We start from the raw sequence: 568,648 nt of genomic DNA on the forward strand, positions 1-568,648 counted from the left end.
CAGACAAAACAAAGAAATACAAGGAATCCAGATTGGTAAAGAAGAAGTTGAACTGTCACTATTTGCAGATGACATGATACTGTACATAAAAAACCCTAAAGACTCCACCCCAAAACTACTAGAACTGATATCGGAATACAGCAAAGTTGCAGGATACAAAATCAACACACAGAAATCTGTGGCTTTCCTATATACTAACAATGAACCAACAGAAAGAGAAATCAGGAAAACAACTCCATTCACAATTGCATCAAAAAAAATAAAATACCTAGGAATAAACCTAACCAAAGAAGTGAAAGACTTATACTCTGAAAACTACAAGTCACTCTTAAGAGAAATTAAAGGGGACACTAACAGATGGAAACTCATCCCATGCTCGTGGCTAGGAAGAATTAATATCGTCAAAATGGCCATCCTGCCCAAAGCAATATACAGATTTGATGCAATCCCTATGAAACTACCAGCAACATTCTTCAATGAACTGGAACAAATAATTCAAAAATTCATATGGAAACACCAAAGACCCCGAATAGCGAAAGCAATCCTGAGAAAGAAGAATAAAGTAGGGGGGATCTCACTCCCCAACTTCAAGCTCTACTATAAAGCCATAGTAATCAAGACAATTTGGTACTGGCACAAGAACAGAGCCACAGACCAATGGAACAGACTAGAGAATCCAGACATTAACCCAGACATATATGGTCAATTAATATTTGATAAAGGAGCCATGGACATACAATGGCGAAATGACAGTCTCTTCAACAGGTGGTGCTGGCAAAACTGGACAGCTACATGTAGGAGAATGAAACTGGACCATTGTCTAACCCCATATACAAAAGTAAACTCAAAATGGATCAAAGACCTGAATGTAAGCCATGAAACCATTAAACTCTTTGGAAGAAAACATAGGCGAAAACCTCTTAGACATAAACATGAGTGACCTCTTCTTGAACATATCTCCCCGGGCAAGGAAAACAACAGCAAAAATGAGTAAGTGAGACTATATTAAGCTGAAAAGCTTCTGTACAGCAAAAGACACCATCAATAGAACAAGAAGGATCCCTACAGTATGGGAGAATATATTTGAAAATGACACATCCGATAAAGGCTTGACATCCAGAATATATAAGGAGCTCACACGCCTCAACAAACAAAAAACAAATAACCCAATTAAAAAATGGGCAGAGGAACTGAACAGACAGTTCTCCAAAAAAGAAATACACATGGCCAACAGACACATGAAAAGATGCTCCACATCGCTAATTATCAGAGAAATGCAAATTAAAACTACAATGAGGTATCACCTCACACCAGTAAGGATGGCTGCCATCCAAAAGACAAACAACAACAAATGTTGGCGAGGCTGTGGAGAAAGGGGAACCCTCCTACACTGCTGGTGGGAATGTAAGTTAGTTCAACCATTGTGGAAAGCAGTATGAAGGTACATCAAAATGCTCAAAACAGACTTACCATTTGACCCAGGAATTGCACTCCTAGGAATTTACCCTAAGAACGCAGCAATCAAGTTTGAGAAAGACAGATGCACCCCTATGTTTATTGCAGCACTATTTACAATAGCCAAGAATTGGAAGCAACCTAAATGTCCATCAATAGATGAATGGATAAAGAAGATGTGGTACATATACACAATGGAATACTACTCAGCTATAAGAAAAGGGCAAATCCAATCATTTGCAGCAACATGGATGGAGCTGGAGGGTATTATGCTCAGTGAAACAAGCCAAGCGGAGAAAGAGAAATACCAAATGATTTCACTTATCTGTGGAATATAAGAACAAAAGAAAAACTGAAGGAACAAAACAGCACCAGAATCACAGAACTCAACAATGGACTAACAGGTACCAAAGGGAAAGGGACTGGGGAGGATGGGTGGGTAGGGAGGGATAAGGGGGGAGAAGTAGGGGGGTATTAAGATTAGCATGCATGGAGGGGTAGGAGAAAAGGGAGGGCTGTACAACACAGAGAAGGCAAGTAGTGATTCTACAACATTTTGCTATGCTGATGGACAGTGACTGTAAAGGGGTTTATAGGGGAGACCTGGTATAGGGGAGAGCCTAGTAAACATAATATTCGTCATGTAAGTGTAGATTAGTGATACCAAAAACAAAGCAAAAAAAAAAAAAAAAGGGCAGTTCCTGTGTGGTAACCTCCAACGAGTTCCTCACAAGGGTATAAAGGGCATATAAAAGTGTAGGCAAAGGGTCTGTTTGTGTTTATACAGAGGATCAAAGCCTAATTGGGATACCCCGAAAATGAGCTAAGATACGATATGAAAAAGAACTTCCAACATCTGCAATCTCTGGAAGACTCATGCCAGAAGATGATCATCAAAAAACCCCAACAAAGATCCACGCACTGCTACAGCTGTAGATGCACTCATCCCACCAGTTCCTGGACTTGCCATGGGAATGAGGAAGGAGATATCTAAGCTGGCCTGTGCATACAGTAAAACAACAAAATTTAACTGGATCTATACTGTTGGAACTCAACCAAGAATTTGGAGAAGTGCAAATTGTAGCGCTCCAAAGTCTTACAACTAAAAACTATTTACTGTTAAAAGAACATATGGCATGTGAACAGTCCCCAGGAATGGGTTGTTTTAATTTGTCTGATTTCTCTCAGACTGTTCTAGTTCAGTTGGACAATATCCACCATGTCATAGATAAGTTTTCACAAATGCCTAAGGTGCCTAACTGGTTTTCTTGGTTTCACTGCAGATGGCTGGTAATTACAGATATGCTTTGGTTATGTAACTATACTCCTATTATGTTAATATGTGTGTGCAATTTAAGTAGTAGCTTAAAACCTATACATGCTGAAGTTACTCTACAAGAAGATATATCAAAGAAATAATCAATCTTCCCATGTTTTCTTCCGCCTGCTACTTCTATAGCTTTTCTTCTTCCTTCCTAATTACAACCCTTAAATAGAATTCGTGCCTCATATCAAATTTACCGAGTATCATAATTCTTCCAAGTGGTAAAGATACCTCAAGACAAATGCTGGGCATAGAAGCCACAGGGCATAAATATGCAAAGAAGTAAAAAGCTAACCTTTTCAAACAATAAGGCTTCCCTCTCACTTACCAACTTCACGTTTCCCTGTATGGCCCCGGAAGATGACTGGTTAGCCAGAGACGGGTAAGATTCCTCAAGGGAGGAACAACCTAAGACAGGCACAGTCGCAGGGGGGCCATCAGGTGAGAAATTGGGGATCAACAGAGGTGAGGCTTAGAACCTCACCCCCCCATTCTGAGAGAAATCTTCTGCATACGTGGATGTTTTATTGCCCTTGTCTAGCTTGGATTAACACATAGTCTACAGGCACACACCTGATCATCTACATGTGCTCTCTTACAACACTAAACTATGTTTTCTACCTTTATCTTGTATCTACCTACCACTTCAGCATTTTATTAAAAATAATAATAATAAAGAGAGAAATGTGGTATCCACATATAAATCAAGTATAAAAACCAAATGAGTATTCATATTTGAACTGACTGTTTATAGTTCATAATGCATGAGCAAAACCGAAAGTTTCTGTGATGACTGCCCTTGTACTGTTCACTATGTAACTTATTCATTATGTAAGAATTTGTTCTACATGTAAGAACTTGTTTGTTATGCCTCAGAAGATTGGAGACTGACGAAAATTAGGCTTGGGGTGGATTAATGATTGTGCATTGAGCATTGACTCCCCTATACAGAATTTTATTGTCGTTAACAACCATTTGATCAATAAATATGAGAGATGCCCTCACAAAAAAAAAAAAAAAAAAAAAAAAGGACAGACTTCCAATGGTAAAATAAATTAGTAACCGGGATGTAATGTATAGCATAAGGAATATAGTCAAGATATTGTAACAGCCTGGTAGGGTGATAGCTGGAACCTAGAATTATGTATATAAATGTTCTACCACTGTGTTGTACACTTGAAACTCATGTAATGTAATACTGTGTGTCAACTACCCTTCAATAAAAAATAATTATTTAAAAAAAAAAAAAAAAAAACCCCAACAAAGATCCACGCACTGCTACAGCTGTAGATGCACTCATCCCACCAGTTCCTGGACTTGCCATGGGAATGAGGAAGGAGATATCTAAGCTGGCCTGTGCATACAGTAAAACAACAAAATTTAACTGGATCTATACTGTTGGAACTCAACCAAGAATTTGGAGAAGTGCAAATTGTAGCGCTCCAAAGTCTTACAACTAAAAACTATTTACTGTTAAAAGAACATATGGCATGTGAACAGTCCCCAGGAATGGGTTGTTTTAATTTGTCTGATTTCTCTCAGACTGTTCTAGTTCAGTTGGACAATATCCACCATGTCATAGATAAGTTTTCACAAATGCCTAAGGTGCCTAACTGGTTTTCTTGGTTTCACTGCAGATGGCTGGTAATTACAGATATGCTTTGGTTATGTAACTATACTCCTATTATGTTAATATGTGTGTGCAATTTAAGTAGTAGCTTAAAACCTATACATGCTGAAGTTACTCTACAAGAAGATATATCAAAGAAATAATCAATCTTCCCATGTTTTCTTCCGCCTGCTACTTCTATAGCTTTTCTTCTTCCTTCCTAATTACAACCCTTAAATAGAATTCGTGCCTCATATCAAATTTACCGAGTATCATAATTCTTCCAAGTGGTAAAGATACCTCAAGACAAATGCTGGGCATAGAAGCCACAGGGCATAAATATGCAAAGAAGTAAAAAGCTAACCTTTTCAAACAATAAGGCTTCCCTCTCACTTACCAACTTCACATTTCCCTGTATGGCCCCGGAAGATGACTGGTTAGCCAGAGACGGGTAAGATTCCTCAAGGGAGGAACAACCTAAGACAGGCACAGTCGCAGGGGGGCCATCAGGTGAGAAATTGGGGATCAACAGAGGTGAGGCTTAGAACCTCACCCCCCCATTCTGAGAGAAATCTTCTGCATACGTGGATGTTTTATTGCCCTTGTCTAGCTTGGATTAACACAGTCTACAGGCACACACCTGATCATCTACATGTGCTCTCTTACAACACTAAACTATGTTTTCTACCTTTATCTTGTATCTACCTACCACTTCAGCATTTTATTAAAAATAATAATAATAAAGAGAGAAATGTGGTATCCACATATAAATCAAGTATAAAAACCAAATGAGTATTCATATTTGAACTGACTGTTTAGAGTTCATAATGCATGAGCAAAACCGAAAGTTTCTGTGATGACTGTCCTTGTACTGTTCACTATGTAACTTATTCATTATGTAAGAATTTGTTCTACATGTAAAAACTTGTTTGTTATGCCTCAGAAGATTGGAGACTGACAAAAATTAGGCTTGGGGTGGAATAATGATTGTGCATTGAGCATTGACTGCCCTATACAGAATTTTATTGTCGTTAACAACCATTTGATCAATAAATATGAGAGATGCCCTCACAAAAAAAAAAAAAAAAAAAAAAAAAGGACAGACTTCCAATGGTAAAATAAATTAGTAACCGGGATGTAATGTATAGCATAAGGAATATAGTCAAGATATTGTAACAGCCTGGTAGGGTGATAGCTGGAACCTAGAATTATGTATATAAATGTTCTACCACTGTGTTGTACACTTGAAACTCATGTAATGTAATACTGTGTGTCAACTACCCTTCAATAAAAAATAATTATTTAAAAAAAAAAAAAAAAACCCCAACAAAGATCCACGCACTGCTACAGCTGTAGATGCACTCATCCCACCAGCTCCTGGACTTGCCATGGGAATGAGGAAGGAGATATCTAAGCTGGCCTGTGCATACAGTAAAACAACAAATTTAACTGGATCTATACTGTTGGAACTCAACCAAGAATTTGGAGAAGTGCAAATTGTAGCGCTCCAAAGTCTTACAACTACAGACTATTTACTGTTAAAAGAACATATGGCATGTGAACAGTCCCCAGGAATGGGTTGTTTTAATTTGTCTGATTTCTCTCAGACTGTTCAAGTTCAGTTGGACAATATCCACCATATCATAGATAAGTTTTCACAAATGCCTAAGGTGCCTAACTGGTTTTCTTGGTTTCACTGGAGATGGCTGGTAATTACAGATATGCTTTGGTTATGTAACTATACTCCTATTATGTTAATGTGTGTGCGCAATTTAAGTAGTAGCTTAAAACCTATACATGCTGAAGTTCTCTACCAGAAGTTATGTCAAAGAAATAATCAATCTTCCCATGTTTTCTTCCGCCTGCTACTTCTATAGCTTTTCTTCTTCCTTCCTAATTACAACCCTTAAATAGAATTCGTGCCTCATATCAAATTTACCGAGTATCATAATTCTTCCAAGTGGTAAAGATACCTCAAGACAAATGCTGGGCATAGAAGCCACAGGGCATAAATATGCAAAGAAGTAAAAAGCTAACCTTTTCAAACAATAAGGCTTCCCTCTCACTTACCAACTTCACGTTTCCCTGTATGGCCCCGGAAGATGACTGGTTAGCCAGAGACGGGTAAGATTCCTCAAGGGAGGAACAACCTAAGACAGGCACAGTCGCAGGGGGGCCATCAGGTGAGAACTTGGAGCTCAACAGAGGTGAGGCTTAGAACCTCACCCCCCCTGTTCTGAGAGAAATCTTCTGCATACGTGGATGTTTTATTGCCCTGGTCTAGCTTGGATTAACACATAGTCTACAGGCACACACCTGATCATCTACATGTGCTCTCTTACAACACTAAACTATGTTTTCTACCTTTATCTTGTATCTACCTACCACTTCAGCATTTTATTAAAAATAATAATAATAAAGAGAGAAATGTGGTATCCACATATAAATCAAGTATAAAAACCAAATGAGTATTCATATTTGAACTGACTGTTTAGAGTTCATAATGCATGAGCAAAACCGAAAGTTTCTGTGATGACTGCCCTTGTACTGTTCACTATGTAACTTATTCATTATGTAAGAATTTGTTCTACATGTAAGAACTTGTTTGTTATGCCTCAGACGATTGGAGACTGACGAAAATTAGGCTTGGGGTGGATTAATGATTGTGCATTGAGCATTGACTCCCCTATACAGAATTTTATTGTCGTTAACAACCATTTGATCAATAAATATGAGAGATGCCCTCACAAAAAAAAAAAAAAAAAAAAAAAAGGACAGACTTCCAATGGTAAAATAAATAAGTAACCGGGATGTAATGTATAGCATAAGGAATATAGTCAAGATATTGTTGCAGCTTGGTAGGGTGATAGCTGGAACCTAGAATTATGTATATAAATGTTTTACCACTGTGTTGTACAGTTGAAACTAATGTAATGTAATACTGTGCGTCAACTACCCTTCAATAAAAAATAATTATTTAAAAAAAGAAAAAATGAGGTGGAATACCCATGTGATGGAATACTACACAGGCAGGAACAGGAATGCTACAACATGGATGAAAAAAAAAAACTTAAATTTGAAAAAGTCAAATCACATACTCAAGTTATGCTAAGCATACTTAAAAAAGTTTTCCAGTAACTGAGTTAAGAATCGATATTTAAATTTAAATTTTTAAAACTAAAGAAAACTCAGTGCCTTAGCTGCACTAGCCACAGTTCAAGTGCTCAAGAGTTGCATGTGGCCAGTGGCTGCTATACGGGACAGCACTGACTCAAAGAGACACAAGGCTGTTTGCTTGGGGTGCTGCTACTGAGACAGGGACCATGGGCTTAGGCAAAGTAGGGTGAGGGTCTCCGGAAAAAAACAAAGCAAGATATCCATTGTGGGATTTGCTTTAGCCTGCTGTGGGGCCCAGCTTGTTTTTCTGATTTACCCAGGTGCTGCTTTTCTTCCTCCAGCTCTAAACAAATAATTTGCAACCTGGGCAATATAGCAAGCAAGCCCAAAACAACCTAGTAAAAACAGGAAGGATTTCATCTTGAAAATTAGATTGTCCTTTAAAATGCAATTTGTTAAAAAGTAAGTTTCTTAACATACTCTTTAACAAACAGACAATAACTCAGCCCACCTTGGGAGCAAAGCAGGCTGCCTTGAGTGATATGCTCCCAGACCAGGAAGCTGCTATCCTGGGTGGAAATCAGAGCAGTAAAATTCTTGTAAATAACCAGGAAGACTAAGAAATGTAAAGTCTCTTCAAAGATAAACATTTTGGGACCACTTAGCAGGTGTACATCCCTAGCCCTTTGTCTCTCAACTGTCTATAAAACCCCTAGGCAACGCACCAACCGGGACTCTCTTGTCCCCTCCTGGCCTGAGCCGGGAGCTCTGTCCTCTCACTCTATCTCTAAATAAAATTCTCTGCCTTGCTCTCCCACCTTGAGTGTTTGTGAAGTTCATTCTTCGACTCCATGAACAAGACCCCGGCATCACTACTAACAGGATGGCATTCAAGCAGACTATCCTTAGTATTCTCTCAAAACTGAATAACTTTCTTGTAGTTTAAACTATCTACTATTCTCATCAACATATTGTAAATAATCCAAAATTTTCTTAATTGTGTTTTCATATTATATGTCATGCTTTCTAGTAAACTTTAAACTACATTCAGATTTCATGTGTAAGTGCTTCCTATTGAATTAGGAAGAGGCTTATACTGATACGAATTCTGAAATGACCACATAAGTCATGCATCTTTCTCCAGCGAAGCCATTACTACAAAGTTAAACCAACCCCTCAAACCAGTGTTAAAAAGGACATCCCACTATATTTCTTACAAAGTAATGATTACCTATTCCTTGCATATTTATTCAAATGAACAATTCCTGAGAACAAAAAGTGAAAATATTTTTATGCCCCTGGTTTAGCTCTCCAATTTACATGAACTCTTCAGAAGTTGAGTGTTTAAAAAATAAATGTAAAACACTCAGGTATTAGACTGAATGACAATAGCTATAGAAGTTCATACTTATCTTAAACCTGTGTGACCCTTGAAATTATAAAACCTACTGATCAAAATAGATGCTCAAATCTTTACCAAGAGAGTAATTCTGTTCTCATACTGCAAAAAACAGAACTGACATTCATATTTCTGGAACCCATGACGTCTGTCCAAAGCCGAGATGGTGTGGCCTCCCTACTCAAGCCTCCAGCTTGGTCCTGAAGCTCCATTCTTCATCACTTAGAGGTGGACTTCATCAGGCCCATCTGCCAAGCACAGAGTTCAAATTAGGCCTACCTGGACAAACAAAAGGGCAGGGATGTGGGAGTTACCACAGAGAGACTTGATACTTTAACGTCAGTCTCTGTGATTCGAAGCCAGGACTATTAATTTTTTAAATCTTGCCAAGGCATTGATAAGAAAAAGCACAGTGAAAGTCAAGGAAAGGACACCCAAGGGCTTGTGAGATGCCACTTAAAGTTCCCACCTAGGGAAGCAGAATCTGAAAGGGCACAGTGCAGTGGGCTTAATCTCAGTCTTGCTTTGCTGTAGACTACTAGAAGTTGCTAGAACTAAGAGGAATTTAGGTAAGCCACAAGCAGTGAAGTATAAATATGTAATACTTACATACTAGAACTATACAGTACCACATATTTAATTCTTTCTTAAAGCTAAAAATTGATCGGGGCAAATCGGTGGGGCTTCAGACTCCTAAATCCAGGGTGGCAGAGAAGGTGGTCCCATGCCTGTGTGGTGATGGACAGCAGAGAGGGTTCCTTCTTGACTCCAGCAACCAGAATGTGGGCAGGAGGTGGCCACCGGCATACACTACTGCCAACGGCCAGGCCTCCCTCCAGAGGTGGTGAGCTGTGCTCGGGACATACCGCAGCCTGGCTCTGGGCTCCCGTTGGCTGTCTCTGCTCCCGTCCTCTCCTTCCTGTTTCAGGGTGAACCCCCACGCTGTTTCTCCATAGCCCAGGAGCCCCAGTGTGTCCCCAGTGTAAAAGTTAACATAATTGAGTGAAACGATAATGGTGTTCATAAAAGCAACTATATATTGGTACAGAGCTCTATATTAAAGTACCTATATTACTTTATTTAACCCTCAATTATACTTTAAGTTAGTATCTTTATTTTCTTCTTAAACAATTAGTGTCATGGCAGCTACAGCTTTTTAACTCCAAGCCTATCAAATGTAAAAGGTTATTAAATGGCACCCACTCACATGTTAGCCAGAGGGTAATCCTGGGAAACACCTGCCCCTCCACACACTTGGGTGGCCTGATCAATGACTGTGCTGACAGTAGGACGGGCAGTCACTTTAATTACTGCAATCCATATAAGCAAGATTTAAAAAGAATTTTCCTGTCTTAGACAATAAACATTGTGGCAAAATTTAATATAATTTGTATTTTCTTTGTGAAATGAAACAAGGGAACTTTCCCACGTGCATTCTCTACTGAAACAGGATCTTTGATGAAAGCCAGCAGATCCGCTGCGAGGCTAATAGCCATATTTCAGTCAGTACAGCCCTTCTGGAAAGAGAGAGCTCTGCCAAATCACATTGTATTCATTTATTTATAACTTGCCGTGTTTCCAAAAGGATCTCAGGCAGCTGATGAATCACACCGATCACTTCAGAGAACATAAAATTGATTAGTCTTCACTAATCGGTTTTCTTAGGGCAATTTTATTAGCTTTTAATAAACAATCATATTCTTATTCCACATAAGCCAGAAACATAAGAAGGCCAGGACAGAGAGGCCCTGTATGAACTATTAGTATGTGGCAGTATAGCACTGTATATTCTCTGTCATCGTGATCACTCTTTACTAGAACCCTAGACTCAGGCAGAAGGGCTGGTTTGCCCAAGGTCACAAGGCTAGCAGAAAGCGACATACTGGATACAATCCCAAATCTGTATAAAGTCTAGGATTTTCCTCCTCCCTGTGCTGCATCTTTAAAATGCTGAAGATATTCCGCATCCTGAAAACCATTCCCTAAAGCTAACAATCAAAGGAGAGCTACCTGGGACATAACATTTATAACCTTTAAACCAACATCACATGAAAGCTTCCAATATTCTGAGTGCCGTTAAGGCACCATGAAAGTTGACATGCCCAGTGGGTGGGAGAAACTGGAGGTGGTTTGGCAGACGATGGTCCAAGCGGCCCCACCTCTTTCTTAGGACCCAGAGTGTCCAGGCTGTGGGCAGCTTTCAGGGTCAACAGGCAGATCTCCTCAATGGCAAAGCGGCTTTCGGCAATCCAGGGAGCCATGACCTCCTGCAGGGGAGCAAAGGGCAGCGAGAAGGAGGTGGAGATCAGCTGGTGACTGATGTCTGCATGTAACACAGCCTTTGTGCTTCAGTGAAAATACTCTTGAGGTCAAGGACTGTTCCCAAGCCTTATTCTTACATATTTTTAGATGGAAAAGTTAAATCAGTTGATATACACCAGCCACCACAAACTTTTGGACTGCTGCAGTTAACATTGGCAGATTTGGGGAAGAAATTTTTTATGCTCAGTTCTTTATTTTGGTATCTTAGTGTCTGAAGTCAAGATGGCTGAACTGAGCACTGCCTTACTGCCAAAAGTCCCCTCACCGGCCCTGCTGCACGTTGATGGCACAGTCTCACTGAGACCCGGATAGATGCGTGGTGGTGGACCTGCTTATAGACAATCTCGATAATCTCCAGGACAATTTCAATGTGGGGGTCATCTAGTAATCTTATCTTGTGTTGTTATTTATTTAGTAAAAATGATCATTTTCTTTGGTGAACAGTTCATGAACTTTAAAACCTGTATAGATTGGTGTAACCACAATCAAAATACCCATCTCCTACCCCCATCCCCTCTGACAACCACCAGTTTGCTCTTTGTATTTATGAGTTTGTTTCTATTTTGTTTGCATACTTGTTTTGCTTTTAAATTCCACATATAAGTGAAACTACATGGTACTTGTCTTTCTGTGACTTACTTCACTTTGTTGGTGTTTATTTTTTGTAGCACTCTCATAACACTTCGTATTTCTTTGGTGTAGGTGTAACTTTTCTTTCATTTCTTATTTTATTTGAGTCCTCTTTTTCTTGATGACTTCATTTCTTTTTTTCTTTTTTCTTTTTTCTTTTTTTTGGTTTAAAATAAAGGCTTTTATTTAAATTTAGCATCAGGTTTAGCTATGGACTCAAAGAATCTTAGAACCATTAAGGAGCCTTAGAGCATGTCTCTGCCTTTTCTCTCCACCCCAAAACACACACATCAGCCCTATTCTTCAGAAGCATCGGACAGAAATCCACTTGAGAGTCCCTCTTTCAGTGTGTGTGGAACTTATAATAAGCCCTCTCAGCATTCATTCATACATGTACTGAATTTTGTGCAGGGTCAGATCACAACGCAGAGGCAGAGCCCTCGCTGCGCTGCTGGCACCTCCGTGTGCTTAGAAAGAGCCACTCCTGCTAAGAAGCACTCACAAAAAGGGGCCCTTCTGTTTGCATGCAGCCCTCCTGATACACAGCCCGGTGGAGATAAGATGCCCCTTGCTGGGCGCAAAAGCCTGGCACCACGGTGCAGAGAAGCAGAGCTTGGCTGGATTTCAGCCCCTCCTGGCCAGGCTGTGTGCAGGGTACTACGTGATTATCCGCGGATGGTGGTTCTGTTCCAAGGCCCCTAGCTTAGCCCTGAATAGATGCAGTACCAACCTCTGTAGCAACCCACGTAAGCCCTGTCTTTTAATGACAGTACATACAAGTCATCGCATCTAAAAACGGCTTCTTCATAGACAGTGTTCACACTTTTCCGCACCCGGGTGCTTGGTCTCCAGCGCCCGCTCTCCCCTGGAAGGCGCTTCCCAGGGGGGCACACGCTCCACAAGCCTTCCGACCTAGTAGGCTCGGCTCTGCTGCTGTCACCTTTATAACTCTCTAGGCCCCCCTCAATTGATGCTTGTACTGTTAACTTTTTCTCCCAACGTCTTACTTCTCTAGCTACTAGACTAAGCTCCTTAAAAGCAGGGAACTTCTATTTTTCTCCCACAGCCCTCAGCTCAGCATTGTACTCATCGTGGTCATTTATGCATCAACTGATGCGGGACAAAGTCTGTATTGTTTCCAGGAGGAAGTGAAATTCACTTACGGGCCTATTCAGTTTCAGAGTTTGATTTATTTAGAGACGCTACAGAAACTCAAGCAAGTTAATTCCTAACACAGGAGAGATTACGCCCAGCAAGACCTTCACCTCCAAGGCCTTGTCAGCAGTTTATTGAAACTATGCAGAATCCAACAGCAGAGCCTGGCCTGTGTTTGTGGGAATGGTGTGGGAGCAGAAAAGTTGGTTTATTTTTTTCAAAGAACCAGCTCTCAGTTTCATTTGATGTTATTTCTTTTTCTTTTTTTTTAGTTATAATTTATTTCTTTTCTGATCTTTATTATTTCCTTCCTTTCACTAACCTTGGGGTACATTTATTCTTCTTTTTCCAGTTCCTTTAGGTGTTAAGGTTTGATTGTTTGAAAATTTTGTTTCTTGAAGTAGGTCTGTATTGCTATAAATTTCTCTTTTGAACTGCTTTTACCACGTCCCAAAGATTTTGGAATATTGTGTCTCCATTTTCATTTCTCTCAAGATATATTTTGATTTCCTCTTTGATTTCTTCATTGACCCATTGATTGATTGGTTACTAGCATGTTTTTTACTCTCCATGTTTTTTTTTTCCCAGTTTTTTTTGTAATTACTTCTAGTTTCACACTGTTGTGGTTGGAAAGGATGCTTGATATGATTTCAGTCCTCTTGAATTTATTGAGACTAGTTTTTTGGCCTAACATTCCATGTGCCCTTGAAAAGAATTGTATTCTGCTGTTTTTCTATGTGTTTGTTAAGAATAGAATGTTCTGTATATGTTTGTTAAATCCATCTGGTCTAATACATCATTCAAAGCCACTGTTTCCTTGTTTTCTGTCTGGATGATTTAACCATTGATATAAATGGGGTATTAAAGTCCCCTACTATTATTATGTTACTGTCAATTTCTCTCTATGTATGTTAATATTTGCTTTCTATGTTTAGGAGCTTCTATCTTGGGTGCATAGGTATTTACAGTTGTTATGCCCTCTTGTTGGATAGATCTCTTTATGTAATGCCCTTCTTTGTCTCTTGTTACAGTCTATTTTGTTCCATATAAATATAGCTATCCAGCTTTTTTATGGTTTCCATTTGCGTGGAATGTCTTTTTCCATCCCTTCACTTTCAGTATGTATGTGTCTTTTGGTTTGAAGTGAGTCTCTTATAGGCAGCATAAAGATGAGTTTGTTTTTTACCCATTTAGTCACCCTATGTCTTTTGATTGGAGCATTTAGTCCATTTACATTTAAGTTCCTGATAGTTACTGTACTTATTGCCATTGTTTTCTTGTTTTTGTACTTCTTTTTCTTTCTTCTCTTGTTCTCTTCCCTTGTGATTTGATGACTTTAAAATTTTTTATGCTTGGATTTCTTTCTCTTTCTCTTTTGTGTTTCTATTACAGGTTTTTGGTTTACAGTTATCTTAAGTTTCCTTTAAGTTGAATGTGTGCCAATTTGAACACATTCTAAAAGCATTACATTTTTACTCCTTCCTCTACAGTTTATTTATTTGATGGAGTATTTTACACCTCTTTATTTTTTGTGTCCGTTACCTAATTTTTGTAGATGTAATTGATTTTACTACTTTTGTCTTTTAACCTTCATACCAGCTTTATAAGTGTTTCATCTACTACTACCTTTATTATATGTGTAATTCCACCCATGAAATTTTTTCTTTCATAATTTTCTTATGTCTAGTTATGGCTTTTTCTTATTTATTTAAGGAAGTCCCTTTAACATTTTTTGTAAAGCTGGTTTAGTGGTGGTGAATTCCTTTAACTTATGTTTATCTGAGAAGCTCTTTATATTTCCTTCAATTCTGAATGATAACCCTGCTGGGTAGAATATTCTTGGTTGTAGCTTTTTCTCCTTTTAGCACTTTGAATATATCACGTCACTCCCTTCTGGACTGTAAAGGTTCTACTGAAAAATAAGCTGATAGCCTTATGAGATCTCCTTTGTATGTAACTGTTTACTTTTCTCTTGCTACTTTTAGGATTCTCTCTTTACCTTTAATTTTTGCCATTTTAATTACTATGTCTTGGTGTGCATCCCTTTGTGTTCATCTTGTTTGGGGCTCTCAGTGGTTCCTGGACCTGGATATGTGTTTCCCTTCCCAGATTAGGGAATTTTCCAGCTATTATACCTTCAAATTTGTTTTCCATCACTTTCTCTCTCTCCTCTCTGAGATTCCTGTAATGTGAATATTAGTGTGTTTGATGCTGTCCCAGAAGTCCCTTTACCTCTCACTTCTTTTTCTTTCTGCTGCCCGGCTTGAGTGCTTTACATTACTGTCTTCTAAATTGCTGATCCATTCTGCCTCCTCTAATCTGCTGTTGATTCCCTCTAGTGCATTTTTCATTTCATTTACTGTATACCTCAATCCTGCTTGGTTCTTTCTGATATTTTCTCTTTTTGTTGAAGTCCTTCCTGAGTTCACCCACTCTTTTTCAAAGTGAGGTGAGCATCTTTATAACCACTACTTTGTACTCTCTATCAGATTGCTTAACTCCATTTAATTTAGTTTTCCTGAAGTTTTGTCTTGTTACTTCTTTTAGATCTAATTCGTTTATCTCCTTTGTTTGACTTTCTGTGTTTGTTTCTATGAATTTAGCAAAAGTGCAATCTCTCCCAGTCTTGAAGGTAGTTAAGTAGCCATATTTAGAAGTCATCCTGTGTGGCCCAGTGGCACAATCCCCCGTCATTACCAGAACCAGGTGCTCCAAGGTGGGCTTTGTATACCCTCATGTTGTGACCGGGCCATGACTACTGCAGGCATACTGATAGGTGGGGCTGGCTGCAATGACTGGCTATGATGACTGTGGGTACACTGATAGGCAGGGCTTGCCCCTAGCATGGCTGGCTGATAGGCCCAACCGGAGCTGCTTTGCATGTGCTGGTGAGTTAGCTCCCAGTGTGGATGGCTGTGAGGCCTGGCTACAACTGTTTTGGGTATTCTTGTGGGTGAGGCAACCACCTCCCCTTCCTGGGGTAGGGGTTGCTTTGGAGGGGCACCTGCTGGGGTACCTGTTGTTTTGGGAAGGTTAGGCAAGTGGGTCTGTAGGGAGATGCCATTGTGGGTTAAGAGGTGCTAGTAAGGTAGATGGAGAATGTCAGAACTGGAACCTGCTAGTGTTAGGCCAGCTAGGCTGAAAGAAGGCAAAAAAAAAAAAGTGGCACTTTAATTCCTGGAGAAAGTTCCTACAGATACCTGTCTCTCTGGCACATTCCCTAAAGTTACTCAGTAAATCTTCACATATAACCCAGATGCTTTTCAAACTGCTGCTTCTGTGCTGGGTCTGAGTGAGTGACTCCGTGTGCACACACTGTGTCCTTTAGGAGCAGTCTCTGTTTCTGATAGCCCTCCAGCTCTCCTGGGATTAGGCCTGTTGATATTCAAAGCCAGGGGCCTGTCTTCCTGCTGCTGATCCCCAGGGTAGGAGTGCCCGATGTGGGGCTTGAACCTCTTGCTCCTCAGGGAGGAACTCCATGCCTGCTGTGGCTCACCGCACCAGGGATCTGGTTCCTGACTGCATCTCTGCCCCTTCTACCCTTCTTGATGTGACTCTTTCTTTATATCTTTAGCTGTGGAAGAGCTATTCTGGTAGTCTTTCAGTCATTCTTGGAGCTGCACTATGTGTAGTTGTGGCCTTAGTGTGTCCTTGGGAGGAGGTGAGCTCAGGATCCTCCTTCTCCACCATCTTCCCCTGTTTCCCCTGCCTACCAGTTTTTGTATGAACATACTTTTTTATTTTGTAAAGAAGATACAAGGAGTGGAATTACTAAGTCATATGGTAAATGCTTATAAGAAGCTCTCAGTTTTCCAGAGCCACTGCACATTCCCAGCAGCTATGTTATGAGTTTCAGTTACTCTCCAAACCATTAGCACTTTATTTATTTATTTATTTTTTAAGTAGCCATTTTAACATGAAGAGATATCTCATGGTAAGTAGTTATTTCCCTAATGGCTGATGTTGTTGATCACCTCTTAATATGTTTATTTGCCATTTATATGTTCTCTTTGGTGACATATCTATTTAAAAATTGGTTTGTTGGGGGGAAAAAAGAAAGGGGTCATTAAGATTAGCATGTATAATGTGGGGGGGCATGGGGAGGGCTGTGCAACACAGAGAAGACAAGTAGTGACTACAGCATCTTACTACGCTGATGGACAGTGACTGTAATGGGGTTTGTTGGGGGGACCTGGTGAAGGGGGGAGTCTAGTAAATATAATGTTACTCATGTAATTGTAATTTAATGATACCAAAAAAAAATTGGGTTGTTTTCTTACTATTGGGTTTAAATAATTCTTTATTAAAGAAAACCAATAATTTACCAGATAGGCAATTTGCAAATATTCCCAGTTAGGAATCTACCAAGTAAAACATTCTTAGCTTTTTTTATTCTCTTAACAGTGACTTTTACAGAGCAGACATGATTAATGAAATCCAATTTGTCAATTTTTTTCTTTTATAGATAGTGATTTTTGGCTCATGTCTAGGATATTTTGCTTAATCCCAGGTCATTAAGATTTTTCTTCTAAAAGTCTTAGTTTTGTCTTTTATATTTAGACCTCTGATCCATTTGGAGTTAAATTTTGTGGGAGGTGGGAGGTTTAGGTCAAAGTTCATTCTTTTGCCTGTACCTAATTGTCCCAGTACCTTTTCTGTATTGACTAACCTTTCTCCACTGAACTGTCTTTGCACCTATATGATCTATTGACCCAGGTTTCTACGTGATATCTGGACTCTGTTCTATTCCAGAGACCTGTTTGTTTTTCCCTTTGCTAATACCACACTCTCTTGATTGTCCACTGTCCTGACTCTCCTGGTTTATGGTAAGTCTTCAGATCAGGTTGTGTGATTCCTCCAACTTTGTTCGTCTTTTTCAAGTTTTTTGGTTATTTTAGTTCCTTTGCACTTCCATATAAATTTTAGAATCAACTTGCCCATATCTACAAAAATGTCCTGCTGGGATTTCTATTGGAATTAAATTAAATCTACCAATCAATTTGAGGACAGTTTTTTGCTGTCTTTACTTTTTAGTCTTCCAGTCCATGAACACAGTATTTCTCTATATTCAGATTTCCTTTGATACATCACTTTTGTAATTTTTAGCAGGTGGATGCTGTATGTGTTAGATCTGTACCTATTTTCTTTTTTTGCCTATTGTAAATAGTATTAACAATACAATAGTATGTGTTGACCATATATTCTGTGGCTTTGATAAACTCTTACTTATTCTAGGAGCGTTGTTTTGTTTGGTAGATTCCTAAGGATTTTCTAACAATCACGTATGTGAATATAGACAGTTTTATTTCTCTTCTCCCTAACTCTATGCACTTTTTCTTGTCTTGCTGTATTGCCTAGGACTTCCTCCATGATGATTAATGGGAGTGGTGAGAGTAAATATCCTTGTTTTGTTCCCAGTCTTGGCGGAAAACCACTTAGTATTTCATCATTAAGTATGATGTTAGCTGTAGAAGTTTTTAGATGTTCTGCATCAGGTTGAATAAATCTTTTTCAGTTCCTAGTTTGCTGACTGTTTTTTTCATGAGTAGATGCTGAATTTTTTTTTTTTTCTTTTAATAATTATTTTTTATTGAAGGGTAGTTGACACACAGTATTACATTACATGAGTTTCAAGTGTACAACACAGTGGTAGAACATTTATATACATAATTCTAGGTTCCAGCTATCACCCTACCAGGCTGTTACAATATCTTGACTATATTCCTTATGCTATACATTACATCCCGGTTACTAATTTATTTTACCATTGGAAGTCTGTCCTTTTTTTTTTTTTTTTTTTTTTGTGAGGGCATCTCTCATATTTATTGATCAAATGGTTGTTAACGACAATAAAATTCTGTATAGGGGAGTCAATGCTCAATGCACAATCATTAATCCACCCCAAGCCTAATTTTCGTCAGTCTCCAATCTTCTGAGGCATAACAAACAAGTTTTTACATGTAGAACAAATTCTTACATAGTGAATAAGTTACATAGTGAACAGTACAAGGGCAGTCATCACAGAAACTTTCGGTTTTGCTCATGCATTATGAACTCTAAACAGTCAGTTCAAATATGAATACTCATTTGGTTTTTATACTTGATTTATATGTGGATACCACATTTCTCTCTTTATTATTATTATTTTTAATAAAATGCTGAAGTGGTAGGTAGATACAAGATAAAGGTAGAAAACATAGTTTAGTGTTGTAAGAGAGCACATGTAGATGATCAGGTGTGTGCCTGTAGACTATGTGTTAATCCAAGCTAGACCAGGGCAATAAAACATCCACGTATGCAGAAGATTTCTCTCAGAACAGGGGGGTGAGGTTCTAAGCCTCACCTCTGTTGATCCCCAATTTCTCACCTGATGGCCCCCCTGCGACTGTGCCTGTCTTAGGTTGTTCCTCCCTTGAGGAATCTTACCCGTCTCTGGCTAACCAGTCATCTTCCGGGGCCATACAGGGAAATGTGAAGTTGGTAAGTGAGAGAGAAGCCTTATTGTTTGAAAAAGTTAGCTTTTTACTTCTTTGCATATTTATGCCCTGTGGCTTCTATGCCCAGTATTTGTCTTGAGGTATCTTTACCACTTGGAAGAATTATGATACTCGGTAAATTTGATATGAGGCACGAATTCTATTTAAGGGTTGTAATTAGGAAGAAAGAAGAAAAGCTATAGAAGTAGCAGGCGGAAGAAAACATGGGAAGATTGATTATTTCTTTGATATATCTTCTTGTAGAGTAACTTCAGCATGTATAGGTTTTAAGCTACTACTTAAATTGCACACACACATTAACATAATAGGAGTATAGTTACATAACCAAAGCATATCTGTAATTACCAGCCATCTCCAGTGAAACCAAGAAAACCAGTTAGGCACCTTAGGCATTTGTGAAAACTTATCTATGATATGGTGGATATTGTCCAACTGAACTTGAACAGTCTGAGAGAAATCAGACAAATTAAAACAACCCATTCCTGGGGAATGTTCACATCCCCAGTGTTCTTTTAACAGTAAATAGTTTGTAGTTGTAAGACTTTGGAGCGCTACAATTTGCACTTCTCCAAATTCTTGGTTGAGTTCCAACAGTATAGATCCAGTCCAATTTTGTTGTTTTACTGTATGCACAGGCCAGCTTAGATATCTCCTTCCTCATTCCCATGGCAAGTCCAGGAACTGGTGGGATGAGTGCATCTACAGCTGTAGCAGTGCGTGGATCTTTGTTGGGGTTTTTTGATGATCATCTTCTGGCATGAGTCTTCCAGAGAGTGCAGATGTTGGAAGTTCTTTTTCATATCATATCTTAGTTCATTTTCGGGGTAGCCCAATTAGGCTTTGATCCTCTGTATAAACACAAACAGACCCTTTGCCTACACTTTTATATGCCCTTTATACACTTGTGTAGAACTCGTTGGAGGTTACCACACAGGAACTGCCCTTTTTTTTTTTTTTTTTTTTTTTTGCTATCACTAATCTACACTTACATGACGAATATTATGTTTACTAGGCTCTCCCCTATACCAGGTCTCCCCTATAAACCCCTTTACAGTCACTGTCCATCAGCATAGCAAAATGTTGTAGAATCACTACTTGCCTTCTCTGTGTTGTACAGCCCTCCCTTTTCTCCTACCCCCCCATGCATGTTAATCTTAATACCCCCCTACTTCTCCCCCCCTTATCCCTCCCTACCCACCCATCCTCCCCAGTCCCTTTCCCTTTGGTACCTGTTAGTCCATTCTTGAGTTCTGTGATTCTGCTGCTGTTTTGTTCCTTCAGTTTTTCCTTTGTTCTTATATTCCACAGATAAGTGAAATCATTTGGTATTTCTCTTTCTCTGCTTGGCTTGTTTCACTGAGCATAATACCCTCCAGCTCCATCCATGTTGCTGCAAATGATTGGATTTGCCCTTTTCTTATAGCTGAGTAGTATTCCATTGTGTATATGTACCACATCTTCTTTATCCATTCATCTATTGATGGACATTTAGGTTGCTTCCAATTCTTGGCTATTGTAAATAGTGCTGCAATAAACATAGGGGTGCATCTGTCTTTCTCAAACTTGATTGCTGCGTTCTTAGGGTAAATTCCTAGGAGTGCAATTCCTGGGTCAAATGGTAAGTCTGTTTTGAGCATTTTGATGTACCTCCATACTGCTTTCCACAATGGTTGAACAAGTTTACATTCCCACCAGCAGTGTAGGAGGGTTCCCCTTTCTCCACAGCCTCGCCAACATTTGTTGTTGTTTGTCTTTTGGATGGCAGCCATCCTTACTGGTGTGAGGTGATACCTCATTGTAGTTTTAATTTGCATTTCTCTGATAATTAGCGATGTGGAGCATCTTTTCATGTGTCTGTTGGCCATCTGTATTTCTTTTTTGGAGAACTGTCTGTTCAGTTCCTCTGCCCATTTTTTAATTGGGTTATTTGTTTTTTGTTTGTTGAGGCGTGAGAGCTCCTTATATATTCTGGACGTCAAGCCTTTATCGGATGTGTCATTTTCAAATATATTCTCCCATACTGTAGGGATCCTTCTTGTTCTATTGATGGTGTCTTTTGCTGTACAGAAGCTTTTCAGCTTAATATAGTCCCACTTACTCATTTTTGCTGTTGTTTTCCTTGCCCGGGGAGATATGTTCAAGAAGAGGTCACTCATGTTTATGTCTAAGAGGTTTGTGCCTATGTTTTCTTCCAAGAGTTTGATGGTTTCATGGCTTACATTCAGGTCTTTGATCCATTTTGAGTTTACTTTTGTATATGGGGTTAGACAATGGTCCAGTTTCATTCTCCTACATGTAGCTGTCCAGTTTTGCCAGCACCACCTGTTGAAGAGACTGTCATTTCCCCATTGTATGTCCATGGCTCCTTTATCAAATATTAATTGACCATATATGTCTGGGTTAATGTCTGGATTCTCTAGTCTGTTCCATTGGTCTGTGGCTCTGCTCTTGTGCCAGTACCAAATTGTCTTGATTACTATGGCTTTATAGTAGAGCTTGAAGTTGGGGAGTGAGATCCCCCCTACTTTATTCTTCTTTCTCAGGATTGCTTTGGCTATTCGGGGTCTTTGGTGTTTCCATATGAATTTTTGAATTATTTGTTCCAGTTCATTGAAGAATGTTGCTGGTAGTTTCATAGGGATTGCATCAAATCTGTATATTGCTTTGGGCAGGATGGCCATTTTGACGATATTAATTCTTCCTAGCCACGAGCATGGGATGAGTTTCCATCTGTTAGTGTCCCCTTTAATTTCTCTTAAGAGTGACTTGTAGTTTTCAGAGTATAAGTCTTTCACTTCTTTGGTTAGGTTTATTCCTAGGTATTTTATTTTTTTGGATGCAATTGTGAATGGAGTTGTTTTCCTGATTTCTCTTTCTGTTGGTTCATTGTTAGTATATAGGAAAGCCACAGATTTCTGTGTGTTGATTTTGTATCCTGCAACTTTGCTGTATTCCGATATCAGTTCTAGTAGTTTTGGGGTGGAGTCTTTAGGGTTTTTTATGTACAGTATCATGTCATCTGCAAATAGTGACAGTTTAACTTCTTCTTTACCAATCTGGATTCCTTGTATTTCTTTGTTTTGTCTGATTGCCGTGGCTAGGACCTCCAGTACTATGTTAAATAACAGTGGCGAGAGTGGGCATCCCTGTCTAGTTCCCGATCTCAGAGGAAATGCTTTCAGCTTCTCGCTGTTCAATATAATGTTGGCTGTGGGTTTATCATAGATGGCCTTTATTATGTTGAGGTACTTGCCCTCTATTCCCATTTTGCTGAGAGTTTTTAACATGAATGGATGTTGAACTTTGTCAAATGCTTTTTCAGCATCTATGGAGATGATCATGTGGTTTTTGCTTTTCTTTTTGTTGATGTGGTGGATGATGTTGATGGACTTTCGAATGTTGTACCATCCTTGCATCCCTGGAATGAATCCCACTTGGTCATAGTGTATGATCCTTTTGATGTATTTTTGAATTCGGTTTGCTAATATTTTGTTGAGTATTTTTGCATCTACGTTCATCAGGGATATTGGTCTGTAGTTTTCTTTTTTGGTGGTGTCTTTGCCTGGTTTTGGTATTAGGGTGATGTTAGCTTCATAGAATGAGTTTGGGAGTATCCCCTCCTCCTCTATTTTTTGGAAAACTTTAAAGAGAATGGGTATTATGTCTTCCCTGTATGTCTGATAAAATTCCGAGGTAAATCCATCTGGCCCGGGGGTTTTGTTCTTTGGTAGTTTTTTGATTACCTCTTCAATTTCGTTGCTGGTAATTGGTCTGTTTAGATTTTCTGTTTCTTCCTGGGTCAATCTTGGAAGGTTATATTTTTCTAGGAAGTTGTCCATTTCTCCTAGGTTTCCCAGCTTGTTAGCATATAGGTTTTCATAGTATTCTCCAATAATTCTTTGCATTTCCGTGGGGTCCGTCGTGATTTTTCCTTTCTCGTTTCTGATACTGTTGATTTGTGTTGACTCTCTTTTCTTCTTAATAAGTCTGGCTAGAGGCTTATCTATTTTGTTTATTTTCTCGAAGAACCAGCTCTTGGTTTCATTGATTTTTGCTATTGTTTTATTCTTCTCAATTTTATTTATTTCTTCTCTGATCTTTATTATGTCCCTCCTTCTGCTGACCTTAGGCCTCATCTGTTCTTCTTTTTCCAATTTCGATAATTGTAACATTAGACCATTCATTTGGGATTGCTCTTCCTTTTTTAAATATGCTTGGATTGCTATATACTTTCCTCTTAAGACTGCTTTTGCTGCGTCCCACAGAAGTTGGGGCTTAGTGTTGTTGTTGTCATTTGTTTCCATATATTGCTGGATCTCCATTTTGATTTGGTCATTGATCCATTGATTATTTAGGAGCGTGTTGTTAAGCCTCCATGTGTTTGTGAGCCTCTTTGCTTTCTTTGTACAGTTTATTTCTAGTTTTATGCCTTTGTGGTCTGAAAAGTTGGTTGGTAGGATTTCAATCTTTTGGAATTTTCTGAGGCTCTTTTTGTGGCCTAGTATGTGGTCTATTCTGGAGAATGTTCCATGTGCACTTGAGAAGAATGTATATCCCACTGTTTTTGGATGTAGAGTTCTATAGATGTCTATTAGGTCCATCTGCTCTACTGTGTTGTTCAGTGCTTCCGTGTCCTTACTTAATTTCTGCCCAGTGGATCTATCCTTTGGGGTGAGTGGTGTGTTGAAGTCTCCTAGAATGAATGCATTGCAGTCTATATCCCCCTTTAGTTCTGTTAGTATTTGTTTCACATATGCTGGTGCTCCTGTGTTGGGTGCATATATATTTAGAATGGTTATATCCTCTTGTTTGACTGAGCCCTTTATCATTATGTAGTGTCCTTCTTTATCTCTTGTTACTTTCTTTGTTTTGAAGTCTATTTTGTCTGATATTAGTACTGCAACCCCTGCTTTCTTCTCACTGTTGTTTGCTTGAAATATGTTTTTCCATCCCTTGACTTTTAGTCTGTATATGTCTTTGGGTTTGAGGTGAGTTTCTTGTAAGCAGCATATAGATGTGTCTTGCTTTTTTATCCATTCTGTTACTCTGTGTCTTTTGATTGGTGCATTCAACCCATTAACATTTAGGGTGACTATTGAAAGATATGTACTTATTGCCATTGCAGGCTTTAAATTCGTGGTTACCAAAGGTTCAAGGTTAGCCTCTTTAGTGTCTTACTGCCTAACTTAGCTCGCTTATTGAGCTGTTATATACACTGTCTGGAGATTCTTTTCTTCTCTCCCTTCTTGTTCCTCCTCCTCGATTCTTCATATGTTGGGTGTTTTGTGCTGAGCTCCTTCTAGGAGTGCTCCCATCTAGAGCAGTCCCTGTAAGATGTTCTGTAGAGGTGGTTTGTGGAAAGCAAATTCCCTCAGCTTTTGTTTGTCTGGGAATTGTTTAATCCCACCGTCATATTTGAATGATAGTCGTGCTGGATACAGTATCCTTGGTTCAAGGCCCTTCTGTTTCATTGTATTAAATATATCATGCCATTCTCTTCTGGCCTGTAGGGTTTCTGTTGAGAAACCTGACGTTAGCCTGATGGGTTTCCCTTTATAGGTGACCTTTTTCTCTCTAGCTGCCTTTAACACTCTTTCCTTGTCCTTGATCTTTGCCATTTTAATTATTATGTGTCTTGGTGTTGCCCTTCTTGGATCCTTTCTGTTGGGGGTTCTGTGTATTTCCGTGGTCTGTTTGATTACTTCCTCCCCCAGTGTGGGGAAGTTTTCAGCAATTATTTCTTCTAAGATACTTTCCATCTCTTTGCCTCTCTCTTCTTCTTCTGGGACCCCTATAATACGGATATTGTTCCTTCTGGATTGGTCACACAGTTCTCTTAATATTGTTTCATTCCTGGAGATCCTTTTGTCTCTCTCTATGTCAGCTTCTATGTGTTCCTGTTCTCTGATTTCAATTCCATCAATGGCCTCTTGCATTCTATCCATTCTTCTTATAAACCCTTCCAGAGTTTGTTTCATTTCTGCGATCTCCTTTCTGGCATCTGTGATCTCTTTCCGGACTTCATCCCATTTCTCTTGCGTATTTCTCTGCATCTCTGTCAGCATGTTTATGATTCTTATTTTGAATTCTTTGTCAGGAAGACTGGTTAGGTCTGTCTCCTTCTCTGGTGTTGTCTCTGTGATCTTTGTCTGCCTGTAGCTTTGCCTTTTCATGGTGATAGGAATAGTCTGCAGAGCTGGGACGAGTGACGGCTGGAAGGACTTCCTTTCTTGTTGCTTTGTGGCCCTCCTCTCCTGGGAGAACAGCGACCTCTAGTGGCTTGTGCTGGGCAGCTGCGCGCAGACAGGGTTTCTGCTTCCTGCCCGGCTGCTATGGAGTTAATCTCCGCTGTTGCTGTGGGCGTGGCCTGGCTCGGGCAGCTACTCCAAAGTGGTGGAGTCGCGTTGGAGCAGGAGCTGCTGGGAGGCTATTTATCTCCGTAAGGGGCCTCCCTGCTCCCTGCAGCCCAGGGGTTAGGGTGCCCAGAGATCCCGGATTCTCTACCTCTGTATTAAGTGACCCGCCCTGCCCCTTTAAGACTTGCGAAAAGCACCCGCCAAAACAAAACAACGACCACAAAAAAAAACAAGAAAAAAAAAAATTTTTTTTAATTAAAAAAAAAAAATTTTTTTTAATTAAAAAAAAAAGGTGGTCGTTCGTTTTTCTTTATTCTCCGGTGCCAGCCTCAGGCCTCTGCTCACCAGTCTTTCTGCCCTGTTTCCCTAGTATTGGGGTCCCTGTCCCTTTAAGACTTCCAAAAAGCGCTCGCCAAAACAAAGCAGCAAAAAAGCAAAAAAAAAAAAAAAAATGGTTGCGCGCTTTTCTTATGTCCTCTGTCGCCCAGCCTCCAGTGCCTGCTCACTGTTCTTGCTGCCCTGTTTTCCCAGTATCGAGGGCCCTGCACTCTGGCCCGGATGGCTGGGGCTGGGTGTTCGGCAGTCCTGGGCTCCGTCTCCCTCCCGCTCTGCCTGCTCTTCTCCCGCCGGGAGCTGGGGGGAGAGGGGTGCTCGGCTCCCGCGGGGCCGGGGCTTGTATCTTACCCCCTTCGCGAGGCGCTGGGTTCTCTCAGGTGGGGATGTGGTCTGGATATTGTCCTGTGTCCTCTGGTCTTTATTCTAGGAAGGGTTGTCTTTGTTATATTTTCATAGATATATGTGGTTTTGGGAGGAGATTTCCGCTGCTCTACTCACGCTGCCATCTTCCGCCCCTCCAGATGCTGAATTTTGTTAAGTGCTTTTCTGCATTAATTGATATGATGACAAGGTCTTTCTTTTTTAGGCTGTTATATGGTAGATTACAATGACTAATTTTCTTGATATTGATATTTGAATATGAGTCAGCCTTGCATTCCTGGGATAGACTATTTTGTTGTGGTACACTAATTTTTTAAAACATATTCCTGGGTTTTATTTCCTAATAGCTTTCTCCATCTATATTAATCTGTAGTTTGTTCATGTCCAGTTTTGGATTAGGGTAATTCTTGCCTCATAAAATGAGTTAGAAAGTGCTTCCTTGTCTTTTATTTTCTGGAAGAATTGGTAAAATTGCTGTCATTTCTTCTTTAACTTTTTAGTTGAATTTACCATTGATACCATCAAGACCTGAAGATTTCTTTTTTTATTTCAGGGCATTTACTCTATGAATGAAACTTGTTTTATAGTTGTAGAACCATTCAGATTATCTATTTCACCATGACTGAGTTTTGGTAGTTTTCGGCTTTTGTGGAATTGGTCCATTTCATCTAAGTTGTTAAATTTATGTGCTATTCACACATGCTGAATGTGTGGGTCCCAAGGCCTAAAACCACTTCAGCCTCAGCTCCAGGCCCCCTTCTCCAATCAGCTTTTCCTAGAGAGGTCTGCATTGTGCTTTATAGATTAAGAAAATTCCAGTGACTTCTACTTCTAGGAAAGTGGAATAATTGTATTTTTCCCTATTCCTCTTGCTCAGTACAACTAAAAGCCTGGATATTACCTATACTATAAAGAAAGATCTTAAAGGTGAGAGAAGAAAGACTGGCTAGGCACTTTAAGACCAGAAGAACAAGATGGCAAGTTCCTTGGGTTTTCTTTTGCCTTATCTATCCCAGACTTGGAGCTGAAAAAGCCAGCACCTGGAAATTCCAATGAGTACAGACACACATAAAAAAAATCCCCAACAAAATACTAATCTCCTTAGCTAAAGGAACTTTTAGAGAATAACCACTTTACCCAAGCCAAGCACCACGGGAGAGACTCTGGTCCCACCCCTACTTGTGCCAGCGTAGACATCCACCCTCTTCAGTGCTACAATGAGGTAGCTCAACGCCCCTGCCAGGGTGGTATCAGAAAATGCCAACTAAGGAGCCAGGCCGGTAGCAAGGTCCCTCCCCCCTGGGGTTTCAGAGGAAACACATGAGGAGCCTGGATTTCCATCCCACCTGACACTAAGAATGCACCCTCTCCTCAGTTATCAATGGCAGCTGAGTGCAATTTGGACTCTGTCTCTGCCTGTCAGCGGTGCAACCCCTTCCTCTAACAGAGTGATATCAGAGAAAGCCAGCTAAAATAGGTTTAAATAAGACCCAGAATCTTATAACATAATGTGAAAATGCCCAGGTTTTAATAAAAAATCATCTGTCATACCAAAAACCAGGAAAATCTCAAAACAAATGAAAAAAAGTCAACAGATGCCAACACTGAGATGACATATACATTAGAATTTCTGACAGAGATTTAAAGCAACTATGATAAAAATGCTTCAGTGAGCAAATATGAGCATAATTGGAACAGAAATGAGGAAACAGAAAGCCTCAGTAAAAAAATAGAGATATAAGAAGAACTAGTTGGATATGTTATAGCTGAAAATGTAATACTTGTTTAAACAGAAGTCTCAGTGGTTAGGTTCAACAGCAAAACAGAGGACACAGAGGAATGAAATCAGTGAACTGGAAGATAGGACAAGAAAAATTGCTCAGTCTGAACCACAGAGAGAAAACAGACTGAAAAATATTTAAGAATGATAGTATTTTAGTGACATGTAGACAAAAAAAATCTAAAAGACATGTCACCAGAGACCATGAAGAAGAAAAAGAGGGCAAGGGCAAGACTAAAATAATACTTGAAGAAATAATGGCTGAAAAAAATTTAAATTTGGCAAGAGACATAATCCAGAGACTCAAGAGGTTGAATGAATACCAAGTAGAATAAATCAAAGAAATGGAGGCCAAAACACATTATAATTAAACTTCTGAAAGCTAAAGAAGGAGTCCTGAAAGCAGTCAGAAGAATGACACTGTATCGAACAGAAGAAATATGGATGTAATGCCAAAAAGAAGTGGCACGATATTTTTCAAGTGTTAAAAGAATTTTCAACACAGACTCTTATATTCAATGAACATATCCTTCAAGAATGAAGGAGAAATCAACATTTTCAGATAAAGGAAAATGAAAAATTGTCACCTTTAGATCCTAAAAGAATAGATAAATTAAGTTCTCTAAACAGAAAAGATAAAAGAGGAATCTTGGGGGACTCTCTTCTCCCCTCCTGGTCTGAGCCAGGAGCTCTGTACTCTTGCTTTATCTCTAAATAAAAGCCACTGCCTTGCTCTCCTAAAAAAAAAAAAGAGGAATCTTGAAAAATCAGGTAGGGAGAAAGAACATGGTAAGAAAAAACATAGCTAAATACAATTGGTTTTTCTTCTCTTGAATTTTCTGAATTATGTTTGATGGTTAAAGCAAAAATTACTACACTATGTGATGTTCTAAATATATGTAGAAATATTGAAGACACATAAATAGGGGAGGTTGGGTGAGGTAAAGTTTTTATACTGTATGTAAACTGGTGACATCAGTAGATTCTGGTAAGATACATACATATATACAAATACATATAGGAATATACATCTATATATATATAATAGCACAACGACCAAAAGAGCTACACAAAGAGATACACTCAGAAATAGTATAGAGAACTCAAAATGGATTTCTAAATATGTCAAATTAATGCAGGAATACAGGAAAAAGAAAAAGAGAAAAGAACAAAGAGAAAATAAGAGAGGAGGGTTAAAAAGAGGGTGGAGTAGGGAGACAATGTGGGAACCTCCTCCTACACACACACACCAAGGGAGCAACTACAGCAAGTATAACCAAACCTGAAGAACAGCCCACCTACACCTGGTGAAGAAGAGAAGAGCACATAGGAAAGGGTAAAGTGGCAGAGCCATGGTCAAGCAGGACCCAAGCTCTTCCCTCATCCCAGCCCACAGGTGGGAGAAAGATAAATGGAGCTGGAGGGGACAGTGCTCAGGAACTCTGCACACTTGGCCCCGGAGATCTGCTTTGGGAACACAAGTCCACATTGCCCTGGGTTCTGGTGATTAATGGAGCTGGACACCAGGGACAGTCGGGACACTCTGGGATGCTGAGATTCCAGCTGCTTGTGGAGGACAGGTCCCGCTGAGACCCAAAGCAGAGGTGGCAGTTTGAAAGACTTGCCAGCAGTGGAAGGGGTGCCAAAGGGGTGAAGGTTAGGCGGAGCTCTTGCTGCAGGAGAAAGGGCAGGTGGACAATACCTCCCCAACCCTCCCTTGGTGCAACAGATTGGGCACCCTTGGGAGCCCTGATGCTCCATCCCTCTCACTGGTGGCTCAGCCCCAAGGTGCTTCCTTGTTCACTGTTGGTACACCAGCCCACTCAGCCCAGCAGCAACAGACTTGCTGCCTGGTGGATGGAAAGAGGATCTTTTAGCTCTCTCAGCCCTTTCTCAGCCCAATTAGAGACACTTAGGAGCACTTCTGAGCCAGCTCTGAGCACTTCTTTCAGTCGGTGGCCAAGCATGGTCCTGTGCCTTGCTGCCACAAAGGGGAACCCATGTGACTAGCTGCAGCAGCCACATGCAAACTGCAGCCACCACCCTGCCCAGTTAATAAAGATTACAACAGAAATAAATAAATAGAGAATAATACAATATAAAAAATTAATGAAACCAAGAGCTGCTTCTTTGAGAAAATAAAGAAAATAAACAAACCCCTAGCCAGACTTAGCAAGAAAAAGAGCATAAACAAATAAAATCAGAAATCAAGAAGGAATAATCATAACAGATGCCATAGAAATACAAAGAACTATTAGAGAACACTATGAAAAATTATATGTCAACAAGTTGGACAACCTAGAAGAAATGGACAACTTCCCAGAAAAATACAACCTTCCCAGATTGATTCAGGAAGAAACAGAAAACCTGAACAGACCAATTACCAGCAATGAAACTGAACTGGTAATCAAAAAATTCTCAACAAATAAAAAGCACAGGACCAATAGCTTCACTGAATTCTACCATTTAAAGAAGAGCTAATACCCATCCTTCATAAAGTATTCCAAAAAGTAGAAGAGGAGTGAATACTTCCAAACTCATTCTATGAGGCCACCACTCCTCTAAAACCAAGAACAGACAAAAACACTACAGAAAAAAAAGAAAATTATAAAAATTTTATAAATTGTAAAATTATATAAAGACCAATATACCTGATGAACATAGATGCAAAAAGTGCCAGCAAACTATTACCAAGCCAATTTAAAAAGACATCAAAAGGATCATCCATCATGACCAAGTGGGATTTATTGGATGGTACTATATTCATATATCAATCAATGTCACATACCACATTGACAAAAAGAAGTATAAAAACCACGATCATCTCAATAGATGTTCACAAAACATTTAGCAAAATTCAACATCAATTCATGATAAAAAAAAACTCAACAAAATGGATACTGAGCATTTGTACCTCAACTTAATAAAGGTCATATGTGATAAACCCACAGCTAACATCATACTTAATGGCAAAAACCTGAAAGCTTTTCCTCTAAGGTCAGGAACAAAACAAGGATGTCCAATGTCACCACTTTTATTCAACATAGGACTGGAGATCTTAGCCACAGCAACCAGACAACACAAAGAGATAAAAGGCATTCAAATTGGTAAGGAAGAAGTTGTGTTCCTACATACTAACAGTGAACCAGCAGAAAGAGAAATCAGGAAAACAATTCCATTTGCAATTGCATCAAAAAGAATAAAATACCTAGGAAGAAACCTAACCAAGGAAGTGAAAGACTTGTATTCTGAAAATTATAAAACACTCCTGACAGAAATTAAAGAAGACACAAATAAATGGAAATCTATCTGTGCTCATGGATAGGAAAATTAATATTGTCAAAATGGCCATCCCGTCCAAAGCAGTTTACAGATTCAGTGCAATCCCTATCAAAATACCAACAGCATTTTTCAATGAGCTAGAACAAATAGTTCTAAAATTCATATGAAACCACAAAAGACCTCAAATAGCCTAGGCAATCTTGAGAAAGAAGAACAAAGCTGGGGAGATTATGCTCCCTGACTTCAAGCTCTATTACAAAGCTACAATAATTAAAACATTATGCTACTGGCATAAGAACAGACCCATAGATCAATGGAACAGAATAGAGAGCCACATATAAACCCACACATATATGGCCAATTAATATATGATAAAGGAACCATGAATATTCAGTGGGGAAAACAGCCTCTTCAATAACTAATATTAGGAAAACTGGACAGCTACATGCAAGAGGATAAAACTGGATTGCTTTATACAGAGGATCAAAGCCTAATTTGGCTACCCCGAAAATGAACTAAGAAACGATATGAAAGAGAACTTCCAACATCAGCACTCTCGGGAAGACTCATGCCAGAAGATGATCATCAAAAAACCCCAACAAAGATCCACGCACTGCTACAGCTGTAGATGCAATCATCCCACCAGCTCCTGGACTTGCCATGGGAATGAAGGAGATATCTAAGCTGGCCTGTGCATACAGTAAAACAACAAATTTAACTGGATCTATACTGTTGGAACTCAACCAAGAATTAGGAGAAGTGCAAATTGTAGCGCTCCAAAATCTTACAACTACAGACTATTTACTGTTAAAAGAACATATGGGATGTGAACAGTGCCCAGGAATGGGTTGTTTTAATTTGTCTGATTTTTCTCAAACTACTCAAATTCAGTTAGATAATAACCATCATATCATTGATAAGTTTTCACAAATGCCTAGGGTGCCTAACTGGTTTTCTTGGTTTCACTGGAGATGGCTGGTAATTACAGATATGCTTTGGTTATGTAACTATACTCCTATTATGTTAATGTGTGTGCGCAATTTAAGTAGTAGCTTAAAATCTATACATGCTGAAGTTACTCTACAAGAAGATATGTCAAAGAAATAATCAATCTTCCCATGTTTTCTCCCGCCTGCTACTTCTATAGCTTTTCTTCTTTCTTCCTAATTACAACGAATTCTTAAATAGAATTCGTGCCTCATATCAAATTTACCGAGTATCATAACTCCTCCAAGTGGTAAAGATACCTCAAGACAAATGCTGGGCATAGAAGCCACAGGGCATAAATATGCAAAGAAATAAAAAGCTAACCATTTCAAACAATAAGGCTTCTCTCTCACTTACCAACTTAACATTTCCCTGTATGGCCCCGGAAGATGACTGGTTAGCCAGAGACGGGTAAGATTCCTCAAGGGAGGAACAACCTAAGACAGGCACAGTCACAGGGGGGTCATCAGGTGAGAAATTGGGGATCAACAGAGGTGAGGCTTAGAACCTCACCCCCCCTGTTCTGAGAGAAATCTTCTGCATATGTGGATGTTTTATTGCCCTGGTCTAGCTTGGATTAACACATAGTCTACAGGCACACACCTGATCATCTACATTTGCTCTCTTACAACACTAAACTATGTTTTCTACCTTTATGTTGTATCTACCTACTGCTTCAGCATCTTATTAAAAATAATAAAGAGAGAAATGTGGTATCCACATATAAATCAAGTATAAAAATCAAATGTGTATTCATATTTGAACTGACTGTTTATAGTTCATAATGCATGAGCAAAACCAAAAGTTTCTGTGATGACTGCCCTTGTACTGTTCACCATGTAACTTATTCACTATGTAAGAATTTGTTCTCCATGTAAGAACTTGTTCGTTATGCTTCAGAAGATTGGAGACTGACGAAAATTAGGCTTGGGGTGGATTAATGATTGTGCATTGAGCATTGACTCCCCTATACAGAATTTTATTGTTGTTAACAACCATTTGATCAATAAATATGAGAGATGCCCTAACAACAACAACCAAGAAAAAGTACACACTTCCAATTGTAAAATAAATAAGCAACCGGGATGTAATGTATAGCATAAGGAATATAGTCAAAATACTGTAACAACTTGGTATGGTGATAGCTGGTACTTAGAATTATCATGTATATAAATGTTGAATCACTGTGTTGTACACCTGAAACTAAGGTAATGTAATACTGTGTGTCAACTACCCTTCAATAAAAAATAATTATCTAAAAAAAAAAAAAAAACTGGATTGCTATCCAATTCCATACACAAAAGCATACTTGAAATGGATTGAAGACCTGAATGTAAGACATGAAACCATAAAACTCTTAGAAGAAACATGGCCCTAGTTCTCTTGAACATATGCATGAGCAATTTTTTCCTGGACACAGCTTCTAGTAAGCAATGGAAACATAATAAAAAATGAAGAAATGGGACTACATCAAACTAAAAAGCTTCTGTACTGCAAAGGACACCATCAGGAGAACAAAAAGTCAATGTACAGTATGGGGGAATATAGATTTATCTGATAAGGGGTTAACATCCAAAATATATAAAGAACTTACATGCTTCAACACCCAAAAAAGAAATAACCTGATTAAAAAATAGGTGGAGAATCTAAGCAGACATTTCTCCAAAGAAGAAATACAAATGGCCAACAGAGATATGGAGAGATGTTCAACATCTTAATCATCAGTGAAATGCAAATCAAAACCACAATGAGATATTACCTTATACCAATTAGAATGGCCTCCACCTAAAAGACAAGAAATAACAAGTGTTGGTGAGAATGTGGAGAAAAGGGAACCCACCTACACTGTTGGCGGGAATGTATACAGGTATAACCACTGTGGAAAGAAGTATGGAGGTTCCTCAAAAAACTAAAAATAGGAATACCATTTGACCCAGTAATTCCACTTCTAGGAATTTACCCAAAGAAAACAAAATCCCTGATTTGAAAAGATATACACACTCCTGGGTTTATCACTGCATTATTTACAATAGCCAAGATATGGAAGCAACCAAAGGGTCCTTTGATAGATAAATGGATAAAGATGTAGTACATATATATAATGGAATATTATTCAGTCATAAAAAGAAAAATCCTGCCATTTGCAACAAGATACATGGGTATTATGCTCAGTGAAATAAGACAGGTGGAGAAAGACAAATACCATATTATTTCACTTATATATGGAATATGAAATCAAAGCAAAACAGAATGAACAAAACAGCAGTAAACTCATAGACACTGAGAACTGATAGTGGTTACCAGCGGGGAGGGGTTGGGGTGTGTGGGTGGGGAGTGTGAGGGGGATTAAGAGGCACAAAACTTCTCCATCATAACGCAAGTTGGTCATGGGGACAGTAGTACAGCATGGGGAATATAGTCAATAACATCTTCCTATGTTGACATATAGTAACCACACTAGTTGGGGTGGGGATTTAATAATATGGGTAACTGCTGAACCACTGTGTTGTGTATTTGAAATCAATCTAAGATTGTATAGCAACGACAATTCAATAAAAAAATAAATAGAAAATAAAACATTAAATGGCAGACTTAAGCCATAACATCAATTATGACAACGACACACTGATAGAGTGGATTAACAAACATAACCCAAATAAATGCCATCTGGAAACAATTCACTTCAAATATTATGATATAGGCAGGTTTAAAACAACAAAAAATATATCATGCAAACATTAAATAAAAGCAGGAACAGAGCTATATTAATAAAGCAGACTTCAGAGCAAAGAAAATTACTAGAGACACTTGAGTGTCATTATATAATGATAAAAGGATAAATCCATCAAGGAGACATAGGAATTCTAAATGTGTACACATCAAACAACAGAGCTGCTGAATATGTAAAACAGAAACTGATAGAACTGAAAGGAGCAGTAAACAAGTTCGCAGTTCTAGTAAGAGACTTGAAGACCCCTCTTTAAACTATTAACAGAACAAATAGACATTCAGCAAGGCTATAGAGGAAGGAACTCAACACTACTATCAATCAACGGGTCTAAGTCATTTATAAGACATTGCACCCAACACCAGCAGAATACATCTCTTTTCAAGTGTCCAGAAAACTTATAGAAAGATAAACATTATCTTAGGCCTTAAAACAAATCTCAACAAATTTGAAAGAACTGAAATAACACAGTTCTGTGACCACAATGGGACGAAACTAGAAATTAAGAACAGAAAAATAACAGGAAAATCTCTAAACACTTTGAAACTAACACAATTCTAAATAATCCATGGGTCAAAGAGGAGTCTCAAGGGAAATTTTTTAAGTTGCTGAATTGACTTAACGTGAAAATACAATATTCAAAATCTGTGGGACACAGGTAAAGCATAACTGAGAGGAAAATCTACAGCGCTAAATGCGTACATTAGAAAAGAGGAAAAGTCCCAAATCAGTAATCCATGCTACCCCTCGAGAACCTAGAAAAAAGCAAAATACATCCAAAGAAAGCAAAAGGAAGGGTATAATAAAGAGCAGAATTCAAGAAAATTGAAAAAAAATAGAGAAAAGCAATGAAACAAAGATCTTGTCAATGTCAAGTCCTATCAATTAATTTATATTACATTCTTTGAAAAGATCACACTTGAAAAGTGACAGTCCTCTAGTAAGACTGACAAGGGAAAAAGAAGACACAATTACCAATGGCAGGAGTGAAAGAGGTGATATCACTAAAGTCTCTGCAGTCATAAAAGGGTAATAGGACAACACTATGACCAACTCTTAAGCACATAAAACTGACAGCTGAGACAAAACAAACCACTTCCTCAAAATACACAAACTACCACAATTCATCAAATATAAAATAGATCATTTGAATTGCCCTATAAGTATTTAGGAAATTGGATTTTAAATTTAAAACCTGCCCTTTACCCCAAATTTCCAAGCCCAAATAGTTTCAGCAGAGAACTCTATCAAATGTTTAAAGAAAAAGTAATACCTATATAGACAATGTCTTCTTAGAAGTGAAAGAGATGGGAACACTTCCCAAATCATTTTGTAAAGATGGTATTTTTCTGATACCAAAACAAGATAAAGACAATATGTTAAAAAAAAAAAAAGCGAACTACTAACCAATATCCCTCATGAATACACATGCAAAAATCTTCAATAAGATATGAAATATTAGCAGGTAGAATTCAGCAATATGTAAAAGGAATTACATACCATTACAAAGTGGGGTTTATTCCAACGATGCAAACGTGGCTTAGTATTTGAAAATCAGTCAATGTACTACATGATATTAACAGGCCAGAGTAGAAAAAGCACATGGTGATATAAATCAATGCAGAAAAATCATCTGACAAAATTCAACATTCATTCATGATAAAAAGTCTCAGAGAACTAGTTATAGAGGGGAACTCAACTTGAGAAGGAACATCTACAAAAAGGCTACAGCTAACATTATATAACATTATACTTAATTGGGAAGAACAAGGGAAGGATGTCTCCTCGCACCACTCTTACTCAAAATAGTGCTAAAAGTTCTAGCCAGTGCAATGAGGTAAGGAAACGAAAATGTATACATATCTTAAAGGAGGAAATAAAACTATCCCGCATTTGCAGATGACATAATTGTTTATGCAAAACACCAAAACCCCTCGAAACTTTGAGTTCAGCAAGGTCATATAGGATACAGGATAAATATGTAAAAATCAATTATATTTCTATATACTAGTAATGAACACAAGGACACTGAAATTAAAAACACAATGTCATTTATAATCACTAAAAAACCGAAATACTTATATGTATATATGATCAAGTATAGGACTTGAATCATGAAAGCTACACAGGTGATAAATGAGATCAAAGAAAAGCTAAATAAATGGAGATACTTATCACATACATGGATTAGAAAACAGAAAATAGTAAAGAAGTCAATTCTTCCTATACTGATACATAGGCTTAACATAATTCCTATCAAAACCCTCGCAAGATGTTCTTTGCAGATATAGACAAGATTATTTTAAAATTTATAAGGAAAGGCAAAAGAACTAGAATAGCTGAAATAATTTTGAAAGGGAATAAAGTGAGATGAATCAGTCATCCTGATTTCAAGACTAATTATATAACGATAGTAATCAAGACAGTGTAGTTTTGGCAGAGGGACAGATATAGATGAGTAGGACAGAGCGGAGAACCCAGAAATAGATACACAAAAATATGCTGGACTGATTTTGGAGAAAGGCATGAAAACAATTCAATTAAGGTGGGATAGGGGGAGCACTTGGACATCCACAGGCAAAGAAAGTAACTTGATCTAATTCTCACACCTTATGCAAAAATAGACTGCAAACTCAAAGTCAACATAGATTGCAGACTCAAATGTAAAACATAAAACTTACAAAAATTTATAGGAAAAGGTCTTCAGGATCTAGGGCTAGACAAAGTGTTCTTGGACTTGACACTAAAAACATAAGAGGAAAACTAACAAATTACAGCTCATCAGAAAGAAACACTTTAGTTTTGTAAAAGACCCTGTTAAGAGGATGAAATGATAAGCTACAGAGTGGGAGAAAATATTTGCAAGTCACATATCTGGCAAAGGATATTATCTAGAATACATGAAGAACTCTCAAAAGTCAATAGTAAAAAAAACCCAAAGCAATCCAAGTAGAACATGGGCATATGACATGAATCAGAGATGGCAAATAAGCACATGAAAAGATGTTTTACATGATTAGCCATTAGGAAAATATAAATTAAGGCCACAGTGAGATAGCACTATAAACCTATCAGGTGGCTAAAGTAAAACAATAGTGACAACACCATATACTGGTAGAGATGTGAAGAAACTAGATCACTCATACATAGCTGGTGAAAATGAAAAACAGTATAGCCATTCTGGAAGAGTTTGGTGGTTTTTCAAAATACAAAACATGTAACTACCATATGGCCCAGCAGCTGTATTCTTAGGCATTTATCCCAGAGAAGTAATGACTTACATAAAAATGTTTACATAAAAATCTATACATGAATGTTTATAGAAGCTTTATTTGTAACTGCCCCAAATTAGAAACAACCCACGTATCTCTCAAAAGGTTAATAAACTGTCCATGGTAATCCATACCAAAGGAACCAATTATTGATACACATCATCTGGATGAATCTCCAAGGATTTATGCTGAGTGAAAAAAACCAACCCCGAAAGTTTATATACTGTATGGTTCCATTCTTGAAATGATCAAGTTATATAAACAAATAATAGCAGATTAAAGATCTCCAGGGGTTCATGAGGAGGTGGGGATGAGGGTGAAGTGGATGTGGCTATAAAAGGACAACATAAGGGACCCTTGTGGTGATGGAAATGTTCTGTACTTTGGCTGCATCAATGACAATATCCCGTTCTGATATTGTAGTATAGTTTGGCAACATGTCGCCATTGGGGGAAACTGGGTAAAGGGTATGAGGGATCTCTCTGTATTATTTCTTACATCTTCAATGATCTCAAAATAAAAATTTTTATTAAAAAATTGATACTTTCTTCTCATTGGCTTAGTAAACAGTCTCTGAGTTTTCTCCACTGGTCAAAACTTAACAAAGAAACAGGTAGGTAAGTGGAAGAATATGGGGACCAAATCTCACCATAAATTCCACAAGCAAGCGAACATTCAGAATTCAGCATTGGAACTCAGCACTGAGACATACAAATGTTCTGATTGGCTGCAGTAGGTGTTTTTTGTACCCAGTTCTAACTACAGAACTGGTGTTTACAATAGAGACTAATATTTGTTAGTAAGTTTAGCCACTAGACCATTACATTCCGACTTAGGCCACATGAACCCTCCACATTAAGCTATTGTTATGCTCAGTCTCGTTTGGTCTAGTTCATTTCTTCAGCAGTGGATATCTGACCAGTTTCCCTACCACGGTGATGTTCACCTTGATAGCTACTAAACACCTGTGGCTATTGAGCCTTTGAAATATGCCCAGACTGAATTGAGATATATGTGTGAGATATACACCCAATTTAGGAGAATCAGTGTTCAAAAAAAAAGAATGTAAAATAACTTATCAATATCTTTGTATTGATTTTATGTTGAAATGATAGCATTTTAGATAGATTGATTAAATAAAATATAGTATTAAAATCAGTTTCATCTATTGCTTCTCACTTGAAAAATACACAGCTACTGGGAAATCTTAAATTACATTTGTGGTTCACAATATGTTTCTATTGGATGGCTCTGCCCTAGAGGTTGAAGCAAGGCTCTGAATTAACTTCAAACCAGCTTCAAGCAGTGAGTATCTATTTGATGACTAAAACTGGGTGATTATAACCTCATGAAAAGACCCAAAATGCACTTACTTCTTAGCTTTAGAATAAAGGAAAGTGTTCTCAGCTGGATCTCTACAGAACCTACATTTGCTGAAAAGCATTAAGTCAGTAGAAACTAAGAGCTCTAAGGAGTTGCCAGGTTTATTTACTAAGAATTTTGGTACATTACTTTTGCTTAGGTCCTGAGATAATTCAGAGGGCAGCTGGAAGGAGTCTCCAAATTCAGGGAAATGGAATGTTACTTTCACAAATCGGAAAAAAAAAGCTGGCCCAGATTTTTGTTTATGACATGCTCACACATATCTTTTGCTTTTGCCAAATCATTTTTTGTGTGTGTGCTAAATGCTGGAAGTTTCCTATTTTTCAAAAGCCCAAGCCCAGGCTTGTCCTGCTTGATATATTAACTTTAAAGTAGGAGGGAAATTTCCCTCTAGTACAGTGTTAAAACATCTCATGAAACTCAAGCGAGAGCTTTTGTGTGTTCAAGATGCCTGTCCATCAACCTTCCTGTGTTTTCCCTTCGCATTGCTCCAGAGTTTGGATGGTAGTCTTGAAAACAGAAGTGTAAGAAGTGATGGCTTTTGGAGCCATGAGCAGCTCTTTAGCTCCTAGCACAGCAGCAGCGTGGAGCTGTAACCATGGCCCCAAAGGTTCATACCTTCTTACCTCCTAGCACAGTGCCTGTCAGACAGCTGAAACCCTGCCCTCATTGTACACTAGAAGGGTTCTCTGCAAATTATTCCTTGATGAGTGCCATAACGCAGGCTGTATTTTTCCATAAAAACAATGTTAAAATTAAATCAATGATATGCTTAATAATATTTCATGAAAAGCAAACAGAGCCTATAGGAATTAAAAGTAAATATACCACAAAAGTTTAAAAGATGGTCACAAATGTACTTTTTAAGGGGGCTGATGTATAACAGTATACTGTCCAGCAAACAGAATTTTATCACCACAAGTTTGACCTAACACTCACATGTTAGCAATTGTGAGTTTTAAACATTTAATAATAGCTTTTGTTGACTTCTTAAAAGTTAGAAGGGCTTTTGGGGGATGATTTGGATATTCCACTTAAGTTTTCCAAGGAAGTCTGAAATTATAGTTCCTTTTTTTCTCTTGATATTCTGTAATTTTTATTATATTGTCCACATGTAACTAAACTGTTTACTGTGCTCTGTAAACAGACTCAGTAGTACATAACTGATAGATGAGAATTCAAAACATCATGAACACCCCACCAAATGATGGTCCCAGTTCCATGTGCGCTCCTGCACCCCCGAGGAACCCACTTCCTCCCGAAGCAGCCCGGCCGTCACTGCTCTAGCTCCTTTCACTGCATTTTAGGCTATTTTCCTGTCTCTCCACTAATCTGTCCTAATTCCTTCCAGAAAGCCAAGAACAAGGGCAATCCCTCTTCTTTGTGACAGCTCTCCTGTGTCCATGGAGAGAGCTCGTACCAGGCTCTCGAGAGACTGAGTCTGGGAGAAGGGGAGGAATTGTCCACACTCTGCCGAGGTGTTGAGGCACTTTAGGAGTTATTAACTCTTTCACAAAGATAAATATCTCTCATCAGAATGTTTAAATATAGAAATAAATATACTTTGGAGAACAATCACCTCGTTTATGTGAAGGAAATCTCCCTCTGACCTGGTGATGTTTTGGGCATGCTTAGTGCTGTGCGTTGGGCTATAATGAATTCAAATAAATACTCGTCCTTACATGTGAACATAGTTTCTCCTTAAAGGCCATCCTGTGTAATGCCCTTTCCCACATGATCCGCAAGCGTGTTCCGCCAAACCTGCTGTTCTCACACAGTGGTGGATTCTGCCAGGTTCAAGGCGGCATCGGGCAATTCCAGATCCCCCATCTTAACCTGTGAGGAGGAAAAGGAGAACAAGAAAATAGCCACAGGCCATTCATTTTGTTATTTGCACAAATCCTGAGAAAATTTTGCACACATTTTTATTGAGCTGCCCTCAGTAAAAATGGCATTCTGGTAGGGAAAAGAGTCAGTTCTGTAACAAAGTGATTATACATTTATGGAACTTTTGATTTCTGTGTTTTTTAAACCACTATTATTAAGCATTTTGGTCAAATTTAAGAACTGTCTCTTGAGTATCTACTGTGCATAGAAGCTGCTGTATTAAAGCTGCAATGGTTACAAAGATAGATAGCGCACAGTCCCTACGCTAGGAATTTATCATCTAGAAGCGGGGCAAGGATGCTTGGGGTAAACGCTAAGGAGAAGAACAGAGAAAGGCAAGGGAGGGGGAGACTGTAACCTTAAGGCCTGGCAGGCATCAGGGGCTTGTTCGTGGATGGGGTGAGAAGCACAAAACCTTCCTGAAGGAGGTGTCGTTTCAGATGTTCTCTAATGGTCGGGTAGGATTCCAATAAGCAGGAGGATGGAGTCATTCCAGGCATGCGGTGTCCAAAAGTTATTTATGCTTCTGACACGTAAGACTTGACTAGAGCAAGTACTGGGGTTTCTTAAACCAAGTAAAGGCTTGAAGATCATGTTTTAGGAAAATGTGTTTCTCTGAATGGTATAATTTTTGTATTTAGTTATGTTTTCAATTGATGTGATATACAAAATCACATCAAACATTCAAATACAACATTATTCCATGTACGAAAATCTGCAAAATGGAAAAATATTCCCTTATAAATGGAGTAAGAGGGGAAAGTATCTAAATTGAGGTAGACTTCATGTCTTTTCCAGATGTAGACCTGAAAATATTTTAATACACAATACTGAAGAATCATTTTTTCAAACTTATCTCACCTAGTATTAAATTGGCGGCAGGAACTCACACTTGATTAAAATGGATCTCAAAATGTCCTCGATGGGGATTATCTGTAAAATAGAAAATAGAATTTTAAGAAGCAAAGTGAGTTGACCAAAAAGTAATCACATGTAATTAATCTGCTCAAGTATAATAACACAAAGAAAGCAGGATTTAAAAGACTCACACGTCACAGACATTCCTAGGTAGGCCTGAGTCCTTAACCTCCCGGCACTCTACAGCCCAGGAAACTCAACGACTTCAAGTTAGATGAGATTTAGGAATCGTTTGGTCCAGAGGTTTTCTGACTCGTTCTCTGAAGCTGCAGAGCTATGAAAAGGGAGACAGCGCCACAGCTATGGTCAGGCTAGTTTATGATTGTGCGATTCTTGCTTCTTCTTTGAAATTTTTATATATGGACTTCCAAAGAAACTTTTGATTGGAAAAAAACGTTCCAATAGTTCAAAAACTGAAAGTGAATGATTCAGTTTGTTTCTTATTTTATCACTGTGGCAATCACTGCCCAAGATGTGAAGAGCCTGTACGAAGGAACAGAGCAGGCTGACCACTGGGGGTGCCCGGGGACTGGGCCTTCGGGCATGTCTGCTCTCCATCTAGGTCTGTTCACCATGTGTTTGCCACTTGGAAATTCTGGCGTTTGACTGGGCCTGGGAACACACTCACATTTTTGTCTTTATATTACCCTTCCTTCCAACCAAGTTCTGAAGATGATCTCATGCTAACTCCACACCCTTTTCCTGTCAGAACAGCTTTAATAATCAACCTTCTCCATGCTGTTTCTTTTGGCCTTGGGCACAGGGAACTGGAGAGGTGCTGCTGAATCTGTTGTACTGAAAATTAAAACAAAGGCTCAGTAATGGAGGTGATTTGCTACCAACCTATATTGTAAGCCCATTTTGGGGGTCTTTAGGCTGTTGCTCTGCAAACCAACAACTTCCCATGCACAGTTTGCTCAGTGAGTTTGCTCATCCCCACCTTGCCAACTTACTTAACCCATAGTGCATCCTACAGAAGGTGACGAGGTCAAATGTTCCACAAAACTGCAAGGCTTCTGTCTGCTACTTTCTCATTGGCCGTATTCAACAATAAGAGAAGGCAAGGGTCACCACAGAACCTGACATTCAATAACCTTTTTCAAGCACTTATCACCTGCTGACCTGCTACATGATTTACTTATTTACATGTTTGTAGTTATTGCCTGTCTCTTCCCACAAGAATGTAAGCCCCATGAGGGCAGAGGTCTGAGTCCATTGTGCTTTTAATACCATCTAAGTACATAGAACAATGCCCACCACTCAAATGCTTGCTGAGTGAATGACCTCAACAGTGAGAAAACAAAGGACATGAGCCTGGGGTGGGCGGCAGGAAACAGAAGTATTCTGACTTCTTAGAAATTCCACCCAAGCCGAAAGAGAAAAGTTTTACATTCAAATCAGTTTAAACTCATTGCTTATTAACAGCTGTTGAAGGTTGATGGATTAAGACACTAAGCTTGAAGACAAAAATGAGTTTTATTGTGGGTGACCTAGATTGAATTTTCCTATGTCTAACTCATAATCCATTCTTCTGGATGACAAAGAGAAATGGGCAGAGTTGCTTTTTCTTTCCCAATAGTCAACAAAGTGAGGTAGAATGCTGTACCACTTCTCTTTTTATTTGCTCTAGTCTGAACCCCACTGGCATTTATATTAAGACAATCGTCAAGACCAAAGCATCTCTAAGAACGCATCTCATACATTAAAATGCTCTCTATTTCCTTTAGTATTACTGTATATTCTAGTCTTCTTGCTCATGCATGGCCATGTTGACTACTTACCCAGGTAGCCAAAACCTGACAAAGGCCTTATCACCCCTACTCCAGTTGTATTGATAGGAACAAGAATCATGCTGTGTTGTTTGTATCTGGTCGAAAGAAAAACATGTTAGGAAAAGTCTGCTAAGTGGAAAAATAAAACAGATGTTAGGTGGAGCTGCGGTTGTCTTTTTCTTGTTATGGAAGCAGTGATGTCTAGAATGGGAACTGTGTGAAAGACATACATCAAGCACAGTTGGACACAGGCTGTGACTGGAACAACAGCAATGATTGGAAAATAAGTGCGACTTATTTGAGGCTTCTCACTGCTTAACAATGGTAATTGGGAACTGATACCCAATAGTAAACATTTCAAGTCTATTTATTGCCTTTGATCTAAATATCTAATCCCTTAATTACTTACAAGCAGTTCTGAAAACTTTTACATGTCTTATAATCTGATTTAAACATCTTGAGGATTCAGCAACATTTTTCAGTACAGGAAATTCCATAGTTAAGAATGTTCAGCAGTGTTCCCTGAAATGTTTCCTAAGTCTATCTTTTAGCCAAATAATTGTGAAATACAAATATGTAACATTAATCTCATAATATATTTTGTTATTACTATTTGTGAGCCCAAATGATGCATTTTAGTAAATTAACTGGATAGAGAAAAATGTTGACTCTGTTCCTACATATATTTTTCAATCACAGTTATTTTATTGCCTGTTTGCAGAGGTATTTTTAGTTCTTCCCATAACAATTGCAATCTTGCACCTTGGATGCCCAGCTCCTAAAGCCCAGGGAAAAATGGGCAGAATACATCACAAAAGGAAATTTTTAGTCTGACATTTCACCTTAAAGTTCTACCCTTCCAAGTTTATCTCTGGCAAAAAATAGATAGGAAGAAAACCCTGGATTCATTAAAAAAGATAATGCTTATGTACAGAACTATATATCACCCACGAAAAATGACTAGGCAAGGCCAAGAACAGATCCCACCAATGAGAGCTGCCGCACAGAAATAATGAGGAGCTGAAGCAGCCGTGAAACAGCTGCCGCTCTTGAGACAAAATGACGCCCTTCCATCCTTGCCATTTCAGATTTTGGCATGTTAGGTTGTGAAATTCTTCTAGTGTATTTCCTCCTGTTTGGAGCTCATATTTTCTGATACATGGGTAAGAAAGTATTAACACTCATGATATTTATTCACCAACCAGTGGCTTAGAAAGATCTAATTTCCCCAGCTATGGAGTTGGGTGGTGTGTGACTGTTTGAAAACTATATTGTGTAAACAATCTAGAATTTGCTAGAGCTTAGAATGGAAACTGAATCGGCAGTTTTTCTAAAACCAACTTGGAAAGGTTCAAGATGGCAGAAATATGTGTTTGGTCTCCCATTGCTTACCATACCAGAAAAGGAAGCAGAGAAGGTGAGGCATAGGACTGAGGGTGCTGGTAGTCACAAACAGATGAAAGATTTCAATAAATATCTGGGAAACAGAGGTGAGTTGACCAATGGAATGGGCAGAGAAGCTGGAGTCTAGAAAATGATGTAAGGAACAGCAAAGGAAGCAATTCTGGCTCCAGAGTCAGCAGGTCTGACTGAAACACAAGGCTACAAAAGGGGAATTCATCCAGGATTTGTAAGTGGGCAAATGATGGTGCTCTCATAGGCAGGTGTTGGGCACAGCATGGAGGAGAGTAGACCATGTGTTACAAGAAAACTGAACCAAGTCATTCTGAGACTTGCAGGGCTGGCCTGAAAGCTAGCTTCCTATCAGCTGACTCTAAGGTGGGTCCCAGCCCTGCTCCCTAAAAAGTTTCCTTACAGAATTCCTACCCAGGAGAGAAAGATGACTGGAAAAGAGCTCTGTTCTGTGTTAATAACTAGCTATACTTCAAGTAGCTACCCTTCCTTTTCTGTTAAGTATGAATAGAAAACCAAAGATCTGTAGTATGTGAAGAGAGCCTGCAGTATTAAAGAGAATTACTGATGGAAATAAACAAACTGTAAAACTGACAAAAGAAGAAAAATATAAAATGAGAAACAGAGAGAACCTATAAAAACAACAAAACTGAGCTAGATCAAACAACAAAAACTCTAGTTAATGTGATCGGAGAGATTCAAAAGTACTGCAATCTTAAACCCAGCAAAGCATGCTATGAAACAGGAACAACCAGAGAACTAGGAAATAAAAACTCTTAGAGATTAACATATGATTACTAAAACAAAGTTTAATAAAAGCACTAAAAATCAAATCAAGCAAATTTCCCATAAGCAGAGGAAACAGAGACTGAAAATAGAAGAGCAGAGATAAGAGACACTGAGAGCAAAAACGTAAAGTCTAACGTCAGAGTAAAAGAGATCCAACAAAGACAAGGCAGTTCAAATGAGAGAAAAATTAAGGGAAGAGTTTATCAAAGAAACTTGTAGGAAAATGTTTTCTAAACTGGAAAAAAAAAATCTTTAGATTAGAAGAGCCACTGATTGGCAAGAAGAATCTATCCCCAGATATGTGCTTGTGACATTTCCATATTACAGATCAGGTACATTTTGAAGAAACTCAAGAAACAAGGCAGACAGTTCTTTGATTCTGCCTTCTCGGTGTAATATGGAAGCACCAAAAATAAAGGGAAATCCTAAAGAGATTCAAAGAGGAAAAAATAAGCCACCTATCAAGGAATGAGGATTAGATGTGGATCAGGCTTCTTACCAACAAGGGATGCTAGATGAAAATGAAGAGTTCAACTTAAGAATTCTATACCCACCCACAGTATCAATTTCTGTGAAGTTAAAAGAAATAGGTATTCAGACATGCAAGATCTTAATTTTATTTATCTATGATGCATTTTTCCTCAAAAAGTGAAGAATGAGCTCAAGCAAAATAAGTAAAATAAGGAAAAGAAAGTCATAGGATCCAAAAGATAGTGGATCTCAGGATACAAGGCTGCTACTATGGAAGATAGAAAATTTTGTAAGTACTCACAATAGAGTTTTAAAGATCTCAGATGTTAGTCCCCTTGACTGTCCTCATTTATTGAAATATGTCTGAATTTCCAAATTATGTGTAATCTTTTTTACAGGGTGTGCCCTTCTGATTTTTATGGGTGATAATAGATAAAAATTGAATTCCACTAACCTCAGGATCAACCCAAAGAACATTAGGATGACTCAAATGGCAAATGATAATACATTTCATTGTGGCATCTTTACTGCAGTTTCTTATATGAAAAAGCTGGGCTGGGGAAATCTTTACCCTTCATTGGCCCTGGCTGTGCAATAATATGCAATCATGCTTTGATTCTTAGTTAGAAATTACAGAGAAAGAATTTTTCCAGAGAGGCTCACTTTTAATTTTTTAACTGGGTATTTTCTACTCAGGGCTTTTTAAGTTTTAGCTGTAGGAAGCCTTGAGGCCCACAGGCTGAAGCATCAGGCAATTTGCATTATATAACATGTATTATCTTCTTGGTGGGCATACATCTGAACATCAGACTAGGACAGAATAGCATGATTTGGGTTTTCATTAGAAATCTTTTCTTTTTCTACTTTTTATCCCGGTAATCAAGAAAGTTTTGGGTAAATCTTTTAAGGTTTCTTGGATCTTGTGACAATTAGGAAAAGGGAAGCCTCACTGACATGGCATTGGGAGGCCAGCAGGGGGAGCTCTAGGTCCCCACTACTCATTGTCAATTGCAGACCAAACCAGAAGACACAGAATTTGCAAGACACCCAAAACAACAGCCCAACGAGAAGCCACTACTAGATTCGCAACTCCCAGGTTCATCCAATGGACTTTTTGTTTAGAAGAGCACCATCCCATCCCCAAAGTCTGATCTTTCCTCTATAGAGAGAGATCCTCTTTTTCTTTCTCTGGACTTCCTTGTGGTTTTGCTATAGCTTGCATGGTCTGAATTGCAATTGCAATTCTCTGCTATTTTTGAATAAACCCATTTTTGCCAGTAAATAACTGACAGTTTAATTTTTAAGGCTAACAGTTTTAATCCTAGAAAACCAGAATTTGAATCCTTGAAAAGTAAGATCTCTGTGATGCCCATTAGCCCTAGTGGAATGCCCTCTTATTCTAATACTCAGAATATGCGTATTTCTCTAATGTTTCCCAGTAGTACTCTTGCCTTGCTCTTTGTATCATGGAAAATTGTTGCCACAGCTTTGTGTAAGTACCTGGTAGATTACAGATCAGGTACATTTTGAAGAAACTCAAGAAACAAGGCAGACAGTTCTTTGATTCTGCCTTCTCGGTGTAATATGGAAAACAATTCAGATTCAAAACTAGAACTATGTTAATAGACAGATCTTTTCTCATTCAAATTTGACCCAGCTGAAACATCCTTCTTCTAAAGAGAGTCCTATCAGAAATGATTGAAAAGTAGCTTCCATTAAATTTGAAGGAACCCAAATTGCAAGCATTAGTTTTAAAACAATTGCATTTTAATCCTACCTATGTTTTACTTTATAAATGTAATTCAAAATCTTCTCCGAATTCATTGAGAGGATTAGAATTTTAAGCTCTTGGTTTTATTGGTTTTCAAATTCTAGAGCTTTTCAGATTCTAATGCTGCTTATGTGAACATATTTTGGGTGTCATTGTTGCATTTCTATAACTTCAGCTGTCACAATTTATAGGTACATGAATATATAAGAAACTGTCACAATAGAGTGAGACAGTACCATGGGAGCAGAATCGGTATATCTGAGCTAATCCTGAGGGGTTAAGAAAGGCCTCCTGGTTCAAGTAATGTGAAGGTCACACCTGAATCTGAATCCTAAATAGGAGAATGGGAGCTAATGTGGAGTGGGAGTGTTCTAGACACTAATAATAGCATAAGCAAAGGCCCACAAGCCAGACTGTATATACATTTCACATAGATGGATTGAAGAGATTATGTAACTGCAAATTATGGAGGCTACAATTATAGACTAGTAATTAAAGAAGTATATAGCTTCAAGAGCAAGTAAGATGAGATAATAATCAGAAGGGGAAGTAGGATTATTAATTAATTCAAAATATTGATTGAGTATGTATTATGTGCTAGGCACTATTCTAGGCACTTGGGATATATCAGTGAACAAAGAAAACAGAAGTCCCTGATCTAATTAAGTTTATACTCTAATACAGGGTGAGAGAAAATTATAAATATAAACACATATTATGTTACAGCAATTAAAGCAAACAATATAAATGATATGGTACTTGGCACATGATAAGTGCTATGGGTAAGGTGCACTGGGAGTATAGGTTGGTGAGGGGTACCTGAAATGGAGTAGTCAGGGATTGCCTCCGTGAGGTGGTGACGGGGCAAAGACGTGAAAGAGATGAGTAAGTGAGCCATGCAAATATTTAGAGGAAGCACATTCCAGGCAGAGCAGAGCCAGCACAAAAGCTCTAAGGAGGAATGTGCTGGGTACAGTCCAAAGCAGGAAGGAGGCTCATGTGGCAGAACAGGCAAGCAAAGGTGCAAGTAGTGTGAAATAAAGTCATGGACACGAGGGATGGAGGCGACCTGTGGGGTCTTACAGGTCACTCTACGAATGTAGCGGAGGGTTTCTTGTTCACTTCCTCCTGCCCCAAAATACACAAGATGAAGAAGAACAAGAGGTAAGAGAAAGGGAAAGACCAGAGAATCTAGAGAGGGCAGGGAAGAGCAGTGTCCCTCAGAAGGCAGGAAGGGATTAATGGTCAGCCGTGGCCCAGCGAAGAGATGGCTGTGCTGGAAGAAGTATGCTAGGCCTGCTCGGGGGAGCTGACTGTGCTCATCTTTCAGCAACCTTGGGGGACTGCACACTGGTGGCTTGACACTGGTCATGGTGGATGTATTTACACCATGGAAAATGGCAAACACCACAAATCCAAAACTTGGTGAGCTGGCTGGCTGCATGCAAATGACTCCTCCTCAAGGAGTGGTAGGTGGCAAGGAAGCACCACTGGCTGTACCCTCCCAGGTACTGCTTTTGGGAAGAATCAACAAGAAAATTAGATCAACTGCTTGAAGAAAAAATGGCATGGCTCTGAAATAACTTTTGCAGGTGGAGCCTGTGCCTAGCCTGGCATGAGAACTTAAGAACTGTTATGCAAATGTGATGAGAGTCAAGTCCAAGGGGGCCACAGGGGCCAAATGAGCATACATTTCTTTCTCTAACTTTCATTTGTTCGAAAACCTGGGAAAAAACAAGCAACCTTTCCAGTCAGAAGGATTTTGAAGATTTGAACTCTGGTCTTTGAAGAAAAAGGTAACAGGAAAGCAAGAGAGTTTAAAGTTCTGTGGAAAAGCGTACTCTAAGGGCAAGCCCAGAGGGGCATGGGGAAGCCCAGAGGAGTCGGGTAGTTTAAGTCAGGTATTAGATGATGTTGGCATAAAAGCATTCAGTTCTACAAATGCCTAACAATTACTCAGAATTTGAGCTTTGATGATTTAGTCTTCAAAAAATAACTCTCTGGGCTACAATCATTTTTGTTTTTTCGTAGATGAAATAACTGCAGAGAGTACTTCTCCAGATGCTACCTCCATGTGCTCGTCAGCTGCCCTGAGGCTCGCCCTGGGGGAACTTCTTTTGGGCTGGCAGGCCGTCCTCAGCTGCAGGCACTTTTTTGTTCCCTCCAGCTAAGGGACTTTGAAAGGTCTGTAGTTTTTGAAACAAGATGGAATATTTCAAATTTGTATCCTAGGACACTTAAGAACTTGGATTTGACTTCACAGGACAGTTATACATTAAGTAACGATCAAGTGCTCACAAGGTTAAATTTCAGGAAAGCCCTCTTGGATGCAAGACAAAGGCGGGGTGTAAAACGAAAACAAAAGTAGACTGAGTTGGAGAGGTCCTTTGATTTTACACTCTGCATTCAAGACTGCGCCTCTCTGCCCACTGGAACAGGTTAGTCTTTTCTTTCTTTGTTCATTCTGACTTGGATTTTTTTTTTTTTAAAGCCTAAAGACTTTGTATAGTTACCTATGTTGAGAGGGTCTTGATACATAAAAATCTAAATGTTTTCATGTGCAAAAAAGAGCTACTGGAGAATAGCTATGCACTTTAACCTTAAAACAGAAATCTGAGTATAGCAAGAATAAAACATTATTTTAATACAATTACTTGCCTATAAACCTTTGTTAATGAGGTTTCACTACATAATTTTATCTGCTTTGTTTTAAAAACATTAATTTTTTTGTTCTTGTAATAATAATAATAAAGACAATGTGTTTCTATATACCTACCTGAGGGATCGTTTCTGCAAATAACTTCCATTCCTACTCTTACTCTTATTTACTGATATTTTTAGTAAGATTAATTCTTTCTAAAAATACTCTTCCATAATATCTTACATTATTTGGCCATATTATTCTTTATCAAGTTCAAGACTTCTGTGATGAAAGAGAAGGAAAGGACAAAGTTCACATTGTGTTAATAATTAATGCATACGAAAATGAAGAGCAGAGGAGTCTCCCAGGTTGGAACTTTTCAAATATTCTTAAGAATAAAAGTAGTCATTTAAAATTGTCAGCATCTGGGTTTTTCACAATGAAAAGAACTCTGCAGTATCTTTCCTCATGGGGCCTTCTTTGCTTTACTCATCCAGAAAGGGTTGGCAAGTATAATATTCTTTTGAATTGTACCATAAATTGGCACACAAAAATAACATTTCATTAACAATAATCTGAGAATATTTGAAATTTTCCAAGGACTAAAAATAACCAAAGGAGACAGAAAGGCTAAGGAAGAAACAAACAAAAAAACTCAGCACTTTAATAAAAACATTGGAAGTCATTATTATATGCATTTTAAAACGTGAATTCTGTGCAAGCTTACCTAAGTACTACAGAGTGTTAATAGCTGATATAGAAACATAACTTAATGATGAGAAAGGAGATCCCTGGCCTATCATCTCTAGAATGAGATCCCTGGCCTATCATCTCAAGAATTAACAGCTTTTTTTTTTTTTTTTTTTTTTTTTGAGTAACAGCTTTATACCTGCTGCTAAAACCTTTGCTTCACAAATATTTATTGAACCCTAATGTGTGTCAGGCACTCTATTAAGGTCTTAATTACAAAACATAAACCCAACAGATCATACTCCTGGGGAACTTAGAGCTCAGAGAGCAGATGCAGTGTGGGAAACACCTTTCCCATAGAGTGGGGTCAGTTCTCTGAGAGGTATGTAGCTACAGCTGTTGATTCAGGAAAGCCTTCTGGGGAGGTAACATCCATGTTAACTGGATAGGAATTGGCCTCTGAAGGGAAGGGCAGGAAATAGTATATTCAATAAAGGAAGAGAATGAATATGATAGAGACATATGCTGCAGCAGGGTGTGGCCAGCAGAGTGCTGGCAAATCAGTGCCATCACTGCCTACAGAATGGGCTGCACAGTAGAGAGATGGAGCACCAACTAGGAGTGGGGCCACATTACAGAGGGAGCCTTAGGTATCTTGCCAAGGAGCTTGGATTGTATCTTTCAGGTGAAGAGATGTGTCTTTCAGGAAAGCAGCGAAGCAGGGCAGTGACAGACTGGCATTTTAGATACAGCATTCTGGTGGCAATAAGAAAAATGTTTTGACAAGGAGGTGGTAAGTAGGAATAATAATAGGATACCAGGTAGGAAGATATTGTAGTAGGCCAGGTAAGAAACAATGGTTGAATTTGCGGGTGTGTCAAAGAGCACAGATTAAAAGGGAGAGACAGGCTCTAGCCCTGTTTGGAGGGTACAATTAGAATTCAGCGGCTGACTGGAAATTGGAGACAAAGGTAAGAGAGAAGTCAAGGATGGTGCAGGCTTAAGGCTAAAAGTGACTAGTGGAAAGTGGGTGGTCCTGAGCCGCAGTACAATAAGCATATAGCAACACGTTTGGATGGACACTAACTAGAGGTGACTTTGTTTATGGAAGCCAACTAGTGAAAATAAGTATAAATGCTAAAGTAATTTTTTCAACTTATTTTAAAATGAATTTATAAGTAGATGATATAAAAATAAACTTATCTTAAATAAAATAATGTATTTTAGTTTTTAATTTTACTGTTACAAAGTTGTATGTATAAAAATCACATTTCTGATCCTTTTAGTTGGAATCTAAGTATTCATACTTTAAAAATTATTTTTATGTAAAGGTCATTACATTTATTTAGGGTTTAATGATTAAGAAAATCCCTCAGGGTATTATTTTTATCTTTCCTATGTAAATCCCAGAATTACAGCTCTGCACACAGACCTGTAAAAACAAAGGATGAAAAACTAATCTTGGGAATATACTCCCATGTGGCTTCCATTAAAGAGATTCATGCTCAGGTATGTTATGGTAACAACCTATTCCCCAGTAAAAGAACAAAATATATACTAGAAAAAAGTGTTTCCTTTCAAGCAATATGAAAGAGTGCATACCCTGTATTCTTTTTGCTGTTTAGGTCGGAGCCATGGCTTTGGAACACAACCAGTCAACAGATTACTATTACGAAGAAAATGAAATGAACAGCACTCATGACTATAGTCAGTATGAAGTGATCTGTATAAAAGAAGAGGTCAGAAATTTTGGAAAAGTCTTCTTACCTGCCTTCTTCACAGTAGCTTTCATCACTGGGCTTGCTGGCAATTCCATAGTGGTGGCGATTTATGCCTATTATAAGAAGCAGAGAACTAAAACAGATGTGTACATCCTGAATTTGGCCGTGGCAGACTTACTCCTCCTATTCACCCTGCCTTTTTGGGCAGTCAATGCGGTTCATGGGTGGGTTTTAGGGAAAATCATGTGCAAAGTTACTTCAGCCTTGTACACAGTCAACTTTGTCTCTGGAATGCAGTTCCTGGCTTGTATCAGCATAGACAGATATTGGGCAGTAACTGAAGCCCCGCATCTTTCAGGAGCGGCAAAACCATGCTGGCTCATCTGTTCCTGTGTCTGGATGGCTGGCGTCTTGCTAAGTATACCACAGCTGGTTTTTTATACAGTCAATCACAAGGCTAGGTGCATTCCCATCTTTCCACACCACCTAGGGACGTCAATGAAAGCAGCAATTCAAATGTTGGAAATCTGTGTCGGATTTGTAGCACCCTTTCTTATCATGGGAGTTTGCTACTTTGTCACAGCAAAGACACTCATCAAGATGCCAAACATTAAAAAATCTCGACCCCTCAAAGTTCTGCTCACAGTGGTTGTAGTTTTCATCGCCACTCAGCTGCCTTATAACATTGTCAAGTTCTGCCAAGCCATCGACATCATCTACTCTGTGATCACCGACTGCGACGCTAGCAAACGCATGGATGTTGCCATCCAAATCACAGAGAGCGTGGCGCTCTTTCACAGCTGTCTCAACCCAGTCCTCTATGTTTTTATGGGAGCCTCTTTTAAAAACTACATTATGAAAGTTGCCAAGAAATATGGGCCCTGGAGAAAACAAAGAGAAAATGTGGAGGAGATTCCTTTAGATTCTGAAGACCCCACAGAGCCAACCAGTACTTTTTGCATTTAAATGTAAAACTGCTCTGTCTCTGGCTTCAATACACATGAATGATGCTTCTCCCTTAGACAGACCATCTGCATCACTCTGAAACTCAAATCTCAAACATTATGGTGGCAACTTATAACAAAGAAGAGGCTGGGGTGGGAAAGGAGACAGAGTAGAAGCCAAGGAGAAGAGGAAACAATAATAAATGCACATAACATGAAAATTAAAGTTAATATAGGAAAATAGTGAAAGGCATAAATAATAAAAACTCTGTGCTATAAGTTAGGCCATCTAAAACAGATGAATAAAGAGGCTTATATTAAGGAGCATTTATAATTATCTTTAATTATCTTAATTTTAACCTAAGAATAATGTCCCTGCATAATTTTAGTACTTGTATTACTGTGCAGCAAAAAGTAATGTATTTTTTCTTCCTGTTTCTTGATTTGTAAGTTATTTCATAAACTCTAAGAAAGAATAACAATAAGCAACCAAAAAAATACATAAAAAGCTTTTCTCTTCCTTTTAATACATTTGTGGTACGTTTCTAAACACACAATTTGCTTCCATGGTGTCAACTTCCTTTAGTAACAAACTATTTATCTTGTTAAGAGTTATGATGTCTAGAAACAATCCTCAGATAATCATTCTTATCTAGGTCCCAGTTTTTATCACTTCCTAAAAGGCTAATCCATTTATGTGGAGTCTATTATTGATGGTTAACTAAAAAATATATTTTCTTATGTATAAAAATTCCTATTTTTTGCTTAAACACTTTTAAGCACTTTTAAGTGTTTTTGAAAACTTTTCATATTTAATGAAAATATCTACCAGGATAAATTACTTTTAGTGAATGCACATCTTCTAAAAAATAATTACATATAAATTATTTTGGTCAATGTAGCATGCCTCTATTAAAATATAATTTTAGTAGAAATTACAATGGTCAAAAATACTGTGCACTCATGAATTTTCTCTTACACACTGTAAAAAAAAGACTTTTTCTGCTCTTAAAATGAATAGCATTTAATCAAGACATGCTATTCTAAAATTATTTTTCTTTTTATCAACTATTTCTCAATTTGAAAATGCTTTCAAAGGCAGAATTTAAAGAACTGTGAGCATGAACTAGTAACTGTATCATACTGTTCTAACACGGTCTGCATACTTAACCACCCCTCCCTCCACCATTTCTTGACATTAATTACATTGCTATCTCCATCCTGTCACATGCTACATTCACTATTTGTGGCATCACTTGAAGCTACATTGGGCTCTGTAAAATAAGCGGAGGCTGAGTGCACATGCAGGCAGATACCATCAGTTTACAGAAGAAACTTAGATAAACAAATGTGAACTCTTTGAGGACAGAGGCATCTCTGTCCTATTCATCTTCCTACCTTTCCCCCATTCTACCCTGGTTTTCCCATAACCTACACATAGTAGGAATTCAATGAATGTGCATCGGAAGAATGAAGGAATGAAGTATTCAGAACACTGGGGATCAGCAATCTGAATTGTGCTCTTGGCTTCCTCATTGATACGTGACTTGGGATACAACTCAATCTTTTCTCCGATCATAAGTAGATTAAAAATATTGTTCTTATGTTCCACAGTAAAAATCTGTACTAAATATCTGCAAGCCAGATTTCCCCACCATATAGTTTACTATCTTAACTCTTAGCTATGTTTTACAAATCCTATCAGGAATGCTTTCACTGATTTATTTATTTTGTATTCTGTGGAGCCTGCTCAGCACAGTGTCTTCAGGAAGGTCTCCACGGGACACCCTCGAAGACTGCTTCCTTGCATGGCCTCCAGGCTAGCTCCTAATCACAGTGACCTGCACCTGGTAATCTCTACTCTGTTAAATGGTCGCCTCAGATATTTCATGTGTCCTCTTTCTGAACTGAAGGACTCAGTTCCTTTAGAAAGGGAACTGGTACTTACTTTGTGACCTCCAGTTAGTGCTTTGTAGACAGCAGATCAAACTGCAGGTATTCAATAAATGTCTCCAGCTGATTTAAATGGAGATTAGTTTGCTTTTGTAAGTGTATACAATGATATAAAAGACAATAAAATCTGGACAAAATGATGGCTAGATGAAATTTAGCTTAATTCTAAACTCAGTTATGGAGCAATGACTTTGTCTTTGGAGGAACTCGTGATTATTGTTTCTTATGTAGAAATGGTACCAATCCTATTTTTATTAACATATACTCTTAATTTTATTTTCCCACATGATTATAATCTATGTTAGCTGTATGACCAGCCCTGATGATGAAAGTTCTATTTTTATGGGTTTATGGCAGAGTTGAATATTTTGTAAATATCAATATAAAGTTATCACAAAGATGACTATTTCATACACATGGGTAAAAATGATATTTGTTATTCATAGATGACATTTTAGGAATGGCAAGGCAAAAGATGATGAAGCTAGGTTTACTCTGCTGCTAATGTCTGACATCACCCAGTGTCCTCCCAAAGGGGAAGACAGTTTTATTCTGCACATTTTAAAATGCTAACATTTAAAACTGAGCTCAAAACAAACATATTCATCTTTCTGGCCATGGGCAAAATATGTCTTTTTTTCTGGACTGAAACACAGATCCACATCCCACATTTACCAGCTCATCCATAATAAATAACTGCAGGGTGGCTGGCTGCCCAGGGGGAGGACAGCGGTTTGCTTTCACCATCATACAGAAGCACGAGGCAATGCTCCCTTGAAGAAGTGGCTCAAGCCACTGCTGTTTCTGCTTTTCACTTCCATCGAGGTAGAGCCCCTCTATGTTCCCTGTGTCTATACAGAATAAAAAGCATTTGCTTTACAGTTAAACATTTACCAATATGAAATCCAAACTTTATGTAGAAAAGTCAGACATGCATCTTTTTAAAGCAAATGTGTGCTACCAAAACTATTTAAAACAGAATAGTAAACATAATTTACAATGGAAGTATGCCATAAATACTTGCAAGTATGTGGCATTTGGTGCACACTTATTCAACTTGTTCTGACTCACAGAAGCTTGTCCACTTCATACCATCTAACTCAATCAGGCCAAAGGAAAACCTTTGTCTGCTATCTTGCAAATATGCTCTGCTAGAAGTGAGTGCAATGTTCCTGGGGACCAGTTAACATTACATGTTCTACTGAGGCTCCAGTTCCTCAAACACACCCTGGGCTTTCTAACTCCCACATGTTTTCTTGGCCAGGCCTTCTTTCAAGTGAAATTCTTCCCCATCATTCCTAAGCAAATTCCTGCTTCTGAACCACTTCCCTTGTGAAGAAGCTGACGACTGGGTCAGAAATATTTCCTTCCTCTGAACTCACATAGTAATTATTGTCCCTTTACCTCTAATATTGTTCTTACTTTTGTGTACCCCATACCACCTAGAAAAGTACAAGGTCATACCTCAAGGATGCTAAACACAGAATCTCTGCCCTGGACAGAAAATGACAGTAAGTAACTATCTAAAACCTTTCCCTTGAATACTGATTACTTATAAGAGTTTGAAAGAGAATTTTTCAATATCATTTCTTAAATGACTTTGAGGATAGTAACCGACATGCTTACCACAATTGAGTTAAGTGTAAATTAAGTCTCTCAAAACACGTTTGTATTCTGTTTAGACACTCTTAACAGAAACAAGGTTATATTAAAATGCACAAAATTCCTAATAATTAACATACGCTTAATTTTTTTTTCTACTGAGGGAGAAAATGAGATTCTATTTTAACTTTGAAAAAGTCACTATAGATATAATTAATGAAGTTCATGTTTTCTTTGCTTGTTTTAAATTTAGCATTTCTTGTTATAGTTTAAATGAGGTAAATATTGAATAAAAACTTTCCAAAAATTACCATTTTATTCTGAAAAGCTGGCAAAATGACACTATCATTTATGTGTTAAGGAAGAAAACCTAGATCAACTATTTCTACAAAAAATTATTTTCCTCAAAAAATCAGTCCACAGGCCCATAAATTTTCCAGTATTGTTTTAGAATTAAAATTGCTATTTCCAACCTTCCAGTATACAATATTGTAGCTTTAGTGAAGGTCAAAAAACAAAACAAAAGACAGATTAGAAGAGTTCATATATCTCCCATAAGCTTTTATAACTATTTGGGAAATAATCTGGGTGGCTTGAGTAGAAATTCATCTTTTATGCTTTTTCCTTAAGTATTTAATCAGCATCAATTAAATATTCCCTTCTTTAGACAAGTAGTGATTCTACAACGTCTTACTATGCTGATGGACAGTGACTGTAAAGGGGTTTGTGGGGGGGACTTGGGGTAGGGGAGAGCCTAGTAAACATAATGTTCTTCATGTAACTGTAGATTAATGATAACAAAAGGAAAAAAAATTCCCTTCTTTATCTGTCTTGGAAATGCTCCAAAACACAATGCCCCAAGGCCTTTATGAAGATACCTCCACTACGAAAAGAAAATACCTAGTTTTCTATTATGGTTTTACACATCTTGTTTGCTGAGAAGAGTTGCTGCTCATAATTTGGTCACAAAAATGTATTTCTCTGGACAATTAAAAAATTTCAGCACTCCCGAAATTTTAGTACTAGAAAAAAGTCCGTGACCATCTGGTAAGAAGTGAGCTGACAGGTCAGATGCAGGAGCAGTGGCGGAGCTGCATCTGCAAAGGCTGCTTCTATGGCATTATTTTTTATATTATGACCCATTAGTGTGTCAGAAATCAATTTAATGGGGATGGCTAGCATTCTCTAAAGAAAAATGAAAGATAAAAATAGAAAACATTAGATTAGACTCGGTGGAAAACATCTGAATGCATTGCATATAGTAAGGGAGATCACTGTTTCATGAAGGCTTGTTTTCGTAACACATAAGTCTCTCTGCCTTCCCCTCCTCCCTCCTATCTCTCCATCCATCCATTCATGACCACACATACAACTACATTTGCTTTATATCGGGTCACAATATAAAATATATTTCTTACTATGAATAGCAATAAAAAAAATCCTAAACAAAGGACTACAAGTTCTCTTTCCATAAAATTATGCCACCTATCTGAACATGATGTAATAGCCTCACACAAATGAGATGGATGCCTGGAAACCCTATAGATTTCTTTACTTTTATAACAGCCTCAGAATTGGATTAAAATGTAGTAGAGCAGTAATTTGATAAATCAGTGTTTTGAAGAGGGCAAACCACATCAGGGACAAATTCAATTATCACCAAAAGTCTGTGAACTAGTTCCTTCATCCTTCCAATTATTCAGGCTAAAGTCCCTGGAGACATCCTTGACCTCTTCATTAATACCCCATATCCAATCAGGAAACCCTCTTGGCCCTGCCTTCAAAATATATTTAGAATCTTTTCACTTCTCACCCCTTCCACAGCTACTACCCTAGAACAAATCATCCTCTCTCACCAGCATTACTGCAACAGACTCCCTCCTTCCTTCCTTCCCTCCTTTTGTCCATGCTCAGCATATCAGCCAAAGTGATCCTTTTAAAACTGAAGTTACATCTTGTCACTCCTCTGCTCAATTCTCCAACAGTTTCCTATTTCACTGAAGGTATGAGCCCTTAACTGCCCTATAAGACCCAACATATAAGGTCCTGTTCTCCTCCTCCTACTCTTCTCCCAGACACACTGGCCTCCTTGGATATTCCTGAAATACAACAATCACATTCTTGCCTTAGGCTCTTTGCATTTTCTGTTTCCTCTGTTATGGAAACTCTTCCCCCAGATTGCATGGCTAACTCACTCACCTTAATTCTTTGTGGAATGTCATTTTCTCAATTAGGCCTATTCTGCCCATTCTACTTTAAATTGTAATCCATATTCCTGTCCTCCAGAGTTTCAGAGCTCCCCCACCCTGCTGGGGTTTTTCTTCCACAGCACTTTTCATTTTGAAACTTACTACATAGCCTACTCATTTACTATAGTTATTATTTATTTTTGTCCCTTACCATTAGAATATAAGCTCTACAAGGGCAAGAATCTTTGTGTATTTTATTTCTTGATCTATGCCAAATAGGTTATCAATAAATAATTGGTGAATAAATGGAGATGTTGAGGCTAACCAAAAGATTTGGAATCTCTATCCATTTCAATTAGCCATAGAAATATCCAGTACCTGGAAGACCCTGAGAAAATATGGAGGAATGGGGAGGCAAGGCAGAAACCTCCTCCCACTTACACACCAAGGAAGCAACTATAGCAAACAAAACTAACCCTGCAAATGACCTGAAGACTGCAGAACAGACATCCATACCTGGTGAAGAAGAGAAGACCACACAGAGAGGGTAAAGTGGCAGAGACAGGATTGACTGGGACCCAAGCCCTTTGCCCATCCCAGCCCACAAGTGGGAAGGAGAGGAACAGAGCAGAGAAGGGATAAGTGCTCAGGAATCCTGCACACCTGACCATGGGGATTTCCTCTGGGAACACATTGAGTCCACAGTGCATTGGGCTTTGATGATAATGGGGTTGGACATGAGGGAAAGTTGGAGCATTCTGAAAGGCTAAGACTCCAAACACTTGTAGAAGACAGGCATGCTCCATTGGTCCCACTGAGACCCAACACAGCAGCAGCAGTTTGAAAGATTTACCAGCAGTGGGAAGTGTGCCAGAAGAGCAGGGGGTGGACACAGCTCTATCTGGAGGAGAAAGACCAGGTGGACTATGCTTCCGCAGCCCTCCCTCAGCCCAACTGAGGGGTGGTCATGGGAGCCAGCCCCAAACGTTCCATCACCCTCACTGGTGGGTCAGCACCCCCAGTGGTGCTCCCCTGCACACTTGTTCCACCCACCCCACAGGCCCAGCAGCTGCCATTGTTTCCCAGCAGGCAGAGGGTGGCCCCACTAACAATGATCCCAGAAGAAGCAATACCACAAGGCTCACAAAGGTCACAGATGCCAACCGAGATCAGCCACTGCCAGCAGAAAGGCAGCCCTTCCCACACTCCACCAGCAGCAACTATGGCTCCTTCACAAAGCCAGGCACAGGTGAGCAAAGAGTCCTGAGCTTCTGGGCACCAGAGGATGCCTTCCTCATAAAGTCATTACTCTATAGACAAGGAGGCATAGCAGATCTATTGAATATTAATGAAGAAACACAGAAACCCTGACAAAATGAGGAGGCAGAGGAATATGTTCCAAACAAAAGAACATGATAAGACACCAGAAAGAGGGCTAAATGATACGGAGATCACCAATTTCATCTTTATCAAGACTTCAAAGTAACAGTCATAAAATTGCTCACTGACCTGCAGAAAAAAATTGGTGATCTCAGTGAAAACATCAACAAAGAGATAGAAGATTTGAAAAAGAGCAACTCAGAGCTGAAGAATTCAATAACATGAAAAATGTGATGGAGGGAATGAATAATAGATTGTTGCAAATAAAGAAGGCAATCAATGAGATAAAAATTGGAGAAGAAAACAACAAAGATGAGGAACAGAGAGAAAAAAGAATTTCTAAAAATGAGAGGATGCTAAGAGAGCTGTGTGTCAACTCCAACTGAAACAATATTCGCATAGTAGGGGTACCAGAAAGAGAGAAAGAGAGACAAAGGAGAAGAAAGTCTCTCGGAAGAAATAACTGCTGGAAATATCCCCAGTGTGGGGAAAGAAATAGACACTTGGGTCCTGGAAGCACAGAGAACCCCTAACAAAAAGAACCCCAGGAAGACAACACCAAGACATATAATAATTAAAATGGTAAAGATTAAGGATAAGGAGAGAGTATTGAAAGCAACCAGAGAGAGAAAAATGATTATTTATAAGGGAAACCCCATCATGCTATCAGCAGACTTCTCAGCAGAAACTTTATAGGTCAGAATGGAGTGGCATGAAATATTTAATACACTGAAATGGAAGAAATTACAACCAAGAATCCTCTACCCAGCAATGTTATCATTCAGAACTGAAGGAGAGAGTAAAAGATTCCCAGATAAATGAGAGTTAAAAGAATTCACCATCACTAAACTGACCTCACAGGATATGTTAAAGGGACTTCTGCAAATGGTAATGTTCTTAGGCCTAAATATTTTTTATCAGTGAAAATAAACCCACAGTAAAGGTAGTAGACCAATTACTTACTAAGCAAATATGAAGTTAAAAAAAACCCAAAAGTAGTAAAATCAAGTATACACAAATTCAGCCAAAGGATACACAAAAAAATGTAGATCATGATATCTAATACATAAAGTGTGGAGGAGGAAGAAAAATAAAAAAGAGGTACTTTTAGATTGTGTTAGAAATAGTGACCATCAACTTAATATAGACTGTTCTATATTTAGGCAACTGTCTATGAACCTTATGGTAACCTGTAATAAATACACAAAAAGTCTGTAATAGATACACAAAAAATTTTTAAAAAAGAAATCTAAACACAACATTAAAGGAAAGCATCAAATAACAAGAGAAGAGTGTAAATGAGGAAGAAAGGAACAGAAAGAAACTACCAAAACACCAGAAAACAATGAATAAAATGTATATAATAATATAATACACACAAATCAATGAATATGACATACCACAAACAAAAGTAAGGGTGAAAACCATATGATCCTTATAAAAGGAAACTTATTATATCAATAACTACCTTAAAGTGAAATGAAGTGAATGCACCAATCAAAAGACATAGGAATATTATTCAGCCATAAGAACAAAACAAATCCTACTATTTGCAACAACATGGATGGAGCTAGAGGGTATTATGCGCAGTGAAATAAGCCAGGCAGAGAAAGACTATGATTTCACTCATATGTGGAGCATAAGAAGAAAGAGAAAACTAAAGGAACAAAACAGCAGCAGAATCACAGAACCCAAGAATGGACTAACAGTTACCAAAGGGAAGGGACTGGGGAGGATGAGTGGGAAGGGAGGGATAAGGTGGGATGGGGAGAAAGGGGGCATTACGATCAGCATGTATAATGTGGGGTGAGGCACAGAGACGGCTGTACAACACAGAGAAGACAAGTAGTGATTCTACAGCATCTCACTATGCTGATGGACAGTAACTGTAATGGGGTTTGTAGGGGGAACATGGTGATGGGGGGAGTCTAGTAAACATAATGTTGCTCATGTAATTGTAGATTAATGACACCAAAACAAAAAAAAAAAGACATAGGGTGACAGAATGGATAATGAAATAAGACCCACCTTCATGCTGCTTACAGGAGACTTATTCAGACACAAAGACACACACAGACTAAAAGTGAAGGGATGGAAAAAGATCTCATACAAATAACAGGGAGAAAAAGGCAGAAGTAGCAGGATTTATATCAAACAAAATAGATTTCAAAACAATGAAAGTAGTAAGAGACAAAGAATGACATTAAATAATGATGAAGAGGTCAGTCCAACAAGAGGATATAACAATTGTAAATAGCTATGCACACAACATAGAAGCACCAAAATGTGTAAAACAAACACTAACAGATCAAAGGGGGAAATAGACTGCACCACATTCATTTTGGGAGACTTCAGCACACCACTCACATCAATAGACAGATCAACCAGACAGAAAACAAATAAGGAAACAGAGGTCCTGAACAATATATTAGATCAGATGGACTTAACATATATCTACAGAACATTCCACCCAAAAGCAGCAGGATACACATTTTTCTCAAGTGCACATGGAATGTTCTCCAGAATAGATCACATATTAGTATATAAAAGGGCCTTACTATATTCAAAAATACTGAAATTGCATCAAGAAACTTTATGGATCACAAGTGTATGAAACTAGAAATAAATTACACAAAGAAAACAAAAAACTCCCACAATCACATGGAGGCTAAATAACATGCTTCTAAATAATCAGTGGGTCAATCAACAAACCAATGAAGAAATTAAGCAATAACTGGAGACAAATGAAAACAAAAATACAACAGTTCAGAACATGTGGATGTCACAAAAGTGACTGAGGGAAGTACATAGGAAAAAAGGCCTACCTCAAGAATCAAGAACAATCTGAAATAAATAGTCTAAACATGCAAAACTAAAGAAACTAGAAAGAGAAGAACAAATGAAACCCAAAGTTAGTAGAAGGAGGGATATACTAAAGATCAGAGCAGAAATAAATAAAATAGAGAAAAATAAAACAATAGACAAAATCAATGAAATCAAGAGCTGGTTCTTTGAGAAAATAAACAAAATAGACAAACCCCTATCCAGACTTAATACACATACACACAAAAGGGAGAGGACACAAATAAACAAAATCAGGAACAAGAAAGGAAAAGACATAACATACACTACAGTAATACAAAGAGTTACTAGAGAATTCTAAGAAAAAATAATATGCCAATAAATTGGACAACCTAAAAGAAATGGACAAATTCCTAGACTGACCCAGAAAGTAACAGATAATCTGAACAGAACAATTACTAGTAACAAAACTGAACTGGTAATCAAAAACTCCCAACAAGCAGAAGTCAAGGACGAGATGGCTTCACAGCTGAATTCTACCAAACATTTAAAGAAGAGCTAATACTCATCTTTCTTAAAGCATTCAAAAAAGTAAAAGAGGTGGGAATACTTCCAAACTCATTCTACAAGGCCAGCCTCACTCTAATACTAAAAGCAGACAAAGACATGAAAAAAAAAAGAAAATTGTAGACCAATATAACTGATAAACATAGACACAAAAATCCTCAACAAAATATTAGCAAACTGAATTAAAAACACATCAAAAGGATCATACCAACACAAAGTGAGATTTATTCCAGGTATGCAAGGATGGTATAATACACACAAATCAATGAAAGTGATATACCACATAAACAAAAGGAAGGGTGAAAACCATATGATGATTTCAATAGATGCTGAAAAAGCATTTGACAAAATTCAACATCCATTCATGATAAAAACTCAACAAAATGGGTATAAAGGGAACATACCTCAACATAAAAAAGACCAGATATGATAAACCCACAGCTGACATCATACTCAATGGTAGAAAGCTAAAAGCTTTTCCTTTGAGATCAGGAACAAGACAAGGATACCTACTCTCACCATTTTTATTCAACATGGCCCTGGAAGTCCTAGCTGTGGCAATCAGACAAGATAAAGAGATAAAAGTTATCCAAACTGGTAAGGAAGACATAAAACCATCACTATTTGCAGATGACATGATACTGTATATTGAAAACTTTAAAGACTCCACCAAAAAACTATTAGAACTAATAAATGGATTCAGCAAAGATACAGGATACAATATCAATACACAGAAATCTTTTGCATTTCCTATATACTAAGAACAAACTAGCCAAAAGAGAAATCAAGAAAACAATTACATTTATAATTGCATCAAAAAATAAAATACCTAGGAATAAACATAACCAAGGAGGTGAAAGACATGTCCTCTGAAACCTGTAAGACACTGAGGAAAGAAATTAAAGAAGACAAAAATAAGGTAATCTATCCCATGCTCATAAATGCTCATAAATGGAAATCTATCCCATCTCATGGACAGGAAGAATTAATATCATCAAAATGGCCATCCTTCTCAAAACAATCCACATCAAAATACCAACTGCATTTTTCAATGAACTAGAGCAAAGAAACTTATGGAATTCATGTGGAACCACAAAAGACTCCAAATATTCAAAGCAATCTTGAGAAAGAAGAACAAAGTTGAGGGTATTATGCTGACTTCAAGTTCTACTACAAAGCTACAGTAATCAAAACAGTATGGTACTGGTATAAGATCAGACCCATACATCAATGGAACAGAATAGAAAGTCGACAATAAACCCACATATATATGGTCTATTAACATATGATATGAATTTACAATGGGGAAAAGACAGTCTCTTCAATAAATGATGTTGGGAAAATTGGACAGCTACATGGAAGAGAATGAAGCTGGGTTATTGTCTAACTCTGTACACAAATGTAAGCTTGAAATGGATCAAAGACCTACATGTACATTAAATCATAAAACTCTTAACATAATCTCTTACAACAAAAATAACTCATAACAAAAATCTCTTGAACATAAGCATGAGCAATTTTGAGGGGACACACCTCCCCAGGCAAGGGAGACAAAATTACAAATGAACAAATGGGACTATATCACACTAAAAGTCTTCTGTACAGCAAAGGACTCCAGCAGCAGAAGAAAACAACCTACAATATGGGAGAATATATTCATAAATGATTTATCAAACAAGGGGTTTACATCCAAAATATACCAAGAACTCATGCACCTCAACACATACACACAAAAATAATAACCTGATTAAAAAATGGGCAGAGTACCAGAACAGAGATTTTTCAAAGAAGACATACAGATGGCCAACAGGCACATGAAGAGATGCCCCATATTGCTAATCATCAGAGAAATGCAAATCAAAACCTCAATGAGATATCACCTCACACCAGTTAGAATGGTCACCATCTAAAAGACAAGAAATAATAAGTGTCAGTGAGGACATGGAAATAAGTGAACCCTCCTACATTGTTGCTAGAAATGTAAATTGGTGCATCCACTATGGTAAACAGTATGAAGGTTCCTCAAAAAATACAAATACCATACAACCTAGTAACTACTTCTAGGAATTTACCTGAAAAAGACAAAATCTGTTTCAAAAGGAAATATGCAACCCTATGTTTATTGCCATGTTATTTACAATATAGCCAAGACATGGAAGTAACTGAAGTGTCCATTGATACATGAGTGGATAAAGAAGAGGTGGTACATATACACAATGGAATATTACTCAGCCATGAAAAAGAAAGAAAGCCTGTCATTTCTGACAGCATGGATGGTCCTAGAAGGTATTATGCTACTTGAAGTCAGGTGGGGAAAGACAAATACTATATGGTTTCACTTATTTGTGGAATCTAAAAACAAAATGAACAAAACATCAGTAGACTCAGGGACACTGAGAAGTGACTGGTGATGGAAGGGTTTGGGGGGGATGGATGAGGAGGGTGAGGGGGATAGAGAGGGCATAAAAATCTCAATCATACTCTACATTGGTCATGGGGATGGTAATACACCAATGAGAATATAGTCAATGTTTCTGAAACATCTTTCTATTTTGACAGATAGTATCTGCACTAGTTGGGGTGAGAATTTAATAATGTGGGTAACTTTTGAATCACTGCATTATGTATCTGAAATCAATATAAGATTGTGTATCAACTATATTTAATAACAAAATTAAAAAAGAAAGAACTATCCAACACCCAGGCAGGAACCTGCAGTCCTTATATTGCCAATCCATTTGGTCATGACTTGTACGAATATTCCTAATATAATGATGTTTAACAACATAATCCAATGAGTATGTTAGATTCATTTTTTAATACTTAAAGTCACTAAAAAGTAAAATTATAGACAAATTTGTAGAAGTCAATGGCTATGTAGAAAAACTTCCTTCTCATAAAATAGTGAAATTTTAAACACTGCTCAAAATATCCAAAAACATTTTGTTTTTTAAATAATGTAGTTAACCTGGTGCTTGGCAGTTAAAGACATCTGGAGCGAAACAGCATTTTCCTGTTTCTTCAGCAATGAAGGCATAGTCCACCTGGTTGAGACAGCTCACCACTGGCAAAAACAAGCCTTCTGCTTTGGCCATTTCCTGTCAAGGTGATGAACACGCCAGAGTGATCATAATTTACCATGAACTAAAATAGTTTGTTTTTAAAAGACACTGTTATTTATGCATTTTGAAATTTAAAAACACTTCTGAAGTTATTTATTTCATTATATCCTGCAGTGTGCAAAACTAAGTAGTTATTAATTCATTATAAATCAATAGTTTCTTTACTTAAAAAATGGCTTTTCCTCCAAGCTTCCTTAGATTTGGCAGAAAAACTAGATTTGCCTTCTCAAGTACTTCTTACTGAATCATATCTATTACAAAATCTCCCACATTTGAGTATAATTATGCCAAATACACTACTTTGTGCATTTCAATTTCTTACATGTGTTGATATCATGATTTAAAAATATGAAATTCAGATTAAGGTCATGTGGGACAAATGTCCTGCCTTGACTTCAGTCTTAATTTAGGGACAGATGGTAGTAAGTAGTGTTGATCATATTTTTTTCTTTGAACAGATGTAAGAGTCTGTTCTCATCATATATCATATACAAAACACCATGTGACCTAATTTGTATATTACAGATTCTATTTGTAACTTTGAAAAAAAGTCACTATAGATATAATTATCCTTTATATATATGACAACAGCAACAAAGGTCTCAAAAAACACCTGCATATAAATTATCCAATGTTAAGGGTTTTCTTCTTTTTCTTACTTTGAGTTTATCAATCACTAAAGATTTTTTCCACTTGTCCACTGAATTTTCATTTTGAACATAGAACTCAATTACCCCCTTAAAGTAATAAAAGATAAAGGTTCATTACTGAAGTTAATTCAAACTAAATAATGCCATAACTGCTAATATCCCAGTTAAACATATTGAGTTGAAGAAGCTTTTTCAGCTGCTATTAAATCAGTAGTATTTCTTTCTAAACCCAGACACAGAAGCATAAAACATTCTAGAGGTTTGCAGCTCACAAAATTATGCTGTCTCGGTGTTAGACTTCCGAAATCTTATACCCGGATTTGTGTGTCACACCTTTAGTGATACGGCCACCAGGTGGTCTTAGAAACCCCTCCCAGGTTGGTATAACTAAACATTCCATTAAAATATTTAAAATATCTTTAAAAACACATTTAGTAATGCATAGCTATCCTGGAAGGAAAATGAGGAAATTCCTCAGAGGCCAGGAATAAAAAAGCCTGACCCTTCAGGTGTGAGAGAGAGCGCTGGAGCCGTCTGTCTGGGGGTTGCAGGCAGATCCATGTTGGTCTGGGTCCCGGCCTTTAATAGGCCACATAGGCATGGATCAGGAGACAAGGTCAAATGCTCCAAATGGCAAGAAGGAGGATTGGAGATCAACTCTTCCCTTCACCAAAGCCAGGATGCCTGATGGCAAAAGCTAAGTGGAAAATAAATAGAAAACAAAACATAAACCTGCTCCTCAGAGGTAGACCATTTAGACCATGAATAGGATGGAACAGAACAAAGGAACGTTTCTGACTTAAAGCCTGTCTCCACCCAAGTTTAGGATCTGAATTCACAGACCAATGGGGCCCTAAAATCTCAAACCAAAAATTAAGTGTACAGAGTTCCTGGTGACCATGTCTGTAAGCATCTGGCAGAAGCAAAAACAAATCCTCTCTGGAGAAAACAGCTTTACACAAAGGCCTTAAATAATTCCAGCAGATAAAATTCCACTTAAAAAAACTTAAGGTCAGAATGAAAAATTACTGACATTCAAGAAAACAAGCCACCACTAGCAAGAATCAGCAAAAACAATAGTTAACAGAATCACACTCCCCAAAGTATAAAGATAGAATAATGATCAGATAGAGACTACACAATATTTGTGTCCAACAGATTTTAAGAATAAAGGAATTAAAAGTATGAAAAAGGATTATCAAAATAACCCAGAAAAATCTGAGAAAGATCTGAATGCCACTTGGAAAAGATGAACAATAGTAATTAAAAATTCAATGGCAGTGGTTCTCAAACTTTGGTGGGTACCAGAATCTCTTGAGAAAATGGGTTAAAAACACAAGGGCCTAGGGGCTATCCTACTTCAGGGAGCTTGGGGCTTCTCTGTTCTTTACTACCTTCCTAGACAATTCTGACACACTCTAAATTTTGAGAACTGTTGGAGAGGAATTTGGTTCAGAGAGGAAAGGAAGTCAGTGTACAAGGTGAGGAAGGAATTAATTAAAGGGAGAGTAGCAGGGAATGACACCTGTCTTGCAGGCAGCAGAGAGCAAGGAAGAGCAGAGAGAAAGGCAAGTTCATTGAACTCTTTATTGGCATAGGGCACTTCTCTTGTGAACTCTTAAAGCCAGTGTCACTTGACGTCTAGTGTCCACTTGCATCTGCACAGCATGGGAACTAAGTCCCTACCACCCCAGGATTGTGGGGAGCTGCAGAGCACTGGATGGAGTAAGATTATGTTCTGAGAACTTCCCAAAGCCAAGAAAGATTTTCAGGCAGGCTACTAAAGAGCACGATGGAGAGCTGCAGCTCAGTCTGGGTTACCCAGGAGACCGGAACTTGCAAGCAGAAATCAGAACTCTTAGCAGCCCTTCCCTACTAATCTGAAGTAGGACAGAGACAGAGCAAAGGGTTGTGCTTAATCTTAGAGAATGGAATGAAATAGCAAAGTAACAAAGACACCACTGGAAGTTTGCAGAGAGACAAAACACTGATGAGTTGAGCAGTGAGAGGTTTATTTAAAGGAAGAGGTGCACACTCGAAGGAAGGAGAGTGTGGGTTACTTTAAAAAAGAGGCACACCTAAAAGCTGGGATTGTGTCTTTTAAGGATTTTCAAGAATGGGGTAAAGGTAAAGGGTCAGGGGGAGTAGGCCTGTCAAGCGGTCTCATCCGGTGAGAGACAACATGTCATTATCCGTAGTCAGTCCTCTAGGTAATTCTGTAGGATAAACTTTTTGTTTTTCTCCAAGAGAGTGGCCACTCCCAAATAATGGGAACATATCAGTTAAGACTGCTTGCTTGTTTTAGGATAACTCATTGGCTGATTATCAAAGAGTATGTTAGGAAACTAACTTCCCAACACTCTGCTCTTAGCCTCACAATAAGTCTTTCTTATTCCCACTATGGCATTCACATCTCATCATTTTTAGGAAATTTAATCACAATGCTTGTGTCATGTCTCTGCCCTATCTCACCTGCATTAGCGAGGGCAAGTCTCAAGGTCAGCCCAGATTCGAGGCATGTGGAATGAACTCATATAGCAAAGGGCATTACCTCTGTGAGGCCTTTCTGACTTTCTGGTTTTATCTGATTGACTCTTTGAGTCCCATTTAGTGGGCTTTACTGACCTTATTCTCCCTCCACTCACTTGTATTTATTTTTCTGCCTAACATTACCACTGCTCTACTGATGGTTGACAATTAGATTAGATACAGCTGGAAAAAACTGGAAAGCTGGACTGAAGAAATTACTCCTTTCTTGAATGAAGCTCAGAAATTCAAGAGAAGGAAAATACAATTTGTTAAAGGACATGATGGATACAGAGAGAAGTTCTCATACACGTCTAATTTGAGTGCTAGATGAAGAGAATGAGGGAGAGAGGGAAGATAGGAAAAAATGACATCTAAGAAGTTTTCAGAACTGATAAAAGACACTGACCCTCAAATTGCAAAAGTGCAATGAAGCCAGAGCATAAACCACTGAACATAAAAGACAAAGAAAAGCTCTTGAAAGGAGGAAGAGGGGGAGGGGAAAGACAGATTATCATAATTAACAATTAAAACCAAGAGCTAACTTCCCAGAGTAACAAATGAAGCCAGAAATCAGTGGGATAATATCTTCAACTGCAGAGAGAAAATAACTGTCAACATAGAATACTATACCCAATAAAACTACCTTTCAAGAATTGGGGCAAAATCAAGACAAAGAAGCAGGGAGAGAGATGGAGAGGCACAGAGGGAGACAAGGAGAATGGAAGTGAGGGAAACAGAGGGAAAGGAGGAGAGAAGGGGAGAGGGTGAAAGGGGGAGAGGGAAAGAGGGAGAGAGAGAATATGAATCATTACTTCTCTCTTCTGGGCAAAAAATGGATGAGAAAAGGAAAAAAGAAAGAAAGATCAAAGTTTACTAGTAGATTCTCATTAAAGGAACTTTATCCTAGAAGAAATAGTAAATAAATAAAGTGATAAATACATGGTTAAATTTAAATTAGAAACTAGCCATGTAAAACATAGAATAAGTCACACCTCTGATTTGTGTCACTAAAAGAATCAAGATGACTGAAAAAGCAGACCATCATGGCATTCCCCAATATTTTTCAACAATAGCATCTTTGGCATCTATTTTTTTTTTTCTACACTTAGGGTGGCAGAATTATTGAATTAAAGTTCATGAGCATTGTCAAAACCCCGTATTACAATTGTTCCAGCAATTTAGTCATAAAAATAATACACCAAAATGTTCCTTTTATTGAAGTATGGCTAGTCTAGCATACTGCTGTCTATGGGGAAAACTTCAAGAAGTTTGACTCTTTCAAAGGCACGAGGATAAATAGCACGTGTTGTTTCGGTCAGAAAATCAGTTGAATTAGAAGATTTCCTGTTAAGGGTTGTTTATTATTTCCATTCCTCATATTGCCATGGAAATAGTCAATGCTCTTGTGTTTGATAATAAATATATTATGCAATACATTACAAATTCCTCATCTCTGACTACCTATGATACCAATCTGGGAAATTAAATTATGTCCATTTTTATATAATTATTTAAAATCTTACATGCTTTAGTATTTCCTGTTCTAAAATCTATCCATTTAGAGATTTACAAAATCTCTTTGTGGTATGATAGGAGCCAGAATTAAAATAAAACACCTCATTACAAAGAAGCTTTCTTTAGTTCTTAATGTATGAAAAAGAGTTTACTGGTGAATGAAGCAGAAAATATACTTGCTACTTGATCAATTCTTAACATCTAACTTCCTGATCAAGATACTGCTTTGGAGAATGTGGTTCAGAATCTTAAATCTGAGCCTTCAAATAACTTTGCAATGTGGTATGTTTTCCACTTTGAATTTACATCTGTCAGGAAGAAAGCAGCAATAGTTCTTGAGTACATAATTGCAGGAAAGGAAAATATGACTGATGTTATCATTATGTTAAAAGCTTGTTCTCAATAATATGCCATGTTGCTAGTTCCTGTTTTACATGCTATTTATGTTCTCCCTTTATGATTATCTGAGGAGTTCCAAGAGGCACTAGAATAGTTTAAATGGAAACTTATTTTTTTCTCATTATAGAGAATTGGAAAAATATATAAAAGTATTAAGAAGTCATCAAAACTCTTACTAAAGATACACACTATTAAAATGTTGGTGTATTATATGATATGATCTTGTTTTCTAGACATGACTTGTAGTTTTTCTAACTTAGTTACTATAACATTGGATAGTTTTATAGGCTTTTCCCCCTTCTATTTTGAAAAGCTAATTACTCTTCTTCAAATACAACTGCAAATGTCTATGTTCACACACAGGGATTGGTATTGCTCAGAATCATCCCATAGGAGAAAGCATTTGTACTGATGTGGGTAAAAAGTTTTAAAGGAAGACAAAGCCCACATTTTTAGATGTGCATATAGTCCAGGTTTGAACATCTGGAAAGGCAAAATGATTGCTTAAAATGAAAGCTTCAAAAGCTTAAAGTCTCCCTTATAAGCTTCCCTTTAAAGCTCCAAAGCTATAGACTGTATTTTTGCTTATTATTATTTGGAAAAGAAAAGAAAAGCATTTTCTTTTATTGCGAATTGTTTGTAACTGTTTTAATAGCTGCATGATATTAAGTTCAGCAGATGTATCACAACCCAACCAGGGATACGTCTCTTCTGTGCTGCAGGTTTCCCTTGATTGCCCATTCGCATCTGCAAATGAAGGAGCAAGGTTACTTGGATTCTCTACAAATTTTGTCCCCTTCTTTGAATAACGGGCTGGTTACCAGCACTACCATGTCAACAGATAGGCTTTGTTTTATGCTCAGCAGGTAGGAATCAGGCAGGCAGAGGGCAAGCTGGGGTCTATACCAATCCCCCACCAGGTAAAGAAAAAAAAGGAGGACTGTGGATAAAATGGGCCACTGGACCCTGGTTGACTAGCTCACTGCACACCTGAGGGCAATACATGACTGTTGACCCTATAAAAAGAACTCCGCCCAGTGCTCTGGGCGTGACATGGTGGCAGGGCTGCAAGGCTGCAGGAGAGCAGAGCAGAGGCTGGAGTGGTGGCAGCCCTGAGGACAGAGGCCCAGAGGACGGCTGTGCAGAATGACTGTGCAGAGAGGCCCAGAGGATGGCTGTGTAGGATGGCTGTGTGGGACAGCTGTGTGGACAGAGGGGCCCGGAGGCAGAGACTGGCTTGCTGCCTGCAGACTCGATCTGAGTGAATGGGATTCTAGTGACTGACCTGCCACCTGGAAATAAAGTTGGTTATAACCCTTTCACCCCAAGAACGTTTTGCTGTCATTTTCTTTGGTCACACTGAATCCATAGCGAACTTGCCCAGGGCTAAAACCCATTGGCAAGACAGGGACTCAAGAGCACTGGCCCTCATGTTGAAGCCCTGGCTCTCTGAAGCAGATGGTTTGCTGTTTTAGAGTGCTCTTCTGGGGCAAGCACCACTGCTCACCCAGGGAGTTAGAGGCCAGCCCAGGCAACCCGCCTACAAATTAGTTCTTCAAACATCTTGATTTCTCTACCCCTTCTCACTCTTGCTCTCCATACTCCACACCAGCCAATCATTGGTGGAGGTGCGTGGGGGGAGGGTCCATTGTGAAAAAAAAGAGGAAAAAGAATGTCAGCACCTGTGCTCTAGCCTTCTCTTATTTCAAAGTGCTTTTCAGATGTGGCTTTCTCTGTTAAGGCTTATTGTTTGGTATGATCCATCTTGCTTTCCAAGTCCACTTTACCTTCTCTTTTCAAAACCTTTGTTCCTCTGATGGGTCCTCCTGTTTTTGTGCTTTTCCCAATTTATTCCACTTAAAAAAATGTACTGTTGATTTGATGGGATTTTATTTGAGGGAGGAGAGGGAAATGTTGAATTCAGTCTGCCATCTTGAACCAGAAGTGTTGCACTTTCTTTTTAATACCCTAAAGTTCAGAATTTTAAAAGTCTAAGTTGCATATATACTAACTAGAGCATAAAGTCTCCACAGTAGGATCTTAATCACTGAGCACAGGTAAGAGCTACCTATTTTAGAAAGAATTTCCTCATATTTAAGTAGATCTTCTTTAAAAAAAACCATACCCCATTCTGTGATCTAAGTTCATTTCTTGCCAGATCTTTACTAAAAATATGGTAATTATTCAAATAATTCAAGCAACAACGCTAACCACCCTATGAACACATGTCAACTCTGAACATTTCTCTTGAATTTTTATCTCTTTCAGTTTCCTGTTTGATTTCCCAAGCTAGCTCCAGACTTCTCAAAACCAGGAATTTATGTACATCTATTCATAACTATTCACATTATAGACAAAGAAACTGAGGCTCTGAGAGAGAGTTATTTGCCCAAGGCCGCCTAATGTGTGGCAGGAATGGACTAGAATCAAAGACTTACAGTTTCCACACCCATGTTCTATCCACACACATACCCCACCTGCCTTACATGTTTTTGTAATAGTTTTTATCTTTCCTCCACAGCATTTTTCATCTCTTATTTAATGTCTTTCTTTTTTGCTAAAGTATAAGCTCCAAGAGAGCATAAGCCTTATCTTATTCTTTCTTTTACTTTTAAGGACTATCCAGGTGCCTAACCCATTATTAGGTCCACAACACTTACCTGTTAACTGAATGTATGAAGGTACCATGCTACTTCTCTACCTGTATCATGACAGTATCATCCATCCATCCATACAGTAAGTGCCGGGTAGTGAACTTACTGAAACTTAACATCTGAAAAGAGTAGTTTGTGGGGAGAAACATAGTGGTATCTGTGAACAGCTTGACATGATACACAAACTTTTCTGGGTATGTCTCTCTTGTTTGGTCTAGAGTTCTCTTAATTCTCAAAGGAGTCCATAAAAAAAAGCACAAAGTTACTAACTTTAGGAAAAAGTTCCCAAAGTAGTGTTTCACCCTAATATACTTAGGATCTCAACTTTATAGTCCATTTCCTTTGACTTAATGGTAATTTCACAGATTTATTTGTGGCATTCCTTTGGCATATTTTAGAAGCTTGGAATCTTTCAGGATCATGTTCTGTAGCAGCTCAGTGCTAAGGTAAGGAGGGGAATCAGGTAAGGGTTGACCACAAAGATATGATACCATGGTACTCTTGGGAGCAGAGATAACAGAATTCATATCAACAGTCCTTGAGCACAAATACACTCTGTTTGTTTATAGGACACTTACCTTTTCAGCTGGGAGGATGTGTTGCTTCATGAAGTGCTTCACCCTGCTAAGAACTTCCTGGCCTGTCCTAGTCTGTACAAACAACTTCCCTGTGGAATCGGTCTGTGGTAGCGTAGTACTGAAAGTTCATTATTAAAAGAAAAAAGTGACAAAGCTGTCCAAAATTGTAGTACACATTTCTGAGTAACATGTGAAGTTCTCCACAGCTCCACAGAAATACCCCTGAGAAGGAGTTGCCATATTTGGAATTTTGAAGTCTTTCACATGGTGTGGATGCAGCATCACTATTTTTTTGAACATTAAACTTTAATCCTCAAAGGCTGGTAGGACCTCAATCAATGGTGACTTTGAGTCTTTACTGAAGTCACCTATCAGAATCTTGAAAAAAGGAAGCAAAGAAATTGAACACAAATTTAATAATTACTCTTAGTGTATGCCTCATAAACACAACTGCTGGATGTAATTATAAGGAAGAACTTTAAAGATCATTATGAAGAGCAAGCAAATTGTTATGTTGTGGAAATCACAAATGCCCATCTGTAAGGTGAACTTTAGTCCTAACATTATGCCGTGGCTTCTTGTGGCTTGGGCAGAATTTCCATGGGCAGCATCATCCATACATACAGTAAGTGCCAGTCATCACAGCCCTTAGTGGGAGTGTGGTCAGCAAAGTGCACTGAATGACTCAGAAAGTGCCCCAGTAATGCAGGCATGGATTTCAAAGATACTTATGAAATGTCTGAATAAAATATTTCATGAAATGTGATTGTGGAAGACAGCAATATTTCTAAATTTCTAATTTTCTAAATTCAATATTCTAAATCATCTGTTATAATATATAATTTTAAATAGTTATATATTTGTAACTTAAATATTACAGGGAAACTTTGTTTCATCTTATCCTTCAACATTCATACACTCAAGTTCTAAAATATTTAAGATACTTTAAATCTTGAATATGGGCATTTTCTCTATATTTGGAGTCATTTATTTTCAGGCATTTAAAAGATTTATTTAAAAAACTCATTGGCAGTAGCACTGGCACAAGAACAGACCCACAGACCAGTGGAACAAAATAGAGAGTCCAGACATTAACCCAAACGTATATGGTCAATTAATATACGATAAAGGTGCCATGGACATACAATGGGGAAATGACAGCCTCTTCAACAGCTGGTGTTGGCAAAACTGAACAGCTACATGTAAGAGAATGAAACTGGATCATTGTCTAACCCCATAAACAAAAGAAAATTTGAAATGGATCAAATACCTGAATATAAGTCATGAAACCATAAAACTCTTAGAAGAAAACATAGGCAAAAATCTCTTGGACATAAACATGAGCAACTTCTTCATGAACATATCTCCCCGGGGCAAGGGAAACAAAAGCAAAAAATGAACAAGTGGGACTATATCAAGCTGAAAAGCTTTTGTACAGAAAAAGACACCATCAATAGAACAAAAAGGCATCCTACAGTATGGGAGAATATATTCATAAATGACAGACCCGATAAAGGGTTGACATCCAAAATATATAAAGAGCTCACACACCTCAACAAACAAAAAGCAAATAATCCAATTAAAAAATGGGCAGAGGAGCTGAATAGACAGTTCTCTAAAGAGGAAATCCAGATGGCCAACAGACACATGAAAAGATGCTCCACATCGCTAGTCATTAGAGAAATGCAAATTAAAATCACAATGAGATATCACCTCACACCAGTAAAGATCGCCACCATCCAAAAGACAAACAACAACAAATGTTGGCGAGGTTGTGGAGAAAGGGGAACCCTCCTACACTGCTGGTGGGAATGTAAATTAGTTCAACCATTGTGGAAAGCAGTATAGAGGTTGCTCAAAAAACTCAAAATAGAAATACCATTTGACCCACGAATTTCACTCCTAGGAATTTACCCTAAGAATGCAGCAGTCCAGTTTGAAAAAGACATATGCACCCCTATGTTTATCACAGCACTACTTACAATAGCCAAGAAATGGAAGCAACCTACGTGTCCATCAGTAGATAAATGGATAAAGAAGAAGTGGTACATATACACAATGGAATATTATTCAGCCATAAGAAGAAAACAAATCCTACCATTTGCAGCAACATGGATGGAGCTAGAGGATATTAAGCTCAGTGAAATAAGTAAGGCAGAGAAAGAGAAGTACCAAATGATTTCGCTCATATATGGAGTATAAGAACAGAGAAAAAAACTGAAGGAGCAAAACAGCAGCAGACTCACAGAACCCAGGAGTGGACTAACAGTTACCAAAGGGGAAGGGACTGGGGAGGATGGGTGGAAAGGGGGGGATAATGGAGGGCGGGGGGAAGAAAGGGGGCATTATGATTAGCATGTATAATATGGAGGGGATCATGGGGAGGGCTGTACAACACAGAGAATACAAGTAGTGATTCTATAGCATCTTACTGCACTGATGGACAGTGACTGTAATGGGGTATGTAGGGGGGACTTGGTGATGGGGGAAGTCTAGTAAACTTAATGTTCCTCATGTAATTGTACACTAATGACACCAAAAAAACACAACTCATTGGCAGTAGCAATCCTAGCATAAGTTACTAAACTTTAGCATAAATTACTAAAAGTGGAGTGCTACATTCAGAAAAATTAATAAAGAATAAGATGATTCAGAAACATTTCAAGAAACAAAATCTATGTACCTAAAATTGCAATAAAATCCTAATTTTTAATTATGAAGACAAATAAAGACCTAATTATTAGACATAATAACAGTAATTTAGGCACATTGTGTTTCCATACCCACGTTTTTTCCAAAATAAGAACTTTGATGTGTCACTGGAACACTCCTTGGCCAAAAGCGGGACAGGGAGAGATGAGCTACATCTGACAAAGGATGACTGATGGCTGAAGCTGCCAATCCAGTACGGCTCTAACTCGAGACTGTTATTAAAAATAAAAAGTGTTAACATATCCAATCCAAAACAAAATAAGGAAATAAATGAAATAGAATGCATTCTAAACCATAATTTCCATCAAAAGCAAATCTGAGGCCGAAGTCTGAAGTCTTTATCCATAGTGGCACATCTCATTTATTAAATAGCTAATTAACCTTGATTGTGTAGAGCCAAGTCCTCTGGCTCCATTACTGATCATCAGTTCTCTTGCATTTCACTTTACAAAGCCTTACTATCTCTACTAATGAGCACAGGAAAAAGCAGTTGAAACTTTTCAACGAGGAGTAGCTGTTGCAAAGAAGAAATTCTAATAATTACTTAAAATTTAAGAATCTATGCTATGCCATGTATAATTAAGAGTTTGCTCTGGTGGTGAATCTTAATACATAACAAATATTACACTCTTATGGTAATAGTAATTTTTAAAGTAAGTTATTTTATCCTGTGGATACAAAACTATAATTGTTATAAATGATGCTGCTTGTTTTTATGAATATATATTATATAGCAACATGATAAAATGATCATGTAATTTGGAACCAATAAAACAGAAAGCTTCCCCCATTCTACTTTGTAACAATATGTATCAAGGGAATGTCTATCTTTAAGTTAAGAACACGGGACATTCAACTATAATTACAGAGGGAAAAAGAAATTTGCAGAATAATATGTACAGTATAATCCTGTTTTTGTTTAAATAAAAATGTTATAAATGAATATTCAAAGTTGTAAGGATGTACACCAAACTGATAGCAATGGCTGTGATTATTTCATGGGACTGAGGTAAGGGGGATGGGGTATACGAAGGGGAACCTTCACTGGAGGGTTCTGTGCAGAGGAGTGACATGATAGGATTTGTGTTTGAAGACAGTCACTCTGGCTATGTTTTGAATAGACTGTAATGGGGCTAGTGAGGAGGCTGCAGAAATAATGTGGACAAAATTACCCAAGCCAGATAAAATAGCAGAGCTCATTTGGGCAATGCAAGTTATTGGGCTTCATGCCTTTATATAACTTTGGGTTTGGACTCCCTAGTTCTTTCGGCACACCTATATACATTACTGTAGTTTTGTGGGAAAACATGGACAGATCTACCTGCAAATCCTAGTTCCACCACTTACTGGCTGTATAACACTGGACAAGCTAGTTAACCTCTCTGATCCTCAATTTTCTCAGCCATAACATATATGTCTTGCATAGGGTTAGTGTGAAGATTATATGAGGGCAGGTAGTGTGTCTGTTTTGTTTACCAGTTCCTAGCAAACTACCTGGAATATAGTAGGTGGCCAATATGTATTTATTCAATGAATAAATACAGAGCCTAACATACAGTTGGCAATCAAAAATTTGCTATTATGATGATGGAAAAAATTGATCAGATCACTCTGTCCTCCATGATTTGACTTTATAAGATCTTTTATTGTTGCGGTAATATTATACTATAAATTAGTATACTAGCTAGATTTGTTAAGCTAAAAAAAATGATTGCATGCATTTTTTTCTATACCATCCTATTCGTTTCTATGCTCTTAACATCCAAAGAAAAGATGAGAAACTTACACTATAACTTTTTTTTTTCATTAGAAATTGGGAATCTGCTCTGGAGTTAAATTTCAAGACATCTGAAACATTTTTTAGGTAATCACACAGAGCTCTAAAAACAATGGCCAGTGATAAAAGTTAAATTGTATCAATTAGTGTAAATTGGCTATAGTTTATTAGAATTCTGTCTATGCCTGTGTACAGAGCTATAAGAATCTCAGCCTAACTCCCAGTGGTTGAAACTAATACTTAATCAGATCATCTTGCTGGTAAAGAACTTATTAATAAATTGATTTCTGAGAGTTTTTCTGAAATATCTGCACAACTGAAAGCTTTTCAATTTTGATTATCTTCTAGACTGAGTTTCATTTTTCTATGTATTGCTTTTTGTACGACTCAATTGTATTAATATGTATGTATATTAATAGCTCTGACTTTCCACACTGGACCCTAGAGAATTAAGAGAGGAAGAGAGGAATCTTTTAAACCAGGAGAACATCCTTTTGCTAAGGAGATGTGAGTTTTTCTTCTTCATACAGCATTATTTACACCATTGCCAAACATGAAAACCAGGCATTTCTGGCAATGTGTTTTCACTACTAAGCATCCATCCAGAGATTATGAAGTGCATCTTTAAGCAGAAAATCTGTGTGGACCTTCACCCTATCAATTTATTGCTCAAGTAGATGTATGTAATTCAGTTATAGAAACAGTAACTTAAATAATGGATGAGCTCTTTGCGTACTGTTTTCCTTTGCACACTGTTTTGTACTGTTTGACTTTTGCCCACTTGCAGACGTGGCAGGTGTGTTTTCATGGATGTAGACTCTGAGCTGAGACTTGAGCAGAGGATGTTTATCAGCAAGTGTTCTTGTAGATGGGAAGGGAAATGAAGGAGGATTGGGCATTGGGAGAAGCTGAGCTGTGATGGATTTCCAGTAAAAGCTTTTGGCCACCCTCAGGGTGCTCTGAAGCTAGGATGGACCCTCAGAGTTGTCCCAAGATGGGATGAGGGGCCAGGCCTTCATAGCCCGAAGACTGATCAGTCACTGGACACTGGCTTACCCTGGAAGGAGGTGGAGCCTGGGGAGGTGGTTTCCTTCAGCTGAGACAATCCACAAGGAGGGCTGACAGTGAAGGCCTTCTAGCACATTCCCAGCAGCTGGCAGACAGGTCCCTCCTTCTTGAAGAGGGATCAGGCAGTACATGACATTATTTATTCTTGCAATAAGTGAATGACTTAACTATCAAGGAATCTAGTTGCCAGTATCAATAGTTAAAACATAGGTCTGGCCCAAACACAGGGTATAGGCAGTCTTTGGTGTGACTGAAGGGGTATTGCAAGGCTATCCGCCCCTACCCCCAAGTCTTTCCTACACCACCCTGTCAAAGGCATATGAAGTTTTAGCAATTTGTTGATGGATGTTTAAGCAGTGATTCCTGGAGAAATTTATTGGTATATACTAACTACATTAATAGATTAGTTAATCTTACAATCATTCAGGAGTACAATGAATCAGCCAGTAGAGAATAAGACACTGAAATTGTCCAGTGTTCCTAGTTTAGACCTTACTAATATTAGTAGGGGTTTGGGGTAAATTCTCTGAATAACCAAAGAGGCCTGACTATAATTTAGGACAGTGTTCTCTAAATGGGATGCATGTACTCCAGGGGTACGAAAGACATCTACTTTACAGCAAAGACATTTGCTATAGAAAGGAAACTTGAAAATTTTTATTTTTAAGATTTTTTTTTTTACTTTAAAGTTTTATATTTCAAATTCTCATCTTTAAAAAAGGAAAAGTAAGGAAGAAATAAAGACTCTGCAATATTTAGTATACATATGGAGATTGTCATCTTATTCTGTCCACAAGCTAGACTGCTTCATTTCAAGGACAGTAGAAGAGACCCTAATGCCACACAACAGAGTGACTAAGAAAACCCTTGCTTTAAGCATCCTGTAGCATTTTGCAGTTAACTTGTTCTTGGTGAACAGGATCGCCAAATAATATAAGTTCAACTGAACAAATCTTCACAAAACTATTATGTGGCATTGACTATTGACTGTTTTGGTCAAATTTAAAGTTTAAAATTTAAAACATGGTATCCTAGACTAGATCCTGAAACAAGAAAAGGACAATAATGGAAGAACTGGAGAAATTCAAACAATGTCTGTAGTTTACAATACTAGCATTAATTTTTTAGTTTTGAAAAATACACAATGGTTATATAAATGTTAACATTAGGGGAAGCTGCCTGAAGGGTATATGAGGATTCTTTGTTCTGTATTAGCTGTCCTTCTGTAAACTCCAAGTTATTTCAAATTACAATGTTTTTTAAAAATCCTATTTGACATATAACTTTCTACATCCATGTCTGTTAGCAATGAACACTCGCTTAAGTGTAGAGTATTCCTCTGCAATATTAGAAGATGATAGAGCAAAATTCTCAAGATCAGCAAGCTATTTGCAATGAAGAATTCAGAATATAAAAACACAGCCTCTAGTTTTGATTGTATGTAAAGCTGTGTGATTCTCAGTCCAGGATTTTAAAACCATTTACTAAATATGTATACATATATAGAAGCCACTTTTGAGATTTCTTATCTAGTAGCGAATATGCTGTTAGAGAAACTGCAGCAGAGGAATAATTCACATAAAGCAATGGCAAAACATTAAAATGCTCTCTTTAGTTAGAAATCAATCCCTTTAGAAGATACAAAGTACAAAGTATTAGTAAAAATTGCAAACTATGGGATGATTGCTGAACGAACTGCTGCTGAGCAAATGAAAGTCAAGATGCTTCTAATGTGACTCCATAATTAAGCTGCTGGATTCTGTTTCAATATTAAAATACATGAAGAAATGATTCTATATGTCCTGCCAAATAAATATACGTGCTCAAAAATGAAGGCTTTTTAAATTATGAATAGATGGTGGGGAGTTGGCATCCATCATGGACTGGCACACTTGACAGAATTTAAGAAGAAAATGCACAGACCTGCTCCTCCTATGACATTCATAGACTGCATCAGTTACAAGGATGTCACTGCAGCAACAAAGTTCAACCAGAAATACACAAAATGTCACAGGATGTCATCAATGTGATTACTTGAAAGAAAAGATATAGAATCTTAATGAGACAAGGGAATGACTGTGATGATCTTTGCCGCCCTTTGAGGGTTATAAGTCAGCTCATGGCAAACCTCCTGAAAGCATTATTAAACTTGAAACAGTCATCATTGCTTTACAAATACCAGTGTTCCAAACTTGTTGGCTTTTTTTTGTGAAGGGGTTGACATACAAGCCAGCAGATATTTTAAAAAATCAAATATGCTTAATCTGTCCCTTTGACATAAAGGTGTAGAGAAAATGTTAAAATGAATGAGAAAGTAATAACATTTAAAAGATATCCAGGCTACAGGAAGAACATTTGAAAATAGATGTTCAGAAATGTTTTTAATGCATGTGGTCTTTACGGCCAGAAACAAATGTAAAAATTCCTACCTGCATCACATAAAATTCTAAAAACAGAATTTTCTAAGCCTCCCCAATTTTTCCAAATGAAGAATTTTATCATGTTTTGAATATGTTTGTTAGAAATACAAAAAGTGCCATACTTTCCAATTAAGTTGCAGCAACTACCATTCAGCATTCAGAAAAATGGAAACTGACTAGTCCATAAGAAACCATGAGTAGTAGAAAAAAATAAAAAATCAGTATCGTAATTTAGTAAGTAAAAAAAGAAAAGGCACTTCTTCCACCTGAACTACATATTTTTATGAAGGATATATATTTTTTCTAATTTTTATTTTGATACTGTTAATGTACAATGACAATTACTTGAACAACATTATTGTTACTAGACTCCCCCTATTATGAAGTCCTCCCCACATACCCCATTACAGTCACTGTCCATCAGTGTAGTAAGATTCTATAGAATCATTACTTGTCTTCTCTGTATATACTGCCTTACCCGTGCCCACCTCACCCCGGTACATTATGTGTGCTAATCGTAATGCCCCGTTTTCCCCCTTATCCCTCCCTTCCCACCCATCCTCCCCAGTCCCTTTCCCTTTGGTAACTGTTAGTCCATTCTTGGGTTCTGGGAGTCTACTGCTGTTTTGCTCCTTCAGTTTTTTCTTTGTTCTTATACTCCACAGATGAGTGCAATCATTTGATACTTGTCTTTGTCAACCTAGCTTATTTCACTGAGCATAATACCTTCTAGCTCCATCAATGTTGTTGCAAATGGTAGGATTTGGTTTCTTCTTACGGCTGGATAATATTCCATTGTGTATATGGACCACATCTTCTTTATCCATTCATCTACTGATGGACACTTAGGTTGCTTCCATTTCTTGGCTATTGTAAATAGTGCTGTGATAAACATAGGGGTGCATATGTCTTTTTCAAACTGGAGTGCTGCATTCTTAGGGTAAATTCCTAGAAGTGGAATTCCTGGGTCAAATGGTATTTCTATTTTGAGTTTTTTGAGAAACCTCCATACTGCTTTCCACAATGGTTGAACTAATTTACATTCCCACCAGCAGTGTAGGAAGGTTCCCCTTTCTCCACAACCTCGCCAACATTTGTTGTTTGTCTTTTGGACAGTGGCCACCTTAACTGGTGTGAGGTGATATCTCATTGTGGTTTTAATTTTAATTTCTCTGCAATGGGGAGCATCTTTTCATGTGCCTGTTGGCCATCTGAATTTCTTTGGAGAAGTGTCTGTTCAGCTCCTCTGCCCATTTTTTAATTGGATTATTTGCTTTTTCTTTCTTAAGGTGTGAGAGCTCTTTATATATTTTGGATGCCAACCCTTCATCAGATATGTCAATTAGCAATATACCCTCCCATACTATAGGATGCCCTTTTGTTCTATTCATGGTGTCTTTTGCTGTACAGAAGCTTTTCAGCTTGATATAGTCCCACTTGTTCATTTTTGCTTTTGTTTCCCTTGCCTGGGGAGATATGTTCATGAAGAAGTTGCTCATGTTTATGTCCATGAACTTTTTGCGTATGTTTTTTTCTAAGAGTTTTATGGTTTCATGACTTACATTCAGGTCTCTGATCCATTTTGAATTTACTTTTGTTTATGGGGTTAGACAATGATCCAGTTTCATTCCCTTACATGTAGCTGTCCAGTTTTGCCATCACCAGCTGTTGAAGAGGCTGTCATTTCCCCATTGTACACTCATGGCTCCTTTATCGTATATCCATTGATCATATATGCTTGGGTTAATATCTGGATTCTCTATTCTGTTACACTGGTCTGTCGGTCTGTTCTTGTGCCAGTACCAAATTGTCTTGATTACTGTGGCTTTGTAGTAGAGCTTGAAGGTGGGGAGCGAGATCCCCCCTGCTTTATTCTTCCTTCTCAGGATTGCTTTGGCTATTCAGGGTCTTTTGTGGTTCCATATGAATTTTAAAACTATTTGTTCCAGTTCGTTGAAGAATGCTGTTGGTAATTTGATAGGGATTGCATTGAATCTGTAGATTGCTTTAGGCAGGATGGCCATTTTGACAATATTAATTCTTCCTATCCAAGAGCAAGGGATGTGTTGCCATTTACTGGTATCTTATTTAATTTCTCTCATGGGTGTCTTGTAGTTTTCAGGGTATAGGTCTTTCACTTCCTTGGTTAGGTTTATTCCTAGGTATTTTATTCTTTTTGATGCTATTGTGAATGGAATTGTTTTCCTGATTTCTCTGCTAGTTCATCATTAAGTGTATAGGAATGCAACAGATTTCTGTGTATTAATTTTGTATTCTGCAACTGCTGAATTCAGATATTAGTTCAGCCCCGTGTTACTAGCCCTGTGAGGGTTGTTTAGCGTTTTTTATGTAGAATATCATGTCATCTGCAAATAGTGACAATTTGACTTCTTTCTTACCAATCTGGATGCCTTTTATTTCTTTGTTTTGTCTGATTGCCGTGGCTAGGACCTCCATTACTATGTTGAATGAAGCGGGAGGGGTGGGCATCCTTGTCTTGTTCCCGATCTTAGAGGAAAAGCTTTCAGCTTCTCGCTGTTAAGTATGATATTGGCTGTGGGTTTATCATATATGGCCTTTATTACGTTGAGGTACTTGCCCTGTATACTCATTTTGTTGAGAGTTTTTATCATGAATGGGTGTTGAATCTTGTCGAATGCTTTTTCAGCATCTATGGAAATGATCGTGTCGTTTTTGTCCTTTTTGTTGATGTGGTGGATGATATTGACGGATTTTCAAATGTTGTACCATCCTTGCATCCCTGGCATAAATCCCAATTGATCATGGTGTATGATCCTCTAAACGTATTTTTGTTTTTGTATCATTAATATAGTTACATAAGCAACCTGGCGATTACTAGATTTCCCCATTATCAAGTCCCCACCACATACCCGGTTACAGTCACTGTCCATCAGCGTACGTAATAAGATGCTAAAGTCACTACTTGTCTTCTCTGTGCTGTACTGCCTTCCCTTCCCCATACCCTCCCCCACCCCGCTACATTAAGTGTGTAAATCGTAATGCCCCTTCTTTCCCTTCTCCCTTCTTCCCCACCCACCCTTTCTCAGTAATGTTTTATTATTTTCAATGAAGTCTCCCCGAATTCACGACACCTGAGGGAAACTTTTCCCTCGCCCCTCCATTCAAACTCAGCGGCTTACAGGATTGGCGCAAACCGTCTCCTTAGCAACAAGGTTGCTGCCGTAGAGCGAGCGGCTCTAGGTGTAAGGAACGTGATGACGTAAAGCCGCGACGTCGTAAGCCAGGCGCAGGGCGGTGAAAGTCGGAGGACTTGACTGGTACTTTTCGAAGGACGCGAGGAGGAGCAGGGGGACGGCCCCAGGCGTCAGCGCAGAAAGCAAGAGAGCCCGCGGCGCCATAACGGTGAGCAGCGGGCGGACCAGGGAGTGGCGGAGTCCGCGAGAGCCGGCAGCCCGGGCGCCCCGGGGGTGAGGGCGGGGGAGCCGTGCTGAGCGCGGCCGGCCCCTCCTCTGGTCCCGGGGGGAGCGGCCGTTGCTTTGTTCCGCACGCACCCCACTCTTGCCCCTCGGCCCCTCTCCGGCACTCAGCCCCCACCGTGTTACCCTTCCTCAGCGCGGAAGCTCCCGCGCGCGGGGGAACCAACTTGTGCCGGGCGCGGGCCGGACACAAGGGCCTCTCGCTCCGGCCCTGCGACTTGGACCCGCCGGGCTCGGGCTGCGGACGACGTGCGGCCGCGGCTGCGGGATGCGTGTCGCTCGTGCGCGCTGGGCCGGCGGCGGCGAAGTGACCGCCTGGCGAGGCGCGGCGGAATGGGGAGAAACGGGACTCCTCCCCGCTCCTCGGGCCCCAGCGAGGCGACCCCCGTGAGCTCCGCGCACGTTCCGTGGGGAGCTGGCGGGGCGGCCGGGGACTCGGGACACGAGCGGGCACCTACTTGCCCCCGCGGAGAGACCTGGAGCGGGAGGCGAGCTGGGGCGGCGGGCGCCTTTGTGGAGTTACCTGATCTCGGAGACCGGGAAGGACCACAGACAGATCCCCTCCCCGGGGAGGGATGCTTTTCTGCTCCGGGATGGGGCTCTGTGCGGACGCCTGTCTTCTCTTTGGGTTTCTGGGGAAATTGTTACCTGGGCCGGACGCGCGGAGCGCTGCACCGGGTAATGGAGCTTGGATGGCGCGCTCGGTCTCAGGTGGAAGGCGGGTAGAGGAGGGGGCGGACGGACCCACGGACGCCCGGTCCGCTGCTCGCGCTGCAGCTGCAGTGTTTCTTGATTTGTGTAAGTTTGCATTTCTGCTTATCTCGGGGGCGAATTAAAATTTGTTATACACCATTGTGCTATGAAACCTTAGGATAGGTGCTGGTTAATATTTCTTAGCAATGCAATCATATTTTTAAGTTGCAGCTGTTTATTGGAGAGAACTGCTTGGAAAAAATGTTAGCTCTTAAGTCTTTTTAATGACAGGGTGAGTGTTGTATATAGAGTGATAGGTAGTCCTAGAGATACTTTATGCTGTTATTTTGTATGTAAATAGTTTTTTGTTCATTTTAAAATAAAGTATGCAGATTTTACTGCTAAGCCTGCCGTAAAACATTTTCAATTTCCTTTCTGGAATATATCTGCAGTGTAGGATATTAATGGGAGATCAAGTAATGTAACTTGACAGGCGTAAACCAAGTGAGCATGATTTGGCCAAAGCATCAAACCTTATGTAGGAACTTGACGGTAATGATGTTAGTCATATAATAAAGGAGTGGATTTCGAATTGCTTAAATCGTTTTTTACCATTTATAATGTAATGCTTTGCTTGTTAAATTTTAAAAAATCTGTCTTCTCATTTTCCACTTATACTCTGTGTGTGGTTTCCTTATCTTTTTTTTTTTTTTTTTTTTTGAGGAACGTATTCTAGCTACTAATGACCTCAATCTGATTACTTTAGATGGAATAGCAGGTACATATTTTTCTGTTCTTTGCACCATTTCTACTTGCTGTCTTTGGAAACCACCAGTAGAGGATGCTAAAACAAAAGTGATGTTTTGTGTAGTCGTTCCCTCAGTCCCTGTCTCCTGTTGATTGGGACCTCCGCATGGATAGGGATGCTTGGTGTAATTCTGAGTCCTACTGATGTGTAAAACTACCCTGGGTCAATTAGGCATATGCATTTTCTAGTCAGTATTCTAAGACTGGAAAGAAGTAGGAATGTTTTAGCTTGGACATTTTTATTAATTTGAGCCTTATATATCCTGAAATTGAGATCGCTATCACTTTAGCCTTGCTTTAGACCGGATGTATTACTGCTGTAAAAAGAAAACAAAGTTTTATGGTATTAGGTTTGGAGAAGAATATGTTAATGATTGGCCTATATTTTTTTGTGTGTGCATATTTATCATACTGTTTAACCGTGTTATTCCTAGTAAGATCCCTGAAAATATATTCTTAGACATTAAAAGGTCAAATATGGTTAAGAAAAATTGTAAGTAATGATAGTATTGTGTAATTATTTTCCCATAACTTGCATGGACTTAAACGTGGGTTGACAGACAAATGCTTAATGAGCAGTCACTCAGATATTAGTGATTTCTCAATTTTATCTGTTCGTCCCCTTGTGCTTTAAGAATCAGAATCAGGTAGTATATGCATTTTAAATTTATCAGTGATAAATTAAGGAACCTAAGTTTGGGGTTTTTTTTTTTTTTCTCTTGTATTTGTTATTTTTATTTATTTATTTATTTTGGTATCGTTAATATACACTTACATGAACAACATTGTGGTTACTAGATTCCCCCCATTATCAAGTCCCCTGCACATACCCCATTACAATCACTGTCCATCAACGTAGTAAGATGCTGTAGAATCATTACTTGTCTTCTCTGTGCTATACTGCCTTCCCTGTGCCTCCCCCCAATATTATGTGTGCTAATCATAATGCGCCTTTTTCCCCTTATCCCTCCCTTCCCACCCATCCTCCCCAGTCCTTTTCCCTTTGGTAACTGTTAGTCCATTCTTGGGTTCTGTGAGTCTGCTGCTGTCTTGCTCCTTCTGTTTTTTTCTTTCTTCTTATACTCCACAGATGAGTGCAATCATTAGATACTTGTCTTTGTCCACCTGGCTTATTTCACTGAGCATAATACCCTCTAGCTCCATCCATGTTGTTGCAAATGGTAGGAATTGTTTCTTCTTATGGCTGAATAGTATGCCATTGTGTAATATGTACCACATCTTCTTTACCCATTCATCTACTGATGGACACTTAGGTTGCTTCCATTTCTTGGCTGTTGTAAAAAGTGCTGCAGCCAACATAGGGGTGCATACTGTCTTTTCAAATTGGGCTCCTGCATTCTTAGGGTAAATTCCTAGGAGTGGAATTTCTGGGTCAAATGGTATTTCTATTTTTAGTTCTTTGAGGAACCTCCATACTGCTTTGCACAATGGTTGAACTAATTTATATTCCCACCAGCAGTGTAGGAGGGTACCCTTTTCTCCACAACCTCACCAACATTTGTTGTAGTTTGTCTTTTGGATGGTGGCCATCCTTACTAGTGTGAGGTGGTATCTCATTGTGGTTTTAATTTGCATTTCTCTGATGATTAGAGATGTGGAGCATCTTTTCATGTGCCTGTTGGCCATCTGAATTTCTTTGAAGAAGGATCTGTTCAGTTCCTCTGCCCATTTTTTAATTGGATTATTTGCTTTTTTGTTTGTTGAGGTGTGTGAGCTCTTTTTTTGATACATTTTTTTATGTTCATTTAGTTATCATTAATCTACAATTACATGAAGAACATTATGTTTACTAGACTCCCCCCTTCACTGAGTCCCCCCCACATTCCCCTTCACAGTCACTGTCCATCTGCGTAGTAAGATGCGGTAAAATCACTACTTGTCTTCTCTGTGTTGCACAGCCCTTCCCAAGCCCCCCACGCACTGTACATGCTAATTGGAATGCCCTCTTTCTTTTTCCCCCGCCCTTATCCCTCCCTTCCCCCCCATCCTTCCCAGTCCCATTCCATTTGGTAACTATTAGTCCATTCTTGGGTTCTGTGATTCTGCTGCTGTTTTGTTCCTTCAGTTTTCCTTTGTTCTTATACTCCACATATGAGTGAAATCATTTGGTACTTGTCTTTCACTGCCTGGCTTATTTCACTGAGCATAATACCCTCTAGCTCCATCCATGTTGTTGCGAATGGTAGGATCTGGTTTGTTCTTATGGCTGAGTAATATTCCATTGTGTATATGTACCACATCTTCTTTATCCATTCATCTACTGATGGACATTTAGGTTGCTTCCATATCTTGGCTATTGTAAATAGTGCAGTGGTAAACATAGGGGTGCATATGTCTTTTTCAAACTGGAGTGCTGCATTCTTAGGGTAAATTCCTAGAAGTGGAATTCCTGGGCCAAATAGTATTTCTATTTTGAGCATTCTGAGGAACCTCCATACTGCTTTCCACAATGGTTGAACTAATTTACATTCCCACCAGAAGTGTAGGAGGGTTCCCCTTTCTCCACAACCTCGCCAACATTTGTGGTTGTTTGTCTTTTCGATGATGACGATCCTTACTGGTGTGAGGTGATATCTCATTGTGGTTTTAATTTGCATTTCTCTAATGATTAATGATGTGGAGCATCTTTTCATGTGCCTGTTGGCCATCTGGATTTTTTCTTTAGAGAACTGTCTGTTCAGCTCCTCTGCCCATTTTTTTATTGGATTATTTGCTTTTTGTTTGTTGAGGCATGTGAGCTCTATATATTTTGTATGTCAATCCTTTTTCGGATCTGTCATTTATGAATATGTTCTCTGATACTGTAGGATACCTTTTTGTTCTATTGATGGTGTTCTTTGCTGTACAGAAGCTTTTTAGCTTGGTATAGTCCCACTTGTTCATTTTTGCCTTTTTTTTCTTTGCCCGGGGGGATACGTTCATGAAGAAGTCACTTATGTTTATGTCCATGAGATTTTTGCCTATGTTTTTTTCTAAGAGTTTTATGGTTTCATGACTTACATTCAGGTCTTTGATCCATTTGGAGTTTACTTTTGTGTATAGGGTTAGACAGTGATCCAGTTTCATCCTCTTACATATATCTGTCCAGTTTTGCCAGCACCATCTGTTGAAGAGACTGTCATTTCGCCATTGTATATCCATGGCTCCTTTATCGTATATTAATTGGCCATATATGTTTGGTTAATGTCTGGAGTCTCTATTCTGTTCCACTGGTCTGTGGCTCTGTTCTTGTGCCAGTATCAAATAGTCTTGATTACTGTGGCTTTGTAGTAGAGCTTGAATTTGGGGAGCAAGATCCCCCCAACTCCATTTCTCCTTCTCAGGATTACTTCGGCTATTTGGGGTGTTTGGTGCTTCCATATGAATTTTTGAACTTTTTGTTCCAGTTCATTGAAGAATGCTGTTGGTAATTTGATAGGGATTGCATCGAATCTGTATATTGCTTTGGGCAGGATGGCCATTTTGACGATATTAATTCTTCCTAGCCAGGAGCGTGGGATGAGTTTCCATTTATTAGTGACCTCTTTAATTTGTCTTAAGAGTGTCTTGTTGTTTTCAGGGTATAGGTCTTTCACTTCCTTGTTTAGGTTTATTCCTAGGTATTTTGTTCTTTTTGATGCTTTTGTGAATGAAATTGTTTTCCTGATTTCTCCTTCTATTAGTTCATTGTTAGTGTATAGGAAAGCTACAGATTTCTGTGTGTTAATTTTGTATCCTGCAACTTTGCTGAATTCCAATATTACTTCTAGTAGTTTTGCAGTGGAGTATTTAGGGTTTTTTATGTACAATACCATGTCATCTGCAAATAGTGACAGTTTGACTACTTTTTTACCAATCTGGACTACTTGTATTTCTTTGTTTTGTCTAATTGTCATGGCTAGGAACTCCAGTACCATCTTGAATAACAGTGGGGAGAGTGGGCATCCCTGTCTTGATCCCGAACTCAGAGGAAGCTTTTAGCCTCTCGCTGTTCAGTATGAAGTTAGCTGTGGGTTGATCATATATGGCCATTATTATGTTGAGGTACTTGCCCTCTATGCCCATTTGTTGAGAGTTTTTATCATGAATGGGTGTTGAATTTTGTTGACTGCTTTTTCAGCACCTCTGGAGAAGATCATGTGGTTTTTTTTTTTTTTTTTGTAGATAATTATTTTATATTGAAGGGTGGTTGACACACAATATTACATTAGTTTCAGGTGTACAACACAGTGATTCAACATTTATATACATGATAATTCTAGCTACCAGCTATCACCATACAAAGTTGTTAACAATATTTTGACTATATTCCTTATGCTATATATTACATCACCGTTACTTATTTATTTTACAATTGGAAGTGTGCACTTTTTTTTTTTTTTTGAGAGGGCATCTCTCATATTTATTGATCAAATGGTTGTTAACAACAATAAAATTCTGTATAGGGGAGTCAATCCTCAATGCACAATCATTAATCCACCCCAAGCCCAATTTTCGTCAGTCTCCAATCTTCTGAAGCATAACGAACAAGTTCTTACATGAAGAACAAATTCTTACATAGTGAATAAGTTACATGGTGAACAGTACAAGGGCAGTCATCACAGAAACTTTCGGTCTTGCTCATGCATTATGAACTATAAACAGTCAGTTCAAATATGAATATTCGTTTGATTTTTATACTTGATTTATATGTGGATACCACATTTCTCTCTTTATTATTATTATTTTTAATAAAATGCTGAAGTGGTAGGTAGATACAAGATAAAGGTAGAAAACATAGTTTAGTGTTGTAAGAGAGCAAATGTAGATGATCAGGTGTGTGCCTGTAGACTATGTGTTAATCCAAGCTAGACAAGGGTAATAAAACATCCACGGATGCAAAAGATTTCTCTCAGAACAGGGGGGGTGAGGTTCTAAGCCTCACCTCTGTTGATCCCCAATTTCTCACCTGATGGTCCCCCTGCGACTGTGCCTGTCTTAGGTTGTTCCTCCCTTGAGGAATCTTACCCGTCTCTGGCTAACCAGTCATCTTCTGGGGCCATACAGGGAAATGTAAAGTTGGTAACTGAGAGAGAAGCCTTATTGTTTGAAAAGGTTAGCTTTTTACTTCTTTGCATATTTATGCCCTGTGGCGTCTATGCCCAGCATTTGTCTTGAGGTATCTTTACTACTTGGAAGAATTATGATACTCGGTAACTTCGATACGAGGCACGAATTCTATTTAAGGGTTGTAATTAGGAAGAAAGAAGAAAAGCTATAGAAGTAGCAGGCAGAAGAAAACATGGTAAGATTGATTATTTCTTCGACATATCTTCTTGTAGAGTAACTTCAGCATGTATAGGTTTTAAACTACTAATTAAATTGCGCACACACATTAACATAATAGGAGTACAGGTACGTAACCAAAGCATACCTGTAATTACCAGCCATCTCTAGTGAAACCAAGAAAACCAGTTAGGCACCTTAGGCCTTTGTGAAAACTTATCTATGATATGGTGGATATTGTCCAACTGAACTTGAACAGTCTGAGAGAAATCAGACAAATTAAAACTGCCCATTCCTGGGGACCGTTCACATCCCATATATTCTTTTAACAGTAAATAGTCTGTAGTTGTAAGATTTTGGAGCGCTACAATTTGCACTTCTCCTATTTCTTGATTGAGTTCCAACAGTATAGATCCAGTCAAATTTGTTGTTTTACTGTATGCACAGGCCAGCTTAGATATCTCTTTCTTCATTCCCATGGCAAGTCCAGGAACTGGTGGGATGAGTGCATGTACACCTGTAGCAGTGCGTGGATCTTTGTTGGGATTTTTTGATGATCATCTTCTGACATGAGTCTTCCAAAGAGTGCTGATGTTGGAAGTTCTTTTTCATATCGTATCTTAGTTCATTTTTGGGGTAGCCAAATTAGGCTTTGATCCTCTGTATAAACACAAACAGACCCTTTGCCTACACTTTATATGCCCTTTATACCATTGTGTAGAACGCATTGGAGGTCACCACACAGGAACTGCTTTTTTTTTTTTTTTTTGTTATCATTAATCTACACTTACATGACAAATATTATGTTTACTAGGCTCTCCCCCATACCAGGTCCCCCCTATAAACCCCTTTACAGTCACTGTCCATCAGCATAGCAAAATGTTGTAGAATCACTACTTGTCTTCTCTGTGTTGTACAGCCCTCCCCTTTCTCCCACCCCCCATGCATGCTAATCTTAATACCCCCCTTCTTCTTCCCCCCCCTTATCCCTCCCTACCCACCCATCCTCCCCAGTCCCTTTCCCTTTGGTACCTGTTAGTCCATTCTTGAGTTCTGTGATTCTGCTGCTGTTTTGTTCCTTCAGTTTTTCCTTTGTTCTTATACTCCACAGATAAGTGAAATCATTTGGTATTTCTCTTTCTCCGCTTGGCTTGTTTCACTGAGCATATTACCCTCCAGTTCCATCCATGTTGCTGCAAATGGTAGGATTTGCCCTTTTCTTATGGCTGAGTAGTAGTCCATTGTGTATATGTACCACATCTTCTTTATCCATTCATCTATCGATGGACATTTAGGTTACTTCCAATTCTTGGCTATTGTAAATAGTGCTGCGATAAACATAGGGGTGCATTGGTCTTTCTCAAACTTGATTGCTGCATTCTTAGGGTAAATTCCTAGGAGTGCAATTCCTGGGTCAAATGGTAAGTCTGTTTTGAGCATTTTGATGTACCTCCATACTGCTTTCCACAATGGTTGAACTAACTTACATTCCCACCAGCAGTGTAGGAGGGTTCCCCTTTCTCCACAGCCTCGCCAACATTTGTTGTTGTTTGTCTTTTGGATGGCAGCCATCCTTACTGGTGTGAGGTGATACCTCATTGTAGTTTTAATTTGCATTTCTCTGATAATTAGCGATGTGGAGCATCTTTTCTTGTGTCTTTTGGCCATCTGTATTTCTTTTTTGGAGAACTGTCTGTTCAGTTCCTGTGCCCATTTTTTAATTGGGTTATTTGTTTTTTGTTTGCTAAGGCATGTGAGCTCTTTATATATTCTGGACGTCAAGCCTTTATCGGATGTGTCATTTTCAAATATATTCTTCCATACTGTAGGGTTCCTTTTTGTTCTATTGATGGTGTCTTTTGCTGTACATAAGCTTTTCAGCTTAATATAGTCCCACTTGTTCATTTTTGCTGTTGTTTTCCTTGCCCGCGGAGGTATGTTCAAGAAGAGGTCACTCATGTTCATGCCTAGGAGGTTTTTGCCTATGTTTTTTTCCAGGAGTTTAATGGTTTCATGACTTACATTCAGGTCTTTGATCCATTTTGAGTTTACTTTTGTATATGATGTTAGACAGTGGTCCAGTTTCATTCTCCTACATGTAGCTGTCCAGTTTTGCCAGCACCATCTGTTGAAGAGACTTGTCATTTCGCCATTGTATGTCCATGGCTCCTTTATCAAATATTAATTGACCATATATGTCTGGGTTAATGTCTGGATTCTCTAGTCTGTTCCATTGGTCTGTGGCTCTGTTCTTGTGCCAGTACCAAATTGTCGTGATTACTATGGCTGTATAGTAGAGCTTGAAGTTGGGGAGTGAGATCCCCCCTACTTAATTCTTCTTTCTCAGGATTGCTTTGGCTATTCGGGGTCTTTGGTGTTTCCATATGAATTTTTGAATTATTTGTTCCAGTTTATTGAAGAATGTTGCTGGTAGTTTCATAGGGATCAAATCTGTATATTGCTTTGGGCAGGATGGCCAATTTGACGATATTAATTCTTCCTAGCCACGAGCATGGGATGAGTTTCCATCTGTTAGTGTCCCCTTTAATTTCTCTTAAGAGTGACTTGTAGTTTTCAGAGTGTAAGTCTTTCACTTCTTTGGTTAGGTTTATTCCTAGGTATTTTATTTTTTTTGATGCAGTTGTGAATAGAGTTGATTTCCTGATTTCTCTTTCTGTTGGTTCATTGTTAGTGTATAGGAAAGCCACAGATTTCTGTGTGTTGGTTTTTTATCCTGCAACTTTGCTGTATTCCGACATCAGTTCTAGTAGTTTTGGGGTGGAGTCTTTAGGGTTTTTTATGTACAGTATCATGTCATCTGCAAATAGTGACAGTTTAACTTCTTCTTTACCAATCTGGATTCCTTGTATTTTTTTGTTTTGTCTGATTGCCATGGCTAGGACCTCCAATACTATGTTAAATAACAGTGGGAGAGTGGGCATCCCTGTCTAGTTCCCAATCTCAGAGGAAAAGCTTTCAGCTTCTTGCTGTTCAATATAATGTTGGCTGTGCGTTTATCATAAATGGCCTTTATTATGTTGAGGTACTTGCCCTCTATTCCCATTTTGCAGAGAGGTTTTAACATGAATGGATTTTGAACTTTGTCAAATGCTTTTTCAGCATCTATGGAGATGATCATGTGGTTTTTGTCTTTCTTTTTGTTGATGTGGTGGATGATGTTGATGGACTTTCGAATGTTGTACCATCCTTGCATCCCTGGGATGAATCCCACTTGGTCATGGTGCATGATCCCTTTGATGTATTTTTGAATTCGGTCTGGTAATACTTTGTGGAGTATTTTTGCATCTACGTTCATCAGGGATATTGGTCTGTAGTTTTCTTTTTTGGTGGGGTCTTTCCCTGTTTTTGGTATTAGAGTGATGTTAGCTTTATAGAATGAGTTTTGGAGTATCCCTTCCTCTTCTATTTTTTGGAAAACTTTTTAGGAGAATGGGTATTGTGTCTTCCCTGTATGTCTGATAAAATTCCGAGGTGAATCCATCTGGCCCGGGGGTTTTGTTCTTTGGTAGTTTTTTGATTGCCACTTCAATTTTGTTGATGGTAATTGTTCTGTTTAGATTTTCTGTTTCTTTCTGGGTCAGTCTGGGAAGTTTGTATTTTTCTAGGAAGTTGTCCATTTCTCCTTGGTTTCCCAGCTTGTTAGCATATAGGTTTTCATAGTATTCTCTAATAATTCTTTGTATTTCTGTGGGGTCCGTCGTGATTTTTCCTTTCTTGTTTCTAATACTGTTGATGTGTGTTGACTCTCTTTTCCTCTTAATAAGTCTGGCTAGAGGCTTATCTATTTTGTTTATTTTCTCAAAGAACCAGCTCTTGGTTTCATTGTTTTTTGCTATTGTTTTATTCTTCTCAATTTTATTTATTTATTCTCTGATCTTTATTATGTCCATCCATCTGCTGACCTTGGGCCTCATTTGTTCTTCTTTTTCAAATTTCGATAATTGTGACATTAGACCATTCATTTGGGATTGTTCTCCCTATTTTAAATATGCTTGGATTGCTATATACTTTCCTCTTAAGACTGTTTTTGCTGCGTCCCACAGAAGTTGGGGCTTTGTGTTGTTGTTGTCGTTTGTTTCCATACATTGCTGGATCTCCATTTTGATTTGGTCATTGATCCATTGATTATTTAGGAGCGTGTTGTTAAGCATCCATGTGTTTGTGGGCCTTTTTGCTTTCTTTGTACAGTTTATTTCTAGTTTTATGCCTTTGTGGTCTGAAAAGTTGGTTGGTAGGATTTCAGTCTTTTGGAATTTACTGAGGCTCTTTTTGTGGCCTAGTATGTTGTCTATTCTGGAGAATGTTCCATGTGCACTTGAGAAGAATGTGTATCCTGTTGCTTTTGGATGTAGAGTTCTGTAGATGTCTATTAGGTCCATCTGTTCTAGTGTGTTGTTCAGTGCCTCTGTGTCCTTACTTATTTTCTGTCTGGTGGATCTGTCCTTTGGAGTGAGTGGTGTGTGGAAGTCTCCTAAAATGAGCGCATTGCATTCTATTTCCTCCTTTAGTTCTGTTAGTATTTGTTTCAGGTACGTTGGTGCTCCTGTATTGGGTGCGTATATATTTATAGTGGTTATATCCTCTTGTTGGACTGAGCCCTTTTTCATTATGTAATGTCCTTCTTTGTCTTTTGTTACTTTCTTTATTTTGAAGTCTATTTTGTCTGATACCAGAATTGCAACACCTGCTTTCTTCTCTCTGTTATTTGCATGAAATATCTTTTTCCATCCCTTGACTTTAAGTCTGTGCATGTCTTTGGGTTTGAGGTGCGTTTCTTGTAAGCAGCATATGGATGGATCTTGCTTTTTTATCCATTCTATTACTCTGTGTCTTTTGATTGGTGCATTCAGTCCATTTACATTTAGGGTGATTATTGAAAGGTGTGTACTTATTGCCATTGCAGGCTTTAAGTTTGTGGTTACCAAAGGTTCAGGGTTAGCTTCTTTACTATCGTACTGTCTAACTTAACTCGCTTGTTGAGCTATTATAAATGCGGTCTGATGATTCTTTATTTCTCTCCCTTCTTATTCCTCCTCCTCCCTTCTTCATATGTTGGGTGTTTTGTTCTGTGCTCTTTTTACGAGTGCTCCCATCTAGAGTAGTCCCTGTAGGTTGCCTTGTAGAGGTGGTTTGTGGGAGGCAAATTCCCTCAACTTTTGCTTGTCTGGGAATTGTTTAATCCCTCCTTCATATTTAAATGATATTCGTGTTGGATACAGTAGTCTTGGTTTGAGGCCCTTCTGTTTCATTGCATTAAGTATATCATGCCATTCTCTTCTGGCCTGTAGGGTTTCTGTTGAGAAGTCTGATGATAGCCTGATGGGTTTTCCTTTGTAGGTGACCTTTTTTCTCTCTCTGGCTGCCTTTAATACTCTCTCCTTGTCCTTGATCTTTGCCATTTTAATTATTATGTGTCTTGGTGTTACCCTCCTTGTATCCCTTGTCATGGGTGTTCTGTGTACCTCTGTGGTCTGAGAGGCCATTTCTTCCCCTAGTTTGGGGAAGTTTTCGGCAATTATTTCTTCAAAGACACTTTCTATCCCTTTTTCTCTCTTCTTCTTCTTCTGGTACCCCTTTAATGCGGATATTGTTCCGTTTAGATTGGGCACTCAGCTCTCTTAGAATTCTTTCATTCCTGGAGATCCTTTTATGTCCCTCTGCATCAGCTTCTCTGCGTTCCTGTTCTCTGTTTTCTAGTCCATTAATGGTCTCTTGCATCTCGTCTGTTCTGTTTTGAAGTCCTTCCAGAGCTTGTTTTATTTCTGTATTCTCCTTCCTTAGTTCTTGCATATTTCTCTGCAAGTCCATCAGCATGGTTATAACTTTTGTTTTGAATTCTTTTTCAGGAAGACTGGTTAAATCTATCTTCCCAGGTTCCTTCTCAGGGGAAGATGTAGCAGATGCCGAAGCTGGGTTAGTCTTGTGTGGATCATATTTTTTTGCCTTTTCATGTTGACAGGTGCTATAGACTGTCAGCTGGGAGGGCCAGACTTTTCACTTGCTACTGGCCTTTCTTTACTGGGACAACTGTGACCCCTAGTGGCTTATGTTGGGTAATTGCGTGTAGACTGAGTCTTTGTGTCTTGCCTGGCAGGAATGGGGGAATTTCCCTTTCTGTGGGTGTGGTCTACCTTAGGCTGATTCTCTGCTTTCGCAGCGCCCGGAGGGGTAATGGACAGGGGGGCTGTTTGGCTCTTTACCTCCGTGAGTGGTCTCAGAGCTGTTGCCCAGGGGGTTAGTGCGCCCAGTTTTCCGTGTAATTTCCAGCCACTGGGCTGTGACCTGTGTTATTTCCGTCCAGCTGTTATGTCCCTGTCCCTTTAAGACTTTCAAAAAGCACTCGCTTTGTCACAGGGGCATCAGCTTTGGAACCCACTCAGAGGCTTGCTGCCCTGTTTCCCTACTTTCCAGCCCTCCACGCATGCACTGTGTCTGCGCTCTGGTGCGGGTGGCTGGGGCTTTGTGTTTAGCAGTCCTGGGCTCCCTCTCCCTCCCGCCAGGAGCTGGGGGGAAGCGTGCTCGGGTCCTGCCGGGCCGGGGGTTGTATCTTACCCCTTTCACCAGGCGCTGGGCTCTCACACGTGTGGATGTAGTCTGGCTGTTGTCCTGTGTCTTCTGGTCTCTCTTTTAGGATTAGTTGTATTTGTTGTATTTTCAAAAATATATATGTTTTTGGGAGGAGATTCCCACTGTCCTACTCATGCTGCCATGTTAGTCCAATCATGTGGTTTTTGTCCTTTTTGTTGATGTGGTGGATGATGTTGATGGATTTTCGAATGTTGTACCATCCTTGCATCCCTGGGATGAATCCCACTTGGTCATGGTGTATGATCCTCTTGATGTATTTTTGAATTCGGTTTGCTAATATTTTGTTGAGTTTTTTTGCATCTACATTCATCAGGGATATTGGTCTGTAGTTTTCTTTTTTGGTGGGTTCTTTGCCTGGTTTGGGTATTAGGGTGATGTTGGCTTCATAGAATGAGTTTGGAAGTATTCCCTCCTCTTCTATTTTTGGGACACTTTAAGGAGAGTGGGTGTTATGTCTTCTCTGTATATCTGATAAAATTCTGAGGTAAATCCATCTGGCCTGGGGGTTTTGTCCTTGAGTAGTTTTTTGATTACTGATTCAATTTCGTTGCTGGCAATTGGTCTGTTTAGATTTTCTGTTTCTTTCTGGGTCAGTCTTGGAAGGTTGTATTTTTCTAGGAAGTTGTCCATTTCTCCTAGGTTTTCCAGCTTGTTAGCATATAGGTTTTCATAGTAGTCACTAATAATTCTTTGTACTTCTGTGGGGTCCGTCATGATTTTTCCTTTCTCGTTTCTGATTCTGTTGATGTGTGTTGACTCTCTTTTTCTCTTAATAAGTCTGGCTAGAGGCTTACCTATTTTGTTTATTTTCTCGAAGGACCAGGTTTGGGTTTCATTGATTTTTTTCTATTGTTTTATTCTTCTCAATTTTATTTATTTCTTCTCTGATCTTTATTATGTCCATCCGTCTGCTGACCTTGGGACTCATTTGTTCTTTTTCCAATTTCAATAATTGTGACATTAGACTATTCATTTGGGATTGTTCTTCCTTTTTTAAATATGCCTGGATTGCTATATACTTTCCTCTTAAGACTGCTTTTGCTGCGTCCCACAGAAGTTGGGGCTTTGTGTTGTTGTTGTCATTTGTTTCTATATATTGCTGGATCTCCATTTTAATTTGGTCGTTGATCCATTGATTATTTAGGAGCATGTTGTTAAGCCTCCATGTGTTTGTGAGCCTTTTTGCTTTCTTTGTACAATTTATTTCTAGTTCTATACCTTTGTGGTCCGAAAAGTTGGTTGGTAGGATTTCAATCTTTTGGAATTTACTGAGGCTCTTTTTGTGGCCTAGTATGTGGTCTATTCTGGAGAATGTTCCATGTGCACTTGAGAAGAATGTGTATCCTGTTGCTTTTGGGTGTAGAGTTCTATAGATGTCTATTAGGTCCATCTGTTCTAGTGTGTTGTTCAGTGCCTCTGTGTCCTTACTTATTTTCTTTCTGGTGGATCTGTCCTTTGGAGTGAGTGGTGTGTTAAAGTCTCCCAAAATGAATGCATTGCATTCTGTTTTCTCCTTTAATTCTGTTAGTATTTGTTTCACATATATTGGTGCTCCTGTATTGGGTGCATATATGTTTATAATGGTTATATCCTCTTGTTGGACTGAGCTCTTTATCATTATTTAATGTCCTTCTTTATCTCTTGTTACTTTATTTTGAAGTCTACTTTGATACTAGTATTGCAACACCTGCTGTTTTCTCTCTGTTGTTTGCATGAAATATCTTTCTCCATCCCTTGACTTTTAATCTGTGTATGTGTTTGGGCCCTCCATTGTATTACTCTGTGTCTTTTGATTGGTGCATTCAGTCCATTTACATTTTGGTTGATTATTGAAAGATATGTTCTTCTTGCTATTGCAGGCTTTAGATTCGTGGTTACCAAAGGTTCAAGTTTAGCTTGATTATTTCTTTCCCTTCTTTTTACTGCCTGACTTAACTCGCTTATTGTGCTGTTATGAACACAGTCTGATGATTATTTCTTTCCCTTCTTTTTCCTCCTCCTCCCTTCTTCATATGTTGGGTGTTTTGTTCTGTGCTCTTTTTACGAGTGCTCCCATCGAGCAGTCCCTCTAAGATACCCTGTAGAGGTGGTTTGTGGGAGGCAAATTCCCTCAACTTTTGCTTGTCTGGGAATTGTTTAATCCCTCCTTCATATTTAAATGATAATTGTGCTGGATACAGTATCCTTGGTTCAAGACCCTTCTGTTTCATTGCATTAAATATATCATGCCATTCTCTTCTGGCCGTGAGGTTTCTGTTGAGAAGTCTGATGATAGCCTGATGGGTTTTCCTTTGTAGGTGACCTTTTTTCTCTCTCTGGCTGCCTTTAATACTCTCTCCTTGTCCTTGATCTTTGCCATTTTAATTATTATGTGTCTTGGTGTTGTCCTCTTTGGGTCCCATCTTTTGGGAGTTCTGTGTGCCTCCATAGTCTGAGCACCTATTTCCTCCCCCATTTTGGGGAGTTTTCAGCAATTATTTCTTCAAAGACACTTTCTATCACTTTTTCTCTCTCTTCTTCCTCTGGTACTCCTATAATGCAGATATTGTTCCTTTTGGATAGGTCACACAGTTCTCTTAATATTGTTTCATTCCTGGAGATCCTTTTATCTCTCTCTGCGTCAGCTTCTATGCATTCCTGTTCTCTGGTTTCTATTCCATCAATGGCCTTTTGCATCTTATCCATTCTGCTTATAAACCCTTCCAGAGTATGTTTCACTTCTGTAATCTCCCTCCGGACGTCTGTAATCTCCCTCCGGACTTCATCCCTTAGCTCTTGCATATTTCTCTGCAGCTCTGTCAGCATGTTTATGATTCTTATTTTGAATTCTTTTTCAGGGAGACTGGTTAGGTCTGCCTCTGCAGATCCTTTCTCAGGTGTTGTTTGAACTATCTTGGATTGGACTAAATTTTTTTGCCTTTTCATGGTGATAGCGGTGTCTGTAGGCAGGTTACAGGTGTGTCAGCTGGGAGAAGAAAGTCCCTTCCTGCTTGCTGGATGCCTTGCCCTTCTCCGCTGCCTGTGCTGGTTACCCGCACTCCTGGAGCAGCCACCAGGTTAGTCCCGTAAGCTGCTGTGAGCGGGGTGTCTGTCAGAGCAGCACGGAGCGCTGCGGGGAGTGGCAGGCATGCCAGGTGTGCTCCGTGCTAGTGGCACCCCTGCCGGGCAGGTATGTGCCAGCAGCAGCCTTTGGGTCAGGCCCAGGCGGTTGTGCCTTGGGCTGGGATTCCGGCCGGCTGCTGGGAGCGTGCCTGTTCCCTCTGGCTCTGCTGCAGGTGCACACGGGCCTCTACTGAGCTCCTCTGACTTCACTGATGCCAGTGCACGCGAGCCGTGCTTGGTCTGTTCGGTTGCGCTGCTGCAGGCTTGCACAAGCCTCTCCTGGTCTCCTCTGGCGCCGTTGCACAGATCTGCTCCCAGTCCCTTCCGGCACCGCCTTCCCTGGCACACGCTGTCACTCTCCCACCACTGTGCTGGTGTGTCAGGGTCTGCGCCAGTTGGAGGAACGACTGGCAGGCGGCTTAGTGCCATGAGGGGCTTCAGAGCTGCACTGCCTCCCTGGGGTTTAGGGCGCCTAAAGTTCCCCAGGATTCCCAGCTGCTGGCTAATTGTGCCAGGACAACTTCGTCCCACTATGGGGTTCCTGTCTCTTTAAGACTTGCAGAAAGCACTCACTTTTCTTTTGTCTCAGGGGCGCCAGTTGCGGGGACGTGCCCACAGGTTTTGGTTTTCCGTTTCTCTAATATCCAGCACCACGTGCACTTTGTGTCTGCATTCCGGGTGCAGATTTCTAGAGCTGGTTGTTTAGCAGTCCTGGGCTTTCACTCCCTCCCTGTTCCGACTCCTTTCTTCTCGCCAGGTTTTGGGGTTGGGAAGCGTTTGGGTCCCGCCTGGCCGCAGCTTGTATCTTACCCCCTTTGTGTGATGTTGAGTTCTCACAGATGTAGATGTATCCTGGCTGTTGTACTCCATCCACTGGTGTCTCTTTTAGGAATAGTTGTATTTATTGTATTTTCATAAATATATATGTTTTGGGGAGGAGATTTCCTCTGAACTACTCATGCTGCCATCTTCCCGTGATCCCCGGTATGAGAGCTTTTTATATATTTTGGATGTCAATCCTTTATTGGATATGTCATTTATGAATATATTCTCCCATACTGTAGGATGTCTTTTTTTTCAATTGATGGTGTCCTTTGCTGTACAGAAGTTTCATCTTGATTTAACCGTGGTCATTTGTAAGTCTTTTGTCATTTATAGTTACTGTTTTATTACTCCTAAATTAGTAAAGAACTAGATTTCAGCAGAACAAGTATTGGTTTCATAGGATTAAGTAAACTAAGGAAAATGATCTTGTGGCTTTTGTTTCAAATGTTGCTGATAAAGTGTATTAAGCTTTTTCTCTTAAGCTGACAATAGTTTAGTAAATAACAATATCTTTATAAGCAGAATTGAAATATTCATCTTTCTTTCTACCTAATCCCTCCAGAAGTTAAAAACTCTCAGTGACTATTTTCGTATTTCATGGCAGTGTGTTTATTTGCATAAGTTCAATAAGAATATGCTTTCCTTTTAAGAGAACCAATTAAAAACACAGGTTATAGTACCAAGGCTGTGACTGGAATGTCATACCTGAGAGACATGTGCATGAACTCAGATATGAACAGATAGTTTTAAGGAACTAAGGTTAACTTTATAGAGCCAACAAAGCCCCTTCGAAGAACTGGCCTGGTACCCTGGGGAGAACCTTACAGGGTTCCCAGCAGCCTTACCAGGGGAGTAAGGCAGGTCACTTCCTGGCAGGTGCAGGAACCTCAGGATGTCTTGGGGACCTTTAGAAGAGAGTAATTCATCCAAATCTACAGGTACTGCAGGTAAAATCTGATGTCAAGTCTGGCTTGGCTTTCTGATCTCAAGAGGCCTTTAAAAGTCCAATCTGAAATTCCTTGTAAAAAGTTCCAGCAAAGCACATTTAAAAGATCCTATGTAATCAACTGCTCTACTTGCTGCACTTATGCAAATAGTCAAGCCAAGTGTTAATTATTATCTTAATCTAGTTCCCTCTAATAAAAATGAGGGTGATTTTAGAGAAAAGTATTGTTTCAATAATGCAGCCTTATCTATACTAAATCCTTATACTAGTCATTGGGACGTAGACTAGATCCAGAATTCTAGTTTCCCCAAAATATCTAGCTATGATTCTCCAGATGTTTTAGTTTTCTCCCATCATTTCAGTTAAAATTTTACTGTTTCTAGTCCTCATATTGAGCCATGCATTCTTAATCTTGTCCAGTTGCTCCAAAAAGGAAAATCCAACTCCAGATGTTGCTATTTATCTTAATAACAGGATTTGTTCTATCTTGCCTAGAAGTCATAAAACTGCAAATAGTAATAGAAATGGAACCCGGAATAGAAGCACCAATCTTCCGAGGCCCTTTCACTGACCACTGATGGAGACCTAACTGCACCGTTTATGCACCCCCTCTCAGCATGAAGCAGCCAGAGTGGGCATGGCCCCCTTTCCCTAGCAGCAGCTAGGGTCTCTATCTGTAGAGGGGGGAAATGAGACAGGGACTGTGAGCTTAGACAGAATAGGGTGAGGGCCTCCTGAAAAAGCAAGGCAGGATATTTGCAGTCAGAGGAATATAACTACATGCAAGGAAGCCCCCTACCAAAACTCTGTGTTAAACATTAAGCTCTAGAGTCATTATTCAATGGATCAGTTAAAGCTCAAAAGGCCAGGAGCAACTTGGCCTGGAATGTTTTCAGTGTTCCGCAAATAAAGAAGGGTATCTCAGCATAACCCGTGACTTCACTGCAAACAGCCCTAGCAAACAGACAATAACCCAGTCTACCTTAGAGGCAGGTCAGGTGGTACAGTTCCACACCCTAAGCCGTCTCTTCACATTATCAAGGTATATGTGGTGTGGGATGCATTCTTCCTGCTCTAATAGATTATCCCGGAAATAGTCATGAAAGATTTCTCCGAGCTCTGCCATCTGATGGTGATGACAACTTGAAGCTTTTAGATCCCACCTCTGTTGCAGTTGCAGCTGCATTCATCCTGCTGGTTCCTGGACTTGTTGGTGGAATGCAAAAGGAAATATCTAAGCTGGCCTGTGTATATAGTAAGACAACAAATTTGACTGCTTCTGTATTATCTGAATTTAATCAAGAGCTTTGAGAAGTGCTGTTGCGGTGCTTCAAAATCATGCTACTATAGACTATCTGCTGTTAAAAGAACATATGGTATGTGAACAGTTTCCAGGAATGTGTTGTTTTAATTTGTCTGATTTTTCTCAAATGATTCAAAATCAATTAGGCAATATGCATCATATTATTAATAAGTTTTCACAAATGCCTGCGTTACCTAACTGATTTTCTTGGTTTCATTGGATATGGCCGGTAATTGTAGGTCTGCTTTTGTTATGTATCTGTATTCCTGTTCTGTTAATATGTGTACATAATTTAAATAGTAGTTTGTTAAAACCTATAAATGCTTACGTTAGTCTACAAGAAGTTATGTCAAAGAAATAATCTTCTCATATTTTCTTCCTTTGCTACTTCTGTAGCTTTTCTTTTTCCTTCCTAAATACAGCCCTTTACTAGAATTCATGCCTCATACTTAAAATTACCGTGTATCATAATCCTTCCAGCTGGTAAAGGTACCTCAAGACAAGTGCTGGGCATAGGAGCCATGGGGCATAAATCTGCAGAGATGTAAAAGCTAACCTTTTTAAAGAATATTGCTTCTCTCTCACTTATCAACTTTATATCTCCCTGTACGGCCCCTGGAGATGGCTGGTTAGCCAGAGACGGGTAAGATTCCTCAAGGGGGGAACAACCTAAGACAGGCACAGTCACAGAGGGGCCATCAGGTGAGAAATTGGGGTCAACAGAGGTGAGGCTTAGAACCTCACCCCCCCAGTTTTGAGAGAAATCTTCTGCACCCATGGCTGTTTTGTTGCCCTTGTCTAGCTCAGATCAATACCTAGTCTATAGGCACGGACCTGAGCGCCTACACTTGCCTTCCTACTGCACTCAACTCTACTTTCCATCTTTATTTTACATCATGATATTTAAAAGATAGATTATCTTTTATGAAAAAGTAAACTGTTAAGGGCATAAATCTGCAAAGAAGTAAAAAGCTAATCTTTTCAAACAATATTGCTTCTCTTTCACTTACCAACTTTACATTTCCCTGTATGGCCCTGGAAGATGACTGGTTAGCCAGAGACGGGTAAGATTCCTCAAGGGAGGAACAACCTAAGACAGGCACAGTCACAGGGGAGCCATCAGATGAGAAATTGGGGATCAATAGTGGTGAGGCTTAGATCCTCACCCCCCTGTTTTGAGAGAAATCTTCTGCATGTTTTGTTGCCCTTGTCTAGCTTGGACTAATACTTAGTCTAGAGGCACACACCTGATCATCTACATTTCCCCTCTTACAGCTCTAAACTATGTTTTCTGCCTTTATCTTGCATCTACCTACCACTTCAGCATTTTATTTAAAAAATAATAATAATAATAAGGGAGAAATGTGGGATTCACATATAAATCAAGTAAAAAAATCAAACAAATATTCACATTTGACCTGATTGTTTATAGTTCATAATGCGTGATCAAAACCGAAAGTTTCTGTGATGACTGCCCTTGCACTGTTCACCATGTAAGAATTTATTCACTATGTAAGAACTTGTTCGTTATGCTTCAGAAGATTGGAGACTGTTGAGAATTAGGCTTGGGGTTGATTAATGATTGTGCATTGAGTCCCCTATACAGAATTTTATTGTTGTTAACAACCATTTGATCAATAAATATGAGAGATGCCCTCTCAGAAAAAAAAAAAAGTAAACTGTTAAAAAGCTTTCTATTAGAAACTATAATCTTTATTATGTCTGCCTACTACTTAAACATTTTATTAAATAAGGGGGAAATGTGGGATTAATAGATAAATCAAGTATAGAAATCAAATGTATAATCATATGACTTGGTTATTTTTCCTGTAATTCCTGATAAGTGATCAAAAACAGAACAAACAAGACCAAAACAGTTTCTCTGACCTAACTGCTCTTGCTATTGTTTCAATAACATGTGAGACATACTGCCCCAGGAGACTGGAGACTGCCGAGGATTACGTTTAGAGTTAGTTAATGGTTGTCTATTAAGTCCCCCACAAAGAATTCTATTGTTGTTAACATGTATGTGCCCAATAAATATGAACGGTGCCCTCTCAGCACCACTCTTGTGCTGTTAAGCCTTGAGTCCCCTGGCTGGTCCTTTCAGATCTTCGATATCTCATCGTGTCTCCTCCCTTATCAGTAGGTCAAAAGCAGAGAGGGACCGACATACTTCTTTGTATTATTTTATTTTATTTTTTTACAAATACGATGCATTACTTTTATAATGAATAAAATAGTGAAGTGTTTAAATTTAGGTAAAAAGAGGTATGTCTGTATAACCTCATTTTTAAGTGGAACCGACAAAATAATATGGCAAAGGCCCTTATAGTGAGAAATTAGGAGGTCATCAGAGTCTAGAATAGTTCCAGAAGAATGGAGAGAAGCCGCCAGATGGCAGGATTTTAAGAAAAGAGTAGGTAGAGAGGATGTAGAAGAGAGAAATTTGGAAATTCTCAGATTATTACTCTCCTCCTATTCTGTTACCTCCATTGCATTGCTCCAGTTTCCTCATCACTTTTCTGCATTTCTGCATTTCAATATTTATCTCCTCTGCTTCCTTACCTTAGAGACGACACCTTGTGGTATGATGCCCAGCTCCCTATTTTTCCTTGCTTACCTGGCGCTAAATTATCAATACCACTCTCTCTCAAAGAGGAGTGCAAGCATAAGAAATGTTTCTCATGTAGGTAAAAAATGCACAAACAGGGTCTTGGATAGAAACACCGTGCATTCAAAAGTGAAATATCCTCATTTAAATGCCACTTTGCTGTCCCTTTTTGTCACTGAGCCCTAGCTTTTTTTTTTAGCATATTAATAAGAGATGTTTATTATTACATATCCATCACTGCGGTTTTCAAAACCACTTGAAACATGCATATCATCCTAGAGATGAATCAGTTTTCCAGGGCTTCTTATTTGATACACATTACTGCAAAGCCATTATAAATTACTGAGGAGGTATTTGGTTAAAAAAATAAACAATAAATTATACTGTCCATATGAATCAACTCTCACTGATGCTGGGGTTCTTGTTCATGAAGCCGAAGAATGAGCTTCGCAAACACTCAAGGTAGGAGAGCAAGGTACAGGCTTTTATTTAGAGATAAAGTGAGAGGACAGAGCTCCCGGCTCACGCCAGGAGGGGACAAGAGAGTCTGTGGTTGGCTCCTTGTCTAGGGGTTTTATGCGCGGTTGAGGATTTTCAGGAATGAGGGTAAAGGGTTAGGGGTGCAGACTTGTTGAGTGGTCCTAGAATGCTCATTCTTGATGAGTAACAGGAGATTTTTAGCTCTAATTCTTTCTCAAGATAGCAGTTTCCCTCTGGGAGCATGCCAATTAAGACTGCCTACCCTGCCCCCAAGGTGGGCTGGGTTGTTGCCTGTTTGCTGAAGTAAGTTAAAAATTTTACTTCTTAACTTCTTGGGCTGTCTATTGTTGGGCTTGCTTACTGTAAGATAAATTCTAGCGGAAATAAGCAGGCAAAGAGAGGCAACAAAGGGCCAGGTAGTTTTATTTGAATGCAAATTCCCAGGTGATGTTCTGCAGTCTGCCTATCACAGACCGGGGAAGTCACACTCAGCAGGGCAGGCAGCGAGTTTTTAAAGAAGGTAAGGGGAGGCAGAGCTTAGATTTACAGTGTTGTGAGGATTGGCTAGCCTAGGGCACATTTTTCAGGTTGGTAGCGCAGCAGCTGGGGACTTTGGCATGTCATCAGTGTCTGACCTGCTCACCCATCCCCCCAGTGCCTTCAACCTTACATTCCAGCCTTTTGGTCATAATGGGCGACAACTTGATCTGGCTACTTCTGGCTGACAAGGGGCGTCGGGGGGGGGGGGTGTCTCGTAGCATGTAGTTACATTGCTCTGACTGCAAATATCCTGCCTTGCTTTCTCCAGAGGCTCTCATCTTATTCTGTCTAAGCTTATGGTCCCTGTCTTATTCTCCCCTGTACAGACAGAGACTCTAGCTGCTGCCAGGGAAAAGGGGCAACGACCGCTCTGGCTGCTTCATGCTGAGAAGGGGCGCAGTAAAGGGTGCAGCTAGGTTTCTATCACTGGTCAGTTTAGAGGTCCTCGGAAGTTTGGCGCTTCTATTCTGGAAGGACAAACTTGATGAGATTAAGAATGCATGGCTGACTATGAGAACTGGAAATATGAAGAGTCTTATTGAGAATCATAGCCAGGTATTATGGGGAAATTAAAATTCTGGATTTGAGTTTACATCTCGATGACTAGTATTAGGGTTTAATATAGATAAGACTGCATTATTGAAACAATACTTTTCTGTAAAATCACCCTTATTTTTATTAGAAGTAGCCAGATTAAGAAAATAATTAAGAGTTGCCTTGATTATTTGCATAAGTGCAGCAAGAAGAGCAATTGATTACATAGGCTCTTTTAAATGTGCTTTGCTGGAACTTTTTATAAGGAATTTCAGATTGAACTTTTAAAGGCCTCTCGAGGCCAGACAGCCAAGCCAGACTTGCCATCAGGCTTTGCCTATAGTACTTGTAGATTTGGGTGAATTCTTCTCTTCTCGAGGTCTCTAAGACATCTTGAGATTCCTGCACCTGCCAGGAAGTGACCTTCCTTACTCACCTGGTAAGGCTGCTGGGAACTCTGTAAGCAAGGTACTAGGCTAGTTCTTCCAAGGGGCTTTGTTGGCTTTATAAAGTCAACCTTAGTTCCTTAAAGCTGTTCATATCTGAGTTTATGCATGTGTCTCTCAGGTATGACATTCTAGTCAAAGCCTTGGTAATATAACCAGTGTTTCTAATTGGTCTTCTTACAAGGAAAGCAGATTCTTATTGAACTTGTGCAAATAAACATACTGCCATGAAATATAAAAATAATCAGAGAGTTTTTTTTAATTCTGGAGGGATCAGGTAGAGAGAAAGATAAAGTCTCAATTCTGCTTATAAAGGCAGTCATTTACTAAACTGTTGTCAGCTTAAGAGAACAAGCTTAAAACACTTTATCAGCAACATTTGAAACAAAAAGCCACAAAATCATCTTCCTTAGTTTACTTAATCTTATGTAACCAATACCTGTTCTGAAATCTAGTTCTTTACTAGTTTAGGAGTAATAAAACAGTGACTATAAATGACAAAAGACTTACAAATGACAATGGTTAAAGATTTGATGAGAGCTTACTGTAAGACAGTTGACATAAGGAAATTCTGATATTTCTGTAACAAAACATTTAGTAACAAAGTTTAGCATTATTCTTTTTGACAGTGCTTTCTAGGTAACTAAACAGGTAATTATATATCAGATAAATAAGCTAAATTAGCCAAATACTTTCTCCAATGAGAAAAAAATTCCTCTGACATGTTCCAGGGGCCCTCTGAAAAATATCAGAGTTAACTAGAGGTAAAAGCACCTTTCTACATTTGATTTTAGGAAGCTGTTAAAAGTTTTAAGGCACTTGCTTAAATAGGATTATAGGTTGCTATGAAGCAATACTTATCTATTTAACTAGAATGACAACAAAATACCTCAAAGGCAAATAAAGAAGGTAATATAGTTGTTAGCAAACTTTAGCTTTTAGTCCTTTTAATATTAAGATCTCATTATCTTAAATACTCAGACAACTCATTGAGACTTTAAGCATGAGAAACTGCTTTGATAAAACAATTAGAGAACATTTTGCAATCTTTCAATATTAAGAGCAGACTAACAGTTAAAAGAAAACTTTGTCTTTTTAACTGAAAACAAAATTATAATTTTGCTGTGTACTTGATACCGAGACTCATTTGCTTTAATTTTATATAGCATGACCATATTAAATTCTTCTACAAACTTTCTATAACCTTCTTTTTACATTTAGAGTTCTCTCTGTAAAAACAGCTGTACTTTAGAACAAAGTTACTTTCTTTTATCAAAAGACACATTCTTTAGGATGCAGAAATGTTTTCCTTATTACTTTAAGTAGTTTTAATTAGAACTTAAAACTATTAGGTACCTTAATTTTTAGTGAACACTGAGAGGCAGGCTATTGAAACCGTTACACTAGCATTGTTTGGATTGACAAATTTATGAACATTTTATAATTTCTGTTAACTATGAGCTTTACAACACAATCTCTCACTAAGCACAAAGTATATCTTTTTAACTTAGCAAAATTTTAAGGTTTTAGGTTACCACAAAGATTTTTAGGCTGTAGATAGGTATACACACTGTAACACACAATTAAAAAGGTGTTCTCTTGCCACACTTACTTAGTTCACTCATTTGTAACAACTATGCTAGATTACTTACAAGACCTTTACTGAATATTAGAAAAGCTAAGCCTTTAAGCATTCTATTCTTAAAAGATTTAGCAGATAACATCAACTTAAATGGCCTTAGGTAAACTTAGGCAGCTGATAACCACAAGGACATGCCTGCCTCGGCCAAACCCAAATTAACATTAATGCTTAACACTTTTTTATCAGATTTTCTGAAGTTTTAGAATGCCCAATTTTCACAAGTGCTTGTTTTTAAATTGATTTTTATTAATACCATCTGGAGGTAGGAAAATATTTTTCATTTACACACTTAGACACACAAACATACAAACTGAGACACAACAACTACAGTCAGCAACACCTCCTACACAAAAACATATACACAGACAGACAAACTGATATAAAGACTTGAGTCACTGATATCTAATTGCCTTCCTCTCCTCAGCTTCCTGTCTGTGGCTTCTGGAACCAGAGGGCGGGAGGAGCACGTTCTGGTGGGGGAAGAGGGCAGTGAAGGCAGAAGGAAAGGGGGATGAGGTGGTGCAGTCACCGGAAGAGGAGAGCAGGACAACGGCATGGTTGAGAATGTAGGACTTTAAGATGGCGGCGACATGTGTGAAGACAAAGGACTTAAAGATGGTGGGGGGGGGCATCGCGAGCTGAGGGAGGTGGGCGACTGAGGTCTTCTGGTGGATCTGAAAAGGAGGAAGGACTGGGCAGACTAAGAGGCTGACAATCTTTAACTGGAGATCGGGCCAGGAGAACCTGAGTCATTGAACACTTAACATAAAGGTCTGGGCGGGAGTGCAAAGTCCAAAAAGCCTGCACATATGGGATTTCACTCTACTCTCCACTCTAGTGGTAATAATTAATCAAGTCAGTGACGAGGCCAAAATTGAAAGTTCCCTCAGGGGGCCAGCGAGATTGATTGTCTAAGGGATACTGAGGCCAGGCCTCAGAGTAAAGAAAGACTAGCTTCCGGGACAAATATAGAGTAGCCAAATTAGAAATGAGACACTGCAACAGGGTCTGAGCCTCCACTTTTGAGGGCTGGTTCCCCTTGTCTCTGCCACTTCCCAACTAATCCTGCTGAGAGGAGCACCCAGCGTCCCAAGTGCGCCAAGTCAGGGGAGACATCCTGGGAGCCTGGGTGAGGGACGTCTCCTGCACCATAGGGCCAGGGGCAGGCCGGATGCCCACAGAGGGTGGGCTGGATGCCCAAGGGGCCGGATGCCCTCACCTGGACATACGTGTGATTTCTAACGGACCAGGTGAAACAGAGTTAGGAAGGGAAGCAGACCGGGGGAAACTGAGGGACTCACTGGAAAATAGTCCATGCAGTGGAGAGCAGGCTGAGGTCCCAGGTCGGGGAAGGAGGGTGCAGGGCCACCGTGGCTGGTCGAAGCCCCATGCTCACGCTCCTTCCCGGAATTTCGGCACCAAATGTAAGATAAATTCCAGCCGAAATAAGCAGGCAAAGAGAGGCAACAAAGGGCCAGGTAGTTTATTTGAACGCAAATTCCCGGGTGATGTTCCGTGGTCTGCCTATCACAGGATGGGGAAGTCACACTCAGCAGGGCAGGCAGCGAGTTTTTAAAGAAGGTAGGGGGAGGCAGAGCTTAGTTTTACAGCGGTGCGAGAATTGGCTAGCCTAAGGCGCATTTTTCAGGTTGGTAGGGGGCAGCAGCTGGGGACTTGGGCACGTCATCAGTGTCTGACGTGCTCACCCCTCTCCCCAGTGCCTTCAGCCTTACACTTACTAAATTAGTCTTTTTCCTAGGTTGCAGATTACTTGGTTAGGATCAGAGAAGGAAATATAGCATATAGGTACAGTTAGAATAAACTGGACCTTTTAGGCTAAGGTAAATTTTACAGTGAAGTCACGGGTTATGGTGAGACACTTTTCCTTATCTGCAGAACACTCAAACATTCTAGGCTAAGTTGCTGCTGGCCTTTTGAGTTTTAACTGATCTCACTGAAGATGTCTATATTCCCAGTCTGGTATCTCTACCCTAGAGAATTAGTGTGACCTTGACTTTGCATAATGCTTATCACAGAGTTCCAATAGGGACTTCTTTGCACATTGCTTCATTGTTCTGATGATAATTATCTTGCTCTGCTTTTTCTCCAGAGGCCCTCACCCTACTCTGCCTAATCCCACGGTCCCTGTCTCATCATTATTGGATGAGAGTTTAACAGTATTTATCTGGTAATTCCTGTGTTAACCGGAAAACATCACGGATATATTGCCATAATTTTCTTTTATACTGATGTAACCGTCTATACAGTTTGCAGAGTTTTATAAAGTCATTCATTATTTTAGCAGGTAGTTTGATGCAAAGATTGTACTCAGTTTATTAAAGTCCAACAAACCTCTAAATATTTAAAATTAAATAAATTATCAATGGAAAACCCACAGACACATACTTTTTTGAAATTTAGTCATGGTATTAAAATAATTCTCTCAAATTAAGGCACAAAAAGGGCAATGCAATTCCCTTCAAAAGTGTTCTAAGAATAATATACATTTCAAATAGTGCATATATTTCTTATGTTTGTTAATTTAATGTCTTTATCAGTTGAAACCATAAATATATTATACAATTACAGAACTGATGTATGCCACAAAATGCTCTTAAAATTGCTTCTTTTGTACAGTTAGTTCCTAATGTCTCTGGTAGTAAAATAACTCAATATGGCTTGGCAAAAATGCATAGATTAAATGTAACTTTTTTTTTTGCCATCTCCCATTCCCCAATCTACAGACTTGCTGAAACACATACAGTATTTTGTAAAGCATAATGTAAGATATTATTCTCCATCAAGTCCACTATGGGCAACCCAACAGTGAATCTTTTAAATTCTGGAGTGAGGGCACTGAAGTCAAGTGATGTCACTGCTTTCTTAAAATAGTTTTGTATAGTCTTGCAAGACCACAGAACCTGAAGTCATTGAAAAGAATTTCGGTTGTCTCATTTTGACATATTTTCTTTATTCCTTCCATGAGCTGATCTTGATAGTGATGTCCATTCCACATGAAAGTGAAAGTCCCTTCCTCACTCATATGAGAAAAACTGTTCTATAATGACTGAGAGGCATTTTCTGAGAAATTCAAAGAGGCAGCACCTTTAAAAATATATATATATATCTAGCTAAGCTTTCCCACAATTATACTTGCATTACGTAGTAATAATTAATCTAATCTACTTGTAGGCAAACCCACAATAAAAAAGAAAAATGAGAAACAAAAACCCTCAGTGTGCTTTTCTGCCAAAGCAAGGACAGAGTAACTCCCATCTTGACCCTGAAGCCTGTGATACTTCTGATTGTGCCTTTCGATTTTCCTTTTCCTTCTTTCTCAAATCCTGTGTATTAGCTTTCTATCAATTTTAAAATCTTCCCGATTCATTATTTCTTCCAACTTGTTAACAGACTGTGTTTTTAGGGTTTGTTCCATGTAGATATTCTTTTCAAAGGCAGCCTTAAGATTACTAATTTCTTCCTCTTTCTTAAATTTATATTCTTCCTCTACCTTCCTCATTTTATCCTTCAGCTCTTCATTTTGTTTTCTTAATAATTCAGTATCTTTGGTAAGCATGCTGTTTGTTTCTTCAAGCCGTCTAACAGTGTGATCTTTATCTGTACTCTCTTGTCTATTTCTTGAAGCAGCTTTCTTGCTTTCTTAGGTCAATTCAAAATACTGCTCTTCCAGAAGCCCTCTAGCCAACTGCTCACACTCAGCTTTTGTTTCTGCTAGATCCAACTGAGTGGCAAGGGTTTCTTTTTCATTTTGTAGTTCTTGTATTTTCTTTAAATTCTCTCTGTTGTTTTCTTCCATTTCTTAAGTTCCTTTACCTGGGTCTCATAAAGTGTCGAGAAATATTGCTCAACTTCGAGCAGATCTTGCAGCTCCCGCATCTGTCCTCCATTTCCTCTATACTGTTTTGTAAGCTGAGCTAACTCGAATTCTAATAATCTCTTTGTTTCCAATAAAGTACTTATTTCCTGTTTCATCTGCTTTTCGGCCTTTAAAATTATCTGCTTCAAATGCTTGAGTCTTCAATTCATTTTGTAACAACAGTCGCTTATTTGATTCTCCCTCCAACTGAAGACTTAGACTCTTCATCCTCCATTCTCTCTTTATTTTCTATCAAATGCTCAAGCTTCTGCTGCGACTGTTTCAGATCAGCATCTAGCATGGAACACTGCTTCTCAACCTGAACAACCCTTCTCAACCTGAACAACCCTACTTTCAGCCTCTTCGTGAGCCTCTCTTCCTTTAGCCTTTTTTCCATCTCACACATTGCAACAGATTTTGCCTCTTCAATAGATTGATGTTTGTCAGTTAAACAAGCTTTGGTTACTTTATGTTCATTTACCTCTTGTTCTAACCATTGTTGTAATGATTTAAGTTTATAGTTTAAATCTATTTCTAAATTATTCTTTTCCTTTTCTGAGTGATTAAGCATGTCTTGAGCTTTTCTTTCTCTTTCCACTCCTTCAAGATTATGTTTGAGATTCTTCACCTCCTCTTGTAAAGATGTAATTCGAGCCAGTCATCCATCTCAGAATCATGACCTCTGTCTCTTCATTCAGCTTCTAACACAGCTTGCAGCTGGTAATAATCCTTGTCCATCTGTGACTTGGAATTCTCTAAAATTCTATTTCTCTCCTGCAATTTTCTGGTTAGGGACTCTAGCTGACTAATTGATGTGCTCATCTTTGTGAAACTCTTCCTTAATCTTACAGCTGTGTCTACCTCTGTCCTAAGTAACATTGACTTTTTCTAGCTGCTTTAGTGATTGTGCCAGCTTCTCATTAGCAAGCTGTGAATTCTGATTTATTTTCTTTAAGTCTTCCAACTGATCCTTCAATATTGAAAACTCATTTTCTACATTCCTCCTCTTATTTTCCTGTTCTGCTTTTCTTTGGTGTTCATTAATTCTATGCTGTAGCAACATTTTCTCCTCAATCTGAGACACTGTAGATTCTAGATTTCTTCTTTGATTCCCTCTTCATCCAGTTCTTCCATTATCTTGTCTAGTTTTATGTTTGAAGCTCTGTACTTAATTGCATTTCATTATGCAGCTGTTCTTCCAGTTTATACATGTTTTTTTTGCAAATTTCCAGCAAGCTTTGATCCACATTAGAGCTAGTTCTATTATCATTAGGATTAGCTGAAGACAAATATCTGTGACTGCCAGAATATGTAAATCCTACAAGAGGTAGCTGATTGCCAACAAAAGCATTAGGTATAGGGAATATTTCTTCATCTATTTCATCATCTTCTAAATCATCAAAGTTACTTGTATCAATGTCACTGCTTCAGTCTGGTACAATTGGTGCTAGTGTCTCAGAGTGTTTCCCAAGCCCTCAGATCATTTTTGAAGAAGAGATGTTGTTTGATTTCTTCTGCACCATTTCGCCTGAATCTCACCTCTCGCTCAGTAAGGAAGGCACAACTAAGACTTTTTGCTTCTTCTGATATGTCGTCATCATCATGAAAGATAAGTGAATTTTTATGGTTCATAATATTACTAAAAATTCCAGGCAGAGAATCTGCATAAAAAGGTGTGTCACCTACAAGCATTTCATATAAAAATACCCCAACTGCCCACCAGTCACATTCTCGTCCATAATAACCGTCAGCAATTGGGGAGTTAATACTTCAGGGGAAATATACTCGGGTGTTTCCAACAGCTCTATCACATTGTACCATACCTTCCTTATTCATCTTCATGCAAGAACCAAAATCTGCTAACTTCAAATGTCCACATTTATCCAGCAACATGTTTTCAGGCTTCACATCCCTATGAATGAAACCCATGGAAGGAATCGCATTCAGTGCAAGAACTACTTCCATAGTATAGAATCGTGCCCATTTTTTCAGGCACATCATAGTTGTTTGTTAAGTTTCCAAGATCTCCACCAGGCATGTATTCCATCACCATGTAGAGGTAACAATAATATTGGAATGCATTAAAAAAACTGAATGACCCAAGGACTGTTAGCAAAAGCCATGATGTCCCTTTCTTCCCAGAAAAAAGCAGAATCAGATCTTTTAATCATTTCAAATTTGTTGAGAAGCTTCATAACATACACCTGCCTGGTGGATTTATGCCTTACCAATTGAACTTCTCCAAATGCACCTCTACCAATCACCTTCACTACTTCATAATCTTCAGCTTTCATTTGTAAATCTCTAATTGTATTTATTGTGTCTTTATATCTGCTTAAAAAGTCAATATTTTTGTGGTATCTTAAGGCAGGAAAATCTAAATCAAATACCAGAGCATCCAGTCCATCCAGCAAACAATCCAAATTCAGTTCTGATCTGGGTTCCTGCAGCAGGTCATTGATTTTTTCAAACCGAGTCTCAAAACTGTCCCCAGTCGACATGCTGCTGTTACTGTGAGGGTACCCTCGTCCCAGCACCAGCAGAAAACAATGACAACCAACATCCTTCGGTTGTGGGTTCATGGCCGCGGGGCAGATGAGACGGAACCTCAGGGTCACCAAGTGCACCCGGCTCCCTTTCTCCCCTCACTGAGGGGATCTCCGCTCTCTGGACTTGGGGCCGTGGGCTACAGCGGCCCACAGCCGCTCGGACTCCCTAAGTCGCTTCCCATGCAGCAGCCCCTCTTGACAGCCAACAATGCTGTTGGCACCAGCCTCGTCATCTGGTGAGCTGCCACAGCCTAGCGGGCCCCAGCTGCCTTTGCCAAGGAGGGCTCCCTGTCCCCAGCCGGGCAGGACGGGGAGAACAGGAGAAACAGGGTGGAGAGCCCTTCTGGGCAGCAGGGAAGGCAAAGAGGAAAGGTGCACGCAAAGGGCGGGTGCGGAGCTGTGCCCGCTGCTGCTGCCACCATCCCTGGGCCATGGTGTGACATTACTGTCCCATTTGTGATGTCACTGTGGAGGCTGTTGGGGTTGCTGCTGTGGTACCCAGCAGGGCGGTGTGAGGTCAGTGCCTGATGTGGGCTTAGGAGAGGAAAGGCTGGAGAACCGGCAGTGAGGAAGGCTAGAGTTGGCCAGCGGCTGACAGGGGAGCTTCTGGGAGAGGCTGCGGCCCCCGCCTCTGATGTGAACTGTTTATCCTACCTAATACAACCTTTTTTTTTTTTGGTTATAGCTATTACCAAAAAAAAAATTATTTGATGATGAGGTTCTGCTTTAGGCACTTCTGCCCACTATATATGTATATATGTACACACAATATATGCAAAAATCATCTTAAAATATAAAATCGTTTTATCAAATATAAATAGTATATAAATATAAAAATAAATATAATATCGAATTATCAAACCCAGGACCTTTACATAAGGGATTCTAGACCCTGTGTAAGATTTTTAAGAAGTCTAGAAAGCTCTGGTATGTGCAGGTACATCTTGGACTGATAACTTTTAAAATCTCTACCTACCTTGAATTCTCAGAATTTAAACCCGCTCTTTAAAATCAATTCAACAAACAACTCATAACTAGCATGAGCTAAAATATGAGGACAGGTACTGAAATAACATGATTTTCACTTAATTCTTGCCTTCAACTGAATTCATGCTAACGGTTTTGAGTCTACTTTATCCTTTGAAAATGTGTTATCTGTAAATTAGGGGAAGCCTATTTCAAGGCCTCAACTATAAAACAAAGCATTGTATACATACTTGGCACTAAGTAAATTATCAAAAAAATGATAAATATTAAATAATTGCCTAAATTTCTAAAATGTTCAAATATCTGTAATAAGAAAACAAAATTCTTGGAATGGTTTCTCTCTTCCTTTTCAGCAAGTGAGTGCACACTTTTCAATTTCCCTCTATACCCACAAAAAGCAAGGCACTGAATGAGAGGCCCTGTGAAGTATGCTGGTGTTATCACTCTGCTTACTTGAATTCTATGCATTCTTTTTAAGCTCAAGGCTAAAATAGAAACTAAGCAGTGGATTGAAGTCATTTTCAAACTTAAAAATTGAAAACACAATCCTGTACTTTTTCAATTGCACAGGTGAAATATTCTTTTCTAGGAAAAAAATTGAACTCTTCAGAAACTGAACTACTGTGTGACAGGCTATTTCCCTTTCTGTTATGATTTATTTTTCTACCTGTGTCTAACCACCAGTTATTTTCCTTTGTAAATCAAATGGCTCCTTTGTATCTATCCCCTTTACAGTTCTAGCCTCTATAAAAACTGCTTCTACTCTGATTAAAGCAACTTACAAATTTTGGACATCAGTTGAGAAGCGTAACATCAGTTAGAATGTCAGGATCATATACTAGGGCTAAAAAACAATCTTAGTAGTTCTGTATCCCAACAGTTTAATTTTACAAATGATGAAACAAAGGCTCAGAGAAACTTCAAAGAAGGTTCTGATCCTCTTAACCTCTTTCACTTATTTACTAGAAAAGCCAAGAGTTTATTCCTGATTCCTAACCCAGAGCCAATGTTGTTTTCAAAATCCTATGCTGTCACCCTGTTACTCTCTCCTCCATGTAAAATGCCCACATTTCCTAATATAATGTTTGCATATAACATTTCAGATATTATTACTTTCAGTGGTACCTCAAGTCATATTTTAGATCAGATGTCACTTTACTTTCTACATAGGAAATAAAGAATTTGAGAAACTGTAATTCCAAATCTGCAAGAAATCAATTTTCTATTTCGCAAAATTCAACTTATAAAACATATGACAACTGAAGTTTTCCCAAAGTGATGCTAAATAATATTGAGCATATGGACAAGGATCCATAACATCAGGAACAAAAAGAGACAAGGAAAGTCCTATGGTGACTCAAAAATGTATTTAAACAGTCACAAAGACCTCCAGTTAAAATGGCAAAATGAGCTCACATTTTGATGCAATTAACCATGGGAGATAAGATTGAAAAACAAAACCAAAACAAATATTCCACACATAAAAATAAAACAAACATCCTCAATAGGCCAGAAATAGGATATAAATTCTGAGCAATGATCAAAGCTGTGACTTTGGAGACAATTGATCCAGAGGCCATTATAACATCTAATTCTGGACAAAGGCCCTGTGGCGCCAATGGAGGCAACTCCTATCAGGGGCGTAGGTAAAGCAGTGATTCAGAGAGAAAATAGATAAATAAATTGATAAAACAATCACGGTGAGCTAGCCAACACAAATATAAATTACATGGAGAAAAGTAAGGCTAAGAAAAATACCCAACCCCTATATAGCATATATTTATTCAGCATGCAATTAATTTTACAGAATAAAAACTTCTACAGAAAAAAAATGACAAAGTATTTTATAGAAATAGTTATAAAATGCATGAAGAATAGTGAAGCACTAAGCATGAAAGTTGGTAACACAATTAGCAGAAATATAAAAACAGGTGGTATGGGAAAAAAAGCTATTTAGAATCTTGGAAATAAAATAATGTAGTTAATAAAATGCCACTAGAATAGCCATGGTCTCTTAGGAAAATAACTACTAAACTGGAAAGGTACTGATAGATTTCCCATACAGTAGTAGTTTAAATAGTCTCAGTCATATATATATCTTTGAATAGGCTTTGCAGAAGAAGAACAAATGGCTGTTTCTAGTTTGGAAGCCTATCCCTAGCATAGGTCAGGATAAAGATAAGCTCACATCTAGACACATCAAAGTAAACTGCAGAAGGTGAGAAATAAAAATAAAATAATATTTTTAAGACAAAAAAAGTCTGCCAAAAGATAATTTTGAAGAGTGGACAAGTTCATAAGCAAAATAGCTAAATGATGCTAAAAGATAATAAAGTAATATTTTTGCATTGCTTTGGAAAAGTAACTGTCAACTCAAAATATAATAACCTACCAATTATGTTCCTAATGTGAAGACAAAGTAAAGATATCTTCTAACATCTCAAGAAATAGTGAGGTTACCACACAGAATTCAAACCAACAAAATTGCTACTGGACGCATTTCTTCCAGATGAAATAAAAAAACCACAAAGAATATACAGGACAAGAACAGCAATTAATAAAATGTACGATAAAAATATTTCACTGTTGATAATAAGACCATTATTTTTTATGTTTAAAAGCACTCAGTGAATTTCAAAGCAATGATGACAAGCTGCCAGGCTACAGGATACATGGGCAGCTAGCACACAATAAAAGCCTTGCCAGGTGTAAGATGAGATAGTCATGCAGAATAAATCTAAATTTAGTGGAAAATTAGCATTACTTATATGGGGTAAAATTTAAACAATTACAAAATAACATGCACATAGCTTGTTGTAGATTCTAAATCAGCACACCAAAAGGGAAGAAGGATGGGAAGGATGAAAGGAGGAGAAAAAAATGATACAAGTAACAAAAAAGCTGATCCTTCTTCCATAAGTTAGAAGGGAGGGAGGTGGTGAAAGAAGAAAAGAGAAATAAATGATGGTACTCAGTGAACAACAGAAATATCTGATTTAAAAATAAGTCCAAATGCTGAGGCGATATAGATAAGTCCCCCTAAAAATGACTTAAGTAGAGTGTAGTTTTTTAAAGCAAGCTATATACTGCTATAACAAAACACATCTGTAACAAAACTATATATTGACATTCAAAATAAAGTAGTACAAACAGTATACGATGACCAAAGGCATGACATTATCAACCAAAATATAATTAAGGGAAGAAAGCCATGAAGACAAAGATATACATAATGTGACAGCAATATTAAAATGATAAAAACAAGCACTTATAATACAAATATTTATAACAAAAATACCTAATTTATACAATAAGTTTCAAAAGTTGATGAAAAATAATGTAGTCTACCAAGAACACAAAAATGATATAAAATATGTAACTAATGAGCTTGTAGAGCTAAAATAATAACACAAATAACTGAAGAAAATTACAGAAAGAAATGAGCAAATCCTGAACCTAAAGATTTTAATGTGCATGCTTTATATCATCCGAGTATAAAACAAGCAGGCTAAGAATTTAGTAATAACTATTACATTTAGAGTGTCTCTGAAGAAAATCTAAAAGGTGACACAAATGTATAGAGACATTAGAGATTTAAGCAAAAATTGTGGTTAGAAGATGGAACATCTAAAACAATATAATTTCTACATATGTATAATAATTAAAGAGAAATTATTACAAATACAGAGAAACAATAGAACAATGTATCAATTCTCTGAGGGTACACAATATTCACTGGAGTTTTTAAAAGAAATTTATTGTATCACTGAGGAACAAAAATAAGATGTGAAAAGATGAAGAGAGATAATATTCATGAATTGGAAAACCAAAGTTTGGTTTAAAGGTCATTTTGCCTGAAATTATATAAATTAAAGGCATTTCATCAAAATTTCAAATGGCTCATTAATGGGAATTGTCAGGCTGGTTTTATAATTCACAAAAAAGGAAAAAAGGACAAGAATCGTTAAAATAATTTGACGGATAGCAAATAGAATTGTCCTATCAGATATTTAAATTTGAGAAGTAAACATTTTTTAGGTCAGATAGCAAAAGATTTCTTAAATATGATGTAAACATATATTCCATAAGTGATAAACTTCAGATGATGAAATGTTACTGAAACAAAGGAGAATGGCAAACCACTGACAGAAAAAAATATTTTCAAATCACATAACTGGTAAAGTATTAGTATGTATAATTTTTTAAGAACTGCAACATTAAGAAAAAGTCAAACAACCCATTCAAAAATGGGCAAGTATATAAACTGACAACTAATAAAAACAGAAACCCAAATGACCAAAAAACATGAATAGGTACCCAATCTCAATAGTAATCAGGGAAAGGGGAAAAAGCAATAAAATAATCCATGAGATACATTTTCATGTTCATCAGTTTAGAAATAATTAAAAATCTGACCATCTCAATTACTGGTAAGGAAAATAAATGGAAAATCGCATACATGGATAGTGAAAGGCAATGAATATAATATTCTGGCAGACAATTTGAGGTACATGGTAAAGTTAAAGATCTGCATTCCTTATGACCCAGTAATCACAATACTTTAAAAAAAAAAACTTAGTCAAAAGGTAACCTCTACAATAATGGTCACTGAGGCATGATTTATAACAGTGAGAACTGGAAATTAAATGTTCTCTAATAAAAATAAATGATTTCTGATTAATATGTAATAAAATACAGAATGGCCGTTAAAGTATACACATTGTGTGTATATGTATATATGTATACACAATTATATAATGTTGTATATAAATTTTATATAATATGAGCAAAATAAGATGCAGAATGATACATATATTGATATGTTAAATATATGCAAAATGTTGCCTATTGTTTATAAATACTGTAAGGCTGGAGGCACCAGAGGGAGGAGTGAGCATGTCAGACGCCGGCCTGATGATATGCCAAAATCCCCAGCTACTGTCCCCTCCCAACCTGGAAAAGGTGCCTTAGGCTAGCCAATCCTCACACCAGCTGTAAATCTATGCTCTGCCTTCCCCTACCTTCTTTAAAAACTTGCTGCCTGCCCTGCTGGGCGTGACTTCTCCGGCCTGTGACTAACCAGACTGGCGAACATCGCCCAGGATTGCGCCCTATTAAACTTTTGGCTCCTATGTAGCCTCCTCGCCTGGTAATTTTGGCTCGATTTGACCTTACAGATACTATAGTATTTCTATTATTACTCTACACTATATAATATTATATACTATAATACTGCAAATATTTACACAGAAATAATCACATAATTTGTTTCACCAAGGAAAGAAAATGTAAGCTGGAATTTGAGAAGTGTACATAGGAGTTTCAACTGTATCTATATTGCATAACTTATATTCAAAATCTGAAAAGAATTTGCCAAATGGTAAGATTTGATAAGGCTGAATAATGTGAATTTTGTTATATTATTCCCTATATGCTATTTTATATTTGAAATCACACCGTAGTACCTAAAAGATCAGTCACTTCAACACAATGAAAATAATGTCTTACCATTATCAGAGTTGAAGAGGCCTAATGAAATTGGACAGCTGGCACAATTCCAGGAACTGTAGACAAAGGATTTTTCACCGAAAAGCACTATTTTATCTACTGTGCTATGTGTACAGGTTAAACTGCATATTATTTAAGAGTTGTTCTCAGATTATGCAATATTCCTGTTTAATAGTTGTGTATAATGTTTGTCCAAATCTTTAGAGCCCATTATTTAATTTTTCATAGAACCAGAACTTTCACTGATAAAACATATATTGTTTACTTAAGTTCTTTAGATTCCTTCCTTCACACTAGACAGTTAGTTCCAAAAATGAAGCGATGACATTTGTGCTTTCACTGTGCTGAATTCAGAGCCTATTAGAGTTCCTAGAACATAGCAGGGATGATTTGAAAAATAAGTAAGAAGAAATAAGGAAGGAAGGGAAGAAAGGAGGGATGAAAGGAAGGAAGGACAAGTGTAAGCAAGTTTATAATAGAGCAGTGAGAACAGTGTTATCCTGATTTTGTACATGTAAATACAACTACAGACATGAAGCCCAGGGTTTTAACTAGGGTTCAGTAACTTATGCAGAGTGTTCATTCTACTGCAACTTACCAAAGAGGCAAAAATCTGTATTATCTTGGAGGAAATATAACATCTCTCATAAATTTATTTATCCAGAAGATTTAGAATATCTTCTCTGTTTTTGTACTTGAACTCTCATATTAAAATTTGTTTTTTATGTGGTTATTTTTGTGAAGTGACTGTTAATCAAGGAGTTAATTACAGTACTGGATTGCTCTAGAGGTGGAAAGAGCTTGTTGAATCATTGCAAATTATATGCAGTATTCTAACTACTTTTGCACTATGTAGAATAAAAATGTTATTCTTCAATAAATCATCAGTTTAAACCAGTTAGTATATACTCTGTATTGTACCTGAATTGTCTCATTTAATATTCAAAGCCTAGAGGAAAGGGCTACTGTTTTGTCATTTTATAAACAAATAAATTGAAATGAAAACTGCCAAATAATTTGTCTAGGGAGGAGAAAACACATTAACACCCAGATTATCTGGGGGCCACATTCCTCAAGATATGCACTATTTCAATAGAAAAGTTTAAAAGTAAAGAAGCAAAATCAAAACTTCCACAGATTGACTCATTCTTGACTTATTATTCACTTTTATCACATTAAAATTATAATTTTCACTACTCATAGTCTTTCTTCCTTTCTTCCTTACTTCCTTTCTTTCCTCTTTCCTTTCTTTCCTTTGTTTCCTTTCTTCTTTCTTTTCTTTCATTCACCCGTGTGTTTAAAACATCCCTGCTATATTCCAGGAATGATGACAGGCACTGACAAACCAATCATGAAAAGACAAAGTGGTTGGCACTTTCGTTGTGCCAACCAACACAATGAAAGATAAACATTAAAAAATAGTTAAAATAATGTTTACCCACAAGAAACAGAATGATTGGTAACTTAGTTTTAAAATATGTTCTTTTCTTTCCTTAAATATACATTGGAAATACAGTTAGTTATCAGCAAAAGTTTTCTTCTCTTTTTTAATACTCTTGGTATCACAAATTCCTTAATTCAAAAAAGATTTATTGCTCACTCCTCAAGATGACAGACTAGGACCTGAAGTTACAGCCATCAGTAAGCTGATACATCCCTAAGTCCTCTTACAAATTTCCATTCTCATTATCTTATTCTTTTATTAACCCATGAATTTATGAAATATTTGTTGAATAGCTATTGAATGAAGACTGGGAAACACTGGGCACAGGTTTATTTACTCTTGCCTTCAGGAAGCTTACATTCTGGTAAAAGTGATCAGGAATGTATGTCATTCACTCTCCACACATGGTAATTTGTTTTAAATGATACAAGATAGTTTGCAGTGGCATGAGTTATCAGAAAGATAATTTTTGACTAGGGTGATCTTCCAAAGTTATAGAATTGTAATTGGAATGCCTTGATTATAAAGTTTACTTAAGGGATGAATGTAGACTGGCAGAACTGTGGGATTCACATATAAATCAAGTATAAAAATCAAATGAATAATCATATCTGACTTGATTGTTTATAGTTCATGATGCGTGATCAAAACCGAAACAGTTCCTTGCATTGTTCAACATGTAAGAACTTGTTTGTTGTGCTTCAGAAGATTTGAGACTGTTGAGAGTTAGGCTTGGGTTGATTAATGATTGTGTATTGAGTCCCCTATACAGAATTTTATTGTTAACAACCATTTGATCAATAAATATGAGAGGTGTCCTCAGCACCACTCTTGCGTAGTTAAGCCTTGAGTCCCCTGACTGGTCCTTTCAGATCTTCGATATCTCATCGCATCTCATCCCTTATCTGCGGGTCAGAGGCAGGGAGGGCCCGACAAGTGGCGCCCGGACAAGAACCTTGAAACTCAGAACGGGGGACAGTTGAAACTCAGAGCAGGGAAACTCTGAAGATCTTTGATCCGGTAAGACTCCCAGGAAAGTGCGCATAGGGACAGGGTCGAGATGTCAGGGACACTATAATGGGCCAAAACGAAACTAAGGCAGCTAAACCGGAGGATTACTTAAAATTACTCCATGCTCTCCTAAAAACATCAGGAGTAAAAGCTTCCAAAAAGGACTTTGCTCAACTTCACAAATATATTAGAAAATATTGTTACTGGTTGCCACCACAGGGAACCCTTAAACAAGCTGATTGGGATAATGTATTAAGAGACTTTTAAAAGGCTCACAGACAGGGAAATGTTATCCCTGTGCCTGTTTGGTCTTTATGTAATTTGATCACTTTCGCCTTGCAGCCTTTGCAAACTCCCCCACTGTCTGAAACCAGATCAGACACATACAAGTGTGAGAGAGAACTCTTAGATGATGTGGTGAAATCAAGTAAGCAATCTTCATCCCCACATCTGTCTGACTCCTCTTCGTCCTCCTCTTCCTCTTCAGAGACTGACGATGAGAGTTCTATTCGTTCCTCTCATCATAAAAAACCCTCAGCTCCTGTTCCTGCTGCGTCTGCCTTCATGGCATAAAGCCCAGAGGGAGGGTGATACATATAGATGCTTATCTGACACCCTTAGTAGCACCAGTTAATTTAACTCCTTTTGGGCCAAATGAGGATCCCAATTTCCACAAGGAGGGGGTCAAAGCACTTTATACGCCTATTTCTTACAAGACCTTAAAAGACTTTAAACAGGTTATTTCCTCTTATGGTTCTAATTCTCCATATGTTGTGGGTCTCTTGAGGGGGTTGGCAGAACAGGAAAGGATAATCCTTCATGACTGGCATTTATTGGCTCATAGTTTAGACTCTTCTGAGTTTTTACAATTTAAGACATGGTGGTATGAGGAAGCAAAAGCACAAGCTTAGAGAAATCAGCATGCCAATCCTCCAATTCTTGTAACTGCTGAACAACTAGCAGGATAAGGAGACCGACTGCAGTTAGAAAGACACACTGGGTACGATGACACGTAGTAGGTGGACACTAAAAGGATTAATAGTAAGACCTGGGGTTATTGATCAGGATTATATGGGTGAGAATAAAATAATGGTATCATCTGAAAAAGAATTATATATACCTCAAGGAGAAAGAATTGCTCAATTACTTTTACTTTCCTATCTCCCACCTACAACACCACCTTATGAAAGGGGACAAGGTGGATTTGGAAGTACAAATAAACAAATATGGCTTAATACAAAAATCACATCTGACAGACCTCAATGCAAAATCAGTATTCAAGGCAAGTCTTTTATAGGATTGTTAGACACAGGGGCTGATGTGTCTGTAATTGCTCTTAAACATTGGCCAAAAAAATGGCCCAAACAAGAAAAGCATATTCAATTTTCAGGTATTGGTACAGCCTCTCAAGTATGGGAAAGTTCAGCTACCTTACATTGTCTAGGCCCTGAAAAACAATTAGCTTTGTTGAAACCTTATTTGCTGATGTAGCAATTAATCTCTGGGGATGAGACTTGATGCAACATGGCATACTACACTGTCTTTTGATGAGCCTTCATCAATTCAATCTTTTTCTTAGGGGTCATTGATACACAGCTGCCAGCTCCTATACCATTACAGTGGACCACTCAGACGCCTGTTTGGGTGGATCAGTGGCTCCTCAATAAAGAAAAACTGGCAGCCTTACACATATTAGTTCAAGAACAACTTCAGCTAGATAGATTAGAATTTTCCACAAGCCCATGGAATTCCCTGTATTTGTTATAAAAAAGTCAGAAAATTGGAGACTATTATATGACTTAAGACAAATTAATGCAGTCCTTAAACCTATGGGACCTTTACAACAAGGCCTCCCTTCTCTGGCTGTGGTTCCAAAAGACTGGAACATGGCTATCATTGATCTTAAAGATTGTTTTTTACAATTCCCTTAGCCATAACAGGGAAAAGTTTGCTTTTACTGTCCCTTCCTTAAACTTGCAGTCCCCTTCAGAAAGATTCCAGTGGAAAGTACTTCCTCAAGGAATGTTAAAACAGCCCTACAATTTGTCAGAATTATATGCATAGGGCTCTTCAGCCTATAAGTGAAAAATGGCCCTTAGCTTATATCATTCATTATATGGATGATATTCTCATAGCCCTACCTAAACATCTATCTCTCAACACTATTCTCAATGAGACTGAAACTGAATTAAAACAATGGGGCTTAAAAAAGCCCCTGATAAAATACAAATACAATACCCAATGAATTATTTGGGGAATAAAATTCAATAATCCCTCAGAAAATTCAGATAAGGAGAGGAGGTCATCTTAAAACTTTAAATGACTTTCAAAAGCTCTTAGAAGATATCAGTTGGATCTGACCATTATTAGGAATTCCTATTTATAAACTATAACATCTTTTCAATACCTTGAAAGGACCCCAGATCTTAATAGGCCTAGAGACAACCTCAAAGGCTGAAGAAGAACTCAAGTGGATAGAACAACACATTCAAAAGGCTCTTATCAAAAATTGACTTACACAAACCCTTACTTTTATTAATTTACTTTACTCCCCATCCTCCAACAGGATTGCTCTGTCAATATGACGGTTGGTTAGAATGGATATTTTTGCAGTATCAAACTAAACCCTCATTACAACTTTACATTGACAAAGTAGCCATTATTCTTAAAGAACGACAGAGACTAAGACAGATGATTGGTCAAGACCCTTACTCCATTATTCTTCCATTATCTAAACAAAATATGCAAGTATTTCAAGAAAATACTCATTGGCAAATTGCACTTTATGATATTTTAGGAAATATTGACTGTCATTACCCTAAGAATAAATTATTTTCCTTTTTTCAGTGCCATCAATGGATCCTTCCTCAAAAAACTTCTCTTAATCTATTATTAAATATACTGTTATCTGTTTTACAGATGGTACAAAATCTTTTAAAGCAGCCTATACGACTTGTTCTGGTTTGTCAAAAACTTTTCAAACTTCTTTTACTTCTACACAACAAAATGAGTTACATGCTGTATTGCAAGCTCTGCAAGATTTCCCAGGTCCTCTTAATATTGTTACTGACTCTGTTTACATTGCCTTTTCCATTCCTCTATTAGAAACAGCGACATTGGGCACCGTACAATCTCCTGTTAACACTTTATTTTCTCAATTACAGGTGTGTATCCGTCAACGTCTGCATCCCTTCTTCATCACTCATATACGATCACATTCTAATTTACCAGGTCCTTTATCATACTGTAATGATAAAGTAGACAAGCTTGTTTCTTTAGTTAACTACTCACCAGCTCAATGCTATCATGACCTGACTCATGCTCCCTCCTTCACCTTACAAAGATGTTTCTCTCTGCCTCTGAAGCTCAAAATATCTTGAATTCTTGTCCAACCTGTTCTCAAATCAATTCTCCTCATTTACAAGCAGGAACCGTTCGCAGGGGAACACATCCTAACACCCTATGGCAAATGGATGTTACTATTTTTTCTGAATTTGGAACTCTCAAACATGTTCATGTTTCCATTGATGCTTATTCTTCCACTTATTCTTCCACTTCGTGGGCCACAGCTTTAACAGGAGAACGATCTCATCATATTATTACTCATCTTTTACGAGCATTTGCAGTATTTGGTGTTCCTGCTACCATAAAAACTGACAGCGCTTCAGTTTACCTCTCCTCTATGCTAAAAAAAAATTTTCAGCTATATAATATCACTCATAAAACAGGCATTCCTTACAATTCTACAGTTCAAGCTCTAATTGAAGGTCGTCATCTTACTCTTAAGCATTATTTATTAAAACAAAAAGGGGGATTACTTCCTGATATGATAAAATTAACTGCAAATCAATGATTAATGCATGCTTTACATATCCTTAATTTTGATCTTTTAAAGGGTGACAGATGATTGGCTATTGAAGTGCATTTTTCTGATAATATTTATTTTCCTGAAACAATAGCAGTTCCTGTGTGGTGGTCTCCAATAGGTTCACAATGGTATAAAGGTCATATCAAAGTGTGGGGCAAAGGGTTTGTGTTGTTACAGAGAGGATCAATGGCTGATTTGGCTACCCAGAAAACGAATTAAAATATGATATGAAGAACTTCCAACATCAACATCCTCTGGAAGAGTCATTCCAGAAGATGACCATCAAAAAACTTCAACAAAGGCCTGTACATCAGATACAGAAAATTGAAGCCCATCAAATGATAGTATCTTTGTTTTTATTCCCAATAATGGCACTTATGCATGTACATACTACACAAGCTTGCATTATAACAGCAAGGGTAAGTAACCCCCCTTATTTAGGCCATGGTGTAGTTCTTCATTGCTAATCTACTTGCTCCACTCCTGTGGGCCCTATTGTTTGGGCAAAGAGATATATAGACAAAAGAATGGAGGAAGACTTGGATGGTATAATACAACTAATCAGTCTAAAAGAAATAATATTCGCTATGATATTTACAAAACAGTTTCGACCTGAAATGATAATGGCAATTGTTCTTGTGAGAAATTTCAAAAGGGAACTCCTGACATATCACTCTCTCCAGAATATGAATTTTCCTCACCTAACATGTGGTTACAACTCACAAGTCAGAGATTGAACAAGTCATCTTTTTGTGTAGCAGGAGATTCCTCTATTAGATTATTAAAGAAAATTTTGATAGGTATAGGACTCCCTTTCTCTGTGTTCACTAATATTTCAGGAATAAACATTACTCACCCTCCTAAAATTCTTACTTGTGAAGTTCAATTGAACTTACTTGTCAGTACTACTATAGTTTCTGAATGTATATTTATTAATTGCACCCATATACCTTCCTACTGCAATTCTACCACTCGTGTAAAATGGCCTTTTGGATATAGACTTCCAAATGGCTGGGTATTCTTATGCAATAACAAAACATATCAAGCCTTCTCTTCACATTATCAAGGTGTTTGTGGTGTGGGGCGTATTCTTCCTGCCCTTATAGACCATCCTGGATATAAACACAGACAGGTTTCTCGAGCCCTGCCACATGACTGTGACGACAACTTGAAGTTGGATCCTGTTGCTGTGGCTGTTGCTGCTGCATTCATCTTGCCGGTTCCTGGACTTGTCGTAGGAATGCAGAAAGAAATATCCAAGCTGGCCTGTGCATACAGTAAAACAACAAATTTGACTGCTTCTATATTGTCTGAACTCAACCAAGAATTAGGAGAAGTACGAGTTACCATACTTCAAATCACACTACTATAGGCTATCTATTGTTAAAAGAACATATGGAGGGGAGAGCCTAGTAAACAAAGTATTCGTAAGTATTCGTCATGTAAGTGTAGATTAATGATTAAAAAAAAAAAAATGCAGTTCCTATGTGGTGACCTCTAATGAGTTCTACACAATGATATAAAGGACATATAAAAGTGTAGGCAAAGGGTCTGTTTGTGTTTATACAGAGGATCAAAGCCTAATTTGGCTACCCCGAAAATGAACTAAGAAACGATATGAAAGAGAACTTCCAACATCAGCACTCTCGGGAAGACTCATGCCAGAAGATGATCATCAAAAAACCCCAACAAAGATCCACGCACTGCTACAGCTGTAGATGCACTCATCCCACCAGTTCCTGGACCTGCCATGGGAATGAGGAAGGAGATATCTAAGCTGGCCTGTGCATACAGTAAAACAACAAATTTGACTGGATCTATACTGTTGGAACTCAACCAAGAATTAGGAGAAGTGCAAATTGTAGCGCTCCAAAATCTTACAACTACAGACTATTTACTGTTAAAAGAACATATGGGATGTGAACAGTGCCCAGGAATGGGTTGTTTTAATTTGTCTGATTTTTCTCAAACTATTCAAATTCAGTTAGATAATAACCATCATATCATTGATAAGTTTTCACAAATGCCTAGGGTGCCTAACTGGTTTTCTTGGTTTCACTGGAGATGGCTGGTAATTACAGGTATGCTTTGGTTATGTAACTATACTCCTATTATGTTAATGTGTGTGCGCAATTTAAGTAGTAGCTTAAAATCTATACATGCTGAAGTTACTCTACAAGAAGATATGTCAAAGAAATAATCAATCTTCCCATGTTTTCTCCCGCCTGCTACTTCTATAGCTTTTCTTCTTTCTTCCTAATTACAACGAATTCTTAAATAGAATTCGTGCCTCATATCAAATTTACCGAGTATCATAACTCCTCCAAGTGGTAAAGATACCTCAAGACAAATGCTGGGCATAGAAGCCACAGGGCATAAATATGCAAAGAAATAAAAAGCTAACCATTTCAAACAATAAGGCTTCTCTCTCACTTACCAACTTAACATTTCCCTGTATGGCCCCAGAAGATGACTGGTTAGCCAGAGACGGGTAAGATTCCTCAAGGGAGGAACAACCTAAGACAGGCACAGTCGCAGGGGGGTCATCAGGTGAGAAATTGGGGATCAACAGAGGTGAGGCTTAGAACCTCACCCTCCCTGTTCTGAGAGAAATCTTCTGCATATGTGGATGTTTTATTGCCCTTGTCTAGCTTGGATTAACACATAGTCTACGGGCACACACCTGATCATCTACATTTGCTCTCTTACAACACTAAACTATGTTTTCTACCTTTATGTTGTATCTACCTACCACTTCAGCATTTTATTAAAAATAATAAAGAGAGAAATGTGGTATCCACATATAAATCAAGTATAAAAATCAAATGTGTATTCATATTTGAACTGACTGTTTATAGTTCATAATGCATGAGCAAAACTAAAAGTTTCTGTGATGACTGCCCTTGTACTGTTCACCATGTAACTTAGTCACTATGTAAGAATTTGTTCTCCATGTAAGAACTTGTTCGTTATGCTTCAGAAGATTGGAGACTGATGAAAATTAGGCTTGGGGTGGATTAATGATTCTGCATTGAGCATTGACTCCCCTATACAGAATTTTATTGTTGTTAACAACCATTTGATCAATAAATATGAGAGATGCCCTAACAACAACAACCAAGAAAAAGTACACACTTCCAATTGTAAAATAAATAAGCAACCGGGATGTAATGTATAGCATAAGGAATATAGTCAAAATATTGTAACAACTTGGTATGGTGATAGCTGGTACTTAGAATTATCATGTATATAAATGTTGAATCACTGTGTTGTACACCTGAAACTAATGTAATGTAATACTGTGTGTCAACTACCCTTCAATAAAAAATAATTATCTAAAAAAAAAAATAAAAAAAAAAAAAAGAACATATGGGATGTGAACAGTTTCCAGGAATGTGTTGTTTTAATTTATCTGATTTTTCTCAAACTATTCAAAATCAATTAGACAATATGCATCATATTATTGATAAGTTTTCACAAATACCTGGGTTACCTAACTGGTTTTCTTGGCTTTACTAGATATAGCCAGTAATTGTAGGTCTGCTTTTGTTATGTATCTGTATTGCTATTCTGTTAATGTGTGTATGCAATTTAATTAGTAGTTTGTTAAAACCTATACATGCTTACATTACTCTACAAGAAGTTATGTCAAAGAAATAATCTTCTCATGTTTTCTTCCATCTGCTATTTCTATAGCTTTTCTTCTTCCTTCCTAATTACAGCCCTTTACTAGAATTCATGCCTCATATTTGGAATTACCAAGTGTCATAATTCTTCCAAGCGGTAAAGATACCTCAAGACAAGTGCTGGGCATAAATCTGCAAAGAAGTGAAAAGCTAACCTTTTCAAAGAATATTGCTTCTCTCTCACTTACCAACTTTACATCTCCCTGTATGGCCCCGGAAGATGGCTGGTTAGCCAGAGATGGGTAAGATTCCTCAAGGGAGGAACAACCTAAGATGGCAGGGGGGCCATCAGGTGAGAAAATGGGGGCCAACAGAGGTGAGGCTTAGAACCTCACCGCCCCCCCCCCCCAGTTTTGAGAGAAATCTTCTGCACCTGTGGATGTTTTGTTGCCCTTGTCTAATTTGGATTAATACCTAGTCTATAGGCACAGACCTGATCATCTGCATTTGCCTTCTTACAGCACTAAATTATGCTTTCTGTCTTTATCTTGCATCTACCTACTACTTAAGCATTTTATTAAAAAAAATAAGGGGGAAATGTGGGATTCACATATAAATCAAGTACAAAAAAATCAAATGAATAATCATATCTGACTTGATTGTTTATAGTTCATGATGTGTGATCAAAACTGAAACAGTTCCTTGCATTGTTCATCATGTAAGAACTTGTTCACTACGTAAGAACTTGTTATGCTTCAGAAGATTTGAGACTGCTGAGTTAGGCTTGGGTTGATTAATGATTGTGTATTGAGTCCCCTATACAGAATTTTATTGTTAACAACCATTTGATCAATAAATATGAGAGGTGCCCTCTCAGCACCACTCTTGTACTGTTAAGCCTCGAGTCCCCTGGCTGGTCCTTTCAAATCTTTGATATCTCATCGCGTCTCCTCCCTTATCTGTGGGTCAGAGGCAGGGAGGGACCGACACAGAACCATGGAGGAAAATTGTGCCAGATTCCAGAGAGAGAGGAAGACAGAATATTTTATAAGCAAGGCATGGTACTGAAGCTGTAGCAGCCAGTATGAGAATAAGAAAAGTGCAGCAAGTTTGCTATGCTACATTAAGAGGAACACTTTCATGAGCATGTAACAGTTTTGACACCAACAATTTTAATTATTCAAATTTTACTCAAAAAGTGTAGGATTTTAGAAATTATGGAAAAGAATGAAAAAAAAAACCTCTATCTTCCACAGGAATAGCGGTAGACTTGTAACATGGAAAAGCTGACTAACACTATACTATATGGGTCTTTCTCCTTGTTTTCACCATTTCCCATATCTTGAAGGGTGGGAAAAATCTCTGTATTCAACCATGCATGAGCTCTACCCGGTTAATACTCTTTTCTTTGGCAGCTTTTTGAAATCTATTGGTGGACACAGGAATGGAATGGTTCATGTAATATCTGATTTCCACTAATAAGATACTTTACATTAATTCATTTTTTTTAATTACAGAAGAAAGTAAAAATGACTGGTGAGTGATCCACTGAAATCAAACATTTCTACTTTTCCACAATGTGGTATATACTTTTTAGATTACAAAAAAGGGTCAATGATATTTTAAAATATAGTCCTTCATGACCATCATTAACATATATACAAAAATGATTACCTGACATAGTGATGTTTGATTAAAATTGTGGTCAAATTACCATGGTTCTTCCTAGGTAGTTTGGAAATAAATAATGTCATTATTTTAGTCCGACTTTTTAAAAAATTATGTACTAGTAGTATATAGTAGCTGTCAAATTTTTTAAGTTCAAACTGTTCTTTCTCATTGCTGTAGTACCTGATTAAATAAATTTAATTTCATTTATTATACATGCTATAATATGTTTTTCTCACCTATTAGAATATTTAATAATTTTCTGGTCATGTGTTAACAAAATGCAAAAAATTAAGATGGCAGAGTAGGAAGGCAAGGTGGAAACCTCCTCTCACAAACACACCAAAGAAGCAGCTACAGCAAATCCAGCTAACTCTGAAATTGACCAGAAGACTGCAGAAGAGACCATCTACACCTGGGGGAGAAGAGAAGACCACACAGAAAGGAGTAAAGTGGCAGAGCCCCAGTTAAGTCGGACCCAAGCACTTCCCCATCCCAGTCCACAGTGGAGAGGAAGAGGAACAAAGCAGGGAGGGGACAGGCACTCAAGAACTCTGCATATCTGGCCCTAGAGATCTGCTCTGGGAGAGATCACATTGCATTGGGATCTGGTGATTAGCAGGGGTGGACACCAGGAACAGTTGCAACACACTGGGAGGCTGAAACTTCAGCTGCATCTGGAAGACAGGCATGCTCCACCAGTTCTGCTGAGAACCAAAACAGAGGTGGCAGTTTGAAAGATTAACCAGCAGCGGGAAGGGTGCCAGAAGGATAAGGGTTGGATGGAGCTATCCCAACAGGAAAAAGGGCAGGAGGATGATGGTTTCCAACTGCTCTCTTGCTCAGCAGGTTGAATATGCTCAAGAGTTCCAGGAGCTACATCCCCTTGCTAACAGTTTGGCTCTGGGGCATGTCTCTGCACACTAACTGGCATGCCAGCCCACTGGGCCTTGCAGTGTCAGATTTTTCTGCCTGGAAGGCAGACAGAGATTTTCCCAGCTTTCTTAACCTTGTCTCAGCCCAATTAGAGAGGCACCAGCAAGAGCTGGTTCCTACTGCTCCTTCCTTGGTGCCTCCACATGCCTGCCCCAAGACTGAGTAACACCATGCCAAACCATAAACCAAGCAGCCCTTCCATCACTGCAGGGCAGGCAGATGGTGACCCCGCTCACAATGATCCCAGCAGAAGGCAATGCTCTACTCACAAAGTGCCTGCTGAGACAAACTGCAGGCAACTGACTCAGACCACTGCTCATAGACACACAGAAAAGAGTACACACACATTGCCCACCAACAGCAACTGGAGCTCCTCCACAAAGAAGAACCAGGTATGAGACAGTAAAGTGTCTTGAACTTGTGGGCAACACAGGAACATAATGAAGCTGAGGAACAGGAAAAAATAATTTCTAGAAATGAAAGAATGATAAGAGCTGAATGACCAATCCAAACAAAACAATATTTGCATAATAGGGGTACCAAAAGGAGAAAAGAGAAACAAAGGGCTAGAAAGTCTCTTTGAGGATATAATTGTTGAATTTTCCCCAATTGGGAAGGAAATAGGCACACACATCATGGAAGCAGAGAGAGCCCATAACAAAAGGAACCAACCCCAAGAGGACAACACTGAGACATGTAATAATCAAAATAACAAAGATTACAGGTGTGAGAAAGTATTGAAAGTATCCAGAGAGAGAAAAAAGATGATTTATGAAGGAAACCCCATCAGGCTATCAGCAGACTCTTAGCAGAAACTTTATACACCAGAAGGGAGTAGAATGAAATATTTAATGTACTGAACCAAATGGACCCTCAACCAAGAATACACTATCCAGCAAGTTTATCATTCAAACTTGAAGGAAAGGGGAGGAGCCAAGATGGCGGCGTGAGTAGGGCAGCGGAAATCTCCCAAAACCATATATATTTTTGCAAATACAACAAATACAACTATTCCTAAAAGAGAGACTAGTGGATACAGTACAACAGCCAGGGTACATCTGCATCTGTGAGAACTCAGCATCTCACAAAGGGGATAAGATACATGCCACAGCCCAGTGGGACCCAAGCGATCCCCCCGTTCCAGCTCCTCGGTGGGAGGAAAGGAGTCGGAGAGGGGAGGGAGTGAAAGCCCAGAACTGCTAAACAACCAGCTCTAGTAATCCACACCGGGAGCGCACACAGTGCACAGTGTGCTGGATATTAGAGAAACGGAAAAGCAAAAATCTGTGAGTGGGTACCCGCAACCAGCTCCCCTGGGACAAAAGAAAAGAGAGTGCTTTTTAAAAGTCTTAAAGGGACAGGGACCTCACCGCTGGATGGAATCGTCCCGGCATACTCAGCCCAGCAGCTGGGAATCCCAGGGAACTCCGGGCACCGTAACCCCCTGGGTGGCAGTGCAGCTCTGAAGCCCCTCACAGCAATAAGCAGCCTGCCAGTTGTTCCCTCAGCCGACACGGACCCCAAAACAGTGGACCAGAAGCCTGACAGCAGCGGTGGCAGAGCGGTGTGGGAGTTGGCACGAGAGACGGCAGCAGCGGAGTGGCCCAGGAGCAGGCACACAAGTTAGCAGTGGTGGCGGTGGCAGCGGAGCGGCCCAGGAGTGGGCGCGTGAGCCAGTGGTGGCCGAGCAGCCCGGGAGCGGGCGTGCGAGCATGTGGCAGCTGAGTGGCCTGGGAGTAGCCACGCGCGGTGGTCGTGGCAGTGGAGAGGCTGGGGAGAGGCCACGTGCACCCATGGTGGCAGTCCAGTGGCCGGGAGCAGCTGTGCCCCCAGCAGCCACCCAGAATCTCCTCTCAGTGCACAGCCACCCAGGCCAGACCCAAAGGCCACTGCCAGCGTGCAGCTGCCTGGTGCAGGCAGAAGAAACCTGGGCAAGGTGCAAAGGGGCACTGCTCTCACAAAAGAGCACACCCAGTGTGCCTACCACTCCCTGCAGGGCTCTGGGCTACCCTGATGCCGACCCCACCCATGGCAGCTTAGGGGATTAACCCAGAGGCTGCTCCAGGAGTGTGGGTAACTGACACAGGCAGCAGAGAAGGGCAAGGCGACCAGCAAACAGGAAAGGACTTTGTTCTCCCAGCTAACACATGTGCTACCTGCCTATGACTACCTCTATCACCATGAAAAGGCAGAAGAATTTGGTCCAGTCCAGAGTTACCCAGACAACCCCTGAGAGAGGGCCTGGGGAGATAGATTTAACCAATCTTCCTGAAAAAGAATTCAAAATAAAGGTCATAACCATGCTGATGGACCTGCAGAGAAATATGCAAGCGCTAAAGGAGCAAGTAGTGAGGGCGAATATGGAAATAAAATAACCTCTGGAAGGACCTAAGAGCAGACTGGATGAGGTACAAGAGGCCATTAATGGAATAGAAATTAGAAAACAGGAATACAGAGAAGCTGAGGCAGAGAGAGATAAAAGGATCTCCAGGAATGAAAGACTATTAAGAGAACTGTGTGGCCAATCCAAACGGAACAATATTTGCATTATAGGAGTACAAGAAGAAGAGAGAGAAAAAGGGGCAGAAAGTGTATTTGAAGAAATAATTGCTGAAAACTTCCCCAAACTGGGGGAGGAAATAGTCTCTCAGACCATGGAAGCCCATGGAACTCCCAACATAAGGGACCCAAGAGGACAACACCAAGACACATAATAATTAAAATGGCAAAGATAAAAGACAAGGACAGAGTATAAACAGCAGCCAGGGAGAGAAAAAAGGTCACCTACAAAGGAAAACCCATCAGGCTATCATCAGACTTCTCAACAGAAACCTTATGGGTGAGAAGAGAAGGGCATGATATATTTAATGCAATGAAACAGAAGGGCCTTGAACCAAGGATACTGTATCCAGCACAATTACCATTTAAATATGAAGGAGGGATTAAACAATTCCCATATAAGCAAAAGTTGAGGGAATTTGCCTCCCACAATCCACCTCTACAGGGTAATTTAGACGAACTGCTCTAGATGGAAGCACTCCTAAGGCTAAATAGATGAACAGAGAAAATAAAATCACACTGAAGAAAGCAGACCAACCAAATACTAAAGGCAAAAAATAAAATTAACTTCTCACAAAAGCAGTCAAAGGAAACACAAAATAGTACAGAATAAAACACTTAACATCTAAAGAATGGAGGAGGAAGAATAAGAGGGGTGTGGGATTGATGGGGTTAATACATAATTCAAGTAATATAGAAATCAAATGTAAAAGCACACATGACTTGATTGTTTTTCCCACACACTCTGTTGATGTGTAATCAAGGACTGAGTGATGAGAACCAAAGCAGTTTTCATGGCTCGGAGCCATCTTCATACAGTTTTGGTATCCTTGAGAAGCTTTGCGTTCTTGGGCTAGACTCAAGGCCAGAGAATGATGTTTGAGTTCATTGTAAGTTCATTTATTTAATAAATAGGAGAAATGCCTTCTCGGCATTGCTCTTGAGCTGTTACGCCTTGAGCCCCCTGGCTGGTCCTTTCAAGTCTTTGACAACTCATCCATCTCCTCCCTTGTCTGCGGCTTAGAGGCAGGGAGGGGACCCACAAGTGGCACCCAAACAGGGACGGGTGAAACTCAGAACAGAGACCATTGAAACTCAGAACGGCAACATTTGAAATCAAGAGCAGGGAAGCTCTGCTCGGGTGACCCTTGAAAAGCAGAGCGGGCAGGCACCGAAGATCGTCGATCCGGTAAGACTCCTGAGAAATCACGCGTAGGGAAAGGATCGAGACATCAAGGACACTATAATGGACCAAACTGAAACCAAAGCAGCTAACCAGAGGATTATTTAAAATTGCACTGTGCCCTCCTAAAAACATCAGGAGTGGAAACTTCTAAAAGAGATTTTGCTCAGCTTTATAAATATGTTAAGAAATACTATTATTGGTTGCTTCCACAGGGAACCCTCAGACAAGCTGATGGGAGTAATGTATTAAAAGATTTCAAAAAGGCTCACAGACAGGGAAACATTATCCCTGTGCCTGTTTGGGTGGATCAATAGCCCCTTAAGAAAGAAAAAATGGCATCCTTACACATGTTAGTTTAAGAACAGCTTCAGCTAAATAGATAAGAATTTTCCACGAGCCCGTGGAATTCCCCTGTATTTATAAAAAGGAAGTCAGGAAATTGGAGACTCTTACATGACTTAAGGCAAATTAACACAGTTCTTAAACCTATGTGACCTTTACAACAAGGCCTCCCTTCTCCGGCTATGATTCCAAAAGACTGGAATATAGCTATCATTGACCTTAAAGGTTGCTTTTTTACAATTCCTTTGGCCATAACAGATAGGGGAAAATTTGTTTTTACTGTCCCATCTTTAAACTTACAGGCCCCTTCAGAAAGATTTCAATGGAAATTGCTTCCTCAAGGAATGCTAAAGAACCCCACAATTTGCTAAAATTATGTGCATAGGACTCTTCAGCCTATATGTGGGAAATTGCCCTCAGCTTATATCATTCATAATATGGATGATATTCTCATAGCTCTACATAAACATCTATCTCTTACTACTATTCTCAATGAGGTTAAAGTTGAATTAAAACAATGGGGCTTATAAATAGCTCCTGATAAAATACAAATACAATACCCAATGAATTACTTGGGAATAGAATTCAAGAAAATTCAATAATCCCTCAGAAAATTCAGACAAGGAGAGATCATCTTAAAACTTTAAATGATTTTCAAACATTATTAGGAGTTATCAATTGGATCTGACCGTTACTAAATATTCCTACTTATAAACTGCAACATCTCTTCAATACTTTGAAAAGACCCTCAAATCTTAATAGTCCTAGAGACTTAACCCTAAAAGCTGAAGAACTCAAGGAGGTAGAACAACACATTCAAAAAGGTCAATTATTGAAAATTGACTTACACAAACCTTTACTCATTAATTTACGGTGCTCCCCATTCAAAGCAGTCCTCTTAGGCCTGTGCACTACTTTCTCCTGTGTAATGTAAATTGAGCCTTTAAAGTAATCAAGCTGAACCCTCAGACCAACATGTAAATAGCTCTATTCTATCAACTCCTTTCCTTAGAGGCAGTCGTCCTGACGCTAAGCATTTCCTTGTCTGCAGCCCCAGGGAAGTGAAACAAGCTTGTGACTCAGATCAAGACTCTAGCAACGAAAAGTCACACAGTCCCTGCACTTATCAGACAGGCAGGGGCCTCTCAGGGAATGACTAAAGCTCAGGCAGGAAAAACTAGGAAAACTAACTGAGAGTCAGTCAGTCCCTAAACTCTAAGAAAGAAGTGTCTTATCTTCTGCACACAAACCTGGCCTCAATACAAACACTGATTAGAGAGGCGTGGCCCCTGAAAGAAGTATGCAATATAATGTTATGCAGCTAAACATATTTTGCCACAAGGAAAGAAAATAGTCAAAAGTCCTGTGAACTACTACAATATGGAGTTGGTTTTCTAAATTCTTTTAGTGAAAATCTATTCTACTTATTAAGTGCATCATTATCTTTGAAAATTGGGAAGTCTTAAACTCCCTGAGATAGAAGAAATTTATCTTCCGCAGTACAGCCTGGCTTTAAATAACTGGTGCTAGAATTGTACTTGCATTTCATTTCCAGCCCCCTGGACACACACAGTCCCTATCAGTACAGAGCCTTCATCGGCCCTGTTCATCTGGGGCCGTCTAAACCTTAACCCAGTTATGTAAACTGCTCGCCCTTAGAGTGTATTCTTGAAAACTGAAGTACTTTAATCAAGTAAGCTAAAAAGAAAGAAGGCAATTGAATATTAGTAATTCAAACCTTTATATCAGTTTGTGTATTTGTTTTTATATGAAAAGTGTTGCTAACTATAGTCATTATGTCTCAGTCTGTATGTTTGTGTGTCTAAGTGTGTAAATGAAAAATATTTCCTACCTCCGAATGGTATTAATAAAAATAGATTTAAAGACAAGCGCTTGTGAACATTGGGCATTCTGAAGCTTCCAGAAAATCTAATAAAAAATACTAAGCATTAATGCTAATTTAAGTTTAACTGAAACGGACATGTCCTTATAGTTATCAGCTGCCAGAGTTTACTTAAAGTCATTTAAGTTGATGTTACCTGTTAAACATTTCAAGAAGATGCTTAAAGGAAAGCTTGACTTTGTCTAATGTTTGGTAAAAGTCTTACAAGTAATCTAGCATGGTTGCTAAAACTAAGTAAACAAGTGTAGCAAATGAACATCTTAATAATAATACTGTATTAATATATAACAGTGTATATATCTGCAAACAGCCTGAGAATTTTTGTGGTAACCAAAATTCTTAAAGTTGTGCTAAGTTGTGTAGACGTATTTTGTGCTTATTGAGAAATTGTGTGGTAAGGCACATTTCCAAAAATGATAAAATATGTTCATAAATGTCAAACTGAAGATTGCTGATGTAACAGTTTACAATGGTCTATTTTTCAGTGTTCACTGAAGGTTAAGGTACCAAATGGTTTTAAGTTCTAATGAAAACTACTTAATATAATAAGGAAAACATTTCTGTATGCTTAAGAATGTATGTTTTAATAAGAGAAGGTAAAAGGAATAAAAATGCATTGTGTTGAAAGTAAAAAGATAACTATTCAAAAGTACAGCTGTTTGTTCAAGGAAAGAAAACACTGAATGTAAGAGGAAAGTTATAAAATGTTTATAAAAGATTGATATAGTCATGCTTTGTGAAATTAAAGCAAAGAAGTCTTGATATCAAGTACATAGCAAGACTAGAATTTTTGTTTGTTAAAAGAACAAAAGTTTATTAGTCTACCTTTAATGTTGAAAGATTGCAAAAAGTTTTCTAATTTATTAAAACAGTTTCTTATGCTTAAAGTCTTAATGAATTGTCTGAGTATTTAAGAAAATGAGATCTTAATATTAAAAAGACTAAGCTAAGTGTTGTTAACTATGTAACCTGCATTTGCTTTTAAACTTTCTTATCATCAATGTGTTATTTAATAACTAAAAGTTCTATTTAGGCAAGTGCCTTAAAAACTTTTGACAACTTCCCAAGACCAAATTAAAAAAATATATATTTTCACCTCTCAATTAACTCTGATGTTTTCCAGAGGGCCCCTGGAACATGTCAGAGCAATTTTTTCTCCTCATCAAGGAAAATATTTGACTAATTTGGCTTATATACCTGATATGTATTTACCTGGAAAGCACTGTCAAAGGGAATAATGCTAAACTTTATTACTGAATGTTTTATGTTATAGAAATATCACTCTTCCCCCTAAGACGCTTACTCCTGATGCCCAATTAAATTTACCTGTTAGCACTGCTATAATTACTGACTGTGTATGTATTGATTGTACTCATGTACCCTCTTACTGTAATTCTACAATCAATGTAAAATGGTCTTCTGGATATAGACTTCCAAATGGTTGGGTAATTTTGTGTAATAACAAAACATATCAAGCCCTGTCTTCACACTATCAAGATGTTTGTGGTGTGGGACACATTCTGCCTGTTCTAATACACCATCCTGCATATAAGTACAAGAGACTTCTCTGAGCTCTTCCATCTGATTGTGATGACAACTTGAAACTTTGAGATCCTGCCGCTGTTGCAGTTGGAGTTGCATTCCTCCTGCTGGTTCCTGGACTTGTCGTTGGAATGCAAAAAGAGATATCTAAGCTGGCCTGTGCATACAGTGAGATGACAAACTTGACTGTTCCTGTATTATCTGAACTCAATCAAGAGCTAGGAGAAGTGTGAGCTGCAGTGCTTCAGAATCGTGCTGCTATAGACTAACTGCTGTTAAAAGAGCATGTAGGATGTGAACAGTTTCCAAGAATGTGTTGTTTCAATTTGTCTGATTTTTCTCAAAATATTCAAAATCAATTAGATGACATCCATCATATTGTCAATAAGTTTTCACAAATGCCTGGGTTACCTGACTGGTTTTCTTGGTTTTCTTGGAGATGGCCAGTAACTGTAGGTCTGCTTTTACTACGTATCTGTATTCCTGTTCTGTTAATGTGTGTACGCAATTTAATTAGTAGTTTGTTAAAACCTATACATGCTTACGTTACTCTACAGGAAATCATGTCAAAGAAATAATCAATCTTCTCATGTTTTCTTCCATCTGCTAATTCTATAGTTTTTTTTTTTTTTTCATTTTCAAAATACAGCTCTTTACTAGAGTTCATGCTTTATACTTAAAATTACTGTGCATCATATTTATTTCAACTGACAAAGATATGTCAAGGCAAGTCCTGGACATAGAAGACATGGGCCATAAATCTGTAAAGAAGTGAAAAACTAACCTTTTCAAAGGATAGTACTTGTCTCTCACTTACCAACTTTACATCTCCCTGTATGGCCCCAGAAGATGGCTGGTTAGCCAAAGACGGGTAAGATTCCTCAAGGGAGGAACAACTGAAGATAGGCACAATTGCAGGTGGGCCATCAGGTGAGAGATTGGGGATCAACAGAGGTGAGGCTTAGAACCTCACCCCCCCAGTTTTGAGAGAATCTTCTGCATCTGTGGATGTTTTGTTGCCCTTGCCCAGCTCAGACCAAATGCAGTCTGTAGGCATAGACCTGCTCACCTGCACCTACCTTCTAATTGCACTACATTTATTTTCTATCTTTACTCTCCTTTATGTAAGTTCAAAACATTGACTTTTATTTTATACTGTGAAATGTAAAGAACTATACTATGTCAAAAAACCTTCTATCAGAACTGGTCTACTTATTATACTCCTATATCTTTGTATTACTTAAAAGAAAAGGGGGATATGTGGGATTGATGGGGTTAATACATAATTCAAGTAATATAGAAATCAAATGTAAAAGCACACATGACTTGATTGTTTTTCCCACACACTCTGTTGATGTGTAATCAAGGACTGAGTGATGAGAACCAAAGCAGTTCTCATGGCTCGGAGCCATCTTCACACAGTTTTGGTATCCTTGAGAAGCGTAGCATCCTTGGGCTAGACTCAAGGCCAGAGAATGATGTTTGAGTTCATTGTAAGTTCATTTATTCAATAAATAGGAGAAATGCCTTCTCGGCATTGCTCTTGAGCTGTTACGCCTTGAGCCCCCTGGCTGGTCCTTTCAAGTCTTTGACAACACATCACATCTCCTCCCTTGTCTGCAGCTTAGAGACAGGGAGGGGACCAACAGAGGAGGAGAGATAAATAAATAATCATCAGTCTGTTTATAATAGCTTAATAAGAGAGATAAGTGAGACGGCTAGATAGTAAAGAAGCTATCCTAGAACCTTTGGTAACTACAAATCCAAAGCCTGCAATGGCAATAAGTACATATCTTTCAATAATCACCCTAAATGTAAATGGACTGAATGCACCAAAGGCACAGAGCAATAGAATGGATAAAAAAGCAAGACCCATTTGTATGCTGCTTACAAGAGACACACCTCAAATCCAAAGACTAAAATTCAAGGGATGGGAAAAGATATTTCACACAAACAATAGGGAGAAAAAAGGAGGAGTTGCAGTACTTATATCAGACAAAATAGACCTCAAAACAAAGAAAGTAACAAGAGATAAAGAAGGACATTACATAATGATAAAGGGGTCAGTCCAACAAGAGGATATAACCATTATAAACATATATGCACCCAATACAGGAGCACCAACATATGTGAAACAAATACTAACAGAATAAAAGGAGGAAATAGAATGCAATGCATTTATTCTAGGAGACTTCAAAACACCACTCACTCCAAAGGGGAGATCCACCAGACAGAAAATAAGGACACAGAAGCAATGAACAACACACTAGAACAGATAGACTTAACAGTCATCTACAGAGCTCTACACCCAAAAGCCACAGGATACACATTCTTCTCAAGTGCACATGGAACATTTTCCAGAATAGACCACATACTGGGCCACAAAAAGAGCCTCAGTAAATTCAAAAAGATTGAAATTCTACTAACCAGCTTCTCAGACCACAAAGGCATAAAACTAGAAATAAATTGTACAAAGAAAAAAAAAGGCTCACAAACACACGGAGGCTTAAAAACATGCTCCTAAATAATCAATAGATCAATGACCAAATTAAAACAGATCAAGCAATATATGGAGACAAATGACAACAAGAGCATAAAGCCCCAACTTCTGGGGGACGCAGCAAAGGCAGATCTAAGAGGAAAGTATGTAGCAACCCAGGTCTATTTAAAGAAGGAAGAAGAATCCCAAATGAATAGTCAAAAGTCACAATTATTGAAACTGGAAAAAGAAGAACAAATGAAGCCTAAGGTCAGCAGACGGAGGGACATAATAAAGATCAGAGAAGAAATAAAATTGAGAAGAATAAAACAATAGAAAAAATCAATGAAACCAAGAGCTGGTTCTTTGAGAAAATAAACAAAATAGATAAACTCCTAGCAAGACTTACTAAGAGAAAAAGAATCTACACACATCAACAGAATCAGAAATGAGAAAGGAAAAATCACAATGGACCCCACAGAAATACAAAGAATCATTAGAAAATACTATGAGAATCTATATGCTAACAAGCTGGAAAACCTAGAAGAAATGGACAACTTCCTAGAAAAATACAACTTCCAAGACTGACCAAGGAAGAAACAGAAAATTGAAACAGACCAACTACCAGCAACCAAATTGAAGCGGTAATCAAAAAACTACCCAAGAGCAAAACCACCAAGCCAGATGGAATTAACGTGGAATTCTATCAGACATACAGAGAAGACATAATACCCATTCTCCTTAAAGTTTTGCAAAAAATAGAAGAGGAGGGAATACTTCCAGACTCATTCTATGAAGCCAGCATCACACTAATACCAAAACCAGGCAAAGACCCCACCAAAAAAGAAAATTACAGACCAATATCCCTGATGAACATAGATGCAAAAATACTCAACAAAATATTAGCAAATCGAATTCAAAAATACATCAAGAGGATCAAACAGCATGACCAAGTGGGATTCATCTCAGGGATGCAAGGATGGTAGAACATTCAAAAATCCATCAACATCATCCACCACATCAACAAAAAGAAGGACAAAAACAATATGATCATCTCCATAGACGCTGAAAAAGCATTTGACAAAATTCAACATCCACTCATCATAAAAACTCTCAACAAAATGGGTATAGAGGGCAAGTACCTCAACATAACAAAGGCTGTATGTGATAAACCGACAGCCAACATCATACTAAACAGCAAGAAGCTGAAAGCTTTTCCTCTAAGATCGGGAACAAGACAAGGATGCCCACTCTCCCCACTCTTATTCAACATAGTACTGGAGGTCCTAGCCACGGCAATCAGACAAAATAAAGAAATACAAGGAATCTGGATTGGTAAAGAAGAAGTAAAAGTGTCACTATTTGCAGATGACATGATATTGTACATAAAAAACCCTAAAGAATCCACTCCAAAATGACTAGAACTCATATCTCAATTCAGCAAAGTTGCAGGGTACAAAATTAATACACAGAAATCTGTGGCATTCCTATACACTAACAATGAACTAGCAGAAAGAGAAATCAAGAAAACAACCCCATTCACAATTGCATCAAAAAGAATAAAATACCTAGGAATAAACCTAACCAAGGAAGTGAAAGACCTCTACCCTGAAAACTTCAAGACACTCTTAAGAGAAATTAAAGAGGACACTGACAAATGGAAACATATCCCATGCTCTTGGCTAGGAAGAATTAATATCGTACAAATGGCCATCCTGCCTAAAGCAATCTACAGATTCAATGCAATCCCTATCAAAATACCAGCAGCATTCTTCAACAAACTGGAACAAATAGTTCTAAAATTCATATGGAACCACCAAAGACCCCAAATAGCCAAAGCAATCCTGAAAAGGAAGAATAAAGTGGGGGGGATCTCACTCCCCAACTTCAAGCTCTACTATAAAGCCATAGTAATCAAGACAATTTGGTACTGGCACAAGAACAGAGCCACAGACCCGTAGAACAGAATAGAGACTCCAGACATTAACCCAAACGTATATGGTCAATTAATATTCAATAAAGGAGCCATGGACATACAATGGTGAAATGAGAGCCTCTTCAACAGCTGTTGTTGGCAAAACTGAACAGCTACATGTAAGAGAATAAAACTGGATCACTGTCTAACCCCATACACAAAGAACTGGATCAAAGACCTGAATGTAAGTTATGAAACCATAAAACTCTTAGGAAAAAACATAGCAAAGATCTCTTGGACATAAACATAAGTGACTTCTTCATAAACATATCTCCCTGTGCAAGGGAAACAAAAGCAAAAATGAACAAGTGGGAATATATTAAGCTGAAAAGCTTCTGTACAGCAAAGGACACCATCAATAGAACAAAAAGGTATCCTACAGTATAGGAGAATATATTCATAAATGACAGATCTGATAAAGGGTTGGCATCCAAGATATATAAAGAGCTCACACACCTCAACAAGCAAAAAGCAAATAATCCAATTAAAAAATGGGCAGAGGAGCTGAACAGACAGTCCTCCAAAGAAGAAATTCAGATGGCCAACAGACACATGAAAAGATGCTCCACATCGCTGGTCATCAGAGAAATGCAAATTAAAACCACAGTGAGATATCACCTCACACCAGTAAGGATTGCCACCATCCAAAAGACAACAACAAATGCTGGTGAGGTTGTGGAGAAAGGGGAACTCTCCTACACTGCTGGTGGGAATGTAAATTAGTTCAACCATTGTGGAAAGCAGTATGGAGGTTCCTCAAAAAGCTCAAAATAGACATACCATTTGACCCAGGAATTCCACTTCTAGGAATTTACCCTAAGAATACAGCAGCCCAGTTTGAGAAAGACAGATGTACCCCTATGTTTATCACAACACTATTTACAATAGCCAAGAATTGGAAGCAACCTAAGTGTCCATCAGTAGATGAGTGAATAAAGAAGGTGTAGTACATATACACAATGGAATATTATTCAGCCATGAGAAGAAAACAAATTCTACCATTTGCAACAACATGGATGGACCTAGAGGGTATTGTGCTCAGTGAAATAAGCCTGGCAGAGAAAGACAAGTACCAAATGATTTCACTCATATGTGGAATATAAAAACAAAGAAAAAGCTAAAGGAACAAAACAGCAGCAGAATCACAGTACCCAAGAATGGACTAACAGTTACCAAAGGGAAAGGGACTGGGAAGGATGGGTGGGAAGGGAGGTATAAGATTGGGGAACAAAGGGGGTGGCACTACAATTAGCATGTATAATGTTGTGGGGGTCATGGGGAGGGCTGTGCAACACAGAGAAGACAAGTAGTGACTCTACATCTTCTACTCTGATGGACAGTGACTGTAATGGGGGAGGGGACTTGGTGAAGGGGGTAGCCTTGTAAAAGTAATGTTCCTCATGTAATTGTAGATTAATGATACCAAAAAAAAAAGTCTACAGGAGAGATCCAGGAAATGGCGGCAGAAGAATATGACCTGCAAACTTCTGTGGATTCTCTGAAGAAGGAAATAACATTGATGCGAGAGGAGGCAGCATAAGAACATCGGCAGCAAGGTGCCATTGAAGACGTAAAAAATTCCTTACAGAATGGGACAGCATGTTCTGAAGGAGGAAGAGGCCATCAAGGAAAAAAGACGAACTCCTGAGGGAAGCACAGAAGGAGGTGGCATGAGAAGGTCAGCTACGAAGCATTGAGGTGAAGGTAAGAGACCTTCTGAAGACTGAGGTAGCATTGTTGCAAGGCACAGTGGAAAAGGTAAAGGTTGTAGCAGAGGAGGCACTCAGGGGAGGGGCAAGAAAGGTGCCATGAGCCCCAGAAATGGAGGAGCTGGGGAAGGATGAAGAGTTAGTGCTGGGAACACTGACCACTCCTGTATTGAAAGCACGCCCAGTGATTGTAAAGAAAATAAAGACCCAGCAGCTGAAAGTTGTGCAAAGAGAGGAGCAGCCCCTCCCCAGGTCATGGAGCACTCTATTCTCTGCCCCTATACTCAGCCCGACCTGGTGGATTTGGGCTCCCAGGTTAGGCAGAAGCCCTTGGAGTCAATATTAGCTTGGCTCCTGCATCTATGGGACAATAACTAAGGGGCAGATAGACTGTATTGGGCCTCTACCTGTTTCAGAAGGATATTGGTATGCCATGACTTGTGTGGACACAGCTACTGGTTGCTTTTCCTACCTGTTGTGCAGACCAGCAGATGATCAAAAGAGGTCTGGCACGTCTCTTTGCTGCCTATGGCCGACCACAGGTAATTGAGAGTGATCAGAGCACCCATCTTACTGGACATACAGTGCAAGAATGGGTGTGACACCTGGGAATCAAATGGAAGTTTCATGTGCCACACAATCCTACTGCAGCAGGCATGATAGACACAATGGCTTGTTAAAATCCAGACTAAAGTCAGATACCAGTAGTCTGTGGGGATGGTCAGTCCACTTATGGACTGTGCTATTGCATTTGAATGAGAGACCTTGAAAGGGAGCCCTGAGCCCCATAGACATGTTAACACATGGCTGCCTCCCATATACAACTGCAAGTTCAAACCAAGGAAGAATCACTGAAGCCAAGGTTCAGCCACCAGAATAATATCTTGCTGCCAGCACCAACTGCACTGAACCCCAGAGAATCCATTCAGTGGATGTGGCCTTGGACCTTTTGACACACGGACACACAATGGCTGGCTCTCCTGCCACCTTGGAGACAAGGCCTGGAAGCTGGCCTCCTGTGTATTCCTGGAATAATAGCAGAGTGGCTGCCAAAGGTCACAGTAGTATATCCTGAATGGCCAGAAGGTAGGAGCATCTTACCAGAGAGTTTTATCATTATGGCCAGTGCATGCACCTCCAGTAGCACTATATACAGACCCTTCAGTAACCCCCATGGGGAAAGGAGTGCAAGTATACAAGTATGGTATACTAGACCTGGAAGGGACACCCTTCCTGCTACAGTCTTATCACAGGACCACTCTCTTGAATTCATCCTACCTGATGGAGAAAATTTGCCTATGTTGGTGTCATTAAAACATGTGTCTTACCGCCCCTAAAGTCTTAAGAGGATTATTATAATTTTTGTTATTAGGAACCTCCTCTGGCTTCAGGATTATTATAATTTTTGTTACCTGTATCAAAATCTTGTGTCTTAATTTTTATTATTATCTCTTAAGTTGTTTTTATCCTCTGTTGCTATTGTGGAATCTGGTTGCAGTGCTCCAGCTTTGTCACACAGGAACCATTGTGAAAGATTGAAAGCGTGTATATTGTTAGGCGAGAATCCTGGAGGGGTGGAGTGTGGGGAAGCTGGGGTTCCTATGGCCAGGATCCTCACTGAACTTGAACCACCTGATGATGTAACTGGCCTGTTGCTAGGCTACCACTTCCACACCTTTAGGCAATAAGCTATTATTGCATTACATAGAGAGCTCAGCCCAGTGCTCTGGGTGGAGGCAGAGACGCTAGTGCTCGACCTGCTGCCGGGAGAACAAGCTGGGTAATAAACCCTTTCACCCCAAAGAACATTTTGCTGTCAAGTTGTTTGGTCACACTGAATCCATAGTGAACTTGCCCGGGTCTCAAACCCATTGGCAAGACACCTTCACCCAGAATTAATAACAATCATTAACATCGTCTTTACTTGTGGTCTTTACATTCAACAGTAAGCTTAAAAGAAAAAGTTTAAAAAGTTTATCATGCCATGGGGGTATTTATGCTCCCCAACTTCAAGATCTACTACAAAGAAGAAAACATAGGTAAAAATCTCTTGAATATAAACTTTAGCAACTTTTTCCTGAACACATCTTAGGAAAGGGAAGCAAAAAGCAAAAATGAACTCATCGCACTACTTCAAGCTAAAAAGCGTCTGTACAGTAAAGGACACCATCAGCAGAACAAAAAGGCATCCTACAGTATGGGAGAATATATTCATAAATGACATATCCAACAAGGGGTTAACAACCAAAATATATAAAGAACTCACATGCCTCAACACCCAAAAAGCAAATAACCCAACTGAAAAACGGGCAGAGGATTTGGACAGATACTTCTCTAAAGAATAAATTCAGATGGCACATGAAAAGATGATCTACATCACTAATCATCAGTGAAATGCAAATTAAAATCACAGTGAAATATCACCTCACAGCAGTTCGGATGGCCAATATCCAAACAAGCAACAACTAATGCTGGCAAGGATGTGGAGAAAGGGAAACCCTCCTACACTGCTGGTGGGAATGTAAATTAGTTCAACCATTGTGGAAAGCAGTATGGAGGTTCCTCTAAAAACTAAAAATAGAAATACCATTTCACCTGTTAATTCCAGTCCTAGGAATTTACCTGAAGAAAACAAGATCCCAGATTCCAAAAGACATATGCACCCCTATGTTTATTGCAACACTATTTACAATAGCCAAGAAATGGAAGCAACCTAAGTGTCCATCAGTAGATGAATAGATAAAGAAGATGTGATACAGATATACAATGAAATATTATTCAGCCATAAGAAGAAAACATCCTACCATTTGCAACAACATGGATGGAGCTAGAGGGTATTATGCTCAGTGAAATAAGCCAGGCGGAGAAATAGAAGTACCAAATGATTTCACTCATCTGTGGAGTATTAACAACAAAGCAAAAACGGAGGGAACAAAAAACAGCAGCAGACTCAACAGACTTCAATAAGTAACTAGTGGTACCAAAGGGTTACCAAAGGGTTACCAAAGAGAAAGGAGGTGGGGAGGGCAGGGGGTCAGGAAGGGAGAAGGGGATTAAGGGGCATTATGATTAGCACACACAATGTAGGAGGGGCCATGGGGAAGGAAGTATAGCACAGAGAAGACAAGTAGTGACTCTATAGCATCTTAATACGCTGATGGACAGTGACTGTAATGGGGTATGTGGTGGGGACTTGATAATATGGATGAATGTAGTAACCACAACGTTGTTCATGTGAAACCTTCATAAGGTTGTACATCAATGATACCTGAATAAAGTTTATCATGCCAAATCTTAACCCAAATTCCTTACTACTGCTTTCATTCCCCACTGCAATAACCATCATAATTTTGGTACATCATTTCAGTGTATTTTTCACACTTTACATAAATATGTAGGTACTCATAATCCATGTGTAGTATTTGGTTGACATAAAAACCATTCACAAAAGTTATTTCATATTGTATATATAAGACTGTGTCCAGTTTTACTCAACATTGCATGTTGAGTAGTTGCAGTTTATTTCTTTCAAGTGCTTTTTAGTAGTCCATAGTAAGACTATATACCATTTTACCAGTCTATTTTCCAATAAAGGACATACTGGCTATTTCCAACTTCTTGCCACTACAAACTATGCTGCAATCATGTATACATCTCACATATGTATGAGTTTCTTTGGGAACACCTATCAGAAGTGGAATCGCTGGCCTGTTGGGCATGCACATTTCTCCCAACCATGTCACCAGTATTTGACACATTGCGTAAGGCATCTCATTGTTCTGATTTGCATTTCTAGGATTCCTCATGAGGTAAAAATTGGTTATGATTGTCAGGCCATTGGATTTCTCCTTTCCTGGCTTATTTTCCATGCTCATTTTTTCCCTCTATTTGGGCATTATTCCTTTATGAAATCAGAGGCATATAAAGCAAAAACATTAAGAATATTTCACACATCCCCCTCACTTGAAGGATGGGCTCAAGTCCAGAAAGGGGAAGGGCCTGTTCAGGATCATGTAGTGGAATAGGTCAACACAGGAGCCTCCCTTGGGATGGAGATCTTTGTATCAGCACACCAGTGTCCTTCCCACCACTCTACTCTCCCTTTACCAGAAGGAACGGAGCCAAGAGCCCAACCCAAGGCCTAGAACCTGAAGAAAGGGTCTGAAGCTTTAAGTCAGAGGTTGCCTAATAGTTACTTTGGATCATTTCATCAACAAAGACTCCAAGACTGCAGGGTGCAGCAAGAGAGGAGGCAGTCTAACTGTGCTGTGGGTGAGACTGGCACACTCCACAAGGGAGCCAGGAGGACCTCCCCTAATTCATTCCCAGGTGCTGAAGGGATCACACCCCAGAACAGGCCCAGTCCACACCATTGGGAGCCCAAGGAGAAGAATGTTTCCCAGTGGCTCCAAACTCTTGGCCTTGAACCCATCTTTCAGGACAGCACAAGGGCTAATCCCATGATGCCTCCCACCCCAGTTTACCTCAGTCACCACCAAAACCCATCTGTCTTCTCCATGCTATGCTGGCCCCATCTTGCTTCCTTGTCCCCCAACCCCTGGATTCCGTTCTCTGGAACCCAGAATCTATGATCAGCAAGTCTCCTTTATCCTCAGTGGCTCTTCCAACAGAAAACTGGCTGCCCCTTGTGGCCCTGTTGAGTGGAAGTTGTTTAATCAGCCACACCTCACACTGTAAATGGTAGAATTGTGCCCAGCACACACCAGGCATACAACAAATATTTGGTGATCAGCTCCAGAGCCCTGATGTCTTCTTTTCTTAGTGCCCTCACTTTGGAACCATTTATCTTTCTTCAAGACACAGTTCGTGACATCAGATTTTTTCATTAGGAAAAGTCCTCCTAGTTGTTGTCATCCATTATTTCCCTTTGGATGCCTCCCTGCTTCCTTGTATCTGTACTGCTGCCACCGGTCTCAGTTACTTCAACACCCAAAGGATGACCACCCAACATGTTAGTCTCTCAGTTTCTTTACCTCCTTACCTTCAATGATCTTGCCTTTGCCCATCTTAGTCACCTAGTGCCAAGGTCATTCCTTATCATCACGGCAAAAGCACAACCTGCCTCAGAGATCCTTATTTCAGGCATCCATTCTCCTATCCTTCCAGCACACCACTCAAGTACTCCCACCCAGCATTTCTTCCACTTTGTTGAGATGTCTGATCCACCCACCCTCCTACAGCTCCTTCCCCCCCACCATCCCCCTTCCTCACATCCTCGCTTTGGATCCATGTACCACCATTATAACCCCTGCCTTCTGATTCTTAACTCTCTTTCTCATGCCCTCATGTTCATTGACAAAATCTTGACCCTGATTAAATCCAACAGATGATCCATGCCTGCACCCCAGTTGCTGAACTTTCCTTGAGAAAGATGTGCCACAATGCTGAATGTACCCAATACTAAATGCACCCAGCAGTAACTAATGGGCATTCAATACATTCACTTCAAAAAAGCTCTGTACTTGCCCAGTACATTTGCTTTCCTGTTCACTAACTGCGTCATATGTTCTCTCCTCAAACCTCTGACACCCTCTCCTCCCTGTTTATTCTTGGCTGATAAATTCTTGTCTCACACTTTGTAGGAAAAAAATTGAAGTAATCAGATTTTGTCATCTTTCACTACCAAATCTGAATGTACATTCTCTCCTCTTCCTCCTATGATGATGGATCAGGTGTCTAGTCCTATTTATGGCCAATTCCTCCATTATGCACAGGATCCCATACCTCTTGGCTCCTTGAGGACTTGAGCCTACCAACCGCCACCAGCTCTCTCTCCCACACCATCTCCCCTGTTTCCCACAGCAGTCCTTTCAGCATACAAATTCATTTTGGTGTCACCCATCTTAGCAACTTCTTTTCTACTTCATTATTATCTTGTTTTCTCTACTAGAATGTAAGTATGAGTGCTGTTCAACAATATATCCTTAGCACTAGGAAAGGTTAATTTCACCTACACTGGACCAGACTCTGACAGCATGCCAGCCAAAGGACATCAGATTAGATACAGTGATTTCTTAGAGAACATGTACCCATTCCCACTTGTTTCCATAACCTTCTTAGAGCACACAGTCATACTTGATATTACATTGACTGCCCTGGGGGTAATTTGATGATTTTAGGAAACAGGGAGCTACCATTATACCAACAGTTCAATCAACTTCACATATTATCAGTCAGGAATTTCAACATTTGGTTCTGTTTTTTTTAAGGGCAAAGTGTAATAAACTTGCATTAAAAAAATCCAGTTTCAGACAATGAATTCAATTACACAACCAGAAAAATAACATTTTATTTGTTGGGGTCTCTTCATAGCCAGTACAATCATTTTGGGGTTGCTCCCAGGCTAAGCTCTGTCAATCAGAGCAACATCTCTTTACTAGGTCACTATTTTGTACATACACTGGCAAAGTGAACACAATTAGAAAGGTCTACATGAATTTAAGACTGAGTTAAACTAAAACCACCAAAAATAGTTCAGTATTAATCATGAACTCTGAAGTCAGACCACCTGGGTTCAAATCCCTACTCTGACAGCATCCCCTGTAACAAGTTACTAAACATGCCTTCCTTTATTATATTGACTGATGTAATGCTCACAGTAACTGTATTTTATAGAGAGGATCTTAAAGCAAAGCTTGGCATGTTGTGTAAGTACATGCCAACTATCATTACTATGAAAGACAACTACTGCTGCCTGGAGAAATCTCACCTGATTAAAACAACTAACATTCAGTGATTGAAGTGAGGTCTCTCTTGAATGAGAACTGCCTAGAAGATGGAAGATCAAAAAAGCAAAAGCTGCTAGAATTTATTCCCAGATCTATTTGAATTTCTGATTATATTTATTATTATTCTTAATTTCAGAGGTCAAGTAATTACAGAAATGACTGACTTTGTAGGCATGACCTTAAATCTGTTTCCTGAGTTGACCTTACCAATGTTCCAGTTCACCACTTATTCAATATAAGAATGTCTTGTCCACTTTCTATGGCAGATTGTCACATAGACCAAGCCTGAATGGCTTTAATGTCAGAAAATATGAGCAGTGACCTCAGCAGGCAACTGGCCATTCTATTACAGGATGGCTCTAATCACCAGAAAGTCATTTTGTTTTGAACAGAAAACTGCCTTATTCTGACTTCGACCTGCTGGACATTGGACCAGCAGGCATAATACAGAATAGGCCCAGGTGCTCGCTGATTACCCAGATTTGCCAAAGAGGTGATGAAAAGTTCAAATCCTCACATGGATATATTCATTTAAAACAGTGAAAACCTATTTCTTGACCAGAGACAATAGTTGGCTATTGGCCAATTTTGGTTTGGATTCACAAGGGAGCTAAGACTCCAAGACTGCGTCAGCTGGACCCATCCAGGAAAAAGAACTCAATGTATCCTACTAAAGGGGTAAAAGAAGCCTATGCTTTATGTCAGAAATGGTATTTTGACTGTGTAAGAGGAGAACATAATGAAAATGGGAATAGATTTAACATCATCACCCAAGGCAGGAGCCTGGGAGTCACGTTTGATTTTCTCCTTCCCCCTCCTGGAGTCCAGGGATCCCTGAGGGCTGTCAATCCACACCAGCTCAGGGCTGATCCTTCTTGTCTGGTCTGGACTACGGCACATTGCACTCCACAGAGTGTAGAACTTTGGCCTATTTTGTCCACTGCTGTGTCCCAGCATCTAGAATGTTCCAACATATATGGGGGTTCAACAGATACTTGCTGAATGAATGTTCCTAGACTCTTCTACTGTCTCTCTCTCATCTCTTTCCACTGCAGCCCCACTACCTCCATGCTTTCTTCCCTGATAGAGGATCATCCCCTGCTTAAAACCCTTCCCATACAGGACAGAGTTCAGCTCCCAAGGGAGACAAACATGGCCTTTCAAATCAAGGTCCCCACTTACCCACCAGGACCAGCTCCTGTCACCATGCTGCTAGGTGCTAAGCACATTAAAGGCTCACAGTTCCCTGGATTCTTTTGTTCCTCCCCTTTCTGTCTGTTCTCTGCTCTGTCTGAAATGTCTGGCCCTGTTTTTTGCCCTGACAAATTACCCACTGAACAGCTCAACATCCAGCACAAATATATGTCCTGTGTCACATGAACCATTCTCACCTCTGAGCTCCCAATAGCACTGTGTGTGTCCTACCACCCCACCTCCACCTTACTCTGCAAAGTACTGTTATCATCCCAGGCCAGTCTATCTTCCTGTCAAACAATCAAGGTCCCTATTTTATTCTTCCTAGAGACTGGCACAAGGCAGACTCCCATTTGTTGAAATGAAAATATGGTGTAACCCAGTATTTTAAAGTCCAACATTTGTAAAACACTTCCTGCCATTTAGGGGACAAACCCTGAATGCAAGTGTTCCGAGTTTTTCTAGAGACCTAGGGCATTCATTTCCAGGTTCTTGAACTCAACTTTGGAAAGTTTATTTTGAAAACTAGTATCATTTTTTATATCACTACAAAGATATCTGGATGTCATTTCATAACACATTCTACTATTCAATCCTCATGCACATGTCAAAGTGAAAAAGAATTTTTAAATTATTTTTTCTTTCTTAATGGAATGGTTTATTTTTTAAAAAGAGCTCAATTTCTTCATTTTCCTTTGGGTTTACCATTCCATAGATTCAAATGAACACACCAAACAGTTCAAGTCTCTATACAAGAGAAAAAGTGGGTTTTGGAGAAGAGATATCTATGTACCCCTACTTAAGGGAAAGGGTTCAGGGGAAAGGTAATACAGTGACCATAAAATGTTTTTTGGAGGGTTTAGATGTATTTCATAGGATAATATGTAATCTGAGGTCAGTTACAAAAAAAAAGAAAGATGTTACTTTTATAATGTACACAATATGTAAAGAACCACTAAAATAGGCCCAGTAGAAAAACAGTAAACTCTCTGGAAACTCCAATCACTGTATTCCCTCAGAGACCACATTTAAACTTCACTTGCTCTGTCCCTTCCAGGGCAGTCCCTTCGCCTCTGCCCCAGGATCTCTCCAGCCCAGTACAAATTGGGAACATCCTGGGAGGTAGGCAGGGCCCCCTAGCTCTTCTCTCCCTCCACAAAGAGGGGTGTTAATAGTGCTGCCTTGCTTAACCAGATCTGAGGCTTTTTGAAAGGGTGTGTCGCCGTGACCCTCTTTACCCAGAATGACTCAGGAGACACGGGTCCACGCAAGAGACTTTATCTGAAAGAGAGAGTGGCTGCCCCAGAGGGGGGGGCGGAGGGAGAGGGAGAGGGAGAGGGAGAGAGAGAGGGAGAGAGGAGGGAGACAGAGAGACAGAGACAAAGAGAGAGAGGGCAGCAGCGTGGTACGGAGCGCTGTGCCTTTTATTGTGGCGGATCCGCTCGGCCTGTTGCCTTGGGGGAGGGTCGGGATGTTTAGAGGTAAGGCGGGGTAAGCCCAGGCAAGCCCAGGCATAATTCTCACCAGCTTCTGTGCTTGGGACCATGCGGCAAATGGAGGATAAATTACTATTTTCTTATATTCCTCCCTTTTCTGTTTTATAAGTGGTAGAGGATTTGGGAAGGGGTAAAGGTCAGTCTTCAGTAACTGCATCCTGCTGATTAGGGGCGATTAAGTTCATTTTTGTATTGATGGGCGGCAGTCCTTAGATGAACCCTTGGTCTGCAGTGGCGATGGCGTTTTCCAGGTTCAATAAGGATCATCGTTTTTGGAGAGGGGTTGGTAATCCTGTAATATAAGCTGGTTAAAGGTTTGGTTAGAAATTTTTTGCATTTGGGCTGACTGCTATGTTTACATAGGGTGGCTTAATTATTAGCATTCTTTGGGGACATATGTGTAGGCAGAAAAGCAACCTGTAGGGCAAAGGGAATCCTTGATGATGCAATCTTTTGGACACTCTGAAAGAGAAGAAAGGGCTGGCATTGGGAAGATAGGTCTGGTGAGAGAATAAGTGTTGAGACCAGAGTTAACAATTTGAGGCATGAGGCATGGCCGTTGTAAGGGAGGCCTTAGGACTCGGTGCTGGCTTCAGTGATGAGTGGAAGTGGAGATGAGCAGGGTGAAATGCAGAGTAAGAGGTCCCGTCAGGGTGGAGGAGTAGGAACCTGTGGGAGATTTGGTGGGAGAGGAATAAACTGAGGCAAATGGCTTAAGGTGGGAGTTGTGTATCTAAAGGGGAAGACCCTGGAGTTTAACTGCAGTTGGCGTGGAAAGGATTACTGTGTATGGTCTTTGCCATTTGGGAGTTAGGGATGGAGTTGCTTGGTGTTTGGAATGGATATGGTTTGGAGAAGTTTTTTCCTGTCTATGGTAATGGCCTTGTAGCACGGGGAGAGCTGAACTCCCAGGTATGTGACCTAAGGGGCAGACAGCTGAACTTTGAGACCCAATAGCTGTGTTCTGAGAGAAAGTTTAAAAGAAGAATCGTATCCTGTTGAGAGGTTTGTAGGGAGGGACTGCACGGGAGGAATTCATCTACATATTGAAGGAGGATGGAGCTCGAGAGAGTAAGGGATTTGGGGTCTTGTGTTAGAGCCTGTCCAAAAAGGTGGGGACTATCCCTAAAGCCTTGGGGAAGGACTTGTTAAGTGTTCTCTTAATATTAAAAATTAACTTAACATAAGGAATTTCCTGCTTTGATTTTTCTCTGGAATACCGGTGTCTTGATCTGGGAGCATATTAAAAGGCTGCCTGTTCAGCTCCCAAGGTGGGCTGAGGTATTGTCTATTTGCTAAAGAATCCTGCCTTTTACTATGCCATCTACAGCTGGGTCTGCATGCTTAGTTGCTCAGTTTGCAAAATTACCTCCGCAGATCTGAAGGAGGAAAGACAGCACATAGGCTTGGGCCTTTTAGTACGCTAAAGTGAATCTCATACATGATTACAAATGATTAGCATAATAAAACGTGCTACTCTTCTTTATCTGGGGAACATTAACTGATCTCACGGAAGAATGATTCTAGAGATTAATGTTCAACATAGTTTTAGTGGGGGGGGTTTCCTAGCATGTAGTTACATTGCTCTGACTGCAAATTCTCCCCTCTACAGACAGAGACTCTAGCTGCTGCTAGGGAAAAGGGGCGACGACCACTCTGGCTGCTTCATGCTGAGAGGGGGTGCAGTAAAGGGTGCGGCTAGGTCTCCATCACTGGTCAGTTGAGAGGGCCTTGGAAGGTTGGTGCTTCTATTCTGGGTTTCATTTCTATTACTATTTGCAGTTTTGTGGCTTCTAGAGAAGATAGAACAAATTGTGTCATTAGGTTAAGTAGCAACATCTGGAGTTGGATTTTCCATTCTGGAAGGACAAACTTGATGAGATTAAGAATGCATGTATGAATGTGAGAACTAGAAATATGAAGACTCTAATTGAGAATCATAGCCAGGTATCATGGGGAAACTAGAATTCTGGATCGAGTTTGCATCTCAATGACTAGTATTAGGATTTAGTATAGATAAGACTGCATTATTGAAACAATACTTTTCTCTAAAATCACCCTCATTTTTATTAGAAGTAGCCAGATTAAGAAAATAATTAACAGTTGGCTTGATTATTTGCATAAGTGCAGCAAGAAGAGTAATTGATTACATAGAATCTTATAATGTGCTTTGCTGGAACTTCTATAAGGAATTTCAGATTGGACTTTTGAAGGCTTCTTGAGGCCAGAAAGCCAAGCCAGACTTGCTATCAGGTTGTGCCTGCAGTACCTGTAGATTTGGGTGAATTCCTCTCTTCTTGAGGTTCCCAAGACATTCCTGAGGTTCCTGCACCTGCCAGTCAGTGACCTTCCTTACTCACCTGGTAAGGCTGCTGGGAACCCTGTAAGCAAGGTACCTGGCCAGTTCTTCTAAGGGGCTTTGTTGGCTTCATAAAGTCAATCTTGGTTCCTTAAAGCTGTCTGTTCATATCTGAGTTTACACACGTGTCTCTCAGGTATGACGTTCTGGTCAAAGCCTTGGTAATATAACCAGTGTTTCTAATTGGTTCTCTTACAAGGAAAGCAGATTCTTATTGAACTTGTGCAAATAAACATACTGCCATGAAATATGAAAATAGTCACTGAGAGTTTTTAAATTCTGGAGGGATCAGGTAGAGAGAAAGATAAAGTCTCAATTCTGCTTATAAAGGCAGTCATTTACTAAACTGTTGTCAGCTTAAGAGAAAAAGCTTAAAACACTTTATCAACAACATTTGAAACAAAAAGCCACAAAATCATCCTTAGTTTACTTAATCCTATGTAACTAATACCTGTTCTGCTGAAATCTAGTCTTTTACTAGTTTAGGAGTAATAAAACAGTGAGTTTAGATGACAAAAGACTTACAAATGACAATGGTTAAAGATCTGATGAGCGCTTACTGTAAGACAGTTGTCATAAGGAAATGTGGATATTTTTGTAACACAAAACATTCACTAACAAAGTTTAGCATCATTCTCTGTGATAGTGCCTTCTAGGTAATTACGCAGGTAATTATATATCAGATAAATAAGCTAAATTAGCCAAATACTTTCTCCAATGAGAAAAAATTCCTCCGAAATGTTCCAGGGGCCCTCTGGAAAATATCAGAGTTAATTAGAGGTAAAAGCACTTTTGCATTTGATTTTGGGAAACTGTTAAAAGTTTTAAGGCACTTCCTTAAATAGTTACTCACATTAGACAAAGCTACACTTCACTTTAAGCATTTTTCTTTGAAAGATTCAACAGATATCATCAACTTAAATGACTTTAGGTAAACTTAGGCAGCTGATAACCATAAGGACATGTCTATTCAGTTCAACTTAAGTTAGCATTAATGCTTAATATCTTCTATTAGAATTTTCTGGAAATTTTAGAATGCCCAATTTTCACAAGTGCTTGTCTCTAAATCAATTTTTATTAATACCATCCGGAGGTAGAAAAATATTTTTCATTTACACACTTAGACACACAAACATATAGACTGAGACATAATGATACAGTGAGAGGACAGACAGAGCTCTTGGCGTGAGCCAGGAGGGGACAAGAGAGCCCGTGGTGGTGCATTGTCTAGGGGTTTTATAGGCAGTTGAGGATATTTGGGAACGTGAAAAAAGCTTAGGGGTGTGGACTTCAAGGCAAGTAGCAGGTGTTTAGAATTGCAGGGGAGACAGAGAGGGAGCTTGTTTCGGAGGTAGGAGAAAGCCTGGATATATGGGATCTCTTCCCATTTGCCCATATGCTCACAGAAGTTGTATAAGTCATGGAGAATTTTAGGATCTAAAGAGCCATTTGGGGTCCATTTAGACTGATTGTCCAAGGGATATTGTGGCCAGATCTCATTACAGTAGCAAACAGGTTTGAGGTCTGGAGTGAGGTGGAGGGGCTTCAGATTATTGACTAAGCACCCTAGCAGTGAATCTGTGGGAATGGAGGGGCCAGATCCCATGGTGAGAACGAGACTGTTCAGAAGTCGCTGAGGCATCCCTGAGTGATTGAGAAGGTCACGGAGAAGACCAGGCACAGTTAGGGGGTCGTCACCACCTCTAACTGCGGGGTCAAGGTGAAAACGCTGGGGAGGCTCGGTACCTGGTACCAGGAGTTTAAGAATAGAGTAGATACGTAGATAAAGGGAGACCGGGCCTCAGTGGATGAGGATTCTCACCAGGGGGTGGCAGAGAAGGGTCGACTATAGGGATCAACTGTGACTCTGAAAGTCGTGGTTGGGGGTGCCCCTGTCCCGGAGGAGCCCTTGAGGGTCTCGGACACTCAAGAGTCACTTCCCAGGTTCCAAAGGGACATTTAAGTTGACCATGAAGGGGAGACTCACCAAATCGAAGGCCGGTGTTGGGCAAGAAGACGAGCAACTGGGGAAATGGACGGTGAGCCCGTGGAGGAGGATCGGGCAGTGAGGGTTCCCACAGCAGCTCAGGTTCCTGGACGAAGAGCAAAGTTAATGGGAGAGCCTCATCCGAGTCACGGCACCAATGAAAGGGTATCTCGCCACGACCCTCCTTACCCAGAATGACTCAGGAGACACGGGCCCACGCAAGAGACTTTATTATCTGAAAGAGAGAGTGGCTGCCCCAGAGGAGGGTGGGGGGAGAGAGAGAGAGAGAGAGAGGGAGAGCAGCAGAGAGAGTAGCAGGACAGAGCAGAGAGAGAGAGAGAGAGAGAGAGCAGGGGGACAGAGAGACAGAGACAGAGACAAAGAGAGAGAGGGCAGTGGAGCGTTGTGCCTTTTATTTTGGCAGATCCGCTCGGCCTGTTGCCTTGGGGGAGGTTGGGATGTTTAGAGATAAGGCGGGGTAAGCCCAGGCAAGCCCCAGGCATAATTCTCACCAGCTTATGTGCTTGGGACCATGGGCCAAATGGAGGATAAATTACTATTTTCTTATACTTTTGAGGTCCTAACTACCACCTTACAGTTCTAGGCTTCGGTTTCCCATTTTATCCCTCAACGGTTCTGTGGCATACATTTCCATACAACAGTTTTCCTGGTGGATGAGGCCTGGCCGGAAAGTGTGCTTCATTTTCTCTTAGCGATGTTTACTGCTTCCAGCTTGCACACTTCCAACAGCAACACAACTCCTTTGGGGTTCTCAGCTTCATTATGTATACACACTCTCCAAGACACCAGGCTTTTTGGAAATTTCTTTCAGCTCTTCAGCATTGCCCATCACCTGAGGTCCCTTGTATCCTCAGTGTGAGGGGACACATCCTCCAGCTAGAGTGGTTTTTGTCTTCCAAAGGTGTACCCTTAACCTCCTTCCCTTATAGTAAGGAATGGGCTGTTTAATCATTGCCAACCTGCGGGAGGATGTCACCCTTAAACCACCTTCATGACCTACACAGGACATCACCTGCGGCCAGTGAAGCTGGTAAAAAGAGGGGAAGGGTGTTTTGGGACAGCTGTCACGTTGCCCTTTGCCACCCAGTCAGGATCTGCAGGGGCCTGGAAACCTTCCCAGAGAAGGGGACGCCCCACCCCTTGCCACCCACATCCTCAGAGGCTCTGGGTCATGGAGGGGCCTGTGAAACAGCTTCCCCGGTGGGAAAGGAGCCACACCCTTCCCGAGCCCATCTGCCTCTTGTCCCAGCTCACCCGGTGCCCCCCCCCGCCCCCCGCTCGACCTTTCCCCCAGTCGCGGCTCCTTCCACATCATGCCTGCTGGGATGGGGTTCCCAACCCAGTTGCAGACGCTGACCAGGGACGGCCTTGGACAACAGGCCTGAGGGAGACTCGGGCTGACGCGCGGCCTCGCAGTGCCTTTCTAAAATCCAAAAAATCCTGAAATTCTGAAATAGCTTGTTCCAAAGACTTTAAAAACAGGATTTGGACCTGCAGCATCTATTTACTGCCTAAGGTCATTGTGAGGATTAGGGGCTAGTACCTGTAAAACACTCAGAACAATGTCTGGTACACTATTAGTATAGCTGGTGTTAGCGCCAGTTCTGTCTTAGCCTGAATGGTCCAGTGTGGTGCCTCCTCTCACACAGTAGATGGAATCTAAGTGCAGCTAAGATGTGGTTTTGTGGTAGGTGAATGCAAAGCAGTACAGTAGGGTATTCCCTGAGATATTCATTTGTTTCTTGCTTTCTCTGGAGCCACCCCCCCGCCACATACACACCATTTGAAGAAGGCAGTTACAGCCCCTTTGTGTTTCCTACCTCAAGGGAATTTGCAGGGCTCTTGGAAGACCAATCTCTCATTTTGTCTTTTGAGAAAGCCCAATCTTAGATTATCTACCCCAAGTGTCCTGGAGGGAGAGGGGAGAGTCCAGGATGGGTGGGGGTACTTTCACAGCAGCTGGAGGGAAGAATGCACCAGAGGGGGAGGGAGGGGAGGTTGGTGGTCTCATAAAGCCAAAATTGTATTTGTAAAAAAGCAAGGAAGTTTAAGAAGAAAGATTCTTAACATACTCTTTAGCAAACAAGAAACAAGGAACTACCCACCTTGGAGGAAGGACCAACAGAGTTGGCTGATATGCTCCCAAACCATGAAGCTGCTATCCTGGGAGGGAACCAAAGCAGTAAATTTGTGTTAAGCTAATTTTGCAGAATTATCTAGAGAACTGAAGAAACTTAACGTTTCATCAGAGATATTTGGGACTCTTAGGCAGGAAAATAGATATGAGCAGGGTGGAAAATAAAAAAAGACCCAAAATTAATCAAAGCTCAAAAAGCCAAGAGCACCTTGGCCTGGAATATTTGAATATTTCCCAGATAAAGGAAAGTACCTCAGTGTAGCCCATGTCTTTATTGTGTTAATCATGCAGGCCCAGCTTACTTTTTTACCTTTACCTATATGCTGTTTTTTTTTCTAGGTCCAGCCCTAATTAAGTAGTTTGTAACCTGGGCAACTAATTTAGTCTGCTGGCCGAGCCATAAATAACACAGTGAAAGACAGGAAGGATTCTGATGCCTGGGTTCTTGTTCACGAAGCCGAGGAATGAGCTTCACAAACACTCAAGGTAGGAGAGCAAGGTACAGGCTTTTATTTAGAGCAGAAAACAGGACGTAGCAGAGAGAGAACTGTAAGGCAGCTGCAATAGAGGCCTCAGGGATTTCTGAAGTTGGGATGGCACTTCAGAGATATCTCCCACATCAAAGCAATGGAGCCCTTTGGAAGGAAATGTCACCTTGAGTAAGGCAGCTTTCTTTGTTTGAGGTCAGTTCACAGAGAAGGACACAATGGTGGGCCACTAGCAGTCAACAGTCCCAGCAGCTGAAGAACTAATACTTAGGTCCTAAAGAGAGATCTGGTAGTGTACCACAGAGTCCACTTAAATTCACCTCTGTCACTCCGATCCCCTTGCTTTAGTAAACTCACTCCATTTGGGAACCGCTCCTCCATGATAATGGTTGACCTCTTCGCCTTGGAAAATGTGTAAGACGAACGTTAGTGGGGTGAATTACAGCCTCCATCACTTCAATGGTCTCAAAGCCACAGATGATACACATCATTTCCCTCCTCTACCCAACCTATTTTAGCTTCTCTTTGATTCTGCTAGTCTAGGTGAATTATCTGCTAGAGAAATCCAGATCTGGGAAGACTGAGGAGGTTTACTCCCTGGGTATTATGCCCACTTCCTTGGATGCTGCACTTATCCATTTACCATCAAAATTTGGCAGATCAGTACTAAGAAAAGAGACAGAAGATCACCTGGATGCCAACCATACTCTTTTCTGCCCATGTTGTTTAACAGCAGCCCTACATCCTCCTGATGATCTGGGTCAGTTACCCCTGACAGGATCGTGACCCCTTCTTTTTTTTTTAAGTATATATTTATTTATTTTTTAATTTTTTTATTAAGGTATAATTGATATACACTCTTATGAAGGTTTCACATGAAAAAACAATGTGGTTACTACATTTACCCATATTATCAAGTCCTCCACCCATACCCCAATGCAGTTACTGATCGTGACCCCTTCTCATCTGCTGGTCTCCTAGCACAAGCAGCTGAAGGTTGAAAAAGACTGGTTATGTCCTCTGTTGAAAATATTCCTCTTCTGAGAAGCAGGTCCTCTAAACCCACAGAGTCCATCCACAACTACAGGGACAGAAAGCATTAATTCCTTAATTAAGAGAGTATGTGGCTCCACTCCTACTATACCACCTTGATCCCCACATCCTTGTATTCTACCTATTAGAGACACAGCAAGATAAAATGCTAATTGATTTAGAGCACATAGAATATCCTGGAGGATGGTTTCTTATCTTTGGAAGAGATCAACTTTAAGCTGGCTCTGTGGCTATGCCTTCAAAAGCTCTTCCCATTTGCTCTATTGGGATGGTAGCTTCTGGGGACTGAGGTGTGAGTTCTCTGCTACACCTCCTTTGCTGTCAAATGGGTTTCTTGGTGTCATGTATTGTCACATGAATATTGTGCAGTGGATCAAACATTCTGATGGTCCCCAGATAATCATGCTGGCTAAGGTCTTACAGGTAGGAAATAAAGTGTCAATTCTAGTCAAGATGAATTGCTTTTCCTCGCAGGTTAGAAGGGGGTCCTATGTTATCAATATGCCACCAAGCAGTGGTTAGACTCCTTGAGGGATGGTGTCGTATCAGGGACTGCTCAAAGAATAGTGTCATATCATTGGTCTCTGCTGTGGCCAGGCTGGCTTTGAGCAATAGCAGTAGCAATAGTAACAGCTAAGTAAGTCTTGATGAGAGGGAGCCCATGCTCTTGGACCATGCACAGCCTTCATTTATACCACCCTGGTTATGCTGTTTCTAAGCCCATTGTCTCAGTACCTGAGTGGCCAGTGACAGGGGTTGGCTGGTATCTACCAGCTAAGTCATTCTATTTTGTTGTTTGGTGACTTCTCCATTGTCAGTGCTCTCTGGTGTTCATGAAACTTACTTGTACCATCTTGTCCTGCTTGTACTCAATAGTGATCAGATATACCATTTCCATTTTCTGACAGATAACTGATGGACCCACCTGAACTTATTTGGTGAGTCTGATAGAAATCAGTTCATCATGGGACAGTCTGGCTGCAAGGCCACTTCACATCCCACAATCTGTTGCTACAGCTCTAACAGAACAAGTCATGACATCATTATGGTATGACAGAGGATGTGTTTTCATAACTTTGGGGCAAAACTATAAATGAATGCTGTTATATGTTGTTTGAAAGCAAACTGTTAATGCTCCTTCTTCTTCAAGGGGATGGAAAGAAATGCATTCACCAGATAAATGGCCACATACCATGATCTTAAGTGTATATTAATCTGGTTTAGCAAAGATACCACATGTAAACAGCAACTTCATTTGGGAATACTACTTGGCTGAGTTTACAATGGTCCACTGTCATTATCCAGAACTGTCTTGGTTTTGTAAGGGCCATCATGGTGAAATTAAATGGGGATATGATAAGGACAACTATTTCTGCATATTTTAGGTCTTCAGATGACACTAATCTCATTATTTTCCTTAAGGTGCAATTTTGGTTTTGATCAACTCTCTTGGCTGAGAAATTAGTTTCAGAGGCTCTCTCTTGGTCTTCTTCACTATTGTAACTTATCTCACAGACCAATGAATCAATGTGGGGGTTCTGCAAACTACCAAGTAATGTCCATGTTACTTATAAATTTAGGAACTAGGGAAATGACTGTGCTCCAGCTCTAAGTCAGGCTTTAATTATTATCTGGCCTCCATACATTCCCACTCTATTGGGGGACCATAATAAGGCTTCAGGTCTGCATGTGTCAATGCTAGCAAGACCCTGTGTCCAACAGTCTTTAAATTGTTTGGATCTTTCCCTTTCCCCAGTGTAAATGGCCACAGGTCCCTTTAAAGAACTTGGGGGATCATTACTGGATGCACTTGCCATGAGGTCCTTCCTCTTGGAGGCCTGTGCTCTCCTTTAGGCATTGTGTTCTGGGTTCTGAAAAGTGCTCAAGTATGAGATTGGATAAGGGATTATGACTTTTTATTGTGACTGCCATCCTTGGCCTTCTATAATTCATCCTTGATTTCCGTTGATTGAGCGGTTCCCTTGTGGGTTGCCATTCATTTTGCCATTTAGGATGCTGTATTCTATTAACGATTCCTATAGCTTGCTGCATTTCTTTCATTAAGATCATTTTGCCTGCTGCTTCTGAGGGTTAAGTGCTACTGCCTGACCTCTTTTATTTTGGCATCTTAGAAGGAATGCCAGTTGTCTAAAAGCATCTCCAGCTGTTAGCCCCAGCCTGCAAAGACCAGTCACCACTATGTTTCCCCTTGATGCTAGTGCCTCTCTCACCAGTGCATTCTTGACTGCTTTGATAAATGGACTGTCCCATGGACTTTCCCATGGAAGAGAATCAATGAAGACAGTGAGTTGAAAGAATAGTCAATGAATTAAACACAAGTTGATTCAACACAAGACAGAAATAAATCCCATGTGATATGGGCAGAAAAGGCACAAATCCCACAGTCCCAGAAGGAAAAGTATCCTGATTAGAGTGGAACCTCTTCCTAGGAATTTCTCTCTGGGCTGAGCTGACCATAAGGCAGCATCAGAACAATTTTAGGTTGTTATTAAGTGACTGGTAGCAGTATCCAAGGGTTATATCCAGTCTCCAACTAAGACTTTATTGTAGGAATCAGAATTTTTCTGGTGATTCTTATGCTTATATTTTTTACGAGGTCAACTTATCAATTACCATATGTTCAGCTACTCAAGGAGGAAGGCAACACTGAAAACGAAATCACAATTGCTACTTGAAGTTGATGAACTAAAAGGAAGTAACTCAGAGAAACCCTGTGATTTCTTTACTTGGAGCATCCAGCACCTGAACAGACAGTCCAGAGGTAAAAGGTATAGATCAGAGCCTCCTCACACCAGGCTGTCTGTTTATGCCCAATAAGCTGCTCCCAGGACGTATCTCTAGAGCGAAAATGCCAGCTGCCCTTGCCTGTTCCAGTTCTGCTCTTCACGCTCTACCTCCTGCGCAATGCTGGATGCTTGTATGACAACACTGCCTGCAGCCCAGACCTCTTTCCCTCTAGCGGTTTCTGTGGGTTTCTATCCCAACCCTTCTTCAGAGCTGATGCAACCACCCCTCAGCTGCTGGAAATATTAGTTGCTGACTGTTCATAGCTGTACTCGTCACTGGAAATTGCCCTCAGTTACAGGGAACTTTCAGGGGCCAGCCCATAGGCAATGGCTGGCTGATGTGGAGATAGCTACAAAAGTGCACTCATCTCATAATTTGAATCAATCTTGGTGGGGGGGCTACCCCAGCTCCAGATCTGTTTGTAGGGTTATCTGAGACGTCAATTACAACCTCAGTGGGGGTTGGCTTCTCCCTATGCTCAGTTCTGCTTCACTCTTACTGTTGTGTCTAGTGAGCACTTTGTGGTGGCACAAGTTTGTTCTGCTTCAAGGGAAGCCAATCTAAGATATCCTCCTACTGAGAGTCAGACCCATGCTTCTTGTATAACCACAGGAAACAAACACATCAAGGGCTGGGGCATCTTTTTCAGCCAGGCTTGTGTCCATCACTGACAGGGTGATCTCAGGAATGTTCCTTGAACTCTTGGGTTCCCATTAGAAAATGAGAAAAGAAGTCAGTCTGTCTCTGATAGTCACAGAGGTGGTGGAAAGTCCAATCCTACAATCCATAAATACATATAATATAGACTAATATAGTATAGAAACACAAACACAAAAACATATAGATATATTTAAAAAGATGTAAGCCGGTTTCTCATTGTCAAAGAAGGGAGTTACAAATTGGAAAGGAAGAAAATAGAAAGAACTCAGTGGGGATTAAAGATGGTGGCATGAGAGGTGAGACAGAGAACTCCTCCCAAAACCACATATAATACGAAAATATAGTAAATACAACTAATCCTAAAAGAGCAACAGGAAAGAAGGCGGCGTCAGACTGCACATACCTGGAGAAAAGAGCAGACCTCACAAAACAGGGTAACATACTAAAGCCTTGATCTGGTGGGACCAAAGCCTTTCCCCCACCCAGCTCACTGGTGAGAGGAAGACAAACTGGACAAGGAGGGGCTGGAAGCCCTGGAGATCTGCTTTGGAAGCACAAACCTACATTGCATGGTGCTCTGGAGAATAGTGGGGTTGGAAAGCTAAGACAGGCGAATACTTGGAGAGACTGAGATTCCAGCTATTTGTGGAAAACAGGGATCTACATCCGGCTGCTCTGGGACAAAAGAAAGGCAGTCTGAGACAACTCCTAACAGTGAGAGGGCTGCTAAAGGGGCAAGGATTGCACAGAGCATGCTGCTCAGGAGAAAGGACAGGTGGACAAAATTGTCTGGGTGCACTCTGCCCAGCAGGTTGGGAACTTTCAGGAGCTTCAGGCACTCCATCCCCCTGGCTGGCTACTCAGCTCGGAGGCTCCCCACTGTTATACACACCCTGCTGCACCTTCTTCCTGGCCTGCTGGCACCAGCTCACAAATTGGCAGTCCCTGCCCTGGTGTCAGGCCAGCCAGAGGGAGGCCCTGCCTACAGCAGTTACAAACACGAAGCACAGAGGCTTACAGCTGTATGCTTGGCCCACAGGTCTGACAGTGGAGACAGGCACAGCAGCTGGGAGGCAGGAAACAGCTCTTTCCTACCACCAGTCATAAGTGTCGTTCCCCTGCGACCCCTGACATGATTTCAGGGGCTGAACAGCTCCAGAGAGTAGAGCTTCTGGACACTAGAGGGTGCCACATACAAATATGACAGAACTCAGGAAACTGGTTCAAACAAAATCCCACAAAAAAAACAGAAAAATGGCCAAGTGAAACTGAACACATCAATCTTCCTGAAAGAGAGTTCAAAGTAAAAATCTTAAAACAGGCTCACAGAGGTACAGAAATATATTCAAGAACTCAGACGAATTTGGGACAGAGATTCAATCTTTGAAAAATTCCATATCTGAAATGAAACATACAATGGAGGGATTTAAAAGCAGTTTAGATGTAGTAGAGGAGACGGTAAATGGAACAGAAATTACAGAAGAGAAATACAAAGAAGCTGATGCACAGAGAGAAAAAAAATCTCTAGGAATGAAAGAATATTGAGAGAATATGAGTCTTGTTTTTTTAATCTATTCAGTGACTCTATGTCTTTTGATTGGTGCATTCAGACCATTTACATTTAGGGTCATTATCAATAGGTATGTACGTATTGCCATTTCAGGCTTTAGATTCCTGGTTATCAAAGGTTCAAGGGTAATTCCCTTAGTATCTAACAGTCTAACTTAATGACCAATCCAAACAAAACAATATTCACATTATAGGAGTACTAGAAGAAGAAGAGAGAGAAAAAGAGATAGAAAGTATCTTTGAGGAAGTAATTGCTGAAAACTTCCCTAATCTGGGGAAGGAGATCATCTCTCAGACCATGGAGGTGCAAAAATGTCCCAACACAAGGGACCCAAGGAAGACAACACCAAGACATATATAATTAAAAAACACAATAATAGGGGTGGGGGGCGGAAGATGGCGGCGTGAGTAGAGCAGCGGAAATCTCCTCCCAAAACAGCATATATCTATGAAAATATAACAAAGACAACCCTTCCTAGAATAAAGACCAGAGGACACAGGACAATATCCAGACCACATCCGCACCTGAGAGAACCCAGTGTCTCGCGAAGGGGGTAAGATACAAGCCCCGGCCCCGCGGGAGCCGAGCGCCCCTCCCCCCAGCTCCCGGCGGGAGAAGAGCAGGCAGAGCGGGAGGGAGACGGAGCCCAGGGCTGCCGAACACCCAGCCCCAGCCATCCGGGCCAGAGTGCAGGGCCCTCGATACTGGGAAAACAGGGCAGCAAGAACAGTGAGCAGGCACTGGAGGCTGGGCGACAGAGGACATAAGAAAAGCGCGCGACCATTTTTTTTTTTTTTGCTTTTTTGCTGCTTTATTTTGGCGAGCGCTTTTTGGAAGTCTTAAAGGGACAGGGACCCCAATATTAGGGAAACAGGGCAGAAAGACCGGTGAGCAGAGGCCTGAGGCTGGCACCGGAGAATAAAGAAAAACGAACGACCACCTTTTTTTTTTTTAATTAAAAAAAATTTTTTTTTTTTTTAAATTAAAAAAAATTTTTTTTCTTGTTTTTTTTGTGGTCGTTGTTTTGTTTTGGCGGGTGCTTTTTGGAAGTCTTAAAGGGGCAGGGCAGGCCACTTAATCCAGAGGTAGGGAATCCGGGATCTCTGGGCACCCTAACCCCTGGGCTGCAGGGAGCAGGGAGGCCCCTTACGGAGATAAATAGCCTCCCAGCAGCTCCTGCTCCAACGCGACTCCACCATTTTGGAGTAGCTGCCCGAGCCAGGCCACGCCCACAGCAACAGCGGAGATTAACTCCATAGCAGCCGGGCAGGAAGCAGAAACCCTGTCTGCGCGCAGCTGCGCAGCACAAGCCACTAGAGGCCGCTGTTCTCCCAGGAGAGGAGGGCCACAAACCAACAAGAAAGGAAGTCCTTCCAGCCGTCACTCGTCCCAGTTCTGCAGACTATTCCTATCACCATGAAAAGGCAAAGCTACAGGCAGACAAAGATCACAGAGACAACACCAGAGAAGGAGACAGACCTAACCAGTCTTCCTGACAAAGAATTCAAAATAAGAATCATAAACATGCTGACAGAGATGCAGAGAAATACGCAAGAAAAATGGGATGAAGTCCGGAAAGAGATCACAGATGCCAGAAAGGAGATCGCAGAAATGAAACAAACTCTGGAAGGGTTTATAAGCAGAATGGATAGAATGCAAGAGGCCATTGATGGAATTGAAATCAGAGAACAGGAACGCATAGAAGCTGACATAGAGAGAGACAAAAGGATCTCCAGGAATGAAACAATATTAAGAGAACTGTGTGACCAATCTAAAAGGAGCAATATCCGTATTATAGGGGTCCCAGAAGAAGAAGAGAGAGGCAAAGAAATGGAAAGTATCTTAGAAGAAATAATTGCTGAAAACTTCCCCACACTGGGGGAGGAAGTTATCCAACAGACCACGGAAATACACAGAACCCCCAACAGAAAGGATCCAAGAAGGGCAACACCAAGACACATAATAATTAAAATGGCAAAGATCAAGGACAAGGAAAGAGTGTTAAAGGCAGCTAGAGAGAAAAAGGTCACCTATAAAGGGAAACCCATCAGGCTAACGTCAGATTTCTCAACAGAAACCCTACAGGCCAGAAGAGAATGGCATGATATATTCAATACAATGAAACAGAAGGGCCTTGAACCAAGGATACTGTATCCAGCACGACTATCATTCAAATATGACGGTGGGATTAAACAATTCCCAGACAAACAAAAGCTGAGGGAATTTGCTTTCCACAAACCACCTCTAGAGAACATCTTACAGGGACTGCTCTAGATGGGAGCACTCCTAGAAAGAGCACAGCACAAAACACCCAACATATGAAGAATCGAGGAGGAGGAACAAGAAGGGAGAGAAGAAAAGAATCTCCAGACAGTGTATATAACAGCTCAATAAGCGAGCTAAGTTAGGCAGTAAGATACTAAAGAGGCTAACCTTGAACCTTTGGTAACCACGAATTTAAAGCCTGCAATGGCAATAAGTACATATCTTTCAATAGTCACCCTAAATGTTAATGGGTTGAATGCACCAATCAAAAGACACAGAGTAACAGAATGGATAAAAAAGCAAGACCCATCTATATGCTGCTTACAAGAAACTCACCTCAAACCCAAAGACATGTACAGACTAAAAGTCAAGGGATGGAAAAACATATTTCAAGCAAACAACAGTGAGAAGAAAGCAGGGGTTGCAGTACTAATATCAGACAAAATAGACTTCAAAACAAAGAAAGTAACAAGAGATAAAGAAGGACACTACATAATGATAAAGGGCTCAGTCAAACAAGAGGATATAACCATTCTAAATATATATGCACCCAACACAGGAGCACCAGCATATGTGAAACAAATACTAACAGAACTAAAGGGGGATATAGACTGCAATGCATTCATTCTAGGAGACTTCAACACACCACTCACCCCAAAGGATAGATCCACTGGGCAGAAAATAAGTAAGGACACGGAAGCACTGAACAACACAGTAGAGCAGATGGACCTAATAGACATCTATAGAACTCTACATCCAAAAGCAGCGGGATATACATTCTTCTCAAGTGCACATGGAACATTCTCCAGAATAGACCACATACTAGGCCACAAAAAGAGCCTCAGAAAATTCCAAAAGATTGAAATCCTACCAACCAACTTTTCAGACCACAAAGGCATAAAACTAGAAATAAACTGTACAAAGAAAGCAAAGAGGCTCACGAACACATGGAGGCTTAACAACACGCTCCTAAATAATCAATGGATCAATGACCAAATCAAAATGGAGATCCAGCAATATATGGAAACAAATGACAACAACAACACAAAGCCCCAACTTCTGTGGGACGCAGCAAAAGCAGTCTTAAGAGGAAAGTATATAGCAATCCAAGCATATTTAAAAAAGGAAGAACAATCCCAAATGAATGGTCTAATGTCACAATTATCGAAATTTGAAAAAGAAGAACAAATGAGGCCCAAGGTCAGCAGATGGATGGACATAATAAAGATCAGAGAATAAATAAATAAAATTGAGAAGAATAAAACAATAGCAAAAATCAATGAAACCAAGAGCTGGTTCTTCGAGAAAATAAACAAAATAGATAAGCCTCTAGCCAGACTTATTAAGAAGAAAACAGAGTCAACACAAATCAACAGTATCAGAAACGAGAAAGGAAAAATCACGACGGACCCCACGGAAATGCAAAAAATTATTGGAGAATACTATGAAAACCTATATGCTAACAAGCTGGGAAACCTAGGAGAAATGGACAACTTCCTAGAAAAATATAACCTTCCAAGATTGACCCAGGAAGAAACAGAAAATCTAAACAGACCAATTACCAGCAACGAAATTGAAGAGGTAATCAAAAAACTACCAAAGAACAAAACCCCCGGGCCAGATGGATTTACCTCGGAATTTTATCAGACATACAGGGAAGACATAATACCCATTCTCCTTAAAGTTTTCCAAAAAATAGAGGAGGAGGGGACACTCCCAAACTCATTCTATGAAGCTAACATCACCCTAATACCAAAACCAGGCAAAGACCCCACCAAAAAAGAAAACTACAGACCAATATCCCTGATGAACGTAGATGCAAAAAACACAATAATAATTAAAATGGCAAAGACCAAGGATAAGGACACACTATTAAAAGCAGCCAGAAAGAGAAAAAAGATCACATACAAAGGAAAACCCATCAGGCTATCATCAGACTTCTCAACAGAAACCTTACAGGCAAGAAGGGAGTGGCATGATGTATTTAATGCAATGAAGCAGAAGGGCCTCAAACCAGGAATACTCTACCTGGCAAGATTATCATTTAAATTTGAAGGAGGGATTAAACAATTTACAGATAACTGCAAGCTAAGAGAATTTACCTCCCACAAACTGTCTCTACAGTGTATTTTGGAAGGACTTCTATAGACAGAAGTGTTCCTAAGACTAAATAGCTGTCACCAGAGGAAATAAAACCACAGTAAAGAAAGTAAAACAATTAATTACTAAGCAGATGCAAAATCAAATCAACTGCCCCCAAAGTCAGTCAAGGGATAGACAAAGAGTACAGAATATGATACTTCTCTATATAAAGAATGGAGGGGGAAGAAAAAGGAGGAAAAATAAAAGAACCTTCAGGTTGTGTTTGTAATAGCACACTGAGTTAAGTTGCACTGTTAGATAGTCAGTAGAAGGAGGGACATGATAAAGATTAGAGAAGAAATAAATAAAATCAAGAATAAAACAATAGAAAGAATCAAAGGAGCTGGTTCTTTGAGAAAATAAACAATACAGATAAACCCCTAGCCAGACTTATCAAGAAAAAATGATAGTCTACACATATAAACAGAATCAGAAATGAGAAAGGAAAAATCACTATGGACACCACAGAAATACAAAGAATTATGAGAGAATACTATGAAAAATTATATGCTAACAAACTTGATAACCTAGGAGAAATGGACAAATTTCTAGAAAAATATAACCTTCTAAGATTGACACAGAAAGATACAGAAAATCTCCACAGACCAATTACCAGCAACGAAATTGAATTGGTAATCAAAAAACTACCCAAGAACAAAACCTCTGCACCAGATGGCTTCACTGCTGAATTTTATCACACACTTAGTGAAGACATAATACCCATACACCTTAAAGTTTTCCAAAAGTAGAAGAGGAGGGAATACTTTGAAATTCATTCTTTTAGGCCAGCACCACTCTAATACCAAAACAAGGCAAAGACATCACAAAAAAGAAAATTACAGACCCATATCTCTGATGAACATAGATGTAAAAATACTGAACAAAATATTAGCAAACCGAATTAAAAAATACATCAAAAAGATCATCCATTATGATCAACTAGGATTTATTCCAGGGATACAAAGATGGTACAATATTCAAAAATCCATCAAAATCATTCACCACATCAAATAAAGGAAGATAAAAAACACATACTCATCTCCAGAGATGCCAAAAAAGCAGTTGACAAAATTAAACACCCATTCATGATAAAACTCTCAACAGAATGGATGTAGAAGGCAAGTACCTCAACATAATAAAGGCTATGTATGAAAAACCCACAGCCAACATCATACTTAACAGCGAGAAGCTGAAAGCCTTTCCTTTAAGATTGGGAACAAGACAAGGATGCCCACTCTTCCCACATTTTTTTTTCGGTATCATTAATGTACAATTACTTGAACAACATTATGGTTACTAGACTCCCCCTATTATCAAGTCCTCCCCACATACTGCATTACAGTCACTGTCCATCAGAGTAGTAAGATGCTACAGAATCATTACTTGTCATCTCTGTATATACTGCCCTTCCTGTGTCCCCCCCATTACATTATGTGTGCTAATCATAATGTCCCTTTTCCCCCTTATCCCTCCCTTTCCCATTGATAACTGTTAGTCCATTCTTGGGTTCTGTGAGTCTGCTGCTGTTTTATTCTTTCAGTTTTTGCTTTGTTCTTATACTCCACAGATGAGTGAAATCATTTGATTTGTCTTTCTCCGTCTGGCTTATTTCACTGAGCATAATACCCTCAAGCTCCATCCATCTTGTCACAAATGGTAGGATGTTTTCTCCTTATGGCTGAATAATATTCCATTGTGTATCTGTACCACATCTTCTTTATCCATTCATCTACTGATGGACACTTAAGTTGCTTCCATTTCTTGGCTATTGCAAATAGTGCTGCGACAAACATAGGGGTACATATGTCTTTTTCAAACTGGGTTCCTGCATTCTTAGGGTAAATTTCTAGGAGTGGAATTCTGGGGTCAAATGCTATTTCCATATTGAGTTTTTTGAGGAACCTCCATACTGCTTTCCACAAGGGATGAACTAATTTACATTCCCACCAGCAAGCAGTGTAGGAGGGTTTCCCTTTCTCCATATCCTCACCAGCATTTGTTGTTGTTTGTGTTTTGGATGTTGGCCATCCTAACTGGTGTGAGGTGATACCTCATTGTGGTTTAAATTTGCATTTCTCTCATGAACAGCGACGTGGAGAATCTTTTCATGTGCCTGTTGGCCATCTCAATTTCTTCTTGGGAGAAGTGTCTGTTCAGATCACCTGCCCACATTTTAATTGGCTTATTTGCTTTTCGTTTGTTGAGGTGCATGAGCTCTTTATATATTTTGGATGTCAAGCCTTTATCGGACACGTCATTTATGAATATATTCTCCCATACTGTAGCATGCCTTTTTGTTCTGCTGATGGTGTCCTTTGTTGTACAAAAAGCTTTTCAGCTTGGTTCATTTTTGCTTTTGTTTCCCTTGCCCAGGAGACTCTCCCCACTTTTATTCAACATAATTCTGGAGGTTCTAGCCACAGCAATCAGACAACACAAAGAAATAAAAGGCATCCAGATTGACAAAGAAGTCAGACTCCACTCCTAAACTACCAGAAATAATATCTCAATTCAGCAAAGTTGCAGGATACAAAATTAATACACAGAAATCTGTTGCTTTCCTATACACTAACAATGAACTGGCAGAAAGAGAAATCAGGAAAACAACTCCATTCACAATTGCATCAAAAAGAATAAAATACCTAGAAATAAACCTAACCAAGGAAGTGAAAGACCTATACCCTGAAAACTACAAGACACTCTTAAGAGAAATTAAAGAGGACACTAACAAATGGAAATTCATCACATGCTCTTGGCTAGGAAGAATTAATATTGTCAAAATGGCCATCCTGCCTAAAGCAATCTACAGATTCAATGCAATCCCTATCAAAATACCAACAGCATTCTTCCACGAACTGGAACAAATAGTTTTAAAATTCATATGGAACTACAAAAGACCCCAAATAGTCAAAGCAATCCTGAGAAGGAAGAATAAAGCAGGGGAGAATCTAGCTTCCCAACTTCAAGCTCTACTACAAAGCCACAATAATCAAGATAATTTGGTACTGGCACAAGAAGAGACCCATACACCAGTGGAACAGAATAGAGATTCCAGTTATTAACCCAAACACATATGGTCAATGAATATACAAGGAGCCATGGATATACAATGGGGAAATGACAGCCTCTTGAACAGCTGGTGTTGGCAAAACTGGACAGCTACATGCAAGAGAATGAAACTTGATCATTGTCTAACCCCATACACAAAAGTGAATTCGAAATGGACCAAAGACTTGAATATAAGTCATGAAATCATAAAACTCTTAGAAAAAACATAGGCAAAAATCTCTTGGATATAAACATGAGCGACTTCTTCACGAACGTATCTCCCTGGGCAAGCGAAACAAAAGCAAAAATGAGCAAGTGGGACTATACCAAGCTGAAAAGCTTTTGTACAGCAAAGGACACCATCAGCAGAACAAAAAGGCATGCTACAGTATGGAAGAATATATTCATAAATGACATGTCTGATAAAGGCTTGACATCCAAAATATATAAAGAGCTCTTGCACCTCAACAAACAAAAAGCAAATAAGCCAATTAAAATATGGGCAGAGGATCTGAACAGACACTTCTCCCAAGAAGAAACTGAGATGGCCAATAGGCACATGAAAAGATGCTCCACATCGCTATTCATTAGAGAAATGCAAATTTAAACCACAATGAGGTATCACCTCACACCAATTAGGATGGCCAACATCCAAAAGACAAAGAACAACAAATGTTGGTGAGGATGTGGAGAAAGGGAAACCCTCCTACACTGCTTGCTGGTGGGAATGTAAATTAGTTCATCCATTGTGGAAAGCAGTATGGAGGTTCCTCAAAAAACTCAATCAGAAATAGCATTTGACCCTGGAATTCCACTCCTAGAAATTTACCCTAAGAATGCAGGAACCCAGTTTGAAAAAAGACATATGCACCCCTATGTTTATCGCAGCACTATTTACAATAGCCAAGAAATGGAAGCAACTTAAGTGTCCATCAGTAGATGAATGGATAAAGATGTGATACATATACACAATGGAATATTATTCAGCCATAAGAAAAAAACAAATCCTACCATTTGTGACAAGACGGATGGAGCTTGAGGGTATTATGCTCAGTGAAATAAGCCAGGTGGAGAAAGACAGGTATCAAATGATTTCACTCATCTGTGGAGTATAAGAACAAAGCAAAAACTGAAGGAACAAAACGGAAGTAGACTCACAGAACCCAAGAATGGACTAACAGTTATCAATGGGAAAGGGAGTGGGGAGAATGGGTGGGAAAGGAGGGATAAGGGGAAAAATGGGCATTACAATTAGTACACATAATGTAGGGGGGTGGCACCGGGACAGCAATACAATACAGAGAAGACAAGTAGTGACTCTATAGCATCTCACTACACTGATGGACAGTGACTGTAATGGGATATGTGGTGGAGACTTGATAATGGGGGGTGTCTAGTAACCATAATATTGCTCATGTAATTGTACCTTAACGATACCAAAAAAAATTTTTGGTCATCTTTGATTTTTTCATTCCCCTCATGCAAACCATCAGCAATATTAACAGACTATTGTGTAACTTTTCTGTACTAAAAAAAAAAAGTTTATTCATTTTCAGTGCTGCTCTCATTGTTTGGGTATAGTTACACAAACACATTAAATGCATATATGTGGCTTTTGGTTTAAATGAAACACTTCTCAAATACATATGATTGTGGTACTTTTTGATTGACATCTCTGTAAGTCAGAACATAAAGATCCAACTTTTTTTCTTCCTAATTTCTTAATGGATTTCTAAATATATAAAACATCTACCTACCTACGTAATTACAGTATGAATATACTGCATGGTAGTAGTAATTTTTCTTTATTCTTTCTATTACTTCCTCCTTCATTTTTTCCAACTCTCAAATCAAGATAACTCAACCAAATGGCATATATCTGCTCATATCTTTCTCCATGCTCATAAAATCAAGTAAATATATGCATGTGTATGTATACATTATACATATCTTATCATCTTGCTTTTCTCATTCAAAAAATCCCAAAACCTCGTGGAAACTTCTCCAGAACATATAACATAGTGAAAAAATTCAGTCTTAAAAAACAGTTTAATATTCTTTGGCATAAATATTACAAAATGTATTCATCCCTTGCCTTATTTATGAGCACCCACTTTATTTAGCCCAATACAAATAATGATACAGTTAATATCTTTGTACATTTAGTCTACATGCAAGTGCTTTTCTTTCCATGAACTAAAATTTCAGAATAGAATTGGCTGGGTCAAAGGATTCACACAGTTTTTATTAAACAATAAATAGGTACAAATATTTATCATGTATAGGGTAGACAAAGTAACAGTAAAACAAGTATCTATGCACTTACCACCCAGTTGAAGAAATAGAACTTTACCTATTCTCTGAAGCTCCCGTATGGTCCTTTTCCCCTTTAGAACAAAATTTATCCTGAATATTTTTTTACATTTTCCTTTTATTGAGTTCTGCCACATTCACTAAAAAGAAAAAAAGGAAAATAAATTTCTTGCAATGAGAACTCTTAGGGTTTACATTTCATTATCTTTTAGTTGCAATTATTTTGTGATTCCTATTATGATTCTTTTTGATCAGTGCATTACCTACAAGTATGCTTTTGAATTTTCAAATGTGTTTTTCTCCCCTAGTGATTTCTAAATTAACTGCAAGGTTGTCAGAGAATGTGGCCTGTATAACATCAGTCATTTGAAATTTGTTAAGAATTACTACATGGACTTACATGTGGTCAATTTTCATAAACATTCCACATGTGCTTTAGAAGGATGTAAATCTTCTAACTGTTGGGTGCAACATCTTCCATATATCTATTAATTCAATCTTCATAATTATGTTGCTCATATCTTCTGATTCTTGTAAGACCTATCTATTCATTATTTCAAGGTGTGTCAAAAATCTCCACGATAGTGGTAAATTTATCCATTTTCCTTGTAATCCTGTCAAATGTCCCATTATCCCATATAAAAAATGCTAAGGATAATGTAATTAGGTATATACATGTTTAACAGTTCCTAAGTCCTAGGGTATTGAACTTTTCATTATTATTTATTTTTAATTTGCCTTTTGTTAAAATATCTCTACAAGCTTTCTACTGTTATATTAGCCTCACATCTTTTTCCATCTTTGTTCTTGGTTTCAAAATGTCTCAAAAATAGCATTCGGTTGGATTTCATTTTCTTGCCCATTTTACATTTTTTTTTGAACTGGAGAGTTTATTCCACTTATATTAATTGTGCTTTCTGAAATATTTGTATTTATTTTTACCATATTATTATTTATAATTTCTGTTTGTTTCACTATTTCTGTTCTTTTTCCTCTCTTCATATCTTGGTTTCTGGGCATTTTTTATTCTATTTTCTCCCTCTATTAATTTGGAAATAATACACTCTTTTAGTAGTTGCCTAAGATGTTTTAGCTTGTATACTTACAAGAGTAAAACTTCATCAATATTTTTACCTTCTTCCCATACAATACAAGGATGTTCGAAAACTTCAGCTCCAATCATCACTCGACCCATCCAGTTTCAAATTATGACTTTGAGGCCCAGAATATTCTACCTTGCTTTACTTCAACCACACACATTATGTTTTATTATTACTTTATATAGTCAATATTTTTTTTAGCTTTAAATACTTATTGACCAATTTCCTTGCTCATCATTCTTTCTTACGTTAAGGATTATTTTCTGTTGGTGGTAAACTCCATATATTTTGTCTGAAAAATGCCTTGAATCAGATAACCAGGTTTAACTCTTGGCCCTACCATTCCTTGGTCATGTGACCTTAGATAAATACCTTAACCTCTGGAATCTTTTCATCTGTATTCTGAGATACATTTGTAAAACTGAGATAATATTGAGCAGTTTCACTCTCTGCTGGGAGAAACAAGGCTGGGAGGTATAATGCAACAAGAGGCTCCTGAGATGAGTTCTCTGTAAAATAAACAAAACAAAATAGAACAAAACCATTAAACACTATAATCACTTCCCTGAGTGTTTGATAATCTTGTAGGGAAGACAAGATTAACATATATTGAAAAAAAATGTGAGGGTTAAAGTATTTAGGATTAAAGGGTTCTTTTAAGTCAGCATTTTCAAGCCTAAAGAAATGGTTGGCTCCTAGGAGCTTATGAACGAGACTTTACAGAAAAAAGTGCTTGCCTAGAGGTAGGCAGCTTGTTAGCCACTCAACAATTTAGTCTTGACAAAATAATACAATGTGAACACTTTAAGAGTTTCTACAAGAAAAAGACTAAAGAAAGTAAGGTTTTCAAACAGTAGCAAAGTAATTATTCATGAAACATCTGGCACATACAGGGCCAGACACTATAAAATATGAAAGCCAGACAATAATGCTTTTACCTACAACAAACTTGTAAGAGTTGGGAAGACTTATGTAAGGAAAGTCAATTAACAAAGCAGTACGAGACAGAAAAGATAACTATAGAATATAACATCATACAGGGATTTTTAGGGAAGATGGCGGCGTGAGTAGGGCGGCAGAAATCTCCTCCCAAAACCATATATATTTTTGAAAACACAACAAATAAAACTATGCCTAACAGAGAGACCAGAGGATGTTCTAACCCAGCTAAATGTACATCTGCGAGAACTTGGAATCTCATGAAGGGGGTAAGATACAAGCCACAGCCCGAAGGGACCCCAGCGCTCCCCTGACCCCAGCTCACCAGCAGGAGGTGAGGAGTGAGAACAGGGAGGGAGTGGAAGCCCAGGACTGCTAAATAACCAGCCCTAGTAATCCACACCGGGAGTGCAGACACATATTGCATGGTGTGCTGGATATTAGGGAAACAGAAAAGTAAAATCTGTGAGCGGATCAGTGCTCCTGGCACCCCTGGGACAAAAGAAAAGTGAGTGCTTTTTGAAAGTCTTAAAGGGACAGGGGCTTTACAGCTGAACGGAATCGTACCGGCACACTCAGCCCAGAAGCTGGGAATCCCGGGGAACTCTAGGCGACCTAATGCCATGGGTGGCAGTGCAGCTCTGAAGCCCCTCACAGTGATAAACAGCCTGCTGTTCATTCCCCCTCCCGCGCGACTCCAGCAAAGCAGCCTGGGAGCGGCCGCACCCACAGCAGCCACCCAGAGCCTCCTCCCGGTGGGCAGCTGCCTGGGCCAGATGCAAAAGCTGCCGGTGGCAAGGAGCTGCCTGGCACAGGCAGAGGAAGTGGGGGTAAGGCGTGAAGGGGTGCTGTTCTCAAAGGAGAGCACACTGGGCACGCCTGCCTCTCCCAGAGGGCTCTGGGCTGCCCTGCCCACCGTGGCTCAGGAAATTAACCTGGAGCCTGCTCCCAGTGTGCGGGTAACTGGCACAGGCAGCGGAAAAGGGCAAGGTGACCAGCAAGCAGGAAGGGACTTTGTTCTCCCAGCTAACACATGTGCTACCTGCCTACGACTACCTCTGTCACCATGAAAAGGCAGAAGAATTTGGTCCAGTTCAGAATCACCCAGACAACCCCTGAGAGAGGGCCTGGGGAGACAGATTTAACCAATCTTCCTGAAAAAGAATTCAAAATAAAGGTCATAACCATGCTGATGGAATCGCAGAGAAATATGCAAGAGCTAAAGGATCAAGTTGGGAGGGAGAATACAGAAATAAAACAATCTCTGGAAGGACTTAAGAGACTAGATGAGGTGCAAGAGGCCACTAATGGAATAGAAATCAGAGAACAGGAATACAGAGAAGTTGAGGCAGAGAGAGATAAGAAGACCTCCAGGAAAGAAAGAATATTAAGAGAACTGTGTGACCAATCCAAACGCAACAATAGTCACATTATAGGGGTACCAGAAGAAGAAGACAGAGAGAAAGGGATAGAAAGTGTCTTTGAAGAAATAATTGCTGAAAACTTCCCCAAACTTGGGAAGGAAATAGTCTCTCAGACTGTTGAAGCCCAAAGATCTCCCAACACAAGGGACCCAAGGAGGACAACACCAAGACATAAAATAATTAAAATGGCAAAGAGCAAAGACAAAGACAGAGTATTAAAGGTAGCCAGAGAGAGAAAAAAGGTCACCTATGAAGGAAAACCCATCACGCTATCATCAGACTTCTCAACAGAAACCTTACGGGCCAGAAGAGAATGGCATGATATATTTAATGCAATGAAACAGAAGGGCCTTAAACCAAGAATACTGTATCCAGCATGATTATCATTTAAATATAAAGGAGGGATTAAAATTCCCAGACAAGCAAAAGTTGAGGGAATTTGCCTCACACAAACCACCTCTACAGGATATTTTTAAGGGACTGCTCTAGATGAAAGCACTCCTAAGGCTAAATAGATGTCACCAGAGAAAATAAAATCACAGCAAAGAAAGCAGACCAACCAAATACTAATAAAGGCAAAAAATAAGATCAACTATGCACAAAAGCAGTCAAAGGAAACACAAAAGAGTACAGATTAAAACACCTAACATATAAAGAATGGAGGAGGAGGAATAAGAAGGGAGAGAAATAAAGAATCATCAGACTGTGTTTATAATAGCTTAATAAGAGAGTTAAGTTAGACAGCTAGATAGTAAAGAAGCTACCCTTGAACCTTTGGTAACCACAAATCTAAAGCCTGCAAAGGCAATAAATATATATCTTTCAATAATCACCCTAAATGTAAATGGAGTGAATGCACCAATCAAAAGACACAGAGTAATGGAATGGATAACAAAGCAAGACCCATCTATATGCTGCTTACAAGAGACTCACCTCAAACCCAAAGACAAGCACACACTAAAAGTTAAGGGATGGAAAAAGATATTTCATGGAAACAATAGGGAGAAAAAAGCTGGTGTTGCAGTACTTGTATCAGACAAAACAGACTTCAAAACAAAGAAAGTAACAAGAGATAAAGAAGGACACTACATAATGATAAAGGGGTCAGTCCAACAGGAGGATATAACTTTATAAATATATATGCACCCAATAGAAGAGCACCAACATATGTGAAACAAATACTAACAGAATTAAAGGAGGAAATAGAATGCAATGCATAATGCATTCATTTTAGGAAACTTCAACATGCCACTCACTCCACAGGATAGATCCACCAGACAGAAAATAAGTAAGGACACGGAGACACTGAACAACACACTAGAACAGATGGACCTAATAGACATGTATAGAACTCTACAACCAAAAGCAACAGGATACTCATTATTCTCAAGTGCACATGGAACATTCTCCAGAACAGACCACATACTAGGCCACAAAAAGAGCCTCAGTAAATTCAAAAACACTGAAATTCTACCAACCAACTTTTCAGACCACAAAGGTATAAAACTAGAAATAAATTGTACAAAGAAAGCAAAAAGGCTCATAAACACATGGGGGCTTAACAACATGCTCCTAAATAATCAACGGATCAATGAACAAATTAAAATAGAGATCAAGGAATATATGAAAGCAAATGACAACAACAACACAAAGCCCCAACTTCTGTGGGATGCAGCAAAAGCAGTCTTAGGAGGAAAGTACATAGCAATCCAGGCATACTTAAAGAAGGAAGAACAATCCCAAATGAATAGTCTAATGTCGCAATTATCAAAATTGCAAAAAGAAGAACAAATGAGGCCTAAGGTCAGCAGAAGGAGGGACATACTAAAGATCAGAGAAGAAATAAACAAAATTGAGAAGAATAAAACAACAGAGAAAATCAATGAAACCAAGAGCTGGTTCTTTGAGAAAATAAACAAAATAGATAAGCCCCTAGCCAGACTTATTAAGAGAAAAATAGAATCTATACACATCAACAGAATCAGAAATGAGAAAGGAAAAATCACCACGGACTCCACAGAAATACAAAGAATTATTAGAGAATACTATGAGAATCTATATGGTAACAAACTGGAAAACCCAGAAGAAATGGACAACTTCCTAGAAAAATACAACCTTTCAAGACTGACCAAGGAAGAAACAGAAAATCTAAACAGACCCATTACCAGCAACGAAATTGAATCGCTAAGCAAAAGCTACCCAAGAACAAAACCCTGGGCCAGATGGATCTCCTGCGGAATATTATCGGACATACAGAGAAGACATAATACCCATTCTCCTTAAAGTTTTCCAAAAAATAGAAGAGGAGGGAATACCTTCAAACTCATTCTATGAAGCCATCATCACTCTAAAACCAAAACCAGACAAAGACCCCACCAAAAAAGAAAATTACAGACCAATATCCCTGATGAACATAGATGCAAAAATACTCAACAAAATATTAGCAAACCAAATTCAAAAATACATCAGGAAGATCATACACCATGATCAAGTGGGATTCATCTCAGGTATGCAAGGATGGTACAACATTCGAAAATCCATTGACATCATCCACCACAAAGACAAAAAGGACAGAAACCACATGATCATCTCCACAGATGATGAAAAATCATTTGACAAAGTTCAACATCCATTCATGTTAAAAACTCTCAACAAAATGGGTATAGAGGGCAAGTACCTCAACATAATAAAGGTCATATATGACAAACCCACAGCCAACATTATATTTAACAGCGAGAAGCTGAGAGCTTTTCCTCTAAGATCGGGAAAAAGACAGGGATGCCCACTCTCCCCACTGTTATTCAACATAGTACTGGAGGTCCTAATCATGGCAATTAGACAAAACAAAGAAATACAAGGAATCCAGATCAGTAAAGAAGAAGTTAAACTGTCCCTGTTTGCAGATGACATGATATTGTATATAAAAAGCCCTAAAGACTCCACTCCTAAACTACTAGAACTAATATCTCAATTCAGCAAAGTTGCAGGATACAAAATTAATACACAGAAATCTGTGGCATTCCTATACACTAACAATGAACTAGCAGAAAGAGAAATCAGGAAAACAACTCCATTCACAATTGCATCAAAAAGAATAAAATACCTAGAAATAAACCTAACCAAGGAAGTGAAAGACCTATACCCTGAAAACTACAAGACACTCTTAAGAAAAATTAAAGAGGACACTAACAAATGGAACTCATCCCATGCTCTTGGCTAGAAAGAATTAATATTGTCAAAATGGCCATCCTGCCTAAAGCAATCTACAGATTCAATGCAATCCCTATCAAAATACCAACAGCATTCTTCCACGAACTGGAACAAATAGTTCTAAAATCCATATGGAACCACCCAAATAGCCAAAGCAATCCTGAGAAGGAAGAATAAAGTGGGGGGAATCTTGCTTCCCAACTTTAAGCTCTACTACAAAGCCACAGTAATCAAGACAATTTGGTACTGCCACAAGAACAGACCCACAGACCAGTGGAACAGAATAGAGGTCCAGATATTAACCCAAACATATATGGTCAATTAATATATGATAAAGGAGCCATGGACATATAATGGGGAAATGACAGCCTCTTCAACAGCTGGTGTTGGCAAAACTGGATAGCTACATACAAGAGAATGAAACTGGATCATTGTCTAACCCCATACACAAAAGTAAATTTGAAATGAATCAAAGACCTCAATGTAAGTCATGAAACCATAAAACTCTTAGAAAATAACATAGGCAAAAATCTCTTGGACATAAACATTAGCGACTTCTTCATGAACATATCTCCCCGAGCAAGGGAAACTGATACAAAAATGAACAAGTGGGACTATAAGCTCAAAATCTTCTGTACAGCAAAGGACACCACCAATAGAACAAAAAGGCATGCTACAGTATTGGAGAATATATTCATAAATGACATATCCAATAAAGGGTTGACATCCAAAATATATAAAGAGCTCATGCACCTCAACAAACAAAAAGCGAACAGTCCAATTAAAAAATGGTCAGAGGAGCTAACAGACAGTTCTCTCCAAAGAAGAAATTCAGATGGCCAACAGACACATGAAAAGATGCTCCACATCACTAGTCATCAGAAAAATGCACATTTAAACCACAATGAGATATCACCTCACACTAGTAAGGATCGTCGCCATCCAAAAGAGAAACAACAAATGTTGGTGAGGTTGTAGAGAAAGGGGAACCATCCTACACTGCTGGTGGGAACGTAAATTAGTTCAACCATTGTGGAAAGCAGTATAGAGGTTCCTCTAAAAGCTCAAAATAGAAATACCATTTGACCCAGGAATTCCAGTCCTAGGAATTTACCCTAAGAATACAGGAGCCCAGTTTCAAAAAAACATATGCACCCCTATGTTTATCACAGCACTATTTACAATAGCCTAGAATTGGAAGCAACCTATGTGTCCATCAGTAGATGAATGGATAAAGAAGATGTGGTACATATACACAATGGAATATTATTCAGCTATAAGAAGAAAACAAATTCTACCATTTGCAACAACATGGATGGAGCTAGAGGGTATGCTCAGTGAAATAAGCCAGGCAGAGAAAGACAAGTATCAAATGATTTCATTCATCTGTGGAGTATAAGAATAAAGAAAAAACAGAAGGAGCAAGACAGCAGCAGACTCACAGAACCCAAGAATGGACTAACAGTTACCAAAGAGAGAGGAACTGGGGAGGATGGGTGGGGAGGGCGGGATATGGGGGGGATGAAATGGGGCATTATGATTAGCATGTATAATGGGGGGGCACATGGAGGGCTGTACAACAGAGAGAAGACAAGTAGTGACTCTACAGCATCTTACTACACTGATGGACAGAGACTGTAATGCTGTATGTGGGGGGGACTTGGTGATAGGGGGAGTCTAGTAACCATAATGTTCCTCATGTAATTGTAGATTAATGATTCCCCCCCAAAAAAAATCATATAGGAGGTTATTGGCTTGATACAATACATGTAATAGGGCTGAATGTAGGTCATATATTGTTTTCTAGATTCCTCTTGTGTTGAGATGTGCAGATTAAACATAAATAAAAATCAATTTTAAGTACACTTTTTTCCCCCAAGGAATTTCAGGGCCAGAGTATGATAGATTCGTGTGAAACAGTTAAAGTAATCATTATCTTAAATGATGCTGCCTTTCTTTTGTATACTACTAGTATAAAATAACATTCCATTCTGTTGAGCCTCATGTATCTATGTACATAAATTTATAAGGTAACTAATTTTTTATTGGTTGGCTACTAGTTTACATGTACTGGGTACTTCCCAGTCATTATCCCATTTCATGCTCCCCAAATGCTAAGATGTTGGTTATGCATATTTCTATCCTACAAAGGAGTAAATACACATTTAAACCACTTGATTCAAGTCTTTTATTCGTAGAGTAATTCACTGTGTTTTGAAGACCATCCGTCTTGTATTTTTAATTAATGAAATTTGTCTCAGTTACAACAGAATAATGTGTTAATCTACTAAAACTAAGCATTAAATTACCATGAAAAAACCTGTATATAATAGCTTATAGATACCCAAATCAGTTCCTATTGTAATGCTAGGATGGTCCTGTTTGTATTCATTTCACGATTAATGTACAACTATATTAACAGCCAGTGTTGGTTTCCTAGAGACCAAATTAAGAAAAATATGTTTTTGGAATATGTAAGACAGACCATTCTTCTATTCAAAAGAACACTGGTGAAGAAAAGAACAAACTGATGATAAGGATCATTAACAGCAGGGAACAGATTCAAGACTACAATTTAAATAATGAAGAAAATTGAGTAAGTATCTCACAAACTGCTGTGATCTCAGTAAGTCTTGTACTGGGAAGCGTGAACTTTCATTTGACCTCGGTGTAACCCAGACTTGTGTATATTATTCGTGTATACTCTCAAACTGCCTCTCTGATACTCAGTTCAACCTTTCATACATTGCCATCCACAGACTATGGCCACTGGGAATAGGCCTGACTCTGCCCAGATGAGGGTGTTTGTGGTAGAGATGTTTCCTACAGTGCCCAGCTCACATGCCCACATTGGTCTTGTTACCACTGTCAACCCTGCCCCCTCTTGGCAAAGCACAGAACTTTGAGGAGTCTTAGGACTGAAGGCCTGGGACTTGTAGCTCCCAAGTTGACATCTTTTGAGGAGCACAACCAGTCCTCTGATAATCCTCACCTGGGGGGCGAATTTGGTGAGGGAGGGGAGGGATGAGAGGAGGCGAGAGTAAGTGGGTACAGGCAGTTCCCCAGTCAGCTTCAGCTGTAGGTTGAAGAGGGAACAACCTTTTCCCTCTTCCCTCAAGCTTCCCACTTGAAACAGCAGAGATTTGGCCTAGGCGCGATGAAAAAGGTGCCACCCAGTGGCACCTCAGAGTAACCTCACAGTCTTGATTTTATTGCTTGTGTTGTCAGTCCTAACAACTATCTTATCAGCATATTACCTCAAAATTTTTGTCTACGAATAGTTTTGGAGAATGTGCTCGAGGCATCAACTGGTGCTTCCCCCTCCCCTCAACTACATTTTATCCTTTCTCATCCTTTTACCAAGCACCTGGGGTCTAACTATGGGCAATGTACGACCTCTGGCCTTCGGTGTCCCCTAAGCCCAAATCAGCTGTTTCTGGATCACTACTGGCTAACCTGGGGACAACAGGTGGCAGGAGCAATTATTGAAGGTTTCTATGGTTTTCAGCACTCTAGGAATGGAAGTGCTAAGTAGTAGCCTCTTATATATGTTTCACTATAATACTTGACATTTTTCCTCCAAAAACATTTGCAGAAGGCTTTATGTAAGAAAGTAAGAGATAATATCTAACAATGATAGAGACTGAATTTTCCACAGCTTTGATCAAGAGGCCAGGCCCAGGAGAATGTATTCTCTTTGAACTTCAAGTATGTGCACAAAGAAACCCTAGTACAATAACAGATGAGGGAATTTAACAGTACTCAATATTCCAACAATCTTTCCTACAAAAACTTAGTTCAATTATTTATGTTTGGGGTTTAGTATTTCCCACTGACCCCAACGATTGACATGCTTACCTCTCTGGCCCCTAACCAGTCTAATGCTATGTTAAGACCAGATAGGTATTACAGAGTACAGCTGCACCTCCTGCAAGAGAACTGCTTACTTTGTTATTAAGGAAATAGGAAACCTGTACCTGACTTCTTTTTCCTCGTTCACCTAGATTTAGGTCCTTATCACCTCATAATAACATTGTTTCAGCCACCTCTACCTAAAATTAAAAGAGCCCTTCCTTATCTTGTCTGTCCAATGCCAGACAGAGGCTCCCAATGGCCTCTGTGGCATCTAAGGCACAGGGCCCCAATGTATTTCAAAGCCTGAAAGAGAACACTTACTGGACACTTACTCAATAAGAAGCATTGTGCAACACGTTTCACATATTTTAATAATCACAAATTCTCTGTGCAGTGGATAAATACCCCTAATTTTACAGATGAGGCACTGGAAGCATGAAAAGTAACCATACCTAATGTCACATAGCTAGAAAGTGGCAGGACTGTATACAATGCCAGGTAGAGCTAGCTATTAACTACTATATTATAATGTCTGAATTATAAAGTACTGACATTTATTGAAAGTTTAGGGTTTACACATTTTATCATATTTAATCCTCTCAACAGTGAGAGGACCTGTCCACATTAATATTATCATCTTACAGGGAAAAAAAGCACAGAGAAATCTGGTAACATTCATAGTCTGTAAAGAAGTATTCATGGGAGACTTGAACCTAAGGTGGGCCCTGAACCTGGACGCTATGCCTAAATGCACCAGAAGAAAAAAAATGCCAAAATAATTCCCAAGTAAGAAACAATGATGTTCAACACTAGTCGACAATGCCAGCATATGTGTATATATGCATGTGCGTGCGTACACACACACACATATAGCATATAAAAAAGACCTAATAAAGGATGTCTATTCTACTCAACCACATTTCAGCAATTACGATACTATCTTACTCAGGTCAGGCCGCTAAAATACACTACCATAAACTGGGTGGCTATAAACAACCAAAATTTATTTCTCACAGTTCTGGAGGCCGAAGTTGGAGCGTGGGCAATGGCTGAGTTCTGGAGAGGACACTCTTCTGGGTTGCAGACTGACCTTTCTTGTTACACCATCGCAGGGCAAGCTGGAGAAAGCTCAATGGTGTCTGTTTTATAAGGGTACTAATCCCATTCAAGCGAGTTCCACTCTCATGCCCTAACCTCTTTCCAAAGGCCCCACCTTCTAGAATGCCATCACTTTGGAGATTAGGGCTTTCAACATAAAAATTGGGCGGGGGTGGGGAAAGGAGTACACAAATATCCAGTCCGTAACACATACCTCCATTCAACTGTTTGCTGGTGAAATCTTATTCAAAATTATTGTGGAAATAACAGCAAACACACACACAAAAACACAAAACAAGCTGATCCTGTGAACCTGCAACTGCAGAAACTCTTCATTGTCCTGAGAGCTTAGCTAATGGCTTTATGAATTGTTTCTCCTTCCAAAAATGACTAGTACTCCGTAGCCCTTTCAGGTTATCCTACTTAATCTCACCTTGTCACTGTTGCAGGAAAGCGATTAACCTTTTAAAAGGACATTTCCTCCAAGGCCTTAAGAACTACGCAGAAAACGGAAACTGTAAACTTCTAGATTTGGGGTGGAGAATACCGCTCCAGGTGGAGAACGTGGGTGGTGGGGCCGCCGCCCCACGGTGGGCGGTGGGAGCAGAAGGCTCAGGGGAGGCAGGAGGGTGGAGGCGGCTTCCCAGGAGCTCAGCCTTAAGGCGAACTCCCAGCCTAGCTCCGTTTCCGTACTTGCTGAGGGGGCGAGATGAAGAAGCAAGGGGGAGAGAAAGCGAGGAGAAATAAAGGAAAAAGGGGCGGAAGGGTTGAGAGGTACCCGGAGCTGCGACCGCTATACCTCAGAGCCCGGAGGCCCGGGGGAGGGGCCCTGGGCGCCGCTGATGACTCCGCAGCTCTTTGAGGGCGATGGGGCTAAAAGGGTAGGGGCCCCGGTGGTCTTGGGCTTACCTTCGACGTCTCCTGCAATTATCGCCGGGCTGGCCTGGTCACCCCTCAGCTCCCGGCCTCCTCCGTGGGCCCGAGGGAGGGGGAGCGGCGCCACCACTCGAGGGCCGGGGCGGGCCAACTTCGCTCGGGCCCGGGGCTTATTGTTCCAGGAAGCCGGACGCAGCGGCGGGCCGGGACGACTGGCGGCGCCCAACCCCGCCCACCCTTGTCCGGGGTCGACCGGCAGCTGTGGGTGCGCCGACTGGTGGCGGGCGCGCGTGTCTCTTTAAGGGGCCGGGCCTGTGCGGCTGAGGAGCTGGCGGTGTGTGCGTCGCTCCGGGTGTGAGTGTGTGGGGGAGAGAGCGGCCGGCGGGCGGGCGCCGGAGGGAGGGAGCGAGCGAGCGAGCCAACCAGCCAGCCAGCCAGCGACGCGGGCCGCCCTGCCGCCGCCGGACCAGCGGCCTGCTCCTCTCCCCTCCCCTCCCTCGCGTCGCCCTGCCGCGGGGAGGGGGCTCGCGTCGCCGCCTCCAGCCGCTCCTGATGAAGCAGCTGCCGCCGCAGCCGCCTCTGAAGATGGGGGACTTCTACGACCCCGAGCACCCGACCCCCGAGTGAGTATCAGCTTCGCGGCCCCCCTCACTGCCGCCGGCCGCCGCAGCCTGAGCCGAGGGTGGCGGGTCCTGACGGGTGGCGGCACGGGCCGGCGCGAGGAGTAACGGGTCCGCGATGGAGTCGCGCGGTGGCGTGGGGAGCAGGCCCGCGTCGCCGCCTCGCCGCCTCGCCCGGGCCGCCACTGGCCGGCACTTGGGCCCGGCGTTGGCGCCGCTGCTGGCGTCGCAGCGGCAGTTGGGCCGGGTCGGTGGGGGAAGGGCGGCTACGGCCTCAGCTGCCGCCTCCGCGGCGTCCGCAGCGACCCGGCCGTCCTGAGGTTCGGCAGTCTCCTCCAGCTGAGTGGGCCGCGCTGCAGGCGCAGGGGCCGAGTCGGAGAGGCTGCCGGTGCCGGACTCAGCGAAAGGGCTCCGACGAGGGTAGGCCGCGAATCCCCGGGCTCGGGTGGAAGCCCGGCCCGTCGCCGGGCCTGTCGCCCGGCCTCCTGGCGACGGCGGCTCGGACCGGAAGGGCCTAGCGCGCGTTACTCGGCCTAGGGCCGCAGAGGGGCCCGCGCTGCACATTCGGGTTTGATTTTTTTTCTCCTGGAGCTTGATCCTGGCCTCGTACTACTTCCGGCTTCACATTCTGCACCTTTGGCACTTCGGTTTTTGTAATGGTGGGGAGGTGGCACCGGGAGCCTTCGGAGAGGCATGCATTCTCTACCAGATGATGGGATTTGCACACTTTCGGACACTCTGCTTCTTGGTAACAGGAACCTCTTACCCCACATGGATGACTTTCTACTCGTGAAGACTTATTTAAAAACCAAGAGTCATTTGAGGATTCTCTAAAGAGATAGTATTCTAGAAAACCGAAATACAGTTTTGCCCCATAGTATTTTTTTTTCAGCTTAGGACATTTTACATATCTTTTGAGGGCTGGTGCTGCTATTGTATCTGATACTTCAGAGAGCTTCCACTCCAGAAAACCCAGATTCACTTCTTTCCCTTGGCCCTTGCAAGACTAGTTTTAAAAAGCTATCCTTAAGCTCTCTTTGCTCGTTTTGGTTGAAATCCAGACCTCCGAATGTTCGGCTCATTTCAAACTTAATGGTTGATGGGGATTTCAAATGAAACTGTCACTGTTATAACCAGTATGAGCCCAAGAGATTTGCCTTCTGACACATTTTACCTTAGCTCTGCCCTGGCTCTTTTTTTGAATTGTTTGCCAAATCTTTCCACCTTGGTCCAGAAATTTATGGATCTAACTTGATAGTTCTTAGGTTCCATTGCAACATAGAAGGATTCTGTTGGGGTTGTTGGTGTAACCATCTGCACAAAAAGAAAATTTTTTCTGCCATTATAAAACGAAACACAATTCTTGCAGTAAGTTGTCTCAGCATGGCGTTATCCTTTCATAGATTCTTGCTTGTAGGTTAACATTACCTTAATTAAATTATTTTGATTTACTGCATCAGTTCATCTACAAAGTTCAGGTTATAGGTTTTTGGTTTGAAACTTGAAAAACCTCAAAAAAAAAATTCCGCATCATGATCCAATACTTATTGAGCACTTGTCCTGTACAAAATAACATGCTAAGCCCAGAATGGGCTAAGTGCCGGCTTTCAGTTCCTTTTACCAGTTTGCATCTTTACACTTCCTGAGGAAAAGCACAATGTTTCCTACTGTGTGAGAAAATGAATTCAAAAGGCATCTTTGAGGAACATGAGTAGGGAAGAATCGACAATGTTTATTGATTTACACAAAGTCTGGGAGTTCTTATTTTCACTGTTTTTCTGTCTCCACTGCTTTGGATTTCTAAAAGTGACTAAGTAAGTTTTGAAGTGTGTGTGTGTATTAACCTGCATGGAGTATATAAAATGTCATAATACTATAAGAACTGGAAGGGATCTTGGTAGACATTCTAAACAATATCACTTGTTTTTTAGATGTGGAAACTGGAGTCTAGAAAAGTGAAGTGACAGGAAACTCTATGAGGTAGTATGCATAAGCTAGTTAGTTTATACCACCAGAGAGAGAAAAGTGGTATAGTGTAGGGTTAAAGAACTTAGATTTCAGAGTCAGGCAGACCGGAGTTTGAACACTAGTTGAACCTTTAACAAGTGACTTCATGTCCCTATGTTTGGGTTTTCTCATCTTTGAAATAGCATCATAATGGTAGCAACCTTAAAGGGCTTTTGGAAGGATCCAATGAGAATAATGTATGAAAAGCAGTTGGCACAGGGTGTGCATGCTAAGTGCTTCTAGCAGAGGTCATTCGAGGAAACCTAATGAAATAGGATTTTAAGTCAAGCATGGAAGGATCAGGCAGGTTTGTAAGAGGGTGACATGGCAGTGGGAGGAAGGAATGACCAAGTACCCTTTTTAAACTTTACATAGTTTGAAATGGTTCTTAGACATGCAAAGAAATTGAGGCAACGGATGTAAATTCAGTTTCACTGAAGTAACATTCGGAACCTGGTGTTCAGTATTTGTCTTGCACTCCTTTAATCAGACACACCTGTAAGACCTGGTTCTTTGGCATATAGGATTGTGTTTCAGGTGAAAATGGTTTTAATCACCTGAGTATCTGTGCATTACGTGTCTCCTGTTAGGCAGGGCCAGGGCCAGGTGTTGAGGACACTGCAAATTAGATCCAGTAAGAGTCTTCAAAGAACTCTGATTGAGAGAGACAGGCAAGTACTTTGGAGTGATAGAAATGGTGTTCTTTGACCATATGCCGGTCTGTTTTGTGCCAAACATAGGCCATAGGGTTGAGTGGTGTACAAAATGAAATTTTGCCCTTGTGGGTACCCTTCTAATGAGGGGTGATAAGAAGTAATACAGAATGTTCAAAGGTAAGTGCTTTGGAAAATGGAGCAGTGTAAGGGGGAGCCAGAATTTCTGGGAAGATGTTGTAATTTAAAAATGAGACAAACTGGGTGAGCTTTCCTAAGCATGATATTTAGGCAGAGACTTAAAGAGGAGGGATTTAGCCGTGCTAATATCTGGGGGTGGGGGAGCATTTCAAGTGGAGGGAATAGTTAGTTCCAAGGCACTAAGGCAGACCTAGTGAGTTCTGCCCAGTATGGCTACAACAGGATGAACAAAAAATGGTAATAGTCAATTCGGTCTGGCTGTATGCACATTTTACCATGCTTTATAAAGCCACTGTAACGACTTTCTGCGTGGAGTTTTCAGCAGAGGGGGACATGGTTGGCTTTCAGCTTCAGAATTGCTCAGTTTGCAGGGGGAAGCACAATAGAAGCAGGGAGACTTGTAAAGAAGCCAGTAACCTAGAAGAGAGATGCTGGTGACTTGTACCAAGGTGGTAACAGGAGATGGTAAGAAATGTTTGGATTCCAGGTATATTTTGAAGATCAATCCAGTATAATTTGTTAATAGAGCAGACGAGGCAGGTAAGAAAGGAGCCAACGATGATTCCAAGGTTTTTAGTCTGAGCAGTTAGAAAAATGGAATCGCCATCAACTAAGATGACTGTGAGAGAACAAGTTTGGGGAATAGACTAGGAGTTCGATTTTAGAAATGGTAAGTCTGAGATGCTTATTAGATGTTTGGGTTTAATTGATAGCCAAGTCTGGAGTTCAGAGGAAAGTACTGGACTGGAAGTAAATTTTGTAGTCTATCAATTTAGGTAGTATTCAGAGCCATGAAACTGAATGAGATCACCAAGGGATCCAGTGTAGAAAGAGAGAAGGATCAGGATTGGTCTTTTAAACTGAATTAAGAGGATTGTTACAGTATCAGTGTAGGGGGTCTTAACATGGATATCATCTGTAAATTTAGGGGGGAAATTACCTCTTCACTAACCTCTAACTGGAAGTTAGCATTTTAATGACAAACAGCAGACTACAATACTATTAACAATACCTATGATCTTAATATTAGTACAGATCACAGATATTTTTATATCATGGTTATTGTAGCTATCTCAAAATGCTAATATTTATCATTACATTAAAATTACAGTACATTTGAGGTCCATCACTAGATTGTTAAGAATGTATATTATTATATCACACATTTGGGTTTTTTATCCCAAGTATAATTGGTAGTCTTTGTAATCACTTGTTTTTTTATGCATTTAAAAATATTAAACTGAGAAGGAATCTGCAGGCTTCATCAGACTGCCAAAATGGACCAAGGCACACAAAAACTACTAAGCTGTGGAGCATTACTCCTAGTTTAGAATCTCACTTCTTAATGGCTTTAGAACCTGGGCAAGTTTCATAATGACTCTGTGCCTTGGTGTCCTTACTTATAAAGTAGAGATCACAATAGTACTTTCTGCAAAGGGTTTCATGAAGATTTAAAAATTAGGGCAAATTAGCTCTTTTATTAGTGGTATTGGTTGGAAAGATGCAGCTAGAAAGCACAGTACTGTTGACCCTTGAACAACAAGGGTGTTGGGGCACCAACCCCTGGAACAGTAAAAAATCTGTATATAATTTTGACTCCCCCAAACTGCTAACAGCCTATTGACCAGAAGCCTTACTAATAACAAACAGCTGAATAACATGTTTTGTATGTTCCACGTATTGTTTACATTTCTCTCTACTGTGAATGGTGCCCTGTACAATGTTAGTGTGCATGAGTTTTGATATTTTAACTTCTTGATAATTTGTGTATATTTTATGCAATAAATAATGAAATAGATTAGTATGTATACATTATGCATTCATGACATACTTTTTTCATTTTTTCCAGTATTTCTAGGCTGTATGGTTCATCTGATTTTTTCAAGTTGTTGCCTATCTCCAAAGAATTTTCTAACATATTTATTGAAAAACATCTGCATGTAACTGGATCTGCACAGTTCAAACCCATGTTGTTCAAGGATCAGTTATGCTTTACAAGACAGGATGATATGGTGAATTTGGCCAAAATAAAGTTTAGTAATTGGGAAAAATGTTCCATTTATTCAAAGAAAATATAAAGCAGTGAGGATAGTTAAATTCTCATAATTCAGTTTAGTCACAGTGGGGCTAGAGGAGCCGTAAGAAGCCAACTGAGAGAAAATATCATAATGTGGTCCCCTGATTCCACATATGGCCTGGACCTTTAGTAGATTTGTATAGTAGATTTGCAGCCAGTACATGAATCAAAATACTGTTAATTTTACAAGGGAGAAATACCTTTGTAGTGATTAAGGTATGGTTTCACAGGATGGGGTACCCTGTTGAGGCTACTGAGGTACATGGGAGGCCAAAATATTACTTGGAGGGTTACCAGGTGAGTATGGGAAGTCTGATAAACTATCTTAGTACTTAGAATATATGTTTTCAGTATTCATGTCCGTCTTTGCTCTTGCCTTTCCTAGATTTTAGGCTGACCATTCTTCTGTTGACACATTATGTCTTTAGAAAGCTATCAAGTAACTTGATAAAGTTGTGCTTTCCTACGAAATGTTCAAACTGCCAAGATATACTTTATACATGTAAGATTATTTATCCTGATTTCTGTCATACTTTCCTAGTTTCCTTAAGGGGACTTTGGTATTCCCAAATCTTTTTTGCCACTTTTCACGGTAGTGATTAGTTGATTTAATCTATTTCCCTTGAAAAAATTGAAAAGAATTATTTACTCTTTAACAGATACTCACAATTTTTCTGGACCCTGATATTCAGTCTTGTTCCATGAACATTGTCAGTTTTTGCAGAGAAGCTAGAACAGTCCTGCTGTAGTGCAAAAGATGACTAGCCTGGTTTAGAGAATCAAAGGTTGACCAGCTTCATCATTCCTATTAATTCTTCCAGAGTACTGTAGGGTATTTTATAACATACTAAGGGCTATTATTGTAAGACCCTGCAAGACAGTTCATATTAGGAACTGTGCCATTTGCATTTGGAGTCACTGAAAATCAAATTCAGAATCTTTTCTCTTGAGAGAGATCCACTTTTTACGGGGGATAAAAGCCTTTTATTTAGGAAAAAATTTCAAGCTTGCAAAGAAGTTACAAGAACAGTATAATGAATTCCCATATACTTTTCATCTAGATTAACCAGTAATTAAAATTTTGCCACAGTTGCTTTATCTTTCTAAGTAAAAATATATATACATGTGTTTGTTTTTGGCTGAACCATTTAAGGGTAGTTTACAGACATTATGATGGTTAACCCTTAAGTATTTCATACTATTGTCTTAAGACTAAGTATTCTCTTAGATAACCAATGTACAATAATCAAAGTCAGGTAATTTAAATTTATACATTTACACAATTTACAACAATCCTGTTATCTGATATACTCTTCATATTTAAATTTTGCCAGTTGTCCCAATAATAGCCTCTGTTTTTCATGTGGGATTAGACATAACATTTAATTGTCATGTTTCTTAGTTGTCTTCTTTAATCTCTAAGGATAGAGCTTTAAATTCAAGCTTTGGAGGTACTTTACTACTGTCTCTTTCTACTAACTATAAATGTAATTTTTGAGAACAAAAATATTGATAGTGTGCTTCAAATGTCTTTTTAAAACAAATTACCAAAGCAATAAATGCTTATTGCAAAAGGGCAACATAATACAGGTGTATATTGAAGAAAAAGTAAAAATCCATCCTTAACATCTCTTCCCTGCTCCTCTTCTCTAAGTCTCACATCCAAGAGGTTACTATTACTAACAATTTAGTCTATATTTTTCCAGACCTTTTCCCTCCTTTGAACATATTTTTGTTTTTATGTAAGTGGGGTCATATTACTACGCATACTGTTCCACCACCTTTCTACATTTTCTATTATCTGCATGTTTGCATTTACATATAAAATGCCTTATCTTTTTTAACAGGCATTATTCTGTACTATGGATGTACTATATTAAGTTGCTTTAAGGTGTCTGGTTGTCATGGTAAGCAGTTTGAAAGGGTTTAGGACATGTGCTGTGTGGAAGGTGTCTCAACAGGGTAATTTATGGTGGTGGTCTTGTGATTTTGTTTAAAGCCTGACCCCTCTACTTCTTTCCTTTCCTTTTTTTTTTTTTTAATTGTCCATACCTATTTATTTCTGTTCTATCTGGTACTAATGGATTAAATAGCTTTTATTTTTTGCCCTACTTTGATTAGTGGCATGGCTATTTTAAAGAGAAAGCTCAAATCATTTTAAGTGCAGACTCCTGTAAATGGTTAGGTTTGAAGCCTGCCAACTGACAATTCAATAGGTTTGTTGTTTTTCATAATGGGATTTATATTTGGAAGTCTACTTTCAGGGATTCAAAGGATAGGCAATTGACTTGTGTAATTTTTGGTTACCATATTCTTATAAAATGTATTTGAGCCGCTTAGCTTTGGTATCCATGTATAATATATTTAATGTTTAATTTGGTAGTCTTTTTTTTTTAAATCAAGCTAATGGTTACTTCAGTGTCTTTTCCAACTGAGCAAGTACATTGGTTGTTTAGATGGAGCTTAAAGTTGGTCTGAATTCCTATAGATGCTTTTTATTTTATACTTTTTTCTGTCATATGCTAATGTTCACAAGTGAAATTATCTTAGGGATGGTGTGGGTGTTGATAGGAGTGTGATTGTGCTGGCAGGCTGCTGTGAGGTCTGCTTACTGGGAGCGCTGCTGAGCTTGCAAGAATTTGGAGCAAGTGGTTTCTGATTGTAGCTCTTCCTGCTGTCCACTTTCTGCCAATTGCGGTTAGAGCCTGTGTTTGGGGAGGGCTGTATAGTAATCACCATTATTTTGCTTCATGATTTACTCTTGGGAGACCCATGGACTAACTTGTATTTTGAGTCTTTTGTGTGATATTTGGCCTCTTAGTGAAAAGTTATTAATTACATAATCTACTTTAGTAGGCAGATGATGCCAGGTTAAAAATTTTTATGAATTTTGTGTGAATGTAAAGTAGAGCTAACATTTTTCATAAGTTATGTAGGTTGTTACAAAAACTGTTTCTGTGGAAATCCATTTATTCTGATCTTGAGCACATACAAAATCTTTCTAAAATTGCCTGATTAAAAATATAACTCTTCCATTAATTAATCAATTCTAGATTGGATATCTGTTTTAACTCTAAAAATAAGCTAGTCATTTTATTGTACTACTTCTGTGCTGAAAATATAATTAAGATTATAGTAAACAGCTGAACTTGGTTGAGGTACAGTCCTGTTGTTAGAAATAGGTGAAAATGTATTCCCGAAGTTTTCCCCAAGGTGACCTTAAGATACTCCTTAAGCTTCAGTTTACCATGTCCATTAAAAAATAAAAAAACAAAACTGATCATTGTATAATGATTCAGGAAACCAGTTATGAAAAATATAGTTTTTTTGGCATATTAACAACAGTTTATATAAGGAAGTAATGTTAATAGCTGAATATTAACACATTGAAACAGTGGTAGTTGAATATAAAACTAGTGTTTCCCCAATTAAGGTATTGCTTGAGTGCATTAGACAATGAGACTACCAAGAAATACTTTGATGCCCATCTTTCTTTGATTACTCTTTTTCTTTACTAGAGAAGATAATGATAGTGTCAAAGGATCCAAAATTGGGGCAGGAGTTGGAATCTGGCTGTGATAGGATATTTTTTCCAACTGTGCATATGCTGGTTGCAAACTTTGTTAGCTATGTGCTTTTGTGAAATGTACCCATTGCTTAAGTTTTTTTGTTTCCATCATTAATGTTTTTTCATTTAAATATTTTAAAAGATGTGTTTGCATGAGTATTTTTATAATTCTCTAACTTTAAGACAATTTGAGTGGTTACTAATACAAAGCATCAAGAAAGGCTAACATTTCATTGGAGACTATCTTGGCATTCATCCATTATCTCGCAGTATTTAGATTTGTTTGGTTCTGTTATTAGGACCTAAGAGATCTTGTAGTCCCATGTACTAGAAAATCCAAGGACCATGGTGAATATGTTATAGAGACTTAATCTTTGAAGTAGAGGAATCCCAGTAACTAGCAGCTGGGTATAGAGTAGTATGTGCTTAGTAAATATTTGAGTTGACCCGATTCTTCATAACTAACATTATTCTAATTTCCTGATAGTGACTAGCAGCATTAATAATTACACTTACTATAAGGCATTCTTCCAAGACTATGTTAGGACAGGAGGTCAGGAATTGAGTGGTACATGTAGAGCTGATGAAAGTGGTTGGTGCTCAGAGTACTTCTTATGCTCCTTCTGGTAGTCCTGGTGGTTATGAACTGAAGAAAATTTTTAGGAGAAAAAATTAGAAGAAAACATGTAGGAGATCTCATGATGGTGGTCTGAGAGAGAATGTGAGTGCGGCCTTTGGTAGGACACCCTGTTATGTTTTGTGCTAGACCAGTTTTTGTTCCCTAGCCTTTTAGTTGTTTCATACTTATGTATTTTCCAGAATGGATAACTTATTTAAACTGTGTCCCTGTTCTTTATCTTTATTTAGTTGTTGTTCCAGTCAGATCCTTCAGATCAATAATCTCATCATTTTCTTCATGAATATTAGGGGAATATAAGGAAAATGAGGAAACCATAGTTGCAATGATAAGTCAAGAGGTGTTTTTGGATATACCATAAAGCTGTGACACTGAAAAATAGTAGAAAACTTAATACTCTAAAAATTGAGGCTTTTATTATTCTCCGTAATAGCTGGTGCTTTTTGTACCTAGCATGCAAATTTATTTTTCAGTTTTCTAATAAGCCTTAAATTGTATGAAGCATTTATAAAGCTATATTCAAACTTTTTTCATTATAATTGAATCATTTAAACTTGATGTTTAAATAAACTACCTGAGATTAAACTCTTGACTCTTAATATTTTCGACTAGTGTTTGTTGAATACCTACCTTCTGATGAGGATACAGAAATAAGCACGAGCTACAGATGGGTGGCATAGAGGGGTGGGTACTCAGGGAGGGCTGCCCAGAGGAGGTATACTTAAACATAGTCTGAAAGAATGGGAGTTAGGCAAAAGGGTGGAGAGAGGATGCTCTAAGGCCACACTGAAGGGTAGGGTACGGAAGGAAGATTGTCCCTATGCCCATTTCCAGGATGCCTCTGTATTTGCTGCCTGTTGTAAATTGCTGAGCAGCATAAGAGGTTCCTTGTGTAGGGGGTGTTATTACCTTACTGAATAACTCCTCATTCCTGTAGCTTCCAAATTTTTTTGCCCCTTAACTCACTCATTATCATGATTTACCATGGCTGTGATTTTTAAAGGGCATGGGAGCTCGTGCCTCTCAACTTATAGATAAGGGAGGAAAAGAAGGCCCAAAGAAGTCCAAGCTGTGCTTGCTGGCTACTTGAGCAGCAGCAGCACAAGTTAGCAAAGGTCCCTTCACTTACCAATATGTTAGAGACCAGCTTTTTAATGATACTAAGGAGTAACATTTGGAATAGCTGCCATTTATAATCAACTAGATTTCTGTATTCTGAGTAACTTGTTTTTCCAGGGATCTTGTGGATTAGTCTTGAGGTGTTTATAACAGCTCAGTTTGGAGGAGGTAGGAGATTCTTTAGTTGGGTTGGTTCTTTCCTCTGACTTTGCAGATATGTTTGTTGGAGGATTAGAGGCCTAAACATCATCTCAGCAAAAGGTACACTGGATATGTGGACCATCCAGATCTGTCCTTTTAGCAAGTGCGTTAAATAGTCTGAAATTTTCATTGGAAATGAGCTTCTAGGAACTTTTAATCCTGTATGAAATTCAAACCTTGGTTTGTTGTCGCTCCATATGTTAAGGAAATCCAGAAAGGGTATATACACAGATAATTTGCCTTTTGTTGAGAAAGGTAGCGTTTATGTGACTTGAGAAATGCATAAGATACTCTACTGCTGCTGGTGTTACTTTTGTCTTACCAGTTTGTGCTGTGTCCAGGAGGTGAGGTAGTCCTAGTTCAAGGGTACTCTTGAATAATGGTTTTTGAATAAATGGACAGAACTCGCAAGTAGCAATAATGAACATATTTGTGGGAGCATGAGATGCCAGACAGTATTTCTCACTGCTAAGACTAGCGAATTAAAATAGTTGTGAATTAACAGGAGAGGCTCTTCACTCATGGTTAGTTTGAAATAAGAAGCTTGTATGCAACTTGTTTGGATGTCAATAGATGTTTTTTCTACTTGAAGCATTGTGTGAGAAATGGGGCTATTACTGTAACCTGAGCTGGTCTCAGGTTAACATCAAAACCCTAACTTAATTATATTTTTGATTCAGAAATTTGCATTATTCAGGGTTAACTTAAAAACCAGCATTTATTTTATGGTACTATAGAGGTAGAAAGAAGGTATACAAGATTGGCAAATACTTAAGTTGAACCTAGATCATACTTTGAAATTTCCCTGTTAGTAAATTTTCTTATCTTTTGTCTTCATTAAAAGAAAGCTTGAGGAGGTAGGTAACATTGCTCTGGTTCAGTGAAGTTTCAGGTTAGTTATACTACAGTTTTAAGCCTGGGTTTACTGAAGTAATTTTTTTGAGCCCATCAGTGAATATAGTACTTTGATTTTGTAAGAGACACAATTTAGAACAGGGATTGGCAAACTGGCCAGTGGGCCAAATCCAACTTGCTTGTATGTTTTAATAGTACAACCCATGCATTCAAAATGATTTTATATTTTTCACATGACTTAAAAGAAATGGAAAGACTATTTTGTGACTTGTGAAAGTGATCTGAAATTGGAATTTCTGTATTCATAAATAGTGTTACTGGCACAAGCCATGCTCATTTATTTACTTGTTGTCTGTGGCTGCTTTCACATAAGTACATCAAGAGTTGAGTAGTTGTGGCAGAGACCACATGATCTGCAAAACCTGAAGTGTTTACTTTCTGGCCCTTCATCAGAAGTTTGCCTATACTTTCTCCAGAACACTAATGAAAAATCATATTGAGTGCCTAATTTCCAAGACTGCTTATGTACAATTTTTAAAAGTGTTAAGTTTTCAGGAAAGCAAGGCCCATCCTAGTTTCGTGCTTTTTAGAGTGGCCTGGTAAGAATTCTTGGTAAGAATGCCAAAAACCTAACTTGGCATTATGTTAGAATAATTACCTCCATTTTATGTTTCTCCTGTGTAAGATTTTAAGAAAGGAGCTTTAAGGAAGCTTTCAGGTTGTTTTTCTCTATATCAGGAAAACAATTTAATGTAAGGAATTGTTTAAAAGGGATTTTGGAGAACTGAGAAAATGAAAAGGGGACATTGAGGTTAACCTAGATAGAAGGGCAGGAAGTAGCTACCAACCATAGGGCTAGGAGAAAAAAGGGAGGTGGGTATGGTTTCCAGAACCTAGAAGCTTGGAGTACTCTACCCTGATATTGAGACTTCTGAAGGAGTATTCAACAGTCAGCCGGTGCTGATGTCTCTGAGGAACTGCTGTCAGGCTGTTCTGGGGTTGTGGAAAAAAGGTAGCAGTTGGAATCACCACCCAGGTGAAATGCATACATTGGTCAGTACACATCAGAACTGTGACCAACAGGAAGGAGCAAATTTCCTCTTACTCTTCCAGCCTTTGGTACATTCTATTAGTGCCAAAGGAGAAATGTAGTTTACAGGTTTCTGATCATACTTTTTACAAACAAGTGTAGAAAGTATGGGCTGAGAGCTACAAGAAAATCTCTTAAAATGACATGCAGTCTAAATATGTTGAAAGATTTCTCAAAGCTTCAGGCAAGAATTGTTTCTAGTGTATTTTCAGTAATCTGAGAAGGTAAAAATCCACAAGATTTTTAGATGAGCATTGTGAAGTTTTTAGAAGCTTTGATTTTTACGTCATGGTACTCCATATACCTTGTAGTCTTCTGGAGGCATTTTTCTTTTTTTTTGGTATCATTAATCTACAATTACATGAAGAACATTATGATTACTAGGCTTCCCCCTTCACCAAGTCCCCCCCACATACCCCTTCACAGTCACTGTCCATCAGCGCAGTAAGATGCTGTAGAATCACTACTTGTCTTCTCTGTGTTGCACAGCCCTCCCCATGCCACAACTATTCATGCTAATTGCAATGCCCCCTTTCTTTTTCCCTGCCCTTGTCCCTCCCTTCCCACCCATCCTCCCCAATCCCTTTACCTTTGGTAACTATTAGTCCATTCTTAGGTTCTGTGATTCTGCTGCTGTTTTGTTCCTTCAGTTTTCCTTTGTTCTTATACTCCACATATGAGTGAAATCATTTGGTACTTGTCTTTCTCCACCTGGCTTATTTCACTGAGCATAATACCCTCCAACTCCATCCATGCTGTTGCGAATGGTAGGATCTGTTTTTTTCTTATGGCTGTGTAATATTCCATCGTGTATATGTACCACATCTTCTTTATCCATTCATCTACTGATGGACATTTAGGTCGCTTCCATGTCTTGGCTATTGTAAATAGTGCAGCAATAAACATAGGGGTGCATCTGTCTTTTTCAAATTGGAGTGCTGCATTCTTAGGGTAAATTTCTAGAAGTGGAATTTCTGGGTCAAATGGTATTTCTATTTTGAGCATTTTGAGGAACCTCCATACTGCTTTCCACAATGGTTGAACTAATTTACATTCCCACCAGCAGTGTAGGAGGGTTCCCCTTTCTCCACAACCTGACCAACATTTGTTGTTGTTTGTCTTTTGGATGGTAGCCATCCTTACTGGTGTGAGGTGATATCTCATTGTGATTTTAATTTGCATTTCTCTGATAACGAGCAATGTGGAACATCTTTTCATGTGTCTGTTGGCCATCTGAATTTCTTCTTTGGAGAACTGTCTGTTCAGCTCCTGTGCCCATTTTTTAATTGGATTATTTGCTTTATGTTTGTTGAGGTGTGTGAGCTCTTTTATCTATTTTGGATGTCAAGCCTTTATCGGATCTGTCACTTACGAATATATTCTCCCATACTGTAGGGTACCTTTTTGTTCTATTGATGGTGTCCTTTGCTGTACAGAAGCTTTTCAGCTTGATATAGTCCCACTTGTTCATTTTTGCTTTTGTTTTCCTTGCCCGGGGAGATATGTTCATGAAGAAGTCGCTAATGTTTATGTCCAAGAGATTTTTGCCTATGTTATTTTCTAAGAGTTTTATGGTTTCATGACTTACATTGAGGTCTTTGATCCATTTCGAATTTACTTTTGTATATGGGGTTAGACAGTGATCCAGTTTCATTCTCTTACATGTAGCTGTCCAGTTCTGCCAGTACCATTTGTTGAAGAGACTGTCATTTCCCCATTGCATGTCCATGGCTCCTTTATCGAATATTAATTGACCATATATGTTTGGGTTAATGTCTGGAGTCTCTAATCTGTTCCACTGGTCTGTGGTTCTGTTCTTGTGCCAGTACCAAATTGTCTTGATTACTGTGGCTTTGTAGTAGAGCTTGAAGTTGGGGAGCGAGATCCCCCCCACTTTATTCTTCCTTCTCAGGACTGCTTTGGCTATCCAGGGTCTTTGACGGTTCCATATGAATTTTTGAACTGTTTGTTCCAGTTCATTGAAGAATGCTGTTGGTAATTTGATAGGGATTGCATCGAATCTGTATATTGCTTTGGGCAGGATGGCCATTTTGATGATTTTAATTCTTCCTAGCCAGGAACATGGGATGAGTTTCCATTTGTTAGTGTCCTCTTTAATTTTTCTTAAGAGTGTCTTGTAGTTTTCAGGGTATAGGTCTTTCACTTCCTTGGTTAGGTTTATTCCTAGGTATTTTATTCTTTTTGATGCTATTTTGAATGGAATTGTTTTCCTGATTTTTCTTTCTATTAGTTCATTGTTAGTGTATAGGAAAGCCACAGATTTCTGTGTGTTAATTTTGTATCCTGCAACTTTGCTGAATTCTGATATTAGTTCTAGTAGTTTTGGAGTGGAGTCTTTAGGGTTTTTTATGTACAGTATCATGTCATCTGCAAATAGTGACAGTTTAACTTCTTCTTTACCAATCTGAATTCCTTGTATTTCTTTGTTTTGTCTAATTGCCGTGGCTAGGACCTCCAGTACTATGTTGAATAACAGTGGGGAGAGTGGGCATCTTTGTCTTGTTCCCGATCTCAGAGGAAAAGCTTTCAGCCTCTTGCTGTTCAGTATGATGTTAGCTGTGGGTGTATCATATATGGCCTTTATTATGTTGAGGTACCTGCCCTCTATGCCCATTTTGTTGAGAGTTTTTATCATGAATGGATGTTGAATTTTGTCAAATGCTTTTTCAGCATCTATGGAGATGATCGTGTGGTTTTTGTCCTTCTTTTTGTTGATGTGGTGGATGATGTTGATGGATTTTCGAATGTTGTACCATCCTTGCATCCCTGGGATGAATCCCACTTGGTCATGGTGTATGATCCTTTTGATGTATTTTTGAATTTGGTTTGCTAATATTTTGTTGAGTATTTTTGCATCTACGTTCATCAGGGATATTGGTCTATAGTTTTCTTTTTTGGTGAGGTCTTTGCCTTGTTTTGGTATTAGGGCTGGAGGCATTGTTTTTAAAGTGAAATCCTGGCTTTTGTGTACCTTGGATTGTTGGGTATGATAGAAGTAAAAGACTGAGGAGTGAAGAACAAAATTTTATTAGGTAGCAGTAAAACTCCAGCTAAAAAAACTGGAGACTTTTTCTATATATGCTTCAATTTAGAATTGTCTAGTACTCCACAGGACAAAAATTAATCCAATTATCAATTATTTAGGAAATCAGGGGTCCCAAATAGGATAAGGCTGGTTTATGCATATTCTAGTTTAGTGTTTCCTGAACTATATGTGGTGAAAGACCAGTTTATCACGGAATGATACTTTTTAAACATACAATAAAAATGAATCCCTTGAATACAGCATCACTAAAGGAACAGTTATGTATCATGTTTGTGGTTACATATACATGGAATAAAGTTGCATAGAATTATAGAATACACGAATATGAATGAAGGTTAAAAAGATTGATGTAAACTGAATAAGGCCTAGTCTGGTCAACAGTGATGTGCCAGTATCAATTTCCAGGTTTTGATATTAGACTATGCTACATAAGATGTTACTATCGGAAGGGACTGGGTAAAGAGACAGAGACTTTTTGTATTACTTTTGCAACTTCCTGTCAATCTGTTATTATTTCAAAATAAAAAATTTAAAATAAGCCTACTGATGACTGATCAAGGTCAAATTGCTGTAGAAGTTTCTAGCTCTAGTCTCAATTTCTGTACTTGTAGATATGTAATAAACTTAGTCAACTGGCACTGGCCTGAAGACCACAGTTAAGTGTTGACTCCCTTTTCAGTATTTTTGCCGTTCTCCTCAACCTCATCTCCTACCTTCACTGCTCTACTCCTTATTCGTTCAAAATTATTTATTGTGCACCTTATCAGTGCCAAGACCTGAGGATATAAAAATGAGCAAGGCCCTTATTATTTATGCTATTTTCTAATAGTGGAGACTGTTTTTTATTCTACTTTATTTTACTGAAGTAAAATAGACATACAGTACCCTTTTAGTTTAAGGCTCTTATACATCATAATGTTTCATTATTTTTATACATTATAAGTGGAGATTATTGTTATCAGAATCTTACAGATATGTAATTGATACTGCTGACAGTTCCCATTTATTGAGTGCTAACTTACAGATATGTAATTGATATTGCTGACAGTTCCCATTTATTGAGTGCTAACTTAATAGTGCCAGGCACTATGGAGGATTTTAAATAGACATTGTTTTATCTTCTATTTGAAGTAAAGTATGCCATTACTATTTCAGTTGTATAATCTCTTTGGCCACCATTTCTCTTAAGTAACTTAGGACAAAAATGTTAAAAAGTATTGGAGTTGGTATTCAAATTCAGGTTGACTGACATTCCAGCTTTCATTCTTAACCTGTACTGTAATACTTCCCCATCTGATGTTGTGAAAAATGGGGAAAAATAGGAATTGGAACATATGTTCTAGACAGAAGGCAAAGGAAGGACCATAGAACAGAAAACTTAGGATGAACTGTATAGTTCTTTTTCATCATACTAGTTATAGTACTTACAGTGTCAGGTTTGATTTTCTGTGCTCCCATGAGAGTAGATACAGGCATGAAAACCAGCTGCCTAGTTTGACTTTGGGGTATGATAATTCCTATACTGTTAACTCAAAGTCATAGTCCTGTCATTTTACCTTTTGTTGTTTCTGTGAGTGGTGCATCTGCTTTGTCAATTTGTAGTATTTCTGTCATAGAGCATACAACTTGACCTCTTATATGAGGTTATTGATGGTACTTAATGTCTCTCTGTGATTCCTGGGTTATTTTAAAGTGTCTAGGGACTTGATGGTTAGATCTGTGGACCAATTGCATTTATGTAAATTCTGGTATAGTGTAACTTGAAATTTGAGACAAAAAAAAAGCCTGTGAGATTACTTTATAGATTAGCTATTATTATACATTATTGTATCTATAAATATATATTATTATATATCTGGAATTTAGTATTTGGAAGTGGAAATTACAACCAGACTTCTAATTTTCAAGGTGATGTACAAAAATACTCTATTTTTGGTTACTTTGATAATTCAAAAAATAATTTTTGCAGGAAATGAAAATTTAGCACTGTGGTGCCTTTTGCTAAAAGATTGGCAAATGGGTGGAAAATGGATTTAAGTATTCAGATACTAATATTCTTCTTCCTAAAGACAAAATAGTTTTATATCTACTGTTGGGTGAGGTTTTTTTAAGAATTAAGGTTCCACCTTGAGTCTTTTCAGATTAAATGACTCTAGAGTAGAACTACTACATGTTGATACTATTTGGTAAAAGTTAATTTATAAGAAATATTTTCTATCATAGCATAATATTCACTATGGTTACATATTTATATTTTTTCTTTGGTTTATTTTTGGTGAGTGAATTCTTGAATCCATAGAAATAAAATCTAATTAGATGGAATGTATATTTTGCCAGCACTTCTCACCACCCACACTGTGCATGCTGCATGTACACCCGTGGTTTCTTACTTCTTTGGGGATTTCTTGTCATCTTTTGTATTGTAATTAAATATTTAAAAAAATTTTTATTATGGAAAATTTCAAGCAATCATACAAAAGAGAATAGCGTAAGGAACACCTTTCCTGCCCCTGTCCAGAGTGCTCATGCAACTTCAGCTATTATTAACATTTCACCTTTCTGGTATCATCTGTCTACAACTTTTTTTGCTGTTGTTGTTCCTAGGACATTTAAAGCACCCTAGATATTCTATCATTTCATACTTTTATATCTCTGATATACAGGCTCTTTTAAAAAAGTAACCGTGATAACGTTATTATATTTAGTGCAATTGGCAGTAATTTTTTAATGTTGTTTAATACAAAGTCCCTTGTTTGTTTTTTTAAAAATCAGGATCTAAATACAGTTGACCCTTTTTACAATGCTGGGGTTAGGAGCATCAAACCCCAACCCCAGTCAGAATTCTGCATGTAACTTCTGACTCTTCCAAAACTTAACTACTATTGCCTACTGTTCACTGGCAGCCTTAGCCCTAGTCCATTTATATACTAGCTCAGTCCTGCAATCAATCATTTCTTCTGTGAGCTTTGGTTCCTTTTAATGAAAATGATATTTAGAGACCATAATCTAGACAGTAGTCATATTAGTCATGGCTACTGGATCATCAATGCTTATGCATTTTCATTGGACAGTTAGGATATATGTATTTTTTTAGAAAAGCACAGTTCTTCATACTGATCTTTCCAATTCATGTTTAAAGCTTTTACTTTAAAACTTCTCTTTTCTTTTATGCTAGAAATCTTGATTTCTAATGAGATAAATGGAATAACTTACTTGCTTTATCTTTTTATATATGATAGTTTCAATAGCAATACTAGTATTATTATAACAGTAAGACTACTAAGTATAGTTTGGGAGTTATGTTTCTTTTTGCCCCTAGGATATATTCCAGTAAGATGTATGTAGTCAAGATAATTTAACTTTGTGTGTTTATACCAGTTACCAATTTAATACAATTTTTATAGTTTGAATTTCTAGAAATAATTTTTTTACTTTCTAATTTTTAAAAATAATGCATCATTTTACATGATTCCAAAGTTACTGCAGTTAAAGAATGTTCAGAGATACAGCTTTCAGCCCTTTTTTCTCCTAAACATTTCCTTTAATATGTAATCATTATTGTTATTAATATGTAATCTTCATTTTGGCTGAGTCTTCCATTTTCCATTTTGAAAATATGAACATTCTAAACATACTGTTTCTCTGTCTTGCTTTTTCATTTAATAATAAGTATCATCCCAGAGCAGTATACAGAGAGCTTCATCATTACTTTATAATGCTGCCTACTACTTCTTTGGATGTACCAGAGTTTATGCAGTCACTTTTAGGCTATTTGCAGTCTTTTGCTATCACATGGATAACCTTTGCATTTTATATTGAACCTATTTTCCATGAAATGGTGAGGGGGTGGTGTGTTCAGTGCATTGTAACTCACAGTGACCCCACATTATCACTGGCTTTGCCTTGTGAGAATAAGTGCTTCAGGGTTTGTCTTTCTTGTTTTGTTTAGGCATGCATATCTTTGTCCTACTTGTAGTTGTGTTAGTTGACTTGAAACCTTTATCTTCTACACCTCAAACATTAATTTTCTGTTTTTTTTGGAAAATGCTTAAACTCTTCACAACAACCAAAAAATAAATGATGGCTATTTTTATTGTGTTCAAGCTTTTGTTCCTCAAGAAAACTGAGTTTCATTGCTTTTCAGTGTGTTTTGATTTTAGTCTGGTGGTAATTTATTATGCTAGGAACTTTCTGAGTTGCTGTATTCATTGTGTTACCAAAGTAAAACACAGCCCATGTATTTTTCTTTATACTTAGAAGAAAGCTTGCTTGTGAAACATGAAAGAATAAAATTATTTTCAGAAGCATTTTTGATACTAACACCAAGGTAAGCAGGTATTTATGAAGGAAAGAAGCCCTGAATTATTATCTTTGTGTATAAAAAGAGAAATCTCATCTTTCTCATGTTTAGGTTTAATCACATCACGTTTTACTTTCATTGTTATTTAGAAGGTAAGTTTTAAAGAGCTAATGTGCACGAAAGTCATAACACCACACGAAGGAACTGACCACCATCTATTTTCATGTTTCTGTTTAATGTGATTAAGCAAGAGTAGGACTGGAATGCTGGTGTAAATAGTCTGGTAAAATACAGTGTAGATACAGCTTGTTAAACATTAACTAGGTGAGCTTGTATCCTATAGTCTGTCTGTAATAAGCCATCTCCTTCAGACTCTTAATATTCCACAACTACTTTCAGTATAGTATCATCATAGAGGAATCTGGTCCTAAATTGGGGGAGTGGGTAGGAAGTGTTTTCTTGCATCCAGTTTAGGAGTTTCTTCTATAATACACATGATCATTAGGACTCTAGTTTGAATACTTCTGTTACTCCTTATTTCATATACAACACCTTCTGTTGCTAAGCAGATACAATTACCAGTACACTGAATCAAAATATGTTTCTCTGAAACTTTTTACCCTTTGCTCTTAGTTCTGTGTAATAGCAAATAAATATTTGATTTAAAGAGCAAGGGCTCTGCAGCTTGAATACTTGGCTCTGCCACTTTACTAGCTATGACTTTTAGATTTCTTCCTTTGTAAAATGGAAATATAGTAGTACACCCTTCATAGGTTTGAAGATCAAATGAGTTAGACGTATGTAAAGCATTTAACCCAGTATCTTAAAAATGGAAAATGTTCTGTTAGCTGCTTATAATGATGATGTTGGTCTACTAATGGGGCTATAAGACAATAGTTTAATATGATCAGGTCACAAAGAGCTTACCCTCAGCTCCTTCTGCTAACAATTCATTAGCTAGTATAAAAATGAATTTCAGCATGTATGCATTTCTGTCTTTTGAAGGGTATTGGTTATGGGTGTCCCCTCTCCCACATTTGCTAATGAGGAAAATAAAGTGGATAATTTAAGAGGTTTAACTCAAAATAGTGAACAAAAGTAGTGAATTCTATGGATATAATGGGCACTAAAATGTTCAAATTAGATACGCCCAATTTGTGGGTTTGGAAAAAGCAGATTGCTTTAACAGGAGAACATAATTCACTTTATGCAAGTGTTCATGCAGACTAATTTGGAAGACAGATTTAGAAACAGATTTCAGGTGTACTCACAGTTGTTAAAATTTGGGATATTCTAGCCTTCCCTCACTGACTTTAGAACTCTGCAAGTATACATTTGGAATAAGCTGTTTGTTTACAAAGTGATTTTTTGATTAAAGAAAATAAGTTAGTTTTAGTCATTATTGTATATAGACACTCCACACTAAAGTTTCACCTACTTTGGGTTATAAGAATAGTTGATGGGTGTGACATTGGGTAGATAGCTGCTATTTTGACCTATATTTATATATCAAGAGATAGGTCTTTAATCAGATTACTTACTGTGAGAATAGTCTTGCCTTGTAAAATTTTAATAACATTTGTTTTTATTATAAAATAATTTTTTTTCCTAGATTTAATTTGTATACATGAGCCCTTATTAGTAGGGGTTCTCTGTATGTTTGATATGTTATGCTAGTTGAAGATGTGGACTTAAAGCAAGTGAGAAATAGTGTTTATGTTTATTAAGTTCATTGGCACTACTTCAGATTAGCATATTTATCCCTAAGTGCTTTGCTGAAAGTTTCCAGGCTTTTGATGAAAAGCTGTCTGGTATTCATGTCTTTATTGTCCACGTAAGTCACACATATTTCTCACCAGTGTTTTAAGTCACTTGTCATCTTGGGTCCTGTTTCTTGGATGAGAGTATGATATATGATGATAATTTATGGCTTGTATGGCTAATTTATGGACTGAATGGCTTTTATTTTCTACAGGTCAGTTTTGAGATGTACCCCTCTTCCTCTGAGAATTGCTTGAAATGAGAACTAACTGGTACTATTGTTAAGGAATTTCTTTGATTCAAAAAGTAATGAGAATGTTTGCTAGGAATGGGAATGGTAAACCCAGGGGAGATTGTACAATAAGGACAAGATACTGCTTTTCTCTCTTTATAACCTAAACTCTAAATGGGAAGGCAGGAACAACAAATGCAAGTCAAGGCTATATGTGATTGTCATTCTGCAAAATATATGGTATAGGAATCGAGTTTAGTAGTAGTGTCTGGAATGGTAAGGGATAGGAAAAGGCAGTACAGTATTGAGTATGTAAGTAGGCATTCAGATAATTGTCAAGTGGTTAGAAGCGAGAAGAAGGGGCTGAATTAAGGTGGCCATCAGGGGTGATGTGTGTGTGGAAGCTGGGGAGAAGGAGAAAGATGGTAGAAAGGGAGGAAGATGGTAGAATGAAGAGCAGTATGAAAAATTTATTGAAGTTGACACTAATGTATATTTGAACTTAGAGGAAGCCATCTTAACTATTGAAATTCCTTCTGAGGAGTAGTGTAAAGCAAGCTTAGCTAGATAGGAAGGTGGAAATAATGTTGACAGTCAAATATTTACTGAGTGTTTCCTGTGTTCTGGGTAGTGTTTTTGGCACTTAAATACAGCTGTGACTAAGATAAACCAAATCTCTGCCCTAAAGGAGCTTGTACTCCAGTGGGAGGAAACTAGGCACTACTTTGACACAAAATAAAGGAAAAAAACCTAATTGGTAAATGCTAGGGGTGAAATAAGACACTGTATGATAGAATGGTGGAGGAATCTCAAAGGAGATAACATTAGAGGTATCATATTATTGTGAAGAAGCACTCTGTCAAAGATCTGGGAGGAATAGTATTCTAAGAAGGAACATTCAGGTGAAAAGGCCAGAAATTAACTTGAAATGTTTGAGGGACAGAAAGAAGGCTAATGTGGCAATGAACCTAGGGAATGAAGGAGGAGGCACTGTGAAGAGTTAAGGTCAGAAAGAGAGAGTAAGCAGGTCTGTGCCATGATCTGATTTACACTTTTGAACGATCACCTGGCTATTATGTAAATTAATAATATACATGTATAATAATCATAATTGGTATGTGCACATATGGGATAATCATCGTTCAATTTTGACCATGTTATGTTAGAGATAAATATGACACATTCAAGTAGAGATGTCTAGTGAGCAGTTGGGTAAATAAGTGCAGGAAGAGGCTGGGTTTGGAGATTGGGAGTCACCAGTCTATAGATGGTACTTAAAGCCATGGATCTGGATGTAATGAGGTAGGAGGGAAAAGAGTAGATGGAGAAGAGAAGAAGAGAGGCCAAGCAGGGATCAAGTTTTTGGGCACTCCAACATGAAGATATCTGGTAGAATATAAGGAGTCAACAAATAAGACTAAGGAGTATCCAGTGAGGGTAGGAGGGAAGCAGGAAAATGTGGTCTGGGAATGCCTACAAAAGAAATTGACTGTTGGCTTTAAGATGTTGGTCACTGGTGTTGACCCCTTTCTTCTTGCTTTCGGGTATTTTAAAATTGGAAGTCCTTGAGAAGCCAGGAGGATAGGACACAGTAAAGTGGTAGAATCATCAATTGAGAATTGTCAGGGAGACAGTAGTGACAGAGATTTGGTACTGTAGGATGATGTTTGAAATAGGCATCTAGGGGAGTTAGGTAATTGAGTGGCACACGTCATAGAACAAGTAAATGGTACAGACAGGATTCCAATCCAGATATCATCAAAATTTGGTCTCTTTGCTGTGTTACATCGCCGTCCTAAGAAGCAAAGTAATAAATACTAAAGGAGGTGTGCTTTCATGAAGGAGAATCAGGAAAGTGAGACTAGGTTGAACTAAAAAAGGAAAATTTAAAAAGATAGCCCTTTATCAGTCTTTTCATTTATGGCAATTATTTCTTTATGTTGTAGTAATTTGGTATACTTCTGTGCCATACTACTTCAAGTAAATTGTGAAATTCCTGGTTGTGTTGGGTGCTGTGAACTTGACACCTTGTCTTTACAAAGTTAATTGCTTTCAGAGGGGTAGATCCTTAAATGTTGAACATAAGGTCTTCTGATTGATATGAGAACTGATAATTAAAGTTAACAGTGGTGCCTTTATAACTAACTAGTCTTTGGGCAGCCCATCAGTGTGGTTGTATGCCAAGGAAAGATATGTTCTGATTAAGTCTCCGCATTTGCCTTAAGCCCAGCCTACTCATGGCTGTTAGCTAGGATACGTTTCCTACCAAAACTTTTGACCATGGAAGGATTAACCCAGTCTATTTAGAAGAGGTTAGCAAATGTGTATCACTTACTAGGCCAAGCAGTGAACTAGTAGGTGAGATCTTTTGTAATAAGTTCTACCCATGAAGACTTTCTCCCTGTTGCTCCGTATCATAGAAGATAGGCTTTTAAAGTATTGAATGTATGACACTGTAAGTGCCTACATACATAAGTGTCAACACGCATGACCTCAGCGCATTCTTTCCTACTTTTGTTTTTCACAACAGATGTTTTCATTTGTACTTGTTGGGAAGCAGGTCAAAGATTAAGAAATCCAAAATGGAAACAAATGGAGGGGAGTGGCTGGACCTGAGAAATTCCCTTTCTTTTCTAATGGTGTAGATAATCACTTTAGTACTTGAGATAGGTTGCCTGCCATTATTTCTCTGTGACTCTTCCCTTGGCACTGGGTGTACAGAGCAAGCTACCTTTCTTCTAAGGGAGCTCAGTGTACTACTTGAATGCACCTCTGGACCAGGGTATAAGTAATGTTATGAAATACTCTTCAGTTTGTCATTGGTGGCTTCCTTCCTTTTGTTGTCAACCAGTTCTCCTGGCTTGTCTGTAAGTTTATGCCTCTTTACAATACCCTACCTCTTCATTTTCATAGTCTATTATAGGGTCTAGTTTTTTATGTAGCTTATTCTCATCAGTGACTACTAGAATATGAATTTAGAAAGATTAGAGGTAGTGTTTCTCCAGCTGAGGCTCTAGGATCTACAAGAGGCCACATATTCTTTTTTTTTAAATTTCTTAATTCTGTGAGGGTATTTAAAAGTTTTTCACATTTAATTATTTTAAATTAAAAACATTATTTTAAATTTTGAAATAACGTACTTACAGAATGGTTTCAAAAAATAATACAGGGATTTCCTATGTACCCTGCACCCAGATTCCCCAAATGTGAACATACTACCATTTATTCTTTCTATACACACACACATATTTTCTCTGAAATGCTTGAAGGTTACACACATACCTTTTCCCCCTATGTTCTCTAGTGTGTATATCCTAAAAACATTCTTTTGTATAATCACTATACAATTATCAGTTTTAAGAAACTAATACTGATACAATACTGTTTTCTAACTCACAGACCTTAAAAATTGTTTTGACAGTTTTAAGTTCTAAATTTTATTTTACTTGAAAACTACTGTTACTTTTCAGTGGTAGTGTTCAAGAAAATTTTAATAGGCTTAATTTTAGTTTCTTAAGTCAGTGTTCCTAAATTGGGATCTAATATTAGATGTCTGACAATTTTTTTTTCCTTTAAAAGAGGCATATACATCACTCAAATGTGAGGAACATTGGCTTTAAATATTTGAGTTTAAGTAAGAAATCTTTAAAGATTAGGTAGGAGTGAATCTTAAAGTCTTTATTTATTAAAATCAAGGTAAAATAAAATGCTGTTTCTGATTTGTGGTTCAGGAAATTAAGTGAACTGAAGGCCTAGAATAAGGCCTCACTTTTATTTTAGCCTTACAACTAGGAGGACAGGAATTCTGTCTCATCTTAGGTAAGCTGTCATCCACATTCTCCTTAAACCTTTCTGATGACAAGGAAACTTAAATATTCTGTACAGTGACATATTGCACTCGAAGATACCTCACATCCTGTTCTTATAAATCAGTGAGAAAGACCAACAACTCAATAGATAATCGATTGGCAAAGGACCCAAAAAAGCACCTCACAGAAAAAAGAAAATACCAATGATTTAGAAATACACAAAGCTATTATGCTGATAGAAGTACAGTTGAAGCCTCATCTATATCTTGATATGTAATGATACCCAAGACTTTAAGTGGAGAAAAACAAAGTGCAGAAAGACATGTTTCCATTTGTGTGTCTTTCCTTAAAAAGAGATGTATATGCTCATATATGCATATAGTTTGTGGAAGGATATACAAAACTCAACAATAGTTGCCACTGGGGAGTGAGATCTAATTTTAGTTGTACATCTCTTTGTATTATAACTTTTTCCCCCAAGGTGCATATATTACTTTTTCAAATAAAACTAATTAAATTTTTTCTAATTTAAAATGAGCTAAAGCCTGTCATTCCATACTGTTGGTCACAGGTCCAACTTCTGAAATTGTGGAAAATGAGAATATTTTATCTTCTAAGTTTTCTGATACTTTGAAATAAATCACTCTGGTCTTGTAAGTTGTCTTTTGTTCCCCAGAATAAATAAAAATGCGCTGTTTAGCTGTAACCATTTTTTGTGTGTGACATGGCATCCAGTATAGATTCCTTTACTGCCCCGCTTATTTATATTTATGAATATTCTTGACATGGCCAAATCTCTCTTTGGAAACTTTATTTCTTTTATCCTAGACTGAGAGATTGGTTGGTTGGTTGTTTTAGCTGATCATGTTGTTTGGTTCTTTGAGTTTCTTTAACTAAAACTCTTAAATAAGTTTTTTTCCACATGTGCCTTGTGACCTATGAGAGATTTGTTTTTGTATTGACATGGATTAATCAACATTCTTTAGATACAGTTCTTCAGCAAGCTGTAGATCTGTATACTGTACATTTTTGTCAGACGTCTGGCTACAGTATTCCTCTGAGTTTTCTCTGTTGCATCTTTTCAAAAGAAGAAATAAGTCTATTCTAGCAGGATCTCATGATAGAGTGCTAAATGCCTCTTTTTGCATACCTTCTTATTTTTTATGGCAGCGGGGGTCCAGGAGTTCAGTACACCTCAGTCTGGCTCCCATACCCTTGTTTCGTCAACCTTCCTTCAAAGGGGTACAGGAGTTCAGTACTCCTCAGTCTGGCCCCCATACCCTTGTTTTGTCAACCTTCCTTCAAAAATCTGTTCTTTGCTCTTGACATTTTATATTATTTACCAAAGCAAATGTTATTTTGTTAAAAAACATCTGTGGCTGATTCTTGCTATTAATTGTGGCCTCACAGTTTTGTTAATATCTTTAAAAAGGTCTTATTGCCGCAGTAGTCTGTGTCCATGGCCACACCTAGGTGTCATCTCCTGGAAGTGTACCCCAATTCTAAAATACTACTCTGACCATAACTCTTCCCAGTTCTTTTCCAGTTCTTTCACCTTACCCTTCTACCTCTCTTTCTAGTTTCCATCAAATCTAGTCTTTAAAGCAGCCAAGTTTAAATATCTTGCCCCTACCCTGTTCGTTCAATTTATCAGCTTCCTTCACATTTCACTCCCTTCTCTGTTATCCGTGGATCCCTAGGTCAGTCTTGGCATCATTCTTGAGAATACCTTCAATTCTCTCAACCTTTTGTGTTCTACTACTCTTGTCTCACCCAACTTGCTGGAGTAACTCACCAGTTGTTATCCCTACTTGCTTCTTGGTAGCTTAATGCTTCCAGCAGAAATAGAATTATGTGCTAATAAGCTCTGTTATACATTAATAATGTACAACTTCGGGCAATAACATTGAGGTTTATAGGCTACTTTCATTTTTGTTCCCCACACTTGAATTTTCTTCGAATCTTTTACCCTGTCCCTTTCCCCAACTTTCAACTAACGTAGTGAGAGAGAAATAGAGGCCAAAAGGAATAAGCTTGCTTTATTTTGAAACTTAACTAAGTCTTCACTCATCTATATCCCCTGCTCTCAAGACCATTCCCTCCTCAATCTGTTGCAGGGAATTCCATACATTTTCTGTGACCTATACACTTTGTTTGTTTACCTGCTGTTTTTATGGTAAGGGAGGGAAGCAAGATACAGAATAGCTTGTATGATATGATTACCCTACTAAAGGGGAGATACAGAATGGATTGTATCCTGTGATTACTCTACTTTAAAAGAAAAAGATTTCTGTTTAGTTTCCCGCCTCCCCAGCCCATGTACACAGAAGCATTAGAAAGGTCTGTAGGCCAAGGCATTAATAGCAGTTGTCTCTGGAAGGGTTGGATTGTGGACTTTTCTTTTTTCTTGTTTGTAATTTGATTTTTCTCTCTTAATATGAAGTACTGTTATGATGAGAAAAATTTTATATTTTCCCCCAAATTTTCTGTGTGTGCTTATATTCTTTTTATTATAAATATTTTATTATCAAGTTCTGGGAAGTGTCTTGCCACATCTGTCAAGCAGTTCTCTGATTTCTGAAAATTTCTATTCCCTGCCCCCATCCCACATTTATGTTTCTTCAGTCCTTTAACTATGTGATGACTTTCATCATAGTTTGTCGGGATTATTCTTTTCGTTTGTACAAAGTAGAACTGCTGAGGCTTAGGAAAGGGTTCTGGTCACTTCAGTATTTCCAGCATTTCATGTGTACAGCTACCATGCAGACAAGCATGAATGCTCTTAAATGTTTACTGAAAAGCAGAATACAAATATGAATGACGCTCCAAGTACCCTTTTTGTTCTTGAAAATGGTACTAATTTAAATAAAATCTAGTATGCCATAGGTTGTAAGACAATTATTTTATGAATCATTAAAAAAGAAAAATGCTCTGCCATTTAAGCTATGATATTATTGATAGTATAATGTATCCTGCAAAGTGTTACATAGGGGGAAGTGTACATTGTAGAATAGATGAAATACATTAGTTCTGAGATCACATCTGTGAAGTTCTTAGCAGTTTTAGAGTAGGAAAAAAGTGTTTAACCTTGGCACTGCTCCAGATCTTAGCCATATATTGCCAGCTTTTTTTCCCCCTTCATTACTTGGTGTTGTATGGCTACCATACACATTTGTGAACTGACTGAATTATGATGGAGTCAGACCTACATTTGGGGAAAGGGTTTTTGTACATTTGTTTTAAGGGCCATTTAAAACAGATTATTGTACTTGAGTCTTGGCACCTAGCCTGCAGAGTGACCTGCTTGAAATACAAATCTGGCCGTTAGAGCCTGAAGCCCTTCTATAGCTTCCCTTTCCTCAGTATACCACATGCAGCAGTATACATCATTTGGCTTTTAATTCCACCTTTGTTAGAACATAACTGTGAGCTCAGAGGGCCAGGTGTTGTGATGTGGAGCAGAGTGTATACCTTGCATTCAGCAAAGGGACTGTTAAAATGGATTCCAGAAAAGATTGAGAAGGTCTAATCCATAAGATAAAATACATTTTCCCCTCATGAGAAACCTGCCTGTGGACCTGGCCACTGCTCCGTACTTCACCTAATTATTTGCTGGTTTCTGCCTTACACTTTATACTCAGGTAATATTGAGCTATTTATAGTTTCTTTGCCTATATTGTTCTCTTTTAATATCTGTGCTTTTGCCTGGGATCTCCCTCTGCCTAGGATTTCTCTATTCTTCAGTCTTTTCTTTTAGGAAGGATTCTTTGTACTGCTGTCCTTCTACTGAACTGAGTTACTTCCTCTTTGCTGTCACACTGTGTGTATTTCTATTCTTGTATTTACTCTATTATGTTGGAATTATTTTTGTAACAAAATTATATTTTGTATTTATAGAATACTCTAAGATACTAATGGGCAGGGACTCTGCTTTATTCACCTGTTATCTCCAACACCTAGCACATTGTATGGCACTATCTCCAATAAATATTTGCTTTACAAAATGTTTCTGAAGCTTTGAAGGAATGGACAGTCCATATAGACTATACCTGTAGGTTATAGGAATCCAGAGTTTTAATAAAAATAACTTTAATTTCTATTGGTTTTAAGTATTTATGATTTCTTTTTACTCTTTTGCATGTTTTCTTGGCTGGATGGCAATAGAGAAGAAGAAAATGAGGTAAGTATAATTTAGCTAGTTATTCAGTGATTATGGGATTGAAAACATTCAACATTTAGCTGTCATTGAATGTGAAATGAAGTTACGGTTTTTGCTTAATTTTGTTTTTCAGTTTTTAATAACTCATTCCAGTAAAGGATGTCTTGTATCTCAAGAAAATGGTTTTAAACATGGGAGCATCAAGAGATTTAGGCAAGGTAAAGGAAGCTGGTAGCTCTGGAGATAGCTTTTTACTATTTTTTTATGTATTGAGCTTCCCTGTAAGATGCATTTGAAAAGCAGATTTTGTTTCTTAAAGGACTTCAAGACCATTGTTTTATGATAATTAAGACATTTACTTTCCCTCTTGAATGATTACTGTATAATTTTGAAAACGGGTTTCAGATTTAACCATGTCAAAGGGGAAAACTATTGTCTTAAATAGCCAGAGTTGATGAAAGAACATCAATTAGAAAAATGTTGCAGATGGCAAGTGTACCATCTTTAATTTAGGCTTGAATTTGTTGCTGTAGATTTTTATGATGTTCTGTCTATGCCATTAACTTCTAAAGCCCATTTCTTTTGCTGGCTTGGCAAATAATGGAGGGAGAAGTCTTAGATGTATACTTCATAGTTGTTGCTCATACAGCAGGATCCCACTATAAATCATCATGGCCTGAGTGTGTGGGGCCCAGGTAGAGACAGTGGGAATGTTCCAGGGCAGAGTAGTTTCCAGTAAGGAGAAATGAAAGGTCTGGTCCTCATTTGGTTACTCAATCTGTAAAATGAGATGGGAGACTGCTCTATACCAGTTGTTTCCCAGATTTGGGAAGTCCATCAGAATTGCCTGAGGTGCTTGTTTTCAAAACAAAACAAACTTTCTTGCTTTGCCTTAGATCTATTGAATCAATATTCCTGTAGTTTTGTCACAGATACATAGTTTTACCAAGCATCCAACTGAGTCTGTGTGATGCTAAGAGACAACTGGTTATAATGATTTCTGATGTTTTTTCTCAGAACACAATAAACTCTTTTCATCATTGAGATGTTAGCCATTGCTCTCTAGCCACATGTCCTTTTGTGTCTTGAAATACACGTCACATTTTTTTTTATTCTTGTTAAAAATTCTACCTGAAAACAGTTATTAAAATGGATAAAATTCTTTATGTAGGAGACAGCAAGAATGGAAAAATATGGCTAATTGTTGAAACTGGTGGTGAGTACTTAGGGATTTATTATAATTTTCTCTATTTGAGTATGTTTGAAAATGTCCGTAATAGTTATGTAGCTTAGTGAAATTCATAGTGTTTGTTATAAAAGGGACTTTTCATTTCTGACATAAACTGTGATGCTAGCCATTTGAAAGGAACTTAATTGTAATAGTAACTGCTTGTTTTGTTTATTTATAGGCAAAGATTGAAAATGTGCAGAAAACAGGTTTCATCAAAGGACCAGTGTTCAAAGGTGTTGCTTCTAGTCGGTTTTTGCCCAAAGGCACCAAGACAAAAGTTAATTTGGAGGAACAGGGAAGACAGAAGGTGTCATTCAGCTTCAGCCTTACAAAGAAAACTTTGCAGAACAGGTTTCTGACAGCACTTGGCAATGACAAGCAAAATGATATTCCAAACTCCCCAGCTGTACCTCAAGTAGACTTGACTCCTAAAATTAAAATGGACATTGGAGATACCTTATCTACTACAGAAGAATCTTCCCCACCAAAATCAAGAGTAGAGTTGGGCAAAATTCATTTTAAGAAACACTTGCTTCAGGTAACATCCAGGCCATTGCTGACTACTACCACAACAGTAGCATCTTCACCTTGCGTAATACCATTACCAGCAGTCATAGCAGAATCAACAACTATAGACTCGCCACCCTCATCTCCACCTCCACCACCTCCTCCTCCCCAAGCCACAACACCCTCACCACCAGCACCAGTAACAGAGCCAGTGGCCTTGCCACACATACCAGTAACAGTTCTGATGACAGCACCAGGAGATGTAGCAGTTAGAAGCCTGAAAGAACCACCGGTTAAAATTGTATCAGAATCTTCCCAAGTGGACACTAAACAGGACACAGTATCTAATAGTTCAGAAGAGCACATAACTCAAAAGTTGAATGAGCAAGCAAATATTTCCTCACAAAAAGAAGATTCCCAGATTGGGAAGGAAGAAGAAATTCCAGATAGTTCTAAGAGTAATTTGGGCTCTAAAAAAACAGGTTCTAAGAAGAAATCCTCACAATCTGAAGGCACCTTTCTTGGTTCAGAATCTGATGAAGATTCTGTACGGACTTCCTCAAGTCAAAGATCACATGATTTAAAATTTTCAAGCATTGAAAAGGAAAGAGATTCAAAAAAGAGCTTAGCACCTTTAAAAAGTGAGGATTTAGGAAAATCGTCACGATCTAAAATAGAGAGGGATGATAAATATTTTAGCTACTCAAAACTTGAAAGAGATACTCGGTATATATCTTCTCGATGCAGATCAGAGAGAGAGAGAAGGCGGAGTAGATCTCGTTCTAGATCTGACAGAGGCTCTAGAACTAGTTCATCCTATTCCCGGTCAGAACGATCCCATTATTATGACTCTGAACGTCGTTACCATAGGAGTTCCCCTTATCGAGAGAGGGCACGCTATTCTCGGCCATATACAGATAACAGGGCACGAGAGAGTTCTGACTCAGAAGATGAGTATAAGAAGACATACTCGAGGCGCACCTCAACTCATTCCTCCTCTTACAGAGACCTAAGGACATCGTCATCCTATTCTAAATCTGATCGGGACTGCAAAACTGAGTCCTCTTACTTAGAGATGGAGAAAAGAGGGAGGAATTCTTCAAAACTAGACAGAGAATCCAAAAGGACTTCAGAAAGTGAAGCAATGAAAAGATGTTGTTCTCCCCATAATGAACTGGGATTCCGACGGGGCTCATCATATTCCAAGCATGAAAATAGTGCTTCCCGTTACAAATCTGCCACTTCAAAACCAATACCCAAATCTGATAAATTTAAAAATTCTTTCTGTTGTACAGAATTAAATGAGGAAATCAAACACTCTCATTCTTTTAGCTTACAGACTCCTTGTTCAAAAGGTAGTGAATTAAGAATGATAAGGAAAATTCCTGAAAGAGAAAAAACTGGGTCTGCATCCCCATTAAATCGATTAAATGATTCACCTACTTTAAAAAAGCTAGATGAGTCACCTATTTTAAAGTCTGAATTTGTAGAACATGATAGCCATGATAATATTAAGGAATTAGACTCTTTATCTAAAATGAAGAATGATCAATTAAGAAGTTATTGTCCCATAGAATTAAATATAAATGGATCTCCTGGGGCAGAATCTGATTTGGCAACATTTTGCACTTCTAAAACTGATGCTGTTTTGATGTCTTCTGATGATAGTGTGACTGGATCTGAGGTATCTTCTTTGGTCAAAGCATGCATGCTTTCATCAAATGGATTTCAGAATATTAGTAGATGTAAAGAAAAAGCCTTGGATGATACTAGCATGCAGCATAATAAATCAGAAAGCCCATTTAGAGAAACAGAACCTCTGGTGTTGTCACACCAAAATCAACTCATGTCTTTGCCAGTTATGACTGTAGATTATTCAAAAACAATAGTTAAAGAATCAGTTGACATGAGAGTTTCTTGCTGTAAAACCAAAGATTCAGATACATACTGTACTTCAAATGACAACAATCCTTCTTTGTGTCATTCCGAAGCTGAAAATATTGAGCCTTCAGTTACAAAGATTTCTTCAAATAGCTTTATGACTGTACATTTGAAATCAAAAACAGTTACATGTGATAATAGGAATCTGACAGATCACTCAAACTTCACATGTGAAGAATATAAGCAGAGTGTCAGTAGTGCTAGTTCAACTTCTGTTAATCATTTTGATGATTTATATCAACCTGTAGGGAGTTCAGGTATTGCTTCATCTCTTCAGAGCCTTCCACCAGGAGTAAAAGTGGACAGTTTAAATCTCTTGCAGTGTGGAGAGAGCACATCTCCAGTTCAGAATACTATTCTGAAGAGTAAAAGCACAGAGTTTTTAATGCATGCAGAGAAAGAAACAGTAGTAGAAGTAGGTAGTGGCCTTCCTGATTCAGGAAGGGGATTTGCTTCCTGGGAAAACAGGCATAAGAGTGGGCTATCTGGAAAATGTGTGCAAGAGGCTCAAGAAGAAGGGAGTTCCATATTGCCTAATAGAAGAGGAAGATCAGAAATCTCTTTATATGAAGAAGAAGGAAGAGGACATGCACATAATTCTGATGATTCTGAAGTTGTATTTTCTTCTTGTGATTTGAATTTAACCATGGAAGACCATGATGGTGTAAGATATACCTTAAAATGTGACAGTAGTGGTCATGCCTCAGAGATTGTGTCTACTGTCCATGAAGATTATTCTGGTTCTTCTGAAAGTTCAGGTGATGAAAGTGATTCAGAAGACACAGATTCTGATGATAGCAGTGTTCCAAGAAACCGTCTTCAGTCTGTTGTGGTTGTGCCAAAGAATTCTACTTTGCCTATGGAAGAAACAAGTCCTTGTTCTTCTCGGAGCAGTCAAAGTTATAGACACTATTCTGACTTCTGGGAAGATGAGAGATTGGAGTCAAGGAGACATTCATATGAGGAAAAATTTGAGAGTATAGCAAATAAAGCCTATCCTCAAACTGAGAAGTTCTTCTTTCATAAAGGAACAGAGAAGAATCCAGAAATTTCTTTTACACAGCCCAGCAGAAAACACGTAGATAACCACTTGCCTGAAATTGCTCATCCTCAGAGTGATGGAGTTGATAGTACAAGTTATGCAGATGTGAAATCTGACCTTCCAGGTCATCCAAATTCTGAGGAAACAATGAAAGCCAAAATGGTTTCTAGGCAACATGGAGAGCTGCCAGTTTATTCTTCCGAAGATTTTGAAGATGTCCCAAATAAATCTCGGCATCAGACCATGTTCCCTTATAGGCCAGATAGTAGACTGGGAAAAACAGAGTTGAGTTTTTCTTCCTCTTGTGAAATCTCCCGTGTAGATGGCTTCCATTCATCGGAAGAGCTCAGAAACCTAGGGTGGGACTTCTCTCAACAAGAAAAGCCTACTACCACATATCAGCAACCTGACAGCAGTTATGGAGCCTATGGTGGGCACAAGTATCAGCAAAGTACAGAACAATATGGTGGGACTCGTAATTATTGGCAAGGCAATGGCTACTGGGATCCAAGATCAGCAAGTAGACCTCCTGGAACTGGGGTTGTATATGATCGAATTCAGGGTCAGGTACCTGATTCCTTAACAGATGACCGTGAAGAGGAGGAGAATTGGGATCAACGAGGAGCTCACTTTTCAAGCCAGTCCAGTAAATTTTTCCTATCCCTTCAGAAGGATAAGGGGTCGGTGCAAGCACCTGAAATAAGCAGCAATTCCATTAAGGACTCTTTAGCTGTGAATGAAAAGAAAGATCTTTCAAGAAACTTAGAAAAAAATGATATGAAAGATAGAGGGCCTCTTAAAAAAAGGAGGCAGGAATTGGAGAGTGATTCTGAAAGTGATGGTGAGCTTCAGGACAGAAAGAAAGTTAGAGTGGAGTTGGAGCAGGGAGAGACAGCAGTAACCCCAGGCACAACACTGGTTGGACCTTCCTGTGTCATGGAGGACTTCAGGGACCCACAGCGGTGGAAGGAATGTGCCAAGCAAGGGAAGATGCCTTGTTACTTTGATCTGATTGAAGAAAATGTTTATTTAACAGAAAGGTAAGTCTGATTAATACTTGTCTGACAAATTTTAACCTCTTGTTTAAAAAAAAAAATAAGCTTTTAATAGTTAAAAATATATGAACTCAATCGTCCAAAATACAATTGTGTCATAAAGTATAAATTTAAAAACCTACAGAGTGTATTTATATATTTAGATTTGATGTTACTGAGTCCCTCTTCCAATTTTATTCCCCCCCCAGGAAGGGGATGTCTAATTTTTTTTGAAGTGGCATGGGAGCTCATTACCCCCTTGGTTCTAAAACTATTATTTAGGCCAGCCCAATTTTTCTTAAATTATTTTTACATGTGAAACTCACAGAAAATGAACAAAACCCCAGCAAAAGTCTGCTCTTAAAGGAAAAAATTAGTCATACTGGATTTTTTTTTTCCTTTTCAAAAGTGTTCAGAGTTAAGTATCTTTAGGTAATGAAACTAGACTATGGTGTTTTTGTGGGTTTTTTTGGTTGGGTTTTTTTAGTCTTGCTAATAGATTAAATTTGGTAAAAGCATAAAAAATATTTTAGAAATAAATAATAGAATGGTTCACTACAAACCCCTTACATAAAGCAGTGTATAATGAAAATAGGAGTAATGAAAACATTCTCTAGAGCAGAGCAACTCAGTCTGGTTTCTTTCATCCCTCCTTGAGCATCTTCTCATTTCCCAATATAAATATATGTTGACTGTGCCTCTTTTTTTTTTTTTTTTAATCTATAGTCTTCTCACCACCTTCCTTCTCCTTTTCAAAACTTTTCCTCTAGTTGAAAATCAACCTAGCCATCATCCCTTTAAGCATTCTAAATTTTTTTTAAAGAGGACATTTTACCCTTTAGATAAGGTAGAAGACTTAATGTCAAAGGTCCCATCAGAAGTTTTTCCTATTAAAAAAAAGACGTAATATGGAGAGCCTCTTATAGTTCTACTCATTTATATGTATTTGTAAATTAAGTTTTAAATACAAAATACTGAATAATTTAAGTAGTACTCATTAGGAATGTGTGCGTACATCAGTGCCCTTGTAAAATAATAGAAATAAAACCCATTAACTCTTTGGATTTTATTCAGCAGTGAGATTCAGATAAATATTAGACTGTACATACAGAATGGTTAGTGGAAGCATTAGAGGGTCTTTGTGGGGTGGGAAGCATTTATATATAGTCAACATTTTAAGTACTTGTTATATGGTGGATTTAGAAGCCACCAAGAAGACAAATTATAGAACATTTTGAGTATAGTGGCAAAGAATGTTTTTCTTCTGTCTGATGAAAGTAGGCATAATTAAAAATAAAATCTGTGCCTATTAGTCTTAATCTGACCTTCTGAAGCAATACAAAATAAAGCTACTGCTGATTCTTCAAAATTATAGTCTTTAAGTACTTGTGAATAGATATTTTGTTTATCTTTAGTCATCACTCTTTAGGCTAAGTATATTCATTCACTCATTAATGAATTATGTCTTTAATCCAGATGAATCATTCTTGTTACCCAAACTTGGTAATGACACACTTTAAATACTTTATAAAACTGGGACTGTAATAATGTAATCCAGGGAAGTGGTAAAGAAGGAATCTGCAAAGATAAAAGCTAAGTAAACATAACACAACAAGGAAGAAAGTGGTTAATTCCATCAGGAAGTTCAGAAAGTACATCGGCAGAGGAAGACACTGGAAAAAAGTGTAAAAATGCTGATCAGGAAGAGTCTATCATTTCATCCAAGGAAGTGCCACAGTCATCTTCTGCAACCACATTAAGTGACACAGAAGGAAATAATACGCAGATCAATAAACAAAATCCCAGTAGAGGAACTTGGTAAGGTTTCTGAACATGAAACCATCACTAAAGGAACACCAAATAAGGAAGACAAGGCAGGGAGCTGTTCTGAGAGTTGTTTGAGTGCAGAGGACAAGTCCTTCAACAATGAGTCCCCAGGCTGTCATCCTGAGTCCAGCTCTGATCCCTCCAATCCTGAAACACTGCATGCAGAGGCAACTGATTCAGTGCCACAAGGTTCTGAAGAAAACAAGGTCAAGAGGACATCCTGCATGTATGGGCCAAACTGCTACAGAATCCTGTCCATTTTCAACACTTTAGCCACCCTGGTGATAGTGATTATGGATGTGTACCAGTCATGTGTCAAGGTGAGGTTGATGACAGGCCCGAATGGAGTATCTTGTTATAGGAAGAATCTCCAGCACAAAACAGAATATAGGTATAGTATAGATATAGTACACTTCCAGAAGGAAGCATTTCAGATGAAGACAATGGAAATGAACAACCCAATGAATACGACTTGAATGACAGCTTTCTAGATGATGAAGAAGAAGAATATGAGCCAACAGCTGAAGATTCTGACTGGGAAACCAGGAGAGGAAGAGCAAGAGAAAGAAGATACGGAAGAGCTTTTGAAAGAAGCAAAGAAATTTATGAAAAGAAAAATAACTCTTTTCTGCAATAATATATGGCTCACGTTTACTCTTTGTTTATGGGAAAAAAAATTTAGGAACTAAGGAAGCACTTAAGCAGTAATTGTTTTCCTTCTTTTTATAGTTATGACTTTACTATTGTCTCTGCAAATGAAACCTTGAAAAGTCAACCTTCAATATAGTGGATGGAAACTGTCCTGTTGCTTTGCGTTTTCTATCCTGTTTAAAGCATCTGGAAGTAGGAAGCAGACGGAGTTAAAGAGAAATTGATATTTTCATGTACTTTGTGTGCTAGTAATAAAAAGTTAAAGCCATTGATTGCACACACACAAAAAACTGGGACTGTAATAGAACATATGTTGAAAATGAAAGTAGATTAGTCATGGGGTTAAGATAGTTGCTCATGTCACTGTCTGATAGTTGAAGAGTAAGTCATAGTTCCATAATCTTAAGGAGATCTGAATCAACCATCTTGTTTGTTTCCTTTTTGACAAGGGTCAAAAAATAGAGTTCAACATAAAGACCAGTAAATAACCACGTTTTCACTTTAATTTTTACAAACTCTGGCATAGGTTTTTATGAACCCAGTCAAGTTTGAACAGTGCCCCCCAGGCCATCAGTTTGTGTTGAGAAAGTTTAGCCCTCTGAAACCTTTAGCTGATTTTTCTGCAATTACACTTTTTTTTTTTTTTTAGTCATGTAGTTTTCTATTAAGATTTGTACAAATGTAGTGTTACTGAAGGATTCTTTAATAAAAGATTTGAGTTCATGCTTGATTAAAAACTTGTTTTTTTAACAACTTCTTTTCATCCTCAGCCTTGTATTTCAACTATTATTTATTCATCCATGAGGACTAGTTCCTAAACCTTAATCAATCAGCTACATCACTATTTGCTATTCATGAATTTTCCAATATTAACACTTGAAATTGCTCAGAATTCAAGGCTTAATTGACCTTTACTAGAAAATAAGGGCTGAGTCCAAAATGATAAGACTCAAATTTACCTGTCCTCCCATTTGCCAGGCCTCTCTCATCTTTTTTGCAACACAGCTCTGACTGTTTTTAATCTCAGAAATGCTAGTGATTAGATGTTTTCTTCTTTTGTATGATTGACTCACCCAGAATCATTAAATGATTTTATTATTTATTTATCAAATGATATGAAATACCATGAAATGAGATTCAGCACATAATTGATTGCATATGTTGTACAATCATTGCAACGAGATTTATTTAACTAATTTTTATAAAATTTTTCTCAATAGAAAGAAGAATAAATCTCATCGAGATATTAAGCGAATGCAGTGTGAGTGTACACCTCTTTCTAAAGATGAAAGAGCTCAAGGTGAAATAGCATGTGGGGAAGATTGTCTTAATCGTCTCCTCATGATTGAATGGTAAGTAAACTAGACTGCTGTGCTTTTGCTCAATCATTCTATTAAATATCTCTGAATATTAAAAATAATTAGTAATGAAGTATAAGCTTAATCTTTCTCCTACCTATTGATAAGTATTTATAAGCAATAAAATCTCCAATGTTTATAGTGTTTATAAGGAGACAGATTTCCTTTGCATTGTGCATTAGATTATAGTACACATTGTTAAGTGTTCTGTAACGTAGCTCTAATACTAAAATAGTAATATTAATTTTTATGCAGTGTCCTTTTATCTCTTGAGGTAAATGTTGGTATTTTTTAGCTTTCACTATACGATGAGATGAAACCTTGACATTTCAAAAAATGTTTAAAGCAAAATATCTGTCTTCCTCTCCCAAATCTCAATCCCTCTATTTGTAGTCTTTCCAGGTAACCTTTATGCCTATACCAACGTAGATAGATGTTTCCGCTTTTTATGTACGGAAATGAAATCTTCATGTGTTTTTTTATACTTTGTTCTTCCTCAAACCTCCTCTTTGGTAGTTAAATACATGTATGTATTACAGAGATCTATTCAGAGCTACACATACAGACCTGCATTATGTGTTGCATTATGTGTTCTACTCATAGTTAACCCATAATTATTAATTTTCTATTGATAAACATTTGTTTCTATATTTTTCTTATAAACAGTAAACATCTTTTTATTTAGTTGATATACAGTCTTATATTGGTTGCAAGTATATAACACAGTGGTTCAGCAGTTACCCATATTATTAAATCCTCACCCCAACTAGTGCAGACTATCTGTCAACATAGGAAGATGTTACAGAATCATTGACTGTATTCTCCATGCTGCACTTCCATCCCCATGACTAACTTATATTATCATTGAGAATTTTTGTGCCCCTTTATCCCTCTTTCCTCACCCATCCCAACCCTTCCACCATGGTAGCCAACAGTTACTTCTCTTTGTCTATGAGTCTACTAAACAGTAAACATCTTTACATTAAAAAATGTGTGATAAATTTTATACTACTCTGATTGAGGAAAAGTCTTATCCTTATTTGTAACATGGAAAGAATATTAAGGTGATTTATTGTGTAGGTACCTTATTTTTAGTGTTAATGAAGTGTTTTCTTTCAAAGCTCAGTTTTTGGTTTTGCTCATGTTACCATGTTACAAAAATAAAACATATGCCTCAAAAAAATAAAAAAGAGGAAATACTTTTGGTCTTCCTTTATCTAAACTAAAAGTAGGAATGATACCTCTAAGAAAAGGAGACAGGAGTTAGTACTATTCTCCTAATTTGGCATCATTGCCCTAGTCTGCATTCTTCTGGCTTTTCCTGCCAACTTTGCTAAACAGATAGGAAGTAAGGAATTTCTTTGTCATATTATTCCCACACTCAAACTTTTAGTAGTTCTCAGGATTGGTTTCAAATTTAGCATGGTATTCAGAACCCCTTCATAGTGTATCAGCAACCTGCCCTTCTATCTTCCAGCAACCCACATTGGTCACCAGGTATCTGTGTCTGTTTTATTCCCCTTTCCTCAAGGGTGCCTTGTTTCCTACTTCTGCGCGTAGGCCAGCACTGTTGTATCTCCTGTTTTCCTTATCTGTCCATATCCTGTGTGTCATAGGTTCTTCTTTAATCCTGCTTCCTCCTCAAAGCTTTCCTTCACTCTAAAGTGAATCCTACATCCTTTGAGCCTCTCTAAAAATTTTATTTACTACTGATTTGGCAATAAATAGTAATATATTGGAAAGGATTGGTAATTTCTATTGTAGTTTTACTTAGTATTAAAAGCCTTTGTGTCTGCCTGTTTTGGAGTATTAAGAATTCAGTGAATGTTTGATTTTATTATTCTAGAATCCATGGGGGAGGAACCTTGCCACTTTATACTGTGTTTACTCTGAACAAGGACACATATAAATGATGACTATGGTATCTCTTAAATGTAGATCAGTTAGTTAGCTACACTGATGATTGGAGTGGAATGTAAGAGGAGCTACACTGATAGAAAATAAGTTAGCTCTGTAGAGTTGTCAGAGTACTACAAGTTTACATACAGCCTGGAAATATATATCCTAGACACCCAGGGAAGAGGTAACAAGTGACAAGCCTGTACTGTGGGACATCATCAGTTTAACAGTGTAGACACTTAAATTCTAAGGAATCCCTTCATGAAGAAAAGAATTACTGAGGAAGGCTCACTTGTAGGCTTACCATATATACACAGATTACCATAAAGATATGTGTATATATAGTTACATAACACATTCTAGAGAACATGTTTTTGGTTCTTTTGCTGCTTTGAAAAATTAATTGTTTCCATTTCTCATTTCAGTTCTTCTCGGTGTCCAAATGGAGATTATTGTTCCAATAGGCGATTCCAGAGAAAACAGCATGCAGATGTGGAAGTCATACTCACAGAAAAGAAAGGCTGGGGCTTGAGAGCTGCCAAAGACCTTCCTTCGTGAGTTAATATTTTAATCACCTTTCACTTCATTTTTGTGGTGTTATATACTTTGAAAATAATTTGTCTATTACACGGATTTTAATGACTGTTGTGGAGAATGACCACTTGGTGGTTTGTAAAAAAAAAAAAAAAGAAAATTCTGTTCTTTTAGGGAAAAAAAAGTCTTCTGGCTGTATACAAGAAAAACATTTTGTCACTTGACATTTGAACTAGACAGGTCCTTTGTCTAATAATTATGTTTCCTTTAATTCTAAGGAATTTTAAGTGTTTGCTGTAGACTCAAAGAATTCCTATGAAACTATATAAAAAAGGAGTTTGGACAGAATTTATTAGTCAGTCTATGTAAAACTGAGTTGAAATAGGAAGAGCGTGTCTAACAATATTGAGGTAGGGAATTTGGTAAACACCCGGCAGACATCTGTTGAATAGTTGTTGCCTTCCACCTAATTCATGTAACTTTTTTTATATGTAATGTAATAAAATGTTCAGTTTATTTCCTGCCGTATTCAATATTTTCCTTAAACACTAGTTTTCTTGTATATAGCATCTTAAAGTATTCTTATGAAAGTTGAGTGTCTTTTTCTTTAAAGTTAAATATATACAGATGGTAATTGTTAGTACTGAAAAATATTTTTTGACACATGAAAAGAATAAAGGAAAAAAATACAGCATTTGCTGGATTCTAGTGACTTAGGCACAACTGTTCTTTCAGAGTCCTCTAAGCATATGGTCACACTTGAATGAGAGTTTGGGTGGGTGAGTGGTTTTAGTCTGTTTATTATAGGGATTCAAAGCAATAGGCAACAAATAACATAATAATAATGATAACCAGAACCACCACCACATAATTTAGTTTTTTGCAGGAATCCTCATATATCTTTTTTTTTTTGTATCCTTAATGTACAATAACTTGAACAAAATTATGCTTACTAGATTCCCCCTATTATCAAGTCCCCACCACATACCCCATTACAGTCACTGTCCATCAGCATAGTAAGATGCTATAGAATCATTACTTGTCCTCTCTGTATATACTGCCTTTCCCATGTCCCCCCAGATACATTATGTGTGCTAATCGTAATGCCTCTTTTCCCACCTTATCCTTCCCTTCCTGCCCATCCTCCCGACTCTCTTTCCCTTTGGTAACTGTTAGTCCATTCTTGGGTTCTGTGATTCTGCTGCTGTTTTGTTCCTTCAGCTTTTGCTTTGTTCTTATACTCCACAGATGAGTGAAATCATTTGATACTTGTCTTTCTCTGCAGGGCTTACTTCACTGAGCATAATACCCTCTAGCTCCATCCATGTTCTTGCAAATGGTAGGATTTGTTTTCTTTTTATGGCTGAATAGTATTCTATTGTGTATATTTACCACCTCTTCTTTATCCATTCATCTACTGATGGACATTAGGTTGCTTCCAATTCTTGGCTATTGTAAATAGTGCTGCGAGAAACATAGGGATGCATATGTCTTTTTCAAACTGGGCTGCTGCGTTCTTAGGGTAAATTCCTAGAAGTGGAATTCCTGGGTCAAATGGTATTTCTATTTTGAGCTTTATGAGGAACCTCCATACTGCTTTCCACAATGGTTGAACTAGTTTACATTCCTGCCAGCAGTGTAGGAGGGTTCCCCTTTCTCCAAATCCTTGCCAATATTTGTTGTTTGTCTTTTGGATGTTGGCCGTCCTAACTGGTGTGAGGTGATATCTCATTGTGATTTAATTTGCATTTCTCTGATGATTAGAGATGTGGAGCATGTTTTCATGTCCCTGTTGGCCATCTGAATTTCTTCTTTGGAGAAGTGTGTGTTCAGCTCCTCTGCCCATTTTTTCATTGGCTTATTTGCTTTTTGTTTGTTGAGGTGCATGAGCTCTTTATATAATTGGGATGTCAACCCCTTATCGGATCTGTCATTTATGAATATATTCTCCCATACTGTAGGATGTCTTTTTGTTCTACTGATGGTGTCCTTTGCTGTACAGAAGCTTTTTAGTTTGATATAGTGCCACCTGTTCATTTTTGCTTTTGTTTCCCTTGCCTGGGGAGATATGTTCATCAAGAAGTCGCTCATGTTTATATCCCAAGAGATTTTTGCCTATATTTTTTTCCAAGAGTTTTATGTTTTCATGACTTACATTCAGGTCTTTCATCCATTTTGAGTTTACTTTTGTGTATGGGGTTAGACAATGATCCAGTTTCATTCTCTTACATGTAGCTGTCCAGTTTTGCCAACACCAGTTGTTGAAGAGACACTCATTTCCCCATTGTATGTCCATGGCTCCTTTATTGTATATTAATTGACCATAGGTGTTTGGGTTAATAACTGGGCTCTCTGGTCTGTTCCTTTGCTCTATGGGTCTGTTCTTGTGCCAGTACCAAATTGTCTTGATTACTGTGGCTTTGTAGTAGAGCTTGAAGTCAGGGAGTGTAATTCCCCCCACTTTATTCTTCCTTTTCAGGATTACTTTGGCTATTCCGGGTCTTTAGTGGTTCCATATGAATTTTAGAACCATTTGGTCTAGTTCGTTGAAGAATGCTGTTGGTATTTTGATAGGGATTGCATTGAATCTGTAGATTGGTTTAGGCAGGATGGCCATTTTGACAATATTAGTTCTTCCTATCCATGAGCATGGGATGCGTTTCCATTTATTGGTATCTTCTTTAATTTCTCTCGTGAGTGTCTTGTAGTTTTGAGAGTACAGGTCTTTCACTTTGTTGGTTAGGTTTATTCCTAGGTATTTTATTCTTTTTGATGCAATTGTGAATGGAATTGTTTTTCTGATTTCTCTTTCTGCTAGTTCATCGTTAAGTGTATCAGAAGGCAACAGATTTCTGTGTATTAATTTTGTGTCCTGCAACTTTGCTGAATTCGGATATTAGATGTAGTATTTTTGGAGTGGATTCGTTAGGGATTTTTATGTACATATCATGTCATCTACAAACAGGGACAGTTTGACTTCTTCCTTAGCAGTCTAGATGCCTTGTATTTCTTTGTGTCGTCTGATTGCCGTGGCTAGGACCTCCAGTACTATGTTGAATAAAAGCAGGGAGACTGGGCATCCTTGTCTTACTCCTGATCTTAAAGGAAAAGCTTTCAGCTTCTCACTGTTAAGTGTGATGTTGGCTATGGGTTTGTCATATATGGCCTTTATTATATTGAGGTACTTGCCCTCTATACCCACTTTGTTCAGGATTCTTTTTTTTTTTTTTTTTTTTTTAAATAATTATTTTTTATTGAAGGGTAGTTGACGCACAGTATTATATTACATTAGTTTCAAGTGTACAACACAGTGATAAAACATTTATATACATAATTCTAGGTTCCAGCTATCACCCTACCAAGCTGTTACAATATCTTGACTATATTCCTTATGCTATACATTACATCCTGGTTACTTATTTATTTTACCATTGGAAGTCTGTCCTTTTTTTTTTTTTTTTTTTTTCTTTTTTTTTTTTGTGAGGGCATCTCTCATATTTATTGATCAAATGGTTGTTAACGACAATAAAATTCTGTATAGGGGAGTCAATGCTCAATGCACAGTCATTAATCCACCCCAAGCCTAATTTTCGTCAGTCTCCAATCTTCTGAGGCATAACAAACAAGTTCTTACATGTAGAACAAATTCTTACATAATGAATAAGTTACATAGTGAACAGTACAAGGGCAGTCATCACAGAAACTTTCGGTTTTGCTCATGCATTATGAACTATAAAGAGTCAGTTCAACTATGAATACTCATTTGGTTTTTATACTTGATTTATATGTGGATACCACATTTCTCTCTTTATTATTATTATTTTTAATAAAATGCTGAAGTGGTAGGTAGATACAAGATAAAGGTAGAAAACATAGTTTAGTGTTGTAAGAGAGCACATGTAGATGATCAGGTGTGGGCCTGTAGACTATGTGTTAATCCAAGCTAGACAAGGGCAATAAAACATCCATGTATGCAGAAGATTTCTCTCAGAACAGGGGGGGTGAGGTTCTAAGCCTCACCTCTGTTGATCCCCAATTTGTCACCTGATGGCCCCCCTGCGACTGTGCCTGTCTTAGGTTGTTCCTCCCTTGAGGAATCTTACCCGTCTCTGGCTAACCAGTCATCTTCCGGGGCCATACAGGGAAACGTGAAGTTGGTAAGTGAGAGGGAAGCCTTATTGTTTGAAAAGGTTAGCTTTTTACTTCTTTGCATATTTATGCCCTGTGGCTTCTATGCCCAGCATTTGTCTTGAGGTATCTTTACCACTTGAAAGAATTATGATACTTGGTAAATTTGATATGAGGCACGAATTCTATTTAAGGGTTGTAATTAGGAAGGAAGAAGAAAAGCTATAGAAGTAGCAGGCGGAAGAAAACATGGGAAGATTGATTATTTCTTTGACATATCTTCTTGTAGAGTAACTTCAGCATGTATAGGTTTTAAGCTACTACTTAAATTGCGCACACACATTAACATAATAGGAGTATAGTTACATAACCAAAGCATATCTGTAATTACCAGCCATCTCCAGTGAAACCAAGAAAACCAGTTAGGCACCTTAGGCATTTGTGAAAACTTATCTATGATATGGTGGATATTGTCCAACTGAACTTGAACAGTCTGAGAGAAATCAGACAAATTAAAACAACCCATTCCTGGGGAATGTTCACATCCCCAGTGTTCTTTTAACAGTAAATAGTCTGTAGTTGTAAGATTTTGGAGCGCTACAATTTGCACTTCTCCTAATTCTTGGTTGAGTTCCAACACTATAGATCCAGTTAAATTTGTTGTTTTACTGTATGCACAGGCCAGCTTAGATACCTCCTTCCTCATTCCCATGGCAAGTCCAGGAACTGGTGGGATGAGTGCATCTGCAGGTGTAGCAGTGCGTGGATCTTTGTTGGGGTTTTTTGATGATCATCTTCTGGCATGAGTCTTCCAGAGAGTGCTGATGTTGGAAGTTCTCTTTCATATCGTATCTTAGTTCATTTTCGGGATAGCCCAATTAGGCTTTGATCTTCTGTATAGACGCAAATAGACCCTTTGCCTACACTTTTATATGCCCTTTTATACCCTTGTGTAGAACTCATTGGAGGTTACCACACAGGAACTGCCCTTTTTTTTTTTGCTTTCTTTTTGGTATCACTAATCTACACTTACATGACGAATATTATGTTTACTAGGCTCTCCCCTCTATACCAGGTCTCCCCTTAAACCCCTTTACAGTCACTGTCCATCAGCATAGCAAAATGTTGTAGAATCACTACTTGCCTTCTCTGTGTTGTACAGCCCTCCCTTTTCTCCTACCCCCCCATGTATGTTAATCTTAATACCCTCCTACTTCTCCCCCCCTTATCCCTCCCTACCCACCCATCCTCCCCAGTCCCTTTCCCTTTGGTACCTGTTAGTCCATTCTTGAGTTCTGTGATTCTGCTGCTGTTTTGTTCCTTCAGTTTTTCCTTTGTTCTTATATTCCACAGATGAGTGAAATCATTTGGTATTTCTCTTTCTCCGCTTGGCTTGTTTCACTGAGCATAATACCCTCCAGCTCCATCCATGTTGCTGCAAATGATTGGATTTGCCCTTTTCTTATGGCTGAGTAGTATTCCATTGTGTATATGTACCACATCTTTTTTATCCATTCATCTATTGATGGACATTTAGGTTGCTTCCAATTCTTGGCTATTGTAAATAGTGCTGCAATAAACATAGGGGTGCATCTGTCTTTCTCAAACTTGATTGCTGCGTTCTTAGGGTAAATTCCTAGGAGTGCAATTCCTGGGTCAAATGGTAAGTCTGTTTTGAGCATTTTGATATACCTCCATACTGCTTTCCACAATGGTTGAACTAACTTACATTCCCACCAGCAGTGTAGGAGGGTTCCCCTTTCTCCACAGCCTCGCCAACATTTGTTGTTGTTTGTCTTTTGGATGGCAGCCATCCTTACTGGTGTGAGGTGATACCTCATTGTAGTTTTAATTTGCATTTCTCTGATAATTAGCGATGTGGAGCATCTTTTCATGTGTCTGTTGGCCATCTGTATTTCTTTTTTGGAGAACTGTCTGTTCAGTTCCTCTGCCCATTTTTTAATTGGGTTATTTGTTTTTTGTTTGTTGAGGCGTGTGAGCTCCTTATATATTCTGGACGTCAAGCCTTTATTGGATGTGTCATTTTCAAATATATTCTCCCATACTGTAGGGATCCTTCTTGTTCTATTGATGGTGTCTTTTGCTGTACAGAAGCTTTTCAGCTTAATATAGTCCCACTTACTCATTTTTGCTGTTGTTTTCCTTGCCCGGGGAGATATGTTCAAGAAGAGGTCACTCATGTTTATGTCTAAGAGGTTTTCGCCTATGTTTTCTTCCAAGAGTTTAATGGTTTCATGGCTTACATTCAGGTCTTTGATCCATTTTGAGTTTACTTTTGTATATGGGGTTAGACAATGGTCCAGTTTCATTCTCCTACATGTAGCTGTCCAGTTTTGCCAGCACCACCTGTTGAAGAGACTGTCATTTTGCCATTGTATGTCCATGGCTCCTTTATCAAATATTAATTGACCATATATGTCTGGGTTAATGTCTGGATTCTCTAGTCTGTTCCATTGGTCTGTGGCTCTGCTCTTGTGCCAGTACCAAATTGTCTTGATTACTATGGCTTTATAGTAGAGCTTGAAGTTGGGGAGTGAGATCCCCCCTACTTTATTCTTCTTTCTCAGGATTGCTTTGGCTATTCGGGGTCTTTGGTGTTTCCATATGAATTTTTGAATTATTTGTTCCAGTTCATTGAAGAATGTTGCTGGTAGTTTCATAGGGATTGCATCAAATCTGTATATTGCTTTGGGCAGGATGGCCATTTTAACGATATTAATTCTTCCTAGCCACGAGCATGGGATGAGTTTCCATCTGTTAGTGTCCCCTTTAATTTCTCTTAAGAGTGACTTGTAGTTTTCAGAGTATAAGTCTTTCACTTCTTTGGTTAGGTTTATTCCTAGGTATTTTATTCTTTTTGATGCAATTGTGAATGGAGTTGTTTTCCTGATTTCTCTTTCTGTTGGTTCGTTGTTAGTATATAGGAAAGCCACAGATTTCTGTGTGTTGATTTTGTATCCTGCAACTTTGCTGTATTCCGATATCAGTTCTAGTAGTTTTGGGGTGGAGTCTTTAGGGTTTTTTATGTACAGTATCATGTCATCTGCAAATAGTGACAGTTTAACTTCTTCTTTACCAGTCTGGATTCCTTGTATTTCTTTGTTTTGTCTGATTGCCGTGGCTAGGACCTCCAGTACTATGTTAAATAACAGTGGCGAGAGTGGGCATCCCTGTCTAGTTCCCGATCTCAGAGGAAATGCTTTCAGCTTCTCGCTGTTCAATATAATGTTGGCTGTGGGTTTATCATAGATGGCCTTTATTATGTTGAGGTACTTGCCCTCTATTCCCATTTTGCTGAGAGTTTTTAACATGAATGGATGTTGAACTTTGTCAAATGCTTTTTCAGCATCTATGGAGATGATCATGTGGTTTTTGTCTTTCTTTTTGTTGATGTGGTGGATGATGTTGATGGACTTTCGAATGTTGTACCATCCTTGCATCCCTGGGATGAATCCCACTTGGTCATGGTGTATGATCCTTTTGATGTATTTTTGAATTTGGTTTGCTAATATTTTGTTGAGTATTTTTGCATCTACGTTCATCAGGGATATTGGTCTGTAGTTTTCTTTTTTGGTGGGGTCTTTGCCTGGTTTTGGTATTAGGGTGATGTTAGCTTCATAGAATGAGTTTGGGAGTGTCCCCTCCTCCTCTATTTTTTGGAAAACTTTAAGGAGAATGGGTATTATGTCTTCCCTGTATGTCTGATAAAATTCCGAGGTAAATCCATCTGGCCCGGGGGTTTTGTTCTTTGGTAGTTTTTTGATTACCTCTTCAATTTCGTTGCTGGTAATTGGTCTGTTTAGATTTTCTGTTTCTTCCTGGGTCAATCTTGGAAGGTTATATTTTTCTAGGAAGTTGTCCATTTCTCCTAGGTTTCCCAGCTTGTTAGCATATAGGTTTTCATAGTATTCTCCAATAATTTTTTGCATTTCCGTGGGGTCCGTCGTGATTTTTCCTTTCTCGTTTCTGATACTGTTGATTTGTGTTGACTCTGTTTTCTTCTTAATAAGTCTGGCTAGAGGCTTATCTATTTTGTTTATTTTCTCGAAGAACCAGCTCTTGGTTTCATTGATTTTTGCTATTGTTTTATTCTTCTCAATTTTATTTATTTATTCTCTGATCTTTATTATGTCCATCCATCTGCTGACCTTGGGCCTCATTTGTTCTTCTTTTTCAAATTTCGATAATTGTGACATTAGACCATTCATTTGGGATTGTTCTTCCTTTTTTAAATATGCTTGGATTGCTATATACTTTCCTCTTAAGACTGCTTTTGCTGCGTCCCACAGAAGTTGGGGCTTTGTGTTGTTGTTGTCATTTGTTTCCATATATTGCTGGATCTCCATTTTGATTTGGTCATTGATCCATTGATTATTTAGGAGCGTGTTGTTAAGCCTCCATGTGTTCGTGAGCCTCTTTGCTTTCTTTGTACAGTTTATTTCTAGTTTTATGCCTTTGTGGTCTGAAAAGTTGGTTGGTAGGATTTCAATCTTTTGGAATTTTCTGAGGCTCTTTTTGTGGCGTAGTATGTGGTCTATTCTGGAGAATGTTCCATGTCCACTTGAGAAGAATGTATATCCTGTTGCTTTTGGATGTAGAGTTCTATAGATGTCTATTAGGTCCATCTGCTCTACTGTGTTGTTCAGTGCTTCCGTGTCCTTACTTATTTTCTGCCCAGTGGATCTATCCTTTGGGGTGAGTGGTGTGTTGAAGTCTCCTAGAATGAATGCATTGCAGTCTATATCCCCCTTTAGTTCTGTTAGTATTTGTTTCACATATGCTGGTGCTCCTGTGTTGGGTGCATATATATTTATAATGGTTATATCCTCTTGTTTGACTGAGCCCTTTATCATTATGTAGTGTCCTTCTTTATCTCTTGTTAGTTTCTTTGTTTTGAAGTCTATTTTGTCTGATATTAGTACTGCAACCCCTGCTTTCTTCTCACTGTTGTTTGCTTGAAATATGTTTTTCCATCCCTTGACTTTTAGTCTGTACATGTCTTTGAGTTTGAGGTGAGTTTCTTGTAAGCAGCATATAGATGGGTCTTGCTTTTTTATCCATTCTGTTACTCTGTGTCTTTTGATTGGTGCATTCAACCCATTAACATTTAGGGTGACTATTGAAAGATATGTACTTATTGCCATTGCAGGCTTTAAATTCGTGGTTACCAAAGGTTCAAGGTTAGCCTCTTTAGTATCTTACTGCCTAACTTAGCTCGCTTATTGAGCTGTTATATACACTATCTGGAGATTCTTTTCTTCTCTCCCTTCTTGTTCCTCCTCCTCGATTCTTCATATGTTGGGTGTTTTGTGCTGTGCTCTTTCTAGGAGTGCTCCCATCTAGAGCAGTCCCTGTAAGATGTTCTCTAGAGGTGGTTTGTGGAAAGCAAATTCCCTCAGCTTTTGTTTGTCTGGGAATTGTTTAATCCCACCGTCATATTTGAATGATAGTCGTGCTGGATACAGTATCCTTGGTTCAAGGCCCTTCTGTTTCATTGTATTAAATATATCATGCCATTCTCTTCTGGCCTGTAGGGTTTCTGTTGAGAAATCTGACGTTAGTCTGATGGGTTTCCCTTTATAGGTGACCTTTTTCTCTCTAGCTGCCTTTAACACTCTTTCCTTGTCCTTGATCTTTGCCATTTTAATTATTATGTGTCTTGGTGTTGCCCTTCTCGGATCCTTTCTGTTGGGGGTTCTGTGTATTTCCGTGTTCTGTTCGATTACTTCCTCCCCCAGTGTGGGGAAGTTTTCAGCAATTATTTCTTCTAAGATACTTTCCATCTCTTTTCCTCTCTCTTCTTCTGGGACCCCTATAATACGGATATTGTTCCTTTTGGATTGGTCACACAGTTCTCTTAATATTGTTTCATTCCTGGAGATCCTTTTGTCTCTCTCTATGTCAGCTTCTATGCGTTCCTGTTCTCTGATTTCAATTCCATCCATGGCCTCTTGCATTCTATCCATTCTGCTTATAAACCCTTCCAGAGTTTGTTTCATTTCTGCGATCTCCTTTCTGGCATCTCTGATCTCCTTCCGGACTTCATCCCATTTCTCTTGCGTATTTCTCTGCATCTCTGTCAGCATGTTTATGATTCTTATTTTGAATTCTTTTTCAGGAAGACTGGTTAGGTCTGTCTCCTTCTCTGGTGTTGTCTCTGTGATCTTTGTCTGCCTGTAGCTTTGCCTTTTCATGGTGATGGGAATAGTCTGCAGAACTGGGACGAGTGTCGGCTGGAAGGACTTCCTTTCTTGTTGGTTTGTGGCTCTCCTCTCCTGGGAGAACAGCGACCTCTAGTGGCTTGTGCTGCGCAGCTGCACCCAGACATGGTTTCTGCTTCCTGCCCGGCTGCTATGGAGTTAATCTCCGCTGTTGCTGTGGGCGTGGCCTGGCTCGGGCAGCTACTCCAAAATGGTGGAGTCGCGTTGGAGCAGGAGCTGCTGGGAGGCTATTTATCTCCGTAAGGGGCCTCCCTGCTCCCTGCAGCCCAGGGGTTAGGGTGCCCAGAGATCCCGGATTCCCTACCTCTGGATTAAGTGACCCGCCCTGCCCCTTTAAGACTTCCAAAAAACACCCGCCAAAACAAAACAATGACCACCAAAATAAAAAAAAAAGAAAAAAAAATTTTTTAATTAAAAAAAAACGGTGGTCGTTCGTTTTTCTTTATTCTCCTGTGCCAGCCTCAGGCCTCTGCTCACCGGTCTTTCTGCCCTGTTTCCCTAGTATTGGGGTCCCTATCCCTTTAAGACTTCCAAAAAGTGCTCGCCAAAACAAAACAGCAAAAAAGCAAAAAAAGAAAAAAAAAAATGGTCGCGTGCTTTTCTTATGTCCTCTGGCGCCCAGCCTCCAGTGCCTGCTCACTGTTCTTGCTGCCCTGTTTTTCTAGTATCGAGCGCCCTGCACTCTGGGCCGGATGGCTGGGGCTGGGTGTTCGGCAGCCCTGTGCTCTGTCTCCCTCCCGCTCTGCCTGCTCTTCTCCCGCCGGGAGCTGGGGGGATGGGCGCTCGGCTCCCGTGGGGCCGGGGCTTGTATCTTACCCCCTTCGCGAGGCGCTGGGTTCTCGCAGGTGCGGATGTGGTCTGGATATTGTCCTGTGTCCTCTGGTCTTTATTCTAGGAAGGGTTGTCTTTGTTATATTTTCATAGATATATGTTGTTTTGGGAGGAGATTTCCGCTGCTCTACTCACGCCGCCATCTTCCGCCCCCCTCAGGATTCTTATCATGAATGGATGTTCAATTTTGTCAAAAGCTTTTTCAGCATGTAAATGATTGTGTGGTTTTTGTCCTTTTTGTTGATGTGGTGGATGATGTTGATGGATTTTCGAATGTTGTACCATCTGCATCCCTGGGATGAATCCCACTTGATCATTGTGTATGATCCTCTTGATGTACTTTTGAATTCGGTTTGCTAATATTTTCTTGAATATTTTTGCATCTATGTTCATCAGGGATATTGGTCTGTAATTTTCTTTTTTTGTGGTGTCTGCCTGGTTTTGGTATTAGAGTGATGTTGGCCTTGTAGAATGAGTTTGGGAGTATTTCCTCCTCTTTTACTTTTTTGAAAACTTTAAGTAGGATGGTATTAGGTCTTCACTGTTTCATAAAATTCTGCAGTGAAACCATCTGGTACAGGGATTTTGTTCTTAGGTAGTTTTTTGATTACCAATTCAATTTCTTTGCTGGTAATTGGTCCAGATTTTCTGTTTCTTCCTGGGTCAGCCTTGGAAGGTTGTATTTTTCTAGAAAGTTGTCCATTTCTTCTAAGTTATCCAGTTTGTTACCGTACAGTTTTTCATAGTATTCTCTCATAATTCTTTGTATTTGTGTGGTGTCTGTAGTGATTTTTCCTTTCTCATTTCTGATTCTGTTTATGTGTGTAGAATCTCTTTTTTTCTTGGTAAGTCTGGCTAGGGGTTTTTCTATTTTGTTTATTTTCTGAGAGAACCAGCTCTTGGCTTCATGAATTTTTTCTGTTGTTTTATTGTTCTCGATTTTATTTATTTCTTCCCTGATCTTTATTATGTACCTCCTTCTGCTGACTTTGGGCCTCATTTGTTCTTCTTTTTTCCAGTTTCAATAATTGTGACTTTAGACTATTCATTTGGAATTGTTCTTCCTTCTTTAAATAGCCCTGAATTGCTATGTACTTCCCTCTTAGCAAGGCCTTCGCTGCATCCCACAGATTTTTGTTGTGTTGAATTTTTGTTGTCATTTGTCTCCATATATTGCTCGGTCCATATATTGCTCAATGGGGGAATCTAGTAAGCATAGTGTTGTTCAAGTTATTGTACATTAAGGGTACAAAAAAAAAGACATGAGGATTCCTGCAAAAAACTAATTTAGTGGTGGTGGTTCTGGTTATTATTATTATTTGGTCATGGATCCATTGATTTTTTAGGATCATGTTATTAAGCCTCCATGTGTTTGTGTGCTTTTTCATTTTCTTTGTGTAATTTATTTCTATTTTCATACCTTTGTGATCTGAGAATCTGGTTGGTACAATTTCATTTCTTTTTTAATTTACTGAGGTTCTTTTTGTGGCCTTGTATCTGGTCTATTCCTGAAAATGTTACATATGCAGTTGAGAAGAATGTGTTGCTTTTGGATGGAGTGTTCTGTAGAAGTCCGTTAAGTCCATCTGTTCTAAAACGTTGTTCAGTACCTGTTTCTCTTTGCTTATTTTCTGTCTGGTTGATCTGTCCTTGAGAGTGAGTGGTGTGTTGAAGTCTTGTAAAATGAATGCGTTGCTTTCTATTTCCTCCTTTATTTCTGTTAGTATTTGTTTCACATATGTAGGTGTTGGGTGCATTGATATTTATAATGGTTATAGTATCTTGTTGGATTGACCTCTTTATCATTAAGTAATGTCCTTCTTTGTCTCTTGTTACTTTCTTTGTTTTGAAGTCTAATTTGTCTTCTATGAGTACTGTAGCTCCTGCTTTTTTCTCCCTATTAGTTGCATGAAATATGTTTTTCCATCCCTTTACTTTGAGTCTGTGTATGTCTTTGGGTTTGAAGTGAGTCTCTTGTAGGCAGCATATAGATGGGTCTTGTTTTTTTATCCATTCAGTGACTCTGTATCTTTTGATTGGTGCATTCAGACCACTTACATTTGGGGTGATTATTGATAGGTATGTACTTATTGCCATTGCAGGCTTTAGATTCGTGGTTAACAAAGGTTCAGGGTTAATTCCCTTACTGTCTAACAGTCTAATTCCCTGAAAATCTAACAGTCTAATTTAACTCACTTCATATGCTATTACAAGCAGAACCTAAAGGTTCTTTTTTTTTTCCCTCCTTTTTCTTCCCCCTCCATTCTTTCTATGTTAGGTATCATATTGTGTACTCTTTGTCTGTTCCTTGGGTGACCTCCATTTAGCTTCTGGAATATTTCTATCTATAGCAGTCCATCCAAAATGCACTGTAGAGGTGGTTTTTGGGAAGTAAATTCTCAGATTTTGCTTATCTGAAAATTGTTTAATCCTTCCTTCAAATTTAAATGATAACCTTGCCAGGTATAGTATTCTTGATTCGAGGCCCTTCTGCTTCATTGCATTAAATGTATTATGCCAGTCCCTTATGGCCTGTAAGGTTTCTGTTGAGAAATCTGATGACAGCCTGATGGATTTTCCTTTGTATGTGATCTTTTTTCTCTCTCTGGCTGCTTTTAAAAGTCTCATCTTTATCCTTGATCTTTGCCATTTTGATTATTATATGTCTTGATGTTGTCTTCCTTGGGTCCCTTGTGTTGGGAGATCTGTGCACCTCCATGGCTTGAGAGACTATCTCCTTCCCCAGATTAGGAAAGTTTTCAGTAATTACCAACTCAGTGACACTTTCGATCCCTTTTCTCTCTCTTCTTTTTCTGGTATCCCTATAATGCGAATATTGTTCTGATTTGATCGGTCACACAGTTCTCTCAATATTCTTTCACGCTTGGAGATTCTTTTTTCTCTCTGTGCCTCAGCTTCTTTGTATTCCTCTTCTCTAATTTCTATACCATTTACCATCTCTTCTACTACATCTGTGCTGCTTTTAAGTTCCTCCATTGTATGTTTCATTTCAGGTATAGAGTTTCTTAATGATTGAATCTCCACCTTAATTCGTTCCTGAGTTCTTGAATATTTTTCTGTACTTCCATGAGCATGTTTATGATTTTTATTTTGAACTCCCTTTCAGGAAGATTGATGAGTTCAGTTTCATTTGGCCCTTTTTCTGGGGTTTGTGAGATTTTGGTCTGAACCAGGTTCCTCTGACGTTTAATATTTCTATGTGGTCTCCTCTAGTACCCAGAAGCTCTAGCATCTGGAGCTGCTCAGCCACTAGAGTGAGATTGGGGGTCGTAAGGGAGTGGCACTGGTGCTGGGGTCAGGAAAGAGCTGTTTTCTGAATCCCGTCTGTGGTGCCTGTCTCCAGTATTAGAGGCAGTAGTCCAAGCACAGAGGTGTAATCCTCTATGCTTTTCGTCTCTAGGTGTTGTAGGCGGGTCCTCCCTCTGGCTGACCTGACACCAGCACAGTGACTGCCGGTTTGCGAGCCAGTGCCTGCACGTCAGGAGGAAAGCTCAGCAGGCTGTGTGTCACAGTCAGGGGGCCTCAGAGCCGAGTAGCCAGCCAGGGGGATGGAGTACCTGAAGTTCCTCAAAGTTCCTAACCTTCAGGGCAGAGCGTGCCCAGACAACCTTGTCCACCTATCCCTTCTCCTGTGCCACAAGCTCTGTGCAATCCCTGCCCCTTCAGCAGCGCTCTAGCTGCTAGGAAGCCTCTCAGACCACCTGCCTTTCCTTGGTCCCAGAGCGGCCAGATGTGGATCCCCGTCCTCCACAAACAGTCGGAATCTCAGTCTCTCAAGCACTCCACCTGTCCCAGCTCCCCAACCCTACCTCCCTCCAGAGCACCACACAATGTAGGTTTGTGCTCCAAAGCAGACCTCCTGGGCTGGGTGTTCCATAGTCCCAAGCTTCCACCCCCTTCTCCACTCCATTTCTCTTCCTCCCGCTGGTGAGCTGGGGTGAAGGAAGGCCTTCGGTCCTCCTGGATCAAGGCTTTGGTATGTTACCCCGTTTCCTGAGGTCTGCTCTGTTTTTGAGGTCTGTCTGTAGTCTGGTGTAGCCTTCTTTCCTGTTGCTGTTTTATGGTTAGTTGTATTAACTATATTTTCATACTATATGTGGTTTTGGGAGTTGTCTGTCTAACCTCTCATGCCTCCATCTTGAATCTCCTCTCTCATTTGTTTTTTACTGCTTTATTTTCTAAATCAAGAGGGTTTAATTTTTTCAATTGTTCAGTTAATTCCTTCTTTACTAAGTACATTGATTATGTTAGTATATTGTAAACAAATACAAGTGATTTACACTTAAAGTCTGGTTACAGTAGGGCATGATTATTTTGAAGAGATAAGACTTCAAGGAGGGTCATTTCAGGTTAGAACTTGGGAGCGGAGCATAAAGAAGCATTTGTCTACGTGGAGGTAATACTTGAAGTCATTGGTGAGAATAGCTCTGCTTTTATAGATTAAACATAGAAGAGATGGAGAAGTTAATATCTTTAATAGAGAAGAAATAGATAAACAAGTTGTTTCGCCTGAGGCTTTCAGCCCGAGGCAAGTTCACTGTGGATTTGGTGAGACCAAAATATGCCAACAGAATGTTGGGGATAAAAAGGGGCTCATACCAAGCTTTATTGGCAGGTCAGGTGCTAGAATCACATCCGCCTCTACATGCAGCAAGCCCATCTTAGTCTCTGCCCTGCTCCAGCCTCTGCCTCTCCTCTCTTCTTTAGGCTCCCTCTTAGCACTGAGGAGCCTCTTTTTTATAGCAATACCGGCAGTAATGGCTTATTGCCAATGGGTATGCAAGCATACACCTGCACAGTAGGCTAAGTATTATCTCATTGCACTGTACACAGTGGGTATCAAGTGAGGATCCTGGCCATGAAACTTAGTTTTTCCTTCACTCCACTCCTCCAGGAGTCTTGCCTCCAGGAGTCTACGCACCCTCAATCTCTTGCAATGGTCCCTGTGGGAGAAAGCTGGAGCATTGTAAACAGATCCCATAACAGCAACAGAGGCTGTAACAATATACAAATAACAGCGAATTATAATAATATTCATCCTCAAACCTGAAGAGATTGATTGACACCAAGTTGTCATTCCAGCCATATTCAAACCAATCGTACTCACATGAGTCCATGGCTCGCACTTTCCACAGGAGGCCATTAGCAGAACTGGTAGGAGGCTCTGTGCACACCCAGCAAGCAGCGGTTTTTGCTAGAGTATGTGCCCAATCCACAAAGACATTAGAGGAGATTAATCTTAAGGATGATAAGTCACACGTTTTAATGACATCAACTTAGGCAAATCTTGTCTATCAGGTAGGATACATGCAGGAGAAAGGTCCTATGATAGGATTGTGGCAGGGAGGGGGTCCCAGTAAACTGTTCATACACGAGGAAATTGCGAGGACGGAAGGTAACTTAAGATTTAAAAGCCTTAGAGAGAAAAGGCAGTAGAAGGGCTGCTATATTTGTTGCCTTTTTTCTTCCTAGAACATAAAGCCTTTAATTTTTGAATGCTTACTGATTTCTTCAGAGGTATTTCTCAACTATGGATCACTGTTTTCATGATAATGTCAACCAGACTTGAAAGTTTGTTTTAATATTAGTTGGAGAAGGGATATGCATTTTGGTAGTATGTATAAATTATAAAAGCTTCTTAGAATCAACATTCTTTTGAAAGGTATTAGGAAAGAGAAAATCACAATTAGATAGATGTTAGGTACTTTGCATATAGTTTAATTGCGTCTTGAGTAATACCAAATTTATCTACTTTGTAATGTTTCTTGGGCAGGAAGTACTATTATTTTCTTTTTGTTTTACTAGGAACACCTTTGTCCTGGAATATTGTGGTGAGGTGCTTGATCATAAAGAGTTTAAAGCCCGGGTAAAGGAGTATGCACGAAACAAAAACATCCACTACTATTTCATGGCCCTGAAGAATGATGAGGTGAGCAGCAAGAATGTGTCTCTTGAAACAAATCTAGAAATTGTTGAGTTTGAAAGGGTCATTCGTATGGCCTGATCTCTAAAATATGTGACAAAAATGAGGAGCAGAACAGTTTGTTTCTATTTGTTAACCGAAAGTATGGGAGAGAGAGATACTTACATATATATATGTGAATGTAAATATACATGCCTCATATTCCAACTCTTAAAAATCATTCATAACCCTAGAGAGCCTTATTTAATATCAGTATTTATTATATTAAAAATTAAAGCTGAGAATTTGAAGAATATTAAACCATTTTAAAAACATGCTCATTATATGTTGACACAACATGCTTTTGTGAAAACAAAGTATTTTCAAAAAAGTAATTTAAAAATTTATATCTGGCTCGAATTTAGCTGGATTTTCACATCTGCCTCCACATTCAGTCTGGAAATGCAAATTCTAGGGTCTTACTCCAGACCTGATTAATTTAACTCTGAGGGTGGGCCCAGCAAGAGTTTTTAACAAGCTTTCCAGGGGATATACACTCAAATTTGAGAGCTAGTCCACTATGGTATAGCATGCACTTTATTTATTTATTTATTTTTATTTTGGTGTCATTAATATACAATTACCTGAGCAACATTGTGGTTACTAGATTCCCCCCAGTATCAAGTCCCCACCACTTACCCAATTATAGTCACTGTCTATCAGTGTAGTAAGATGCTATAGAATCATTAGTCTTCTCTGTGCTATACTGCTAGTATGCACTTTAAAATGAAGTTTTTTACCCATGGAGTGAGATTGGAATATAAGAGGATATAAGAAATAGCTAAAAAGTAAATTGGAGCAACACTGATAGAAAAGGAGATGATTTTGCGCACAGGTAAATTGTTTATAGTTAGCACATCTTCCAGAGGAAGCAATCTGATATTTGGTACTTTGATGTACAAAGTAGTATGAGAGTTCTCTAAAGGAAAGGGGATAGGGATGTGGTCTTACATTTGCCTAATGCCTTCCCTTTGCAAAATGCAAGTGTATATTAGTGTCTCATTTTTAAACCTTTAATTATCCTTTTCCTTAGATAATAGATGCCACTCAGAAAGGAAATTGCTCTCGCTTCATGAATCACAGCTGTGAACCGAACTGTGAGACTCAAAAAGTAAGTTGTGGTAGATGTAGAATTTGGGATATTTCCTCAAGATTGATGTTCTGACCATTAATTTTTTATTCTGTATCATAGGTATCTATGAATTTTACTTTTGAACCATTTTAATAACTTTTTTCCTGCTTTGTTTTGTTGTTAAATTTTTATTTTGAAATAAGTTTAGATTTATAAAATAATAGTTCAGAAATAGTTCCTATATAACATCCTTCACCTAGCTTCCCCTAATAGTGCAGTGTTCCCATATACCATCCTTTACCTAGCTTACCCTAATGTTTGCATTGTATATAACCATAATAAAATTACCCTATCTAGGAAATAATATTCACTATTAACTAATTTAAAGACCTAATTCAAATTTTGCCACCTGTGATTTTTCTGGCCAAGGATACAACCCAGGATCTCCTGTTGCATTTAACTGCCACCTCTCTTTGCCCATAAAATTTAGATATTACTTAAAAGGTACCAAAATATAAAACTGAGTTTTAATTTTGATGAAGTCCAGATTTTTATATTCAGGTTTTTATCAGATTCCTATCCAGGTGCCGAATTTGACTTTTCAAATAGCATTTATAAAGGGCTGAATGGCCACCGATGAGAATTAAATTTGATGTGCTTGTGAGTACACTGCTTCTCATCAACAAGGCCAGGCTTTGAGTCTTGCTTAACTTCCTATCCCTGTGGCTGGCACATAGTTAACTCTTGGTAAATCTGTTTGTTGAATTTCATAAGACATTTTGAGATTTTAAGAAAATACATATCTTTTTCAGGTCAAGAAAGCTATGGACCCACTCCCTAGAAAAATGTATATCAGTGATTCTCTTTTTGAGATGGTTGTTTTTAATTCCTGGATATTTTTTGCCCTTTGATCAGTATCAGAATAGATCTTAGATAAGACTCTTTTAAAAGCTGAGCCATATAACAAATAGCAGAACCAGTCTGGAATCATTTAACCTAAGTTCTGGTTCTGGTTTTGCCTGTAGCTGATAGCCAAATGTCTAGTGGTGAGACTCCAATTGTACCGCGTCCCTTCATCTCTTTAAGGCTGGTTTTTTCCTTCAGTAACATGGTCAAATGGTCTGGACAAGAACTCTACATCCGAATTATATCTATTTTTTTGTTTGTTTGTTTGTTATCATTAATCTACAATTACATGAAGAATATTATGTTTACTACGGTCCCCCTTCACCAAGTCCCCCCCACATATTGCATTACAGTCACTGTCCACCAGCATAGTAAGATGTTGTAGAATCCCTACTTCTCTTCTCTATGTTGCATACCCCCCCCCCACATTGTACATGCTAATCGTAATATCCCCTTTCTTCTTGCCCACCCTTATCCCGCCCTTCCCTCCCATTCTCCCCAGTCCCTTTCCCTTTGGTAACTGTTAGTCCATTCTCAGGTTCTGTGATTCTGCTGCTGTTTTGTTCCTTCAGTTTTTCTTTGTTCTTATACTCCACATATGACTGAAATCATTTGGTATTTGTCTTTTTCCCCTTGGCTTATTTCACTGAGCATAATACCCTCTAGCTCCATCCATGTTGTTGCAAATGGTAGGATTTGTTTTCTTTTTATGGCTGAATAATATTCCATTGTGTATATGGACCACATCTTCTTTATCCATATCCATTCATCTACTGATGGACCCTTAGGTTGCTTCCATTTCTTGGCTATTGTAAATAGTGCTGCAATAAACATAGGGGTGCATCTGTCTTTTTCAAACTGGGCTGCTGCAGTCTTAGGGTAAATTCCTGGAAGTGGAATTCCTGGGACAAATGGTATTTCTATTTTGAGTTTTTTGAGGAACCTCCATACTGCTTTCCATGATGGTTGAACTAATTTACACTCCCACCAGCAGTGTAGGAGAGTTCACCTTTCTCCACACCCTCGCCAACATTTGTTGTTGTTTGTCTTTTGGATGATAGCCATCCTTATTGGTGTGAGGTGATATCTCATTGTGGTTTTAATTTGCATTTCTCTGATAACTAGTGATGTGTAGTATCTTTTCATGTGTCTGTTGGCCATCTGAATTTCTTCTTTGGAGAACTACCTGCTCAGCTCCTCTGCCCATTTTTTAATTGGATTACTTACTTTTTGTTTGTGAGCTCTTTATCTATTGTGGATGTCAAGCTTTTATCGGATCTGTCATTTACGAATATATTCTCCCATACCGTAGGGTACCTTTTTGTTCTATTGATGGTGTTCTTTGCTGTACAGAAGCTTTTCAGCTTGATGTAGTCCCACTTGTTCATTTTTGCTTTTGTTTCCCTTGCCAAGGGAGATACGTTCATGAAGAAGTCGCTCATGTTTATGTCTAAGAGATTTTTGCCTATGTTTTTTTCTAAGAGTTTTATGGTTTCATGACTTACATTCAGGTCTTTGATCCATTTTGAATTTACTTTTGTGTTTGGGTTAGACAGTGATCCAGTTTCATTCTCTTACATGTAGCTGTCCAGTTTTGCCAGCACCATCTGTTGAAGAGACTGTCATTTCCCCATTATATTTCCATGGCTCCTTTATCGAATATTAATTGACCATATATGTTTGGGTTAATGTCTGGAGTCTCTGTTCTGTTCCACTGGTCTGTGGCTCTGTTCTTGTGCCAGTACAAAATTGTCTGGATTACTATGGCTTTGTAGTAGAGCTTGAAGTTGGGGAGTGAGATCCCCCTGCTTTATTCTTCCTTCTCAGGATTGCTTTGGCTATTCGGGGTCTTTTGTGTTTCCACATGAATTTTTGAACTATTTGTTCCAGTTCGTTGAAGAATGTTGTTGGTAATTTGATAGGGATTGCATCAAGTCTGTATATTGCTTTGGGCAGGATGGCCATTTTGACGATTTTAATTCTTCCTAGCCAAGAACATGGGATGAGTTTCCATTTGTTAATTTCCTCTTTAATTTCTCTTAAGAGTGTCTTATAGTTTTCAGGGCATAGGTCTTTCACTTCCTTGGTTAGGTTTATTCCTAGGTATTTTATTCTTTTTGATGCTATTGTGAATGGAATTGTTTTCCTGATTTCTTTTTCTATTGGTTCATTGTTAGTGTATAGGAAAGGCACAGATTTCTGTGTGTTAATTTTGTATCCTGCAACTTTGCTGTATTCCGATATCAGTTCTAGCAGTTTTGGAGTGGAGTCTTTAGGGTTTTTTATGTACAGTATCATATCATCTGCACATAGTGACAGTTTAACTTCTTCTTTACCAATCTGGATTCCTTGTATTTCTTTGTTTTGTCTAATTGCCGTGGCTAGGACCTCCAGTACTATTGTGAATAACAGCGGGGAGAGTGGCATCCCTGTCTTGTTCCCGATCTCAAAGGAAAAGCTTTCAGCTTCTTGCTGTTCAGTATGATGTTAGTTTGGGTTTATCATACATGGCCTTTGTTATGTTGATGTACTTGCCCTCTACACCCATTTTGCTGAGAGTTTTTATCATGAATGGATGTTGAATTTTGTCGAATGCTTTTTCAGCATCTATGGAGATGATCATGTGGTTTTTGTCCTTTTGTTGATGTGGTGGATGATGTTGATGGATTTTCAAATGTTGTACCATCCTTGCATCCCTGGGATGAATCCCACTTGGTCATGGTGTATGATCCTCTTGATGTATTTTTGAATTCGGTTTGCTAATATTTTCTTGAGTATTTTTGCATTTACATTCATCAGGGATATTGGTCTGTAATTTTCTTTTTTTGTGGTGTCTGCGTGGTTTTGATATTAGGGTGATGTTGGCTTCATAAATGAGTTTGGGAGTATTTCCTCCTCTTCTATTTTTTGGAAAAGTTTAAGGAGTATGGGTATTATTATGTCTTCTCTGTATGTCTGATAAAATTCCAAGGTAAATCGATCTGGCCCGGGGGTTTTGTTCTTGGGTAGTTTTTTGATTACCGATTCAATTTCGTTGCTGGAAATTGGTCTGTTTAGATTTTCTGTTTCTTTCTGGGTCAGTCTTGGAAGGTTGTATTTTTCTAGGAAGTTGTCCATTTCTCCTAGGTTTCCCAGCTTGTTAGCATATAGGTTTTCATTGTAGTCTCTAATAATTCTCTGTATTTCTGTGGAGTCTGTCGTGATTTTTCCTTTCTCGTTTCTGATTCTGTTGATGTGTGTTGATTCTCTTTTAATAAGTTTGGCTAGAGGCTTATCTATTTTGTTTATTTTCTTGAAGAACCAGCTCTTGGTTTCATTGATTTTTTTCTATTGTTTTATTTTTGTCAATTTTGTTTATTTTCTGATCTTTATTATGTCCCTCCTTCTGCTGACCTTAGGCCTCATTTGTTCTTCTTTTTCCAATTTCGATAATTGCGACGTTAGACTATTCATTTGGGATTGTTCTTCCTTCTTTAAGTATGCCTGGATTGCTATATACTTTCTTCCTAAGACTGCTTCTGCTGCGTCCCACGGAAGTCAGGGCTTTGTGTTGTTGTTGTCATTTGTTTCCATATATTCTTTGATCTCTATTTTAATTTGTTCATTGATTCATTGATTATTTTGGAGCATGTTGTTAAGCCTCCATGTGTTTGTGAGCCTTTTTGCTTTCTTTGTACAATTTATTTCTAGTTTTATACCTTTGTGGTCTGAAAAGTTGGTTGGTAGAATTTCACTGTTTTTGAATTTCCTGAGGCTCTTTTTGTGGCCTAGTATGTGGTCTATTCTGGAGAATGTTCCATGTGCACTTGAGAAGAATGTGTATCCTGTTGCTTTTGGTTGTAGAGTTCTATAGATGTCTATTAGGTCCATCTGTTCTAGTGTGTTGTTCAGTGCCTCTGTGTCCTTACTTATTTTCTGTCCGGTCGATCTATCCTGTGGAGTGAGTGGCGTGTTGAAGTTTACTAAAATGAATGCATTATGCATTGCATTCTGTTTCCTCCTTTAATTCTGTTATTATTTGTTTCCCATATGCTGGTGCTCCTGTGTTGGGTGCATATATATTTATAATGGTTATATCCTCTTGTTGGACTGAGCCCTTTATCATTATGTAATGTCCTTTATCTCTTGATACTTTCTTTGTTTTGAAGTCTATTTTGTCTGATACTAATACTGCAACACCTGCTTTCTTCTCCCTGTTGCTTGCATGAAATATCTTTTTCCATCCCTTGGCTTTTAGTGTGTGCTTGTCTTTGGGTTTGAGGTGAGTTTCTTGTAAGCATCGTATAGATGGGTCTTGCTTTTTTATCCATTCTGTTACTCTGTGTCTTTTGATTAGTGCATTCAGTCCGTTTACATTTAGAGTGACTATTGAAAGATATGTACTTATTGCCATTGCAGGCTTTAGATTCGTGGTTACCAGAGGTTCACGGTTAGCTTTTTTAGTATCTTACTGTCTAACTTAACTCGCTTATTGAGCTGTTATAAACACTGTCTGGTGAATCTTTACTTCTCTCCCTTCTTATTTCTCCTCCTTCATTCTTTATATGTTGATTGTTTTATTCTATGCTCTTTTGTGTTTCCTGTAACTGCTTTTGTGGGTAGTTGAGTTTATTTTTTGCCTTTAGTTAGTATCTTTTTGGTCTGCTTTCTTTGCTGTGATTTTATTTTCTCTGGTGACGTCTGTTTAGTCTTAGGAGTGCTCCTGTCTAGAACAGCCCCTCTAAAATATCCTGTAGAGGTGGTTTGTGGGAGGCAAATTCCCTCAACTTTTGCTTGTCTGGGAATTGTTTAATCCCTCCTTCATATTTAAATGGTAATCGTGCTGGATACAGTATTTTTGGTTCAAGGCTCTTCTGTTTCATTGCATTAAATATATCATGCCATTCTCTTTTGGCCTGTAAGGTTTCTGTTGAGACGTCTGATGATAGCCTGATGGGTTTTCCTTTGTAGGTGACCTTTTTCCTCTATCTAGCTGCCTTTAAAACTCTGTCCTTGTCCTTGATCTTTGCCATTTTAATTATTATGTGTCTTGATGTTGTCTTTCTTGGGTCCCTTCTGTTGGGAGTTCTGTGTACTTCCGTGGTCTGAGTGATTATTTCCTCCCCCAGTTTGGGGAAGTTTTCAGTAATTATTTCTCCAAAGACACTTTCTATCCCTTTTCTCTCTTCTTCTTCTTCTGGTACCCCTATAATGCAGATATTATTCCTTTTGGATTGGTCACATAGTTCTCTTAATATTGTTTCATTCCTTGTGATCCTTTTGTCTGTCTCTGCGTCAGCTTCTATGCAGTCCTGTTCTCTGGTTTCTATTCCATCAATGGCCTTTTGGATCTTATCCATTCTGCTTCTAAATCCTTCCAGAGATTCTTTCTTTCCTGTAATCTCCCTCTGGACGTCATCCCTTTGCTCTTGCATATTTCTCTCTAGCACTGTCAGCATGGTTATGACCTTTATTTTGAATTCTTTTTCAGGAAGATTGGTTATGTCTATCTCCTCAGGGATTGTCTCTGTGATTTTGGTCTGTATGAAATTCTTCCTTTTCATGGAGATAGAGTTAGTTGTGGGGAGCTGACGCGTGTGTTGGCTGTGAGAATGTCTCTTCTTGCTGGTTTGTGGCCTTCTCCTGGGAGAACAGCGACCTCTGGCAGCTTGTGCTGGGCAGCTGCACGCAGACAGGGTGTATGATTCTTGCCTGGCTGCTGTGGAGTTTAGCTCCGCGGTTGCTGTGGAGTTAAGCTCCGCAGTTGCTGTGGGCGTGCCTGGCCTCAGTCTGCTGCTCCAATATGGCGGAGCCGCGTTGGAGTGGAAACAGGCAGGAGGCTGTTCATGGCTGTGAGGGGCCTCCGAGCTGCACTGCTGCCCAGGGGGTTAGGGCGCCCGGAGTTCCCTGGGATTCGCAGCTGCTGGGCTACGTGTCCCGGTCGCTTCCGTCCAGCTGTGGGGTCCCTGTCCCTTTAAGACTTTCAAAAAGCACTCGCTTATCTTTGTCCCAGGGGCACCGGCTGCAGGGACCCGCTCACAGGTTTTACTGTCCTGGTTCCCTAGTATCCAGCACACCACGCACTGTGTATCTGTGCTCTGGTGCAGATGGCTAGGGCTGGCTGTTTAGCAGTCCTGGGCTCCCTCTTCTTCCCTGCTCCGACTCCTCTCCTCCCACCGGGAGCTGGGGTGAGGGGTGCTCCAGTCCCGCTGGGCTGCAGCTTGTATCTTACCCCCTTTGCGAGGCGCTGGGTTCTCAAAAGTGGGGATGTAGTCTGGCTGTTGTCCTGTGTCTTCTGGTCTCTCTTTTAGGAATAGTTGTATTTGTTGTCTTTCCAAAAATATATATGGTTTTGGGAGATTTCCGCTTCTCTACTCAGGCCGCCATCTTCCTGAATTGTATCTTATATGTTTCTGGAACAAAGTCTGACCCCTGTATGTTTACCCCCATTTAGTTCTTGAGTTTTATGCATCTGTTCTGATGCTTCCCTTTCCTTTCACTACACTTACCATGTGACCATTGCTTCATGAAATTAAACTTTTGAGATGATGGCTTCCCTGGTCCCACACACCATCTTATATTAGAAGGTTGTTACTTTTAACAAGGTAATATAGATTTGCCTTTTGTAATTCACACGAAATATTCCCTATTTGCCCATTTTTAGTATAAGTGAATATTTACTGTGTGGAAATATGTAGTAAGAAAAGTTAAAGTAATAGTTACTTATATTAGAAATTATAGGTGGTGATATTCAGTCAGGTAGTTCATTAAATAAGAGTAATACTTAGATTTATTAGTTTATTTAAAGAGAAAAGTTCTCCATTTGTTATTTGGAAAAGAATTGTCTAAAAGGCACATGGGTGATTAAGGCAGATGATCTTTTAAAAAATATATGTAGATTAATTGGTTACTAATTTCTTTTCTTTTAAAAACATCTCAGTGGACTGTGAATGGACAACTGAGGGTTGGGTTTTTTACCACCAAACTGGTTCCGTCAGGCTCAGAGTTAACATTTGACTATCAGTTCCAGAGATATGGGTGAGTATTGTTTCTATTCAGCTTTGCAGCTTCTGATGGGGTAATAGACTATTCAGATATAGAGGTATAGAACTTTGGTGTGAGTTGCTAAAAAGTTACATGTACTGTTAACTCATATCTATAGAGTACTGTTTTGGTTTTGTGTTTTTCCTGTATTTGACACGTCTGGCAACTGAGGGATATTGTTTAGGAACTACATAGTTTTCTGCTGAACTTCATGCTGTCTTATTTATATGATTTTGCTTCTAACATTTAAAAAACTTTATTTATTATAGAAGTGTCAGCTGTGTGTGTGTGTGTGTGTGTGTGTGTGTGTGTATAGAGAATAGTATAATAAATCTCTGTGTATCCATCATTCATCTGTTAATTATCAACTCATGACTAATCTTTTGTCTCATCTCTGCCATCTTGTATTCTGAAAAATAATGTTACCTAAGTGTGTCTGTCAAAAACAGTAGCTGGTGGAATAGCAGTGAATAGCCATAGCATCTGTATTGTGGTTTCATAAGACTCCACTAAAAGAGCAGGGTTCCTTGGAGGAATGTCTAATTTCAGGTTTGAAACAGGAATTGAAGGTGATCCTGAATTATCTTGTCATATCAGGAAACCAGTTATAAAAGATTAGGGAAGGTCATCTCAAAGGGACTGAGCTACTTTGAATAGGCTCCTGTTTAATAAAATGTACGAGTTTTTATTAACAAACACTTAAGCATCAATAAAGGTAATAACTGCAGTGGTTTGAAATACATTATGTGAAATTCATCAGTTTTAATAATATTTTTTAAATAAAACTGCATTAGTCATGATTGAAGGGAACCAATTCATGATTTTGAAGAATTATTTAAAAATTTAAGAAGGAAAAAAAAAATCAAGCATTTATCCTGCTGTTGCCAAGTGCATTGTACCTAGGGAGTATCAGGTCAAGGAGTTATTTTGGCTAATAAATGAAGTAGTAATGGTATCTAGTGATAGCTTGTGTTAGTGTGGGTCTAAGCAGTGGTCAAGTATTTGGGGTGAGTGCCGACTAGAGTTCCATGTTTTTTCTATGTTTATATTGTCCCCTTTGAAGGAAGGGAAATTAGAAATCCAGTGCCATTTGTCATTTCCTGCTCTATTTATTGAATGATTTATTTTTGTGCCTCTGATTACTGCTGTCATATACTAAATCTATCAGTTTACTTTTGAACTAGTCCTTCATATTTTCTTCAGATGGCTCTGGTCACAGAGTAAATTATGGCAGAAGTGGGTTGTGGACTCAGGCCTATCTTCTTTCCATCACTTTTCCTTGACTCCATGCTTACATTTATTTATTACTATGTTGACTCTTAGTGTCTCATCCTTATGTGATAACTTTTAACAGTCATGTATTTTTTAGTGTCATATACTAATAATGCATTTTATATCTGTGTGTATCTGTTTATAAGAATATATTTTGCTCTATATGCCATTAAATATTTAATTATAAATGATAATCAACTACTTAAGCAATTTTCTTTGCCCAACTATGTATATGATCTCTTATTTTCATCCATTAGTAGGTACTGCCATAAAATTGAGAAATTACTCATTAACTTCTTGGCTAGTTTTATCTAGGTAATAAGATTAGAAAAAGAATGAATATTTTTTAAGAACAATTTTCAGGCATTTTCATCAGATAGTGTCAGATTTGTTAGGGTCTCTTAACATAATAAAGTGTTTTTTCCTTTAGGCTGCATTGACTTCTCTCTTGTATGTAATTATTGTCAATATTTTTATGTGGTCATAGTCTGATGTCTTTCCTATGCCCCTTGAACAGAAAAGAAGCTCAGAAATGTTTCTGTGGGTCAGCTAATTGCCGGGGTTACCTGGGAGGAGAGAACAGAGTCAGTATCAGAGCAGCAGGAGGAAAAATGAAGAAGGAACGATCTCGTAAGAAGGATTCAGTAAGTATTCCGCCCTTCATTCAACTTTAACCATACACATTTTTAAAAATTGAACTATCATTAATTTATAATCTTATAGTAGTTTTAAATTTGCAACACAGTGGTTCAGCAGTTACCCATATTATTAAATCCTCATCCCCAGTAGTGTAGTTACTATCTGTCAACATAAGAAGATGTTACAGAATCATTGGCTATATTCTCCATGCTGCCCTTCCTTCCCCATGACTAGTTTATATTATGATTGAGAATTTTTGTGTTCCTGTATCCCCCTCCCACTCCCCACCCATCCACCATACACATTTTAAGCAAGGAGGTAGCTTTTCTAATTGAGGTTTGAAAAGTCAAACTACAAACAGGTATTTAGGGTCAGATGAGATAATCCTGGAAAGGAAGTATGCTTGCTATTTTTATTTCAGGTTCATAGAGATTAGAATTGGATACTGAGAACTACTGAAGAAATCTTGAAAACACATGAGCTAATAGTTTTTCAGAGCCTGTAAAACTTCTAATCCTAAGGACAAATAAAATGTTTGTTAGCTTACCTAAGTCTAATCTGCATTCCCAATCTTTTAATATTGGTTTGTCTTTTGTTTGGAACTCTAAAGTTTGCCAAGTGTCCTTAAATCCCTGAAAATCCTCTTTGGATTGTAAGATGAGTTTTGAAAGGTAACAAACAACCCAACAGAGAGAAAAGGAAATTTAAATAGACTATATTGGAACAACAGTTTTTATATTAAATTATAATACTATTTGATAGTAAAACAGTATCCTTTTTTCTAACCCAGCTCATGAGCCACTGATGGAGGCAGAAAGTATCTTGTTATTTAAGGGATTCTTACATAGGACAAGGATTTTTTGTTGTTTTTAAAAATCCCCCTTCCAGGAACCCTCCTACACTGCTGGTGGGAATGTAAATTAGTTCAACCATTGTGGAAAGCAACATGGAGGTTCCTCAAAAAGCTCAAAATAGAAATACCATTTGACCCAGGAATTCCACTTCTAGGAATTTACCCTAAGAATACAGCAACTCAGTTTGAAAAAGACATATGCACCCCTATGTTTATCACAGCACTTTTTACAACAGCCAAGAAATGAAAGCAACCTAAGTGTCCATCAGTAGATGAATGGATAAAGAAGATGTGGTCCATATACACAATGGAATATTATTCAGCCATGAGAAGAAAACAAATCCTACCATTTGCAAGAACATGGATGGAGCTAGAGGGTATTATGCTAAGTGAAATAAGCCAGGAGGAGATAGACCAGTACCGAATGATTTCACTCATATGTGGAGTATAAGAAAAAGAAAAAACTGAAGGAACAAAAGAGCAGCAGAATCACAGAACCTGAGAATGGACTAACAGTTACCAAAGGAAAAGGGTTTGGGGAGGATGGGTGGGAAGGGAGGGATTAGGGAGGGGAAAAAGAAAGGGGGCATTACAATTAGCATGTAAATGTCGGGGGGGCACAGGGAGGGCTGTGCAACACAGAGAAGACAAGTAGTGATTCTACAGCATCTTACTACGCTGATGGACAGTGACTGAAATGGGGTTAGTGGGGGGGACTTGGTGAAGGGGGGAGCCTAGTAAACATAATGTTCCTCATGTAATTGTAGATTGATACCAAAAAAATAATAATAATCCGCCTTCCATTTTTCTGAGGATCCCTTCACCAGAGCAGTGTTTTTCAGCCTCAGAACCACTTGTGAGGGTCCATAGTGAGAAGGCATATTTCTGCGCCAATCCCCAGACCCTAGGAATTTTAGTGGAGGGTGTTAGTCAAATCCCCAGTGATTCTTTTGCAGGTAGCTTATTCCTGGGTGTTTTAGGAACCATTACTATTATGACTTGAAACAACAATCTTACTGCTTACATGAGGAGATAGAAGACATAATGGAAGGAGTGAATAAAAAGTGTAATGGATAAAAGGTGATGTCAGTAAGGCAAATTAATTGGGGAGAACTAAAGAGAATTTGAATTTTGTAAGGAGACATAGCAAACTGCATTGGAAAGGCCCACTTAAAATTTTTAAAAAAGGACCATTAAAGGTATGTAAAAAGGAAAGTTTATAACAAACACTTGGTACATTAACTCATTTAGCTCTTACTGTGAGCCCTTAAAGTAGGTGCAAAGATTATCCCTCTTTTACGGATGAGAACTAAGGCACAGAGAAGTTATAAGGTCACCCGGTAGGTTATAGGAATTAGCTGGTCTAGCTCTTGTCTTTGCTCTTAACTAAGGTTGCACTGCAGTCAAGCTGTAGGGAGCAGTCCATCACCTCTAAGACAATTGTGATCGTAACAGCCAGTGTTTCTGCATTTTAAAATATATTGAGTTGTTTTATATAGGGTTTTAGAAATGCTTTGGAAAGTATAATATATATGTATATTTCTGCAATTTTTTTAGTTTCATTTTAAAATTTGATCCATGTTGATAAATACTTGAAAACATTTTCAACTGCTATAAAATTTTTCATCATAATTACAGTAGTTTCTTTACATATATTCCTAGTAATGGACTTGTGTTTTCAATTTTTTGCTCTTAATTGCACAGTTAACATCTGTGCATATGTCTGTTCTGCACATTTTTTTTTGCAGATTTTTTTTTATTGAAGTATTGTTAATACACAATCTTATCTTGGTTTCAAATGTACATCACAGTGGTTCAACAGTCCCTGTGATCAACTTACATTGTGACTGTCAATTATTGTGCCCTTTTATCCCCCTCCCCTTTACCCACCTTGTTGGTAACTACTGGTCTCAGTGTCTATGATTCTAGTGGTGCTTTGTTCCTTCTGTTTTGCTTTGTTTTTATATTCCACAAATAAGTGAAATCATATGGTATTTGTCTTTCACCACATGGCTTATTTCCCTGAGCATAATACCTTCTAGGTCCATCCATGTTGTTGTAAGTGGCAGGATTTCTTTTCTTTTTATAGCTGAATAATATTCCATTGTGTATATGTAGCACATCTTTTTTTATCCATTTATGTATTGATGGACACTTAGGTTGCTTCCATGTGCACATGTTTCTTTAAGGTGTATCCATGGAAGTGGAGTCACTGGGTCATAGGCTGTTACTCAGTCTACTTGTCTTCACTGTTGGAGGAAACTTTTTTTTAAACTCAAATTAAGATTGCTTTTTATTTTTACCTCTTAAACTATATAGTTAATAGTTTACCAGGACAGCCACAAAATAGTCACTGAACATATTGACATAAGCTAAACTCCCCATCAAAACTTCTGACTATTTCATATTTTCAAAACTTGAATAATAAACACAATTTTTTAAAGCTAAATTATTGGTGGGAAGTGTCCTCATAATATGATGGTTTCTTGGGCAGTGTCATATCCCAGTCACACCAATACAGATGGCTGTCTACCTTCCTGATAAGATTCAAGAACAAATCCAAGAAACCAATTTGTAGATATTCCTGTTTTTTGTTTGACTGTTTTTATTGTTGTAATAGTATGCCCATACAATTTAGTGTTATAGGCTTTTATCATTTAATAGACTGAATTAAATGTAACATGAATCGCATCATTTGGTGGCCTAAAGTGATGGGTTGCTCCAGATACGAATTTTAAGCTATTGTGGAACAAAAATATTTTGGTTGAAACTTTGTCCAGATAGAGAAATGACCCAGAATGATTCTAGCTTCCTAGAACAGTTATTTGCTTTTGACTGTAATGAAGAGTTTAACTCTGTTTTTACTTGAATTTTTTCCTATTGAAGTTCCCTTCTGTATGCCTAGTCTGAGTTTTGCTCAGTTACAGTTGAGTGGAATCACATAAGTAACACCTCTTGAATTCCCAAGAGTGAGTTTTGGGAATTCTTGGGTAGGGGATGCCTGGAGAGGACAAGATAGCAGCAGTTTAAAAAGCAGTTTTGTATATTTTAAATATTAACAAGAACACATAATTGTACTGTAGTTTCCATCCCTTATTTTAGCATTTGATCTGTAAGCATTTTTTATTCCTCTTATGATTGTATCTAAACTTACCATAATCCTTAATAAAACACCTCTTCTAGGACCAAGTGATTGTTTTGGCACATGTCACAAATTAGGTACTGAAATACTTCATTGATGGAGCTATAATAAGTCCCTACTAATATTACCTGATGTTATTTGTAGTTTGTAGTTTATAAAGTACATACAAGAAATAGTCTGAAACTTCCTTTAGTCTCTTCTGTTTTCATTTGTGAAACAAATTAATGGTAACTAATTTGCACAGTAAGAAGGTGAAAAGTCACATAAAGAAGAAAGCACACAGCAAACAAGTTACTATTGTTCAGAACATAACAGAGTTCCTACTAATTAGTAAGAAAAAACAGCATTAAAGAAAAATAAGCATGGAAAAACTTCCACAGACACTTCACTAATCCAAATACCCAATAAATATATGTAAAGGTGTTCAACATCACTAATAACCAGGAGAGTACAGATTAAATTGATCAAAAGTCATTTACATACTCACCAAATTGGTAAAAATTAAATGTCATGAAACACCAAGACACATAATAATTAAAATGGCAAAGATCAAGGACAAGGACAGAGTATTAAAGGCAGCCAGAGAGAGAAAAAAGGTCACCTACAAAGGAAAACCCATCAGGCTACCATCAGACTTCTCAACAGAAACCTTACAGGCCAGAAGACAATGGCATGATATATTTAATGCAATGAAACAGAAGGTCCTTGAACCAAGGATACTGTATCCAGCACGAATATCATTTAAATATGAAAGAGGGATTAAACAATTCCCAGACAAGCAAAAGTTGAAGGCATTTGCCTCCCACAGTTCACCTCTACAGGGTATTTTAGAGGGACTGCTCTAGATGGGACCAATCCTAAAAAGAGCACAGAACAAAACACCCAACATATGAAGAATGGAGGAGGAGGAATAAGAAGGGAGAGAAATAAAGAATCATCAGACTGTTTATAATAGCTCAATAAGCAAGTTAACTTAGACAATAAGGTAGTAAAGAAGCTAACCTTGAACCTTTGGTAATGACAAACTTAAAGCCTGCAATGGCAATAAGTACATATCTTTCAATAATCACCCTAAATGTAAATGGACTGAATGCACCAATCAAAAGACACAGAGTAATAGATTGGATAACAAAGCAAGACCCATCTATATGCTGCTTACAAGAGACTCACCTCAAAGCCAAAGACATGCACAGATTAAAACTCAAGGGACAGAAAAAGGTATTCATGCAAACAACAGGGAGAAAAAAGCAGCTGTTGCAGTACTAGTGTCAGACAAAAGACTTCAAAACAAAGAAAGTAACGAGATAAAGGACATTACATAATGATAAAGGGCTCAGTCCAACAAGGGGATATAACCATTATAAATATATATGCACCCAACACAGAAGCACCAACATATGTGGAACAAATAATAACAGAATTAAAGGAGGAAATAGAATGCAATGCATTCAATGTAGGAGACTTCAACACACCACTCACTCCAAAGGACAGATCCACCAGACAGAAAATAAGTAAGGACACGGAGGCACTGAACAACACACTAGAACAGATGGACCTAATAGACATCTATAGAACTCTGCATCCAAAAGCAACAGGATACACATTCTTCTCAAGTGCACATGGAACATTCTCCAGAATAGACCACATACTAGGCCACAAAAAGAGCCTCAGTAAATTCAAAAAGATTGAAATCCTACCAACCAACTTTTCAGACCACAAAGGTATAAAACTAGAAATAAATTGTACCAAGAAAGCAAAAAGGCTCACAAACACATGGAGGCTTAACAATATACTCATAAATAATCAATGGATCAATGACCAAATTAAAATGGAGGTCCAGCAATATATGGGAACAAATGACAACAACACAAAGCCCCAACTTCTGTGGGATGCAGCAAAAGCAGTCTTAGGAGGAAAGCACATAGCAATCCAGGCATACTTAAAGAAGGAAGAACAATCCCAAATGAATAGTCTAATGTCGCAATTATCGAAATTGGAAAAAGAAGAGCAAATGAGGCCTAAGGTCAGCAGAAGGAGGGACATAATAAAGATCAGAGAAGAAATAAAGTTGAGAAGAATAAAACAATAGGAAAAATCAATGAAACCAAGAGCTGGTTCTTCAAGAAAATGAACAAAATAGATAAGCCTCTAGCCAGACTTATTAAGAGAAAAAGAGAATCAACACACATCAACAGAATCAGAAACAAGAAAGGAAAAATCACAATGGACCCCACAGAAATACAAAGAATTATTAGAGACTACAATGAAAACCTATATGCTAAGAAGCTAGAAAACCTAGGAGAAATGGATAACTTCCTAGAAAAATACAACCTTCCAAGACTGACCCAGAAAGAAACAGAAAACCTAAACAGACCAATTTCCAGCAACGAAATTGAAGCAGTAATCAAAAAACTACCAAAGAACAAAACCCCCGGGCCAGATGGATTTACCTCAGAGTTTTACCAGACGTACAGAGAAGACATAATACCCATTCTCGTTAAAGTTTTCCCAAAAATAGAAGAGTAGGGAATACTCCCAAACTCATTCTATGAAGCCAACATCACCCTAATACCAAAACCAGGCAAAGACCCCACCAAAAAAGATAACTACAGAATAATACCCCTGATGAATGTAAATGCAAAAATACTCAACAAAATATTAACAAACCAAATTCAGAAATTCATCAAAAAGATCATACACCATGACCAAGTGGGAGTCATCCCAGGAATGCAAGGATGGTACAGCATTCGTAAATCCATCAACATCATCCACCACATACACAAAAAGGACAAAAACCACATGATCATCTCCATAGATGCTGAAAAGCTTTCAACAAAATTCAACATCCATTCATGATAAAAATTCTCAACAAAATTCAACATCCATTCATGATAAAAATTCTCAACAAAATGGGTATAGAGGGCAAGTACATCAACATAATGAAGGCCATGTATGATAAACCCACAGCTAACACCATACTGAACAGCGAGAGGCTGAAAGCTTTTCCTCTGAGATCAGGAACAAGACAAGGATGCCCACTCTCCCCACTGTAATTCAACGTAGTACTGGAGTTACTAGCCACGGCTATTAGACAAAACAAAGAAATACAAGGAATCCAGATTGGTAAAGAAGAAGTTAAACTGTCACTATTTGCAGATGACATGATACTGTACTTAAAAAACCCTAAAGACTCCACTCCACAACTACTAGAACTGATATCGGACTACAGCAAAGTTGCAGGATACAAAATTAACACACAGAAATCTGTGGCTTTCCTATACACTAACAATGAACCAATAGAAAGAGAAATCAGGAAAACAATTCCATTCACAATTGCATCAAAAAGAATAAAATACCTAGAAATAAACCTAATCAAGGAAGTGAAAGATCTATACACTGAAAACTATTAAGACACTCTTAAGAGAAATTAAAAAGGACACTAACAAATGGAAACTCGTCCCATTTTCTTGGCTAGGAAGAATTAAAATCGTCAAAATGGCCATCCTGCCCAAAGCAATATACAGATTTGATGCAATCCCTATCAAATTACCAGCAACATTCTTCAACAAACTGGAACAAATAGTTCAAAAATTCATACAGAACCACCAAAGACCCCAAATAACCAAAGCAATCTTGAGAAGGAGGAATGGAGTCGGGGGGATCTCGCTCCCCAAATTCAAGCTCTACTAGAAAGCCACAGTAATCAAGACAATTTGGTACTGGCACAAGAACAGAGCCACAGACCAGTGGAACAGAATAGAGACTCCAGACATTAACCCAAACATATATGGTCAATTAATATTTGATAAAGGAGCCATGGACATACAATGGCGAAATGACAGTCTCTTCAACAGGTGGTGCTGGCAAAACTGGACAGCTACATGTAGGAGAATGAAACTGGACCATTGTCTAACCCCATACACAAAGTAAATTTGAAATGGATCAAAGTCCTGAATGTAAGTCATGAAACCATAAAACTCTTAGAAAAAAACATAGGCAAAAATCTCTTAGACATAAACATGAGTGACTTCTTCATGAACATATCTCCCAGGCAAGGGAAACAAAAGCAAAAATGAAGAGGTGGGACTATATCAAGCTGAAAAGCTTCTGTACAGCAAAGGACACCATCAATAGAACAAAAAGGTACCCTACAGTATGGGAGAATATATTCATAAATGAGAGATTCAATAAAGGGTTGACATCCAAAATATGTAAAGAGCTCATGCACCTCAATAAACAAAAAGCAAATAATCCAGTTGAAAATGGGCGGAGGTGGTGAATAGACAGTTCTCCAAAGAAGAAATTCAGATGGCCAACAGACACATGAAAAGATGTTCCACATTGCTCATTATCAGAGAAATGCAAATTAAAACCACAGTGAGATATCACCTCACACCAGTAATGATCGTCACCATCCAAAACACAAACAACAAGAAATGTTGGCGAGGTTGTGGAGAAAGGGGATCCCTCCTACACTGTTGGTGGGAATGAAAATAAATTAGTTCAACCATTGTGGAAAGCAGTATGGAGGTTCCTCAAAATGCTTAATATAGAAATACCATTTGGCCCAGGAATTCCACTTCTAGGAATTTACCCTAAGAATGCAGGAACCCAGTTTGAAAAAGACAGATGCACCCCTATGTTTATTGCAGCAGTATTTACAATAGCCAAGAAATGGAAGCAACCTAAGTGTCCATCAGTAGATGAATGGATAAAAAAGATGTGGTACATATATGCATTGGAATATTATTCAGCCACAAGAAGAAAACAAATTCTACCATTTGCAACAACATGGACGGCGCTAGACAGTATTATGCTCAGTGAAATAAGCCAGGTGGAGAAAGACAAGTACCAAATGATTTCACTCATATGTGGAATATAAGAACAAAGAAAAACTGAAGGAACAAAACAGCAGCAGAATCATAGAATCCACGAATGGACTAAGAGTTATCAAATGGAAAGGGACTGGGGAGGATGGGTCAGAAGGGAGGGATAAGGGCAGGGAAAAAGAAAGGGGGCATTTCAATTAGCATGTATAATGTGGGGGGTTATGGGGCAGACTCTACAACACAGAGAAGACAAGTCGTGATTTTACAGCATCTTACTAAGCTGATAGACAGTGACTGTGAGGGGGTATGTAGGGGGGACTTGGTGAAGGGGGGTGCCTAGTAAGGATAATGTTCTTCATGTAGTTTGGTTCTTCATACCAAAATTATAAAAAAATATATAAGTGTCATGATAAATAAGAACAGCAGGAGATGTCATACACTGTTGTGGTAGTGTAATGGATACAGACACTTTTGAAAACATTTTGGCATTATTTACTAAAGGTGAAAGTACATACAAGGTATGAGCCCGCACTTGTATTACTGGGTGTATAACCAGAGAGAAACTAGTGAAAATTTGTATCAGAAGTCACAGCAGCATTGCTAATAGAGAAGGTAGAAACAACTCTTAATACCCATTAGCATTAGTATGGATAAGTTGCAATGTAATCATGTGGTAACGCTAGTTATGAGAAAATGAAGTATGGCTGCATGCAACAATATGAATGTCTCTTAAAATATAAGGTTGAATGGAAAAGAAAAGACACAAAGATTTTTGTCCAGTATGATTTCATTTCCATAAAGATCAAAAGTAGACAATACTAAGTTATAATATTTAGGGATTTGTATAGAAATAATAGACCTGTTAAAAAAATCAGAGAATTGTTTCCTAAAATTTAAAAGAGAGATAACCTCAGAGCTCTTCAAGAATGCTGGCAGTGTTCCCCGGTGTTTTGTTTTGTTTTACCTGACCGTTGGTTGTATGGGTATTGTTCGCCTGTTCATTAAATCTGTTTATTTCCTAATTGCTTATATGCTTTTCTGTATGTACACTGTATTTCATCAGAAAGTGTTAAAAATGGTGCTTGGGCCCATTAAAGATAGTTAATTGCACAAAATACCAAAGTATCAAAAAGAATAAATAATTTCTTGGATGAACAAGTACTTTGTATAAATTTTTTTAAATTAAGGTTTTAATTGATATACAATGTCATAAAAGTTTCACATTAACAACATTGTGGTTACTACATTCACCGATATTATCAAGTCCCACACACACACCCCTTTGCAGTCACTGTCCATCAACGTAGTAAGATGCTATAGAGTCATTACCTTAGAATAAAATTTTTAAGTGCTATGGAATTGTACTAATACATATAAGTTTTTAATTGTCAGTAATTTATTTAAGTACATCCTAATACTTCTTATACTTTTATGTTAACTTTTAGTTACCTCTAATCCTTTTTGAAGGTGCTGACCCATTAATAATGAAATTATTTAATAAAGTCCTTTAGTAAATGTAAATTAATGGAAGCAGTCAAACTCATTTATGCCCCTACTCCCTCTTCCAGTATTCTAAAAATTATTCATTCCACAATTGATTGTCCACTTGAGTCTTTAGTACCCAAAATTAAGGAGCTGTGCCACATCACCACTGGAGTTGGCATCGTTTACATATATATCAGTACAATGTTAAGCTTATCATTATAGTAGAATTGTTCAGAGGTTCACTTTCTTTATGCAAAACTTTGTTATTTATACTTGTTTATGCATTTTCACTGTTTATTTCATTGATAAGAATATTACTTTATATCCTAGTGGTGCTTTATATATTTAATGTTTATTCAGTGAATGGAAGTAACAACTCAATTTTGTTTCTAGGTTTTCAGACTTACAGACTCATTTGATGAAGAGAATAACCACATCTCTTAGTCCAGTGAATATTTGCACATTGAAATTCTGTCAAAAGCTAGATTATGGCTGTTGAATTGGGGAAAGTAGAATGTTTAAAGCCCTTAGTCTTTGCTATTTGGGGCACAGGATATGCAAGGAAAAGAAAGTTGAATGTTGAGTGGGGAAAGTAGAAGTTTAAAGCCCTTAGTCTTTGCTATTTCGGGCACAGGATATGCAAGGAAAAAACATCCCTAAGGAAATTTTTTTTTATTAAGATTTGACTATAACTTGGCTTTTCTATCCATGTATCTAATCTGTTTAGAACTTAAATGATACTGGAAATGAAACAAAAATGGTCTTAAATGTACATTTTAAAAGGAAAAAAATGCTTCTTATAGGCAACATTTCCTATTTTGTTATTTTTATTCCTTATCATAATGTGAGTTTTGGGGTATAATATAAAATAGAAGTATTCAGTGTCTTGCCTAGAATTATATTAACAGGGATGATAAATGATTAGTGAGTTAACAAAGTTTCCTTAAAATTCTCTTCTTCTAGATTTCCTTTTCTGAAATTTTATTATCAGTTCATTCCAGACTTATCATTTCATGCCAAGCTGATTTAATGCTATTTTTGTCTCTTCATCAGTCTCCATCTTGTTTAGGTTTCATTCTGTTGTTACTACACTGTCCTCAAAATCCATTTTGATCATACTACTCCCCTATTTAGAATTTAGTAATAGCATTTTCTTGCTTAGTCATATCAAATCCAGATTCTTTTGTATTACATCTGAAGTCTTCTAACATCCACCTTCTTTTTGATATGCTTATTTCTTAGTTCCTCAAATACCACAACTTATCCACTCCTACTAGGCTGAGCCATGCACTTACTTCCCCATTTCCTTTTGTTGAAGCTTTTTGTTGTACTTTGCTCACTTCCTCCCTTCTCTTGTCCTACCTTAACTATTTCTAACTCCACTTCTGTGAATTCACTTCTGGTGATTCTCTTTAACCAGTTCCTTTCTTCCTAGGACTCTTAGGTTTTTTTAACATTAACATTTACAATTAATGCTTCATTGTTCATTTTCTTTTCTTTTTTTTTTTTTTTTTTTGGTATCATTAATATACAATTACATCAGGAACATTGTGGTTACTAGATTCCCCCCATGATCATGTCCCCACCACATACCCCATTACAGTCACTGTCCATCAGTGTAGTAAGATGCTATAGAGTCACTACTTGTCTTTTCTGTGCTATTCTTCCTTCCCCGTGCCCCCACACACATTATGTGTGCTTATCATAATGCCCCTTAATTCCCTTACCCTTCCTTACCCCCCCACCCTCCCCAGTCCCTTTCCCTTTGGTAACTGTTAGTCCATTCTTGGGTTCTGTGAGTCTGCTGTGGTTTTGTTCCTTCAGTTTTTCTTTTTTCTTATACTCCACAGATGAGTGAAATCATTTGGTACTTGTCTTTCTCCACTTGCCTTATTTCACTGAGCATAATACCCTCTAGCTCCATCCATGTTGTTGCAAATGGGCAAATGGTAGGATTTGTTTTCTTCTTATGGCTGAATAATATTCCATTGTGTATATGTACCACATCTTCTTTATCCATTCATCTACTGATGGACACTTAGGTTGCTTCCATTTCTTGGCTATTGTTAAGTAGTGCTGCAATAAACATAGGGGAGCATATCATATGTCTTTTTGAAACTGGGCTCCTGCATTCTTAGGGTAAATTCCTAGAAGTGGAATTCCTAGGTCAAATGGTATTTCTATTTTAAGTTTTTTGAGAAACCTCCATACAGCTTTCCACAATGGTTGAACTAGTTTACATTCCCACCAGCAGTGTAGGAGCTTTCTCCTTTCTCCACATCTTCTCCAGCATTTGTTGTTGTCTGTCTTTTGGATGTTGGCCATCCTAACTGGTATGAGGTGATATCTCATTGTGGTTTTAAGTTGCATTTCTCTGATGATTTGTGATGTGGAGCATCTTTTCATGTGCCTATTGGCCATCTGCATTTCTTCTTTGGAGAACTGTCTGTTCAGTTCCTCTGCCCATTTTTTAATTGGCTTATTTGCTTTTTGTTTGTTGAGGTGCATGAGCTCTTTGTATATTTTGGATGTCAACCCCTTATCAGATCTGTCATTTATGAATATATTCTCCCATACTGTAGGATGTCTTTTTGTTCTACTGATGTTGTCCTTTGCTGTACAGAAGCTTTTTAGTTTGATATAGTCCCACTTGTTCATTTTTGCTTTTGTTTCCCTTGCCCGGGGAGATATGTTCGTGAAGAAGTTGCTCATGTTTATATTCAAGAGAGTTTTACCTATGTTTTCTTCTAAGAGTTTTATGTTTTCATGACTTACGTTCAGGTCTTTGATCCATTTCTAGTTTACTTTTGTGAATGGGGTTAGACAATAATCCAATTTCATTCTCTTGAATGTAGCTGTCCAGTTTTGCCAACACCAGTTGTTGAAGAGGCTGTCATCTCCCCATTGTATTTCCATGGCTCCTTTATTTTATATTAATTGACAATATATGCTTGGATTAATATCTGGACTCTGTATTCTTTTCCACTGGTCTATGGGTCTGTTCTTGTGCCAGTACCAAATTGTCTTGATTACTGTGGCTTTGTAGTAGAGCTTGAAATTGGGAAGCGAGATTCCCACCTGCTTTATTTTTCCTTCTCAAGATTGCTTTGACTATTCAGGGTCTTTTGTGGTTCCATATGAATTTTAGAACTATTTGTTCCAGTTCGTTGAAGAGTGCTGTTGATATTTTGATAGGGATTGCATTGAATCTGTAGATTGCTTTAGTCAGGATGGCCATTTTGACAATATTAATTCTTCCTAGCCAAGAGCATGGGATGAATTTCCATTTATTAGTGTCCTCTTTAATTTCTCTCATGAGTGTCTTGTAGTTTTCAGAGTATAGGTCTTTCACTTCCTTGGTTAGGCTTATTCCTAGGTTTTTTATTCTTTTTGATGCAATTGTGAATGAAATTGTTTTCCTGATTTCTCTTTCTGTCTTTTCCTCATTAGTGTGTAGGAATACAACAGATTTTGTATCCTACAAGTTTACTGAATTCAGATATTAGATATAAGAATTTTGAAGTGGATTCTTTAGGGATTTTTATGTACAATATCATGTGATCTGCAAACAGTGACAGTTTGACTTCTTCTTTACCAGTCTGGATGCCTTTTCTTTCTTTGTGTTGTCTAGTTGCTGTGGCTAGGACCTCCAGAACTATGTTGAATAAAAGCAGGGAGAGTGGGCATCCCTGTCTTGTTCCTGATCTTAGAGGAAAAGCTTTCAGCTTCTCGCTGTTAAGTATGATGTTGGTTGTGGGTTTGTCATATATGGCCTTCATTGTTCATTTTCATATGAATTAGTTTTATCTCCCTAATAGTAAGTTTTGTGAGGGTACCTTTATATCTGATATAACTGCTACAACACAGCTGGAAAACATCCTTACGTAGGTTGATATTTTTGTTGTTTTTCCCTATTATTCAAATACAATATTTGAAACATCCAAAGAATATATGTAAGTTATAAGGCATAATTATGAAAGAAACTCTTTTAAATGGTTCTCTGCTTCCATCTCCCTGATTAGCTCCTAGAGGAACCACTGTTCTGAATTTTGTGTCTTACCTCCCTTGCCTTCTGAAAATAGATATTCCAGATATGTATCTATAAAAAAAGAGTTTTTGAGGTGCCTTAAAATTCATTCATACAGCATATAATCTTCTGGAACTTGCTTTTTTCACATAACTTTATGTTTGTAAGATTGATGAATGTTGTTGCATTTGGCTGCATTTGATTCCTTTCATTTTGTTTTAATACTCCATTGTGTGAACATGCTGGTTTATCCAACCTGGCCATAGACATTTGGGTTTTTGTCAGTTTTTTGCTATTATGAATGATTGTTCAGTGACCACTGTTATGATTCTCTCAGTACACATGTGCAGAAGTTTCTGTAGGTTTTATCTTTAGGTGTGCAATTGCTAGTCATAGAGCAAGCTAATGTTTTATTTTCTAACATACCTTTCACCTAATACCATTTGTTCTCCCGTTGGTAAATATTTGATGAGTGAACGAAATGCTTTTCAAATTGATCATACCAATTTATATTTTCATCAACAGTGTATGAAAGTTCCTTTTGATTTACATCTTTACCTAGTCTTGATATTATCAGATTTAGTTTTTTCCTCCAGATTAATATCATAATTTCTTGCTGTGGTCTTAGCTGCATTTTCCTTACTGCTGGTGAGGTTGGGCATCTGTTCCAGTCATTTGATTCTCAGGTCATTGTGGGCTCGTGCTGCTGCTGTTTGTAACCAGACAATCTTCTGTGGCAGGTGGATGGAGAGCTGGAAGCTCTGATGGACAATGGGGAGGGCCTGTCTGATAAAAACCAGGTGCTCAGCTTATCCCGACTAATGGTTAGAATTGAAACTTTGGAGCAGAAACTTACCTGTCTCAAGCTCATACAGGTGAACACTTTGCTATTACTTTATTTTTATTTCTGAATTTGAAGTGAGTGAGACATTTAAACTGCAGTCCAGAATGATGAATAGAAAAGGAACAACTGATGAGCAGAGTTGCTCTTATTTTAAAAATGGATGTATGAGCTATACATGACTTTGGAAGCTTGTACTCCTAAGAATGACTTAAGCTTCATTTACTCTATTAGTAGATCTTGTTTGCTTTCTCTCTAGTCAGAGAACGTCGTGGGATTTTTTTCTGTGTAACAGTTCTTAACACTTCGTATTTTTTTTTTTCCCCTTGGATTGATTATTAGCATGCTAAGACCATTTTTACCACTGTATCTCGAAGCAAGGAATTTTAACAGTAATCTCATTTACTCCAGCTTATTAAATATGCCACAAGAGGCTGTAGCATGATTTGTGGATAATTTATTTAAAAATATATGTATATCTAAAAGGAAAGCATTTTAAACAAGCATCTGAAAGGAAGAGAGAAAAGATGATTCAAAGACTAATTTTATAGTGTTAATTTTTTCAGTAAAAATTGTGAATAATTTGTTTCTTCAGGATTGATTTTATTATAAATGACACATTAATACTTAAATATTATTTTGTACTTCAGTTAAGTCTAAGTTGACTGATACATTTAGGTATCAAGAAAGATTATAGTTTCTTTTAAGCATTTACTTGTTGTGCAGGTCTATTTGAGTTAATCAAAATAGAGTTTCTTGGTTTTTTGTGAATATAAAAAAACTCTTTGGTCCTCTCTGTGGGCCCTCTTAACTCCCTGTCTGTTCTTCTCTACTTCCTATCCCCGTATACACTGCATCCTGCTTCTCTTCCCCCATGGAAGAACACACACTCACAGTCTTGCCTGAAGTCTTTTCTGGAACGTCATGGGCTGTCTTTGTTGTGGATCTGGATGGCAGAACTAGGCGATGGCCGGGAAAGCAACCAGAAGCTTCAAGAAGAGGTCAGTTAACATTCAACTTGCTTGTTTCTTAAAACCACTGATCGGATTGATGTTATATAATAGTGTAAGTGATAATGAATTTAAGTACTATATTTACCACTGCTATTAAATAATTTTATCATCCCAATTTCATTCCTGGAGCTATACCTTTACATATATTTGTCCAGTAGTAAGTTTGCCTCATGGTTTTTCCTATAGTTGTCTGTTTTTAACGTTGGTACTACATAGTTGGGAACTGCAAGAGAAGATACAATAACAGCATCATAGTTAAGTGAAAGATACAGTTGTTAAAACCACAGTTTTAAAAAGATAAAAAACCACATGAACCTTAAATTCTTGTGTTCTAAGCAAAATTCGTGAAAAAGTGAATTCTGGATTCCAATAGTAAGAACATTTTGAGGAGTAGATAAGTGTTTTTAAAGTGTTTCGTAAATGTTCATTGGCAGCATTGTTAGTGAAGCTATTATGTTTATACATTTCCATGAAATACAGTTTTCTAGCTTGGTTTAAATGTAGTTCTTTTAAATTACAATTTTTAATGTAATCCCAAAGTCATTTACTAATACATATTTTAAAACAGAAATATGGGAGTGGGCAAATAAGTGATTTTCTTGCCTCTGTTCTTCTCCAAGTATATTTGGCAAGATGTAGAAGTTGGGGAAGCCTTGTGATTTCTGTAGAACTGTGGAATGTACTTTGGAGGAAATTCTTGGATTTCAGAGTTGCGGGTGTTTATTGCAATGAAGAGAGAGTCTCTCTTTGCTAGACAGCTGTTTATCAAAGGCTAAATATACATTGTTGAGTAGTTCCAAAGCCTATGTCACAGTTACTTGGGAAACTTTAGAGAAAGTTACTCAAGAGAAGGTCCAGTGGTTGTATATATTTTATAAAATCTACCCAGGTTTGAGAACTACTGGTAGAGAATATTAATCAATATTTGATGTAGTGAGCAATCACCTCCATATTTTATTCTTGCATGTTGTTCTTATTAAAACAGTTTTCCTTCCTTTCCAGAGGAAATTAATATGACACTTCAGTAGTTACAGAGACTTAGGTCTTAATTTAGACATTTAATAAGGCAGTAAAAAAAGAAAAAAAACCCACTGCTCCTGCAGAATTATCTGAGTCCCATCCAGAGGTTTGAGAAATCAACTGTACAAAGTGATGTGGTTTTTCTTTTTTATTGTGTTTAATCAGATTATGAAGACTTTGGAACACTTACCCATTCCTACAAAAAATATGTTGGAAGAAAGCAAAGTACTTCCAATTATTCAACGTTGGTCTCAGACCAAGACTGCCATCCCTCAGTTGAGTGAAGGAGATGGGTATTCTAGTGAGAATACATCACGTGCTCATACACCACTCAACACACCCGATCCTTCCACCAAGCTGAGCACAGAAGCTGACACAGACACCCCCAAGAAGCTCATGTTTCGTAGACTTAAAATTATTAGTGAAAATAGCATGGACAGTGCAATCTCTGATGCTACCAGTGAGCTAGAAGGCAAGGATGGCAAAGAGGACCTTGACCAGTTAGAAAACATCCCTGTGGAAGAAGAGGAAGAGTTACAGTCACAACAGCTACTTACACAGCAACTGCCTGAATCTAAAGTTGACAGTGAAATCACTGTGGAGGCCAATAAGCTACCTACATCTGAACCAGAGGCTGACACTGAAATAGAGCCTAAAGAGAGCAATGGCACAAAACTAGAAGAACCTATTGCTGAGGAAACACCATCCCAAGATGAAGAGGAGGGTGTATCTGATGTGGAAAGTGAGAGGAGCCAGGAACAGCCAGATAAAACAGTAGATATAAGTGATTTGGCCACCAAGCTCCTGGACAGTTGGAAAGACCTAAAGGTAAGGAACATTTTTGCTCATTTTAGCTTCAACTAGTCAGTTTTAGAGTACCAGAGACCTTAAGGTGAATTACCTACTTTTCTAGCTGTATGTATTTTTGAAAAATGAAATACTGTTTCTCGTAATTTTATAAATGTCTCAAAAACCTTTTAAACCTTGGCAAGAGATGTACCAGCCAAACTAATACACAAATGTCCCCTTTTCCCATCATTTAAAAAAGCATATCACAACAGTGAATTCATTCAAGTGCTTTTTACATTAAAAACAAAAATAAAAATCCTTTAAGTAACAAACATGATTCTGCATTTGAAAATTCCACATAAAATTCTGTGTAAGAAAACAGTAGTTAAATTAATTGGAAAACCAAGGTAATTTAGCTTTCCATCAAAAATGATTGAACATAAATTTCTATTCCAGTAAAACAGTGGAGCTTGTTGACATTGAGTTCCATTATTGTTTCTGAAATAGGCCTGCCTTTAAATGCCTGTTTCTTTGGACAGAAGATGTTATCTAGAGGAAAAATAGAGAGGTCTGGAACCCTAATGCCTCATACATACATACATACATACATAATCTTTTGTTAAAGAATGTAGCAAGATGTGTATGGTTTGCTTTGCAGAAAACCCATTCTGGGTCTTGGATAAACATGGAAGCGAATAAGGGGATAAGCCTAGGAGAGAGGTGGTACATTTTGATTGTAAGTGATCTGCATCTGAGATCCAGGTCTTCAGTAACCTTGTGGGAACAGGTTACTTCCTAGCTTCTATTTTTCTGTTCCTCCTTCTGCCAGAGGTAAAGCAAACAGATAAACCAGCAATACAGATGTATTTGCAGCACGATGGATACCTGAATCTTCTCTGTCCCCAATTATGACTACAAAGCTCACCCATTAGATCCTGCTATTTGACCCATATGGAGCTGGCCTTACACTGAACAAAATGAGTAGTTGGTTGGTTGTGCACTGTGCTTATTTTTGGCATTTGAACTTTGCTATGTTGAGACCCTTCTTTAAGTACGGTGGTTTCAGCTCTTGTTTAACCATTTTGAGCTCTTCCTCATGCTGCTCTTTCATCACTTCAGTTCAGCATAAACTCAGCCTTATTAAGCCTTATGAAACCTGACCTTTCTATAAATATAAAAGGAAGGATTCATAGTGAATATGATGCAACATGTGAACTGCAGGAACTGGAATTGCAATTATTTGAAAGAGATGCTGGGATGATCACTTGGCTGGACCTTTATTTGTGAGGCCTGCTTTGTGAGGGCACAGGAGCACCTGGAAATAGTCCCTTTTGTGTTTGAAGGCTGCTAGTAGAGATTGTACTGTAACTGGGTCAGTGAGGAAGGTGGAAGTGGAAAAAAGTACACATGTGGGCATAGAAAAGGCCTTATATACATAGTTTACTTACAGAGAGAGAGTGGGGAGAGAGTTATAAGCCTCATAGTTCACTTGCCTGAGAGGTCTCTGATTGACATCATTTAAAAAATTAAGACAACATCATAATTTCTTAAAACCCCATCTCTTCTTAAAAATCTGTAAAAAGTAAATATTTTTATTTTTCTGGTAGTTTGTTATTATAATTGTAATGGTATGAATTACTCTCTGGGATATCCAAACCCAATTAGATATAACTGGTCATTTAAACTCATACTCTATACATAAGTTTGAGTCCTACAAAATTATTTCTTCCCCTGCTTATTATCCTCCCCATTCCTATCTGAAAGATCAAAGTAGATGTACAATACTGTGTAGCTTGATGATCCTCTTGACTTGAGGTTTATAATTTTATTCATACTTAAAATATATCCTTCTTAACCTTCATACTTTGAGTTTATCACAATTTTTAACATCAAGGAATCCATTAAATAAGATCCTCCTTTTTCAGACTTTAGTTTGCTCTGGAATCATTACCCATCTAGAATTGGATTACTGAGAAATGTTTTTACTTGACTGAACTGTGATGCTTTGTATACATTGGTGCTGGTGTTCTTAATTTGTGTACCATTCTAATTAACATTTACCATGGTTCTAATTTTGAAAGTCTGATTATGGTTGTCCTTGAAAAAACAAAACAAACTTTAACTAGCATCTAACCAGATCTCTGAAATCAGGAATCTATAATTAGAACATGTTTTAGGTAAACACATTGATTTGATGTGATTACTATGTATCATACTATCCCGGCATTGAAAGAGTTAACTACTTCTGTCTGATTTTCACCTATGTGTTCAAATAGACATTGACAGAAAAGAAAATGTCTTATTCAGCCAACCTTTATTGAGCACCTGTTGCCAAGCACTATTAGTTGCTGATGTTAATTCCAAGTTCATACTAAAAAGCATTGATACACAACTGTGGTTATGTTAGCTACTCCAAGCTTCCCTGACTTTCTGGGGCCACTGTAGTATTGCTGGACTTGTGTTCCACTTGGCCTTCCTACAGACTGGATGGAGTGAAGAACTGAAAGAGGTTACGTCAGAGTCTTAATCTTGATTTTGCTATGAAGGCAGACTGTAGGGATCATCAGTAAATGAGAGAGGGTGGGAGGGAAGGGAATGAAGCTTCATGAATTACTCTTGTCCTCCCAGATCTGATGATGATCCCCCTTGTAACTTGAACCATTTCCATCTAGCTTCTCAGGGCAGCAAGGAGCTTGTTAACATCACCAGCTGACCATGTGTCTCCTTTTCTCAACTCCATTTTCAACTTCGTGCTGAAGAAAAACGAGAACCTAGCGTGCATTCTATGAAGAAACAGGAAGATGGTTGGGAAGTTGGATGATGCATGAAAAGTATAATAGGTGAAAAGAGGACAGAGGTGGTTAACTCACTGGCGCCGACGTTATTTTGGTGCGTCCATTGCCGACAATGGATGTCGTTCTGGGAAAATCCCGACTCCTGGTGAGAAAGGATTAAGTGAGCTACTTTTTCTATACCTCTATACACAGGACCGCTGCCTTGGCTCCACAAGGCTTACACATTTTGACTTCTAAAGTAGACCTCAACAAGAAACATAACCTAGCACATTGCCATACACAAGCATGTATTTATTTTCACATGCAAATTTACTGGGCTACATTTTCAGCAGGGACATGTGCATATATTTCTGTTTGCAAAAGGAATTGTTGTACATTATCCCTCATGCTGAAAATATACCCTAGACTTCACAGGGCAAAACAGCTGGTTATAAGTGGTACTTAATTATAACTTGACTGGAAAATCTTCATTCGTTTGGATCATGAGAAGAAGAGGTAAGGTTCCTGTGAATTTGGCAGTTTCAGTGCAGTTAAACAACCAAGAGATTGTTTGTGATGGCTAGTGATTCCAGAGTCTCTCTTCTAAACAGATTATAGGATGTTCATCTCAGGGGAGTTACAGTTACACCTGGATTAGATGATTTAGGAACGACATTAAGTTGGACTCTTCTTAATTTTTTCTTTCATCTTTATCTCAACACATTAATTTAACAAACATTGTTTTCCTAGAAAGTTAAGTATTAAACTCTTCTACAGAAAGCTTAAATAAAAAAGAGTTACCCAACTGAAAGGTTTTGAGTCACTGCTTGGAATTTTAGTAACTAACTTTGTATGTGAAAATCTGCTATGCAACATTTCAAAATGAAATTATGTGCCTTGGTTTTATGCATTACATTTCGAAATCCTTAGTGGAGATGACTCTGTATCCATAAGGGTCAGTATTTCTTGCCCTTTCCTTTAAAATTCAGAAATGCCTGTAGAGAATGCTGATTTAGATACCGCTACGTTGAATTTTTTTTTAAGTGTATCACTTGGTAAAAAGCAAAACATGGGTTTTCTAAAACTTACTGATAGTCCATTTCTTATTCTAGGGTAAATACTTCATCTAAGTCATGAGTTGGCCAGATTTGCCCCACTGCCTATTTTTGTAAATAAAGGTATTTGGAAGACACCTATGCTCATTCATTTACATGTCTATAGCTGCCTTTGCGCGCAATGGTAGAGTTGAATAGTTGCTTCAAGAGACTGATGGCCAACAAAGCCTTAAAATATTTACTATCTTGTCCTTTACAGAAATTTGCAAATGCCTGACCTAAATGATAAAGTACAGAATCTGGCATACACATTTTGATTCTGAATAGTCATTTTGACACTTTATTCTTTTGGGTAAGCTCTTTTTTTAATTAAGGTATTACTGATATAAACGCATATGAAGGTTTCACATGAGAAGCAATGTGGTTAACTACATTCACCCATATTATCGAGTCCGCCCTCATACCCCATTGCAGTCACTGTCCATCAGTATAGTAAGATGCCACACATTCACTGTTTTGCCTTCTCTGTGCTACACTGTCTTCCCCGTGACCTCTCAATCGCCTTCTCCCTCCCTCCCCTTCGGTAACCGCTAGTCCCTTCTTGGAGTCTGTGAGTCTGCTGCTGGTTTGTTCCTTCAGTTTTGATTTGTTGTTATACTCAACAAATGAGGGAAATCATTTGGCACTTGTCCTTCTTCACCTGCCTTATTTCACTGAGCATAATATCCTTCAGCTCCATCCATGTTGTTGCAAATGGTAGGATTTGTTTCTTAGGCTGAATAGTATTCCATTGTTGTTCTTAGTCTTTTTCATGCTGGCCATCCTAAATGGTGTGAGGTGATATCTCATTGTGGTTTTTATTTGCATTTCCCTGATGATTAGTGATGTGGAGCATCTTTTCATGTGCCTGTTGGCCATCTGAATTTCTTTTTTGGAGAATTGTCTGTTCATATCCTCTGCCCATTTTTTAATCGGGTTGTTTGCTTTTTGGGTTTCGAGGTGTGTGAGTTCTTTATATATTTAAGGGATGTTAACCCCTTGTCGAATATGTCATTTACAAATATATTCTCCCATACTATAGGATGCCTTTTTGTTCTGTTGATGGTGTCCTTTGCCGTACATTGGCAAAGAAGCTTTTTAGCATGACGTAGTCCCATGTGTTAATTTTTGCTTTTGCTTCCCTTGCCTGAGGAGATTCGTTCATGAAGAAGTTGCTCATGTTTATATTCAGGAGATTTTTGCCTATGTTGTCTGCTAAGAGTTTTATGGTTTCATGACTTACATTCAGGTCTGATCCATTTTGAGTTTACTTTTGTGTATGGGGTTAAACAATAATCCAGTTGCATTCTCTTGCATGTAGCTGTCCAGTTTGCCAACACTAGCTGTTGAAGAGGCTGTCATTTCCCTATTGTATGTCCATGGCTCCTTTATTGTATATTAATTGGCCATATATGATTGGGTTTTTATCTGGGCTCTCTAGTCTGTTCTATTGGTCTATGGTTCTGTTCTTGTGCCAATACCAAATTGACTTGATTACTGTAGCTTGGTAGTAGAACTTTGAAGTTGGGGAGTGTAATCCCCCCAGCTTTATTTTTCCTTCTCAGGATTGCTTTGGTTATTCAGGGTCTTTTGTGGTTCCATATGAATTTTAGAACTATGTGCTCTGGTTTGTTGAAGAATGCTGTTGGCATTTTGATAGGGATTACATTGAATCTGTAGATTGCTTTAGGAAGGATAGCCATTTTGACAATATTAATTCTTCCTATCCATGAGCACGGGAAGTGTTTCCATTTATTGGTATCTTCTTTAATTTCTCTTGAGTGTCTTGTAGTTTTCAGAGTATAGGTCTTTCACTTTGTTGGTTAGGTTTATTCCTAGGTATTTTATTCTTTTTGATGCAATTGTGAATGGAATTATTTTCCTGTTTTCTCTTTCTGGTAGTTCATTGTTAGTGTATAGGATTGTAACAGATTTGTGTATTAATTTTATGTCCTGCAACTTTGCTGAATTCAGATACTAGATCTAGTTGTTTTGGAGTGGATTCTTTAGGGTTTTTTATGTACAATATCATGTCATCTGCAAACAGTAACAGTTTGACTTCTTCTTTACCAGTCTGGATTCCTTTTCTTTCTTTGTGTTGTCTGATTGCCGTGGCTAGGACCTCCAGTACTATGTTGAACAAAAGTGGAAGGAGTGGGCATCTGGGTAAGCTCTTGATTCTGTTTCACTAAAGAGATAATGATCATGGTTCTATAACCCATTAAATCAGTTTTTTTAAGTCTTGATTCTGTTTAGGAAAATTACTTCAAGTGATTTGGATATAAGTATTTGAGAAGTGGGAGAGTACATACATTATGGAATTACTGGGCTAAAAGATACGTGTTAAGGAAGGTTGTTCTTCCCTCAGGACCATGATCAGGTTAATCAGAAATTTAAGAGACTTCAAGTATAGATAAGTTGGTGTAATCTAGTCTTTATGTGTAACCATAATGGAAATATATAAATTTACTCCTTTATATTTCAACTTTTAATTTTGAATTAATTTCAGAATTACAGGAAAACTGCTAGGAATACTATTCTGTATGTATTCTACATGTAATATACATTCTAGTGACAAATATAGGCAAAAATAGCTAAAAATTTCTGTATACCCTTTACCCAGATTCCTCAGTGTTAATATTTTACCAAATATGCCTTACATTTTCTATTAATTTTAACTTTTAAAGACTAGGTTACAGGTACAATACCCACTGCTCCTAGATATTTTAGTGTATATCCATAAAAAGAGTATTCTTCTATATGACTTTATAGTTATCAAAATCAGCCAGTCACAGTGATGCAGTAGTTGTATTTACACACCTCATTCACATTTTGCCAGTTGTGCACATAATGTTCTGTATAGCCCTCCACCCCCCACCCTTTTTTCTCATCCAGAATCTAATCTGAGGTTAAGATATGTTGAATTGTATCTCTTTAGCATCCTTTAGCCTAGAATAGTTGCTCAGTCTTCTATGAACTTTTTTGTTTTTTTAAAAAATTCAAAATACTCCTCAGTTTGGACTTGTCTGAAGTTTTCTTTTGTTTGGATTTAGGTAGTAGATTTGTGTTAGGAATATTACAGTAGTATTCTTAACATGATACTGATTTATCCCATTAATAACATCGACTTTGATCACTTGGTTAAAGTGTTGTCGGCCAGGTTTCTCCAATGTAAAGTTATTTTTTTCCCTTTATAATTGAAGTATCACATAGAAGCTCTTTTGGAACATACATAAATATTTTGTTTTTCATCAAATTTACCAGTTTCACCATCAGTGAATTTGCCTGATTCACTTATAACTATGATGGTTAGCATATAGTGATTTTTCTAATCAATCCCTCATTTCTTTTTACGTCTGTGTATTTTGGTTGGCATTCTTTTATAAGCAAGAGCTTTCCCTGCTGTCTCATTTAGTTCTTCATTCATTGATTTTTATCCATTTAGACTCATGGATTCTTGTTTTATTCAACAAATTATGATCCATTAATTATATTATGTATTTAATGCTTAAACTGCCCCTTATTTGGCCAGAGAGGCCCTTTATTTCCCTTTTGTGTGATTTTTGACATGTCTCCATTATCTTTTTAACCTGGTACAACATGCTGTTTCACTTACGCAGACCTGATCAGCCATTTCTCCAAGAAGCTCTGGTTCCATAAAGTAGGAAATGATACTTAGAAACCAAGATCTGGACTCTAAATGAGTCATTGCTACTGGGGCATTACTTGTAAGAGCTGTCAGCAGACTGTAAAAAACAAAAAGCATATTGCTGTATGTATATGAATGAATATTTGTACACATAATATACTTGACCTCTCTATAATTTATCTTTCCTTTTGTTAATCTGAGACCACACCCTTTTCTGAATCAGTTTTGAGCTTCCTTCTGTGATGCTGATTGTTCCTATTCTGCCTGTCTCATAAAAGGTGGTTTTTCTTGGGGCATCTGAGATTTCTGTTGGCCTACATGTTAGATAGGTCACAGTGGCTCTTCTTTGCTATTTTCAGGCTCCTGTCTTTTCTTGCTTAGACTGTTAGAACAGTCTCCTGTTTATCCTTCTTGCTCCCATTCTTTTCCCTCTTAATATTATCCTTTATTATGCCATAACATTATCTTTTTTAAAAACTCAGGTATGATATACAGGAATCTAGTATAGCATCAAAAGAGACTCCCACTAAGGAACTTAAGTGCATGTGGTACTTGGAGGTACCTCTGTGTTTAACCTTCTTGCTCAACAATTTCTTTCACACACTCAGTGCTTGAGTCACATTGGAGTTTTCATGTGTAGTCTCACCTTTCCATGTCCTTGTACATGCTATTCTCTTTGCTTGGAATATTTTTGCTGCTGCCTTTTTTGTTAATCTTCTTTTACTTAGAGTTGTAGTTGCAGTTCATCCTTTTGTTATGCTTTGTCCTTTTCCGTATTTCTGTACAGTGGTAGTAATCTTAGCAGATTACTAAAATTACTTAGTTGCTTGTTTCCCCTTACTGGACCATGAGCTCTTCCATGGCAGGGGCCATTTTTTAATCTTTGTAGTACAATCTACTTTTATTGTGGTATCTTTATAGTAGTGGGTATAATAATAATAAGTTATCTGTCAATTATAGTGAATAACTACTGTGTACCCCTACCATCTAGGCAGCATTCAATAGCCAGACTGATGTTTTGGAAAAACAGATCTGTTCTTGTCAGGGTCCTATTTAAAACTTAGAAGTGGTTTCTCAGTTACTGTTTAGATGAAATCCATTTTTCTTAATGAGGTCTCATGCCATGGTATAGTCTGGTCCTGTTTATACAGTCTCACCCGGCCCACCAGTGGGCCTGCACTACTAACGTGTACACACACACACACACACGCACGCACTCCCTCCCTCCCTCCCTCCCTCCCTCACTACTGGTGTTTAGATGTCTCCTCCCTTTTAAGTATCATCCATACCCCAGGAAAACCATTCCTATTCCTTCAAGACAGAGTATTCTACACTTTCTTTACATTTTCATAACATTATTTCCAATTGTAGCAGATAACATTTGTAATTGTACATTGTGCAGAGGCAGAAACTGCTTCTGTCTTGGACAGTTGAGCCTCCCCAGGGTACCATGAAAGTATATAGTCTGGCACTTCATAAATATTCAAATGAAGAAATGAAGAAGGTCCACCTTTTTCCATGGGTACCACACTACTTTTTTAATTCGTAGTGTGTATATTCTATTTGATAGATGGTCAGAAAATAATTGAATGTATCTCAGGTAATATTTACAATGCTGTGAAGTAAGTAGTGGTGTTTTTATCAGCAGTAAAATGGAAACAGGTCCACGAATTGTGACTTAGCTTTTAAGTAATAAGAACTGAAAATTGATTCAGGTCCTCTGATTTAAATCCTATATTCTTTCCATTCCTTTTTATGATCCAGCAAATAGTGATTTCTATGTTCTTGCTAGGCGTATCATGCAATTAGGTATCTTTGGTGAATACTTTACAGATTTCCTATAATCTGCTTCTTTAGAAAGTTTAGTAAGTAATATTCATTCTGAAATCCTAGAAACTACTACTTAGTGTTTAAATATCTTTTTTTCCATAGTGTTGCAAGGATTTTCAAACTCTGTGATCTATGATTGAACTTTAGGGAATTTCTAGAACTCCTGAAATCACACACACATTTGTGGGGGCTCCTGGGGGAAAGGGTTTCTCAGAGACTTGTGTGTATGTGGGTAAGGAAAGGAATAGTGGACCAAAAAGTGTTTTCTGGATGATTTGGATGGCAGGAGGGTACCTACTTTTAACAGTATTGAATTGACTAGTGCAACATGTAATTTCAGTGAAGTCACTGGGAAGACTATAGTGATTTTTAAGTTTTAATTAGAAATTACAGTCAAGTTTGAAAAGTGTAAGGAAACATCCTAGATTTAAAGTTGATTTGCCTAGAAAACAGAAATCTGACATTGGAGAAACATTTTATCATCATGACTTTGATTATTCTTCAGTGATTACTTCCCCCATGAAAAACAGTTTTATTTTTCTGAACATGTATTTACTACTGGACTGGAGAGGCCTTAAAAGCAGGGACTTGTGTCAGCTGGTTACCTTATGCTTCAGATGTAAGTTCACCACATTAATTTTTTAAATGGGCCATTCCTGCACATGGTAAAAAATTAGAAGGCATACAGTAAAACATTTCACTCCTGTTTTTGCCCCATGTCCTTTTCCCTAGAGGCAACAATACACCCATTTTCTTGTATAGTGTTTTGAGAGATAATTTGTTCATGTTATGTTTTTATATATATATATCTTTTTAAAAAGCTGGCAACACTGTTTATTGCCTTGATTTTTTACTTAATATATTATAAAGACTACGCCAGTTTATAAAGAACTTGTTTTTCATAGCTGCATGGCATTTTTATTGTATAGATATGCTATAATCAATCTCCTTCTTAATCATGTTTATCAGTCTCCTACATTAGCCATTTAGGGTTCATTCCTTTTTTTAGCTCAGCAGCAAATAAATTTTACTTATGTTGTTTTGAACACATTCACGTGTTTAAATATAAATGTTGGATAAATTATTAAAAGTGGTATATCTGAGTCATAGTCTGTTATTTGTAATTTTTATGAGTATTTTCAAATTGCTCTTCATAGTTGTACCAATTTATCATCAGCATATATGCATATGAGTGCATATATCACTATACCCTAGTCAACACAAATATTGTCTGCTTTACCTTGGTCAGAATGATAGGCAAAAGTGAATTATTACAGTTTTAATTGGCATTTCTCTTATGCAAGAAGTATTAACTATCTTTACATTTTTATTTCCTATGTTAAAAACTGTGTCCGTATCCTTTGCCTATTTTTCTGAGTGTTTGAAAACTGAAATTGGATCTTACATCTTTCATTTCTTGAGACCCCAGCTGTCTGAAGTTAGAAGAGTCTCTCTTCAGGGGTTTGAAAGAATAAATATAATTATTCTACTCTCCTTTTCCCTTATTCTCCTATCCTCTGCTCCTCTTCTGTGTGTGATTTTATGAAACCACCAGTCGTGTATATTATCTTCTAGGTTTTCTTTTTCCAATCAAATCTCAGGATCTCTGTGACCTAATGGAGATCCCCCTACTCCCACCATTTGTAATACAACTTGAGAAATAAAATCGTTGACTCTTATGCTTTACAGGGACATGATGATAGGAGTTAAACAGTTCTTCCCTTTAAAGGACATTAAATCCTGGTTACAGAACCGTTACCACTGAAAGTGTTTCACAGAATTATGCTGAGGGAAAAGAGCTAGGGTACATATCAGTATTTGCCTACTATTTTTTGGAACTTGGAATGGTGTAGGACCTAAAATTGAGGTTATGTGTTGTATGCTTGCTTGAAATTTTTGTTGTTAATTGAGAAAATGGATTTTTAATCTTTACACTAGTTTATAGAATTGTGGATTAGTTCTATGACAGGATCATGGAACATATTTACCCAAAAATGTGCTTTAGTGTCTCCAGATGAAGGATTGGCAATTTTTTTTTTCTGTAAAAGGCCAGATAGTAAATATTAAAATTTAAAATGTGACATGGTGGTCTCAGTCTCTTCCTCACTTCTTCTTCCCACTACTTCTCCTTCCTCCTCCTTTTTTGCTCCCTTCTTCCCCCTCCCTTTAAAAATGTAAACATTCTTACCTGGGATTGAGGGGTATACTTACATAACCAGCCTACAGATCAGATTTGGTGTGCAGTTTGCTAACCCTTACACTAGTGTGTAACATTGTTAATCAAGTTCCATAATAGTCTGATATTACCCAAGGATTTATGCTTTAATATCCTTAACCTAGATGACTGACATAACCGATCTAACCATGTATTTTCCAAGATGATTTGTCGAAAATTTAAAAAAATCATTTTGTTTCTCCAAGTTCTTACCTCTTCTTAATTTTCAGTGTTCAATAAATTCAGATAAATATTTGGTATGTTTACTTCAATCCCTAAAACCACAAATGCCCAAATATCCTGGGAAGATTGCGGGGGTTTTTGAAATCTTTTTAGGATACATTCAGTTACCTGGGAAAGCTTCTCTTTCACATGTAGCTGAATGCATAAACACATATTCACATGTCCATACCCACATATACACAAATATATGGTTATTCTCAGTATCTTAATCTTCACAGTTTCAAAATTGCTTAGAGAAACAAAAGTTATGACAAAAAACAACTGATGAACAAACACTTTAAAAAGTCTTATTCAAACATCACTTCTCAAGTAACGTTAGCATCTATCCTTGTCTAATGGCTGTTGTCTTTCTCAGCCAGTCCGTGTTGTGAAAAGTGGGGAAAGCAGTACAAACACAGTGCAGATGTATTACAAAATGAAAATGCATTGATTTCATAAAGTCAGTGAAAATGATATTGAAAAAGTTGGAAAGGGAATATATGAGGATAGTATAACTAGAAACATTTACACAAAAAATGATAGGGTTCTGAGAGATTCTTGGGAAAAGAATGTTGTTGCATCCCACTATTTGTCAGTTATTTGGAAAAAGTGTACAAAAAAAACATTAAGAGTTGGCTCATCTTTTTTGGGAAGAATTGCAGTTTTCTCTCACATTAATGATTTTGAGGTTACAAATAAATTTTAGTGAGTTGGTGAATTTGCAGATACAGAATCTGTGTATAGTGAAGATATATGAATCATGCAATATGGGGCTTTTTGTGTCTGGCTTTTATTTAGCATAACGTTTTCAAGGTTACTCCATGTTGTAACATGTATTGGTACTTAATTCCACATCTCTTTTCATTTCTTAGACATATGCCTAAGAGTAGAATTTTTGGGTCATGATAACTCTGTTTAACTTTTTGAGGAACTACCAGGCTCTTTTCCGCAGTAACTGCATCATCATTTTACATTCTCCAGCAATATATGAGGTTTCCAATTTCTCTACATTATCACCAATACTTAACTATAATTTTTTATAATGGGCATCCTGGTGAGTGTGAAGTGGTATTTCATTGTGTTTTTTGCTTTTGCTTTGCACTTTTTTTTTATAGTGGTAAAATACACATGAAATTTACCATCTTAACTATTTCTAACTATACATTTCAGTGCCATTAAAGGTATTCATTTTGTTTGTAACCATCATCATCATTCATTCCCATAACTTCATCTTATGAAACTGAAACTCTATACCTGTTATTTCCCATTCTCCCCGCAACCCCAGCCCCTAGCATTATATTTTGTCTTTATGGTTTTGACTACTCTAGATACTATATATAAGTGGAATCATATAGCATTAGCCTTTCTGTGACTGACTTATTTCACTTAATATCCTCAAAGTTTATCTATATTGTAGCATATTGCAGAATTTCCTCCTTTTTTAAAGTGAGTAATATTCTGTTGTATATTTATACCATATTTTGCTTATCACTTCATCAGTCATTGGACTCTTGGGATGCTTCCACATTTTAGGTATTGTGAGTACTGCTGTGAACATAGGTGTATTGTGAATGCCACTGTGAACATTGACCCTGTTTTCATTCTTTTGGGTATATATTCCCAAAGTAGAAGTGTTGGATCATGTGGTAATTCTATTTTTAATCTTTTTAGGAATCACCATGCTGTTTTCCACAGAGGCTATACCATTTTGTATTCCTCTTATTTATCAGTGCACAAGGGATTCAATTTTTCCACATCCTTTTTTTGTGGTTTTGATTTACATTTCCCTAACGATTACTAATGTTGTGCATCTTTTCATTTGTTTACTGACCATCAGTATATCTTTTTTGGAGAAATGTCTGTACAGATCCCTTGTGCATTTTTTAATTGGGTTGTCTAAATATTGAGTTATAAGAATTATTTATTTGGCTATCAGATATAAATGATTTGTAAATATTTTTCCCATTCTATTGGTGACTTTTCATTTTCTTAATGTCTTTTGAAGCACAAAAGTTCTTTTTGATGAAGTCCATCTTATTTTTAATTTCGTTGTGTGTGTTTTTAGATCCATATTTAAGAGTCTGTCACAAAATCCAAGGTGGTAAAGATTTGCCTATGTTTTCTACTAAGAGTTTTAATTTGTAGCTTTTACATTAAGATCTTTGATGAGTTATGAGTTAATTTTTGTATATGGTGTGGGATAAGAGTCAAATTTTACTTTCTTGCATGTGAATATCGTATTCCCAGCACCACTTGTTGAAACGACTGTTTTTCCCCCAGCTGAATGATCTTGGCACCTTTGTTGAAAACTATTTGGCCAGAGATGTATTGATTTTTTTCTGCACTCTCAATTCTGTTCATGGATTTATATTTCTAGCCTTATGGCAGTACCACACTATCTTGATTACTGTAGCTTTGTAGTAAGTTTCGAATTTGGCAATTGTGAGTCTGCCAACTTTGTGTTTTTTGATTCAAGATTGCTTTGGCTAGTCAGAATCCCTTGCAATTCCATATGAATTTTAGGATCGGCTTTTCATTTCTACAACAACAAAAACCCACCAGAATTCCAATAGAGATTGTGTTAAATCTGTAGGTCATTTGGGTAGTATTGCCATCATAACAAACGTTGTCTTTCAGTCCATACCATAGGTCTTTAATTTTTTGCATGCAGTGTTTTATCATTTTCAATGTACTAGCCTTTCTCTTTCTTGGTTTAAAAATTTATTCCTGAATATTTATTTATTTTTTGATTCTAATATAATATGCAGTTATTTTCTTGATCTCATTTTTGACTTGTTCATTGCTGGTTTATAGAAATATAATTGATTTTTATGTGTTGATCTTATAGCCTGCGATTTTGGTGAGGTCATTTGTTATATTTAATAGTTTTTGGGGGGTGGATTCTTTAAGATTTTCTACATACAAGATAATTTCATCTGTGAATAGATGTAGTTTACTTCTTTACAACTTCAATGGCATTTCTTCCTTTCTTTTGTGCCTAATTGTCTTGAGAGCAGGCATCTTTTTTTTTTTTTTTTGCTATCATTAATCTACAGTTACATGAAGAACATTGTTTACTAGGCTCCCCCCTTCACCAAGTCCCCCCCACATACTCATTACAGTACCTGTCCATCAGCATAGTAAGATGCTGTAGAATTAGTACTCGTCTTCTCTGTGTTGCACAGCCCTCCCCGTGCCCCCCCAACATTGTACATGCTAATCATAATGCCCCCTTTCTTTTTCCCTACCCTTATCCCTCCCTTCCCACCCATCCTCCCCAGTCCCTTTCCCTTTGGTAACTGTTAGTCCATTCTTGGGTTCTGTGATTGTGCTGCTGTTTTGTTCCTTCAGTTTTTCTTTGTTCTTATACTCCACAGATGAGTGAAATCATTTGGTACTTGTCTTTTTCCACCTGGCTTATTTCACTGAGCATAATACCCTCTAGTTCCATCCATGTTGTTGCAAATGGTAGGATTTGTTTTCTTTTTATGGCTGAATAATATTCCATTGTGTATATTTACCACATTTTCTTTATCCATTCATCTATTGATGGACACTGAGGTTGCTTCCATTTCTTGGCTGTTGTAAATAGTGCTGCGATAAACATAGGGGTGCATCTGTCTTTTTCAAATAGGGTTGCTGCATTCTTAGGGTAAATTCCTAGAAGTGGAATTCCTGGGTCAAATGGTATTTCTATTTTGAGCTTTTTGAGGAACCTCCATATTGCTTTCCACAATGGTTGAACTACTTTACATTTATATTTCTTTAATTCTGGAAAACATCATCATTATTTGTTAAAATAGTTCCTTTTCTCCTAGGGCTCCTTTAAACTGAAGTTGAAACTACACTTGAACTTTCCTTATCTCATAGCTTTGCCTTTCTATTTTCTTAGTGTCCTTCGCTGCGTTTTGTCTCCTTTTTTAGCTAGGAAAATGACACCTTGCTCACAGTCTCAGTCTCTTTCTCCTTTTTTCTCTTAGTTCTTAGTCTTGCTGTCATTTAGGAAACTAGTTAGGAAAAAAGATTTGGTTGGCATATGTACAATCTGATCTGTACTTGCTGACAAGGAAAAACTAAATAGTACTGGTTTTAAAAATTAAATCTGTTATTACAGAATAACCTGATCTTTATATAATAAAAGGTACTCTGAATTGTAAATCTTGTTCTTATTGTCTTGTTTAGCTCAAGAACAAGCTATATCATTGTTAATTTTTTATTCCTCCCAGAAAACGTTTTATTACATTGTTTCATGATTTCATTTTAATCCTGTTCATACAATCTGTTTCTAGCAGTCATTTGGTATGTGTTAAAATGTGCTGAAATGCTTTGCCAACAAACTTCTAATGAGTACTTTTTGAAACTTGGAAGAAAACAATCCAATTTAGGTCCATTAATGACCTAGTAGTAGGTGACTTACTCAAGTTTTTTTTTTAGCCTAAATTGGATACTACAAAAACCATATAATTAAAACTAAACAGTTTTTTCCATAGCAGAATCCTTTACTCAGTATCTGTTTACTGTAACTTTAAAAACTTTAAACATAATCTAACTGCTTTTGGGAATCATGATTCATACACAAGACAAAAACATCAAAATCATAAAAATATAACATTTCTTAGGCAAAAATGATCCTTTGTTTTAGTATTTACATTCTTTCTTTTCCCAGCTTTATTGTGATATGATATACAACACTACAAGTGTAAACAGTGTTGATTTGATACACTTAAATATGGCAGACTGATTAACAACATAAATAACAGACAATGCCTGCATCACACCAAATAAAAACATTCCTTTTGTGTGGGGAGAACACTTAAGATCTACTTTCTTGGCAACTTTGAAGTATGTAAATACAATGTTAATTGTAATCACTATGCTGTGTATTAGGCACCCAGAACTTACTCATCTTATAACTGGAAGTTTGTACTCTTTAACCATCATCTCCCATTTCCCCCAGCCCCTGGTGGCCACTATTCTTGTCTCTGTTTCTATGAATTTGGCTTTTTTACATTCCACATATAAATGATATTGTACAGTGTTCGTTTTTCTCTATTTCACTTAGCATAATCTCGGTCCATTCATGTTGTTGCAAATGGCAATATGTCCTTTCTCATGACTGAATAATACTCCATTGTGTATGTATACCATGTCTTCTTTATCCATTCATGATATTGGATAGTTGTTAGATTGTTTCCACATCTTGGCTCTTCTGAATAATGTTGCAGTTAACATAGGAGTCTAGGTTTCTCTTCAAGATCCTTTTTTCATTTCCTTTGTATACATACCCAGAAGTGGGATTGCTGGCAAGTTTTTATTAAGAAATAGAAAGATACTATATGCATCAGATAATTGATCAATCAAGTATGAATCAAGTACCTTCTACCTTTTAATTTCATTTTCTTTCAAATAAGCCTATTTTTCTCTGTTTCATTTTTGGCAATCTGCAGTACCACAGTATAAGTTATTGTCTCTTAAGATTTTCCAAAATTGTGTATCTTTTGCCTTAGCCTATTTGCTGAATTTCAGATCCTTGTTTTCAGCTTTCTGTTGGCTCTCTCTTCTCAAGTTCATTATCTTCTCTTACAAGCTAATTTTTAATCTTCTGATGTACTTTTCTTTTAATAGCTTTATCATTTTCCGAGAGTAACCCATATTCAAAACATCCACCCCTTTTTTAAGTCAAAAATTGCTATTGCTAATTATAGCAGTAGCTGTAAAAATGGTATTTCCACATAACTAAGCTTTTCTGTTAGGGATAGTATTGTTGGACGACAACTTTTTTCCAAATTGTACCAGGTTTGACTGACATATTCAGATCTTTCGCAGGTGTAATTTTAAATAGACACCATCTGGTTGTTTGCACTGTATTCTATTCCATGTGTTGCCTCTTTCGTGTTCCTTTTTTCATTTGATGATTCACAAAGAAAAAAATATTAAAAAAAAAATACCGAGAATAAGAATACATTTTGGTAAGAAGAGCTTTGATACTTGATCTATATTGAATGCCCAGTTGTTGAATTTGTATACATATATGTATTAATATATACCTATCTCATATTCTAAATGCTGGATAATTCATTTACATTAGTTTAAGTAAATTTTCTTCACTCAGGAATTGTTAAGTTTTTTCAAAGTATCTAGTATGGTACAATGTACACTGTAGCCAGTTGATTAGATATATGGCACAGAATTCAGAATCTTGAATCTTGGGCCCTTCACAGTGGTGTTCTTCAACATTCTCTTCTGGTAGATAAACTATCGAGACCACGTAGATGTGAAATGTCTTTATTCTGGTTTTACTTGTTTGGCAGATCATATAATTTAGAAATGAATTTTCCCCTAAAATGTTCATGATATCATTGCGTCATTTTTTAGCTTACAATGTTGCTATTAAAGTCTGATACCATTTCAATTCCTTTGTTGTGGTAGGTGCTCTCCATCTAGTGACTCATGTCTTTTGATTCCATATATATATATATATATGTATAAATACTTGGTCCTCCCCTCAGTTTTCTCTCTCCTTCCTTTCTGGCATAACTGTTTTTAAATGCAGGACTTCTAGCACTTACAGTCTTAATTTTATTTTTTAGTCTCCTATTTTCCTTCTTTTTGTTCTGCTTTCTGGGAGACAGCCCTTTTTTTTTTCTCTGATAGTTTCACTTAATAAGAACTTCAACACTTACTCTTGGTATCTTTTTTTAAATAGCATCTATTTCATGGATATAATATTTTTTCTTTGTGAATCATCAAACAAAGGAACATGAATGAAGCAGTGCATGGAATAGAATATTTAAGTATACACATGCATTCAGTACTAACATATAGTTAGTATTCTTAGAAAGAAAATGTACTACAGATGGGTTTATACTTTTTTTATTCTTCCAGTGTCATTTTATAGGACTTCAGGATAGAGTTGGAGTAAACATGTGTTGAGTCTACCATGTTTTTATTTTCGATCACTTTCTTTCTGTGTAAAACTCCAAGTCACCCTTCAAGACAATTCAAATGTTTGTATCCTTCTGGATGCTTTTCCCATTCCTCCCTTCTAAGGCCCACACCAGTTTTAGTATAAGGTAGTGTATGTTTTCTTTATCTTTTCCTGAGTGCATATGAGAGAATAGTACGTAGCGGTTAAGACTGTGTGCTTTGGACAGAGACAAATCTATCTTGGATCATAGGTCCAATATGTAATTCACCGTGTCACTGTGTCACCTTAGGATAGTTCTTTTTTTTTTTTTATTAAGATATCATTGATATACAATCTTATGAAGGTTTCACATGAGCAATGTTGTGGTTACATCCATCCATATTATCAAGTCCCCCCCGCACACCCCATTGCAGTCACTAATCTTAGGATAGTTCTTAATCCCTCTGACCTGTTTTTTATATATACTGTAGATAAAGCAATAATATCTCTTAGTGGTATAAAACCAGATGAGAATGCAGTTAAAAGTACATGGCACACAGTAAAAAATGTCAATCATAATTATTGTTAGTTTGTGAACTCCTTGGCAGCAGGTACTGTGTATCTCCAGTGTCCAAAACATAGGAGACCCTTAATATGTACTTTTAGCATATAGTTGTTACCCAAATACTTGTTATATAAATGAGTAGACCAGATTTCCACAAATAGCCATCAGAGATTAATGCTGTCTTTGTGTCCACAAATTAAAAACGTCTTCACACATTTACATTTATAAGGGGATATTGTATGCATTGGTATTACATTAACTTATCGATAATCCAGTGTTTATCAATTTCTGAAGATTAATTTTGAGCCTTTGAAGTGGCCAAGGGTAGGCTGTTCTAAAAGTTGAAAAGAGGTCAAAATATTTCAGAGACACAATAGTATGACATAGGAAACATATAATGTTTGTGGTTATATGTGAGACCTATAAATAGCATCCTTACCAGAGATGAAAGAGAATGATGGTTCAGTATTAAAAAAAAAAGACATAAGATATTCAATACTTGAATTTACTTAGCACTGTCATTGATTTCTACAAATTACAAGTAGAATTGCACTTTTTGGTACATTCAGCAAATAATTAGTTGATTATGTGCCAGGCACTTTCTTGGTGATAGAGATACAGCATAGAATAGCAATATTACATAGAATGTGAGTGTGTATGTACTTAGAGTGTGTAGTTGGGAGCAGAACCCAGATACCAAAGAAATAAAACAGGGTCATGTATAACAAGTATTAGATGGAGTGGTGAACCAGATTCTTTTAGGCCCCTCTGAGGGCAGGATTAGTTCCACAACACAGGTCCCTAGACTCAAAGTTCCAGTGTTCTTTGATAATATGCCAGTCTCTTGAGTTTTTAACAGAGTAAAGTGATTTTACAAGGGTTAATGTTAATGAAGCCAACTTAGATTAACATTTTCTGTAATGGATTCTATGGTCTGCAGGTATACATTATTCCCAGAATTCCATACTATGTAGGCTAACATTACTGTTATTTATTCACAAGATAGAATGATCTTTTTTTTTACAATTTTTTTATTAAGGTATTACTGATATACACTCTTACGAAGGTTTCACATGAAAAACAGTACAGTTACTATATTCACCCATATTATCGAGTTCCCCCCTGCTGCCTTACCCCACTGCAATCACTGTCCATCAGTGTAGTAAGACACCACAGAGTCACTACTTGTCGTCTCTGTGCTACACAAAACAGAATGATCTTAAGAAATAATACAGTAATCATCACATGGCTGCTTGCTTCCTTCTCTGTTTTCATTCTTATGTGACTTTGAAAAAATTCAGTTGCATTTTCAGGACCTCAAAGTAGATCATCTGAGTTTCCAGCTTAAATTTTATGTGCAGCTTTGAGTATATGAAGAGGAAGATCAAGTTTCAGTGACTTCAAGTGCTTGGACATGTTGACAGAACTTGTTCCCCATAGTGTTGAGCACACACTAAGAGTAGCTCTTGGTCCCTAGTTAGTAGTAATCATCCATTTTGTGAACATCAGAATACATTTTCTACTTGCAGTTACTCTAAACTTTTTAATGAAATTAAGAATGTATCTTTGAGAAGTATTTCCTCTGGTACATTAATTGCCAGTACAGAATGGATCCCCACTTGAGATCTGTGTAATAAATTACTATAGACATTTCCAATGAATATTTGAAATGCCCAAGGCCTTAGGCAAAACAAAAACAAAAAGTCTAACTAGGTTAAAATTGTGTAATTCCTTATTTGACAAAGACATCCCTAGATATGTCTGTTCTAAGCAACCTTCATGAATGAACATGCTGTCCTTTGGAATGCCTGCGTTTCCAGAGTACCTAATGCAATAGTCATTTTCAAGCTTTTTAAAATTAGCAGATACCTATTTTACCCTCTAGTGTGGGGAGGTGCTGATAAGTGGCATTCTTTCTTTTTCTCAAGTTTGATTACCCCTGTGACGACTGGACAGAGGAGTCAGAACTAAGAGTGTCAGCTTTGTCCTTTCTCTTTATCTATGATTCAGTATAACCTACAGGTAGACAACTCTAGACATCCCTCAGAAGAGCAGATTGGAATATATCCTCTCTACAGGCAAAAGCAACCCAAAAGGAGAGAGTCCAGATGACTTTGAGCTGATGACAGGCATATGTACTTTTTACTCAAATTCTTCCTTGTGAGGAAGAGTGAGGGCTATTAAGAGAAGCCAGTAGTTCAGTTGTTTTAAACCTTCTCTGGAATCAGAATCATCTGGGGAGCTTCTAAAGAAATGCAGATGCCTGGGCTCCATCCCTGTAATTGTTAAGGGCCAACCAAGATGGTCATTCTATGCTGTAACTTTAGGTTCAGTTTGTTTGGGATGGTATTTCTATAAAAGTTCCCTGGAGTGATCTAATTGTGCATCCAAAGGTGATACTTACAGCTCTAGTGGAAGTCCTACATAGGAAAGAGAGGGAACGGGATGGAGAATGCCACCTACATTTGTGCATAAATCCGAAAAATGGTACTCCTTCCCAAAACAGTGGTATTAGCCACACCCTGTGTCATCTAGTACAGAAAATAAAGGTTTTCTGGAGTCAAACCATCTGAAAGCATCATTTCTTAGTCATATTGCTAAGCTTTGTAAGTTTTCTCATTTGTAGGATAGAGATAATAGTACATGCCTCAAAGAGTTGTTTTGAAGGTCAGATAATACATTCTTAGCATGATACCTGGCACACAGGTTAAGTGCACATATAATTATAACTACCATCACTTTTATTAGATAATTTATCAAAATGCATGGAGTATTGAAGGATTTTTTCAGAAGAATTTACATTCATATAGATTGTCTTATATCCATGTAGTCCACATTTGTCATTTTTGATGGCACCTTAATATTATGTCTTCATCATTCCTCAGTTGTGTGCCACGTGGGTTTTTTCTTTTTCCACAAATACTGCTAGAACCAACAATCATGTGGAAAGAGGAGTTCTTTGATCTTCTTATGGAGTATAAATCCTTAAAAGAAAAGGGATAGCCAGGTCGTACAAGATGAGATTGCTCTAAAGGGAGGGTATCTCACGATGTACCATTGAGATTGTGTGGGTTTGCCATTTACCCACTTAACAAGGTGACTGAATAAAGGAGTATTGTACCCAAGAGCTGATTGACAGACTAAAAAAAAAGTGAGGGATTGTCAGAGAACAACAGGTTCTAGGTCTTAAATTCATACAGCACGAGAAGGGTACCTAATAGCTGAAAAATACAGTTTTCATTTGTTGAGAACAATTCTGGTATAGTATTCTGTGCTATTTCAAGAGCAACAATGATCTAATGCTTACCTGTCCTCTTTTTTAAATAACTATATGATAATAGATATTACATTTGGCCATAAGCCAAGTTGGTATTGCATTTATAGAAAAATATGCTAAAAACAGGAATTGTTTTTATACATGTTAATTTTTTGGGAGTGTTTTTATATAGCTGAGTTATTACTAACCTTTTTTACCTTAAGTAGGGATGGTGAATGAAATGTTAGAATTGTTGTTACAAATACTCTCAGTAAAGGAACTATATAAATGATTTCATTTTATGTGTGGAAAGCATACAGAAATTAAGATTATCATGAAGTGTATTCCTGTTAGACATACAATGCCCTTAGTCTGTTACATAGTCTCTACTTAGCTGAGATCATATAAACCTGATAGATGATTAAAATATGTTAATCATTTTAATATATATATGCACTATATGTTTTTATGGGACCAGGATCTATTCTTATTTAGTCCATTATAAATTAAATGGTAGCCTGTTCCTTCCCATTTCTTTGTTGCTATGTGAAATCAGTCAGCTTCAAAGCAATCACCACTTCCACTCCTCAGTAATAACCCTTCTTTTGGTTTATGTTTTGCAGGAGGTATATCGAATTCCAAAGAAAAGTCAAACTGAAAAGGAGAATACAAGTAGGTATTCAGAGATACTCTGCATACAGCTTTATAAATATTCTTTTCAAAATAAGCAGAGTTAACTGATAAGAACCTCAACTATTTTGTTTTTGAAACCAGACAATATGTAACATGAAATAGTTGGTGTTTAAATTTGAAAATACATTTTTATTCTTTCTTAGTGAATTTTTGCCAAAGGAGATGTTCCTTTATATTACCTGTGTTGTTGCCTTCCTTGAAGTCATGGCCTTTAGTAGCTTTTCGTTCATTCATTGATTCCAATAGAGCAGACATTCTTAAACCTGTACTCTAAGAGGTCTCTGTAAATCTTTATAGATATTTATATGCAAAATTCTTTGTGTATATTCATTTTTCTGGGGAGAATTCAAAGCTTTCTTTAGAGTCTCATAGAGACAGCAACCACATAAAAGGTTAAGAATCATTATTACAGGTTTTATTTGGGAACCAGGTTCACAGTGGTGGCATAGAAAGAGCCTAAGCCCACCTCCTCCCATGTATGCACCAAATCTACATCTACACACAGAGCAGTTCATCCCAAGGAAAAATGGAGGCCTAAGTGAACACCTTCTGCACAATGCGAGATAAAAAGACCACACATGAAACAGCAGGAAAAGTAGAGACATAGTAATGGAGGGAGTCCTACTTCTAGCACAGCTCTGCAATAGGGAGGCATATAGCAGAGCTACTGGAGCACAGACTACCCTGCCCTGGGACATAGAACAAAAGCCATGAACCTGGAGGGTTTTAACCTGACCACCAAGCAGCAGGGACACTGCTGAAACTCTCTCTAGGACCAAAAGAGCTAGTAAATTCCAGTGTGTACAACACACACACACACACACACAGACACACACACACACACACACACACACGTTAAGGGGAGCAGAGTGAGCAACATTGTTTATATTCCCCATACATTGTTAGTGCAGACAGTAACAGGGTGAGCTACATTGTTTACATTACCCCTGCACATTACTACTGTGGACAAGAACAGGGTGAGTGCCATTGTTTACCTTCCCCACACACCTGTGACAGCGCACACAAGGGCAGGCAGGGTCAAAATGAACACACCAGCTTCAGATATGACAGAAATAGCCTCCTGGCCACCCCCCACACTCAAACATGCCTGTCAGAAATGCAGTGGTCCCACCAAGGTGGTACTAGCAGGATGCTGATGTGTGTTCACCTTGCCTGTGCCCCTTTTGTCCCTGGCCACCCCATTTGCAAAGCCCTAGCTAGGTACCAACCTGGGAGACTCCTAGACTGCATCCATCAATGCTCAGCTGTCCCATTAGCATGGCCCTGGCCAGCACTTAACCAGGAGACCCCTGAACAGTGCCTCTTTGCCCCCAGTCACCCTGCCAGAGGGCCTTGCCCTCTGCCCACCTGGGAGCTCCCCAGACTGTGTGCCTTTGACAGTGACCAGTCTTCTAGCATGGCCCCAGCTGGCAACTGCACAGTAGACCCCCCCCAGCCCACACCCTGGGAACTTTGGTACCAGGATATGTATATGTGATGCTCACTTGGCCTCTGGGCCGCCAAAACCACTAGGTACACATACTCTACCCAGGGGACCTTCCTATACAAGACTAATCCTTCCAGGCTGGGAGAGGTAGCCCTTTCAACTAATTCACAGAATCAAGCACGGAAAGTCAAATAAAATGAGGACACAAAGGAATATGCTTCAGACAATAAAAAGATAAAACTTCAGGAAAAAAAAAACTAAGTGAAACAGTTAAGCAATCTACCTGACAAAGGGTTCAAAACAGTGGTTATAAAGATGCCTAGCAGACTTGAAAGAAGAATGGATGAGCTCAGGGAGGACTTCAACAAAGAGAAAATCTGTAAAAGAACCAATCAGAGATGACTACAATAAATGAAATAAAAAATACATAGAACAGAGCATGCAGAAGAACGGATCAGAGACCTGAAGACAGAGTAATGGAAAGCACTGAAGCTGAACAGCAGTAAGAATAAAAGAACAGAAAGAAAGGAAGATATGTCAAAGGAGATTTGTCATAATTGCATTATAGGAATCCTAGAAGGAGAAGAGAGAGAAAGGGTTGGAAAACTTAAGAAATAATAGCTGAAAACTTTCCTAACCTAGGGAAGGAAACATCCAAATCCAGGAATCACAGAGAGCCACAGTAAGATGAACCCAAGGAGGTCAATGCCAAGACACATAATGATTAAATATCAAAGAACAAAGACAAAAAATATTAAAAGGAACAAGAGAAAAGCCTCAAGTTACCTAAAAGGAAAACTGTCAGCTGATTTTTTTCAGCAGAAACTCTACAGGCTGGAAAGGAGTGGCATAATATATTCTGAATGCTGAAATAGAAAGACCCTCAACCACGAATACAGCAAGGTTATTATCACCCAGAATTGAAGGAGAGAGAAAGGGCTTCTCAGATAAATGCAGGTTAAGAGTTCACCACCACTAAACTAGCCTTACAAGAAATGTTAAAGAAATATCTTTAAGAGGGAAAGGAAAAGGCCATAGCTAGAAGCAAGAAAATTATGAAAGTATTTCACTAGTAAAAACAAACAGATAACAAAAGTAACAGATGAATCACTTAAAAGTTAATGTGAAGGTTAGAAGACAAGAGTAGTAAAATCAAACTACTACTAAAAATTAGTTAATAGGAATCACTAAATAAAAGATGTTAAAGGAGACATGATGTATATAAAACAAAGAGGAGGTGTTAAAAATGTAGTGCTATTAGAATGCATTCAAATTTAAGTGACTGCTAACAACATAGACTGCTGTATATGTAAGACATCATATGTAAACTACATGGTAACCACAAACTAAAAACCTATGACAAATGCAAAAAAAAAAATAAAGAGAAAGGAATTCAACCATAAAACAAAGAAGTCATACCCACAAAAAAAGACTGTAAAAAGAGACAAAGGTTATATAATGATTAAGGGCTCAATCCAGCAAAAAGATTTAACAGTTATAAATATCTATGTACCCAAGAGTGGAGCACCTATATACATAGTGCAGACATTAATGGAGAAATTGACAGTAATACAGTAATAGTCGTGGACTTTAACACCCCATTTATATGGGTGTTATCCAGACAGAAAATCCAAAAGGAAAGGGTGGCTTTGAATAACACATGAGAACTAATAGGTATGTATAGAACATTATAGAATTCTCATTCTTTTCAAATGCACATAGAATATTCTCCAGGATAGATCATGTGTTAGACCACAAAACAAGTCTTAATAAATATAGGAAGATTGAAATAATACCAAGCATCTTTTCTGACCACGACAATACAAAACTGGAAATAGGTTACAGCCCCTCCCACTGAAAAAAATGGAGAAAACACAAACATGAAGGCTAAACAAGGTGCTGCTAAATAACAGTGGGTCAGTGAAAAAAATTAAAGAGGAAATTAAAAACACTTGAACAGTGAAAATAGAAACACAGCAATGCACACATTTTGGGATGCTGCAGAAGCAGTTTTAAGAGGGGGGGCATTTATAGTGTTACAGGCCTATCTCAAAAAACAAGAAAAAATCCTAAATCTAAATAAACTACACCTAAAAGAACTAGAAAAAGAACCAACAAATCCCAAAATTAGTAGAAGGGAAATAGTAATGATCAGGGCAGCAATAAATGAAATAGAAACTAAAAAAAAAAATACAAAGGAACATGAAACTAATAAAACTAAGAGCTGTTCTTTGGAAAGATAAACAGAATTGACAAACCTTTAGCTAAACTCATCAAGAAAAAAGAGGACTCAAATCAGACATGAAAAAAGTTAAAATTGACACCACAGAAATACAACTGTAAGAGATTACTATAAAAATTTATATGCCAGCAAATCAGACAACCTAGTAGAAATGGATAAATTTCTAGAAAACATGCAATCTCCCAAGAGTGAACCAGGAAGAAATAGAAAATATGAACAGACTGATTACCAGTAATAAAATTAAGCAGTATTCAAAAAACTCCCAACAAACAAGTATCTAGTACCAGATGGCTTCACAAAAGAATTCTGCCAAACATTCAAAGAAGAATTAATGCCTATCCTTAAAATACTCCAGAAATTGAAGAGGAAGGAAAGCTTCCAAATTCATTCCATGAGGCCAGCATCACCTTGATACCAAAACCAAAAAAGACATTGCAAAATAAAATTACAGACCAATATCCCTGATGAGCATAGATACAAAAATCCTCAACAAAATATTGGCAAACTAAATTTTAAAATAACATTAAAAAGTACATTCACCATGACCAAGTAGGATTTTTTCCAGGGATGCAAGAATGGTTCAACATTGCAAATCAATCAGTGCGATACACCACATTAACAAAAGGAAGGATGAAAACAATATGGTCATCTCAGTAGATGCTGAAAAGCATTTGACTAAATTCAGCATCTATGATTAAAACTCTTAACAAAACAGGTACAGAGGGAACATACCTCAACATACAAAAGAACATACATGACAGACCTGCAGCTAACACTGTACTCAAAGACAAAAAGCTAAAAGCTTTTCCTCTAAGATGAGGAACAAGACAAGGATACCCACTCACTGCTTTATTCAACATAGTACCAGAAGTCCTAGCCGTAGCAATTGGGCAAGAAAAAGAAATGCATCCAAATTGGTAAGGAAGAAGAAAAATTGTCACTATTTGCAGATGACATGATACTATATATAGAAAACCTTAAGGACTCTACCAAAAAACTACTAGAAATAAAACATGAATTCAGAAAAGTTGCAGGATGCAAAATAAATGTGTAGAAATCTGTTGCATTTCTAAATGCAAATTATGAATTAAGAAACCAATCATATTTACAACTGGCATAAAAAAGAATAAAACACCAAGCAGTAAATTTAACCAAGGAGGTGAAAGACCTGTGCTCTGAAAACTATAAGATACTGATGAAAGAAATTGAAGATGACATGAATAAAAGGAAAGGTATTCCATGCTCATGAATAGGAAAAATTAAGACTGTTAAAATGGCCGTATTGCCCAGAGCAATCTACAGATTCAGTGTAATCCCTGTCAAAATACCAATGGCAAAACCACACACACACACACACACACACAAAAAATGAAATAGCCCAAGCAGTCTTTAGAAAGAAGATCAAAGCTGGGGATACCATGCTCCCTGATTTCAAACTATACTACAAAGCTACAGTAATCAAAACAATATAGTGCTGGCACAAGAACAGATTCATAGACCAATGCAACATAATAGAGCCCAGAAGTAAACCCATGCCTATATGGTCAATTAATATATGACAAAGGATGTAACAATATACAATGGGGAAAAGAGTCTTCAATAAATGGTTTTGGGAAAACTGGATAGCTACATGCAAAAGAATGAAACTAGATCACTGTCTTACACCATACTCAAAAATAAGCTCAAAATGAATTAAAGACTTAAATATAAGACCTGAAACCATAAACCTCCCAGAAGAAAATATTAGGCAGTAAACTCTTGAACATTGGCATCAGTAATTGTTGCCTGGATATATCTCCTCAGGCAATGGAAATAAAAACAAAACAAGTGGGATATCAAAGAGCTTTGGCACAGCAAAGGAAACCAACCAACAAAATGAAAAGACAGTCTACTGTATGAGAGAATTTATTTGTAAATGATGTATCTGACAAGGGGTTAATATCAGAACATACACAATTCACCAAAAAAAAAAAGTAATCCATATAAATAATATATGATATGTTTATAATTACCCAATAATCCAATTAAAAATGGGCAGAGGACCCAACACATTTTTCTAAAGACAAACAGATGGCCAGCAGATACATAAAAAGATGTTCAACATCACTGAACCTCAGGGAAATGCAAATCAAAACCACAGTGAGGTATTACCTTGCACTGGTCAGAATGGCTAGTATCAACAAGACAAGAAATAACAAATGTTGGTGAGGATGTGGAAAAAAGGGAACTCTTACACACTATTGGTGGGAATGTAAATGGTGCAGCAATATAAAGATTTCTCAGAAAAAAATTAGAAATACCACATAACCCAGCAATTCCTCTTCTGGGAACTTAACTGAAGAAAACAATCTGAAAAGATATATGCACACCTATGTTTATCACAGCATTATTTATAACAGTCAAAATATGAGAGCAACCTAAATGTCCATCAATAGATGATTGGACAACGAAGGTATAGTACATATATACTTACAGAATATTACTCAGCTGTAGAAAAGAGTGAAATTTTGCCATTTGTGATAACATGGATGGATCTAGAGAGTACTGTGCTAAATGAAATTAAGTCAGAAACGTAAGTACTGTGTGATTTCACTTACATGTGGAATCTAAAAAACCAAACAAACTTAAGTAGACTCATAAATACAGAGAACATACTGGTGGTTGCCATAGGGGAGGGGGATAGGCTATAGGTGAAATAAGTGAAGGGAAAAAAAATTAGTTAAAATGTTTGATATCTTGATCATGCAATGGTTACATGAGTGTATACACACACACAAAAGTTATTACTGAACAGATAATAGAGAAAGCTATATGGTATTCTGGTTTCTGGGCTTTAGTTATTAACTGTTAATTGTTTTCGTTATTAATTAGTTATTAACTGTTTCCAACATACTTTACAGATTAAAGCAGTGGGTCAATTATGGTGGCTGTTGTCGGTCTCTTGAGCCTCTCCAGCACTGACCCATTATCAGTAGAGTGAATGAGGCAGTGTGATCATGTTTTTGGTCTTGTCTTTTACTTTGGACATGAAAAGATTTTTACAATCTTAAATCTTACTGGTGTAACCTTATGGATTAAAACCTTGTGAGGTGCCCTTTGCATCATTGTTCTGTCTTTTATATATTTTTAATTCGACTGGTTTAGTCTCTTCATAGCCAGATAGCCTATTTACGGCTGCAAAGAATTCTTCCCGTAAGAAAGAAGGCAGGGTTGTGCAGTACCAGGTGGCAAAAAATAGTGGCATCGCTGTAGACTTGATCATCAGAGGCTGCCTTCTCTAGGTGCACTGAGTTAAAATCATTAAGCAAAATAGGCAAAGCTTAACTACTTTATGAGGGTTTTGCCCCAATATTTTGCAAGTATCTACTCTGGTATGGCCCTCCAAGAGATGCCCTCTGACTGTTGTCTCTAATGGATGACTATATAATCTTTTCAGGAAGCAGCCTTTTGAGTGCCAACTTTGTCCCTCCCTCACATATGAGACACCTCCCCCAACCGCATGTCAGTTCAAGGCTTTTGTATTAAAGATACTAATAATGCAAGCCTGGCTTCTGTGTTACCCCTCATTGTCAAGCAATAGAAAAGCTTAGAACTTTAAAAAGTCATAAGAACTGTGAAATGCTTTGGGAAATAGGTAACGTAGCTTTACCCACATTTTATCATATTAAAAAAATAAGCCTGAATAAATAGAACTTCTGCCCCACATATTCTAAGATCCAGAGTTAGAATATGATATGAACTGTTGGTATGATTCCTTTTCTTATTTTACTAGGATATAGTGAAATGTAGCCACATTTTAAGGAAGTTGATACCAGGGCAAGGAACTTCATTTTAAGGGGGAAATAGAGTAGTCATAGCCAGTCTGGATGAAACTAGATAATAGTACTTCACAAAAGGATGTTGTGATAATAACTTGTGAGGAGGACCAGTTTTAACTACAACATTTTCTACCAGCATGTGGTATAAATGAGTTCTGTTAGCTTCTTACTGACAAATACTCATATATGGCTATGGATTAATAAATGTTTTGCAAATAAATGGAGTTTTTGGCCAGCTTCTTTTGGCCAAAAAAAAGGAGAAGTAGAAGAACAGCTCATGCAAACCTAACCCTACTGGTAGGGAAAAGACAGCTGGTAGCGATTATCTGAGATAAGAAAAAGAAAAACCAATTAATGTTTATTGAGAATCTGCTCTGTGCTATGAGAGATAATTTGTAAGAAACTCTTTCCTCATAAAGAGAGCAGTCTGACTAATCAGGAAGCAGTACAAACATATACAAAGCAACAGCATATAATATCAGTCAATTCTGATTGAAATGTTCAGTAGTGAGACTTGGACTTCTTAGGGAGATGAGATACTAGGAGTGAAGTGATGAGTGAAAAGCAGAACTTAGAACGGCCCTTTGGAGCAGAGGTGATGGAATTGGGGCAGGGTAGCACAAGTGAGAACCATTCTAGGTAGAGAGACCAAGTGAAGGTTAATAGTACCATCTTTCACTTGGAAGCTGACAATAGTTTTTTTTGAAGATGTAGCTCTCTAATTTTGATAACTTCCTGAGTCATCACCTATTATCACCTGTGTTTGAATATTTTCCTTTTGAAATTATAGTTCATAAAAAGTTGTTTGATCTTTTTTTTTTTTAATTAAACAGACATTTCTTCTTGAGGCTTAACATGCCAGGTTGCTCTTCTACAATTTGTAAATACACAGTTACAGGGGCAGTGGAAAACGTTTACATTTTGAATTGATAAGCAGGCTGCCTTGCTAAAGGTAACGGGAACATCTTGCATGCATGTGCTCCATAGAACTTGTTAGAAATGTTGAAGACTAGGACTGAGGCTTGGTGGGGAAAAGTAGAGAAGAGCATTCATAGAAGAGATTTTCAGTAAATAGAGTGCACACACACACCAGACCTAGTGTCTCATCCAAGTTCAGGACTGGATATATGAGAAAGGAGTCCAGAGATGCATTTGTTGAATGGAAATTTTACTATACAGTTGACATACTATCATGATGTAGAAAGGTCTGCCAAGTAAATTTTTTAAAAACCCTTTTCCCATAGTAACTGAAAGAGGAAGGGATGCTGTTGGCTTCAGAGATCAAACAGCTGCCCCAAAGACTCCTAACAGGTCAAGAGAGAGAGACCCAGACAAGCAAACTCAAAGTAAAGAGAAAAGGAAACGAAGGGGCTCCCTCTCACCACCTTCTGCCTATGAGCGGGGAACGAAAAGGCCAGATGACAGGTAAGTGGCCTGTGTGAGTTATTCTCTTTCCTGAGTAAGTCAAAAAGTGCCCAAATCATATACTTCTGATTTGGGGTACCTAGAGGTTTTGGAATAAGTAGATTCTCTTGAGAAGAGTATAAAACTTTAATGATAAATATTGAGATAGAGTCTCTTTTGACAGTGATAATAGCTGTGAAGACTAGTAGATTTTTGGTACTTGAATTGTTTCTACTTGATAACATTTAAATGCTATTTGTGGAACCAAATTTTTTTCTTTACAAGGGAATGGAAGTTTGGTGATAACTCTCCAAAGATAATGGTAATTCTTCCAAACTCAAGAGTTTTGTTTTCTTTTGTATTTGTGCCCTACCAGTCAAAATGCTGATTGATTCCTGTGTTAGAGGCTGTCTTTGTCAGGCTGACAGAAAAGCAGGCCACATAATCACCTTCTGGGGACTAGAAAACATTTCGAAGCATTTCTTTTGAAACTTTTTCAAAAATTAGATAAACTTGTCAGAATTTTTCATTTTTGGCTCTCAGGGTATATAATAATTCATGATTTTAATTGCATTCCTCCAATTGCTATAGATTGAACATCTTATGTTTATTGGCCATTCCTCTTTCCTCTCCTGTGAAGCATCTTTTCATATGTTTCTTTCTAAGTCATTTGTCTTTCTGAGTTTTAGGAATTATTTGTATATATTCCAAATATAATTCTGTTGATTTTTTTTTTTTTTGATGGCTTGCGTTTTGGCTTTTTTGTGTCTTTAGATTCATGGAATTTATTATGGTGTAATAGAATGTGTCAACTATATTGTATGTTTCCTTTATACTTATCCTGTTTTAAGAAATTATTCCCTACCCTTGTGATGATTTTTTTTAAAAGACATTTAAATCCTTAATCTATTGGGAATTAATTTTTGTATATGTTGTGAGACAGGTAGGAGTCTGATTTCATTTTTTTTCCAGAGAGAATACCTAATTGTCCCAGCACCATTTACCATCCACTTTCCACTGATCTGCAGTACTGTCTCTTTCCAACAAGTTTCCATATGTGGGAGGATCTGTTTCTGGGTTTATAATGATGGTACCTTATATTAACTCTTGATACCAAGTAGGGCAAATCCCTGATTGGCCTTCCAGATGTAATGGCTTTTCTCAAACTTGTTCTTCCTTAAAATTGGCTTGTCAGGTTTCTCCCACCCCCTCCACCCCACCAACGAGATGATTCTGAGGAGACTTGACATTTCTACAGTTTTGAGTGTTTCTACATTCAGATTGAGTATTGAATATAGTCTAGTTAGGTCTTCTTTAATATTTTTACTGAAGAGTAAATTTTTCATTAATCTCAGTAATTTGTAGTTTTCTTTAGAAAGAATTATATGTCTTTTGGTGTGTTTATTTCTGAGAACCACCTTAATTTTTTGTACATTTTCAGTTTGTTGCTGGTGTTTAGAAATACAGTTAACTTTTGTATGTTGATCTCATGTTTGGCAATCATAAGAAATTCTTACTAATTTCGGGACTATAGATTTTTTTGCCCCCTTTTTATAAATTCTCATCAACAGTCAGTATCATATGAATTTGTTTTGTTTTTCCTTTCTAATCCTTTTGCCTGTTTTTATTTTACCAGCAAAACCTCCAATACATATCACAGAATGACCTTGGCAAATGATTTCTGCTCATGTTTTTATTTCCTTTCACTATTTTAGGTTTATTATATTTTTAAAAATGTCTTGATTGGAATAATTGGGATTTTAAGCTCATTGTTTTTCAGCATTTTTCTCTTCTAATAAAAGTGCTTAAAGATTTAAATCTCCCTGTAAGTACTGGTTGATCTACTCTTGGTAATGCAGTTTCATCATAATCTGGTCCTAAATACTGTTATGATTTTCAATGTGTATTTAAATTTCTTTCTGTTAAATTTCCAATTGCCATTAATTGGTTTGTATACCAGTTTTTAGACTTTTTTGATACTTGCTTTATAGTCTCTTTTGTGAGATATTACGTATGCTGTTTTTATGTTGATAGGATTTAACTGTTATATCTTTCTTCCTTTCACTTCCAACTTCTCTTGTTTTTGTTTAATTCTTTGTGGCAGACTTTTAACTAGTTGTTTCAGTAATATCTAAAGCTAATCACTATCTTGAACAGCATTAAGTACTTTAATTCTGATCATTCAGCCTTCTTAATTCATGTGCTGTTATTGTCCACTATTATAATTCTTTCTTGCCCCCATAAGTTATTAATTTTTTGTCCACAAACTAATTTATTTAGTTTACATTTACCAGTATCTTTTTTCTTTTTTCCTTTTTATCTCAGACCTTCCTTTAAAAGGTTTCTTATAGTGAGTTTTCTATTCACGATATTTCAGTTTTGTCTAGAAAGCCTTTCTCATTCTTTTGCATTGCACACCTTCAGTTTTTAGTCAGCTTTATTTAATTAGCAGATACAAGTTACTTACAGTAAAATTCACAGTTTTAAGTATATAATTTAATGAGTGTTGTCAAGTACATACACTAATGTAGCCACCACCATAGTCATGATATAGAATACTTCCATCATCTCACAAAACCCTCTGTAACCCTTCATAGTGCTCAGTCCCTTTCTCCAAGCCCTAGTTCTTGGCAACTACTGATGTACTTTCTGACCCCGTGGTTTTGTCTTTTCCAGAATGTCATATATATATATAGTATCATACACCATATAGTATTTAAGTCAGTTGTCTTCCATTTAGCATACTGCATTTGAGATTCATTCATGTTATGTGGTGTCTCAGTTGTTCTTTTTTTATTGATAAACTATTATTATAAACTGTAGTTTGTTCATAAATTTATTAGTTGATAGGTGTTTGGATTGTTTTCAGATAGTTTTTGTGATTATTACTTCTATGTACACGTCTTTCTGTGAACATATTCTCTCATTTTTTAAAGGAAGTTTTGCTGAGTTAGCAGTTTCTCTTAACTGCTGATTTTCCTCAGTTTTGTGGCTTCTCACGGAACTCATTGGTCTGATTGTTGTTGTTTAAATAATCTAGCTTTTCTCCTGCCTTGCCTTTACGATACTCCCTTTGTGTTTGGTGTTCTGCAGTACTACTGTCCTGTGTTAGATGAAGATTTCTGTTTTCTTTTATTTGGTTGAAATTCATTGAGCTTTTTGAGTTTGAAGAGTATCTTCCAAGTTACTCCTTCCCGTCAGATGTCATCTCTGCTTAACCATACTATGGACCTCAGGGGCACTTAATTCAATTGAATGTTGGATTATTTCTTGGCTCATGATGCTTATAATTTCTATAAATGGACTTCTTCTACCTATTTATATTATAATGTAATAAGCCTTGGAAATCCTGGCATAAAAGCTAGAATCTTAACAGTCATATAAATCTAGCTATGTCATTTCTTCCCCTACCTTTACTACTTGAGATAACTGTCTTGCATCCTGTGTTCATTATACCCTGGCTTTCCTGTTTTAAAATACAGTTTTATGTCATCTAATATATATTTCTTAAAAATGTATTAGTTTTTAACTTTATGAAAAGGCTATTTTTCTGTATTTAGTTTAAGAGTACTTTGTTTTCACTTGATATTGCTAAGATTTATCCATAATAGTCAGTTTATTCCTTTTTCGTTGTTGTGTAATATTTTGTTAAAAATCTTTTTCTATTATGTACAGTGCTATGTGACCTTTTTTTGGTGTACATGTGCAAAAGTTTCTGTTGGCTGTATAGGTAGGATTGCTGAGTTGTCAGTTAAGTTCATGCTCAGTTTTATATGATAATTTTTAATTTTGGTTCTTTTTCCTTTCTAGATGCTTCATGGGGTTCTTATTCAAGTCTGCTTGATAATATTTTATGGTCCTATTCCTTAGTCATATTTTTAATGGTCCCTTGTATTTCATTTAAAATGTTAAACACTAAATACCTCTTAAAGTTTGTGTTGGATAATTCCAGTATCCACAGTCTTTGTAGGTCACTTCCTCTCATTTGTTAATATATATATAATTTTATTTTTTAATAAACTCATATTCCTTAGAACTTTTATAGGAATTCACTGAGCTGGATTTAAGGTACTCTCTTCTATACACTATTTGCATTTGTTTCTGCCAGGCAGCTAAGGGTACTACCATCCCACTAACACTTTAAAGGGAATTTTCAGACTAAAAATTTTTAGAACATACATTTTTTATTGTTTAAGTGTTTTGCCCTTGTTCACGAAGCTGTTATTAGATGTTCCTTTGAAACAAAACATCTTGAAAATAGTTGTCATTATTTATATTTTTTCCAAGAGCACTTTCTCAGAAGTTTGATTCTCCCTGTAGAACTTCACAAAAGAAATCTTTTAAGCTCTCAATTCTCTTCTTGTGAGTTAGAACTGATGGTTTTTTGTGGGCCTCTTTGGGATACTTGTCAAAACCATCACAGGGTATTTGACTGAGCACTGAGGTGATATACTTGGTATTGCACAGAGAGGAGTGTGTGAATATAACTTCCCATACTTAAATGTGTATATACTCATCTTTCATTTAATTATCCTGTGTTAATATTTGTTATAAGTGTGTGTGGTCAGACATAATCCAATTCTGTAGCTTTTATTAGGATATTTTGATTTTTGTTTCAGTTTCAGGATCTGTAGTTATAGAACTGCCCCTGCTATAGATGGGGGATGTAGGGATAGGGATCTAAGTAGAAGAATCTACTTAGAATGCTATATGTATCTTTAATTTGAAATTCTAGAATCTGAGAATAAAGATGAAGTTACTAATTTCATCTAAGTGTCTTATTTCCTTGGGGTTCTCTCCTATCTGCAAGTCTCCTTAAGTAATTTTGAGTGTGATTTGTTAACCAGTGTTAAATTGAATTTGGTGTGTGGTTAGTGGTTTAGTATTGAGTGACATAGATTTATTAGTGCTTTGATTATATCTATGACTTAGGGAAAAACTTTTTGTGGTACTCTTATTGTTTCTTTCTAGATATGACACACCAACGTCTAAAAAGAAAGTACGAATTAAAGACCGCAATAAACTTTCTACAGAGGAGCGTCGGAAATTGTTTGAGCAAGAGGTGGCTCAGCGGGAGGCTCAGAAACAACAGCAGCAGATGCAGAACCTGGGAATGACGTCTCCATTACCCTATGACTCTCTTGGCTACAATGCCCCTCATCATCCCTTTGCTGGCTACCCACCAGGTTATCCCATGCAGGCCTATGTGGATCCCAGCAACCCTAATGCTGGAAAGGTGCTCCTCCCCACACCTAGCATGGACCCTGTGTGTTCTCCTGCTCCTTATGATCATTCTCAGCCCTTAGTAGGACATTCTGCAGAACCCCTTGCTGCCCCTCCACCCGTGCCAGTGGTGCCACATGTGACAGCCCCTGTGGAAGTTTCCAGTTCACAGTATGTGGCCCAGAGTGATGGTGTGGTACACCAAGACTCCAGTGTTGCCGTCTTGCCAGTGCCAGCCCCAGGCCCAGTCCAGGGACAGAATTACGGTGTTTGGGATTCAAACCAACAGTCTGTCAGTGTACAACAGCAGTACTCTCCTGCACAGTCTCAAGCAACCATATATTATCAAGGACAGACCTGTTCAACTGTCTATGGTGTGACATCACCCTATTCACAGACAACTCCACCAATTGTACAGGTAATGAATTTCGAGATATTTAATGACATATAAATCTGATGCAAGGAGGAAGTCCTGCCAATGATCACTTTTATATGTGCAGTTGGCCCTTGAACTAACATGGGTCTGAACTATGCAGGCCCACTTACACATGGATTTTTAAAAATACATTGGAAAATACTTTGGAGATTTGCAACAATATGAAAATTTTTCTCTAGCTTATGTTATTGTAAGAATAAATATATAAATACATATAATGTACAAAATACATGTTAATCAGCTATTTATGTTACTGGTAAGGCTTTTGGTCAGTGGTGGGCTATTAGTACTAAAATTTTGGGGGGAGTTTTTTACATTAGGGGCTAAGCACCCCTAATCCCCACATTGTTTAGGGGTCAGATGTACTAGTTATCTGCTGTATTATAAATGACTCTAAAACTTAGCAGCATAAGACAAGTATTTACTGTCTCATGGTTTCTTGGGTCAGGAATTCAGAAGCAGCTTGGTTGTGTGGGTGGTTCTGACTCAGACTCTTCATGAAATTACAATCAAGCTGTAGTCATCTGAAGGCTAGATAGGGGATGAAAGATTCACTTTCATGCTCACATGGTTGTTAATTAGTCTGTGTTTCTTACTGCCAAATGGACCTCTCAGTAGGGCTGCTTACAATATGCCAGCTGGCTTCCTGCAAAGGCAAGTGATCAGAGAGAAAATGATTTTAGGATTACTCCTCTCCTTTTTGCTTATAGGGAGTGAAATATATATGATTTATTCTCTCTTTCCTTGTGAAGGGAGAAGCCTTTGTCATGGTAATTGAATTAGAAGATGGCTTGCCCTTTTTTTCCTTTAGATCCAGCTTATATATAATATTTTTATGCCTTATATGTTTGTCATCATGAAGTTTGCCAGAGTGACTCTAATGTACCGAGCATAAGGATGTTACTATGGTAAGAAATAGTTATGTTAAATGTAAAAGTTAAGAGCTTTCTGACTTTATATTTCAAAGTGTATTTTTTTTTGTTTTTTTTAATCAAACTTTTTTCTGTATGACAAAACAAGGCATTTTAAGCTTAAAAAAATGTACACAGGGAGAAGCCAAGATAGTGGCAAGAGTAGGGCAGCAGAAATCTCCTCCCAAAACCATATATATTTTTGAAGATACAACAAATACTACTATTCCTAAAAGAGAGACCAGAAGATACAGTACAACATCCAGGCTACATCTACACCTGCGAGAACCCAGCGCATCACGAAGGGGGTAAGATATAAAAGCCGCGGCCCAATGAGACTTGAGTGTGCCCCCCACCCCAGCTCCACAGCGGGAGGAGAGGAGTCGGAGCGGGGAGGGAGTGGGAGCCCAGGACTGCTAAATACCCAACACTAGTCATCGCACTGGGAGCGCAGACACACAGTGTGTGGTGTGCTGGATACTAGGAAAACAGAACAGTAAAATCTGCAAGCGGATTCCCCACAGCTGTCACCCCTGGGACAAAAGAAAAGCAAGTGCTTTTTGAAAGTCTGAAAGGGACAAGAGCCTCACAACTGGACGGAAGCGTCCCAGCACACTCAACCCAGCAGCTGGGAATCCCGGGGAAGTCCAGGCGCCCTAACCCCCTGGGTGGCAGTGCAGCTCAGAGGTCCCTCATGGCGATAAACAGCCTCCTGCCCATTCCCACTCTGGCGTGGCCACGCCATAGCAGAGAAGCAGCCTGAGACCAGCCACGCCCACAGCAGCTGTGCAGAGCCTCCTCCACAGCCGCCTGGGCCAGACTCAGAGACACATGCGCCAACTCCCCACAACTACCTCTATCACCATGAAAAGGCAGAAAAATTTGATCCAGACCAGAATCACAGAGACAACGCCGAGAGGGAGTCTGGGGAGATAGATTTAACCAATCTTCCTGAAAAAGAATTCAAAATAAAGGTCATAACCATGCTGATGGAGCTGCAGACAAAAATGCAAGACCTAACAGATAAAGTTGGGAGGGAGAATACAGAAATAAAACAATCTCTGGAAGGACTTCAAAGCAGAATGGACGAGGTGCAAGAGGCCATTAATGTAATAGAAATCAGAGAACAGGAACACAGAGAAGCTGACGCAGAGAGACATTAAAAGGATCTCCAGGAATGAAAGAATTTTAAGAGAACTGTATGATCAATCCAAATGGAACAATATCTGCATTATAGGGGTACCAGAAGAAGAAAAGAGAGAAAAAGGGATAAAAGGTGTATTTGATGAAGCAATTGCTGAAAACTTCCCCAAACTGGGGGAGGAAATAGTCGCTCAGACCACGGAAGTACACAGAACTCCCAACAGAAGGGACCCAAGGAGGACAACACCAAGACACATAATAATTAAAATGGCAAAGATCAAGGACAAGGACAGAATATTAAAGGCAGCCAGAGAGAGAAAAAAAGGTCACCTACAAAGGAAAACCCATCAGGCTATCATCAGACTTCTCAACAGAAACTTTACAGGCCGGAAGAGAATGGCATGATATATTTAATGCAATGAAACAGAAGGGCCTTGAACCAAGAATACTGTATCCAGCACTATTATCATTTAAATATGAAGGAGGGTTTAATCAATTCCCAGACAAACAAAACTTGAGGGAATTTGCCTCCCACAAACCACCTCTACATGATATTTTAGAGGGACTGCTCTAGATGGAAGCACTCCTAAGGCTAAATAGGTGTCACCAGAGAATATAAAATCACAACGAAGAAAGCAGACCAACCAAATACTAACTGAAGGCCAAAAATAAAATCAACTACCCACAAAAGCAGTTAAAGGAAACGCAAAAGAGCACAGAATAAAACACCTAACATATAAAGACTGGAGGAGGAGGAATAAGAAGGGAGAGAAATAAAGAATCATCAGACTCTGTTTATAATAGCTCAATAAGCGAGTTAAGTTAGACAGTTAGATAGTAAAGAAGCTAACCTTGAACCTTTGCTACCCACGAATCTAAAGCCTGCAATGGCAATAAGTACATATCTTTCAATAATCACCCTAAATGTAAATGGACTGAATGTACCAATCAAAAGACACAGAGTAATAGAATGGATTAAAAAAGCAAGACCCATCTACATGCTGCTTGCAAGAGACTAACCTCGAACCCAAAGACATGCACAGACTAAAAGTCAAGGAATGGAAAAAGATATTTCATGCAAACAACAGGGAGAAAAAAGCGCAGGTGTTGCAGTACTAGTATCAGACAAAATACACTTTAAAACAAAGAAGTAACAAGAGATAAAGAAGGACATTACATAATGATAAAGGGCTCAGTCCAACAAGAGGATATAACCATTATAAATATATATGCACCCAATAGAGGAGCACCAACATATGTGAAACAAATACTAACAGAACTAAAGGAGGAAATAGAATGCAATACATTTGTTCTAGGAGACTTCAACACACCACTCACTCCAAAGGACAGATCAACCAGACAGAAAATAAGTAAGGACACAGAGGCACTGAACAACACACTAGAACAGGTGGACCTAATAGACATCTACAGAACTCTACACCCAAAAGCAACAGGGTACAATTCTTCTCAAGTGCACATGGAACATTTTCCAGAATAGACCACATACTAGGCCACAAAAAGAGCCTCAGTAAATTCCAAAAGATTGAAATCCTACCAACCAACTTTTCAGACCACAAAGGTATGAAACTAGAAATAAATTGTACAAAGAAAGCAAAAAGGCTCACAAACACATGGAGGCTTAACAACACGCTCCTAAATAATCAATGGATCAATGACCAAATTAAAATAGAGATCAAGCAATATATGGAAACAAATAACAACACAAACCCCCAACTTCTGTGGGATGCAGCGAAGCAGTTTTAAGAGGAAAGTATATAGCAATCCAGGCCTATTTAAAGAAGGAGGAACAAACCCAAATGAATAGTCTAAAGTCACAATTATTGAAATTGGAGAAAGAAGAACAAATGAGGCCTAAAGTCAGCAGAAGGAGGGACATAATAAAGATCAGAGAAGAAATAAATAAAATTGAGAAGAATAAAACAACAGAAAAATATCAATGAAACCAAGAGCTGGTTCTTTGAGAATATAAACAAAATAGATAAGCCTCTAGCCAAACTTATTAAGAGAAAAAGATAATCAACACACATCAGCAGAATCAGAAACGAGAAAGGAAAAATCATGACGGACCCCACAGAAATACAAAGAATTATTAGAGAATACTATGAGAATCTATATGCTAACAAACTGAAAAACCTAGAAGAAATGGACAACTTCCTAGAAAAATACAACCTTCCAAGACTGACCAAGGAAGAAACAGAAAATCTAGACAGACCAATTACCAGCAATGAAATTGAAGCAGTAATAAAAAACTACCAAGGAGTAAAAGCCCTGGGCCAGATGGATTTACCACGGAATTTTATCAGACATACAGAGAAGACATAATACCCATTCTACTTTAAGTTTTCCAAAAAATAGAAGAGGAGGGAATACTCCTAAATTCATTCTATGAAGCCAACATCACCCTAATACAAAAACGAGGCAAAGACCCCACCAAAAAAGAAAACTACAGACCAATATCCCTGATGAACATAGATGCAAAAATATTCAACAAAATATTAGCAAACCGAATTCAAAAGTACATCAAGAGGATCATACACCATGATCAAGTGGGATTCATCCCAGGGATGCAAGGATGGTACAACATTCGAAAATCCATCAACATCATCCACCACATAAACAAAAAGAAGGACAAAAACCACATGAGCATTTCCATAGATGCTGAAAAAGCATTCGACAAAAGTAAACATCCATTCATGATAAAAACTCTCAACAAAATAGGTTTAGAGGGCAAGTACCTCAACATAATAAAGGCCATATATGATAAACCCACAGCCGATATCATACTGAACAGCGAGAAGCTGAAAGCTTTTCCTCTGAGATCGGGAACAAGACAGGGATGCCCACTCTCCCCACTGTTATTCAACATGGTACTGGAGGTCCTAGCCACGGCAATTAGACAAAACAAAGAAATACAAGGAATTCGGATTGGTAAAGAAGAAGTCAAACTGTCACTATTTTGCAGATGACATGATATTGTACATAAAAAACCCTTAAGACTCCACTCCAAAACTGCTAGAACTGATATTGGAATACAGCAAAGTTGCAGGATACAAAATTAACACACAGAAATCTGTGGCTTTCCTATACACTAACAATGAACCAATAGAAAGAAAAATCAGGAAAACAATTCCATTCACAAGTGCATCAAAAAGAATAAAATACCGAGGAATAAACCTAACCAAGAAAGTGGAAAACCTATACCCTGAAAAGTACAAGACACTCTTAAGAGAAATTAAAGAGGACACTAACAAATGGAAACATATCCCATGCTCTTGGCTGGGAAGAATTAATATTGTCAAAATGGCCATCCTGCCCAAAGCAATATACAGATTCAATGCAATCCGTATCAAATTACCAACAGCATTCTTCAACGAACTGGAACAAATATTTCAAAAATTCATATGGAACTGTCGAAGACCCCGAATAGCCAAAGCAATCCTGAGAAGGAAGAATAAAGTGGGGGGGATTTCACTCCCCAACTTCAAGCTCTACTACAAAGCCACAGTAATCAAGACAATTTGGTACTGGCACAAAATAGACCCACAGACCAGTGAACCAGAATAGAGACTCCAGACATTAACCCAAACATATATGGTCAATTAATATACGATAAAGGAGCCATGGATATACAATGGGGAAATGACAGCCTCTTCAACAGCTGGTGTTGGCAAAACTGGACAGCTACATGTAAGAGAATGAAACTGGATCATTGTCTAACCCCATACACAAAAGTAAATTCGAAATGGTCAAAGACCTGAATGTAAGCCATGAAACCATAAAACTCTTAGAGAAAAACATAGGCAAAAATTTCTTGGACATAAACATACGCAACTTCTTCATGAACATATCTCCCTGGGCAAGGGAAACAAAAGCAAAAATGAACAAGTGGGACTATATCAAGCTGAAAAGCTTCTGTTGTACAGCAAAGGACACCATCAATAGAACAAAAAGGCATCCTATGGTATGGGAGTATATATTCATAAATGACAGATCCGATAAAGGGTTGACATACAAAATATATAAAGAGCTCACACACCTCAACAAACAAAAAGCAAATAATCCAATTAAAACGTGGGCATAGGAGCTGAACAGACAGTTCTCCAAAGAAGAAATTCAGATGGCCAACAAGCACATGACAAGATGCTCCACATCGCTAGTCATCAGAGAAATGCAAATTAAAACCACAGTCAGATATCACCTTACACCAGTAAGGATCGCCACCATCCAGAAGACAAACAACAACAGATGTTGGCGAGATTGTGGAGAAAGGGGAATCCTCCTACACTGCTGGTGGAAATGTAAATTAGTTCAACCATTGTGGAAAGCAACATGGAGGTTCCTCAAAAATCTCCAAATAGAAATACCATTTGACCCAGTTATTCCACTTCTAGGAATTTTTTACCCTAAGAATGCAGCAGCCCAGTTTGAAAAAGACAGATGCACCCCTATGTTAATTGCAGCACCATTTACAATAGCCAAGAAATGGAAGCAACCTCAGTGTCCATCAGTAAATGAATGGATAAAGAAGATGTGGTACATATACACAGTGGAATATTATTCAGCCATAAGAAGAAAACAAATCCTACCATTTGCAACAACATGGATGGAGCTAGAGGGTATTATGCTCAATGAAATAAGCCAGGCAAGAAAGACAAGTACCAAATGATTTCACCCATCTGTAGAGTATAAGAACAAAGAAAAAACAGAAGGAACAAAACAGCAGCACAATCACAGAACCCAAGAATGGACTAACAGTTACCAAAGGGGAAGGGACTTGGGAAGATGGGTGGGAAGGGAGGGATAAGGTGGGGAAAAAAGAAAGGGGCATTATGATTACCATGTATAATGTGGGGGGAGGCACAGGGAGGGCTGTGCAACACGGGGAAGACAAGTAGAGATTCTACAGCATCTTACTACACTGATGGACAGTGACTGTAATGGGGTTTGTGGGTAGAACTTGGAAGGGTGAAGCCTAGTAAACATAATGTTCCTCATGTAATTGTAGGTTAATGATACCAAAAAAATAATAATAATAAAGTAAATCCAAAAAAGAAATGTACACAGCATCATCCACAGCACATTTCTGTTTCTCTCCCATCACTCATCACTCATCACTCCTTAAAGTTGAATTATTATGGATGGCGGAGACTCCCTGATACGTTTCCTGCATGCACAATATTACTTAGTATTGAATGGTAATTTTTACTTAGTTTTTTTGTGATGAAGCTGTATCAAACTTTTGTTCAAAAGGCTGTGACAAAGTGTCCTGCTTTAATCCCTAAAACCTTAGCTGTATTAACCAGTTGTGTTTTTTTTCTCTTTAACCACGTTTATATATTTTATGTATTTGTAATCTTGAAGACTTGAAGTCCTTTATCTCTTACTTTTTCTATTTACCGTGAGTCTTTACCATTTTTCCAAATTACTTTGTATTTTTATGTGTGTGTATATGTACATACATATATGCGTATACATTTTAACGGCTATGTAATAATCCCATTTGGTTATAAGGTCGTTTTTTACCCATTTTTCTGGGGTATTCACTTAAATTGACATTTCTTTTTCTTAATTATAATTAGCACTGCACACTTCTATTACATATCATATACTTCCCTTTTCTGGGGGATTAGTTGATCAGAAATAAAGTGGGGGCTGTGGGTAATGAGAAGTGTAGGGTATGTTGTTAGGGTGTTTTTTGAATTCTAGCCATCATTTACATATACTGGAGACAGGTGCTTATATTTTTGTTTTAGTTTTCTCATCTATAAAGTAAGCAGAATGCCTTTGAATGAGTGGTTGAGGTTTGTATGAGATAATGGATATTAATAATGATGGTTGTAAAGCACCATGTACTTTGATGGTTTAATTACAGTTTACACTCAGTTACCATATACTGCTGAGAGAATTGACATTAGTAGTCTCCGAAGTTCACCTCAACAAGGTCATTTATGTGGTGTCTGGCCCAAAGATCTGACCTCCAGGAGGAGGCCTTGATCGTTCAATCCTGGTATCAACCATACCAGGATGGGCTACTAAAAGTTTGCAAGATATGATAACTTTGACAATTAAGTAGTATATGATATGTAATAGAAGTGTGTGTGTGTATGTGTGTGCCACAACTGCCTATTAAACATAAAAGCTCAATTTTAACTGAGGCTAAATGATTTTTAGTGGTCTTGTGACATTGAGTGTCTTATTTGTACAAAGTTTTAATAAATCACGTCTCAAAATTTGAGTGCTTAGAGCATAATTTTTCACATTATAAAGTGATAGTGATTTTTTTCCCCTAGAAGTGGGGGACCTCCTTAGATATCTCTTGTTAATTCCCATTGGAAATCACATTTTAAAGGTATATCTAGGTTGAATTTATGCTTGAAAAATTAGCCTTTGTGTAATTTCAAGTTGCTTGAAGGGAAGAGCTACTACTACTGACTACTGCAGGTTTTACCCCAACAAATAGATTTAATAGGCACATGCTCTTTGGATACATCTCACAAGTAAGTACATCTTTCATATTCTTTCAGTGGGACTGAAAACTGATTTCCCCCTTTTATGGTTGTTTTTGGTTTTGGCGTTGGCATGTGATTGTCAGCTGGTTTGGATAGACACTATAGAACCCTGAGAAATGTTCATTTTTCCTTTACTTTTTGACAGTTTGAGTTTGAAACACTAGACCAAATAAATATTGTTATCTTGGTGATTTTTTAGCCCAGAATGCTGATACTGCTCAGACGTTTTTGGCATTTTCTTTGGTAATCATTTTCAGAACGTATTACATACCTTCCTGATGATAAATTGTTATCCTTTATTAAATAAATCTTTGAATTTAGAAACATGTAAAATTTATCTGGATCCTCATCTGGTGAATGGAGGGAATGATCAAACTAGATAATGTCATTTCAGTTGAGAAGTTATCTCATAGCCAACATTTGGAGCCAGAGTCTTCATGTTAGAGAAACTACAACTTCACTTCACATTGATCAGATCCATGATAAGCCTTACTTAACTATTGTCAGAGAAGTTCTTCATGAACATAGTTTCTCTGAGGGTCAAGGTAATTTTAGCCTCCAAAATATTAACATTTTTTAGTGGTAGATTTAGAGGCTGAACCTTCTGATCACTCTGGAGATACCATATTTCATCCTATGGTATTTTTCTCAATGTTAGTATTTTGATCTAGCTTTAATTTTTTTTTCAAAATCAAATATTAAATGTTTATCACTCAAACTGTATGATTTAATTATGAAACCCTTCCTATTCCAAATGAGTATAGGTAACAATAGGAGGTAATGAGATCAGGAACAAAATGGTCAGGGCCTTGTGAGGATTTTGGCTATTCATCTGAGTAATGTGGAAATCCACTGGAGTGCTTAGAACAGAGAGGCATGATCTGACATATTTTAAGGGGATCACTCTGGTTTTTCCAGGTGAAGAGATGATTGGGAGTCAAGAGCAAAAATACGGAGATCAGTTAAAGGCTATTGAATATCTGGGCAAGAGAGTATGGCTACTTGTACTAGAATAGCAGAAGTGTGAGAAATGATCATGTTATATATATATATATATATATATATATTTATGTTTATATTTCAAATGCAGAACCAACAGAATTTGCTGATGGAGTAGACTAGGAGAGTGGGTCAGGAAAAAAAAGTTGGGATTCACTATCGTGTCTGGTGCTCAACTTTGTGGGATAGGAAAGTTCTAATTTATCAACTTACTGTCTTCTTTAGTCTTCCAGATACTGTTTCCAATTAGAATTATCCAGTGCATGTGTATTAACTTCTTACATGAACATTAACTTGCTTCTTGTATCCACTCTTCAGGATACTTCCTTCTGTGCACCCAAGCCCTTAGAAACTCAGTTTCCAGAAAAAGTGGTGATCATAGAATAGAACCCAGTTAGGTATGTTTTGTTTTATGGCTTATTTTAGCAGAGTTGAAGTAGAACTTTAAGAATGATGTATACTTCATCTTTTAGAGTATATTTAAAAAATTTTTTAAACAATATTTGATCATCTGTGTTGCAAATACCTCCTTTTGTACTGACCTCTGATTTAGTATTGTCTGTAATACATCAGTGTTAAAAAGTGTTTTGGGCCTTAACCAGATTTGGGGCTTTGGGACAGGAAATAGGTGGGAAGATAATATTTGTTACTACAAAATGTTTGGTGTTGTACAGATTTCCCATCTTATACCCAAGTTCTTAGAGCTGAAAGCATTTCTAATGTATATATTTTTCTCTCAGGCTTTCTGCCTTGACAATTAACATTGAGTCTAGTTTGTGATCTGCATAGATAAGCTGTTCCAAAATACTGAATCAAGAATTGTGTTCTTCCTTTTCTCTATGTTCTCTCAGTAATTGTTTATTCTAAAATCTCCTAGGTAGTTTCATTTTCCTATTCAGACTCCTTCGATTTTCACTAGCATCATTCGGAATTACTATATTTTGTATTTTGGGTACTTTCAGTTAATGCATCTGCATCATTTTACCGGGTAGAATCTCAGTCCTAGGATCAAAATCTGTCCTTAAATACATGATACTATTCAGCTCCTTGGTAGTCTTCACCTCTAAAGACAGGAAGTTTGTTTTTCAGGGCTTCTTGTCACCTATTCTTCTTTAAGCAGTTTTTCTATTGATGAGAAACAATTCTAAATTAAGTTTAAGCCCTAGCCATGGCACTTATTTCTTATTTCTTATTAACTCCAGATGTGGGAGATAACCCATCTCTGATGGTAGTCAAGACTAAGTGAGATAATATATGTGAAAGGGGTTTCTGTTTTTTAAAGCCCTGTATAAACCAGGGCGTGGTAAGAATTTTAGATATACTGAATTCTGTTGTCTTTCTTGGAAGGAGTTATATAAGACTACTAAAAGCTAAAAAAGTAGTTTAAAATTTGATCACCTTCTTACTTCTTCTACTATGAATCACTCCCTTTGACCTTTTCTCATCAGAACAATCTGTTATTAGGAGCTGGTAAAAAGGTTTCCTGACGAGTACTGTGGAGAAGAAAAATTTCCAATAAGATGATACCAACTTGAAGTCAATTACTGTTTTATTAGAGTAGATAAGTATAAATTATGAATTTCTTCATTTTATCTTTTAGAGTTATGCCCAGCCAAGTCTTCAGTACATCCAGGGACAACAGATTTTCACAGCTCACCCACAAGGAGTAATGGTACAGCCAACGGCGGCCGTGACTACGATAGTTGCACCAGGGCAGCCTCAGCCCTTACAGCCAGTAAGAAATGTTTCAGTTGACAGAGCTATCATTGGCTGCCTACTTTATTTTTAGAAAGTTACTTTTTGTTTTGATTTGGTTTTGGGGTTTTACTTTTGTTTTTGTTTTTAAATTATTGTAGTCACCAATTTCACTCAGGGCTTATGCACCCTGAGGGAGCACTACTCAACCATTTTTTTTTTTAATTCTGTGGAATTTATAACTTTGTTGATAAATATTTTGCCCTTAGGATCCTTTTTATTTGTAATTTAAACTGATCTTGAATTTTTATACTTTGCTATGAATTTCTGAAATAATTTTCCAAATATTATTTATAGAGGACTAGAATATAACACTACACTAGATACCATGAACTAGGGGTATAGAATTAATATACTTCAGTATACATGTTATACACTATGTATCAAGAGAAGCTGTTGGTGATACAGCATATGTAGAAGGATATGGTGAGATCTAGATGAAGTGTTGTTTTTGAATGAAAAGGGAAATAAGAGGTTGACATTGGAAACAGTTGAGAAACTTAATAGTATAACATGATCAGAATAGCAGTTTAAAATACTGAAAATTCCAGAGGCTTTTGCAGCAGTCTGGTAAGTGATGGTGGCTTTAGAAAGGTAGCACAGTTAAGTGGAGATAGAGTAAAAAGACTGCGTGTGAAACAACTGGAGAATAAGACAGTGTGTACTTACAATAGGTGTTTAAGGGCTTGCAGTGAGTTGGGCCTTTCTAGCCATTTTGAATACAAAAATAAGGTTCCATTCCTATTCTTAGAAGCTGACTCTACAGTATTTGAGGATCACAATGGATAATAGTAAAAGTAGAGTTTAGTGTCACAAAAGGTACAGATAAAGAGTTTAAAGAGGGATAGGATTAGTAATTTAGTAAATACCAAATAATTCTAAATATTCTTAACTCACACAGAAGCCTAGGGAAAAGAGGTAACTTTACAGGCTAGGTAGAGGACTATCAGAATGGAGGAAGTGGAACTTAAGAGGGCCAAAGAAAAGCATCTGCATGAAGTAGAGATCTGCAGTGATATACACAAAGCAGGAATGCTCTAAGACCTGTGTTTGCTTAAAAGTGGCCACATTTTAATTTTCTCCCAATTCTGGAGGCTGTACGTCTGTAAGATCAAGATGTTGATAGGTTGGGTGTCTCCTGAGGCCATTCCTTGGCTTTGCAGATGGCTTACCTCACACTGTATTATCTTCACATGTTCCCTGATGTCTCTTCTTCTTATAAGGACACCAGTGCTATTGGATTGGGCACCAACTTTATGACCTCATTTAACCTTAATTACCTTTTTAAAGGCCCTATCTCCAAATAAGTCACATTGAGGGTTAGGTACTCAATATATGAATTTTGGGGAACAATTCAGTCCATAAAAGTGATTATGAGGTTTTTATGTTTTTTAAAAATGTGGCATTCAATTTTTAAAAATACAAGCATGAGGTTTGAAATGTACAAAAATGTACAGAAAAATATATAATGGATAAATGTTAACATTCTGCCATATTTGCTTTTCAGGTCTCTATTTTTAAAAAGACAGTTATATCTAAAGCCTATTCAGCTAATAAGTATACTGAAGTTGGTATACACCATTTAGCATTGGTTTTTTTAAGGTAGGAAAGTACTTCTCTGGATAAAAAGGCTGCTGAGTATTTTTAAATGTGACATTTTAGATGGTGAACTTGGAGTCAACTCTCAGTTTTCTGATAGATCCCTAAAGCTCTTCATATATACTGTCTCTGATAATTTCTCAAATTGCACAGAAGAGGTAGATGTATGTTTTCACATACTGCTTAAGTAGGCTACTTTTGTCCTTTCAGCCAGATTAAAAGAGATGTTACTGATGAAGAATTTGTGTGTGTTTCTTTTCAGCCTGAAATGGTTGTGACAAATAATCTTCTGGATCTGCCACCCCCATCTCCTCCCAAACCAAAAACTATTGTCTTACCTCCCAACTGGAAGACAGCCCGAGATCCAGAAGGGAAGATTTATTACTATCATGTAATCACAAGGTAGGAAGGTCTATGTGGGCATCCCCAAACCAGCTTTCAGTTGGTCAAAGAAACTCCCACTGTCAGGAGAGATTTATGGTTATAGACTTGATATCATTGGCTCTTAGTTATGCTTGAGGGCTGTTGGATTTCCAGAATCACATTTTAAGTGTTACATCATATCTTAGACTTTGATCCTTTTTAGATATGTTTTGGTCTATTCTTAATCTGCTAGACTCTCTTACTAAGGAGATTTTAAAAATGATAATGACTTCATTTAAGATTGTAGATCTTGGGTCATGGGCAAACCTTTTCTTGTACAAGGCCAAGTAATAAATATTTTAGACTTTGTTGGCCGAATAGTTTCTGTCACAACTACTCAATTCTGCTGCTGTTGTGCTAGCAACCATAGGTAATATGTAAATGAATGGGCATGTCTCTGTTCCTATAAAATTTCACAGCAATAAGCACATTTGGTCTATGAACTGTAGTTTGATGACTCCTGCTATATATAAAAAACTTAATTTATCTTTTTCTTAGAAAAAAAATTTTTTAGACAGATAGCTTTATTTGAATATATGTGTGTACTTTCCAATATATAATCTTAGGTGCATAATTGGGGGTGCATATTTTATAATCTTTATTTACCAAACTATTTGTAGAACTTTCTCAATTAATAAAGAATGACATTATTTTTTATGCATACTTATACTTTGTTATATAGGGGTCAGCAACCTACGCTAATGGGCCACTTGTTTTTGCAAAGTTTTTTGGGAACACTGCCACATCCATTTATTTCAGAATGGTCTGTAGCATCTTTCACGCTAAAATGGCAGAGTAAAGTAGTTGTGACAGAGACCACATGGCCCACAAGATCATAGATATTTACTCCCTGATCCTTTATAGAAAAAAGTTTGCCAACCCCTGCTGTTTTTTGTGGCTATACCAAATTTTATTTGGCCTACTCTGATTGATGGATTTTCACTGTTTTATGTGTAACTCCAACCCTGGACCTGCTTTAGACACTAATCATACTACCTTCCTCAGGTAGATTCTTAGAAGTAGAATTGCTGGTCAAAAGAGCTACATGTTTTAAACTGATAAATATTTCAGCTTATCATTAAAAAAAATTGTACCAACTTAGACTATAACAAAAAGTATACAGAAGTGTCTTTTTCTTCACATAGGTTCTTTTAATCTTGTTAAGTCTAATAGGTGAGGAGGTCTCTTTTTCATTTTCAATTCTTTTGTTGTTGAGATGGTATGTTTTCAGTAGATTATTGGCCATTAGTATCTTTTGTGAATTGTTGGGGGCATCTACCCATTTTTTCCATCATTGATCTTTTTATCAAGGGTATTGCAAATGTTTTTGTTTTAATGTCTTGTGACATAAAGAAGTTAAAAAGTATCATACAAATCTTTTCCTTTTATGCTTTACCAAGTGCTTTTAATGTTACTGACTAAGATTGGTGTGGTAAGAAAGCAGAAGACTGTAATGGCAGGATTGACCTGCCAGGTAGATTGCCAGCTTCTCTAAGGCTTTTGACATTTTAAGGGATTACCCCCTGTAGCATTCCCTGTAATACCTGACTTCAGACTCCTGAACATGAATTTCCTTACTTTGGTGTTACCTCACAGATCCAGCTTTAATAAAAAAGAAATCTTTCCCTGCATATTTTCAAAACAACTATAAACATGCAGTGGTTTAACATGGTTGAACTCTTCTTGCAGTCAGCTGAGAATATTTTTAGCAGAGGGCACAATTTCTTAACCTATATGTCTTTTCCATGCTCCTAGTCATTAAACCAAAGGGGCACAACTACAAACAAGAAGCCTCCTTAAAGCAAGGAACAGTTTTCTCACATAGTCAAGCACTGAGGAGGAGTTTGTTGTGATTTATTTTATTCTGCTCCAAGTACACACTACATACAATCACTATTGATTTCTTCATCTGCATAGGCAGGCACCTACTCCAGGTACTTTTTAGGCTTTGCTGAATCCTATTTTCAGGACCTTAAGAGCCAGGTGAGAAACAACCAATGTGTTTGCTTTACTGCTCTGTTCAACGTCCAACAAAACTTGCCACATCATTATTGACAAAAATACAGTGGGCTGAACCATGTATGTCTCTGGGATAAAATCAGTCTTCTGGGGAAGATATCACAATAGTGTATCTTACAGAGCTGATTTACTCTGTGTCTCATTGCATGTTGTATTTTATGTATATATGAGTAGAGATGTCTAAGCCAGAGTTCTCTTGTTTTCTGGCTATGACAGCATGGCTGTTCTTACCTTCTTCTAGGCAGACTCAGTGGGATCCTCCTACTTGGGAAAGCCCAGGAGATGATGCCAGCCTTGAGCATGAAGCTGAGATGGACCTGGGAACCCCAACGTATGATGAAAACCCTATGAAGGTGAATATGGCTTATACATGTGTTTTCCTGATCATTTCGGAATCTGTGTCTTGTCATTTTGTACAGCCAGTAGCCATGTGGTTTGGGGATTCTATTTTCATTATTGTTCTGAAGAATTACAACTGTATAAATGCTTAGGGGGACTAGGACATCCAAACAGTACAGACATATGGTATATAGAACAAAAAAATAAAAGCCCTTAATTTCTGTTCAGCTGCCATCCTATCAGCTTGTTCTCTGGAAATAAATACCATTACCCTTTTAGTACAGGAGTTCTCAAACAGTAACAGTTTTGAACCTCTGGGGACATTTGATAATATTTAGGGACATTTTTCGTGGTTACAACTCAGGGGATGCTACTTGCTTCCAGTGGGTACAGGCCAGGGGAGCCACTAAAAATTATCCAATGCATGGGACATTCCCACCACAAAGAGCTGGCCTCCAATGTCACTAGTGCCAAGATGGCAAAATCTTGCTTTAGGTTCTTCCTGACCTTTCTGGAAAACATACACATACAGGTGTTTTTCTTTCTTTTAATTTTAAACACACAAATAGAATCATGTAATCATACCCTGTTAGAACTTCCTTTATCACATCTTAGCTTTCCCTGAAGATCTGTCGCATTTTTCTTGATGCTGCATGTTTCTTTTTAAATGTGTTTAGCTCTTTAATTGAAGTTATATATTCACCATATATTTAGCTTTTGCTAGAAAAATATGGACTTAGGTTAACTCCATGTGAAGTTTTCTAAATTTCAAATGAGTCATTGAAGTCATTTAATCTCATTACTTTTGTTCTGGTGCCATCACATTTTCTAGAATCATTTAGGAATATGCCCAGGACAGTTAGGTAACTGCCATTTAAGGTATCTGGAAGTTTGCAAACAAAAAAAATCACAACTCCCTCTTTGGAGACTTCGGAAGCTATGTTATAGCTTTTGAAGAATAAGGAGAAAGGTTTGAGAAAGATCTCTGGTACAGGAATACAGCTGAGCTCTGAGCCCATATATATAAAGCTCATTGGAGGAGACTTTATTTTTTGTAACTTAACTATTAGTCATGATTCAGTCTTTTGTTCTGGTGTGTGTGTTAAGTTAGTCCTTCAAAGCGAATGAAGAATAGGTGTAAGTCCAAGTGTTGTGTACCTGTAAGAGAACTAAAATTTTCTCAAACCAACCCACGTGATGCAGCCTTTCTCTGTCATTCATTTCTTTAACACTAGCCTCCTGACATTTGGCTCAATTATTTCATCAAATTATTTCAGGAATATTAAGCAACGAACAATAAGGAGTCCATGTAGGGGTCTTCAAAAGCAGGTATAGTATATCCTAGGATGGGAAAGCACTGACTTAAATCCAATGTTTAATTAAAGAATAACTCTGATATATTGGTATGCTTCCATATATTGGGAAGGGGGTGATACATGTGTAAACATGAGAGGGAGTGGGAAAGAGAAAACATTCCTACTAGCTTTTAACTGCCTCAGGAGGGTTAAATAGCAAGACTTCTTTTGGAGATCAAAGATGTTACCTTTCATTTAGTTTTCAGAAAAGATTGGAGGAAAATCTTTACCATTTTTCTTTTTGGCCATAGTACAAATACATAAATGAGCTCCTCCTGGAATTCAAATAATAATAATGAGACTACACAAAGTAATTAATCTGTCAAATGTATTTCTTATTGTGAACAGATAGTTAAAGGGAGAGGTGTCTTCTCTCCGAAACAGATTCGTATTCAAACCAAAACAGAGCTTACAACTTCAGTTTCTTCAGTGAACTTTTTAAGGTTTAACCTGTTCATAAAATAGTTGTACCATTTCTACATGAGCAGAAGATAAAAATCAATTTGAGAGGGTTTTTACACCTAGTGTGTGATTGCATCACCTTTGCTAACCAGCTTGAAAGATCCTAGCCATGTAATTCAGAAGAAAGGAAAACAAATTGGCTTTCTATGGCCATTTTTCTTTGTCTAAAATTTTTCTCCCTTACTGCACCTAAAACACTTTATTGGATTGCTTGCAAGCACAGTTAATATAGTATCTTTGTATTTGCAAATGCTCTTTCAGCTGTAAGTAACAAAAATGCAGCTCAAACCAACATAAACGGACACACAGACTTGTATGACTTGGAGGTCAAGAGTGGTTATTGGTTTTAGGCATGGCTAGATTCTGTGACTCAGATGATGGTGTCAGGATTATCACCATCACTGCTTCTGCTTCTCTTTATATGTAAAACAAGGTGAGAGTCAAATCTGGAAATCCTTTTAAGAAGAGCAACTCAATTTATTGGAGTCTTGTGTAAAGTCCTGTGCTGTGGGAGAGGGTAAGGGATGATAGTGGAATGACCTGGGCCTCCATTGCTCAAATAGCTTACCTGGTCATGTGAAGTTCACTGAGAAGCCTGGGTAAACTGGGCTTGATTTTCAGTCAGCAATTCACATATAGAATCAGATTTGTTTCTCTCTAGCTAGGAGCTGAGTCACCCTCAACTTTTGTAAAATAGGATTTTGATGATTTCTGTATATGAATAATGAGCAAGATTTTGATGTCGTTTTAGTCAGTTATTACAGAAGGTAAAAGAGACAATTTGTGAAATCCATTCAAGTGCTGTAGACCCATGGAAGGTGGGAGAGGGCTGACCACCCACAACAGAAGGTTGCACCTACATGTGCAAATATGTGTTGGCAGTAATGGAGTGAACCACCTGATTTTAAAAACGTTTACATTATTTAATGAGGGGCACTTTTGACCATATATGAGAGCTGTTAAGAGATTTCAAAAAATCTCCTGGAGAAGAATAAACTACATTTGAAACTTTTCATGAGTTAAATATTCAAGAAAGTGTGTAGATTTTTTTCTTGTATGTCTCAACAAGAGAAGCAGTTTTATTTAGCTCACCTATCACTTAATAAAGATACACAAGTACTTAACAAAATACTTGGCGAGTGAACCAACCTATCAGGGAAGAGAGCTGATGACTAGCTCATTGATTTTTACAGTGCTTATGTCTCACAGCTTATGTCTACAAGCCCTAAAATTCATAATGAGATGCACATAGAGGAATTTACAAGCACCTATATAAAGCATTCAGAGTCTTGTGGATAATTTTATAACATACCTTTTTACTACCTAAGACTGTGACACCTCTGCCTTTTAATTAATGTATTTAATCTGTTGATATTTAGCAAATGTGTCAGTAAGGTTGGATTTAAGATCTACCCTCTTGTTTTCTAATTTTTTCATCTGTTTGTTCTGTTTTGCTTTTCTTGCTTTCTTTTGATTTGATTTAGATCGCCCTCCACCCCCCACCCCAAAGATTCCCTTTACCTTTTTTCTACTGGCTTATTAGCCACACTTCTTTGTCTTATTTCTCAGTGGTAGCTCTAAGGAGTGGTTACCATAGTGTGGTGTGCGGACCTCTAAGGATCCCAAGACCCTTTCAAGGGAGCCATGAGGTCAAAACTATTTTCATAATAATACTACAACATTATATGCCATTGTCATTCTCAATTATTCACTAGTATACCGTGGAACTTTACAAAGGGAACATGACATGACTAAGTGCACAAGGACATGAGAATCCAGCTGTCTTCTGTTAAGCTTGACATTAAAAAGGTTTCTAAAGTGTAAAACTGTGCCACTCTTACTAAATTTATTTAGTTTGAAAAAAGTTTGTTTTCACACACAAAATATATTATTTATATTAACATATAATGGGTTTATGCTATTTTAAAATAATAATTTTTTCCTGTTTGAATTTAATTTCCAGTATGGTAAATTTTCATAGATATAGCCCATTGGAACAAAAGCTCTCTGGTGTCCCTAGTATTTGAAGAGCATAAAGGAATCTTGAGACCTAAGAGTTTGAGAACTGCTCTTAAGGTTAACAATATGCATATGTATTATATATCTTACAGCAGTCTGCTTTTGTGTAAAATACCACTTTATCTATAGTTGTAAGAATGTACTTACATTTTGCCCTCTGCCGATCGTGCTGTTGCTGTCATACATTTTATTTATTTTTTCATGGTATAAACCCAGAATACATTATTTTTTGCTTTAAACAGTTTGTTATATATTAAATTTCTTTTTTGACTTAGAGCACAGTCTTATATTTACCTACATATTGACCATTTCCAGCACTCTTCATTCTTTTTTTGTAGATTTGAGGTTTTTTCTGGTATCATTTTCCTTTATTCTGGAGAATTTTAAAAAATATTTCAAATATTTAGGGTCTAATCATGAATTCTCTGACTGTTGTTGTTAATTCAGTTTTGTCTGGAAACGGTCCTCATCTTGCCTCTTTCTTTTTTTTGTAACTTTCAATTTTTAGAGCAGTTTTCAGGTTGACATCAAAATTGAGCAGAAAGCACAGAGAGCTTCTATGTATCATCTGTCACCACACATGCACCACTTCCCCTACTAGCAGCGACCTGCTGGAGTGGTACATTTATTATAATCAATGAACTTACGTTGATACATCATTATCACCCAAAGTCCATAGCTTGCATTAGGGATTTTGGTGTTGGTCAGTCTATGGGTTTCACAAATGTGTAATGGCGTGGATTCATTATAGTATGGTACAGAATAGTTTCACTGCTGGGAAAATCCTCTTTGCTCCCCCTATTCATCCTGCCCTCCCTCTCCACCTCCCCTATCCCTAATCCCTGACAATCGCTGATGTTTTTATTGTTTCCATAGTTTTGCCTTCTACAGAATGTCATATAGCTGAAACTCATATAGTAGGCAGTCTTTTCAGATGAACTTCGTTCACTTAGCAATATACATTTAGTCTTTTCATGGTTTAATAGCTCATTTCTTTTTTTTTATTATTTATTTTGTTATCATTAATCTACAATTACATGAAGAACGTTACGTTTACTAGGGTACCCCCTTCGCCAAGTCCCCCCCACAAATCCCATTACAGCACCTGTCCATCAGCGTAGTAAGATGTTGTAGAATCACTACTTGTCTTCTCTGTGCTGGACAGCCCTGCCCATTGCCCCACCCCAACATTATACATGCTAATCGTAATGCCACCTTTCTTTTTCCCCGCCCTTATCCCTCCCTTCCCTCCCATTCTCCCCAGTCACATTCCCTTTGGTAACTGTTAGTCCATTCTTGGGTTCTGTGATTCTGTTGCTGTTTTGTTCCTTCAGTTTTTCTTTGTTCTTATACTCCACATATGAGTGAAATCATTTGGTATTTGTCTTTCTCCGCCTGGCTTATTTCACTGAGCATAATACCCTCTAGCTCCATCCATGTTGTTGCAAATGGTAGAATTTGTTTTCTTCTTATGGCTGAATAGTATTCCATTGTGTATATGTACCACCTCTTATTTATCCATTCATCTACTGATGGACACTGAGGTTGCTTCCATTTCTTGGCTATTGTAAATAGTGCTGCGATAAACATAGGGGTGCATCTGTCTTTTTTCAAATAGGGCTGCTGCATTCTTAGGGTAAATTCCTAAAAGTGGAATTCCTGGGTCAAATGGTATTTCTATTTTGAGCTTTTTGAGGTACCTCCATACTGCTTTCCAGAGTGGTTGAACTAATTTACATTCCCACCAGCAGCGTAGGAGGGTTCCCCTATCTCCACAACCTCGCCAACATCTGTTTTTGTTTGTCTTTTGGATGGTAGCCATCCTTACTGGTATGAGGTGATATCTCATTGTGGTTTTAATTTGCATTTCTCTGATAACTAGTGATGTGGAGCATCTCTTCATGTGTCTGTTGGCCATCTGAATTTCTTGTTTGGAGAACTGTCTGTTAGCTCCTTTGCCCTTTTTTTAATTGGACTATTTGCTTTATGTTTGTTGAGGTGCATGAGCTCTTTATATATTGTAGATGTCAAGCCTTTATCGGATCTGTCATTTATGAATATATTCTCCCATACTGTAGGGTACCTTTTTGTTCTATTGATGGTGTCCTTTGCTGTACAGAAGCTTTTTAGCTTGATATAGTCCCACTTGTTCATTTTTGCCTTTGTTTCCCTTGCCCGGGGAGATATGTTCAAGAAGAGGTCACTCATGTTTATGTCTAAGAGGTTTTCGCCTATGTTTTCTTCCAAGAGTTTAATGGTTTCATGGCTTACATTCAGGTCTTTGATCCATTTTGAGTTTACTTTTGTATATGGGGTTAGACAATGGTCCAGTTTCATTCTCCTACATGTAGCTGTCCAGTTTTGCCAGCACCACCTGTTGAAGAGACTGTCATTTTGCCATTGTATGTCCATGGCTCCTTTATCAAATATTAATTGACCATATATGTTTGGGTTAATGTCTGGAGTCTCTATTCTGTTCCACTGGTCTGTGGCTCTGTTCTTGTGCCAATACCAAATTGTCTTGATTACTCTGGCTTTGTAGTAGAGCTTGAAGTTGGGGAGCGAGATCCCCCCCACTTTATTCTTCCTTCTAAGAATTGCTTTGCCTATTCGGGGTCTTTGACAGTTCCATATGAATTTTTGAACTATTTGTTCCAGTTCATTGAAGAATGCTGTTGGTAATTTGATAGGGATTGCATCGAATCTGTATATTGCTTTGGGCAGGATGGCCATTTTGACGATATTAATTCTTCCTAGCCAAGAACATGGGATGAGTTCCCATTTGCTGGTGTCCTCTTTAATTTCTCTTAAGAGTGTCTTCTACTTTTCAGTGTATAGGTCTTTCACCTCCTTGGTTAGGTTTATTCCTAGGTATTTTACTCTTTTTGATGCTATTGTGAATGGAATTGTTTTCCTGATTTCTCTTTCTATAGTTCATTGTTAGTGTATAGGAAAGGCACCGATTTCTGTGTGTTAATTTTGTATCCTGCAACTTTGCTGTATTCCAATATCAGTTCTAGTAGTTTGGGAGTGGAGTCTTTAGGGTTTTTTATGTACAATATCATGTCATCTGCAAATAGTGACAGTTTGACTTCTTCTTTACCAATCTGGATTCCTTGTATTTCTTTGTTTTGTCTAATTGCCGTGGCTAGGACCTCCAGTACTATGTTGAATAACAGTGGGGAGAGTGGGTATCCCTTTCTTGTTCCTGATCTCAGAGGAAAAGCTTTCAGCTTCTCACTGTTCAGTATGGTATTGGCTGTGGGTTTATCATAGATGGCCTTTAATATGTTGAGGTACTTGCCCTCTATACCCATTTTGTTGAGAGTTTTGATCATGAATGGATGTTGAATTTTGTCGAATGCTTTTTCAGCATCTATGGAAATGCTCATGTGGTTTTTGTCCTTTTTTAAATTTATGTGGTGGATGATGTTGATGGATTTTTGAATGTTGTACCATCCTTGCATCCCTGGCATGATGCAAGTGGGATCACTTGGTCGTGGTGTATGATCCTTTTGATATATTTTTGAATTCAGTTTGCTAATATTTTGTTGAGTATTTTTGCATCTACGTTCATCAGGGATATTGGTCTGTAATTTTCTTTTTTGGTGGGTCCTTTGCCTGGTTTTGGTATTAGAGTGATGCTGTCTTCATAGAATGAGTTTGGAAGTATTCCCTCCTCTTCTATTTTTTGGAAAGCTTTACGGAGAACAGGTATTATGTCTTCTTTGTATGTCTGATAATATTCAGCAGTGAATCCATCTGGACCAGGGGTTTAGTTCTTGGGTAGTTTTTTGATTACCGATTCAATTTCTTTGCTGGTAATTGGTCTGTGTAGATTTTCTGTTTCTTCCTTGGTCAGTCTTAGAAGGTTGTATTTTTATAGGAAGTTGTCTGTTTCTTCTAGGTTTTCCAGCTTATTAGCATATAGGTTTTCATAGTATTCTCTAATAATTCTTTATATTTCTGTGGGGTCCGTTGTGACTTTTCCTTTCTTGTTTCTGATTCTGTTGATGTGTGTTGATTCTCTTTTTCTCTTAGTAAGTTTGGCTAGAGGTTTATCTGTTTTGTTTATTTTTCTCGAAGAACCAGCTCTTGGTTTCATTGATTTTTTTTCTATTGTTTTATTCTTCTCAATTTTATTTTTTCCTTTTCTGATCTTTATTATGTCCCTCCTTCTGCTGACCTTAGGCCTCATTTGTTCTTCTTTTTCCAATTTCGATAATTGCGACGTTAGGCTATTCATTTGGGATTGTTCTTCCTTGTTTAAGTATGCCTGGATTGCTATATTCTTTCCTCTTAAGACTGCTTTCACTGCATCCCACACAAGTTGGGGCTTTCTGTTGTTGTTGTTATTTGTTTTCATATATTGCTTGATCTCTATTTTAATTTGGTTATTGATCCATTGACTATTTAGGAGCATGTTGTTAAGCTGCCATGTGTTTGTGAGCCTTTTTGCTTTCTTTGTACAATTTATTTCTAGTTTTATACCTTTGTTGTCTGAAAAGTTGGTTGGTAGAATTTCAATCTTTTGGAATTTACTGAGGCTCTTTTTGTGGCCTAATATGTGGTCTATTCTGGAAAATGTTCCATGTGCACTTGAGAAGAATGTGTATCCTGTTGCTTTTTGATGTAGAGTTCTATAGATGTCCATCTGTTCTAGTGTGTTGTTCAGTGCCTCTGTGTCCTTACTTTCTGTCCGGTGGATCTATCCTTCGGAGTGAGTGGCATGTTGAAGTCTCCTAAAATTAGTGCATTGCATTCTATTGAGTCCTTTAGTTCTGTTAGTATTTGTTTCACATATGCCAGTGCTCCTGTGTTGGGTGTATATATATTTATAATGGTTATATCCTCTTGTTGGACGGAGCCCTTCATCATTATGTAATGTCCTTCTTTATCGCTTGTTACTTTCTTTGTTTTGAAGTCTATTTTGTCTGATACTAGTACTGCATCAGCTGCTTTTTTCTCCCTGTTGTTGGCATGAAATATGTTTTTCCATCCCTTGACTTTTAGTCTGTGCATGTGTTTGGGTTTGAGGTGAGTCTCTTGTATGCAGCATATAGATGGGTCTCGCTTTTTTATCCATTCTGTTACTCTGTGTCTTTTGATTAGTGCACTTAGTCCATTTACATTTAGGGTGATTATTGAAATATATGTACTTATTGCCATTGCATGCTTTAGATTCATGGTTACCAAAAGTTCAAGGGTTGCTTCTTTAGTATCTTACTGTCTAACTTAACTTGCTTATTGAGCTATTATAAACAGAGTCTGATGATTGTTTATTTCTCTCCCTTCTTATTCCTACTTCTCCATTCTTTATATGTTGGGTGTTTTATTCTGTGCTCTTTTGTGTTTCCTTTAACTGCTTTTGTGGGTAGTTGATTTTATTTTTGGCCTTCAGTTAGTATTTGGTTGGTCTGCTTTCTTTGCTGTGATTTTATTGTCTCTGGTGACATCTATTTAGTCTTAGGAGTGCTCCCATCTAGAGCAGTCCCTCTAAAATACCCTGTAGAGGTGGTTTGTGGGAGGCAAATTCCCTTAACTTTTGCTTGTCTGGGAATTGCTTAGTCCCTCCTTCTTATTTAAATGATAATAGTGCTGGATACAGTATTCTTGGTTCAAGGCTCTTCTGTTTCATTGCATTAAATATATCATGCCATTGTCTTCTGGCCTGTAAGGTTTCTTTTGAGACATCTGATGATAACCTGATGGTTTTCCTTTGTAGGTAACCTTTTTCCTCTCTCTAGCTGCCTTTTAAACTCTGTCCTTTTCCTTTATCTTTGCCATTTTAATTATTATGTGTCTTGGTGTTATCCTCCTTGGGTCCCTTCTTTTGGGAGTTCTGTGTACTTCTGTGGTCTAAGCGATTATTTCCTCCCCCAGTTTGGGGAAGTTTTCAGCAATTGCTTCTTCAAAGACACTTTCTATCGCTTGTTCTCTCTCTTCTTCTTCTGGTACCCCTATAATGCAGGTATTTTTCCTTTTGGATTGGTCACACAGTTCTCTTAATATTGTTTCTTTCCGTGAGATCCTTTTATCTCTCTCTGTGTCAGCTTCTATGCGTTCCTGTTCTCTGGTTTCTATTCCATCAATGGCCTCTTGCATCTTATCATCTTATCCATTCTGCTTCTAAATCCTTCCAGAGATTGTTTCATTTCTTTAATCTCCCTCCAGACATCATCCCTGAGCTCTTGCATATTTCTCTGCAGCTCCGTCAGCCTGGTTATGACCTTTATTTTGAATTTTTTTTCACAGAGATTGGTTAGCTCTATCTCCTCAGGAGTTGTCTCTGTTAGTCTGGTCTGGATCCCATTCTTGTGCCTTTTCATGGCGATAGAGGTAGTTGTGGGGAGCTGGTGCGTGTGTCGGCTGGGAGAACGTCCCTTCTTGCTAGTTGTGGCCTTCCTCTCCTGGGAGAACAGCGACCTCTAGCGACTTGTGCTGGGCAGCTGCACGCAGACAGGGTATCTGATTCTTGCCCAGCCCTGTGGAAGAAGCTCTGCCTGGTTGCTGTAGGCGTGGCCACTGCCTCTATGCCAGAGTCACGCTGGAGGGGGAATGGGTGGGAGGCTGTTTATCACCGTGAGGAGCCTCTGAGGTGCACTGCCACCCAGGGATTTTGGATGCCCGGAGTTCCCCGGGATTCCCAGTTATTGGACTGATTGAGCTGGGGCGCTTCCATCCAGCTGTGAGGCCCCTGTCCCTTTAAGATTTTCAAAGGGCACTCGCTTTTCTTTTGTCCCAGGGGCCCTGGCTGCAGGGACCTGCTCACAGGTCTTACTGTCTTGTTTCCCTAGTATCCAGCACACCATGCACTATGTGTCTGCGCTCCGGTGTGGATGGCTAGGGCTGGGTCTTTAGCAGTCCTGGTCTCCCTCTCCCTCCTCGCCCCGACTCCTCTCCTCCCGCTGGGAGCTGCTGTGAGGGGCACTCGGGCCATGGCTTGTATCTTACCCGCTTCACGAGGTGCTGGGTTCTTGCAGGTGTAGATGTAGTCTGGCTGTTGTCCTGTATCTTCTAGTCTCTCTTTTAGGAATAGTTGCATCTGTTGTATTTTCAAAATTATATATAGTTTTGGAAGGAGATTTCCGCTGCTCTACTCACGCTGCCATCTTGGCTCCATCCTCTCATTTCTCTTTAACTCTGAATTATAGTCCATTGTCTGGATATAACACGGTATGTTTATATATTTGTCCTTCAGCTACCGAAGGACATCTTGAGCAATTATAAATAAAGCTGCTAAAAAAATCCATGTGCAGGGTTTTTGTGAACATAAGTTTTCGACTCATTTGTGTTAATACCCAGGATCACAGTTATTGGTGATCTGATAAGAGTATGTTTAATTTTGTAACAAGCTGCCAGACTCTTATCTTTATTTTTGAAGGATGTTTTCACTGGGTATAGAATTCTAACTTGATACTTCATTTCCCTTTCAATACTTAAAAGATGTTATTCCATTTTTTTCTTACAGTCATTTCTATAGAAGAGTATACTTACCTTTGTTCCCCCAGAAATCATATGTCTTTCCTTCATTACACCTATGTGGAGAAAATTGTTAGTTTTCTCTTTATAATTGATTTTTAACAGCTTGATTGTGATGTACCTTGGTGGTGTACTCTTTGTGCTTAACCTCATTATTTTTTTGAGCTTTTTGGATCTGTGGGTTGATACTTTTCATCAAATCTGGAAATACTCTTTTATTTCAAGTATTGTTTTCAGCTCTAAAATTTCAACTATTTTTTGATATATCACTTTCTTCACTGTTCATGTTTTTCTTTATATCCTTGAACATTTATTATACCTGTTTTATTGTTTGTTAATTCCAACCTCACTTTTATTTCAGGGCATGTTCCTGTTGACTGGTTTTTCTTGTGGTTGTCAGATTAACATTCTCCTGCTTCACGTGTGCCTAGTAATTTTCAGTTGAGCACTGCACATTTCGATTTTTATGCTGTTGAGTTTCCATTAAGACTGTTGGGCTTTGCAAAACAGAAGGAATGAAACAGCATTAGACTCATAGACATTGAGAAGTGACGTGGTCACCAAGAGGGAGGGGAATGGGCAGGGTTTGGCGGGGAGGGGGACTGTTGAACCACTGTGATATACATTTGACTTAAAAAAAAAAGGCTATTGGTTGGGCTTTGTTCTGGCAGCAGTTATTTTATTTATGGATCAGCTTGATTCTTTAGAGGCTTGCTTTTAATCTTTGTTAGGTTGGATCCAGAGTAGTCTTCTCTCTCACGATGACTACTACTACCTAAGGGATAGCCTTTCTGGGATCTCCGCTGAAGGCCTCAGGTTAACACTGAAGTCTCTTCACTCTGGCTGGTTGAAATTTAGATGTTTCTCAGACTTATGTGAGCTCTGGAAATTGTTAGTTTATAGCTCATCTCCCTCTGACCTCCAGTCTCTATCTCCTCAGCTCATAAGACTACCATGCTATGTATGCATTGATATATCTGCTATAAAGTTGAATTGTTTTTGTTGTACAATTCAGTGACTTTTAATAAACTTACCAGATTATGCAACCATTACCATTATCTGATTTTAGAACATTTTTTAATCCCCCCAATAAGATTTCTCATACCTATTTACAGTTAATTCCCATACACATCCAAGCCCAACCACTAATCTACTTATTTCTTGATAGATTGCCTTCTCTGGACATTGGATATAAATGGAATAATACAATATATAGTCTTCTGTGACTGCCTTCTTTCATAGCATAATGTTTTCAAAGTTTATCCTTTCTGTAGCATGTATCAGAATTTCATTTTTATGGCTAAATAATATTCCATTGTATAGGTATACCCACATTTTGTATATCCATTCACCAGTTGATAGATATTTGGGTTGTTCCCATTCTTTGGCAGTTAGGAATAATGGTACATGAACATTTATACAAGGGTTTGTTTGGACATATATTTTTGGTTCTCTTGGGTAGATACTAGTGGAATTGCTGGGTCATGTGACTAATCTTTATTTAACTTCTTAAGAAAGTTTCTGTTTTCTAAAGTAGCTATGCCGTTGTACATTTCTACCCCAGCAATGTATGAAGGTTTCATGGGAGAGTTTTTATAGAGACAGTACCTAAGGAAAAAAACAGAACAAGTGCCATGTGCTTCCAGCAAAAACTAGCTGGATATTAAATCTGTATCTTATAGGCCTTTTTATCTCTGATTTGTCAGCTTTACCTTTTCTTGTATTCTTAATGAGAGAATATAAATAAGAGGCATCTACTCTGTTATTAACCCTTTGATCTGGGTATAGTAGATAAAGGAACAAGTAAGTTTTGATTTTCAACCAACCTTGCCCTAATATACAAGTGAGGGGCTTGAGGTGTCAGTCAGTCTTTGAATCCCTTTCCAGACCAGAGTCTCTAGCATCAAGACCTAGTCTGACTTGGATAACTAAAGATTTAATTTGGATCTAATATTTCTAACCAGTTTACAACTACATTCATCCAACTGGCATCTCAATAGACAGGAAAAGGATGCCTGATGGGGTATGTGTTTATTCCTTTTGCCCTGTTTTTCTTATCATTAAGGGCCTTCATTTAGATTTTTCATTAATTCACAAGCCTTATGTGAGGTACTATGGCTAGAAAGAGAAAACTGAGTACTAGTCTTGAGGAAGTTCAGCCAAAGGAAACAGCCACATCTGTAAACCAAGAATACACTGAGATAATTGCTGTAGAAGAAGTGCATACAAAATGCTATGGGAGTGTAGTGATTAATGGTCTGAGAAGATGCATCAGTGACAGTCACAGAAAACATGATTTTACTTATAGCTAAGGTGAGCAGGAAAGCATTCTAGACAAATAGAGAAGTTTTTGCAAAGGCATAAGGTCCAAACAAGACAGCAGATATAGGGAACAATAAAAATATTTTGGAATGGTGAGAGTTTGGGTGCTTATTGGGGTAATGAGCAAAACGGAAATATGGAAAAAAAGGTCAGATTTAAATTGTCTGAGAACTTGATGTCTTACTGATGTGATTATTTTATGATAGGTACTTGGGAGCCAGTGAATGCTTTTAAAGCAGGCAAGTCAGTCAATCAGATGTGTGACCCTTGAGTGAAACAGGCCCATTTGAAAAGGTGAGATTGGTAGCAGGGAGATCAGATTGGAGAGTGTTAAAATAGTTTAGACAAACTGAGGACAAAGTGGAGATGTTGGGGGTTGATGTAGACATTTGAGAGACATCATTCAGGGCTTAGGAAACAATTGGGTATGGAAGAGGCACGGATGGCTCACCAGCCTCATTTTTAGTTTGGGTGGATAAGATCCCATTATTTAGGGAATGAAGGAAAGATCAGGAGGAAGTCTGGAAATAAGTTCAGTGCAGAATCTGAGCTTTCTGTAGGATTCAGGGTAGGAATGGCAAATGGGCAATTATATATGGGTTTAAGTCATCAGTAAATTCGTTCTTGTTGGAAATCAGTGGGGTATATGGTATCCACATAGGGAAAGTATGTAATGGGCAGGGAATTCTTTGAAGAGTGTTGTGTGTGCTAGATGGGTGGTATGAAAAGCTCTTGATGAGACTAAGCATCTGTGAGAGCCCTCCTTCTCTGTTTCCCTCCAGTGTGTTCCCTCCTCTTCGTCATCTTGCACTCTCCTCCATCATCCATCATGTGGTGAGTGTAAAGTCAAGTCTTCCCTTTGAGAACCCCAGATGCGAATCATTGCTGACTGCTTGCATGATTGAGAGACAGGAATTTTACTAGTGCCTTACAGCTTCTGATTAACATTCAGCCACAAGGTGTAATAGGTGTCCTAACTATAACTCTGTTATGTTAAACCAGTAGCTGTAGAGTATTTGTTGGATTGATGGAGTTACAGAGGATGGATAGGATCAGGGGCCAAAAATATTTTCAGTTGATGATCCCATCTTTGTGGTGAGGGGTAATTTACAAAAGGATTCTATATGAAATCACTTACTAGCAGTAGAGAGGGAACCAAGAGGTCACAGTTGAGGACGTGGGATGAGGTTGGTTAGTTACATGCAGTGCGTGGCCCTAGAGTTCAGCGGGAGCCTCTTCTTGCAAGCAGTCTGCCTCAGAGATGTTGACAATGGTACATTAAATGAATTGGTGGTAGGAGACATCAACAGAAAGCTGTCCATGGATAAGAATGATGATAGTGGGCCCTGGCTCACCTGTTCCTGCCAGGGAATGCTGACCTGTGTTGGGGTTGGAGATGTATGTAATAAAGGCAAGAACTTGGTGGTGGCAGTGACTGCTAAAGTCTGGTTCACTTGCTTGACCTGACACTGAGAAAGACCCTAAATGCTTCTGGGCACCACGAGAGCCTGACGGGAGAGGAGCAGCATCCTGTCTTCAAGCAGCACATCGCTGCCAACACCAAGGTCATGCTGATTAGTGACATCGATGGAGGTGGCTGTTGCAAGCTGGTGGTAGGTTACACAGACCGTATGGTACGGGCTTTCTGCAGGGAAGATTGGGGTGAGGACACTGATCATCCAACAGGGCAGCTGGTGTCCCTCAAGAAATGATCACTGGAAGATCAGGTAGACAGTCTCTCCTTGACTCCAGGGCCCCTGGGTACTTCAGAACTGATAATATCAGCCAGGCTGTGCTTACGCAAGTCTACTGTATACCTGTAACAAGGACACTGGGCCTGCCACTGCATCTGAGGGGGCCACGGAGGGCAGTAAGGAGACCCTGGCTGCCTGAGCTGTTGTGCTGCATCAAACATCTGGCTGCATCCAACAACAAGAATGTCTCCACTCACCTCATGGGCAACATCAACCAAGGTGAAGCATGTACAGGCACCAGCTATGAGAGCAGTGGTTCTGGCCTCTGCCCTCTGCCTTCTGCACTTCAGATGGGACATGGAAGCTGATGGAGGAGGCAGAGAGGCTGCTGTGGTCAGTGCAGGTGGACCACCAGCTTTTTGCCCTAGAGAAACTGAACATCACAGGCAACAGGCATGAGGAGGTGATGGCCTGTGCCTGAGATGGATGGACAGGCATATATCATTACAACCGCACCATTGTCCACTTCCAAGTGGATGAGAATATCTGAGCCTTCTCAGCAGCCTGTATGACTGCAAAGAGGGCCACAACAGCCCCTATCTCGTGTACATCACATTTCAACTAGAAGATCTGTGTGTACTGGGAGGTGTAGCTTGAGCAGATGGAGTTTACCAATCTGCTGAAAGCACTAGAAGCTGAGCCAGAGTAACAGAGGTTGTTGCAGGAGCTGCTGGGTATGGATCCTGATGACCTCCTAGCCACCTGTGCCCTGCTTCACCAAACCCTCAACCATTCCAACCAGCCACCACAGGGTGTTCCCACAAGCCTCCAGGATCCCACCTCACTGGACTTGCCCTCTTGGCTGAAGAAGGATCCTTCTGAACTTTTCCATTCCTCAAGGTCTCCATGGTATTGGCAGAATAGGGACTATACAGAGGAGCACAGAAGGATGGTCACCCTGGGGTAAACATGAACTATTGACTGCGTGGTCTTGGTGAAAGATGCGAGTTGACTGTCCACCCATCTCCTTACGCACCTCAGCCATCCCGAAAGCAGGATGGTAGGACCCAGCCTTACTTCATATCATCTGGGGCCGCTCTCTCCCCGGAACCCCGCTCTCAAGCAGTGGCAGACAGACTTGTTTATGAGGAGGGGGCATAAGTCTTTTGAGTGGCACCAGCGCATGTAAGGAAGCCAGGCTTTGGGGTCAGTGGAACAATGAGATAGGGGCTCCATTCCATCCAGGCTCAGTCTTCCCTGGCACAACTTTAGGTCACTGATGAGTAATCATTTCCAGAATGGCAGATTGTTTTGTTTTTGAGGGCTCTTTCAGGACTTTTTACAGTCTGGTCTTACTATGTTCCCAGAAACCGTGAGATGATGTTTTTCTGTTTACCAAAGAAACTGGGCCAGTGCTTTCTATTTTGCCATGTTCAAGTATTGTGCAGCTTCAGAGGCCTTGCTCCCATCTTCCCATCCAACCATTTCCCCAAAAATACTTAATTGTCTGTAAGACAATAGACATTTAAAGTCTGATGCAGGCTGATGATCTGGACCGTGATCAGAATTGTATCTTGGGCCATTTATATCCCTTCTGCTCATGGTTCTGTGTGCTCTAAATCAGTGTTTTTCAAAATGTAGGTTGCAATCCTTTGGTGGATTATGGTCAGCATTTCTTGAGTAAATCAAATAGAATAGAATAAAACTGAGTGCAAAAATTTAAAAAACGAGTACATTTGAGGGGGGATTGTTAGAAACCAGCTAGATCTCTGCAGAGCAGATGTTTGAATTGCCCAACAAGCACAGCCTGGTTATCAGCTGGGGGACCAGAGAGAAAGCCCCAGGGCTGCATGCCACTCAAGGCCAGGTGCACAGAGGCGTAGGCCTGCTCGTCCCTACTGGTATCTTTAGGACATTACTTCCAGGTTTTGTATGAACTCCATTTCAGAATAGAGCAGATGGGGCCTATGTGTTATCCAGTCAGACTGTTGAAACACTATTTCTAGAAAGCACCTTAGAGATTTTTTTGACAAACTGTAATCCCTTATCTAGCACCAAATACTGAAGCAAAATTATTTTTCTCTTTCTGCTACCAAAGGTAGTAGCAACTCCAAAACAATATACTGAGGTTTTATTATTTTCAAGGATCTTTCGTTCTTAACCTTTTAATTAATGTATACAGGTGTCTGCATTGCAGAATTTAGGTTGAATTATATGTGTAGTATTTCTGATAGCTCAAATTCTGCTTCTGGATTCATGCTGCTCCAAAAGATAAAGCTCTTCCATGAATAATGGTTTTTTGTTTGTTTGTTTGTTTACAGTTCATGTTCCAAAGGCTATTCAATTAAATTCCAGGAAAGACCAACATTAGCTGGACATAACCTGCTCTTTCTGTCAGGACCCATTTCAGTCAGGCTACATTCCTAAGTCCCAAGGGACATAAGCTTGGCGACGTGGTTATTTCTGTAATGTGTAATAAATGGTGGGTTTGCAGTTGTTGCATTCACAGCATGTGGTTCCCAGAGCCATGCAGTAAGCTTAAAGCCATTGCCGGCAAGGCCAAAAGGACTGAAGTGTCACTTTGAGTAGTGTGAAGGTATTTAGGCCTTCTTTGTCGTGGTTCATATATGGTCATGTTCTGATCAGATTCCCACATATGCCTCAAGTGAGGGCTGACAGCAGGGACTTAGGAGTGTGGCCTGACCGAAATGGGTCCTGACAAAGAAAGAGCAGGATATACCCAACTGATGCTTGTCTCTCCCAGAATTTAATTTAAATACCCTTTGGAGATTCTAAAGGCAGTAAGCTCTGGCTTTTTGTCAGGTCCTCTGCTTGCTTCATTCATTGTGTGCCCTCATGTGACTGCTGCTCACATGGGTTCCCACCCAAATCCTCCATTGCCTGGATGCTCCATATCAGCCAGTATATAGGAGAGGCAGACTGTTATTCTTTCACATCACAATGCCCTGCCCACTCTGGTGCCTTCCTAGACTCTCAGAACACTTGCAGAGCAGGTAGATGTTCCCTACCTCGTGAAATAATAGCCTGTTACATTTGGGGACCTTGGTCCAGTCTAATGTCTTTCCTGGTGCTAAAGGGTTTCCAATTGGCAGTGGGCATTTAGGAAGATTAATAACACTTGGTTTTAAAAGTTTATGTATTGTAGAAATTCTGATTCTTTAAATGGAACTTTCTGGAGTCAGGGCAGGGAGGTGGTTCCCAAGGTCATGTCAGTCCACCACGTGCATGCTCTTCTCAGCTCTGACTCTCTGACTTCTGGTGTTGCTTGGCATTGGGCTTGAGCAAGCATTAGTCAGTTTCTGAAATTACATCTCATGCCATTTGCAGACCACAACCAAAGAGGAGTACACAAATTTCAGTATTCCCAAGAGTGCTTCGTTTTGGTTTATGATTTCCACTATGTAAGTCTAGGTACCCTTCATTTGAACACTTCCTTTCTCAATGCCAATTGCACAGCACTCAAAAGGACCATAGAAGCTCCTAGACAGAGTTCAATGGACTGTGCTCTGTAACTGTCTTTAAAGCCCTACCAACTTCATCAAATCAGAGATTAAAATAGAAAATGATTAAATATGTGCTGGATTTATTTAGCTTTCTGAATACATCCCCCATTCAGAGGGAAGCGAAACATTCTTATTCACATAGTAGCCTCACTGAGAGCCTGGGCTCTTCTATAGGACTAGGTGCTTGGAGGGGGTTGTTGTACCTCAAGGGGCTTTCTGCACTCATTGCTGTTGCTACTCACTTCTGAGGTCTACCAGATTACAGCTGATGATGTGTTGATGTTTCCTTGGATAATTCAGGCAATTCTTGATCCCATCACACCTAAGGTCTTATTGTGAAGCACACCCATACTCTCTACTACAAAAAAGTAACCACAAAATTCCAAAGCAAAAGTATTTGGAAATAATAACGGTTCTTTTGGTATGTTTCCTGAAAACAGAGGTTGAATCTGTGTGTTTTTTCTACCCTATCTTCCCCTTCTTGCTCCCACAGCCACAGAAAGAAAGTAGAAAATTAGAAAATGTTTAAAGCTTTCATAACAAATCAGAGAAAGCTGATTTGTAGTAGCCCAAAGCCAAGGGAGTTTCACCTTTCTCTGGAGCCAGTCTGGAGTAAAGAGAGTTGAAGCAGCTCCTTCATTAAGAGCACCTTCATCCTGTTTATGGAAATGGTGGAATCAGAACTGGAGGAATGGGTTGGGAGTAGAAAATTTCTCTAAGTGGCGCGCAAAAACATAAAGCACCTATAATACCAACTGCAGTTTCTGTATCCATCTGAAGTGACTTGTATTCAGAGGGGAATGCTCCTAATCTTTTCCATGGAAAAGTACACTTGCTAGGAAGGGGCCTGATACCTGGTAGTGGGCAAAAGTGCGGGAAGATGTCCTTGCATGGCAGGTGCTCCGAATGCCAGGACTGCCTGCCCTTTACCTCTTGGCAGTGCCTCATTGGAGGAGCTAGGCAGCTTTCCCTCTAGTCCTGCTGGAAGGGAGTATTTGTCATCATCTTAATCAGCACAAGACAGAGTATTTTCTGCATCTTAGCAGCTACTCATCTGTCCACTGAGTTAGATGACTCTCATCTCCTTTCCCCCAATTTCTTGATACCTCTTTAGTCTTTCCATTCCAACAATGGAGAAACCAACCTCCAAGGAGCCTCTCCCGAAGCCTGACACTATTTACTACAGTCTAGCCAGCTCTGCCATTAGGAGGGAAAGTAATGAGTATCCAAGAGGAGTGGAGGGACTTGGATGAGGACCATGGTGTGGTTGTACCTTCCAGTTGTGTGGTGAAAGGTATTTAGAAGAGAGCATTTTGCCTTCTTCCTGAAATCCTAGAATATCCAAGCTGGGAGAAGTCAAGATCACTGAACCCAGGCCTTATTTGACAGTGTGGGGTACTGATATTCAGAACAGGGACCTTAGGGGTACAAGTCACACAGCAGAGAAGATGACCCTGAAACCACTGGAAATGCTTAGCTATATCAAGGATATAGCTTTCACTTGGGGTAGAGAATTTTAACTTGGTGTATAGGAATGAGGCCAGAGGCAGATGACAGGATTGAAACATGAGTGGTAACAGCAGCCAGGCTGACTCCAGGCTATGCTCCCTTAGGGTCCTAGTGCAGTGTCAGGTGACTCAACTGGAAGAGAGGAAGGAGGTTTCTGGAACAGGGCTTCACTAACCTGACTTCTCACGCCAGCACTGTTGTGTTTTCTTTTCTATTTCTAGACCTCAAAAAAGCCTAAGACAGCAGAAGCAGACACTTCCAGTGAGCTGGCTAAGAAAAGCAAAGAAGTATTCAGAAAAGAGGTAAGGTTTGGGTATGGGCACTAAGCTCTGCAGGCTTAAACCTGGACCCTGTTCTGTCCTGTCCTGAGGATGCACAGCTGGTGGTGGTGGTAGGCTGCCCTGCCTTGTGCCTGTGATCTGACTGTATAGTTGTGAGGACTCAGCCTTTATGGTTAGGTAATAAACACTTCCGTATCCATTACCTCATTTCATCTCCACAGCAGTCCTTGAGGTAGGCAGGATAGGAGTTGTCTTTCCCTTTATGCAAGTGGAGGAACTCTGAAGGTTCAGGAAAGACAAGTTCTAGACAGAAGACTTGAACCTTCTGAACTCAAAGTCTGGTTCTCTTTCTGTGATATCTCATTTAATGGCTGTATAATCCTCAAGAGATTGGAGAGAAGTAGCTTCTCTTTATGTTAACCAGAAGTGTGTGTTTCCAGCTGTCAGGACTCTAACCTTTTTGTCTGCTTCTGGGCATCCAGATTCCCCACTCCAGTCTTCATTCACTGCAGGGGCTCATAGTCTATTAGATGAAATAGACCTGTAAATAAGTATTGGCAGCTGGGTGAAGAGTGTGCCACACTAGGGCCCGAGGCCACTCTTCAGGGTGGTGGGAAGGGCTCTTTGACCAGATAGATCAGGAGGGACATAACTTCAGGCAACTGCAGGTACAGAGGCAAAGGAAAGTATCGTCCCTTCCAGGGAATTTTAAGTAGTCCAAGGGCTGTATGTAGCACAGGGATGTGAGGAGCATTAGAGGATGAAGCTGAACAGTATTGTACTTGTTCACGTAGGGCCTTTGTGCCTGTGAGTTACAGAGAACCTTTGCAGTTTTTCAAGCTGGGGATAATGAAATCCCTGAGTGTAATTGGGGAAGTAGATTGAAAGGAAAGTGTGTGGAAGCTAGAATACCACAGCAGATATTTGACTAAAAGCCTTATCTAGAGATAAAACTTAGTTTCTCACTTTCCCTGTGTGAAATTACTACTGTTTCAGCTAAGTCAACCATCAGCTGTTTTATTTAGTGCCTACCTTGTGATATATTTACAGCCTTGTCTGAACAGCTGAAGGCTCACTGAGTTTCACAGGTATAGGTAGATCACTGTTCAAGGTGCTCTCGATGAAGTGGCCATCATTAACCTCACTCCCTTTGTCCCCTGGGATCTGAGTCCCACAGATTCTTCCAGAGGTCCTATGCCTGGGTCTCTTGAGCGCTGCTGGGTAGGACAGACACTACAGAGACAGCTCATAAGTACATTGGAGGTTGTGTAGTGAAAGGGATGCTGCCCTGCGGCTTCTCCCACCAGCTGTCATACCATGTTTCACGTTCTACCATATGGATCAAGTGAAGTGTAGCACTTTGCAGAGCCCAGGTAACCTTTGATAACAAAATGCCTGCAATTTCCTTGGATTGCTGAGCCTCCTGGTAGCAGTGGGATGCCCTCTCTGATCTGCCTTCAGGAACCAGAGAACTAAGCTGCAGTCTAAAGACATGAGACTTGTTAGCTGATACCTGACTGCCATGAGATATTCAGCACTAGAATCCTGCTGCTGGATCCCTCCCCCTGCTGCACTCAGTCAGGCTTGCTCAATCCGTCCAAGGGAGCTCTTTCCTTTCAGGGCAGACCCAGGATCATTTTCTCTTACATCCCACTGGTATAATAGCATCCTTCTGTCCAAAGTAGCATCCTGAGTGAGGAAAAAGGGAGGATTGGCTGGCTGTACTTGCTGCCTTTTCTCTTTACTCAGTATAACTTTTTGCCCTCTCTGGACCAATGAATAGTGTGTTTACTTTCCCCTGCCTGCAGATGTCCCAGTTCATCGTCCAGTGCCTGAACCCTTATCGGAAACCTGACTGCAAAGTGGGAAGAATTACCACAACTGAAGACTTCAAACACCTAGCTCGAAAGGTATTCCCACCTGCTTGTGGTCTGACAGTGTTCTGGGAAAACTGTCTACCTTCTAAGAAGGCTCCTTTCATCATAGAAAGTGGCTTTTCCTTGCCAGATGCCCAGGCTGGGGACCCAAGAACAGGGAGGGAAGGTTTGGGAAGGGAGAACATCTTACTTGAGGGTAGTGGCTCTTTAGGAAACTACCAGAGCTGAGCTTCCCCTTTCTGGTGATCCCAGCATGAGCCTGCCCCAACCCATCTCCTTCCCAGTCTTGGTGAGAAGGGCCCTGAGGCAGCAGGCTGGCCTCAACCCCCCGAAATCATTTCCACTCTGATTGGTGGCTGTGGTCTTTCTTTCTGTGTCCCGGACAGCTGACTCACGGCGTTATGAATAAGGAGCTGAAGTACTGTAAGAACCCAGAGGACCTGGAGTGCAATGAGAATGTGAAACACAAAACCAAGGAATACATTAAGAAGTATATGCAGAAGTTTGGGGCTGTTTACAAACCCAAAGAGGACACTGAATTAGAGTGACTCATGGGGCCAGGGTGGGAGGACAGGTGACCAAGGGGGACAGACTCTGGGGAGAAGTCCTGCGGGTCCTCTCTGCCCCACCCCACTGTCAGGGCTGTGCTACTGATGACACATCGCCCTGGGGAATTCAAACCTGCAGATTTCAACTGAAAGTCACAAAAATGAGCTCCATCTACAACAAGTGATCCCTGGTCATGAGCTGTTGGGGTATGGTTGTTAGAGGCCAGCAGAGGCGAGGGCTTATGGAAGACCCTTTTCTCTAAGACCTGGGCCAGGCCTGACCCCACTCTCAAACCTGGGTCTCCTTGGCGGTGCTGTCAGCGCACAGATCCATGTGCATCCCTCCCCATGACCCCTTACCCTGATGATCTGTATTATATTTTAATGTATATGTGAATATATTGAAAATAATTTGTTTTTTCCTGGTTTTAGTGGTTTTTTTTTTTTTTTTTTTTTTTTTTTTGCTTTTAGCCTCTCCATGCTAGGATCACAGGAAGACTTTGAAAGGACAGTTTAAGTTTTCCTGCAAGGTTTAATTTGTTATCATGTAAATATTCCAAAGCAGGCTGCCTTGTGGTTTTGGCCAGCCTTGTGCTATGTTGATAAGATTGATTTACTGCTTAAAATCACTTTACTTTATTCAATTTTTACTGAACTTTTTATGTAAAAAATAAAATCAATTAAAGAACTTGACATGTTTGTATGTGGTGATGTTACTGGAGAGAGAAAGGAGACCACAGGTATGTGAAGTCCAAAATCCTTGAGATTGGAGTTCATAGGCCTTGTTCCCCCATAAACCCCACTGTGACTGAGGCGACATCTGTCAGGTGACTGGCATTTGTGGGCTTGGGATCTTGTGGCTCAGCTCTAGTTAGCTTACCCATGCATTCCGGAGCAAAGGAAGACCTGAGGCTCACTGGCACTGGGCTTCTTTACTTTGCTTCGTAGGCCAAGAGGAAGACACATGTCTTCCCCTTTGTTCCTGGCTGGGAACCTCTTCCCTCCAGAGACTTCCATTTCCTGAGCCCACTGGAATGTTCTTTTGCTGTTTGGGTTCCTTGACCTCACCCCCTGCCCCCAACGCTAGGCTTGGATACTAGGAGGAGGATTGGGTACAGTACCCAGTTATGATGAGGGGAGACATCTGGAGGATGCAGGGTACAATGGAGAACCTCCCCCTTGATGGGTCAGTGGCAGCTAGTGAGGAACACCAAAGGCTTCGGGCCAGCCAGGTGCCCTTCATTGCAGAGACTGCTCCCATCTCTTCCTCACCAGAGTTATTTTGCTCACTGCAGCAGTTCCCTTGGGGAAGAGACTGTGGCCCACTAAATGGTGGGCAGAATGGACAGCAGTTAGAGCACTCATTGCCTTGGGCTCTGCGCTGGGCACTTAGAACTTAGGTTGTGCTCATTTCATCCTCACAACCCTGAGGCACAGGAATTGGCACTGTTTGGTTGAGGAGACTAAGGCTCACAGAGCTCAGTAACTCATCTCATATCCTTATATTAAAGGAATTGTTAAAAGAGAAAAAAACACCTATTTTAAAGTCATAATCATTAGACACAATTATTTAACAATGTACCCAAAAGTATTTCCTCCTGATACTGCAGCCTTCCAAACTATTTAAAGCACATTATTATATCAAATGGATGGACCCTAGTTTAATCCTTTTAACATTTTATAGTCGTTCATTACAGAGGATGTTTCAGCTAATGTGCTTGAGCAGTTAAAAGGGGGAGTGTTTCTCTTTGGGTGGGTTTGCCCTGTAGGGGGACAGCCATATGCACTGCTGCTTGCAACCAAGTCAGACTCATTGTTTTGACCCGAGACTCCAGGTTTCAGTTTCCACTGGAAAGTCAGGCAGCCTTCCATTAAAGGGTGATGACCAGGTTGCCATCAAGTTTCAGATAGGATAGCTTTGAAGAGGAATTCTCAGTTACTTTATCTGCATGTTGAGTTTTTTTCAAAATCTTTTCCCCTTCCACACACCCGCTGACATCCTCAGACTCAGATCCCCTCAGGCGTGATAAAGGGTGCCAGCTAATCTAGCACTGTACCTGTTCATGCCACTCACCACAGGATTTCACATTCATTGCCAGCCCAGTGACCGACCGCTCAAGGTGTGAGGTCTCCAGCACACAGAGACTTTAGCTGACCAAACGCTGAGCACCTCCTCTCCTGGGTTACTGCTCAAGGGTAACCTCAGAATGAAGGTGGCCATAAACTTGCCCTCATTTTAAGGAAAAAATTTACAGGGTTAAGCAGCCCTGGTAAACTGTTCCGAGGAGTTGCAGTATAGCAGCAATCTGATGAGTTTGCTACTCACAGAGCAGCCAATCCCAGTCAGCAAGGGGACAATCTCCCGGAGCCACTCTGAACCCCACATCTCCTACATGAGTTGGCATGGCTGTGCTGCTTACGTGCTCTAATCCTGGTAGGTACCAGGATTGTAGCCATTGTTCCTTCCTAGGCAAGGCCTGTCAGCTGTAGCAACCCTTCTGAAGGCAGCTACCAACCTGCCTGCTCCTCTCTCCAGGGTGGCCGTATGCAAGGGGTGCAGCTGCCCTGTCCTCAGCTGCCCTTCAGGTGGGAGTGGGGGTGACCTGCCTGCCCTCGGCTAGTGTGGAAATCACACAAGCAGCTGTGGAAGCATGTTTGGAACTCCCTTTCCTGGGTCTGGAGGGTGGGTCTTGCTAAGGAGAAGCCTTTCTTCCTTTTTCTCTTCGGGAGTGACCTGAGCCCCTTGGTAACTAGCTCCTAGGGCCAGTCTGCCTCCTGCCTATAGAGGGGCAGGCCTCCAGCCTCCCCTTGATGCTGGTCACAGCCCAAGTCAGGAAAGTGGTCTCTAACCCAAGGCCCCTCAGGGCCACCCTGGCAGTCCTGGGGAGTGGGAGAATACTGAATGTGCCATTCTATTAATTGTTCTCCAGCTAAGAAAGCTAGAGTTCAGAAAGCTTCTAACACTTTAATAACACAGTACAGCCAGTGAGTGGTAGATGCAGGATGTGAACTACACTCGTCCTTTAGAGCGTGTGTGTTGCACAGAAGCACATTGCCTGCCTGCCAGCTTAGTGCTCCTCCCACATCCTAGGGACCCTATCCTATTACTGGGCCTCTGCCTCATACTCACCCAACTGTCCCACAGGCTCAGGGAGCCAGAAAGAGCACAACAGTCCAAAGTTGCCTTTAATATGGGATACAAAAGTAGAAGAGAAGCTAAGTAAGGGAAGGCAGAGCAGAGATCAGGAGAGCAGGCCCACTCCTCATGGTCCACTCCTCCATACCCTGGTCCAAGTCCTGGAGGAAGGTAGGGCAAGGGGGAAGCGAGGGGTGTCTGGATCTTCTGTGTTCCCCCAGAAGAGAGCAAGCCGAGGCTACCAATTCTAGGAGTGCCGTGGAAGAAAAGTATGAGATGAGGGTGGTGAGGAGCACCAGGGTGGGTTTCCTGAGAGGCCAGGCTGTGCAGGCATCTCTCATTCTACAGTGGCCCTCAGCTGGGAGAGCCAGGGCTGCCTCCAGCACCCTGAGGATGGCACAGCTGCCTTCTTACACAGCTCAGTCCCTCAGCAGAGTGTAGGCCGGCACCTGGCCCTGGGCCATGGCTGCCACAGCATCAGCCTGGTAGCCCAGGTGGCCGCCAGACCCTGCCAGCCCTTGTCAGGTTCGCCTGACACCTCCGGGAGCAGCTCTACTTCTTCCTACTGCCAAGGGAGATGAAGGTAAAGCCGGCAGCCAAGCTCAGGATGTGGTCCTAGGGTGGGAGACGGGCATGTGAAGGTCAGATGCTGGGTGATAGGGCAGAGCTAGGTCTGAAGGACTGTAGACTGGGGCAAGAAGCTCACCGTGGCTAGGGGCACAGGGCTCCAGACTGCTAGGAGAGTCCAAGGAGACACTGCTGTCCCTGTGGAGGGCCCCCAGCTCTGCAGTCCGAGCTTTGGCAGCTGCTCTCTCTGTTTATGTGAACGTCAGTTTTGGGAAGCAGGTGGTACCTGCCAACCTGCTCCAACCTTCACTGAGACCCAGAGGGAGCTGGCTGGGTGTCCAGGCGGGAAGGGGGTGTCATTGGGCAGTGTCCAGACCACCTACCACTTGAAGACCACGTTGACAAGCAGACCGAGGACCAGGGTGGCCAGGAGGGCACAATAAACAGGGATGATGCTGCTTGAGGCCCCTGAAGGCTCAAGGGGGGAATGGGAAGGAGGTATTGGGGGCAAGGGTTCCCCCCTGTGCCTATCCACACCCCCTTCCCTGTCCCTGTGCTCTCCCTTCCAGGTCTTACCTGTATAGGAAAAAGCAGACAGGGTCAGGGTCAAGGAACCAAGGCTAGGGTTCCTTGGCAGCCTCCCCAAGACTGTGCTGCCAAAAAGGATTGAAATAGTTCCCACTATGTAGAGTCAAAACGTCTGACCATAGCATCAAGTTGCCTAGCCCGTTTTCTTATCCTCTTCTTACACAGTCCCCCCTTTGTTGGTCACTCTTGGACACACAACCCTTCCCAGATGAACCCTCTCCTGCACTTCCAGATAACTGCTACTGCTGTTCTACCTTCTCCATCTGATGAATGCAGGCATCTCTTACCCTGGGAAGCCATCCTTGATCTCTCCCAGTCTCTTCCTTTTCTGCCTCCTGCTACACCTCCTCAGTTTGTCTATTGTGGCACTAAACTGTGTGTGTCCTGTCTCCCTCACTAAGTCTTCACTGTGAGAGCACATTGATTCATGTTGGTCCCCATGGGGGACTCTGTACAGGAGACCTTGTAAATTTTTGCAATATCAGAAATGGAAGGCAAGTAAACGCTTCTGGCTCACTTCTGCCTGCAGGCCAGTTGTTCCCACAGTCTGGTGCAGGTAGAGCACAGGGCCTCCTGAGCCTGTGACTGGATTTGTGTATGCCTACCTACCTGGGGTACATTCCCGTACCCAGTATCCAAGATCTGGATCAAGAGATGCATGCTTACCCACCCGGCCCATGCCTTCCCTGTGGCTAGAGTTATGAAACATAGCTTGGCTGACTAGCAGTGTTCCCAGGGGCTGCATCTCTTGGAGAAGGGGTAGGAGCGTCACAGGCAGTACCCGGACAAGGATGCTGGGAGATTTCTTCTCTGAGTCCAAAAGGGGCTGTGTAGGGACATGGGGGAACTCAGGCCTGATGTCAGGAGTCCCTTGGGGTAGCCTGTCCCCCTCTCCTGGCTCACTCCATCCTGATTTGTTTGCTCCAGGGCTGGGTATCCCAACCCCCACTTCCATACTCACCAGTCTGGACCAGTTTCCTCCTGTGTCAGATGGGGTGGGGAAGGTAGAGCTGGCCCCAGCTGGCCAAAGCCTGAGGAGCCAGGGTGCAGCTCAGGAGGGACGAGGGCAGGTTGGAAACCACTCTGTCTCTAAGCCCTTGGCAAACTGCTGGTCTGAGCCCAGGGATGGCAGGTGAGGAGCATGGAGACTCCCACCCCCACCTCAGCCAGAGCCACGCCAGAGACTGACTGGGGGAAGCCCCCAGACTTCTCAGCATGAGCCTAGGAACCCAACACCCTAAGCCTCCAAGGAGCTCCCTGGAGTGACTATGCCTCCAGAGCCAGGGTCTAGCCCTCAACCGTCTGCTCAAAGGCTGGACAGGAAGGTACTTTGGTGGGTTCAGAAAGGGCAGAGGGCCCCATGTCCTTCCTCATCTGGGACTTTGGAGAGGGCCTGAAGGTCAGACACCCGAAGGACAGGACCACTCAGTCCCAGGACTCATCTGGATCTAAGGACTGATCCTGCTGGAACCCACTTCCTGAGGCATGGGGAAGAGACCCCAGGCTGGGCTGAGGAAGCTGCTGGCCTGGAAAAGGGATGGAGAAGAGACCTGGACCTTGGGGAAGGCCCTCCAACACTCCAACATCCACCACTCCACCTCCTGCCTGGTGTCCAAACTCCCTTTGCTGGGCTAGGCCAAGGGCCCGTGTGTACAATAAAGTGCAGTCAGCAAGTGGGTTTGGGTCAGAGGCTGCAGTGGCGCTTGCCACGTGTGGGATGTGTCCATTTGTGTCACTTGCCATATAAGGAGACCTTACTGGATTGTGGGTGTCTATGACCACACGTGCAGTCATTAGGCCTTGTGTACTTACCACATAAGGAGACCTTCCTGGATTGCGGGTGTCTATGACCACACATGCAGTCGTTAGGCCTTGTGTCTGCCAGCGTGCCCCCTGAGCTGTGGGATTGGAGCTTCTACACCCCTCCCCACCGGCTCCCAGCACACACGCCCATCTTCAGGCCCGCAAACGCACGTAAAATGCCAACACCCTGCACGACCACACTACCCTGGCTTGCCACACACATCCCAACACAAGACAAGGGCTTCACCACGGACAACACCGGCAGGACAGCAGATCTCCAGGTGGGGGACGAGGGAGACAGCCCTCGACACCCCGAGTCCAGGAAGACCTACGGCTCTGTCCCCAAACCCCTCCTGATCTGCGGCCGCCGCCCCGTCGTAGGTGCCAGGATCCACTCCGTCTGGCGGGCCTCGGGCCTCTAAGCCGCGGGGTTCTCCGTGGGCCAATCGGGAAGACTGCGTGGAATCTCTAAGGCCAGTTTCTGGCCCACCCGAAACACGAGCAGCGGCGCAGGGCGGGGTCGAGACCATGGACAGAGAAGGGGGCCAGACCCTGGGGGCGGGGCGGGCGGCCCCGGAAAACCAGCGACGCGGAGGGAGGAGCGGCCAGGGCCGCCCGCGCTCCCGCCTCGCGCAGGAATGCGCGCACGCCCGGAGGTGGTTGGCAGGGCTGAGCGCGCGAAGAAACCACTAGCCGGGCAGACGCGACAAGCGGGCCCTGAGACCGGGGCGGCGCGGCTGAAGCCACACGGAGAGGCCCCCCCAGACCAGGGGAACGCAAGTGCGGACGGTGGCCAGGGCATGCCGAAACGCCACGCGCACGCACACACGGAGGCGGAGCAGCTACAAAACTAAGCCAGGTTTATTGCCGAGAATGGGAGAGCAAGGAGCCGCCTTTAGGGGTTAAGGCCACAGCCGGGCCCTTGCGCTCCGCCGGGACGGGAGAAGATCCGAGAGCCTGGGCTCCCGCCCGACTGTGCAAAACGTGCTGGGCGGCCGCTGAGGCCGGGGCTGGGACTCCGGGCACCTCCTCTACCGGCGAGGGGCGGGACTTCCTGGAGCGAACTGCCCGCCAATCCCTGAGTTGGGCGGGAGTGGGCCCCGCCCACCCCCTGAGTGCTGGCCCCCGGACTCGGCGTTTCCTCCTCGCGATTCCCGTCGACCCCTGAGCCGGGCCTCCAGGGGCGGAGCCCGCCTGGGCGGAGCCTGCGCCGTGGGCGGGACAGACTGTCAGCGCGCTTCTCCAGGGTTATATTCTGTCTCTCCAGAGGACACCTGCGAGATGCGCCGGGAGGATCTCCACAGCCTCCGCGCAAACTGGCTGCTGCGCACCTGGTGGAAATAAGATGGGATGGGGTCAGCCAGGACCCTTGCTTCCAACCTAGTTCCAGGCCTGCCCCGCCCTATTCCTCACCTCAGAGGGCTGCCCAGCGCCCACCACGATAAGTTTGCCGTCCTCCAGGCCCACGAGCACGTGGCTGCGCTCCTTGGTCACAGCCACGCTGCGAATGGGCACCTTCATGGGCAGAGGAGGCACAGCAGGGAGCAGTCTGGAGTTAAGGAGGAGATACAAGCGAAATCGAAATTACAGGGGAGCTTTGTATCCAGCAGTGGGGTGTCTCTTCATTCTCCATACCTGCTCTGTACTCATTTGAAGGGTGGCTCAATTGAAACCCTGATACAAAGAGGGATTTCCCACAAGTGTGTGGCTAACGGAAGCCCAGGGCAAGACCTCCCCACTGGGGGACTGGAGGACACATGACAGGCCTTAAACAATGTGCCCACAGACATGTAAAGGGGGCCTGGCGGGTGGGGGTCACCTCTAGTATCCTCAGTCAATGACCACCACCCTGAGAGGCCACGAACCCATAAACAGTGGGACTCACTTGTTCAGGTGTAGGATGTGCAAAGCACACTGAGCTGTGCCCAGCAGAACAAAATCCTCCGTCACTGCCAGGGCTGTGGGCTGCTCTAGCAGGGGCAGTGAAGCCCGCAACCTCCCATTCACAGAGTACAGGTGCAAGGAATAGGTGACCTGGAAAAAGCAGAAGATGTCAGCAAAGACAGAATCTCCACTACCCCTGCCTTGGCTAGGTACCCCTTTTCCATACCTGAGCCCCAAGACGCTCCCGTGCCGAGCTCTGTACCACAATTTGGCCCTCAGATGCCAGTGCCAGGTGGGACACAGGTCCAGGAAATGTGGCCCCCGGGGGCTGTAGTGCTGCCACAAACTGGCCATGGCGTACAGTGTGAATGATCACAGTTCCACCCTGCAGGAAGACAGCTTCAGGGTGCTGGGCAGGGGTCTCTGTGTTCCAGGGACAGCACCGAGCAAGCCCAGCCTCCCCCCAAACACAGGCATACACACACCTCAGATCCAGACACGGCCATGTCCAGTTCAGTGCTGATGGCTACACAGCTCACTGCAGCCTCATGTCCATACAGGACCTGCACAGGCTTTGATGCCAGCCCTGAGACACCACCCTGTGGGGGATTGGGGCTGATTCAGGACTGGGGGCATTGCACAATGCGGCCCCTGAGTTAAAAGGCTAAGGCTCAGGGAAGTGACAGCCTTGCTCAAAGCCAGAGAGCTGGAGGGTGGTGGAGCCCCAGACTTGCTCATTGCAGCAGAAAGAGGAGAGAGAAGGGCAGGACTGGAGGCCCACTAGGGGCAGATGGGCTGCAGGTCTGGACTGTGGGGGCTCCCTGGGGCTGCCCATCCAGCACACCTGCTGCAGGAGCCGCCACACCATACATGTGGTATCCCGGGAACCTGAGATGAGGTAGATGCCGCAGGTGTCCAGTGCTAGGCAGGTCACTATATCTGGGTGCAGCGGGCAGGGCACAAGCAGAACACAGTGGTCATACCCTCCCTGGCCAGCCGGGGAACCTACCCCCACCCTCTGCACATACCACCCCAGCTCCAAGGCTGCTCATACCAAGGTGGCAGCTGAACTGGTTCAACAGCTTGCCCCGGGGCAGTGCAGTTACTCTCAAGCTGCCATCCCAATGGCCACCACTGAAGAGCAGCTTTCCATCGGGGGCCACCGCCAGGGCTTGCCCATTCACACCACTGCCTGGCATCCATGGGCCACTCAGCAGTCGCTGCATCCTGACCCAGTGAGAGGCATGACAGGTGAGGCCAGGCCACATAGGAGAGCCAGGCCATGAGAAAACGTGGCCAGACCCTGCAGCTGGCCTGCATTCTGACTGGGTGGGGAGACAACTCAGGGTGAAAGGTATTTAGAGCCCACCCCTGCCCACAGCCCTCTGTCCTACTTGGGGTTGCCCATGGTGGGGTCTTTGCTGAAGGTGAAGTAGTTGCTTATGTTACGGTCATAAGGCAACCAGCTGTGGGTGCCCAGCAACCCACTGGCACTCACAGTCACCTGCAGGCAAAAGGAGGCAGAGGTGGGTTTGGGGCATTCAGAAGAGTGGGGATGAGGGGAGCCCTGCTCAGTGCACTTACCAATAGGTCTGGGGAGCCCTGGGTCATGAAGGAGTGGGGCTGCCGGTGAGGAACGAAGGCCAGCACCAGGGGCACGCCATCACTGATGACCTGCAATGGTAGCATGCAGTGCTGGCCGTGCCCAAGGGGCCAACTGGGCCCCACCCCATTACCTGCTCCCTGGAGCACTGCTCCTTCTCCCTGTCCTCAACCCCCAGGGGTCACAGCCTAGCTGTCACAGAGGCAGAAGTCTCTCTGAGCAACAGGCAGCAGAGACCGGTGGGCCTCGAGGAAGGCATCTAAGAAAGTCAGTGAAAAGGGGAAATGGACAAGGAGGGTCCTTCCAGAGCCTCAGGGTGGGTCTTAGTCTTGGTTCTCCCATCCCATTACTCCATGTCCCTTCCAGCCTGCCAGCAGGAGAGGAAAACCTGCAAAAGCCAGGCCTGGGGGCATTCTAGGATGCAGGTAGGAAGGTGAGAGAAACTATCCAAGGCAGATTCCCTCCACCCTGGTCTCCCAGGGTCTTTCAGAAACAACCAGTTAGATGGGTCAATGCCTTGCCCTGGCCCTTGAGAAGAAGGCAAGATCCCACACCCCATATTCCACTTTTATCTTTTTTTCAAGCTATCTCCTATTAGTGACCTTGATTTAGGTTTTACATCTGCCCTAAAAGGTTGGTAAGGACAGTAGGATTAAACCCATTTTACAGAGTAGGAAGTTGAAAGTCTGCCTCCCCTCACCTCTGCAAAGAAGGCTTTGAGCTGGTCCAGGTGCTGGAAGATGCTAGGTGAGTTAGCATCCAGACGTGCCAGGCGCTGAGCTGCTTCCTCAGCTGAGAGCCGGGCTGGATGTGGCTCCTGTGGGCAAGTGGCCAGTCAGCACCAAGGCATGGGCATTCTGACCACTACCTTCCAAGCCGGCCTTACCTTCAGCAGCTGACAGGGAGTCTGTCCAAAGTTGCTGATAATGCCCTCCAGAGCCTTCCGTTCTCGCTCATCTGCCACATGGTCCAGGTCCACGGCCCCTGTGGGCAGGCAGAGCAGTCAGGACTCCCTCTACTCCTCATCTGTGCCCTGGCCCCCACTCGAGTCCAGTGCACTGCCCACCCTCATAGGTGCAGTAATAGAAGATATTGAGGGCCTCCTCCGCGGCTGGCCCTCGCTGCTTGTAGCCAAAAATGAGGTCGATCCACTCATGCAGGTGGGCAGACACGTACTCCGACTCCTGAGGATGGGAGGGGCGTCAGCCCAGGCACAGCAAGTGTCCTGCCCCTGCCCCTCAGCCCTGGCCACCCGCCTATGTGTATACGTGACTTCTCACCAGGGCCTGGCGGTGCTGCTGGACGAAGTCCTCAGGGCAGCTGGCCCACGGGGGCAGCACCACATCGCCCACCTTCTCGTTGGTCAGCTGGAGGCAGCCCAGGTCAAAATCTGGCATGATGGACTGGGTCAGCTGTGCTACTGCATCATCTTCCCTGCTTCCTAACCACCCCAGCCTGTGTGTTCCATCCCTGTGCCAGCTCCTACCGTTCTGGTTCTCCAGGAAGTCAGGGAAGTAGAAGAACTCTGGGATAAGCTCCTTCACATCGGCTGGGCTTTCCAGACGGGCCTGCCACGCAGCTGCCACTGAGTGGAACTGCCGGTCAGAGCAGTCAAAGCTGGGGGAGGGACAGGGACCAAAGTGAGGTTGGGAGAATAGGGACAGGAAGGGAAAAGGTGTGGGTCAGAAAAGAAGGGTGCCAGAGGGCCAGCATGCCTGGAGCCCCTGCCTCTTCCTCTGCACCCCCACCCCGCCACCTGCCCACCATCCCCGGGGCTGCACCGGCCACTCTGCAGCTGGACATGCAGGGAGGTAAAGGGCTCCACTCGGATGAGGTAGTGCATCACGCCTGCTGCATTGGAATAGTGGGTGCCATAGTGGAACTTGTCAATGGTGCCCGCTGGGTCCTCAAAGCTCTCATATCTGGAATAGCAATAAGATAGGAGTCAGCAAAAGCCCTCCCCTCACCCATCCCAACCCCCAAGCCCAGCCTCACCCAAGCACTCACTTCTCCCTCACAAGCTGGGCATGCTTGGGGTTCACCACCCCAATGGGCTTGGACAGGTCCCGGAAGATGGCTGGGTTGCTGAGGTCCAGAGTTGGGGACACATAGTCCTGTAGGACCCAGGGAAACTGGCCACCCACCCAGGTGGGAGCTACATGAGAGTCCTGACAATTTACCTGTCCACCCTGCCCTGCCCTCACCCTCCAGAAGACGGGCAGGCCCACAGGTGGGGGCATGCCACCTGCAGCAAGAGAGACTGGGATGGGATTTCCTTTGGGGAGAATAGAGGCCAGGAAGGGAAGACAATGGGGTTGAGTGTGTGTGTGGGTGTGGCAGGAAACAGAGGCCAGGTCTCAGGCAACACATACCCAGGCCCAACCCCAGGGCTCGGCCCACCACCAGTGCCTACGCTTGGGTGAACCCAGGCTGGTGACCGCAGGGCAGGGATGGAGGTGCAGAGTGGGCTCTCACCACAGGGTACTGAGACAAGTCGTTGTAGGTCCGCCCCGCAATGGTGTTGAGTTGCATCAAGTACTCAAAGTTGGATATCTCACGCTGTACCCATTTCTGGGGTGGGGGGGGGGGGGGAGGGGCAGACAGGGGCAGGCAAAAGGTGAGCCAGCCGGGCTGTCCAGCACTGTCCCAACCACAGGGCCCTGGATCTCACCCACCCTTTAAACTCTAGAGCTCTCACCTGGGTGAGGCCTGAGGCACGCAGCATCTCCTGGGGGGAGCGGCTGCTTAGGTAGCCTTGCGTAGGGGGTCGCAGGCGCAGGAGCCATGAGTACACCTGGTTCCGTACCTGCGTATGGGGTGGGATGGGGCAGGGTTGGGGCCTGGGGGCCTGGCAGGATGAGGCCGCAGTCCTGCCCACCTTGCACGGGAAGTTGAGGAAGTAGTTGGCCTGATCAATGAAGAAGAGCTCAAGTGCTGAGCGGCGCAGGTTGAAACGCCTTAAGTGGACCTCACGGAGCTGGGCCAGTGGGCGCCGGAAATCATGGCCAATACCTGCGGGGATGGGCAGGAGATGCAAGAGTTGCTCGACCCAGGCTCACCAGACCCCAGCCACCCCTTGCCGTCCCTGCAACCAGCTCCAACAGAACACACCCTCCTCGGTTTCCACGCGCTCGGCACTGCCATCGTAGAAGTAGAGGTGCTGTGTGGTGACCTCCAGTAGCCCTGGGACCACAGCCACCACTGTAACCAGCTGGCACTCGGCCGACAGCACCAGCTTCTCATGCTGTTCATCCAGTTCTGCTGCCTTCATCCTGGAGGCCAGGCACCCACTTCAGGCTCGAGGCCCCAGGACCCCCTTCCTAACAAGCCCAGGGACCACATCTCCAAGTGCCATCAAGTCATGAGCTACATACACTCATGCCTTCCGGAAGACAGGGACCTGAGCCAGCCCCCAAATCTGGGCCTCTGAATGTCTTCCCGGACACCAGCTCCTGTCCACTTCCCCTCACTCAGCCCTGCCCACTCCCTTGGGCCCCCGTGCCAGTCTGGTTTCTCAGTCCTGTTCTGGGGTGCCTAGCCAGGAAAGAGCAATTGGCCGTTCTGTCGGGCAGCTCTCCCCAGCCCCCGACCTGGTTTTGGACAGCCCCTTCGGGACATTTAGCCCTGCAGTATAAGAGGAAATGGACTCAGAAGTCAATCCCACAGCGGGCACGCACCCACTGGAGCACACCCCTTGCCGCCCATCCCAAGCCAGCTCTCTCCCTGCCCCGCTCACGCGGTCTCCAGGGCAGCCAGCTCGTCCTCGCCTAGCTGGTCTTCCTGCAGCTCCTCAGGTAGGGCGCTGACTTTAGCCTCCTTGGTCACCGCTAGAGGCAGCGAGGCCTCCTGGGTGGGTGTCTGGGGGGCCTCACCTGCCATGGGCCAAGAGTGCTCAGCCAGAGCTCGGCAGAACGGAGCATATGAGGTTGGGCCGACCCAGCTCAGCAAACCGTCTCACCCAGGTTGTCTCGCAGGGCGCTGGCTTCTAGGTGAGGGTTGAAGTGATGATTGGGCACCAGCTTCAGACGCATGCGCGAGTATGTCTCGGCGCTGGACAGCTTCCAGCGGGGAATGGGCGGGTCCCTGCAGGTATGTCCCGGGTGGTGGTCGTGGGTGGTGGTTGTGGGTGGGGATAATGTGTACACCTCCCCGTCCCTCATAGGCCTCACCCCAAATCCAGTCTGACACTGCAGGTCCCTCCCTCTATCCCAAGCCCCGCCCCCGTCTGGATTCCACCCCGAACCCCGCCCACCTCAAGGCCCAGGCCCCGCAGGGGCTGGAGAGCTGCCGCCACAGCGCCTCCCAGTGCAGCAGGGCGGTGGAGTGCTGACTTGCTTGCTGTTTCTGCGCTGCGGAGTAGCGAAGCCCCTCTGGGCGTGCCCGCCTCAGGGCAGGTTCTAGCACCAGGTCCTGGGTGGGTGGGAGTGAAGGAAAGCGTTGTCCCGCTGGCGGCTTCCAGTCCCGTCCCCGTTTCTCCACCTAGTCCCGTCAAATGTCCTTATCGCCCCACCCAGGCCACATACCTGGAAGTCCTGACCACTCCTCAACCGCTCCTGTTGGAGCCGCTGCCCACTATTCATGAGCATGTCGTAGCAGGCATTCCAGAAGCCCGACATGAGGTCGTGGCTCTTAGCGTAGGTGTCCATTTCAAACTGCGACATGGTGGGCTGCACCTTAGAGGATTGGGCAGGGAAAGGAGTCAAGGGCTTGATATGGGCCCCCAGCCCCCACTTCCCTTCCTGTGCCCCCCCACTCCAGGCACCTGCTTGTCAATGAAGTGGCGCCATTCAGGTGTGGCACAGAAAGCCTGGAAGTCCTCAAAGAAGGTGGGGCTGCCATTGGTGGGTGGCAGGGAAGGCAGCCCCCACTGCAGCCCCAGGGGCCCGTAGGCACGGTCCAGCAGCGTGCGCACCAGTGGCACCAGCCAGGAGCACCGCTCTGCAGCTGTGGTAGCCACAGCTGGGGGCTCCCTGTCTTCCGGGGCACTGTCTGAGGCAGAAGTCTTCAGTGCCCGGGCTAGTGCCGCCTCCAGCTTAGACAGCACATAGCAGGCCTCCTCGCGACGCATGGGCACTGTGGTCTGCAGCAGCCCATGCAGCTTCACGTAGGCCTGGGCGTGTAGCTGTGGGGCAGAAGGGGGTATGGGTGGCAGCCAGCTACTCCCAGAGCCCCTTACACCTGCTAGGCCTTTGCACACAACCACCTTTGCTCACATGTGGGTCCTCCAGCAAGATGTAGCCAAGTACCAGGCGCAGGCCAATCTGTGCCATCTCTCGGAGATCTGCTGTACCATTGGCCAGGTGTGGCCAGGCTCCCAGGCGATCCAGGAGGCCACACACACCTTCAAAGAGCTGCCACACAACATTTCCCAGTAGCCATCACCACAGCAGACCAGGAGCCCATGGGGAGGGTGCAGGTAAGCTTTGGGTTGGGAGTAAGGTAGGATGTGCACCTACAGACTAGTCCATGCTCACAGACACCCTTGCCCACCAGGCACCCGTCACTGCACACTTGTACTCATCAGCCCCTCGGACAGATGCCTACAGGCTCACATGAACACGTGGGCCCCACTGGCTCTCCCCTCTGAGATGCCATACCTTCTCACTCCACAGCTCCTGGTTGCCATGGCCCTCTGCACACAGGAAGTCCTGCAGCAGGCGCAGCAGCCAAAGTGCCTGCTGGGTGAGGCTGGCCAGGCCCCCAGGAGGGGCCTCCTTGATGTCAGTCAGGGCTGACTCCAGCATCATCTCCAGGAGGCTGGGGACAGGCAAGGGGCTCAGTGTCCACCTGACTGCCTTCCTGACCCCCAGACCTCCGGGAGGCCCTTCACTCTCCCAAGCTGCCCCCTCACCTGCGCTTGATGCAGTCTGGTGGGCGCACCAGTGTGGCTGAGGCCCCCAGCTGGGTGAGCACTGAGAAGACCTGGCCACGCTCCCGCCAGGCAGCCTCATTACTGCCTTCCACACCCCTCCATGTCACTGAGAACAGCACGTTGGTGAGCAGGTTGCACAACTCCTCCTCTGAGGTTTGCTGTAGGCACAGATGGGTGGTGTGGGGTGTGGGCTGGGGAAGGAGGGAGTCAGGCTGACCCCCTCACTATCCTTGTTCTGTACCCCTTGCCCACCACTAGTAGGAGAGCAGGAGGCAGAGCATTTAGCCAACAGACAGCCTGGCACTGAGGTCCTGGAAGACTGGTGTAGGGGCCTCAGTTACAACCTGAATTCCAGGGAGAATCCTGGGGTTTCAATGATTCCTAAGAGATGAAGTCATTTACAAAATTACCCCACAGGCCTCACAGGCCTCAAGAACTGTCCTGAATTTTCAGGAAGAATACCATAGAATAAGCAGAGGCCCATCCCAAACCTGGAAGCACAAGGCAGGACCTTTAGTGCTATCCTGCCCACAGGCCCTATAAAATCTATCCTACATGCTCTCTTGAGGGCCCTCCAAATCCCCCACTCAGGCTTAGCATGACTTCCCCTATTCTGGGACCACACTAGGGACATAACTGTAGAAGAGAACTCTAAGAGGGTAGCACTGGGCCTGACAGGCACCTGCAATCCTGATGTCAGGGAGGCCCACACCTTTGGAAAGGCGCCTGCCCCACGTCCTGAGGTGTCTCCTCACTAGTGCCCTACCATGGCAGAGGGTAGGGCTGTTCACCTGAGGGTTGCTGGCATTAGAGGTGTCATCCCCACTGACAGTGGGCTCCGGGAGGCTGCCGTCCTCCAGCACATTGGAGAGACTGGAGCTGTGGCGGCCATGGGCAGCAGGGAAGGGCCGGGGCCCATCCAGCGGGGAAGGCGTGCCAGGCTGGCTGGCTGGAGTGACAGTCCCACTGTCACTGCCCCCGCCAGCAGTGTTGCCTGAACCCACACTGGCCCGCTCCAGGCCTAGGTCAAGGGGTGCACAGAACGGGGAGAGGGCATGGTAAAAAGCATCAGGATCAGGGCATGGGGTCTCCGAGGGCAGGAAGACGTCTGAAGACTCAGGTGACTCAGTGGGTGGCTTGGGTAAGTCTGGCTCCGGGGAGGTGAGTGGCTCCGGGGTAAAGGGCAGGGGACTGTCAGCCGTGGCAGCCTCTAGGACATACAGCCGGGTCAGCACATCTTGCCAGCCAGCCTGCTGGGCCAGCAGCCGCACTGTATCGGGCTGCCTGTAGATGCGGTGGAAGAGCTGCCGGGCCAGGGCACAGCAGGTGAGGGACCCTCCTCCATGGCCTTTGCAGGACAGTCCCTAGAGACCCCCCATCACAGGCAGGCGAAGGGAATCCTCAAGATACAAGTCCCCCAACACCCTCACTACCAAAACTTTCCCCTCCCACACTAACCTGGCGACAAACATCCAGACGCACACTGAGGTCAGCCTGCAGGGACAGCTGCACCACAGCCAGCAGGTCTGAGAGGTTCAGGCAGTCTGGGAGGATGGCCAAGGAGGGCCTGAGGGACTGGCCGCAGTAGGGGGCTGCACCCCACTGCTGGAGCAGCCTTGGCTCCCAGCTGACACCTTCCCTATTCCCCTACACCCTGTCCCCTGGACCCATGTCACCCCTCCACCGGGCCTGCCTCTTGCCCTAACCAGGTCATACCTGTGCCCAGGAACAGCTTGTAGAGGCCCTGGCAGAGCTGGGGGGAGACGGCCCCCTCTGGAAGGCAGGTGACAAGACCCTGGAGGCCATACTCTCGCAGCCGGAGTCGCTGGCGACACCGCTCAGGTAGGCGCTCATTCTGCTGGAGTCTGCGCAGGATCTGAGGCAGGTGGGGGAGTGTGTCATCCCGGGCAGGGAGGGGAAATCAGTACTCAGGTGTGTGGCTCCCAGAGAGGCCCACGGAGGCAGCGAGCCGAGGCCTGCTGCTGGACCTCAGGTAGGGGCCCCAGTGAAGGGACGCCAGGGTCAGGGCTGAGCTGGGTATACCTTGCAGATTCGGTCGGGCAGCAGGGGCAGTGACCTTGCCCGCACCAGCAGTGCCAACAGCACCTCCAGGTTCCCTGGCTCCAGCAGGAAGACAGCCAAGGACTCCTGTGCTGGGGAGCCCTGAAGCAGTGCCAGCAGCAGGTCCAGTGCACCCACCACCTGGGGACACAGAGTCTCACACTGGACTGTCTACACTCTGCCCCTCACCCACACCTCATCCTCACCAACCTCCACCCTACCTGGCCCTCATCACCAACAGCTGCCAGAAAGCTCAGCACCACCTGCATGTCATCAGCGGAGGAGCTCCGAACCAGGAGATCCCGTGCCAGACCCAGAAGCAAGGTCTGCACTGTGTGCAGCTCATCGGCAGCCAGGGGGTGCTCCCGCTGTGCGCTGGCGGGTTCCAGCAGGCACACCCATGGGGCAGGAGGGCCAAGGGCACGAGGGGAGGGCAGAGAATGGACAGGTGAGCTGGGGGACTCAGCTGGGGGACACGCAAGGCCAGAGGCGGCTGTGTCAAGCCCTGGCCTGCCTGCCCGCACCAGCCTCACCTGTAGTGGATGCGCAGGGCATCGAGGACAAACTGCACCCCGTACTTCTTCTTCAGCTTCTGTCTGTGCTCACGGACTATGCTAGACATGTACTGGATGTGACCTGAGCACATATTAGCAAAGGGCTAAGATCAGCAGGTGGACTGGGGCCCCCACCCATCCCCCAAGACAGGGCCACGCCCCTGCCAGAACCCCTAGGGAGGGTCACATTTCCCTCACATGCCCCAGGGCAGATCTGTCCTTTCAGATCACTCAGAGCAGGGTTATAACTTCTCAGAACCTGCACCATCCCGCCTGGCCGCACTCCTCACTTACCCAGGTGCACAGCAAAGGTGCTGAGGCTCCAGATGTGAAAGTTGAAGACTAAGTGCTGATAAAGCAGGTACAGGAGGGGCCCACTGCCCTCAGCTGCCACTTGCTCCATCAGCAGCTGGGCAGACATAAGCACATTCATGTCCATGGCCCAGCTGGGGACCTGGGGAGGGAGGAGCTCGGGTGACTGTCAGATGGGCCCAAGCGCCCTGCCAGCCCCAGTCCCTCTGGTGGCTCCTGCTGTCCCTGAGGTGCAAACCCCCAGCCTGCTGTGCAGGTCTCCTGCCCCAGCCTGTGCTGGTACTTCCTCCAGGCCCTCCAAGCTAAACCCTGCCCAGCCGTTCAAGGCCCCACTCAAGTGCCACCTCTCCCAGAAGGCTCTCCCTGACTGATGGCATCAGGTTCCCGTTTCTTGGTGCCCTAACCCAGTGCCCTCTGCCAGGGAGAGCAGCCCCACCCCCACCTGCCCCACCTTGCACAAGAGGGCGCCGACGATGGCAGGCCCCTGGCACTACACCAGGCTCTCCTGGTTCACAGTGTGGCCCTGCAGGAAGTTCCGCAGCATGAGCAGAAAGGCAGCCACTGCGTTCCTCTCCATTCGCTCCTCTGCCAGCCACCAGGAAGGGGACAGATGTGTGTCAAGGGCCCACCAGTGGCCACAGAGACCTCAAGCACTCCAGCCCCTCTGTTATGCCAAGGTACACCTCCCACCAAGCCCGGCACCAGGGGCTTTACCTGAGGACTTGCCCAGTGGGAGAAGCAAGCCCTGGGTGTTGTGGCCCGAGGTCAGTTCGGGCCCCACAAGGTCATGTGTTTCAGCTGGACCTGCCTCAGCCTCTTGAGGCTGTGCAGCCACTCGCTCCAGCAGGGGCAGCAGGACAGCCATGCCTCCCACACAGTTCACCACATCCTGGGGAGTGTGGGGGGTGGTGAGAGGGCAGCTCTCAGCTCTTTCCTGCCCCACTCCACCCCAACAGACCCTCCAGTCTGGGAACCTGGGGCCAGGAAGTTTTGCTTTCTGGAGCTAGTCTCTACAGACCTCCTAGGGCACAGTTGAGCTCCCAGCCCACCCTGGACACACACACGTGCCTGCTCAGGCTTCCCTCACTGCTCACACACCTTCACGTCCCAGGTCTCTACTCTGTGGCCAGTCAGACGGCCATCCAGCCCGTGGCCAAGGGACAGGTCCAGGCAGATGTTGTTCTTACAGGCCTGGAGGCATGGGGTGGGCAGGCAGCAAGGCTCAGTTGGAGGAGGCAGTGGCAGATAGTGTAGGGGGAGGTAGCAGGGTTGAGCCAACTGCCCACATGCCCCCCACCATACCTGAGGTGAGTAATGAAGGAGCAGCTTGGTGCCAAGTTCATGCAGTTCACCCTCTGGCTTGAAGGGTGCCATCTCATTGGGCCCTGGCAGGCATGTGGGGGGCTTCAGACCTGGCTGGGCCACTGGCCAAACCCCATCCAGAGCCCACCTTTTCTCTGCCTAACCAGGGGACACACCCCCAGGGAAGCCTTCTTCCTTATGGACTCCTAGTTTCTGGACTGGGTACTCTCCAAGTCCCAACCACCTGGGTCTTGGGGCAGTGGGGCAGGGCAGGGGCAGGGCAAAGTGGATGGTGCCACATACCCAGGTTGCTCAGGACCTGCAGGGCTGCCGCCGGCAAGGCTTCCGGGAAGATGGCCACGGCCCCTAGCTCAGCCTCCAGGGACGTGGGGCTGCCCCACCGAGCGTCCTGTGTGCCTGCAAGGGTGGAGCTGATGCTGCCCTCTTGAAGGGGGGCCACCAGCCCAGCCCCCCAGCCAAGCCCTGTGGTGGCTGGGACTGACTGGGAGCGGGTGAGGGAGGGGTGAGTGTGAGCCAGGGCAGTGGGCACTGGCGGTGCAGGCAGCCCTGTGGTGGTGGTCGTTGTGCGGTGCCCAGCGGAGCCGATACAGCAGGAGGAGAAAGGCTGCAGGGCCAGGGTTGGGGGAGCGGTCAGGTCACAGCAAGCCTGGGGGCGCCACCTGCATCCAGTATCTCAGAGACCCCCACAGGTGCACACACCCAAGGCTGGAGTCTGAGGCCTGTGCTGCGGGGCACACGGGCTCCAGGCTCCACCCGGTCCAAGTCCTCCCAGCTATCCCAGGCCCCCCAAACCCTGCCTGGCACACCTCACTGAGGGAGGGGCAGTGAAAGGGTGCTTCCTTGACCAGATGACCATCTTTGTAGACTTGGACCAGGTTCTGGCTGAAGGGCCGGCGCCTCGGCACATGGACAATGGCCACGCAGTGCTGGAACACAGGCCCCCAACATCACACTTAAGTTGGGGATTTGGTGCCCCTACCACCCCCTGGGCCATGAGGCTAGAGGCTCACCCAGGCAGAGTCAGCAAAGGACACCTCAGGCAAGCTCAGAGTTAAGTACTCCTTCCGGGTGCATACAGCCACCACCAGGGTCCCAGCTGCTGTGAAGAAGGCCTCAAACCCTGCGCCACTGCTGGTGAAGAAACTGGGCACAGGGCAAGCCAGTTATGCCTGCTGGGGTTCTTGCTCACTCTGGCACTGTGCCCCAAACCCTAGCAGTCACTCACCTGTACAGTTGCTTTCTCTGGAGTGGCCGAGTGGGGGCTGGGGTAGGCCCTGCAGCCATGGGGTGCAGACAGAGCCAGGCATGGAAGGTGAAGCCAGGTCCTGGCCAGCGTTGCACGGGGGGTACCATAATGCCCGCCATGCTAGGTGTGAGATCAAAGTAGCAAAGAGCTCGTACAGAGCCCTGGTGCCGGGCCATGCCTGATAATGCACGAATGATGGCACCTGCATGCCGGGCATTCTCGGCCTCAGCTCTACCTGGCTCTAAGTCCAGCCCTGGTGGGGGACGCAGCAGGCGACGCAGCTCCAAGGGTCTCAGTGACACGCGGCCCAGTGCTTGTAACAGTGCCAGCAGCTGCTCCTGGCAGCGGACCCCTAGGGCGACCCCTGTGCTAAGCGTCTCCAACAGGCAGCCCACCAGGCCTGCCTGCACACATGTGGAACGGCTGGCAGGACAGCTGTCACAGAGCCACCAGAGGCGTTGTGCTAGGAAGAGCCGCAGCTCAGCTGTGGGCAGTGCTGGCAGCCACTGCATGAGTACCAGCACTGGCTGCTCATTGCGGATTGGTGGTGGCGGACATATGCTGTGGTCACCCTCCACAGCCTGTGGGCAGAGAGAATGATGAGATAGTTCCCAGGCAACTGGCATGGAACAGGCCACCCTGCCAACAGTGGAACTTCCTGTCTCCATTTACTTGCCTGCAGCCTGGGAAAACAACATGCACCAGCCCCTCCTGCTCACAGGTTGTGTCTGAGGCACAGCAGAGCTAAAGGCGCACAGATAGCTGTTGCTACTTACAATAGTCCTGCAGCGCTGTTAACCCCTGAGCCTTGGCTTTCAGTCTGGGTTGGCCTAAACCCTAACTGCATGTTCTCAGAATGACCTTGGGGCTTGCTAACATGCAGCAGCTTCCAGGCCCCACTCAGTGACACTGACACCCACCCACGGTCAGGCCACAGTTCACACTATGTGCTGCTCAGTCAACACAGTCCCCTTCTGAGAGTTCACCTTCTGTGGTAGCCCTGACTCAGTCCTGGCTGCCCTTGGGACCCTCCCTGACGCCATCACCTGCCCTCACCATGTTGAGCAGCTCTTGCAACAGCCGATGGGTTGCAGGACCGTGGCTCTGCAGAACCTCATGCAGGTGGGGATAGCCGATACGCTCCTTAAATACCTCCTGTGCAGGGTTGTATGGGGAAGAAGTGAGCAGCTATATGGGCCTAGGGCAAATTCACACCCCAGAGAAACCCTGGAGGAGGCATCATCTTTCAGGGCTCCCTCGCATGGATCTGCTTCTGGGTCACAGTACTAGTAGGGGCAGGGGCTACACAGGGATGTGGGTGGTACAGGTCCACCTTAGAAGGCTGCAGGTGATGATCAGCCATCCCTGAGCCAGTATCCAGCTCCCAGGACTGACTGGTCACCATGCCCACCCAGTGGACAAACTGTACCCCAGAGGGCAGGATGGTCACCTCCCCAGCTCATCTGCTTTAACAGCTACCAACCAGGGTAGTTCTGCGCACGTGGTCAACATAACTCCCACCCTGTGCAGCCGAGCAGCCATGTCGTCACCTTGGCTGAGGGGGAGCCACTCATGATGCAGGTCAGCACTCTGACTACGTGGACTGCAATGGCATCTGTGTCCTGATCCAGTACCTTGGGGTGGGGAGGGGCAGTCAGGAGAGGCAGGCACCGGGGTGTCGCAGCTGGCAGCACCCTGCAGTAAAGGGGGTGTAGGTCCAGAGGCAGGGGCTCCAAGGCAGGTAGTTGAGCTGGCTGGGGGCCCTGGCAACATGGCAACCCTGTCTGGACACCAGGCCCTTGGACACCTTGCCCAAACTGCTGTGACACTCACCCTGACCCTAGGGTCCTCACAGAGCAGCTTGCAAGACCCATTTTTGACAGAGGCCAGATAAAAAAAACCAAGGCCAGGAAGGCCCTCACTAGGACAAAGTAACAGTGGACCCTCTTGCCATACCTCTCTCTGTTCCCCACTGTTTGGTGGGCTTATGGGCCTCAGTCCAACCCATCCCCACCCAAGCTAGACACACATGTACAAGCAGGCCAACGAGCATCCCATCACCCATGATTGACCAGGGGTCAGAGAATTCAGGGACAATCAATCAGGGGATGTTAGAACCAGAAGAACCTTTGAGACCTTTGAGTCCTCCCCTTTCCCTTGCCCCCTAGATCCAGGTAGGGACACTGAGGCTCACCCTGGCTGAATCTGACACTAGAGGCACTCTGCTTGCTTGCCCCAGGCCACCCTGAAGGACTGAGGGTTCAGAAGGGCTTGTCAGCAGGTGTTAGGCCTTGTTTTGGCTCCATGGGGCCCCTGATCCCATCTCTGCCTGACTCCCCAAGTGACTTCAGACAGGCTTCTTCCCCTCTCTAGGCCTCAGTTTTGTCATCTGTGAAAACCAGGGCTTTCCCCTGCCTCACCTGCCTTGTAGATGAAGGGACATGCAGGCTCTCAGAAAATAGCCAAGGGCAACAGACACATGGGGCTGCCCCATGAAGACAAAGCCAGGGGTGAAGGTGGAGGTGTCTCCGGAGGTGGGGATCAGGTGCTGAGCCACTAGATGGTTTCCCATGTGGAGCCCCTGACACTCTGTAGCCTCCTACAGCTCCCACCCAAGGTGAAGCAGGGAGCCCATGAGTGGATGAGGGGATTGGGGGCCTCCCAGTGACCTGCTTGGGCAGATGCAAGGATCCATAGGAAGAACTGGCCCTATGTGGGGGACCTCCTCCTCTGTGAGTTACTACAGCCAAATCTCTGAACATCTGAAACGGGGGTAGGTGGTTGAGTTTCGAAGGTTCCTTCCAGCCTGGCACAGCCAAACCCCAGCTCCCAATACTAATGCTAGGCAGGGCATGGGTCACTCCCATTCCATTCCCTAGAATAGGGATTTGGAAGGCAAGTGAGACAGCAAGGAGGGCCCAGCCCCATCACTAAGCCACATCAGGCCTTACATGTATCTGCTCACACCCCTGCCAGTGTAGGAAGGGATCAAAGAGGAGCCCCAGGGGTTGGTGCCTAGGGAGAGAGGGTCTGAGCTGGTCAGCCCCAAAGTGGTACCTTCTGGACATCGGGCTCGGTCAGTAACCGGGTAGCCAGGTCACTGTCCCCCTCAGGGGGCGCCCAGGCCTGCAGGTATAGCTGTGGGGAAGGGGGTCAGGGCACAAGGTGGAGGAGGCAAAGGAGAGACAAGAGGAGGAAGACAGGGAGAGGCGGGGTTAGAGCAGGACCTGGGCAGCTGCCAGGGCTCTGCCCCAGAAAGGACGTCCTGAGGCCTGGGCTGAGTGTCCTGCCAGGCACCAGGGAAGAGGTGGGGAGCTGAGCCTCCTGTGCCCCACTCAGGGCTCAGAGCAGGGGGAGGATGAGCGGGCAGGAGTGGGCACTGCATGCAGAACAGCTGGGCCCTCCTCCTGCCTGTGGTCTTAGGACTGGGGAAAGGGGAAAAAAGAGGCAGAGCACCTCCCTTCCTCCCAAAACACCTCCCTCCTGTGGGTTACAGAGCCTCCCAAGCCCCCAGCCATCCCACCTGCCACACACCCCCTGCCTGGTCTAGCCCAAGTTTGCTCAACAGCAGTTGGGCATGCATACATGGTACCCCCAGGATCTGAGTTCCAGGCCTTCCACCCACAGCCTGGGCCCTGCCCACCTTGCTGTTCTGGATGAGGCGAGTAAGGTGTTCAAAGCAATTGTTGCTAAGGAAGGTGGCCTGCAGCGCTGGCCGGTCCTCACATGCCAGCATCAAGGGGATGGCATCTGTGGAGGGGCCAGGGGTGAGCCCGATCCCCTCCCAGCAGCACCTCCAGTCAGCCTTGAAACTTCTTCCCCACGCAGCCCAGTTCAGCCTTTCCAGCACTTGGGCCTTCCCCAGCTAGCACTCCTTCCCCAGGAGGGAGCCCATACCCACCTAGCATGCTGACCCATAGGGTGACCAGGGCCTTCTCAGGGCCTGGACTCGGCCCAGCTGGCCAGTCGGCATTAAGAACGCAGAAGTAGCCCTCGAGCAGGGCTCGGAGTTCAGGCCCGCGGGAGGGTGTGCGGCTGGTGTGCAGGACATGGACTGCACCCACCAGTGCCTCCAGTGCCAGCGGCAGTAGGCGGGGGTCCTGGGCTGGCCCACAGCCCCAGCCCCGGACCACATCCAACAGGCCCTGAACAGAGCCAGGACTCACAGCCATCTGCCCGTTCTCCTGCAGGTGTGGGCAGAGAGGGGCAATGGGCAAGGGGTTCACCCGACAGAGAGACCATGAGACAGCTGCCCTCCAGCCCAAAGGCTCCTCCCATCTTACCTTCCCTCCTGCAAGGACAGCACCAAAGAGGTGGATGAGACGCAACAGCAACTTGGGGGGCAAGCGATTTGCATCCTGCAGGCTCTCTGGATAGGGTGGGGTGGGCAGGGCAGGCCAATGTCACCAAGCTTGCAGGGCTGTGGATCCAGAGACTACACAGAAGTGGGTGCCCTAGAGTAGGGTGGGGAGCTGGCCAAGGAACAGGCAGGCCAAGGAACCAGGTCCTCCCCTCCCGATCTGAGGGAAGGACCTGGTTCTATACCAGGTCAGAAATGTCATGGCTCTATTCTGGGGGTCTGAGGAAGACACAGCTTTCCTTTGGGGGAGTTTGAAGGGGACATGGCCCTGCCCTGAGAATCTAGGCAGTTCCCCAGATCTTTAATCCCCAAATCAGAGACCAATCCCCCCACCCACTTCCCTATGGCAACCTAGGGCTTGGTTTCTCAGATACAAATTTCCTGGTCTTTCTGGTCTGTGAAGGTTAGAGCATCCCATAACCTGCTCTGGGGCCTTCGCTGTATCTGTCATTCAGATGCCCCCCAGCCCCACCCATTCCCCCACTGGGACTTCTAGGGTCTTTCACAGCCTCCTCTGTGGGAGGCCCACCTGGCCCTGCTCCAGCAAAGCTGGACAGGATGCCAGGCCATACATAGACTGAAACCCAGAGAGCAGAAAGGATCAGTCCTGGGTCACATGAGTGGGGGTGGTGAAGGCAAGACCAGGGCTGGTTTGATTCACATGGGGTGGGGTGGAAGGTCTTCCGAGGGGCAGGGGTCTAAACGTGAGGCCTGAGGATGCAGTTGGTGTGTGAAGGGAGAGAAAGCAGCGTGACAAAGACCCGGAGGCAGGATAACTAGCTGCATTCCAGGAATGAGAGGACAGGACCAGGGCTGGGGTGCAGAGAGGAAGTGGGACTGGAAAAGAAGAAGGCCGCAGGGAAGAGCGGGATTTGATCCTGAGGGCGTCAGGCCGCCATTGAGGGATTTACAGCAGGGGGAACAAAATCCAATCTGTTTTGAAAAGAGTACTCAAGCTATGGGAGAATGGAGGCAGGGAGCTACCCACAGGTGTCTCCCCTCTTGGAGCTGTTGCCCCCACTCCAGACCCAGGCCTGCAGCTGCACGGGGCATCTCAGACACATTGAGACACCTTCCATCCCAACAGGTCAAGGTCACTGCCTCCCTAAGCCCAGCCTGCCCCTGTCCAGGCAGCATCCTGCCCTGAGCCCATTAAAAGTCCTGGCCAGTCTCCCTCCAACGAGAGGAGCGGGGGCATGGGGGCGGGAGAAGAGGGTCCCCAGGAAGAACGGGTGGCCAGAAATGTCCTGGGAGTCGGCTCCTCCTAAGGGAGCAGGAAGTGAACACACCTAGACGCCTAGTTTAGACATTGTCTTGAGGAAGGATGGAGACTGGGTAGAGGCTACAGGTACGAAGAAATAAGACCAGGGAGTTTTAAGATGGCGCAGATCAGAGTGGAGGGTACGTGGTTGGAGACCCAGAGCCGGAGGGAAGGCGAGGAGGAATTTACCCGCTGTACCCTATGCGAGGCCTCCACTCCAGCCCAGAAATGGCTCGTTTCGCCCAGACATGCCCTTCCTCTCCTCTCTGTCCCTATTATCCCACGGGCCTTTGGAGGCCCCTTAGATTCCTGTGGTCCCCCCAGCCCCGTGTACAGCCACTGTGAAGTGGGTCCGGCCCTGCATATGGGAAGGGGAACCGCAAGAAGGGGCTGGGGTTTCGGGGCGGGGCCAGGCGGGGCAGGGGCAGCGCCTGACCTCGGAAGAAGTCGCTGAATTCACAGGGCAAAGCTGCCGGAGGGAACTTGTACTGGCTCTTCTCTCTGGAGCTGATGACTTCCCTGGGGGGCGGGGGGGCGGCAGGGGCTGGGGTGAGGCCAGGCACTTCACCCTCCGCGGTCATCCTTCCCTCGCCAGCCTGCACAAGGCCACCCCCAGCCTCTCCCCAACCTCCTCTTGGTCCTCAGCTGGTAGGCTGGCTCTCACCCACTGTGCTGGCGCCGCCATGTCTGGTAGGGGTCAAAGAGACCCTCACAGAGGAGCAGGGCATGCAGGGCCACATTCTCCAGCTGGGGCCCACGGCCCTCCTGGTTGGGGGGGCCTTTCAGCTGTAGGCGTGGGGAGAGGGTGGAAAGGGGTTAGTTGGGCCATAGCTACTGCCTGCCACCACCACCACCACCACTGTCCCAGGGTAGAGCCCACCGCACCTCAGCTGCCAACCGGGTCAGCAGTGCCAGCACCCGGGGCACCAGCACCTGGCCCCAGCCAGCCTCAACATTCTCCAGGTTCCTGGGGAGTGGATGATGGGAGAGGTTACAGTAATATGCTAGCCTCCCTCTGTCCGTAGTTCCACGCTCCATTCCCCCTGGAGAGGACCACAGAGACCCACCTGCAGAGAACAGTGAAGAGCTTGAGCAGCAGCAGGGCTTGCTCCAGGTCCTGCCGATCCAGCTGCTCGGCCAGCACACGCAGCACATCCAGTGGGAGCAGCGGCACCTCCGCACCTGCCTCCTCCAGCCTATAGAAAGGGCATCACGAGAGCACGGAGGAACCCTGGTCTCCCTGCCCTGTCCCTGCCCTCCTTGTAGCTCCAGCCTCACCTGCGTGGTTCCAGAGAGGACAGTGAGATGCTCTTCTCGAAGGCACCCACAAAGGCCTTCAGCCACTGCTGCAGGTAGCCCAGGTCCTTCTGCAGGCAAAGGAGTTTGGGGAAACATGGAGGTGGGGGGTGCCGTGCACAGGGGAGGGACAGGGGAATACAGGCAGCAGTGGAGAGTGAATGGAAGTGGCCACCGGTGGACAGGGATTGGAGGCAGAGCAGTGAGGGTGGAGAGAGTGAGGGATGGGTGGGGGAGGTGGAAGAAAGGAAGTCGGAAGGTCAGCATCAGAGGATTGCTGTGCTATTCACAACACTCCCAGGTCCTCCCTCTGCTTTTCTCAGCCTCCCAATCTCCGCTCCCACCTCTCTAATACTTGGGGACTGACACAGGCAGGGGAGGGGCTTAAGTGTACACACTGCTGGGGTGTGGCTGTGACCCACACTGGTGCTGGAGCTGAAGCAAGCCGCCCTGGATCCAAACCCTTGGGCTGATCTCCTGCCTGCCACTTTCTCCCAGGCAAGCAGCCACCACCTTCAAGAAACCCTCCTTGACTGTGGATCCCAGGATGCACATGCACCACCAGCCAGGCCCATGCATACACACATCCTTCACATGGAAAGGCAGAATGCCCTGCCTCGCCCTGGGAACCTCCGCCCACCCTGGCTGGTTACCTGGACCCCAGGCCCCAGAGCTGGTTCCATGGGCAAGAGGGGCAGCAGAGTCTGGGCACCTCTGGGGAAACACTGGTGTGAACGGGAAGCGTCCCCTCCCACCCCAACCGGGGCAGGAAGCGCAGAGTCACGGTGGGGGAGGGGGGCCGCTTCCTCCCGGCAGACCGCAGGGATGTGGGGGGCCCAGGGCACCCAGGGCCCAACAACAGAAGCTGAGAGGGAACTGGCCCTGTAATGGGGGTGAGGCCTGGAGCACACAGGGGCGGGGTCACACTGCTCTGGGTGGGGCCTATGGACCAGATACTAGTTTTACAGCCATGAAGTATGGGCCTGCAGTCAAGGCAGGCCTATCTGGGGACAGGTTCTGATCCTTGCTGCTATAGTGTCCTTTGTTCAGGGTTCCGAGGGCTCAGGGCCCAGGGGACAGTGTGGAAAACTCATCCATACCTTTGCCCTGCCCCCATCCTGTGTCCTGCAAACACCTGGTCCCTGGGGTCCCTGGTCCATGGACGCAGCCAACTAACTCCTAGCCTAGCTCCAATCTGCCCTAACCACTAAGCCTCTCCTAGCACATGAAGTGGGTGGTGGCCTGGACCTGAGCTCCTCCTCCCATCTAGCTCTCTGTCCCTCCATGCTGGCCCATCTGCAGCTCCCACACTAACCAGTTGAGCCCAGAGGGCACCTTTCTTTCCCAGGGGTAGAGAGGTAGGGCAGGGGACTAGACTGGAGAAGGATGAAGGGGCAAGAGACACATCACAGGCAACATGCCCCATGCCATGGCCTCCAGAACTACCTTTAGATGGATGGCTCATATTTGCTGCCTGTGGGCCCCAGACCACAGGGCTAGGATTGAATGGGTATCATAGGAGGGGGCCAAGCCCACAAGACACCTAGGTAGAGCAGCCCTCCCTACTGTGGTTGGGCACCTTGCTTATGCTTTTTGTCACAGATCTGAGGCCTAGGCAGCTCCGAGAGGGGCTGGACCACCATGGCGCAGGCCTGTACCACTGTTACTTGTTGGTCTGAAAGTCAATTTGGTGACCTCTCCACCCGCTGCTTGTGGCAGCCTCCCTTATCACCTGCCTCTGTCCACACCTCTCTTCTCCACCAACCAGCAAGGACACCAAAATGCCAGACCCTGAAACACCAGAGTAGGCCAGGGCTCTTAAGTCTGTTTCTTCTGAACTCTTCCACTGCAGATGGGGAAATAAGGGTACTCCAGAAGGGATGCTTCGTGTACTCCCATAGCTTCAGCTCTGCGGATGCTAAAAGCCAGACCTTTGTTCTAGGTTAGGAACACTCATGGTTGCTAGCCAGCCAGCCCAAGCTGACCACGTGACCCCTAGCCCCTGCCTGAGTGACCCCGCAGATTTCTACCTTCAAAATCAACACCAGCCTCCTCTCTTCTACCCCAAAACCACAGTTGGTCAAGCCAGTCATCTCTCACCTAAAATGTAGGTCCTTTTTGCTAAGCTCCTGAAAGCCCAAATTTGACCATTTCTCCCCACCCCAACCTGAGGATAGGCTCAACTGCTGAGCCTAGCATTCCAGGTCCCTAGTCCAATCAGGGCCTGCTTCTCCAGCCCTCCCCATCTGTAATTCATATCCTCCTGTCCAGACCTCTGCCCACCCCACCCCCCACTGCCATCTGCGACTTGGGCTTTTGCTACTTGAGCAGAAACCTCCCATCCTCCTTGTGGCCATTACTTGGCTGGGCTCCCTCAGACTTGGATGGGCCCCCCAAACTCTGCACACTCCCACTCTCCATCCCTAGAACAACACCCTCTACCCTTCCAGTCCTGCAAACTTCCAGCAGATCCAGGCTGGGCTGGGTTCAGGGCTGAGGCAATCAAGGCTCTGGAGGAGGTGAAAGGGGGTTTCTAAAGCAGAGTACTAGGCCGCAGTTGCCTGTCCCACCTCTGCGGGCCCCATGGCTTGAGGCTGCAATGCTCAGGCGTACAGGAGTCCCTGCAGGCCAGGAGTCAGAGAAGGGCAAGGGCCCACAGGCATGGTGGCAGCGCTGCATGGGGAAGGGGCTGCGCTGGAGGGAGTGCCTTGGGTCTCTCAGAGACTGCCTCGGCCTCCCTCCTCCCTTTCCAGCTGCAGGTGGAACACCGGGCAGGGCCAGCCCAGTCCACACCCCAGCCTGACAGGACCAGGGTCGCGATACAGCCCTCCCGTGAAGGCAGGTCAGGAGCGGCCAGACTCCACCCCAGGGCCCTGGGGCCCATGGGTAAGTGGTGCCGGGGCTCTGGGGCAGGGCAGAAAGCGGTGGGTATGGGGGAGGTCCACGTCCCTGGAAGAAGGAGGTCTCATAGTCACCTCTGCAGGTACCCCAATTTATGCCCAACTAGCCCTGAGGGCACTCAGTGCTCGGGAGGGGTGTCCCAAGGGCTGTGAGGTCTAAACAGTCCCTGGGTGGACATGAAACTGCCACTTCCCCAGAACTCTGTAGAAACCCAGGAGGGCTAAGGAGGGCTATGGCACCGGTGGGTGAGTGGGGACACGACACGATGCTGTCTCTAGACCTGCTTGCCCTACGCCAAGCCTGTTGCCAACAATGGCTTGCCCTGTGCCTCACCTCAGGGCCCGAGAGCTTGCCTCAAAGCCTCCCAACCCCACCTCTGCTGGAGTTTAAAATGGGACAATACACAACAATTCCTTAAACAGCACCTGACCCCCGCAGGAGGTTTACCAGCACTGTCTAATCAGCCAGTCACCCAGCTGACCATGAGCTTTCAGGCAAGTCCATAGTCTCCCCTCACGTCTGAAGCCCCACACGTCCATGCCCACCTTATCTCCAGCCTCAGCACCCGATACCCACTGCTTGCCCAGCCCCAGGGCATCACTCAGTCTGCACCCCCAGGTCTGCATGTGCTCTGGCTCTGCTCTCCATGCTTCCTTTGCCTAAACACTCCTGAGGGCCAGCACCTTTCCCAAGACCCACCCTGTCTGCTGCTTCAGAGACTGGGGTTGCCAAATTGACCCAGTGGTTGAGGGCATGGGTTCTGGAGTCCAGACCTGGTTCTCACTAACGTTCATCTTTGCAGTTCAGCAGCCTCTTTAAAACCATCCCTATGCTTCACAGGTAAAGGCTCTCCGACCACACCCACCAGTCCCAGGTAAGCTGTGTGAGAGCCCTACTACAAGTCCAGGGGCTCTGCCTCGTCCAGCCCCTGGGATTTCAGAGCCACTCATCTTCTCCCCACCCACTTCCGTGAGGGACAGATGAGTCACAGACCTTGTCTCAGTGACAGAATCAAGGTCTTATGGGCCACCCCCCAGGTGGCTGTCCCAGGCAGGTGGGATGGGAGTTCTGTTGGTGGGCCCCAGGTTATAGCTAGGAGCAGAGCAGTGAAAGAGGACTGGAACTCTCTAGTGGGTGACTCCTTTTAGTCAGGGCTGCCTGGGTGGTAGTGAGCACCCCATCTCTGGGGATAGACAAACAGAAATGGGACAGGGTTGGGGGATCTGATTAGGATGACTTCTTTCAGGCCTGGGGGTGGTTTCCCCACTCAGTATCAGAGGAAGAGGGCAATGTCAAGCCACAGGTGGCTTCTGGCTACACCAGGGGCATTGGAGGTCAGACTAGGAGGACCTCAGGCCAAGGAATGAAGCAGGAAGATGGGACTTTGCCAGGGGCAGGAACAACTGAGGGTAACGGTCCAGCGTTCAGGTGACTAGGCCAGTCTCTTTCCCTTACCTGGGGAGGGGGTCTTGAACCAGGTGGGCCTTCTGATCTCCATAGCACCCCCCCAGGGCTTAACCTTCCCCTAGTCCTGTCACTATGGGTAGAAACCAAGAATTTTCTTCCAGGGTCCCTATAGTAACTGACCCTGTTTCCATGGGGACCGCACACGGCCACATCAGCTCCTCAATTGCCGTAACAACACCAGGGATTACCAGTGCCTCCCCCAACCCTGGGCTCCACACTACTCTCCTCATCACCTCAGTCCTCTTCAGTTGCCTTGGTAACACTGGTAAGGAGATGGAAACTCTGGCTGCCCCTCTGAGGTATGGAGGGGGGCCCAGCACCAAGGGGGCTATCCGCCTTCCTTTTTTCCATTTCAAGAGGTTAAACTGAGGCACAGTAAGAAATAGGACCTAAGGTCCCAAAAGGAGCAGAGGGCCTACCCAGGTTTCCATGATGTAGCCGAGTTCACGAGATGCGGTGGCGGGGAGGCAGGGAGGATTGGGCAGAGCAAGTTCTTACTCCAACTCCAGCTCTGACCTGACCTCCCGGGAACCCTGAGTCCTCGGGAACAGAACGAGAGACTTCACACTGGGCTCTCCACCTGTAACTTGAATGTTTGCCTTACTCTGACCTTGGTGACTCTGAGTACCCTCAGGGCTCCGTTTCACTGGGGGGCTGTGGAGCAATACCACTGCTCCTGCAAGGGGGCCACTTGTTTGTCTGTTATGTTGCATAACTTTAACATGCTGCCCAACTGCCAGCCTGCTGGGTGCTGGCCTCGGTCCTCTTATCCTTTCACCCCTTCCTTTACTCTCCTCCCTGGGGAAACCCTTTGGGCTGAGTCTTCTGGGTGTGCTCCCACCCATCCAACAGGCCACTCCCCTTCACTCCTGACAACCACCTCTCGCACTTCCCATGTGCTTGCCCCTGCTGTTCCTGTGCCCTCAGCCCTCAAGGTCCCAGCTCAGCCTCCTCATGACTTCCCCCGTGGGTCACTGCTCTGGGGCATATCTCCCCCATCCAGCATTTCAGCTTTATCTGAGGGGCACCTATTAAATGTGAGGCACCAGGGAAGCCGCAGGGTAGCAAGGGCGATGAGGATCAAAATGGGGATGTGTGGTCTGGAGGCACAGGAGAGGAAAGCCTCCTTGAACAGGAGGAACAGGCTCCATGAAGAGGAAACATTCCAGGGTACAGAGCCACCTGAGGCTTCCTGCCCACAGGACTAGACCTTTCTTGGGTAAAGGAACACAGGATGGAGGGTGGGCCGCAGCTCTGTTGCCAGGACCCTCCCCTAGTTTAGTCTGATGACCCTGGTATGACCCTGCTTTCGTTTCCACACTAGGGCCCTGAGAGGTGCCCAGACTGAGCTGTGCCCAGGGGCCCTAGGGCCTTCCTCCTTGGGTAGCCATCCACAGCCACTTCTTCCCCACTGAGCTGAGCAGGGCCCACAGAGGGAGTGGTGGGTAGCTCTGAACTTGGGTCCGTGAGGGGAAAGGAAGGGCAGAAAGAGGGGTGCTACCCAGGGCGGGCCTAGATCCACGACTGGGGAAACAGGTTTGCCAGCTGATGTCAGCTTTCACTGCTGAAGGGAGGGGCACAGGTGGTGGGGGAACCTTCTGGTTGGGTGGCTGGCTGGCCAAATAGGGGTCTCTTAACAACCTCTGTCAGTCCAATCCTGACCTCATCTTACCCCCTCCCCCTGGCTCACACACAATAGTCCCCTAGCAGGGCTCAAAGTGGCACAGCCCCCACCCCCAGGGAGCCCAGCACAGAGGGGTGGGGCCCAGGTTCCGGGAGTAGGAGCAGGACAAGCGGGCAGGAAGGCAGTGCAGGGAGGCTGACTGGGGCTTCCTCTCCCCAGGCGGCCTGGCGCCGCCTGGCTCCCGGGTTCACTCTCACATCCTGGATTTGTTTGTGGGCCCAGCCTGCCCCCTGCCTGTCTAGGCTCCCAGGCTATAGCCAGCCCGTGCCCCAAACCTGCCCTATGAGGTGAGGAACCGGAAGAGGGGGACTCAGCACAGGACAGTGCTGAACACCTCCTGAGGGAGCAGGCGGGTGGGTGGAAAATTTGCAGAGCTCAGCTACAAGGGGCAGCGGGAGGCAACCATGCTGGAGGAACAGTCCTGGGGGACTGTACCCAGACATGCTCTGCAAAGCAGCATGCCACCCAGCCTGAAGACCCACCACTAACATCTTTCAAACACAATGGCTGGCTCAAGGCCCACTTCACCTGGTTCACAGGTGAAGAAATTAAGGACTGAGAACTTGCCCATGGCCACAAGGACAGTCTGAGGCATGTGGGCCAGGTGCGGTTACCTTCCAAATTTTTACTCATTTGCAAGGACCAACCCTTGAAGATGGAAAAAGAGGCTGCGGGGAGGAGACCCAATAAGGCCAAGGAAGCAGGAGTCTTTCTCTGGCCTGGACCAGCCATACTGGCTATCCCTCTGCAGAGTCTAAGTCACCTCTGAGGTCAGGGCTGTGCCAAATTTGCAGATAGGGAAACAGAGGCTTAGAGGTATGAAGACCTTGCCTTGGGTCACACCAGGAGGGATTCTACTCCCAGGAGCCTGAACCTCTCACCACCTGAGCAGACTCAAGAAGCTGCGGCCCTTATGGCATGGATTACAGGTTCCTGGGGCCCCAGATGGGGCCTACAGTCCTGGGAGACAGTGGGCAGCCTCTTCACAGAGGGCCAGCTTATCTGAGCATAAACTTCCCCCTAGTGACAAGATCAGGAGCACACAACAGTCCATTGTGCCCAGGGCACACCTGAGCCAGGAGCATGAAGCCAGGCAGGTACAGGGAGGGAAGCTGGCATTAGGTGAAGGGGAGAGGGATCCCTCCCTGCTGTGGATGTAGACAGAAAAGTGGGGGTAGACAGTATTTGGGGGACACCAGGTTCTCAGCTCTGACAGGACACCTGGGTCAGAGTCACTCCCTTCACTTTCTGAGGCCACTTGAGGTAGTCTCTAAGACAGGACAGGTTGCTCAAGAGGAAAGAGCTTCCCTCCATGTCTTTCAAACATCCCTTCTAGGTCATATCCCTACCTCCACTCTTAGCATCCCAAGCAAATCCTTTCTTCTGGCTGCACCCGAGGCCCACCTCCTCCCCAGGGGTAGGGGTAGGGGACATCTTCGGGTCAGGTAAGAGCTCATCCCTGCAAGTTCACTGTAGGGGGTTGGGGTCTGAGTTGACTTAAGTCGTACCACAGTAGGGTTCCCCCCACAACCTGCTGGGACCCCCAGCCAACTCAGAACCGTGGCATGACCACCCAAAGGGGCCGCACCCACAGGAGGGGCAAGCCCAAACGCAAACTAAGCCCTCTTGCCCCTCCCGACCAGGCCGGTCTTTCGTTTATTTTCTGGGCCTCAGTTTCCCCATTTATAAAAGGGGTAAGTGTCCCCCCCTCTTGGTCCAGGCCCCTCTCCTCCGACAGGACTGAGGCTTCGTGGTCCCCACCCAAGAGGCTCTTGTTAGGAGCGTGTCTGCCAGGGTCGTCCCCAGGTAAAGTGCCGGGGGCGCACACGTGTTCGCGGAGCTCGAGCACACCAGGAGCGCGCGCACACTTACTCGACCCCTAGCATCACTGAACGCAAGCGCGGGGCGCAGGTGCAGCTGGCGCGGGGCGCGCGGACCTGGGGGTACGGAGGACGCGGGGCTGGGCGGGCTCACCTGCGCGTAGTAGAGCAGCCACAACTCGTAGAGCCGCTCCGAGGCGGCCATGGCCCGGCCCAGCTCCGGCCCTGCTGCGCGCCACCTGCCGTCGCCGCCTCCTCCTCCGCGCCGCCCGCCGGTAGCCCTCGGCCAAGCCCATGGGCGGAGGGCGTCACTCCGGGGCGGAGCGGCGCGGTACTATCGGGGGAAGTAGTACTGGTCCCCGCTGCGCTGAGCCACCCAAGTCTGCACGCCCCTCCTCCTTCCCGGCCAGCCGCAGCCGGGCTTCCTGCGCTGAGCTGCCTCCACCGCCGCCCCGCCTCTCCCAGGACCGTGCAAAGGGCGTGGAGCCCGGCGGGAGGAGGAGCCTGAGGTCAAGGCAGTCAGGAGTGCTCCCCGCATCCTTCCCCTCAGCAGTCTGCGCCACCACCAGTGCCACGGGAACGGCCAATCTGAGCCTCCCAGACCGGGGTCGAGGTCAGGTATTCCAGACTTGCCCCGGGTCTCAATCCGCCCAGATACAGCCCGCCTGGCTGGAATTACCTGCATTCGCGCAAAGGACAGGCTAGCGGAGTGGGGAAAAGGGGCTGTGGGTTGCGTGCAAATAGCCGGGGTCCTTCAACAAGCAATGGTGACAACCATGACAAACACTTGTAGCGCCAACCACGTGGCAGGTGCTCTCCCAGAGCTTTATGAAGAGACCGAAGTGCCACTGTTTTTGCTCTTACTGTTTATGGAGCAAGATGGGAATCAGAGAGCAGCAAACAAGCCTGAAGTATCTCTGCGGGAGCAGTGCCCCCACCTGTCTGGCATATTCTTAGGAAATTTAGGCAATCCTCAAGGGTCCCCTCCTCCAGGAAGCCTTCCTGGATGCTCTGGTGCACGCAGTCTGCACCCCAGGACCCAGCACTTGCTTCACATTTTTTCTTTTTAACTTCAAGAAATTAAAAGCGAGACGGTACCTCATGCCCCCTTCCATCCTACCTCTGAGCTGACATTTTCTGAGCACCTGCTACCTGTGGACCAGGTACTACCTGCAAACCAGGGCTTCCTAGGGCACCCCACCCAATGTGGGGGAGAGGCTACTGAAAGGCCCAGGTGAGGTCAAGGGGGTCATGTTGAGAGGCTGGACAGAGGTCTGTGGCACAGAAGCCACTGAAGGGAGCTGGGAAGGCAGGCCCCAGTCAAGGAACAGCTTTGCTCACAGACAAGTCATGGTGTGCCTGGGACTAAGGAGGTATGGCTTCGACTCCGCAGGTGAGAGGGGGTGTGGCTTTGGGGACACACAAAGCTATTAGATCTGTACTTCAGCCTAAGTGGTCTTTCAGTTGTCAGAGCATGTTGATTAATGCAGGAAAGAAGACACCGGCCACTTGTCTGGGTGGCAGTGCATCTCGTGGTCATTTGCTGCAGTTGAGGTGAAACCAACTCTCATCCTAGTTCTCACGAACAAAGCTTAGAGGGTTCCTTGGGGCCCACTGGGCCAGGTTGGGGTTTGCTCTTTTCCGGGTCAGATAGCCTTACCCTGGGTACTTTGCATCACCTGATCATCCATGAGCCCCGAGGCAAATGGCCATCCAGGCAAGCCCTGCTCCGCACAGACTTTAAGCTGAGAGTGGAGAGAGAGTGGCCTAGGGGCCCATGGACAAGTGCATCCAAGGAGTAACTGATAGTTGGAGAGGAAAAGACAGGCTGACCTCGGAGTGGAGAGTCAGGGAAGGTTTCTTGAAAACATATGAGCCTTGAAGAATCAGGACAAGTGGACAAGAATGGGTCAGCACATTTCAATTGGCCAGCATGGATTGAGCTGTGGTTGGCACTTAGGCAAAACCAGGGCGATCGACGCGCTCTATCTTCCTTCACTCAGGTCTGACTTCACTGGCTGCTTTCTCACTGATGGGCGTTGGACGAATCGAGCCTTAGAGCCTTTTCGTTTGACTGCCTTCCGAGGGCTAGCAGTTGTGGGGTAGAAGGAGAGCGGGCCCTGCTATAGCAACTCGGCATTGATTGGCTTTCAGGACTTCCTGTTCTCCCATTCTCGTCCCTGGATTGGCGGTGAGAGGTTCATCTACTCCTTGGACCAGCGCGCTGCCGGACGAGAGGAGGAGGAGGGTGGGTAAGATGGCGGCTACTGCAGCCGGTGTGGGCCGGCTAGAGGAAGAGGCGTTGCGGCGAAAAGAACGACTGAAAGCCTTGCGAGAGAAAACCGGGCGCAAGGTGAGGAATGCGAAGGAAGTGCCGTGGCTGAGAAAGCCAGCGTTCGCACCCGGAACAGGGAACGACCGGGCAGGGAACTACGAGGAAAAAGCAGCTGCGAGGACGCGCATGCGCGCGCGGCTAGCGCATGTGCGATAGGTCGGTGCCCGCCTACGAAATCTGTTGCTAACCTGCGCAGTCCTCGAGAGCTCTGGAGCCGGCGTTGCGCATGCGCGGGGCAGGTGGGCGTGGTCCGCGAGCCACAGGCCCTTTGGCGTGGGTGTGTGGTGTTTACCGTGTGAGTTTCCAGGGCCGCTTCTAGTTTCAGATGCCCGCCGATTTAGGCACGATTTGTTCGCGCCTGAGCGCCTTGAATCTTCCGTTTTTCCCGTGACTTAGTTGGCCTTCCAGCCATGGTGAATTCCATGTCTGGCAGACCTTCCCCTGTCCGCCGGCGCTCCTTGGGCAGGGCAGTACAGGACTGTGCTCTGGGCTCCCAGCTGGAATCACTGAGTGCAAAAACCCCGCATTTCTAGGTCAGGGTGGAACTCGGAAAGAGCAGAGCGCTTATTCTGTTCCAAGATGTTTCTCTGGGGATGGATCTCCTACTCCTATTAGTTGCCAAATTTGGAAGTGTTTTTCTTGCTCTTGTTTGACACCAAAGTGGTCTAATTCCATTTCTGCTTGTTCATCTCTCTGAGTAATCGAGAGGAAGGAGAACTCTGAAGTTCACTGCCTGTGTGCAAACCCTAGCCCTGTAGCTTGGGACTGTGGAACTTGGGACATTGCTTTATCTTCATGTCTTCTGTGGAGGATAACCACCTCTATATATTCATTATCACTGGGTGACTTTAAGATCAGAACACGATAATCTGTGTGAAAGGGACCTAGAGACTACAGAGGGTAGGGGTGATTGGTTCTGCTATTACTGGGTGGGTGAAAACTGTCCTCAACTCCGTGAAATGCAAAGGACAGTAAATATCTAGACCTGCCAGGGATAGGGGGAAAACAGGGACTCCACTTGGTAACTTTAGAAAGTCAACCTTGTGGGTCTGGCCTGTTTCCTTTCTGCATGATGGCCTTCTGGTGTCCTGTGGGAAAGAGAGAAGAAGTAATAGAGAGTGAAAAGTAGCCAGATTGGCTTCTGATTTTGTTGGCAATTTACGGCCTCACTTGGGAAGCTCAAGCCCAGCCTTTCCAACAATGGCTTGTCAGCCCGTGCTGTTGGCTTGGATTTGGGGCCCAAATTACTGGGACTGGGTTTGAGGTCAATAAAGAGGACAAAATAACATCCTCAGAGCCCTTTGTCATGGGAAGGATGCCCCAGGCCATCGGAAAACTATCCTTTAAAGAGGCATTCTCTCAAGGAGCTGATAATATGGCCTGATTATTTTTTTAATCACTTTTTTTTATTGTGATAGGATATATGTAATATAAAAGTTACTGTTTTAAGTGTACAATTCATTGGCATTAAGTGCATTCACAATGTTATGTAATTATATCACTATTTCCACAACTTTCTCATCATCCCAAATTGAATCTCTGTTCCTATTAAACAATGATTCCGCATTTCCTCTTGCCTCAGTTCTTGGCAGCCACCATTCTACTTTCTGTCCCTTTGAACTTGACTACTTTAGGTATCACATTATGTAAGAAGAATCATACAATATTTGCCTTTCCATGACTGGCTTATTTCACTCAGCATAATGTATTCAGGGTCAGCCATGTTATAGCATGTATCAAAACTTTTTTTTTTGAAGGCTGAATAATACTCCATTGTATGTATACCATATTTTGTTCATCCATTCATCTTGAGTTACTTCTAGCTTTTGGCTGTTGTGAGTAATGACTACAAGTATCTGTTTAAGTACCCATTTTCAATTCCTTTGGGTTTATACACAGAGGTGGAATTTTTGAATCACATAGTAATTCTGTGTTTAACTTTTTAAGTAACCACCATAGTGTTTTCCGTAGCAGCCACATCATTTTACATCCCTAGCAGCAGTGCACAAGGATTCCAGTTTTTCCACATCCTTGTCAGTGCCTGTTATTTTCTGTTTTGTTGTTATGACCATCCTAATGGGTGTGAAATGGTATCATATTGTGGTTTAATTTGCATTTCCTTAATGATTAGCAATGTTAAGCATCTTCTCATGTGTCTATGGCTATTTGTTGTGTCTATTTTGGAAAAATGTTTATTCAGGTCCTTTGCCCCCTTTTTTTTTTTTTGAGAGGGCATCTCTCATATTTATTGATCATATGGTTGTTAACAACAATAAAATTCTGTATAGGGAACTCAATGCACAATCATTAATTAACCCCAAGCCTAATTCTCAACAGTCTCCAATCTTCTGAAGCATAACGAACAAGTTTTTACATGGTGAACAAGTTCTTACATAGTGAATAAGTTCTTACATGGTGAACAGTGCAAGGGCAGTCATCACAGAAACTTTTGGTTTTGATCACGCATCATCAACTATAAACAATCAGGTCAATTATTATTCGTTTGATTTTTATACTTGATTTATATGTGAATCCCACATTTCTCCCTTATTATTATTATTATTATTATTATTATTATTTTTAAATAAAATGCTGAAGTGGTAGGTAGATGCAAGATAAAGGTAGAAAACATAGTTTAGTGCTGTAAGAGGGCAAATGTAGATGATCAGGTGTGTGCCTATAGACTATGTGTTAAGCCAAGCTAGACATGGGCAACAAAACATCCACGGATGCAGAAGATTTCTCTCAAAACAGGGGGGGTGAGGTTCTAAGCCTCACCTCTGTTGATCCCCAATTTCTCACCTGATGGCCCCCCTGCAACTGTGCCTGTCTTAGGTTGTTCCTCCCTTGAGGAATCTTACCCGTCTCTGGCTAACCAGTCATCTTCCGGGGCCATACAGGGAAATGTAAAGTTGGTAAGTGAGAGAGAAGCAATATTGTTTGAAAAGGTTAGCTTTTTACTTCTTTGCAGATTTATGCCCTGTGGCTTCTATGCCCAGCATTTGTCTTGAGGTATCTTTACCACTTGGAAGAATTATGATACTCGGTAATTTCTATATGAGGCACAAATTCTACTTAGGGGCTGTAATTATGAAGGAAGAAGAGAAGCTATAGACGTAGCAGATGGAAGAAAATATGGGAAGATTGATTATTTCTTTGACATATCTTCTTGTAGTGTAGCATAAGCGTGTATAGGTTTTAAATTACTAATTAAATTGCGTACACACATTAACATAATAGGAATACAGCTACATAACCAAAGCAGACCTACAATTACCAACCATATCCAGTGAAACCAAGAAAACCAGTTAGTCACCCCTAACTGAATTTGAATATTTTGAGAAAAATCAGACAAATTAAAAACAACACATTCCTGGGAACTGTTCACATTCCATATGTTCTTTTTTTTTTTTTTTTTTAAATAATTATTTTTTATTGAAGGGTAGTTGCTGCACAGTATTACATTACATTAGTTTCAAGTGTACAACACAGTGGTAGAACATTTATATACATAATTCTAGGTTCCAGCTATCACCCTACCAAGCTGTTACAATATCTTGACTATATTCCTTATGCTATACATTACATCCCGGTTACTTATTTATTTTACCATTGGAAGTCTGTTTTTTTTTTTTTTTTTTGTGAGGGCATCTCTCATATTTATTGATCAAATGGTTGTTAACGACAATAAAATTCTGTATAGGGGAGTCAATGCTCAATGCACAATCATTAATCCACCCCAAGCCTAATTTTCGTCAGTCTCCAATCTTCTGAGGCATAACAAACAAGTTCTTACATGTAGAACAAATTCTTACATAATGAATAAGTTACATGGTGAACAGTACAAGGGCAGTCAACACAGAAACTTTCGGTTTTGCTCATGCATTATGAACTCTAAACAGTCAGTTCAAATATGAATACTCATTTGGTTTTTATACTTGATTTATATGTGGATACCACATTTCTCTCTTTATTATTATTATTTTTAATAAAATGCTGAAGTGGTAGGTAGATACAAGATAAAGGTAGAAAACATAGTTTAGTGTTGTAAGAGAGCACATGTAGATGATCAGGTGTGTGCCTGTAGACTATGTGTTAATCCAAGCTAGACCAGGGCAATAAAATATCCACGTATGCAGAAGATTTCTCTCAGAACAGGGGGGGTGAGGTTCTAAGCCTCACCTCTGTTGATCCCCAATTTCTCACCTGATGGCCCCCCTGCGACTGTGCCTGTCTTAGGTTGTTCCTCCCTTGAGGAATCTTACCCGTCTCTGGCTAACCAGTCATCTTCCGGGGCCATACAGGGAAATGTAGAGTTGGTAAGTGAGAGAGAAGCCTTATTGTTTGAAAAGGTTAGCTTTTTACTTCTTTGCAGATTTATGCCCTGTGGCTTCTATGCCCAGTATTTGTCTTGAGGTATCTTTACCACTTGGAGGAGTTATGATACTCGGTAAATTTGATATGAGGCACGAATTCTATTTAAGGGTTGTAATTAGGAAGGAAGAAGAAAAGCTATAGAAGTAGCAGGCGGAAGAAAACATGGGAAGATTGATTATTTCTTTGACATATCTTCTTGTAGAGTAACTTCAGCGTATATAGGTTTTAAGCTACTACTTAAATTGCGCACACACATTAACATAATAGGAGTATAGTTACATAACCAAAGCATATCTGTAATTACCAGCCATCTCCAGTGAAACCAAGAAAACCATTAAGGCACCTTAGGCATTTGTGAAAACTTATCTATGATATGGTGGATATTGTCCAACTGAACTTGAACAGTCTGAGAGAAATCAGACAAATTAAAACAACCCATTCCTGGGGACTGTTCACATGCCATATGTTCTTTTAACAGTAAATAGTCTGTAGTTGTAAGACTTTGGAGCGCTACAATTTGCACTTCTCCAAATTCTTGGTTGAGTTCCAACAGTATAGATCCAGTCAAATTTGTTGTTTTACTGTAAGCACAGGCCAGCTTAGATATCTCCTTCCTCATTCCCATGGCAAGTCCAGGAACTGGTGGGATGAGTGCAACTACAGCTGTAGCAGTGCGTGGATCTTTGTTGGGGTTTTTTGATGATCATCTTCTGGCATGAGTCTTCCAGAGAGTGCAGATGTTGGAAGTTCTTTTTCATATCGTATCTTAGTTCATTTTCGGGGTAGCCCAATTAGGGTTTGATCCTCTGTATAAACACAAACAGACCCTTTGCCTACACTTTTATATGCCCTTTATACCCTTGTGTAGAACTCGTTGGAGGTTACCACACAGGAACTGCCCTTTTTTTTTTTTTTTTTTTTTTTGCTTTGTTTTTGGTATCACTAATCTACACTTACATGACGAATATTATGTTTACTAGGCTCTCCCCTCTATACCAGGTCTCCCCTATAAACCCCTTTACAGTCACTGTCCATCAGCATAGCAAAATGTTGTAGAATCACTACTTGCCTTCTCTGTGTTGTACAGTCCTCCCTTTTCTCCTACCCCCCCATGTATGTTAATCTTAATACCCCCCTACTTCTCCCCCCCTTATCCCTCCCTACCCACCCATCCTCCCCAGTCCCTTTCCCTTTGGTACCTGTTAGTCCATTGTTGAGTTCTGTGATTCTGGTGCTGTTTTGTTCCTTAAGTTTTTCCTTTGTTCTTATATTCCACAGATAAGTGAAATCATTTGGTATTTCTCTTTCTCCGCTTGGCTTGTTTCACTGAGCATAATACCCTCCAGCTCCATCCATGTTGCTGCAAATGATTGGATTTGCCCTTTTCTTATGGCTGAGTAGTATTCCATTGTGTATATGTACCACATCTTCTTTATCCATTCATCTATTGATGGACATTTAGGTTGCTTCCAATTCTTGGCTATTGTAAATAGTGCTGCAATAAACATAGGGGTGCATCTGTCTTTCTCAAACTTGATTGCTGCGTTCTTAGGGTAAATTCCTAGGAGTGCAATTCCTGGGTCAAATGGTAAGTCTGTTTTGAGCATTTTGATATACCTCCATACTGCTTTCCACAATGGTTGAACTAACTTACATTCCCACCAGCAGTGTAGGAGGGTTCCCCTTTCTCCACAGCCTCGCCAACATTTGTTGTTGTTTGTCTTTTGGATGGCAGCCATCCTTACTGGTGTGAGGTGATACCTCATTGTAGTTTTAATTTGCATTTCTCTGATAATTAGCGATGTGGAGCATCTTTTCATGTGTCTGTTGGCCATCTGTATTTCTTTTTTGGAGAACTGTCTGTTCAGTTCCTCTGCCCATTTTTTAATTGGGTTATTTGTTTTTTGTTTGTTGAGGCGTGTGAGCTCCTTATATATTCTGGACGTCAAGCCTTTATTGGATGTGTCATTTTCAAATATATTCTCCCATACTGTAGGGATCCTTCTTGTTCTATTGATGGTGTCTTTTGCTGTACAGAAGCTTTTCAGCTTAATATAGTCCCACTTACTCATTTTTGCTGTTGTTTTCCTTGCCCGGGGAGATATGTTCAAGAAGAGGTCACTCATGTTTATGTCTAAGAGGTTTTTGCCTATGTTTTCTTCCAAGAGTTTAATGGTTTCATGGCTTACATTCAGGTCTTTGATCCATTTTGAGTTTACTTTTGTATATGGGGTTAGACAATGGTCCAGTTTCATTCTCCTACATGTAGCTGTCCAGTTTTGCCAGCACCACCTGTTGAAGAGACTGTCATTTTGCCATTGTATGTCCATGGCTCCTTTATCAAATATTAATTGACCATATATGTCTGGGTTAATGTCTGGATTCTCTAGTCTGTTCCATTGGTCTGTGGCTCTGCTCTTGTGCCAGTACCAAATTGTCTTGATTACTATGGCTTTATAGTAGAGCTTGAAGTTGGGGAGTGAGATCCCCCCTACTTTATTCTTCTTTCTCAGGATTGCTTTGGCTATTCGGGGTCTTTGGTGTTTCCATATGAATTTTTGAATTATTTGTTCCAGTTCATTGAAGAATGTTGCTGGTAGTTTCATAGGGATTGCATCAAATCTGTATATTGCTTTGGGCAGGATGGCCATTTTAACGATATTAATTCTTCCTAGCCACGAGCATGGGATGAGTTTCCATCTGTTAGTGTCCCCTTTAATTTCTCTTAAGAGTGACTTGTAGTTTTCAGAGTATAAGTCTTTCACTTCTTTGGTTAGGTTTATTCCTAGGTATTTTATTTTTTTGGATGCAATTGTGAATGGAGTTGTTTTCCTGATTTCTCTTTCTGTTGGTTCGTTGTTAGTATATAGGAAAGCCACAGATTTCTGTGTGTTGATTTTGTATCCTGCAACTTTGCTGTATTCCGATATCAGTTCTAGTAGTTTTGGGGTGGAGTCTTTAGGGTTTTTTATGTACAGTATCATGTCATCTGCAAATAGTGACAGTTAAACTTCTTCTTTACCAATCTGGATTCCTTGTATTTCTTTATTTTGTCTGATTGCCGTGGCTAGGACCTCCAGTACTATGTTAAATAACAGTGGAGAGAGTGGGCATCCCTGTCTAGTTCCCGATCTCAGCGGAAATGCTTTCAGCTTCTCGCTGTTCAATATAATTTTGGCTGTGGGTTTATCATAGATGGCCTTTATTATGTTGAGGTACTTGCCCTCTATTCCCATTTTGCTGAGAGTTTTTAACATGAATGGATGTTGAACTTTGTCAAATGCTTTTTCAGCATCTATGGAGATGATCATGTGGTTTTTGTCTTTCTTTTTGTTGATGTGGTGGATGATGTTGATGGACTTTCGAATGTTGTACCATCCTTGCATCCCTGGGATGAATCCCACTTGGTCATGGTGTATGATCCTTTTGATGTATTTTTGAATTCGGTTTGCTAATATTTTGTTGAGTATTTTTGCATCTACGTTCATCAGGGATATTGGTCTGTAGTTTTCTTTTTTGGTGGGGTCTTTGCCTGGTTTTGGTATTAGGGTGATGTTAGCTTCATAGAATGAGTTTGGGAGTATCCCCTCCTCCTCTATTTTTTGGAAAACTTTAAGGAGAATGGTATTATGTCTTCCCTGTATGTCTGATAAAATTCCGAGGTAAATCCATTTGGCCTGGGGGTTTTGTACTTTGGTAGTTTTTTGATTACCGCTTCAATTTCGTTGCTGGTAATTGGTCTGTTTAGATTTTCTGTTTCTTCCTGGGTCAATCTTGGAAGGTTATATTTTTCTAGGAAGTTGTCCATTTCTCCTAGGTTTCCCAGCTTGTTAGCATATAGGTTTTCATAGTATTCTCCAATAATTCTTTGCATTTCCGTGGGGTCCGTCGTGATTTTTCCTTTCTCGTTTCTGATACTGTTGATTTGTGTTGACTCTCTTTTCTTCTTAATAAGTCTGGCTAGAGGCTTATCGATTTTGTTTATTTTCTCGAAGAACCAGCTCTTGGTTTCATTGATTTTTGCTATTGTTTTATTCTTCTCAATTTTATTTATTTCTTCTCTGATCTTTATTATGTCCCTCCTTCTGCTGACCTTAGGCCTCATCTGTTCTTCTTTTCCCAATTTCGATAATTGTGACATTAGACCATTCATTTGGGATTGCTCTTCCTTTTTTAAATATGCTTGGATTGCTATATACTTTCCTCTTAAGACTGCTTTTGCTGTGTCCCACAGAAGTTGGGGCTTAGTGTTGTTGTTGTCATTTGTTTCCATATATTGCTGGATCTCCATTTTGATTTGGTCATTGATCCATTGATTATTTAGGAGCGTGTTGTTAAGCCTCCATGTGTTTGTGAGCCTCTTTGCTTTCTTTGTACAGTTTATTTCTAGTTTTATGCCTTTGTGGTCTGAAAAGTTGGTTGGTAGGATTTCAATCTTTTGGAATTTTCTGAGGCTCTTTTTGTGGCCTAGTATGTGGTCTTTTCTGGAGAATGTTCCACGTGCACTTGAGAAGAATGTATATCCCGGTGCTTTTGGATGTAGAGTTCTATAGATGTCTATTAGGTCCATCTGCTCTACTGTGTTGTTCAGTGCTTCCGTGTCCTTACTTATTTTCTGCCCAGTGGATCTATCCTTTGGGGTGAGTGGTGTGTTGAAGTCTCCTAGAATGAATGCATTGCAGTCTATATCCCCCTTTAGTTCTGTTAGTATTTGTTTCACATATGCTGGTGCTCCTGTGTTGGGTGCATATATATTTAGAATGGTTATATCCTCTTGTTTGACTGAGCCCTTTATCATTATGTAGTGTCCTTCTTTATCTCTTGTTACTTTCTTTGTTTTGAAGTCTATTTTGTCTGATATTAGTACTGCAACCCCTGCTTTCTTCTCACTGTTGTTTGCTTGAAATATGTTTTTCCATCCCTTGACTTTTAGTCTGTACATGTCTTTGGGTTTGAGGTGAGTTTCTTGTAAGCAGCATATAGATGGGTCTTGCTTTTTTATCCATTCTGTTACTCTGTGTCTTTTGATTGGTGCATTGAACCCATTAACATTTAGGGTGACTATTGAAAGATATGTACTTATTGCCATTGCAGGCTTTAAATTCGTGGTTACCAAAGGTTCAAGGTTAGCCTCTTTAGTATCTTACTGCCTAACTTAGCTCGCTTATTGAGCTGTTATATACACTATCTGGAGATTCTTTTCTTCTCTCCCTTCTTGTTCCTCCTCCTCGATTCTTCATATGTTGGGTGTTTTGTGCTGTGCTCTTTCTAGGAGTGCTCCCATGTAGAGCAGTCCCTGTAAGATGTTCTCTAGAGGTGGTTTGTGGAAAGCAAATTCCCTCAGCTTTTGTCTGTCTGGGAATTGTTTAATCCCACCGTCATATTTGAATGATAGTCGTGCTGGATACAGTATCCTTGGTTCAAGGCCCTTCTGTTTCATTGTATTAAATATATCATGCCTTTCTCTTCTGGCCTGTAGGGTTTCTGTTGAGAAATCTGACGTTAGCCTGATGGGTTTCCCTTTATAGGTGACCTTTTTCTCTCTAGCTGCCTTTAACACTCTTTCCTTGTCCTTGATCTTTGCCATTTTAATTATTATGTGTCTTGGTGTTGTCCTTCTCGGATCCTTTCTGTTGGGGGTTCTGTGTATTTCCGTGTTCTGTTCGATTACTTCCTCCCCCAGTGTGGCAAAGTTTTCAGCAATTATTTCTTCTAAGATACTTTCCATCTCTTTTCCTCTCTCTTCTTCTTCTGGGACCCCTATAATACGGATATTGTTCCTTTTGGATTGGTCACACAGTTCTCTTAATATTGTTTCATTCCTGGAGATCCTTTTGTCTCTCTCTATGTCAGCTTCTATGCGTTCCTGTTCTCTGATTTCAATTCCATCCATGGCCTCTTGCATCCTATCCATTCTGCTTATAAACCCTTCCAGAGTTTGTTTCATTTCTGCGATCTCCTTTCTGGCATCTGTGATCTCCTTCCGGACTTCATCCCATTTCTCTTGCGTATTTCTCTGCATCTCTGTCAGCATGTTTATGATTCTTATTTTGAATTCTTTTTCAGGGAGACTGGTTAGGTCTGTCTCCTTCTCTGGTGTTGTCTCTGTGATCTTTGTCTGCCTGTAGCTTTGCCTTTTCATGGTGATAGGAATAGTCTGCAGAACTGTGACGAGTGACGGCTGGAAGGACTTCCTTTCTTGTTGGTTTGTGGCTCTCCTCTCCTGGGAGAACAGCGGCCTCTAGTGGCTTGTGCTGGGCAGCTGCGCGCAGTCAGGGTTTCTGCTTCCTGCCCGGCTGCTATGGAGTTAATCTCCGCTGTTGCTGTGGGCGTGGCCTGGCTCGGGCAGCTACTCCAAAATGGTGGAGTCGCGTTGGAGCAGGAGCTGCTGGGAGGCTATTTATCTCCGTAAGGGGCCTCCCTGCTCCCTGCAGCCCAGGGGTTAGGGTGCCCAGAGATCCCGGATTCCCTACCTCCGGATTAAGTGACCCGCCCTGCCCCTTTAAGACTTCCAAAAAGCACCCGCCAAAACAAAACAACGCCCACCAAAAAAAAGAAAAAAAAAATTTTTTTAATTTAAAAAAAAAAAAAAGGTGGTCGTTCGTTTTTCTTTATTCTCCGGTGCCAGCCTCAGGCCTCTGCTCACCGGTCTTTCTGCCCTGTTTCCCTAGTATTGGGGTCTCTATCCCTTTAAAACTCCCAAAAAGCGCTCGCCAAAACAAAACAGCAAAAAAGCAAAAAAAAAAATGGTCGAGTGCTTTTCTTATGCCCTCAGTCGCCCAGCCTCCAGTGCCTGCTCACTGTTCTTGCTGCCCTGTTTTCCTAGTATCGAGCGCCCTGCACTCTGGCCCGGATGGCGGGGGCTGGGTGCTCGGCATCCCTGTGCTCCGTCTCCCTCCCGCTCTGCCTGTTCTTCTCCCTCCGGGAGCTGGGGGGAGGGGCGCTCGGCTCCCGCGGGGCCGGGGCTTGTATCTTACCCCCTTCGCGAGGCGCTGGGTTCTCTCAGGTGCGGATGTGTTCTGGATATTGTCCTGTGTCCTCTGGTCTTAATCTGGGAAGGGTTGTCTTTGTTATATTTTCCTAGATATATGTTGTTTTGGGAGGAGATTTCCGCTGCTCTACTCACGCCGCCATCTTCTGCCCCTCTCCATATGTTCTTTTAACAGTAGATAGTCTGTAGTCTCAAGATTTTGGAGCACTGCAACTTGCACTTCTAATTCTTGGTTGAGTTCCGACAGTACAGATCCAGTGAAATTTGTTGTTTTACTGTATGCACAGGCCAGCTTAGATATCTCCTTCTTCATTCCAATGGCAAGTCCAGGAACTGGTGGGATGAATCCTTTGCCCATTTTTTAATCAGGTCTTTTGTCTTTCTGTTGTTGAGTTGTAGTTAGTTCTTATATATTCTGTATATTAAACTATTATCTGATACAGGATTTGCAAATGTTTTCTTCCATTCTGTCGATTATCTTTTTACTCTCTTGGTAGTATCCTTTAATGCATAAAATTTTTTAAATTTTGAAGTCCAAATTAGCTATTTGTTTTCTTTGTTACCCCTTAGTGTCATATTTAATGTACACAGGGGTTTTTTTTGGTATAATTTATCTACAATTACGTGAGGAACATTGTGTTTACTAGACTCCCCCATCACCAAGTTTCCCTCACATACCCCATTGCAGTCACTGTCCATCAGTGTAGTAAGATGCTACCTGTCCTCTCTGTGCTGTACAGCCTTCCCCGTGCCCACCCCCCACATTATGCATGCTAATCATAGTGCCTCCTTTCTTTCCTTCCCCCTTATCCCTCCCTTCCCACCCATGCTCCCCGGTCCCTTTCCCTTTGGTAACTATTAGTCCATTCTTGGGTTCTGTGAGTCTCCTGCTGTTTTGCTCCTTCAGTTTTTTCTTTGTTCTTATACTCCACAGATGAGTGAAATCATTTGGTACTTGTCTTTCTCTGCCTGGCTTATTTCACTGAGCATAATACCCTCTAGCTCCATTCATGTTGTTGCAAATGGTAGGATTTGTTTTCTTCTTATGGCTGAATAATATTCCATTGTGTATATGTACCACCTCTTCTTTATCCATTCATCTACTGATGGACACTTAGGTTGCTTCCATTTCTTGGATATTGTAGATAGTGCTGGGATAAACATAGGGGTGCATATGTATTTTTCAAACTGGGCTGCTGCATTCTCAGGGTAAATTCCTAGGAGTGGAATTCCTGGGTAAAATGGTATTTCTATTTTGAATTTTTTGAGGAATCTGCTTTCCACAATGGTTGAACTAATTTACATTCCCATGAGCAGTGTAGGAGGGTTCCCCTTTCTCCACATCCTCGCCAACATTTGTTGTTGTTTGTCTTTTGGATGGTGGCGATCATTACTGATGTGAGGTGATATCTCATTGCGGTTTTAGTTTGCATTTCTCTAATGACTAGTGTTGTGGAGCATCTTTTCATGTGTCTGTTGGCCATCTGAATTTCTTCTTTGGAGAACTGTCTGTTCTGCTCCTCTGACCATTTTTTCATTGGATTATTTGCTTTTTGTTAGTTGAGGTGCATGAGCTTTTTAAATATTTTGGATGTCAACCCTTTATCGGATCTGTCATTTATGAATATATTCTCCCATACCGTAGGATACCTTTTTGTTCTATTGGCGGTGTCCTTTGCTGTACAGAAGCTTTTCAGTTTGATGTAGTCCCAGTTGTTCATTTTTGCTTTTGTTTCACTTGCCCAGGGAGATATGTTCATGAAGAAGTCGCTAATGTTTATGTCCAAGAGATTTTTGCCTATGTTTTTTCCTAAGACTTTTATAGTTTCATGGCTTACATTCAGATCTTTGATCCATTTTGAATTTACATTTGTGTATGGGGTTAGAAAACGATCCAGTTTCATTCTCTTACATGTAGCTGTCCAGTTTTGCCAACACCAGCTGTTGAAGAGGCTGTCATTTCCCCATTTTATATCCATGGCTCCTTTATCATATATTAATTGACCGTATATGTTTGGGTTAATATCTGGACTCTGTAGTCTGTTCCACTGGTGTGTGGCTCTGTTCTTGTGCCAGTACCAAATTGTCTTGATTACTGTGGCTTTGTAGTAGAGCTTGAAGTTGGGAAGCGAGATACCCCCAACTTCATTCTTCCTTCTCAGGATTGCTTTGACTATTCGGGGTCTTTGGTGGTTCCATATGAATTTTTGAACTATTTGTTCCAGTTTGTTGAAGAATGTTGTTGGCAATTTGATAGGGATTTCATCAAATCTGTATACTGCTTTGGGCAGGATGGCCATTTTGATAATATTCTTCCTAGCCAAGAGCATGGGATGAGTTTCCATTTGTTAGTGTCCTCTTTAATTTCTCTTAAGAGTGGCTTGTAGTTTTCAGGGCATAGGTCTTTCATTTCCTTGGTTAGGTTTATTCCTAGGTATTTTATTCTTTTTGACTCAATTGTGAATGGAATTGTTTTCCTGATTTCTCTTTCTATTGGTTCATTGTTAGTGTATAGGAAAGGCACAGATTTCTGTGTGTTAATTTTGTATCCTGCAACTTTGCTGTATTCCGATATCAGTTCTAGTAGTTTGGGAGTGGAGTCTTTAGGGTTTTTTATGTACAATATCATGTCATCTGCAAATAGTGACAGTTTGACTTCTTCTTTACCAATCTGGATTCCTTGTATTTCTTTGTTTTGTCTGATTGCCGTGGCTAGAACCTCCAGTACTATGTTAAATAACAGTGGGGAGAGTGGGTATCCCTTTCTTGTTCCTGATCTCAGAGGAAAAGCTTTCAGCTTCTCGCTATTCAGTATGATGTTAGCTGTGGGTTTATCATATATGGCCTTGATTATGTTGAGGTACCTGTCCTCTATACCCATTTTGCTGAGAGTTTTTATCATGAGTGGATGTTGAATTTTGTCGAATGCTTTTTCAGCATCTATGGAAATGATAATGTGGTTTTTGTCCTTCTTTTTATTTATGTGGTGGATGATGTTGATGGATTTTTGAGTGTTGTACCATCCTTGCATCCCTGGGATGAATTCCACTTGGTCGTGGTGTATGATCCTTTTGATATATTTTTGAATTCGGTTTGCTAATATTTTCTTGAGTATATTTGCATCTACATTAATCAGGGATATTGGTCTGTAATTTTCTTTTTGGTGGGGTCTTTGCCTGGTTTTGGTATTAGAGTGATGCTGTCTTCATAGAATGAGTTTGGAAGTATTCCCTCCTCTTCTATTTTTTGGAAAACTTTACGAAGAATGGGTATTATGTCTTCTTTGTATGTCTGATAAAATTCAGCGGTGAATCCATCTGGACCAGGAGTTTGGTTCTTGGGTAGTTTTTTGACTACCGATTCAATTTCTTTGCTGGTAATTGGTCTGTGTAGATTTTCTGTTTCTTCCTTGGTCAGTCTTGGAAGATTGTATTTTTATAGGAAGTTGTCTGTTTTTTCTAGGTTTTCCAGCTTGTTAGCATATAGGTTTTCATAGTATTCTCTAATATTTTTTTGTACTTCTGTGGGGTCCGTCGTGATTTTTCCTTTTTCGTTTCTGATTTTGTCGATGTGTGTAGATTCTCTTTTTCTCTTAATAAGTCTGGCTAGGGGCTTATCTATTTTGTTTATTTTTTCAAAGAACCAGCTCTTGGTTTCACTGATTTTTTTTCTATTGTTTTATTCTTCTCAATTTTATTTATTACTTCTCTCGTCTTTATTATGTCCCTCCTTCTGCTGACTTTGGGCCTCATTTGTTCTTCTTTATCCGGTTTCAATAATTGTGACTTTAGACTATTCATTTGGGATTGTTCTTCCTTCTTTAAATAGGCCTGGATTGCTATATACTTTACTCTTAAGACTGCTTTCACTGCGTCCTACAGAACTTGGGGCTTTATACTGTCATTGTCATTTGTCTCCATATATTGTTTGATCTCTATTTTAATTTGGTCATTGATCCATTGATTATTTAGTAGCATGTTGTTAAGCCTCCATGTGTTTGTGAGCCTTTTTGTTTTCTTTGTACAATTTATTTCTAGTTTTATGCCTTTGTGGTATGAGAAGTTGGCTGGTAGAATTTCAATCTTTTGGAATTTACTGAGGCTCTTTTTGTGGCCTAATATGTTGTCTATTCTGGAAAATCTTTCATGTGCACTTGAGAAGAATGTGTATCCTGCTGCCTTTGTATGTATAGTTGTGTAGATGTCTGTTAAGTCCATTTGTTCTAGTGTGTTCAGTGCCTCTGTGTCCTAACTTATTTTCTGTCTGGTTGATCTGTCCTTTGGAGTGAGTGGTGTGTTGAAGTCTCCTAGAACAAATCCATTGCATTCTATTTCCTCCTTTAATTCTGTTAGTATTTGTTTCACATATGCCGGTGCTCCTGTGTTGGGTGTATATATATTTATAATGGTTATATCCTCTTGTTGGACGGAGCCCTTCATCATTATGTAATGTCCTTCTTTATCTCTTGTTACTTTCTTTGTTTTGAAGTCTATTTTGTCTGATACAAGTACTGCAACACCTGTTCTTTTCTCCCTTTGTTTGCATGAAATATCTTTTTCCATCCCTTGACTTTTAGTCTGTGTATGTCTTTGGGTTTGAGGTGAGTCTCTTGTAAGCAGCATATAGATCGGTCTTGCTTTTTTATCTATTCTGTTACTCTGTGTCTTTTGATTGGTGCATTCAGTCCATTTACATTTAGGGTGATTATTGAAAGATATATACTTATTGCCATTGCAGGCGTTAGATTCGTGGTTACCAAAGGTTCAAGGGTAGCTTCTTTACTATCTAGCTGTCTAACTTAACTCTCTTATTAAGCTATTATAAACACAGTCTGATGATTCTTTATTTCTCTCCCTTCTTATTCCTCCTCCTTCATTCTTTATATGTTGGGTGTTTTATTCTGTACTATTTTGGGTTTCCTTTGACTGCTTTTGTGAGTAGTTGATTTTATTTTTTGCTTTTAGTTAGTATTTGGTCAGTCTGCTTTCTTGGTATGATTTTATTTTCTCTGTTGACATCTATTTAGCCTTAGGAGTGCTTCCATCTAGAGCATTCCCTTTAAAAATACCCTGTAGAACCAACAGAGGTGAGGCTTAGAACCTCACCCCCCCTGTTTTCTTTCTTTTTTTGTTTTTGAGAGGGCATCTCTCATATTTATTGATCAAATGGTTGTTAACAACAATAAAATTCTGTATAGGGAACTCAATGCACAATCATTAATCAACCCCAAGCCTAATTCTCAACAGTCTCCAATCTTCTGAAACATAACGAACAAGTTCTTACAGGGTGAACAAGTTCTTACATAGTGAATAAGTTCTTACATGATGAACAGTGCAAGGGCAGTCATATCACAGAAACTTTCGGTTTTGATCACGCATCATGAACTATAAACAATCAAGTCAGATATGACTATTCGTTTGATTTTTTATTCTTGATTTATATGTGAATCCCACATTTCTCCCTTATTATTATTATTATTTTTTTAATGAAATGCTGAAGTGGTAGGGAGATGCAAGATAAAGGTAGAAAACATAATTTAGTGCTGTAAGAAGGCAAATGTAGATGATCAGGTCTGTGCCTATAGACTAAGTATTAATCCAAGCTAGACAAGGGCAACAAAATACCCACGGATGCAGAAGATTTCTCTCAAAACAGGGGTCATCTGTTAACAACCATTTGATCAATAAATATGAGAGATGCCCTCTCAAAAAAAATAAAAAATAGCCTGTAGAGGTGGTTTGTGGGAGGCAAATTCCCTCAACTTTTACCTGTCAGGGAATTGTTTAATCCCTCCTTCATATTTAAATGATAATCGTGCTGGATACAGTATTCCTGATTCAAGGCCCTTCTGTTTCATTGCCTTAAGTATATCATGCCATTCTCTTCTGGCCTGTAGGGTTTCTGTTGAGAAGTCTGATGATAGCCTGATGGGTTTTCCTTTGTAGGTGACCTTTTTTCTCTCTCTGGCTGCCTTTAATATTCTGTCCTTGTCTTTGATCTTTGCCATTTTAATTATTATGTGTCTTGGTGTTGTCCTCCTTGGGTCCCTTGTTTGGGGAGTTCTGTGGGCCTCCATCCTCTGAGAGACTATTTCTTCCACCAGTTTGAGGAAGGTTTCAGCTTATTTCTTCAAATACACTTTCTATCCCTTTTTCTCTCTCTTCTTCTTCTGGTACTCCTATAATGCGAATATTGTTCTGTTTGTATTGGTCACACAGTTCTCTTAATATTCTTTCATTCCTGGAGATCTTTTTATCTCTCTCTGCCTCAGCTTCTCTGTATTCCTGTTCTCTGATTTCTATTCCATTAGCGGCCTCTTGCACCTCATCCAGTCTGCTCTTAAGTCCTTCCAGAGATTGTTTTATTTCTTTATTTTCCATCCCTACTTGCTCCTTTAGCTTTTGCATATTTCTCTACAGGTCCATCAGCATGGCTATGACCTTTATTTTGAATTCTTTTTCAGGAAGATTGGTTAAATCTATTTCCCCAGGCCCTCTCTTGGGGTTGTCAGGGTAATTCTGGACTGGACCAAATTCTTCTGCCTTTACATGGCGATAGAGGTAGCTGTTGGCAGGTAGCGTGTGTGTCAGCTGGGAGAACAAAGTCCTTTCCTGTTTGCTGGTCCCCTTGCCCTTCTCCACTGCCTGTGTTGGTTACCTGCACTCCTGGAGCAGCCTGCGGGTCAATCCCCTAAGTTACCGTGGGCACGTTCCCCGTTAGGGTAGCCCAGAGCCCTGTGGGGAGTGGCAGGGGCGCCGGGATTGCTCTCCTGCAAGAGCTGTGCCCCTTTGCACCTTGCCCCGGTTTCTTCTGCCTGCGCTGGGCAGCTGCGCTCCGGTGTCAGCCTTTAGGTCTGGCCCAGGCGGCTGTGCACTGGGAGGAGATTCTGGGCGAGTGCTTGGTATGCGCCCACTCCTCGGCTGCCCCGCCTCCACTGTGGGCATGCACTGCCTCTCTCCCCAGCTGCTTGACTGCCATCGCGGGTGAGTGTGGTTGCTCCTGGGCTGCTCCGCCGCCACTGTGGGCACGTGCGGCCCCTCCTGTGCTGCTCCGCCTCTGCCTCGGATGTGCACGGCCACTCTTCGGCTACTGGGCCCCTTTGTCGGGGGCCACACCAGCTGGGGTAACGACTAGCAGGCTGTTTATTGCCATAAGGGGCTTCAGAGCTGCGCTGTCGCCCGGGGGGTTAGGGCACCTGGAGTTCCCCCGGATTTCCAGCTGCTGGGCTGAGTGTGCCAGGATGCTTCCGTCCAGTTGTGAGGCCCCTGTCCCTTTAAGACTTTCAAAAAGCACTCACTTTTCTTTTGTCCTAGGGGAGTTGGTTGCGGGGACCCACTCGCAGATTTTGCTTTTCCATTTCTCTAATCTCCAGCACACCGTGTAGTGTGTGTCTGAGTTCCTGGTGCAGATCACTAGGGCTGGGTATTTAGCAGTCCTGGGCTTCCACTCCCTCCCCGCTCTGACCCCTTCCCCCCCACACTGGGAGCTGGGTTGGGGGGAGCGTTCTGGTCCCTCCAGGCCGCGGCTTGTATCTTACCCCCTTCATAAGATGCTGAGTTCTTGCAGATGTAGATGTAGCCTGGCTGTTGTACTGTATCCACTGGTCTCTCTTTTAGGAATAGTTGTATTTTCAAAAATATGTATGGTTTGGGGAGGAGATTTCCACTGCCCTACTCACGCCGCCATCTTTGCTCCTCCCAGTCCACAGTTCTTGAGTGACATTTCTGTTGGAGAAAATCCCTGGGAGAAAGACAGTTAAGGGTGTAAAGTTTGAGTTAATTTTCTTCTGTGAGTGGTGAGCTGGGGAGGAAGTATGGCTGTCTGCTGCTAGCAGATAGGAAGCAAGGAGTCTCCTCCCTTGGGGAGGAAGTGGCCCCCCAGTTTTAGTTAAGTCCCCTGAGCTGAGGACAAGTTCCCTGTAACACAAACTCTAGGGTGGAATGCTTTCTCAGTCTGCTCTTGCTAATGGAGAGTGCCCGTGTGCTCCACAGGGATGGCTTCTTGCTGGTCCCCTAGCACTCGGTGGCAGGATCTTCACCGATACCTGCAGTGTGCATGATTTTGCTGAGGGTGTCAGTTTTGGGCATGGAGTTGGTTTCCCTTGTGGTGCTATATTCCTCCCTCCTCTCTGCCCCCACCAAACTATAAACCATCAATTTAGTGATAGTTTGGAAGAGTCTGTTTTGAGACTATTGCAGATGGAGACAAGATTAGGGTCATAAGGAGTCCGTATATTAATCATCAATGAAGCTCAGTTGTTGTACAGCTGGGAAATTTTACATGCCTGACAGGATTTGTGAGGAGGCAAGACAAGAGGTTCAGAGGTGCTGGGGTGCGGGGTGCCCAAGGTCAAGGATCATAAGTGACTCTCCTCGACTCCAGCTCATGTAAGACCCCTGGGGGAGGGGGCTCTGTGCAGGGTGCTGCAATGCCTGCAGCAGCATCCTATGGGCTGATGGCCTGGAAAGACCACATACTGCTGGGGGTCTTTCCTGGGAAAGCCAGGCTGTGTGGGGGGATGCTTCATGGGAAGGCAGAGAGGACCTTGGGCTGAGTTGTGGACCATGGGCTTGGGAAGGGAGTATCAAGATAACTGGAAAGGAGTGTTCCAGGGGAGCAGTTCAGAAGTGGGTGGGACATTCAGGGGCACAGAGGGGACTATGGGAGGATGTTCCAGAGGGTTCGACTCCAGTGCTGCAGGAGCCAGGGCTTCCAGCTGGCAGAGCAGCCAGCCTGCCTGGGCACACATTTCTGTATTGTATTTGAACCTCACTGCTTGATGCTCCTCCAGAAGTCCCAGGCTGGGTGAGTAGGTGAACAGTTTGAAGCTGTGTGGATGAAGCTCTGTGGCATCTCTCTTTGATGCTGTCCAGCAGGTCAGTGTGAAGCCACTTCGCCCTTCTCTGACCTCTTATTCAGCAGCCAAATGGATGCTCCTAAAGGTTATGAACGTGGCACAAACACTTGCCCTTTGGCTGCTGGCTTTCCTTAGCATTTGGCCTTCATTGGGGTGTCTCTTTCTGCCCTGAGACAGAGGGAGACTGGTTGTCCAGTAGGCCAGACCCTCAGGGTTTGGGTGTCACTTCAGCCATGGTCTGGCTGTGAGCTTGTTTGTCCAGCGGCAGCTCTGATTTTCACCCGGCTCTAGGCACCAGAGCAGTGCTGTTCAGTAGATCTCTCCGCAGTGATGGCAGTGTTCTGCATATAATCTGTCCTGTCCAGTGCTGCAGCCACGAGCCACATGTGGCTCTTGAGCCCTTGGAATGTGGCACACATGACATTTTATTAACTTTATTCAACTAAATTAATTTACAGTTAAACAGCCACACTTAATGGCAACAGTGTATTTCTGGAGGACTCGCTTCTTACCCAACTTGTAAGAGACCATGTCTCTACCTGAACTGCCATTTATTGAGCACTAAGAGGGTAGGTGGAAACCTAGACGACCATCAGATCAGCCATGCAGAGCCTTGAGTTAGGGCAGAGGGCTTTGTAGTTGTCAGTCTTCATGGCCAGTGTCTCCAGCAGACATTTAGTCCTGGCCTTCTGTGTGTGCATCCAGGAGACTTAAATGCTGACAATTCAGGGTGGTCAGTTGTGATCTACACTCTTAAGCAATGCACAGTGTGGAGAGTGGGAGCAGTGTCAAGGCAGAGGGGAGTGCATTGATACTTCCTGATCCCGGTGTACCCGGCACCTCGCCAACGTGGGGTGAGGGCAAAAGAGAGCTGGAGGGAAGGGATGGCAAGTGTTGGGGGGAACAGGGAGGAGCAATGGGTGGTTGTGGTGGAGCAGAGCGCAGTGTTCTGGGTGTCAGGCCAAACTTGTCCATGATCTGCTCACCTTTCAGGAAGTTGTGTCGATCCACACCCCATGTGGCCACATCTCCATGCCCACCAGCTTGATCGCTAAGTCAGTTGAGGCTACTGCCTTGTGTTGACAGCCTTTTGCAGGGTGGCAGTCACAACATTTACATGGCAGTTGTGAAGGGATCTCATGACTTGTTCAATCCTGAGGCAGCCAATAGGTATTAGTTTATCCCTATTTAATAGATCATGAAACCTGGGCCTTGACCTTTGAGATGTTGCCAACCCTAGATGGTTCCTTAAGCACTGGTCCTGTAGCCCTCTACACCTTTCACCCCAAGTTCTTGGGAACAGGCAGCCCCCAGGAGGGGTCTCCTTTCCATCATACACAGAAATTGCTGTCAGGCTAGCTGGTGGGAGCTGTGTGGTGTAGTAGAGAGTGTGGTTCGGAGCCAGACAGATCTGGTTTAAATCTCAGCTCCATTCATCAACTCTGTGGGACCCAAAGCAGATCTTTAAAATTCTGAGCCTCCTTATCCTTGTCTGTAAAATTGAGACATGGTTTCTAACCTCAGCAGGGAGAAAAGAGAAAGATGTCTGAAGTGTCTAGTTCAAGGTTTTGCCCATGGGCCTTTTATACATGTGGTTGTCTGTCCTGTCTCACCAGTCCTGTCTGAAGTGAGGAAGTGTGGGTGGCCCTCCAGCCCTCTTTGCTGGGTGACAGTGGGTGGAGCTGGCCCTGTTGCCAGTGGAAGCAAAGAGGACCTCTTCCTGGTTCCCTGGCTTTACTTAGCCTAGCCCTAATTCTTTGAAGGTGGAATTCATTTTTAGTGCAAAGTGTTAAATTAACAAAAAAGTGAATTTACTGAGCTGCAGCCAAGATGGGGTGTATAGTTTACGTACTTCCCAAGGACTAACCATCTTTCCTTAGCTTTGTTCACACCCTGAGGTCTTGGAGGAAATGACAGGGAAAAGTTTGTGGGTGGGAGGTTTGGGGTTTCCATCACAGATACCTGTTGATGAACCAGTATTGAAACTTTGGGTTGAGTCGTCATCCCTTTGGAGGGCCTTGACTTACTCATGTGTGAAATGAAAATGTTGGATCAGTCAAAGTCCCATCTACCTGTGCATCCAGATCACCTGTGAAGTCAATTTGCAGTCTTTTCTCTGGCCCAACCCCAGATCCTGTTGAAATCTTTATATAGAGTCTAGAATCTGTGCACTTTTAAAGTTCCTCAGATGATTCTGATAATGGCATTTTTCAGGACATCTCTGATCACCCTCATGACAGTCTCCCTTGACAAAAGAAGTAGAATCCCTCCTTTCCCTGGGGCATTAGCTGCTCTACCTGGCTGTGGGAACTCTGTAGCCAGCTACCAAACAAGTATTTATTGAGCAGCAGCTGTGTGTGAGGCTCTGGGGATCCAGCTTGTGAAGGAGTCTGCCTCCTTGCCTCAGGGGCTTCCCTGGGAGGGTAGTCTGGAGTTCGGGAGGGCTCTGGTGGGGGTGTGTGGGGGAAGGGCTGCGCAGCTGCTCTAGGAAGGGTGGGGAGGCCTCTCTGAGTGGAATTTGAGATGGGAGATGGGGGAAAGGAATGGGAGGCCAAGGTCCAGGGAAGAGCGTTTCAGGCTGAGCAGAGAACTAGCTCAGCTTGTTGAGGGCCAGAAAGAATACCTCCGCTGCAGGAGTGGAGTGAAGCATTGGGGGAGGGTGGGGGTGAGAGTGGAGAGGCTTTGGGAAGCTGGCCACAGGGGCTAGACCACACTCTGCGAGTGATGGGGAGCTGTTGGAGGCCCGAGTGCCGTGCCCTGCTCCTACTCCGTGTGGCCGTATAGGGGGGCTAATGCTTTAGCTCAGGTGTGCGGACGTCCTGACAGACGAGTGGGCTCTGGGGTTGAGTGAGCAGGGTGGATGGTGGTACCTGTCCTAGAGGATGGGAGAGTGGTTCTGAAGGGGGAAATCAGGAGTCTGGTTTTGGCCACTTAGGCCTGACGTGACTATTATTAGACGTTTAAGTGGAGAAAGACTGTCAAGCAGGCGTCTGGCAGGGAAAGAGATACTTGTGTAGGTTAAATTTGAAGCCCTGAGCCTAGGTGAGGTTCCCTGGGTACAGAGTTTAGACAGCCCAGAGGGAGCACTGGGGAAACAGTGCCCAGGAGCTTGCCCTAGAGGCGTTCAGGAGTTGTTAGGCAGAGGAAATGGGCAAGGAGGGGACAGTGGGGCTGTAAGTGCGGGGAGAGGAAATTCTGGGGCAAAAAGCCAGTTTATTGCTTACAAACTGCAGTCCAGGGCCGTCTCTTTCCTCTGCTCTGGAAGAAGCAAGCCAGCCAGCCAGCCCCTCCCTTTAACCTCTTAGGTTCAGACACGCCCTCAGTTGCCCAGGTAGTTACCCATTGACGTGGAGATGAACCTCTCTCCACCCCTGAGGATATGCAAATGCACTAAAGCCAGGTGAGATATTCTGGAAATGTTACAATTTTACGGCACAGGGGCTTACAGCAACCAGGTGAGAATGGCACTGAGTCTGGGCAGGACAAGGTGGTAGACGAGCTTAATCAGCATTTTCAGGGAAGTGTGTGTTGGGAGGAGGCATCGTGGGGATCAGGCCAGCTGGGTTGGGGTACAGGGTGGCAGCCACAGCCTCCCTGTGCTTGGGCTCCTCTTGCCACTCTTCCAAGGTTTTGCTGGACCCCACCTGTGAGACTGACGTCTCAGGAGAGGTAGCACCGGGCTGAGGCAATGCCCTGTGGCTTTCCCCTCTGGACTGGTCCAGTCTCTTGGGGCTGGCGACCTTGCTGGGTCCTCACTTTCTGTCCCAGCTCCATCCCTACAGGTGGCCCGAATGCTGCCTCCAAGTCAAGCTGGTGGCTGCTCTCTTGGTTCCCTGCACTGGGGTTGCCTGGACAGATGGCTTTTGCCACGTTGCTCTGCCATTTTGCTGACTTTGGGACCAATAGATAAATAAGTCTCTTCATTTTCCTGAGCTTATGCTTCTTCAGCTGGAAGATGGCCACAGTAACCCCTGCCCGCCAGGATGAAGATGAGGCGAGATGGTGTGTGCAAAAAGGAGTTGAGAAATGGTCGAGTATGTATGTGCCATTACTCTTCCTGCTGTACTCATGTTTTACCCTAGTGAGTTCCCCCTTATTTCACAGATGTGACAGCAGAGACCCAGACAGGTTATGGGACTGTACATAGACACATAGGGCCTACACCCCAGTCACCCCTCTGGAGATGGGAGCCTACAGCCTCATAGCTGAGTGTCGTGGAGCTCTGCCCTGGGAGTGGAATTGGTGCTGGCTCTCCTGTGGAGCTGTTCAGGGAGGGGCTGCAGGGAAGAGAATGAGACCTTCTGTCAGCTTGGCCTGACATCCTAGGAGAAACCGGTGGCCTGGGCACGGGGTGAACCTCTGAGTTTCCCTGGAAGTGTAGGGCTCCCTGAGGCAGATGCCAGACTGTTCTAAGTCCTTCGTGATTTAGCTCACTTGGTGGCTGAGGCAGCTTCATGTAGCAGGAGCTCTGGGCAGGAAGCCACAAGACAAGGTCCCTCTTTCTTACTCTGCCACTGACACAGTTTGGGCCTCAGTTTCCCTTTGGTTGACTTATGTGGCATTACCATATGTAACCAGGTGTTCCAGAGCCCTCACTGATGGGAGACAGGAAACAAAAGCAATCTTGAGATTCAAGCTGGTTTCTAATCTGTTAATTTTTGCAACAAAAGAATTTTTGTGATCTTGATGGTGAATCCCTTAGTTGCTTCGCCAATGTCCTAGAGTCAGGAACAAGTGGTCAGGAGTGCTTCTCTCTTAGTGTCCAAGTAGCTGTCTTCTGTCAGGGGCTCTCAGATAGTCTCTTTAGATTTTAATGATTTATTTTTGGTTTCTAAATGGGTTTAAGTTTTTCTGATTTTAACTCCATAGTGCCATTGAAAAAAAACTTATAGTTGAAGTATATTATACATAGACAGAAGTGCATGAATTAGCTCATTAATTTTCACTAAGTGAACACACGTGTAATTAGCCACTCAGATCAAGAGCCATATCAGCATCTCAGAATCCCTCCGTGCTCCCTGCCCAGGTGCATGTACCCCTGCAGTCATTACTTGGGACTTCTAACACCATAGGTTGGCTCTCCTTACTTTTGAACCTCCTATACATGGAATCATACAGTACATACTCTTGTATCTGGCTGCTTTCATTCATTATGTGTGTGAGCTATTGGGTATGGTATTAGCACATTCTTATTTCTATACAGTAGTCCAGTGTACCATATTGTATCCAATATACCAAATTACTCAATTTTCCAGCTGGAGCTATTATGGATTATTACTGTGTCTTGTACATGTCTTGGTGAACGTATGTACATACATTCACTGGATATATGCCTAGGTCACAGGGTATGTATAAGGTAGATACTGCCAAACTGCATCTAAAATGACTACCCCGTGTTATACCCCGCATGTTACACTCCCATCTGCGGTGTATGAGAGACCCTCTAACACTCGCCAGGTATGGTTAGTCTTTAGTCTTGTCAACCTTGCTGGTAGAAGTGTACTGGTATCCCTTTGTGTTTTAAATTTGCATTTCCTTCCTAACTAATGAAGGTGAGTACCTTTTCATGTGTCCATGTGACGTACCTGTTCAAGCCTTTTGCTCTCCCCCTTTTTATTGGATTCCCTGACACTTTTTCCTATTGATTTCTAGGAGTTATTCAAATACTGGGTGAGTCCTTTATTCTCTATACGAATTGAGATTCTCTCTCTTCTTTCCTTGGGCTTGAATTTTGCTACTTAAAATTACATTCTTTGATGAACCAGGGTTCTTAATGTTAATGTAGTCCAATTTATCCATTTTTTCCCCTAATACCTCCTGTGGTTTGTTTAAGGAAATAGTTGCATACTCTGGGGTCATGGTGATGTTCTTTTATGTTATATTCTAGAAGTTGTATTGTTTTTCTTTTCACCTTTAGATCTCCAATCCATCTGGAATTTATTTTTGCATGGTGTGCATATAGGGGTTGTGATTATTTTTTACCCATATGGGTATCAGTGATTTAGCACTGTTTATTTTTTGGCATTTGTTTTTTAGAAAGGAGACCATTTCCTTGTGGGATGGCATGTACTGCTATCCTCCCATACACAGCATCTAATTTTTTTTTTAATGTTACTAAGTCCCAGTTCATGCCAGCCCCTCACAGAGAGGCAGCTCCTTAAAAGCAAGCAACACTCATAAACTTATTTTAACAAAGCATTTAGACAGTTTCTGAGTGCCCAATGGCAGTGGCAGTACTGGTATTCTGTGTCCCCTGACTCTGAACCTCTTAGGCTTTGTGTACCAGAGGAGGACTTATATGGACTCATGGGGAGGTTAGGGACCCCCAAAGCTTCTTGGGCCTGCTGTCCATACTCTTTCCATGCTCTGGACTAACTGACTAGGGGTATTCTGACTAGGAGTGTGAGTTACCTGAAACTATGGTTTCTAAGCCAGGTGTTTCCAACTCAGATGTATGTTTTAAATTGACCTAGACTGTGACAGCAGATATTTGGACCAGGATGTGGTTGAATTGTAGTACTAGGAATTGTAATGTAGAACTGAAATGCAATTTGTGTTCTTGTTTCTGGGGAAGATGTCCCCCATGTTTCCTCTTGGGATATTGAAAACACCTCCCTCAAACCCACATCCTTCCCCCACATAACCCTGGCCCACCTTTAACACGTGTACACACACCCAACAGTATACAACCCATGCCCTCCGACCCCCTCCCACTCCCCTGTATACATTGCACCCCACACTCCTCACACTTCCTGCCCCATGAATCCCCCTGTACACCCCGCATAAAAGCACCCCCACTCCCACAGTCCATACACATCCTATACATCTTAAAAATACCCCCCTCAGTCCCCCAAGCACCTCCCTCCATAGCCACACCCCCTCATCCTCTCAACACCCACCCCCAACACACCCTAAGCAGCTGGGAGGGACTCAGCATTTCTAAGCTGTTGCAGGGATCTGGGAGACCCCCAGCAGAGTTTGGTGTGGCTTGGTCAGGTCTGGCCCTCTTTCTTCAGGGCCTTCCCTTGATCCCGGGTGCCCTGGCTTCTCCACAGTTTTGTTCCAGAGGGAAGCAAAAGCTTGTACTGTTGAAAGAATTCAAAGGGGAAAAGCAGTTGCTGTGGTAACCAGATGCCCTGTAGGGAGTAAAACCCATACCTCAGGGCTGTTTTGATTCAGGGTTCTGAAGAGCGGCTCTGTCTAGAGAAAATGTGAGTGGCTGGAGCAGAAGAAACATTTGTCCTTTCAGGAATAGCAACACCCTCCCACCCAGGCATTGTGTTCAGGGCAGGGTACCCTAGATTTCTTGCAGGCTAATTTGAATCCTAAAGAAAAGCACCTGTGTTTGAAACCTAGGCGAGGAAGCCATTTGGTGAAAGCAGAACTTTCTTGCCCCGGGTCTCGCAGTCCACAACTACTCAAGGAGCCCGGGTGAGTGCTCGGCTCCTTGGACAAAGAGTAAGGTGCTGAGCCCTTCTTGTGCACCTGGCTGTCACTGCTTTCATGGGAGGGCCTGCTGTGTGCCGTGCCCTGTGAAGGGCTTGAGGACGAGGACTGCGGTCTGGAGGCCAGCCCTTGCCTCAGGCAAGGGCCGACTGGGCCCCAGGGGGGAGACTGACCAGTGGATCGCCAGTCATAATAATGTGCACTGTGAGGGGTATGAGCTGTGAGCATCATGGGGGGAGGGCTTGCAGCAGCGGGGTGTGGGTGACACTTGAACGGTAGCTTTCATGGAGGAGGGAGCTTCTGAGCCCTGTGCGAGTCCTTTTACCCTGCACTGTCTTACTGGTTGGCTTATGGGTCAGGTCCCTATTTGGGCTGTGTGGCCCATGCTGCATAACTTGAAAGGCACTGAGGAGGGATTGAGTGGAGGGCTTGGAGGGGTGATAGCTCTTTGGAGGCATGGAAGGAGAGGAGGGGGCAGGAGGAGAGCAGGCAGGTATGGAGGTGGTCTGAATTTGGGAAGACCATCTGTGGAAGCCCCGTCCTCCCCCAGTTTCTCCACATACTGTGGCTGAGTGTGTTCTGACTTGGGTCCATGTTCTCTGCGTGGATGTAGCATCTGCCCCTCTAAACTGTGGTCAGCTCAAGGGCAAGGGCTGGGTCGTCGTCTGGATGACCCTGGTGGCCACTCTGGGGGAACTGCAGAAGGGCCCTCTCAGTGGTGGGTGACGGTGGCAACCCTCGTGTGGAGGGCAGAGGCCGGAGTGTCTGGGCCGCGCGGCAGTTGGCACCTCCTGATGGAGGACTTCCTGTGCCTTCACACAGGCTGCCTCGTTTAATGCCCCTCTGCAGTTGAGGGCAGCGCTGCTCTGAGAGGTGAACGAACTGCCCTGGCTCCCGGATCCGTCTTGTCAGCGCTGGGCTTTCTTCCCTGCATGTGGTTCTCCTTCTCAGCCTTTCAGCCCAGCACATGGTTAAAAAAAAATAGGTTTGGGTTCCAAAGGAAATATGTGTAGGTGAAGATTAAAAAACCTTGCTTAAGCAATATTTTCCCCCACAAATAAATGTGCCAGTGCTGACTTGTAGTTTATATTTGGTTTTAATTAAGATTTTATCACTTGTAGATCACACCAAAGAGGAGACAAGTGTCTTACCTTTACTTCTCCTCAGACTGTGGCACTCTGAGAAGCAGCTGATCAGAGGTTAAAATAGCTTCTAGTCTCCTAGGAGCTTCAGCTTTGTTGCTCTGTAAATCTCTAATTTGGCCTGCAAATTGACTTGTAAAGAACTTGCTTTTCAAACTTGAGTGGCAGTGGTGGGGCCTTGTACATTTCATGTTCAGCCCCATGTTAGGATGGAGGAATGCAAGATGGACCAGGGGAGTGCCTTGGCTTGCCTGCATCAGTGATCAGCCCTTGTGGTGGACTTGGGGGAGATGCTGGGACCGAGGCCACAGAATACTTTATGTCCTGAGCGCACAGCTTCTCCATTTGCAAAGTGGGCATCAGAACCTTTGCCCTGCTTGTATTCCAACATCTCCCTGTGGATTGGATAAGCTGTGAATCTAAGACAACTTTGAGCCCTTATAGTGCTGCACATACTTTGGTAGGAGCTTGTTGCTATAAATGGTCATGTGTAGCCAGGGTATTTAGCTGCAAGCAACAGAAACGTTTTCTGGCTGGGTTGTATGTTTAAAAAAAGAGCCAGCTTTGGAGATGTGCAGCCAAAAGAAGCCCACATATACCAGGAAAAATGGCTAAGTGAGGAAACCTGCTGGGCACTGCAGCTTGCTTTGCTGCTGTGGCAGCCCTGGGATCAAGCCTTCCCAAGAAACAGAGGGGCACAGGCCCTGGGCAGCCCAATCTGTGGCTTGGGAACTCAGGTTCAGCCACCTTGCACCATGGTGCCAGGCAGTGTCATAAAATAGACCAGTCAACTTGAAGTCAAGTCTAGCCCTTCTCATGGTGCACACTTTACTCCATCTCTCATGGCCTTCCGTATGCTTATGATGTATGGGAGATTTCTGTGTTTCTTCTCATCCTACCTGCTCTCTGTTCAGCCTATCCTGGTGACCACAGTAGACCCTCAGGCAGTTTGGCATGGCCTCACACAGATCACCTCCTCCCCTGGGTCAGCTTTGTTCCTCTTAACGGAGGGTCCTCGGTGACCCAGGAGTGGACAGGCTCTTGGAACATTAGGTAGCCAGGTCTTACCCTGGAAGATTCTTGATGTGGTGGATTCTATTTATAACATGTTCTGTGGGCCACTGGATGTAGTTCGTCATGTACCGGATCTTGTCTGAGGCCTTTGCAGTCGTAACTTTTGTGGTTTTCTTTTGTCATTTGGTGGGAATGGACATGGTCACACCTCTGGCTATTGTGCAGAAAGCACACCCAGGCCTTGGGGCTGTTTATTTGAAAAAGTTTTCAAAGCATGATGCCTTCAGAAAACCTCAGTTTAAATGCTGACCACTCTTATTAGCTGTGAGCCGCTGAGCAAGTCCCTTAGTTGTTCTGAACCTCATCATGTGGATGGGATGGGAGAACACCTGATCCCAGAGATAGCTGTGGGGGCAGGGCCCTGGGTTGCCTGAGAGCGAGGCGTGGCAGCTTTGGGGGTGCCGCCCACACTGCGCGGCTGGAAGGGGCTGCCCCTCCAGAGCGGCAGCTGCCATCCACCACCTTGGGGTAGGAAGGTGGCTCCCTTGACTCATATCCGGCTTTTATTTCAGTGGCCTCAACAGCGATCCTTGCCCTTCCTTTCTGGCCCTTTCTTAATGTTCTTATAAATACCACTAATCCCGTTTTTGCCACCCTCCTGCCAGTTATTTGTGGGCTTCTCAGCGCTTGGGGCTAAACCATGTGCAGGCCTGTGCCTGCTGGCTCCTCCTTCACAGTGTGCCTCTCGAGTGGGTCCGCCCTCTCCCCAGACAGGGCGCTGTCCCTCAGTCGCCCCATCCGGCTCTCCCCGCCTACCTGCTCTGCGTGGGCTGCCCTCCCGGAGCGCTCAGGTTTCATCCTGTCCTCAGCTGCCAGTCACTCAGCATTCCCATAGCACCCACAGGTCGCTGTACTCACCTTGGACCTGCTGTCTGGCAACTATCCATTCACCTGTCTGCTTCCCCTCTCACCTGCTCCTCAGCTCCCTGAGGCATCAGTCATGTCTTAGTCACCTTTTTTGTCTGCCAAGTGACAGGACTCAGAGACACTGTAAAGAATTGAGTGATGAAATGAGGCAACTGGACAGGTACGAGGATTTAGGAGTTGGCTGGGCTGAGATTTTTCCCAGGGAAAAGCAGACTTGCCCTTGAGTCCAGGGCTTTCTTAAAAGTCTCTGTGTGTGAAGTCTGTTAAGACAATTAAGTTTCTAAAATCTGTTGTTCGGGCACAGACTAAGGATGCTTTGACACCTATCCACATGGACAAGAGCTGTGCATTTTCGTTGGTCACAGGCTTTGAATAAGCCAGTGGTGTGATGTGGATAACAGGAGCCTTGATGTGGCCCTGCTGGCAGCTGGCAGGGATCTGTTTGGGGGACCCAACAGTGGTGTGAACAGACACATAGGCCTAGGGTATGTGTGCGGGTGGAAGAGTCATTTTCAGGGGCCACTCACTGGGGTTTTCAGGCTCTTGCTTGCTACTTCCATCGGATCCAAGGATGGTGAACACACAGTAAGTAGGCTTCCTCTTCCTTCCGGGTCTCAGTCTGAGTTCATTTGCAAAGGGAAAGCCTGTTATCTCTTCAGCTTGACAGATCTGGACAGGCTCAGACACCAGCTGTGTGTTCTCAGGACCAAAGATTCTGAGTGGCTGCTTCATTCCTGAGAACTGAGCAGGTGGGCCCCCATGCCATGCCGGGTGACTTGGGCTGTCTGCTGTGAGGCAATGGGAACGGGCTCTGGGCTAGTTCCCCAGTGCCACATGAGACAGGCTCATGCTGGGGTAGGGCACTTCTGAGTTTCATGGGCCTTATCATTTGCCTTTGGGATTTGCTTGCTCCATCTGTGAACTTACCATGGTGAGAAGTCCTGGTGGTTGTGAGTTTTGCTTTCTGGCGGAGGCGACGTTTTCCCCCTTCAAGAAAAGAGAAATGGTGGGACAGGATGAGAGGGTCGGGAGGTCACCCCATCATTCACCATCAGTTAATTTCTTAACTGAAATTTTTGCCTTGAATGAGGGAGATGTTTGTCCTGATTGCAGGGTGTGCAGCCTGCAGTGTAGCTGTGGGTTTGGCTGCTGGGTCCAGTCCCAGGCTGCAGAGGAACCACGGGTGTGTGTGCAGGCGTCTGTCTGCCCTTCTCTTCCCGTAGCAGTTGCTGTTGTTGGGTGTATGTTTTTGTTTAAGCTTGAGAAGGGTCTGTATCAGGCCTGAGGGCCAGCCATGGTTTCTGCTTTCCCCTTGAGCCAGGAGAAGGTCAGGAGAGCCTGTTAAGGGTAAGAGTACAGTCAAGAGAGTGAGCCACGGCAGCGGGGTTCCTCTGGCCACTTTTGTTTTTAAATCATTATTGACATCGATTAACATTTATATGATTTAATAAACACCATTTAATGTTATGAAATCCTTTTAACAACAGTAGTAAAGGAAGTAGAAAAGACATCACTCACACCTGTGTTGTGGGAGCCTGTGAGGTCTCAGGACAGTGCGCCTATGGTGTTGCTGTGGTTCCCCCATGGTTAGAAGCCTTGGTGCTGCCCCTCAGCACCCCGTATGTTCTGTCTCGATGCTGCCCGTCAGCTTGCTGTTACTGACCCCTCCAGCCTACCCATGCCTGGCAGGCTGGACTTCCCTCAGGACTCTAGGTCTCCCCCGCTATGAGAAACACAACTGTGCATACTTACACACATTGCTCTTTTATCTCCTTGTGATGCTTGCCTAGGATTGGAGCTCCTGCCCAGAAATGGCCATATCTGGGGGTCCAGATGAGTTGGTCACATTTCTTTGAAATGATACCAGGAGTAGCTATTGTGATGTGATGCTGAGGTGCTGTTAGACACCAGTGCGACAGCCTGTGTGTTCAAGGTGGGGGACTGGAGTAGGGCCAGAGCAGAGGGCTGTGCTCTATGGGGGAGACCATCTTGGCTTAAGGCCCACCCTACCTGTTGGGCCCTGGCGACCCTCAGCTGTGTGACTCTGCGTGTTACACAGCTGCACTAGGCCTCCGTTTTGCTCATCTGTAAATGGAGACAAGCAGTGCTGACCTTACTGGATTTTTATGATGATTAGTTAAATAATATTTCAATTAATTAAACAGTCGATTGCTTGGCATACTGTGAAATACAGGAGAACAGCAATGAATAACAATTAGGTCGAGCTCCACCCCCCTCCCCCCAGCCCAGGCCACCTCCTACTAGGAAGTCTAATTTTACAGAAACTAATTAGATTTGATCTTTACCATACTCATAAGAAGGGGGCACAGGAGGAATTTTTGCCCTCACTCTACAGGACAGAAGCAGGGGTGAAGGAAATTGTCAGAGGGGAGGATAGAACAGACAGCTAACGGGTGAACAGGCAGATGGGTGTAGCCACGGGGACCTGGGGTTCGGGTTGTCTGTGTCCCCAAACTGATGGAAAGAACACAGGGTCTGGTACACACACAGCTGAGTCAGGTGTCCTTGTGCCTCAGTCCCTGCATCTGTGAGGCAGGCCTAGTGATACATGGCGTATGTGTGTTGTTGGGAAGCTCAGACCATGTAGAGGAGGAGAACCTAGCCTCCAAGGTGGGGATGTATCTCCTGCCTCCCTCGGCTTGTTCATGTATTCATTTGCTATTGGTCCAGCTGCTCTTTGCAATGTGCCAGGTGCTGGGGAACAGTGATGGACAGGCCACTCGGAGTTTCTAATCTAGGATGGAACACAGATGACAGAGTCTCACACAGGCAAATCCAGGTAAAGTTCAATGTCTGGGACAGTTATTAGCAGGCCTGCTTGGGAAGAAAGCCCTTCTGCTAAAAATGGGTATAACCTTTGGCCTGCACAGCCAGGGAAAGGGCTGAAACTCACCAACTGTCTTAAGCTGTCTTCAGCTGCTGTGGAGTTTTGTGGTGGGTGCAGAAGTAGGGCTTCTGTGGGGAAGCCTCACAGATGTGCCTGTTTATATAGCCTGCTGCCTCTTGTCACTCATCCTTGAGGGAATCAGGTCATTCTTAATTTGAGCCTCAACTTTAAAAATTAAAAGCTAGTTATCTATAGAAACTTGGCAAAAAATAGAGAAGCACTATCAGAAAAGGATAACACATAACAGTAACATTTTAAAAATGTCAAATATAGATCAGTTTCTCTGCTAGTTGGTCTAATAGTAATGGGCCTCTATTCCCCAGCCTGGATCTGGGCCCTGGCTTCTAAGTACCTGTTAAGTCTGTTGTGGTTCCTGGAACTTAGCTGGCTCTCCACTTTCTTGGGTTTTGCTTTTTTGTTGGGAAAGATCAGGGCAGAGGGTGGTGGAAGCAGAAATAGAGGGGATGTCTGATTCCACAGGAGGATGTGGCAAGAGCCAGGGCTCAAATCAGGTCCCTCGCTGATGGACTGCAGAACTCAGAACATGCCAGGATGCCAGCAGGCTGTTTCCCACAGGAGGTGCATGTGGGGTCCTGCACCAGGCGGTGGGCAAGTTACCTTGCTTAATCCTCAAAGCTCCTACTGAAGCAGCACCAGCCTCACCTTAGTATGGGAGGAAACAGCCTCAGAGAGGTCCTGCAGTTTGCCCACGGTCCCAACACTGGTAAGATTTACCTCCTGCTTGCCTGCCCAGTCCTGCTGCCCCTGCTTCCTCCTCCTCCAGGAGGGGCCTGGTGGCAGTTTGGAGCCTTACCTGGCTGCCCAGGAGCTGGTCCAGGCTGGGCATGTGTAAAGAAAAGCAGGGGTGGGGAGACGCAGGACTCATCTTTGCCCTGCACTCTGTGTGACCTTCCAAGGGTTCTTTCCTGCTGGGGATGTGGGGCAGGAGGAAGGGTCCTCTCAAGCCTGTGACACGCACAGTGCTCGCTGTTCCCTCTGTTGCCCTTCACCCACCTCTGCCCCTACCCAGCCATTACAGTGCAGGGCACGGTGGGACCATCTCTGGAGAGCCTCCCCAGATGCCTCCCTGGCCACCCAAAGAGCAGCCCTGTACGTGCTGGTGAGACCTTTCTTTCCCTCCTCCGGGTCATGACCCTTATGAGAATCCAAAAAGCTGTGGATCCTTACTCCAGGAAAATGAGTCTTTTCTTACCTGGCAAGTTGTGTGTGTCTGATCATTGACCATGAAATCTTGTCCATGGATCCGGGCTGAACACTAGGTGTCTGAGTTTTTGCTCCTCAGTACGCAGCATGGAGTACCTAGCTCAAGGGAGCCAGTCAGCATTTCTTGGCTAATAGTTTCCTGGAGGGGTTATCTGCCACCTCCTTTGAGCACGGCTGGTTTCCCAGTTGTGCTTGTGGCAAGAAAGGAACCAGACCTGGCTTGGGGCCAGCTCCCCATGCTCGTCCACCACATGCTGGGGCAAGGTCATATGTTGGGCCTGACGTGCTGTTACCTGGATGGTGGGGCCACCCCTGCATCTGCCAGAGGGTGAGCTCTCTTTTCTGCTGCTGAGGACACCTTGACAGGCGCTGGACCCTTGGCTATTGTCTGCACCAGCCTTTGGCAGATTCTAGGCATCAGGCCTTAACCCTAATCTGCCTGAAAGCTGCCACACCCTTTCTTTTTGTCCTCTAAGTGCCACTACCTTTTTTGTCAGAGGCGCCTTCATTCTCCCAGTGAGGCAGTCAGATCCTTAGTTGTCTCCGACTCTGCCCTGGCCCCCAGGCACTCAGGGACCCCTTGTTCTGTCCCAGTACCACTGACCTAGTTCCAGCTGTCATCTGCAGCCCTGTCTCCAGCTTCCTTACTGCTCTCCATCTGCAGCTCCTGGCCCTTTGTCCTCTCTCGGTGCACGAGCCTTTAGGGAAGCAGTGACTGGGCTCCTGGGTGTCAGTGCCCACCCTTCCCTGCTAAACTCTCCGAGTCGGGTTCTTGGTGAGGCACTGAGTAGGGAATCAGGTCTGTCCTGCTGCACAGCTTGTCTGACACATCCGACATCTTTGTGAAGCAGATGTTATAACCCCCATCTGCTCCCAGGATTTCAGAGAATGTGAAGTGAGAACGATGAAGTGAAAGCTGTTCATGACCCCTGCAGATGTGGCCCCATGCCTGCTTCCCTTCCTGCCCTGGCCCACTTCCTCCTTGCTCCTTCAGGGTTTGCTGCCTCTTCCACCCGGATTGCAGGCTTTTCTTCTTCCTTGCTGGTCATTTCATCCTTGTACTCATGCTGTAATGTCAGCATGATAGTCCTTGTTGTCACAGATGAGGAAACTGAGGTCAGACCGGCCAAATAAGTTGCCCAAGGTCACACAGCAGGGTGAAATGGAGCTGGGCCTGCCGGTTGGGTTCTGGCCCAGACTGTGCTGTAGCTGCTGTAGACGATGCCAGGTCCTGGGTGCAGACCGGTAAGAGGCATCTGCTCACAGGAGCTCTCTGCCTGTTGTGCAGAGTGAGTGAAAGGGCCAGGTAGTCCTAGTAGCAGCTGTGTGGGGGGGACCCAGAGTCAGGGGCCCTGCAGCCTGGGGATCACTACCAGCTCAGGAGAGTCAGAACCCCTTCTCTCCCAGCTCCGCTGTCCCTACCTCTGGGCAGTGGAGAGCTGTGCAGTTTCTTCACTCAGGTGTGGTAGTGTTCAGCCCAGGGCTTATCACTGTGTCTTCAGGGTGAGTCAGACTCTGGAGGACTGTCTTTGCCCCTTAGTGCCCTTGGAGCTCAGCTCCTGCTACAGCCACACCCAGTAGGAAGTCCCTGGTTCTGAAAATGGGCAACAGGGTGAAATTGTGAAACCCGCCAGGCTTGCCACCCCTCTGCCGGTATCCATGTCTGTCTGTCTTTGATTTTTCCCACCCTGGACCCAAATCAGAACTGGAAAGGTTCAGAGGGGTCCAGTTTCATATCTGAGGGGACTAGGGTTTTGGACCTTGATCTCCCTTGATTCTTGAACAGAGGCGCTGTTCCCACAAGCAGAGCCTCAGGCCTCCCCAGAGCTAGTGAGGCTCTTGCCTGGGCCCTGGGAAGTGGCTCTGCACCTGTGAGTCCCTGCCTGGTCTAGCTGCTTTGCTAATGGGCTGATGGTGGGAGGAACCAGGTCTGAGCTGGAGGTCTCTCTGATAACCCTTTCCTGCTCCTCTTTCTCTTCTGGAAAGGAGAACCTCAGACGGCATCCCTCTTAGGGCAAGGGAGGCTTGCTTATTCCTTGTACCCTCCACGCAAGTGTTCCTGTTTCACAAAGCTGCCTCCCCCACCTCCATCGCAGTCCCCAGCCCTCATTTAATCTTCAACTTGTGCCCAGACAGCAGCAGGCTGGAAGGAGCCTCTACCTGGCTTCTGGGCTCAGCGTCTTCCCCCACAGCTCACCCTCTAGGCTGTGGGAGTGCCCTTTCCGAGTGCAGCCTCCGGGCTCAGCCCAGCCATAGCACTGGGGGAAGACTCCGTCACTCCCGACTGTGGTCTTGACAGTACCCTTGCTGTACTATCGTGGCTTTGCCAGGTAGTTACCATTCCCGGGACTGTCCTGACTTCTGAAGCCACCTGGCTCCCCCACAGTGGACATGTAGAGTTGAGAAGGGTTGCTTCCCTCCTTCCCTGACAATAACCATCTTGCCAATTCCACAAGTATACAAAACATTGAAGAAAGTTTTCCTCACTGGTCATGGCACAGAGTTACATGTTCTAAGTCTGCTGCTTTAAGTAGACTTGAGATCCTTGAGGGAGTGTTCTTGTTTCCTGTATCTGTGTGCCTGTGGCAGACCCAGTGCAGAAAGGGGAGGTACCAAAAGGGAGACCTTCTTCTTCTTGCAAATAGGGAGAGAGCAGGAGATGCCGCAGCCACTCCCCCACAGACCCTCCTTCGGCATTTCTGTTGGATGAGCTTCCAGTAGAAGAGGGCCTGTATTCAGGCAGCAGACACCAAGTGATGTTCTCTCCCACGCTGTATACCAAGCCTGAGCGAGACAGGTGTGCTCTGCAAGTGGGGACTCCTGCCAGAGGAGCCTGGGAAGCAAAAAACAGTCAAAACACCAAGTCTGGATATGTCTCAAAATTGATAAACCTCTGATTCATCTAATAGAGGAGACACAATATATCAATATCAGTGGATATCACCTCAGATCCTGCAGACATTAAAAGGATAGTAAGGGAATATTATATGTAGCTTTATATTAGTAAGTTAAGTAACTTAGGTGAAAACTTAGGTGAAATGGATATTCCTTGAAAGACGCAAATGAATAAGACTGAATCAAGAAGAAACAGAATTATAGAACCCTGTACCTGAAACCTTCTTCTTTCTAAAAAGAAAATTTCAGGCCAAGATGACTTCACTGAAGTCTTATTATTCATTTAAGGAGGAAATAATACTAGGCTTGTAGAACCCTAATTTTATTTGTTAAAGTTTTGTTCCTGGCAAAAGGATTTCAAACATTAAGGAACTGAAGTCGTCCCTCGGAGGCCTGCTTCCTCCTGCTGGCTCTGGGGGCAGGGAGGCAGGGGCCAGGCCTAGGTGTGGACACCTGGGCTGGGGTCAGAAATGGGGGCTCCCTCTGGGAACAGGCAAGTGGACTGCAGGGAGGACCCCCGTCCAGGCTGCAGTTTTCCTCTCCCCCAGCCAGCAGTGTTCCTAAGGGTTTGGCTCTTCTGGAGTTGGTGGAAAGAGTAGTAATTAAATTGGCAAAGCATTGATGAAGGTTGTCTAGTCAAGACTCTGGGTTAGGCCTGGAGGGGCTTCGGGAGATTCCCTGTCCTGAGAGGGACTTGGGGATAAGGCCTGCACAGGAATAGCAATGATCACAGGCTGGTGTCCTGGGGTCAGACCCTGATATGCTCTGATGCCATTGCCTGGGAACCTCAGGAGGCTGCCTTGAGGATGTGGTCTTTGAGTTGGCTTCCAGAACTGTCCAGAGAGTGGGTTTTCTTTGGGGTTCTCAGAACAGATACATCAGTACTTGAGACAAAGGATCCGTTGTTGGTGTTCTGGACAGGAGCGTGTGTGAGTGGGCTGCAGGGTGAGTGTTGGGGCCTTGGGAGGCTGCCCTTTGAGAGGACAGCTGTTGTCCTGGGGGTTTGAGGGAGCCACCAAGAGCTCTGGGCAGAGCGGCAGTATGGTCTGGCTAGTGTCTTTGAAGAGGACACTGGTTCTGTGTGGATGAGAGACTAAGGCGAAATGGGTTAGACAAAGGGGAGAAGTGAGGCAGGCAGTGTCAGTGTGTTCTCCAGAGTAGAAGGGGTGGCTGGCTGGCAGGCAGGGGTGGAAGGGAGCACCTGTGGGCTCGGTTGTGGTGGGGACCTGTGGAGGTGGTGTAGGAGAGTGGGAAGTAATGGAGAACAGGGATTGGGAAGTGGGGGAAAGGTGGGGTGTGTGCAGGGAGGGGTTAGTGAGTCGGATATAAAGGTCTTGGAGGGGGTGGGGTGTATCTAGGTTCCCTAGGATGCTGTGCCCCTGAGTCCTGCCTGTGTTCTCATGGGTGTCTGCCAGGGCTTAAACCTAAAACTCGGGCTGGCTGTGGCTGGTCTGAGTGCACTGGCCAGATCTCAAATGTTGGGGAGCATGGGAGGGGTCAGAGCTATTTTTAGAAACTAAAGCCACTCGAGATAAACTTTCTCATCTCCTTGGCTAGAACTCAGGGCGGGGGTCAGGGGGACCTTGATCCAGACCCTGCAGCTACCACTGACGGGTGTGTGTGACCATGGGCAAATCTTTCCATTCCCAGATGGCCATTTTCCAGGTTCCCCAGGGGTTGAATTGGGGACCTGGAGGGCGGTGGCCCTGTGAGTGCTCCAGTTCTCACAGGGCCCTTTGGGTCTCTCCAGCTGCTCCGCACCTCCTGCCACCACCCCAGGCAATGTGGGTCCTGCCTTGCCGTCTGGGCCAGGCTCGCCCAAAAGCTACTTTTCTTCTCATGAAAGCTCACTTCCTATCTGAATGGCTGTTTTACTTCAGGGAAAACTGGAGTGCCCCCTGGTCCCTGCGTTTACATGGCCTGTTTATTTGTTCACTTGCCCCTGGCTCACGCACATCTCTTTGTCATTCTTGAGCCCCTGCTCTTTGCACAGCATCCCAGGCTGGGAGCATCCTTGACTCATGCTGTCTACAGTGCTAATTACAATGTCATTTAGATTGTTGGGTGTTTTCTCACTTGTTAATGAATAACTTGGCCTTAGCTGAGACCCTTGAGTGTCTCTGGGACTCCAGGAGGGTGACGGCAGTAGTAGCTGCTGAATTTGCTCTTGTTCAGGGCTGGGAAGCGGCATCGTTTGCAAAGGACTGTATCCCAAAGGTTGTTTCCCCTGTTCCCACCGTCCCCACCCACTGCTGTCAGCTGGTCCATGTTAGCAGAGCTCCCATGGGAAGAAGCCTTCCAGCTGGGTTGCCCAGCAGCCCACTTCGGGGAAAACAGCCTTTCCTGCTCTTCCACCTCATCCTTTCTCACCTGGAGAAGGCATCTGCCACCCCCTTCCCCTGTGGCAGGCACCTGTAGCCATCAAGGAATCCTCTGGCCGGCAGTTGGGAGGGAGCTTTATGTTTGAATGTCCAAGCTTCTGGCTTGCTTAACTGGCTGGCATTTAGTCAAGGAGGGGTGTGTGTATCACTTGGGCCTCTGTGGAAGGGCCCGCCTAGGCCACAGCAGCCCTGGTAGCTATGTAGAGAACCCTCCCTTGTTTCTCAGTTGAGTTCATACCCTACTCTCCCTTCCCTCTTTGACCATCATCAACCAATGCCTCTCTGTCCGAGGACCTGCTTGCCCAGCCAGTTGGCAGGCTCTTAGGGGAAGGCCTCTGGTCCTGTCCCCAGTAGCTCCCCCTGTCTCTCCTCTGGCTCCCCATTGCCTTAGGACACTGGCCAGAGCCCTCTGGGATCGGCCCCACCTGCTCTGACAACTTTCCCAGCATTCACCTTTATCCTTGACTGCTGCTTCAGCCACCTGCATGTTCTTCAGACCACACCTCACCTTTGCTCAAGCTCTGCTCTCTTCCGGGAATGCCTTTCCAGTTCCTGTCTCCCCATCCTGTAACACCAAATTCTGCCCATCCATCAGTGGGAGGCCCCCTACCCACCCCACAGAGCCATGTTGACCTCTCTCATGAGCTGCTGTCACTCATTCCTGCTGCCCTGTCCCCATGAGACTGAGCTGCCCTGGGTTGAGAAGGTGAAGGGGGGTGTCTTGATCTGTTCACACCACAAGAACCTTTCTCAGGGCCAGGCTTCTAGTCTAGTGTGGGTGTTAAGTATGAGGCTAAGGAATGGGGGCATCTGGTTGTTCTCAGGGTCTCCATGATGAACACTGGCAGGAAGTGACTCAAAGCACATGCCACTCGTGGGGGGGGGGGGGGGCAGTTGCAGTGGCATATGCGAGCTTCTAGGAGACTAGTACCAGAGCTGTTTTACTTGTAATTTGTGTCGGCCCACAAGTTGTTACATCATCGCGGCAGGTTCCCTAGGGCAGGGCTTACGCACATCTCCTCAGGACTCTGCTCCAGGGCAAGAGTCAAGGGCAGGTGCTGCCAGTAGTGAAGTGCGCATTGACACTCTCTGGAGGGGCAGCTCTGGCATGCAGAGAGGTCCTGGACAGGGCTCTGTCCTGAGGGCGTGGGCACACTCACTCAAGCACACACACACGTGCACTCCTGCGTGTCCGTTTGGCCACAGCAGGTCTGGTCTAACAGCCGCAGTCACGGCGTAAGGGAGAAAGCCCAGGAAGGTGCTTTTTGTTGCAGGGGAAGGCAGTGTGGCCATGTCCTTTCTTGTGACTTGGGTACACCTGGAGAACAAGCATACGTGCCAAGGTTGAGATGAACACAGCTTCTCTACACTTAGGGATGTCAGGGGCAGGAGGGAAGCCACCAGAAGAAAACAAAAAATTTAGAAGAAATTTTCCATCGAAACTTCAGACTAGTTCTACTTCTATCGTCCTGCTGATTACATTGCAGGACTGAGTCTTCTTACAAGCCTGGTCCTAGTCTGAGTTAGGCCTCTCATAAAGGGAACCAAATAGGTGTTTGTGAAGAGGCCCCTTGCCTGGGAGCAAAGTCAGGAGGCCTGAGCGTTCGTGCTGCTCTGGTCGCTGGTGACCGCTCTGCCTTGAGTCCCTCCCAGCTCGGTGAGCAGCCCTCTCCAGACCCGTGAAGGTGGCTGCCGCCTGCCACCGTGGGCCCTCCACTGGGGTCGGTGGCTCTCAGCATTGACCAGCTTTTTTCTTACCACCTAAAACCTTCCAGCTCTTCTTGCTTCTGTTCTTTGAGGGCCACCATGTGCCTGGGCCTGGCCTGGGGTCTTGGGCTGTGACATTCTGGGGGAGAATTGAGGCGGGGCAGGGAGGCTCCGGCTTTGTGCTATCGATCGGCAGCAGTCGTGTGTCCCGCTTGGAGGCTGGAGCACCAAGCTGGTTCTTGCCAGGGTGTCTGGCTCCTGAGATGTGCCGTTCGCAGTAGCTGCCCGGGCATTGTGGAGGTGGAGGGGAAGCAGGAGCGTTCATCTGAGCAGATGGTTCTTTCCCTTCCTTTGCAGGACAAGGAAGATGGGGAGCCAAAGACCAAGCAGCTCAGAGAAGGGGAGGAGGAAAGCGAGAAGCACAGGTACTGTGCCGTCTGCAGCTCTCTGCCCTGCAGTCTTCTCCAGTCCTGTTGGTTTCTACAGCCTCCTGACTTTGTTCAGAGCCTCCACCCCATTCCTTCCTCTTCACCCCATGGCTGCCTTGTTCAGACCTGAAAACCTCACCCTGCTGTCCAGTTGGAGCCTTCTCTGCACTCTGTCCTCCACTGGCCTGGCTCTTACTCAGCCACCAGCACTTTCTTTACGACCCTCATGTTATATTGCATCGCTCTTCTCCTCAAACCCCTCACGTGGCATGGTTCCACAGCACCTGCAAAATCAGGCCCAGACGGCCTGGTGTGAAAAGCTCTGCCCAGGCTGCCCGGCCATGTCCAAGCCCCTCTGATTCCCCTTTTCATTCCCTGGCTGCACGGGATTTCCTGACAGTGTTGTCAGCTCCCACTGCCCTCTCAGCCGGGGATTCCTCTCTTCTCTTCTCCATCCTCAATATCTCAGTCTGCGTGTGGAGCTCCAATCGGAGGCATCCCCTTCCTGCTCTTTGTCTGTGCTCCTCCTCCCTGTTCAGTAGTTCATGGGGAGCATGTATCTGTTTAGCCAAATCCCGTCGTGCAGTTGAGTCAGTGTAAGTCACCCAGACACGGCTCCATTCCCGTGGTCGCAGGCATATGGTCCACCCCCCAGTCTCCAGGGCTGGGACCTGACGGAGCTTCAGATGCGGCTTTGCTGCCTGCCAGCACGCGGGGCAGGGAGGGGCTGTGCAGCTGGCCTCCATGAGCTGCGGAGAACCTTCTGTGGGACTAGCGCACCTGCACTCGCGTTCCGGTGACCCCATGCCCTCCTTCCAGTGCCCAGCCTGAGCAGGGGCCACATGGGTAGCTGCAGAGCCCTGCTGGGGTTCAGGCTTGGTGTCCATATGAAGCAGTAACCTGAATGTCCTCTGCCCTGAGCAGTTGCCTTCAGGCACAGGGCCTGTGCAGGCTCCTACTTACTGGGGAGAGTGGATCTTGATGGTGTGCTTGAGATGGTGCAGCAGGAGACAAGGGTTGCTCCCAGGGGAGGCTAGACCAGCACTTGGGAACAGGCCTTGATGCCATAGCCTTGGGGCGCCTTCACCAGGCACAGGTTCCTCATGTCTCCTTCTTATGCAGGAGCTGATCTCAAATGATAGGGCATCCTCAAGTCCACAGTGGGGTGAGTCTGTGTTCCTGTGCACATGTGTGCCTCAGCAGTTGACAGAGTGTGAAGGCACTGCCCTCACACAGCCCTGCAGGGGCTTCCGCCTTACTTGTTAAGAGATGGTGATAGCCCTGCATTGCCAGGCTGGTGAGGCTCAACTGTGGTGCCTGGGACCCTTGCCACCCTGCTGCTGGACTCTGTGCTCTCCTGTTAGGCCTTAGCCCCACCAGCACCTCAGGAGGCTCTTGCTGGTGACAGAGATGAAGGCCAGGTCCTTGCTCCTTTGCTAGATGACCGTAGACCTGTGTGGTTTGGGGTTGGGTGCCTGCAGTTTTCTTCAGCCTCTGGTTTTCTTCTGGTTTGTTCTTAGGTTGTGAATTGCTGGCTAGAGCTTCGAGTCCCAATTTCTGGGCTGTCTTTGCTTTGCCGTGATGTCCCTTCTCTGATTCTCCTCCTTGGTGATAAAGAAAAGGGTCATTGGTTAGTAAGGTGGATGGGTCACACGGCAGACTTGAACACTGAGCTATGTCATTGAATCTCAAACAAGGAAGATGGGACCTTTCTCCTCATCTGTACCCCAAGTCTGGAAAGGGTCTCCCAACAGAATGCTTATGGCTTAGGAGCAGGCTTCACAGGGCCCCTACACCACAGCGCCCTGCCATGGCCCCTTTGGCCACTGAGGAGAAAGAGGCAACCTTCCAGCTCCACTGGGAGGGGAGGGATGACCTCTGAGGCCAGGTTCCAGGTGGGAAGCCCTGTGGACACCAGCCCTCCTGAAGTGTCCTGAGAGGAAGGCAGTGCCCACTCCAGAGGGCAGCAGGACAAGGATTCATGGAGAACATCCCCTTTGAGGTGGTAGGATCTGGGCAGCAAAGGCCCAGAGGGGTGAGTGGTATGATGCCTTGTTGGAGAGTCATGGGCAGACATCTCCCCGAGCCCCTGCTTGTAAACCCCAACCCAGGCTTATGCAGGCCCCCCAGGCAGGGAGGGAGATTTGATGGTGGCCTTGTAGATGCTGCACAGACACATGCTAGGTTGCCAGTTCCATCACTGGTGTTAGTTGCTTCATCGTGTACTGTCATCTACATGGACAGGACTTTGGAAATAAAACAAATGTTGAGGTGATCCTTCATTCAGCAGCAGGCCCCAAAATTATAGGAACTAGGCAGATGGAAAGAGCTCAGGATTTGGGAGCAGCTCCTGGGTTTGAGGCCAGGGCCTGCCAGTTGTTTGCTTTCCCACCCAGTGCAGGGCATTTTGCATCAGTGTGCGTCACCTGAGTATCTTTGACTACACTATAGGGAGGAAGGCAGAACTTGCTTTCCTAATGAGTGGAGCAAATGCCATAGCTATTTCCAGGGATAGTGCTAGGGCTCTGGACAGAAAGAAGACACTTTGAGGCCCTCCTGAGAGAGCTAAAGGACTCTGACATAGCTGGAAAAGGCAGAATTAACTTACATAAGGCCTGCACTAACTTTGTAAATAGGGCAATAGTTGGGAAACAGCAGAGTGGGTGGATGAAAGTAGAAATAAGCATATGTGACTGAGAAATTAATGGTTAGGACCCCCTTTGTAGAATCCCCCCCTTAGTTGGTACAGTAGCTAGTTGTGGATAAAATGAAAGTTCCTGTGGCCAGGATTCTCATCTGGCCTGGTCGGCTAGCTCACTACACACGTGTGGGCCATATGTTGCTATTGACGCTGTATAAAGAACTCCGCCCAGTGGTCTGGGTGCGATACGGTGGCAGGGCTGCGAGGCTGGAGTGGTGGCAGCGCCAAGGACAGAGGCCCAGAGGACAGCTGTGCGGGCAGAGGCCCAGAGGCAGAGACCGGCTTGCTGCATGCAGGCTCACTCTGAGTGGATGAGATTTTAGTGATTGACCTGCCACCGTGAAAATAAAGTTAGGTATAACCCTTTCACCCCAAGAATATTCTACTGTCATTTCTTTGGTCACACTGAATCCATAATGAACTTGCCTGGGGCTGAAACCCATTGGCAAGACACTCTTCCTCAGAAAATAAGTTGAGGGACATCAGTTTGTAGATTCAATTGTTTAAGCAGATACAGTGGTGGGGCCTGGGTTTCTGGTTGAGGAAATGGGAAAACCCAGCAGGATTGGAGGCCGGCACCCCAGGACCTCCCCACCACCAGCCATGTGGGAGAATCACCTACCATATTCTCTGCCCATGTGCCCAAGGAGACCTTTTTAGAATCTTGACCATTCTAGTTCCTTTGTCCGTCTTCATAAATTTTAGAATCAGTGTCTTGCCAATGAGTTTCAGTCCCAGACAAGTTCACTATGGATTCAATGTGACCAGAGAAATGACAGTAGAATGTTCTTGGGGTGAAAGGGTTATACCCAACTTTATTCCCACGGTGGCAGGTCAATCACTAAAATCCCGTCCACTTAGAGCGAGTCTGCATGCAGTAAGCCGGTCTCTGCCTGTGGGCCCCTCTGCCCACACAGCTGTCCTCTGGGTCTCTCTGCACAGTCATTCTGCACAGCCGTCCTCTGGGCCTCTGTCCTTGGCGCTGCCACCACTCTAGCCTCTGCTCTGCTCTCCTGCAGCCTTGCAGCCATGCCACCGTGTTGCACCCACACCACTGGGTGGAGCTCTTTATATAGAGTCAATAGCAATGCATTGTCCACACGTATGTAGTGAGCTAGCCACCCAGGGCCAGGTGAGAATCCTGGCCACAGGAACCTTCACTTTATTCACAATCAGCTTGTTAATATTTATGAAAAAGTTTGCAAGGACTCTGGTATTGTATGGAATTGATACATCAGAGTTCCTTTTTAAGTTTTATTCTCTTCAAGATAAGTCCTTTCCCAGCGACATAAAATCAAATCCCCATTGGGTGGGAGTCAGTCCCCAGAAGGTCCCCTGCTTTTCCTCTGGGCTGCATCCGCCTTCTCCCAGCGACCTTCCCTTGCGGGTAACTCTGCAGGGGCATCCATGACTCAGCTCTCACACAGCCCCCTGCGACTACCTAGATAAGATGTGATCTAGCGGCCTGGAAAGCTGGCCCACAAAAAGGGACATACATATCAGCTGCTTTTGTTTTTTTGAAGCCCTCAGTTACTTCCTCCTGTGGCCCATCAGCTGATAGATGCTCTGGAGGCGTTTCTCCAGTAAGGTTTGTGGCTGACAGGCCCCTGCCTGGTGGGAGGAGTGGGGGGATGTTGCACACCCTATTGGGCAGGGGGCAGAGGAGTATGTCTTAAGTGTCTGAACAAGCAAGCCCCAAACACTGAGCCTCACAACCGCTGCCTCCGTTTAGCTTTGAGCAAGGTCTGCACCAGCTGGAACAGCTACCATTCAGGGACAGTGGTTCACCCTGGGGTCGGTGTCACATACTGCAGAAGGAACTGGGCCACTAGCCTGCCTTCTTCAGAATGGAAAACTGGTTCTCCAACTCCATGTGGCGAGAGGTCCCACCCCAGCTGAGGCCCAGCCCAGTTCTGGCCTGGCACCTAAACTCTTTAAGGCTGGCAAATGCCAGGCCTTCTCTAGTCTGCAGGCTGGGTCCCCAGGATGGTGTCTGTACCAGGGCATGCTCACAGTTCCATGGTGTCATCTGCAAACATGGCTCCACTCTAGTGTAATGACCAGCGTGGCTCCCACTCACACTTCCTGAGTTACCTCACTCTGGCTCCAGGCCCGGGTGGCCCAGTCATGGGCAGTGGGGGTGGACTGTGTGTGGCTCCATGACTCGTGCTGAGGCAGCAGTAGAGACCTGCAGCCACCCTGTTTTTCCTGAGCCTGTTGCTCAGGAATAGGCCCTGGAATGTGAGAGAATGAATTGGGAGAGAACTGGTTTAAAGAAGGTGATGTCACAGGAAGCTGACTCACCTGTGACCGGTCAGGTGCTTCCCTCCTCTGTAGTGGGAGGGTGGGGACATAGCTGAGTCCTTTCTGCATGGAAAAATACCCTCATCTTGTGTGGATAAAGTGAAGGTTCCTGTGGCCAGGATTCTCACCTGACCCTGGTTGGTTTGCTCACTACACACATGTGGGCAATACATTGTTATTTACTCTATATAAAGAGCTCTGCCCAGTGCTCTGCTCAGTGGCACAGCTGCAAGACAGCAGAGACGAAACTGGAGTGGTAGCAGCGCGAGACGGCTGTGCGGGCAGAGAGGCCCAGAGGCGGAGACCGGCTTGCTACATGCAGACTCGCTCTGAGTGGACGGGATTTTAGTGATTGACCTGCCACCTTGGGAATAAAGTTGGGTATAACCCTTTCACCCCAAGAACGTTCTGCTGTCATTCCTTTGGTCACATTGAGTCCATAGTGAACTTGCCCGGGGCTGAAACCCATTGGCAAGACAGCCACCCATCAAGTGTCCTCACCTAAAGTGTTAACAACACCAAACAACATCCATAGCCCATCTATTTCCAGTGGCCCTGTTCTGTCCTCATCTTATATTTTACTGATAAAGAAATGTCCAGGTGTACTGACTAAACTGTCCTGAACTGTTCCCCCATGTCATCTTGGCTATGGAAGGGTGCTCGCGGCCTGTTCTAGGGGACTCTGCCAGAAAGGGCCCAGAGGTGTCTGCCCTGTGGCTGTTAGAAAGGTTTCTGGTAGCAAAATCTCTATGTAGAACATTTTGTTTTGCTTGTCCCTGTTTTGTTACTATTTCTATAGAATAGTTACCCCATAGCAGAATTATTGGTCACAGGGTTTGCATGTTTTAATGGGTCTGGGAGGAGATGACCAGGTCAGACCCTGGAGCCGTGGTACAGCCACTGGGATAGGTGCCTTTCACCTCATTTTCAAGGCCTCTAGGGTCTGGCCTCTGGCAGCAACAAGGTCTTGTTAGTCTCATCAGGGACGGGTTTGACTGTCCCTGTGCAGAGCCTGGAGCAGGTGGAAGATTATTAGGTGTGTGTGTTTCCCTGGAAGGCTCCTGTGTCTCTGTGCTCTGGATGTTAAAACTGAAGGCCCCCCAAGACCAGAGTCCCCGAGCTCCCTGGCAGTGCTGGCCTCTGTCTTTGGCTTGACTCTCCCGGTGGTCCTTCGCTGTGCAGAGAGCTTCTTGACAGCTCTCTCTGCTCTCCGAGGGGGTCTGAAGGGGAAGGGGGCACTGAGGTGGTCGGGTCGAACTGACCTTGTTCTCGGGGAGCAGCCAAGTGGGACTGTTCTGGTCTCTCTCCAGGGGTCCAGGGCAAGGGGCTGAGTGTGGAGAGGCCCCAAGGGCTACAGGGTGAGAAGAGAGGCTAATGTGCCAAAGGATAAGCCTGGAAACATGAGTGACTGGTGAAGTGGGCCGGACACTGGGAAACCTCCATGAGGAGAGTGGACTTCCTCCGAGGCCTGTTTGCCAGTGATGGGGCTGGACCAGATGATCTGGAAACTTCCTTTCACTTCAACATTTTAAAACACTGCTCCTAGGTTTCATATTTTTCAGAGAACACCAAGTTTCTCTACCCCTGTCCCCTAAGTGGCCCTGTAGGTGTGAAGGCGTGAAAAGAGTCCCCCGAGGGGGGATTTCTCCGGAATCTCCCTGTCCCGCGCACTCGTGAGGTTCCTGCAGCTGGCCTTGAGGAAGACCTCACAGTGGTTAGCGCACCTGCTCAGGTACTTGAGTGGACTCCTCAGACCCAGGGAGGAAGCAGATGGAAGGAGAAAAGGAAGTGAAAAAGCATGTCTCCCTGGTTTAAGAAGCAGAGGCAGGAGGATGGGCATCGCCGTGTTGCTTTGCCATAAAGACATCGGAAGTCGCTTGGGAATTGGCTGCCCTGACCCAGCCACATTCCTGTCCTCCGCATCTCCTGGGCACAACTGCTCTGCTTCCTGCATTGTCTTGCCAAGCGTTGAAAGGTTTAGAGAGCCCCCGGCTACCATAAAACTCTCTCCCAAGTGCCCTCTCTGAATTGTTTGATCCAGCGGGGCAAGAATGTGCCCAGCCCCTCCTACAGCTGCTGGGTGTTGAGTGCTAGAGCTTGGTCTCTAGGGTAAGCTAATGTGTACATAACAGACATACAGCCATCAAGGGGCCACGTCATGGGGTGTGATGGCTGCTTGGCATAAGGTAGAAGGGCAAGAGCGGCAAAGAGGGGGCATAGGTGGGGAGTAGTCAACTGTGGCGTGCACTTCCTGTGGCCCATTGCTCAGGGATTGCCTCTGGCATAGGGAGGGTGCATGCTTCTGGAGCTTGCCTTCTCCTTCCGCTATCCAGAAGAGTTTGGTCCTGGTCCATTCCACACCTAGTTGTGAGCGGAAAGGACTACAGAGGTGGGTAAGATGCCAGGCTCCTGGATGAACAAGGTTCCAGGACTCACTAATAACTTAATGCCACACATGGGGACCAGACACACGGGGGAGGCAGGTAGGGCGCGTGTGTAGCCAGGGCTGTCCTTTGGCCAGGCCCTCCCTGCTAGTGGTCTGTCCTGGCAGCCTTGCTGCTTGCTGTGGTGTCAGAAGCAGGTGCGTCCCTGCCAGCCTGGGGCCCATACAGGGACCAGTCTGTCTGCTCGGCCACCTCAGCTCCTTGAGGGGGCATTTTAAGAGCCCTTGGTAGGCTGTGCATGTATTTGCCAGGCTGCTTGGTCCCAGCTGCACTCAAGGTGACTCTCTGGGCTTTGGAGGGATGACTGTCCTCGGAGGCCCGTATTCCCTCCTAGCAGGTAGAGAGTTTCAGGGTTTGGGAAGGGGCTTCTGTGGCAGCAGTGTGGTGTGGGAAGGCAGCACCTGGGAGTTGTGACCTTTATCCTACAGGACACCGCTGTGTTCAGTGTTGGTCTCCCACACAGCCCCATCAAAGACTGGTGTCCTTGATTTCCATACAAAAACCAGTGAAGGTGTGACCCTTCCACCCATGTCTCAGAAGCATCGAACCCGGGGTTTGGACCCAGGTCTCACTGGTGGAAGTCCAGGGCTTTAAGCATCTCCTCCCAACAGCTTCCTCCTCATTCTGGGAAGGGGTTAGCAGTGGCCTCCAGAAGGGTGACTTCAGATGCCAGGGCCTGCCTAGTGAGCACAAGTGGCTTCAGAGTTTCCCGGCTGGCGTATGGTCATCATGTCCTACCCAGTCTTCAAGGGCTGTGGCCACTCTGCTCACTGCAGGGGGAGCTCCCGGGATGGTGGCCTGGGCCCGCTTTGCTGTGTATCTGTGCTCTTACCATTTATTCCTTGGCTTTCCTTATTTTAATCTCAATTTCAGTGTTCTTCTGGATTTTCTGTTTTGCTTTTTTGAATCATTCCATTTCCTTCCTGAAAGTTTGTTATTTACTCTTTTCCCTTTTAGTGACTTTCACAGGGATACAACATACATCTTTAACTTATCAAAGTCTAATAAAAAGTGATACTTTACCATTTCCCATCCAATGCCAGGACCTGAGGACACTTCAGTGCCATTGGGTGCTCTTTATGTCTTCTGTGCTATTGTCACTGTTTTAAATCCCCCAAGTCATTTATTACTACTCTATACAGTCAGTGCTCATTTTGATATACCCCTGAATTTCTTCTTTGTGGCACATTTCCTTCCCTGCATCTCCATTCTTCCACCTGAGGTCATTTTCCTCCAGTCTAAAGCACTCCTTTAGTGTTTGTTTAAAGGACAGATCTTCTGATCACTCATTTTCCCAGCTTTTCTTCATCTGGAAAGGTCTTTCTTCGAAGGCTCTTCTACCTAGATTTCTAACTCTGGTTTGACGTTTTATTTACTTGCAGCACTTCCCCTATCACTCCAGTGTTTTACAGTTTTTCCTGTTTCTGTTGTGAAGTCAGCAGTCAGTTGCAGTTTCTCCTCTGAAGGTCAGGCAGCTTTCTCTAACTGGAGAATTCCTCTGTCTTTAATAGTTAGTAGCTTGAGAATGATTTGCCTTAAGTATGCTTTTCTTTGGATTTCATAGTGTTTCTTTAATCTGTGGCTTGATGTTTTTCATTAGTTCTGTAAAATTGTCAGTCATTATCTGTACATACTGCTCCTGGAGCTCTAATTAAGTGTATGTTAGATCTCTTCACTCTGTTCCACATGTCTCGTTCCTGTATTTTCCAGCCTTTTTCCCTTTGTGCCTCAGTCTGGGTATTTTCAGGCTTATCTTGCAGTTCACCAGTCCTTTCTTTAGTTGTACCTAAGCTGCTATGGAACCTGTTTATTGAATTCTTAATTTTGATTCTATTTTCAGTTGTGTAATTTCTGTCCGATTAATTGTTACAGTTTCAGATTCTCTGCTGAAATTCCCCATCTTGTGGAATACTTCCCTGAACTTTCCTCAGTTAAGTTACTTTACATTTCATTTTGGACAATCCCAACATCTACATCTCCTGTAAGTGTATTTCTGTTATCTTTATTTTTTCTCATGGCTTGATTGAATCCTGGATATTGCTATGAAAAGTTCTAATTTGGGATTCTGAATAATTTACCTTCCTCCAGAGACAGTCTGTTCCAGCACCTGGCAGGCCATTAGGCTAGGCGTGCCCTGGCCTACCCTGTCAGAACTGAGAAAGAGGCTTCCTCTCCCTGAGCACACATTTTTCTCTTTTCAGCCCCGTGAGACTGTAGGAAGCTCTGCTTGCCGACAAATGCTTTAAGAGGAACAAGGTGCACCACGTCGCACCCTCTGGTTGCACCTGTCTGTGATTGCAGCCCCTCCAATCGTGGTGGCCTTGGTACTTCTCCAAGGCCAACAGATCGATTTTTAAAAACATCTGTTGTCAGGCTTCTTAAATAGTTTGCAGAAGAGGCGAGTTAAGCCTTGGGCCTGTGTCCCCCAAGCAGAGCCCAGTACCTCCTGGCCTTTCTCAGAGGCTGTTGGTGGCGCCCTTCAGTGCTGATAGGAGTGGGCGATGGGGAGGGGGTGGTTAATTGGCATTAGTGAGGGACAGTGTCTCTTCATTAGCTCTCACAGAGTGAATTGGGAGGGCTTGAACCTAGCTTGACACACCCAGCATAGCCCCCATGTTTACAGATGTGGGAAATGAGGCCCAGAGTGGGACAGCCCCACGGTGACTGGGACCCAATGCTCCTGAGGCTGGCCTAGTGCTCAGCTCTATGGGAGAGCAGGGCACAGTGGTTGGGGGTGCTGCTGGGGCGTGCTGCGTGGCCAGCCACCAGCTGACCCTGCTCTTTGCTGTGGCTTGCCTCATGCCAGCTGGCCTTGTGAAGCCGGGGCAGTGGGGTGGCCTGGAGGTGTGTGTTCTTGCTCTGAGCTCTGGGACAGTCCCCGTGGACTCTCCTCAGTCCGGCTGATCTCTCACAGAGCCCTGGAGCTGGCTTCTGACAGTTTTTTTCTCACTAATCCTTGCAGCTTTCTTCCCACACCCAGTTTCTCTTCCTTTTTCCTCCCCACCCTGCCGTAAACAAAAGTCGGTGCACTAAATTATGCCCCACTTTCTCTCCCGGTGCCTCAGGGACCTGATGTTTACCACCAGGCCTGAGGCAGGCATTAGGGGGTGGGGGGCAGGGTGGGTGTCCCTGCTCCGTGGAGGAAGCAGACCCTGGGAGTGGGCAGCTGGCTTCCCCCACATAGGCCATGTGGTACTGGCCCCTGGGCACAGGTTTAGCCAAGCCTCAGGGCTGTAGGCCTCAGGACCCCTGGCAGAGGGAGGGGGCCGGTGGAGCTGGTGAATAGGGGACTGATTTGGCATCAGAGAGCCCCAAGTCCAGACCTCTGCTGCCTCACTTCTGGACAAGCTTGCCTACGCAGGGGCTGAGGAAGCCAGCAATGCTTTTGCCTCGTGCCAACAGAGCATTTGGTAGATGACAAACTGGGTGAGGCCTGTTGGGAAAATGTTCCCTGTCCTGGAGGCCCAGGACTTCTTGGGGGCCAGCAGTCCTTGAAAGGCTCAGAAGAGGTAGTGGGGGAGGAGGAGACCTGCCTCCCAGTCCCACCTGGCTGACGTGTGGGGGGCCGCTTCTGCCTCCCTCAGGGCCGAGACAGTCTGTCCCAGTATCTATCTTGCCTTTATTAAGCAACAGCCCCCAGGAACTCTCACTTGGCCACCCTGTGGACTCAGCCAGTATAGCAGCCCTGCCTGAGGAGACAGATGACAAATGCCATGGCGGCTGGCCAGTCCTTCGTGGCTCCCCTCCCTTCATAGGGCTCTTGGGTCTGCCCTGGGAGCACACTGAGGACCTTGCAGTGGGGCCCATGCAGTTCTCATGGCTGTCCACGTGGACCGTGGCTTTCCCCACCCTGTGCACTGTCAGGCCTGTTCCCCTAGCCCTTGCCGGCCACTCCTGCCACATCTAGACTCTTGCCACCAGTAGTTGAGGGACTGTTACCACTGGGTGATCCCTGGTTTTCTCTTTCAGGAGTAACTCATCCCAGGAGCTCTGGCCCTGGCTTGGAGTCATTCCTTGCCTTGGTCTCAGTTGCTGTGACCACTGCTGTGTGATCTTATGAAAATGGCACAACCTCTCTGACCCTCAGTTCCCTTAACTGTCAAATAGAGAGACAGGAGATAGATGTCTCCAGGAGAGACATCCAGCAAATGCTTCCTGGGCATCCCTGGGCCCAGATCCAGATGAGAGCTCACAGTGCAGGCGAGGTCTTGGGAGAGCAGTCAGGCTGGCTGCTAATTGGCACAGGAAGGGGTTGAGGCTTGGGGCGGTAAGGGGTGCTGTCTCAAAGATGCGGCTATGCCCTTGTTTCCCTCTTCACCAGGCCTTCTCCAGAGAGACCAGAGGAAAGCTAGGCAGTAACCAGCTTGTGTGGCTTCATCACAGTCTGACTTGCAAGTGTATGAGGTGAATGAGACTGTGCTATACACTTTACTGCATCTCTGCGTGTTCTTTCTGCTCTCATAGGGAACTCAGACTGCGGAACTATGTCCCAGAGGATGAGGAGCTGAAGAAGAGGAGGGTGCCCCAAGCCAAACCAGTTGCAGGTAGATGGCTGTGTCTCTCCACCCCTGCTCCTTGGCAGTGCCACAGCTAGAAGTTGGGCCTCTGGGACCCTCTGAGGCCATCGCATGGCAAATGCACAAGTAGCAGTATTGATTGACAGAGAGAGGTGGTCGGGGCACTGAGGTGGCCTTCTGAGCCCACTGGGCCCTGCTAAGACCCTGCCTTGGTGGCCCTCCCGAGATCCGTGAAGGTCCAGGCCATGTCCCTCAGAAGGGCCTCTCCGGGCTGGGAAGTGGAGGTGGCCCTGGGGCTCTTGGACAGTAGGTGCAGGGTGATGGGTCCTGAGGGGCCGACCTTTCTGGTGCTTGGAGAGCAGCGGGCAGGCAGATACCCGCCAGGCCTGAGGAGTGGCAGTGCCAGAGCACAGAGGGTGGGGAGAGGCCACCGTGGCGTGGGGAGCAGTGCCATAGCCTGAAGAATCTAGCCAGCTGCCGCCTGCCCACAGCCATCCACGTTGGAGCTGCTGGGCGCCTCCTATCACACAGATGCTTGGCCCCTGGCCCTGTTTTTCTTTAATTATAAATTTTAATTAGATGCGTAATAAACACATTCAAAGGAGTAAAGTGTTGCCCATTTGGCCACAGCCCAGTCTGTTTCCCTGTCTCCTTTACCCTTGAGAGTCACATGCTTCATGGTGGGGGCAGTAAGGCAGCACAGATGAGAGGGTGCCTCTGTGCCAGCACCTGTGGCTGGAGGAGGGCGAGGTAGGGCAGGGGGCCATGAGGAAGCGTGGGCAGCAGTGGCAGGAGTTGAAGGAGGCCCATGGAGCCCAGATCTTTCGGTAGTGCTTCTGGCATCTGGCCCCCATTGGGGCAGGGCCCTCCTGGTCAGACTGCCCACGGGCCTGCTGTGCTGTCAGCAGCTGGGGAGGCAGGGACACACATGAGGGCAGACCTCCTCAAGTCCCCTGTGCTTGGGAACACACATCTAGGAGTGGATGGGAAGAAAAGCCACCTGTGCCCTCGCCAGTCCAGGGTCCAGAGGACGTCCTCAGAGCCCAGGAGCCCCTGGAGGTGATGGGAAAAGCCCATCTTCAAGGCCCTTCACAAAACTATACTTTGGATATTTGTAAGCAGCGCAGCAGGGGAGGCGGGCTGAGAGTAGCATACCTGCGTCCCTACTTGGAGATCTGGGCTCCTTGCTCTAGCGGGGCGCCTCCTGCTGGCCATCCAGCGTGCCTTCATCCTGGGAAACCCAGGCCCTCCCTCTGGAGCCGCCTTTGCACGGTCTTCATTTCTGGCTGGTTTGGGGAGGCTTGAAAGCCCGGAATCTGTCTGGGCACGCGCCTGCGCCCCTCCCCCCCTCCTCCCGGCCCTTGCACCCCTCCTGTCTCCCGGGCTGCCGTCTGCAGTGGCTGCAGTCTGCAGGCCTGCAGAGTGGCAGCACCTTTCCGACAGGCCTCCGTTGTTGTCTTGCGCCATCTAGTGGAAGAGAAGGTGAGGGAGCAGCTGGAGGCCGCCAAGCCGGAGCCCATCATCGAGGAAGTGGTGCGTGCCTGCGGCTGCCCTTCCCGCGTCCTGCTTCTGCGAGTCCTTTTCTCCTTCCCCACCTGCTCCCCTCCCTTCTCCTTCCTCTGCGCTTCTTTATTCCCTTTCCGCCTCCCTCCCTCCCCTCAGCCCCACCTTCCTCCTTCCCCTTCTCCCATGTCCTGGTTCCCCTCCTTCCTGGGGGCTGGCTCCTCCGGCACTGAACTGCCTCCTCCCTCCCCAGGACCTGGCCAACCTCGCACCCCGGAAGCCTGACTGGTGAGTGTTGCCAGAGTAAGACTAGTGTCGGCTGGCTGTGGCACTTTTGGTGCCCGGATGGCCCCAGGCGGGGCCTCTCCTGCCGTCACAGCAGGGCGATGAGCAGTGTGGACATACAGCCACACAAGATGGTTACCGTCCGAAGTAAGTCCTGACAGGGATGTGAATGGGGAATGAGGGAAGTGATGGGGGATGACACCTGGAGTGTGGGAAGGGACTCGGGCGGAGGGGAAGACGGCAGTCCCCTCAAGAACTCCCTTTGGAGAGGCTGAGGACCACCCCACCTCAGAGAGCCCCATTTGAGCAAGACCAGCCTTTGCCCTCAAGGAGCCACAGGGTGGGAGCAAGATGGCGGGAAGGGCGGACATAGGTTTCGGTTTCTGTCCCACTTCTGCCACCAGCTAGCCTGTTTCCCTTTAGCCTCAGTTCCCTCTTGTGTGAAATGGGGCTGCTCATCCTTCCCTGGTGGTCCTGAGACTGGGCTGAGAAAGAGGCTGAGAGAGGGCTGTGCTCTCTGGGGACTTGTGTTCTGCTTCACCTTGGGCCAGAGGGACCATATCCTTCTCGCCTACGATTCCGTGTCAAGTGCAACACCAGCTGAAGGTGTTTTAATTTGATGAAGCAAAAGCACAGAGCGGGTGTCCTAGGAAACACAGAGCCAGGGAGGACGTGCAGTGTGTGCACCTCTGGAGCGCCCGGTGGAGAGGGTGAACGTGTGGCTAGGGGAGGAGCAGGACCCACAGTGGGCCAGGGCAGGTCACTCCGTGGTAGCGACTTAGGACCCCTGAAAATGCATCTACCCTTACACACCCTGACTCAGTCCCCTGTGTTGACGAGTCTGTAGGCTAGAGTCTGCCTCAGTGGGACTGGGAAGGATGGCTGATGCTAAGTTTTGGAGGCTGCCCCTCCTTGCCACGGCAGTGTACAGGGCAACTGAGTGTGACTCCTAACGCCTGAGGGGCTGCAGGAGGGGAGGGCCCTAAGGCCATACCTAGCCAGCCTTCAGCCTCTGGCCTCCTCCCACCTTCCTGCTTCAGGGACCTCAAGAGAGATGTAGCCAAGAAGCTGGAGAAGCTAGAAAAGCGGACCCAGAGGGCCATCGCTGAGCTGATCCGTAAGTGCCAGGCCTGGCAAGGCAGGACCCCTGCCCTGTGGGTGGTAGCCCAAGCCCAGGGCCCCTCTCTACCCTTCCTGTCTGCCATCCATCCAGGTGAGAGGCTGAAAGGCCAGGAGGACAGCCTGGCCTCTGCAGTGGACGCCACCGCCGAACAAGAAGCCTGTGACTCTGACTGAGGCACACCCTGTCACCTCACCCCCTGTCAGGCATGTCCTGTAGCGGGGTCTCCTGAGTGGCCTTTACCAGCCCGGGCAGGGGCAGGGCCAGCCGCAACGCTATGGGTTGGCTGTGTCTGTACATATGTATGTGTGTTAAACCTTTTTTTTTTAAATCTCTGGAAATAGAAGCAAGCAGACCCCTCTGTGTGGCACAAATCTATCAAATATTTTCTGAGTCCTTGGGGGTGCTGTGGATCTGGGCCTGAAGACAGGGTGGCTACAGAGATGATGCTTAACATAAGTAAGCTCTGTGCTGGGCTGAGCACGTCAAGGCTGGAGGGTGGGGATGGCCCTGACCTGACCTTCTGGACCTGGTCCTGGGCCAGTCTTTGGTCCATGGTGTCATCTCAATCCCTGGGGGACAGAGACAAGGCCTCGGAGAGTTCTCTGAAGACCTCCCACAGGCATATGCCGAGCAGGAGTCCGGGGGGACAGCCTGGGAAGACTCCCACCCTGGCCCTCTGTGGAGCCCTTCACAGTGGGAGAGAGGGAAGAGATGGGGCCCACGAAAGGGGGAACTATGCCCTGGCAACCCTGAACTCGGGGGTTCTCTAGATTCAAGTTCCCAGGCCCTGTTCTTTTTCATTCTTCCCAGCCCCGGGCAGCTCCTCTGCCCATTTCACCAGTCAGACATAGACTCTGGCTTCCCTGGGACACCCCCTGGCTGGGGGAGGATGGCCCACTTCACTAGAGACCAGGGTACTGTAGGTTGGGTGTGGTCTTGGACCCTGGACCCCCAAGGTCTTGGCTTTAGGACCACGAGCTGCCTCTGTGGAGCTGCCTCTCCAGGGTGACTAGGTGGCCGCAGCTCTGACTCCAGGTACCTGTGGCCAGCTGGAATTCATCTCCTCCAGAATGATCACATCCTCGAGCTTCCTTCAGGGATTCTTGTTGAGCCTCCTGTCCCTGCCTGGAGTCATCCCAGTGTGCTCTTCCCTCTGCTGAGTCCCAGCTACAAGCGGCCCAGCTGTCATAGACAGTGCCAGGACTCGAGCCATAGCAATGGAGCGATTGCACGCACGCAGTGAACAGCACACTCATACAGTGAAATAAATGCTCTCAAGACTATGCAACTGTCCTAAGAAGGTAATGCTTATGTAGAAAAGGAGCAGAAACTTGTAGCTGTGAGTGAGGGCTGATGTGGTAGGTGGCTGGCTGTTATGATGAGCAGTAGAACAAGACGAGGACTCTGATCTCACACGGGACAGGATTCAGACATGTCCACAGGTGTCAGGACTGGAACCAGGCACCCTCTGCATAGCTGGGGTCTGGAACTGGGCTTCCTGTTCTAGGAAAAAAGTATGGAAGATGCCCCTCATCTCCTGCAAGATGGAAAGATCCTGCAGTTGAAAGCAGATGCTGGTCTGTGGCAGTGTAGGGCTCAGACACCTGGTGACTGGCAACTAGGCCCTGCTGAGCATGAGGGCTGGGACTAGAGTAAGGATAACCCTATGGTATGAGAGCTCAGAGAGCTATTGAAAGTTTGTTCCTGCATTTATGGCCCTGTGTGCCCTACAAAATAACTGGCCTATGGGGTAAAGAAGAACAAAACTATCATGCATGAAGGGCACTTAAGCAAAAAATTACAAAATATGTGGGAAGAACAGATGCCTTAAAGAATGGCAAACAAGTGGGAGAATTTATACTCAAGAAAACTGAAAGTATAACATGTTAACAGGCTTTAAAATGAGTGTTTATTTTATTACCAAAGAGATAAAAGAAGAACTAACCCCAATATGAGAAAAGGGATTAGGCATAAGAAAGAATTGATTAGGACTCTCAGAAATAAAGAATGCTCATTAGAATAAACTCACTAGAAGAGCTAAATAATAACCAACAGTCAAATAAGGGATTAACAAATTGGAAGTTAAGGCTGACGATCTAAAAGGTGGCAAACAGAGATGAAGAAGGCGAGATAGAGGGTAGATTGAGAACCTTGACATGCTGATAGGTGTCCTGTAGCTGGCAAGAGTTCGGGACCAGAAGCTGGAGAAAGAAGGTACTTGAAGAAGGAATGTCAGATCACTTCTGTTTCTGGCGTCATAGCAGGACAGTTGCCTAGACTGATCCTCCCTTTGCAAACAGATAAAAAATACTAGTAATATAAATAATGATAACAAATATTTCTTAAATGCCTCAATGATCTGGCAAGAAAATAAGGAAGGCTCAGGCAAAAAGGTAAGAAAAGCAGCAGGTGCTGAAGCCTGGCTTTATGTGGGTTTGCACATGAAAAACCTCAAGCCAAGGATGTGAAATGGTCCTGGAATGTGGTTGTCTTAGGCACTTGATAGGAGATGTAGATCTTACCTGAATGAACCCTTATTCATCTCAGCCCCTAAAGAATCCCCACCAGTAATGTTCCAAGAAAAATGAGCAACTTACAGATAACTTAACCAGAATACACTAGTCAACAAAGCACCTAGAGGAAGAGACATCAAAAAGAACATGGTAGAATCAGACTTGCAAAGAATTTAGACATCAGAATTAGCCAGATAATATAAATGTTTTTAAATGATTTAAGGAGTAAAAGAGAGGCTTGACAATGAGAATTGTGAAGGCAAAAGAGCCCAAGTGGTGTTCTGGAAATAAAAAGTATTATAGCAGTTGAGAAGTCTTGTATCTGAATTAAAGCTAAAGAGACAATCTGTGATTGGGAAGCTAGATCTGTAGAGGTTATCCAGAATGCAGCCCAGTGAGATCAACTTAAGAGAGATGGATATAGAGTGAGAAGTTCCAACATGATATGTGACTGGAGTTCCAGGAGAAAAAATTTAAAAAGCAACAATGGAGCAAAATAGAGCAAAGGTAATATATTTTTTTTATGACATGAACTTTTCATCTTCACCAATCCAGGAGTTAAGGAGGTCAGCAAATCTCAAGCATGGCAACAAAAAGCAATCTACACTCAAATGTTCTTTCTGTCTCTTGATATGGGTGGTGATCATAAAGTATATTCACTTTATGAATATTTATTGAGCTGTATACAACATTTGAATACTTGTTATATGTTTCTTACAGCTCAGTAAGCAAGTTGGCTTAAAACTTTTTTCACACCTTGTGTAATGAATGATCAATTGCTGCATACAAATTAATCAGAAACTCAGTGGCTTAGAACAACAAATAAATCTGACAATTTCTGTGGGTCAGGAATTCAGGAGAGGCTTAGCTGGTAGTTGTAGCTTGGGGCTCTGAGGCTACAGGCATCTGAAGGCTCAGCTGGGGCCAAAGGATCTGCTTCCAGGGCTGTGTCCACTCCCAGTGCTCACAGGAACGCTGATAGAAGCATAGCCCACACTCAAGTCCTTACCACATGGTCCTCTCTGTAAAACTTGGCTAGAGTGTTGCCATGTCAACTGGCCTTCCCCAGAGTGAGCAAAGAGAGAAAGCAGGAGGAAGTTTCAGGGCCTTTTATGACCTGGCCTTAGAAGTGGTATTCTGTCACATTCTGTTTGTTAGAAGCAAGTGACTATGTCCAGCCCACACTCAAGCGGTGAAGAATTAGGTTCCATCTCTGGAAGGGAGGTCTGCCTAAGAATTTGTGGACTATTTTAAAACTATTATATACCTAGACACATTATAATAAATTGGCAGAACGAAAGACCAAGAGAAGATCGTAAAATGAGAAAAGATGTATTATTTGCCCTGCAAGGAGCAACAAGGCAGCAGATGTCTCAACCACAGCCAGTGTTCAGTGAGGTGATACCTTCCCATATCCCTGTTAACTTGATGAAATTGTCAACTTAAAATTATATACTGGGAGAAAATACCTGACAAGATATTTTTAGGCAAAACCAGAGGTTTTTTCCCACGAGCAGCCTCACTCTAAAAGAAAATCTTTGGGGGTAATGAACATACTCTAAAATGGATTGTGGTGATTGTTGCACAAATAGGTGAATATGCTAAAAGCCACTGGGTTTGTACACTTTAAATGGATGAACTGTGAGAGATGTGCATCTCAATGAAGCTAAATGATGAAACAGAAGCATTCTCTTTTTTAAAAAACTTCTAAAGGAGTTTCTTCAGCTTGTCCCTTGAAGGGACATGATTCCAGATGGAAAATCTGAGGTATGAAAAGGGATGAAAAGAAGAAAGTGTAAATTTAAGTAAGCAATGGCCTTACAAAACAAAAATGTTTATGGAATAAAAGTAAAACGGGCTGCTTAGACTACATAACAACAATAGGATATAAGTCCAGAGGTGAGCGGGGCTTGGAGTAACAGCCCTCTTCGAAGCCCACTCAGAAGAGAAAAGACTTGAGTTAATAAGACTGGTGTGTAGGCAGGCTGACGTTCCTAGGGTAGCTCTTTCAAAAGAGTAGAAGCAGAGTACTACTTCCAAAGCAACTGAGGAAAAAAATGGGATGAGAAAAAATGGGAAAAGTAAATGAATCCAAATGTATCATTAATTAAATTAGTATACTAAATCACTATTTTTTAACTCAGTTTGTTGCCATTTAAAAAAAGAAACCCAACCCAAACAGAAAGATGAAAAGTAAAGGGATTAGAAAAGCTGTATCAAGCTCAGAACCAAAGGAAGCTGAGGCAGTGGAGGAAGGTCGGGGAGGCAGAGCTGCAGCTGGATGTGGGGTGCTGTGGGGCGGCGGCCTCTCACCTGCCACATGCAGAAAGGGGAGCGCGTGCACACCCTGTGGCCAGCAGTTCCGCTCTTAGTGTCCTAGAGAGCTGCACAGGGTACATCAGGAGCCGGCACAGGAGTGCTTGTTCGTAATACCACACACAGAACAAAACAGATGTGATATGTTGTGATTCTCAGTGGGATACTCGAGTGATGAAATGAACTTCAGCCACTCACAAGACTGTGTCTAGATTTCCAAAGAAGCAAGACACGGAAGAAACAGTAAAGAAGCCATTTGTGTGATGTTCCAAAACAGGCAGAGTAAAGCAGTATTCTAAGATTACACACATGGATGGCTGCATCAGCGCAGAAAAGCGAGGTGATGAACCTCCATACCAGGCTTGCAGGGAGCTCTGGGAGGGGCCCTTTGGGGTATTGATGTTCTTGGCTTGAGTGATGGGAATTAATTGTATTCTCTATTCATTTTATACACTTTTTTGTATATATGCTGTATTTCATACACAAATTTCTCAAAGAGGAATTTTCAGAATTCACAGCCTAAATTACTACTTGATGAGTTTGAAGTAGTTTTTTTAATGGCCTCGTGCAGTTTTTCGGTGGTCTAGATGAGAGCATGGAGTGTAAAAAAAATTAAAGTTTCGTGGGAAAGAAAGATTACCTGTGAGTGAGTTTCATTTTTCATCAATAGTAGATACTAGAGGACAATTTTTTCCTAAGTGCTAAGGAAACAAATATCAATCTGCTTAATTATAAATAAGAAGGGCAAGATAGACATTTTCAGGCTTATGATACCCAGTGTTTACTGTGCACAGATCTTTGATGAAAGAACTAAAGAAAGGATGCTGCCTAGCAAGAGGCCCCGGGGAGGGGCCAGGTAGAGGGCTATGGGAATCAGGACTACACCTGGCACGCATTCGCAAACAGCATCTTGGAACAGGGAGGGGGTTATTGTTCTTGTGTTAAGTCCAAGGTGGTACAGTGACCCCTTGAGGCCACCAGGGACACGAGTCACTTCTGTCTCCCAGCTGCCATCGTTCACTGCCTAGGAGCCTTTGTACTCCCAGGTTTAAGCTACAGGCAGGAGAGGGACGGGTGAAGGGCAAGCCAGGTGGAGAAAGCGTGGCTTCAAGCCCAGTCCACCAGGCTTGCCTTCACATTTGATCAGCCATTACTGTGTCAGATCCAACCCTAACTGCAGACATGTGGGAAGTCAGGGTCTTTTAAGCTGGGCATAATGCCACCATGACTGAAACTGAGGTCTGTAAGAAAGGTAGAAAAGTGGGAAGGCAGCCAGCAGTGCCTGCCACAGGATGTAGGAAGAAGTGGTGAGCGGAGAGACTGGCAAACATTGCAGAAATCAATAATTGGCTAACCTCTAGCGAGATCGACAAAGACATGATGAATCCCAAGAATGAAATAAGGCTACCTCTACAGATGCCACAGACATCAGAAAGACAGTAAGGGGATATTGTAAAACAATTACCCACACAAATCTCACAAGTCGGTGAAGTGGACCGGTTCCTTGAAAGGCACAAACTACTGTAATTCACTAAAATAAAATACTTATGTAGCTCTAACTATTAAGGATATTGCATTCATAATTCATAAACCCCTGAGAGAAAAATCTCCAAGCCCAGGTGCTTTTACTGGAGAATCAATATACAGGTTTAATGCAATTCCTATCAAAATCCCAAGAAGATAGAGATAAGATTATTCTAAAATGTATCAGGAAAGGTAAAACTTGAAGCTTAAACAATTTTTAACTAGAAAAATGAAGCAGGAGGGGTCACTACCCATTTTGAGACTTATTTTACAGCCACAGTAGTCAAGATAGTGGTATTGGAAAGACAGGTGCATACATAAGTGGAAGGAAATGGAGAACTCAGAAGCAGGCCCCCCCAAGTACAGCCAACTACTTTTTGATAAAGGTGCCAGATGAGCTCAGTGGAAGGAGGATAGTCTTCTGCAAATGGTGCTGGAACGACTGGACATCCATAAGCCAAAAAAAGACACCCAACCAAAATCTCAGATCTTGGACAAATATCTAAGGAAACCTTCAGGATCTAGAGGTTGGTGACAAGTTCTTAGACTTGAGACTAAAAGCACAATCCATAAAGAAAAAAACTGATAAATTTGACTTAACCAAAATGAAAAGCTTTTGCACCAACAAATATCTTGTTAAGAGAATGAAAAGAAAAGGTACAGACTGAGAAAATACTGGCAAACCTTATTATCTGATAAAGAACTCATATCTGTAAAGAACTCTCCAGCTCAACAGTAAAAAAATAAAATCCAATCGCAGAATGGGCAAAAGACATGAGATGTTTCACCAAAGAGGAAATATAAATGGCAAACACATGGAAGATGTTCAGCGTTACTAGCCATTAGGGAAATGCAAATTAAGATCAAGATTGATACTGCATACCTATTAGAACAATTTAAATAAAAGATGGTGGTAAAATCAAATGTTGGCATGGATCTGGAGAAGCTGAAACTTGTATAGTTGTGCTTGGTGGGACTGTAAATTGACAGTTACTCTGTAAAGTAGTTTGGCAGTTTGTTAAATACAACCGAGCATCCATCCTCTGGGTACTTATCTCAGAGAAGGAAGAACTATGTGCACACAAATGGACATAGCAAATATAAAAACTATATACACAAATGTGCCTAGCAGCTTTATTTATGATCACCAAAAGCTAGAGAGAGAGAGAAAAAAAACAGTGCCACATACATTACTGCTTAATGAATGCTGAATGATTTGAATTTGTTGTTCAGGGTACATCAGTTTTAAAAAAATGAGCCCAGATCTTCAACTTAATGGAGGTCACCAAATCCTCCTCAGATGAAGATCTAGATCTTAATTTCCCTTTCTGCAGTTTGGAATTACAACACAAAAGTGGGTGAAAAGGTATAAATTTCTGACATGTAGCATGCAACGTATGAGAAAGCATTACTTTTAGTCCTGTCCTTTTGGTAGCAATGAAATGGAAAATTAAGTAAGTTCTTACTGTTCTTGGAAAAAAAAAAAAAAAAAGCCAACCAGCCCACAAAATGGCCTCCAGGGCCTGGTGAAATCATGGCGCATCCATCTCGTGGAACAGGACCTAGTGATTAAAGGGAACACACTTGATAAAGTGAGTGACTTGAATGGGTCTCAAGGGTATAATGCCAAGTGAAAATATATCAGAAGGTCACATACTGCATATAATCCCCTGTTTATGTAACATTCTTGAAGTGATGACAAAGAGGAACGGATCTGTGGTTACCAGGGACTGGGAATGCAAGGGGCAAGTGTGACTATGTATAAAGGGGGAGCTTGCAGGTCTTTGTGGTGATAGAACAGTCATTGGTGGTGGTGATTACATGACTCTACACATGATAAAATGTAGTGGAACTGTACACACGTGCTTGTGCCACATTCCTGGTTTTCATGTACCCACTGGGAAAGGACATGGCCACTGGGGGAAGCTAGTGGGGTGAGTGGTACCCAGGAGTGCTCTGTACTAACTTTTAACTTCTGTGAAATTTGAAAGGAATTTCTAAAATATTTTCAGTGGTGAGTGAATAAAATGGTAAAACATGTTGATGAATTGTGTATTTTAAAGTATGCTTTCTGTGTTTCAAAAGTAGACACAGTATGCTTTCTGGAGCCCTTGTGGAAGATCAGATTGGGCATAGGTCAAAGTTGGTCACAGTGCACCCTGGCCTTGGTTGTATGCACCGAGGAAACGGGCCTGTGAGCTGCAGTGCCCAGCTCTATGGAGGGAGCCCTGGTGTGCCCGCTGCTCTCCAGCTCACCAGGCACTTGTCCAGACAGCCCTGACCCACCTCCCACCACTTCAGGCCCTCCTGCTTGAGATCCTCGTGGACTCAGTCATCTCAGAGAGGTGTCAGGCCTGAAATAGCCTGCAACAGCATGGATGCCTCCTCCCCAGCAGAGGACAGGAGGACAAGGCCCACTAGCCCAGAGACCCAGGCTTGGTGCCTCTGGGTAAGAGGGGAGGCACCAGAGGGCTGGGACTGCAGAGACAGGCCCCCAGGGGCCAGGTGGACATCTGGGCCGGTAGAGGGCCTGCACCACAGCAGGGAATGGTGGGCTTGGGGTCAGAGAGAGGCACAGCCCCTGAAGTTAGAAGGGAAAATTCTGTCCAGCCTAGCGGATCACAGGTCTAGTGTGTGAAAGAAACCAGTCTGGGCATATCTAGTCCCCTGGACTCTGCCTGTCTTCCCTCAAGTGCCAGGCATCCTCCTGGCCAAGACCCCTGTTGGGGTCTGTGCTGCCACTTACCACCTTCTGGGCCCCAGTGTGTGAGATGCCTGCTCACCTGCAGGCAGCCTCTTCCTGGGGCTCTGGGCTGCATTCAGGGTCTGCCACAGCACTGGCCACCCCTACAAACTGAGAAGTCAGACATTAATCCATGTTTTCCCAGTACCTCCTTGTGCTGGGCACCGTTCCAGGGGCTGGTGGTGACACTGAATCTGACCATACCCTGTCCTCCACGAGCTACCTTTCCAGGAGTCTTGGCATCTGTGCTTTGAGAAGGGAGCCAAGCCCCTTCCCTCAGACCAGTCTGGAAGATCTTGTTTCCCCCAGAACCATCTGGCTGGGCACTACAGTGGGGCCTAGTGAATGGCGGCAATCTGGGGCCTGCTCAGCCAAGATACCATGTGGATGAGAATCTCTGTGCAGCCTTTATTTCCCCACTGTGCTCCCACGGCCGTTGGGGGCAGCAGGAGACACCAGCCAGGGCCCTTGCAAGGGAGCACGTCAGCGCAGCCTGCTTTTCCTACTGCTGAGGTGGGTCTCCTGTAATGCATGTCATCTCCCCAGGGAGACACCTCTGTCCTTTCCCATGGGGCCTATGTCATCTAAATGGCTGCACGTGGGGCTCAGTCAGCTCAGTCAGCCTGAAACCCAGAACAGTGGGGCCATGTCTTGATAGCAACAGCACGCCCCTGTCCCCCAGACCCATGCTAGCCTTCCTCAGATCTGGGTGCCAGTGCTCAGGGTGTGGGGGCTCACATAGAATGAGACTTGAGTGCTCTCCCAACCCTGCCAGGTCACAGCCTCAGCATGTGGGTGAGGGGCGTGTGGGCAGAATGCCCAGGCATGTGGACCCACTGCAGCCTGGCTGCAACAGGAGCCCCTTGGAGGGTCAGAGCCCCTTGGCTCCTGCACCAGGCCCGATGTGGCATCCCTCGGGCCTTTCCTGAGTATCTGTTGCTTGGAGATAAGCTCCCAAGATGCCTGTTGTTGACCCAGGGGCCATTCATCTGGTATAGGGGGGACTCACCCATCAGATGGGCCTGGACAGGCAGAAGTGGGCAATAGATAGAGCAGAGTGGGTGTGTGCTGCATCCTATGCTGGCTCAGGTCTGGCCTTGGGGCCTCTGGCAGCTGTGAGCTGGGCAGCCTGCCCCTTCTCTATGTATTTACTGGTTTTCTTTAAATGTTCCCATTACTCAGGCCTCCGGTAGGCACTGAGACATAAATAAATCCCACAAGGCAGCCTAGCCAGAAGCCGGGAATCCAGTTCCCCCTCAAAGGCCGGAAGAGGCCCCTGTGTAGAGCATGCCAGACCACAGTGGCCTACACACGCCACATGGCTACCAATACGGCCACGCACCCCCACTTGCACACACACATGCACATGGGCACATTCACACACATACCCACCCCATGCACAGACCCCTCATGCCCACATGCACACACAGGTACCCACACACACAACCGCCCAATGCTCACACAGGCTGGCCTCACACGCACACATGGATTCACATGTACACTCCCCATAATGCAGACTCGTGCTTTCCACCTCTCGCCACCCCATACACACACTAATGCACACATTTCCTGTCGGCTATGTTCACACTCAGTTGTGACCACATACTCAGGTCACAAGCCCAGTCATCCTCAAGGCACTGGTGGGTGAGACAAGTGGTGAGGCTGTGGAGGGAGGGGGGATGAGCCAGCCCCTGTGCAGCTCCCGGGAAGAGTGACCTCGGGAATGCAGGCCCTGTGCTCCCAGGGCTTCTGAATTTTTAAGAGAAACTGGAAAGCTGAATTTTTATGTGAAATACCCTGATTTTTAAATGTTGGCTCAAGATGTTGAAAATACTGTGAGGGCCAAACCAAACACGTCTCTGGGCCAAATTCCACCCACAGGCGGCGTTTGCAGACCACGGGTCCACACAGACACACAAGTAGACACACACATATACACAGATGTATAAATAAAAATAGGCACTGGTAACACAATATAGTCACACATGCATAGACATACATGCAAATGGACATACAGATGCATATGCAATCATTGGGCACACATACAAACACAGACACAGGTATACATCCAAATAGAACCACAGCCTGACACACGGTACAAATAGACACAACAGACACATAAGCTAGGCATGTCTACGAACAGACACACACATATACAAATAAAAGTAAATACACCACACATACAAATGTACATATACAAATAGAAATAAACACATAGGCTCACATATATGTATACACACACGTACAAGTACACACACATAACAACAACACAATACCCCCTCTATCTCACTGATGTGTGTGAGCTCATTGAAGGCAGGTAGCCTGTACTCTGGGCAGGACCAGAGTGTGGTTCACACCAAGGCTGCCCTCGACTCATATGTGTTAGAGCAGAAAAAGTGTCCTGGGGCAGAACCCCAGGAGGGACAAGTTGTCTTGGACTGACTGGAGGGCACAGTGAGGGGAGTGGCGAGGAGCAGGTGAAGGGCCCGGTGGCCAGGGCCTGGGAGAGGACCTTGGAGCCACAGGTACTGAAGCTCTGAGAAGGGAGCTTGGGGCGGCCCGAAGCCCACCCTCCCATGCCCAGAATCATCCTCTGGCATGGCCTTGTCCCCTTCTCACCACTGGGAAGCAAAGCCTGCAAGAGTTCCTCAGGGACTGCTCATTGGCCGAGCTCCTGAACCAGAACCGCTGGTGATGTCGCTACTGGACAGTGGTCTGTCTCGGGAGAACCACGACTGAGAACCATGGGGCCTTCTAATCAGGGAGCCTTTCTGGGGTGAGACTGGCCTCCCTACCTCCCCCAGAACTGATGCCATAAGTGGAGTGTGTGTGTGTGGCTAAACAATAGGTGCATAATTAATGCAGATACAGGAAGGGGTCCCACCTTCTCTCCCCTCCTGCAAAGATGGTCTGAGGCCAGAGCTGATGGTTGTAGGTAGGCCTGGAGTCCAGTGTCCTGCCTCCCAGACCCTGACCACTTTCCTGACCCCCAGCCATTGGATAGGGAGACACTGCATGGGATCCACACTGACCACCTCTTGGCCCCCACTGCCTGCACGACTGTGATGCTGAAGGAGGGCATCTATCACATGGGGATGTCCTGGCCTGGGTCCTTACGGCCCCATGTCTGTCAAAGGGAAGGACAGGAGCCCTGTCCTGGCAGCCAGAACCCAGCCTGGGGACCCTTTGGGTATCAGGGTGGGGTACTGAGCCCACGCAGGCAGGAGATGTGGACAGAGAGGCTGAGGCTCAGGATTGCACAGCCCACAGGGAGTCAGCCAGGGCCAGGTCCCTGCCAGGTCCCAGAGTCCCCTCCTCCTGTGCTCTAGAGGCAGCTCTTCTGCCTCAGCCAAGGCTGGTTTCAGTTGGCCATGGTAGCCTCAGGCTGGGACGATTGTCCTGCAGTTGGCTGAATGTGAACCAGATGAGCAGCCGGACCCAGCAGAGCCTGTATGTCGGAGCTTTGCAGCAAGCCTCACCCCCATAGCCCCCTCTGCCTGGGGTCTCCACAGCCAGACCTCCCTTCTACCAACCAAGGCAGAGCCAGGATCCTCTTAGAACTCTCCCCTCCCCCGGGCAGGTCTGTGTCCCCTGCCACAGCCTCAGAGCAGACCCCACAGGCAGAGCCATGTCCCGTTTGCACTTGCAGGCAACTCAGTCCCATTGCCCTCCTCTCTGTTCTCCCTCTTACTGCCTTCCCAGGGTGAGGGCTGAAGGGTGTGGTGTGTGGGGCTCAGCTCCCTCCTGGTTTGTGACAGGCTTGCAGGTTGTAGGTGTGCAAAGCCATCTCTTCGGTGCCCCTGCACCCCTAGACCCTGCTCTGGAGCTGGGAGCTATGGACTCACCTAGGTGCCTCTGGAAGCTGGGCCTGTGTTCCAGCAGCCCTCAGTGGGGTACTTTCTTTTCAAGGGTCTTCAGAGGCCCTCTCCCAGGCTGGGCTAGGGGGAGAAAGGCCAGAGAGGGCAGGGCCTGTCCGTATGCCCGAGACAGGTAGGAGCTGGAGGGCCACCTTACTGTCCCCCTTGGAGTCCAGAGCAGCCCATGAGGTGCCCAGACGCTGTGGCCCAGGAGGCTGAGGAGTCAGGGTCTCTCTTTGCCCTCCTCCCTGCTTGCCTGCCATCCAGCCCGGCTGGTGTTTACATGTTCCCTGTGGCTTGGCTGGGCTGTGAGGCCTTGAAGGGAGAAGTGACCACCTGGCTCCAGCCCCTGCTCAAGGCAAACAGGGTCCTGACCACCTGCCAGGCCCACTGAGGGCTCCCACTTCCTCTGCCAACACCTGGATGGCTCAGGCACAGTGCAGGGGCCTCTTGGAGCACGGAGGCTGGCCCTGGTCCGGGAGCTCCAGGTCAAAGAGACCTCGTCCCGGCCTGGGGTTGGACTGACGAAAGAGTTCCAGTCCCGTCAGGGACATCCAATTGAGGGAAGAAATGGCACAGTCCTGGGTACAATACCAGAGACGGAGGGCCTCAAGAAGGCCGAGGTACCCAATTGGCTGCGGGAGGCCTGGCCCTGCCTGGGGACACCAGGCCTGACTTGGGGGCCAGGGGGAACCCAGCAGGTCCTGGGGCACTTAGTCCATAAGGGAAGCATAGCTGGGTTTTAGGAATCCACCTGAAGGGAAAGTGGTAACAAGTCTGAGGCGTGGGCACCGTCCTGTACTGGGGATGCCCATTCTGAATGTTTCAGGGTGATGGGCTTCATCGACTCTGCTTCACAGGCCTCATGAGGAGTCTGAGCTGGACGATGCAGCCCCCAGCGCCCCCCCAACTTGGGGCCTCGGTGACTGTGTGCGCAGCAGGAGGGACGAGCTGCCCTGAGGCTCGTGGTCTGGAGATCCTGGGGCTCTGAGACCCGGAGAGGGCATCCGGCACCGCTGGGAAGGGGATGAGGGTCTGCCTGCTTGGGCCTCCGTCTGCCCGCCGGGGCTTCATCCAGGGTCCCTCCTGACAGCAACACCTACCACCCCCATCTCCATCTCCCCGCCTGGCAACCTGCTTCCCACGAGGCTGCCCCCACTGGCCCCGGTGTCACCTCTCCCGGCCTCTGTATGGGACAGGGGACTCCTCTACATGTCGCTCACACCTTGACTCTCCCTCTAGAACTTTCAGTGGCTCCAACCTCTTGGGGCTCCTTGATGTTCAGTCCAACTCAGTGGCCCTTCAGGTCCTGGCCTGTGCCTCTCACACCATTCTAAGCAGATCACAGCACATTGGAGCTCCATGTACACGCCAGGCTTTTGGACAGTTGTTTGCCCCCCCTGCCATTTAGAAAGGCAGGCAGGCTGGCCTGAGGCTGCTCAGAGCATGCCCATGCTACCCACTGACCGAGTTGGTGGCCCTCACCTCCCCTCCAATAAGGGGGGTGCTGCTGGAGATGTGGAGCACTTCCTGGATACTGAGTCCATGGAGAACAAGACAGCTTGAGCCGGAGATGAAGGGAAGGAAGGACCAGTCACGGGCACCCAGCTTGTGCAGAGGCCCAGAGGCAGAGCCATCTTACAGGCTGAGCAAGAAGCTCAGTCTGACCAGAGCCTGGAGCAGAGATGTAGCAGGATCAGTTCTCAAGAGCATGAGGCCAAGGAGGCCCTGTGTCATTCTGGGGCCCAAGCCTGGGGTGCGCACAGGCTAAAGGGACAGTAAGGTGGTGGGTGGGTATGCCTATGACCCTCACCATAGTGGATGTGTTGAGTCTTGCCAACCCCCAGCCCAGCCAGCGCTCTGGGCTCAGACCCCTGGCTCTCCCACAGGTCTTGAGCCAGAGCACACCCCCCAGCCCACCTTTCACTTGATGGTGCCGGCACTCCCTCGTGCTGCACCCTTTGTTTGCTAGAGGTGTGGGGGCTGGGGGTCATGGGTGGTGGGCTCCCTGAGTGCCCCACCCTCTCAGAGGCACAGCATGGCTGCCAGATAGGCAGGAAAGGTCCTCTAGTGGGGCCTCAGGCTTGGAAGTATGGTCAAGGATCTGAGGGCTCTGCTGTCAGCTCTGGGCGGACAGTGACTGGGGGCTAGGACGTGGGGAGCTGGTCCAGAGAAGCCTAGGCCAACGGAACCTGGGTTCCCCATGGGAGAGCAGCCTCGGAGGGCCTGGTGGCAGGGGAGAGCCGGGGCCCAACTCTAGAATGGGCCCACTGAGTCGCTGGGTGACCCCAGCTAACTTGAGCGACTCTAGGACTACACAGTGTCCCCTCCTGGGTCCTTTCTGCCAGACCACGCCCCAAACCCAGGGACTGGCCTGTGCTTCCTAGACCCCCTCCTCATGTGAGACCCGAGAGCTCCCTTCCCCTCCTGGGTCACTCCCCAGTTCAGATCACTGGAAGCCACACGCTGCTTCCTTTGCCCTTTTTTTTTTTTTCCCCCTGTTTTGTCCTTCAAGCTCCGGCCCTGAATGGGCAACTGTTCAACCACCTATCTCTTGGTCTGTCTGCTGCCCTTACGTCCATAGGTCCAACCCTCGGGTCCCTGATCACATGACTGTCTCCCACTCCTCCTGCAGCAGAGGGTGTGGCCGTTCCGGCACAGAGGCCTCCTCATCCAGCCCCAAGCAGGAGCCATTGAGAAACCCATCGTCCTTGGGAGCAGCCACAGCAGGCGGTGCCGTCTGGAGGGCTGGGGCGCCTGGCTTGGTGTGTCCGGGCAGCTGGGGGTAGCCGTTGGTGGTGGTGGCAGGCAGCAGGCGGGGGCTGAGGGGCAGACCGAGGCCTGTGCGGGGGCCTACATTGGTCACGCTCGTGTGAGATACCATCGGCCCATAGCTGTAGCTGCTGCTCCCACTGCGTGCCTTGCGCTTGAAGTCCAGTGCCAATGTCCAGCGGCTCCAGGATTTCTTGATCTCAGCTTGTACCTGGGATGGCAGTAAAAGGGTGGGTGGTTGGGTGTGCCCCTACCCCCTCTGCCACATGTCCCCCCAGCCCCAGTAGGTCCCACATCCCTGACCCCACAACATTCAGCACTGAATGGAAACAGAGGCATGAGGTATTACTGGGAAATTCCAAGGCCATGTAAAATCCTGTCATCCTCAGAACATAGTGCCTGGCTGCAGGCAGTTGACACACCCAGAATCTACAAGGCTCAAATGGCCCCAAGGGTGGCCGGGTCGTTCAGTCTGGATTATGGAGACTTCAACCCTAGGGTTAGCTATGCCAGAAATTGAAGAGCTCATGGAACCTAGCACATCCTGAGCCTGAATCATCTGGAAACTTCTCTTTGCCGTCAGAATATTCTCAGGGAAGTTCTTGGAGGAAAAACAGAGCAGAAGAATGGAGGAACAGGATTTAGGGGCCCCCTGGCCCTCTGCATCCTCCCTGCCCTGCCCCACCGCTGCACGCTGCTTACCTCACCATTGCAGAAACAGTATATGATGGCGACAAAAAATCCCTGTAGAGAGGAGGGAGCAGGCTCAGGGCCCAGAGCCCAGGCCTGGAGTGGAACAGCACCCGTGCCCCACCCAGCCCCAGCCAGGCCTGCGCACCTGGAAGGAGTTGAAGAGCATCTCGTAGTGCATCTGGACTTGCCAGAGCGTCCCTGAGACCTCGGTGTATGGCGTGGCCATGAAGACGATGTAGTGGACGCCAAAGAGCGGCATGAGCACCAGTGTGGATTTAAGCAGCTTCCTGAGCCAGCGGGACAGGCAGGTCAGGGCAGGGCCACTTCGCCCTCCACAGGCGCTGGGCCTCCCCCACCTGCTAAGGGGCCCAGGGCTCTGGCTGCTAGCAGAGGGCAACTCAGTGCACCTGGGTCAACAACGTTTGCTGTCTCAGCAGAGTTAAAAGGGCCCTTTGGTCCTGAGGAATCCTGGAGCAGACCATACCCTGTACGACCACCCTGTCCCGGGGCCCCTGGCTGGCAGTCACCCCCCCTTGGCCTAGATGCATCACCGACGGCCCACTCCTCAGGGCTCACCTGAGCTCTCACCTTTTCAAAGCCCTACACTACCCATCTGTCCTTCCAGCTCCCCGGGACCAGCTCTTTGAGGACATGTCTGGGTTTGTCCCACCCTTGCAGCCCCCAGCTCTAGTGCAGGGCCTGGCACTGAGTGGTCCAGGTTGGTTCTGGGGCGGCCCACGGGCTGGGCGAGACCTCATCATTGCTGGGTGGGGCCAGTCAGGTGCTGAGTCCTTCCCTTGAGACAGGCCGCTGTTTTTACCTTCATACACGGCACTGGGGTTTGGTAACCCCTGACCCTGAGGAGCGGGGGTGTGGTGGGCGTGGCTCACCGGTACTGCTGCCGCGTGTCACACCGGCCGGCATTGGTCTCCCGCAGCTTGGTGGCGAGCACCCGGACAATATTGATGAAGAGGATGAAGTTGAGCTGTGGGAGAGAGGGAGGGCATCTCCAGGAGGTCCTTGGGCCTTTGATGTGCCCATCTGGACTGGGTTGGGGTCAGCTTCTCAGGACTTGTGGCTCCAACCCTTGGGTCTAGGGAAGCCTCCACACTCCCTGTCAGGGTCAGGTCACTGGGCCCTGGCCCCACACCCCCACCCAGCCCTGTGACCACCCCTGCTCACCACAACAGAGGCCAGGATGGGCACCTGGATGATCCACTTCTTGTTCCCAGAGCTCAAGTCCCAGCACCTAGAGCAAGCTGAGGCATCAGCCCCCATCCCCTCCTGAGCCCACCCACAGAGGCCCCAGGGCTGTTCTGCTCTGACAGCTGCTGTTGAGGGCACAGGACAAGGAAGCACCTGAAAAGGCCTCTTCTGAAGTAGCTCCCTGTGACCCTAAGGTGTTACCTGGCTCCAGGCTAGACTGAAAACTCCTGAAGCTGGGGCCTCTCAGGGCCAGGGTACAGGAAGCCCCCTCATATGCTTCATGGGAGAAGGGTGTACCAGGGGGGTTTCTGGCCTGTGTCAGAGTCCCCTGCCCCATTTTCCACCTGGACCTACCCAGTGTTGGCCAGGGTGGCTCTCACACCGACCCACACAGCCACAAAGATGGCAGGCAGACCTGTGGGTGCAGAGGAGACCATGTGTGAGGGACTGTAGGTATTGTCCATACCTTTCTCCTCAGCCCACCCCACCAGTCCCATTACCCTCATCCCTGATGACTGGCCCTGTTGTTGTCTCGACCCCCCTCAGCTTGGCCCCCGGGCTGCCTGGTGGCACAGCCATGCTCGGCCAAGTGCTGCCGCAGTCCCAGCAACCTGTGCTCGGGACTCCAGCCCGTGGGCCCCAGTTCAGCCTCTGCCCTCCTCCTGGTTTTGCGTCTCCTACCCACATACGCACACCTGTTGGGTGTGTGAGAAAATAAGGTATTACTAACATCTATACGCAGTCATACCCCCTTCCCCTCCCCCCCACAAAGGGCGCTGCTCTTGGCTGGGGTCTCCCTGTGGGGAAGAGAGCCCATTACAGGCATTGTTCTGTCCCAGAGCCTTCCGATCCACCCAGTTTGAAAGGTCCTAGCCCCCATGGATGAAGACAGATGGGGTGAGGTTTGTTGTTCAGCATGGCAAACAGACCACAAGGGAACCTCGGTGTGCCCGGGCCTGACCCAGCCCAGATGACAAAAGGTACCTCTGAAAGAAGCCCAGGTCCCTACCTTACAGTCCCTCACATGTCACCCTGGGCCCAGTGTACCCTTGGGAGGCGCATGGCATAACCTGGGTTTACGGTGAGAGAGATATTCCTGTGCCACAAAGGTTCTGTGCTCCCCGATCTTTGTGTTTCCTGCTACCCTGATACTTTCTAGCCCCAGAGCCCATGTCAGGTCCTGGGACCAGGCCTGGGTCTTCTCCAGCTCTGGGGCTGCCAAGGGTGAGGTCAAGGTCAGAGTGTGTGCAAAGCAGCAGGGAGACTGTGGCTATTGATCGGAAGGCCTCTGGGTGCTGAGCTTGGGAGGGCTCCAGCCACCCAGCTTAGCCCTCTGCAGTCTGGCCATTCGCCCCGGAGCCCAGCCAAGCTCTGAAGCTGCCAACAATAATGGACAATTATCAGTAACTTGATCACAGGACCCATAGGGGAAGAGTGCAGAGCTCCAGCAACCCATTTTGCAGAGGGGCTGCTGAAGCCAATGACCCTGAAAGCCCAGGCCTGTGGCTTTGGCCATGGACCTGTGGGCAGGGAGGCAGTGGTGTGGACAGCTCCACACAGTGAGGGGACTGGGGGAATGCCTCAGGATGGAGGGAGGGTCCCAGATCCTAATTCCAGCCCCAGGCTGACTTCTGACCCAAGATTCCGCTCTGATCTCGAGCAGAATCTGGGCCCAAGAGTCCCCACTCCCCGTCCTGGGCTGCGCCTCAACCCCAGGTGAATCTGCCTTCAGGTGAGCCCCAACCCCAGGCTGGGCCAACCCCAGGTGACCCGTGGCCAAGCCCTGTTTCCCAAGCCTGGGATGGGCTCCGCCACAGGACAGTATATGGAGTGTGCCTTACCCGCAGGGGCGCCCTCTGGCCCCACTACCCAAGGTCCCACCCTCGCCTGCACCTCAGCAACCGCGGCACCTGCATACCCCAGCCGAAGACCGTGAAGCCCCACAGATACTTCTTCTCTGAGAAGAAGGCCATGAAGATGAGGCTGTGCAGGTACAGCCCCTCCACCAGAATCCAGTAGTAGTTGGTGGCCAGGAAGTAAAGGAAGAAGGTCACAGCCACCCTGCAGCCCGCCTAGGAGACCAGCTGGTGTTAGCCAGAGGGCAGGGCCTGCATCGGGCCAAGTCAGGGGCAGCAGGGACGGTGCTAGCTGGGCACAAGTGGTGCTAGCTGACAAGGAAGAGGCAGGCTTGGCCGGGCCCTCTACCAAGGGCAGGGCTGCCGGGTGTGGGCAGGCGGTCTTGCCAAAAGCAGGAGGGCCATTAGAACAGTGATGGGGCAAGATCAGGAGGTGGGGTGGCTGGGGTCCCCGCGCTGAGGCAGGAGTGTCGACGAAAGTGCAGGGAGTGGGAGGCTCTGCAGAGCCCACGGCAGGAGGCGGTGGACGCAGGGCTGCGGGGTGCCAGGGTCAGTGGCCTAAAGCCAGTGGTAGCAGGAGACGGGCAGGGGCGGGGACTGGGCCGGAGGTGCCGGCGCGCCGCAGGGTGAGGCTCCCTGGAGGCCAGCGGTGGAAAGGAGCCCCAGGCATAGGCCGCCGGAGGGGGACACTCACGTAGCCGACGGCGGCGGCGGCGGGCGGCGGGGGTGCCTGGGAGATGGCGCGCAGCTCTTCCTCGGTGAGGCGCTCAGCCTCGTCGAACGTGGCGCCCGAGTAGAGCACCGCGTCCTTGACGAAGATGCTCACCGCGCGAAGCATGAAGGACAGGAACAGATGCATATGGATGTAGTTGCGTGTGCAGTGCAGCCGCCTGCGGGGCGCGCGACATCACCGTGGGTGGGGGCATGAGGACGCGCGGCGGGTGGGCAGGAAGCCGGGCTGTGCGCGGTAGGTAGGGACACTCGGCAGGGGTAGGGGCACTGAGGAGAAGGGAGGCACCATACCCGGGCCCCGCCCCTCGCCCCGCCCACCTAAAGTAGGCCAGGATGAGCACAGCCACGGTGAGGGAGGCCAGCGAGACAGAGTAGCCCACAGTGTAGATCATGCCCAGGCGGTCAAACACCTCCTATGTAGGTGGGAGACATCATCAGAGACGTGGGACTCGGTATGAATCAGGTTAAAGGGCAAAGGCCAGGTAAAGGTTGCCGGACAAGGTCAGGGGTCACCAGCAGGGTAGGGGGGGCCTTATTCGGGTTAGGTTGGGGAAGGGGAAAGCCCGCACCCGTTCACGAGTCTCATTGGTCAGGAACTTGACGCACTCGCTGTAGTTGGCCCATGTCCGGTTGTGCCCTGGCACCAGCTCCCAGCTGCCATTGTGGTCACAGCGACGGTAGGCATGGCCTGCAGTTCCATGGGAGGGTCAGGGCGGGCAGAGAGGTATCCAGCCACTGAAGCCCTGAGCTTCAAGTCCTGGTATCCCTGTGGTCCCCACCCTACTCCAGCCCACCTTACCTTTGTGATTGAAGTCATAAATGTAGTCTGGGCAGGGTGCGGCCACCACCTCACCTGGTGTCCCCAGTGGCCAGCACAGGATGTGGTCCCACTCCGGCAGGCAGGGGTGCCCTGTGCCCACAAAGACAGACAAAGAGGAGAACACCAGTCAAGAAGGAACAATTAGTGACCAAGAGGGATGAATTCACCTGTGGTCGCTGACTCCCTCAGGGACAGCTGCACCCCCTGACTGAAGAACTCAGGCTGTATTGAGCCCTTATTCCCTACTGTGCCCTGAGCCCACCTAGCCTCATAGATTTCACTACAGTCCCTATATACAGCTGCTGGTACTGGCCCTACTTTCTAGATTGGCTGGCAGAGGCCAAGAAGGGCAAGTGATTTGCCAAGTCACACAACCCAGGGCCCAGCCCTCCTCAAGTGCTCAGCCCTGGCAGGCATGTGTTTTTTCTCTGGTCTTGGTCCCATCTTCCAGGAGTCCCTAGAGAAGGGCAAGTTCCCTGACTAACTCTCCTTCTGCTGAGGATGCTTCCTATGTGACCCTTGCCCAGGGACCATGGACAGGAAGCAGGAGGTCTAGTTTCCAGGGCCATTTGGATCCTCAAATAGCTGACAACTTTATGCAGGTGTCTGTTTTCTTTGCACTTCAGTTTCTTCACTGGGAAGTTGGGATTGACTCCATCAGCCCATGCTTCCCCACCACCCAAGGGCCACCCTGAGCACCTGCTATAAGGCTTTGGCTACCATTCGTGGGGGTAGACAAAATTCTCCAAATGGAAGTGCTAAAACTGTGGGACTTGAGGCAGGATGACATATCCCACTTTGGGCCTCCAGACTCTCAGCAGAGATGCTAAGTGACTGTGGAGGGTCCCCAGTTGCTGAATCTTCTACTTTCCATCCCCAAGGTCCCCTCTTTCCCCCTGCAGGGTTCCAACCACATGACTCTGCAGCCACCCTGGAAACTGCCTCGACAGCTAGACCCACCCCAGCTTGGTGAAAGGCTCTCTGTCCTGGGCACCACATTCCCAGCCCCGCCCAGCCAGGCCCACAATTCCCTCTGGTCCCTGGGAGCCACAGAGTGACCGCAGCCTCCCAGATGTGGCCCATCTGGAATCTGCTGCCCACCCAGCCGGTTCAAACTGGCCCTGTGGCTGCAGCCTGGGCTTTGCATTTGTCTCTACCTTCCTGAGAGACAGTGCAGCCGGCCTCTCTCTCCCTAGTTTCTTGTCTCCACTCCTGTCCTACTGTGGCCCCACCCCTCTGGGGCACCCTCCTCCCCTGCTCTGTCTCTATGGCTCATCTCACCATGTGACTTGGTCCACACCCCTCTGACACACTCACTCCCAGTCCAGTTTGTGTCTCCTGGTCTCCTGTCTGTCTCTCCCTGCCTCTCTTGATCTCTGTCTCTCTGTGTGTCTCTGGGTCTCTCCCTGTCTGTGTATCTCTCCCTGTCCCTCTGTCTCCCAGGTTCTCTGTCATTCCCTGCACAGAAGGGGCTGTAGCTCTGGGTGCACCCCTAGGGTGGTAGGGGTCAAGTTCTCTGTTCACATCTTCTGGGGGATCAAGCCTATTCAGCTTGTCTGTCCCCTCCACACACTGCCCTCTGTCTCCTCCCAATCCTTCCCCTGCTTTCCTGGGGAGGGGACCACAGCGTCTTCTTTTTCATAAGAGACAAGGAGCATGAGGAGCTCATAGGAGGAGGATAGAGCAGTGGGGCAGGCTGGTCTAAAGGGTCTTGACAGACACATGGAAGCACAGACGTACCTCGGTGCCAGCTGCCAATGGTCACCTCCTTGTCCTCCTCAGACTCGGGGTAGAGTTTCCCAGATGGCTTCTCTTTTCTAGGCTTCCCTGATGTGAACGCAGATACCCATCCTTTGTCCGATTCCATTATGTCAGCTGGAGACATCAGGGAAGTCACAGCTGTGAACTGTGCTGTGGCAGGAGACCCAGAGCACCCTCCTTCCCCAGACTCCCCCTTTGCACAGTGGGGGTTGTCCCCTGCCCTGCTGACAGCCCAGGCTGTTGGGAGGGCTGAAATGACAGGTAAGGAAGTGCTTTACAAATTGTAAAGTGCTTGCCAGGTGCAGAAGTAATCAGAGGGGACGAAGACTGTCAATGAGAGGTCAAATGGGAATGAACACCATGCAGGTGTGGGATCAGCTAGCGGGTTGAGAGGTAAATGTGGGCAAGCTATGGACGGAGACAATGCCCTCCGACCCAGGAGCTGGAGCCAGAGCCCATGCAGAAGGCGAAGGCCCCACCAGGGGGCGCGTGGCAAAGAAGACAGTAGTGGTGATGTCAACGGAGAGGTTAAACAGGGAAAATGGAGCTGGGCCAGAAAGCAGTGCCGGTCAAGAAGCTGGGGCGTGGAAGACAAGAAGGAGAGGGTGCAGCTGTCAGGGGTGGGCAGACAAGTCTACATACCCAACCCCTGCCCTAGGATACTTGAGTTAGTGGTTCACAGCTTCCACAAGGGACCCTGGAGACTCCATGTGAGATGGGGCCTGGCCGTCCCCTCCATTGGAGATGCTCCAGGTATCTCTTCCTTGCTGAATAGTCTTCCTTATTATCTGACTTGCACCCTACAAGCTACAGCACAGCCAGGGACCCGGCCCGCCCCAATCTGGGTCTGTGGCAACAAGGAGAATGAAGAGAGGACACCCAGGACTGGAATGGGATGGCTATGCCCATTTTCCAGCCTGCCCTTGGGCATCAGTAGGGTGGGGGTAGCAGGATAGGGTGGAGTGGGAAGAGAGGAGCTCTTATGAACACAGAGAGAGGTGCCTCCAGGCTTCCACACTAGGAAAAAGGCTGGGTTCAGGACCCAGAGCAGGGAGCCACCTGACGCCCCAGGCCCTGATGTAACTGGGGCAGGGGACCAGGGACCCACATGTGGGACTAGTGAGCACAGGGTTGTGATTGCAGAGACCGTACGAGTCCCTGTGAGTGTGCACAAAGTTGTGGACTACGAAGAGTGTCACCGTGTGTGCTTGGTCCTGGGTGTGTACTGGCAGCCTTCCACAGCAGCTTAAGGGCCAGCTCAAGGGAGGAAGCTGAGCTTGTGGGCCTCTTGCAGGCTAAGGAGGTTAATCAGACATCAGAGGCCTGGATGGGTGCAGATGAGGTCCTATCTGCACTTGTAGGAAATGGACTCCAAGAAGAGACCAGCTTGAGACAGGGGCAGGAGAGGTGAAGTCTGGTGAGCGTCCCTCCCAGCTCCCCGAGGCAGGGTCCCACGGAGACGCTGTGCTGGTAGAGGAAGTGCTCCCTATCCTGGGTCAAGCAACATTCTCTCCCAGACAGTGACCATGACTGACAATCATAGTTCCCCAACCCTCTCTGCTGTCCTCCTGCTATCCAGTCATATGGACCCTCTCCTCTCCTGACCCTGCACACCTCTGCCTTGTCTGCTTCCCAGCTTGCCTCCTTCCAAGACCTACTCACCCTCTGGACCTGCTGCCTTGGGTACCCCTTCCTCCAGGAAGCAGTCTCAGCCCAGCCCAGTGGGGTCTGGCACCCTGTCAGTGCCTCTGATCCTAGTGCGCCTCATGGGATCTATCTAAGCTGGCTGGGCGTGATTCTGACTTCAGACGACCCTACCCATGCCCCGGGAGGGAAGACGCAGCACATCTCTGAGTCGGCTGACTTTGACCCCGCCTGACTCACCCCACTTTCCGTCCTCACTTTGGCCTGGCTTACCTATCCCTGGAACAGCCCTGTCCTGGTGCTACTGGGTTCTGCCTTGGGTCCCCACCTTTGTCTGGCCCTCCCTCTCCTGACCTTGCCCCAGTCCCTCCTCCTTTGGCCCCGCCCCACCTGGCTCCACCCGCACCTGGCCTCTGCAGGACTTCTTGGAGCTGCTTCTCGCATTGGGCCTGGGCGCGGTGCAGCAGAAAGATCTGCTCCTCCTTGGTCATGACGTCATCTGCATCCACCTACCAAGCCAAAGGGCAGACCGCAAGCAGGACTTCACTGCACAGCGCAGGTCTTGCGACCACCCCAACCTCCCTGAGGATTCCCTCCTTTCCAAAGGCCCCGACTCAAGAATGTGGGGAATCTGCCTTACAGAGCTCCCATTTTACAGATGGGAAGTTGAGGCTCCAAGGGATAGGGCCTGCCCTACCAGAGGAAAAAAGGCAGGGGTGTAGGGAGGTTGGTGTCCCCTGCTTGCCCGCTAGTAACCCTGTAGGCTGCAGCCACTGATACTCTCTGTCCAGTCTGCTCCCCAGAGGTACATGGGAAAGGGATGGAATGTCCCAGGATGGATCTTCACAGGATCCTGGCTGGCTGTTGGGGACCTGGGTGAGGAGGAGGGGTGGGTAAGGAGTGTGAACTCTGGGGAAACAAAACAGGCCTGGATTCCTTCAAGTCCTAGCACCCTGGGGGACCTTAGGAGTCTTAAGTTTCCATCCTGGCCCTCTCCCCAGTCAGTCCTTTCCCCAGTGAATGGTGAGTGCCTTGGCTCCTCCCACCCTTGTTGGTCCCAAGAGAGAGGATGCAGGAATTGCTGGCAAGTGGTTTGGGCTGAGCGGGGCACTCCAGCAGGAGTGCAGGCTGTGGGTGGGGGTCACCTACATCCCACTGCTTATCTGGAAGCTTCCTCCCATCTAAGCAGACCCTGTGTACAGATGATGCAGGCAGGCCTTTGCTCCCGCTATTCCCTCTGCCTGGAGTGTCCTTCCTTCCCACCTGCACACGCTGGGCATTGGCTGCCACCCACAGGGATGCACTGGCATCATTTAAGGAAGGAAAGAGGACCATCGAGGTCTGGGGGTCTCACCCTGTACCTCTGTTCCCCTGACTTAGGGTTGGAAGGGAGTCAGAGGGTCAAGGCAGCATCCTGACTGGGAACAGCTCAGTGTGCCCACGTCTAGCCACTCAAGAGGTTAATGCATCCCCTCAGAACCCTTCCCCCCAAGTCAGGTCCATGTCTCCTCAGACCCCCCAAGACAGGGACATATCCCCTGAGACTCCTGAGACCCAGGGCACGGTTGTGTCCCTTCAGAGTCCACAGGCGAGAACACGGTCCCCTGAGACTCTGAGCAGGCTGAGCTGCCGCCCCTTAGGCGTCCAGTAACAGGGCTGGGCCCCTTTACTCTAAGCGGAGCTTTGCAGGAGGCAGGGAAGGTAGGAGGAGGGGCGGGGAAGGGGCGGCCACCAGCCGGCAAGGGCGGACTGGCAGGCTGGGGCGGGTCAGGGCGCCCGGTTGCCGAGAGAAGTTAATTGACCGCGACTCTTGGTGGCAGGAGCAAGGGCTTCCAGGGCCAAGGAGTCTCCAACTGGCTCGGCGGCCGAACTTGGGTTCTGCTGGTTTCACTTAGCGGAGGCGCGTGCGCGTCTTTGAGCGTGCGCATGAGTGGCGGCGCATCCCCAGGCAGCTGCGCGCACACTGGCCGCTGCGTGCACTTGTGTGTCCCTGTCACTGTGTTCTCACGCGGGGATTGCCTAGCATGCATGTTTGGGACGTGAGCCCGGGGTGTCTGTGAATATCCATGTGTACATGTGTTTATGGGCAAAGGTCCCATGTGCACGACAGCAGTTGCTGGTTAGCATGCCTATCTGTGGGTGTGCATGCTTCTGTGTGTCTCTGGAGTCTGAGTTGGACCCTGATATCTCATCTGGAGCCTGCAGGAAAGGTTGGAGCAGACTCCCAGGTGCTGGCTGCCAGCCTCCATAGCTCCTTTGCCTTACATCCCTCCTTCCCAGTTATGGCTGAACAGGTTGCCAAAGAAGTAGCTGCCGGGACACGGCCTGAGGGAGGACAATTAGGGCCTGCTCTAATTCAGGGGAGTTCAAGACTAGCCTGAAGTTCTGTTTGTGACTCTGGCAATGGGGATACAGGCTGCTGAGGAGTCCGATCCCTATGTTGGTGCCCTGCTCACCCTACTCCCATGGCAGCAACCCCTCATTGCCATTCCCACTGTTGCAACTAATACCTCCATTAATCACCACCACCACCAACTAGCACCCTGACCACCACCAACAACACAACCATCACCACCCCTCACCCCGACTGCCACCAATACCACAGATATGACCACCATCACCAGCAGCACTGTTACCACCGAGAGCACTAGTTACTATTACCATTCATACAAGCACCGTTACCACCATTGCACATCACAATGGTAGATCACCACCATGCTCTTCCCACCAGCCCTATAACCACTGCCGCTGTTCTACCCCTGCTCCCTCACCACGCCCTGTTCTCTGCTACCCCTTCTCCTTCTGCCCACATCCTCTCTCAAGACCAACAGATAATGCACCATATTTTTTTCAGCTGATGTGAAGCTCCTGAGTGAGTGGCTGAGGCTTTCACCAGTTCCCAAACATAAGCCCACCAGCCCTCCCAGTAGACAGACTAGCCCATGGATGTGACTTGAGGGTCATATCTGATGGCCTAAAGGCCCACAGTCATGGGTTGAAAACTGCTCATTTGGCAGACTGACCAACAGACAGGTGTGCTAGCTGGGTGATGACCAGGAACCAAGGACACACTCTTTCGCAGGCCCCAGGTGTGTGCTCAGCATCCTCCTACTGCTGTTGGCTTCGCACTCTCTGTTCTAGACTCTCACTTCCATGGTGGGTCTGGGAATGTCCAAGAGAGGGTGTGCTCCCAGCACCCCGTGGCCCCCAAACTCCAAAGGGACAGTGGCCCCACCTCTAGCTCCTCTGAACTGTAAGGCCTATTTCCGTGTCATCCAATCATGGCAGAACTGCCATTGCAGCAAGAGGAATTTGAGCCAAGTCAAGGAAGCACTTTCTCAAGAAGAGGGGAGCTCCTCTGCCTGGAATGCCCCCACTGGCCCCTCCCTCCAGCTGCATCCTCTCCTCTTCCAGGGGGATTCTGCCCCAGCACTGGCTGTGTCTTTGGGACAGTTGCTTACCCCTTGTGCCTCAGTTTTGCACCTGTAAACTCAGGATAACAATAGGGCTGCCAAGAGGACTAAGTGAGGACAGCATGAAAAGCCGGGTCAGGGGTGGGCAGGGTAAGTTGGTTGCTATTATTGCCCTGTTAGCAGCCCGTAGCACCAAGCCATGGCTCCCCACCTGCAAGGTGCCACAGGTGCTCCAGGCTGAGGACCCACAGTGGCATGGGGAGACTGTTTGGGTAGGTGACTGAGTCCAGGGGCCCACAGTGAGGGGACAGATTGGAGGTGGGATTCCTGGAAGGACTGAGAGCAGGGAATACAGGAAAGCCTGCTGGGTGAGGAGTGCCTGGTAAGCTTTTGGGGTGGAAGGACATCCCTGCATTTCTGGATCTACCCTGGACTCACACTAAGATTCAAAGTCACTGCCAGGCACCCCAAGCTTGGGCTTGGGGGCCAAGAGGCCCCTCCTCTGCCTCCTCTCTAAGGAGGCTTACTCTCCTGGGGGTGACAAGGAAACTGCTGACAGCTCTTACTCTCCTCCTGGTCTGGTGACTCCGTCTGCTGCTCCCTCCTCCATCCACCAGCCCCTCTCCTTGAAGAGCTCAGGTCTTTTTGGCCCAGTTCCTGGTATAAAAGGCTCAGATTTGCATCATTTTAGAGCCAGAGAGTCTGCAGATCTTGGATCTTGGGACTGAAGTACCCAGGGCTGGGTCATGGCCAGGGGTCAGTTAGCCTACACTCCCACTGATGGGCCCCCAGCCCTGGTGTCAAGTGTCCCTAACCCCCCCACCCCCATCTCTACTGTGGTCTTGGGTTAGGGCTGACTTCGCTCTGACCTAACCATCACAGGGCTCAGCTTCGGCATCCCCTGCTATAACACACTCTCCCCACATTCCGCCCCAAACATGTGTGAACATGTGTGAACATGCACAGCCTGATCTTAGCCCTGAGCCAGGGGAACAGGGGAAGAGGGACCACTGAGCTGGTGTTTGTGGGACTCCAGACAGGGTGCAGGTAGGGGCTGGAAGTCAGTATGTTATTTACAAACATAGAAGCTGTTGTCCCAGGGAGAGAGTAGTGTGTGGTCAAGAGGCCCAGGGGCGTTTCTCATTTCCTTAGTTCAGAAGCTCAGAAGAGAAAAGTCATCTGCTCACTATCCCTCCCAATGGGGGGCAAGCAAATCCTTCTAACTCAGCTGCAAGGGAGACCCCACTGAGAATGATGTTGGAGCTGGGGGTGTCAGTGCTGATGGCCATGGTGGAGGAGGTGAGGACAGTGACTTGGCAATGTCAGGGCTGGTTGTGGTGATGAAGGTGTGATGGTGGAGGTGGTGGTGGGGAGAGCTGGTTCCATGTCACTAAACAAACGAGGGCCACTCCTCTTGATTCATCTCCTAACTGCCAGATTCCACACAGTTGCTGTTTGTGATTCCAGACATGCCTAAATTCTCCTCCAGGCAAAACTAGGGAGCAGACACAAGGGACCTTTCTCCAGCCGCTGACACCTTTGCCTTTGGAAAAGGAGCTTCTTCCACGGCATGGTATTAGCCTCAGGATGTCTTCTTGGGTCATCTCATCCATCCCTCTGCCTGGGTTCCACCTGGTCCCCTCGGGGAAAGGCGGCTGTTGGCTTCTTGCTTCTCTCTATAGAAAGCAAATCTGCTTGGTGTTCACCCCTGGACTTGGCCAATTTCTCCCACCCCATGAGAGTCCCTCTGCCTGCTGGCACCAGCCATTGCCCCTAGAGTTTTAACCACATTTCTTTCACCTTCCACTGCATCCCCATCTTAAAAATAGGGAGTCTGAGGCTGAGAATCATGGTTAGAAAAAGGAGGGCCAAGATTGGAGTTAAGGTCTGCTTGCACTGAAGCAGCAACCCTGGAGGAAGGGAAAGAAAAGGGGCAGTACCCAGCCTCATGGTCCCCTAGTGCCGCCTCAGTGCCAGCTTTCCACAGTCCTTTCTGGATTGTATCTTTCACTGCATCAAGCAAGTTTCCCTTTGCAGTTCAGGGGAGGAGGTAGATGCAGAGGCAATCGGAGGGTCATGATATTGATGATGGCAGCCTGGGCTCCGCTCTCTCTGGGCAGAGGACAGCCATGCTGGTACAGGAGCAAGGAGAGACTGTACCTCCAGAAGAGCGAGGAGAAAACCTTAACTACCAGGTGACCCCCTCATGACTTCTGGCCTTCCTGCACCTCTTGTCCGGGTTCCACTACTGGGACCTGGGCTGGCACCCTTTGATGTCTCCCATGGCAGCTGGCTAGGGATTGCTCTCAGCCCCTTGCTGTCCTCCATCTGTCCTGCTGGCTGAGCAGGCTGGGATGGGCTCCTGCCAGGGACACTCCTGCCCCCCCCGACCACTGACAGGTGCTGACTTTTCCTCACCCTCCCCAGGCCTTCCTGAACAGAGTGCCTGTGTTTGGGAGGGGTCTTGGGGGAAACAGTGTGATGCCTCTTATGCTGGCCAGCATAGACACCTTCAGGGCAGGCGGTGGGGTGGGGCCTGGGATGGTGGGATTGGGGCTGCTGGAATTAAGGTCTGCTTTCTTGTGGATCTTCACAGGCAGACTCTACTTGGGCTGGGGGACCAAGTCCCAAAAGGACAGTATGGCCTAACCTAACCATAGCCTAGTCAGCAGAATAGAATCCCACCAGGTCTCACCTCCATACAAGGCTGGTCCCAGAGTTGGGGGTCTTAACTGTTGGAGGTTTCCAATGTCTTTGTGAATCTGAGCAAAACTTTGCACTCTCCCCAGTCACACTATATTTTGCAGACAATTTCAGGGGTCTGCAAAACTCTTACCTCACCCTTTCTCTTTCCTGGGGACTCTCTCTGAAAAAGCTGCCTTCCTGATGTGGTGGCTGGGCCAGGGAGTGTCCCCAGAAGGCCCACAACAGGAATCTGGGGGAGGCCGCTTGACGCCTCATTAAAACATTCCAAAGAAAACCCAAGTTCCCGGGAGGGCTTGGCCCCCCTCCTTGTGCTCTGTCCACAGGCAGTTCCCAGAGCAGGGTGGGGTGTGTGTGGGGGGGGTGGCATTTAAAGGCAGGTGATATAAAAAGCTTCAACAAATCAATAAAGAAAGACAAACAACGCAGAGGGAGATGGGTAGTGGCTCTGAGCAAGCTCTTAGAAGATGGACAATAAAGCAAGTCAAGTCCAAAAACAGTAAATAGCAAATTAAAATTGACAAGGGACACCATTTTTCACCTCTCAGAATGGTAAAGGTGAAGATAACAATCCTCATACTATACTCTGAGATGGAAGGTGTGAGAAGAGACCTCCTGGTCATTCCTGGTGTGGTGTACATAAACCAGCACAGGCTATTTAGGAGGCAGCCTGGCCATGTCAATTAAAATAATAAATGTGCATGTTCCCAGATCCAGCAATGACTGAATCTAGAAATATCTTACAGGGAAATGGTCACACAGGGATATAAGAGGGCATTTCAAGGAGTTTCCCGGCCACTGTCTGGAATCACACATGAGCACACATGAAAATTATGCAGAAAAGAACTAAATGTACATTCCTAGGGACTGCTTAACAAATCCCAGATTTTGGAATACTATGCAGCATTAAAAAAGACAGACTTATATTTACTGACATTAACATCTCTAAGACATACCTTTAAGTAGAAAAATGCATATAAAAGAGAGCTCTATCTACAAACTGATACCATTTATTTAAAACAGAGAACAACAGAACAAAACTACTTTATACGTACACAAAAAAGGTACACTTTGGAAACATGTGGAAAAAGGCCCAGGAGGCCAGCCCCCACACAGACTGTTAAAAATGGTTTTCTCTAGAAGAAGGAATGGGGCTTGGGAGCGATCAAGGATGACTTCTGTTTTATCTGTATAATTTGACTCTTTTATAGAAAGCACATATTCAAGTATTAGTTACAAAATTAACAATAAGAAAGTAAAATAAAAGAAGGATTCTATTTTTTAAAAAAAGAAAGAAAAGTTAGAAAAAGAAAAAGTAAACCCAGAGTGAGATGTGGGGATCTGCCAGCATAAGCCTTCACTTTGCTTTGGAGGAGGAAGCTCAGTGCAGGAGTTTGAAGACCTGGGTTCGAATCCCACCTCTGCCACAGACTTACCATGTGACTCTCAGGGACCTTCCCCATAAAACAGGTGAGTGAACAGTAGGCTGAGAAAACATCTGTGACAGCTTCTAGCTCAGAATCTGGGGACAGCCATGTTCAATACCTGTTGGTTCCTTCTTGTCTTTAAAAGTGAGCCCTGTGGCCTAGCTGCCCCTGTAGCAGGCTGGGAGGAGTTCCTTACACTCCCATCTGTGGCAGTACCTCCTGAGTATGTCCAGCGGTCATATCTCTACACTCAAGGCCTGCCCCCCACCCTAACCTTCAGCCTCTCCCACTGGGATGCAGTTTCTCATTCACATGAATGCACACTGAGGGTGTCTTTAAGATGGGGTGTTCCCAAGGATAAGACTACCCTTTTACCCATACTCAGAATCTATGGGCCTATCCCTTCCTCCAAACTTCACTCCACGTGACCCCTAACCTCACAGCTACTCTTCCCTCTAAGACACAAGATGGACCAGCTGAGTCTGGCCACAGCCAGTGTCCTCCCAGTGGAATTTTTTTTTCACATCTGCAGGGACCCCCAACCATGAGGTCCCTGCAGATGTGAGCCTGGCCCTGGGACCAACTAAGCCAGCAGCATTCAAATTTGGTAACAGGACTGTCAGATGAGGTTGGGGGGCTTAGGGGGAATCGGTGCAGAAGTGGGTGGAAGTGGCAGCTTCTGGATTCAGAAGAGGAAGCTGGCAGACTCTTGGCGTCTCATTGGCTCCACCTGAGCCCAGGGGGCCCACAGGATTTTGGGTGACCCTTGGACCATATCTCCAGCCCTGAAACCAGGGTGGGTCCTGTGCACTCATGACCTGAGTGTTCAGCCACAGATGCCCCACAAGGTCCTGGGGCAGCCCAGCCCTGGCCTTCCTCCTCCTGCCCCACCCTCAGCCTTGGACCAGGGCTAAGCTAGGCAAGTTCTCTGCATGTGCCTCAGCTTCCTGGGGAATCAGTGTGGGGGCCTGGGGACCCATTACATCCACCCCCACCCTCTGATACATAGAGGGACATGGCTTGGCACTTGGCTGGCATACAATAAATAATGGTAGTTTTGATTCAGGTCAACTAAAAAATGTGGGCAGCCACAGACCCTTTCTTAGAGGATTGTTTAGAAGATTAAGCTAGTTAATACTGAAAAGTGCTTTGAACAATGTCTAGTAAGTAGAAATCACTGCAAAAGCATTTATTAAATAAAAATAAGAAAACAATAGACCTGGGTGCACATGTGCTCACAAATACACACACATGCATAACTGTCCCTGCAAGTCATGTGCAGACTCATAGCTTCAGACACACATGAGAACACACACGGACTCTCACACAGCCCCAGAGACCACCATGTCTATTGCCAAGGGCCTGCTCTGACACACATACTCTGAGGACACGCACACCCATCACCTTGTCTATCCTGAGTTTGGGCAGACAGACTGAGCTGGCTAGCACACCCTGCAGGGGGACCTAGAAAGGTGAGCCTGGCCTGAGGGCAGGGGAGGAAACCACTCTGGGCCCTGCCACACACCAGTGTTTGGAGTATCTCTGCACAAGATGCTGAGTGTCTCTGAACCTCAGTTTCTTCATCTATAAATAAGTCCTCATATAGGGTGATGTCTCTGGCTTTGGAATACCAGAGTCGTGAAGGCATGGGCATCAGTGAATGGGGTGTGCTAAGGCCCACATAGGAGAGGAGAGCCTCAGATCAGAGGGTTCTTAGGCAAACATTTCTTTTTTTTTGCTGTTTTTTTTACAGATAGGAAAACTGAGGTGTGGAGAAGAACAGTCCAAGGTTATAGGCATTATTACGCAGAGCTGAAGGAACCCAGAGCTACAGTCTTCGCATCTGGGGCTCTGCCTGGGTAGGGAGCTGGTCAGGAGGAGGCGGTTGCCTGCCTGCTGCCTGTTTGCCTTCCTGCCATTCTGTCTCTCTAGAAGGCAGATGCCCCCCCACCTGGGAGGTGCTTGTGTGTGTAGGGGGGAAGGTGGCAGGGGCCTTCAAGTCAGGCAAACAGGCAGACAGCCTCTTCAGCAACAGGCTGGTGCCCTGGGACAGTGCTGCTGTGGGATCTGACCGACTCCCCAGGAAATGACCCCCAGACCCTAGCCCAGGAAGAGGAGGGTGCTACCTCTCCAAGTCTGCAGTTCTTGGCCCCTGCGAGTCTCTCCGTATTTTTCTGTGCTATTCTTGTCTGTCTACTCCTCCTGCTCTGGGGCACTCTCGTCCCCAAGCTCCTTTGTCTCTGTCTCTCTAGTCTTACCTCCCATTCTGTCTCTTCCCTCTCTGGCCATCTCTTGGCCTCTGCTCTCAGTGGGGTAGAGATGGGAGTTCCCCATCTTCCCGGTGTCCCCTCACTCACAGGCGTCTCCCACCAGCATGTTTCTCCTGCAAGCGTGCTCTGTGAGGTCAATCTCCTTCAGGGAACCTCCATTCCTCCTCAGTGCCACGACATACCCGACATCATGGACAAATGGCTTCGACTCTGAGTAAAGCTGGGTATGGGTGCATGTGTGTATGCATGCATATGATCACAGAGCCAGAGGAGACCCCTAAATCCTACCCCTGGCTGGGTGATTCTGACCTCAGACTCAAAGCCCTGCGTCCCAGATCGCAAACAAAACTTGCAGAAAACAGAAACCCCCAAAGTCTGTGGGGTCCTATATCAGGGCAAATGCCCATCTTCCGCTAGATCACACTGTCAACTTCCAGGGAGATAACAATCAGAGCGGTGGTGCTCATAGAAGTAGAAGATTGGGGAAACGCAGCCACAGACTTCCAGATCTGGGACCCCAAACCAAGGCTTCAGAAATAGGGAGACCTTAAGCATTTGGAACCCAGACACCTCAGAGACAGCAGGCATTGAGGATCTCGGGTCAGAGGGGATCCCGACCCAAAGTTCAGATTACTTGTGGAACCCAAGGCTCTGCGCCCTAGACCCGTCCCAGGGACTCCAGAACAAGCCCGCAGCCTGTCCTGGAGTGCGGGCGGGAGACTTACCAGCGCATATGCGGAGCTGAGCACCGGGCAGCAGAGCAGAAGCGCCAGGCCGGGCGCGATTCGAGCGGCCCCCATCGCCAGCGCCTAGGGCCCCGTCCCTCGGGGCAGCCGCCGCCGCCGGCCCTGCTAGTGGTGGTGGGGTACAGAGCTGCGTCAGGCCCGGCTGCCCCGCCCACGCCCGAGCCTAAGGGACCCTGGCGGCCCGGCGGCCCGAGGCCCCGGGGCCCGGCGCGGGGCCCATGCGCCGAAGGCGAACGAGCGCAAAGGAGAGAGAGAGGGAGGCAGGAAGGGAGGCAGCCGGGGGCCCGGCGGGCGGCGGGCGGGCGCCGAACGCTGTAGAGCTGCCCGTCTGCCTCGGAGCTGAGAAATCACATCCATATGGCTGGGCCCCCCGCCCCCGGCCCGCCCCCCGCCCCCCGAGCCCCCACCCGCGCTGCTTTTTCTTTCTTTCTCTTTTTCTTTTAGGGAACTAGGAGCTGCGGCTTCGCCCCACGCCCAGTGAAGGAGGGGTCGGGGGAGGGGTTGGGGTCGCGGTCTGCGGGCGGCGAGCGGGGCTGTTATTTTTAGTTCAGCGACTAACTCAAATGGGGGCGGGGGCGGGGCGGGGGGACACGTTTTGGGCCGCGCGGGCGTGCAGCTTGCGGACGCGATCCCAGCTTCGCAACCGCACGGAGCCCCACGGTGATCCGCCAGCCAGCTCCTCGCTCTGCCCCTCGGATCCCCAGCCCGTCCGCCGCCGCCTCCGGCATCCGCTCCCCATCCTCAGCGGGAGCCCCGCCTGCGCCCGCACCGCTGCAGCGCGCCTGCGGCCGGGGCGCTCTATCTGCCTGTCAGTAGCCAGTCCATCGGCTCCCCCGGCCTTGGCCTCCGTTCTTCCAGCAGCCCAAAGCTTCGTTTCGGTCACTCCCTCGCTCCCTCTCTCTCCTCCCCCTTCTCTCTCCACGAAAACATTTGCAAGTTTCCAAAAAAGCCACCGAGCCCAGCGGCGCGGGGCTGGCGGTTCCACCGGACTCCGAGGCGGCGCCGCCGCCAGCTGACGAGACGACCAGCCAGCCTGCCACGGTCAGGCCCGGAGTCACCCGACCCAACGGCGGCCCCATCCCCTGGGAGCCCGCCCCTAAACCCCTACTTACTCCGAGCGCGCCTCCGCGGCCCCCGCTTAGCCATGGATGTCGGGGATCCCCCGACAGCCTCCCCAGGACAGGACCCCGTCCGCGGCCCCGGGGGGACTTCATGGAGCGCTCGGGGTCCCCTTTGCTCCGCCTGGTCTCCAGCGCCCCCCGTCCGGCCGCCGCCCGGAGCCGCCGCCCGCCGCACGCGTCCCTCGCCTCGGCGTCTGCCGCTCCCCTCCCCCCGGCCCGGGGCCTCTGCCCTCCCCGCCCCCGCCCTGGGCCTCCCCGCCCCCGCCCCACCGTCGTCGCCTCCGACGCGGGTGTGTGGAGCGGCCGAGCGGCGCCCGCTGCCCGCTGCCCCCGGATATTTCTCTAGAGGCCGCGGCCAGGGACCGCACAGCAACGGGATGTGAGTGTGGAGGGGACGGGACCCAGAGGGCTCTGACATCGGGGCCTGGGGCCGTAGCCCGGGGCTGTATTCCGGGGCGCTGCCGCCGCTTGACTCTCTCCACCGAGAAGGCGCAGACGTTATGTTTTCTGATCGTCCGGCCCTGGCCGGTGGATAGGCACCCTCAGCCGCGCAGCAGGCCCTCTTCACGGGAGATACCCGGCACGCGCCAGCCGAGGCGCTGTCTGCTTGCCCGCGGGACTCCCGCTCGGGCTGGACCGGGACGCTGGAGAGGCTGCGGGGCCGCCAGCCCCAGCCTGGCTGAGCCGCCGCTGCCGCCCGCGTCCTCCCGCCCCGCCCCGCCCCACCCTGCACTCTCCTGGACCCCCAGCCTCGGGAACCTCCGAGTGGGTGGATCCGCCGTGCCCTAGACCCGCCCCCGCCCCTGCCAGCGTCTCCGGCCTCAGCTTCCCTTCTCTCCCGCCCCAGTTTCTCCCTAGACCAGGTCTCTCCGAGTCTCGACCGGTCCAGAGGTGGGCCCGGCCTCTCCGGCTCAGCCCCTGACTCCACCCCGGGCGGCTCAAGGCTGCAAGATCCGGGGCTCAGGCGGGACCCCCACCCTCGGGCCCCGTCTCCCTCTCCCAGCCCTAAACACCCTTAAACGCTCTTGGCTGACTCTGCTCCACTGGGGACCCTCAATTTGGGGGAAAGACTGGAAGACCGACAATCTACTTTGGGAGCAGGGACCTGAAGTGGGGGCAGCGCTTAAGCGCTCCGGCCAGGGGAGCGGGGGAGGACGCCCGAGCACTCTACGAGGGGCCTCGGACCCTTTCCTTACATCTCAGTACCAGGTGGAGAAGCTGAGGTGGGGGAGGGCCTGGGGATGCCTGGAGTGGAGGGCTTCAAGGATGGTCATGCGGAAGCTAATGTGACATCGTGGCCCTGGAAAATACTTGGGCTAAGTGGTAGCCCCTGCTCACTTACTTACCAATTGTGTGTCCTGGGTGGGAGGACTCTCCTGCTGTCTGGGCATCAGTTTCCTCATCTGTAAAATGGGGAGTTGACCGGTTGACTCGAACGTCACCTTTAACTTGACTGTTAGTGCCTCCAAGGGTGGATGTCCAGACCCACGGGCTCTAGGGGCTTCCCAGACTCAGCCTGAGGACATTGAGCTCCTCAGAGCTCCCCAACTTGCCCCCCTCATCTCGAGGATGGCCCCTTTCCTCAGCGTGAGTGGGTCCTCAAGTCCAAGCTTTAATCTAGCTCAGCCAACCTTCCTGGCGTTGCACCCATCTCCCAGAGGGTAAGCACAGGGGTCTTCATACATTTCTGTGGCCACGCCCTCCTCCGTGTTCCACTACCTTCACGTTTCTTATCCTGGCATTTAAGGACTGTGCTGTTTGAGGCAGTTTCCTCTCAAAATGACTGCCCAACAGGCACTGTCCACTGACTGCTGGCTGGCCACCTCCCCATGCCCACTGGCCTGCTTTTGCCTGTGTAGTTTCCTCTGCCAGGATCCTGCACCTCTGTGTGGTGTAGAGGACCTCCTTTCCTTTCCTCCTTGTGTCCCCATCTCCAGTGCTGGAGGGCCTGTGATTTGGGAGTCTGCCCCCTATGGTGTGTGGGCTTATTGGGATCAGGAAAAGAAGCCCAGATACCCAGAGTGGGCATCTTAAGAACATTCATGGTTCTTCAGTGTTTTGTTTTGATGGTCTCAGTTTTATGTCTCTGTTTCTAAGCGATTCTATTCTTCGTTTTATGGTTTCATGACCACTGATCACCTCCTGCCCTTGGGGATAAGAAAAGAACATTCAATGAGGGTTTGGAGGAACTGAGAGGTAAAATTAGAGGCTTTTTTGGGGGAAGGGGTCCTTCTTGGATCTGACACCAGAAAACTTGAGAATGGGAAACAAACTATTTGTATTTGGGAGGACTCTGTTGGGCTGTGGATAGGACAGGGCTACAGAGAGAGGTCTGATGGGCTCTGGGCATTCCCCTAGCAATAACTCATGTGCTTCACTCCAGAGGCCCCTGCTGGACATTCCACTACTGTGGGTGGGGCTACTGATCCCCTAACTCACCCCAGGCGTCTGGTTAAAGTGCCACCATGGGGGTGGGGGTGTCACACATTAACTAGCAGCACCCCAGTGCCTGGCAGAGCCAGCCGGCCCTTCTGACAGGCAAGTCCCAGGCACCAGGGTCAGTTTCTGGTCAGTTTCAGGTCAGTTTCAATGGAAAGGACTGTTTGGGTCAGGGGTGTAGGAGTGAGTCCCTGTGGGGACCCCCCTCTCTGGCCCCAGGCTGAGGTCAAGCAGGAGGAATCACAGGAGGTCACTGAAGCTCAGAACTGGAGCAGAGGCTGGACTCTGATGAAGTGGCTCTAAGCTGACAGGCCCCTGCTGCTGCCACTAGCGTGAGTAGGGCTCTGGCCAAGGTATACAGATCCTTGGGGCAGGGTGGGCATCTGACTCAAATAGGAAAGACAAAGGCTCAACTCTCTAGCCTGGCCTTACTCCCTCAGAAAACCCCTAGCCTGGGGGCTTTCTGGGAAAATTGGCCCACAGACCCCCAATACTTCATCCCCTCAACCCTAGCCTCAAAGTCAGCCTGAATCCCAATGTCAACCCTGATCCCAGTCTGACCTCTAACCCCTGGCTGAACCCTGGCCCCAGGCTGAGCCTCCACCAAGCCTCAATCCCAGACCTCTCTCAGGTGCCTGCCCCCTCTGGAAATTTAGGGGACTGGTAGGAGAGGGGATGGCCGAGGTGCCACTTTTACAGTCATTTCGGCTGCTCATAAACACCCCCCACCCGGATGAGTCACTGGAGGCTCCCGAAGCAGCTGCTTGGGCAGCCCCCTCCCCTTGCAACAGGAAGCCTGGTTTTCTCACCTCTCCAGAAAGTGAAGAGAGGGACGTTGGGGGTACAGAGGGCTGGGAGAACCTGTCCCAGGTATGGAGCACTCCCAAGGCACCTGGAGATGTGCGCTTCTTGTCCCCCTTCTGATCACATGGCACAGGACCCCTGCTGCAGGAACACTAGATCCATAGACATCTCCACACAGGCACGCTATGTCTGCCCCATGGCATGGCACAGGCACAACCATGCTAACCCAGTGGGGTACCACAGCCTTGCCCCTTCCAGCTACACTCAGGTCCTAGGGCTCCCCTGGATGGACCCCACTCACCTGGAGCCCACGGTGCCTTCCAAGTAGAGCCTAGAGATGCAAGGCAGACTCAGGTTGGCCGTGGGGGAGGCCATGGATAGTCCTGAGCAGCTTCTGTGGTTCAGGTCTAAGCAAGGATATTGCTGTTCAGGACAGGAAAAGGCCTGAGTCAGAGCTTTCACTTGAAAAGGAGAATTAATTATTTTTTACCAAGCCATATACTAGCCCAGGACTTTGTCCCAGACCCCTGGTGGGGGAGCAGAGGCAGGTCCAAGTGTACTGGTATTCAGGCACCCTAGGCTGGTCCCTCCCCCACCTCTGTGCCCCTGCCTGCCAGGTGCCTGGGCCAGCCCCTCAGGGGTGTGTGTGCCCCTCAGTGGTCCCCTCCTTGCCCTGCCAAGCCTCTTTCCCACTAACTCTCCTGTCTGTTCCTGTTTACCTGTCTGCTCCTTCCAGCCTATTCTATATCTCAGAAATTTCAGGCCATCATCAGGTATAAACCAGCTCCTTTGAGTGACTTCATTAATGTTTTGGGCACCTGGAGGAATCAAATGGAGGCTGAAGGTTGTTCATACCCTGGTCACAGGCAGGAAAACTGAGACTAGAGAAGGCCTGACCTCCCAGCATTGGGCACCCGGGGTCCCCAAGCCAAGAGAGATGTGAGGGCCCTCATTCCATCCAGCCTTGGTCCTGACTGACCTGCAGCCCCCTTGCCCACTGGAACATAGTCTCTCGGCATTGAAAGCAGCCAAGAAATGCTTTCTGGCTGCCCCCAGAGCACTACCCAGGCTCAGGGCCGGCTTATTATAGGCAAAGGAGCAGAGGTCACAAAGGAAATGGGTTGTAGAGAGGATACCCTCCCTCTGTGGTTTTATGGAAAGAGCTGTAGCAGAACCAGGACTGGACCTGGATACCGAGGGGGACAGATGGGGAGGCAGAGATCATGCAAGATCCTGGAACATCACGCCAGGGCCCTGAGACCCTGGTTGGAGGCTGCCCTTCTGCCCAAGCCCAGCCTGAGCCAGTTTGCATCTGGAAGTCCCAGGCTCAACCTGACTAGGTGTAATGATTCACGTGGCAGCTACCGCTCAGCACATTCCAGCCATAGCCCCCAGTGCCCAGTACGTGAGGTGGCTGGCCCCAAACCACCCAGGCTGTTAGGGCACGTTCATGGGGCTCCCACCCCCAGGATCTACCCCTCCCCAGGTCTTCCAGGCTCCTGGGGAGGGTACCACACTTTATAATTTCCAAAGTACTTTCTAGTTCATAAACTGGAAAAGGAGGCAGAGAGCTTGTCAACACCTGGCCTCCAGGTGGGGAAAATGAGGCCTAGGGAGTAGACTAGGCTGGCTGGGCACACATCATGAGACTATGACAAACAGCACGTACAGAGCTCCTGCGCCTGGTGCTGGGCTCCACCCAAGCATGCAGTTCCAAGGGGTATCCCAGGGCATATGGGCCATTCTGTGAGCAGGGCCAGAAGGAGGCCAAGATTTCAGCTTTCCAATGGCCAGCTGTCCAAGAGGGAGAGCTCCCCTGCCTTCTGTCAAGCTGCCCTCTGCCCAGCCCCCCCACCCGTGGAGCCTCTCCCTCCTCTGAGTGCCCCCACCCCAACCCCGGCTCTTCCCACTCTTCCGTCCTCACTGGCCAGGGAAGAAGGAGGCTGGGGCCCAATGCTGTTCTGACCTGTGAGTCTCCTTCCTGCTCGTGGCCTCAGTTTCTCGATCTGTCATTAACAGATGGGCAGTTCAAGGCTTGAAGGGGCTTCATAAAGTGCCCAAGCCGCTGGGTCTTGAGTGATGGATGACCTGTGAACCTGAAAACCCAAGGTCCTCTCTTCCCTCGAGCCTAGGGTGCTGCCCAAGCAGCAGGCTGCGTTCCTCCGGTGAGCCCCAGCCCAGGGCTCTGAGGGGGGTTTCTGGCCCTCAGTTCCGGGGACAGGAAGTCGTATTTTGGTCCTGGGTCCTGGGGAAGGAGGCAGGGGGAGAATGGCAGCTCAGACCCAGTGGTGTTTACTCGGGCCCGGCCCCCTCTGCGCTCAACAGGTCCATTCATTGGGAGCCCCATAAACCCTTCGGGGCTCCCTGAGGTTCAGAGCGCCTGGACGCCAGGTCTGGCTGCCGCCCCCAGATCTGCTGGGGACCATGGGCAGCAGGTAGGGCAGAAGTGAGGCCAGGCTGGGGGTGGCAGTGGGAGTCTCAGGCACATCTCAGTTACCTGATCTTTGCAGGATTGCTGGTTCCTGTTCATGCACATTACCAAGTAGTTGGGGGAATTGAGGAGGCCGTCATGGCTGTGTACCCCAAGATGAGGTTCCAAAAACATGTCCTCCAATCACACGGCCTTCAAACAAAGTCAAGACTGCAGCGGTCCAAGCGAGAGCTGAGCTGCTTGTGGAGATCCCACAGCTGGCCTTGGACTGTCCACAGCCTACGCTGTTCAGGTGGGCGTGCATGGGCATCCACCCGGGCTGGAGGGAGTCTCTTGGCCACCCCAGCAATCCCTTCCTCATCTGTTCATTGGGAGATCTTCACAGGCAGTGGGAATATGGGGGCTGGTTGAGGGACGAGGCCCTAGGGTCTGCTCAGCCCCAGGTGAGGACTGTGATTACTCACACCAGGGGGCCCTTCATGCTGTCTGTGGTCTTCCAGCTGTGCTTTAATTAGGTGGGGCAAGTATGGTCCTGTGGTCCCTGGAAGCAGAAGGGAAGCTGCCGCAGCATTTGGTGTGAAGAACCATGGATTGGGGGGCTGATTCCTACCCAGCTCCTGGGTGAGCTTGGAATAATCCTTTCTTCACCCAGTCTTGTTCCCTTCAGGCCACTGACTAAAGGTAGAGTGGATGTGCTCCCAAACTCTTCTCAGCCCTGGATTCCCATGCTGGGCATCTGAGTGGAGACCCTAATGGCAGGGAGGGAGAGGGCAGGAGCAAGGCCTGCCACCTCAGGCCTCTTTCAGCAGTGCCCCCACATGCCCTGGCCACCTGGCCAACTGCTCCAGACCCTGGTGGGGGCTGAGAACGGAGTCTCCTTTCCCAGATGCTTTCCGGGTGGAGTGTGACTTCCCTCTCCGGTGGTTGTAAAATGCCCTGAAGCCTGGTGGGTCCCTACTTGTGGGGGGAGGGCTGTGCCTAGGAATAACCCCCCTCCCTGGCGTGTGTGACACGTGTTTCCGCCTCTCCCAGCATGGGCTCCCGCTGCTGCTATTTATAACCTTTAAGAGCTCCTGCCGACTGCAAAGTTTTCTTAAACTCAAAATATCACTGAGGTCCTGGGCACGCGTTCCAGAGGCTGGCTGGGCCCTGCGGTTTGAGGGGACGAGGGGGCCAGGAAGGAGGAGGCAGTGGGAGGGGTTAGCTCAGACACTGGGTCCTGGCTGGGGACTGTGGTGGGGAGATCTTGGGTGGGGAACCCCTAGGTTTGGATGCTGGGACCTGCTTGGCCTAGAGGTAGGCTCTATGTGGATGGTTCTTGGTCAGGCTGAGCCATCTCTCTGGGCCTCAGTTTCCTCTCATCCGGAATGCCCTGGGGAGCACTGCCTGGGTGAAGCAGTGAGCTGGCAGGGACACTGGGAACATCTGGGGCTGGGACGAGCACTGTGTCTGTCCGGCAATCCAGCACCTGGCACAGAGCCTGGCCTAGAAGCACCGTGGATATTGGCTATACTGGTCAGAAAGGTGAAGCACTTTGGGGAAGTTTATAAAACCGTGTGTGGGAAAGTGATGTCCAGAGATGGGCAGTGCCGTTCTAGAGGTCACCCAGCTCACCCAGACCAAATGCCCAGGCTTTCCCAACACCCAGGGCCTTCTGAGGTTCCCCTTAGGTTTGGAAGAGGCTGAAGGGCCTCAACTAGGGACAGGTGGGTTGTCACTTGGAAGGTCCTCAGGGGACAACAGGAGGATGGCTAGGCATGGCTCCGAGACCCTCCAGGGCTGGAGGGGCATGGGCTGCAGGCCGGGCCCACAGAGGGCACGGCGCTGCCCAAAGTCACCCACACAGCTCCTGTGCACCCTGGGCCGCCACTCCGCCTCCCCAGCCTCTCTGCCTCCTCAAGAGTGGGTAAAACGCTGAAGCCCCATTTCCCAGGTGGAAAGCAGTCCTGAAGACTGAGGACTCAGTCATCTCTGTAGAGAGGCCAGTGGTTTAGGCCAACTCCTCTGCACCCCCTTTCTTTCACACCTTCCTGACCTGGAACAGGAGTGACCTGACCTCTGGACTTTGCAGCATATCTTGGCCTCATCTGCAACACCCCCTGCTCCACACCTGGCTGTAGAAGCCATTCCTGGCTTCCTGGGTCCCAGATGGAAGGGTGGCCACCCCCACCCTTCCAACTCAGGGCTCCACATCAATTTTCGCATTCTAGTGTAACCACAGAGGGCTATTTGGAGGTAATGGCAGAGAGGAAGTGATGAGCTAGCAGAGAGAGGAGAGGGAGGACAGAGAAGGAGAAGTTCTGCAAGCTCAGTGGTGATGGAGCCACTCTGTTGCTCAAATGCCTTCCTGTGGCCCCTGGATCAAGTCATTCATTCCTCAAACACTTGAGCACCTACTGTGTGCTGGGTGGACTTGGAGAGCTGGAGGCCCCACTTCCCTCCCCAGAGCCACTTCCCTGCCAGCCCCACAGCTCGGGGGTTCCTGCTGCCTGAACCCTCAGTGAGCTCTTGCCTCTGCCCCTGCTTCTTGCTGTCCGGTCTACCCTCCCCTTCTCAGCTTGGGAGATCACCTATGCCCTTCAAATGTCCCTTCCTTTCCAGGTCTTCTTGAATCTGTCCTTTCCCCCACTATCCCCAGAGAGCAAGACCGTAGACTCCCAGACTTGCTTCTATCCTAAGAGACTGTGAGTTCCCCGGGGCAGGACTGGGTCATTCCTGTGGTCCTGCTGAGTCCTCCGTGGTAGAAAAACACATCATTTTGTTCTGCATCTCTGCAGGAGGGAGAGGTACTAGCTGGGGCTTTGGACCCCAAACACCCCATCTTCTCTTGCCCCCCTCTTATCTTTCCATTGCTATGGGGAAGGCCTTCTTCTTCTGAGCCTCAGTTTCTTGGAAGGACCCTCCTCTGGCCTCTGAAGAAGTTCCTGTCATGGGTTCTTAGAAAGCCCTCCTCTAGGGTACCTTATGAGGTTGAACACATCTGATGGAAAATCCTAAACAAATCTGGGAGCAGCCCAAGGGTCATGGTAGAGGGACCAGAGCACAGCTCCCAGGCGGGTGAATGAAGCCTGCAGAGGCCTGGGGCTGCAGGGAGGGCCCACGCAGTCCTCCAGCACAGGCCCGCCCACCTGTCTCTGTGGTCACTGTTCTCAGCCAGACAATGGGGGCGAGCAGCTTGGCATATTCTCTCTCTGGACCCCGAAGTCAGGGGATGGGGCTGGAGGAGGTGAGGGCTCTTGGCAGCCACAGTCTGTGGTCCCTCTTTCTGGTTCCTGTCGCCAGACTGCATCTACAGTGATTGAAGGCCAGGCAGGGGGCTTGGGCTTGCTGAGTGGGGGTAGGGCCTGCTACACCCACCAGAGGAGTTAGTTCCTCCTTACCTCCTCACCAGAGCTCCTGAAGGCAGCGCCCTCTTCAAGCAGTGGGGTTTGCAGTCAGGCAAGGCTCTCGGAGGGGTGCCTGAATCCCCTCGTCCCTCCCCACTTATCTACAGCCTTGGGTGAGTCCAGTATTCAAGGAGAATTCCAGTCGATTGTTCCCTTGTTGACTTGGCTCTAAGCTCTCTAAGCTCCAGCCTTCTGTGAGCCACTGATACCTGGGGAGGCGGCAGTTTGGTGCAAGAAGGGGAAGGAGGAGACTCAGGTCCAAGGATACCCCAAACTGACTGGGCTGGGGAGACTGTGTTTCTTCTGAGCTGCCCTAAGACCTCACCCATTTTACAGGTGTGAACACTGAGGTCTCCAAAGGGGAAGAGGCTTCAGGAGTCAGTGATGAGACCAGGACCAGAACTGGGTCCCCTGTTAGCCCTGATTACCAATCCCAGGACCAGCACCCCTGATACGCTTCGGATGGGACGTGATGCTTTGGTATACCCTAACATTCCATCTCCCCCAAACAGTCTCTCTGTCAACCAGGCTGCAGACTCCCGAGACACAAAGAACTTCCCTCATGCTCCCCTTGAGGCTCCCTGGAGCAGAGGGTGTCAAGTCCAGAAGCTGCAGAGCTGGGTGCCTGGTGTCACCCCTCTCTGTCTACTCCAGGCACTGCATTTTGGGGTCCCTGGGCTGGTTTGAGGGGCCACTCCACATTCCTGGGCATCTGTAAGCCTCTGAGTTTGCTGTAGTCTCCCCCCAGCCCTCCAGGCCAGCTTGATGGGGACTTGCTTATGCCCCAGACATCCTTCTTTCCTTTTGCCCTTCCTCTGCCTGCTCTGGGGTCCTGGATCTGGGAAAGGAATGGGTCGGGAGCCTTCCAGAGAGTCCTTTCCCACGAGAGCCGAGCTCTGACCCCGTCTTTATCTGGCCTGGGTGTGCCAAAAACAACACAGATGCTAAGGCTCCAAATCCCCAATCATGGGGACACTGACCTCCCCTGGCCCAGCTGCTCTGCTGTGGCCTCTATTTCCCCTCCGCAAACAGGGTGCTGGTGGGACTCGCCCTCTGGGGGGTGGGGGAAGAGGCAGCAGAAAAGTCCAAACCCCTGGGCATTCACGCTCACTTGTGCTTGTGTGCTCACACAGCCACCCAGACCTCGCCGGGCAGGCTGCTGTGGTTCCCTGGTTTCTCTTGCCTTAGCCTCTGTCCTCCTTCCTATTCTCCTAATTCCCACCCAAAGGTCTTTCTTCACCTGTGAGCTTATGTGATGTGTTAGGTTTGTGTGTATGTAAAGGTACAGTAATACGTGTATACACCCATGCAAAGTGTGTGGCTGTGTGTGCACAGGTGTGTGCATGTGCATGAACACTGGTGCAAAGGCATCTGTATAATGTGAGGATTTGTGTAGAAAGGTGTGCACTTGTGCCTGCTCTTGGTCCAAGCACCTGTGGGACAGGGGACCGACCTGAGTGTGTGTGTGTGTGTGTGTGTGTGTGTCTGTTTTAGACATAACCACACTGGTGGGTGGACAGATATATAAATACTCACACAGGTAGGAACGGGAACTGACCCTCACTATTCCTGGCTAGGGCCTTGGGCCGTTTTTAATGCAGCTCCACACCCAGGGCCACAGAGGGCATTTGTGTGGCTGCTGGAGGCAAGGACACAGCTGGGGCCGGATAGGGCAGGGTGGGGACAGCTCTGAGTCTGCTGGGGCCACCACAGCTAGGTGGGGTCTGCAAATGGACAGGGCGGGAGGCCTTCCTAGCCACCACTGCGTTTCCTGCTGTCATCACCACCACCACCTCCTTGTCACCCCACCACCTTCGTTTGCCTCTACCACTACCATCTCTGTCCCCTGCACTGCCTCCACTCCTGTCACTGTCCCCTCAGTTCTGATTGCCTGTGCTAACACTGTCTTCCTGCAACCTGGTCTGGTACCCCTTCTTGTCCCCTTTGGGACGCTTGAGGATGAGAGATGAGTAGGATGAGATTTGCCTTATACTTGACAGGGAGCTGGGTGTGTGCACACATTGTCAGGAGGCTCTGGGAAGGTGCATCCAGCCCTGCGTGCTGTTCCCCTTGTCTCCAGTCCTCCTCAGCACCGCTCCTTTCCCTATTTCTGAATCTGTCCCCATCTCTGGTCTCTCTCTGTCCCTCAATCTCTGTCTCGGTCCTTGTGCCTTGTCTCTGAAGTAGTCGGTCCCATCTCCATTTCTCCATGATGGCCCAGGGGAGCCAGTTCCCCGTCCCAGCCAGCACGCACTGTTTGCCTGAGACAGTTGGTCCGTCCAGTCAAACAACCACCCAATTCAGACTCTTCATCTGACTGACAGGGCTTTTTTTTCTCCTGCTAAATTTACTTGCATTTTTGACTGAATTGGCCATTCAACAGAGGTTGTGTCTACATGCCCCCACCCTGCCCCATGCCAACAGATGAACAGGCTTAAAGACTGACACACACACAGGGCCCGGAGCCCTGGGTGTGCTCATATGCATGGTGCTCACAGCCTCGTGTGACACATGCCCACATGTGATGCCTGCAGTGATGCGTGTGAGCACATGCAAGATGGTACACATCTACACAGGCACACACGCATTCCCACCTCATGCCGAGGTGACGGTGTCCTTGCACCCTCAGACTGATTCTGGGGAAGCCTTGGGGATATGGAGGCCAGGCAAGAGCCCCTGCCCAGCAGCCTGGGGCAGCCACAGCCCCTCTCCTCTGAGGCAGCTTGCGTCCCGCCCTCCTTCCTCCAGCCTCAGCGTCTAGGCGGGGTTTCTGGTCATCTTGGGCCATCGAGCCCCTGCAAGCCTCAGTAGCAGCTCCCAGACCCTGATCCTAAAAGGGGACTCTTTTTTTTTCTTCCAAGGACAATAAATATTTGCTCTTTGGGAAATGGCTGGTGGGAGAGTACAAGGTTTGGCCCAGCAGTGGGGAACGTCCAGGCCAGTTCAGGGAGGCATCAGGCTGCACCTCACCCCCTCCCCTCTGACCCCCACCTCAGGCCCTCCATTCCTTTGCCCAATGTGTTGGCACCCTTCCTCCCATCCCTGCTTTCTCACGGAGCCCTACCCAAACCTCACCCATCAAGAGCTTTCTACCCCTCCCATTCACCCTTGCCAGCCCCCTGCCCCTTTCCCATGTGCTCGGGCTGCATGCCCCAACTTGCATTCTGGTTCTTTGGGGTAAGTAAGGGGCTCAGCTTTCCAAGACACATTTCCAATCTACCTCCATAGACCAGACACTGAGGGCAAGGCCAGTGGCCCCCAGGCCAGGCCCCTGAGAACAGAGCACACCCCTCAGACTGAGGTCAAGGCTATGCCCTCCTTCCATAATGGACTAAGCCTGGCCAACAGTGTCCCCCATCCTGTCCCCCATGAGGCCCTGGTCCCTGGATGCTCTTGCCTACCCACCCCTCCCTAATGCTCAATTGGGATCCCAAATATAGTGGCCATGGCCACAGCCGGCCAGGACACCACAGCCCCAAGCGTCAGTCCTGGGCCGGGATCAGAGGGGCAGGAGCTGATTATAGGTCCCTGGGCCAAACCCAGGGCTTGCCTGCCAGCCCGCTGGGTCCTGCCACCCCCACCCCCAGAACCACAAGGTTGGAGCATCTGGTCCCCGTCAGCACAGTGGGCAGAGGGAGGGGCCTGAGGGCTGCATTTGGCCTACCGAGGACAGAGTTGTCTGTGTGTGGTGTGGGGGTGGTGAGGACAGGCTGGCACTCAGGGGCAGTGACTGTCCTCTGAACCCAGGACCACCTTGCCCCTGTGTCTGTGGCCATTGTATAGATGGGGAAACTGAGGCCAACAGAAGCCAGGACCCGCCTGGGTTACAGGAGCATAAGGAGTCTCCTGCCTCCCTCCTTGCCACTCCTTCCCGTCTTTCAAGGCCTGGGCTGTGCCTCTGGGAAGCAGGCCACATCCTGTTGGTGGCAGAGCAGCCCTGCTGGGAAGTCCTCAGACTAAGTCAGACTTTCACCTAAGACTCTAGGGGTGTGGATGGTGCAGAAATTCCTCTCCTCCTGGTCCTCGTGGCTGCCTCGTGCCCTCTTCAGCCAGACTTGCTGGGCAGCTCCTGCTCTTTTTGGGGCCTCAGTCCCCCGGTCTGTGTAGTTGGGCAGGAACTAGCAGCTTTGTACCGTGGCTGTATTTATGGGCATCCAGAGTATGGTAGTGGGTTCATGTCTGTGTGGACACATGTGTGGGCCCTGGTGGGGCCATGGGCCTGCCCACACCTGGAAGGGGTCCCCAGGACCTGCTGCACAGCAACATTTGACCTACTTGTGGGGCTCTGGATCCGTCCCAGGCCGCGTTCTTGACTCCTCCGGGAAGTGTGGGCCTGAGGCCCAGCCCAGGGGCTGTGGGCCAGGAAGGGCGGTATGGGGTGGACTGGGGCAGCCTGTGGGGCTTGCGGCCAGGGGACAAGGGCACGTGGGGAGCCTGACCCTCCTTCTCTGCTCCAGATCCTGGACCCAAGGGACAGCTGGGCCTCACCCATCCATCCCTCCTTCCCCTTCCCCCCAACCCCTTCTACGTGGCCACCATATTCTGATCTCCTCAAACTGGCTCTGACAGGATGAGGGACATTCCTCATGCCCCTCTGAATACTACCAGGAAGGTCTGCCAAGCACTTATCCCCTCCGTTCGCCAAGAGCTCACCCCTCCCTTCTTCCCGCCCTTGTCTACCAGTGCATCAGGCAGTGCCAGTGTGGAAAACCAGCAGCCCCTGTCCTGGGGCCTGGGTCTGGGGTACATGTTTGGGTTCACAGGCCTGGAATCTGGGTCTAGCTTCTTGGGTCCTAGGGTCTAAAATCGGGGTCTAGAACTAAGGTTTGATTTTGGCCTCTTGGGTTTTGGAGTCTGGGTCCCCAGAGTGGGGTCTGCTCCTGGGCACTGGGTTCCAGGTTCTAAGTTTGGGGTTCAGATCCTGAGTCTGCGTCTGGGGTCTGGGTTTGGGGTTCCAGGTTCCAGGTCTGGAGTCTGGGGTCTGGGCTTGGCCCCTGGAGTTTGGGTTCAGGAGTCTAAGGCTGCTTCCTGTCCCTTCTGCGCCACCTGCTGGCTAGTCATCATGGTCGAGTCACAGCCTGTCCCATGGGGTCACCCTCTCCAGGCTGTTAAGAGGAGTCTTGGCCAATGCATGGGCCTGGATGGAAAGCAGGCCTGAGTTGAGGTGGCAGCATGTGGGCTTAGGGGCAGTGGCAGGCTGCATGCTGTCCCAGGGTTCCACCTGCAGTCACCAGAATTCTTGTCAGTCAGTCAGCAACCCCACCCCCACTCCCCAATCACCCCTCACCCCACTCCACTGATGGAGTTTGCAAGAGTCCCAGTCCCACTGTGAAAGGTGGCAAATGAGGTGTTTGGATATTTGCTGTCTAACACTTATTTATTTATTTTTTAACTAAGGTATCATTGATATACAATCTTATGCTCAGGTTTCACATGAGCAACATTGTGGATACTACATTCCCCCTATTATCAAGTACCTACCACATACCCCATTACAGTCACTGTGCATCAGCATAGTAAGATGCTATAGAGTCACCACTTGTCTTCTCTGTGCTATACTGCCTTCCCCGTGCGGCACCCCCTACATTATGTGTGCTAATCATAATGCCCCTTAATCCCCTTATCCCTCCCTTCCCACCCATCCTCCCCAGTCCCTTTCCCTTTGGTAACTGTTAGTCCATTCTTGGGTTCTGTGAGTCTGCTGCTGTTTTGTTCCTTCAGTTTTGCTTTATTGTTATACTCCGCAGATGAGTGAAATCATTTGATACTTGTTTTTCTTCACCTGGTTTATTTCACTGAGCATAATACCCTCTAGTCCATCAGTGTTGTTGCAAATGGTAGGATTTGTCTTCTTCTTATGGCTGAATAATATTCCATTGTGTATATGTACCACATCTTCTTTATCCATTCATCTACTGATAGACACTTAGGTTGCTTCCATTTCTTGGCTATTGTAAATAGTGCTGTGATAAATGTAGAGGTACATATGTCTTTTTTAATCTGTGATCCTGTTTTCTTAGGGTAAATTCCTAGGAGTGGAATTCGTGGGTCAAATAGTATTTCTATTTTTAGTTTTTTGAGGAACCTCCATAATGCTTTCCACAATGGTTGAACTAATTTACATTCCCACCAGCAGTGTAGGAGGGTTCCCCTTTCTCCGCATCCTCGCCATCATTTGTTGTTCCTAGTCTTTTCTGTGTTGGCCATCCTAATTGCTGTGAGGTGACATCTCATTGTGGTTTTAATTTGCATTTCCCTGATAATTAGTGATGTGGAGCATCTTTTCATGTGCCTGTTGGCCATCCAAATTCCTTCTTTGGATAAGTGTCTGTTCAGCTCCTCTGCCCATTTTTTAATTGGCTTATTTGCTTTTTGGTTGTTGAGGCATGTAAGCACTTTATATATTTTAGATGTCAACCTCTTATCAGATATGTCATTTATGAATATATTCTCCCATACCGTAGGATGTCTTTTGTTCTACTGATGGTGTCCTTTGCTGTAAAAAAGCTTTTTAGATTGATATAGTCCCACTTGTTCATTTTTTCTTTTGTTTTCCCTTGCCCAGGGAGATATGTTCATGAAAAAGTTGCTCATGTTTATATTCAAGAGAGTTTTGCCTATGTTTCTTCTAAGAGTTTTATGGTTTCATGACTTACATTCAGGTCTTTGATCCATTTCGAGTTAACTTTTGTGTATGGAGTTAGACAATAATCCAGTTTCATTCTCTTGCATGTAGCTGTCCAGTTTTGCCAACACCAGCCGTTGAAGAGGCTGTCATTTTCCCATTGTATATCCATGGCTCCTTTATCATATATTAATTGGCCATATATGTGTGGGTTTATATCTGGTCTCTTTATTCTGTTCCATTGATCTGTGGTTCTATTCTTGTGCCAGTACCAAATTGTCTTGACTACTGTGGCTTTGTAGTAGAATTTGAAGTTGGGGAGCATAATCCCCCCAGCTTTATACTTCCTTCTCAGGGTTGCTTTGGCTATTCAGAGTCTTTTGTGGTTCCATATGAATTTTAGAACTATTTGTTCTAGTTTGTTGAAGAATGCTGTCAGTATTTTGATAGGGATTGCATTGAATCTGTAGATTGCTTTAGGCAGGATGGCCATTTTGACAGTATTAATTCTTCCTACCCAAGAGCATGGGATGTATTTCCATTTATTAGTGTCCTCTTTAATTTCTCTCAAAAGTGTGTTGTAGTTTTCAGGGTCTAGGTCTTTCACTTCCTTGGTTAGGTTTATTCCTAGGTATGTTATACTTTTTGATGTAATTGAGAATGAAACTGTTTTCCTGATTTCTGTTTCTGCTAGTTCATCGTTAGTGTATAGGAATGCAACAGTTTTCTCGCCTAACATTTATTGAGTGTATTGTGTGTATCAGGCTGTTTCTGGACTCTGGGTATATATAGCTCTGGAAGAACAAAAATTCCTGCCATGCCAGCTGACACTTATGGGTTGGGGGATACATCTAAAAAACAAGAAAACAAAGAAGCAAGCTCATTTTAAGGTATGCAGGGATGGAGAGTCAGAGTAAGAGCCTGGCAGAGGGAGAAGGTCCAGGGTAGTCTGAGGCTTCTCAGAGGAGGTGATGTCTCACTGAGACAAGGTGGTGACAACGGGCCAACCAGGGTCGAGGTCCCATTTAAGAGTACCAGAGGGAGGAAACAGCCTGTGCAAAGCCAGGGGCTTGAAGTAACCTAGGAGTAGGCCGGTATGGCCAAGGGTGTGCTGCCTTATCCACGCGCCCCTCAGAAGTCAGTGCCCACCTCTTTCCCAGCGTTCCCCTTGGCTGGGGGGTGGGGCAGGAAAGGAGGTAGGGAGTGCTGTGGAACGTGGCATGTGTGAGTCCGCATCAGTGTGTGGCCACCTCTCAGACACTGGAGCTGGGGTAAACAAGGGGATAGGATCCAGGACCCCGCCCATGCCCCCAGGCTCTCTAGCCCCCCAGGTCGTGCCAGGATCTTGCCTGCTGGGCTGTCATTCCCGAAAGGCACCAAGCTCAGTCTAGGACCTGGGAGAGAGATGAGTGCTGAGCCTTGGTGTGGCTTGTCTTTGCTGCCTGCTTCTCACCCCTCCCTCTCACAATGCCTCCTCCCCTCCTGCTCTGCTTGCCCGCCTACCCAACCCAGCCTTGTCTCTGGCTCAAAGGCCTATCCTGCTGGCAGGCAGGGGGCTGGCCCTGGGACTGCTACGGCTGCTCCCTGCAGGGCTCCTGCTGGTAAATGGACATTAGTTATAGGTTGACAGGGGTCCTGTGGGGTGAGCCCTGGGGCACTGTTGCTCCCAGAAGCCAGAGCTCAGACAGTCAAAGGCCCAGCCCCAGCCCCAGCCTCTATCTCAGCCCCGGGGAGGGAGTGAAGGATGGCTCTGTGCTCTGTGTCCCTACTGCAGGACCACATTTGAACTGTACGCAAAGGAAGGGGACCAAGACACCACTCCAGCTCCTCCTGTACCAGGCAAAGGAAGGTGGTACTGTGTAGACCTGGCTGGCTGCCCGAGCCCACCCACCACATATCACAGACCTAGAAACTGAGGCTCTGGAGGCCCATGTCCCCCACCTACCCTGGTTCAAGCTGCTAATGTGTGTGGATGAAAGAAACGAGACTGGGAGTCTGGGTAACCCTGTATATGTCCTCTGTGCTGGGCCTTGGTTTCCCCCTGATGAATGAGAGGGGACTGGGTAGTGTCCCTCTGGCTGTGCCTGTGGGTGGTCCCCCCGGGACATCCAGAGTCAGTTGTCCGGAGGGCAGTGGGGCTGCCTGAGGCTTCTCCCTGTGTGTCCCCCTCTGGCTGTCTTCTCCTGTGGCATTTCTGGCTCATCTCTGTGGACCCTCCCCCTCCCCCTTTCTTTCTCAATACTCTTGCCAAACATCTGGAAGAAAAGTGAAAAACTTGCCCACCCCCACCGGATGTTGTCAGATTTCCAGATGTGGGGTGCTCTGCCCTCCAGATGAGGGGAGGAGTGTTCTGTGTTCCAGCTAGAAGAGGGCCCGGCCCCAACCCTTGCCTGCTGTCCCCTCACCATGAGGCTGAGGGACAGGACAAGAGGTAGCTGGGCTGAGCAGGAGGATGGGGTGGGCACCCCAGGGAGAAGCCCCAGTGACTCGGTCCCCCCAGCTGGGCCCAGCTCCTCTCCACACCCGGGAAGTCCCACGGGGGCCTGGGGGGGGCATTGCCTTTGAAGTTTCTATCAAAGGCGCCAGACACTTAAAAATAACAAGGAACACCTCCTTCCCACCCTTCAGCACAGACACTGGGCGAGAAACAGAGCCCAATGTGGTGGCAAGATGTCAGATTCTGTGCCTGGCATGAGGTGCCTCATGCCACCTCAGCCTTCCCACCTCTCCCCACCTCCCCAGATGGTGGCCCAGCCAGGCTGGGCTCTGTCACTGCCATCTGCTATGGGCTGGGCAATCTAGGTGGGCATACCGAGCTGGGCACCAGAGGGTAAACTTTGCCCAGATCCCTGGGGTCCCTCAGAGATTTGGACCCTTCCAGGACCTGCACCAGAAGGGTCGGCAGAGGGCAGCATGGGGCAGTAGGACAGCAGGCAAGACAGCTTCCTGGGAGAGGGGTAGTGGGGCCTGGAATGTGCCAGACAGGAGCGGTGAGGGCCGCTGGGCAGATCTCAGCATGGACCTACCCAGTGGGAGGCCAGGCTCCACGCAGGGCAGCACACAGAGCCAGGCAGGGGCCTCCCTCACACAATCACAGACGCCCCTGCATGGAAGAACACCCAGACAACGCCCAGACCTGTGCAGACCTCTCCTTTCCACACAGACACACAGACAGTGTGTGCAGGGGTCTGGCGGGAAGCAGGCCCTGACGTGTGTGGGGAAAGTGGGTCACCAGGGGGCTGTCAAAAAGGGGCAGTAGGAAGTGAAAGGGTGAGATCGGCAAACTTGCCTTGAGGGCAGGCAGGTGCTGTTGGAGGAGGCTGTCAGCTGTTGGACTGGCTGCGTGACTGCCCTCAGGGAGTGGCACACTTTCTACTGCCACCCAGGGTGTTCCTGGAGACCCTGTGACCCAGGGCTGGGGCTGCAGCTGCCTGTGAGCCATGGCCAAATGCTCACAGACAGACACATATAAACACCCAGACCGAGACCCACAGAGCCAACACACAGAGCCAGGCAGGGGCCTCCCTCACACAGACACAGACATAGCACACACAGACTGCCCTGTATGGAGGGACACACAGACAATGCCCAGACCCGCGCAGACCTCTCCTCTCCTCACAGGCACACAGACACAGACACACGAGAAGTTGATGCACAGATGGGAAGTTGAACTTAAGGAGTGCCCTTAGGTAATCACAGTCTTTTTGTCCCTGACATATCATATAGCACACTCAGCCCAGTCTTCTGTAGCTGTTCAGTTTGCTGACCTGCTGCTGGGCGGTGGGGCCCCCGTGTGCGTGGGTGCATGTGCATTTTTGGGTGACAGTGTGTGTGAGCAGTGGCCTCTGTCCTCGCCTTCCCCTCCCTCTCCCCAGCAGGTGATTGGGAGGAATGGAGGGCCCTTCCCCTCCCCCACCCATTCCTGAGCCTGAACAATGCCCCCCCCAGGCCCCAAAATAGCCCCTGAGCCTAGCCAATATCCTTTTATGGCCCTGTCCCTATTGTGCACTACAGGGGTGGGGCTGGGGTCAGGAGGTGTCCAGGCAGGATAAAGGCCAGGGTCAGGAGCCTCACCTACCCTGCTCTCTGCTCCCTTTTCTCCAACTTCCTCTCTGTGTTTATAGCCCCCATGGCCCCCAAAAAACCAGACCCCAAGAAGGATGACGCCAAGGCAGCCCCCAAGGCAGCTCCAGCACCTGCTCCTGCACCAGCCCCCGAGCCCGAGCGCCCCAAGGAAGTTGCGTTTGATGCCTCCAAGATCAAGGTGGGTGTGGGAGCTGGGTTTTGGCAGGAAGACAAGGCAGGTAAGTGGATCCGAGTGGACCTGCCCAGTGGGAGGCCAGGCTCCAGAAAGGGAGCACACTGAGCTGGAAGGTTCTGTGCAGAGGTCAGACGAGCCCTGGGGCTTCAGGCTTCAGGCAGCAGGAGGGATGGTGGTCAGACAGCGGGCAGAACTCCCCAGGTGCTGCTGAAGGAAATGTCTTTTTGGTGGTTTTGGAAACTGACTCTTCTTTGCCCTTCGGCCTGGACCTCACATCCTTGGGGTACCCTGGGGCTGCCTGTCCCCCAATTCCTGCAGCTAGGCAGGGATTTTCCTTGCCTGGTGGTGGGTCTCAAGTCCACGCCCAGTCCACCAGGGAGGACAGGGTATGGAAGAAAGGGAAGCAAGGCTGCTGCCCAGGCTGGGTCACATTCATCCCTGTCTGGGTGCCTGAGCCCCAGAGCTGGTAGGGCCTCAGCTTTCAGGTTGAGAAGTTCAGGCACACGCTGGCTAGGTCAGGTGGAAAGTTGGTCTTGGAGCTGTGGCCAGTGGCCCCAGGAGCCCTTCCCCAGCTAGGAAGTCTTTCTCAGAGTCTAAGCTTGGAGGACAAGCCATGACTCCCGCCTGTGGCATCCTCCTATCGGCGCGCACCCTGGGGCCTGCCTGTGCCCTGTTCTTGGCTAGCTGCTGGCCACTGCTGCCCTGGCTGCCGGCGGAGGGGCCCCGGGGAGCCCTCCCAGCCCCTCATGGTCCTCATGTGCCCAGGAAGACCTGCAGCCCACCTGCCCAGATCCACCCCCGTTCGGGAGCCCTTCCTGGAGGCAGCTGCTTTGTCCCTCAAGACACACTCAGATCCCAGCTCTGCCTTACCCCCTCGCTGCTCTGAGGCTTGGTTTCCTCAGCTGTGAAATGGGACACTAAGCCCTCCTCACGGGCTCTTGGGAACTACTCCCAGTAAGCGCTCCCTGGAGCTGGAGCCCTGAACCCTGAGCCCCCTTGGGCCCAGGCTTGCATCCTACAGGTCCCCTAGTGAGGGTCCAGTCCAAGCACCCCAGGCTCGTGTGGCACTGTCCAGTCTCATCAGATGAGGTTGGCACAGGGTCCCCTCTGAGGGGAGGGAAAGTGAGAGCCCTCATGTGTCCCCCTTCCCCTCCCCCATGGGCTGGCCAGTGAAGGGCAGGAGGCATCGCCAGGAGCCCAGGGAACCTGATCTCAGCAGATCCCTGGTGGAGAGAGAGAGCTCTTGGGGCCAGGGACAACCCCTTGCTCTTCCCCACATGGGGTTAAGCCATCCAGCCAGGAGGGACAGCCCAGCAGGGAGGCAGGGCTGGGCTATCCCCCTGCAGCAGGGTGCACTCTGAGCCAGTGGGGCCCCAGGGAGCAGCAGTGGGAGAGCTGCCAGTCATGTGCCCTCCCCCAAGCTCCTTTCCCTTGTGTGACCTTGACCTTGGGATGAGTGAGTGCAGTGATAAAAATAAACCTGGAATGGGGTGAGGAGGGGGAAACCAGGTCCTAGGAGGTGGCCTGACCTCAGGTAGGTCTGATGTGGCCTCAGCAAATACCCAACAGCCCCACCCTGGCCCCATGCCATGCTGTGGCAGGGGACGGGGGCTGCCCCGGGCTTATGGATGGGGATGTATAAGACCCAGGTTGCTAGGTGGGGCCATGTGAGGGACAATGTCCAACCGCAGAGGTCTGTGAGGGACAGACACCTGTGAACACAGACAGACATATATGCATGTGAACACACATATATGCATGCACACACACACATACCGTCCTGTGGCTCTGCTCTCATGCAGACAGAAGCCCTCTGGTCTGCCCCTTGCCCTTATTCCTTCTGTCACCCCCTGCCCCCTGCCGTGGTGACCTAAGGTCTCCCATCTTACTCATGTGGACAGTCCTGCCCCCTGGGCCCCAGGCTTGGTGGGGCTGGCAAAGACAGTCTGGTCAGATCTTGTGGTTTCAGGCACATCTGTCTGGGACCAGGGTCATCAGGTAAGGTCAATGCTGGGCTGGGGATTCAGGACACCAGGGCTCCCCTCCTCACCACTTCCCCAGGTGTGGCCCACTAGGTACCAGGGTCTGGGTCTGGTCCACACAGACCCAAGACCCTCAGGTTGGACGGGTGGGGAGTGGCAGCAGCTGGGCTGCTGGAATGGGGACAGGTTGGAGCAGAAGAGGGGCTGAGGCTTGGGCTGGCCATGGAGTGACCAAGAGCAGGCCTGAGCCAGGCACTCAAAATCTTTGGGATCTCCTTGCAGATCGAGTTTACACCACAGCAGATTGAAGGTGAGTGGGGGTCTTGAGCCCTTGGGCTGCAAGGTCGGGCCTGGGGTCCCCAGTTTGAGAGTGCTGCCCACAGTGGGGGTGAGTGGTGGGGCTGGCTCTGGGAGTGTCCACAGCTTGTGCCCTCTCCTGGCAGAGTTCAAGGAAGCCTTCATGCTGTATGATCGCACGCCCAAGTGTGAGATGAAGATCACGTACGGGCAGTGTGGGGATGTCCTGCGGGCGCTGGGCCAGAACCCCACCCAGGCTGAGGTGCTCCGTGTCCTAGGGAGGCCAAAGCAGGAAGGTTGGTACACCTGGCCTGAGCTCTCCCCAGGGAGACTGCCAGGGTGGGCTGCCATCTGTGGAAGAACAACACACAGCCTCTGTGCTGTGCACCCTCCTGACATCCTTGCTCTGTCTGGATGAAGACACGGAGGCCGGTCCCAGATGATGCTGATAGGCAGTGATGTTCTGCTGTGCCACCTGGACCCACACTGATTCACGGAGCCTCGTGGCCATAGGGAACTGAGACAGTGCAAATTAGCTTCTGTGGCTAGCATGAGGACAGGCCAGGGGGCACCCAGCCTTGGCCTCATATGCCCTCTCTGGGATTGAGGCCAGCTTCCTTTACCACCTTGACCAGGCAGGGTTGCCCACTTTGCAACAAGGAGGATGAAACCCAAGGCCTTCCCACAGGTTCAAAAGTCCCAGAGAAAGTCTCTGATTGGCCCAGCTGCTCCTGGCTAATCACAGGTTGTGGGGAGGGTGGGGTCTATAAGAAAATGACACTAGCGAGGACTGTGTCCCAAAAGGAGGACAGAGCCCCCACTGTGGGGCCACTTCAGCAAACTCACCTTGTAGACAGCAAAGGGCTATGTAAACCATGCAGTTTTTGATTGACTGTGAAGTGCCTTGTGATGGTGGGGTGCTTTGTAGATGGCAAAGTTGTGCAGCAAGCTTTGGCACCTGTGTGGGGGCAATAGTTCCTCATTTTAAGGCACAGGCAAAGGGTGTGCCCATCCCACCTCTCTGGGACTCAGAGCCTTCTGTCCACAGAGCTTAACACCAAGATGATGGACTTTGACACGTTCCTGCCCATGCTCCAGCACATTGCCAAGAACAAGGACACGGGTACCTACGAGGACTTCGTGGAGGGGCTTCGGGTCTTCGACAAAGAGGGCAATGGCACTGTCATGGGTGCAGAGCTCCGCCACGTGTTGGCCACGCTGGGTGAGGGCTGCGTCCTCCCCTCCTCCCTGCCTGTTCCTTCTCTCCGCACCTCCTCCCCCTTGCCCATCTCCTCTCCCTCCTCCCCTCTCTCTCCTCCTTGGAGGGCATCCTGGGAGAAACCACTCCGCCACCATGGGCCTGTTTCTCATCTGTGAAACAGAGAGAATGACATAGTCAAGGTGCCTCTATGGCTAGCAAGAAAAATGTAGGAAATTTAGAAATTTAGGTGGGGACTACTAAAGATAGTGTCCTGGTGCAGCTCCCAGAACTGAAGGAGGACAGAACAGCTCTGGGGACAGGATGAGGCAGGGTGGCACTGGAGGACCCACTCAGTTGTGGTGGTTCTTGTCTCAAGGTCAAATTCCAGGAGGCTGAGTAGGTCCATGCCTGCTTCTTGGACATCATGACCCCCACCATCAGGTGCCTGGCCAGGAGGGGCACCTTTCCTTAAAGGGACCTTTTCTACCGCAAATGTTTATTGGGAGCCTACTGTGTGCTCAGCCCTGTGCTGGTCTCTGGGGTTGTGTGTGTGTGTGTGTGTGTGTGTGTGTGTGTGTGTGTGTGTCTGGCTGGGGGCAGGAGGTGGGAGGGAAAACAGTCCACTGGGGGTCCAGCACAGCACACACAGCACAGAGGCAAGCAAGGGCTAGGCTTGTTTGGGGAACAGTGGCTGTGTCTCCTGGTCTCCTCCACAACCACCCACCAAGGTTCCCAGCTTCATGGGCCCTGACCTCAAAGGGCTGCCCCAAGGGACTGCTTCTGGGGGGTGGGGAGCCTGGCCTCCTCTGGCTGGAGGGGTCGCCCACCAACCTGTTGAAAACAGAGGGCAGTGTGCACTGATGACTTGAACCCTAAGATGGCACTAATATGGACAGATTCCAGACTCAGAGGGGCACCAGGCCTGTACCCCAGACACCTCTCTTTTTGACTTGTCACCGATTCTCCTGGTCTGGGAAGTGCGGGTGATGGCTAAGGCCCTGTGAGCAATGCTGGCTTTGCCAGTAAAGGTGCAGGACTAGGCAGAGAGGCGCAGGGGAACCTCCCGCACCTCTGATGGTGCTGACCCAGCCTCCCACCCTGCCAGGTGAGAGGCTAACGGAAGATGAGGTGGAGAAACTGATGGCCGGGCAAGAGGACCCCAATGGCTGCATCAACTACGAAGGTGGGCTCAGCAGGGCAGGGGTGCTTGTGATGCGCCCTGGAACCCTAGGTTCCCACCCAGTGCTTTACCCTGCCGTGTGCCCTCCCCTTCTTTCCAGCATTTGTGAAGCACATCATGGCCAGCTGAACCTCCCACCCCGGGTGAGACCCCCCTACTCCCTCCCAGACCCGCTGCCACATTTGCCACCTCTGCTGACCTCAGCCCTGTTGTCCCCCTCATGCCTCTGCCATCAAAGCCCTTGTTGCCACCTCCCCGTCCCCACCAACTCCAGTTCTCAGTGACATCAGGCTACCTTGCTCAATCAACCCCCTCTGCTCTAACCTGTGACTGCCTTTGCCCTCAGGGAGGCCATGGAGGCCAGGCTGGGGGCTGCCTGACTCGCTCCTTCCCTCCTTCCCGACCTGACACCAATGGCCTGGAGCAGTGGGAAGGCGGGCAGTGCGCTGAGGGTCCTGCGCAGGCTCCCTCTGGGCAGCCCTGCAGACCACACTGCCCGGCCGCTACCTCTGCCTCGATCAGGCCTCGGGCCGCACTGACCTGGGCCCCTCTCTCCCCACCCCGACACCCCGTGGGCCTTAGGAATAAATGGTTTCTTTCCTTCTTTGGTTCTTTATTCTCTCCCGCCCTCCCTCCCTCTCCCCGGCTTCCTCCTCCCTCCCTCCCTTCTTCCCTCTTTCCTTCCCTGCCTCCTCCCTTCTCACTGCTTCCTTTCTTCTTCTCTGTGGCCCTTTGATTAATCTGAAAAATCCATGGGCCACACATAGTAAGCCCTGGAAAAAAATGAGTGGAATCATTCTGAAATCCTCCGTCCTTGCTCATTCTATCAAAACTGCCCCATCTGGTGCACCAGACCCTCCAAGTTGGCCCCCTGGGACACGGGGCAGGAGGCGGGCTGGGCTGCAGGGGGCCTGGTGGACCCCCCTTGCTCTTGGCCTCCCTGTCTCCCTTCTGCAGGTGGCAGGTGTCCTGCAGCCCCTGATACAGGAGTGCCCCTGGGAGTCTGCGAGCAATCTCTGAGCTCTTTCACGCCATCCTCAGCAATCAGGGAATCACAGGACACTGGCCCAGAGCCACGCATGTCACAGTTGGGGAAACTGAGGCCCACAGCAGAGAACGGCCTTGCCTAGATCATGCTGGGAATGGGAGCAGGGCAAGAACTAACCTTGTCCTCAGGGTGTCAGAGCTGAAGGGGCTTGAGACTCCTGCCTGACTCAGATGGAGAAGCTGAGGCCCTCTGACTGTGGTGTGGCTGTAGTCCAGAGGTAGAGGCCAGACTGGGGCAGCATCTAGGTCCAACAGTGTGTTCCTCAGCCCTGGGCTTCAGATGAGAAATGTGCAATCCCTACAACAGGAGGAGATACCACACCTCCGGCAAACTCCTGCCCCACTGCCCACACCCTGCTCTGGGGCCAGGGCCCCTTCCTTCCCTTGGAGCTCAGCGGAGGGAGTGAAGAGAGGCTTCCTGGAGGAAGCCATCCACATGGGTTTGATGGGGAGAAAGAGCAAAGCCCTACAGAGAGGCTGGGGGGGTCTAGGGATAGGGGCTATGGGGTGGATCAAAGTCGGAGTCAGTGGTGGTTCTCATAGGGCCAGGAGGACCCAGGATATCAGGGTGTATTTCCATGGCCTCATATGCATGAGTGTGTCTGTTCCTGAGGTGTGTGTGGGTGTGTGACAGCAGCTCTGAAGGTGTGAATGGAACAGGCTGCCTGAGGGTTTTGGCGTGGTGTGGAGAGCCTGCACGTGAGCATGTTAGGATTGAGTGTATGTGTGTTAATGTGTGCATAAAGTGTGTCAGCCGTGTACATGAGAGAGTAGATGTGAGGGGGTGTGAGTGTGTTCGCGGGACTCCATTTCAGCTTCCTTTCAGTCTCAGAGTTTATTGAGCTCCTACTGTGTGCCAGGCTCTGCTCAAGGCCTGGGAACACAGCAGTGGAGAAAGCAGTCAAACTCCTGCCCTCATGGACTGCACACAAACCTGGCGAGTCACTGAGCCATCAGATGTGGCAAGGAGTGATAAAGGCTGAGGAGGGACCTGAAGTGGAGAAGGGGCTGCGCAGTGTGTGTGTGTGTGTGTGTGTGTGTGCAAGAGGGGAGGCACTGACATGTTAAATCGTGGGGTCAGTGGTTTCCTGAGAAGGTAATAGTTGGGCAAAGGTTTAAAGGAGAGAAGACAGTATCCAGAATATATAGAGTTCCTACAACTCAACAACAAAATAATCCAATTCAAGAACAAAGGACTGCAAACAGGAAAAGGGTATTTCTGCAGAGAAGACATACAAATAGCCAATAAGCAAGTGAGAAGATGTTAAACATCATTAGTTAGGAAAATGCAAACCAAAAATACATGTTGGTGAGAATTTAGAGAAATTGGAATCCTTGGGCACTGTTGGTGGGAATATAAAACAGTACAGTTCTGTGCAAAACAGTATGGAGCGCACTCAAAAAAAATCAAAAACATAACTACCATGTGATCTAGCAATTCCACTTCCAAGTACATACCCAATATAACTGAAAGCAGGGACATGAAGAGATTTTTGTGCACCCATGTTCATAGAGGCATTATTCACAATAGCCAAAAGGTGGAAGCAATCCAAGTCTCCATTAACAGATGAATAGATAAGCAAATGTGGTATATACATATGGAGTAGTATTCAGCCTTGAAAAGGAAGGAAATTCTGACACCTGCCACACATGGGTGAACTTGGAGGATATTATGCCAAGTGAAATAAGCCAGACACAGGACAATACTGAATGATTCCATTTAAATGAGGTACTGAGGGTCATCAAATTCAGAGACAGAAAGTAGAATGGTGGTTTCTGGGGAGGTAATTGGGGGAGAGGGAATGGGAATTTGTTGTTAAACAGAAACAAAACAAAAAATGGGAGAGAGGGAGCGTCCTAGGCTGGGCTTCCCCAGAAGCAGAGCTGAGAAGAGGACCTGAATGCAAGGAGTGTCCTGGAAGGTGACCTCAGCAAGCTGGCAGAGCAGCTGTGAAAGGAAGCCTGGGAGCAAATGGCACTGTGGGCAAGGGGGGCTCGGCCCCACTGTGGAGCTATGGGAGATGGTGAGGTTGCCTCACAAGGGGATGAGGAAACCAGATTATTCATTCACTAGCTCCCATCTTTGTCTGGGGCAGGGCCCAGAGGTAGGTTGCAACATGCACGTGGGGCACTTCCGCATCTGCTCCAGAGAGCCATGCAGGCAGCGGAGGGAGGACATCGCAGCAGGGCACATGAAGGCCCTGAGATGGGAGCAGAGAGCACCGTGAGGAGCGGCAGGTCCTGCGTCAGAGAGCAGATGGGTGGCCCGTGGGCCGTGCAAAGGGCTTTGGTGTGTGCTCTGGGAGACATGATGTTTTTATTAGCATTTCTCTGGCTGCTGTGTGGGGAATAGACTGGGGGGGCACAAACAGAAGCTGCGAGATCAGTTACGGGGTCCCAGAGAGCCGCAGATGCACCCTTGGCCCGGTGGAGCTGGGGAGAAGTACTTGGATTCTAGGTCATTTTTGAAAACACCCTCATCAACATCTCAGGCAGATTTTGAGGCTGTCTGGCTCCTTTCCTTATCTGAACACAGTCTACTCCAGCTCCAGGTCAGGTTGGGGCTGGGGGCGTGAGGGACTGTGGTCTGCCCTTTCATGGTGCAGTAAGGCTGTATGGCGGGGCAGGGGGTGGAGACACCTGTGGCCTCACTTGTGGTGGCCTCTGCTAGTGGGGGTGTCTTCATGTGCGTGTGTGACCTTGCCGGCCTCTGGTTAGCCTCCCTGGCCAACTGCTAGAAAGCAGGGCCTCCCTGCGGCCCCAGTCAGGGCAGGAAGCCATCTGAATGGCTGATACCCTTCCGGGCAGCCCCCAGCTCCCGCCTGCCCCAGCCTCCTCACTCCTGGACACCAAGCCAGGTAATGGTTGAGTTTCCCCCAAAGTCTCCAGGGCTACATGGAACTAAGTAGTCCCAACATTTACTTGCAGAGGCTGCCCCCCCTGGGCTGGAGTCCTGTGCTGTGCCTCTCCTCTGTCATCGATAGACAAGAAGTGGCCCTGCCTCCAACTTCACATATGTCCCAGATCCCAGGGAGTACATGTCCCAGTCTGTCAAGGGTGCCTCCCTTCTCTGGTTTCCAAGAAACATGCCCTCCTTCTTGCAGCCCCTAGTTCCTGGGGGCTGCCACTCCCCTCGGCTTGGCTTGGCAGTGGAAGGGAGCATCCTATGTAAACCCCAGAGATACTCTGTGGTCCCCACTGGCATGTCCTCCTGTGTGGAGGACAGGTGGGGTGGCCAGTTGGGGCCAAGCCAGGCTGTTCTATCTGATGAACTCTCACTGGAACATTTGGTCCCACTTGTTGGGGTTCAACTCCACGTCGAATGCATTTCTGTCCCAGCCATGGCCACTTGCCACTCTGGGGCCTTTTGCCCATTACATGTGGCTGTGCTGACCATGTGAGGGCTGTTGTTCTTGGGCTTGGGTCGCTGGCTGTGTGTGGAGTGTCAGAGAAGATGGGTGGAGGGGCCTAGGTGGTAGGCTCAGCTGCAGGAGTGAGGTTCTCCTTGCTTGGCATCCTCCCACTGCTTCGGCTGGGTGGAAGATGTGTGCCTGTGTGTTTGTGTGTGCATATGTCCACCAGTGTGCCTGTGTATTTGTGCCTGTGAGTGTGCTGTGAGGGTGTGAGTGTCCGTGTGTGTATATCTGTGCCTGTGTGCTTCCCCGTGTGTGTGCGCACATGTCTGAGTGTATATGCTGGTGGACTCTGCTGAATCATGCTGGGTAGGTGGCACTGCCAGCCAGGCTGTGGCCTCCCCACAGTTGCATAAACACTGGTCCCCCCTACCCCCTCAAGCAGGGAGGTCCGGCCTGTGGCCCTGTGGCTGGTGGAAAGGGATGGGAAGGGGCAAGGGGTTTGCCCTCCTGTCAGCTTGGTCTCCGTCATGCCTCGAGTGCCAGGTTACTTGCACCATAACGTGAGAGTCTGACCTGGGGTCTCTCTAAACCTCACTTCCCCCATGTGGCCTAAGGCCTGATCTTGGAAGCCTCCCAGAGGTGGCAGGAATATTCATCTCTCCAGTCTAGGTCCAGGCTGAACCAAAGGATCAGTGGGGCTGGGGGCTCGGGGAGAGTTCGGCCTCAGGACCCCAGAACCAGCCATCCCTCCTCTCCTTGACGTCCCTGCATGGCTGCCTATGGCTCTTGGCTGCGTGCCACAGCCTCCATCCTTCCTCCAGGCCATCCACAGGAATCCTGGGGTCACTGCTGGAACATGGACCAGACAGCACCCAGTGGGGGCCAAGAAGCTCAGAAATTCAACCTGAGATAAAATGAATCAAGCAGGATCTTGAAGAAATCGAGTAGAGGAAAATCTTACCAGGTCATAAGAAGGAAAAAAATCAGACTATGGGTATGAGACATTGGACTCTAGGGCTCAAAGCACTCAGTGGTAGAGGGGCCAACAGGAAGCAGATCAAGATCTTAAGAGAAATCAGGGGTTGGAGTAAAAGGGTCCAAGCAATAGAGTGTATGAAGTCAGAGGAGGTGGGAGGGGAGTAGGAGGGAGAAATTGGGCAGTGGGTGTGACAGGCAGCCCTCTTGTTGCGTAAGTGCATGCTTGGGGGCGTCTGGCTGAGGGCTGGGTGCTTTGCTGTGGGTCCTGAGGCCTTGGGTGGTGGGGAGGGTTGGAGGGGCAAGGACAAGTCTGCCTGGGCACAGGCCAGCCACACCCTGGGGAGCACTGACCCAGTCATCTCAGAGAGCAGCAGGAAAACCCCAAACCTTCAACCCAGCGGCCCAGCACAGAAAGGGCTCCCTCTGGTTCTCCCAAGTCCCTTCCCGTCTGCCCTAGGCCCACCCTCGCCCAAGTTTGGGGCTTATTTGTTTCTGCTCTCCCAAAGCCGCACAATCCTGGTTTGCCCAAACGCTGACAGAACACAACTGGAATGTGGCGAGTGTGTGAGTGTGTATACACGAGGCTCCCCAGGACCAGTTGTCCAACAGGCCCCCTCCAGTCTCAGCAGCCAGGGCCCAGGGACCCCTGGGCGGGGAAGGGCCTAGAAAGGCAGAGCTGGGAAGGGCCCTGCCTGCCCCTGTCTCTCCAGCCTTGCCGGGGACGCCTGAGATTCTGCCGTTTTCCCCCAAGCATCCCTTCTCTTTTCTGGCCTGTGGGTCTTGGTACCTCACATACTTCTGGAGACCTAGGTGGGAATGGGTTCATCAGAGCCTTTCTGGGAGCCGGGGAGATGGGGTGAGGCAGCTGGAAGACTCTGGAACTCCAGAAATGGGGAGATCTCAGGGCTTGGCCAACTCGCTGATTTTTATACTTCGGTCATCTGCATACGAGCACCTCCCTTCCCCCACTGCGCCTGCGCCCTGGGTCCGGAGGCCTCTGCCTCTCTCTCAGCACCACTTCCCTCCTGGTCTCTTTCCCTCCCTCCCATGTAAGCCATTTGAAGGGGCTCTACAATGACACCCTCAGCTCCCAAGCTAACTGGGAGGGGTAGTGAGCACTCTGTCCCAAAGGCTGTACAAGCAGAAGGGGACCAATTCTAGTCAGGAAGGCTGTAAAAGGGGTTCTTGCTCTGGAGACAGGAATCACTTGGGTGTCACCAAGCACCAGGGCCCACTCACTGTGTGACAATATCCAAGAAGGTTTTCATGAGAGAAAAGTAAGGCCCAAGTTGCGAGTTTTTCAGGAAGCTCAATTTATGCATCTCCAAGGCCTGCCTGTCTTTTTTCTGAGATCACATTCTACTTTTTCTTTTTTTGGCCTTGAGAATATACTTTTGTTTACAAAACAGTGGTGATGGTAGCTGGTGGCAGTTGTTTTCCATGTCTTTACTTGGCAAAATAAGACAGTAGAAGTATTAAGTTTTGAAGAAATCTCTGTTGCAATCAACATCTCCCTAAATCTCTGGATAGAGATCCTTGAATGGGCCCAAGCCTCATTAGAATCCATCTGTCCATCATCCATCCATCCATCCATCCATCCATCCATCCATCCATCCATCCATCCATCCATCCATTCATCCGTCCATCCACCATATAATTATCAGGTGCTGGCTGTACCCCATCTGTGATGACTAGCAGAGGCCTGGCCCTTCCAGTTGGGATGGGGGGCAGCGGTGGAGGCTTGGCATGGCCAGTGATGAGCCCTTGGGACAAGCAGGCACTTAGAGGGCTGGGGCTGGGGGTGGGGGCACATAGGTGAAGATGCCTCAATTCCTTTTGTTAAAGTTTCTGGGAGACTGCAATACTGAGTGTCCCCAAGCCACATAGCTGTCCCCAGTCCTGGAGCCTGCAGCTAGAGGTGAGAAGCCAGTGGCAGTGACCTCTCCTCCCTAGCTGTAGCACAGGGGGTGGGATGGTGGTTGCTGTGTGGAAAGACAAGCATTCAGTGGTTTCCAGCCCAGGAAGAGAAATGGTGCTCAGGGCTGAGGGTAGAGAGGGAAAGCTGAGCACGTCCCAGGAGCTTCAGGGGTTCACTATGCATGGCCTAGCCTGAACAAAGGGGGCCCTTGGGAGCCCCCAAGAGGGTGACCCACCCAGATCCCACAGCTCTAGGCAGACACAGCTTTGGGCCAGCTCGCCGTTGTTCTCTGTCTCAAGAGCTCAGGCTGGGTGTGGTCCATCTCCCAGAGGGAGCCTTCTTTGTAGTAAGGGGGGCCCCTGGGTAGGTCTGGAGACCAGAGCTGGAGGTATGGGCAGGTCTTGGGCCCCCAGGCTTGCTGTGGACAGCAACAACCCTCCAGGGCCACATTACAGAGTAACTCCTACCCTCCTGGACACCTGAGGATCTAGCTGTCAAGCCCCATATATGGGGTGGACATGCCTGGCTGTAGGCTCAGCAGGGGCAAGATGGTCACAGAGTGTCAAGAGTGACCTCCAAACACAGTCCTCAGCAGTCCCAGGTTGCCTGCCCCAGCTGGGCTCCTGCCTGAGTCTGCCCTGTGGTCAGACCCCTCCGCCTAGTGGAGGCTCTGACCCCTGCAGGCTGCCTGCAACCCCCGACTCTCAGACCCCATCTGACTCGTCAGTATGTGATGATGGCACATCTGTTATGTGCACAGACCTTCGCTAGGCAGCAGGACATTGTAGTGCACCAACAAAGAAAATGCCTTGGCCAGCCAGGTCCTGCTCAGGCCTTGGCCCAGCGCCCAAATCTCCTGTCCTTGTACCTTGGACTGTACTTGTAAACCAGTCCTTTCATCCCTGAGTGAGGAGGTACCCTTAATTCCACTCATCTAGAGTGGGTACAATGCCTGCCAGCCCTAAACTCTGACTTCCGAGTTGGGTGGAAAGGAGCCTCAGACACTGGGCCAACCTCTTTTCCAGGGCAAGTCTGATGAGCTGCTGATGGCTTGAACCCCCTCAGCAATAGGGAGCTCACCGCCTGTTGAGGCGGCGCTGCTGGGCAGGCAGCAATCTGATGCAGGGCGACAATCTGTCCAGGGCTTCTCTACTTCCCCATGGCTGGATCCTTGGAGCTGTTCCTCCTCCCACCTGGCCCCTTGGTGGTCCACTAGGCTGAGCCAGCCCTGCTGTTTCCTAGGTTGATCCCTTGCTCCCGGCTGGGCTTTGCCCTCTGTAAGGCTGCTGACCCAGTGTGGGCTCAGTTTGTTAGGGCCCCGCGCAGGGCAGGGACCCTGAGAACTGTCCTAGAACCTGCTCAGGAGGAGGGAGGCAGGGCTGGCTCTGAATTGCAGAGGGGGCCTCTGAGGTCATCTGGAAGGTGGCCCAAGGATGGCAGTGTTATGGGAGGTGACGGTGAGGAGCACACACAGGAGGAACCAATGTTGAGGGAAGGCAAGCTCAGGTGAAGACAGTCGGGGGAGGTCCCTGCAGTTCCCCTGAGGTGCTCTGGGCCTTGGTTTCCCTCCTGTGCTGGGTGGGAGGTGTGGGAGCTTCTGGTGTTCTGAGTCCTTGAGAGGCCCCTTCTGGACTCTGAGGAGGTGGTTGTGGGGGGTGGGGGGAGGTGACAGCTGCTTTGAAATGTGGAGAATAATAAAGTTAGGAATGTCTGAACTCAGGGGAAAAAGTAACCCCCAGCCCGCTGGGCCTCCCACCCTGCCGGGTGTAATGAATTAAGTACAGGGAGGCACGGTTCATGTGGGGGAGGGGCTGGGGGAGACTACAAGGCCCCTAATGAGAAACAGGGTCCTGGGTGGAGCCACTGGGAGCTGGCAGTTTGGAGCCACCTGACCTGACTTCTGGGGTGCTCTCACTCCACACAGGCTTCCTCTCAATTTGGGGTTGGGGGTGCTGTTTCACCCTGGTGCTGACCTCTGACCCTGGGTGACACCCTAGTGCTAGACCCAAAAGGTCAGAAAGGGGAGAAGGTGTGGCTCACTTGGAGGGACCATCTCCTCATTCTCACCCCTCCGGAAGCATTTGCTGAGCCAGGACTGGGTGGGGTGCCTCCTGTGTAGAGGATGAGGGAGCCAGCGCTGCCCGCTGCTGGACGGCTCAATCCTGCAGACCTGCCCACCGGCCTCGGTCCAGCAAGCCCCCAGGCCCCAGATCCCCGCTTCCAAGTCTCCACAGCCCCTCCCCTTTCTCTGCCGGCCCCTCAGCCCCATGTGGTCTCACTCTCCCTCCCATCCCTCAGTTCCCAGCCCAGCTCAGCCCATCTCCCAGTCCCTGGGGCTTGGGCATGGGAAGCTCCAGGTCCAGCTCCACCCTTCCAGGCCTTGTCTGGCGGGAGCTGGCTTTTTCTCTGGTCACCTCCCTCCAGCTCTTCCCTCTCCCTCCCCAGTAAACTTAATGTTCCCCCAAGAAGCCCCTCCTCTCGGTCTTCGCTCATGCTGTTCCCTCTCTCTTATCTGCTTTGTGGGCCCCCATTCATCTACCACGAAGACTGTTTTCTAAAAGACCACCCCTTCCCAGAGGGGCCCAGGCAACAGTGGGTAAGTAAATAATTAAACTGTCAGCGAAAGGATAAATTCTCAGCAAGGGAGCTCCAGAGGGTTGTAAACAGGTAGGGGTGTTTCTGGGGCTCCCCAAGGATCCTGGCCTTCCAATCTCTGTTGGCCTGGGGCAAGGCTCCCATTTTATTTTTAAGAAGTCTGGCCTGGGACTTGAAGTTTCTTGAAATATCACCCCACCCCTCCTCTCCCCCACCCACTTTAATTAAAACCATTGTTTTTTCAAGCACATGTTAATTAAAAAGCAAACATGTTTTGTTAAGTAATTTGGAAGCTTTGGTTATACAAACCAGAGTCATTCCAGTTAAAAAAAATCCCTCGCCTGTCTAGGAAGCTGAGGACTGTGGCTAAGGTAGATGTGCACCCTGTTAGAGTTTCCACTCCCTGGGGAGGCCCAGCCAGGATGGGGTGTCCTCTTTGTAAGGTTGAAGGCACTGGCAGGAGGGGTGAGCACGTCTGATGATGTGCCAAAGTCCCCGGCTGCTGCCCCTCCCAACCTGAAAAATGTGCCTTAGGCTAGCCAATCCTCGCGCCCTCCCCCTACTTTAAAAACTCGCTGCCTGCCCTGCTGGGCGTGACTTCCCCTGCCTGTGATAGCCAGACTGTAGAACATCACCAGGGAATTTAAATTCAAATAAACTACCTGGCCCTTTATTGCCTCTCTTTGCCTGCTTATTTCAGCTAGAATTTATCTTCCACTCTTCACCTCAAAAGTGGGAACAGTGGGGAAGCGGAGGTAGAACTGCCAGGAAGCCCAGCACCACCAACCCTTTGCAAATGTGTGCTTTGGGCCCCAGGGGCAATAATGGGTGAGGAAGGGTTATAGGCTCATGTGCTCCATACTCAGGCAGGGTCCTTGTCTCACAGCCACTGCCCAGCTCTCGGGGAGGGGGATGGGGGCATGGCAGTGCTGTGGGCCCAGCCAGGGTCGCCCCCTTGGGGTCTTCAGCCCAGTCAGGCTACAGCTAACTCAAAGCTGGGACAGTAGGTCCCTGAGATGAGGGCCTGAGGTGATGACCAGTCTGGTGGAAGCAGGGAGCTCTGGATGCTCAGAGGCTCCTGCTGCGGGCTCAGCTCCTCACTCCCTGTCTGATGGTTCCCGCAGGGCCATGTCCCCACCCTGGCTCTTGGCCCTGGGAGTCCTGGGGCCCCTGGGGCCCTTCATACCCCTTGTAGTACCTTCAGGGCCCATTTCAGGAACTGCAGCCCTTAAAGTGCAGGGTTCAGCGACCTCCAGCCCCTCCTGCTCCCTGCCCCTGGCTGGGATGGGGGCATCTCCCTCAGAAGCCTGTCCAAGTCTCACCACCACCTTGCAGCCTGCCTGTTGACTCTCCCAGCTCTGAGGCCTGTTGCGAAGAGGGTGTCTCTTACGTGTCCCCGTGTGAGTCTGTATCCAGGGGTGCATCTCCCCTTGCGGTCTGTGTCTGTTAGTGTCTGCCATGCCCCTGGTGTGAAGGGGTCTCGCTTTCCCTCCAGAAGGAGGTCCAGTGGTGTGTGGGGGGCTGGGGCAGTGACCAGGAAGAAGGTGTTTGTGTGTGCGGGGAGGGGAGGTGAGCCCTGGGCACTGACCCTGGGCACTGACTCCAGCACTGTGGGACGGTGGGCCGGCTGGGAACTTCTGCGCCCAGACAGGGATACAGGCTGTGGGGAGGGGGGTCAGAAGTCCCCATCTTGGGCCACCAAGCCGGCCGTCTCCCTCTACTGCACTTGGCAGCCTTTCTGTAAAACGAGGAGTATGTACTGGGATGTGTGTAACTGCTCACACTCAGTGTTTCCGTCGTGGGCACGCACACACCCTCACAAGCCACACACGACGGTGACACAGCGACACACGCTGGCGGCCGGCTCCCAGGGCTTCGCCCTTACTCGGAGGCGCGCCAGTGACACACACTCCGCCGCCTCTCCGCTCCCGCCCACATCCCGGAGGAGTGGCCGCACCCGTCGCACCCCGCGGCCAGTCTGCGGCGCGGCGCTTCTGGGTTCTGCCCCTTCGCAGCGCCTGGGAACCGCGGCGCGGAGGGCCGGATGAGCTCACGCCGCCGCGCGCAGGCCCACCGCGCCTAACGCGCTTCAGACGCCCCGGCGGCCTGCGGCGCCGCGCTCCGCGCCCGGAGCACAGCCCTCTGGTGCCCCCTGCAGGGAGGCCGCGGCGGAGCTCCCTGCGGGCTGAGGCGGGCGGCTGGCGCGGAGGGTCTGGGGACCGCTCACCCCGGAAGGGGCGGCCTCGGGTCTCCCGCCCGCCTTTCCTCAGGCCCGGCTGCCCGAGCTCGGAGCCGGCCGGGAGCCGCGCCTAAGGCTATGCCGCCTGGCCCTGCGCGGTTTCCCGGTCACAGTCCACGATGCCCGCCGCCTCCCCGACTCCCCAGCGACCCAAGCTCCACACGCTCTGCGGCGGTCCCCCTGCCAAGCCTCAGACATCCATCCCTCCCGCAGTTCCCCGGGACGCCCGGGTCCTCAAGCAGGGACGGGACTGCGGCTCCAGCCGCCCGCCTGAGCGGCCCTGGCGAGGCCCTGCCGCTCTTGTTCCTCTTGGAACAAACACCCTAGTTTATACTGGGAAAGCAGCAGGGGCCAGACCACCGCCTGTTTCAAATAAGGAGCTGGTATTTCCCCGAAGTCGCGGTCCCATGGCTGACCTCACGGGGATGACGGTGGGCCCAGGGCCAGGGCGGGTGAGCCCCTGACGCCTGGCTTTACCAAATCGGCCAGAAAGGAGGGGCTCTGGCTTGTAGTCCCAGCTCAGCTGCTGGCCCATCCAAAAGTCCGCCCATCTACCAGTCAGCCGCGTTGTGTGCCCTAGGCCAGTTCTGCCAGCGCCCCTCCTCCTCAGCCCTGCCCGCAGTCAGTGTACCCCTGCCCTGCTGTGTGATTATGGCAGAACCTCTCCCCTCATTTCCTCCACTGTAGGATGGGGCCGTGTGGGCATTAGAGAGGCGACCAGTGAGGAACAGTAGATGGATCCCAGGAACAAGTAATTTCCAGAGGGCAGGAGGAGGGGGCTCCTCCTGGGAGCCGGGGTGTGGGGCAGGGATCGGGGATCAGGCCCCAGGCTTCAGGAGGAGGGTCAGGGAGGGAGGGGTAGGCCCCGGGGACTCAACAGCCTGGAGGGAGATAGGGGCAACTCAGGTGTCCTGGCAGAATGGTAGTGCTCAGGGAAGGGTCAGCATAGGGGTTGGGGGTGTGGGGTCAGGAAGGGCTTTCCAGAGGAGAGGCGTGTGAGCTGAGGTGCAGCTAGGTGGAGACCCCGTGGTGCTCAGAGTCCTTAGGCTGTGAAGGGGTGGGGTGGGGAGCAGAATGAACAGGCATCTCTGGTAGTGAGGACTCTGCCTGTGGTGCTGCAGGGGGCAAGGGGTCCTGAGAGTTGGCCCTGAAGTCCCCTGCAACAGGGACAAAGATGAGAGAGCCAGAGGGGTGTGCAGGGTGCAGTGGGGGGACAGAGACCAGGGGCCACAGAAGGAGCAGGGAGACGGGAGGGGGAGGAGATGCAGAGGCTGGTAGGCTGCTGGCGGACACGTCTGGCTGGAAGATTTTGTTCCTCTGCTTTGATGCTTGGGGCCCCTCTTGAAAGTAACAGTAGTGTTAGGCAGAAAGACAGAAATGAGCGGGGTGGAAAGGAGAAAGGGCCCCCCAAAGACGACTCAGGGAGTTGATCAAGTAGAACCAGAAAGCCAGAAATGACCCAGAGTTAATCAGATGAAGCCACAGGGTCCAGGGGTGACTCAGGAAATGTCCAGGGACCCCCAGATAAGAAATATCGGAGGCACAGGCACAGCACAGCCCTTGTCTTCATTTCACCAATCAGAACAAGCCTAGGGAGCTGACCACTGTCAATCAAGGACCTCTCTGCCCTGCCAAAACCACATAAAAGCAGCCTCAGAATGAGCACCCACTCCTGCCTGTCTCACCTGAGGCAGGCCCGCTCTGCTACTCTGTGCAGAGTGTATTAAAACTGACTTTGCTTTCTTGACTTTGTTCTCTTGTCTTACTGTATCTGACTTCCCTGTGACACTGAGCCAAGTCCTTTCCTTCCCAACAGTAACAGTGACTAATACTTACTGAGCACAGCTTGTGCCAGGCAATGCTCTAAGCATTTAGAGGTATTTACACATTCTCTCTTCACTGCAATTCTATTCATTCATTCATTCAACAGATGTTTACTGAATGCCTGCTATATGCCAGGCATGTTCCAGGTGCTGGGAATAAAGCAGTGACAAGACAGAAAAATCCTGCCCACATCAAGTTTACAAATGGACAGGGAAATAAGCTACATATACATGAGTAAAATATGATCCAGTATGTCAGATTGTGAAATGTGCTACTGAGGAAATTAGAGGATAACAGGGATTGAGAGAGCAGAGTGGGGAGGGAGGCATAACTTCTGAATGTCCTGGGAGAGGCTCACTGAGGAGGTGACATTCAAGTATAGACCAAATCTGGCTTAACGCCTCTTAGAATGGTTTTTACAGAAGAGCATTTGTAATCCATTCCTTGGTAGGAAGCACTAACTTTGATGTCATCCTCCTAAAAGAATTCCATTCTCCTTAGTAGACCTGTATTACTAAGAAAGAAAAAGAACAGTACTCAGTTCTTATTATATTTTGAATCTCATCAGTAAATGATTGGTAGAAGTTTGTTCTCTTTATTGTTATATAAGTACTTGCATAATCTCAGTTTTGTCTCTTGGCCCACAAAGCCTAAGACATTTACTGCCTGACTCTTTACAGAAAAAATTTGCTGACCTGGTATAGACCCAGGCGGAAGATGAGGAAACGAGCTGTTGTGGATGGATGTCTGGGGGCAGAGGGAACAGCAGTCAAAGCCTGGGAGGCCAGAGCTAGGGAGGCACATCAAGGAGGCCAGTGTAGCTGTGCCCCAAGAGTGAAGAGGAGACTATAAAGGAAAGGTCAGAGGAGCCTGGGCTCATGGTGCCAGGCCTTCTGCCAATTCGTAGGTATTTAAAAAAATGTGTGTGGCTATCGTTAATGGAGTGCCTTTTTTTCTATTACATTTTCTAATTTGTTATTGCTGCAGGATAGAAATTTATTGATTTTGTATATTGATCCTTCCTCTCAGTCCTCTTAGTTTTATTAATTTTTCAGTTGGTTCATTAGGAGGTGTTTTAGAAGGCAATTTATCTTCCACAAATGATGCACTCTGTATCTTTCTGCCTGTATATAACTCAGTTTCTTTCTTTCTTTCCCTCTCTCTGCTCCCCTCTCCTTGCCTCCCTACTCCCCTCTCTCTTTCCTCTCCCCTCTGGATGTAGATGTGGGCACTAGGAGGGTCATACACAGACTCCAAAAGGGGAAGTTGAATGAATGGCTATGCCAATCAGAAGATTGTGGCAAGGAATAGAACACTGATGTCAAGAGGCTGAATGTAAAGAAGACTGGTACCCTTGAGAGGGTGGAGGTCAGGTGGCTTCTGTGGGTTCACCGAGGGCCTGCTCTATGGCACTATTTTGTACTCTGCTAGCCTCAGGATCAGTGACATCAGAGGCCGGCTCCTGCAGAGGGATTTGCACCAGCCCAGGGAGCCTACCTGTTTCCATTTACTCCCAGGGGCATGAGAGGGTTTGCTGTTGGAAGCTTCTTCAGATGAGGGAGTCTTTTCTTCTAAGGTCCCAGTAAACCTTTCCTGAATCTCACTGGCTGGCACTGGGTCACCTGCTATCCTGGTCCAACATTTATGACCTTAGATTGGGTGATGGTGAATAGCTCAACAGCTGGGTAATGGGGTGTTTTTACATCACATGTTTCAGAGACCTGGGGCACCCAGTGGGGATGGGTTGTTACAAAGAAGAGGAAACTGCTGGGGCAGCAGCCACCTTAAGACATTTGCCATTTATTGGGCTTCTAAAGGGAGATAAATGGCTATGAATATAGCATGAGTTTCTGCTGCTGTCCATGTAGGATCATACTGTGTACATTGTTCTTCATTTTGCATTTTTGCATTTTTTCTTAGTTGTATACCTTCCACAAGAAATGAGACTTAGGAGGCAAAAATCAAGGTATCAGCAGGGCCAATTCCTTCTGGGGTCCTAGAGAAGAATCTGTTTCCTTGCTTTTTCCAGTATCCAGAGGTTATCCACATTCCTTGGCTTGTGACCCCTTTTCCTCCATCTTCAAAGCCAGCAATGTTGCATCTCTCCCACCCTTCCTCCATAGTCACATTTCCCTCTGACCACAGCTGAGAAATGCACTCCATTTTTAGAGATTCATGTGATTAGATTGGCCTTACCCAGATAATTCAGGGTAATATCATATTCAGCATCCTTAATGTTAATTACATCTGCAAAGTCATGTATGGGAAGGTACCTTACCATGTAAGGTAACATATTCGCAGGTTTTGGGGATATGAACATGGGTGTACAAATACCTGTTTGAGTTCCTGTTTTCAGGTCTTTGGGGTGTATGCCTTTGGGAATTTCTAGATTATATGCTAATTCTATATTTCACTTCTTGAGGAATTGCCATATTGCTTTCCGGAGACTGGACCATTTTAAATTCCCACCAGCAGTGAGCAGGTTTGTTTCAGTTTCTTCCATCCCCAACAACACTTGGTATTTGTTTGCTTGTAGCCATCGTGGGTGTTGATGTTATTATGGTTTTTATTTGCATTTCCCTAATGATTTGTGAGGTTGGGCATCTTTTCCTATGCTTATTGGCCATTTGTGTATTTCTTGGGGAAATGTCTGTTTAATTTCTTTGTCCATTTAAAAATCAGATTTTTTTGTTGTTGTTGTTGAGTTGTAAGAGTTCTTTATATATTCTAGATATCAGTCCCTTATCAGATATATGATTGGCAAACATTTTTCCCATTCTTGGGGTATCTTTCATTCTATTGATAGTGTTCTTTTCAGTGCAAAAGTTATTAACTTTGATGAAGTCCAGTTTATTTTTTCTTTTTTGCCTGTGTTTTGGAGTCATATTTGTTAAGAAACAAAATTCAACCAAGCATATTTGAAGATCTAATTGGCTTTATTAAATGATTCATGAAATCAGGCAGCATCCCTTCTAGCAAGTGCTCCATACTACAGAAAAGGAAAGGTTTTTAAAAGTAGAGAGGGACCAGAATAAAGGAAATTATAAGCAAAGAATTCATTGTTTTAGGAAAAGTTGCCCTCATAAGGGGAGTGGAAGGATTCCATCAGCTAATTTTCTAGTGATAATCAGGAAATTCCATGTTAAGTGATTAAATGTTACATTCCTGGGAGGAGAGGGCTGAAACTGCAGTAACCTTAGGTATTAAGTCTTGGTTTACTGACATAGGGCTATTAGCATGAGTAACTCCATCTTTAGGCTGTGAGTCTTTTAAAAATATCCAGGAAATCACTGCCAAATCCAATGTCATGAAGATATTCTCCTATGTTTTCTTCTAAGAGTTTAAAAATTTTAGCTCCTGCATTGAGGTCTTTGATTCATTTTGAGTTAATTTTTATATATTGCGTAAGGAAGGGGTCCAACTTCATTGTTTTGTGTGTGGATATCCAGTCTTCCCAACACATTATGTTAAAAACACTGTTCTTTCCCCATTGAATGTTCTTGACACTCTTGTTGAAAATCTCTTGACTATATATGTGAAGGTCTCTATTTTTTCTGGGCTCTCTATTTTATTCCATTGATCTATATATCTAGCCTTATGCCAGTACCACACTGTTTGGATTACTGTAGCTTTGTAGTAAGTTTTGAAATCAGAAAGTGCCAATCCTCCAACTTTGTTCTCTTTTTCAAGATTGCTTTGGCTATTTGGGGTCCTTGAGGTTCCATCTGAAATTTAGAATGGGTTTTCATATTTCTGCAAAAAATGTCATAGAGATTTTGATGGGATTGAGTTGAATTTGCAGATTGCTTTGGGTAACACTGTCATTTTAACAATACTAAGTCCTCTAATCCATGAGCATAGGATATCTTTCTGTTTACTTAAATCCTCTTTAATTTCTTTTTTTTTTTTTTTTTTTTTTTTTTTTTAGATAATTATTTTTTATTGAAGGGTAGTTGACACACAGTATTACATTACATTAGTTTCAGGTGTACAACACAGTGATTCAACATTTATATACATGATAATTCTAAGTACCAGCTATCACCATACCAAGTTGTTACAATATTTTGACTATATTCCTTATGCTATACATTACATCCCGGTTGCTTATTTATTTTACAATTGGAAGTGTGTACTTTTTCTTGGTTGTTGTTGTTAGGGCATCTCTCATTTTTATTGATCAAATGGTTGTTAACAACAATAAAATTCTGTATAGGGGAGTCAATGCTCAATGCACAATCATTAATCCACCCCAAGCCTAATTTTCGTCAGTCTCCAATCTTCTGAAGCATAACGAACAAGTTCTTACATGGAGAACAAATTCTTACATAATGAATAAGTTACATGGTGAACAGTACAAGGGCAGTCATCACAGAAACTTTTGGTTTTGCTCATGCATTATGAACTATAAACAGTCAGTTCAAATATGAATACACATTTGATTTTTATACTTGATTTATATGTGGATACCACATTTCTCTCTTTATTATTTTTAATAAGATGCTGAAGTGGTAGGTAGATACAACATAAAGGTAGAAAACATAGTTTAGTGTTGTAAGAGAGCAAATGTATATGATCAGGTGTGTGCCTGTAGACTATGTGTTAATCCAAGCTAGACAAGGGCAATAAAACATCCACATATGCAGAAGATTTCTCTCAGAACAGGGGGGGTGAGGTTCTAAGCCTCACCTCTGTTGATCCCCAATTTCTCACCTGATGACCCCCCAGCGACTGTGCCTGTCTTAGGTTGTTCCTCCCTTGAGGAATCTTACCCGTCTCTGGCTAACCAGTCATCTTCCGGGGCCACACAGGGAAATGTTAAGTGGGTAAGTGAGAGAGAAGCCTTATTGTTTGAAATGGTTAGCTTTTTATTTCTTTGCATATTTATGCCCTGTGGCTTCTATGCCCAGCATTTGTCTTGAGGTATCTTTACCACTTGGAGGAGTTATGATACTCGGTAAATTTGATATGAGGCACGAATTCTATTTAAGAATTCGTTGTAATTAGGAAGGAAGAAGAAAAGCTATAGAAGTAGCAGGCGGGAGAAAACATGGGAAGATTGATTATTTCTTTGACATATCTTCTTGTAGAGTAACTTCAGCATGTATATATTTTAAGCTACTACTTAAATTGCGCACACACATTAACATAATAGGAGTATAGTTACATAACCAAAGCATACCTGTAATTACCAGCCATCTCCAGTGAAACCAAGAAAACCAGTTAGGCACCCTAGGCATTTGTGAAAACTTATCAATGATATGATGGTTATTATCTAACTGAATTTGAATAGTTTGAGAAAAATCAGACAAATTAAAACAACCCATTCCTGGGCACTGTTCACATCCCATATGTTCTTTTAACAGTAAATAGTCTGTAGTTGTAAGATTTTGGAGCGCTACAATTTGCACTTCTCCTAATTCTTGGTTGAGTTCCAACAGTATAGATCCAGTCAAATTTGTTGTTTTACTGTATGCACAGGCCAGCTTAGATATCTCCTTCATTCCCATGGCAAGTCCAGGAGCTGGTGGGATGAGTGCATCTACAGCTGTAGCAGTGCGTGGATCTTTGTTGGGGTTTTTTGATGATCATCTTCTGGCATGAGTCTTCCCGAGAGTGCTGATGTTGGAAGTTCTCTTTCATATCGTTTCTTAGTTCATTTTCGGGGTAGCCAAATTAGGCTTTGATCCTCTGTATAAACACAAACAGACCCTTTGCCTACACTTTTATATGTCCTTTATATTATTGTGTAGAACTCATTAGAGGTCACCACATAGGAACTGCATTTTTTTTTTTAATCATTAATCTACACTTACATGACGAATACTTACGAATACTTTGTTTACTAGGCTCTCCCCTATACCAGGTCCCCCCTATATACTCCTTTACAGTCACTGTCCATCAGCGTAGCAACCTGTTGTAGAATCACTACTTGTCTTCTCTGTGTTGTACAGCCCTCCCCTTTCTCCCACCCCGCTATGGATGCTAATCTTAATACCCCCCTACTTCTCCCCCCCTTATCCCTCCCTACCCACCCATCCTCCCCAGTCCCTTTCCCTTTGGTACCTGTTAGTCCATTCTTGAGTTCTGTGATTCTGCTGCTGTTTTGTTCCTTCAGTTTTTCCTTTGTTCTTATATTCCACAGATGAGTGAAATCATTTGGTATTTCTCTTTCTCTGCTTGGCTTGTTTCACTGAGCAAAATACCCTCCAGCTCCATCCATGTTGCTGCAAATGGTTGGATTTGCCCTTTTCTTATGGCTGAGTAGTATTCCATTGTGTATATGTACCACATCTTCTTTATCCATTCATCTATCGATGGACATTTAGGTTGCTTCCAATTCTTGGCTATTGTAAATAGTGCTGCGATAAACATAGGGGTGCACTGATCTTTCTCATACTTGATTGCTGCATTCTTAGGGTAAATTCCTAGGAGTGCAATTCCTGGGTCAAATGGTAAGTCTGTTTTGAGCATTTTGATGTACCTCCATACTGCTTTCCACAATGGTTGAACAAGTTTACATTCCCACCAGCAGTGTAGGAGGGTTCCCCTTTCTCCACAGCCTCGCCAACATTTGTTGTTGTTTGTCTTTTGGATGGCAGCCATCCTTACTGGTGTGAGGTGATACCTCATTGTAGTTTTAATTTGCATTTCTCTGATAATTAGCGATGTGGAGCATCTTTTCATGTGTCTGTTGGCCATCTGTATTTCTTTTTTGGAGAACCGTCTGTTCAGTTCCTTTGCCCATTTTTTAATTGGGTTATTTGTTTTTTGTTTGTTGAGGCGTGTGAGCTCTTTATATATTCTGGACGTCAAGCCTTTATCGGATGTGTCATTTTCAAAGATATTCTCCCATACTGTAGGGTTTCTTTTTGTTCTATTGATGGTGTCTTTTGCTGTACAGAAGCTTTTCAGCTTAATATAGTCCCACTTGTTCATTTTTGCTGTTGTTTTCCTTGCCCGGGGAGATATGTTCAAGAAGAGGTCACTCATGTTTATGTCTAAGAGGTTTGTGCCTATGTTTTCTTCCAAGAGTTTAATGGTTTCATGACTTACATTCAGGTCTTTGATCCATTTTGAGTTTACTTTTGTATATGGGGTTAGACGATGGTCCAGTTTCATTCTCCTACATGTAGCTGTCCAGTTTTGCCAGCACCATCTGTTGAAGAGACTGTCATTTCGCCATTGTATGTCCATGGCTCCTTTATCAAATATTAATTGACCATATATGTCTGGATTAATGTCTGGATTCTCTAGTCTGTTCCATTGGTCTGTGGCTCTGCTCTTGTGCCAGTACCAAATTGTCTTGATTACTATGGCTTTATAATAGAGCTTGAAGTTGGGGAGTGAGATCCCCCCTACTTTATTCTTCTTTCTCAGGATTGCTTTGGCTATTCGGGGTCTTTGGTGGTTCCATATGAATTTTTGAATTATTTGATCCAGTTCATTGAAGAATGTTGCTGGTAGTTTCATAGGGATTGCATCAAATCTGTATATTGCTTTGGGCAGGATGGCCATTTTGACGATATTAATTCTTCCTAGCCATGAGCATGGGATGCGTTTCCATCTGTTAGTGTCCCCTTTAATTTCTTTTAAGAGTGACTTGTAGTTTTCAGAATATAAGTCTTTCACTTCTTTGGTTAGGTTTATTCCTAGGTATTTTATTTTTTTTGATGCAATTGTGAATGGAGTTGTTTTCCTGATTTCTCTTTCTGTTGGTTCATTGTTGGTATATAGGAAAGCCACAGATTTCTGTGTGTTGATTTTGTATCCTGCAACTTTGCTGTATTCCGATATCAGTTCTAGTAGTTCTGGGGTGGAGTCTTTAGGGTTTTTTATGTACAGTATCATGTCATCTGCAAATAGTGACAGTTTGACTTCTTCTTTGCCAATCTGGATTCCTTGTATTTTTTTGTTTTGTCTGATTGCCGTGGCTAGGACCTCTAGTACAATGTTAAATAACAGTGGGGAGAGTGGGCATCCCTGTCTAGTTCCCGATCTCAGCGGAAATGCTTTCAGCTTCTCGCTATTCAATATAATGTTGGCTGTGGGTTTTTCATAGATGGCCTTTATTATGTTGAGGTACTTGCCCTCTATTCCCATTTTGCTGAGAGTTTTTATCATGAATGGATGTTGAACTTTGTCAAATGCTTTTTCAGCATCTATGGAGATGATCATGTGGTTTTTGTCTTTCTTTTTGTTGATGTGGTGGATGATATTGATGGACTTTCGAATGTTGTGCCATCCTTGCATCCCTGGGATGAATCCCACTTGGTCATGGTGTACGATGGTTTTGATGTATTTTTGAATTCGGTTTGCTAAAATTTTGTTGAGTATTTTTGCGTCTACGTTCATCAGGGATATTGGTCTATAGTTTTCTTTTTTGGTGGTGTCTTTGCCTGGTTTTGGTATTAGGGTGATGTTAGCTTCATAGAATGAGTTTGGGAGTATCCCCTCCTCTTCTATTTCTTGGAAAACTTTAAGGAGAATGGGTATTATGTCTTCCCTGTATGTCTGATAAAATTCCGAGGTAAATCCATCTGGCCCGGGGGTTTTGTTCTTTGGTAGTTTTTTGATTACCGCTTCAATTTCGTTGCTGGTAATTGGTCTGTTTAGATTTTCTGTTTCTTTTTGGGTCAGTCTTGGAAGGTTGTATTTTTCTAGGAAGTTGTCCATTTCTCCTAGGTTTCCCAGCTTGTTAGCATATAGGTTTTCATAGTAGTCTCTAATAATTCTTTGTATTTCTGCGGGATCTGTTGTGATTTTTCCTTTCTCATTTCTGATACTGTTGATTTGTGTTGACTCTCTTTTCCTCTTAATAAGTCTGGCTAGAGGCTTATCTATTTTGTTTATTTTCTCGAAGAACCAGCTCTTGGTTTCATTGATTTTTGCTATTGTTTTATTCTTCTCAATTTTATTTATTTCTTCTCTGATCTTTATTATGTCCCTCCTTCTGCTGACCTTAGGCCTCATTTGTTCTTCTTTTTCCAATTTTGATAGTTGTGACATTAGACCGTTCATTTGGGATTGCTCTTCCTTTTTTAAATATGCTTGGAGTGCTATATACTTTCCTCTTAAGACTGCTTTTGCTGCGTCCCACAAAAGTTGGGGCTTAGTGTTGTTGTTGTCATTTGTTTCCATATATTGCTGGATCTCCATTTTGATTTGGTCATTGATCCATTGATTATTTAGGAGCGTGTTGTTTAGCCTCCATGTGTTTGTGAGCCTTTTTGCTTTCTTTGAACAGTTTATTTCTAGTTTAATGCCTTTGTGGTCTGAAAAGTTGGTTGGTAGGATTTCAATCTTTTGGAATTTACTGAGGCTCTTTTTGTGTCCTAGTATGTGGTCTATTCTGGAGAATGTTCCATGTGCACTTGAGAAGAACGTGTATCCTGTTGCTTTTGGATGTAGAGTTCTGTAGATGTCTATTAGGTCCATCTGTTCTAGTGTGTTGTTCAGTGCCTCTGTGTCCTTACTTATTTTCTGTCTGGTGGATCTGTCCTTTGGAGTGAGTGGTGTGTTGAAGTCTCCTAGAATGAATGCATTGCATTCTATTTCCTCCTTTAGTTCTGTTAATATTTGTTTCAGGTATGTTGGTGCTCCTGTATTGGGTGCATATATATTTATAATGGTTATATCCTCTTGATGGACTGAGCCCTTTATCATTATGTAATGTCCTTCTTTGTCTTTTTTTACTTTCTTTATTTTGAAGTCTGTTTTGTCTGATACCAGAATTGCAACACCTGCTTTCTTCTCTCTGTTGTTTGCTTGAAATATCTTTTTCCATCCCTTGACTTTAAGTCTGTGCGCATCTTTGGGTTTGAGGTGAGTCTCTTGTAAGCAGCATATGGATGGATCTTGCTTTTTTATCCATTCTATTACTCTGTGTCTTTTGATTGGTGCATTCAGTCCATTTACATTTAGGGTGATTATTGAAAGGTATGAATTTATTGCCATTGCAGGCTTTAAGTTTGTGGTTACTTACCAAAGGTTTAGGGTTAGCTTCTTTACTGTCTTACTGTCTAACTTAACTCGCTTGTTGAGCTATTATAAACACAATCTGATGATTCTTTATTTCTCTCCCTTCTTATTCCTACTCCTCCCTTCTTCATATGTTGGGTGTTTTGTTGTGTGCTCTTTTTAGGAGTGCTCCCATCTAGAGCAGTCCCTGTAGGATGCCCTGTAGAGGTGGTTTGTGGGAGGCAAATTCCCTCAACTTTTGCTTGTCTGGGAATTGTTTAATCCCTCCTTCATATTTAAATGATATTCGTGCTGGATACAGTATCCTTGGTTCAAGGCCCTTCTGTTTCATTGCATTAAGTATATCATGCCATTCTCTTCTGGCCTGTAGGGTTTCTGTTGAGAAGTCTGATGATAGCCTGATGGGTTTTCCTTTGTAGGTAACCTTTTTTTTCTCTCTGGCTGCTTGTAATACTTTGTCCTTGTCTTTGATCTTTGCCATTTTAATTATTATGTGTCTTGGTGTTGCCCTCCTTGGATCCCTTGTCATGGGAGTTCTGTGTACCTCTGTGGTCTGAGAGGCCATTTCTTCCCCTAGTTTGGGGAAATTTTCAGCAATTATTTCTTCAAAGACATTTTCTATCCCCTTTTCTCTCTCTACTTCTTCTGGAATGCCTATGATTCTTAAATTATTTCTTTTATATTGATCACTCAGCTCTCTTAAAATTCTTTCATTCCTGGAGATCCTTTTATCTCTCTCTGCATCAGCTTCTCTGCGTTCCTGTTCTCTGTTTTCTAGTCCATTAATGGTCTCTTGCATCTCGTCCATTCTGTTTTGAAGTCCTTCCAGAGCTTGTTTTATTTCTGAATTCTCCTTCCTTAGTTCTTGCATATTTCTCTGCAAGTCCATCAGCATGGTTATGACTTTTGTTTTGAATTCTTTTTCAGGTAGACTGGCTAAATCTATCTCCCCAGATTCCTTCTCAGGGGAAGATGTAGCAGATGCCGAAGCTGTCTGGGTTAGTCTTGTCTGAATCATATTTTTTTGCCTTTTCATGTTGACAGGTGCTATTGACTGTCAGCTGGGAGGGCCAAAATTTTCACTTACTACTGGCCTTTCTTTACTGGGGCAACTGCGACCCCTAGTGGCTTGTGTTGGGTAATTGCGTGTAGAGTGGGTCTTTGTGTCTTGCCTGGCCGGAAGGGAGAAATTTCCCTTTCTGTGGGCGGAATTTGTCTCAGGCTGCTTCTCTGCTTTCGCAGCGCCCGGTGGGGTGATGGATGGGGGGGCTGCTTGACTGTTTGCCTCCGTGAGGGGTCTCAGAGCTGTTGCCCAGGGGGTTAGTGCACCCGGTTTTCCCTGTAATTTCCAGCTGCTGTACTGTGACCTGGGTTGTTTCCGTCAAGCTGTTAAGTCCCTGTCCCTTTAAGACTTTCAAAAAAGCCCCCGCTTTTCTTTGTCACAGGGGCATCAGCTTCAGCACCCGCTCTGAGGTCTACCCCCTGTTCTCCCAGTATCCAGGGCCCCCTGGGCATATACTGTGTCTGCGCTCTGGCCCGGATGGCTGGGGCTGGGTGTTTGGCAGCCCTGGGCTCCGTCTCCCTCCCGCTCTGCCTATTGTTCTCCCGCCGGGAGCTGGGGGGAGGGGCGCTCGCGTCCCGCAGGGCCGGGGCTTGTATCTTACCCCTTTCACCAGTCGCTGGGTTCTCGCTGGTGTAGCTGCAGTCTGGCCACTGTCCTGCGTCTTCTGGTCTCTCTTTTAGGGCTAGTTGTGTTTGTTGTATTTTCAAAAGTATATATGTTTTTGGGAGGAGATTCCCACTGTCCTACTCACGCCACCATGTTGGCTCCGCCTCCCCTCTTTAATTTCTTTAAGCAATTTTTTATAGTGTTCAGAGTATAATTCTTTCACTTCCTTGGTTAAATTTATTCATATTTTATTCTTTCTGATGCTACTGTAAATGGGATTGTTCTCTAAATTTCCTTTTTGAATGTTCACTGTTAGTGTATAGCAATGTTCAGATATTTGCGTTGATTTTGTACTCCACAACTTTTCTCAACTTGTTTTTTTAATCTGTAACAGGTTTGTGTGTGCGTGTGTGTGAAATCTTTAGGATTTTCTATATTTAAGATAATGTCATGTGTGAACAGAGATAATTTTTTTTTTTTCCAGGCGTTTTATCTTCTTAACACTCCCCACACCCATTTGGCTTTATCTTCCTTTTCTGGTGATGGAGGCAAACAAAACAACTTTATGGCTTATAAAATTGTTTTTCATGCTTTTTTTCAAGGAATGCTGGTAAATATGAGGTTTTGGAAATGTGCTTATGCTTGGAAAAGCATATTTCCTTTGTCCTAAAAAAAAAGAATGATTTCCTTGGAGCCTGGAAGCCTGTAGGTAGGGGCAGGTGGTTGTGGGGTGAAGGGTAGGCTGGGAGGTAACAAGGTGTACATTAGCATGTTCAAGACTAAGAAACTTACAGGACACTGGTTTTCCAAGAAATCCTGTTTAGGAAGGTGACTTACAGGTTAAAACTGTTAACTTTTATCCCAGCATTTAATGCCTATGAAAATGATAAAACTCCTACTTGTTACTTTATTACACACTTATATACAAGAATCATTTTCAGACATAGTATTGATCACCTCAGTTTCAACTGAATATTTTCCTTGAAATTGGAAAAGGTTTGCCTTTTGTTTCTCTTCTGGGTATTCTTACCTACTGTCCTAACTTCAGGAACACAAAGCCATGTTTCCTGCATAATTAAGGTTAGTTATTCCTACTTACAGCTCGCACACAATCCCCAAACTCAGTGATTTAATAGGACAAAAGTTTATTTCTTCCTCACATCACAATCCAGTGTGGGTTGTATACCTCTCAGATCCAAGGAGGAACTTAAGGCTTCAAGCTCATTTGATCATATGGCTCCATCAGCTGGGGGGATCTTACACTTCCAGCATCATGGATGTGATGTGAGAACAGAAACAGCCTGGAGTTCTTGGGGGGATTTTAAGGACACATTTTTGTGAAGCTCCCCTAGTCTGGGTACGTGCAGAATGTTCTCTTTTAGGCTCTCACTTTACTCCCTTGGTCCTTTGTAGTCCATGGTCTGTGGCTCCCTCCTTGGGGGTCTGGTCAGTTTGGGGACATCTACAGTGTGTTGGAGAGCATACCGATCTTAGCGGCTTTGAGACTTGCCTCTTGCTTTTGGTTGGTTAGGGTCCCAAAGGATCCCTCAAGCCCTAAAGTCAAAAGACTCTTTGAATAGGTTTGTGATTTCTTTGGCAATTTAATTTTTTCAACAGTAATAGCTTCTAACCTCTGTACTTCCAATTGATTCCATGCCTAGCAACCACAGCCTAAATCTTCTCTCAGACATAGTTCTCAGTCTTGCTTTAGTCCTTTGCTCTTCTCCCTTCTCAACCTCTTTCTCTGAAATAAAGCTGCACTGAAGCTTACTGAGTCAGGACTGATCATTGCCCTGAGTCACTTCATCCAACTAAGGAGTTTTACTGAGACTTTGCATTTCAAAGCATTTAAAGTATCTCCTATCTTACTTTTGGGGAGATCTAGGATCTGTTAACTTTTCCAACTCTGAAAAGACCTTGAATTTCTGGACCTTCTCTATTCTCTTTCATGTCTTCCTGCAAATATCTAATTCTCCATGAGCTCATATCTTGTATCTTGCCAAAGGCTGCCATTGGTAGCCAACATACACTACTAAGGTTTTGCTTTCAAGCTTTTCTGTTAGAACTGCTGGTTGACTAGGCACATGATCTGTATCCCAAATAACCACAGGCCAGAATTAAAGCAACCTTTTTGCAATTGTATGATCTAAAATGCTATCCTTCCAACCTTATGTATTAGCCTCCTTGATGTCTACCTCTTAATGCTTAACCATTGCCAATTTATTTTAGCTTTTGGTGATGGCAGCATTCCCCTTTAAAGTACTGATTTCAGCATGAAGTTACATAACCAACAATCCTGAAATCTCAGTGATTTAGCACACAGAAAAAGATAAATTCTTGTTCATGACAGAGCTGGTTGCAGAGTGGATGGCTTTTCTAGGTTTTCCTCAAAAAGAAGTATCCAGGTTTATTGTTTCATGTGACTACCATCTCCAGGTCCTTTTATTTTTGCCATGTGGACAGGGAGAGAGCATGATTTGAGGACCTTGAGAAGATTTTAAGGACTAGACTTGGAAGAGTAGCATATCATTTCTACTCACATCATTAGGAAAAGTAATCATCCTCTGTCCTTAGGAAAAGGAAGAGAAATTGGGGAACACCTAGTCATTGGCTTTCATACTCACAAAGTCATGTATCTTTGAACAGAGATAATTTTACTTCTTCCTTTCTAATTTGGGTGCCTTTGTTTCTTTTTCTTGCCTAATTGTTCTGGCTAGAACTTTTAGTACTGTGTTGAATAGAAGTGGTGAAAGTGGGTACCCTTGTCTTGTTCCTGATCTTAGGGAAAAGCTTTTAGTCCTTCACCATTGAGCATTGATGTTCACTGTGGGTTTTTTATATGTGATCTTTATCATATTGAGGAAGTTACTTTCTATTCCTAGTTTATTGAATTTTTTTTCATAAAAGGGTGTTAAATTTTGTCAAATACTTTCTTGTATCAATTGAGATGTTTTACATTATATGTAAATTATGTGTAAACATATACATACATAAACATGTAAATTATTATATCATTTTACTTTTTTGAACATATCTAAAATAGCTATGTTGAAGTCTTTGTCTACTATGTCCTATACATGGGCCCCCCAAGGACAGTTTCTATTATCTACTTCTTTTCCTATGTATTGGTTAAACTTTCCAGTTTCTTTGCATGCCTTGTAATTTTTCATTGAAAAGCAGACATCTTAGATAATCTATTGTAACAAATCTGGACACTGTATTCCTGTAGTGGTGGTGTTTGGTCACTTGTTTGTTCGTGATTTGGGTGAGGTAATTCAGAAAAATATCTTTCTCAATTTGCAGCCTCTTATATCCCTGCTCAGACTTTTCTCCTTATTTTTATATTTTAGCCTGGCTTCCTAGGGTTCATTCCTGGATCAGCATAAGCCAGCATTGATCAATGGCTGTGTATTTGCCATTGGATGTTCGTACGCGTTTTGGAGACTGCTTTCATGGTTTAGGGAATTTACTTTTCTGTCACACTTCAGCCAGACACTAACAGCTTGGAAGTACTCTATCCATTCACTCCTGAAAAAACACAGCCTTGTGCACAGTGGTATATGACAGTCTTTCTGCCCACTTGGAATGAGTGTGATTTTATTTTTAGGCTTGGCTTACTAGTAGTTGCCCCTGGGTCAGAGAAACTTATTGTACAGCCAGTATTTGGTGAGAGGTTGTGCATAAGTCCATTGAACTAGCAAGGTCTCTGCCCTTTGCTGATAGATCTGTGTGTAACTTGGGAAATGCATTTAGATTTGCTCTACTTCCTGCTATTGCTCCTGAGTTGGTGTAACCTAGTGCATGCACAGTGTTTTAGACCCCCAGGGGTAAGTGCGATCCCAGGAGAACTCTTCTTGGCTGTCTCTTTCATTGTTTTTCTCTGTTTAAGTTCTGGCTAGTCTGCTGTTTCACTTTTTGCTGCTTGGATCAGGGAGCTGTTGACTCTCTCTTAGTTGCTCATCAGGAAGATCTTTTTAACAACCCCAATCCTCTGTTCCAAATAAATTCAGTTATTTCAGGCAGAGCTGCAGAGCACTCCTCCTTTAAGTCTGCCTACTCTCTCAGGCAAATGTTTCTGCTGCTGCCTCAGAGCTGGGGATGGAGATGGCAGCCTGCTTCTGCTGGAGTGAAACTCCTGTTCCATAAGTAGGCACTGGGGAGAGGAGATGATATCCATCGGTCTTCTCACTTACCTCTCCCAAGGTGGAATCTCTGCTCTGAGTGAGCTGGGATGGGACAACTGGAGTCCCAGGATTCTTGTTCCTGGGGTAGAGCTTCTGTCCTATGAGTAGGGACTACATGAGGGAAGGGAGCTCCAGTCCTCTTGGTCATGCCTGCTGGAACAGAGCTTCTGCAAATGGACTCGGGAGAATGAGAAACACCAGCTACCTGCTTCTCCTGGGGTGAAACCATAGCTGCAGGGTAGGGAGACCCCACAGTCTTGCTCACTTGCCCAGAGTGGAGCTCGATAATATGGAGCTAAGGAGAGGGGATGAGAGCTGGTCATGGCACAAATGCCACAGACTCTTACTGTTCTTATCAAGATTTTGTAGATTTTCTTGTATTAATATTTTCTGTATGTCCTTGGGACAATTTCCAGAGACCTTAAATAGTTAAAAAAAAAAAAACTTTTCACCAGTTAAATAGCCTTTCCTCTAGAGAAAGAATCAATCAAATTCTTCACATAGTCATTCCAGAAGCCCAAGATCAAAGTTAAAATAAATTACCAAACATTTGGCAATTTTCAAGATAATTTTTTGCTATTGGTTCCTAAGTTAATGCTGTTATGACTGAGGACATATTTTGTATAGTTGCAGTTCTTTTAAATGTGTTATCATTTGTTTAATGGCCTGTCATATGCTCTATCTTGGTGTATGTTCCATGTATGCTAAAAAAAATTGCATTCTGCTGTTGTTAGGATAGATATTCTATAAATGTCAATTAAATCTAATTCATTGATAGTGTCTTGCAGGTCTTATAAGTATATTATACCTACTTACTATATACTTACTAGTTCTCTGTGTACTTGTTCTATTATTAAGAAAGACATGTTGAAGTTCCAAATTCTAATTGTGGCTAGAATGTCTTTTTCTCCTTGGTCTATAAATTTTAAAGATCTGTTGTTGGTACACTTAGGTGCATGCACATTTAGGATTTTGTTTGTCATCATGTAATTGTCTCTGTTTATTCCTGGTAATATTCTTTGTTCTGATGCTGAGTTTGCCTGATAGTAGTATAGCCACTCCCTTTTTTTGATTAGTGTTTGCATCATATATCATATACCACCCTTTTCCCTATAACCTGTCTATGTCTTTACATTTAAGGTGGGTATATGGTTGAGTTGTGCTTTTTAAGAAGAAACCCAGAGTGACAATCTGTCTTAATTCATGTAATATAACAGGAACATGAGTTAAAAGAAGCATTAATTCATTTAATAGAACCTTTACATTTAGTGTATTGATATTGTTAGATTATAAAGTCTACCATCTTGCTAGTAGTTTTCTATTTGTACCATCTCTTTTTCTGCTTTCTATTAAATTAATGGGAGTATTTTTATGATTATGTTTTATCTTAACTATTGTCTTATTTATAGTTATTTAACTATTTATTTTCTGGTTTACCTTGAGATTGCAGTATACATCTTTATTAACTGCCCTCTTGCTTCAGATAATACTGTCTCCTTTTAAATAGTGCAAGGACCTTATTACAGTACCCTCTCCATTCTTCTATACTATCCTACATTAGTTTTCTATTACTGTTTATACTATGGTAAAATCATTTTGATGACATAATATTTTTTGAACACAAGTTATGTCAAGCTGCTTTATACAGTTCCTGTACTGTCAAAAGTTAAAACAAGAAGCAAGATATGCATTTCCTTACAAATTTGTGGTAGATATATTTCCTGAGCTTTCTGTTCTAGAAGCAATTTTTGGACCTCCATGTAAGTGCAAAGGAATTTACATATTTCAAATCATTTAACTGTGCAATTGAACTTCTACCTAAATTTCAATAAAGTGATTAATTTGCAATGTAATGACCCAATAAAAGGCAAATATCAAGAGAAGATCCTAAGAGAATTCAGTAAGTGCCTTCCAAGTGAAGCATATGCTCAAAGCTATAGGTTCATGGATTAATATCAGCATTTGGCAGCACTTATCTGCATGAAAAGATTTTATTTTAATTTTTAAACATTTTTTATTAAGGTATGATTGATATACACTCTTGTGAAGGTTTCACATGAAAAAACAATGTGGTTACGACATTTACCCATATTATCAAGTCCCCACCCATACCCCAATGCAGTCATTGCTCATCAGTGTAGTAAGATGCAACAGATCCACTGTGTGCCTTCTCTGTGCTACACTGTTCTCCCTGTGATTCCCCACACCATGTGTACTAAACATAATACCCCTCAATCCCCTTCTCCCTTGCTCCCCACCCACCCTCCCACAGCCCTCCCCTTTGGTAACCACTAGTTCATTCTTGGAGTTTCTGAGTCTGCTGCCATTTTGTTTAATCAGTTTTGCTTCATTGTTATACTCCACAAATGAGGGAAATCATCTGGCATTTGTTTTTCTCCGCCTGGTTTGTTTCACTGAGCATAATGTCCTCCAGCTCCACCCATGTTGTTGCAAATGGTAGGATTTGTTTCTTTCCTATGGCTGAATAGTATTCCATGGTGTATATGTACCACATCTTCTTTATCCATTCATCTACTGATGGACACTTAGGTTGCTTCCATATCTTGGCTATTGTAAAAAGTGCTGCAATAAATATAGGGGTGCATATGTCTTTTTGAATCTGAGAAGTTGTATTATTTGGGTAAATTCCAAGGAGTGGGATTCCGGGGTCAAATAGTATTTCTATTTTTAGTTTTTTGAGGAATCTCCATATTGCTTTCCACAACGGTTGAACTAGCTTACATTCCCACCAGCAGTGTAGGAGGTTCCCCTTTCTCTGCATCCTCGCCAACATTTGTTGTTCTTAGTCTTTTCAATGCTGGCCATCCTTACTGGTGTGAGGTGATATCTCATTATGGTTTTAATTTGCATTTTCCTGATGATTAGTGATGTGGAGCATCTTTTCATGTGTCTGTTGGCCATCTGAATTTCTTCTTTGGAGAATTGTCTCTTCATATCCTCTTCCCATTTGTTAATCAGGTTATTTGCTTTTTGGGCGTTGAGGCATGTAAGTTCTTTATATATTTTAGATGTTAACCTCTTGTCACATATGTCATTCACAAATATATTCTCCCATACTGTAGGATGCCTTTTTGTTCTGTTGATGATGTCCTTTGCCATACAAAAACTTTTTAGTTTGATGTAGTCCCATGAATTCATTTTTGCTTTTGTTTCCCTTTCTTGAGGAGATGGGTTCAGGAAGAAGTTGCTCATGCTTATATTCAGGAGATGTTTGCCTATGTTGTCTTCTAAGAGTTTTATGGTTTCATGAATTACATTCAAGTCTTTAATCCATTTTGAGTTTATTTTTGTGTAGGGGTTAAACAATAATCCAGTTTCATTCTCTTGCATGTAGCTGTCCAGTCTTGCCAACACCAGCTGTTGAAGAGGCTGTCATTTCCCCATTGTATGTCCATGGCTCCTTTATCATATATTAATTGACCATATATGGTTGGGTTTATATCAGGGCTCTCTAGTCTTTTCCATTGGTCTGTGGGTCTGTTCTTGTACCAAATTGTCTTGATTACTGTGGCTTTGTAGTAGAGCTTCAAGTTGGGGAGCGTAATTCCCCTGTTTTATTCTTCCTTCTCAGGATTGCTTTGGCTATTCGAGGTCTTTTGTGGTTCCATATGAATTCTAGGATGATTTTCTCTAGTTTGTTGAAGAACGCTGTTGGTATTTTGATAGGAATTGCATTGAATCTGTACATTGCTTTAGGCAGGATGGCCATTTTGACAATATTAATTCTTCCTATCCATGAGCATGGGATGTGTTTCCATTTATTGGTATATTCTTTAATTTCTCTCATGCGTGTCTTGTAGTTTTCAGAGTATAGGTCTTTCACTTCATTGGTTAGGTTTATTCCTAGGTATTTTATTCTTTTTGATGTGATTGTGAATGGAATTGTTTTCCTGATTTCTCTCTCTGCTAGTTCATTGTTAGTGTATAGGAATGCCACAGATTTCTGTGTATTAATTTTGTATCCTACAACTTTGCTGAATTCAGATATTAGATCTAGCAGTTTTGGAGTGATTCTTTAGGGTTTTTTTTTTTTTTAATAATTATTTTTTATTGAAGGGTAGTTGACGCACAGTATTACATTACATTAGTTTCAAGTGTACAACACAGTGGTAGAACATTTATATACATAATTCTAGGTTCCAGCTATCACCCTACCAAGCTGTTACAATATCTTGACTATATTCCTTATGCTATACATTACATCCCGGTTACTTATTTATTTTACCATTGGAAGTCTGTCCTTTTTTTTGTTTTTGTTTTTTGTTTTTTTTTTGTGAGGGCATCTCTCATATTTATTGATCAAATAGTTGTTAACGACAATAAAATTCTGTATAGGGGAGTCAATGCTCAATGCACAATCATTAATCCACCCCAAGCCTAATTTTCGTCAGTCTCCAATCTTCTGAGGCATAACAAACAAGTTCTTACATGTAGGACAAATTCTTACATAGTGAATAAGTTACATAGTGAACAGTACAAGGGCAGCAATCACAGAAACTTTCGGTTTTGCTCATGCATTATGAACTCTAAACAGTCAGTTCAAATATGAATACTCATTTGGTTTTTATACTTGATTTATATGTGGATATCACATTTCTCTCTTTATTATTATTATTTTTAATAAAATGCTGAAGTGGTAGGTAGATACAAGATAAAGGTAGAAAACATAGTTTAGTGTTGTAAGAGAGCAAATGTAGATGATCAGGTGTGTGCCTGTAGACTATGTGTTAATCCAAGCTAGACCAGGGCAATAAAATATCCATGTATGCAGAAGATTTCTCTCAGAACAGGGGGGGTGAGGTTCTAAGCCTCACCTCTGTTGATCCCCAATTTCTCACCTGATGGCCCCCCTGCGACTGTGCCTGTCTTAGGTTGTTCCTCCCTTGAGGAATCTTACCCGTCTCTGGCTAACCAGTCATCTTCCGGGGCCATACAGGGAAATGTGAAGTTGGTAAGTGAGAGAGAAGCCTTATTGTTTGAAAAGGTTAGCTTTTTACTTCTTTGCATATTTATGCCCTGTGGCTTCTATGCCCAGCATTTGTCTTGAGGTATCTTTACCACTTGGAAGAATTATGATACTCGGTAAATTTGATATGAGGCACGAATTCTATTTAAGGGTTGTAATTAGGAAGGAAGAAGAAAAGCTATAGAAGTAGCAGGCAGAAGAAAACATGGGAAGATTGATTATTTCTTTGACATATCTTCTTGTAGAGTAACTTCAGCATATATAGGTTTTAAGCTACTACTTAAATTGCGCACACACATTAACATAATAGGAGTATAGTTACATAACCAAAGCATATCTGTAATTACCAGCCATCTCCAGTGAAACCAAGAAAACCAGTTAGGCACCTTAGGCATTTGTGAAAACTTATCTATGATATGGTGGATATTGTCCAACTGAACTTGAACAGTCTGAGAGAAATCAGACAAATTAAAACAACCCATTCCTGGGGACTGTTCACATGCCATATGTTCTTTTAACAGTAAATAGTCTGTAGTTGTAAGACTTTGGAGCGCTACAATTTGCACTTCTCCAAATTCTTGGTTGAGTTTCAACAGTATAGATCCAGTCAAATTTGTTGTTTTACTGTATGCACAGGCCAGCTTAGATATCTCCTTCCTCATTCCCATGGCAAGTCCAGGAACTGGTGGGATGAGTGCATCTACAGCTGTAGCAGTGCGTGGATCTTTGTTGGGGTTTTTTGATGATCATCTTCTGGCATGAGTCTTCCAGAGAGTGCAGATGTTGGAAGTTCTTTTTCATATCGTATCTTAGTTCATTTTCGGGGTAGCCCAATTAGGCTTTGATCCTCTGTATAAACACAAACAGACCCTTTGCCTACACTTTTATTTGCCCTTTATACCCTTGTGTAGAACTCGTTGGAGGTTACCACACAGGAACTGCCCTTTTTTTTTTTTTTTTTGCTTTGTTTTTGGTATCACTAATCTACACTTACATGACGACTATTATGTTTACTAGGCTCTCCCCTTACCAGGTCTCCCCTATAAACCCCTTTACAGTCACTGTCCATCAGCATAGCAAAATGTTGTAGAATCACTACTTGCCTTCTCTGTGTTGTACAGCCCTCCTTTTTCTCCTACCCCCCCATGCATGTTAATCTTAATACCCCCCTACTTCTCCCACCCTTATCCCTCCCTACCCACCCATCCTCCCCAGTCCCTTTCCCTTTGGTACCTGTTAGTCCATTGTTGAGTTCTGTGATTCTGGTGCTGTTTTGTTCCTTAAGTTTTTCCTTTGTTCTTATATTCCACAGATAAGTGAAATCATTTGGTATTTCTCTTTCTCCACTTGGCTTGTTTCACTGAGCATAATACCCTCCAGCTCCATCCATGTTGCTGCAAATGATTGGATTTGCCCTTTTCTTATGGCTGAGTAGTGTTCCATTGTGTATATGTACCACATCTTCTTTATCCATTCATCTATCGATGGACATTTAGGTTGCTTCGAATTCTTGGCTATTGTAAATAGTGCTGCGATAAACATAGGGGTGCACTGATCTTTCTCATACTTGATTGCTGCATTCTTAGGGTAAATTCCTAGGAGTGCAATTCCTGGGTCAAATGGTAGGTCTGTTTTGAGCATTTTGAGGAACCTCCATACTGCTTTCCACAATGGTTGAACTAACTTACATTCCCCCCAGCAGTGTAGGAGGGTTCCCCTTTCTCCACAGCCTCGCCAACATTTGTTGTTGTTTGTCTTTTGGATGGCAGCCATCCTTACTGGCGTGAGGTGATACCTCATTGTAGTTTTAATTTGCATTTCTCTGATAATTAGCAATGTGGAGCATCTTTTCATGTGTCTGTTGGCCATCTGCATTTCTTTTTTGGAGAACTGTCTGTTCAGTTCCTCTGCCCATTTTTTAATTGGGTTATTTGTTTTTTGTTTGTTGAGGCGTGTGAGCTCCTTATATATTCTGGACGTCAAGCCTTTATCGGATGTGTCATTTTCAAATATATTCTCCCATACTGTAGGGATCCTTCTTGTTCTATTGATGGTGTCTTTTGCTGTACAGAAGCTTTTCAGCTTAATATAGTCCCACTTACTCATTTTTGCTGTTGTTTTCCTTGCCCGGGGGGATATGTTCAAGAAGAGGTCACTCATGTTTATGTCTAATAGGTTCTTGCCTATGTTTTCTTCCAAGAGTTTATTGGTTTCATGGCTTACATTCAGGTCTTTGATCCATTTTGAGTTTACTTTTGTATATGGGGTTAGACAATGGTCCAGTTTCATTCTCCTACATGTAGCTGTCCAGTTTTGCCAGCACCACCTGTTGAAGAGACTGTCATTTCGCCATTGTATGTCCATGGCTCCTTTATCAAATATTAATTGACCATATATGTCTGGGTTAATGTCTGGATTCTCTAGTCTGTTCCATTGGTCTGTGGCTCTGCTCTTGTGCCAGTACCAAATTTTCTTGATTACTATGGCTTTATAGTAGAGCTTGAAGTTGGGGAGTGAGATCCCCCCTACTTTATTCTTCTTTCTCAGGATTGCTTTGGCTATTCGGGGTCTTTGGTGTTTCCATGTGAATTTTTGAATTATTTGTTCCAGTTCATTGAAGAATGTTGCTGGTAGTTTCATAGGGATTGCATCAAATCTGTATATAGCTTTGGGCAGGATGGCCATTTTGACGATATTAATTCTTCCTAGCCACGAGCATGGGATGAGTTTCCATCTGTTAGTGTCCCCTTTAATTTCTCTTAAGAGTGACTTGTAGTTTTCAGAGTATAAGTCTTTCACTTCTTTGGTTAGGTTTATTCCTAGGTATTTTATTTTTTTGGATGCAATTGTGAATGGAGTTGTTTTCCTGATTTCTCTTTCTGTTGGTTCATTGTTAGTATATAGGAAAGCCACAGATTTCTGTGTGTTGATTTTGTATCCTGCAACTTTGCTGTATTCCGATATCAGTTCTAGTAGTTTTGGGGTGGAGTCTTTAGGGTTTTTTATGTACAGTATCATGTCATCTGCAAATAATGACAGTTTAACTTCTTCTTTACCAATCTGGATTCCTTGTATTTCTTTATTTTGTCTGATTGCCGTGGCTAGGACCTCCAGTACTATGTTAAATAACAGTGGAGAGAGTGGGCATCCCTGTCTAGTTCCCGATCTCAGCGGAAATGCTTTCAGCTTCTCGCTGTTCAATATAATGTTGGCTGTGGGTTTATCATAGATGGCCTTTATTATGTTGAGGTACTTGCCCTCTATTCCCATTTTGCTGAGAGTTTTTAACATGAATGGATGTTGAACTTTGTCAAATGCTTTTTCAGCATCTATGGAGATGATCATGTGGTTTTTGTCTTTCTTTTTGTTGATGTGGTGGATGATGTTGATGAACTTTCGAATGTTGTACCATCCTTGCATCCCTGGGATGAATCCCACTTGGTCATGGTGTATGATCCTTTTGATGTATTTTTGAATTCGGTTTGCTAATATTTTGTTGAGTATTTTTGCATCTACGTTCATCAGGGATATTGGTCTGTAGTTTTCTTTTTTGGTGGTGTCTTTGCCTGGTTTTGGTATTAGGGTGATGTTAGCTTCATAGAATGAGTTTGGGAGTATCCCTTCCTCCTCTATTTTTTGGAAAACTTTAAGGAGAATGGGTATTATGTCTTCCCTGTATGTCTGATAAAATTCCGAGGTAAATCCATCTGGCCCGGGGGTTTTGTTCTTTGGTAGTTTTTTGATTACCACTTCAATTTCGTTGCTGGTAATTGGTCTGTTTAGATTTTCTGTTTCTTCCTGGGTCAATCTTGGAAGGTTATATTTTTCTAGGAAGTTGTCCATTTCTCCTAGGTTTCCCAGCTTGTTAGCATATAGGTTTTCATAGTATTCTCCAATAATTCTTTGCATTTCCGTGGGGTCCGTCGTGATTTTTCCTTTCTCGTTTCTGATACTGTTGATTTGTGTTGACTCTCTTTTCTTCTTAATAAGTCTGGCTAGAGGCTTATCTATTTTGTTTATTTTCTCGAAGAACCAGCTCTCGGTTTCATTGATTTTTGCTATTGTTTTATTCTTCTCAATTTTATTTATTTCTTCTCTGATCTTTATTATGTCCCTCCTTCTGCTGACCTTAGGCCTCATCTGTTCTTCTTTTTCCAATTTCGATAATTGTGACATTAGACCATTCATTTGGGATTGCTCTTCCTTTTTTAAATATGCTTGGATTGCTATATACTTTCCTCTTAAGACTGCTTTTGCTGTGTCCCACAGAAGTTGGGGCTTAGTGTTGTTGTTGTCATTTGTTTCCATATATTGCTGGATCTCCATTTTGATTTGGTCATTGATCCATTGATTATTTAGGAGCGTGTTGTTAAGCCTCCATGTGTTTGTGAGCCTCTTTGCTTTCTTTGTACAGTTTATTTCTAGTTTTATGCCTTTGTGGTCTGAAAAGTTGGTTGGTAGGATTTCAATCTTTTGGAATTTTCTGAGGCTCTTTTTGTGGCCTAGTATGTGGTCTATTCTGGAGAATGTTCCATGTGCACTTGAGAAGAATGTATATCCCGCTGCTTTTGGATGTAGAGTTCTATAGATGTCTATTAGGTCCATCTGCTCTACTGTGTTGTTCAGTGCTTCCGTGTCCTTACTTATTTTCTTCCCAGTGGATCTATCCTTGGGGTGAGTGGTGTGTTGAAGTCTCCTAGAATGAATGCATTGCAGTCTATATCCCCCTTTAGTTCTGTTAGTATTTGTTTCACATATGCTGGTGCTCCTGTGTTGGGTGCATATATATTTAGAATGGTTATATCCTCTTGTTTGACTGAGCCCTTTATCATTATGTAGTGTCCTTCTTTATCTCTTGTTACTTTCTTTGTTTTGAAGTCTATTTTGTCTGATATTAGTACTGCAACCCCTGCTTTCTTCTCACTGTTGTTTGCTTGAAATATGTTTTTCCATCCCTTGACTTTTAGTCTGTACATGTCTTTGGGTTTGAGGTGAGTTTCTTGTATGCAGCATATAGATGGGTCTTGCTTTTTTATCCATTCTGTTACTCTGTGTCTTTTGATTGGTGCATTGAACCCATTAACATTTAGGGTGACTATTGAAAGATATGTACTTATTGCCATTGCAGGCTTTAAATTCGTGGTTACCAAAGGTTCAAGGTTAGCCTCTTTAGTATCTTACTGCCTAACTTAGCTCGCTTATTGAGCTGTTATATACACTGTCTGGAGATTCTTTTCTTCTCTCCCTTCTTGTTCCTCCTCCTTGATTCTTCATATGTTGGGTGTTTTGTGCTGTGCTCTCTTTAGGAGTGCTCCCATCTAGAGCAGTCCCTGTACGATGTTCTGTAGAGGTGGTTTGTGGAAAGCAAATTCCCTCAGCTTTTGTTTGTCTGGGAATTGTTTAATCCCACCGTCATATTTGAATGATAGTCGTGCTGGATACAGTATCCTTGGTTCAAGGCCCTTCTGTTTCATTGTATTAAATATATCATGCCTTTCTCTTCTGGCCTGTAGGGTTTCTGTTGAGAAATCTGACGTTAGCCTGATGGGTTTCCCTTTATAGGTGACCTTTTTCTCTCTAGCTGCCTTTAACACTCTTTCCTTGTCCTTGATCTTTGCCATTTTAATTATTATGTGTCTTGGTGTTGCCCTTCTCGGATCCTTTCTGTTGTGGGTTCTGTGTATTTCCGTGGTCTGTTCGATTACTTCCTCCCCCAGTGTGGGGAAGTTTTCAGCAATTATTTCTTCTAAGATACTTTCCATCTCTTTTCCTCTCTCTTCTTCTTCTGGGACCCCTATAATACGGATATTGTTCCTTTTGGATTGGTCCCACAGTTCTCTTAATATTGTTTCATTCCTGGAGATCCTTTTATCTCTCTCTTTGTCAGCTTCTATGCGTTCCTGTTCTCTGATTTCAATTCCATCCATGGCCTCTTGCATTCTATCCATTCTGCTTATAAACCCTTCCAGAGTTTGTTTCATTTCTGCGATCTCCTTTCTGGCATCTGTGATCTCCTTCCGGACTTCATCCCATTTCTCTTGCGTATTTCTCTGCATCTCTGTCAGCATGTTTATGATTCTTATTTTGAATTCTTTTTCAGGGAGACTGGTTAGGTCTGTCTCCTTCTCTGGTGTTGTCCCTGTGATCTTTGTCTGCCTGTAGCTTTGCCTTTTCATGGTGATAGGAATAGTCTGCAGAACTGGGACGAGTGACGGCTGGAAGGACTTCCTTTCTTGTTGGTTTGTGGCCCTCCTCTCCTGGGAGAACAGCGACCTCTAGTGGCTTGTGCTGCGCAGCTGCGCACAGACAGGGTTTCTGCTTCCTGCCCGGCTGCTATGGAGTTAATCTCCGCTGTTGCTGTGGGCGTGGCCTAGCTCGGGCAGCTACTCCAAAATGGTGGAGTTGCTTTGGAGCAGGTGCTGCTGGGAGGCTATTTATCTCCGTAAGGGGCCTCCCTGCTCCCTGCAGCCCAGGGGTTAGGGTGCCCAGAGATCCCGGATTCCCTACCTCTGGATTAAGTGACCCGCCTGCCCCTTTAAGACTTCCAAAAAGCACCCGCCAAAACAAAACAACGCCCACCAAAAAAAAAAAAAAAAAAAAGTTAAAAAAAAAAAAGTTTTTAATTAAAAAAAAAAAAAAAAAAAGATGGTCGTTCGTTTTTCTTTATTCTCCGGTGCCAGCCTCAGGCCTCTGCTCACCGGTCTTTCTGCCCTGTTTCCCTAGTATTGGGGTCCCTATCCCTTTAAGACTTCCAAAAAGCGCTCGCCAAAACAAAACAGCAAAAAAGCAAAAAAAAATGGTCGCGCGCTTTTCTTATGTCCTCTGGCGCCCAGCCTCCAGTGCCTGCTCACTGTTCTTGCTGCCCTGTTTTCCTAGTATCAAGCGCCCTGCACTCTGGCCCGGATGGCTGGGGCTGGGTGTTCGGCAGTCCTGGGCTCTGTCTCCCTCCCGCTCTGCCTGCTCTTCTCCCGCCGGGAGCTGGGGGGAGGGGCGCTCGGCTCCCGCGGGGCCGGGGCTTGTATCTTACCCCCTTCGCGAGGCGCTGGGTTCTCTCAGGTGCGGATGTGGTCTGGATATTGTCCTGTGTCCTCTGGTCTTTATTCTAGGAAGGGTTGTCTTTGTTATATTTTCATAGATATATGTTGTTTTGGGAGGAGATTTCCGCTGCTCTACTCACGCCGCCATCTTCCACCCCTCTCCTCTCTTTAGGGTTTTTTATGTACAGTATCATGTCATCTGCAAACAGGGACAGTTTAACTTCTTCCTTGCTAGTCTGGATGCCTTTTATTTCTTTGTGTTGTCTGATTGCCGTGGCTTGGACCTCCAGTACTATGTTGAATAGAAGTGGGGAGAGTGGGCATCCTTTTCTTGTTCCTGATCTTAAGGAAAAGCTTTCAGCTTCTCACTGTTAAGTATAATGTTGGCTGTGTGTTTGTCATATATGGCCTTTATTATGTTGAGGTACTTGCCCTCTATACCCATTTTGTTGAGTGTTTTTATCATGAATGGATGTCGAATTTTGTCAAATGCTTTTTCAACATCTATGGAGATGATTATATGGTTTTTGTCCTTTTTTTGTTGATGTGGTGGATGATGTTGATGGATTTTCAAATGTTGTATCATCCTTGCATCCCTGGCATAAATCCTACTTGATCATGATGGATGATATTTTTGAATTCAGTTTGCTAATATTTTGTTGAGTATGTTTGCATCTATGTTCATCAGGGATATTAGTCTGTAATTTTCTTTTTTTGTGGTGTCTTTGCCCGGTTTTGGTATTAGAGTGATGCTGGCCTTATAGAATGAGTTTGGAAGTATTCCCTCCTCTTCTATTTTTTGGAAAACTTTAAGGATAACAGGTATTAGGTCTTCACTAAGTGTTTGATAAGATTCAGCAGTGAAGCCATCTTGTCCAGGCGTTTTGTTCTTAGGTAGGTTTTTGATTACCAGTTCAATTTCATTGCTGGTAATTGGTTTGTTCAGGTTTTCTGTTTCTTCCTTTGTCAGCCTTGGAAGGTTGTATTTTTCTAGAAAGTTGTCCATTTCTTCTAGGTTATCCAGTTTTTTAGCATATAATTTTCCATAGTGTGTTCTCTAATAATTTGTATTTCTGTGGTGTCTGTAGTGATTTTTCCTTTCTCATTTCTGATTCTTTTTATGTGTGTAGACTCTTTTTTTCTTCATAAGTGTGGCTAGGGGTTTATCTATTTTGTTTATTTTCTTGAAGAACCAGCTCTTGCTTTCATTGATTCTTTCTATTGTTTTATTCTTCTCAATTTTATTTATTTCTGCTCTAATCTTTATTATGTCCCTCCTTCTACCAAGTTTGGGCCTCATTTATTGTTCTTTTTCTAGTTTCATTAATTGTGAGTTTAGACTGCTTATATGGGATTGTTCTTCTTTCTATAGGTAGACCTGCATTGCAATATACTTTCCTCTTAGGACAGCCTTGGCTGCATCCCACATATTTTGCAGTGTTGAATTACTGTCATTTGTTTCCATATATTGCTTGATCTCTGTTTTTATTTGGTAATTGATCCATTGGTTATTTAGGAGTATGTTGTGAAGCCTCCATGTGTTTGTGGGATTCTTCATTTTCTTTGTGTAATTTATTTCTAGTTTCATACCTTTGTGGTCTGAGAAACTGGTTGGTACAATTTCAATCTTTTTGAATTCACTGAGGATCTTTTTGTGGCCTAGTATATGATCTATTCTTAAAAATTTTCCATGTGCACTTGAGAGGAATGTCTGTTCTGCTGCTTTTGGGTGTAGTGTTCTGTAGATGTCTGTTAGGTCCATCTGTTCTATTGTGTTTTTCAGTGCCTCTGTCTCCTTATCTTCTGTCTGGTTGATCTGTCCTTCAGTGTGAGTGGAGTGTTGAAGTTTCCTAGAATGAATGCTTTGCATTCTATTTCCCCTTTTAATTGTTAGTATTTGTTTCACATATGTGGGTGCTCCTGTTTCGGGAGCATAGATATTTATAATGGCTATATCTTCTTGTTGGATTGACCCCTTAATCATTATGCAATGTCCTTGTCTCTTGTGACTTTCTTTGTTTCAAAGTCTATCTTGTCTGATACAAGTAGTGCAACTCCTGCTTTTTTCTCCCTATTATTTGCATGAAATATCTTTTTCCATCCCTTCACTTTCAGTCTGTGTATGTCTTTGGGTTTAAAGTGAGTCTCTTGTGGGCAGCATATGGATGGGTCCTGTTTTTTTATCCATTCAGTGACTTTGTGTCTTTTGATTGGTGCATTCAGTCCATTTACATTTAGGGTGATTATTGATAGGCTTGTATTTATTGCCATTGCAGGCTTTAGAGTCATGGTTATCAAAGGTTCAATGTTAACTTCCTTACTATCTAATAGTCTTACTTAACTCACTTAATATGCTATTACAAACACAATCTAAAGGTTCTTTTCTTTTTCTCCTCCTTTTTCTTCCTCCTTCATTCTTTATATATTAGGTATCATATTCTGAACTCTTTTTCTATTCCTTGATTGACTTTGGGGATAGTTGATTTAACTTTGCATTTGCTTAGTAATTAGCTGTTCTACTTTCTTTACTGTGATTTTATTACCTCTGGTGACAGCTATTCAACCTTAGGAACACTTCCATCTATAGAAATAGAGTGTAGAGATGATTTGTGGGGGGTAAATTCTCTCAGCTTTTGCTTATCTGGAAATTGTTTAATCCCTTCTTTAAATTTAAATGATAATCTTGCCAGATAAAGTAATCTTGGTTCCAGGCCCTTCTGCTTCATGGCATTAAATACTTCATGCCACTCCCTTCTGTCTTGTAAGGTTTCTGCTGAGAAGTCTGATGTTAGCCTGATGGACTTTCCTTTGTATGTGATCTTATTTCTCTCTCTGGCTGATTTTAATAGTCTGTCCTTATCCTTGGTCTTTGCCAATTTTATTACTATATGTCTTGGTGTTGTCTTTCTTGGGTCCCTTGTGTTGGGAGATCTGTGCACCTCCATGGCCTGAGAGACTACACCAGATTGGGGAAGTTTACAGCAACTACCTCCTCAAAGACACTTTCTATCCCTTTCCCTTTCTCTTCTTCTTCTGGTATCCCTGTAATTCGAATATTGTTCTGTTTGGATTGGTCACACAGTTCTCTCAATATTCTTTCATTCTTAGAGATCCTTTTTCTCTCTGTGCCTCAGGTTCTTTGTATTCCTCTTCTCTAGTTTCTATTTCACTTATCATCTCCACTGTATCCAACCTGCTTTTAATACCCTCCATTGTGCTCTTCAATGATTGAATCTCTGACCAGAACTCATTCCTGACTTCTTGGATATCTTTCCATACCTCCATTAGCATGTTGATGATTTTAATTTGAACTCTCCTTCAGGAAGAGTTTTAAGGTCCATGTCATTTAAATCTTTCTCTGGAGTTATATTAATTTTATGCTGAACCAGGTTCCTTTGGTGTTTCATGTTTGTATATGCACCCTCTAGTGTCCAGAAGCTGTAGTCTCTGGAGCTGCTCAGCCCCTGAAGCAATGTCGGGGGTCCCAGGGAAGTAGTATTGGTGCCTGGGTGGGGGGAAGAGCTGTTTCCCGCTTCCCAGCTGCTATGCCTGTCTCCACTGCCTGAACCAGTGGGCCGAGCACACAGGTATAAGCTTTTGTCCCAGAGCAGCTGGATATGGATCCCTGCTTTCCACAAGCAGCTGGAATCTCAGTCTCTCCAGGAATTCTGCCTGTATTACCTTTCCAACTCCGTAATCACATGAGTATCATGAAAGCACCATAAAATGTAGGTTTGTGCTCCCAGAGGAGATCTCTGGAGCTAGTTATTCAGCAGTCCCAGGCCTTCCACTCTCTCTCTGCTCTGTTTGCCTTCCTCCCACCTGTGAGCTGGGGTGGGGGAAGGGCTTGGGTCCTGCCGGGCCACAATTACTTCCTCAAAGACACTTTGTATCTTGTATATTACCCTGTTCCATGAGGTCTGCTCTTTTCTCCAGGTGTATGCAGTCTGGCACAGTCCTCTTTCCTGTTGCTCTCTCAGGATTAGTTGCACCAACTATATTTTCAAATTGTATGCCATTTTAGGAGGAAGCTTCTGTCTCTCCTCTCATGCCACCATCTTTAATCTCACAGCTCTCCATCTGCATGAAAAGATTTTAAAAGATGAAATGCATAAAATATTACAGATCACCATTAACAGAAAATTTAAAATTGATTTTGATGGTAGAGAATACTAACTTTCAACCCTGATTAAGTAAGGTGTTATGATCTCCAAATAGAATTCTCATTAGATTTATATTACAAAATATTGTACTCTATTATTATTATATTTTTGTGTGTCCTTTTCCTTCTTATATAAAAAGTACATAATACCCTCAATTTTACCTCATGGTTGGAAAATCATTAAAATAATTATCTGGCCCTTTATTGAAAATGTGTATTGTCCTGTGAACTAAAACCTTGAAATATATTCATTGTAGTACTTAAAATTCCCTGTGTGATAATTCCAAACTCCATGTCGTATCTGAATATAGTTCTTTTGGATGGTTTGTCTCTTGACCATGTGTTATTTTTTTGTTTCATTGTGTGTCTCATCAGTTTTGGTTAAAAACTAGTCATCGTGTATAGGCATGTAGAGACTCAGGTAAACACTATTTACACCCAGAAATGGATATGTCTTTTCTTTAGTAGGGACTGTTGAGACAATTACATCATTTTGTTATTGCTATGATTACCCTCAATGTGCAGCAGGTTTCAAATTCTTCTCATGTTAGTTTTTGCTTAGAGTGGTAGTGGATTTGTTGGAGAGTTTTTCTCAGTGTCTGTTCTACTCTTAGCTATCAGTCTTCTTTTTGTGCCTGTATCACAGAGTATGATTTTCATGTTTTTACTCTTTCCTCGAGCAGTAGACTGTTGTTACTTGTTCTGGATACTTGCTAGCCCTGTAGTGGAGGGGGAGGTGGCTTTAATTTAAATGGTGTCACACTGTGGTAGATTTAGGACACCCTGATCCCCAACCACATTGACCCTTTTTTGCTAACTCTGTTGTTCTGGTTCAGCCTCACTCTTACAGTAGGTGCTATATCCTTGCCTCTCAGAGATGAGGCCTTCTCAGTAACCTTGACCCTTTCCCAGCATAGGAGATCTCTCACAGTCTGGTCTAGGACAGTTTCCTGCTCTTCCCTGAGGGGTAGAGGTTATTTTATGTTCTCTCCCTCCAGCTATATAGGCTTTAGCCTGTGTCCTGAAAATGATACTTTATGCTCTTCCCCCAGTTGCATGAGGCTGTTTATTTTTCCTTTTCCTCCTCTTCTTATTCCTCTTCTTTGAGTTCTTCTTTTTGGTTGTGATGCCAGGGTTTTTGTTTGTAGAGTCGAAGAATGAACTTAGCAAACATTCAAAGGTAGGAGAGCGAGGTAGGGAGAGGATTTTATTTAAAGATTAAGTGAGAAGACAGAGCTCCTAGCTCATGCCAGGAGGGGACAAGAGAGCCTGGGGTGGTGTGTTGTCTAGGGGATTTATAGGCAGTTGAGAGATAAAGGCTAGGGATGCAGACCTGCTAAGTTGTCCCAAACTGTTTATCTTTGAAGAGATATTAAGTTTCTTATCAGTCCTCTGGGTTATTTACAAGAAATTTACTGCTCTGATTCCCTCCCAGGATAGTAGCTTCCTGGTCTGGGCACTATCAAACAAGACTGCCTGCCCAGTTCCCAAGGTGGGCTGAGCTATTGTCTGTTTGCTGCCGAGTAAGTTAAGAATTTTACTTCTTAACTTCCTGAGTTTTTAAAATGCAATTTTATTTTTAAGATGGAATCCTTCCTGCCTTTTACTATGTTGTTTATGGCTGGGCTTGCTTGCCATTATTAATTGCCCAGGTTGCAAATCACCTGATCAGGTTTGAAGGAGGAAAGACAGCACATAGGCCTGGGCCTTTTAACATGCTGAAGTGATTACAAATGATTAGCATCATAAAAACATGGGCTACTTTCCTTTATCTGGGGGATATTAACTGATCTCACTGAAGAATGACTCTAGAGCTTAATGTTTAAGACAGAATTTTGAAAGGGGGTTTCCTTGTATGTTGTTACATTGCTCTGACTGTAATTATTTTGCCTTTCTTTTTTCAGAGGCCCTCACCCTACTCTAACTACACCCACGGTCCCTGAGGGACAGGGAAGAGAGTCAAAGGATCCCGGCCAGACTTCCTGCCTTTCCCACAGTGTCTCCTGCATACCTCCCCAGTGACTGAACTGTAAGTAAGGTTTTCTCTGGTCTCTTGCCCTGCCCCTAATCTATCTCATGAATACCTGATGGACATTTGTGGAGCAGGGCTTATGAATGGGCACAAATTCACCTTGTATATGTAGCTCCCAGAAATTCTAAAGTCTTACTCTAGCCCACACTTTGCTTTTCATAGTTCATTAAAAGATAATATGCTGTCATGGTAGATGTTACTGTGGAAATGAAGAATATAGGGACTGAGAAGAGGGCCGGTTATTTCTTTCTGCTCTGATGATTTTGGTGCAACTTGAATTTTAACTTCTTAGATTAAAAGCGTCTGTGAGTACCCTAACATAATTTCATATACCTTATAGCTACAGGTTTGGTGTCATTGAAAATAAGATGTAGTATCTGATCTTTTGGGTTGCTGAATTTCAACATAAATCAAATTAACGGCTTCATCAGAACGCTTACAGGAATGTTATGGCATTGATTGGAGAAGAGTAAGACCCTAAAAATTTTCATGGGGGCACACTGAGGTAGATTTAGGACACCCTGATCCCCAACCACACTGACCCTTTTTCGCTAACAGAAACAGTTCCTCCTTCCATTTGGTAAGGCTGATTCGTCTTTACCTTAGAAACACTGTAATGACTTCTTCTGAGGAAATTACATTATAAGAACATTCCTCGCCTCTAGATATAATAACTAGAGTGAGATCCCAGCATGCTCCAGGACAGGTTCAAAGTATAACCCAGGAGGAAAAGGCTTTCTTACAAAAAGAACTGCAAGGTTTTCCTAACCTACACTGGAATAAAACAGTAGTGTATGTATAGGATTGGCTTTTAAGGACTCTTGATTGGGGAGGCTTGGACCCAAATTTATTATGAGTATACTTACCAGAAATTCTGAATTCAGTTTGCTGGTTCAGGCAGGTAGGAATTGCTCTATATGTTTATCTGGTTGTTTCAAACCTGAACTAAATGGTGGACCACACTGAAGGAAGTTGATGTGCAGAAATTCCTTGGCTTAATGTAGAGAAAGGAATGCAAAGAGAGAGTGGAGAATACTGGAATGGATTCATGATATAGATCTGCTCCCTTCCTCCGCTGACCTCCAAAAGGGACTAGAGCATAACTCACCAAGCTGCTGAAAAATAAATTGTGAGGGGAGCACTCATATCCTTGAAAGATGCTGTAACTGGTTGTGCTCTTCTGACCAGGGGAAAGTGGGAAGTGCTGCAATTCAAAAGTTGTTATTGTTGTTTTTCCCCTGACTTCAAGAGGGATGATGAAGCCCAGAGAGGCAGAGGCCTAGTAGAAACACTTAGGCAACAAAGACAAAAGGCTAAACTAGTGGAATAGACAGCAGGAACATAAAACTATTAAAAACGGATTGACTTGCAGGTATCTGTGGTAGTGGCTAATTTTTTAAGGAGTCCCTGAGATGCAAATAAAATAGCCGCCTACTCCTTTGTCTAACCTATTTAA

General features: G+C 43.1%; 7 protein-coding genes and 5 pseudogenes across 25 annotated transcripts; 6 read left to right on the forward strand and 6 right to left on the reverse strand.

The window, feature by feature from the left end:
• Positions 1–7,515: 7,515 nt before the first annotated feature.
• ACAD11 (acyl-CoA dehydrogenase family member 11) lies at positions 7,516–77,683 on the reverse strand. The gene is given in 12 exon segments (XM_057488370.1): positions 7,516–11,171; positions 41,696–41,760; positions 41,763–41,849; positions 42,762–42,833; positions 44,600–44,685; positions 45,302–45,368; positions 56,197–56,308; positions 57,731–57,834; positions 68,492–68,621; positions 69,305–69,382; positions 76,971–77,088; positions 77,595–77,683. Coding segments are annotated over 12 exon segments (1,242 nt in total). The 3' UTR covers positions 7,516–10,937.
• On the forward strand, positions 50,530–57,104 carry ACKR4 (atypical chemokine receptor 4). Of its 3 annotated transcripts, XM_036877348.2 has the most exons (4): positions 50,530–50,830; positions 51,066–51,472; positions 53,776–53,874; positions 53,991–57,104. In XM_036877348.2, the coding sequence occupies exon 4, from the start codon at positions 54,000–54,002 to the stop codon at positions 55,050–55,052; it is 1,053 nt and encodes a 350-aa protein (XP_036733243.2). In that variant the 5' UTR covers positions 50,530–50,830; positions 51,066–51,472; positions 53,776–53,874; positions 53,991–53,999; the 3' UTR covers positions 55,053–57,104. The 3 variants fall into 3 exon arrangements, with proteins under 3 accessions (XP_036733243.2, XP_036733242.2, XP_036733244.2); XM_036877347.2 differs by having other exon boundaries at positions 50,822–51,472; XM_036877349.2 differs by lacking the exon at positions 53,776–53,874 and having other exon boundaries at positions 50,822–51,472.
• Positions 77,684–117,444: 39,761 nt separating the features above from the next.
• LOC118908240 (rho-associated protein kinase 1-like) lies at positions 117,445–118,967 on the reverse strand (annotated as a pseudogene).
• An 888-nt stretch (positions 118,968–119,855) lies between these two features.
• On the reverse strand, positions 119,856–121,327 carry LOC130682970 (rho-associated protein kinase 1-like; annotated as a pseudogene).
• Positions 121,328–198,663: 77,336 nt separating this feature from the next.
• SETD2 (SET domain containing 2, histone lysine methyltransferase) lies at positions 198,664–363,906 on the forward strand. 5 transcript variants are annotated; one of them, XR_005023078.2, is made up of 21 exons: positions 198,664–198,795; positions 228,534–228,549; positions 229,938–234,289; positions 237,982–238,113; positions 240,444–240,572; positions 257,580–257,703; positions 258,770–258,847; positions 266,634–266,731; positions 268,527–268,653; positions 283,725–283,859; positions 284,707–284,826; positions 286,024–286,686; positions 309,783–309,831; positions 318,604–318,784; positions 323,735–324,404; positions 335,606–335,740; positions 337,622–337,761; positions 340,043–340,154; positions 354,563–354,614; positions 360,729–360,809; positions 362,597–362,698. XR_005023078.2 is itself a non-coding variant. In XM_036877191.2 (21 exons), exons 1-21 carry the CDS (start codon positions 198,725–198,727, stop codon positions 363,211–363,213), a joined length of 7,677 nt encoding a protein of 2,558 aa, XP_036733086.2. In that variant the 5' UTR covers positions 198,664–198,724; the 3' UTR covers positions 363,214–363,906. The 5 variants fall into 5 exon arrangements, 3 of the variants coding, with proteins under 3 accessions (XP_036733086.2, XP_036733087.2, XP_057354465.1); XM_036877191.2 differs by lacking the exon at positions 354,563–354,614 and adding an exon at positions 363,052–363,906; XM_057498482.1 differs by lacking the exons at positions 198,664–198,795; positions 228,534–228,549; positions 354,563–354,614 and adding exons at positions 228,582–228,746; positions 363,052–363,906.
• LOC118908148 (aprataxin and PNK-like factor) lies at positions 235,836–237,947 on the forward strand (annotated as a pseudogene).
• On the forward strand, positions 354,621–360,722 carry LOC118908147 (KICSTOR complex protein ITFG2-like; annotated as a pseudogene).
• Positions 363,907–366,381: 2,475 nt separating the features above from the next.
• LOC118908209 (death domain-containing membrane protein NRADD-like) lies at positions 366,382–368,164 on the reverse strand (annotated as a pseudogene).
• Positions 368,165–370,150: 1,986 nt separating this feature from the next.
• On the reverse strand, positions 370,151–399,305 carry NBEAL2 (neurobeachin like 2). Its single transcript, XM_057498471.1, is given in 54 exon segments — positions 370,151–370,638; positions 370,721–370,856; positions 371,193–371,341; positions 371,418–371,576; positions 371,677–371,790; positions 372,036–372,130; positions 372,246–372,418; positions 372,586–372,695; positions 372,776–372,865; positions 373,495–373,611; positions 373,681–373,778; positions 373,861–373,978; positions 374,075–374,184; positions 374,281–374,411; positions 374,576–374,716; positions 374,802–374,926; positions 375,270–375,365; positions 375,493–375,806; positions 375,906–376,066; positions 376,531–376,666; positions 376,753–376,877; positions 377,047–377,204; positions 377,318–377,467; positions 377,557–377,916; positions 378,008–378,145; positions 378,392–378,551; positions 378,646–378,824; positions 379,458–379,970; positions 380,125–380,210; positions 380,383–380,542; positions 380,710–380,868; positions 380,949–381,102; positions 381,261–381,363; positions 381,576–381,735; positions 382,045–382,178; positions 382,308–382,482; positions 382,692–382,784; positions 382,896–382,978; positions 383,199–383,520; positions 383,723–383,842; positions 383,927–384,059; positions 384,142–384,743; positions 385,219–385,317; positions 385,713–385,796; positions 387,220–387,300; positions 387,806–387,912; positions 388,064–388,346; positions 388,446–388,531; positions 390,220–390,302; positions 390,448–390,569; positions 390,669–390,750; positions 390,851–390,979; positions 391,062–391,150; positions 399,106–399,305. Coding segments are annotated over 54 exon segments (8,238 nt in total). The 5' UTR covers positions 399,157–399,305; the 3' UTR covers positions 370,151–370,536.
• Positions 399,306–401,142: 1,837 nt separating this feature from the next.
• Positions 401,143–466,855, forward strand: CCDC12 (coiled-coil domain containing 12). The gene is made up of 7 exons (XM_036877242.2): positions 401,143–401,304; positions 443,513–443,580; positions 455,497–455,576; positions 457,021–457,082; positions 457,306–457,340; positions 458,378–458,454; positions 458,551–466,855. The coding sequence occupies exons 1-7, from the start codon at positions 401,209–401,211 to the stop codon at positions 458,631–458,633; spliced, it is 501 nt and encodes a 166-aa protein (XP_036733137.1). The 5' UTR covers positions 401,143–401,208; the 3' UTR covers positions 458,634–466,855.
• A 7,056-nt stretch (positions 466,856–473,911) lies between these two features.
• On the reverse strand, positions 473,912–498,269 carry PTH1R (parathyroid hormone 1 receptor). Of its 13 annotated transcripts, none has more exons than XM_036877225.2 (17): positions 498,122–498,269; positions 495,924–495,980; positions 493,436–493,558; positions 487,828–487,986; positions 483,304–483,406; positions 481,233–481,367; positions 479,472–479,582; positions 479,242–479,360; positions 478,991–479,085; positions 478,635–478,830; positions 478,003–478,156; positions 476,439–476,499; positions 476,061–476,127; positions 475,769–475,863; positions 475,024–475,165; positions 474,888–474,929; positions 473,912–474,396 (listed from the first exon to the last, which is right to left on the reverse strand). In XM_036877225.2, exons 3-17 carry the CDS (start codon positions 493,508–493,510, stop codon positions 474,019–474,021), a joined length of 1,932 nt encoding a protein of 643 aa, XP_036733120.2. In that variant the 5' UTR covers positions 493,511–493,558; positions 495,924–495,980; positions 498,122–498,269; the 3' UTR covers positions 473,912–474,018. The 13 variants fall into 13 exon arrangements, with proteins under 13 accessions (XP_036733120.2, XP_036733119.2, XP_036733123.2 ...); XM_036877224.2 differs by having other exon boundaries at positions 493,436–493,561; XM_036877228.2 differs by having other exon boundaries at positions 487,828–487,950; positions 493,436–493,561; positions 498,122–498,268.
• Positions 498,270–514,317: 16,048 nt separating this feature from the next.
• On the forward strand, positions 514,318–519,787 carry MYL3 (myosin light chain 3). The gene is made up of 7 exons (XM_036877239.2): positions 514,318–514,526; positions 516,788–516,815; positions 516,949–517,098; positions 517,851–518,024; positions 519,109–519,186; positions 519,284–519,326; positions 519,530–519,787. Exons 1-6 carry the CDS (start codon positions 514,392–514,394, stop codon positions 519,310–519,312), a joined length of 594 nt encoding a protein of 197 aa, XP_036733134.1. The 5' UTR covers positions 514,318–514,391; the 3' UTR covers positions 519,313–519,326; positions 519,530–519,787.
• Positions 519,788–568,648: the final 48,861 nt, after the last annotated feature.

Source organism: Manis pentadactyla, chromosome 1 (genome assembly GCF_030020395.1).
Source record: "Manis pentadactyla isolate mManPen7 chromosome 1, mManPen7.hap1, whole genome shotgun sequence".
In the NCBI taxonomy this organism is placed as follows: Eukaryota; Metazoa; Chordata; class Mammalia; order Pholidota; family Manidae; genus Manis; species Manis pentadactyla.

Bases quoted from the DNA above. Each gene is read 5' to 3' on its own strand.
- ACKR4 (XM_036877348.2), top strand. From the start codon at position 54,000: ATGGCTTTGGAACACAACCAGTCAACAGATTACTATTACGAAGAAAAT.
- SETD2 (XM_036877191.2), top strand. From the start codon at position 198,725: ATGAAGCAGCTGCCGCCGCAGCCGCCTCTGAAGATGGGGGACTTCTAC. The intron at 309,832-318,603 runs GTAGGTATTCAG...CTTTTCCCATAG, and splicing joins AACTGAAAAGGAGAATACAA to TAACTGAAAGAGGAAGGGAT. The intron at 318,785-323,734 runs GTAAGTGGCCTG...GTTTCTTTCTAG, and splicing joins ACGAAAAGGCCAGATGACAG to ATATGACACACCAACGTCTA.
- CCDC12 (XM_036877242.2), top strand. From the start codon at position 401,209: ATGGCGGCTACTGCAGCCGGTGTGGGCCGGCTAGAGGAAGAGGCGTTG. The intron at 401,305-443,512 runs GTGAGGAATGCG...CTTCCTTTGCAG, and splicing joins GAGAGAAAACCGGGCGCAAG to GACAAGGAAGATGGGGAGCC. The intron at 443,581-455,496 runs GTACTGTGCCGT...CTGCTCTCATAG, and splicing joins GAGGAAAGCGAGAAGCACAG to GGAACTCAGACTGCGGAACT.
- PTH1R (XM_036877225.2), bottom strand. From the start codon at position 493,510: ATGGGGGCCGCTCGAATCGCGCCCGGCCTGGCGCTTCTGCTCTGCTGC. The intron at 487,987-493,435 runs GTAAGTCTCCCG...TGCTTTCTATAG, and splicing joins TCAGCTCCGCATATGCGCTG to AGAGAAGCAAGAAGCCAACA. The intron at 481,368-483,303 runs GTGCGGGTGGAG...TGATGTCTCCAG, and splicing joins AGAAGTCCTGCAGAGGCCAG to CTGACATAATGGAATCGGAC.
- MYL3 (XM_036877239.2), top strand. From the start codon at position 514,392: ATGGCCCCCAAAAAACCAGACCCCAAGAAGGATGACGCCAAGGCAGCC. The intron at 516,816-516,948 runs GTGAGTGGGGGT...CTCTCCTGGCAG, and splicing joins TACACCACAGCAGATTGAAG to AGTTCAAGGAAGCCTTCATG. The intron at 519,187-519,283 runs GTGGGCTCAGCA...CCTTCTTTCCAG, and splicing joins TGGCTGCATCAACTACGAAG to CATTTGTGAAGCACATCATG.